The 576716-nt window shown below is 42.5% G+C and overlaps 2 non-coding genes across 2 annotated transcripts; one reads left to right on the plus strand and one right to left on the minus strand.

Moving 5' to 3' along the window:
• Positions 1–128446: 128446 nt before the first annotated feature.
• Trnas-cga lies at positions 128447–128521 on the minus strand. Its single transcript has one exon. It is a non-coding gene; the product is annotated as a tRNA-Ser (tRNA).
• Positions 128522–281549: 153028 nt separating this feature from the next.
• On the plus strand, positions 281550–281624 carry Trnat-cgu. Its single transcript has one exon. It is a non-coding gene; the product is annotated as a tRNA-Thr (tRNA).
• The last annotated feature ends 295092 nt before the right edge of the window (positions 281625–576716 follow it).

Raw genomic sequence — 576716 nt, forward strand, 5'->3', positions numbered from 1 at the left:
CTCTTATTGTTAGCCACGGCTTGGAGGAACTGCATTGCAAATAATATTTTTTTTTTATTTAACTGAAACTTTTCTTTAAGGGAAATAAAGGAAATCGTAATTAAAAATGATTTTTTTGTTAAAAATTGCTTTGAAATCAAAATTATTATTGGGGCATTTGTTGGAAATTAATTACAATAAATAAACTTTACATTATCTGATGATTACCTTAATTAACAATATACCTCATTCAGCATCTTGACCAGAATGCCATGTCGACGCTCGCCGACTCCTCACACACAACTGCACTGGGCTGCTACTACAGACATACTGCCCTGCTCACAGACTGCCCACTGACAGACAGCTCGCAACTGTACTGCACGACTACTACTAGCGTACTGCTCTGCATGACGACTACTAGCGTACTACTCGTAACACTCTCGCGGTCAAGCGCATACTAACCACGATAATAGGCTCTCTGGTCAAAGATTTTAACGTGCCTCACCATCGCTGCTACGTTACATACGTGTTTCAAGAGGTGTCCTGATTATTCGAACACTGTCAAAGAGGAGAGTCGTGTTCACTTACAAAAGGGATTGGCTACTGTTGGTGACCCATAAGTTTTGGATGGAAAGCGAAACAGGCAGGTCATGAGAGGGGTAATGTTTATCAAAACGTTACTGTCATGTCGCAGAGGTGGTTGTTTATATTTCACTCGCCTCTTGGCTGCGTATTTACTTTGTTAATGGTGGATGCCACAAAGCTGCTAGTATGTATCCGTTTTCTCCACTGAAGTTACATTCGTTCTTGGGTATATCAAGTGAACACAACACTGGTCTTTGACGGTGGTCAGCTAACTTAAGACACCACGTCCTGAAGAATATCCCAGCAGAGGGATCGAAACGCCGATTGAAGAGGTACATAACGTGGTCTAACAACCTAGAAGATTTTACTTCAATGACAACAGCAACAAAAGCCTACATACGTATATAAGTGAACTAATTTGCTTTTTTAAAAAATTGCACATGCTAGACCGGCGGACACCGTCCATCCAAAGAGTTGCTAGAATGATTTTATTTCTGAGGCATAAACGACGTCTGCACAGTAAGTACGGTGCTAACGTGATCTAAAAACTATAAACAACAATTGTGAATTCGACAAGTCAGTTGCGAGCAGGTAATGTTAAATAGTCGGCGCGCAGCTGTGGTTTGTCAGCGTTGTCGTCAAGAATCGCAATCCAGCAACATCTCTAAACGAAGTGTTCAAGAAACTCTCCAGAATGTTCTAAAGAAGAGAAAAGTGCGTGCAAAGTTTGTCCCTCACACATTCACTCCCGAACAAGAACGACGCGTGGACGCCTGCCTCGACTTAACTGAAGTGCGAAACGTGGACATTTCCGCTCTCGAAAAAATCGTTATGGGTGACGAGACTTGGTATTATCTGTGCGAACCTATCACAAAACGACGAAGTGCATAAATTCACATGAGGGATCAACGCTTTGATGACATAACCAACATTCTAGCCAGTGTGATGCGTGAATGAAACAACATCCCAAAGAAAGACTCTTCTGAAAGATTTACACGGTTGTATGAGCTTTCTGTGCGTGGCCCTCAAGTGACTGTGTGACCATGTGGAACACCTGAAGCATTAAAACCACCATTTTAACTTTTCTCTATTTTTTATTAGACGTGGCTCTAAATTTAATTGGACAAGCGGGGTATCCACCTGACGAGAGTAGAGATTGTTATTACTGGGGAAAACGTACTACCTCAAATGCTTGCTGGCGCTAATTATGAGCTATAATAAACCAACAAATAGTACAGGTACATTAGCACGTGACCTGCTGCCTAGCCGGCCGGGGTGGCCGAACAGTTCTAGGCGCTTCAGTCTGGAACCGCGCGACCGCTACGGTCGTAGGTTCGTGTGCTAAGTTCTAGGGGACTGATGACCTCAGAAGTTAAGTCCCATAGTGCTCAGAGCCATTTGAATCATTTGAACCTGCTGCCTACAGAGGTTAGCTGAACCACAAGACACAAAGGCATTGTTAGTGTCATTCCCGAAATCATTGCCCTAAATGCAATTAATTCGTCCAAATTAATATTTAATTCAGTCAAATGTATCTTCCTAATGTTAGTCATGCAACCTCTCCGTGATTATGAGAGTAGATAACACCGATACAAAAGGAAAATGATGCAGGAAACAACTTAACGTACTGACAATCACAGCTTTAAAATATCCACAGAACGTCAACAAAATGTGATTTATTAAATTGGTAGATAGGTTGTAAGGGACAAATAAGGCCACCTCACAATCGAACTATCATCTTCCGATCCAGTCTAGATCTAGTTGTAGCCTAAAATTTGTAGCCCCTACAAATGTTTCGGACGGTGGGAGAGAAGCATGATCACACACAAGCCTAAGCAACTTCTACTGATTGCATTTTAGAAAACGATGTTTATTTATTTTCGGTACACTATTAACCTTACATTTGACTGTGCCAAGGAGATACAGCATATTAGGGCAATAGGGGTCCTGTATCTGCATCATCAGTGAACAGTATGTTCATTATCTTGGATGGCAGCAGCTGGCCAAGACAGACACAGCCAGCCAGGAGCGAATTGTTTATCATCTGCGTGCTTTAATACTTTAGTTTCTTGAGTTTCTGTGTGTGTTCTCGCGTTTTCGTTTGCGTCGGAAAGTATACCGATTTTGTGACATATTACAAGTTCCTAATCAGGGGCGAATTATTTTGATTCACCTGAATGCTTTGGTAGTTAAATTCTTGAATCTCTGTGTATTAATCTAATTTATTAGACACAGTTCCTGCGTCCGTTCGCGTCTACAGTAGAGCTCTGTAGCTCGTGCCTTTAGTCCCTTTATATGTGTAGCGTCGTTTTCCACGGTCTCTAGTATGGATAGGGACTGTAATTGTCGTGTGAGGATGAGAGCCGAGTTGGTGACATTTCACTCTCCATCTCCATGCTGTGATGGCTTCGGTTAAACAGCTTGAAGCTGCGGTGGATGGGCACCACTGTTGTGGGCCGGCCATGGGGATCCAACGGATGTCCAGCACGTCCAAGTCCTCAGATTGGTCCTCACCGGTGGCCAGCCCAGTTACTGGTCGCACTGGGGGTGACCCCTCGCCTGTGGTCGAGTGGGAGGTCGTCCTGGGGCGCAGCAGGCGGCGAAAGACGTCCCAGGGGGTCGCATGTAAGGCCTCCCCGGTTAGTCTGGCAAACAGGCTCCAGGTGCTGTCTGTGGCTGATTCTGTCGCTCAGCCAGATGTCGTCGCTTGTCCTGTTTTAGAGGAAACCTCTCAGCCTGCAAGATCCGGGCAATTGCAGAGGGTGGGATTATTGCTCGTTGGAAGTTCCAACGTTAGGCGCGTTATGGGGTCTATTAAGAATATGGCTGCCAAGGAGCGGAAGAAAGCCAACGTGCACTCTGTACATACGGGGTGGAGTCATTCCAGACGTGGAAAGGGTTCTTCCAGATGCCAAGAAGAGCACAGGGGGCAGCCAATCGCAGGTGGTGGCTCACGTTGGTACCAATGATGTGTGTCACTTTGGATCAGAAGAGATTCTCTCCGGTTTCGAGTGCCTAGCAGAAGTGGTAAAGGCTGCCAGTCTTGCTTGCAAGATGAAAGCAGAGCTGACCATTTGCAGTGTAGTCGACAGGACCGATTGCGGACCTCTGGTACAAAGACGAGTGGAGGGTCTGAATCAGAGGCTCAGACGGTTCTGAGACCTTGTAGGCTGCAAATTCCTCGACTTGCGCCATAGGGCAGTTGGGATTCGGGTTCCGCTGGATAGGTCAGGTGTCCACTATACACAGGAGGCGTCTAAACGGGTAGCAGGGGCTGTGTGGCGTGGACTGGGCGGCTTCTTTAGATTAGAGGGTATCGAAGAAATACAAAAACGGCTTCAGTCTCAAAGGGTGCAGGTCGAACACAGAAAGAACTTAGATACAGGACCCAACGGTGTTAATTGTCGTAACTGTGTTGGGAAAGTACCAGAGCTCCAAGCGCTAATAGAGAGCACTGATGCGCAAATCGTTATAGGCACTGAAGGCTGGCTAAAGCCTGAGATAAGTTCAGCAATTTTTGCGAAGAACCTAACGGTGTTCAGAAAGGATAGGCTAAACACGGTTGGTGGTGACGTGTTTGTTGCTGTCGGAGGTAGTTTGTCTTGTAACGAAATTGTAGTAGATAGTTCCTGTGAGTTAGAATGGGCAGAAGTCGTTCTTGGCAACCGAGATAAAACAATGATTGGATCCTTGTACCGACCTCCTAATTCAGATGATACAATTGCTGAAAGACTCAAAGAAAACTTGAGTTTGATTTCAAACACTTACCCGACTCATACAGTTATAGTTGGTGGTGACTTCAATTTATCCTCGATATGTTGGCAAAAATTAATGTATAATTCCTGAGGTACGCATATCCGAAATTGTGCTAAACGCTTTCTCTGAGAATTATTTCGAGCAGTTAGTTCATGAGACCACGCGAATAGTAGACGGTTGTGAAAACAAACTTGGCCTCTTAGCGACAAATAACCCTGAGTTAATAACGAGCATCAGAACGGATACAGGGATTAGTGAACACAGGGTTGTCGTAGCGAGACTGAATATTGTAATCCAGAAATCCTCCAAAAATAAACGAAAAATATATCTATTCAAAAGAGCAGATAAAAATTCACTTGACTTCTTCCTGAGAGACAATCTCCACTCCTTCCAAATTAACAATATAAGTGTAGACCAGATGTGGCTTGAATTCAAAATTTGGAAATTTGTCGGAAGGTCTTATGGGACCAAACTTCTGAGGTCATCGGTCCCTAAGCTTACACACTACTTAATCTAACTTAAACTAACTTACACTAAGGACGACACACACAACCATGCCCGAGGGAGAACTCGAACCTTCGACGGGGAAACCCGCACGGACCTTGACAAGACGCTTCAGACCTCTCGGCTATCCCGCGCGGCTTTGAATCCAAAGAAATAATATCAGCAGCAGTTGAGAGATTAACATACGACCGAGTTGACCCTCCTTGGTACACAAAACGTGTCAGAAAACCGTTGCAGAAACAACGAGAAAAACATGCCAAATTCAAACAGATGCAAAATCTCCAAGACTGGCGATCTTTTACAAAAGCTCGAAATTTAGCCCGGACTTCGATGCAAGATGCTTACAATATTTTCCACAACGAAATTTTGTCTCGAAACCTAGCAGAAAATCCAAAGAGATTCTGGTCGTATGTGAAGTATGCTAACGGCAAGACAGGGTCATTGGGGATACTATTGAACAGCAGAGTTACTAAACACAGCCTTCCAAAATGGCTTCACAAAAGAAGACGAAGTAAATATTCCAGAATTCTAATCAAGAGCAGCTGCCAACATGAGTAACGTGAAGCAGATACCCTCGGAGTAGTGAAGTAACTTAAATCACATAATAATGAAAGCAACATTTTTGGTCCAGACTGTATACCAGTTAAGTTCCTTTCAGAGTATGCTGATGCAATAGCTCCATACTTAACAATCATATACAACCGTTAGCTCGAAGAAAGATCCGTACCCAAAGACTGGGAAGTTGCACAGGTCACACCAATATTCAAGAAAGGCAGTAGGAGTAACTCACTAAATTACAGACCCATATCATTAAAGTCGATATGCAGCAGGAGTTTGGAACATATATTGTGTTCCAACATTATGAATTACCTCACAGAAAACGGCCTATTGACACACAGTCAACACGGATTTTGAAAGCATCGTTCTTGTGAAACATAACTAGCTGTTTACTCGCATGAAGCGATGAGTGCTATTCAGAAGGGATTTCAAATTGATTCCGTATTTCTGCATTCCCGGAAGACTTTTTACACTACCACACAAGCGGCTTGTAGTGAAATTGCGTGCTTGTGGAATATCGTATGAGTTATGTGAATGGATTCGTGATTTCCTGTAAGAGAGGTCACAGTTCGTAGTAATTGATGGAAAGTCATCGAGTAAAATAGGAGTGATTTCTCGCATTCCCCAAGATAGTGTTATAGGCCCTCTGCTGTTCCTTATCTATATAAACGATTTGGGAGAAACTCTGAGCAGCCGTCGTCGATTGTTTGCAGATGACGCTGTCGTTTATCGACTAGTAAAGTCATCAGAAATCAAAACAAACTGCAAAATCGTTTAGAAAATATAACTGTATAGCGTGAAGAAAATATATCTGTATAGCGCGAAGGAATCCGTTAAACTTTGGTTACACGATAAATCAGTCAAATCTAAAGGCCATAAATTCAACTGAAAACCTAGAAACTGCAATTGCAAACAACTTAAATTGGAAAGAACACAGAAAAAAGTTGTGGGGAAGGCTAACCAAAGACTGCGTTTTATGGGCAGGACACTTAGAAAATGTAACAGATCCACTAAGGAGACTGCTTACACTACGCTTGTCCGTCCTCTTTTAGAATACTGCTGGGCGTTGTGGGATCCTTACCAGATAGGATTGACGGAGTACATCTAAACAGTTCAAAGAAGGCAGCACGTTTTATATTATGTCGAAATAGGGGAGAGAGTGTCACTGAAACGATACAGGATTTGGGATGGACATAATTAAAACGAAGGCGTTTTTCGTTGCAGAGGAATCGTCTCACAAAATTCCAATCACCAAATTTCTCCTCCGAGTGCGAAAATATTTTGTTGACGCCGACCCACATAGGTAGAAACGACCACTACTATAAAATGAGGGAAATCAGAGCTCGTACGGAAAGATGTAGGTGTTCGTTCTTTCCAAGCGCTATACGAGACTGGAATAATAGAGAATTGTTAAGGTGGTTCGATGAAACCTTTACCAGAGACTTAAAGGTGATTTGCAGGGTATCCATCTAGATGTAGTGGGCAGTAATTACTACGGTTGAAACTTGTGATCCCAATCTCAGACTCATCTCACCTCTATCAAACCTTGTCCATTTTGGGAAGGGAAAAAAATTCTACCAGAAATGTGGTGGTGGTGGTAAGTTCCTATGGGACAAAACTGCTGAGGTCATCGGTTCCTAGGATTACACACTACTTAATCTAACTTAACCTAACTTACGCTAAGGACAACACACACACCCGTGGCGAGGGAGGGCTCGATCCTCTGACGGAGGGAGCCGCGCGAACCATGGCACAGCCGCGCGGCTACGAGAAAGGTCATGAGTTCATCACAATCGCCTGTTGAATTTGTTACGTCCCTTAACCATGTATATTTCTTGTCCAGCAGGATTATTTAATTTTTCTTTGCGGTAGACCGAGTACGAATGGCTATGAATACAGGCTGAAATGCAGGTGAAGCAAAGAGGCTGACAGAAGAATAAGTTTCTAATTTCATGCGTACGGTTTCAACATTTCCACTGTTTTTCATACTGCGCTCTAGGTTATAAATAAATGAGAATGTTATTATCTGGGAAACAATCGGTCACTGTATAATAGCAAACTGAAATGCACAAATAAAAACTGACTAAACTATTATTTTATGGAACCCAGCTATGACGCTATTACAAAGGCTACAAAGAGTATTTACGCGTTCGACCATAAGCTGCCGTTTGCAGGTAATTAGTTTTCCAGTTAACTCTTTTATCTTCTTTTTTCAGTGTCTGCTTTTGCGCAGGTAACACACGTGATCGATGTATACCGAAGCGGATTAACGCTTTCTTTCTGTTGATGCATGTGTTACTTTAACACAGTGGAAGGGGGTAGTTTTGCGCAGTATATGTCTTTCAATAGTACTGTCTTCATTCCTTGGGTCGCTGTATTTTCATTGTTTTGTGTTGAGTGCATTTGAAACAGGAACTTTTAAAACGAACCAGATAAGGGTCCTGGAAATCACTACCACTTTGGCCTGGATTCTCTCTGTGCGCGGCTTTGATTTTTGTTAGTTTCAAGTTTGAGAAACATCAATAAATGTGACTTTATACTTTCAGTATGTAAGTTTAAAACTGATTTGGTGATTTTGCAACGTCATACTCTCCGTAATCGTTGCATATCAATTTGTTTCATTAGGTCCTACAGATTATAGACTTCAGTATTGTCGGAGATTCTTTTAGAAATTAATCGACAGTCTATGTGCATCTGAATTTAATTCTGAGTTTTTCCATAGTTTGTACAATAGTAATCGTGCACGGAAATAAAACAAAGGCGTCCATGACATCAGCATCATAGTTCACTAACATCACCTACAAACAGGATTTTTTTAATGATATCGTTACAATGTGCTGACAGACGAACAAACCTGTAGTCATATTCGTGGACTTTAAGAAGGCCTACGACTCCATCGACAGGCAGACACTCTTTGACACACTAGAGGAATGTGGAATAGACAGAAAAATACTGACACTCACGCAACAGAGACCTCATACAAAATAATATTTGTGGTAGAAATCTCAGAACCGTTCGAGATACACACAGGGGTCATACAAGAAGAAGGTCTCTCACCGCTTTTATTCAAGATGGACAAAATTATCGAACAATGGGAAAAAAGTGAAAGGAATGAAGAACATGTGCACACAAGACCGTCATAACATGCCTGGCATTTGCAGATGACCTGGCGACAGTCAGCAACAATAGACACGAAGCATAATAAAAGAAATATTTCAAGAGAGATATAATTCAGGCATTCCACTACAGTTGTATTGCCAGAAGCACTCTGCTTACAGAAACGACCAGAAAGGGAGCATCCAGAAACAAAGACTCACAAAGTGGATTTTTGATGTAGTAAAGAGCTCAGTCAAGAACCCACTTGGTTTCAAGCTACAGAACAAGACCTCAAGTAAGCAGAGATCAACGAGGAAACGATAAAAGAAAGGGAAATTTAGGAAAAAATTATGAACACGGAATTTGAAGAAGAAGAAAGGAAGAAAACAGGTAAAATAAGAACAGAGTAAAGGAAGCAAGAACACAATCAAATAATAAAGAACTTTGGGAAGAGTAAAAGTAGAAGAAAAAAAGAAAAAATTGAATAATTATGTAAATTAAAGTTAAGCACTCTTTTAACCCTGTGGTACATGATTTTCTTTGCAGTGGGCAGCTTTTAATGGACACTTCTCTGGTGTTTTCAATCAGTCATTAGGTTGTAAAAGCATGCAGAGCACAACATCGGTATGGAGTGCATTTGTAGCATCAGGACCGATTGAAAATGCCGGAGGATGTCGATTAAAAATTGTCCAATGTATTGGACGCTATGCGCAACAGGAGTAAGGGCAAAAATGTCTAGTAATAATAATAATAATAATAATAAACCCCGTTGAGGCCCGGGAAAAGAATAGGCCTTCGGTATATTCCGTGAGTCGTAAAAGGCGACGAAAAGAACAAACCACTAATGGGGCTAACCCCCATTTTAGTGTGATTAGTTGGTTCAGGACAGAAGCCTCGGACAAGCGCTGTCATGGTCGGGGACGACGCTTGAACCCTATGCCCGTACACAATGGTAACGACACTGCTAGCCACACGGGAAATGATTTAAATCCAAATAGAGGTGTTTTGCAGGATATGCTTCCTGCAACCACTCTAGAAGGAAAGCAAAGACAGAGGATGAGATGGTCAGATGAAGTTAACCGACACCTGATGTTCTGTTATTACCAAGCAACAAACTTAGGAATCAACACAACTGGATACAGATCACAAGTATACACAAAATTTATTACCAGATACCCAGAATTAAAATTTTTAACAGAACAACGACTAGCTGATCAGATCTGTGTAATAATAAAAAATAACAGGATACCCCAGTCATAATTAGAAAACATCAAACAACAAGTACAACAAATACTGGAACAAAATAATGTGCAATCAGAAGAAGAAGAAAATACAGTAATGGACTCAAAGATCCTAGAGCAAACAAACAAAGAGCACCATGCATCAATTAAACAATCAGAGCAAAATGAAATCTTAAGACAGCCACCAGAACAAGCACAAATAGAACACGAAGTCACACATGTTAGATATAGAAGAAAAATTTCAGCTAACATATATAGAATGCAAAGACACAAATACAGACATTAGACTATTCTTGCATAGACCACCAAATAACCCACAAGTCGAAACAACAATAGCAACTATCAACACAATCATACACAACAAAATAAATGAAAATACAACTATGGAAAAGTTACAACTACTGGTTTATATAGGAGCACTCACTACACTAAATATACACACTAGACAGAGATCAGAACAAACCAACACACAGAAGAAACCCACAAAACCAGCACGGCAACACAGGCTACAGATCAGAATAGAAAAAAATGAGAAAAGACATCAGACAGCTAACACAATTTATAAGAAATGAAATATCAGACAAAAAACGAAAAAAGTTGGGTAAAATCTCACAACAAGAAGCGATAGAGCAGTTAGATGAAAAGAAGCAGAAATTAGAAGCATTGGCCAAACGACTTAGAAGATACAAAAAAAGTGAAAATAGAAGGAAACAAAGCCAAACATTCAACACAAACCAAAAGAAATTTTATCAGACAATAGATAACACACACATTAAAATAGACAACCCACCAAACATAATAGACATGGAACACTTCTGGAGCAACGTATGGTCAAACCCGGTACAACATAACAGGCACGCACGGTGGATACAAGCAGAAACAGACACATACAAGATGATACCACAAATGCTTGAAGTGATAATTTTGCAACATGAAGTCACCTGAGCAATTAATTCTATGCAGAATTGGAAAGCCCCTGGAAAAGATAAAATAGCAAATTTCTGGCTAAAGAAGTTCACCTCAACACATTCACATCTAACTAAATTACTTAACAGTTACATTGCAGACCCATACACATTCCCTGATACACTTACACATGGAATAACTTATCTGAAATCTAAAGATCAAGCAGACACAGCAAACCCAGCAAAATATCGCCCCATAACATGCCTACCAACAATATACAAAATATTAACTTCAGTCATTACATAGAAATTAATGACACATACAACACAGAACAAAATTATAAATGAAGAACAAAAAGGCTGTTGCAAAGGAGCACGAGGATGTAAAGAGCAACTGATAATAGATGCAGAGGTGACATATCAAACTAAAACTAAACTAAGGTCGCTACACTATGCATAAATTGAATACTGAAAAGCTTTTGATAGTGTACCCCACTCATGGTTACTACAAATATTGGAAATATACAAAGTAGATCCTAAATTGATACAGTTCCTAAACGTAGTAATGAAAAATTGGAAAACCACACTTAATATCCAAACAAATTCAAATAATATCACATCACAGCCAATACAGATTAAGCATGGAATATACCAAGGAGACTCATTAAGTCCTTTCTGGTTCTGCCTTACTCTGAACCCACTATCCAACATGCTAAATAATACAAATTATGGATACAATATTACTGGAACATACCAACACAAAATCACACATTTGCTATACATGGATGATCTAAAACTACTGGCAGTAACAATAACTCAACCAATGACTAAAGATAACAGAAGTATTCAGCAATGATATAAATATGGCTTTTGGAACAGACAAATGTAAGAAAAATAGCATGGTCAAGGAAAAACACAATAAACAAGAAGATTACATATTGGATAACAACAGCGACTGCATAGAAGCAATGGAAAAACAGATGCCTATAAATGTCTAGGATACAGACAAAAATTAGGAATAGATAATACAAATATTAAAGAAGAACTAAAAGAAAAATATAGACAAAGACTAACAAAAATACTGAAAACAGAATTGACAGCAATAAACAAGACAAAAGCTATAAATACTTATGCTATACCAATATTGACCTACTCATTTGGAATAGTGAAATGGAGTAACACAGACCTAGAAGCACTCAATACACTTACACGATCACAGTGCCACAAATATAGAATACATCACATACATTCAGCAACAGAAAGATTCACATTAAGCAGAAAGGAACGAGGAAGGGGATTTATCGACATAAGAAACCTACGTTATGGACAGGAAGACAATTTAAGAAAATTCTTTCTAGAACGAGCAGAAATTAGCAAAATACACAAAGCAATCACTCATATAAATACATCGGCTACACCATTGTAATTTCATAAATACTTCTACAACCCTTTAGATCACATAACATCAACAGATACGAACAAAGTAAACTGGAAAAAGAAAACACTACATGGCAAGCAGCCGTATCATCTAACACAGCCACACATCGATCAAGACGCATCCAACACATGGCTAAGAAAAGGCAATATATACAGTGAGATGGAAGGATTAATGATTGCAATACAGGATCAAACAATAAACACCAGATATTACAGTAAGCATATTATTAAAGATCCCAATACCACACCAGATAAATGCAGACTTTGCAAACAACAAATAGAAACAGTAGATCACATCACAAGCGGATGTACAACACTAGCAAATACAGAATACCCCAGAAATGACAATGTAGCAAATATAATACATCAACAACTTGCCATACAACATAAACTAATAAAACAACACGTTCCCACATACAAGTATGCACCACAAAATGTACTGGAGAATTATGAATACAAATTATACTGGAACAGAACCATTATAACAGATAAAACAACACCACATAACAAACCTGACATCATACTCACCAATTAAAAGAGGAAATTAACACGACTAATCGAAATATCCATACCCAGTACAGCAAAATACAGAAGAAAACAGGAGAAAAAATTGAAAAATACATCCAACTGGCTGAGGAAATCAGAGACATGTGGCGTCAGGATAAAGTTGACATCATACCAATTATACTATCAACTACAGGAGTCATACCACACAATATCCACCAGTACATCAACGCAATACAGCTACATCCAAACGTATATATACAACTACAGAAATCTGTAATTACTGACACATGTTCCATTACCCGAAAGTTCCTAAATGCAATGTGACATATACCGTACAGTTAAAAGGAAGTCACGCTTGATCAAGGTCCGCGTCACTTTCCATTTTTAACCAGACATAACGTCTGAGACAGGAAAGAGATAATAATAATAATAATAATAATAATAATAATAATAACATGTTGTGATAGAACGGGAAAATGACAATTCTACATCTACATCTGCATGGCTATTCTGAAAGTCACAAGTGCCTGACACAGGGTTCATTCGAACCACCTTCACAACGAATCTCTATTATTCTACTAACAGCGCGCGGGGAAAACCAACACCTATATGTATCCGTGCGAGCTCTGATTTCCCTGATATTATTACGCTGATCGTTTTTCCCTATGTAGGTCGGTGTCAATATTTTGGCATTCTGAGGAGAAAGTTGGTGATCGAAATTTCGTGAGATGATCCCATAGCAACGAGAAAGGCTCTTGTTTTAACGATGTCCACTCGAAATCCTGTATCATATTCGTGACACTCTCTCCCCTATTTCTCTGTAATACCAAAACGTGCTGCTCTTCTTTGAACTTTCTCGATGTACTCCGTTAACATTACCTGGTAAGGATCCCACACCGCGGAGCAGCTCTCCAAAAGAGGGCGGACAAGCGTAGTGCAGGCGGTCGGTTTAGTAGATCTGTTGCATCGTCTAACTGTTCTGCTAGTAAAACGCAGTCTTTGGTTCACCGTCCACATTTTGTATATATTCTTCCCAATATAAGTTGCCGTAATTGTAATTACTAGGTTTTTAGTTGAATTTACGGCCTTTAGATTTGACTGTTTTATTGTATAACGGATTCCTTTTAGCACTCATGTGGATGATCTCACACCATTCATCATTTAGGTTCAACTTCAAATTTTTGCACTGTACAGATATCTTTTCTAAAGAGTTTTAAGATTTGTTTTGATCTTCTGATGTCTTTACCTGGCAGTAAACGACAGTGACATCTCCAGACAACCTAAGACTGCTGCTCATATTGTCTGCTAAATTGTTTATATAGAAGGAACAGCGGATGACCCACTGCCTTGGGGAACGCGAGAAATCACTTCTGTTTTACTCGACGATTTTACGTCAATTACTGCGAACTGTAGCCTCTCTAACAGGAAATCATAAATTCAGTCGCATAACAGAATGTATTCAATAAACACGCAATTTCAGTACAAGCCGCTTACATATCGACTTTAATGTTATGGGCTTGTAAGTAAGTGGATTACTCCTACTGCCTTTCTTGAATATTGGTGTGAACTGTGCATCGTTCGGTCTTTGGGTACGGATCAATCGTGGAGCGAGCTATTGTTAATGATTGTTAAGCATGGAGCTATTGCATCAGCATACCCTGAAAGGAACTTATTTGGTATATAATCTGGACCAGAAGACTTGCTTTCGTTATGTGATTTATGTTGCTTCACTACTCTGAATATATCTCTTTCCAAGTTACTCATGTTGGCAGCTCTTCTTGATTCGAATTCTGAAATTGGTGGGCGAATTTCAGAAAGCTAAGTTTTAACTCTGCTTTAGTGGCACTGTCACCGATAGTATGTATATAGTTATCCCACAGGAAAGCATTGATTGTGTCTTGACACTAGCATACATTACATACGACCAAAACCGAGCGAGGTGGCGCAGTGGTTAGCACACTGGACTCGCATTCGGGAGGACGACGGCTCAATCCCGCGTCCGGCCGTCCTGATTTAGGTTTTCCGTGATTTCCCTAAATCGCTCCTGACAAATGCCGGGATAGTTCCTTTCAAAGGGCACGGCCGAATTCCTTCCCCATTCTTCCCTAATCTGATGAGACCGATGACCTCGCTGTTTGGTCCCCTCCCCCAAACAACCCAACCCAATATACGACCAAAATTTCTTTGGATTTTTCTGCCAGGTATCGAGACAAAGTTTCGCTGCAGAAGTACCTCGCGTTGAAGTCCGCGATAAATTACGAGCTACTGTAAAAGATCGCCAATCTTGGGCTTTTGCTTTCGTTTAAATTTGGACTGCCTTTTTTCGTTGTTTCTGCAAAAATGTTCTCACCTGTTTTGTGTACCATAGGAGACCAGCTCTGTCGACCATGAATTTATTTGGTATAAATCTCTCAAACGCTGTCGATAATGTTCCTCTGAATTCAAGCCGCATCTGGTCTACTCTTACATTGCTAATGTGAAAGGAGTAGAGATTGTCTCTGAGGAAGGCGTCAAGCAAATTTTTATCTGCTTTTTTTGAATAAACGTATATTTCGTTTATTTTTGGAGCATCTGCGTGTTACGGTATTCAGTCTAACTACGACAACCCTGCTTTCACTAATCCCTGTATCCGTTTTGATGCTCATTATTAGCTCAGGATCATTTATTGCTAAGAGGTCAAGTGTGTTTTCGCAACCGTTTACTATTCGAGAGGGATAATAAACTAACTGCTCGAAATAGTTTTCAGAGAATGCGTTTTCCACAATTTCATATGTTTTACGCCTACCTCCGGATTTAAATGTATTTTCGCCAACAAAATGAGGGTAAATTGAAGTTACCACCAACTATAACTGTATGACTCAACAATGTGTTTGAAATTAGTTTTCTTTGAACCTTTCAGCAGTTTTACCATCTACGTTAGGAGGTCGAGAGAATCTCTTGCGATTCAAAGCGACACACAGACATACATCACTGATACTGACATGAGCCACCAAGTGCACCTTGTGCTCTTCTTGGCATCTGGAAGGACCCTTTCCATGTCTGGAGTGACTCCACACGGTGTGCACCCGGATTCTACACTGGCTTCTTTCCCCCTCCTTAGCAGCCACGTTCCTATGGGGGTTCTTAACGAGCCTAACACTGGAGCTCCCAGCTACCAATAATCTCATTTTCTGTGAGTGCCTGGATTCTTTAGGCTGAGAGGGCTCCTCTGAAGCAGGACAAGCGATTTCATCTGGCTGAGGGACAGTGTCAGCCACAGATAATGCTTGGAGGGGGGGGGGGGGCATTACATAGTGCCTCTCGGGAAGCCTTCTGCAGTCTGCCACGCCCCAAGGCGAACTTCCATTCGACCACAGGTGAGTGGTCAAACTCAATGCGAGCAGTGGCTGGGCTGTCCACTACTGCAGATCGATTGGCGGACTCGTGGATCGTGCTGTATGTCTGTTGGATCCCCAAAGCCAGTCCACAACAGTGATGCCCATCCACTGCAGCCTCAAGCAGTGTGACCGAAGCCAACACAGCCTGGAGCTGAGAGTGAAGTGTCACCAACTCGGCTCGCATTCGCTCACAGACATCACAGCCTTTCTCCATATTATAGACAGTGGAAAACTACACCTCACAGACAAATAAACAACTATGAAATGTTCAAATGTGTGTGAATTCCTAAGGGACCGAACTGCTGAGATCATTGGTCCCTAGACTTACACAGCTAACTTAAGCTAGGAACGACACACACACCCATGCCCAAGGGAGGACTCGAACATCCGGCGGGAGGGCCCGCGCAATCCGTGCATGGCGCCTCTAACCGCGCGGCAAACGACTATCAGCACATGCTACGAAACTCTACTGTAGACACTGACAAAAACGGAGGAACTGTGTCTAATAAAATAGATTAACATACAGATATTCAAAAAGTAAACTTCCAATGCACGCAGGTGAGAGTAAATAATTTGATTCTGGTTAAGAACTTGTAAAGTGTCACAAAATCGGTTGCTTTCCGATACAAACGAAAGCACGAGAACTGTGTCTATTAAATATTAAGTTAAATAAACGACTACTAAACAACCAAAACACAAAGATGAGGTTACATAATTCACTACTGGTTAGGAACTGTCACAAAATCGGCTACTTCCCAGTTGCTGCTCTGTCTTGGCCGACGGCTGGTGCCTAACTGATAGTATTTGAAGTATTCCTACATTATTTAAAGTGCATAAGAACAATGATAATTCTCAAATACAAAAATTAATGGCATTTAATGGGGGAGCATTGTCACTGTAAATAAAATATTAAAAAATCGACCAGGTGCTAGTAGGACTAGCGCACTGAAGGTTCCATAGAAGCGTGACTATGTATATAGACAGTCATTTGTTCCGGAAATCGAGAATTTCTATGATTTTTGCCTGTTATCGACACTGGTACTGGCAATGCCATGATCTTTGGTTTGAAGTTGGATAACAAATGACAAAAGAAATATTTTTTCGTGTGATATAATTACAAATGAACAATTTTCGGGTTTTTTACTTGAATTGTACTGCTAAACGTTTGTTTTTACTAAATTTCATGATTCTACGTCAAGGGGAAGTACACATAAGTTTCTAATGAGTGAGTATGCAATTATCAAAATTTGTGACATAAATGGCCATATCTTCCGATTGCATTCTCTTAGAAGTTTCACTTTTTTGCATCGCCAAGAGTCTGTAGATCTTAAAATGCAACATAAATTTCAACTTGGTACGTCTAACTATTCCTGAGAAAAATGAGTTTTAAACCAGACGGATGCTCGGACAGTCTGATAACAAGACCAAAAAAAATTTTTTCTTGTGTTATAATTACAAATTAACATTTTTTTGATTTTTTCCGTTGGCTATAGTGTGAAACCTTGCTTCTTGGTAAATTTCGTGATTTTAGACTAAAGGGAAGAACCATTTACGTTTTAATGAGTGAGTTGGCGAGAATCAAAACATTTGACATAAATGACCGTATTTTTTTCTTTCATTGACTTAGAAGTTTAAATTTATTATACCGCCAAGTGGTTATATACCCTTGCATGTGACATAAATCTCAACTTGATACATCTATCCTTTCCTGGCAAAAAAGAGGATTTAGTATGTGACATAAATTTCAGACTGATACTTCTGCCCGCTCCTGAGAAAAAGGGATCTTGACAGACAGACGAACAGATAGTCAGGTAAGAAAGAACAATTTGTTTTTCGTGTCATATCAATAAAAATTAACAATTTGTAGGTTTTTTTCTATTGGTTGTAGTGTGGAACCTAGCTTCTTGGCAAATTTTATGATTATAGACTTATGAGAAGTATTCTATAGGTTTTGATGAGTGACTATCAGAGTATTAATATATGTGACATAAACGGTCGTATCTTTTGATTGCATTGACTTAGAAGTTAACGTTTATTATACCACGAACCTCCAAGGAATCATAGACCTTAGTAGTTGACATAAATTTCAGCTCCGTACGTCCACCCCTTCCTGAGAAAAAAGGGGTTCTTAACAGACGGATGGACGGACACACAAGCTGCGAAAAATGATAGAAATTTTTTTGGTATGTTATAATTACAAATTAACAATTTTCGATTTTTTTCCCTTTGGTTGCAGTGTGAAACATGGCATCTTGTCATATTTCATGATTCAAAGTTGACGGGGTGTAACCTATATGTTTCGATGAGAGTTTCGAAATAAGTGACGTAAATGGCTGTATCGATTGACTGCAATGACTTCAAAACTAACCTTTATTATACCACTAAGACATCAGTATGTGACATAGATTTCAACTTGATAAGTCTACCTGTTCCTGAGAAAAGGATTTTGAAAAGTCGGACAGTCGGAGAACAAAGTGATCCTATAAGGGTTCAGTTTTTACCGACTGCGGTACGGAACATTAAAAAATAACTCTTCATCCATATAAGATATGTGATAGGTTATGGGAACGGTGTAGAAGGAAAGCAGGACAATTTTTGCCAGTACGTGGCACCATTCATTACTTAATGAAGAAAAAGAAGAAAATACTAGAAAAAAGAAACTTTACAAGTATAATGCTGTGCCAGTTGAAAATAATGTATAAAACTTCTAAACTCGTATTTGTATGTGTCTGGTTGGTATCTCAGAAATGCAATAAACTTAGATGTCGAAATATGTAAATCGCAGTGTAGGGTAACAGATCTGTGTTACAATTTACTTTTGAATGGAAATACGCGGAGCTCCCGCTGCACGACGTGAAATCCAGACTAGATGGTAGATCAAACAATATCAAACAATTGGTCTGCGGGAGAGCAATCCGTTTTCATTAGATTTGCATATGCATCTGACTGCAAAATAAAATGATTCAGAAAAAAATATTGGCCCTGAATATAGATAATCTGTATCTTTAGTCTTGCAAACAAACAATGTATCAGAATTGTTACTGTAATTACAACAAATGAACGTGAAATGAACTCATCACACTTTCTGATAAAACTTCTTGAAAATTCACAAAATAACACTTTACTGAAATCTTCTGCTGCGTGAAGCCTCAGATATTTTCACAAAAACAAACTGACAATCACTGTGCCTTACAATGGACTCGAGCTTCGATAATAATGAAATTTTTTGGCCTACCTGTTCGCACGGAACGCTCGTCTGCTCTTGCAACCTGTACTATTAGTAATATACTGGGACTGTCAAAAGTCAGATTTCATTTGCCCTGATTGCGATGTGCAATACGAGATGATATCTTGCCACTTTTCATAAAATGCTTCTCAGTACACAACTCGCGGTGTGCATTGCGAGTACGCAAACACAGTCATAAAAGTCAAGAATAGCGAGGAACTTAACTGTCTAACACACATTACTGCTACTCTCATCGAAAGAAGTAACCTCTCTGACCAACATCTGTTGTATGAAGAACTTGCTTACAAAGAATGCAGTTGTATTGATTCTTCAGAGGTTGAATACGTCAAGCAAACCAGCAACTTTACTCACTTTTTTGGCCAAAACTTCTTGAAATTCATCTTGGTAGATGGGACAGTCCGCTTTCATAGTATCACGCCATGCTTCAGGGAACAAAGAAGAGATATTTGTGTTTGTTAATATTAGATAGCAGTGTGGATAGTCTACTGTTTAAGAGTTGTCCATGCGCCACGTGGGTTCACTGAACGCAATGGAGACACGGTACAACGACGCTACATCGAGCTGTTCTCGCACCGAAGGCGAAACAACATCACGACACATTAACATCTCTACGTAGATGCCTGTGAGAAATAAGACGCTGCGTTTTGGGTTATACGTTTTGGTGCCCGTATTTTACAGGCTCTGTCCACAGAAACAAAGATAATTAGGGTAACAAACAGAATAACTCACAATTGAACCATTACTCTGTAACTAGCCGTTGCAAACTTCAGAGTCTGTTATACCAAAATACTCGTCCCTCATCAATTTCCGAAATATTGGCGGTGGAATTCGGGTCCACCATATGTTGGGTAGACATAGCACTAAGAGGTTTTTGAACTGTGAGGAAAGTGAATTACATGTTAGCGAAGTACACAACAAGACTACCGTTTTGCTGGTTACTTTGAACTGTTAGAATGCCTACTGTCTTAAACAATCTTCCATCACAAATTTCTTTATTCAATTGTCTGTTTCGATCTTCTCGCTCATCATCACATTCATCTAAAAAGGTACGACGTGTGTACTGATCAGTGAGAACGTTATGACTGGTTGCGACAGTATAAGTGGTAGCTTTCATACAGATGGCCTGAGGAACATCTGTCAAATAACATACCAATTCCCTTAAACTTTGTAAACGAAGCAAGTAAACCACAGGGTGGCGCACGAAATGTGTTTCCAATTGTTTCTTTCACAATTTACGACGTACATTAGATATCCCGCTGGGATCTCTACAGCAGTACCAGCAGAGCTTGGAAAAACAAATGAGTTGCGAAATGACGTGTAATCCACGATATTGCCGCTAGGAGACTAGTAAGCAGCAATGGCTGACAATTGCAGACTAACGACACAGCAACGATCGGCAATTGTGTTACTTTTTCATGAAACGAAAAGTATTGTTGTGACTCAGAGGCGTTTTCGACAATAGTTTAACACAGGATGGGTCCCTTGCAAGAAGACCATCCACAGGTTGTACGACAAATTTGTACAGGAAGGAACAGTATTGGAAGCGAAGCGACCTCGGCCTAAGCCTGTTGGTTCGCCGGAGAATATTGAAGTGGTACGAGTTGCTGTACAGAGAAGTCACAGGAAATCGTGTAGAAAGGCAGCAGCCGGCCGTGGTGGCCGAGCGGTTCTGGGCGCTAGAGTCTGGAACCGCGCGACCGCTACGCTCGCAGGTTCGAATCCTGTCTCGGGCATGGATGTGTGTGATGTCCTTAGGTTAGTTAGGTTTAAGTAGTTCTAAGTTCTAGGGGACTGATGACCTCAGAAGTTTAGTTCCATAGTGCTCAGAGCCATTTGAGCCACTTTAGAAAGGCAGTAGTGCAACTGTGAATATCCAGACGCTCCGTTCAACGCATTCTTAAAAGTGACCTCCCATACAAGATGACCTGTGCACAGAAGCTCCCTGAAGAACACAAGCAGCCGAGATTACTGTTTGCTCAGTGGGCGGAGGATAGGGTAGAAACTCTCAATTGAATAAAGAAATTTGTGATGGATGATTGTTTAAGACAGTAGGCATTCTAACAGTTCAAAGTAACCAGCAAAACGGTAGTCTTGTTGTGTACGTTTGGTTTTCAGACGAGGCGCTTTTTCATTTAGACGGTGTGGTTAACAAACAAAATGTACGCTATTGGGCCACGGAAAACCCACAAGTGCTTCATGAACGACAACATTATGCTCCGAGGATTACAGCGTGGTCAGCAATTTCCAGTCTCGGACTTACTGGACCCTTTTGTTTGAAGAAACTGTGAACAGTGAGCGTTATTTGCACATGCTTCGCAATAGCTTCATTCCACAGTTTCTTGCTTCTGCCTTGCCCTTCAACACGCAGTGGTTCATGCAAGATGGTACAAGGCCACATACTGCAAACACTGTGTTAGAGTGAAACTTCCTGGCAGATTAAAACTGTGTGCCCGACCGAGACCCGAACTCGGGACCTTTGCCTTCGTGGGCAAGTGCTCTACCAACTGAGCTACCGAAGCACGACTCCGCCCGGTACTCACAGCTTTACTTCTGCCAGTACCTCGTCTCCTACCTTCCAAACTTTACAGAAGCTCTCCTGCGAACCTTGCAGAACTAGCACTCCTGAAAGAAAGGATATTGCGGAGACATAGCTTAGCCACAGCCTGGGGGATGTTTCCAGAATGAGATTTTCACTCTGCAGCGGAGTGTAAAGTTTGGAAGGTAGGAGACGAGGTACTGGCAGAAGTAAAGCTGTGAGTACCGGGCGTGAGTCGTGCTTCGGTAGCTCAGTTGGTAGAGCACTTGCCCGCGAAAGGCAAAGGTCCCGAGTTCGAGTCTCGGACGGGCACACAGTTTTAATCTGCCAGGAAGTTTCATATCAGCGCACACTCCGCTGCAGAGTGAAAATCTCATTCTGGAAACATCCCCCAGGCTGTGGCTAAGCCATGTCTCCGCAATATCCTTTCTTTCAGGAGTGCTAGTTCTGCAAGGTTCGCAGGAGAGCTTCTGTAAAGTTTGGAAGGTAGGAGACGAGGTACTGGCAGAAGTAAAGCTGTGAGTACCGGGCGTGAGTCGTGCTTCGGTAGCTCAGTTGGTAGAGCACTTGCCCGCGAAAGGCAAAGGTCCCGAGTTCGAGTCTCGGTCGGGCACACCGTTTTAATCTGCCAGGAAGTTTCATATCAGCGCACACTCCGCTGCAGAGTGAAAATCTCATTCTGGAAACATCCCCCAGGCTGTGGCTAAGCCATGTCTCCGCAATATCCTTTCTTTCAGGAGTGCTAGTTCTGCAAGGTTCGCAGGAGAGCTTCTGTAAAGTTTGGAAGGTAGGAGACGAGGTACTGGCAGAAGTAAAGCTGTGAGTGCCGGGCGTGAGTCGTGCTTCGGTAGCTCAGTTGGTGAGTCTGCGTTCGGCAGGGCAGCAGTGCGCACCGCGCTCGGCCGTCCACGCCGCTGCGCGCGCGGAGTGTTTTGTTTACTTCCTCGCTCAGTCGAGCAAGCTGTAATGGCCAACTCTTACAGGAAGAACACTCTTAAGTTCACCTTCTCAAACGAATACGCACGACCCAAAGCACTGGCCGTCGAAACGCTTCCTACGCGAAGACGTGAAGATCCCGCGTGACGAACTCATCGGCATAACACCTATCGATCATTTACAGCGTCGTTTATGTTAAGATGACTTCCGACGCTGCCTGCATCGAGATCATTCAAAAAGGACGCGACATGGACTAAAATTTCGGCACTCCGACGGAAAACGTCGGGCCTGTGGATGTCGACCATGCAGGGCTTGGTCTTCGGACGATCCGTGTATTCGAACTGCCTTTCGAGGTGACTGAAGATGAAGTCATCGCGGCGCTAAGTCCGTTCGGAAAAGTCCAGAGTCACGTAGCCAAGACATGGGCACAGTTTACGACGTATCCGGTGCTTAATGGTGTGAGACAAGTCCGAATCGATCTCAAAACGGCACGTTCCATCGTACATTTCTATCGGCGGCTGCCGTGCGGTGGTCATTTACGACGGACAACCTCGAACATGTTCCGGTTGTGGCCAAGAAGGCCACGTCCGTAATGAATGCCTGCAACGCCGCATCACACAACTAAGGCCCGACGATACGAACACCGACATAATCGTGACCACCCTTCCAGTCACCTATGCGGCGACACTGCACGTCCAGCCCTCACAAGGCGCCGTTCACGAGCGTCTCTCTGGTCCGATACACCCGAAGGCGTCCCAGCACCTTGACACCGGCGATGCCGCCCGTGGACATGTCCAACAGCCGGACACACCCACGCTAGAAGATCACAAGGATACCAATGAGAGTGTTCTGGAGAATGAAGACCGCATCATAGCACCCGAGGCTTTTGTACCGGAACGACGTGAATCTCTTCCTTCCTCAGACACCGAAACTCATTGCCGAAAGCAGAAGTCGCCCAAACGACGAAAAAAACGCCGCAAGACATCAGACTCGACCATTGAGCCCCCTCCGCAGGACGAAGAGATGCCACATCACTCCGACGGAGAACACGATAACACTTTCTCCTGTGCCACGGAGACACGTCATCCACAAGACGGTGAACCGTCCAACGGAGATCGTGCGCAAGCCCCGCGCCCAGAAGCCATGGAACATAGCACGCCTGTTGTCACCGACGCCATTGAGCCGACTCGGCCAGCGCTGCCAACTCTCGCCGATGTCAAACCTGTCGGACACCTTTCATGGGCGGATGACACGGATTTCCCACTTCCATCTGATGCGGAAATGAGATCTGTTTCTCCGTTAGACCAAAACTAAACTGGGGGAAGTTTCTACGGCGAATCCTGCGACTTCTATGGACTTCCAGCATCCACAACAACAATCTTCACCAGCTACGACCCTATCAACAGCACGGATCTCCCATCAGGCGTACCGAATAGCTACTATCAATACTAATAATATCGGCTCCCAGGCTAAACTTCAACTGCTTCGTGACACGCTAAGAGCAGCGGACATCGACATCGCCCTGTTACAAGAACTGAGGACAGCGACTTGGACTGGGTGTTATGGATATGAGACGTACGCCGCCCCTGCAGCTATGGAACACACAGGCGCAGCCATCCTCCTCCGAGAAGGAATTGCAGTTTCCGATGTCGCATACCTCCCAACAGCGCGAGGGGTGGCCATAACAGCTGAAGGACTCAAAATCATAAATCTCTACGCCCCATCGGGCACTGATAAACGGAGGGATCACTCCCAGTTCTACGCAGAAGATATCACGCCTTTATTCCTCGGTCGATACGATCATCTCATCGTAGGTGGAGATTTCAACTGTGTCCTCGAGCGCACAGACTAATACCCCCATTTCACCACATGTCCCGAACTTCGCTTCCTCGTCCGCCGCCTTCGTCTCCTCGACACTTGGCGAGTGATACACGGCGACCTCCCGGGGTATACACACATCACGAGCCACTCCGCCAGCCGACTTGATAGAATATACATCTCTAACGCTCTAAAATCAGTTCTCCTCGACGCGGAACGTTGGCCGTCTGCCTTTTCGGATCATGACATCTATATCTGTACCATGAACCTACGTCGACAATCTATATGGCGCAGTGCAGGACCCTGGAAACTCAATGTCGCGCTACTGCGGGATCCTGAATGTCGACAACAGGTCACCGACACGTGGCACACCTGTGTTCAACGCATTATGCGTTACGAGACCACACTGCAGTGGTGGTTGCTGTGCGCCAAACCGGCCATCCGACGCACATTGACACACTATGGCAGAGCAAAAGCCAGGTGGAATCACCATACAACTTATTTCTACTATAGCGCTCTACGTGAACTCATGGATCATCCTCCATCCCCGGATCGCCTCAAAGTAGCTCAACGCATCAAGGCAAAGATTCTATCCTTGACCAGATGCCGTTTGGGGGGGGCCATTGTACGAGCCCGCAGCCAAGACAGGATTAATGGTGAAGAACCTTCTATGCATCATATTGTTCAAAATGTTCGTCGACGCCGACAGGCTTTAATGACAACTTTAGACTTACCTGATGGACGACGGCTGACTTCGCAAGCTTCCATTGCGGATGCATTCACAACGCACTATAGACTTTTCTATCAAGAAGTACCTGCCGGTGCAGAGGCCATTGCTGAGGTTGCCCATGAGACACTTGGTACTCTAAACACAGCAGCTGCAACCCTCCTGACTGCTGAAGTGACCACCGACGACGTCCAAGGCGCTGTGGCCAAGGGGTCTCTGAATCGATCTCCCGGCCCGGATGGTTTACCTCTCGAATTTTACAGAACCTTCCAAGATTTGATGATGCCACGATGGAGGGACATGTACTGGGAACTTTTGTCCGGCGCGGCGAACCCGCCACCAATGTTCATGGAAGGCTTACTTGTACCAGTCCCGAAACCCGCAGGAGGAACACGACTCGACAGTTATCGGCCGATCACGTTACTCAATTCGGACTTCAAGATTTTCACACGCCTTCTGGCAGTGCGACTCAAACATGTATAACGGGACATTGTCTCCCACGAACAAACATCCTTAGGCGGCGATCGTAATATACAGACGGCCCTCAGTGAATATCGAGATGTGATCGCTGTGGCAACACACTCGCGACTGCCAGGCGCTTTAATCTCCATCGACTTCAAACAAGCGTTTGACCGCGTCAATCATGCATCCCTCAACGCAGTGATGGACCGAATGGCAATTCCCCCGACGTTCACACAAGTGATTATGCGGCTCCTTCGTGGAGCAACGTCCAGACTTCTCGTCAACGGCAGACTTACAGAACCTATACGGATTGAACGCTCAGTACGGCAGGGTTGCCCTTTGTCGACGGTACTTTATGCCATTGCGATGGAACCACTCATTTGCGGATTACGGCGACGTTTGACAGATATTCCACTCCGGGATCATATGTTCCGCTGCCGAGCTTACGCGGACGACTTGGCCCTCGTCGTACGTACAGCGGCTGAAGTACAAGCTGCGATGCAGTGGATTACCCGTTACAGTGCAGGGGCAGGGAGCGCTATGAACGTGGCAAAATCATGCGCCATGAAGATCGGCCGCGGCCTTCCCGCAGACAGCGTAGTTCCATTTCAACTGGTAGACACCATTCGTTGTCTCGGATTGGTGTACACGCGAGACATTCGCCGCACCTCGGCGATCAATTTTCGTGCGCTGCTGCAACGCATCCGGGCCAACATACAAAATCACATACTACGCCCGCTGAATATGTGCCAGAGAGTCACCTTCGTCAATACCCATCTGGCAGCTCGGATACCCCATATAGCGCAGATTCTGCCCATCACTGCGACAATGGCGGCCAGGTTACAGGCGGCATTCGGCTATTTCATTTGTTCTGGACACATCTTCAAAGTCCAGTATGAAGCTCTCACCTTACCGAAGCGGGACGGTGGCCTCGATCTGGTTAATGTGAGAGCCAGGACAACGGAACTTTACACCAATACTATGCTCCGGTTATGGAAAAGCCAAAATGCTAGTTTTACTGGAATGTTGACCACCGAGCTCGCGCCTGTTTCGAGACGCCCACCGACGTCTTTGGCACACATCCCACCTCCGATGTCACATATCGGCCGTTTCTTTTTGGAGTACAGCTACATATGCACCGAGCTCCCCAGGACCAGGAAGACGACCACCCGCGACATCTACCGCCATCTCCGAAAGTCTCCACCCCGCAACCCCGTCGAAACACGCCACCCCCAGGTTTCATGGCCTACAGTTTGGAAAACGATCCACCAACCATATCACACCACTGACACCACCTCTATGTGGTACCTTCTCGTCAACGGCAAGTATACTACAAGACAGAAACTGCATCGCATCGCACTGGTGGACTCACCCCTGTGCCTCAAGTGCAATGTCGAAGATACAGATTTACATCGTTTTGAGTGTGGGCCAGCAGCAGCTGTCTGGACCCTCGTACAGAAGATTGTGGCTTTGTACCTCCGAGTACCACCACATCACGTTTCTCCCACTATGATGATATATCCCGACACGACCTACTTTCCATCGGCTAAGTGGCACGCCATCACATGGATCAGTGGCATGGCTGTCGACTACCTCTTCCGAGACGACATCGTCGATCCGGCGGACTTTTGGACACGCCTCCAAGTGTATCATCACACCCTTCGCCGGCATCGACACTATCGGGCCACTTTCGCGAACTATTTACAGAGCATTTTCACCAACCCGCCTCAAAGCTGGAATCTCAACGAACCGTGCCAGCCAAGGGTGGACGATCCCACGTTCCCCTTCAATGGTCAATGATAGAATGCATTTTGTTCTGCTGGCGCGCCAAAGTGGAGCATGGCGCGGAAAGTATTCCTATTTTATTTCAGTTCTCTTTTCTCCTCCTCTTCTAAGTTTTTTTTTCTCCATACACATGTTTATCCCTTTCACACATAGCTCTCTATCTGCAGCCTATTTGTTTTCTTTCTCTTGCGCTCAAAAAAAAAAATATATATATATATATGCTGCTGATGGTGAGACTGTACACTCATTTATGTTACCAAAAAACATACAAATACAAAAGAAGGCCGTTGCGGAAATATAGCTACCTTTTATGTTTTACGTTTTCAAAGGATATTGTGTTATTTATGAAGAACGTCGTCTTTTATTTTCATACCCAAGAGGTTTTTATTTGTTTTCTTAAAAAAAAAAAGTCCGGAACCGCGCGACTGCTACGGTCGCAGTAAAAAAAAAAAAAAACAAAAAAAAAGTTGGTAGAGCACTTGCCCGCGAAAGGCAAAGGTCCCGAGTTCGAGTCTCGGTCGGGCACACAGTTTTAATCTGCCAGGAAGTTTCATATCAGCGCACACTCCGCTGCAGAGTGAAAATCTCATTCTGGACTGTGTTGGAGTTTTTACAGGAGGATTTCGACATGTGGATCATTTCACTCAGGTTTCCAGGTCGCTTCAATGACGGGCAAAATTTGCCCCCCCCCCCCCCCCCCCCAATAGGCCAGACTTCAATCCACGTGACTTTTTTCTTTGGGGGTACCTAAAGAAAAAAATTTTCCCGAAACGTCCACGTGATTTAATGGGGCTCAGAAGACTTATTCTTCAAGTCTGCAGTGAAATTACGGAAGACATGTGCCGTAGTGTAATCACTAACTTCAATATTCGTTTGAAGGAAGTTAGGAAACGAAATGGTGGACATATTGAGCATGTACTGAGTTAGAACAAATCTCCAAGGACTGCTCTTCATTGTAGTAAATGTTTCTTTCAGACTGTATTGACAATAAAGCTTATATTCAAAAACAAAATGGTAACACATTTCGTGCCCCCCTCCCTGTATTTAGCCATGGTTAGTGTCATCACGAGATACTAAATATATTAATAATCACTCATGGTGCTCGCTGTGGAGTCAGTATCGCCGACAGCTGGCGCTGACTGTAAGCACGGTTTATAATGGTGTGTTACACGGCCAGAAACAGGATGTATAAGAATCTGCAAAAGCCAAAATAAGACTAGTTAAAAATGTAATTAAAATAGAACTGCAGCATAAAATTGGATCAACAGTAGGATACTACTCAAAATTACAGTGGCAGCTCTCAAATAGGTTTATACAACGTGTGCTTCCATTGCATATAAATATTAACGACAAACACAAGAACTTGATAGCATATTGAGGAAATCTCGGGTTATCAGCCGAGTGGCACTGTTGTCTGAAGCAGTGCGTCGACGAATTTCTTATTCGACATTTTGAGGCGTACATGATCAGCAAAAAACCGGTTGAAACGTACTTCAAAACGACTTTCCCATTCGGCTAAAACACGACAAGATTTCATCAGTGAAAGTCGCTGAGAAAACCTGTTTTCCCTTAACAGAACAAGTTTGGAAGTGAGCCCGAAAATTGTAATAAGACTAAAATAAAGGTGAAGGAAGAAGGGCTTTTGCCGGATTCAAAGACATACGAAAAGATGGCTCTGATAAAACTTGAAATAATTACATTTAGAAAATACGCAAGGTATGGTGGAAGGATTACATGGCAAAATCTGTGGCAGGCCTTTTCCAGCAGTAAATTTCAAATGGCGGATATGGTTGTTGTTAATGATGGGAATGTGTCTTTGTATCTAACTGTAATGGAAAACCTACGTTAAAAATGGAAATGATCTCTTCGTGTTCGAGGTCTACTATTTATTCTGATAATTTTCAATACTTTTTCCATCATTAACTGAACTCTGTGTATGCGGTTGTGAGAACATGACACTAATGTAAAAAAAAGAAAGTCTTCCTTCATGTTCTGCAACTTTTATTTATTCACAATGCGGTTTTCGGCCCCTTAAGGGCCCCACACACGAGCGATAAATCGCTGGTTATATAGCTGCAGTCGGTCGCTCACTTCCACCTCGACGTACACGAGCAATTTACCAAGCAGATTCAACGAGTATTTCGAATCCCACTGCGTCGTGAAGTTCTGCTGTGTAAAGTCATCTGCTACGTTGAGCAGCAGTGGAAGTTTCTCCGTATGTCGATTATAAGGCTACAATGACATTGAAATTTATTACAGTTCTTTTGGAACACTTTGCATGGGAACTATGGGCTATATTAAAGAATACATATTGATAACAAGTGTGTTGTAGACTATATTGGCAAATACGTCTTAGAGTCTTTAGTTCCACTTTTAGTTATTAGTTTTACAGCCCCCCCCCCCCTTATTTTTAGAACGGCTTTGCGATCTCGATGTATCTGCCGAAAAGTTATCAATAGCAGCACTGCTATTACCATAACCGCTGTAATTTCTACGATGGTGAGTTAGATTATATGAAATGACAAGGGCCTTAAGTATCACAGAAAAATCGATGCTCTACTCATCAAAATTAATATGTTCACTTGCTATAACTTTATTATGTTTAAGAGTTAAAAATTTTAATAATGCTTCTAATTGCTTCATAAGTAACTCAGAATGATCAGCCGGAATTCGGTTTATTATGACTATGACTATGAACTTCAAATTAAGCTCCATTCTTACTGCACAAACTCCAAAATGCTGCTCGCAACAAAATCTAACAGTAGTGGTGTTTTTAGATTTGTATTCCTTCTTGACGTTAGCGACAAGTCCACCATCAGCTTCATTTTACAGGGTGGCTGGTGCGCCCAGAATAACTACATTCTGACGTGACGTCAGTATTCTACCTTGTGGTGACGAAACGAAACAGAACTACACAGTTATTGCAGGTGAGTGGTCAGCAAATGTGGAATGTTAGCTGTTGATTCTTAGGGCTCTGAGAATACTTTGTTTTAAAGTTTCTGAACGTCTGTCCCATGAATCGGATTGACTAGAAGATATTTGGCTTGCGGATATCAAGTGTACAGTACAGCCGGCCGAAGTGGCCGAGCGCTTCTAGGCGCTCCAGTCTGGAACCACGCTACCGCTACGGTCGCAGGTTCGAATCCTGCCTCGGGCATGGATGTGTGTGATGTCCTTAGGTTAGTTAGGTTTAAGTAGTTCTAGGTTCTAGGGGACTTATGAGCTAAGCAGTTAAGTCCCATAGTGCTCAGAGCCATTTGAACCACTTTTTTGTACAGTACAAACTGGTCTCATTTACCGGCGGACGCAGGAGTGAGCCAGTCAGTTATTCTTATAGATAGAATCGCAGAGATTAAATTCTGTTTGAATATGATAATTATGTCCGTTTGTTTGCATGGAATATACAGGTTGAGTCACTAACTATTGCCACCTAGAATAACTCCGAAGGTATGATAGGAGCTGAAAAGTGCCATAATATGACGTTGGTTTTTTGTTGCTAGGTGGGGTCGCTTAAGAGATATGAAGGTCAACTGTTTTTTTTTCTTAAACAGGGTACTTATTTCCTGGTAGCAGTTGTCGAGACGAATCCAATGATGTGTAACAGTAAGGTCATTGAACGTCAACGAAGCTAAAAAAGGTGGCATGAACGTCCATTTACAGAAAGTGTTCGAAGTGATGGCCATTGGTATCAGTGCAGTGTTGCAATCTTCTTATCATGGGTTGAATGGTATTCCTTATCACTTCAGCACTTGTCGAAGCACATGCTCTGACAATTCTCTCTCGTGCAAATAGTAAATATTCGCCGAATACGGCGTATCCATCGAACATGCCATTGACATGCGGTAAGACTAGTATCGCCGAATCAAGCCATTTGAATGATGTATTCCTTCGAAGAACAAGTCGATATGCTATTCATTTACGGAGAATGCCAACGAAATTCAGTGAGAGCTAGAGACATACGCTGAAAGATATCTTCAACGTTCTCACCCTGCAACTCGTACATTTACATATGTGTGTGATAAATTGAGAAAAACTGAATAATTAACGCATCGGAAACATATCCGGCAAAGTAAAGTTACTAACGAGGAAACGGAAATTGGTACTCTTGCCACTGCGGTTCGAGATCCTTGTGTTAGTTCGCGTCAAATCGCAAGGGAATCTGGCATGAGCCAGAGTAGTGTTGTTCATGTTCTGCATCGCCATAAATATCATCCTTACCATATCAGTCTCCCACCAAGAACTAACTGGTACGGATTGTATGTGTCGCATTGAATTCTGCCGATGGGCTCAACTTCAGATTCAGAGAGATGACACATTTATTAATTTGATTTTATTCACTGACGAGGTTACATTCACGAACCATGGAAATGTTAATTTTCATAACATACATTATTGGGACACTGAAAATCCATGTTGGGTGCGGCAAGTTCACACCAAAAAGCGAGGTCGGTAAATGTATGGTGTGGAATTCTGGAGAACAGAGTTATAGGTTCTATTTCATCTAAGGAAATCTTAATGGTAGGAAGTACACCGCATTCCTGCAAGAAACATTAGGTCTGTTATTGGAAGAAATACCTTTAGGAACAAGGAACATAATGTGGTATCAACACGATGGGTGCCCGGCACATTTTTCGCTGATGGTTAGAAATGAGTTGCAGAGACAATTCCCAAATCGTTGGATTGGACGCAGAGCAGATGTGTCGTGGCCGGCTCGTTCACCAGACCTGATGCCTCTGGATTTTTTCTTGTGGGGATTCGTAAAAGACATTGTTTATAAAGACGTTCCAACTACACCTGAAAATATGCGAGAGAGAATCGTAAGAGCATGTGCTTCGATAAGTGTCGATGTGATAAGGAATACCACTCAATCTATGATGATAAGATTGCAGCATTGCAATGATACCAATGGTCATCACTTCGAAAACCTTCTGTAAATGGACGTTCATGCCACCTTTCAAAGACCTTACTGTTACACATCACTCGATTCTTCTCGATAGCCGCTATCAGAAAATAAGTACCAAACTGTAGCATCCCAATTAAAAAATCGAAGTTGACCTTAGTATCCGTGAAGCGACCCCACCTAGCAACAAAAAACCAACGTCATAGTATGGTCCCCGTTGTTCCATGCAGGAACTTTTCAGTTCCTATCATACTTTCGGAGTTATTCTTGGTGGCAATAATTAGTGACTCACCCTGTATATACCGAAATGCAAATCCGTAAGGAAATGTATCTTTTTAGTAATCCTGCACTCATGTTGGTCCTATATTAAATTTATTGTAAGGTTGGGCGTTATATTGCCTCGATCATTGCGAGGATTATTTCGATGCTGATGTTAAGTACACATATTACTGTCTGGAATACGAGTAGCGTTGTTTGTTAGGTTGCTTTTGCATGGTTTAATTAGCAAAGTACCTGTTAGATCGGTAAGAGCCATTCATGTTTTTTTTTAAACGAGAAACAAATATGCGAGTGCAGCGTTTCGTTTTTCCGAACGTTTCGGAGTCAATGGCCAGCAACAAATTGCCGACTAATAACTCTTATTCGGAGTATTGAGAGTACAGAATGTAAGATCCCTTCTCCAGTAACAAAGATTGCAAGTACACGAAAAGAACGTACGGGTACTGTATAATGTACGAGAAATGAATATTGATCCTTATATCACAGCATATCTGACAAGTCCGCGGTAGATTTCTTAGAAAAATTAAATGGATGCATTTCTCTCATGCTTCTTTTGGGGTCGTGAGACAGAATTTTCTGTAAAAATATTACCTAGAAACATAGTATCACAGTTTTACTGATCGAAAGTGTATCGCAACTTACAACTCTGTGGATACACTAGCGTACGGAGCAACGGACCTCGAATTTCGTTATACTGTATCAATATTTACCCGTTTTCACATACTCGCTTGCAGTTCGCTGCGTCGGACGTAGTTTCAACCTAAAGTTAGGAGCAGGAAGTTGCATTACTCAAACTGAAACTGTTCTGTGAAGCCTTCTGTGTCAGCCACGAAACCGAAGGAGCTGTATTACAGCAACCAGCTTCGTAATCTATCCCGACGCCACCATTCGCTTAACAGTTGCCTGACTGTACGCTGTCCTCCTCTTGGCTATGAAAGTGAACGCGTAACTCCACCTGGAGTTGCCACCCCAATACACCCCCACCCACTGCACGTATTTGCTGGATCTCAAACGGGACAACGTCGTGCACCTGCGGAGCGACTGTCTGCTGTTAGCGAAACTGTCTGTTCCCAACAGTCTGTTGCACTGTCACCTTGTCGTATGAGCCGTATGGCCTTTCACTTAATACTGTTCAACTTAACAGCGGAAAATGTTTAAAATTGACGGAACTGAAGCTAACATTCACTGTGTGTTAGCGCAATGCAAACAGTGGCTCCACTCCCTTCATCTCAATTTCTACCTTGACCACCCAGGCAAAAGATACAAATTTAGAATTATCACTTTAGTTTGATACTGTAATCACAAAAAATATTTACGTTCACCTTAAACGCAGCATTTTATTGATTTTTTAACAACTGCCAGCATGCTTTCCCGGATAAACTGCAGACACAAACAAGGTGCTGAATTTCAAAACTGTTTGCTTTCGTAAGCTTCCTACAGAAAAATCACGGGGAAAAAGTTGTAAAAAATATATTTGGTGTTATGATTCAGCAAAGGCTTACTGTATCCATGTGGCAGGCTATTGTGTCTCGACAGCTATCTCTTCAAACCATGATCTCCAGGATACACTTATTTCGTTATTAGGGAAACTTGCCATACCACGGGTAAATACGAACTGTGAACTAAAAGGCAGGTAAGTGACCTAATCCATGTCTTTATTAGTTTGTCATAAAAGCTCGAAAATAGGACTACTCTTAATTGCTTCTGCACTAGCTGACAATCAGATGCCGAAAACTCTACTGCAAGACAGAAGGCCCGTTTACAACTCTAATAATTTTTTCTCATTGTTGGTATTTGGCCATTGCTGATCGTCTTTGTGAAACAAAGCTAGACTATTTATTTTTACATCTAAAAAAACTTAATATAAAAAATGATACACTCTTGTGAAAGGAACGTCGACCGATTTTACGGTATCGTTCGCTATAGACACCATGCCAAGCCAGCCAACGTCGTGATGTTGGTATCAACCAAGTGGTTGCACCGCCCATGTGCGGCCACTTCCGAGACACGCCCTCATTAGCCGCACGCCACACCTACCCAGTCTAGCCCGCGGACTAATCGTGGTGCTTCGACACAGCCTCTGCTACTACAGCACATGTACGCACTTGATCTAATTCACGGACTTGTACTGTTTAGTGATGTGGACTCTTCACTGTAAACCGAGTTAAGTAAAACAAGGTTTATCGATACTGTCTGTGAATCTCATTCTTGTGCTCTATCCACCTCTCTTTAATGTACAATGTTCAGTGCGCTCTAAAGTATTTAACAACTCCTTGGTAGCCACCATAGGACGACCAAACAACTGGCGACGAGGAAAACCTACGTTTCTTTGCTGCTTGGTCCTGCTTCTCGTCCATGTAGAAAATTGGTGACTTGGTTTTCTTGAGCGTCTCCCGTACCGCCAAGAACACTCATTTTGCTGTTTTTGCTTTCCACGTTTCAACAGGTGCATTTACTGTGTGTATTTCCTCCAGAATCGTGTACAATTCCCCCCTCGTCTGCCTCATTGCTTCTGCCTGTATTTCAAAACATTCGCTCTACAACTGACATAGCCGGTCACTGTGGCCGAGCGGTTCTAGGCGCTTCAGTCCGGAACCGCACCACTGCTGAGGTCGCAGGTTCGAATCCTGCCTCGGACATGGACGTGTGTGATGTCCTTAGGTCAGTTAGGATTAAGTAGTTCTAAGTTCTAGGGGACTGATGACCTCAGATGTTAAGTCCCATAGTGCTCAGAGCCATTCGAACCGTTTTGAACAGACAGAGTTTCTTGTTCTATTTCGCAGGCTGCTATGTATAGTGACTTTAATTGCCACTTTCTTCCAGCATAGCTTAGTGGTTGCGCTCTGTTTTTGTACTGTGTTCCCTTTTGTGTGTTTAATAATGGGCGGCACCCCACAAGACCTGTCATTAACTCAGATTATTCCGTTGCAGGGTAAGCAAATGCAAAAGCTTACAGAATCTATCAACGTATTGCTCGCAACACAAGCAAGCTCAGCGGCGTCGCCCCCAGCACGTGCAGCACCCCCAGAGCAAGCACTGCCTATTTCTGCAGCACGATTCCGCGCATTGCATCCTGAGCGGGAGGAATGGTTCAAGTGGCGCACCCAGCTCCACTCGCATTTCCTGACGTATCACATTGAAGGTAGGGATAGTCAATCATATTTTCTAGCAACACTTGGATTTTTCGGTATATTGGTTAACCTGCAAACTTTTCAAACCACCCGTCCTGAAAGTGTTGCTTACGATTAACTAATGGCTGCGCTGGACAAGTACTATGATAAACACATTAATGTGACAGTTGCGCGTTAAAAATTATTTCGCCTGTGTAGGCGGCTTAAACAAACACATAAGCAGTGGGTAGCTGTGAGTGTGGCCGTTACTGTAGTCATGCCATGATTAGGAACGGCATTATTCAAAATGTGTCAGAGTACTGCAGACGCGAATAGATTGTAAGTACCCTGTTCCTACCTTGAAATAGGTTTTGGAACTGGTAGCGCATCAGTACTCGTATGATACTGTAGCGGTGGAATGATCGGCCACAGCTGACTTGTCTGGCTGTGATAAGCGTGTGTATCTTCGATGCTCCACAAATCTCTCATGAACGGTGCGTGTTGTTTGACCTACGTATGACTTCTCACAATTTCTGCAAGGAATCTCATACACACCCGCTTTACGAAGCGGTAAATCGTCCTTTACAGAGCCGAGTAAAGCTGCAATATTCGTGGAGAGGGGGGGAGGGGGGGGGGCGGAAGATCACCTTAACACAGTGCATTAACACAGTCAGCTGTGGACGAACATTGTATTGATACAGGGCATTACATGAATTACAGCGAAGTGAAAATTTTAACATCCACCTCTTCCTTTTGGGAATCTGTCTTCAAGGAAGCTATAGAGATTAGATTAACTAATAATTTAATAAATAGAGATAGTGGTTTTAATTTGGACAAAGCATGGAATCCGGTTCTTGGGGCAATTAAACTGCAGAGAAGTCGTCGTGGTATCACCGCCGCCGAACATACATCGATAAGCCAATCGAATTTCTGTACGCCTTCGTCACAGGCGGCGCATGTGTAAGCGTATTTCTTTGCCGTCGACCAGCATCTGTGACCCGCATGCGCAGTACCGCCGCGGTGGAACATACACCGCGGTTCCTGGTGTGTCCGCTGTGCCGTGGGTGTGATCATTGCTTGTGCAGCCCTCTCGCAGTGTCCGGAGCAAGTATGGTGGGTCTGACACACCGGTGTCAATGTGTTCTTTTTTCCATTTCCAGGAGCGTATTTAATATATTGCAAAATAGTGGTCGTGATCGGTCGTTCTGTGGTTCAATAGCTACAATTCCTCTTTAGAATGGAGAGTAGGACTGATATTCAGTTAAAAATATTATGGATTTCATGACGTCTTGGCACTGAGCACTGAACAAATAATGTTAGTTATAGTGTATGGATGAACCACGTTTATCCGAAATTCGAATCGCTTTTCTCTGGCGACTGCCAGGTAGGATTTGTTTGGATACCTTGGATTTTTTGGGAAGATAGGCAACTGCGAAGAGGTTACAGCATTGCACTTCCGGCGTCCTATCTTCGCCGTATTCGTGTAATTTTAATAGATTTTATGGATGGGTACTAATTTTTAGCCGTGAATAATACGAGTATGTCGATAAATAGCGAGTGTTTTCTTTTCATTGTCGAGGTGTACACGGTTACTTTGCCCTTAATAATTTGCATACTAGTTTTCGTTTCCTGCTCTAATTAGCGTGATATACTTAGGATTACAATATCCCAGGCATTAAAACTTTCTGAGGTGGGTCACGAGCAAAGCATCAGCGTGACACCTAAAGGCCCTAAAAACGAGGTGGGAAAGGACTGAGAGAACGGGAATGTTGTGCTAATGGACGGGGAATCCTGTGGCAATAGCGAAGCAGCGACACTGAGCAGCTTATCTGATGCGTCAGGTACGAGGGGAGAGACGGAACCTATGGAAGGCACGTCCAGAGCGGAATAAGAAACGGCCGCGACGATGAGGCAGGTAACGTCTGTGGCCGAAGAAACTGGAAACAGGCTACCCATGCGTATAACTGTACTACTGGCTTCAGGTGGACTCGATTTTGTTGCGCTACAAAACTCATGTCAGAGCAACTTCAGGAGCAAAGCAATGAGCTAGCAATAAAGTTCGAAAGTGGGTAGAACTCGAAGCACAGAACACTACAGTAAGGAATGAGATACAAAGACCAGTCACCCAAGCACAGAGCGCTAAATGAGGTCGGAGAAAGACTTTAGGAGCAAAGCATGATACTTGACGCCTACTATTGCAGACAATAGTAGAGACGTCACCGAAGTATGAGTCGATCATTCAACTCCCGCGGCAGGCGCTGAAGAGACGTTTTCTGCGTTACTGTGTGGTTCGTCGTTAAAGTGTCAGCAAATTTATGGCTGCCTCCTACGTATATCTCGCAGAAAGACCGTGAAGGTAAAATTAGAGAGATTCGGCCCCACACGAACGCTTAACGGAAATCGTTCTTCTCGCGATTGGAACAGGAAAGGGGAAAGTGATAGTGGCACACAAGGTACCCTCCGCCACACATCACAAGGTGATCGTGGAGTATAGATGTAGATGTACACTGAAGCGCCAAAGAACCTGGTACAAGCATGCCTATTCGAATACAGAGGTACGTAAACAGGCAGAATATGGCGCTGCGCTTGGCAACGCCTATATAAGACAACAAGTGTCTGGCCCAGTTATCAGATCGCTTACTGCTGCTACAGTGGCAGGTTATCAAGACTTAAGTGAGTTTGGAAGTGGAGTTATAGACGGTGCACGAGCGATAGGACACAACATCTCCGAGGTAGCGATGAAGCGGGGATTTTCCCCTACCACTATTTCACGACTGTACGGTGAATATCAGGAATTCGGTAAAATATCAAATCCCCGACATTGCTGTGACCGGAAAAAGATCCTCCACGAACAGGATCAACGACGACTGAAGGGAATCGTTCAACGTGACAGAAGTGCAACACTTCGGCCAATTGCTGTAGATTTCAATGCTGGGCCATCAACAAATCTCAACATGCGAACCATTTAATGAAACATCATCGAGACGGGTGTTCGGAGCCGAGGACCCACTCGCGTATCCTTGATGACTGCACGACACAAAGCTTTACGCCTAGCCTGGGCCCGTCAACACCGACATTGCGCTGTTGAAGACTGGAAACATATTGCCTGGTCGGACGGGTCTCGTTTCAAATTGTATCGAGCGTATGGACTTGCACAGGTATGGAGACAACCTCATGAATCCATGGGCCTTGCATGTCAGCAGAGGACTGTTCAAGCTGGTGGAGGCTCTGTAATGGTGTGGGCCGGGTGTAGTTGAAGTGATATGGGACGTCTGATACGTCTAGATACGACTCTGACATGTGACACGTAAGTAAGCAACCTTTCTGATTACCTGCATCCACTCATGTCCATTGTACATTCAGACCGACTTGGGCAGTTCCAGCAGGACAATGCGACACCCCACGTGTCCAGAATTGCTACAGAGTGGCTCCAGGAGCACTCTTCTGAGTTTAAACACGGACGATGGCTACAATACTCCCAAACATGAACATTATTTAGCATATTTGGGAATCGTTGCAACGTGCTGTTCAGAAGAGATCTCCATCCCCTCGTACTCTTACGGATTTAGGGACAGCCCTGCCGGATTTATGGTGTCAGTTCCCTCCAGCACTACTCCTATTATGTAGCACTACTTCAGAAATTAGTCGCGTCCATGCCACGTCGTGTTACGGCATTTCTGCGTGCGCACGGGGGCCCTACACGATATTAGGCAGTGTAAAAGTTTCTTTGGCTCTTCAGTGTAAATGTAGATTTTGTTCCTGGAGTTCTTCAATTGTCGCTGACGTGTACGAGAACCATCACTCCGACGCACCGGATACAGTACATACAGTTATATTGCTAACTGCTTCGGCTTATTAGAGCTATAAAGTTACACAGCTGTGGTCACGTAAATTTTATTTCCACTGAAGTTGCACACCACTGTAGATCAGCTTTGAAAGTAGTGTCTTCTAGTGTTTGGTACGTAGATGATGTTAGTCGTTTCACGTTATTTATATTAGTTCACGTAGCCATAAAAAGGGGTAGATTTGGGCAATTGATCATTCGTATTGGTATTCATTTGTATCTCTTTATGTCCATTGCACATTAATATATAAACAGTTGTAACATAAAGGGGTTTTAATCTATAATAAATGTATAAGCAGAAACAGCATTTATCATTTTACAGTTACTAGTTCCCTTAATCATTCATTTATGTTTATGTTGTAATTTATATGTTAAAGAGCAAATGTTCATATGTGTGTGAAATCTGCTAAGGTCATCAGTCCCTAAGCTTACACACTACTTAATCTAAATTATCGTAAGGACAAACACACACCCACATGCCCGAAGGAGGACTCGAACCTCCGCCAGTACCAGCCGTACAGTGCGTGACTGCACCGCCCAGACCGCTCGGCTAATCCCGCGCGGCTGTTAAAGAGCAAGAAGGAGGAGATATCATCATTAAGAGATCCTAAGATCTGCTTCAGGGGGTAGTCTGACCGGGCCAAATCTTCATTTTAGCGTTCATTAGTTCAAAGAAGGGCAACACGTTTTCTATTATCGCGAAATATGGGAGAGAGTGTCATTGAAATGATACAGGATTTGGGTTGGACATCATTAAAAGAAAGGCATTTTTCGTTGCGACGGAATCTTCTCACAAAATTCCAATCACCAACTTCCTCCTCCGAATGAGAAAATATTTTGTTGATACCTGTAAGGTGTCAGGCAAACCCAACACCTTCCATGAAAACCCTGACATGATAGCAAATCCGGCAGTATGTCACATAGCTCCAAATAAATCCTGACATTAAATTAACCAAAGTAATACGATCAACGAGTGAGCAAATGGAATACCACAGACTAACACAAGAACGCCTAAATGCATGTCATACCTTCCCACCGTGAAACAGGCGCAGTTCCGAGGGGAGAAACGAGAACAGAAGCTGAGAGCAGAATCGTGTAGCCTAGGAGGCCCTACGATAAGGGACGGACACCCACGTCACCAGCTGACCGCCAGGACCGCCCCCCAGCCCATGTTAAAAGATAGAGCTCTCCAGAAGAACAGTATAGATCTTACGATAACACTAAAAGGGCCACACCAGCTGCAAGTTTTAGCGTGAGACTTTTTCGCGTCTCTGTTACGTTGCAAACTTTGAAAACATTGTCCCACCACGAAAAGTATAACGTTTCTCATTGGATCGACAGAAGCTTAAGGTTAACATTGAGACCCTGATTGGTCAGTTGAAAACACAGCCAGATAGCTTTTTTTAAACCAGCTTCAGTAAACTGTAGTAAGGAGAAGTTAGAAGAGAGTTGCTTCCGAGACGACAAGGTGCGTGGAGCTGTGCCGCCCGCCAGCCCCTGACGCTGCCTAAACACTGACAAGGTAATGAACTCAGGCGATGCTGCATTTTTGAGTGCATAAAGCTTCACTCAGAACTGCAGAAGTCTCATCTGTTACATCCACTTTTTATGTAATACTAGTGTCGATCGTCAATTAAATCTCATGGTGTTCACATTTGCTACTTGAAGTAAAAATCTGAAATGCGATGATTTTTCTGTTATATAATTATTGAGAAGCCACATCAACTACTGTAATTTACGACAAGTTAAATAAGTAATTAAAGATAATTGAGGGTCACTGTAGACCATTTTGATAGTTTTCTCTTTTGTGAAACTTAATTTAAACCTAGATTATAGATGTGATATGGCATAGGTATCCTTCGATCCATTATAGAACTTGGAAAACTTGGAAACCCATTCAGGGAATATTCGTTCACATTTTTGTTGAACCCATTTGTTTTTTATCATCCTGTATTAAAATATTTCCTTTTATCAATAGTGCAATTCATAAACAATGTTTTGTGAGTAGAATAAACTTTCCAATGGTAAACTTAACTGCTCTTTCGACGTTATTTTACCAGCTAACTAAAAATAGGAAAGCCTTGAACCCCTTCCACTAAATTTCTTCGATGCTTTCCTCAAAAAATTAAAATAAAAATAAAGAGAGAGGGAGAGGGAGACAGAGAGAGAAAACAGAAATGTATTTCAAATATCAGCTCAGTGACGCCATGTTCGTCTCGTGATGTAAAGCAAGGATAATTGATAGGTAATATCTCGTTGTACTAGCGATATGTATGGCTACGTGGTTCTTTGTTTTCTCTCTGCAAACAACTAGGACAGAATTCAGTAAAAAAGTGGTAAGAACACATGCTCAGTGCGCCAATTAAACACTCAGCCATTCTTCGTTATTTTGTTAATCGTCTGTAATGCAGTAAACATCCTTGATTATTGATTTGTAATTACTACCATTGTTATTGTTATTCGTCACCCCACAACAGCTTTCCTATCACTCATTGCCGCCGATGCACGTAACGAATGGATCAGGATGAATGGAATGTGGGATGTTTCGTCACGGAGAATATACACATTTATCTCGGCGTCTTGTGTCAGGATGATATGAAAATCTCAATAAGAAAAGACGACAATAACACCCAACTATTTCTGTCCACTTAACACCATGACGACAGACAAATTGGCGTCTCACTGTATTTTGATTATAATTCGTTAGCCTTTCTGCGACCTCATTTTAATACCTCGTGGGAGCAGGCACAACATTTTGCTTTTTGAACACCGAACAATAACACACAAAGGTAGTAGATATAAGGGTACAATGAAAATATGAGACTCATGGGTGTGGATCCAGTTCATCATAAGAAGACTAAACAAGAGGGAAACATTACGAAAGCAATGAATACGCTGGTTAGTATACATTATTTGTATAGATCTGAAGATGAAAAAGCGCAGATCTGCACAGTGCCCGCATCTGCACTTTAGTTTCTGCCTTAATGGCATAATTTTTAGTTTCTTCTCTTCTGAATTATCAAATGAATTGATTATTACGTGGTACAGTATAATTAGGTAACTGTGTTTCTTACAGCTTCCATTCGCACTAACATTTTTCTACATTCTCGTGCAATTCATCAAATTCTACTTGTATAATCACAAGACTGCACATAGATGCAATCGATTTCGAGGTGCAAAGTGTTTATTGTCTTACTTTTCGTGACAGGTTGGCAAAGTTGATTTCCAAAGACTTTTTATTGTACTGAAATAATCTTTTGTAACAAAGTAACAAGGTAAGTGTTTTATTCGTATATATTTTGTGGGAAACTGTAATCGTGATGGGAGATTACACACCTGAATGTTTGACACAGCTGATAGGAGAAAACGCTGCAAATTAACCAAACCCAGCGCCTCCTCACCGTATCCTACTACGACAGGAGCACAGGATTCTCCTCCTATAACACTACAGAGCTGTTCCTAGCACAGCTGAGAATTGGCAACAACGTCACAAACATTTGGCAACACTGTGACAGTGCAATCACTTCCGCGTATGGTACTGAACTGACTCGCTAAATTCACTTGATATTCCCTTTCCATTTGAATGACTCGTGGTATATAATCCTCACGTAAACGAAGACACTGAGACCGAAATTTCAATTTTTTGGCTAAAGAAATGCTATTCTTCACATAAGTGACAACTTTTAATATCTTTCATGGTGCGTTATGGGGCTGAGCGGCTAATACCATGACGACAGTGGCGTGCTGGCAGCAGTGCGTCCGTAGCGCCGTGGTACCGCCCGTGTCTCTTGTTCCAACGGTTAAGAACGTCGTCAGTTCTAACCGTGGTAGTGGCACCGCGTGCGAACTTTTCTTGTGTATTATTCCATGCAGCTACCAATTCCCAGAAAAATCTCTGTAACAAAATCAGAAGAAAACCTTTACACATCAAATCCTCTTGGCAGCTCGACTGAGTAAGTTGTGTTAGTGGTCGTAGATCTCGGCTTTCTGACTGCCAAGCTGCTATACAATACAAGCGTCTCTGAAGAAATTCGAATCGACCGTCAACGATACGCCTGAAAAGAACAAAATGATGTAGAAGTTAGCCTTTTTTCCACATGCGACTATTTTGGGTTGAGAAGTGAAGAGGATTATGTTCAAAGTTGCATTAAATTGATAACTTCAGCAGACATCAGGCGTTTAAAAAAAATGTAGTGGTGAATGTAATAGAACTCGCGACGTCTTATCAACAGTGCGCGACGCTTACCGTTACGCTACTAGCAGTGACGTAGCTACAACACCTCCGGAAGTGAACAACAGTTCCTCCAGAACTTAGGCATTCCACAGTGCTGTGAGATAATGCATATGGCCGGATCTAGACTTCTGAGAGACAGACAGTTACAGCATTTCTTTTGCACTGCACGATGGTTTCAACAAACAGATAGCGCATTAGAGTAGCTCAAATGGAAAGGAACACTTCCTATTTAAATTTCTGCATCCTACACTGTTGGCAGTTCTGTGTAGGTGGCAGTTACGTGATTTTATTTCGGTGATTACAAAATGGAGTCGAATGTATGCACTGGGTAGCCGGGGCAGCTAGTTCATGGCGAAATGGTCAACCAAATAAATGAATGTACTGAACATGCTGCAAACCACTACAGGAAGTCTGTGTCTCAGAATTTTCATCTTGTGTGCCGCAACGGTGTTATGATAGAGAACTGAGTTGTAGAGAAGAGTTTGCTGGTCTCTTGGACTGATGATAGTTTCATGTAATGGTGGTCTCGGTTCGATTCCAACTTCTGCCGATGTGTTTTGATAGGGAGAGGCAGATTCTATTCTCTTCTGGCTACGCCAAATGAAGAAGGTAGAAAGGCATTGTGGTCTGCAAATCACATTAAACATGGTATTCCTTCTCTACCAAGTAGACGTTAGGTGGAACCACAATAATGTAAGGAGTGGCGACATGTAGAAACTCTATCACCACTAACCTTTCTTATACCAGTTATTTATTTCTAGTGACGAAACAAACTCTGTGTATGCTCACAGGACACTTATTCCGTCTTTTATGTGAGCTTCTGTATGTCGATAAAAATGGTTCTGAACTGGGAATGCAACTCAGACCCCCCTTAACGCGGAATTTGATCGCTTCGTGACAATACAGCTCGACTACAACTTGTTGTTTGTTCAAAACTGCGGATTCCTCAACATCTCCACATATTGCGCATGAGTGGGCTGGAATCCTGGCCAAGCACTAAACTTTTCACTATGTATTATCAAGCTCTAGCATGATAACACCTATCTGCTGGTGGATAATAATTTTTATTTTTAATGCATTTTCATTCGTTGTCAACACTAACGATATGTGACGTTTTTCACTCCCAGTGAGACGCAGAACTATTTGCGAGATCACTGTAAGTTCAAGGATGTTATTCCGAGCTGCTGGTGGAGAAAAATTCGGCAAGTGTCGTCTCTTTCTGTGTAGTCAACAACGATATGTTTGGGGTTCGACTCTCAGTCAGCACTGAGCACTTCGTCATATTATTTCTAGTTCAAACATGCTCACATGTCGCTGCTGGTGTGACAAACCCATACTTAACGTTCCCTTTCTCTAGAATATAACAGCGATACGTGCCGGGTTGGAGTCCTGGAAAGGAAAAATTAATGTTTCGTCTCGTCATTTCATTTAAAACATCTAGCTACTGCTGAGAAAATCCGATATGTCAAAGTTGATTAGGTTCTGGGTTCGAATCCCTGTCCAACACAAAGCTTTACCTCACTGCATTTCAAGTAAGTTACTTGTGAAGAAGTAATATTTAACATCTCTCGTAGTTCGTTAACAGGGACAATAGATGCTGGGTAAGAATTCGCGTCCATTAAAAATGTAATGTTGTGTAATTTAAAGTTGATATTTGCTAACTGATACTGTCCAAAAATGAGGTATATCACTCTCTTTATTCCTAGTCAGGAATGACTGTTAATTTCCGTCAGCCACGAAATCTTAGCCTGCATGATTGGTTCAAATGGCTCTGAGCACTATGGGACTCAACATCTGAGGTCATCAGTCCCCTAGAACCTAGAACTACTCAAACCTAACTAACCTAAGGACATCACACACATCCATGCCCGAGGCAGGATTCGAACCTGCGACCGTAGCAGTCAGCATAGACGTTTTCGTCACCTAGTTAAGCGTGTGCACATCTCGCTGATGGTGGATCAACATTGGACATTTCTCGTCTGTTCCTGGTTAGACAAGGACAGCTGTAGGCGCCGGGTTCGAATCCCGGTCAGACAATACAACTTCAGTCGTCATTTAAGGTTCCAATCCCACTACTGGTGACAAACTGTGATATCTACATTCTGATTTTACGTACTTATTCAACAATCTGATTAGGTGCTGGGTTCGCATCCTTGTCCCCAGCATTATATGATGGCATTTCAATTTTAAACATGTGCATCCTTTATTCCTTGAAAATGCAACACTATACACCGACTTTCGAGGTTAATTACCAAGAAGGTAATTGTCATGTTGGGGTTCTGGCTTTCGTACAGACTTTGTCGTCATTTACGTTCAAGTTGAGAGTTGATAACTGATACTGATGCAAACGTCAATATTTGACGTCTCTTTCTGCCTAGTGATCGAGTCTCGATAAGGCACAAAGCTTTGCTTGGTTAACAATGGCTTTACGTTCTGGGTTTGCATCCGGATCAATAACAAAGACATTGGTCATGTCATTTAAAGTACAACTTCGTGTACAAGTAACTGTTGATGAGTAATGTGAACAATGATATTACTTGTGATTCGCTGTTAATGTTGGGATTTCCGTAGGGTGGTTGCCGCCGTTAATCACGTTTTCTTTTAACTGCTTAGTATTACATAAAGTTGATGCGAATCCACTCCCCGTTGAACGTTGAACAACGTTCAGCATGTGTTGCGTAAACCTTTTAGACAGCAAAGAACTTGTTTCCAATTGCCATACAACTTTATAAATCCATATACTGTCTCAAATATTTAATTGTGCCTAAGGATTACTGAACGATTTATGTGACAAAACTAGTTGTCCCATAACATATGAAATGTCGCTTATTGTAATTAGGTTTAGTTTACAAACGTTAAGGATTGTCTGATCTCTTCTGTACTATCGTGGTGTTACTTTATATCTGGACGGACTGTCATAAAGACCGGTGTTCTCTAGTAGTCTCTAGCGGTACCCATTGTGTATCTTACGACGACTGTACTGTGGAGGGTTGCGACTATGTGCAACACAGATATGCAATGTTGGTTGCATACATTCAGGTGCAGCCTACACGTTGGAATTCAGGGGTGACCCACTTTTTTTGCTGTCAAGTGTACAGATTCTCGTCAATTCTCGCTGCTCTCTGAATTTGCGGTGGGTGTTTACTTCCCTGCTTTTCCCACCAGATACTGCTCCCTCTGTAACTGAACTACGCGTAGCCACTCCAGAGGCCAATTAAATGTGGAATAGATAACAGAACATGTACATGCTCCAGTCTCATTGAAGCCTGAATAACAACGTTTTGCAGCGAGTTTATGGAAGGTACCGACAGGAATGCATAGCCCTGTCGACTCCACAGTCTTGGTCAGCTGCACTAGGTTTCTCGGTTGAGTATCCATGGAGTGAAAAGCCCGATCGAGGTGGTCCCACATGTGCTTGATTGGGCTTAAATTCGGGGAGTTTGGTGGTCAGGGGAGTAACGTAAGCTCATCCTGGTGCTCTACGAACCACACACGTACACTGCGAACTGTGTGACACGTTTAATTGTCTTGTCGGTAGATGCCATCATGCCGAGTAAAAACAAACTGCATGTGGGAGTGGACACGGCACCGAACGAAGTCCAAAACCACTGCTGACTCGGCATGCGCCCTACAGCAAACAAAAGTCGGTGACGAACGACAGTACCTCAGACGGAATAGAAAACACTAAAACATGCGGGAGACCTTGTTTCCATACGAACGGTGACAAGCAGTGATGTGACGCCGGTGTGACCGATCCCAATATATGAGTCGATCGTATGTCGATCGGCAAGTACATGTCGACCTGCTTTGAGGGTGGTAAACGTTACGATTTCCGAGATTGTGGTTAGGTCAGGATCTAATATCACAGTGTAAATGGCTGTGAATGAAAAGCGCATATTTGGCTGCTTTTTCCGAATACATCGCGATTTCCGAGGTAGTGGTTAGTACTGTGAGTGAAATGCTTGATCGCTCGAATCACTCAGAACAATAGCTAGAGTCGACGTAAATCTCTAATGTTCGACATGAGTGCTCGTCTATGTAACTATGTCGTACTTTCTTTGGCAGTTAGAGTGGAAACAACACGTCCCAAATAGAAGTAGAAGGTAATGCCGTCCACACACGGGACGAGGCAGCTAATGTTAACGCAGGCGCGGAAAGAAAATACACCCTCACGAAACGTCTTGCCCGTGTCACGTGGGACGTGCTAGTCAATGTGATTTGTGACTAAAGCGCTCTCCAGTGGCAGCTGTTGGCTGTATCTGGCTTCCAAACCATACAGTTTGTTTACAAAATGGACGAGCGTGAAATTATTACATTAGCTTTTTCAAAACGTGCATTTTCTTCCTTGTCTACATGATAGTCTTGTTGCTGAGTGTCAAGTGTGCATTAGAAAAACCTTTAATACCGATGAACATGTTATAAGAGAAAAAGAAAAGTGGCTTGTCCAGTCAGTGAAGACATCAGCGTATAAAAATTCACAAAATCGGGCAGACTCACTCTTGAGAGAGAGAGAGAGAGAGAGAGAGAGAGAGAGAGAGACAGAGAGAGAGAGAGAGAGAGAGAGAGAGAGAGAGAGAGAGAGGGAGGGAGAGAGAGAGAGAGAGCATTTACGTTTGCATAACTTCGAATATTACAGAAAATATTTGAATCAATTTAATGAGAAAGTCTCACAAGCTTTTAGAAAACGTGAAGGTGAAAAACTTCTGGGTACAGCAAGATGCAAACCCGCTACACAGTTCCATAACTCAACACCTTTAACAACTGACCTGTGCTGAACTTTTATAACAAACGACATAGTGTTTTAGGTGCCATCATTTCAAGGATTAAATTGCTGCAATGTTATTAATTGACACTTTTGATGAGTCTTCCGTGTGGCTTGTCTTAAAAAGGTGTACTTCAAAAAATGGTTCAAATGATTCTGAGCACTATGGGACTTAACTTCTAAGGTCATCAGTCCCCTAGAACTTAGAACTACTCAATCCTAACTAACCTAAGGACATCACACACATCCATGCCCGAGGCAGGATTCGAACCTGCGACCGTAGCGGTCGCGCGGTTCCAGACTGTAGCGCCTAGAACCGCTCGGCCACTCCGACCGGGTGGTGTACTTCCATTACATTCGAGGAACACGAAAATTCGAGGGCGTGCCTGCAAACGAAAATTCTTCAACCACAGATATGACGTTTTTCGTCATTTTATTGCAACAAATCGTATCAGTATTGAGTGTTTCCGAGAAATCTTCAGTGTGTTAGTGCTTAGAAACAGCATGTATTCATAGGGTGTAAGCCGTAAAATAAAACTCACCAAACATTGGTTTCAACTGAAAACGATAAATACGAGGGCGTGCTGGAAAGTAATGCCTCCGAATTTCTTAGGTGAAAACGCTTACAGCTTAAAAATAAAACAAACATTATTAAGATTCTCCATCCTTGTTCTTCATGTGTAAATATTTATTTCTCAGCATAGTCTCCCTGACAACGAACACATTTCTTCCACCAATGGACCAGTTTGTTGATACTCGGGGACTGTATGGAGGGTGACCGCTGACAGTGAAACCAAGGTATCGGATTGTTGCCAATATCGCAGCGCTCGCGTGTGGTCTGGTTTGTCATGCTGGAGGAGAGCGTGCTCCACGTGTGTGTTCGAAATTCGATTATTTTTTTTTTTTATTGGTCATCAGTCTACTGATTGGTTTGATGCGGCCCGCCACGAATTCCTTTCCTGTGCTAACCTCTTCATCTCAGAGTAGCTCTTGCAACCTACGTCCTCAATTATTTGCTTGACGTATTCCAATCTCTGTCTTCCTCTACAGTTTTTGCACTCTACAGCTCCATCTAGTACCATGGAAGTCATTCCCTCATGTCTTAGCAGATGTCCTATCATCCTGTCCCTTCTCCTTATCAGTGTTTTCCACATATTCCTTTCCTCTCCGATTCTGCGTAGAACCTCCTCATTCCTTGCCTTATCAGTCCACCTAATTTTCAACGTTCGTCTATAGCACCACATCTCAAATGCTTCGATTCTCTTCTGTTCCGGTTTTCCCACAGTCCATGTTTCACTACCATACAATGCTGCACTCCAGACGTACATCTTCAGAAATTTCTTCCTCAAATTAAGGCCGGTATTTGATAGTGTGAAAGTGGGGAGGGAACGTACTGCATGGTTCAAGCTGGAAAATGGGCTGCGACAGGGAAGTGCCTTTATTGTTTATTATTGTTATGGATGAAATCCTACAGCAAGTATCAGATGCAATTGGAGATCATAAAATGAAAGCAGTGCTTTTTGCCGATGACCTGATGTTATGGGGAAATTGCGAGAAGGAGGTGCAAGAGCAGTTAGATGTATGGGAGGCAACGGCAGCACAATATGGAATGCATTTCTCTGCAAAGAAAAGTGAAATAATTGTCACAACAAGGAAGAAGAATAGGCCAAATGTGGATATAACTTGTGGAGGGGAAAAACTACAAGTGGTAGAGAACTTCAAGTACCTGGGAAGCATGATTGAAAGTAAGGGGGGAAACGCGATGGAAATAATGAAAGGTGCAGAAAAGCAGGGCAGTTCTACAAATGCATTAGGGGGCTTATTTGGAGCAAGGAGGTGCCACAGAAATCCAAGGGAGTTATATACCGAACCTACTTTGTCCCCATATTGGCATACGGAAGTGAGACATGGGTAATGCACAAAAGCGACAAAAGTAGAATACAGGCTAGTGAAACGAAGTTCCAGAGGAGCAGGTTGAGTGTAACAAGACGAGACAGATTGCGAAATGTGTATGTGAGGGAAAGACTAAAGGAGGAACCAGTACAGGACAGGATGGAAAAATCAAGACTGCAGTGGTATGGACACATGAAGAGAATGGATGAGGGAAGAATTCCAAAGAGGATGTTTGATCTGCAACTGGAGGGGAAGAGGCCCAGAGGAAGACCAAGAGACAGATGGGTGAAGGGAGTGAAGGAATGTGTGATGAGAAGAGGAGAGAACTGGACGAAGGTGGAAGAGGGGGGATGGTGGAAAGACAGAACACGATGGAGAGGCTTGTGTTCCCGACAGACCCAGCCAGTGGCTGGAAACTGTCCAAGATGATGATGATGATTTGATATTAGTAGACTTCTCTTGGCCAGAAATGCCTTTTTTGCCATAGCGAGTCTGCTTTTGATGTCCTCCTTGCTCCATCCGTCATTGGTTATTTTACTGTCTAGGTAGCGGAATTCCTTAACTTCATTGACTTCGTGACCATCAATCCTGATGTTAAGTTTCTCGTTGTTCTCATTTCTACTACTTCTCATTACCTTCGTCTCTCTCCGATTTACTCTCAAACCATACTGTGTACTCATTAGACTGTTCATTCCGTTCAGCAGATCATTTAATTCTTCTTCACTTTCACTCAGGATAGCAATGTCATCAGCGAATCGTATCATTGATATCCTTTCACCTTGTATTTTAATTCCACTCCCGGACCTTCCTTTTATTTCCATCATTGCGTCCTCGATGTACAGATTGAAGAGTAGGGGCGAAAGGCTACAGCCTTGTCTTACACTCTTCTTAATACGAGCACTTCGTTCTTGATCGTCCACTCTTATTATTCCCTCTTGGTTGTTGTACATATTGTATATGACCCGTCTCTCCCTATAGCTTACCCCTACTTTTTTCAGAATCTCAAACAGCTTGCACCATTTTATATTGCCGAACGCTTTTTCCAGGTCGACAAATCCTATGAAAGTGTCTTGATTTCTCTTTAGCCTTGCTTCCATTATTAGCCGTAATGTCAGAATTGCCTCTCTCGTCCCTTTACTTTTCCTGAAGCCAAACTGATCGTCACCTAGCGCATTCTCAATTTTCTTTTCCATTCTACTGTATATTATTCTTGTAAGCAGCTTCGATGCATGAGCTGTTAAGCTGATTGTGCGATAATTCTCGCACTTGTCAGCTCTTGCCGTCTTCGCAATTGTGTGGATGATGCTTTTCGGAAAGTCAGATGGTATATCACCAGACTCATATATTCTACACACCAACGTGAATAGTCGTTCTGTTGCCACTCCCCCCAAAGATTTTAGAAATTCTGATGGAATGTTATCTACCACTTCTGCTTTATTTGACTGTAAGTCCTCCAAAGCTCTTTTAAATTCCGATTCTAATACTGGATCCCCTATCTCTTCTAAATCGACTCCTGTTTCCTCTTCTATCACATCAGACAAATCTTCACCCTCATAGAGGCTTTCAATGTATTCTTTCCACCTATCTACTCTCTCCTCTGCATTTAACAGTGGAATTCCCGTTGCACTCTTAATGTTACCACCGTTGCTTTTAATGTCACCAAAGGTTGTTTTGACTTTCCTGTATGCTGAGTCTGTCCTTCCGAGAATCATATCTTTTTCGATGTCTTCACATTTTTCCTGCAGCCATTTCGTCTTAGCTTCCCTGCACTTCCTATTTATTTCATTCCTCAGCGACTTGTATTTCTGTATTCCTGATTTACCCGGAACATGTTTGTACTTCCTCCTTTCATCAATCAACTGAAGTATTTCTTCTGTTACCCATGGTTTCTTCGCAGCTACCTTCTTTGTACCTATGTTTTCCTTCTCAACTTCTGTGATGGCCCTTTTTAGAGATGTCCATTCCTCTTCAACTGTACTGCCTACTGCGCTATTCCTTATTGCTGTATCTATAGCGTTAGAGAACTTGTATCTCGTCATTCCTTAGAACTTCCATATCCCACTTCTTTGCGTATTGATTCTTCCTGACTAATGTCTTGAACTTCAGCCTACTCTTCATCACTACTATATTGTGATCTGAGTCTATATCTGCTCCTGGGTACGCCTTACAATCCAGTATCTGAATTCGGAATCTCTGTCTGACCATGACGTAATCTAATTGAAATCTTCCCGTATCTCCCGGCCTTTTCCATGTATTCCTCCTCCTCTTGTGATTCTTGAACGGGGTATTCGCTATTACTAGCTGAAACTTGTTACAGAACTCAATTAATCTTTCTCCTCTTTCATTCCTTGTCCCAAGCCCATATTCTCCTGTAATCTTTTCTTCTACTCCTTCCCCTACAACTGCATTCCAGTCGCCCATGACTATTAGATTTTCGTCATCCTTTACATACTTCATTACCCTTTCAATATCCTCATACACTTTCTCTATCTGTTCATCTTCAGCTTGCGACGTCGGCATGTATACCTGAACTATCGTTGTCGGTGTTGGTCTGCTGTCGATTCTGATTAGAACAACCTGGTCACTGAACTGTTCACAGTAACACACCCTCTGCCCTACCTTCCTATTCATAACGAATCCTACACCCGTTATACCATTTTTTGCTGCTGTTGATATTACCCGATACTCATCTGACCAGAAATCCTTGTCTTCCTTCCACTTCACTTCACTGACCCCTACTATATCTGGATTGAGCCTTTGCATTTCCCTTTTCAGATTTTCTAGTTTCCCTACCACGTTCAAGCTTCTGACATTCCACGCCCCGACTCTTAGAACGTTATCCTTTCGTTGATTATTCAATCTTTTTCTCATAGTAACCTCCCCCTTGGCAGTCCCCTCCCGGAGATCCGAATGGGGGACTATTCCGGAATCTTTTGCCAATGGAGAGATCATCATGACACTTCTTCAAATACAGGCCACATGTCCTGTGGATACTCGTTACGTGTCTTTAATGCAGTGGTTTCCATTGCTTTCTGCATCCTCATGTCGTCGATCATTACTGATTCTTCCTCCTTTAGGGGCAATTTCCCACCCCTAGGACAAGAGAGTGCCCTGAACCTCTATCCGCTCCTCCGCCCTCTTTGACAAGGCCGTTGGCAGAATGAGGCTGACTTCTTATGCCGGAAGTCTTCGGCCGCCAATGCTGATTATTTATCAAAATTTAGGCAGTGACGGGGCTCGAACCCGGGACCGACGACGTTTTGATTATGTATCAAGGACGCTACCCCTAGACAACGGGTACCCCCGATTACAGTACGCTTTTTATCACGCGCCGACGTAGTTTCGTTACACACCGCCATGTTACAATTCGGAGCACATTAACGGCAGAGGGCTGCAAAAACACGAAGACTAAAGGAGTGGAACGTTTATAACGTTTGTTTTATTTAAAAAGCTTTAAGACTTTTTCACACTAAAAATTCGGAGGCATCGCTTTTCAGCCGCCCTCATACAACATGATGTCTCGCAAATTCTGCTTCTTGTCTCTTATTGGTTCAATTTTCGTAGCACGTTGCCGAAATATTACAGACTTAATTTGTGTTTCTCGCTAGGCTGTGGCTCCTCAACGTGAAATTACAGGAAGCTACTTCACAAAACTCGTACAGCTCCACGTCAACGTTAACGAACTCCTCCCTTGTGGGGACGGCTTAAGGTTCACCTGCTAGTGCACCCTAAATCAAAGAGTAAAAGTGTCGAACACAGTTCTGCATGTCAGAGTAAGCAAGAATACAATGCGAAGTGGGCCGAGCACGGCCGAATTGGATAGGCTGTTTGACTCGACATACGTTTAACATGTCTTTATTCGTGCACAAATACTGCCAGCACAGATTTGTGTTTTATGTGTGTCCGTAATAATGCAGTTTGAGGAAGTTAAGCCTGCAACCGATGTGCGCACTTTGCAGAAACTGGAGGTCCTGAAAAGGCGATGTGTGGAATAAATGTCTATTGGTTATAGACGATAACAGCAACTCCAGTGGGTACATATCATGAAGAAACTGCTGTATGTTATTGTGTTTCGAGTTGGGAAGAAAAGTAACAGCGGATACTGGCAGTAATACAAAAATAGTATAACAGCGAAGTGTATTGTAATGTGTGGTAAAGGTGTGAGGTCATTTAATGCACTTTGTGGTAAAGGTTTAAAAGAAATAGCTCAAGAATTAATATGTCTAGGTGCACTTTATGGAGAAGTCAGGGTTTCATATGTAATACCACGTCCTTGTATTATAAGCAGGCAAATCAAAGAACAGGCTGGTGCAATTTCAAACAGGACAATTTGTTCTGTCACTGAGGAAGTTCTTAACAAAAGTGGAAAGTGTGAAAAGTTACTGCTGTAAATGTGTAAAGTTCATTGTATGTGTCCTTTACGAAGACAGTTGTGTCCTACATTTCAGGGACAGTGTTTATTTCATGTCTGCATAGTTTTCTATCAATGACAGACAGAATAAATCTTCCGTTTAGAAACGAGCTACCTTTTTGTACTGTGATTCTGCTGAAATATCAAATTTTTTTCCGCGTGCTGTATGATGTTAACTGCGTCACGTAATCGTTCTGGGAAACGTTACTTTTGTGAAGAAATAGTGACAGAGGGGGGGGGGGGGGAGAGGGGGATGGGGTTGAGCTCCTGCAGCACAGTGCAGCGAAGCGAGGCGAGGCAAGCTGACATTTCAGCGAGGACCTGTCATTACCTTACATTTATACTTGTTCCATAGATCATTAAAACAACATTTAGTAATGATGTGGAACGTGTCAGTTTAAAGTAAAGTTTCTTTCCACGATATAACTTTTTTTAAACAATAACTACTTCATTTCTAAAAATTCATCTGTTGAGTAGAAGGAGGTCATTCAGAAACTGCCGGCCGCAGTGGACGAGCGGTTCTAGGCGCTTCAGTCTGGACCCTTGCGACCGTTACGGTTCGAATTCTGCATTGGGCATGGACGTGTGTGATTGTCTTTTCGTTAGTTAGGTTTAAGTAGTTCTAAGTTCTAGGGAACTGATGACCTCAGATGTTGAAGTCCCATAGTGCTCAGAGCCATTTGAGCCATTCAGAAATTCTCTTGGTTTGTTCTTAAATGCTGGTTTTCTATTTGCTACTTAGTAAATAGTCAAAGACTTTTGTAGCAGCATAATTCACCCCTTTTTCTGCCAAAGTCAGATTTAACCCTTAATAGTGAAGATCATCCTTTTCTTCTAGAGTTGCAGCTAGCCACTTTTCTGTTATTTTTGAACTGGCATGGATTATTAATAAAAAATTTCGTAAGTGAATGTATGTATTGCTAAGGTAATGTGCATATCCCTAATTCCTTAAAGAAGTGTCTCCAAGGCGGTCTTTGGTGTGTTCTCGCTATTTTTCTGATAACAAGCTTTTGTGCGATGAATACTTTTTCTGTTAATGATGAATTACCCTAAAATATAATGCCATATGAAAGCAGTGAATGAAAGTAGTCATAGCAGGCTAATTTACTGATATGTTAATCACAGCAGAACGGTATATGCTGTGTTTTCTCAATAGTTAGTGAGATTCCGGTTTCAGAGAGAGACTCCTAACTAAGGTACGAGCATATGGGATTGGTTCCCAAGTATGTGAGTGGCTCGAAGACTTCTTAAGTAATAGAACCCAGTACGTTGTCATCGATGGTGAGTGTTCATCGGAGGTGCCCTAGGGAAGTGTGGTAGGTCCGCTGCTGTTTTCTATCTATATAAATGATCTTTTGGATAGGGTGGAGCTGGCCGGTGTAGCCGTGCGGTTCTTGGCGCTTCAGTCTGGAACCTCGCGACCGCTACGGTCGCCGGTTCGAATCCTGCCTGGGGCATGGATGTGTGTGATGTCCTTAGGTTAGTTAGGTTTAAGTAGTTCTAAGTTCTAGGGGACTGATGACCTCAGCTGTTAAGTCCCATAGTTCTCAGAGCCATTTGAACCATTTGATAGGGCGGTTAGCAATGTGCGGCTGTTTGCTGATGATGCTGTGGTGTACGGGAAGGTGTCGTTGTTGAGTGACTGTAGGAGGATACAAGATGACTTGGACAGGATTTGTGATTGGTTTAAAGAATGGCAGCTAACTCTAAATATAGATAAATGTAAATTAATGCAGATGAATAGGAAAAAGAATCCTGTAATGTCTGAATACTCCATTAGTAGTGTAGCGCTTGACACAGTCACGTCGATTAAATATTTGGGAGTAACATTGCAGAGCGATATGAAGTGAGACAAGCATGTAATGGCAGTTGTGGGGATGGTGGATAGTCGTCTTCGGTTCATTGGTAGAATTTTGGGAAGATGTGGTTCATCTGTAAAGGAGATCGCTTATAAAACACTAATACGACCTATTCTTGAGTACTGCTCGAGCGTTTGGGATCCCTATCAGGTCGGATTGAAGGAGGACATAGAAGCAATTCAGAGGCGGGCTGCTATATTTGTTACTGGTAGGTTTGATCACCACGCGAGTGTTACGGAAATGCTTCAGGAACTCGGGTGGGAGTCTCTAGAGGAAAGGAGGCGTTCTTTTCGTGAATCGCTATTCAGGAAATTTAGGGAACCAGCATTTGAGGCTGACTGCAGTGCAATTTTACTGCCGCCAACTTACATTTCGAGGAAAGACCACAAAGATACGATAAGAGAGATTAGGGCTCGTATAGAGGCATATAGGCAGTCATTTTTCCCTCGTTCTGTTTGGGAGTGGAACGGGGAGAGAAGATGCTAGTTGTGGTACGAGGTAGCCTCCGCCACGCACCGTATGGTGGATTGCGGAGTATGTATGTAGTTGTAGATAATTTTCTGAAAGACGTTATTTATAAAGACATGATCATTCGCAAGTGCGGAGTGCGGATAACAGACATGGGGCGAGAGCGTGACCTAGGAGAGTGATGTTGGACCGGCTACTGGCGCCTCAATCCCCCATTCACCGGGATAATAGTAATCGGTCAAACACTGAGCATTGCAGCACACTAGTGCTGCACCGTACTGTTGCAAAGGGTATGAAGGTTTAATAATGATGAGGGCAACACGAATTCAATCAGCTGCTGATTTGAAGTCGTAGGTACTGTCGTGTTTGAGCGTGTCACGTAGGTTTCGTGTTTTCCGGTACGATGGCTTCGCAGAGAGAGCCAGTCCGGAGTGTGGGCGAGTAGAGCAGCAGCAGCAGCAGCCGCGGCGGCGGGCCAGCTCGCCGGCCGCGATACAGGAAGGCGAGCGGGCGGCCGGGCCGGAAGGAAGCGCGCAGCCGTTCGGGCCTCGGCTGGCTGGTGGCTGCCGCCCGCCGCCCGCCGGCGTGATGGACGCTCTCCACTTTTCAAGCGGTCCGCCGACCCGCGCCCCGCGTCGATACGGCCGCCCCCGCCGCTCCCGCCGCCGCCGCCGCCCCCGCTACTACTGCCGCTGCACTGCACTGCCCGATCTGCTACCCACCTGCCTGGGGCGCCATTTTTCACCTAAATGCCGCGCGCTGCGCTACATTTCCAACTCCCGGCACTGGAAACATCCATTCTGCTCGACAGAGTAGAGTCCACAACAGAGCACTACCGTTTCTGAAAATTGCAGCACCATAGAGGTCTTACCGGAGACGAAACTTCCGTTCAGCTTGTTAGTTATGAAGATACACAAAGCCGATTCAATTCGCCGAGCAGTAAAGTAATGCCAGTATGTGGCGCAGCTCCCCCTCAACGACAAGAATGCAGCAGCAAATGAGCAACGGTCTATTAACACACTAAGAACGGATCCCGAGTTTACTAGTGTTCCCACGTCATGAATTGCAGATGGATCTGAACATTACTTTCTGTAGATACTATCCGCTGTCAATACAGGACAGTTATAATTAAACTTTCGCCACTGGCGAGGACCCTCATGTAAAACAAGCGATCGTAGAAAAATGAAACTACGTGGAAACATTTGCAAGGACATTCGGAACAATGAATAAATCAGTGAAAAAAAAATTAATTTCTACATGAGAGGGTAATATTTCGTAATTTCGTACCATGTTTATACAGGTTACAAAATTTACTTGATGTGTCGCCATCTGCATCGACGATAACCTGGAACCACAGTAGATGGTTCAAATGGCTCTAAGCACTATGGGACTTAACATCTGAGGTCATCAGTCCCCTAGAACTTAGAACTACTTAAACCTAACTAACCTAAGGACATAACACACATCCATACCCGAGGCAGAATTCGAACCTGCGACCGTAGCGGTCGCGCTGTTCCAGACTGAAGCACCTAGAACCGCTCGGCCACACCGGCTGGCTAGTGTAATGCACACTGGTGCTTGTGTTTCAACCCTACGTCGCCGTTCCGGTACCATCCCCTAACGGCAAGTATGACACTGGCACTGCTGATAACGCAAATCTGCAGCACACAATCTGAACATTAACCTATAAATTTGGGCACCTATACTGTAAATAGTTTTCCGTCTACACTGACTCAAATAACGGGAGCTTAATTATAAGCACCCTCTAGTTCATCTACTTCATCTACTTAGGCGTTTACACCTATAGCCAACCTATCAAATTTGATTGCCTACACCTTAATTGCTTATTCATCATTTTGACTGTAATTACGTTTTTCTTCTTGGAGTTGCTCCTGCTTTTAGTGATGGCCGGTTACAGGGAACGGAAGGAAATGATCGTACCTGATATGCTTTCGCAGGCTTCTGGCAATTATTAAGACGTTGCTAGTGCCAACGAAGATCCGGATGACCGTGTGAATGAATATTTTTATGGTTTTAAGAACGATTCCAGTGAAAGTATTATCATTAGAGTTGTAAGAAAGCGTAAGGTAGCAGTATTTCCAAGTTAAGCCGACAGTAACGATGAAGTTTCTTTCGGAATTGTGAATGTTTCGTTTTGTCATACTTTTAACTCTTTAGAGGCAGCACCCAAGCTTCTTAGGCACTGGCTGTGCAGGTGTGTTGAATAAATAAAAATTTCCAGCATTTGTACTGATTTAGTGATATTTTAGTTTCTAAATTTATCAGCTTTAGTGTTTGTTCATCACAATGTGATCTCCTACCTAGAAACTAAAACTGACTGAAGAGTTTACGAACTTTAAAATGTAGTTCTACACTGTTGAACCTACACACTAGATTTAGTAATACGCACTTTCGTGATAATTTTTTTATTTTGAATAACTGTTTAATTATGTGTAGCGCTCCTGGTCTAGTGGATGGAACACTAGACTCTGGTGCTGGACGTCCTGGGTTCAATCTAGGATGGAGCGGGGATTTTTCCTCAGTCTCCAGGCTCACTCAGCGTTTGGTGGTGATGATGTTGGATTTTGTTGGGCGCTCAACCGCGCGGCCAACAGCGCCCATACGAAGTCCCAGTTTTTCACACAGTCCAATTCCTTTACCCAGTCCAATTTAGCCACTGCCACGAATGATGATGATGATGAAATGACGAGGACAACACAAACACCCAGACCCGGGGCAGAGAAAATCCCCAACCCGGCCGGGAATCGAACCTGGGACCCTGTGATCCAGAGGTAGCAACGCTAGCCACTAGACCACGAGCTGGGGACCCCTCTCAGCGTGATTACCCAGAGGTAAAAGATGGCCAAAGGGTCCGTCACCGTCCCCCTCCTAGTGCCGCGGTGAAGAAAGGCCGTAGCCTACGCGCAATCAGGCCAGTTTCCTGTTCACATGCTCGTGCCAATAGGTCACCATCCAGCAACTGTCAGAAGCTGCTTTGTTTGCCGTCGACTGGCCTGTTCCGAATGTGGTCTTGGGCTGTGGCGGCGTTGGGGACCATAGGGTGAAGGGACCTCGGGTGCGTCTTGTCTCCTCTGGAATCCATGCACCTGTTACGGCCAGTTGGTTCTCACTCAAGGTCGAAGGAGGATAGTTGCAACGGTAGCGATTCTGTAGGAAAAGTCAAAAGTGAATACTAGACGCAGGGCTTCCCCTTGCTAATTACCAGTAATACACGAGGTGCTACTGGTCATTAAGACGACATCTAAGCCAGGCACGTTGTGTCTGCTGGCACTGGGGTCAATGTGTGTTAAAGTTCTGGACAAGTGTAGAAAGGAGGAGGGAGGTGGGAAGATATTGAGAGCTCCTACGTTAGGCTCGTATTGGAGCCCCTCAGCAGAATAGGAAGCGCATCGGGCTGGCCGCCCTCCACCACCAGAAATTGCCAAATCCAATAATTAAGATGCCGACGCACAATTCTCACCGAAGTGTTATCGGCTCCTCTAGAGGAAGCACCACATGAAATACGTAGATTTGTGTGGTGGCAGACGAGTATCCTCTCACTACTTCTTGAGGGCGTTATCAGTAGGCCTAGACGTTCACCTAATTTGATGCCACTGGACTTTTTCTCTGGGTTCCGCTCAAAGGAGAAATCTGTGTACAAGCTCTGATGAGCCAATAGGTTTCAAGACATCGTATTGTTGAGGCATGTGTAATGTTATCGAAAGACTGTGTTCAGTTTGTCCCTAATGCTGCAAACTTGTATTTCAGTAGACGGAGGGCATTGCGAACATTCTATGACGCAAATGGAATTTTAAAGAATTTTACGGCGAAATTCTTTTGCGATAACTTTCTGCTGATGTAATTATGCCATGTTGTGTCTATCTTGACATTAAACTCATGACACAAAATATTGCTTAACAGTCTGTATACTTCAGTTCCCTGTTTAACAGATCCATTCCATCTTTGGCGTGCATTTGTCTTTCACGGATTTGGCAGAAACATGAGCAAAACTGTGACGGTAGGTAACTAATGAATCATCCTTGTATACTACGTCTTTTGCCTTGCAGTTGGTTTGTCCGTTGGACCATATCTAGCCAAAGGTAACTGGTATCTGTTCTAAATTAAACGTCTCTCCACTATTCCACCGTAGCTCTTAGCTGCGTCAAACTTGAAGATACAGTTATGTATAAAAATCGAACTTCCGCATGAGGCAGCACTAAATTTCATATTCAAAACATACAAATCATAAATTATAAACGTCGTAGTTTCTTCGAAACTGCTAATCGGATCTTGAACGGTGAAACGCCGTTTAGTTTGTCTCTTAGAACTCTGGCACGAGGAGTAGGAATTGCTATAGCTCCATTTGAAAACTCGAAGTTGATGGCGTGTTTTGTGTGATTGTGCGAATTGCGATACCTTAAACAGTTTAGGAAATATCTGATGTGAATAGCTCGGCTGAATCAGCCTGTATAATAAAGTGTGTTACATCGATACTCCAGGCAGCCGTAATCAGTACTAGTTATTGGATTCTCTGATATTGACATAGATTGCTGGTGCAAGAAATAAAAAGAACAATCGATTGTATGAAAGAATTCCTATGAGTCTGCCACCTATATTATTTTCGCTGTAATATACATTTTGCTTCTGTTTCTTATACACGGCTGACCTTTACATTTTCGGTGATTCCGTTTTCTATTTTCCTCTAAGAAAATTTATAATTCGAATCTGCCGCGTTCTTACGCCGGGTTCTTCATTTCATATTGGTCTCATACGTTTTTGTTGTTGTGGTCATCTAACTGAAGACTAGTTTGAAGCAGCTCTCCGGTCTAAAGTAACCTGTGGTACTCTCTTCATGTCTGCATAACTTACGCGACTCACGAGGGGCGCTCGATAAGTAATGCAATACATTTTTTTTCTCGGCCAGTTTCGGCTGGAAAAATGCGGAATTTGATGTAGGATCTCAAGTAATGGTCCCGCTTCAGCTCCCATAAATTCATGAAGTTTCGATGGATGGCAGCACTATACGTAGCCCTCAAAATGGCGTTTGTAACGGAGGTGCGTTCTCAGCAGAGAGTTGCCATTGAGCTATTTTTGGCGAAAACCAGAGCATCGCGCTTGCAGAATGTCTACTTAGACCTGGCAATGAACAAAAGCACAGCGAGTCGTTGGGCGAGGTGTCTTGTCATCATCACAAGAAGGTCGCGGGATCCTTTCCGATCTCCTGCGTGCCGAGAGGCCGCATTCCCTGGTACTCCTCTCCTCTCCAATCCCCGCCCACTGGCACGCCTTCACTGTTCTATCTCCCCTACCATCTATCTCTACACTCTTCATCTCCTTCCCCAAGGTGGCTTCCGTGAACTCCCCCTCCTGGATGATGCCCTCTCTCCCTCCATTTATCCCTCCTTTCAACTCTGATCCTCACCCACCCCCCTCCTTTCCTCTGTCCTTACCCTGGGCTCCCTCTTCCCTCCCTTCCATTCTGTTTTTTGCCCACCTAACCTCTCTCCCCCCCCCCCCCCCCCCCGAGTCCTTTTGTATTCCCCTCCTCTGCTTTCCCCACTCCCTGTCGCATCTGCCCCCCACTTTCGTTTTTCCTCTCCTTCACTCCCTCCCCCTTTTCTTTCCCATCATCTGTCCAGGTTCCCACTGTCTGCCCTTGCTTGTGGTATGTTATATTTGTGCCAACTTTTTAGTGCAGTGTTCAAGTGAATGTTCAGTGTTGTTCGTCTTTCCAAAGTGTTGTGAACAGAAATGATGCTGTCGCTGGGTGTGAATTTTATATCTCTTGCGAACAGAAACCAGACTGTCGCCGTGTGTTTTAATTGTCTGTCTATTATTTTACCTGTCTGCTTCATATGTATTTTATTATCGCCATCAACCCGCTACATTCCTCGCCGCCTTTCGGAAGACGGTAAAAACTGACAAAGGACCATCTATGAGGAATTGCTTGCTCGTTAGGACCTGATCACAACCATTTTTGTCGAACAGTGCCACTGGCGATTAAACATGAACTCACCACTTGGAACCGGAAACGAAACGGCAACCCATGGAGTGGCGCCACACCAGTTCTCCTGCGAAGAAAAAGATCAAAGCCGCACCCACAACTGATATAGTCATGGGACGGTCTTCTGGGACTATGAAGGTTTATTCTGTTTAATGTCGTCCCCTTCTGTGCAACGATCGACTCTGAAGTACTTGTGCTGTCCTCAGGAAATTGAAGAAACAACGTTAGCGTGTTCGTCGCCACAAAAGTGCAATCGAACTTCTCCATGAGATCGCAGGAGCTCACACAAGTTTTAGCACCAGAGATGAGCTCACAAAACTTCACACTGCTCTTCCTCATCCAGCGCGGATCTCATACCTTCCGACTTCCATCTGTTTGGCCTAACGAAGGATGCACTCCACTGGAAGCAACACGTGGATGATGGCGAGATTACTGGATCTGCAAGACGTTGGCTGCGACGTCGAATGGTGGAGTGGTGTCATGCAGGCATACAGACCCTCCCAGTAAGATGGTTAAGGCCGTCGCATTGAACGGAGTATATGTTGAAAAATAGGGCTTTGTACGAGTGTGAATCAAATGAAAACCTTAAATATTTTTTAAAAATATTATTTATTGTGCAGAAATGGTACAAAGCTGTATCACTTTTCAACATAATCTCCTCAACGCTCAATGCAAGTCCTCCAGCGCTTACAAAGTGCATAAATTCCTTTAGAAAAAAATTCTTTTGGTAGTCCGCGCAAACACTCATGCACCGCGTGGCGTACCTATTCATCAGAACGAAACTTCTTTCCTCCCATTGCGTCTTTGAGTGGTCCAGACATATGGAAATCACTTGGGGCAAGGTCTGGTGAGTATGGTGGATAAGGAAGACACTCAAGATGCAGGTCTGTGATTATTGCAACTGTTGTACGGGCAGTGAGGGGCCTTGTATTGTCATGTTGCAAAAGGACACCTGCTGACAGCAATCCACGTCGCTTTGATTTGATTCCAGGACGCAGATGATTTTTTAGGAGATCTGTTCAAATGGTTCAAATGGCTCTGAGCACAATGGGAGGTCATCAGTCCCCTAGAACTTAGAACTACTTAAACCTAACTAACCTAAGGACAGCACACACATTCATGTCCGAGGCAGAATTCGGACCTGCGACCGCAGAGGACGCGCGGTTCCAGACTGTGGCGCCTAGAACCGCTCGGCCACTCCGGCCGGCAGGAGATCTGTGTATGATGCACTGGTGACAGTGGTCCCTCTAGGCATATAATGCTCCAAAATGACGCCTTTTTTGTCCCAAAAGAGAGTCAGCATAACCGTCCCTGCTGATCTGTTCGAAACTTCTTTGGTTTTGGTGATGAGGAATGGCGCCATTCCTTGCTCGCTCCCTTCGTTTCCGGTTGGCGGAAGTGAACCCAGGTTTCGTCCCCAGTAACGATTCTTGCAAGGAAGCCATCACCTTCTTGTTCAAAGCGCCGAAGAAGTTCTTCACAAGCATCAACACGTTGTTCTCTCATTTCAGGAGTCAGTTGCCGTGGCACCCATCTTGGAGACACTTTGTGAAACTAGAGCACATCATGCACAATGTGGTGTGCTGACCCGTGACTAATCTGTAAACATTCTGCAATGTCATTCAGTGTCACTCGGCGGTTTTCCTTCTCTATAGCTTCAACTGATGCAATGTTATGTGGAGTCACAACTCGTTGTGCCTGACGTGGACGAGGAGCATCTTTCACTGTAGTCACACCATATGCGAACTTTACTCCATTCGTCGATCAATTTCAATGGGTTCCACACCTTCACTACGCAAAAACCGAATAACACAACGCTGTTCTTCCCTGGTGCAAGTCGCAAGTGGGGCGGCCATCTTTATACTGATACTGCGACGATATGCGTGCATCTGCACTATGCTGCCACCTACAGGCCATTCTGCACGCTATTTGTACCACGCTTACCAACTTACAGGATACGGCGCGGAATTTCGATTTGTTATTAAAAATTTAAGGTTTTCATTTGACTCACCCTCGTAGCAAAAAGGGTGGGGAATAAAATGACGTATTGGAATCGTGAATAGCGGAAACCTGCTTTCAGAAAAAAAGTGTTACATTAATTATTGAACGCGCCTCGTACATCAGTTTAAATCTGCTTTCAGTAGTCAACCGTTGGTCGCCCTCCACAAGTTTTGCACTTCACTCTACCCTCCACAACCAAACTGACAATTTCTTGACGCCTCAGGACGAGCCATATCAACTGATTCTTTTTTCTTTTTAGTCAAGGTGTTCCTTACAATTCCCTTCTCCTCAGGTCGGTTCAGTACCTACTTGTTAGTTATGCTATTTAACCGTACAATCTCCAGCATTCATCTGCAGTACCTCATGTGAAAAGCTTCTGTTCTCGTCCTCTCTTCCACGATTCACTTCCGTACAAAGCTACACTTCAGATACATATCTTAAAAAAAAATCACTTTCTAAAATTTAGAGAAAGGGAAGCAGTCGTTGGGAAGGGAGTGAGACAGGGTTGTAGCCTCTGCCCGATGTTATTCAACCTGTGTATTGAACAAGCAGTGAAGGATACAAAAGAAAAATTCGGAATGGGTACTAAAATCCATGGAGAAGAAATAAAAACTTTGAGGTTCGCCGATGACATTGTAATTCTGTCAGAGACAGCAAAGTACTTGGAAGACTAGTTGAACGGAATGGATAGTGTCTTGAAAGGAGGGTACAAGAGGATATAAGATGAACATCAACAAAAGCAAAACGCGGATAATGGAATGTAGGCGAATTAAGTCTGGTGGTGCTGAGGGAATTAGATTAGGAAATGAGACACTTAAAGTAGTAAAGGAGTTTTGCTATTTGGGGGGCAAAATAACTGATGATGGTCGAAGTAGAGAGGATATAAAATGTAGACTGGCAATGGGAAGGAAAGCGTTTCTGAAGAAGAGAAATTTGTAAACATCGGGCGTAGATTTAAGCGTCAGGAAGTTGTTTCTGAAAGTATTTGTATGGAGTGTAGACATGAATGGAAGTGAAACATGGACGATGAATAGTTTAGACAAGAAGAGAATGGAAGCTTTCGAAATGTGGTGCTACGGAAGAATGCTGAAGATTACATGGGTAGATCACCTAACTAATGAGGAGGTATTGAATAGGATTGGGGAGAAGAGGCGCAACTTGACTAGAAGAAGGGATCGGTTGATAGGAAATGTTCTGAGGCATCAGGGGATCACCAATTTAGTATTGGAGGGCAGCGTGGAGGGTAAAAATCGTACAGGGAGACTAAGAGATGAATACACTAAGCAGATTCAGAAGGATGTAGGCTGCAATACGTACTGGGAGATGAAGAAGCTTGCACAAGATAGAGTAGCATGGAGAGCTGCATCAAACCAGTCTCAGGACTGAAGACCACTACAACAACAAAATTTTAGTTTGTATCCAATGTTGACAGATTTCTCACTTTCAGGAACGCTTCTTTTTATCAGCAATCGTCAGTTATTTACCCGCTTAAATAACAGAACTACTTTATTGTCTCATTTTCTAGTTTAGTCGACTGAGTGTTGCCTGATGTAGTTGCACTACATTCCTTTACCTTTGTGTCACTGACCCGATAGGTGGCGGCGCTATACGTGGCCTTCAAAATGACGGCAGTATTGTGCTATGGAAGACACAGCTAGGGTTTCATGGGAACTGTGCTAGCAACGTAAAGTATTATAGCGTCTTGCACCGCAGACTGTGCAGCAGGGTTGTCTGAAGTGCCACTATCGACGCAGTGGGAAGACGAGAGACGGAAACTGGTGGTTAGGAGCGCAGTTTTGCGTGACTGGCGGCAGTAACGGCTCGCAGCAGGGGGTAATTAGTGGAGAGCGGGCGAGGCGCCGCGACGCCGTGCTGTGCCGCGGCATTACCCCTGACCTGGCAGGTAATTATGGCAGGTGGCGGGCGGCCGCGTGCCGGCGTGGTCGGCGCGTCTGGGACGCCTGCCGCGCGCCTCATCCGGCAGGCGACGGCGCCGCCTCGTGCTCACTGCCAAACGACCTCACTCAGATAACTGCGGCGTACCGCTCACCTTGGCGTCTAAAGAAACTGCATAATTCACTTTTCGATTTATTTGGGCAGACAGTCCGGGCCACTGCCTGTTTTCCTGTCATTACGATCATCACGTACCACATGTTGATAAAATGCCCTAGCAGTCAGACAACTGCTTACGTCACCATTTGCAGCTACCTCGTCGTCTTACTTTTGTGTACATAGTTCCTCATAGTCAGCGCGTACACAACTTTCCCACTAGAGCGCGCCCCGCTAAGCACAACAGCGCAGGCGCAGCGCTCGTCTGTCACCACACTACGAGATGGCGCTGCCTTAGAGACGGACCAAATTCTGCTTCCGCCGATCCGCTTATTAATATGCAACGCAGCCAATGAGATTGCTGCTAACGTAGAACCTTTTCTCCTCGTGGATCACACTCGCGCAGTGATACCTGAACGTTCGAGGTATTATAACAAGTGTACAGACCTCCGATTAGTCAGTCTGCATTTGTCTGCACCAGTATGTACCAGTTTGCACTAGTCTGTACCAGTCTATAGCCAAGTTTCAGTCTGCGCCTAATAAGATTATCATATTTCTGTACATAGCCATGAAGATAAATGTACAGACACTTTGTCAAGTAACAGAGGTATGTGAGAGTAAGATTAACGTATCAAGACCAAAGGAACTTCAGATTGTCAATTGTAAATAGCATTCAGAATCAAGTTAAGTAATGTCTATACTTTTTATTATTTTAATAAATGTGTGTGAAAATAAATCAAGTTCTGTTTAAAGTTGGTCACCCTCAATCTGCTACTCTAAGCGTGCAAGTGGCATTTCTATTGTCTGACCTAACGGCAGAAGATAAACACTCCACGATAAGACCAAGAGACATATTAATGACACTCACATACTTCGTTAGAGCAACAGGTCAAATAATCTGATGGTGTGTGTACCGAAGGTCTTACAGTAAGCACACCACACTTACCTATGTTTCTTTTGCGTGTATTTCTTATCTCTTGCATTTCAATTACTGCTACTACTTTCACCATGTAAATTTGATTTACCTCGTAACAAAATAACGCACGTTTGTTATGCTCAGAAGTTTACCATCGTGCGACGTTTTCTTATATTATATATAATTTTGTTAGAATTGTAATTATGTGTAAATGGGCACAATTGCGATTCTTACTTTTGACTGCAGTTTCTGACGTTTAGTTACCCTTGGTAAATATTTGCTCATTAAAAAGTCTGTCACTCCTTCTACCACTGGCTCATTTGTTACGCCTAGTAGTTTACCATTGCGAGGCATTTTCTTGCATTTAATATCACTTTATTAGAACGATAATTATGTGTAACTGGCAAAGTTATGAATCTTAGTATTGAGTGCATCTTCTGAAATGGATACGGTCCACTCACTTTAATGTGACCACCGCCTATATTCGACATCAACGTGCAATAGGCCGCACGGCGTAGCAACGCGGTCTTAGATGTCTTGTCACGGTTCGCGCGGTTTCCCCGGTCGGAGGTTTGATTCCTCCCTCGGGCATGGGTGTGCATGTTGGCTTTAGCGTCAGTTAGGTTTAGTTAGATTAAGTAGTGAGTAAGCCTAGGGACCGATGACCTCAGCAGTTTGGTCCCATAAGACCTTACCACAAATTTGCAAATTTCTGTGCAATAGGCTAACCACTCACAGACGGCAGGTGGCACCACTAGCAGTGGTGGGTATACAAAGTGTGTCTGGGAGACGTGGAAAATGTGGGCTCGTTGTTGTAACGCGGAAATGGAGCGATTTATTTGCGGTCCAGGAGCACATGGCTTTCGGGACGGTGGTGGAAGCGTTTTCAAGACAGCTAAGTTTGTAAACTAACCGCGTGACTCTCTGGTTAAAATATACCGTCAATGGCAAAATGGCCCTACCTGAAACAGGCTCTGAGGCAACTGTGGTGCACCATGGGCCGTAGGTGACAGGAGGAGCCGGCCGGACTGGCCCAGCGGTTCTAGGCGCCACAGTCCGGAACCGCGCGACCGCTACGGTCGCAGGTTCGAATCCTGCCTCGGGCATGGATCTGTGTGATGTCCTTGGGTTAGTTAAGTTTAAGTAGTTCTAAGTTCTAGGGGACTGATGACCTCAGAAGTTAAGTCCCATAGTGCTCAGAGCCATTTGAAACATTTTTGACAGGGGGAACGACGGCTGTGGAGATGTGTACGGCCGAATAGATGTGCAACTTTACGCAGCGGACTGCCCAGATGAATCAAGGGACTAACAACAATGACTCCTCAACGAATGTTCAGCGAACGTTGCTGCGTGTGACCCTCCGCAGCAGACACCTGGTTCTAGCACCCGTGCTGACTGCTGTTCACCGGCGACGAGGGCTGGAATCTGCACGTCAATACCGAGACTATACGTCCGCTGAGTGGCGGCTTGTGGCCTTGTAACATGAATCAAGTTTTATAGTCTAACGAATAGATTGCCGTTGGTATGTATGGCATGAAACGTGTGAAACAATCGCGACAATCGTCGGAAGGTTACAGGTTGGAGGAGGAAGCGTTTGGTCAGTGGAATGTTTTTTGTGGCATTACCTGTGTGACATCATTTTGGAGGGTACAATAGATCAACAGAACTATGCATCTATCCTTGGGACCGAGCGAGGTGGCGCAGTGGTTAGCACACTGGACTCGCGTTCGGGAGGACGACGGTTCAATCCCGTCTCCGGCCATCCTGATTTAGGTTTTCCGTGATTTCCCTAAATCGTTTCAGGCGAATGCCGAGATGGTTCCTTTGAAAGGGCACGGCCGATTTCCTTCCCAATCCTTCCCTAACCCGAGCTTGCGCTCCGTCTCTAATGACCTCGTTGTCGATGGGACGTTAAACACTAACCACCACCACCTATCCTTGGAGACCACGTCCATGCCTACATGCATTTTGTTTTTACTCGGCGCGGTGACGTCTGCCAGCAGGACAATTCAACATGGGGGAGGGGGGGTTACAGGTTGGAGGAGGGAGCGTTTGGTCAGCGGAATGTTTTTTGTAGCATTCCCTGTGTGACATCATTTTGGAGGGTGCATTAGATCAACAGAAGTATGCATCTATCCTTGGAGACCATGTCCATGCCTACATGCATTTTGTTTCTACTCGGCGCGGTGACATCCGCGACCAGGACAATTCAGCATGTCACACAGCTCGCAGTGTACGTGCGTGGTATTCGAAGAGCCCAACAATGATCTTATCGTACTCCCACCACCAAACACCACGGGTTTAAACCCAATCGAGAATCGTAGGACCATCTCGATCGGTCTTTTCGCGCGGTGGATCCGCAATTGGAGTCGACAAGGCTTCACATCGCCGTCGCTACCTTCTAGAACCTCACTGATTCTCTTCTTGCAGGTCTCACAGCGGTGTGCGATGACGAAGTTGGTTGTTTAGGCTTTAGGCGGGTTGTCGCGTTGATATGAAAGGACGGTCTAGTTAAACTTACTAAATATTTTCACTTTAAAAAGTCTACCACACTTTCTACCACTGGCACCACGAGCATGAAGATTTGTAATTTTTGCTCATTATCTAAGTAATACGCATCTTTTTAATCAGTTTCGTTTGCTACTACAAGGAGAGTGTGCGGCTGCTTTTTTGAAGGTAACTAGCTCACTTAATTTCTGGTTGTTGTAACGTCGGTGGGAATATTTCTTCCTGCCCGTCCTAATCACAAAGTCTGACTGCAATTATTAACTTATAAAGCAAACCGGTTTTAGTGAACCTGTTGTAAAGATGTATAAAATTTTATATTGTCACGAAGTAGCTTGTATCATCATTTCAGAATACTTAGTCAGGTCCTATCTCTGCTGATCTGAGCCCGACTTTCTTCCTAAATAGGCACTCATGTATTCTCATGTTCGTATGGAAATAAGATACAATTGTGGATTAACGATCAAGTTCTAGCCACCGATTATGCTTGAAACATTTATTCTCTCCAAGAGCTTTAAGCATATACAGGATGAGTGAGAAGCAAAGGTACATGCTTTGAGGGGTGACACTAGTGGTGATTCTCAACAAAAAACTCCTAATAAACATACGCCCTTTTCTTAAGGGGGACTGAAATTCGTCGAAATTTGAGATTTTCTGTTTTCTACTGCACAACGTACTTTGGACTTTCCTGAACATTTTGGTATATAATACATTAAAATCACACAATTATGAGACCTTCAAATAATATTTTGAATGTTGATGTGTGACTGTCAAATTTCGCAGCTACACATATACTTCCACAGTTGAGCAGTCATATCTCGGGAACTACACGGCCTAAAAGGCTGTGAATTGCTTTGTTTTGTGCCTACTGCTACGTCTCAGAAGTTGGCATTACGAATTAACAAATCAGTCCTTCGTTTCTGATACTAGTTTTTGATGAAAGTAGTGTGATTATCGGCTATTCTAGTAGTAAGCTAACTTCTACTGCTTTTTATTCGTAAATAAAATTGCTAAGCGTAAAAGTAGCTTCAGGAAACGAAAATTTTCGGGTAACAGATATGTGAGATCTGCATTTTCTTCTGACGTGCTTGAAAACACGTGTGCTAGCCGTGTCATACTTTGTGTCCACGTCCACCAAACACCAAACACAATACCAAAATGAATTTACACATAAACATTCTCTTCCTTTGGCAGTAATGCAGGCCATCAAACATACTTATAGAGATTTGCCAAATCCTGAGTTACAAAACAAGTGTTTACATTGGAAGACCCAGAATGTGAATGAGTCCTTCAATAATGTTTTGTGGTGCCATGTGCCTAAAAATGTATTCGTTGGCTTTATGACTCTAAAGTTAGCAGTGTCTGATGCTGTGATAACTTTTAATTGTGAAAACTATAAAAGACTTAAGGTTCTGGAGAAGTTAGGGGTAAGATTTAAACAGAACACAGCTAAAAGATTGCGGGAACTGGATGAGCTTCGTGTACCCAGAGTCAGTTGCTCAACAAATGACAAAAGAAGCAAGAAAGAAAAGGAGTCAAGCACTGGGCTCTTATGACACTGAAGAAGACACAAACTACGGGCAAGGGCAATTCTAGTGCATAAAAGACCCAGAAATGATAAGTCTGAATACGAATTTGTAATAAAAAAGTTTTAAACCTCAGTATCTCTGAACTACATTTTTTGCAATAAATGACCCGTTTTCTAAAAAAGTACTGATAGTAGAGACATGAAATTTTCACAGCATGCCAAGTGTGAGATTCAACACACGTGCAACGAGAATAATTAAAATATCCTGAATTGTTTTGTTATTATGTTCATTTATTTACAAAATTCTGTCAAAAAATTGAGTGTTTGAAATAAAAGATAACATTCCCCACAATATAATTTTAGTAATAATTGTAGTTCAGTGTATCTAGAAAGAGGCATTCAATAATTATGGAAAATTATAAGTTGGCGTCTTAAAAAGTTTCCAAGATAAGGGGTCACAAAATTCTATAATTTAACATTGCCGGCATAGGACATACAATGTCCCCTTAACTGTTTCCGGGTAAACCAACGAAAACAACTAGGAACGGGAAACGTGTAGCGTCCTCTTTACTAACACTGTCAGTACGCAGTTCACTTGCACATGGTGCAGTTGTTTACCTCAGGTCTCAGTCCGACGGTGCTTGTCGTAGTGCACGGTACTAGTGTGTTGTTACGTGAACAACGAATACAGTTTTGTGTATTGAAAATGCCACTGATCTTCACACATGCAGAGTATGCTGACGTGGTGTTTGTCTGTGGCTTGTCCAATGGGAATTCCAGAGCTGATGTGCGAGGATACCAACAACGATTTCCAAATCGCAGAATGCAAGATAGCAGGTGTTTAGCAGGGTGTTTCACGGATTGGGTGAGCGTGGTAAGCTTCCCAGCGTAATGTTGTCTCTGAACGTCCCGTACAACAAACTCTAATGAAGTTGAGAACGTTTTTCAAGTAGTGGAACGCAACCCTACTACTAGCTCTAGAAGAATTGCTGCCCAACTTAGTATTCCACAAACACGAGCACGGTCTGTATCCGTTTCATCGGCAGAGTGTATAACATTTGCATGAAGGAGATGCTGCCGCCCGGCAAGAATTCTGTCAATGGATCATTGCCAGTGATCGATTAATTCCACGTATTCTGTTCACTGATGAGTCAACATTCACCCGCAACGGAATCAACAACACGCGCAACTGTATTGTATGGAAAAATGAAAATGTGCACGCTATTGTGGAAACGAATTTTCAACGAATTTCTCAGTCAACGTGTGGTGCGGTATTATTGATGACCAACTCATCGGTCCAGTTGTTTTAGATAACCGTCTTAGTGGGACACGGTATCATAAGTTTCTTCAAAACGTGTTACCAGACTACGTGGAGGACATCCCTTTGGCAACACGAGCTCGTAAGTACTTTCAGCACGACGGATTTCAGCATTCCGTACGGCCAGTGATACAGTACCTCGACGCAACGTATTCTAGTTGTTGGATCGGTCGCCGTGGAGTCATTGCTCGGCCACCGAGGTCATCCGATCTTATCCCATTGGATTACTGTTTGTGTGGGTGGCTGAAGAGCGACGTCTACATGCGCAGAGTGGACACAAGAGGGGAATTTCTCGCTCGTATTTTACATGCTTGTGCCCAGGTAAAGGAATGCAAAACTGAGCTCCGATCGGCGACACAACACTTGTCTACAAGATCAGCAACATACATTAAAGTTGACGGTGGACTGTTTGAACATCTTCTGTGAAGAAACGTACACAATTAAACAAACCACAACATAACAGTATCTTAATTTACCGTCACCTACACCTTTCCCGTTCCTAGCTGTTTTCATTGGTTTACCCGGAGACGGTTAAGAAAAGGGCGTATGTTTATTACAAGTTTTTTGTTCAGAATCACCAGTAGTATCACCCGTCAAAGCATGTACCTTTCCTCATAACTCACCCTGTATATGCATTACTTTTTTCGTTAAAAATGCTCTCATTCGCTGTAGAATCCTGTGTACGATCACAAACATTCTCAAGGAAGTTACCAGTGGTAAAGCTTGCCGGCCGGAGTGGCCGAGCGGTTCTAGGCGCTACAGTCTGGAACCGCGCGACCGCTATGGTCGCAGGTTCGAATCCTGCCTCGGGCATGGGTGTGTGTGATGTCCTTAGGGGTTAGTTCTAGGGGATCCATGACCACAGCAATTAAGTCCCATAGTGCTCAGAGCCATTTGAACCATTTTTTGATAAAGCTTAAGAAAATTATCAAATTCTTGGGGAAACAATATTAAATCGTGGATACGTGGGGCCTCAACTGGCATATTCCAGCTGCCACAAAGTTAATTAATTTGGAAAACCTTTTATAAAAAGCAAATCGTTAATGTACGGTAGATTCAGTGGTGTATATCTATCACTGACTTGGCTCACTGCAAAGTGAGAATTGGTTTCCTTTGTCCATAGGACATGTGGTATGGCACGCCTCCAAATCCACATTATGACACCACATTAAATACAGTAAATTAAATTTATGTGGCCGCGACGTGCCACAGCAACTGAACTGCGAGCGAGGTATGTACAAACGAAAGCAGCAGTTTGTAGAGCAGTGCAGTAACGTTGCCTAAATTAGCACCGACCTCCGGAAGGCAGGTTTGGTCAGCTCGATGGCAGCGGTGAGAGTGCCTCTCCACACTACCGTTCGAAAAACCAACCGCTTTCCCCTCTGCTTCTAATGGTACCCTGTACTGGCCACGATGGTGCGATACTAACCCACGAAAATTTCGGACAAAAGGGTAGCTTGTTGAGGGTGGCAACTAGAGAGATGGTTATATCTCAGTTCATCAGAGGTGAGAGGATTGATCATATGGCCGTTCTCAGTTCACCAGCACCATCCTGGCGAAATATCACGATCTGGCGTCTGTAATTATAAAACTGATTTGACAGCATCAAGCCGGCCGCTGTGACCGAGCGGTTCTAGGTGCTTCAGTCTGGAACCGCACGACCGCTGCGGTCGCAGGTTCGAATCCTGCCTCGGGCATGGATGTGTGTGATGTCCTTAGGTTAGTTAGGTTTAAGTAGTTCCAAGTTCTAGGGGACTGGTGACCTCAGAAGTTAAGTCCCATAGTGCTGAGAGCCATTTGAAACTTTTTTTTTTTTTTTTTTTTTGACAGCATCAAGAAAATATTAATAAACTCCAGTGATGATGAGATACCCCCTGTGAAAACATTCTCAGTGTATTCATATTCATAAATTATGAACTATCTTTGCCTTTATTCCCTTCTTCCAGATAGTATGATGTCTTCAGGCTCGAAACTGACCATCTGTCCAAATAAATCAAAGTATGACCAACACTCTTAATCCATCAGATTACTACAAACGCTTTGTTAGGAGGAAAGCATCGGAGAGCTAGTGATGTTATAATAGATAAATCTTGCAATTGTACCTGCATATTGCCACTTTACGACTAGGAAATGATTTCTTGCAGTCTGAGGTTCGAACATCACGTGCAAACTCTCTTCCCTTGCCACGACAAAGAGGAAGTTTACTCGCTGTATTTCAGTAGGGTCATCGTTTGCTTCCGAAAACTGAGGGATCGATTTAGGGGACTGCTGTAATAACGATTTTGTATGTATCCTATGCAGAATGCAGGGACTGTCGGTGTCATGATAATGCACTATATTAATCTCAGATGTCAGATTAATTCTACCTCGTTCTTCCATTTATCGTTGAAGTCCATTTCCACTATAGTCAAACTGTGCAATGTCATCATCAAAATGTTGGTTCCCGTAATACATATTCCTTCTTCGCTTCCCAATTTACCGATCGGAAAACTTTCTCTCTAGCCGCTGAGAATAGTTATGATGATGTGAAACCTCCTTGTCTGACGGTCCTTTCTGTTTCATGTTTCTCGCTATTCTGATGAAGTGCAGTGGAAGCTATAACACTGCTGTATATATTCCGTAGTGGAATATACAGAAATAATAGGTTCATAATTTGTGTAGCACTTTATTTCTGTTCGTCTTTTAGTGAGTTTATGAGTTTTCATATATGAAGATGGTAACTGTTCTCGCAAGAACAGATACCATTGATGACCGCGCAGCTTCTCTAGAATGAAACCCTCAGCTGCCGACAGGTGTTGTTGATATACCACGATGGCGACAGCTGAAAATTTGTGATCCCTGCTTCGAGTACCAGTCGGGGCACACATATTTAGCTTTCCCTATCGAGGTATATCAACAACACCTGTCGGCAACCGGGGGTTCAATTAATTGTCATTTATGAGTTTTCACTAAATAAAAAATGATGGAAGTAGAAGATCGAAAACTGGGGACCCAAATATTACAAAGCTAGTCAAGTAATTATGTTAAAAGCACTATCAAGTCTATTCGTTTGCAATGTGTTTACAGTGAGTGTGTGAGGCTATTTCGTGACTACCGTTAGATATGTTGGTCACTCGAACCTTTAACGTTAAACGCTTCACAGTCGCTTTTGCAAAAATTGCACTTTATTCTTCACAGCTTCACAAAGCCATCAGCTTCATGTAAATTTCAACAGAAGAAACAATTCCATGAAACATTAACGTTCACAAACTAAATTTGTAATGAATCCTGTAGATACTGTATTGCACAGTGTTCACAGTGCGTTACTGAACTATTAGCTGCAATAACACAGTGAAGTAACTCATTTAATATTCCATTTGTTTGAATCAATGTTTTACAGAAGTAAATATCCTTTCAAACATACGAAGCGTAGCTCGATAAAACTGGTCTAATAATTTATCATTTGTACCAAACTTATATAGAAAAATCGCCCTTTCGTGGAGCGCATGCAATCAGAGCAGGGCGCTAACGGGAATTTCTACGAAAATAGACTATTTGCAATGAAATAACAAAGTTCTCGGGTTCTTCTTTAATGTTTCCTAGCATAAGATCCTACACTTCTGGCATTGCGAGTGAAACAAGAAGCGCGCGATGTACAAGTAGATGAACCAGCAAATTCCAATGGTGACTGGTCGTTTTGTTTAATTAAGCTACTTCCAGGCACATAAAACGCTATTGAGCCTTCACGAGTACTTATTAAAAACCATGACACTGCACCCACATCTTTCGTGCCCTGCCTTTCTCTCAAAAGTCTAATCTAGAACCGCTGTTCTGGTGACAAATGGACCAAAAGGGGACCAACCGACAGGCATGTTATCGACCAGCTAATGGCATCATGTGGATGCGAGATGAAGGGGTAGGAATCAACACACCACATTCCCGGCTGTTGTCAAGTTTCGTGACCTGGTTCCGCTGTTAGTCTGTCAAGTAGCTCGTCAGTTGGCAACAAGAGTCTGAGTGCACCTTGTTCCAGTCTTCCCGCCAAGCGAAAATCCATCCCAGTACCGACACTCGGTTCCGGTCCCGGGTCCACCGCGTCGCAGCCAGCCACTCTGACGACTCAGTTACAGGAGTGGACTTTTCACAAAAGTACTGCTATCATTTCCGGTTCATCATCATTCGTGTGGCGAAGTTGGTTTGATTTGCCTAGTTTGTCGAGTTTTTGGTTTTACAAGTATCGTTCTTCGCGCATGTGAGCCGGTTCTGTATGAACCTATCAGCTGGCTTCTTAACGTATATTCCTAATAACTTAATTATTTATTTGATAACATTTTGCGTTAAATTTTTGTTCGTTACCGATAATTCGGTTCTGGGATCACATTGAAAGTTATCTTACCACTTTCTGCTCTAGCTTGAACCATATTTGCTAGTACATGATGATATGGCTTTGATGATGATGATGATGATGACGAGGTAGGTATGGGAATACAAGTATAAAAGGAAGTTGACGTCACGAGCAGTGCAAATGGCGGGTTAGAACACGAGGTATTAATATTTATAGAGCTCTTGTTCATACTGTTCTCTTTATGTGGTCCCGCAAAAATGACTGGGAGAGGAAGGGGGTGGTGAGATGCTGGATGTGATTAGTAATTGCAGTGCTAATTGATTCGAAGGTTCAATCATTACATAACATTACAAACAGAAACTTTTCTTACAGTCCACCAGTATTTGGCAGAACTTTCAGTGTGAATTTAACATTTCCCACTGGGAAATTGATTCATTCATGAATATAATCTCAGAGAAAATTGATTCATTCATGTATATAATCCCAGAGAAAACAATGAAATTCCGACGAATGGGATTTGATTACGTGGAATAAGATGTCAGTGTCAGTCACATGCACGGAAAATTATAAGCCCCTGACTACGGGGTAGGGTGCTTAAGAATCACGCGAGAATCACGCGCCTTCAGCCACACACACACACAGACACACACACACACACACACTTTCTCTTTCTCTTTCTTTCTTTCTCTCTCTCTCTCTCTCTCTCTCTCTCTCATACACACACACATCCTCTCTCTCAGACACACACATACACACGAAAAGGGAAGATGGAAAACGGTCTACATGAAAGGAAAGAAAGAGTAAACAGGTGAATGCTCTTCTTTACCAAATGTTGCAGCGAAACGTAAAAACTGAAAAATGGGTTAAAACTAATCGCTGTCAAATAGTTGAGGCACAAGTTGCATTCGATTTTAATGAAAGTGGGTCTTAATGACCCCTTCCTGTACCACTCAGAGAATGAAATGATACAGATGTGAGCATGTTATTGCTGTGACTGAATAAAAATTCCTCTAAAAATTAGGACGTAATTGTACAGTGCGTTGGATTTGAGCCCCACTAGACTAGTCTGGCTGACTTGATGGTATCCTACGACCAGATTAAATAAATGAGTCTACTGTGCTGGCATTGGTAGTGCTTTTGGAGTTCGCCTAAGCTCTGTGTGCACGCTATCGGCCTTGCGCGACCATGAAAGCGTTCTTTCTGTTTCTGAAGGTCATGACCTGTTGTGTGACGTATGAGGCCTCTCTCGAGCAGTTCGTAAATGTGAGAAACAACATTCTTCAGCTCCACGTGTCATCGTCACGAAACTTTCTCCGTCTTCTTCCGTCTTCGACAACCACGAATGTTAACTAAAAAATGTCACGCTTTGTATTTAAAGACGTTAGAACAGAGTAAAATTTGCAAACGAGTACAAGTGGAAATCACGGTCACGTCATTAAGGTGCCATTGCGTGATTGCGTGTTTGTCGCCTCGTTGAACTCGTCCCCGCAGGCCGCTCTCCATTCCACTTTCTCTCCCACTTTCCCGCTTTTTTTTTCGCTCACACATGCTTGCAGTCTGCCGAGATTAGTCAGTTTCCTCCGTTAGCAGATGTCGAAGCGTCGTTTCTGCGTGGGCACTGAAACCTGGAAAGTGGGAAAGGAAACATCACTGCCGGTGGAGTTGCGTTTCTACCGAACTGCTATCTCATCCTTGCTTCTGGAAAATCTACAGGAGCAGTTAATAAGTCGCACCAAAGGACGAGGCTGTCCAAACAGTGGAGACACAGGTTTTTGTGCTTGTAATCTGTGACAGTCGTTTGCTAGTGCAATGATGGTAGTTTATCCACAGTATACTTGACAGGGACCTTATGTTCCAATCTATAACACGGGTGGGCAAGGCCATCTATTGATTTACATCCGGTCTTCGGAAGAAATACAAGAGAGAGAGTGCGAGGTGCTCGCACTGTACTCCGACCGGGACCCATTTCCGAATATTTCAGCCGACGCTCAGCTCACCTGGGGTTTGCAGCTCATGACGCAGACCAGTGGAAGTTCGCATTTATTCTGTATGACTTCTGTATAATACTGCTGATGTATGCTAAGTTCAAGACATTTAGACTTTTAAATCTTTTTTAAGTGAATGAAGTAATGATAGCTAAATTTATTTAGTACTACGGTAACATCCCATGCCTATGTCATCGTAACTAAAAAAACAATGTTCACGATGAGTAAATAAATACAAACATCTGGGGATGGGGTGAACATAATACGAGTGTGCTCTAAAAAGAAAAGGGTGTTTTGTGACATAATTTGCCAGTGATGTCATTCATATCGGTGCGTTACACTGTGACATTAACGCACTTGCGTTATAGTTTTTATTGATGCGCTAGGAGCGCTACTGTCGCGTCACGTCATAATGAGACCACCAAGAGTAAGCAGATATGAGTCAGGTCCGCGAGTGACCAATGCTTACCCGTGGCCTGGTATATACGATCGGCCGTGTGTAGGTGAGACATAATGATGTACATCTTGTATTTCTGACTGGCGCAGAGCTAACAGGGCTGCAGAGTGTGTAGAGTAATTGCGTATTCGAGGTGATAATGGCTTACAGGATTCGTGGTAACAGGAATGTAATAGTGTAGCCTATCCTCAGAAATTCTAGTCACGGAACTTTAAAAGGTGAGAACCTACTAAGTACAGCTACAATCATTCACCGAAGAGAAAAATGAGCATCTGGAACGGTACGTCACTCGAAGTGTAGCATCTCAGTTAAGGGAATAGTAACTAAGAGGAGGAAATAAATACTCTACTGGCAATTTAAAGGTAACTGAAGTGGGGAAATGCAAGTAGCGGGTGTAAAAGATATTAGCACTTTGAGGCCGTGGCGATTTTACGTAAAATGTGCTGCCTCGACATGTTTAATTTTCCTCTTGACATGAACTTGTTAACAATATTCTCAAAACTGAACACATCTGGCGGCCGTTTGTGATTTCGGGAGATCTGTGCGACGAGGACGCGTGATAGTGTTTTCACCCAGGAATAAGGGTATACAAAGAAATGGAGCAAATTGTTGTGACTATGTCCATTGCAAGTAACAGCGAAATTCGTCATGTTTCAGACCTGTGCTAATGTTAAAAACAATTCAACAGCCAAGAGCGCAAGACAATCGGTTCCAACAGACTATTGCTGTCATCTTCAGATCTCAAATCTTTTTGTTTTAAAACGTGTTCATTTTACGCTGACCTGAAGCACAAGATGCCAAGTGTATAAAAACAGCATATTGTAAAAGGTTTGTCATCCCTAAAGTAGTTAGAAACCTAAAGTACCCTGTGCCAATGGCCATGTCCACGTACAAATTGCTCACAGTTTCTTGTCACATCATACAAACGCGGTATACAATAGCACAGCTATTGACATACTCTGGACCTATTCTAAACAGTGCGAATTCCCTTTAAATGTCGTATAAGGTACAACTATAACTGTACCTTAAACGCCATTAAAAGCTGATTCGCTCTGTGTACAATATGTCCACACTCAATACAGAATACGTCCATGTACATATAACACGTTACACAATAGCACAACTGTTTACATACGCTGGACGTATTCTAAACAGTGAAAATCCACTTTAAATGGCGTATAAGGTACAACCCTAATTGTACCTTAAACACCATTTCAATGGAATATAAGGTACAACTCTAATTTCACGTTAAACGTCATTTAAAGTGGGTTCGCACTGTTTAGAATACGTCCATATACAATATAGAATATGTTCATATACATGTAACACGGTACACAACAGCACAACTGTTTACATATGCTGGACATATTGTAAGCAGTGCGAATCCACTTAAAATGGCGTATGAGGTACACCTTTAAATATTTTGGCGATGGCAAACATTTTATAATGTGTTATTTTTATCCACTTGACATCATTTGCTTGAAGTCAGAGTAAAATAAACGTGTTTTACAAGAAAGAGATATTAAGGCCTGAAGATGACAGCATAGTCTGTTGAAACCGGTTATCTTAAATAAAGAAATATGTTATGCGATCTTGGCTGTTGAATGGATCTTAACAATTAAACAGGTCACCCTTCAGAATTATCAAAATGAGAAAATTCAGTCAAACTGTGCTAATGTATCTCAAGAGGCAGATGGAAAGGGGAGAGAGCAGCATAGTAAACTACTCTACACAAGCAGTCAGAGGATTTTGTCAGGTGAAAATGGATCAGCTCTTGAAGTCGTGGGACTGGAATAGATGGGCTAGTGCAATGCGTCATCCAGGGACTGATAAGCGGAAGAGATCGATCTTGTTGTTTGTTGGTACAATTGCTGTCTGTCTAGTTTAAGACTCACAGAAATGATACTGAATTCTAACAGCGTAAGATTTCAACGATGGGAAAGAGATTGTAGAGTGAGAAAAATTTGACAAAAGTGACAGACACGTGGTCGAGTTATCGTCTGAATTAGATCTATACATTTTGTTTGACACGACGCGACTGGATAAGCTGAGAGAAAACTGAATAATCTTTAATATGATCCAGTGTACTTTTTTTCTGTGGCTTCACAACCATTGAGTGGGTTGTGTAGCCACAATTTCCTTCGATACTTCCCTCCTGTTTACTTTACTACTTCATCCTCTCATTCCTAGGGCTCTGGTGTTTTCTTCCACATTGTCCAGCCATCGTTTACGTGGTCTTCTTTTTAATCCTCTTCCTGTAAGTTTCCTTTGGAAGATCTTCACTGAAGCTCTTGTGTCCTCCATCCTTAGGACATGCTCCAGCCAGGCTATTGTTTTACTTTTAATTAGCCTTACAATATCAGCACCTCACCTCCTTGTATGAAACGATCCAAATCATGACTGATCCTTGCTCTCGTGGTACCATCATTATTTTGGATCCCTCCATAAATTTTCCGTAGTAATTTTCGTTAAGATATTGTCAGTACTGCTTAGCGTCTATGTTTCACATAAATATGTACCACTGGCCTCGTTGCAGACTTATATATTGTCGTTATCAGTTGTTGTTTTACCATCTTAGGTATCATCAGTTTTTTAAACGTGTGATAACATCTATTAAAATGCGGGATTTTATTTTAGTGGACATACAAATTCTTTATTACCATTAGCCCATAGGAACACAAAATCTTCTACATACTGAAAAATAAAACCTGCTGCTGTCCAGCTATCCAAGTTATTGTCTACATTTAGTTTGTATTCATTATTTTCCAGTCTCCTATGCTGTGCAGCGTCTTTTAGTTGCATCCCTACTCTCTCCAAAGACATCCTTCGACTGTTAATAACTTCAACGTCATGAGCATATAAGGCCGAATGAGTGGTCCGTATACCTATGCGCCCAGATATTTGCAGTTTTTGTACAGTTGCTTCGAAGGCCAAACTGAAAAACATTGTGTGAGGTGGAATGTAGGATCTAGTGTATTAAGAACAAAAATAGACGTTTATGTTTTGTATACTTTAGATCTGACATTAATGCCTCCATAATTTTCCCTTTTGATTCAGAGTTCGCTTTGAAAAGAGGGGTTCACACTTCCACAAATGTTAATTACAAGCAAGGTATTAGGCATAGGAGGCAGATGCCAGTCGGTCGCGTGAACGTCAACAAGCGGAGGTGCTCCCGCCTAGTGAAAGTGTCCTCGAGGGACGTTACTTGGTGGAAGTGTTATATAAACTCTGTCCGAAGACAGCAGCAGCAGCTGCGCACCCTCCTCATACTCGCAAGCTCCGCATTTATGATGATCACTACGTAGAACATGTTACCGTGACTAGAACTGGTGATAAGACTTAAAATCGTGCTCCATGATAAGTGACAGAGTGTAATACGGAGGGATGTCCGATCCCATGCCTTACAGAATGAATCTTTCATTATCTAGCAAAATGTACACTGATTCAAAATAGCGCAGACCGCTTAACTATTTCTCTGTGATATCGTTTCTGTCATGAGTGCTAGTCCACAAAGGTAGGAGAGCTTTTGTCAAGTTTTGAGAGTAAGAGAGATGTTCTCGCAGAACTGAAGCTGTGAGGGCAGGTGGGGAGTCATGCCTGCATACTAAGAGCACTGACAATGAAGGACAAGGTTCGAGTCCGATACCGGCACAATGCTTTAAGCTGCCAAGAAATTTCATCCCACAACTTGTTTCCAACACAGGTCACATTTATAGTATGGTGAGATTGCAAATAAGCAAAGCATCAAAATATGTATTACTAAACATGAAGACAGATTTGTTGCAATCACAGTTTCATGGCACTTTGTGCCCCGATAGCTGAATGGTCAGCTTGACGGACTGCCGTCCTAAGGGGCCCGGGCTCGATTCCCGGCTGGCTCGGGGATTTTCTCCGCTCAGGGACTGGGTGTTGTGTTGTCTTCATCATCATTTCATCCCCATCTGGAGCGCAGGTCGCCCAATGTGGCGTCGAATGTAATGAGACCTGCACCAAGGCGGCCGGACCTGCCCCGTAAGGGGCCTCCCGGCCAATGACGCCAAACGCTCATTTACATGGTACTTTGCGAAACCGCTAGGAAATTTACGAATACAGATTGCAACAAAAGATTATTAGCGTTTTCGAGGTGATAAAGTGTATACTACGGTACAAACAATTTCACAAGCACGCTATCTTCTAGAACAACAACGTTCAAATTAATATTACAAAAGTTTTGAGGCGTAGTTTGCAGAATATGTGAGTGCATTTCAAAACTTCCCCAGGCTTGCGCACAGCCAGACTCTCATAGGATAAATGAACGTATGTTGTACAAACTGTTTTTCAATAAAACAAACTTTATTGACACCTTTTTTCTTCATGTCTACATATCTATTTCTAAATACAGTCACCTAGGCGACGAACACATTTCTCCCATGAGAAACCAGTTTATTGATAGTGTCACAGTAGAATATTTGATTTTGTTGGCGGAGCCACAATTTCACCTCTGCTTGTACCGTTTTATCACTATCAAAGTGAAATCTACATCTACATTTATACTCCGCAAGCCACCCAACGGTGTGTGGCGGAGGGCACTTTACGTGCCACTGTCATTACCTCCCTTTCCTGTTCCAGTCGCGTATGGTTCGCGGGAAGAACGACTGTCTGAAAGCCTCCGTGCGCGCTCTAATTTCTCTAATTTTACATTCGTGATCTCCTCGGGAGGTATAAGTAGGGGGAAGCAATATATTCGATACCTCATCCAGAAACGCACCCTCTCGAAACCTGGCGAGCAATCTACACCGCGATGCAGAGCGCCTCTCTTGCAGAGTCTGCCACTTGAGTTTATTAAACATCTCCGTAACGCTATCACGGTTACCAAATAACCCTGTGACGAAACGCGCCGCTCTTCTTTGGATCTTCTCTATCTCCTCCGTCAACCCGATCTGGTACGGATCCCACACTGATGAGCAATACTCAAGTATAGGTCGAACGAGTGTTTTGTAAGCCACCTCCTTTGTTGATGGACTACATTTTCTAAGCACTCTCCCAATGAATCTCAACCTGGTACCCGCCTTACCAACAATTAATTTTATATGATCATTCCACTTCAAATCGTTCCGCACGCATACTCCCAGATATTTTACAGAAGTAACTGCTACCAGTGTTTGTTTCGCTATCACATAATTATACAATAAAGGGTCCTTCTTTCTATGTATTCGCAATACATTACATTTGTCTATGTTAAGGGTCAGTTGCCACTCCCTGCACCAAGTGCCTATCCGCTGCAGATCTTCTTGCATTTCGCTACAATTTTCTAATGCTGCAACTTCTCTGTATACTACAGCATCATCCGTGAAAAGCCGCATGGGACTTCGACAGTATCTGCTAGGTCATTTATATATATTGTGAAAAGCAATGGTCCCATAACACTCCCTTGTGGCACGCCAGAGGTTACTTTAACGTCTGTAGACGTCTCTCCATTGATAACAACATGCTGTGTTCTGTTTGCTAAAAACTCTTGAATCCAGCCACACAGCTGGTCTGATATTCCGTAGGCTCTTACTTTGTTTATCAGGCGACAGTGCGGAACTGTATCGAACGCCTTCCGGAAGTCAAGAAAAATAGCATCTACCTGGGAGCCTGTATCTAATATTTTCTTGGTCTCATGGACAAATAAAGCGAGTTGGGTCTCACACGATCGCTGTTTCCGGAATCCATGTTGATTCCTACATAGTAGATTCTGGGTTTCCAAAAACGACATGATACTCGAGCAAAAAACATGTTCTAAAATTCTACAACAGATCGACGTCAGAGATATAGGTCTATCGTTTTGCGCATTTGCTCGACGACCCTTCTTGAAGACTGGGACTACCTGTGCTCTTTTCCAATCATTTGGAACCCTCCGTTCCTCTAGAGACTTGCGGTACACGGCTGTTAGAAGGGGGCAAGTTCTTTCGCGTACTCTGTGTAGAATCGAATTGGTATCCCGTCAGGTCCAGTGGACTTTCCTCTATTGAGTGATTCCAGTTGCTTTTCTATTCCTTGGACACTTATTTCGATGTCAGCCATTTTTTCGTTTGTGCGAGGATTTAGAGAAGGAACTGCAGTGCGGTCTTCCTCTGTGAAACAGCTTTGGAAAAAGGTGTTTAGTATTTCAGCTTTACGCGTGTCATCCTCTGTTTCAATGCCATCATCATCCCGGAGTGTCTGGATATGCTGTTTCGAGCCACTTACTGATTTAACGTAAGACCAGAACTTCCTAGGATTTTCTGTCAAGTCGGTACATAGAATTTTATTTTCGAGTTCACTGAACGCTTCACGCATAGCCCTCGTTACGCTAACTTTGACATCGTTTAGCTTCTGTTTGTATGAGAGGTTTTGGCTGCGTTTAAACTTGGAATGAAGCTCTCTTTGCTTTCGCAGTAGTTTCCTAACTTTGTTGTTGTACCACGGTGGGTTTTTCCCGTCCCTCACAGTTTTACTCGGCACGTACCTGTCTAAAACGCATTTTACGATTGCCTTGAACTTTTTCCGTAATCACTCAACTTTGTCAGTGTCGGAACAGAAATTTTCGTTTTGAAAGGTGTTCTTGAAGTTTTGGAAACGGGTGAAAATCGGATGGGGCGAAGTCGGTTCTGAATGGAGGATGATTGATGACTATCAAATCAAGCCGTCAGATTGTTGCAGATGTCGCAGGGCTAGTGTGTGGTCCGGAATTGTTACGCAGAAAGGGATGTTACTCAGAGTGTGGGCGAAATCTTTGAATTCGAAACTTGATTACTCGCTGTTTCTCACCCAGCGACATAGCTACGTTACTGACTGCCACGTTACAAGCTATAACTCGGAGTCGTCTAGCGGCAAACAGCTGAAAATATGTAGCTATGAAGAGTAAAGACGGGGAATATTAATAACGTGTGTTTTATTTGAAAATCTTCAACAATTTTCACATAAAAATTCGGAGGCATTACTTTTCAGTACACCCTCGCAATTAGCGAGGTTTTATGATTGGATCCAGCAACAAATCGCAAGTATTGGAAACTTTTAAGAGGTCACATTGTTTAAAAAACAGTCTGCAAAACAGGCCACAAAAAGAAGGAAGCACAATCAGAATCAGAATTCATTAGATATATGCAGAAATACAGTGATTCAAGGGCTGTTGTACCTTCATGTCGGGACTGTCTATCAACAAACATCAAGCACAACCGGCTACAGTACTTATAATGTGTAACAGACTTGAAAATGCCATACGTCCAACACCAAAATGATTGCATTTAACTCTGTCAAAACACTTTCGACTGTTATGGGACAACGCGAAGCAAGTTATAAAGCTGTTCCTCGCTGAAAGGCTGAGTCCCGTGCCGGGTACCCATTGAACGATGGATACTGTCAGAGGCGGTGTCCCGTGTTCCGATAGGGCTTCGCAGAGTGCTGGAGGCGGCGTTCGACAGGGTGTAAACCTCGACTGTGAGAAGCAGCGTAAAGAATGTTTTCTAAAAACATAAAGATCTTCAGGGGGATGGGAAAACACGACGCATTCAGAGCGAGAAGAATCTGTTGCACTCAAAGGTGGCCATCTGTAGTTGATGTTTAAATTTTGAAAGGGAGTTCTTGACTGATTCACCAAAAATATTTTCATACGGAGCTGAAGACTTCCAAGCCTGTAGGTGCAGCCACTGTCATTGGCCGAAACGTGCAAGCACCATCATAGTAGGAGAGAATTTGTGCCTTCTGTCCGATTCTCGCAAGGGGACGGCACGGCAATCGGATTTTTTAATTTTATGTGTTCACGGTATGTGAAGTTCAGAACTCAAATATTACTCCACCAAAACAGCTAAATGCAACACTCAAAAGCTCTCGAGAAAATCGACTTTGAAGTTTTCAGACCGTTTTTAATATTCTAAAGCAAGGTTGACATTTTTCAACAAGATTTGTGGCTGTATGGTAGAACGGTTGCCTGCCGCTTAGCAGTTTAAGTTCGATTCCCAGATTATGCAAATTTTTAAGCAGAGGCGCGTGTTTTACTGGCAATCCTGTGTAGCTTATAATACTTTAAGATGGGAAAAATTCAGTAGTGGTCGAGACTGGGGATCGCTGGTTCGAGTCTCATTTTGGTCATAATTTTTTTCTTTTTTCCATTCAGTTCGAATACCTACGATATTTAAATGTAAACCTCATCAAATATATGCTAATTAACAGATGCGTAATTGCTATTTTTACAAAAAATGAATATTCTTTTATTTCTAAAGACACATCAAACACAAAAATCGTTTTCATTGCAATTATAAACACTTAATTACTGATCTTTTATAACAGATAATTTAAATAAACAGTTGTAAGGTAGGTTATTTTTCATACTTACGTATTTTAAAATTCATGGCAATGTTTATGGAACATGTACTTTAGTTTAAATTTTTAGCAGGGATGGGACTCGAACCAATGCCACACATGTGATAGGCGAACATTCTACCGCACAGTGACGTGATCTTTGAGAGAAACTGCTACTCCTTTATCATATTGAAAGCGGTCTGAAAACTTCAAAGTCGATTTTCTCGAGAATTTTTGAGAGTTGCATCAATCTACACTCCTGGAAATGGAAAAAAGAACACATTGACACCGGTGTGTCAGACCCACCATACTTGCTCCGGACACTGCGAGAGGGCTGTACAAGCAATGATCACACGCACGGCACAGCGGACACACCAGGAACCGCGGTGTTGGCCGTCGAATGGCGCTAGCTGCGCAGCATTTGTGCACCGCCGCCATCAGTGTCAGCCAGTTTGCCGTGGCATACAGAGCTCCATCGCAGTCTTTTAACACTGGTAGCATGCCGCGACAGCGTGGACGTGAACCGTATGTGCAGTTGACGGACTTTGAGCGAGGGCGTATAGTGGGCATGCGGGAGGCCGGGTGGACGTACCGCCGAATTGCTCAACACGTGGGGCGTGAGGTCTCCACAGTACATCGATGTTGTCGCCAGTGGTCGGCGGAAGGTGCACGTGCCCGTCGACCTGGGACCGGACCGCAGCGACGCACGGATGCACGCCAAGACCGTAGGATCCTACGCAGTGCCGTAGGGGACCGCACCGCCACTTCCCAGCAAATTAGGGATACTGTTGCTCCTGGGGTATCGGAGAGGACCATTCGCAACCGTCTCCATGAAGCTGGGCTACGGTCCCGCACACCGTTAGGCCGTCTTCCGCTCACGCCCCAACATCGTGCAGCCCGCCTCCAGTGGTGTCGCGACAGGCGTGAATGGAGGGACGAATGGAGACGTGTCGTCTTCAGCGATGAGAGTCGCTTCTGCCTTGGTGCCAATGATGGTCGTATGCGTGTTTGGCGCCGTGCAGGTGAGCGCCACAATCAGGACTGCATACGACCGAGGCACACAGGGCCAACACCCGGCATCATGGTGTGGGGACCGATCTCCTACACTGGCCGTACACCACTGGTGATCGTCGAGGGGACACTGAATAGTGCACGGTACATCCAAACCGTCATCGAACCCATCGTTCTACCATTCCTAGACCGGCAAGGGAACTTGCTGTTCCAACAGGACAATGCACGTCCGCATGTATACCGTGCCACCCAACGTGCTCTAGAAGGTGTAAGTCAACTACCCTGGCCAGCAAGATCTCCAGATCTGTCCCCCATTGAGAATGTTTGGGACTGGATGCAGCGTCGTCTCACGCGGTCTGCACGTCCAGCACGAACGCTGGTCCAACTGAGGCGCCAGGTGGAAATGGCATGGCAAGCCGTTCCACAGGACTACATCCAGCATCCCTACGATCGTCTCCATGGGAGAATAGCAGCCTGCATTGCTGCGAAAGGTGGATATACACTGTACTAGTGCCGACATTGTGCATGCTCTGTTGCCTGTGTCTATGTGCCTGTGGTTCTGTCAGTGTGATCATGTGATGTATCTGACCCCAGGATTGTGTCAATAAAGTTTCCCGTTCCTGGGACAATGAATTCACGGTGTTCTTATTTCAATTTCCAGGAGTGTATTTTCGGGGCATAGTATTTGAGTTCTGACTTCACACATTATAAACGCAAAAAAAAAAGAAAAATTGGATTACCATATAGTCCCCGTCTTAGAGAGAAATATGTATCAGTGTTTAATCACAGCAGTTTTCTTGGGAGAAGGGAGATAATTGCTACTGTTATAAGTTTTTCATTGGTCATTGCTTGGAAAGCCTACAGCGACTGGCTAACGAGTATCCGGTGCTGACATAAACAGTAAGAGTTTTAGAAGGAGAACATATATACACTTCATCATTGATCTCCAGAGATTTCTCCGTCTTGGACAATCCGAGGGAATATAGAGCTGCAGAGAGGGAGGACTTAGTCCCAACGATGATCATAGATGGCAAGGCTGAACCTTACAGTGAGGAGACAAAACTCGTGGGAGACCTCTTAATATCATGTCGAACCTATTTTTGGCCGGAGTAGTGCACCAGCTCGACGTGGCTGGGACTCAACAACTCGTTCGAAGTCCCCTGCACAAATATTGACCTTCCCTGCCCCCACAGCCGTCTATAATTGCGAAAGTGTTGCCGTGCAGAGTGTTGTGCACGAACAAAACTCTCGATTATGTCCCGTAAATGTTCGCTGAGATTAAGTCGGACGATATAGGTGGCCAAATCATTCCTATAATTGTCTAGAATGTTCATCAAACCAATCACGAACAACTGTGGCCGGTTACATGGCATCGGTGTTTGGGAAAATGAAGCCCATGAATGGGTGCAAATGGTTCCCAAGTAGCCGAACATAGCCATTTCCAGTCAATGACCATTTGATTTGGACCGGAGGACCCAGTCCATTCCATGTAAACACAGCTCACACCATTATGAAGCCACCACTAGCCTGCACAGTGCCTCTTTAACAACTTGGGTCCATTGCTTCGTGGGGTCTGCGCCACACTCGAACCCTACCATATGCTCATACCAGCTGAAATCTGAACTCATCTGACCAGTCAACGGTTTTACAGGCATCTAGAGTCCAACTGACATGGTCACCAGCCCAGGAGAGGCATTGTAGGCAATGTCGTTCTTTCAGCAAAGACGCTCGCGTCGGTCGTCTGCTGCCATAGACCATTAACGCCAAAAGTAGCCGCATTGTCCTACCAGACACATTCGTTATGCGTTCCACGTTGATTTCTGCGGTAATTGATGCAGTGTTGCTTGTCTGTTAGCACTGAAAACTCTACGCAAACACCGCTGTTCTCGGTCGTTAAGTGAAACCCATCGGTCACTGCATTGTCCGTGGTGAGAGGTACTGCTTGAAAGTAGGTATTCTCTGCACACTCTAGACACTGTGGATCTCAGAATATTGAATTCGCTAACGATTAATGAAACCATGTCTAGCTCCAACTACCACTCCGCATTCAAGGTCTGTTAATTCTCTTCGTGTAGCCATAATCACGTAGGAAACATTTCCTCATAAATCACCTGAGTACAAACGACAACTCGGCCAATGCACTGTCCTTTTATACCTTGTGTACGCGATACGGCCGCTATCTGTATATGTACACATCACTATCCCGTAACTCTCAGCTATCACTGCAACCATCCTCTGAACCTGAGTTTTAGAACAATGATGAGTATTCGAAGCTTTTGCATACATTGTGGTGAGAAGGTCGCGAAGTCGTTTTGTGTCGAGTTAGGATCTTGCTTCTTTAAATTAATACACACAGTTAGCTAGTTAAATTCAATAACTGCTTAGGCAAGGGAGGTGGAGCTTATTTGCACTTTTATGAGTCTTTTCTTTAATCTGTGGAGTAGTTCTGCAATCACTGAGAGTTTAAGGCGATGTAACTAATTGAATCGTACCGCTGCCAGTTTCACACACCTGAGCCAAAGAATTATCGTGTATATAATTCATTGGAACTTTTGTTCAGTTTATAGTTGTTTGGTTGGCCTTTTCAGTGACTAGAATCAAATTAATGAATCTTAATAATAAATAGTATTTTGTCGTGATCTTTGGTTTCATTTCATAGTTAGACGAAACCTCATTTTCCTTATATCTATATGAGGTATAGTACCCATATTTCATTATTAATTGAGCCATACCTGTTTAAATTCAGATGTCCATTAGTTTCCGTTGCACAAGTTTTTCTACGTGAGTCACATTATCTTATTGGGAGTGGTCCGTTGACTGCATAAGTCACCGGGTGCAGATCTTCTTAGTATCACAGGGGTAGGCTAAATGTCCACCCGTAGTGTCACATCACTCACACTTATAATGGATTTAGTGATGTCGTTACTACATTCAGCAAATCATTCACGTACATAGTTACTTACTTGTGTATGTGCACAAGGTTACTTTAACCTGTAGGTCTCTCCACATCTCTCACCCTCCCCATCATTTCAACTCCTCCACCTCCATCTCATCTATCCGTCTCTTCTACCTTTACAATTATCTCGTCAAGATTTCCTATAAATTAGTAGGTATTATATCTCATATTTTGTGTACAGAGTTTTAGTAAGTAACTCTTTTCAACTCACACATAGCGTTCAGGAATACAGCTTTCTTCACTTTTCTCTTTCAAAACAATTATTAAGATTACTATTTAACATAGTAGGCCATTTCACACATGCCAGCATATCTATGGGACTATTTGCCAAATATATGTACATAGTTTTTTATTCATCTAGCGTTTCTATACTAACGGCGTTGCTGGAGTGGTAACACTGGGTGGCCTCAGATCACTTAAGTGCTGTCAGGCCTGCCTCCACTTGGATGGGTGACCGTTCTGGTCTGTCGAGCGTTGTTGGCAGGTGTGGTGCACTCAGTCTTTGTGAGGCCAATCAAGGAGCTACCTGACTGAGAACTAGTGGTTCCGGCCACGAAAACTGAAAATGGCTGGGAGAATGATGTGCTGACCACATGCCCCCACATACCCACATCCAGTGGTACCTATGACACTGCGGTCGGTAGGTACCATTGTCCTGTTCGGATGGGTTTTACTTAAGTTTGTACATGTAATGCTATGCCACTGTTGCTGAGCTTACACAGTGTATTCTGTTCCTGTGATGTTGCTGTTTTTTAATTGTAAAATGGTATGGCTGTATGGTACAGCAACACAGAATACCAGTGCTATTAGTAAGTTATGTTGTACCTTACCAATCAAGATCACCACTCAGTACGCTAAACTCTCTGCAGCCTCATGAAAATGACATGTTCTTTGAAGCTGAAGTGTCATATGTGTATTCAGCGTGGACAAAAAGGTATGTATTTAGTATATGGAATTGACAACTACAAGTGACGACTGCACAGTGCTGTAGCAGATGCAAACGCAATTCACAGGTAAATGACTTGAAATACTCCTGTATTTTTGTAATACCAGATGGTTGTAAGTTTTTATTAGTATTTCGTTTGGCATCAAGGATACATTACTTGAATTGAACAGCAATGATGTTACTGGTAACACAATATGCATATACTACAAATAAGATAGATTACATTCATTTATGGTAATAAAAGTCTTAGATTAGATCGATAAATCAATAATACACATATGGATAAAAACACTTGGATGAGTTACATATAAAAGAGAAAATGTGGTTTTTATAAACAGTAATATTGACAAACAGAGCGTCAAGTTGTAATAAAAACTATAGGTTAATATCTAAAGTATCCAGCCAGGAGATTGCTTCCTCAGAGACCTCATGTATGCTGGTCAGAGTTCCAGCATATTTCCGTAGGGGACGCTCTGTGACTATGAGGTGTATTGTTTGTCGTTGGTGTCCGCAGTCACACTTGGCACTTTCAGCGATTCCCCACTTACGCTTCAAGTCCTGGCATCTTCCGTGGTTGGTGCGTATGCGATTTAGGGTGGTCCACGACCTCCTAGGTAAGTGGAATCCAGGAGGGACTCGTGTAGGATCAGCAATGAGATCTGCAGAATCGGGATTGGCTGCAAACCATTCTTCCGCCATGCTGTTTCTAGTTGGAATTCTTCAGAAGTAAGCCTTTTTCCAAGTCTCCAGGAGGGTTTCCTGGACTTAAGACGTTGCCTTTGAGTGGCATCACAGTCCTGGTGTAGCGATAACTCGGGATTCTTGGAGCATTTCTCCCATTCCCTTTTCAACGCTGCTTGGCGTCGTAACTTCGATGGTGCAATATTAGACAGAACAGGTAGCCATTCTGTGGGTGTGGATTTTATTGTCCCGTATACGCTTCTCATGGCTACATTCAGCTGCGTGTCTACCATGGCTGTATGAGCGCTGTTCAGCCATACTGGGCTACAATATTTCCAAACAAAGTATACAAGTGAGAGGGCAGTTGTTTTGAGTACTGATGCCTCGGCTCCCCAGCTTGTTCCGGAGAGTTTGTGTAATATATTGTTTCTGGTTCTCATTTTTAAAGCTGTTTCAGTTAGGTGTTTTCTATATGTTAGCGAACGATCCAAGGTCACGCCCTGTTTTGGGAATGGGTTATATAACAGCAACTGATTTCTAAAGGAAATTTGCGGTTTATAGCGAGCGTGCCTATTACTCAGATGGAAGGTGGAGGATTCAGTTTTATTTCTGTTTACTTTGAGTCGCCATCCATTAAAAAATTCATCTAGAATTCGCAGATCCTGAGTGAGAGTCATTTCTGAAGTTGTAAAATCGTTAGCCTGCGTCACCAAGGCTATGTCATCAGCATAGATAAATGTTCTTGCTTTCGTTTCTGGCAAGTCAGCGACATATAAATTGAAAAGTAGGGGGCCCAATACTGATCCTTGCGGTAGTTAGTCATTTAATTTGTATACCTTGCTTACTTGATATTTTAGGTGAACTTGGAATTTCCTGTTGGACAGCATGTTATTGAGTAGTTGTGCAATTCTTTTACATGGAATTATTCTTAAGAACTTAAGAAGCATGCCTTTCCGCCACACTGTATCATATGCTGATGTTAGGTCAATAAACACGGCCACTGTTTTCTTCAGGTCTTCGAAGCCCTTCTTTATGTATGTTGCCAACGCTAGCACTTGATCGCTACAACTGCGGTCTCGTCTGAAGCCAGCCTGTTCTACTGGAATGTGTTTCAGGATAGTTGGTGCAATTCTAATATGGAGTACTCTCTCCAGCAGTTTATAACAGACATTTAGAAGTGCAATGGGTCTATAGTCTTCAGGATTGACGGTTTCAGGATGGCAATTATTTTAGTTTTCTTAAAAACATTTGGCAGTCTTCCTGTTGCGAGAATTTCATTAAACAGTGCAGTTAGCCACTGCACTGCACTGCACTGCACCTTGGCCATGGTTGTAAGTAAAGTGCAGCTACTCGCAGAGGTCCAGTGTGGGCTTTAATTATCGTGTGACTGAGAAAGTTGATAAACAATTTAATGCTTTATTGGCGAACCAACTTACGCTGGAAAAAAATTAGTTCCAATTTTGGTCACCAGGTGCAAATATGGGGCTGTGAATGCATGAAAGACATACAGGAATTTTTCCATATGCAATGGCTCAGGAATGGAATGTGGGCAGGAAAGGTCAAATAAGTGAAAAATGCATAACTTCCATTTTATTATTAACAGCTGCTTACACGGCTTGTTCAGTACATGCACCGGAGACATTGACTAGATGTTGCACACGCAAAATGACGTTATCAAGTTTCTCACAGCAATTTAGGTGAATCGTGATGTTTCACTTATACTGGCCTTCAGATCAGGTAGAGACCAAATGTGCCCGTGATAAATGCTTTTTTTTAATATCCACAGAGGAAAAGTTACATGAATTCATATCAGGAGATATTGCAGGGTATGGATCTGGGAAACCTCTAGAGATAACATATTCGTGAATAACATATCTTTCACTAGGCGAGTGACATGAGAAGTTGACCGATCTTGTATGCAAACAGAGTGTAAGGTGGCATGGTCTCCTGACCTTCATTTCTTACATATTCCAAACTCACCATCGTATTCTGTGTATCAACACGTTTCATTCCAGCCCAGACTCGATAGGATAGAGTAATTTTACATATTTCTATTTAACCGATATGCAAATCTAATAAATAAATCGCAAGTGCGCACCGAGTTAAAAAGTTGAGGCTGGCATACATAAACATTCAAGACACGATGGCCACAGGAGTTTTTGTTCGGCAGAGGCAACCAGCTCACTGGAAAGTCTGTAGGAGGGTGAGTTATCACACAGCTGCGCCAGCCGGCTGGCTGCCCATGGACCAAAACAGTTTTTGCCAGAGAAAAGGGATAATGGCCTGTGTGTTCACCTTAAAAGCAAAACCCGCTGCATTGTTTGGGAGAGCCCCAGAATACGCATTTTTTGATGGACCCAGCGCGCAGTTTGAGAGTTCTCTCAAGTGGACTGAAAACACCTAACGCAGATGCTATATATTTCCGGATTGGTCGGATTAACCATTCTCCCGTTTGTAGGAGTAGTGCTGATTGGTGGACTGCTTCTGACGCAATGGTCCAGGGGAGTGAGGGAAAGACAGCGGATGATATACCGTCTTGTAGCAGGAACACGTAGCGGGAGCGAGTGCACTTGTGCGTGTACGCAGAGAGCGTAGAACGAAGTCTCTACTCGGTACTGCACGGAGAGAGCACCTCTGTCGCTAGCGAATCGGAGTGATACTCTGTATTGAGTTGCTCGCGATTAAGCGATGGTTCATTGTGTTGGCCGCGACACTTAATGTGTGGTGTGAACACAGACAGAGCATTAGTTAGCGCCTGCGAGCGAACATTGAGTGGCATCACAGTGGACTGGTTATCTGACCGGTGTACCACGCCAGTAGTTAGACTAGGGGCACATAGGAGTCCTTGACTTCATCAAGGCGTAGTGAGAGTTCGATTGACGAAGGTCAATCCAGATAGAAAGAGATAGTTTTGTTATTTCTCAGCGGCGAGTGATGCAGGCAGCAGTCATCACAGGTCACAGTATTGTGCGCTACAGTGTAGGCGAGCCCCATCTTTGCTCCATTAGAAATAACATACTTCATTCACGTCACTCCATTACATTTCTCACGCCACAGCCTCGACCGTACTTAGAAAAATTCAATCAGATAATTATTCAAGTTGAGCAGGCGCGGCTCTCAGCCATTCTGCTGAGTAAATAACATTCTTAAGGAAAAGGGATAAAAGAGCTTTCCCACACTTTATATATAAATGTCATTAACAGGATTCCTATCCATAAGAGGTAACCTCCTATTCTGAAAAGAGACCGGAAATTTGTGTATCAGTTTATAAATAGAAGTTTCACTTGATGTTCTTAAATTTTGCAAGAAATAGTATTTTCCGTTCGTTTAATGTTTTTCTTACACTAACTAGCAATACTCCAGTACCCAAGTATCCCACTAGTTCCATATTAAAATAGAGTATTTTTGTGTCTTTTCCTTACAGCTGACGACTCCAGAAGATATTTATTTCTGAAAGTTTTTCAGGTATTTCTTTTTGGTACGTTAGGAGCGTCTGTCTGACTTCTGTAGTAGTGGTACTAACGCGAATTCTATACAGACGAATGCAAAAACTGATAGAAGCCGACCTCGGGGAAGATCAGTTTGGATTCCGTAGAAATGTTGGAACACGTGAGGCAATACTGACCCTACGACTTATCTTAGAAGAAAGATTAAGGAAAGGCAAACCTCCGTTTCTAGCATTTGTAGACTTAGAGAAAGCTTTTGACAATGTTGATTGATATACTCTCTTTCAAATTCTTAAGGTGGCAGGGGTAAAATACAGGGAGCGAAAGGCTATTTACAATTTGTACAGAAAGCAGATAGTAGTTATAAGAGTCGAGGGGTATGAAAGGGAAGCAGTGGTTGGGGAGGGAGTGAGACAGGATTGTAGCCTATCCTCGATGTTATTCAATCTGTATATTGAGCAAGCAGTAAAGGAAACAAAAGAAAAATTTGGAGTAGGAATTAAAATCCATGGAGAAGAAATAAAAACTTAGAGGTTCGCCGATGACATTGTAATTCTGTCAGAGACAGCAAAGGACCTGGTAGAGCAGTTGAACGGAATGGATAGTGTCTTGAAAGGAGAACATAAGACGAACATCAACAAAAGCAAAACGAGGATAATGGAATGGTCGAAATAAGTCGGGTGATGCTGAGGGAATTAGATTAGGAAGTGAGACACTTAAAGTAATAAAGGAGTTTTGCTACTTGGGGAGCAAAATAACTGATGATGGTCGAAGTAGAGAGGATATAAAATGTAGACTGGCAACGACAAGGAAAGCGTTTCTTAAGAAAAAAAATTTGTTAACATCGAATATAGATTTAAATGTCAGGAAGTCGTTTCTGAAAGTATTAGTATGGAGTGTAGCCATGTATGAAAGTGAAACGTGGACGATAAATAGTTTAGACAAGAAGAGAATAGAAGCTTTCGAAATGTGGTGCTACAGAATAATGCTAAAGATTAGCCAAATTCTGTTCTGTTTATATTTCCGATTATTTGACGAGGGCAATTATTTACTGGGACGTTCTGTATGCTCGAAATCCTAATATTCAGTAAGTCGTGTTATGATTAGTTGCTAGTGGCTCCAGTTTCGCAAAATGGAGTCATGCCGCTTCTAACGAAATACATATTTTTTGTGCAGGGCTATCTGAACATCTTTAAAAATGCAGACAAACAGCCTCGAACGCAAAATTATTTATTTTGATGGTAACCCGTTTCGGTCAGACTTTGACCATCCTCAGACTCTCATGCCATGGTGGCCAGCGGTGGCAGTGATTTGAAGCGAGCGTTGTACCTCCAAAAATGTAAACTGCTTCGTGGATTTATAACACCCGCTCCTTTCACCGCCTCCTTGGGACTGACAAGTACTGTTCATTGGTATGCACAGATACTGCAATTTTGCTGCTTGTATTTGTATGTTCAAAGGACTTTAATACTAGCACTGATAATGGTCACACAGTGATGGAAATTGATTTGCAACGGAAATAAAGATTTCTACTTCAACGACCAATGGTGAAACTCCTTGTGTTATTAATCTGAAGATGCCTGAATCAGACGAAACGCAACATTGATAAATGAATAACAGTTACATACTTGCAAACAAGACTGTTTGTTTTTGCATCAGCTTTATTTGTTTATTTTCTGCTGAAAACTCCTCTAGAATATGCCAAAGTACTGCATGTGTAATCGTGGGAAATCTGGATAATGCATTCTGTTAACAAAATCTGTACCAGCCATTAGTGGGACATTAAAACCGCGTAGCGAGCCAAGCGGCGGACTAGCGAGTTTGTTTTTGGGTGCTGGCGCTATGGCTGGTTAATAAGCCGCCCCGGAACGTGACTCGACTCCAATTACAACGTTAATCCGCGGCTGTTTGTGTGAGCTCTTTCGAAACTTCGCTTTGGCACGTGTCCTGGACGCTCGGGGTAAAAACGGGAAATCCCGATTCGGCGCGTGGATTTACGAGCTGTTTTACTGTTTCACGTTAAATCGGAGTTAGCTCACAAACTGTGACTGGTACTGCGTTATTTGACTGAATTCGGAGCCCGTCCCAAGCGTTCTGTTAAGCCGCCATACGTCACGGGAAGGGAACGCACGCCGACACGGGGCCCAAGCGCTGAGTAATTGTCGCCTATCTCGCCAGTCACAACACTGGCAGGCGAGCCGTACATCCAGCTTTTGTGAGACTGCATGCCTGACACACGGTAGTCATTCGATGCTTCAGCCGATTTTTTTGTCTGTTCCAGTTAAAAATGAGATTGTTACTTGTGTCACACGAAGACAGCAAAAATTTCAAAAAAAGTCGAAGTGTGATACGAAATGCATATGAGAGACGAATTGTCGAAGGCCACGATGATTTATAGCCGTCAAGGTTCGGAACTTGATGTGGAGGCACATGAAGACTGTATACTGTTCTCTCGTTTCCCTACAGAACTTATAAATTACACAAGAAAATATATTCAGAAAACAATAGCACGAAAAATGTTTTATGACACCTTAACACTATCAGAAGAGTTTGGCTTCTGGATGTAAGGCAAATCTTAGTTTTCTCCGGTATCTTCTATGTTCGTACCATTGTTTATCTGTAACGACTGGACCGACTGCACACTCATATTTTAAAAACTAAAATCTCGACAAGTCCAATTTCTGAAGATTACCTGTAGTATTTTGTCCACATAATGCAGCACGTCCATCGATTTGAACGAATTTTATGTACGCGGTCCCGAGCGCAAACTCCAAGGATGTAAATTTGTGACTTTTACCTGCGTGTCAGCTTGGATTACACAAAGGAGATGTTGTATTGGGATAACAGTGATTTGTGCACTCTCAAATTTCCTATTTTCCTATGGTTTTCTAACGAGGTTTACAAGGGAATAGCAAAACAGTGGGACACATTTGTTGAAAGTTTTTGCGAACGCTGACATAGTAACTGAATTAAATTAAATTTACTGTAATGAAATAACTAGCACTAGCAAAGATGAAAATAAACTTCAGTGATGTGGAATGATATCAATGAAATCTGTTAAGAAATAAACAGCCGGGGATGCAATGAATGTGTAGTGACAAACTGAGAATTGTACCAGGCTAGGATTGGAACTTTGATAATATGTTATCGCGTGGAGTTATTTCATTGCAGGTTCAGCATTTTTATTCGCATTTCATTATACTTATTTCATATAATTACATTTAATTGTTCGAAAAAGATTCTACTACAAAAGCTTTAATAATAATGATGCGATTGGCGGGGTTAGCACATCTTGAGATTACTGTTGCAATTTGACGCCTTTAACTAAGTGATTTTCGCCTGCCATTTCACATTTCCCCATGTCCATGCGGTTTTCACTTTAACGCTGTGTAGATTCTTCAAATGGCTTACGCATACAAATAAATATGCGCTCCGTGTCCGTGGTGGTGGTACCAAACCGCTGAGATCATCGGTCCCTAGGCTTACACACTACTTAATCTAACTTAAACTAACTTACGCTAAGGACAACACACACACACCCACGCCCGTGGGAGGACTCGGACCTCCGACGGGGGTAGCGGTGCGAACCGTGGCAAGCCGTCCTATACCGCGCGGCTGCTCCACGCGGCCCCGTCTTCGTACAGCAAAGGTGTCGTAGGGATGTATGATTACATCTGCGCCGGCCGGGGTGGCCGAGCGGTTCTAGGCGCTACAGTCTCGAACCGCGCGACCGCTACGGTCGCAGGTTCGAATCCTGCCTCGGGCATGGATGTGTGTGATGTCCTTACGTTAGTTAGGTTTAAGTAGTTCTAAGTTCTTGGGGACTGATGACCTCAGAAGTTGAGTCCCATAGTGCTCAGAGCCATTTGATTACATCTCCGCTGACAAAAAAATTGAAGAACAAAAATAGTAATTATTTTATGTACCTCATTTGTCTTTATCACCGATCTCGCTGTCTGTCGGTCTTCAGAGCTGGTGTGAGAAACACGTATGAAATGGAGTCGTCTCTGTATTGTGTTAAGTAAAAGTTCTAATGTGCAGGAGTCGCAAGTTTTTCATTTTACTACTGCTCCTAATTTCCTTTTCCCGATGGGTTGAGGACTTGTATTTTAAAATTCGGCTCTTCGGAGACGAAGTAACTCGAAGAAAGAATAGCGCATTGTTGTAGGTCGTTGATAAATTACAAAGTTGCACATTAAAACTACGAGACTGACATTTATTTAATGTAGTGTTCATCAGAGACAAGGGTGGCGTCAGGAGTAACCCAAGGAAGTGTGATGGAACCGTTATTATTTTCTGTACACATAAATGATCTTCGGGCAGCATGGAGAGCAATCTGCGATTGTTTCTTGATGATGCTGTGGTGTACGGGAACAGGTCTAAGATGAGTGACTGTACGATTGTAAAAGACAAATTAGGCAAAATTTATAGTTGCTGTAATGAATGACATCTGGCTCTGAATGTAGAAAACTATAAGTTAAAGCAGATGAGTAGGAAAAACAAACACGTTATGAAATTAAATTAACAGCAATAGTTGCCCTCGGTCTCAAAAAAGGAGTCTTTCGACTCAGGTTTCGTCACTGCTATGAGTGCCTCCATGAGAAATAAAACTCTCAAAACTGGCATGTCACATACTAAAATAAAAATCAAGCGATAAAGCTTTAGTCACCAAATTTGAAAACAGAATACATAAAAGACAAGGCACTATGGCTATTTTGTCTCAGGATGATAAAGCAGCATGTCATAAGGCAGCATCTGCGAGGTAATACAGTAGTTTGTGGACAATAACATTCATATCAGTGTCCACTAATAGGCATTCGAATTCTTTTCATCAGATGGTGTTAATGTTCACGCTACATGGAGACTGGCACAAGGAGACTGGCACCATAAAACTAATCATTGGAAAAGCCGTTGCTAAAGTGAGATTCATTGCAAGAATCCTCAGGAAGTGTAGTCCACCCACCAACGAGGTATCTTACAGAACCCTCGTTTGACTAATGCTTGATTATTGCTCCTCAGTTAGTGACCTTTATCAGGTAAATTAACAGAAGAAATAGAGAAGAGGCAAAGAAGTGCAGCACTATTCGTCACAGGCTCGTCTTGTAAGAGCGAAACCGCCACGGAGCTTCTTATACAACTCCAGTAGTACTCATTACAAGAGAACCGTTGGACAGGGCTATTACAAATGATTGAAGCGATTTCATAAATTCACTGTAGCTCCATTCATTGACATATGGTCACGACACACTACAGATACGTAGAAAAACTCATAAAGTTTTGTTCGGCTGAAGCCGCACTTCAGGTTTCTGCCGCCAGAGCGCTCGAGAGCTCAGTGAGACAAAATGGCGACAGGAGCCGAGAAAGCGTATGTCGTGCTTGAAATGCACTCACATCAGTCAGTCATAACAGTGCAACGACACTTCAGGACGAAGTTCAACAAAGATCCACCGACTGCTAACTCCATTCGCCGATGGTATGCACAGTTTAAAGCTTCTGGATGCCTCTTTAAGGGGAAATCAACGGGTCGACCTGCAGTGAGCGAAGAAACGGTTGAACGCGTGCGGACAAGTTTCACGCGGAGCCCGCGGAAGTCGACGAATAAAGCAAGCAGGGAGCTAAACGTACCACAGCCGACGGTTTGGAAAATCTTACGGAAAAGTCTAAAGCGGAAGCCTTACCGTTTACAATTGCTACAAGCCCTGACATCCGATGACAAAGTCAAACGCTTTGAATTTTCGGCGCGGTTGCAACAGCTCATGGATGAGGATGCGTTCAGTGCGAAACTTGTTTTCAGTGATGAAGCAACATTTTTTCTTAATGGTGAAGCCAACAGACACAATGTGCGAATCTGGGCGGTAGAGAATCCTCACGCATTCGTGCAGCAAATTCGCAATTCACCAAAAGTTAACGTGTTTTGTGCAATCTCACGGTTTAAAGTTTACGGCCCCTTTTTCTTCTGCGAAAAAAACGTTACAGGACACGTGTATCTGGACATGCTGGAAAAATGGCTCATGCCACAACCAGAGACCGACAGCTCCGACTTCATCTTTCAACAGGATGGTGCTCCACTGCACTTCCATCATGATGTTCGGCATTTCTTAAACAGGAGATTGGAAAACCGATGGATCGGTCGTGGTGGAGATCATGATCAGCAATTCATGTCATGGCCTCCACGCTCTCCCGACTTAACGCCATGCGATTTCTTTCTGTGGGGGTATGTGAAAGATTCAGTGTTTAAACCTCCTCTACCAAGAAACGTGCCAGAACTGCGAGCTCGCATCAACGATGCTTTTGAACTCATTGATGGGGACATGCTGCGCCGAGTGTGGGAGGAACTTGATTATCGGCTTGATGTCTGCCGAATCACTAAAGGGGCACATATCGAACATTTGTGAATGCCTAAAAAAAACTTTTTGAGTTTTTGTATGTGTGTGCAAAGCATTGTGAAAATATCTCAAATAATAAAGTTATTGTAGAGGTGTGAAATCGCTTCAATCATTTGTAATAACCCTGTACATCCACGGCGTGGTCTAATGGTAAAATTCAGATGGCATACGTTCGTAGAAGATTAGTGTACAGATAAAATCGTTGCAGTTCGTGTATTATTTGATTTAGTATTAGTTTTGCTAATCAGATGGGAGTATGTTCCGGTATTATTTGCCCTGATGGCAAGAAGTTAAATCAGTGGTGTTAAATATTTTTGCTCAAGAGCCAGTACTAGCACTGTGGGGCGACCACCTTGGGCCGTATGTATATCGATCTTCTTCTTAATTATGAATCCCTAATTGATTAGCTGTACTAAGGGCGTGATAAATCGTTCACTGACCCCCAGTCGCTGATCTTTACAAGTCGGCACTATTCAGAACACCTCCTGTCGTCTGTTTCCTGTTTCAGATTGCTGCCGACCTCAGCGACTCCAGAGTTGTGCCACTGTAATTCTCTGACGAAGTGGTGTTACGTTATCTTTGTAAACGGATGGTTAATTTATTAGTAGGCGTGATTGTACTTATATTTAAATGCATTATGCAATATCAGACACGATCACAAATGTTCACTAAATGTTTTGAATGCCATTTCTTTTTTACTCATTACGTTTTATTACAAAAGCTTGAATTGATTTAATATTCCATGCTATCTACCGAACTTAAAGATGACCATTTCTGCAATGCGCATTCACGTCTCTACGTTACTTTCGTGTCAAAATTTGTAACACAGGAGCTGATCGGCACGAGTCGCGGGCGTTAGTGAATTGTCAGAACGGCAAGACAAACAATAAAACATCCTTCCTCTCACATCCTCTAACCGCGCAGTGACTCCGCTACTTACCCTCTGCTCCAGAGGTAAGCAGAAAACTTTTAGCTCACGGCCGAATATACCAACGTGAATTAAAATTAAGCACCTTTTAAAATATTACTGTCTCTTTAAGTGCTTTTGTTTCTTGTTGAGCAGGAAATCTGCACTCTTAAGAAGCTCTTAAGGTGAGTTCATATTTTTGGATTCGGCTGTTAGTTGGTAGATACATATTGTTATGAAATGAGATGAAAACCGTGGGCCGCTTAAATACTTAACTCGGGCTGCATGCAGCCCACGGACCGCAGTTTGATGATTACGTTAAAGCTTTAATGCTACGCTCGGCAGGACGCTTTCAGTTCAAGGTTGTCCTGAGAGGAGTTTTAAACCTTTAACGACGCTATCACGGCTATGAATACTTAACGACGGTCCCGTCCGATGGGCGAAACGAGTAACAAAGAAACTAATATCCGACTAGCGGCTTTCTATTTTGTATATTAATTCCTAACGATCGCTGTATTCTCTGCCGGCGATGCCTGCAGTGGCTATGTTCCTAAAGTTGTCAGACAGTATATTGGTTCTCATCTCTACACCTACATACGTACGCCGCAAGCCATGGTACGGTGTGTGGCGGAGGGTACCCTGTACCACTACCGGTCGCTGCCCTTCCTTTGTCACTCGCAGATAGAGCGAGGGAGAAACAACTATCTATATGTCTCCGTATGAACCCTAATTTCTCGTATCTTACATTCGTGGCGTTTACACGAAATGTACGTTGGCGGGAGTAGAAATGTTCTGTAGTCAGCTTCAAATGCCGATTCTCAAAATTTTCTCAATAGTGTTCCTTGAAAAGAAAGTCGTCTTCCCTTCAGGGGTGCTCCGTTAAGTTCCCGTTCATCTCTGTAACACTAGCGTGTTATTCGAATTACCCTGTTATTCCATTTACCCCTAACAAATCTAGCAGATAATCTTTGAGCTGCTTCGATGTCTTCCTTTCATACGACCTGGTGCGGATCCCAAATACTCGAGTATTGCTCAAGAATGGGCTGTACTAGCGTCCTATATGCGGTCTCCTATACAGATGAATCACACTTTCCTAAAATTCTGCCAACAAACCGATGTCGACCATCCACCTTCCCACCACATCCTCTCAGGCTCATTCCATTTCAAGGCGCTTTACAACGTTGCGCCCAGGTACTTAAACAACTTGACTGTGTCAAGAAGGACACTAATAACGCTGTATCCGAACATTACGTGTTTTAAAGTTTTGAACATGGGTACATGGTCAGCGACCGTTTACAACGTAAAATTAACAGCAATAGCAGCCCTTGGTCTAAAAACAGGAGTCTTTCGACCTAGGTTTCGGCACTGCTATGATTGCCTTCATGAGAAATAAAACTCTCAAAATTGGCGTGTCACGTACTACAGATCAACCGATAAAGCTTTAGTCATCAAATCCGAAAAACAGAATGCATACAAGATAAGCCACTATTGGTTGCTCACACGTGTCGCGCTACGGTAGCATCAGCCACTGATTTTTAGTTTAGTTTAATACGTGACATGCCAATTTGAGAGTTTTATTTCAGATGAAGTGACTCATAGCCGTGCCGAAACCTGGGTCAAAAGACTCCTTTTCTACATCAGAACCAGCTGCCATTCGTTACACCAACTATAAATTTTGTCTAATTTGTCTTTTACGATCGCACAGTCACTCATCTTCGACCCTTCCCCGTACACTACAGCATCATCAAGAAACAATCGCAGATTGCTGTCCATCCTGCCGGCAGATCATTTATGTGTACAGAAAATAATAACGGTTCCATCACACTTCCTTGGGTTACTCCTGACGACACCCTTGTCTCCGATGAACACTCGCCGTCTGGGCATACTGGCGATATTACTTAGGAAGTCTCCGGGCCAGTCACATACCCAGGAACGTATTCCGTATGCTCGTACTCCGTTAAGTCTGCAGTGGGGTACTGTGTCAAATGCTTTTAGCAAATATAGTTGTATGGACTATGCCTGTTACATTTCATCAATAGTTCACAGTGCCTCATATGAGAATAGAGGCAAGCTGAGTTTCATACAACCGATTCTTATGCTCATATATGCATAAATCTCACGAAAGGGCCGTGAAGATGAAGTTAGAGGGATTTGGAGTCACAATAAATCAGACTGACAGTCCATCTTTACGCGAACCGTTTGAAAATGCAACAGGAAAGGGAGAAAGTGACAATGGTACCCACCATCGCATATCGTAAGGCTGTAGACATGGAGCTACCTGTAATACATGCCACAAAAAAACTGCGTGAGAGAGTGTACGAGGAGAGAAGAGTGATTATCATACTCGCACGGGTGCGTTCGTGTGTGTGCTTCCTTGCGGGAGTGTGTGCATATAAATTAGGGATTTAACAATACATGAAGCAATACGTTCCGCTGAAACTTCCTGGCAGATTAAAACTGTGTGCCGGACCGAGACTCGAACTCGGGACCTTTGCCTTTCGCGGGCAAGTGCTCTACCATGTTGAAATGCGTCGTGTCAGTTTTACTGGGGTAATAAAAGTAGCAGATGCAAAGCCACGGGTGCGGTTAGTGAGAAGTCACTTAACTGTTAATTAGAGACTCCTAAATAACTAGCGAGTGGAGAGGAAATCAACAACAGTCGAGTGTCCTGGGGTCCAGCGCGAGGTCAGATGAAAGTATGCCCCGCACGTCACGCGCAACAGTTTCGTAAGCCGGCTCTCTGTTACTTAACGGGAGAGTCGAAACCAAAGAGGGCGGACTCGTGGCGCGTCGGTGCTTCGTTACCGGACAACGAGAGTAGTGCGTGGGAGGGGATCGGGGCGGAGTGTTGGATGTTAAGAGGGGGAGGGGCGTACAGAGAGGGCAGGGGGGGGGGGGGCAGTGCACATTGCGGGCACGGCCACGGCCAAGGCGGCGACTTTCTCGCAGCTCGGCTCCACTCACCGGACCGCAGCCGGCCAGAGGCGAGCGAGTACGGCCAGCAGGTTCCCTCGGAATGCCGTCCCTACAGGTCCGCTTTCGCTGTCGCCGGAAGCCCAGCGGCTTGCCAGCCACAAGGGACAGATATGCGTCGCCACTTTCTGCTTCCAACCGTGGGTTCCTTCCTCGGAAGGCGGAAATAATTTGCGAGACACTTCGTGTCTGCGGTGCGGAACAAACTGACTGATTTGAAACGTACCACATACGTTACGAAACGGCGCTCCGTCGTCCCTTTTGCGTCCCTAGCTTTCTCCTTATGTTTCTAGATGATCCACATTGGGTCTCGTGGGATGTAGCTCCCTTTTCCTTTCTCCTTGTGATGTGTTACTTAATACAGGGTGGTTATTACTAAAGTGCAGCTACTGACAGGGGTCCAGCGTGGGCTGTAATTATCGTATAAGACAGAAACTTGATAGATATTCTAACACGTTAAAGCGGAATCGATTTACGCTGAAAAAAAAGTTCCAATTTAGCGTGGCAAATTCAGAAGAACGCAAAATCCCGAAGACTGGCTAAGTTTCACGGAAGCTCGAAATTTAGTGCGGACGTCAATGCGAGATGCTTTTAATAGTTTCCACAATGAAACATGGTCCCAAAATATGGCAGAAAACCCAAAGAGATTCTGGTCGTGTGTAAAGTACACCAGTGGCAAAAAACAGTCAATACTGTCACTGCGCGATAGCGATGGAAATGTTACCGTTGCTGGTGCCACTAAAGCGGAGTTACTTAATACAGTTTTCCGTAATTCCTTCACGAAAGAAGACGAAGTAAATATTCTAGGAATCGTAACCAAAACAGCTGTTAGCATGAAATAAAAGTAGATATCTTAGGTGTTGCGAAACAACTCTTAGGTGTTCCGAAACAACTCAAATCACTTAAGAAAGGTAAGTCTTCTGGTCCAGATGGTATACCAATCAGGTTTCTTTCAGAGTATGCAGACACAATAGCACCTTTCTTAGCAATCATATACAACCGCTCACTTCACGAAAGGTCTGTTCCTAAAGACTGGAAAGTAGCACCGGTCACACCAATATTCAAGGATAGGAGTAACCCATTGAATTACAGACCCATATCACTGACCTCAATTTGCAGTAGGATTTTGGAGCATATGCTGCACTCTAACATTATGAATCACCTTGAAGAAAATGACTTATTAATACATAACTAACACGGATTCAGAAAATATCGTTCTTGTACAACATAGCTAGCTCTTTATTCCCATGAAGTAATGGTCTCAGATCGATTCCATATTCCTAGACTTCTAGAAGTCTATTGATACCGTTCCTCACAAGTGGCTATTTAATCAAATTGCGTGTATATTGAGTATCGTCTCAGTTATGTGACTGGATTTGTGATTTCCTCTCAGAGAGGTCACAGTTCGTAGTGATAGACGATAAATCATCGAGTAGAACAGGAGTGATATCTGGCGTTCCGCAAGGTAGTGTCATAGGGCCTCTGCTGTTCCTGATTTACATAAGTGCAGCCCCTTAGATTGTTTGCAGATGACGCTGTAATTTACCGCCAAGTAAAATCATCAGACGATGAATTCCAACTACAACATTATCTAGAGAGAATTTCTGTATGGTGCGAAAAGTGACAATTGGCACTAAACAAAGAAAAATGCGAGATCATCCATATGGGTACTAAAAGAAATACGATAAATTTTGGGTATGCGATAAATCGCACAAACCTAAGGGCTGTCAATTCGACTAAATACCTAGGAATTACAGTTACGAGTAACTTAAATTGGAAAGAACACATAGATAATATTGTGGGGAGGGCGAAACTAAGACTGCGCTTTGTTGGCAGAACACTTAGAAGACGCGGCAAACCCACTAAAGCGACAGCCTACATTACACTTGTCCGTTCTCTGCTGGAATATTGCTACACGGTGTGGGGTCCTTACCAGGTAGAATTGACGGAGGACATCGAAAAAGCGCAAAGAAGGGCAGCTCGTTTCGTGTTATCACGCAGTAGGGGTGAGAGTGTCATTGATATGGTACGCAAGTAGGGGCGGCAGTCACTGAAACAAAGGCGGTTTTCTCTGCGGTGAGATCTACCTACGAAATTTCAATCACCAACTTTCTCTTCTGAATGCGAAAATACTTTGTTGACACGCACCTACGTAGGGAGAAATTATCATCATAATAAAGTAAGAGAAATCAGAGCTCGAACGTAAATATGCAGGTGTTTCTTTTTTCCATACGCCATTCGATAGTGGAATGGTAGAGAAGTAGTATGAAAGTGGTTCGATGAACTCTCTGCCATGCTCTTAAGTGTAAATTGCAGAGTAACCATGTAGATGTAGATGTAGATGTTGGCCATGTCGTTCAAATCTGGCGCTGTGAATGCAAGAAATATGCGCAGAAATATATCCGTATGTTCCAACAGGACGTAGGCAGAAAAGGTCAGACAGGTGAGAAAGACATAATGTTGAGTTTATCATTAACCGCGGGTTACATGATTTATTCAATATAAACACCGGAGACGTCGACAAGATGCTGCAGCCGTAAAGCGACGTGATGAACAGTTGCTCGCAGCAGTTTCAGTGGACTCTCAGCAACGTATTCTTGTACACTGGCCTTGAAATCAGATAGAGACTGAACGTGTCGCCGGTAAACGCGTTCTTTTAGATGTCCCCAGAGCCAGAAGTCGGATAGTTTGACATCACGTGATCTTGCATCCCATGCATCTGGAAACGCCCTGGAGATAACACGTTCGTGGAAGGCTGCATTAAACGGATCTTTCATTGGTGAATGTCCCATCTTGCAATAAAACAGTCCCTTCCACTCAGTTGCTCTCTTCCATAGCAGGAGTCACATACTTTAAAAGAAAGTCTCGTTAGCGTGTAGACTTTACACCTGACTGGTGTGGGCCATTCTATACAGGGTGTTACAAAAAGGTATGGCCAAACTTTCAGGAAACATTCCTCACACACAAAGAAAGAAAAAATGTTATGCGGACATGTGTCCGGAAACGCTTACTTTCCATGTTAGAGCTCATTTTATTACTTCTCTTCAAATCACATTAATCATGGAATGGAACACACAGCAACAGAACGTACCAGCGTGACTTCAAACACTTTGTTACAGGAAATGTTCATAGTGTCCTCCGTTAGCGAGGATACATGCATCCACCCTCCGTCGCATGGAATCCCTGATGCGCTGATGCAGCTCTGGAGAATGGCGTATTGTATCACAGCCGTCCACAATACGAGCACGAAGAGTCTCTACATTTGGTACCGGGGTTGCGTAGACAAGAGCTTTCAAATGCCCCCATAAATGAAAGTCAAGAGGGCTGAGGTCAGGAGAGCGTGGAGGCCATGGAATTGGTACGCCTCTACCAATCCATCGGTCACCGAATCTGTTGTTGAGAAGCGTACGAACACTTCGACTGAAATGTGCAGGAGTTCCATCGTGCATGAACCACATGTTGTGTCGTACTTGTAAAGGCACATGTTCTAGCAGCACAGGTAGAGTATCCCGTATGAAATCATGATAACGTGCTCCATTGAGCGTAGGTGGAAGAACATGGAAAATGAGCTCTAACATGGAAATTAAGCGTTTCCGGACACATGTCCACATAACATCTTTTCTTTATTTGTGTGTGAGGAATGTTTCCTGAAAGTTTGGCCGTACCTTTTTGTAACACCCTGTATATTTATTCACTGCATCCTGTAGTTTAAAATGTGCCTCAACACTCCATAGAATATTACCTAGACACATGTCATCAACCTCGATCCGTGCCAGAAATCGAAAAGCAAATTCAGAGCCGCACGTTATAAGGTGCGTTGCCACAGCCCCCCCCCCTCCCCCCACCGTCGGAGGTTCGAATCCTCCCTCAGACATGAGTGTGTCTGTTGATGTTTAAGTTAGATTAAGTAGTGTGTAAGCCTAGGGGCCGATGACCTCAGCACTTTGGTCCCGTAGGAGCTTACCACAACTTTTGCAAATTCAGAACATTGCTACATCATCTGGATCTTCTGCGGGTACCAGTGTAAAATAGACCACAAAATTTTCTGTACTGATGACCATGGGATGGACTATTCTTGTGACACTGTACGCGAACTATCACTACCCGGAGCCCGAATGGCCATGCCCTCTTCATCAATTTTATTAATGTTTTATGTGATTGCACGGTGGTAACAGGCCGAATAATGTCATTGTAATGAGAGTATTTGTACTGAGAGCTCAAAATACTTTTCACTTCATTCCTATGCATGTCGGGTTACTTCCCTGAGTGGCCTGTGTGAGACCAGTACTGGAGGACGCGGGATCCTGTTTTTCCGGTTGGGGACTGCACTTCTGTGATTACTGAGAGTGTCGTACATCAGTGGGCTTCAGCGCCTGGCAGAACGACTGATGTCGGTCGAGTTTCGCCTGTTGTATGCAGGGCGAAACGACCTGCGAGACGTCTGAGTGTCGCCGCAGTTTGTGTGTTTACCGTTCCGGCGCGTCCGGAACGAAGTCTGCTGGCACCGGCTGACTGCATTGTCCTCATGATTCTGAGAATACTTGTGGACTGTGCCCTGCTGGGCGCGACTGTCTGGCGCTGGATGGCTGGTGGTCTAGGCATGTTGTTTTCATAGACAGTCAAACGGCAAGTTCAGTACCCTCAGCTGAATAGCAGCGGCATGATTGGTCAACTTAACTGAGACTAGTTGACGTCATAAAGCCCTGCTCGAAATTGGAGGGAACGGTCGCTAATGATGCGAATGATGTTCTGAGACAGTGTGGGGGAATTTTGGAATCAGCACTGAATGGTGATTTGCGGTTTTCGAGGATAGTAGGGAGTTGAGGAATGTTGGCTTCGCTCTTGCGTTGCGCGGGCGCTGGGTATTCGGGATCTGATCTTCGTCGGAGTCGGACGGTCTTGCGACTTAGTCGCACTTTTTGGGCAGAATTCTCGGACAGCCTTCGAGACCAGGAGTTGAACCAAACTTGCTGCACACCAGAAGTCGACGCCTACAACATCAGCACACTGCCCAGCGACGACCTGCTATTTCGGGATTGGTAAAGTATTTTGCGGCTCTGGCATTGTAGGACATGTCAATTTTATACTGGAGTCCTCAACAGCACGCGCGCTCGCTTTGCTACAAGTCCACCTTGCTTGTTTCTCCATGTGATCCCATTTGAGCTCTCACTACTAATTGCGATACTGAAATATAATCGGGAGAGTGGTATTTCATTCATTAGGACACCAGTCATTATCGCCAATCTATTGAATCACAGAGAGAATGAGTCCCTTGTTCTCGAGCCATAATAGTACAGCATACCCCATCCTTTAACCTACTGTTTGTGTCGGTAATCATGTGCCTTTATGTTCTGATGTATAATAAATCTCATTATAATATTTAATCTGCATATCATTTCGTAGATATATGCAGAATCCCATTTCCTCTTGTTTATTATGATAAAGTTCTCTTTTTCCTATGAGTAGATTGACATTTTTTATTAGATTATTGTGAGTGTGTACTCCTTATTTTACCAACTAGCAGGGTCCACCATCATTTCCTTCCGTTACTTTTGTGTGCATAATTAATTAGGTGGTAGGAAAGAAGGGAGTCGAGTGAATGTTGAAAGGTGGCTACACTGAGTCACAGCGCCAGAGATTGCGCCAAAGAGTTTTATTCCGCCGCCTCCACTGGCAGTGCTTGTTCAGAAGTTGTGGTGGTTAGTGCTTTGCTGAGAGGATGGTGATAGCTGTACTATTTGAGGCCATGTCGTGTGCAGTTGTTTTGATGGGCTAGACAGCAGATGTTATTCGAATGGAGATGTTGTAATGATCAGAGTGTATTTTTAGTCAATATATATGAAGGTAAAAAACATTTTTTTATTTTTTTTTTAAATTTCCTAACTAACAATGCCTCTTGGTCACAGGTTCAGTCAACAAAGCATCTGGCTTGTGTTCATGCATTAGACTGTAATTCGGGTTTCTATGTGCAATTATAGTATTTCAGTTTTATTTAATTAATTCAGTGTAAATGGTATTTAAAATATCTTGTCTTATTGAGGAAGAACCGTGCCAGATGTGTACGTTGAATCACACTTCCACACACAGAACAGTTACACTTATGCTTTGTTGTTCGCAGTTTTTGTTTCGTAGCTTTTATAGTTGCTGGGGACTTAATTAATTAATTGTGGTAACGGACATTTCCTTTCATTCTGTGCTGTTATTGTATGCAGTCAGATTGCGTACTAATACTAGTCAGGGCCAATCGGTTACGAGACTTCGTAATCGTACATACATCGACTAAAATTAAAATTATTTGCATTTTAAATAATTAAGCCCCCATGCACGTGGCGACCGCTGCTTCGGATCGTCCCTTGGAATTCTTTTGATAGTAAAAATAGCAGACAGTAGGATTGTTGTAGTAATTTGTAGTTTAGAAATTGTAGTCTATATTGCATGTGTAGATTTGGTAACTGGACATTCGTAGTTGTCTTGTCATTCTTCTAATGGTATTTTTGCAGAATTTAATTTTTAATGTCTTGTATTCGCGTTTGACAATTTTGTGCAATTATGAAGATTTCAATTGTTCGTTAATCGTGTTTGAGGGAAGCATTTCGTGTGAATGGTATTGTTGGTGATAAAGTGTCATATTGTGTGTAATTTTCGTATAGTGACGAGTTTTGTATGTTTTGTAAATGATTACACGATCGATGAAAAAGGCAAAAATGATGGATAGTGAGAGTGACGAAATTGTTAACATGGCGAACTCGCCAACACAGGAGAACAGTATGATGAATAATGAAGTAGAAAACAATTTAATAAGTCGGGAAAATATTCCGGAACCAGTTCAAACTTTTTCACAATCAAAAACTTTTCAGAATACGAGATTAACGACAGAAGATTCTGGAATAGTATCGAACACAGATAGCTTTACGGCTATTCCGAAGGAAGTTAGTTTTACGGGAAATGTTAGGGGCGAAAAGAATTTCGAACCAGTTAATAAGGAGCAGTTGATGAGTGCAATATTAAATTTGGGATCACAAATAGGAACAATTAAAACCGAGATGGAAGCAATGGCAACACGATTAGGCTCACAAATAGGAACAATTAAAACCGAGATGGAAACAATGGAAACACAGTTAGGCTCACGAATAGGGACATGTTTCAAAAACATGAAAGATGAATCAAAGAAAGAAATTAGAGAAGAAGTACAACCGATTTTGAATGCTCACAATAATAGTTTAATTTCAATAGAAATTAGACAAGAGGAACAGGACAGAGAACAGGAAGAAAGAGATCGCGTGGTAGTACAGAAATTTTCAGAGTTAAATTTACAACGTGCACACGATAAGGAAGAAATATTTGAAAGAATCGAGGAATCCGCACCAAATGACAGAATAAAGAACCTAACACAACAATATGAACAGTTAACTACCAAATGTGTCAATACTGAAACCCGAGTCGCGACACTTACGGAAGACGTAAATAAACAGAAAGAACAGATAGGTGGCTTATCGGAAAGAGTTGAGGAGATTTCAGATAAACTGACAAGTCTTAGTTTAAATGGGGACAGAGATTCAGATGATACAGCTACATTGCCATTTGAAGAAACAGAAGAGTACCAGAGCATAAATAAACATGTTGAAAATCAGGGAAAATTTAATGAACGCGTTAAAAGGGAATTTGAGGCATTACGAAAGCAAGTCAAACAAATTGAAGGCGAAATCGTAGGAAAAGATAGCAGAAGAAATTTAGAATCACAGATAGCAGAGGGCTTTGAAGAAAATAATTTATTTCATTTACGAGATGCAAGAAGAGAGCGCCAGGCGCGCGAACTTGACAATAATCGACATTGGGACTGGGGCAGACGCGGTAGGTCTTTGTCGCCACGAGACGAACACTTTGACTATAAACACTTTTTACCTGTCCGGAAATTTAAGATCTTGCGCAATTCTAAGAATGACATACGTCCATGTTCATGGTTAGATCAATTTATGTGCGCACTTCCACCAAATTGGCCACTAAGTCACAAACTGGAATTTATGTGTGGATATTTAGAAAACGAACCGGCGACGCGGATGCGCGCACTTATTAGAGATTGCAATAATTTAAATGATTTTTATCATGCATTTCTGTCGGCATATTGGTCCGAAAACACGCAAGACAGAGTCAAACATAGTCTTATTATGCAGCGTAATTTTAAACAGTCTGAGTTCCGCACACCAGCGGAATACTTTGAAGACATGATTCGAAAGAATCAGTTCCTTTCCAGTCCTTATAGCCCGACTGAATTAATTCGCATTTGTTTAATTAAGCTGCCACAATCGATAAGACACATTGCTTTAGCCGGAAGATGTAAATGTCCTCAAGGGATTCGCTACACTAAGTGAATATGTGCTGTAGCGTGCACAGGGCCCTGAGCTGTAGTAGTGCTATTTCCCTTTTAGTTTTCTGCACTGCTGCCTACTCTTTTACTATTCTTTGTATCTATCAGAACAACTCTTCAACTATCAATCTATCTAGAGAGTCGGTAAAGAATAACCAGATATGACTATTTTACCCAAAAGTGATTTCGGGAATTACCGTTTGGACTTACTGTATCTTCAGCAGCATTCATTCGTAGTTTAAACGAAATTTTACCTGTTTATCTTCGTGACAATATTACTTCATATGTTGACAATATTCTTATTGCTAAACGTTCTTGGAGAGAGCATAACAAAATTTTGGATTCATTATTACGCATTTTTACAAGAGTTGGCATTACAGTGAACTTGGAAAAATCTGAATTTGGTCGTTCTCAGGTGAAATTTCTTGGTCATATTATTTCTACAGAAGGTATTCTTCCTGATCCAGAGAAACTAGACGCTATTCGTAACTATGCTGTTCCTACTACAAAACGTGATGTTCGTAGTTTCCTTGGTGTCTGTAATTTTCTTAGACGCTTTGTTAGATTGGACGATTTGGCCACACCTCGTTTATGTGAACTATCTGGGAAGAATTCTAATTGGCGTTGGGATGAGGAAGCTCAATCAGAATTTGAACAACTTCGTGATGCTTTAGTTGCTGCTCCACTTCTTTTACATCCGGATTTATCTAAAGATTTTTGTTTGGCGACGGACTCATCATACAAAGGCCTAGGTGCACATTTATTTCAAGAGATAGAAGAAAACGGCGTTGCAATACAGAAGACTATTGCATTTGGAAGTCATGTTCTCTCTAAATCAGAAAAGAATTATTTGATTACGGAACTTGAAGCTTTGGCTGTTGTATGGGCTTTCACAAAATATCGGACATTTTTGTTTGGCAGACATACTAAGGTTTACACCGATCATCGAGCTCTGGAATTTCTTATGTCAACAAAATTAACACATGGAAGATTGTCACGATGGGCGCTGTATCTACAGGAATTTGATTTTAGTATTGTTTACATACAGGGCTCTTCAAATATTATTGCTGATGCTTTATCACGTGCTCCTATGGGTTTGAAACAAAGTGCTGAAGAGGACTGCAAAGAAAACAATTATTGTTTGATGTATATTCAAGGTGTTGCGTTTGAAAATTTTATTTCGTCTTCGCTCCAGGAAATCGCTAAGGAGCAAAACAAGGATCCAATCTGGAAGGACATTAAGGAGAAGTGGAGCAGAAAGGAAAGCGTAACGATTAGACAGTATTATTTAGTTCGCAATGATACTCTTTTTATATGAAAATCGGTCGACAGCTCTGTTTGGTTAGTTTGCATTCCTGATGAGTGGGTTAATAAATTGATTTGGTATACACATTTCAGTTATGCACACTTTGGTCCCAGAAAATGCTTTCATAAATTACGAGAAAATTGCTACTTCAGTAATATGGAAAAACGTATTCGATCTGTTCTTGCCAAATGCAAATTATGTCAAAAGGCTAAGCCGCCAACTATTTCTCACATAGCACCGTTGTTTCCTATCATTCCAGCGAAATTGAAGGAGATGGCTGCAGTCGATTTGTTCGGTCCAGTGGTTCGTTCTACTAATGGTTTTGCGTACATTTTGGTGGCAGTGGAATTGACATCAAAATATGTGTGTTTTACACCTTTACGCAAAGCAACAGCTCGTTCAGTATCCAATGCTTTCATCAAACATTTTCTTAAAGAAGTGGGTCGTGTTGATAAGGTTATATCAGATAATGGATCACAGTCTCGCTCTAAAATTTGGCTTCGTACTGTACGGCGTCGTAAGATTAAACCAATTTTCATTTCACTTTTTCACCCTCAATCTAATGCTTCAGAGAGATGGATGAAGGAAATCAATAAATTGTGTCGACTTTATTGTCATCAGAATCACAGAACGTGGGATCAGTATCTTCATATTTTTCAAAACATTCTGAATGACCTTCCTAATGATTCAACTTCTTTACCGCCTATATTTATATTAAAAAACAAAGCACCGACAAATCGCATTTCTGAAATCGTTCCTTTTCCGCCTTTACGGAAACTGCGGCATTCTGAAGTTGTCAACCTGGCTCTGCAAAATATTGCATCTGCGGCTGCTAGAAGGGAGAAATCAGCTAAACGTCCTGTCGTTTAAAAACCTTGTCAGTTGGTCAAAAGGTGTTAATTAAGTCTGACCGTTTGTCTCACAAAGGAAAAGGCTTGTGTCGCAAATTTTTTCTGCTTTATAACGGTCCATATAGAGTTCGCAAAATTATTCATGATAACACTGTCGAAGTAGAAACTCTTAAATCTCGACGCTCCAAGGGAATACATCATATATCGAACGTTAAAATTTTTGTGGAATGACATACTTTTGAGAAACAAACAGTTATACGTAAACACACAGAGAGTACAAGGATACCGCGCCGTGTTCTGGCGGCGGCACAGACTCAAAGCAACAGTCAAGTCTGCGCCCCGCACAAGGCAGTCGTTGACCGCAAGCAATTACTTCCTACGTCACGCGTACCTACAGCTGATCGAGCGCTCAGTGCGAATGCACTGACAGCCGTAAACAAATACACGGTCTAATTTCTCTGATTAAATTCAGTATAAAGCTATAGTGACTTGATAAATTATGTTATTAACGTTCAGTATTTTTCAGGATACGGTTGTATAAAATATTTAAGACCTTCAGGTAAATTCTGTGTGTGTCCGACGTTAAGAGGACTTGCTATCGAGAAAATTTCAGGAAGAATGTAATTTCTAAGAAGAAACTAATAAACTAAAAAGGTAACTATTAATTGAGTTTATTTTTCAGGTAACATATTTCCACTTAGGTACGTACTTTAGACGTAATTTGCTGCTCGCGATTAGGTGATTTATACTTTGTGCTAAATTTTATGTTCTATAAATTTACTTGTGAAGCGACGTGCTTGCGTACATTTGCTGACTTGACAATGTTTTATTAATGAACAGTGTTATTACTTGTGTATATTATGCATCGCTTGGCTGCTATGCTTTTTCACTGATGTCACATTTTTTTTATTATGTGCCTGCTGTGCTTATTTATTTAAATTATAATTGTCACCTGATTAGTTGTGATGATATGGTTATGTATGTAAGTTATACTTTGTGATTTATCTGCTTGCACCTTCATGTTTACTTATTAAGATTACGTATGAACATTTATTTGCATATGCTGATATGATGCTAATGACCTGTTTATTATGTAAGATACATAATTGCTGCTTGCGTATGGATTGCATATTTACACATTTCTGTTTTGTTGTCATAAATATACTCTAATCTGGTATATAGAAATGCTGATATAAGGTGTACGAACATGGAGTTTAGGCCACAGTATGGTGTTAATTATAGATTGTTCGCTTGACAGAGACTCCTTATAGGGATTGTGCTGCATCCACTTGTTGACATTCTGTTCTCTGCTGGTATATTTACTCGCTATTGCATGTTTTGCTTACGCTCAGTGCTTTATATTTTAAGATAAGAAAATGAACTGCTGTAATTCTACGAACGACATTGGTACAAGAAACTTCATTGAAGTCACATGAGCTGGAGGTTTTATTGAAGCTGTATAAATTTGTGCTAATAGAAAGGAAGCTAACGACATGACATACCAACACTAGGTTTAGACCATTGACAGTTATTACACTGCATTCTTCGTGAGTAATTGAAATAGCAAGTGACACTTGACACAAGAAATACTCCACATGTTTGCTTCCGTTTTGCCATGATTCTTAAAGTGGTGTACACACTGTGAATTATTACTATCATTAACACTCCATACTCGTACTTACTTACTGAGAGTTATTCAAACTAAAGGCTGTTAAAGGTCATGTATGCATTTCTTTAATTTAATGATGGGCAAGGTAACCAAAATGTATTTTATAATTCATAATGAGCCGAAGATTTGGGTCAGATGGATTACACAGAGGTTGTGTGGACATTGTGTCTTCAGATTGTATGGAATGATGAATTGAGGTTTGCACTAGGATTTTATCTGTACTTGTTCGAGGAGACTGACTAGAGGAAAGAGTTGTTATGGAAGTGAAATGATATTGGCGATAAGGTTTATATGTGTCGACGTATTGAAGAGGTATTATTGAGGTATTGAGATTGTGTGAAGTTGATGATTGTTGGAGTTTTGGTGGACAAGAGGTAAGGTAAATGATATTGATGATAAGGTTTATATGTATCGACGTAAGAGGTATTATTGAAGTATTAAGATTATCTGATGCTGATGATCATTGGAGTTTTGGTGGATAAGAGGTAACGTAAGTGAGGAGCATACTTTTTTTGTTGGTTTATATGGAACAAGGAGGATGAAGATGGCAGACTAGAACACTCAAGTGGAAGGAAGATTGTCTACACACACACTTTGTTAAATCAATAAGTAGTATATGCTTTTCTTTGAGAGAGGAAGTATTTGCATATCTTGGCACACTGACAGTTGTTCAGCAATTGTACATTTGATTTGGCTTGGCAAACATTGGTCTTGACATGATGACTATGACGTTGACTAACTATTATTGACTGTTATACACTGTTGCCACTACTACTTGATACACATGTTGAACATCAAATTTTGACAGAATTGCATTTACGCAGTTAAGACTATTCAATTACACAGCAGTACTTAATGTGGATGAAAGGTGAGTGAGTGTGTTTTCCTTTCGTAATCCCAAATAATTGGTACCGAACTATCTCCTAAATATTATTTTACTTGTTTGTTGTGGCTTGCACAGACACCCATAAATATTATAGGTTTACTGTTATTTGTGTATTGTAATAGTTAATATGACAATTATCTGATATCATTTGTGTGTTTGTTATAATTTGTATGTTTAGTGAAAGAGCATTGAGAATACCTTTGTAAAAGCAATTGTGTGTGCATTCAAACTGTTGTTCATGCCTGCACCTGTTCAACATTAATGGGTGCCACTTACAAATGTTTAATTTCTGCTGATGAACTCTGATGAACTGTCTGATTAGTGATAGTGAATATTATGGACTGTTACCTGCACTTGTTCAACATGATGGGTGCCACTTGGAAATGTTTAATTTCTGCAGATAAACTCCGATGAACTGTCTGATTAGTGATAGTGAATATTATGGACTGTTACCTACATTTGTTCAACATTGATGGGTGCCACTTAGAAATGGTTAATTTCTGCTAATGAACTCTGATGAACTGTCTAATTAGTGATAGTGAATATTATGGACTGTCACCTGCACCTGCTCAACGTAGCTGGGTGCCACTGTTTGAACTGTTTCTACTGACATAATGTCACTTGTTGCTGTCTGCACCTGCTCAACATTGCTGGGTGCCACTAATGGAACTGCTTCTACTGAAATGATGTTACTTGTTGCTGCCTGCACCTGCTCAACATTGCTGGGTGCCACTGCTGGAAATGCTCAACCAGTGATGAGATGTCACTTGTTGGTGTTTGCACCTGTTTAACATTCCTGGGTGCCACCTACGGAACTGCTTTTACTGAAATGATATCACTTGTTGGTGTCTGCACCTGCTCAACGTTGCTGGGTGCCATTGATGGAACTGCTACTACTGATGAGGTCACTTGTTGCTGTCTGCACCTGTTCAACATTGCTAGGTGCCACTGATGGAACTGCTTCTACTGAAATGAAGTCACTTATTGGTGTCTGCACCTGCTCAACGTTACTGGGTGCCATTGATGGAACTGCTACTACTGATGAGGTAACTTGTTGCTGTGTGCACCTGTTCAACATTGCTAGGTGCCACTGATGGAACTGCTTCTACTGAAATGATGTCACTTGTTGGTGTCTGCACCTGCTCAACATTACTGGGTGCCCCTGATGGAACTGCTTCTACTGAAATGATGTCACTTGTTGGTGTCTGCACCTGCTCAACATTGCTGGGTGCCCCTGATGGAACTGCTTCTACTGAAATGATGCCACTAGTTGGTGTCTGCACCTGTTCAACATTGCTGGGTGCCACTGATGGAACTGCTTCTACTGACATAATGTCACTTGTTGGTGTCTGCACCTGTTCAACATTGCTGGGTGCCACTGTTGGAACTGTTTCTACTGACATAATGTCACTTGTTGGTGTCTGCACATGCTCAACGTTGCTGGGTGCCACTGATGGAACTGCTTCTACTGAAATGATGTCACTTGTTGGTGTCTGCACCTGTTCAACATTACTGGGTGCCACCGATGGAACTGCTTCTACTGAAATAATGTCACTTGTTGCTGTCTGCACCTGCTCAACATTGCTGGGTGCCACTGTTGGAAATGCTCAACCAGTGATGAGATGTCACTTGTTGCTGTCTGCACCTGTCAACATTACTGGGTGTCACTAATGGAACTGCTACTACTGATCAGGTCACTTGTTGCTGTCTGCACCTGTTCAACATTGCTAGGTGCCACTGGTGGAACTGCTTCTACTGAAATGATGTCACTTGTTGGTGTCTGCACCTGTTCAACAATGCTGGGTGCCATTGATGGAACTGCTTCTACTGAAATGATGTCACTTGTTGGTGTCTGCACCTGCTTAACATTGCTGGGTGCCACTGATGGAACTGCTACTACTGATGAGGTCACTTGTTGCTGTCTGCACCGGTTCAACATTGCTAGGTGCCACTGATGGAACTGCTTCTACTGAAATGATGTCACCTGTTGGTGTCTGCACCTGTTCAACAATGCTGGGTGCCACTGATGGAACTGCTTCTACTGAAATAAGGTCACTTGTTGGTGTTTGCACCTGCTCGCCATTTCTGGGTGCCACTGTTGGAGCTGTTTATATACTGCTGATGAAATGTTATGAGACTGCTATTTGCACCTGTTGACCATTGCCGGGTGCTACTGTTGGAACTGTGAACTACTCTGAGGAGTGCTACTTGTTTATTGAACTATTGAATGGATTTTACGTGAATATTTGTATAAACTGATTTTTTGTGTATTTATTGTTTATGAAATGTTATGAAACTCTTACCTATACTTATTCGTCATTGCTGGTGCCATCAATTGGATGATACTTGTGTAAACTATTACGTAAAATCACACGTATGCAAGCATTTGTGTTCCTTACTGTATTTTATATATTAGGTTACTGAAGGGTCACTGCGAAGCCAAAATTTATTTAGTTATGTGATATTTACTTTTTAATATTATCTTTTATTTTTGTCTGTATTTTTTGGACGAATTTGGTGGTATTTTCACCACCAATGCTGGCAAAAATACCATCAAATTCTAGCTCGTGGAGGAGGGGCATATGAAAGGTGGCTACACTGAGTCACAGCGCCAGAGATTGCGCCAAAGAGTTTTATTCCGCCGCCTCCACTGGCAGTGCTTGTTCAGAAGATGCGGTGGTTAGTGCTTTGCTGAGAGGATGGTGATAGCTGTACTATTTGAGGTCATGTCGTGTGCAGTTGTTTTGATGGGCTAGACAGCAGATGTTGTTCGGATGGAGATGTTGTAATGATCAGAGTGTATTTTTAGTCAATGTATATGAAGGTAAAAAAACATTTTTTATTTTTTTTTAAATTTCCTAACTAACAATGCCTCTTGGTCACAGGTTCAGTCAACAAAGCATCTGGCTTGTGTTCATGTATTAGACTGTAATTCGGGTTTCTATGTGCAATTATAGTATTTCAGTTTTATTTAATTAATTCAGTGTAAATGGTATTTAAAATATCTTGTCTTATTGAGGAAGAACCGTGCCAGATGTGTACGTTGAATCACACTTCCACACACAGAACAGTTACACTTGTGCTTTGTTGTTCGTAGTTTTTGTTTCGTAGCTTTTATAGTTGCTGGGGACTTAATTAATTAATTGTGGTAACGGAAATTTCCTTTCATTCTTTGTTGTTATTGTATGCAGTCAGATTGCGTACTAATACTAGTCAGGGCCAATCGGTTACGAGACTTCGTAATCGTACATACATCGACTAAAATTAAAATTATTTGCATTTTAAATAATTAAGCCCCCATGCAATGTCTCTTTCTCATGCAAAATTCGCCAGAATTAGAAAGGTACAAACTCTTCTCCACCCCGGCTCCTCGCACTGCTACAGCAGCAGTTACTTCCTCCATAGCTTCCACTGGCATAGGAGGCTTTTCTCTTCTAGGAGACACACCAAGGTCACCCGTATTTTTTAATTTCTTTGTCATCTTTTTAAATCACTTTTAAATCACTCGGTCCTCTCCTCAGACCTTTCAGTCGACGATACACTCTCAATGCAGCACTGTTATCGCTGACGTTCGCAAAAAAGAGTTTCACTAACAGGGCACGGTCTCTCTTCTCGATAAGCATACTGTTTATTCACGTTATGGCTTGTCAAATGACAGCCTGGATGTCATACGTCGTACAGACGGTATCCTGGTGGCCTAAACTGAAACTAATTTTCTTCTAGCGTAAATAGGTTCCACATTAACACATTAGGATATCTATCAAGTTCCGGTGTCATACGATAATTACGCCCATACTGGACCACCGTGAGTAGCTGCACTTCAATTACAACCACCTGGTGCCGGCCGAAGTGACCGAGCGGTTCTAGGCGCTACAGTCTGGATCCGCGCGACCGATACGGTCGCAGGTTCGAATCCTGCCTCGGGCATGGATGTGTGTGATGTCGTTAGGTTAGTTAGGTTTAAGTAGTTCTAAGTTCTAGGGGACTGATGACCTCAGATGTTAAGTCCCATAGTGCTCAGAGTCATTTGAACCATTTGAACAACCACCTGGTACTTGTGACTACTAACGTTTAGTCCCTAAATCGATCCCAGTGACTGGTGTGGTACAGACATTTACCCAGTGCCCAGAGCAGCTGCTTGCATCAGCAGAATATTAACACACTTCATCTGCTACTTACACAACTGTCTCGCAATACTGCATCGAAAAGAAAGCTTTAGCTTCATATCTATTATCCAGTTATCCTTCTGGGTTAAAATAATATAATGTTAGTGGGAGATTGTAGACGGTGCGAAATTAGGTGACCTTTCAATGTCTGTCACCCCATCATATTCACAAGAAGATGATGAAAGTGATACTCATCGAACGTCACGCCATTTTGACGAACTCACCTACAAACCTGGGAACTTTCCGGCCGTTGTGGCCGAGCGGTTCTAGGCGCTTCAGTCTGGAACCGCGCGACCGCTACGGTCGCAGGTTCGAATCCTGCCTCGGGCATGGATGAGTGTGATGTCCTTAGGGTAGTTAGGTTTAAGTAGTTCTAAGTTGTAGGGGACTGATGACCTCAGATGTTAAGTCCCATAGTGCTCAGAGTCATTTGAACCAACCAAACCTGGGAACTTTATATCACTTTCTGCACAATCGACCTTCTGCAAATGAAGTGTGATAAATTCTTCAGTATTACCTAACACACAACTTGGCAATAACAGTGGCTCATCTAAAAATACAATGTTTCTTACTAGCTGTAAATGCTGTAGAATCCTTCAGATTTACTTCTCGTGTTTGACAGTACCCGATGATAAATGCAAACCTAAAACTACTAGCACGTCTAATGCGTTAAACCAGCTGCCAAAAAGTAACTGTTAACAGGCAGTTCGTTATAAACCTGAATGTACCAACAACGCCGACTCTCGTTACACATAAATTGCCAAAGCGGTGTCAAATAAAAACCCTTATTGAATTCAAATAGCGTTTGTTTCAATTTAGTTCAAAGGCGGTGCACAGAGTGCATATATCATAACTAGACCAGAGCGGGTTTAGCCGCGGTAATCAGCTATCGGATACACACAGAAATCGAGGGTGTTTAAATATTCAATGTCCAAACTAACAGATATTACGTCGGAGTCAACAAAAAATATATTACGTCACGCAAGCAGTACATGTGGGCTGTAATTTAAAAAGTGTTATTATATCTCTCCACTGGCAACAGATCCCCGAAAAGCCCCCCTTCGGATATCCGGGTCGAGACTGCCAAGGGGGAGGTGATAATGAGAAAAAATTGAATAACCAACGAAATGATAACGCTCTACGAGTCGCGGCGTGAAATGTCAGTAGCTTGAAAGTGGTAGGAAAACTAGAAAATTTGAAAAGGCTCATTATAGGTACTGTGGGGTCAGTGAAGTGAAATGGAAAGAAGAAAAGGATTTGTGGTCAGATGTGTTCAGGATGATATCAACAGCAGCAGAAAATGTTATAATGGGAGCTGGATTCGTTATGAATAGGAAGGTAGGGCAGAGTTAGCATTACTGTGAATAGTTTAGTGATAGGGCTATTCTCATCAGAGTCGACATCAAACCGACATCGACTACAAAAGTTCAGGTATATTTTCCGATGTCGCAAGCTGAAGATGAAGAAATACAGAAAGTAAATGAGGACATTGAACGGATAATGCAGTACGTAAAGGGAGATGAAAATCTAATAGTCATGGGGAACTGGAATGCGGTTGTAGCGGAAGAAATAGAAGATAGGATTACTGAAGAATGTGGGCTTGGAATGAGAGACGAGAAAGTCTAATTGAGTAGTACAAGTCTACTGCAGCCAACTCCTTTAGTTTAGAAGGAATTATGGCACTCGAAGTGTAATGGTTGATGGTTTGGCTTTCTGACATAATTTGCATTTTGCTAAAACTCTCTGTATTCTTTCTCCATATTATTAAAGCGTGGAACAAGGTGTACGAAATTTGTGAAAGCATTTTCTCCGATCAAAATGAGCACCGCTCAGATGTGTATAGCAAATGACATTATTTACAAAATCGTCGGGTATGCTCATAACCCAAAGAGAGTCACTGACTGTACATTCTTTGAAAAGAATGTTGTCACATAAAAAATAAAATTTTCATAGTGCAGTGTTTGTTTAGTCATACCATTTACTTTTTACGTCTTTCCAGATAGATTCCTTAACTTGTTCATGCGCTATGTCTCGTAAAGAAGAGGAGACAAACTTTTCAAAGGCTACATTTCGTGTATACAACAGACTGAAGTTTTTCTCCAAATACTTTTCAGAAGTGTTCTTGACACAACCAATAGAAGCTCATGATAAAGTATCTGATACAAAATTTGAGGTACCAGGAATGTGAACAACAGTGAAGTTAAAGTCTTGTAAATATAAAGCCCATCGTTTCAAACGGTTATGATTTAGTTTAGATGACATTAAAAATTTGAATGCCCGATGATCAGTGTACACCTTAGTATGTTTCCCAAATAAGAAGAACAGAAATTTAGAAAATGTCCAGACAATTGCCAATGCTTCCAACTCGGTTACAGAATAATTTCTTTCATATTTAGGCAAGACACAATTGGCAAAGGCTATACTTCTCTGCACAGTTAGGCCATTCGTTTCAAATTCTTGGAATAGATGAGTACCAAGCCTAATTTGTAACGAGTTCATTGATTATCAAAAGTCTTGTGATAAATCAGGATAAGCAAGTATTGGAGCACTAAACTCTGCGACTCTTAACTGTGCTTCTTCATCCCTGTGCCATATGGTGTTTTACTAAGTGAATATAATTTAGGAGTGGCAAGAATTTTCATATTTTAAAAGGGCGGTAAAAATTTGCTAAACCAAGGAAACTTCGAATTTGAAGTTTTTTGGAAGGAGGGGAAATTGCCTTAATTGCTTCAAGTTTCTCTGGGTCTGGTTCAGTACCTCCCAATTCAATTATATGACCAAGAAATTTACTCTTGCTTTTCCAAATTCTGGTTTTTCTGAGTTTACAGTGATTCCCGAAACGTTAAAAATGTGCAACAAGCTTCTCAGAATACAGTTATACTGTGATTAAGATTTATCTGCTTTGACTGTATCGACCACAACGGTTGAAATTGTGTCTTTTCAATTCGTCAGGTAAATTAGTGCTCAAACATCAAATAAAGGCAAAGAAGATCCTTTCTGTCAGTTTCTGAGCATTGCTCTACCCTGTCCACCTTTTCTTTAATGATTTATTGATTTCCTGGTCCATTTCATCGTAAAATGTATGTGCACAATTTGTGTCATTACGACAGTATTCTGATGGAATTTGTGATGCATTATCCGTAAAAAAACGTAAATAATTTATTTCTTCTCCTTGTTCCGAGATCCAGTCTTGAAATGTTAATGAAACTGACTTCCCTCCATTTCCATTCCTTTTTCGACACCGTTGAAAACTAAAACAGCTTTATGTTTAACTTCCTGGCAGATTAAAACTGTGTTCCCGACCGAGACTCGAACTCGGGACCTTTGCCTTTCGCGGGCAAGTGCTCTACCAACTGAGCTACCGAAGCACGACTCACGGCCGGTACTCACAGCCTTACTACTGCCAGTACCTCGTCTCCTACCTTCCAAACTTTACAGAAGCTCTCCTGCGAACCTTGCAGAACTAGCACTCCTGAAAGAATGGATATTGCGGAGACATGGCTTAGCCACAGCCTGGGGATGTTTCCGGAATGAGATTTTCACTCTGCAGCGGAGTGTGCGCTGATATGAAATTTCCTGGCAGATTAAAACTGTGTGCCCGACCGAGACTCGAACTCGGGACCTTTGCCTTTCGCGGGCAAGTGCTCTACCAACTGAGCTACCGAAGCACGACTCACGGCCGATACTCACAGCCTTACTTCTGCCAGTACCTCGTCTCCTACCTTCCAAACTTTACAGAAGCTCTCCTGCCAACCTTGCAGAACTGTAAGGACCGGCCGTGAGTCGTGCTTCGGTAGCTCAGATGGTAGAGCAGTTGCCCGCGAAAGGCAAAGGTCCCGAGTTCGAGTCTCGCTCGGGCACACAGTTTTAATCTGCCAGGAAGTTTCATATCAGCGCACACTCCGCTGCAGAGTGAAAATCTCATTCCAGCTTTATGTTTGTTTAGAAAATGTACTCTTCATATTATTTCAGTGGACAAAAGAGGAACAATCAAGAAATTCATCGAAAATTTATAGCCCTGACAGAAGAAGTCTACGTAGATTTGGAGCTTCACATCAAGACTTTTTCCAGAAATCGCTCCTTGTATTTTAATCTTACGTAAAGTCGGAAAATCTGCTGTTGTGACACGTTTGTGAAATGCAGTGTCACTGACCACAGAAATAAGGCTACCAGAGTCAAGGCCGCGGAATGAGTACTGTTGCCTACTGAAATGTTTATTTTTGGATGCACTACAGAGTCTTGTTTGTCATTAGTCTCTTCCAGTAAAACGTCTCTAACGTCTTCAAAACGCACGAAGTTCGAAGTTTCGGTAGCAGCGTGTTTTGTGTGATTCACAGTATTGTTTGCTGCCGCAATTGCTTGTCGTTGTCTTGTATTGCTTCCTCGTCGATGATAATCTCTTGGATTTGACGATCTAACTTCAATATTTCTGTCACGCTGGGCTTGCCCTTCCAGAATTTTGCCACTGTGGGCTATGATATTGATTACTGTCATTGTGTTGCATAATTATTGCTGTGCCTTTATTTTCGGAGTTGACCTACCTGAATCGTGCCTATTGAAGAACTGTCTGCGATTCTGTTGATTGATTTGATAATAATTTCCATCACAACTCAACAGATAACTATTCACGTACTCTATAGAAGAACTACAGAAAGTACTTGTATCACAATAGTCAGTATTCAACTGCGACAATTATGTGTCATACGGACAATGTCGGTTGTCCCGTCTGTAATTGTTTCTGTGGTTGTGTTCGTCAGAGCTTTTGTTTTCGCACGGTGCAAACGCCTCTTGCGTGTCATAGTTCCTGTTCTGATTGTTATTGTGCCTTTTCGTTAAACCGTTGTCACTGTCTATTTCCAACTCCTCAAGTAATTCTTTAAATGCTTCTAAATCATCTTCACATGTGCCGGCCAAAATCACATCTCTCAAATGTGCAGGCGTACCATGTCTTAAAAGTATTTTGCTGAGCTCGCGGAAGTCAAAGTGTTCGAAGTTTCCTATCATTATAATATTATGTTTTATTCGATCTTGTGTGGCCTGCGACCAGATGGCTGACAAAAATGTTCGACAGAAATTATCACTATTGAGCGCATTCTTGCCGCAGGTTCATTTTCCAAATAACCGCAGAAAAATTCTAATTTGTGTTTAAGTGGCGTATTTGGTGGTAAAGAATATAGGCACTGATCAGTCCTAGCTTCAGGGTGAATTTCGTTGCTGTAATTCCTGAAAACTTTGAATTTACGTGCTGTCAGAAAGCGTTTGTAATCGAAGTTACCATTTCTGTGCGAACCAGATTGTTCTTATTGCGCCACATCTGTGATTCATTGTCGTATCTGGATGTGTTGTACAGTTCGCGTGAGAAATTCCCTAAACGCTGCAAATTTGAACGGTTACGAGGGTTTTCTGAATATGAATGTACACAGTCAAATTCGTCCTCTTTATCGTCGCGGTTAAACTTTCTTTCAAGAAGCTCGAGTTTATCATTAGAGTAAAATGTCCTGAAGTGAGGTACCTATTTGATTTTGTCTCATACCGTTAACACCATTAAGAATCAAACACCACTTTTACACTTATATTAAAATATAAGCGGAAATCAGCGGAACGAATCACTCCTGAGTTCCAGATTGCTGTCAGCAGTTCGTCTGCCACAATGGCTGTGTGTAAGGAGTCAGAATGAATCGGGTACAATGGTCGAGCACCTACTCATAAGCCACGTACTTCTGCTGCCAATGACAAAGGACGCTTGCGGTGGGGTAAAGAGCGATGCTACTGGACAGTGCATGATTGGAAATGAGTGATTTGCAGTGGTGGATCACACTGTACCGTGTGGCAATCCGATGGAACTATCTGGGTTTGAAGAAAATTACCTGCCATCATGTGTTGTGCCAAAAGGGAATACAATGGAGGTGGTGTTCCGATATGGGTGTGCTTTTGGTGTTTGGTGTGTGGGCTACTTACTGCTCTCAAGAAAAAGCTGAATGCGGATGTATACGAACGCGGTGCACTGCATGTTGTACTGTGTACCTAAACATAATTTCCAACATGGGCTATCTTGTATTACAGAATACCACTTTTCTTACATTTTTCAATAGGAAAAATAGCAATAAATTCAGTATTACTAGAAATAGTTTGAAACAGCTTCCACAAATAGGTAACGCGCTGTGTTTTAAGTTGTTCAGTGACAAAAAGAAAACACGTAAAACAAAATGATTTCCTTCTTTTAAATCAACTGTAGAAAATGAAAGGAGAACACATAAAATGATCTCATAGGGGTTTATTATTCCGTTATTTGCTCTTCAAGTACACGAAATTCCTTTTCGGACTACCTGCACGGTTTATGTGAGCCCATTTTAGACATTTTTGACAACGGATCCACTCTTCACCTGGCCGTTCATCTGAAAACAACCCTGCACAACACACACATTCAGCGTCAGCTTCATCTTCGCTTTCATCTCCCCAATAACCGTCCTCTGACAGAGAAGAAACTTCTGAAACTTCTGAAGAAGATGAAGTTGGAAGACTTAGTGATTTCTTTCTCTTTTTCCCATGTGTTTCGCAGGGCTAAACGCAGGAATCCTTCTTCGTAATTTTCTGGGCCCCTTTAGTCTGTGTAGGCCTTGCAGTTTTTTGATTGTCAACTCTGTCGATCTTCTTTATTTGACTCCTTGTCAGTTGTTGTTAATGTGGCGATGAAGTTATGATCATTGCAGAACCTTCCCTACAACGTCTTTGGACAGCAGCATCAGAAATAGATGGCAGAGGACTCAAGTCTGCAGATCGCACCAATTTGATGAATGAATCTGCGATCTCTAATAGGGTGTGTTTTGTTCGGAACCACCTGCCAAGTCGTCAGCAGTGGCAGTGGCACTACAATTCTAAGGCAGGAAACACATGTCTGCAGCATTCACAATGTCCCTTGTAGAAGTTATAGGCCTATCATCAGTTGTTTCAAGTTCAGTAACACTACAAAAATTTTTCACCTGGCTGATATAAAAATATGCATGCAGCCAAAGCGAACTTCAATTCTCCAGCTGCTTCCGGTCATCAGGTGACGTAGTGACGCGAATAGAACAAATTCAGATAGCCTAATGGCGTGTCTGGTACCAACACTAATACATCTACATCTACATGATTACTCTGCAATTCACATTTAAGTGCTTGGCAGAGGGTTCATCGAACCACAATCATACCATCTCCCTACCATTCCACTCCCGAACAGCGCGCGGGAAAAACGAACACCTAAACCTATCTGTTCGAGCTCTGATTTCTCTTATTTTATTTTGATGATCATTCCTACCTATGTAATAACAACTTGGTACCCCATATTAGGTAGTACCGCTATATTATGAGCCTTTACCCTAATAGTGTTCCTATAACAAGTATTTGCTCGATTAATTTTCTCTTGGTTGTCGTTAAAAGTTATTAATAACAAGTATTCTGCTGTGTCTTCAAACTATACTGGCCTTGTGTCATTTGAACATCTATCTGTGCTGGATGACAAATTTGCCATTTTCGCTATCAGGTCATCAACGTTTTTTTAATTGTGCCTAGCTATTCTTTTTGTTCTTAAGAATTTAATGTCCAAGTTTCCACTTGTTCGCTAATTTCTTTTACCATTGTGTTGAGATGTTCGTTCTGTTCTTTTATCAGTGTAAGTATCGCACTCGGAACTACAGTGTTGATTTTAGCTAACACTTCATCCTTGTCATTACGCTGATTTGTTTTCAAGTTTTCGTGTTCTGTATTAAGGGCACGTAATCAAGTTGCAAAACTGCTGATTATTGGTTGAATGTCATTTTTAATTTCTTCCCTAAGTGATTTACTATTTTCTTCCTGTGGTTTTCTTATTTTTTCCCTAAGTGATTTACTATTCTCATCTTGTGTTCTGTCGATTTTCATTCTCATTTCGTCTTGTGTTTCTTTAAGCATCTGAGGAACTGATTATAGAAGATTTGTTGGATACGCGCATTGTGGTTCTATATAATTGTTCACTGAAGGTGATGTGTAGTGTTCGGTCAAAAGTCACTGACGCCAAACCTTATCCTAATGTGTCTGTTACCGGCTGTTGTAAACTTTCGCACTACTGTGTCGACTTTTTTAAGTTTTCGCAAGACTGTGGTGACTTGTCACCGATCGACTCAACATCAGAAGTTGCGTGTACATTACCTATCATTTGTTCTGTTCCATTATTGTTCAGTAAATTGGTTAATAATCGTGGATCCACGCAATTTCCTGCAATCTCATGTAAACTTGTGGTATTTGCTAAATGCTCAAGGTGCTTTTTCTCATCCAGTAACGCATTGTTATTTTGCAGCACTCTGTTGTCTTGTGGCAACGGCCTTGTCGCAGTGGATACACGGGTTCCCGTGAGATCGCTGTCGGGCGTGGCCGGTGCTTGGATGGGTCACCATCCAGCCGCCATGCGCTGTTGCCATTTTTCGGGGTGCACTCAGCCTCGTGATGCCAATTGAGGAGCTACTCGACCGAATAGTAGCGGCTCCGGTCAAAGAAAACCATCATAACGACCGGGAGAGCGGTGTGCTGACCACACGACCCTCCTATCCGCCTCCTCAACTGAGGATGACACGGCGGTCGGATGGTCCCGATGGGCCACTTGTGACCTGAAGACGGAGTGATTTCTTTTGTCTTGAACTAACGACGGATTTTAATATTATTTTGTTTTTGTACCAAACATGATGAAACGCTATTTCTTAGAAAAACAGAATTGCTACAACGACTAAACAAACATGAAACAAAAATTGTATCATCGTGCACGCATTTACTCAACAATGAATGAAATATACACGGAACCCGTACCCGTGCTTTCATGTTTAATTGGACCGCCCTTCGTAGTTTTCTTTAAATACGTAATTATCTTCTGCACGATATTGTTTCCCTTAAATTTACTCGAATTTGTGGGGAACTTGCCTTTCCTGTAAGTCACCGGGGCTCGCACTTCTAGAATCTTAGAAGTATGCTAAACAGCTCAACCGACACCTCGCACTACCATTCAGTTCGTGAACACGTTATTAGCAGTGGCTGCTGGAGGAGGAACGACCTGCGAACCTACCATATGCTAGGCATTTTGGATGAGGAACTTGGCAGACCTTTGAAGCAGAGATGCCACTCGTTCTTGTCCGAGAAGCTGAGCCCCTTTTTTACTTAGGGCTGAGTATATCCTGCTTAAATTTTGCAAGCGGAGTCGCGTGAAGGGGTGGTGTCAGAGATTCTTATTCCTGACTGACTATAGCGGTAGCTTTTTACATTGCCGCGACTGTAGTACGTAGACTGAGATCTCGTATCCAGTAGTTTCAGTGATACAGCACAACATTCCAGAGAATGGCGGCCACGCTGGTATCTGACACGTATGCATCCAGTCACTAATTGTGCTGTCAAATTTATTTTATTATTCTTTACACGTTTCGAATGTTTTCGCATCTGTCTACGGAAGATGACACTTAGGTTAATACATAAAAAAAATAATGACAGAAAGAAAAGAATTCCCTAGTTATAATATTATTAACATTAATTACTGACGATGGAACATACTGGGTGTAAAAAGCGTAAATAGCATTCTGTTGATAGTTAAATATCAGCATATAATACGAATATTTGTCCCTCCAGAGTAGCCGTGCAATTAATATGCTGTTTCCAGGACTTTGAGAGGCGCTTTGGCCCCAAATTGAATTCTCTCGGTCAGTTAACGACAGGTACCAGTGTATCTGCCAACCTGGATGTGATTTTTGCAGTTTCTCACATCCGGCTAGGTGAATACAGGGGTGGTATGCTCATCCCACCTCAATTACACGATACGCGAAATTTCGGAGACGTTCTCACATTTTCAAATGGGATAGCACTAGATGCAGGCAGACGGAGTACGAAGGGGTAGTGACCCTGAAGTGCACGTAGACCACGAAAAGAAGAAGAAAGAAAAGGTATAAATATTTAAATCGCTACTCTAATCGGAAAACAGATGCCGTCTTCATGGGAGATTGAAACTGTGAACCTGACCGAGATTCGAACCTGGATTCCTTCATTTCGCGATAAATAATACTGTGCTATCCACGTTTGCGTTGAGGTCAGCCTCAGAGCTTCAATCTTCTTGTACTTACCTCTTTCTTTTCAAACTGCTCATAAGCTATGCATTGTACATTGCTGTATTAGCACAGCATGGAGGAATGATGTGGATGTGGAAAGTCTTAATCGTGTGCGCTGTTTTGAAGTATCAGCTACGGCATTTCTCTCCCGTATCCTATCTCTGTAGCGCCCTAGTCCGCCACAGATATGCAGGAGAGCTGGGAGATAACAACTGTACAATTGTAGCTATGAGACGACCTCTACCATTTAAAAATAAACGCCTCCTCTAGAACGTTCTATGCGTTACGGTGTTCTCATATGTATATATCCATGCTTATCTTACGTGTTTTCTAATGCCATCCACTCTCCTCTTTTGGTTTTTTCTTTTGTTGTAGTTCAGGATAGAACTTCCACGATCCGTTAACTACGATTCAGAATCTGTTTGTGTGTGTGTGAGTGTGTGTGTGTGTGTGTGTGTGTGTGTGTGTGTGTGTGTGTGTGTGTGTGTGTGCATGTGCATGTGTGTGTGTGTGTGTGTGTGTGTGTGTGTGTGCGTGTGTGTGTGTGTATGTGTGTGTGTGTGTGTGTGTGTGTGTGTGCGCACGAACTTGTGCGTTAGTCTCATATCCAGGATCCTTAAACATGATATTTTTTCGTGGTCTTCTCGATTATTTTGTAAGGAAAATTTTTATATTTGGTGGAAGGCCTTAGCTGATAAAGTGTATTTGTTTGGAAGTAACGGTTTCACAGCCACACATTTTATTTCTTTGTTTGCTACTAATTTTGTGGTCACAGCCCAATTCTTAAACGCTGATTCTCATTCAAATCAACCAAATCATTGTGCTGCTACCTGGAATCATCACTGTTCACAGAGATAAAAGAATAAAAATGTCTAGCAGCGGAACTGATGTTTACAAATACTTAAAATGGGGACTTGCTTCTAGCTAGAATACATTTTATGGATTATTATTACCAGTCCTATGTGCCACCACTGCACGAAGAAAGGAAGACAGGAGGGAAGAGGATTGTTCAGTGTCCTGGTGACGACGAGGTCAATAGAGACGTAGCAGAATCATGGATTAGACAAGGATGGGGAAGGAATTTGGCGTGCCCTTTCAAAGGAACCATCCTAGCGATTGCCTGAAGAGATTTATTGAAATCACAGAAAACTTAAAACTGGATTGCCGGACGGGGATTCGAACCGTGCTCCTCCCGGATGCGAATAGTCACGAGACTCTGCAGAAAGGTGTTTGTTTCCTTCTATGAAACTGTCACTTAATCTAACGATCAACAACTACACGCCCTGTCTTCCTGTTCTCTTGCAGACAAATTGTTAAATTTTGATGTGGAGCAATTAACATTGTCCATTGTCATAAGGCCCTTCTGTGACCACATGCAATTAAAAGTTGGCTTTAGTCATGAGGGACAACTCTTTAATCAAATTACGTGACAAGTGGTCTACATATCTATGAAATCTCGTTCTTCATTCCGCACTCGTTGTTTTCAATCTTTCCATGTTATAGAGGGTGATTCATGATTGGAAAATGTTATACTTGTTATAAAATGTTGAAAAGTTTCAGGTTTTTCTTATTTATATGAATTTTTTCCTTCTTGAAACAGTTCCTGAAACATTATCTTATTTCGTACACAGCCAAATGACCTAAGCGGCTTGTCTTCGTGGGGTCCAGGACAGAAGTGCCGCGATAGATGCACTCGAGCATTTGAGTGCTCCACAACATTTCAGTTTTTTACGTAACTTCCTCCCATTCGTAATTATTACGTTAATTTGGCCTACATTGGTACGCATGCGACAGCATGGATACCCAACATGCTCCAAAACGCCGCTCATAAAATCGGAATTTTCCGCTGCTCATACCTCGGATTGTACTGGTGATAGAAAGATAGGTTCAAACGTTTCGGATAGCCGTTGAGCTAGGGACCATTTGCATACCCAACAGAAGGATCGTCTTAGTGTCACTAGCCTACAGGACAGGGTCGAATTATTAATATTACACACCTCCTCCTGCTTAGGCCAGCGGTGCAAATTGGTTGGTTCGTTTTGAATTTGATGTGGTCGACAGTGGGCTCAATGGCAGATATAGAGACTCCGTTAGTTCATGGGCGGTTCCTAGGTAAACCTCATGAAGAAGGTTTTTTTACTATATTTTGTCCGTCACCAGCGGACCAAAGTCCAGCTGAGGATTCCAAGACGGCTGTGCACAGCAAGCAGCTGAAATTTTTTCGATATATTCCTAAGATTCTGATGTCGAAGAACCTAGAAAATTTTCTTCATATATTTAACCGTTTTCGAGATACAGATGTTCAAAGGTACGCTCCTTGTATATTTAAAATATGGACGTGAAATCCAGTGTGAGGGGAAAACGTAGTGTATAAAGTGACACAGAACGGAGAAATATGCTGTAAAGTGTTTCCATTATCATCTGCACGTAAAATCCGGACTCAAGTGTGAAATTAGTTTTGCGTAATTTGAATTTCACATAGCAAAATTCCTAAATTTTACTGACCAGTAAACATCTCTTCATATTAGTTACATGCCCTGCTGCAGAAAAAGAAGGGAACCAGCGGAAAAAGTGCTCCTATCAGAACACAAAAAATGCGAATATGTTCCTCTTGATTTCAAAGACTGACTGAAAAGTGAGGTACCAGCTGTCTCATTCTACCTTCTTCAGCACACTTAAAGATTTTCCCAAAAGTTTGGCATGTGAACATATTGGCGCTTATTTATGTTGAGAGGAAAGACAGTGGCAGTGGCAAAGAGGCGTAAAAATAATAAATACTGGAAGGTAGTGGACAGTGGTTGTGTCACAGAAAGAGCGAAGGAGACAATGGCTGTGTGAGACAAAGAGAGAGACACAAGTGACAGTGGAATATAGTTGGCAATGTCATAGCAGTGCTACGAACAGAGTGAAGGAGACAGTGCCAGGAAAGTGGAAGTGGGTGGAGTCAGTGATAATGAGAGACAGAGTATATGACAAAAAAATGGTTCAAATGGCTCTGAGCACTATGGGACTCAACATCTTAGGTCATAAGTCCCCTAGAACATAGAACTACTTAAACCTAACTAACCTAAGGACATCACACACACCCATGCCCGAGGCAGGATTCGAACCTGCGACCGTAGCAGTCCCGCGGTTCCGGACTGCAGCGCCAGAACCGCTAGACCAGTATATGACAATAACAACGAGGAAGAGAGAGACAGGGACAGTGAGAAGAGACAGTAGCTTTAGGAAGGGCGGATTGATATATTTACAGAAAGAAAGAGCAAGAGGGAGACTGTCACAGCGAGAGGAGACAATAGTAGTAGGACAGAACGAAGGGAACTGTGGCTCTGACACGGGAGGCAATGACAGACAAATAGAGACAATGACATTGAGTTGGGCTGAATGAATAAAGAGGGTATCTGGGAGTGGACTACAGCAATGGACTAATGGGTGTGAGCGGGTTGCAGTTAGATGAGCTTGTGGGTATTTGAGGTGAGTTACATGTAAAAAAAGCGGGAGTGTTGGTATGACAAAATATTTGGGAAAATTTTCAAAGGTGCCGATGTGAGAAGAATGAGGTAGCTGATGTCCAACTTTCAGTCAGTCCTCTAAACGGGTGCACATTCTCGTGTTTTTGCGCTGCGATACTAGCATTTTTCCGCTGGTAAACTACTATTTCTCTTGTTACATTCAGATAACTTAAACATAACTAACAGTAAAAGTATCAATAATAATTTTGACTTGGGTGGCAATGATGATCACATACCGCTGAGTAATTTATGAGAATATTTGAATTTCAATTATGCCGTATTACCGACAGTGAGAGTTTTTTCTATCTTAAACAAAAATGATGGTAATAATATTATACTCAACAGTTTTACAAAAGAGAAAATCTGTTTTAAACTTCACATAATACATACAATGTAGAGCTCATTTTGAAATACATTCTAAGACACAAAAACGACGCACCACGAGAGAGTTACACAAATTGCTCACAAATTCATATTCATAAAGGTACCGAAGGAAATGCAAAATTGTAAGCTTTGGCGTCCGGTGGATGAAAGTGTGACGCTGCAGCGTAATTTCAGCGCACGGCTGATAAGTTTAGTAAACAGGAGACATGTCGATATCAGGGGACAAAGTCTTTGCCAGTTTTATTCCGTGTACTCAGTTGGACAGTAACAATGCCTCACAGACAGGCACATGAACAATATACGCAGATGACAGAATTTGAAATACGACGTGTAACTGGGCTCCAAAAAGGCGATTGGAGTAATCGGCGAATCGCCCGACATTTGAATAGGAGCGTTGCCACTATTCAACTATGTTGCAGGAATGGGTGAACCATGGGCGAACACAGCGTCAAGAAGGAAGCGGTCGACCTAGGCAGACGACGGAACGTGAGGACAGAGCAGTCGTCAGACACGCACTCACAACCTGGATTCATCACTACCCTCGATCCGACGTGCAATTGGTGCTTCAGTGACGGCAAGGCACATTAACAAACGGCTCACAGAAAGGGAGCTTAGCTCACGGCGACCCTCGCGACGACTACCATCGACCTTTGTTCACCAACAAGCCCGTTTGCAGTGATATCGGACACATTTGGCCTGGAATATCATTGACTGGAGTAGAATTGTCTTCAGTGATGAGTCCCGATGGTCAGCGAAGACGTGTCTGGAGGCGCACTGGGCAGCAGTGGGGTACTAACCTGTCACCAGCACATACAGCCCGGCAACCAGCGGCGTTGGACTGAGGCACCATTTCTTTCGATAGCAGAATGCCTGTGGTTGTCATCCGGCTCCTGACGGCACAGAGCTAGATCAACGATATTCTTCGCCCTGTTTTGTTGCCCTTCCCTTCATGTCAAGCCATCCTAGGCTTACATTCCAACAAGACAATGCCCGAACGCTCTCGGCTAAAATTTCTAATGCTTGTCATCGTGCTTGGCCAGCTAGGTCGCCGGAACTCTCCCCAGCTGAGAGCGTTTGGAGGATTAGCGAAGGGCCCTCCAAGCAGCTCGGGATTTTGACGATCTAACGCGCCACATTGACAGAATTTGGCACGATATCCTTCAGAAGGAAATCCAACAGCTCTGTCAATCAATGCTAAACAGAATCTCTGTCCATAGAGGCTACCAACGCGTTGTCGACTAGCTCAATCTCCGAAGCTCTTTCTCTTGAATAAATCATCCATTTAAAAAAAATAATCATTTGTTTGCCTGTACATGTGCATCATATACACGGATTTCTGTCGCATTCGGATTGTTCCTTCGTGGTGCGTCTTTTTTTTTTGTCTAATATAACAAAACTTAAAATACAAGATATTGATCAAATTTGGTGATGGAAAATGATAATAATTAGCTTATTGGGTTGAAAGTGCCGTCTAATTTTACAAGAATTGTTAGTTTCTCATACGAAGGCAGATATCGATGCAAATGAGGCACTTAATACTTCTGTGAAGAATTATGATTCGGTGCAAGCAAAAAGTGTAAAATCTCTCAGAAATTTCATACATAACCGCAGTACGAAAGACTTACTTATCACCTCTATAAAACCTGTCTTGAGAGTTGTGCTGGATGGCGAGTGTTCTTCGTAGACAAAGACAGTGTCTGTGATATCCTAGGGAAGAATGATAGGATCGCTCTTGTTGTCCATATACATAAACGATATGACTTATAGGGTGAACAGCAGTCTGCGACTGTATGCTAATGACACCGTGCAGTACTTGACAATGCCGTCTTTAAGTGACTGTAAGAGGATACAAGGTGAACTGGACAGAAGTTCTGTTTATTACATTGAATGGTAGCTTGCTCTAAATGTGTAAAATGTAAGTTAATGCTGATAACTAAGAAAAAAACAAGCCGATAATGTCTGAATGTAGTATTAGTGGTGTGCTATTTGAGACAGTCACGTCGATTAAATACGTAGCGGTAACGTTGCAAGCCGGCCGCTGTGACCGAGCGGTTCTAGGCGCTTCAGTTCGGAACCGCGCTGCTGCTTCGGTCGCAGGTTCGAATCCTGCTTCGGGCATGGATGTGTGTGATTTACTTAGGTGAGTTAGGTTTAAGTAGTTCTAAGTCTAGGATACTGATGACCTCAGATGTTAAGTCCCATAGTGCTTAGAGCCATTTGTACAATTTTTTTGGTAACGTTGCAAAGCGACGTGAAATTGAACAACGGAAAACGGTCGTTTGTAGAGAAGGGAAACCATCGACTGCGGTTTATTGGACTATTCTGGGAAAGTGGAGCGCATCTGTAGAGGAGACAGCTTACAGAACGGCGGATTCTTGAGTGCTGAACGACGGTTTGGATGCACAGCGATTGGGATTACAGAAAGACAGCGAAGCAGTTTGGAGGCATGTTGTTACATTGGTTAGCGGTGGGTTCGATTAACACGTGAATATTACGGAAATGCTCTTGAACTAAAGTGGGAGTCCCTGGAGGGAAGAAGTTGTTGTTTTCGTGAAACATTATCGTGCAAGTTTAGAGAACCGGTATTTACAGTTGCTGGAGAACGATTCTACTACCATCAATGCACATCTCGTGAAGACAAGATAAGACAATTTAAGGCTCGTACGGAAGAATACATAAGGTCATTTCTCCATAGCTCCATTTGCGAGTAGAACAGGAGAGGGAATGGCTAGTGGTGATGCAAGGTACTCCCCTCCATGCACAGTGTGGTGGTTTGTTGAGTGTGTGAGTATGTTTGTAGACGTACGTCTCCTTAGTTGAAAAACATTCTAAGACAATTAAAAAAAAACGACGAAACACGATGAAATCATCCGAATGCTACAGAAAGCTTTATATGGGATGTACATATACACACAAACAAATGGTTAAAGTTTCAGAAAAAATGGATGGTGTATTCAAGAGAAAGAGCCTCACAAATTGAGCAAGTAATAAAACGTTAGTCCACCTCTCGTCCTTGGCTTGACTTCGTATTGTCCGAGTTGCTGGATGTCCTCTTGAGGGGTGTCGTGCCAAATTATGTCCAATTGACGCGTTAGATCGTCAAATTCCCGTGCTGGTTGGAGGGCCCTTCCTTTAATGTTTCAAACCTTCTCAGTTGGGGACATATAAGGCGAACTTTCTGGCCAAGGTAGGGTTTGACGAGCACAATGACAGGCAGTAGAAAATTTCAGCGTGAGCGCGCGTGCATTATATTGCTGAAGTGTAAGCCCTGGATGGCCTGCCACGAAGGGCAACAAAACGGAGCGTAGAATATCGTCGACGTACTGCTGTGCTGTAAGGGTGCCGCGTATGACAACCAAAGGGGTACTGTTATGAAATGAAGTGGCACCCCAGACCAACAGTCTTGGGTGTCGGGCGGTATGGCGGCCGACAGTCAGGTTGCTGTCCGGGACGTCTCTAGACACGTCTTCGCTGGTTATAGGAGCTCAGTCCGAAGCGGGACTCTGCACTGAAGATAATTCTGCTCCAGTCAATGAGATTCCAGGCCGAAGACGTGTCTGATTACTCGCCGGAGGTCGGTGAGGTAGCAACCTGACTGTCGCTCGCTACACGGTCCGACAACTAGCAATGATGGTCCGGGGTGCCAGTTCATTTCATTGCAGGACTCTCACACCCTTACAGCACAGCGGTGTGTCGACGCTTCTCTTCTCCCCGTATTGTTGCTCTTCGTGGCAAGCCATCTTGGGGTTATATTTCAGCAAGATGGTGCCCGCCATCACACGGCGAAAGTTTCTATTGCCTGTCTTCGTGCTTCACAAATCCTACATTGGCCAGCAAAGTGGCTGGATCTCTCCCCAATTGGGAACGTTTCGAGTATTATAGGCAGGGCCTCCAAAGAGTGTAGGATTCTGACGCTATATCTACATCTACATCTACATCTACATCTACATCTACATGGATACTCTGCAAATCACATTTAACTGCCTGGCAGAGGGCTCATCCAACCCCTTCACAATGCTCTGTTATTCCAATCTCGTATAGCGTGCGGAAAGAATGAACACCTATATCTTTCCGTACGAGATCTGATTTCCCTTATTTTATCTTGGTGACCGTTCCTCCCTATGTAAGTCGGTGTCAACAAAATATTTTCGCACTCGGAGGAGAAAGTTGGTGATTGGAATTTCGTGAGAAGATTCCGTCGCAACGAAAAACGCCTTTCTTTTAATGATGTCCAGCGTAAATCCTGTATCATTTCTGTGACACTCTCTCCCATATTTCGCGATAATACAAAACGTGCTGCCCTTTTTTGAACTTTTTCGATGTACTCCGTCAGTCCTATGTGGTAAGGATCCCACACCGCTCAGCAGTATTCTAAAAGAGAACGGACAAGCGTAGTGTAGGCAGTCTCCTTAGTAGATCTGTTACATTTTCTAAGTGTCCTGCCAATAAAACGCAGTCTTTGGTTAGCCTTCCCCACAACATTTTCTGTGTGTTCCTTCCAGTTTAAGTTGTTCGTAATTGTAATACCTAGATATTTAGTTGAATTCACGGCTTTTAGATTAGACTGATTTATCGTGTAAACGAAGTTTAACGAGTCCCTTTTAGCACTCATGTGGATGACCTCACTCTTTTCGTTATTTAAGGTCAACTACCACTTTTCGCACCATTCCGATATTTCTTCCAAATCGTTTTGCAGTTTATTTTGATCTTCTGATGACTTTATTAGACGATAAACGACAGCGTCATCTGCAAACAACCGAAGACGGCTGCTCAGATTGTCTCCCAAATCGTTTATATAGATAAGGAACAGCAAAGCGCCTATAACACTACCTTGGGGAACGCCAGAAATCACTTCTGTTTTACTCGATGACTTTCCATCAATTACTACGAACTATGAACTCTGACAGGACTTCACAGATCCAGTCACATAACTGAGACGATATTCCATAAGCACGCAATTTCACTACGAGCCGCTTGGGTGGTACAGTGTCGAAAGCCTTCCGGAAATCCAGAAATACGGAATCGATCTGAAATCCCTGGTCAATAGCACTCAGCACTTCATGTGAATAAAGAACTAGTTGTGTTTCACAAGAATGATGTTTTATAAACCCATGTTGACTGTGTCAATAGAGCGTATTCTTTGAGGTCATTCATTATGTTTGAACACAATATATGTTCCAGAATCCTACTGCATATAACCCCCCCAGTTGGGCAAAACGTAGCACGGTATGCCTCAGGAGGACATCTAACAGCTCTGTCAATCAATGCTAAGCTGAATAACTTCTTGGATTATGACTAGAGGTGGATCAACGCATTACTGACATGCATCCAGTTCCTCGGAAATTGTTATAATTTTTTTGTCTGTACACGTACAACACATGTACAGATTTCCTTCACATTCGGATAATTCCTTTCCCTCAGATTGTAAATACAGACAACGACCCAACGCTTTAGTTATCTCGGTTACGGATGTATCTGTAGCGATGGAAATGTCTTGTGGCTAGTGCCTCCCGTCGGGTAGACCGTTCGCCTGGTGCAAGTCTTTCGAGTTGACGCCACTTCGGCGACTTGCGTGTCGATGGGGATGAAAGGATGATGACAAGGACACTTTTTTTCACTAGCTGCTTATTTTTTATGACCCACCGTCTAATTTCTTATGGTGGGTCGTATGTTGCCACTTAGCCGCTGTGACTGGGTCCGGGGTCCGGAGTGACTGAAAGTAACACCACCCCGACTCCCGTCCCCACTCACACCGCTGCCCGTGTCCCGCCACGTGGAGGCGGGCTCTATTTGATTACTTCCATTTGCTATCTTTTTTTTGTGCAGCATCAGAAAAACTTATAACTAATACAAAATCAAGTGAGATATTAATAAAAAAACGGAATTAAATATTTAGAAAGAAGGAAGGAAGATAATTGAATAGAGAAGAGATAGGTATAATATTGCCCGTCACCTGGTTGTGGGCGGCGGCACGGGTCTTAGAATGACCCTCAAGGCGCTGACCATCGCTCACGATGCCTTTAACATCTACCATCCTAAAAACTAACTTCTCTAGAAGAGATTAGGGTACGATAAAGCTAGAAACTAAGACTAAGACCTCCATGTCCAGCCTGCTAAACTATTTACGATGTACAATAGAGAGGTAACTGATTTTGTGCTTGGCTCAAAGTTGCTAATGAATGGGTTCTTGTGGTAATAGCAATATAGGTAATGACGCTAACGGTTTGTGTTGAGCCTACAAGGCTCCTAGTGGAGTACATCAGGCACAAGCACCTCCCGGCCCCGCCGGCAACACGACCTGAACGGTGGTTTTCCCCGATCTACCATAGGTATCAGTCGGGTTGGGCTCAAAAGAGAGGAACTACAATTAAGATCCTTCCATCCAGGCCGTGCGCCGCCTCTTACCAGGGGGCGTAGGTCCCTTGAAGAGGTGCCTAACTTTAACCTTCAGATCAAAAGTTATTAGTGTAGTGGAGGTTGAGGTATAGGCTGTGTAGGTTGGTTGTACAAACAATTCACGCTGAGCCAATGAGACTTATAATGATACGTGGTGTGGCAGTTAGCACTTTCCGGCCCCGTCAGCAACACAGCCTGAACGGTGGCTTTCCCCGATCCACCATAGGTATCCGTGGGGCTGGGCTCAAAAGGACAACACAACACCCAGTCCCTGAGCGGAGAAAACTCTGACCCAGCGCGGAATCGAAACCGGGCCGTTAGGTATGACACGTTTTCGCGCTGGCCACTCAGCTACCAGAAGCGGACATCTGTAGTGATAAGCACGTTTTATTAAAAGTTATCTTATTTCCTAATTGGCAATGTGCTGCATTTGTGTGGTCTGCTCGAAGCTGGAGAAGCTCGTCGAGTGCAGGGAGAAAGTTACGCAACTCGGCGCCTCGGCCGGCGGGTCGCCATCGGCCGCTCGTGGCCGGCCTTCTCGCAGCTCGCTGTGACGGGCGTCCTTTTTGTGAGCGCCGCCCGCTGCTCCCGGCCGCCCAGGGCCTTGCGTAAGGACGCCGGCCGGCCGAGCTGCGGCTGGAGCCGCTCTTCCTTTCACTCCACCGGCGCCCCACATGCCATCAATTTCCCGCTTTGTACGCCGCGTTACCGGCAGGAAGCGCCGGCCGGCTCAAGGGCGGGCCGCTCCGCTCGGCACCACTCCCGTCGCAGCCTGCTTTCACATTCGAACCCTCGTATTACTTTCCTCCGCAAATACCGCATAATGCGCGACCGGATGCACTCGTACTATTATTGCTGCTATTGCCTGCATCACCAATTCCGTTCTCGCATCGGAGACCGGTGGCAGACAGCCTGCATCCCGCCGTGAAGCGTGAAACCCAACGCGTTATCCACTGCGGTAGCAGTAACTGATGAGAGTTGAAGAGCATGAGACGACCGTCTAAAATACTTCAGTAGCGGTCTCCAGGAATACTTTGAGGAAATTACTATTCCCGATATACAGGGTGGTACGCTGATAGTGACCGGGCTAAATATCTCACGAAATAAGCATCAATCGAAAAAAACTACAAAGAACGAAACTCGTCTAGCATGAAGGGGGAAACGAGATGGCGCTATGGTTGGCCCGATAGATGGCGCTTCCACAGGTCAACGCTTATCAGCTGCGTTTTTTAAAAATAGGATCACCCATTTTTTATTACATATTCCTGTAGTCTGTAAACAAATAGGAATGTTTTAGTTGGACCACTTTTTTCGCTTTGTGATAGTCACAAACGTATAAATACGTGATATGACGTAACATTCCGCCAGTGAGGACGGTATTTCCTTCGTGATACATTACCTGTGTTAAAATGGACCGTTTACCCATCGCAAAAAAGCTCGATATCGTGTTGATGTATGGCTATTGTGATCAAAATGCCCAACGGGCGTGTGCTATGTATGCTGCTCGGTATCCTGGACGACATCATCCAAATGTCCGGACCGTTCGCCGGACAGTTATGTTATTTAAGGAAACAGGAAGTGTTCAGCCACATGTGAAACGTCAACCACGACGTGCAACAAATGATGAGGCCCAAGTAAGTTTTTTAGCTGCTGTCGCGGCTAATCCGCGCATCAGTAGCAGACAAATGGCACGAGAATCGGGAATCTCAAAAACGTCGGTGTCGAGAATGCTACATAGACATCGATTGCACCCGTATCATATTTCTATGCACCAGGAATTGCACGGCGACGACTTTGAACGTCGTGTACAGTTCTGCCACTGGGCACAAGAGAAATTACGGGACGATGACAGATTTTTTGCACGCGTTCTATTTAGCGAAGAATCGTCATTCACCAAAAGCGGTAACGTAAACCGGCATAGTATGCACTACTGGGCAACGGAAAATCCACGAGGGCTGCGACAAGTGGAACATCAGCGACCTTGGCGGGTTAATGTATGGTGCGGCATTATGGGAGGAAGGATAATTGGCCCCCATTTTATCGGTGGCAGTCTAAATGGTGCAATGTATACTGATTTCCTACGTGATGTTCTACCGATGTTACTACAAGATATTTCACTGCATGACAGAATGGCGATGTAGTTGCAACATGATGGATGTCCGGCACATAGCTCGCGTGCGGTTAAAGCGGTACTGAATAGCATATTTCATGATAGGTGGATTGGTCGTCGAAACACCATACCATGGCCCACACGTTCACCGGATCTGACGTCCAAAGATTTGTTTCTGTGGGGAAAGTTGAAGGATATTTGCTATCGTGAACCACCGACAACGCCTGAAAACATGCGTCAGCGCATTGTCAATGCATGTGCAAAAATTACGGAAGGGGAACTACTCGCTGTTGAGAGGAATGTCGTTACTCGTATTGCCAAATGCATTGAGGTTGATGGGCATCATCTTGAGCATTTATTGCATTAATATGGTACTTACAGGTAATCACGCTGTCAACAGTATTCGTTCTCAGAAATGATAAGTTCACAAAGGTACATGCATCACATTGGAACAACCGAAATAAAATGTCCAAAAGTACCTACGTTCTGTATTTTAATTTAAAAAACCTACCTGTTACCAACTGTTCGTCTAAAATTGTGAGCCATATGTTTGTGACTATTACAGCGCTACCTATCACAAAGCGAAAAATGTGGTCCAACTAAAACATTCATATTGCTTTACGTACAACACGAATATTTAATTAAAAAATAGGGGTTGCTATTTAAAAAAACGCAGTTGATATCCGTTTGACCTATGGCAGCGCCATCTAGTGGACCAACCATAGCGCCATCTGGTCTCCCCCTTCAAGCTAGACAAGTTTCGTTCTTTGTAGTTTTTTCGTTTGACGCTTATTTCGTGAGATATTTGGCCCCTACACGATCAATGGACCACCCTGTAGAATGCGTCTGAAGGAGGAAAAAATTTGGAGCAACTGCAGGAATTTGGGTTTACCGTAAGGTTTGTGAAACCTCGACAAAAGATCCATATCGAATCATTGGAAAGTTGCACAGGTCACGCCAATACTCAAGAAAGGATATAGGAGCACTCTTCTGAATTACAGACGCATATCAGTAACGTAGATTCGCAGTAGGATTTTGGATTATATACTGTGTTCGAATGTTTCGAATTACTTAGAAGGTAACTATCTGATACACAGTCAGCTCGGATCGAGGAAATATCGTATTTCCTAAACACAACTAGCTCTTTATTCACATTAAGTAATCAGTGCTATTCACAGCGGTTATCGAATTGATTGCATATTTCTAGATTTTCAGAACGTCTTAGACGCCGTTCCTCATAAGACTTCTAATCTATTTGCGTGCCGAAGGCGTATCGCTTCAGCTGTGTGAAGGCATCCATGATTTCCTCTATGAAAGGTCACAGTACGCAGTAATCGACGGAAAATCATCGAGTAAAACAAGATATGGGGCGTTTCTCGAAGAAGCGTCATAGGCCCTCTGCTGTTCCTAAGCTATTTAAACGATTTAGGAGATAATCTGAACAGCTCTTTTAGATGGTTTTCAGGCAATGCTGTCGTTTGCCGTCTATTAGAGCGATCAGGAGATCAAAACGTTGCAGAATGACTTAGATACGATATCTGAATTGCGCAAAATGTCTCAATCTTCTCTCATTAGGGAAAAGTGTGAAGTCATCTATGTGAGCACAAAAAGAAATCCGTTAAATTTAGATTACACGAAAAATCAACCAAATTTAAAGCCTGTTAATTCGATTAAATACCTAGGAATTAGAATTACTAACTTACTTGTTTGTCCTCTGCTAGAGTACTGCTGTGCTGTATGGGATCCTTATCAGGTAGGACAGGCCAAGGACGTCGAAAAAGTACGAAGAACAGCAGCTCGTTTCGTATTACGCGAAATAGGGGAGAGGATGTCAAGAATATGATAAGCGAGTTGGATTGGCAATCACTGAAACAAAGGCGTTTTTAGTTGCCGTGAAAACATTTCAGAAAATTTTAATCACCAACTTCCTCCTCTAATGTGGAAATATTGCCATGTAGATGCAAAAAAAGAAAAGATCATCATAACAAAATAAGAGAAATCAGAGTTCGTACAGAAAGATTTAAGTGTTAATTTTTCCCACGCGCTGGCAGAGACTAGAATGGAAGACAGTCTACAGGTGGTTCGAAGATCCCTCTGCCAGATACTGACCTGTAGAGTAGTCATGTAGATGTAGATATAAAACACGCACAAGCAAAGGTCCACATGAATCACAACTTAACCGATGCAGTGAACAGTATAACAACAACTTACTGATGATCAGGAATACACATTGACTACACGTAGAACGAGGAATTTACTGTCTTGTGATCGGACACCTAATTCTGTCTACAACCTTCTGCGTTTGTCGACTGTTTGGCTGATGAACTGCGCGAGGAAGGAATATTGCACCGTTGACGATGTTAGCACAACATCGAACCGTGGAAAGATGGGGAAGGGATTGTTCGTGTCCTTTAATACGAATCATACCTGCACTCGTCGTAAGTGGGAAAGCTAGATGTGAATAGCCGGACGGTGATTTGATGCGACGCCCTTCAGAATAGGAGTACAGTGCCTTATCAAAACTCATGAGATGGCGCTCGGATGTTTACCCATATATAACCAAGTGGAAAATTTATATGCTCATGGATGTTTATATAGAGCAATGATTAATTTTTTGGTTGCTTCACAATAAGTGATCCTTGTGACATTTGACAATACAAGTGAACTCTCGAAAGTAGTTATGTTTCAAAATATAATAGCGGCTGTTTGGAGACAATGTATATCAAATTTCCAAATTTAATCAACCACGCGACGATTCGAAATTCATCATCCTGGTGAATACGAGCCTACAATCAATGAACAGTCTTCAGACTGACAAGGAAATCATCACCAACTCATATTCCAAGGAGTGAAAAGCACACTTGCAAAATACCAGCTCAAGAAATCGATCCTGTGCGAAAATTTGGGTCATAATTCTGACAGTACGCAGCTATGACCTACTGAAAGTAGAGTTTTTAAACTTCCGCGCCGCGCGCACCAGTTGTTAGTTACTCCCTCCTTCCCAGTGCAGCAGCGTAGTGCCTGAGTGCAAAGTGGTACTGTGGTGTAAGAGGTTCGTGAATTACTGTTTTGACGCTGGTAACACGTTTTGTTCAGTGTGCAAAGTCATCGGTGAGTACCATGTGGCTGGAGTCAGTACTCTCGCTGCTTTGAGCATTTTTATGTTGTCATACACAGACTCAGTGTAAATGAGTGAATCGAATTAGTGTCTCAGTAAAGAAATAGCGCAGCGCTATTTAATGACTAACATCGCTGTTCTGCATTATTCCCATTAGATTCTAAAGCTCTCATTCTTTAGGTGAACAAGAACATTTACAGGAGATGTACTAATTTTGAACTTGATTGCTGAGATTAAACTGTAAATCGAAAATCATTACCTTCATTTCAAATAATCGTTCAGTAGCTTAGGTTTATTCATTTTGAGACTGAGGGGTATATACAGGGGTATATACCATGTAAATTCACTCGTCGCTGCGGATTCCGCAACGACGTCCTGTGCCGTAATAGTCCGTGAAAATGCGAGGGGGGGGGGGGGGGGGGAGGGGCAGTAGTTAATGCAGCTGACTAGTAAAGAGGAGATTCCGGACTTGAATCCCGGTCTGGCACACATTTTCGTTTGTCGCCGCTGATACAGCGTAAAGCCCAGAGGCAGCTGACGTCAGTAGTTCCTATCCTTTCCTTCCTTCCCCTGCCACCATCAGTTTACGTAATATTACAACTGCCGATTCCGCATGGTGTCTGTTCCTTCGGATATGTCCGGAAGAGCAAACACAACGTATTCTACACTACTGGCCATTAAAATTGCTACACCAAGAAGAAATGCAGGTGATAAACGGGTATTCATTGGGTGCATATATCCTGAGAAATCAGTACCCAGAACAACCCCCTCTGGCCGTAATAACGGCCTTGATACGCCTGGGCATTGAGTCAAACAGAGCTTGGATGGCGTGTACAGGTACAGTTGCCCATGCAGCTTCAACACGATCAAAAATAGCCAACCAGTTCCAAACAAAGGTTTATTAGCCCTTGACCTAGGTTTTTATATTCCTAAACATATCTTCTTCAGAAGGAGTGGGCCTTGTTACATCACATGATGGTGCATTAGATCAGCTGAAGCTGAGCGCCTCTTGTCATACATATAACTGACAAAACAAGAATTATCTCAAGCCATGGCTTTAAATAGCAGCCAGATTACATTTGGCGTGTTTCAAAAAGAGTGTTCACTAGTAAATACCCACAGGTAGATGCTCTTCCCAACATAAAATTGTAACAGGAGTCACAGGACAAAATATTTGCATAGGTTATGTGAACATTCCAGCTAGACTGTTGGCCTCTGTCTCTGACAAAGTTTCGTACCCTCAAGATCGAAAGCAAACTACTTGGAAATTAAAACCATGTAGGACGTTCAGATAGTTATCCACACTTACAGAAGCACGTACAGGGTGAGTCACCAACTATTGACACCAGGAATAACTCCGAAAGTATGATAGTAGCTGAAAAGTTTGTGGGACAAAAGATGCATGGGACAACGGGGGCCATAATATGACGTTAGTTTTTTGTTGCTAGGTGGAGTCGCTTCACAGATATGAAGGTTAACTTTGTTTTTTAAATGGGAAGCTATAGTTAGGTACTTATTTTCTGATACTTGCTATCTAGACGAGTCCAGTGTTGTGTAACAGTATGGTCTTTGAAGGTCAACGAAGGTCAAAAAGGTGGCATGAACGTCCATTTACAGAAGGTGTTCGTAGTGATGACCACTGGTACAGTGCTGCAGTCTTCTTATCATGGATTGAGTGGTATTCCTTATCACATCGGCACTGATCGAAGCACATGATCTGACAATTGTCTCACGCATATCTTCAGGTGTAGTTGGAGCGTCTTTATAAACAATGTCTTTTACGAATCCCCACAAGAAAAAATCCAGAAGCGTCAAGTCTGGCGAATGACCCGGCCACGACACATTTCCTCCACGTCCAATCCAACGATTTGGGAATTGTCTCTGCAGCTCGTTTCTGGCCATCAGCGAAAAATGTGCTGGACGCCCATTGTGTTGATACCACATTCCGTTCCTTGTTCCTAACGGTGTTTCTTCCAATAACAGACCTAATGTTTCTTGCAGGAATGTGGTGTACTTCCTATAATTCTGTCCTCCAGAATCCCACACCATATATTCACCGACCACGGTTTCCGGTGTGCAACTTGCCGCAGCCAACATGGATTTTCAGTTGCCGAATAATGCATGCTATGCAAATTAACATTTCCATGGTTCGTGAATGTAGCCTCGTCAGTAAATAAAAACAAGTTAATAAATGTGTCATCCCTCTGAATCTGAAGTTGAGCCCCTGAGCAGAATTCAGTACAACGCATACAATCCGTACCAACTAATTCTTGGTGGAGACTGATATGGTAAGGATACAGAACAGGAACAAAACTACTCTGGCTCATCCCAGATTCCCTTGCGATTTGACGCGAACTAACACAAGGATCTCGAACCACAGTGGCAAGAGTACCAATTTTCGTTTCCTCGTTAGTAATTTTCCTTTGCCGGATATGCTTCCGATGCGTTAAAGATACAGTTGTTCTCAATTTATCATACGCATATTTAAACGTACGAAGTGTAGGGTGAGTAAGTTGAGGATATCTGTCTAGCTCTCACTGAATTTCATTGGCATTCTCCGTAAATGAGAAGCATATCGACTTGTTCTTCGAAGGAATACATCACTAACATTCGCTTGGTTCGACGATACTAGTCTTACCGTTCCTATAAGTGTTATATTGCGAAACCGTCGAATGGTGTTTACATGTCAGTGACACGTTAGATGGATACGCCGTATTCGCCGAATATTTACTATTTGCAGGATATACGAGAGCATGTGCTTCGATAAGAGCCGATGTGATAAGGAATACCACTCAATCCTTGATAAGAAGGTTGCAACGCTGTATTGATCACTTCGAACACCTTCTGTAAAAGGACGTTCGTGCCACCTTTGTGACCTTCGTTAACCACTGTAACTGGGTTTTCTCTTTTGATGCTAGTCAATTTTCAGGATGAGCATTACTGCAAAGGGCATTTGATTCTAAAGCATTATGTCAGGGTGAAAAGCACTAAATAAATTACTTTTTCTCTATTAACAACATGTGGGCAGGGTGGGTTCTTCATTGGCTCGGGTATGAGGTAGAATGAAACAGCATTTTTACATAAGATAACTTTTATTGAAAGATTTTTACAATGGTTTCCTTACTGGATTGTTCTGGCTGGGAGAGCGGCAGCTGTGTCGTTTGCGAAGCCTCTGCTGTGTGCGCGGCGGCGTCTGATTACGCGTGGCGGTTTGTATCTTGTGTCGCCGTCTCGCCCAGTTGACTGGAGACGCACATCGTGAGATGGCTCGTTTAATTATTGAGAACGAAGTCGTGAATCGGATGGTGATACCTTGGATATGGTATCCCAGTGTTTCTCTTCTCTATGCGGCCGCGTCTGTCCATGTTATGCGTCGGCCAGCGGAGCGGCGCAGCGGGGAAGGCCAGTGTCCCGGACTCGAACAACGGACTCCAGCTTGCCAGTCTTCGGCTGTCAGATCTTCATCCCAGCTCACAGGTGACTGCTGATGTGAGGCCATCTCCTTCCCGTCCTCACGAGTCCCCCGGGTACTTAAAAATCAGTCTTCAAATACCTTCTAACTTGTGTCTTCTGGCGGCGAGGCTGCTGCTTGCTATTCCATTACAGCGGCGGACTTGGTGCTTCTGTGTACGATGTAGTCTCTTTCTGCATGACGGTCTTGAGCACCGAAACTGAACTGGAAACTACTGTCGGGCCCACTGTGTCCCGCGTATTTATTTACTTCAGTTCACTGTAGGTGAACGACTTCACGGTCATTGCCTCTTCTGTCACGTTGAAAAGCTTCTCGAAGAACCTTCTTAACGCCGGTCATAGGCTCTTGGAATGTAGGCGAGGGCCTTTGGTCACATGTGGCAATTGAGAAACACATGAGCCAGTCATTGCCTCTTCAGTCACGTTGAAAAGCTTCTCGAAGAATCCTCTTAATGTCGGTCATTGGCTCTTGGAATGTGGGCGAGGGCCTTTGATCACATGTGACGACTGAGAAACACATGAGCCAGTCGGGCGATGCCCTGACGGCTGAGTCGACAGCCTCCGCTTATGTGGGGAGGGCGATGGTTTCTCCTCAACGTGCTGACTTGCAAGTACCGGCCGTTGCCACTGTTGCTCTGTCCGCTGTTTACCAGTGTGTAATTCTTCTAAACTTAACTAAGTCTTTCATTTATTTTCTAATTTCTACTTCGCTTCACATTGATTTCACTAATTTATTTACCTATCTTAAGTACCACTCAACACCTTCCAAGACCTTACTGTTACACATAATTGAATTCGTCTCGATAGCCGCTATCAGAAAATAAGTACCAAACTATAGCATCCCACTTAAAAAAAAAAAAAAAAAAACAAAGTTGACCATATCTCTGTCGTGACCCCAGCTTGCAACAAAAAAAATGTCATATTATGGCCCCCGATGTCCCATGCAACATTTGTCCCACAAACATTTTAGGTACTATCATACTCTTGGAGCTATTCTAGGTGGCAATAGTTAGTGACTCACCCTGTATAATCATATTGGTGTAACGAGGTAATGAGAACTGATGGAATGTGATGGCGTGCAGCCGAATGCAAAGCACTTTTAAGGAAGCATATACACTCCTGGAAATGGAAAAAAGAACACATTGACACCGGTGTGTCAGACCCACCATACTTGCTCCGGACACTGCGAGAGGGCTGTACAAGCAATGATCACACGCACGGCACAGCGGACACACCAGGAACCGCGGTGTTGGCCGTCGAATGGCGCTAGCTGCGCAGCATTTGTGCACCGCCGCCGTCAGTGTCAGCCAAATTGCCGTGGCATACGGAGCTCCATCGCAGTCTTTAACACTGGTAGCATGCCGCGACAGCGTGGACGTGAACCGTATGTGCAGTTGACGGACTTTGAGCGAGGGCGTATAGTGGGCATGCGGGAGGCCGGGTGGACGTACCGCCGAATTGCTCAACACGTGGGGCGTGAGGTCTCCACAGTACATCGATGTTGTCGCCAGTGGTCGGCGGAAGGTGCACGTGCCCGTCGACCTGGGACCGGACCGCAGCGACGCACGGATGCACGCCAAGACCGTAGGATCCTACGCAGTGCCGTAGGGGACCGCACCACCACTTCCCAGCAAATTAGGGACACTGTTGCTCCTGGGGTATCGGCGAGGACCATTCGCAACCGTCTCCATGAAGCTGGGCTACGGTCCCGCACACCGTTAGGCCGTCTTCCGCTCACGCCCCAACATCGTGCAGCCCGCCTCCAGTGGTGTCGCGACAGGCGTGAATGGAGGGACGAATGGAGACGTGTCGTCTTCAGCGATGAGAGTCGCTTCTGCCTTGGTGCCAATGATGGTGGTATGCGTGTTTGGCGCCGTGCAGGTGAGCGCCACAATCAGGGCTGCATACGACCGAGGCACACAGGGCCAACACCCGGCATCATGGTGTGGGGAGCGATCTCCTACACTGGCCGTACACCACTGGTGATCGTCGAGGGGACACTGAATAGTGCACGGTACATCCAAACCGTCATCGAACCCATCGTTGTACCATTCCTAGACCGGCAAGGGAACTTGCTGTTCCAAAGGACAATGCACGTCCGCATGTATCCCGTGCCACCCAACGTGCTCTAGAAGGTGTACGTCAACTACCCTGGCCAGCAAGATCTCCGGATCTGTCCCCCATTGAGCATGTTTGGGACTGGATGAAGTGTCGTCTCACGCGGTCTGCACGTCTAGCACGAATGCTGGTCCAACTGAGGCGCCAGGTGGAAATGGCATGGCAAGCCGTTCCACAGGGCTACATCCAGCATCTCTACGATCGTCTCCATGGGAGAATAGCAGCCTGCATTGCTGCGAAAGGTGGATATACACTGTACTAGTGCCGACATTGTGCATGCTCTGTTGCCTGTGTCTATGTGCCTGTGGTTCTGTCGGTGTGATCATGTGATGTATCTGACCCCAGGAATGTGTCAATAAAGTTTCCCCTTCCTGGGACAATGAATTCACGGTGTTCTTATTTCAATTTCCAGGAGTGTATAATAATTTTGGTGTAACGGGGTGATGAGAACTGATGGAATGTGATGGCATGCAACCGAATGCGAAACAGTCTGTTGTGGAGCTTATCGTGAAACTGGCTATCCTTAAGGTGTAGCTGGTGGTGGTGTTGGTGGTTGTTGGGATGTTTAAGGGGGACTAAACAGCGAAGGTCATCAGTCCCCCATAAGGTGTAGCTGCAGATAGCGCATAGTGCGATAACATGTTTTATAGGTACGGAAAAAAACAAAAACCTGTTTGAAGCTATGCAACCATCCACTGCTTCCCTTGAAATCACTGTAATATATTTCACGCGCTATTTGATGTGCACAACGTAGTACGTAACTATCATGAACATCCTGTAAAGTTTATCGAGCATCCTTGGAACGTGCAAACACCAGTTTTTGTAACAAGAGAGCCTTGTGCTCCTTTGAATATCCGTAGTTTCTGTTATGCACTACACATGCATATTGTTGTGGACTTATTAGAAATATGTTCATAATTCTTTTTTTACTATGCTGCCGATGATCTATGTACGTAATCATGTTTAGTACCCGCTCCTTGAGCAATAATCGTCCTTTACCACGTTTCACTGGAGAAAGGATTTGTGGCTCCATGTCTGACAAAGACGAACTACATGGCTCGACACCTCTTTCAATTTCACTTTAACTGTTAAACACGTATCGTCATCACTGTACTTCTAGTGTTAATTGTCCACACAGTCAAGCTTATACGACTCCACACATTCCACTGTCTCATCTTGCAGAAACGCTAATATTTCATCTACCACTTCTTTCTCAATCTGCGAAATTCCTTTGGTTCGTTTCTGACGGAATGTCAGCCTCGACAGTTGTTGTTGTAGATATAATTCAATGTTTGTTTTGTATACCGCTACCGTTGCTGTGCTTTGTATCATCACTAGTACTGCAGCACTATCGTGGGCTGTTCGTCGACTTAGCAGTTCAACTACGCTCCACTGTGCTCACCGTTGGATACCTGCAATCTCGCCCCCTGTTGGGACTGGCAGCCAATATTGTGATTGTAGGGTAGACAATACGTGGGGCGTCGAATGCCGTAAACATCATCGGCCTTTTTCGATCTCGCACTCAGGGGGTTCCTTGTCAGAACAGAAAAAGGCAGAAAAATCATTATACTGTAGTATGTACACACACATACACACACACACACACACACACACACACACAGACACACATACACACTCCCTCTATCTCTTCTGCAGGAGACTATTTTCTGAATCATCAACAGCCGTTGACGGCTGCAGGTGTTCCATTTTATAATGCAAGTGAATGGCCGAAGTCCTGCAGACCGTCAACCGCGAGGATAGAGATACAAAAACTATTTTGTGAATGGTCGTTAGAAAACGTAGACGAGACGAGACGAATTCATTCTTAACTATTTTACCTTTTCTACAGTTAATTTAATCAGTGTCGCACATAAGCAGTCCATCTATTAGTCAGATCCTTTTAATTTAATTGAAACTTTTTCCCGACAGGCGAAAACGCAATTTCTCTCCCACTGATCAGAAATTTCCGATCATACTACCACGTTACTGTTCAAAAGTTTCGTTTGTGAGCTGTCTGAGACAGTTATCAAACTCTTCTAATCAATCTCTGCCAGAAGAAAAGCGTCATGTACTAGTCTGCTACTGCTTTCATTTCCTCCTTCGGCTGGAAGAGTTGTCGTTGAATGTAACAGAAGTTGACACTCTTAGAAGCGAACTCTCGCCCCGGGAAATCGTTATCGTTTGTTCTGGGACCAAACCACGAAAAGTGCTGGTCTTAACGAGGTTAGCCCGAGCGGAAACCAATATTTGGATGTGGAGTTTGTCACTGTCTCCGCTACTTCGCCCATCGCACCTGAGTAGATGGAAAATTAATTGTTCGCATCCGACGGCGTAAAACTCGCTTCCGCTTTTTGTCGCTCAGGAGTTTCTGCGCTGGAGGATCCCGCGCTGCTGAAAACGAGAACCTGGCGTCACAAAAACGTTTAATGCGTTTCCTATTGCACACCAAGTTTGCACTTTTTTCACTACCTTAGAACTAACATTAGGTGGTGTGTGACAGACGTTATGAGACAGTCATGGACGAAACTTTTCCTCCGGACAACCAGGAACGAAATTACTGATATCTTACTACGGACTTCAGTTCTTCGCCTAGTCCGTCAAATAATTTCATTTGTTGCTTAATAAATTACAGTTAGAGCCTACTCATTTCACTTAAACTCTCTGAGATATGGACGAGGAACACTTCTGCCCTTTTCTTCCATGGTAGTGTTTCTTTTCTTAAAAGTCACTACCGTCTGCTATATACTCGTATTCTACTAATATTTCACAAGTTTCACAATTCTTTGCGATCGAAATATTTAATACGCTTCTTTAACATTACCTACTCTTGTTAGTCACTTTCATAACGTACTATCGAGCCGCATGGGGTACCGCGCGATTTAAGGCGTCTTGCCACGGTTGTGCGGCTCCCTCCCCCGTCGGTGGTTCGGGTCCTCCCTCGGGCATGTGTGTGTGTGTGTGTGTGTGTGTGTGTGTGTGTGTGTGTGTGTGTTGTCCTTAGCGTAAATTAGTTTAAGTCAAATTAAGTTTTGCTCCACAGGAGATTATCACAAATTTACAGTTTTTCTGTAATACCGAAGTTTCCTCAATGTGTTTGAACGTTTTGTATTCAGCAATATTAACACGTATTGTAGAAGAACTTGTGTGTAGCTATTGTAACAAGTCAAGAGGAAATTTTCAGCAACGAAACTGAAATAATGTACGGAGTTACACTACCTCAAATAATGAAACGGTGGCTAACGAGATTTTATCATTATTAGTGTGGTGTCACCGCCAGACACCACACTTGCTAGGTGGTAGCCTTTAAATCGGCCGCGGTCCGTTAGTATACGTTGGACCCGCGTGTCGCCACTATCAGTGATTGCAGACCGAGCGCCGCCACACGGCAGGTCTAGTCTAGGGAGACTCCCTAGTACCCGCCCCAGTTGTACAGCCGACTTTGCTAGCGATGGTTCACTGTCTACATACGCTCTCATTTGCAGAGACGACAGTTTAGCATAGCCTTCAGCTACGTCATTTGCTACGTCCTAGCAAGGCGCCATATTCATTTACTAGAATGTATTCTGAACAGATAATATTGTGAATCATGTACCGTCAAGAGCGACGTTCATCATTAATGGATTAAAGTTAAGTATCAAACTAATTACGTCCGCTTTCTGAATTCTAATTCCTTGTCATGTTCCAGACCTCACGTCTGTATAGTTCTTGCCTCCTCACGCCAGCTTGCGTGAGCTAAAACGCGTGCATTTCGGCCTCCACTAGTAACACGGTGTTGGCTCTTCTGCCAACACAACAATTAGTGTCGCTGAGGAAAGCTTAAATGTGACTTCCCCCCATCTCCCCCCCCCCCTCCCCCCTTTAACAGACTGTTTGAATCTTTTCCCGACTATTGGGGCACATAAACCTATACTTCAGTATGAGTTTAAGGAAACGCGAAGGCACCGCAGTGTGCTGCTACATAGATCCTGCAAAATATGGAGTTTGCTTACGGAGTGGCAGTTCACCCCGATGCATAAGCGTGTGTAGAACGCCTTGAGTACATATTCTTTCTGTAAATTCCATACGCACTGCTGCAAGTACATAAGCCCTTATGACCCTGTGCTGTCTCTTCGACTGAAAACACGCCTCTTGTCGGCGCAGGTGGTGACTGGGAAACAGACACAACCCAATTCTTTCGAGTTCACTTGACACCAAGCCTTTAATTATCAAGTGCTGGAACCGTCAGTCGACAAAAGAGCTATCATTTAATAACATATCCACCTCTGTGTTTGATGGTGTGTCTGATGGCGCAAAGAAAATTTTGTTATATATTTGTCACATTGTATTGCCTGTAGTTTAAATTTTCAAACAGTGATACCAATAAGACCGTGTGCAGCATGTAAAGGTACGGTTTACCATCGTTATTAATCCTGTGTACCTGGTGATGACAAACACCATGCATTCTCTCCGCATCTTGGAAATCTATCTTCTATCCCCATATTTGTTAATTAATAGAAAGAGAAAGCTGTTTCCATTGCGCATTAAAAATTACGATTTTGTGCGTCTTTCAGCAGTAATGTGCAATGGTAAGATGATATGCGAAGTGATTAGTTTTTTAGCATTGTTACTGGCGATTATAAAGAGTGACTAGTTTAATACTGGGCCGGAAAATACTTACAAATTTTACGAGCATTACGTTATCCTCATTGGTAAACAGGAAAACTGTTCTTTACAGAAGATTCGGGAAATTGTCACCGGTGATGTCGATGCAGCGAAGTGTACCATTTATCTGCGACACTGACATAGGAACTCAGCCCGAACTATGGCAGCAATAGCAGTTCAGAAGTTTTCCTGAAAATCTTCCATTGTATGAAGATTATTTGCGTACACCTACCCGTGCACCTTGCCCCACCGGTAAAAATCGTAGGAAGTGAGATGTGATCTTGGAGGCGAAGGGCTTTTGTTGCAATGTCTGACTGTTCTCTTCTGACCAAACGCCTCACGAATTCATACCAAAGTTGCACGTGCGGTGTGTGCTGTTGCTGTATCTTACCGAAACTGTCCATACAAGACGATTCTCAGTATGTTCTCCTCGCTGTCTACATCGTATTTTCTCGAAATGCCGAATGCCTTTTCGCATCAGTTTTATTTTGGACGCACTGAACAATGATATACGTAGTTTGATAAGTCTTGTAAATTACTATGACCGATGTCAGCTGAAGAGAATAGTGACTAGCTACAGTATTCGAATGATTAGACCTCTCTGTGAATCAAGTGAATACATTAGGCACGGATTTTTTTTTCATCGCATGGTTCGAACTATCTGCCACTGAGCTGTCTTTTATTCAAATACAAGCGTAGAGGCACTTTCATGGTATTTAATTTTCAGATCACGAAGTAGGGTGTACTGCGATGCGGGTACCACACTGATCCTTGTACATCCACACGTCTAATAAAGAGCGTCAGTCATAAATTATGAATTTGTAATAGCTGTTAGCGTACCTATAGATGTAATTGTACAGTTCTCAGTATGTCCTACGTGGGGAAAACCACTCGCAAGAGCTGGAATAGACCAATAGGGAGGTTCATGAGATTTGAAATTATTCTAAGACACTCAACGAACCAGAGGATTACGCATAGTTTTTCAAATGAAGTAACAATATTTCTGGCAATTGTTTATTTATCACTTATTTTTATTCTTCTTTTCTTCTTGTCGTTTTACGGACCGTGCTGTTTCAACTGTTCTTTACCATTTTCCTTCCTCCTGGACTTTAACTTTAGCCCAGTATGCGTGCATTCGCTTCCTGTGTTGTTCCTTTCTCGCTCCAGTCCGTTTAGCTGGTTTTCAGTTTTGGATTTTGTTAATATCAACTACCGAAAGAGTTTCTGGATATCGCACTGCGTATTCCCCACCTCTTGCAGGTCTTTTTATAACTAGGTGAATCATGACTCCTAGTTTTCTTGTTCAGAAAGTAGAGGGAGATGCGACTGCACGAACTTCTAGGTCTCATACGAACAATGCGGTCATAGAAAAGAATCTTCATCTACAAACTGTGCGATCTTATCAATATGTGTCAAGAATTCATGGTTGTATCGTTTTCTGGATTCAACATTTTCCTCGACTGGATGTGGCTTTTCCCAAAGATCTGTCTCTTATTCCTAATTTCTCGATTAGACAAAGGCATCCTGTGGCATATAGGAAAGGCCTTCCGTCGTGTTACTGTGTAGTAAAGTTGTATCTTGGCATTAATAGAAATTTTTAGGTAGCTGAAATACCGTTCTCATTTTCCCGTTCCGTGAAGCAAAGGCTTTCTTCTCGGTGGTGCTGGAATCCAGAGAATCTAGTAGGTATCTAAATTACTCTGTCCGTTTGGTTTCTCCACCTTCTACCTCTAGTACACTGGGTGCTGACATGATATTCGTTATAAGTTCCGTTCCCTAGAAGGAGATCTGCAGTCCCGCGTTTGAGGCTTGTCTCTTCAGCTTATTAACGTGTTATGCAAGCGTGTGTAGTGAAACAGGTAAATATTGCGAGGTCAGTTACGAAGCTAAGCACCAAAGAGTCAGCTGTCAAATTCATCTTTCTATAGCCCACGATTTATCCAGTTTTCAGCATCTTTGTTATTAACTGCTTTTTAACTTTCGCTGTTGACTTTGTCGGATACATAGTTGAAAAATTGAGACCAAGGTCCATTTTCTTGCGTGACTATCGTGTAGCTTTTAGAAGCATTTGAACTCATGTAATCTACATCTAGATGTATACTCTACAAATCACACGTAAGTACCTGTCAGGAGGTTCATCGAACCACATTCACAATAATTCCCTATTATTCCACTCTCGAACAGCGCGCAGGAAAAACGAATACCTGTATCTTTGCGTGAGATCTGATTTCTCTTGTTTTATTATGATGATCGTTCATCGCTATGAAGGTCGGGGTCAGCAAAATATTTTCGCGTTTGGAGGAGAAACTTGGTGATTGAAATATCGTGAAAATATTCCGCCGTAACGTAAACCGTCGTTATTTTAATGGTGTCGATCCCCAATCCTGTATGATGTCCGTACACTATGTCCCCTATTTCGCGACAACACAAAATGTGCTGCTGCTCTTTGAACCTTCTTGATGTATTCCGTTAAGTCCATCTGGCAAGGATCCCAGACGGCGCAGCAGTACTCCAAAAGCGGACAGACAAGCGTAGTGTAGGCAGTCTCTTTAGTAGATGTGTTACATTTTGTAAGTGTTCAGCCAATAAAATGCAGTATTTCGTTTGCTTTCCCCACAATATTAACTATGTGTTTTGTCCAATTTAATTTGTTCGTAATCTATCCTATAAATTATCACTTATTACCATTACTTTATAACACTTAACAGTGATTTACTGCGTCAGAAATATTTTTTGGTTCTTATAGTTTCGCTGAGGTCAGCAACATTTTAGAGAGGTGGACATCACTCGTAAGTGGGTACTAATCATTGATCATGTATCGTTGAGAGGTGGCATGAGCCCCCTCTCATATTTCTATCTTACTCTGAGTAATTCGACTTTACTCTCTAATTGCATGCAGTGAAAAGCCGCTATTCCTTCACACGCAGACTTCCCACACAGCGTCTCTCGTCACCCGGATGGTCCGGTGACAGGCAGGTTCTGCTGAACTTGAAAGGGTTAAGCCGATGGGTGTGAGGGAGTAGAGTGGATGCTTTCCAGACGCCGACATTGTCGCAAGAGTGGGAGCGACATGCCCACAGGGCTCTGACGGAGTGGCTGGGCTAGAGATCCCGTTACTTCGCAGAAACTTACTGAAAACACTTTCTGGCGGGCTACCAGCGAGGCGTGGGAATGACTTGTGTTCCCAGGCAGTCTTGGCGGGCAAATTCCCGCGTTCCCTGCAAAATCATAACACTGATTGGCTGGCTCTGGGGATAGCTCTGTGACATAGCAAAATCGGCGCAGAAATTGGCGCCAAGTATCTCCATTGGTGGAATAGTAGCACGTTGGCAATAGTGGAATTTTCCACCGGTTTTCGAGTTGCTGATTGGAACGTTTAACCACGGCCACTGTCGTGGGGGCGGGAATGTTCTGTGTTCGGCTTGTACAGGTGCTCTTGAGGGTCGGCTCTCGCTTTTCGGTTGGAGTAGGTTACAAGACTGAGCTCTCGCTGGTCTGGACAGCCTGCCTTCCATTGGCTGCCTAATATACTTTCATTTAATTGTAACTGTTTGTCGAAGTTGCTGAAGTTTCGACTTCAACGTAACTTTCCGAGTACAGTTGGCAATTGAGCGTTCTGCGTACAAGTGGCCTATGTTGTCCGTCTTGAGCAGTTTTGGCTTAAGTTGAGTGTGTCAGAGTTACTGTGTGACTTCGCTTGTTAAAATCACTCACTGTACCATCAGTGCTTGTGTAGCGAGCCTTCTTTGTCTCCCTCAGAGGCGTATTTGTGTTGCTAGGAAGTCTTTATTCTGGAACAGCTAGACCAGGAGAATTTGTTTCAGGCTATACTCGCGACATCATCACCATGACGGGACGTCGAAGCAACCAGCCATCACCTCCGGTACGGCAGGTCGTGTCCTTGCAGTTAAGAAGACAGCTTGGTAATGTATGTCTGCAGCACCGGCAGATTAGGGAATTTTGCTCTGTGATAATCAGAGCTCAGCAGAGCGCGCCTGTTCCCGTCTTTTCTTACGTGGTTGCCTTGGATGTTCATTATCTAAGTTATCACTACTGTAGCAGCAATTAATGTTGGGTTGGCTGGGTGTTTCTCTTAAGATTTGAGTTGCAGGGAATTGGCTCCACATACCACTTGGTCATAAACGTCACAAGCTAGTTTATGGACAACTTCACCTTCACAACATTTGAGTATCCAGTTTGACGTATTGTAAATGTTTCATGTGTTTTGTTTATTATTGTGAGTTTAGTCATAATGAATCAAATTGTTATTTTGTAGAGAACTTTCATTCTGTGAATCGGTAAAGCAACCCTTTCATTTCTCATTACGTTAATGAAACTTTCCTTTATCTAATTAATTTCTATTCAATTAAATTATTGCTGGTGCCAAACTCTTTTCTACTCCACTTGCAGGGTGGATTACAGTCAGTTCGCGTTTTTTCTTAATCCATGTGCAACAGCAAAAGTCGGAGTTAGAAAAGGGGGGCTTAGAGCATCATTTTCATATGAAGATTCTAGAAGAATTTAATGTTAAATACACTGCTAGCCCCGGCACCTCGCAAAGTGAATGTAGGTTATACAGGCCTGCACTATGGCCATCTGTAGTGTACTGGATGGTGAATCAAAACAAACTGCAGCAATTAAGTACAAATTACGGAAACGTACCCGCCACGGAATTTACCGTGAACAAAACATTCGTTTCAATTACGGTTAATGGTATGCCACATTTCTGCAGTTTGTGAATACTGTATCGGAGGCAGACGTGCGCATCAGCTCAGTATGTGCCAGTCAGTGCGTAAAAACGCGTGAAACTGCCTTCGGGCAGATCTTTGTGTGAAACGTACAGTAGTTAATTTGATGCACGAATTCGATCCACATCCAGCTCGCCTCCCTAATCCGCAATATAACTCCCATCGTGTTGGACTGCAGTAACAGGGTACGTGGCGCACGTATTCTGCCCCGTAGACCGCTCTACAAACGATGGAAATGTCAGGTCGCCGACGGCAGCGTTCAATTTGATCGGCAAACAATTCCGATAGTACTGTTTGGCGTTCTGTACGAGAGCTAACTTCAACCGTTTTCATTACCTCACGAATTCAAGCGGCGTAATCTTCGGTGCAGTAGCGCTGCAAACGCAAGCAAACAGCCGGGGCGGCCTCGTGGCTCGTGGAACTGACGCCCAACTGCAGTTCCGCCGAGTTTACAGTGTAATTTTTCCTGAAATGGGCGAAATTCGCGAGAACACGGGAAAGCTGGTCAGTCCTAGAGAGGTTTAATAGAAACAGATTTTTGTTTTATGCACAGGGATCAAACACTCTGCACCGTAAAAATAAAAACAAAAACAAAAAAATCCACTTAGTAATACTGCAAGTTATTGTTTACACTTGTCAGTAGAATGGTGTATTTTAAAACACTGCTAAAGAACTGTTTGCTGTGTGCCCGATAACGTTACTTGGCATAATGCTGCAGATCCTATTTTCATTGTATACAGGACAATAATCTTTCAGTCCGTGTGCGCTCTCTCCCAGTGACCACAGGACTATGGTGAACGACTGAATTAACTTGATAACGTCGGAAGCTCTGTGGGATTGTTCATAAATGAAACGGTTCTATATGGAACAATGGCAACATCACAATATTGTAGTGATAAGCAGGGAGACCTACAGACGACTGAGCTTGGTGCAAGAACTGACAATATCTCAACATAAAAAATGTTACGAATGTGGACAATCATCAGCTGTATAATGGAATAACAATGAAAATTTGTGCCGGACCATGACTTGAACCCGGGTTTCCCGCTTATAGCGAGTGGCCGTCCACGTAGGCTATCTGAGGAAGCTTCACTTCCAGACTCTAGCTTCCATACGTCGTCAACGATATGTCCGTTATCACTAGACAAAATTGTTGATGATTACTTTCTGGAAACAGCAACAACTGTAAAAACATACTATTAGGCCTTTGGTGAAACCTAAAGTGGAATGACTACATATAACTGTGACTACGTAGGCTTTCCCGGCGTAATAAGTCTTGAAAGTCTCTTCGGGTTTGCTGCCGGATCCTAAAATCAACTTGACTAGATATTTCGGCGATCCAACTGTTCGCCATCTTCAGGAAATGCTGCTTCTGCTGATGAGTCTCAGCGGGACTCATCAGCAGAAGCAGCATTTCCTGAAGATGGCGAACAGTTGGATCGCCGAAATATCGAGTCAAGTTGGTTTTAGGATCCGGCAGCAAACCCGAAAAGACTTTCACTACATATAACTAACTGTACGAACAGCAGAAGTGAAGTGGGGACGCATTGGAATAATTCTGTGAAATTATTATCACAAAGCGCTCAGCGATAGTTTTTGATTTTCTGCCGCTATTTAGTAAATATTTTATTGACAATACCAGACTTGTGGGCTTGGGAGTAAGGCTTTACATTATTATTACTGGGAAGATGGACTCTCAGTGCGGTATCAGTATCCTGTTGTCGACAGAAGCCACTCGGCGAATATACGAGGGGGTACCAAATAAAACCGGAAATATTTTTTAAAAACTATATATTTTTAAATTGTTTACGAAACAACGTTATCCTCTTCAAAATAATCTCAATTACAACTAATACATTTGTCCCACCGGTGCTACCACTGTTCGAAACATTTTTTGTAGTCATCTTTAGAAATGCCCGACAGCTACTTCGTCGTTTTGTTCTTGAATTCTTCAGTGTTGTCAAATCGGTGTCGTCTCATGCCCCTTTTCATGCAGGGAGATAAGAAGTCGCATGGAGCCAGGTCAGGCGAGTAAGGTGCGTGGTACAGTGGAACAAGGCCATTTTTAGGGAAAACCTGTGTAACAGAGATGGCTTTGCGTGCAGGGAGGTTGTCGTGGTGGATGAACCTGTCTGCCATAAATCGGGTCTTTTTAACGAACACTGTTGCTCAGTCATCTTAAAACTTCCAAATGAACTACGCCCTTGGCATTAAAAATGCAAATCAGCATTGCTTTGATGTTTGATTTGACTTGACGACTTTTTAAGGAAAGGGTGACGATGACACCTTCCATTGTCTTCACTACTGCTTTGTTTCTGGGTCACAGCCATAGTACCATGACTTATCACCAGTAATGACCTTTGACAGAAAATCTGGATCAGTTTCAAGCTGTTGTTTCAAAGTACGACATTATCAGTCAGAACCCCAGGAACATACTTGGCAGCAATCCTTTTCATTCCAAAATCTTCCATTAAAATTCGCTGAATCGAGCCCCAAGAGAACCCACTAATCTCTGACAGTTGATCAATTGTCTTTGGACGGTCTGTGAGCAGAAGCAATCGAATTTTTGCAATATTTTCGTCGATTCGGGCATTTAATGGACGTCCAGAAAGATGTTCGTCGTCAATCTCCATGTCGCCATTTTTAAAACGAGCAAGCCACTAGTAGCCTATAGTTTTTCCCATAGCGTCATCTTGGTAAGTTCTTTTCAACTTTAAAACTATTTCAGTAGCATTTTTACTGAGTAGAAAACAAAATTTCACAGATGCACATTGTTCACTTAACCTTGCCATCATAAAAAATGCAACAAGAACAAACCAGTGCTAGCAAAAACAATCACTGCAACTGAACAGAATAAGGCAGGCCGACAACACAGGCGGCACTGCGTTGGCAATGAGTTGGGCTATACTCGCCTACCGGCAGAAATGCGTACTACATAAGCTCCGTCCACGGCAATGTTATTCCGTTTTTTGGTACCCCCTCGTAATTAGGAGAAGCGAGCCTCGTCAGGGAGACAGTTTTCATGGAAGTGGGGTTGCGGCTTATTCCGTACTTCTGTTGGCAGAGCTGGCGTCTGGCCTAGCTAAGGGCGAGGTATGCTGTGTCACCACCATAATTGAGACATTTTTGCCTTTCCTGCATGAACATCAGTGGTCGAGGTGCAATGGCACCATCCATTTCTTCATCCACTCGAACTGAGTCTCCCCAGCACTGTACTTGTTGCTAAGAGGCCTGCCAATCGAGGAGACACTTCTTAGTGCGGTGACTTTGTCAAGAACGTGGCAAGGCCACAACATTTTTCCAGACCAGTCCTCACCATAAAAGAAGGAAGAGAAATAAAATTATTCCTTTAATTCTGGTCAGATTCGAGTTCCGAATAAAATCCTGAGTAAACTGATGCCTAACTCTGACATATCAAATAATTAACAATTCATCAAATGTGGTCATTGAATCGATACCACTAAATTAATTTTCCCAAGTCCACAAACACTACTAAGGTACAGCAGATACAGGCAAAAATTACTTCCTTTTATGTGGATCTCACGAAATGAGCATGACAGCTTCACAGGAAAGCTTTGTGAAAATCTTCTGGAATGAAATTCGTGAATTAAATAGAGGGGGATGAGCAGGACGAATAGTAGTACCCTAAGTACCCTCCACTACACCCCCTTTGATGGCTTGTAGAGAATAAATTGGAAAACGATAAGCCATTCGGCTGGTCTATTTTCATTTATGTATTATTACTGTAGTGGCAACTTCTGCCACTGAATATATCAGGATGACCAAATGTAGTGGGAAGAGGTAGAAGGCACCGTATTAAGACTCGTCTGAGCTTTCTAAGTGATTTATTGTTTCCAACTACAATGCCATGTTCCTCTCGGTCTGTGTCACCAGGCCCCACAATGCTGAGGACATCACTTCACTGAAGGAGGTTTTCACTCTGCAGCGGAGTGTGCGCTGATACGAAACTTCCTGGCAGATTAAAACTGTGTGCCCGACTGCGACTCGAACTCGGGACCTTTGCCTTTCGCGGGCAAGCGCTCTACCAACTGAGCTACCAAAGCACGACTCACGCCCGGTGTGAGTACCGGGCGTGAGTCGTGCTTTGGTAGCTCAGTTGGTAGAGCGCTTGCCCGTGAAAGGCAAAGGTCCCGAGTTCGAGTCTCGGTCGGGCACACAGTTTTAATCTGCCAGGAAATCACTTCACTGTCTGTAAAATGGCTGGGCGTGGAATGGCTGCCTCAGCAACCCGAGCACGCACTGTGTTGGCCTTGTATGCCAGCCGAGTTGCAACGTCATCAGGATACTGGCAGTCGACTCAGCAGGCCATGTCCCTGCCACCTCAGGGCCGCTGGATGTGAGCTACAGGCAGTCAGCTGCATGCTTCTCACTGGTGTGGCTGAGATCGCGGCGACAACAAGCACCTGCTATCCATCGTCCGAATCTGCGGCCCTCGCCTCAGGATGCCTCCAGCGTGTGTTGGAAGCCAGGACGCCTGCCCACGGTAGCGAGCCATGGAGGTGCCTGCTGCTGGCTGGCTATGGATCCCACATAGGCCTCAGAGGGTCGAACCAGCGACCCGCTGTGGACTGGAGCGCTGGCGCCCCATCTGAAGCTGCGTGTAGCTGGTGGTGCGACATGCCCCACCGTCCAGGAGAGCTGCCACACTTGAATGAATCTCATTAGAAACCTGCACCTATTTATAGCGGCTATGCACCTCTGTTTTGGCATACGTGCTGCTTCATGTCATGTACTCATAATATGCTACTTTGGCCGGTGGGTCCTTTCTGCCTGTGATTTGTGACATGCAAAACCGCTATGTATACTCTTTCAGCAATTTGACGGCCCAGTGGCCTCTATTCTACTTTGTCACTGTTGGTATGCGAAACTCACTGCAATCCAGCCTGCACCTGGCTGTAACTTGTGCTCAAAATATTGCACAAAACTAACTTTCCCTGTTCTAACCGGTGGTGCTGCTACATTAATAATGCGATTAGAGGGCTGCTGATCTACTTTAGATGCAGTAACGAGGTTATAGTGATTGTCTGCGCTGATTTCGTGTCCGATTTTAGCATTCTGTACTCTAACACGGTGCTGGCTGTGTCAGTTGTTTTTCTGGGTGTTCTTAGGAAGTGAGGAGCGCTACGGAGACGAGGCTGGTGACGTGTAGAGAGGTTCGTCGAAATGAGTCGAGGGAAAGCGGCCCTCCGCAGAACTGCGGGGAAAGGATCGGCAGCCATAGCTGTTCTCACATTGTTTTGGGGAAAGTCGCTATTTGCTCTAGCTTAAGGGTGCAGACCAGGGTGACACTCGACTTTTGGAACAGTTATTCATGATTTTTTCTTCAATAAAATAACTCACAAATTACAAAACTGATTTTAGACCTTTAGTGTAACCCTTAAGATTGTATTATTTATTTTTTTGAAATGAAAAAGTTGCACCCGGAAGATACTACACGACATCGATGGAGAGCCTTCGTGGAGTGAGGGGACGGTTAGTGGGAGCTCTGAGCGCCGCAGCTTTCAACCTAGAAGAAAACTTCAAAAACTACTTTGAAAGTGATATTATCTAACGTAGCGTGTAGGGATATTTTAAAAAATAGTTCCAACAAAAAGACGGCACTCTGAAATAAATAAATTTTTTCGACAAAAGTCGTAGGAAAAAAGCTGCATCAAAAATCGAAATTAAAATATTTCGCAAAAATCCTACGTACTACAGCAGAAGAAAGGCCGATTCACAAGTTACAAAAAGATATAATGCAATTTCATGTATATTTAATCAGTTATAGCTCCCGTCAGCTTAAAAAATGTAGATTTGAAAAAAAAAGCGTTTAAAGTTTCAACTTGCTTTCTTTAATGTTGAAACTGAATAATACTTTAATCGGCAGTGACAGCCGATGTCGACATATTTGTTTTGATGTTCTCAACCTCCTGTGTTAACTTGAACACCCTGAATGATACTTGGAGAAATGCGGAACTCTGAAACCGAAAGAATCATTTGTAGTAGGCTTGTATTTCATTTACGAGGCAGATAGGGAGAGAAGGCGGATTCCTTATCCAGACAGGAGTTACCGTAGGCAAAACACAGACGATGTAGTGTCGCTATTACATCCGACCGCAACATGCCACGAGCACTTTCACCAGTCTACCCAGCAGCTCTTCCCTAGAAACAATTGCTACCTGTTTCTTGCTTCTCTTGGCGAGGAAATTCCAGCGCTGACAGCAACTAACGCCAGGCGCGGTCTCGCTCGCTGTCTACAGTTCGCTTCCTAGTGCCCCATCTGGTATCTAGCCGGCAGAATAAGGGCCGGCCGTTCTGCTCGTGAAGGACCGCCACGCCACGAGTGGGAAGGGCGAGACTCGGTCGGACGGGACCTCGTGTACGCACTGTCGGCTTTTTAATCCCTCCCGGCAACGCGTGGAAGGGGGAAGGGGAGGGGGGGGGAGAGAGACTGCTATATTAAAAAAAAATCTCCTCCTCCTGCTCCTGACTGTCGGTGCTGTACGAGGCGCGGCTGGTGCTGTAATAATTTCGGTTGCTCCAAGTCTGGTAATTAAATCGTAGCCGGGGTTTGCATATTTGCTCTGCGCGTCTAGTGTTTGTGTTTGTGTCCGGAGCGAAATGCCTACATTAGAGATAAAGCCGAGGTGTCGGGCGAACGGTGGAGGGTATTTCGCTGTAGGCGAATATAGTGTGAGGAAGAGGTTTATCGCGCCACCCTTGGATAAGACATTCTCGGAATTATTTCAGAGTCAGAATCGAGCAATAATTTGGGTTATTGACGATTTTATGTCTCGTCATCATCAAAGGCAAATGATTCATTTGCTTATCGATACAATGTGTCGTGGTACACGCAAATTTCTTCTGCATGACATTTCTGCGATGTACACTGACGTAAAAAAATCGCAAGCCCAAGAAGAAGTTGAGCGACATAAACGAAAATTGGTAGGCGTCTTTCTGCATCTGGAACATGTCTATTCAAATTTCGTACCAGCCGAATAAGAGTGGAGCTAGTAGCGCAAACCAGTTTTACTTTCAGTACACGCTGTAACGCCTGTGAGCGTAGTTACCTTTGAGATTAGACGTGGTGAGTTGATGTTAGTCAAGAATACCATTAAGACGACGAAGCTGCCATTATCAACATATCTCTGAATTTGGACCAGGTCGTGTGGTAGGGCTACGAGAAGCTGGCTGTTCCTTCTCCGATATTGCAGGAAGGCTTGGCGGGAAAGTAACCACTGTATACGATTGCTGGCAGCGGTGGCCATCACAATGTACAGGCGCAAGAAGATCGGCCTACCATCATGTTCGGTGTTTGACTAAGACGAATCGTACTGCATCTGCAGCATGAATCTGAGCTGCAGTTGGCACCCAACTGACGTAACGAACTGTTACAAATCCGTTACTTCAAGGATAGCTCCAGGCCGGACGCCCTGTAGCGTGCATTCCACTGATCCCAAACCACCGGCATGTGTGACTTCAGCGATGTGAAGCTGCCGGCCTGTGTGGCCGAGCGGTTCTAGGCGCTACAGCCTGGAACCGCGCGATCGCTACGGTCGCAGGTTCAAATCCTGCCTAGGGCATGGATGTGTGTGATGTCCTTTGGTTAGTTACGTTTAAGTAGTTCTAAGTTCTAGGGGACTGACGACCTCAGAAGTTAAGTCCCATAGTGCTCAGAGCCATTTGAACCATTTGATGTCAAGGTAGAGCTCGTTGGAGGACAGAGTGGAGGTCTGTTGCGTTTCCTGATGAAAGCTGGTCTTGCGTCAGTGCAAGTGACGGCCATGTATTGGTTGGGAGGAGGCCAATTGAGGGCCTGCAACCAACCTGTCTGCATACTAGACACACTGTACCTACACATGGTGTTATGGTCTGGGGTGCGATTTAGTATGACAGCAGAAATACTCTCGTGGTTATCCCACGCGCCCTGACTGCAAATTTGTGCGTCAGTCTGGTGATTCGACCTGTTGTGCTGCCATTCATGAAGGGCATCCCAGAAGGTGTTTTCCAATAGGATAACGCTCCCCCACACAGCGCTGTTGTAACCCAACATGCTCCACATAGTGCCGTGATGTTGCCTTGGCCTGCTCGATCACCAGATTCGTCTCCAGTCGAGCACATATGGCACCATCGGACGACAGCTCCAGCGCCATCCACAACTAGCATTAACCGTCCTTGTATTGACCGACCACGTGCAAAAGGCATGGAACTCCATCATACAAACTGACATCCGGCATCCATCCAACACAATACACGCATGTTTGCATGCTTGCATTCAACATTCTGGCAGTTACATCCGTTATTAAAGCAACAACACTTCACATTTGCAGTGGCTTGTCTCACGCCTACATTAACTTGTGATCTTGCAACGTTAATCACTTAATTATGTTAATGGAACACCACGCTGACGTTCGCAGTATGTGTCATTCTAAAATGCGGAACACACATCGTAATTATCGAATTACTTACAGAATCAAAGTAAGTTCTTTTTTATACTTTTCTTGTGAAACAAAACATTACCAAATATTTAATAAAATCTGGATAAGTTGGAGGAAGCGTGCATCTGCATATGGAACTTCAATTTCTCAGGGAAGCTAAAACAAAGGAGGGGCATCTTATACATAACAGGTATGCGCGTTTACTAAGAATGAATATCTAGATAATATTCCCACAGCTGATGACAACGCAAGATAGAATCCTTTTGTTCTAGCGTCTGTCGCCTTCTCTACAGTACACACATGAAACTACAAGTATCGTAGAATGTTCTGCAGTTCTGTAAGAGACTGCGGTGTATCATACCCTTGCGTTCTTTGTTGCACTTTTTCTCTGAAACCTACACTGCTCTAAGGTTCAGGAAAGCTGGCAGCAAAAATCATCAGTGACAGCAAAGTGATTCTGTCTGCCATCTGTTACCTTGCAACTTCGAGACGAGGATGACCTAAGTACATTGATATGTTTTAACCATATTCCTGACTTGTTGATATAGCTAAAAATTAGAACTACATTTCCATCTTTATTGTAATTTTATTTTCAGTACCACCAAAATATTTAGGTTAGCTGGTTTAATCACACCTACCTATACATTATTAAATGCAGTATGTGCTACATACTGTTGTGACTAAACTATTCCCTGGCACCAGTACTGCGGAGTGAGAATGCTCAGGTCGCATTGTGAACAGGATATCGAGTGTGGAGAGAGGGTGAGTGGCCCAGTGCACGCCCTGAGGCGTCAGTGACAAAGCAGTATCTGTAATAATATTTATAGGTCGAGCAGGGTTTGTGGAGGCGTGACTGTCTTCAGAGCTGCAGTTGGCGGCTGGACACGAGTGCATCTGCTGCGAAGGAGTGCTGACGCCTTGTCAGCGAGTCGGGACGTCACTGCAGCAGGTTAGTGCCATGGCCGCATGCTGTGGACAGTGGCAGAACGAAGAAGACACTGCCCCCCCCCCCCCCCCAGACGTTTCCCGACAATCCAGTGTGGCTACCACCTCAGCGCTCTCGAAGTAAGCCCATGGTGCTTTTACAGGGTGTTTCAAAAATGACCGGTATATTTGAAACGGCCATAAAAACTAAACGAGCAGCGATAGAAATACACCGTTTGTTGCAATATGCTTGGGACAACAGTACATTTTCAGGCGGACAAACTTTCGAAATTGCAGTAGTTACAATTTTCAACAGCAGATGGCGCTGCATGTGATGTGAAAGATACAGAAGACAATGCAGTCTGTGGGTGTGCCATTCTGTACGTCGTCTTTCTGCTGTAAGCGTGTGCTGTTCACAACGTGCAAGTGTGCTGTAGACAACATGGTTTATTCCTTAGAACAGAGGATTTTTCTGGTGTTGGAATTCCACCGCCTAGAACACAGTGTTGTTGCAACAAGACGAAGTTTTCAACGGAGATTTAATGTAACCAAAGGACCGAAAAGCGATACAATAAAGGATCTGTTTGAAAAATTTCAACGGACTGGGAACGTGACGGATGAACATGCTGGAAAGGTAGGGCGACCGCGTACGGCAACCACAGAGGGCAACGCGCAGCTAGTGCAGCAGGTGATCCAACAGCGGCCTCGGGTTTCCGTTCGCCGTGTTGCAGCTGCGGTCCAAATGACGCCAACGTCGACGTATCGTCTCATGCGCCAGAGTTTACACCTCTATCCATACAAAATTCAAACGCAGCAACCCCTCAGCGCCACTACCATTGCTGCACGAGAGACATTCGCTAACGATATAGTGCACAGGATTGATGACAGCAATATGCATGTGGACAGCATTTGGTTTACTGACGAAGCTTATTTTTACCTGGACGGCTTCGTCAATAAACAGAACTGGCGCATATGGGGAACCGAAAAGCCCCATGTTGCAGTCCCATCGTCCCTGCATCCTCAAACACTACTGGTCTGGGCCGCCATTTCTTCCAAAGGAATCATTGGCCCATTTTTCAGATCCGAAACGATTACTGCATCACGCTATCTGGACATTCTTCGTGAATTTGTGGCGGTACAAACTGCCTTAGACGACACTGCGAACACCTCGTGGTTTATGCAAGATGGTGCCCGGCCACATCGCACGGCCGACGTCTTTAATTTCCTGAATGAATATTTCGATGATCGTGTGATTGCTTTGGGCTATCCGAAACATACAGGAGGCGGCGTGGATTGGCCTCCCTATTCGCCAGACATGAACCCCTGTGACTTCTTTCTGTGGGGACACGTGAAAGACCAGGTGTACCGCCAGAATCCAGAAACAATTGAACAGCTGAAGCAGTACATCTCATCTGCCTGTGAAGCCATTCCGCCAGACACGTTGTCAAAGGTTTCGGGTAATTTCATTCAGAGACTACGCCTTATTATTGCTACGCATGGTGGATATGTGGAAAATATCGTACTATAGTGTTTCCCAGACCGCAGCGCCATCTGTTGTTGAAAATTGTAACTACTGTAATTTCGAAAGTTTGTCCGCCTGAAAATGTACGGTTGTCCCAAGCATATTGCAACAAACGGTGTATTTCTATCGCTGCTCGTTTAGTTTTTATTGCCGTTTCAAATATACCGGTCAATTTTGAAACACCCTGTAGGTAGTCTGTTGACTATGGTCGGGGACGCTGGTTGCAGTGAAAGCTATACTCGGGTCACATACCACAGATCGACAGAGACTGAAGCAGATGCTCACGAGACTGCCAGCAGGTTGCAGGGACGTGCCTCACATGGTCGTCGCAAACATGGCAGCTTACAGATCATCCGTGATAACCCAGTAGTGGAAAACGTCTGGCCACTCACCAGCCTTTTCGTCAACGATGACCCGGAAGGCAGCAGTGGCAGACCATAGCAGTGACAGACCTTGGCAGTGGCAAATCAACTCGTGGCGCTGGAGTAAGCAAGCGAATGGCAAGCTGGCCATCATCAATCAGCTTTTCTTGATCTCACTGAAATACAATAGACTGTCATTCTCGCTGGTTGTAGCGACACAATCAGAATGGCAGCATGGCAGAATGTGTTCTTGGGCTCTGAAAGCATCTCTGTTTAACGGGTCAAGCCGGCACCTATGAGGTGGATATGAGCACATTTGTCCTGACGTATCAGACCCATCAGCGGTCCGTGCTCGCTATGGTAATTTCAATGATTATGGATTGCTGAGATTGGTTCTTTCTGTCTACGTCTGATTTTGTAGTGGCGCTTGAGAGGTGAAGGTGCGTCGTGTTATCTCACAGTGCCTTGTTAAGCAGCGCAGCAACGCTTGCATTTCTGTCCGCCTCTTCTGAGATTTTTTGCATTGATGGTACATCTTGCTGACAATGACTGGCACAACAGTCCTGCGCTAACCTATTTTGTTCATACTTCGCTTCGTATAACTTTAACAAGACTTAAAGCATGCACAATAAAACTATTCTGCTGTGCAACACTTCTCCCCTATTCAGAAAATTCATCCAGAATTTTGCACGAGCTTATCTCTTACACTATTTCTTAGATATAATTACATAATTTTACACGGAACAAAACTTTGTTCCTCTTGGTAGCTAGTTTATATAGCTCATTTCCTAATTCTATATCATCATTCTAAAATATTAGCTTTCTTTTACAGTTACGTTTTTTGCCCTTATTTCTTTTTCTTACAAATTACACTAATTTACAATTTCTTTATTCTGTGTTTTTTGGTTTATGTTAGTTAACCAGTGTCTGATGTGTCTTTAAGTCTGATGGATGAATACTTCTATGTTCGAGACAAAAGTGAAGTACCAAATTGCTATCAGTAACACGCACAGCAAAACATGTGGTCGTAATGCTAATGGTAACTACCTTCGGCCTCAGTTCTCAGCTATTGTTGAATTTGTTGCAATATTTGCCGCATGGAAATTTTGCCCTGCTGAGATGCTATCGGTGTGTCTAAGGAACGTATGAGATCAGTATTCAGGGTGTTGTTAGGTAAGTTACACTGTGTATTGGCAGTACTAGAGCGTTTTCTCTGGTCAGTTTAAGGTAAATGGAGTGAAATGGAGTGCAGTTGTATCTGTGAGTGTAGCTGGGAGGTGGAACTTCGTCCCAGCCATTCACTAAAATTCCATTATCACATAACTCGAACTTTACCATGCCCTTAGGTTTCCCTATCTTGTAGCGGATTTATAAGTAGAGTTTGTGGAGCAAGGACTGAGTATATTCAATGTGTTTTGGAAATGAGTTCGTGGTGCCACTGGTTTTTTTTTTTTTTTTTTTTACGTTCCGTTACCTTTGTTATCCCCAGAAAGAATTGCGTCTCCCATGCCTCAGTGACAGTCTGCACTTCCCCAGCTGGCCACATGGTGATTCATTCAGACACTCTTGTAGGCCCCTTAGTGGCATCAGAGCGTGAGCTCCTCCATGTAAAAAATAACACCTATCGCGTCTTCACTTGAACCCATTTTCTCATCCATGTTTGTCTTACTGGATAAGTGTGGAGCGTGTAACATAGATACCGCACGATCATCCCTACCACAGATAGTCTAACAAATATGTACAACTTTGCTCTACCTGTTTTTACTTCTGCATTTGCTTTGCTGTAAAGTATTGCGAAGTTTTTCTCCGGCGCTTCTGATGCATGTCGTAGCTCCACATGGAATACCTTTTCTACTAGTTGCAGCCATGTCAAGAATTGTTTTGGTGGCAGTAATACCGAATTAAATTGTCTGTTTACTGCATGGCAGACTGAATCTTGTAGTGTTCCACTTCAGTTCTTTCATCACTGAGCCGATCTGCTGATGCTCATAAGGGTCTGGCAACTGCTAATTCGCTGTCCAGTAAGTTCCGTTGTTTTTATATTTCTCCTACATCACTGTTCATAGTTCTCATTGTATCCCCGGTGTATTGTGCTAACCCCACGGCTAACTCACACACTACCTGGTGTTGTTCAGAACATCTTGCTCGAAGTTAACAGTTGGGTCATATGCTCCCCTACTTTTATAGCGTCTACTAACATTTGCACTTGCGTTGCATATTCAGCTTCTGGATATCTTTGTTATCCACTGTTCCAGATACTGTTTTTAAGATTTTCTCTCCTGCATTATCAAACCAATCAGTGTTCCTTGCCTTACTGTTGTAATTTCAATAATGATTCTTACTCGCAGAGCTTGGTACTTTCTGTCTACGTCCGATTTTGTAGTAGCGCTCACGCAGTGAAGTTATATTGTGTTACCCCACAGTGCCTTGTAAAGTAGCACAACAGTGCTTGCATTTCTGTCTGTCCCGTTCTGAGGTCTGTTGCAATGATGGTACGTCTTGTTGACATACAGACTAGCATACCAGCCCAGCAATAACCTATTGTGTTCCAAGCGTGCCTGGTACAATTTTAACAGAATTGAAGGTCTGCAAAATAAAATTGTACTGCTGCACAACAATACTATCCTGATTTGGCGGTTTTTGTGTATTATCAACGTCAAGTGCAATGAATCTGGATGATACGATACTCTATGGTATTCTGCGGTTTGAATTCATTCTGTTTCTTTTTAGCAGTTGCATTGATTTGATTTTGTAAACGATACTGACAATATTATACACAAGTATAATGCATTATTCATACTACAACTTCTACCGGATAATTATTTTGTTCAAATTGCACAAGAATTCCACCTGACGTAGTGTAATAATGTTGACTGTAAGCTGTGTTCATATTACTAAAATTATAGATCGTACATCAAAGCTTTTATAATTTTTGTCTTCGATAAATTTAATTATTCTTAGCAAATTGATCATGAAAGGGAACCACAGAATACCACCCGCGCACAACACTGACGTATGCTACCAGAAATATTTTCTCCGTGATTCGTGCGTAGTTTAAGTTTGGCCACATACATCAGCAATGAAATCTTGTTCAACAATAAATACCATCAGCACTGTTCTTAGAAAATGCAGTCTGATTCGATTAATTTTTTCTTTTATAGAGTTCAGTACCATCGGCGCACATTTATTTCTTACACATCGGAATATTGAAAGTGTGCAGTTTCAAGTAATTTAAATTTGCCGCTGTAATAAAAGTTAAGATGGCGGCCAACAAAAGATAGAGGATTTCTTTTTTAACTAAGATTTTCCTTTTCCCAATAAATCATTTAAATCATTTAAACCGATGCTACCAATAAGAAAAATGATTAAATTGTATTCAAATTAGTTTAACACAAACCCATGCTATTTTCAACTAGAAGTACAGACGAAGTTGCTATATAATCGCAACTGACAATGGCTGCGCTTCTTGCAGCTATGACAAAACAATTAATACAAAATTATAATTAAAACAGGAAGTGAATTTTTTATAATTAATCATAAATAGTTTTAACGTATTTGGCTCTATTTGTTTTTATGAGCAAATGAACATAAAAGTACAATAACTTTACATTAAATGTTTTTCATTTAACAGATCTCAAATCGATTCGCGTCTTGCGATGTACATCAGAAGACGACAAAAGGGTACTAAACAAGAGTGACATAGATTAACAAAGAATGTCAGACAAATATTGTCTGTTTTACATAATTATGATCTTTTTAAGAAATAATTACATAATTGAATGAATATTATCCACACGCTCATATTCCACTCGTAATAAAAATATATATATATCGTGGATGTTATATATGCCTGGTACAACTTTAACAGAATTAAAGGTCTGCAAAATAAAATTGTACTGCTGCACAACAATACTATCCTGACACAAAAGAAAAGACACTGTTCACACTAGTAGGGCACCCCTTTGCCACAGGAGATTACTACACGACAATTATTAATTCTAAAGTTGTCTTCCAACGTTCTGTCAAGTTTTATGAAAATGGATCGGTTTTTTTGAGACTGTGCAGCAGGGCCGCCATTTCCTACACTGCCATTGACGTAATGTATTTTAATGCAATTTGTCACAGCTTAATAGGTATCTCTCTTCGAAAAACTGGTTTTCCCAAGGTGCTTCACCTCCACTCAGACTAATGTGCGACGAGAATCATTTTGCAAATTGAAGTGGGATCTACACTCCTGGAAATTGAAATAAGAACACCGTGAATTCATTGTCCCAGGAAGGGGAAACTTTATTGACACATTCCTGGGGTCAGATACATCACATAATCACACTGACAGAACCACAGGCACATAGACACAGGCAACAGAGCATGCACAATGTTGGCACTAGTACAGTGTATATCCACCCTTCGCAGCAATGCAGGCTGCTATTCTCCCATGGAGACGATCGTAGAGATGCTGGATGTAGTCCTGTGGAACGGCTTGCCATGACATTTCCACCTGGCCCCTCAGTTGGACCAGCGTTCGTGCTGGACGTGCAGACCGCGTGAGACGACGCTTCATCCAGTCCCAAACATGCTCAATGGGGGACAGATCCGGAGATCTTGCTGGCCAGGGTAGTTGACTTGCACCTTCTAGAGCACGTTGGGTGGCACGGGATACATGCGGACGTGCATTGTCCTGTTGGAACAGCAAGTTCCCTTGCCGGTCTAGGAATGGTAGAACGATGGGTTCGATGACGGTTTGGATGTGCCGTGCACTATTCAGTGTCCCCTCGACGATCACCAGTGGTGTACGGCCAGTGTAGGAGATCGCTCCCCACACCATGATGCCGGGTGTTGGCCCTGTGTGCCTCGGTCGTATGCGGTTCTGATTGTGGCGCTCGCCTGCACGGCGCCAAACACGCATACGACCATCATTGGCACCAAGGCAGAAGCGACTCTCATCGCTGAAGACGACACGTCTCCATTCGTCCCTCCATTCACGCCTGTCGTGACACCACTGGAGGCGCGCTGCACGATGTTGGGGCGTGAGCGGAAGACGGCCTAACGGTGTGCGGGACCGTAGCCCAGCTTCATGGAGACGGTTGCGAATGGTCCTCGCCGATACCCCAGGAGCAACAGTGTCCCTAATTTGCTGGGAAGTGGCGGTGCGGTCCCCTACGGCACTGCGTAGGATCCTACGGTCTTGGCGTGCATCCGTGCGTCGCTGCGATCCGGTCCCAGGTCGACGGGCACGTGCACCTTCCGCCGACCACTGGCGACAACATCGATGTACTGTGGAGACCTCACGCCCCACGTGTTGAGCAATTCGGCGGTACGTCCACCTGGCCTCCCGCATGCCCACTATACGCCCTCGCTCAAAGTCCGTCAACTGCACATACGGTTCACGTCCACGCTGTCGCGGCATGCTACCAGTGTTAAAGACTGCGATGGAGCTCCGTATGCCACGGCAAACTGGCTGACACTGACGGCGGCGGTGCACAAATGCTGCGCAGCTAGCGCCATTCGACGGCCAACACCGCGGTTCCTGGTGTGTCCGCTGTGCCGTGCGTGTGATCATTGCTTGTACAGCCCTCTCGCAGTGTCCGGAGCAAGTATGGTGGGTCTGACACACCGGTGTCAATGTGTTCTTTTTTCCATTTCCAGGAGTGTATTTGTGAAGAGAACCTCAGTTCATTCATGATCCAATATCGAACTTACTGAATGTAGGTTAAATTTGAATGTCTCTTCCGCTGCTGTAGCATAATCACTGCCGGATGCTTGAAATACGAAAAAACTGCTGTGGTTTCTCATTTATCAATTTATGGAGAAACTGTAAGTTTTGTGGCATGTGTAAGCTTTGTAGACAATTTGCTTGCAGACTTAATTGCATTCTGTCTTGCTGTGTGCACCAGATATCTGTCGAGCTGCGAAGTGAACTTCCAGAACATGTTATATCGCATAAATATTTAGAAGGCATAAAAAGGCCATATGGAATGGGACGAACTCGTAAAATCAGTGTTAGCAAAGGCGATTGGAAGAGTTATATGTGTTGGAAATATTCTGGGAAATCACAGAGCATCTGCAAAAGAAATACTTGGTGTTAGTGCGATCATTTCTGGAATGCTGCTCCAGCATTTGGAGCCCTTATCACGTAGGCATGACAGCAAAAAAACGAACACATTCAGAGGCTAGCTGCAAGCGTCATTGTCGGTTGGTACAGCCCAAGCTAAAATGTAACAAAGCTATTCGGGGAACTTGAATTGAAATCAGTGGAAGACAGGCGACGTAGTTCTCTCGAAACCTTGCTGGATGAGCTTAGAGGGTCTGTATTTTAGAAGACGGTACAATATTTCTGCTGCTATCATCGAATATCCCGTGTACAAACCGTGACAATAGGATAAGAGAGATTAAGGGGCTTCTTTTTCAGCCATCAGTTTCTCCACTGTTTTGAAGGTGGCTTTTATCGTTTTCTAATTCTTTAATCTCCATGTAAATGCTACACCCAAAATCCTCTGTAATAGGTTCTGCGTATTCTAGTCTGTCTTTGCCGTTACAATTGTTATCCTCTAATTTCCTTCCTTTCGGTCGGTCGTCTCATTGGACGACGTGTATTTGGTTGCCGACCGCTTGTGGAAACTCTCTGTGTGTCGAATTGATTCGTCCTTGTTGTTCCACTGTCATTGCTTTTACGATTGTTAGAGTTCTTGTGCAAATGTGTTTACTTGGAACTGTGTGTAGCTTCTGTGATTTCCAGTGAGCAGATGATTGCTGTCTGCGTACTGGAGTAGGCAGTTGGTCGGTTGCGACAGAGGAAATTGATCAGGTTGTTGGTTGGATTGTGAGCCGTCCCTAGGTGGTGCTGCCACCCGATTATTTAGTGATACGCTTGGCTGCCTGTCTCACCTAAACTCTTGTTATAGTTTCCTCCCCAGGCCGACCCTTGGGGTACTTCTCAGCACCTCTATTTGTTGTTTGTGATTGTCATTGTCTTTGGTCGCAAGTACTGTGCCAGCCCTTCAGCCGTGTATTAATTTTCTATGTTTAGTATATCGCCTTCAGCAGAATTTCATGTGAAGTATTTTAAGATTTGGCCTTCAACCGCGTTTTATTTAAAATTCTTGTTTGCTCTGTATTTAGGCCTTCAGCCGCGTTTGTTTTAAAATCTGTGGCTTTCAGCCGTAATATGTAAATCCCTGTCTGTAAGGTTTCTCTACAATTATCTTGAATTCTTAAAATGACCTTCAGCCGTACTGTGTAAATGCTTATCTTAAGGTTTGTCTTTAATTTTTTGAATAATTGTTTGGGCCTTCAGCCGTCAGGTTAATTTATCCTGAAATTCGTAGCAGATGTCCCTCTAACATGTTCCAGTAGCGCCTAGTATGCATACAGAGAGTCATCTTCTCCTCGATCAGTATGAAAATTGATTAATGTAGAAATTCGTTTAAACTATCTCATGAAAAGTATCTTGACTCATAGTATGCGGTATGTCCCCCTTGTTCTTTCTGGCGGTTTAAGCTCTACTGGGGACACTTTCAACAATGTGTCTGAATGTCTGAAGAATGGCAGCCCATTCTTCCTCAACAGTTGAAACCAAGAAGGTAGTGACATCTGGCGGTGCCGTCTGGAGCGAAGTCGATCTTCTGACTCATCCCAGAGGTGTTCTGTTGGGTACAGATTGGGACTCTGGGAAGGCCATTCCAATTCGTGAATGTTATTTTTCTAGGTCCATTGCCTTACAGGTGCCGCTTTATGATACCGTCTATTGTCAGGCTGATACAGACGTCGTCCCCGAATTTTTTCTCCACTATACGCAGTAAAAGTGTTCATAATCTTACACATTTCTGGCGTTCTTAAGCGCAATAAGGGGACCATACCCTAACCACGAAAAACACCACCATACCATAACATCACCTTCTCCGTACCCCAGTCAATACTACACATGTCAGGTAACGTTCTCCGGCCATACTCTAATCCTAAAGCCTTACATCGGGTTGTTACACGGTGGAGCGTTATTCATCGCTCCAAATCACTCGCTTCTATTCATACTCTTCCCAGTGGCGCCGTTCTTTACTGAAGCTCCAGAATCTATTATCTCTGACTGTAGAAATGTGTGGCTTATGAGGAGCTGCTCGACCACTGACTCCATTCTTTTTCACTTTTTAACTCAAGAGTTACCCGTTCCTCTAATTTCAGCCGATTTTTTATAGCCTTTCTCAGCAATGGTCGAAGGACAGTACATGAGGTCTAACTGGTCTTGGCTTACCTGTGGTTACTCCTTCATGTTTTCCACTTCGCAATTACATCAGCAACGGTCGACTTGGGCAGTTTTAGAAACGCTGAAATGTTCCTGGAGGATTTGTTGCTCAGGTGACATTCAATGACTAGTCGAAAGTCAGTGAGCTCTTCTGATCGTTCCATTCTGTTGTTAATGCTTCTCTAGTGACAACACATACTTCCTGCCTCCTTTTCTACTGGCGGGTCCGTCTTTTCTGACATATAGTGGTCAATTCCGCATTGTAGAGGGGTGTCCGGATACTTTTGATGAGATGGTGTGTGCTAGCATAAAGTACCCTCCACCGCGGTGTGTATAGGAGCTTGCAGAGTGCATATACAAAGGAGGATGTAGATACAGACTTGTTACATTTGGTTGACCTTTTGTTAGATTAAGCCAGTCTTTCCTTGTTGCCAGAGACCGTCGCCATAGCGCTTGTATCACAATTTACAGAACACTTTAACACTGCTTAGACTGTAGGCTGTTTCCGGATAGCTTCTGAAAGTCCGAGGATTCTACTGTACAAAGTACGGACAAAAATGGCGTGTTGGTGGGATTTTGTTGTAAAGCCAAATCGTGAGATAAAAAAATGGCTCTGAGCACTATGGGACTCAACTGCTGTGGTCATTAGTCCCCTAGAACTTAGAACTAGTTAAACCTAACTAACCTAAGGACATCACAAACATCCATGCCCGAGGCAGGATTCGAACCTGCGACCGTAGCGGTCCTGCGGTTCCAGACTGCAGCGCCTTTAACCGCACGGCCACTTCGGCCGGCAATCGAGAGATACTCTTTACTCATAGGCTAATTAAAGTGGAATTGTGACCGAGATGTTAAGTATCAAGTCACTTGCTCTCTTCATCTTTTAAGCTCATCCCTATTCGATGGAGGGAGTACTTCTTTCGAATGCAGATAGCGGAATTACGGTTAGTGGCAAAATCTCAGCGACCATGTGCGATGATTGTTCACATATTGTCTTTCAGTTCTCCTTTTTTCGCTGAGTAGTTAATATTTTAAATTCAGTATACTGTAGTTCTTTACATTAAAGATTGGAAATTTGGTATTCATCTTCCATTACGTTGTGCACAAACGCTGTGTACCTCCCCTCCGATGATCGTAGTGTCGGCGGCAAATGAAACCGAAACCTAGTTCCTCCATTTTCATCCTTTCATTTGGGAAATGATCTTAATCTTCTTGGAGAATTCCTTAGACTTGTTTGGCTCAATTAGGTTTAATTAATAGAATATAAAATTAAAGTCCTTTTTGTTCGATTTGTCTGTTCGCAAATGGTTCTCAAGCTTTTCAATTACTGTTAATGATGATGTGCCGATTTCGTTATTGGAACGACACTCACAAGCGCTCTCTTCCAAGTTAGCAAAGTTTCATGTTTTTATGTCATTAAATTCTGTACATTTACAAAAATATTTCCGTGTGACTAGCTAGTTTCGAGCAAGTCGATTAACAACGCAGGGTTGACGTTTACTCCTTAGATTGTAGTCATGGACTTATCTGATGAACTCTTCTTCACCTAGGACAAGTCAGCATAAACATAGTCTCTGAATTTCATTGGGTTCACTCCACTCGTTCCTTGAAATTTCATGGTAGCACCACTTACGTAATGTCAGCCTTAATGGGGATTTACCCTCAGAGATCGAATGAGATATTTATTTACTATATTTACTATTCTGTTTTAAAATTCAGGTGCGCGAAGCAGAACTTCCATAAACGTGGATTTGTTGTGACAAGTAATGGTGTTATGACCTCAGATTTTCAGAAATTAGTAACTCTGACGGACCACGGGAAACATTGAGTCACAATTTATAATTATCTCACACAGAATATTATTAGTTTCATTAATCTCTTGCAGCAGAATACGTACTACTACCAAAGCTTCCAATTAAATATTCAGGTCATCCTTGTACTGCAGATATTTTCAGTAAGGCACATTTCTTTGTCCTGGCCGATGAATCCGTCGATTAAGGCGTCTGGCTGGCGGTCAAGAAACTTTCGAATAGAATCCCAAGGGCCAAAGTCTTTTCTCCTGTGTGAAAGAAGACTAGACCGCACTGCAGTTCAGATCACGCATAAACTGTGGTCTGGCGGCGCTTGGAACAAAGCCAGACCATCCCATTAGGATTTTGCCGGTTAAATCATAACGGGTTCTGCGGTACTTCAAGTTATTCTCACAGGCGAACAACCAAATGCTTGATGTTATCTCATACGTAATGAGTATTCTCGAAAAGCTCTACGTGGATTCAAAGGCACGTTGATGCAGGAGCTGACAGAGTAGGAATAATAATTATAAATAAATAATGACAGTAAAAAGAACTACTACAAAAAATATATTACATTCCTTCCGCCTGTCCTGTCGCATCGTAACATAAAATGTTTGAAATGTTTTGTTCCGACGTGGCAGTATGTCACGATGGATTTAGCGTTATGTTCCAATATCTCTCATCTTATGGATGAAAGAGCAGTAGTAAATAGTCGACTGTTTCCTAATTTTGAAACATTCACCTTACGTGGTAAGAGTACTCAAAGGGGCCGCGATTACTCATCATTGACCTCACCCAAATTTATGGTAAATGATCAGAAATGTAAGACAGATGTGGGAGATCCACATGGCGAAGCGCTTAGATAGAATCTTTCGCGCGGGTCGGCTGAGGCGTGAGCCAATTCATGGTAGCATACTTTCCAGGCAGCGGTTGGACTGACGAAAGAGTACATAACGGTAATCCGAAGATCGCGGGTTTGAGTCTCTATGCAGAAACATTTTTTCCAGTTTGAATTTTTACATTACTTATGCTACAAATAAGCCGAAGTAATACTCAATATATTGTATTTATTGATATTTTCATTACAGGCATGAACATGAAAACAAATTGAAAATTTGGGATTGCAAATAAATTTCCAGGAAAATCTTGTAAGGCAGACACGAGATATTTCTATGCAAAATTAGTACTTTTTATCATTTTACTGTTGATGATTTATATGTGCTGGATTGACGTTCATCGTAAAAAAAGAAGCAGTAATTTTGTTGGTATTTTGAACACACTACAAACGCCACGTTCCTACAGTTACATGGCTGTTTTGGAACTTCTATAGAAAAGCAAACTTGGTTTCCGCTCATAAAAAGTTCCCCCTCATCGCACACTTGGCAATCAAATCACAACAACCCATCAGTTCGCCATTGATTGCGATGACATATGCAAGTACAATCCTCCATTTGAAATTTATTTGCAATCTAAAATTTTCATCTGCCTTTGATTTTTATGTATTATATGAAAATATTAATAAACATAATAAACTGAGTATTATTTCGGTTTATTTTCAGTATAAATAGCTTAAGTTTGAAAAATAAATTAAAGGAAAATGAACTCCTGCATAGAACTACACCCCCTGATACTCAGATTAACGTCAGCACTCACTCCATTGCAACACCCACTCATTGGAAACTACGCTGTACGCTCACATAAGTGGGCCATGCCTCGCCCGGCCCATGCAAAAAATACTTTTTTTTTTCTAAACGCTTGGCTCAAACTTTTGTCACTATCATTTCTGGCCAAGTCCTCCACATACCATAAATCGGCACGAAATCGGTGACGACGAATAGGTTCGACGTGTTGTTTAATGTTAAAAAACCCTATCCACTGCTCCAAAAGCGTCCAAGATTGATAGGGTTAACACAGAAAATTGTTGCTCACACATTTAAAATTGTCAGATACACGGCAAAATACACTCCTGGAAATGGAAAAAAGAACACATTGACACCGGTGTGTCAGACCCACCATACTTGCTCCGGACACTGCGAGAGGGCTGTACAAGCAATGGCTCCATCGCAGTCTTTAACACTGGTAGCATGCCGCGACAGCGTGGACGTGAACCGTATGTGCAGTTGACGGACTTTGAGCGAGGGCGTATAGTGGGCATGCGGGAGGCCAGGTGGACGTACCGCCGAATTGCTCAACACGTGGGGCGTGAGGTCTCCACAGTACATCGATGTTGTCGCCAGTGGTCGGCGGAAGGTGCACGTGCCCGTCGACCTGGGACCGGACCGCAGCGACGAACGGATGCACGCCAAGACCGTAGGATCCTACGCAGTGCCGTAGGGGACCGCACCGCCAGTTCCCAGCAAATTAGGGACACTGTTGCTCCTGGGGTATCGGCGAGGACCATTTGCAACCGTCTCCATGAAGCTGGGCTACGGTCCCGCACACCGTTAGGCCGTCTTCCGCTCACGCCCCAACATCGTGCAGCCCGCCTCCAGTGGTGTCGCGACAGGCGTGAATGGAGGGACGAATGGAGACGTGTCGTCTTCAGCGATGAGAGTCGCTTCTGCCTTGGTGCCAATGATGGTCGTATGCGTGTTTGGCGCCGTGCAGGTGAGCGCCACAATCAGGACTGCATACTACCGAGGCACACAGGGCCAACACCCGGCATCATGGTGTGGGGAGCGATCTCCTACACTGGCCGTACACCACTGGTGATCGTCGAGGGACACTGAATAGTGCACGGTACATCCAAACCGTCATCGAACCCATCGTTCTACCATTCCTAGACCGGCAAGGGAACTTGCTGTTCCAACAGGACAATGCACGTCCGCATGTATCCCGTGCCACCCAACGTGCTCTAGAAGGTGTAAGTCAACTACCCTGGCCAGCAAGATCTCCGGATCTGTCCCCCATTGAGCATGTTTGGGACTGGATGAAGCGTCGTCTCACGCGGTCTGCACGTCCAGCACGAACGCTGGTCCAACTGAGGCGCCAGGTGGAAATGGCATGGCAAGCCGTTCCACAGGACTACATCCAGCATCTCTACGATCGTCTCCATGGGAGAATAGCAGCCTGCATTTCTGCGAAAGGTGGATATACACTGTACTAGTGCCGACATTGTGCATGCTCTGTTGCCTGTGTCTATGTGCCTGTGGTTCTGTCAGTGTGATCATGTGATGTATCTGACCCCAGGAATGTGTCAATAACGTTTCCCCTTCCTGGGACAATTAATTCACGGTGTTCTTATTTCAATTTCCAGGAGTGTACTATCGCTCCCTCGTATAGCAGGTAATAGGAAGTGGAACTCGTTGTTTCAAAAAATTGGAAATTTGTGGTAAGGTCTTATGGGAACAAACTGCGGAGGTGCTTACGCGCTACTTAATCTAACTTAAACTATCTTACGCTAAGGACAACACACACACACACACACACACACACACACACACACACACACACACACACACATGCCCGAGGGAGGACTCGAACCTCCGACGGGGGCAGCCTCGTGGACCGTAAGAAGACGTCCTAGACCTAGTGGCTACTCCGTGCGGCTCCCCAATACCCTGTGCTTTCCATCAGTCCTCTCTACCGATCTGCAAATCTTTGTCTGTGCCATAGTGTTCTCTTCATAGCTAGCGGTTCATGTGAGCAGGGATGAAAATCAGAGGGAGCCGCGTCTGGGCTGTAGGATGGGTGATCAAAGACTTCCTATTGAAAGCGCTGCAGGAACGCCTTCGTTGCCTCTGAAATGCGCTACCGACCATTGTCATGAAGAAGGAAATGCATGTCAGTTACGTTATGTGGCCTGCATGAAATTAGGCGAAATCTCACGGAAGGCACCCATACATTTCAGGAGACACTATTTTCTAGGCATCTTTACTTGCACACTGTGAGCTCAGAACTGGAAAGAGCAATGTGATGCGATGACACTCTGGAGACACTGCCCAACACATCTGTGCAAAGTTTCACCAGATTTTAATTGTGGTTTCCATTTTGCACCTGATCGGATATTTCTTTCCGAATAGCCCTCATGTAATGCACTCTCTATACCATACCTGTATATCTTCATAACATTTGAATGATGTAAATACATGGACGAGTCTCCAGATGTTAACTTGAGTGCTGCATCCCTGTACATATGTACAATGGATAACTAAAACCAGAGATGCAGTTGTCTGGGGGAGGATGGGTAATACTCCAGCATCATATGATCACTGATGTCATTGCACCACACAGGTCATCACATTCACTGTCTACTTGTATCCCTATATACATCCATATCCACAGGCTGCGTACAGTAGTGCACTGGAACCACATAGCTGTGGCTCAACGAGTGGTGGTGCACCAAACAGTTGTGTGTCCTGCTCTAATACAGCAAGTAACCTATCAGTGTGCTGCTGCGGCTTGACAAATGATGGATCAGCGAACAGGTGTATGTCCTTTTCCAACATATTAGCTGGTGCTGCATTAGAGGGCTGTTTTGGTGTCGAAAAAAACAAGGGAAAGTCGCAAGTATTCGAAAAATTACACACATACGCAATGAGAGAGAAGATTGGATTAATAATTACATTCGAATTTGTCAGTCTCGTTATTCTCTTTATTATTCTGTGCAGGAGTGGTTGCTGATCTCTGATGACGTGTCATGATGCTGAACCTTCCACTAGGGTGAACAGAACGCGAGTTATAAGACTAATACAACTGGCTTAGAGAGAGAAGGAGGGGAGGATAAATCTGGCTGTCCTTGTCTCACCCGCCACGGGAAAAAATGTTTTGCCGTTTTGAACCACTCAATTGGAGGTGTGGTGGAGATAGAGGAGAGGGGGGGGGGGGGGAGTGGAGAGGAAAGGAGTGACCTTGACATGTGACATGATAGGTGATCTTGATTTCCCCGCCATTTTAAGTCTTACAACTGATCTAGAGGCGTGGGTGGTAACCTTGAAAAGTGTATGATGGGTCAAGTTGAATTTGACACATGTAACTGCTCTGTACGCCTGGGGGGTTACTTTGACACATACCAGGGATATCAGGTTACATACTGACCTAGAATTTGATGCTTCAAAGCCCATTCATACACTGCTACTATCATCATTAAGCCATACAGTTGAGCTGCATGTCATCAGTAGAAGTAATGGATGTAATTTCTGCTTGCTTCAGTCGTTCAGTCCAAGCACAGAAAGGCCATATTACAAGGCCATATCAACCAAATACAGGTTGTTTCCCCAGCAACTGCTGAAAAGGCTGCTGCCTCTCTTCGGGAACCACATGTTAGTCTGGCGTCTCCACAGATACCCAACCATTGTGGTTGCACATATGGTGCGAATATTGGTTGAGACATTCAAACCCCCCTTCTCATCCATGTCCGTGGTTCAAAGGACATATAAGAAACACGATAATGGCCAAATATCGTAATCATACCTGAGATAACATGAAAATGAAAGCAAAATGTTCAGTACGCATACAGAAATTGGTTCAAATGGCTCTGAGCACTATGGGACTTAACTGCTGAGGTCATCAGTCCCCTAGAACTTAGAACTACTTAAACCTAACCAATCTAAGGACATCACACACATCCACGCCCCAGGCAGGATTCGAACCTGCGACCGTAGCGGTCTCGCGGTTCCAGACTGTAGCGCTTAGAACCGCTCGGCCACTCCGGCCGGCACGCATACGGAAGTGCACGATACAGTCAGATATGGCAGAATGAATGAATGAATGAATGAATGAATGAATGGCCCAGTTGGCTGGGGCACTGCAGTGATTGGTATACTGCTCTTTACTACAGCACCTTGCTTCATCACTCGTCTTCTAAGACGCATCTTACTCTGGGGAATGTTGCTTTGGTTTTTTCATTATTTCCCAAAATCATTGAAGACAAACGATGCGTTGTCCTTTCACTCTCCCCGTCTAGCTGGGCTAGGGCTTCTTCCTAATGACTTTTCCACCCATTCAATCCATTCAGTACTCGTCAACTTTAGTCGCTCATATCATATGAGTTGGTACACCCCAGTTCGGTGATTTGCCTTACGTCAACTGCAAGGCTCTGTGCCGCCCCCAGTTTTATGCAATACGCAAGTACTTCTTTCTTAGTAAGGAACTTAGGTGTAACCCTCTGTGAGTACGTAAAATGGTCTGATTATAAGTGAAGTTACCCAGCGGAGTTCAAAATGAATCCCCAGTAAACACTAGTACTTCCGAGTTTCGGTTATGCTAAAGATCTTCTACAAACGTTTCATCTGAGAGCTTCCAGTCTCTAGAGCTGGTGACGAGCATTAGTGCAAGTAAACTTCGTCTTTTCCATCACATAACTTCTATATACGTAGAATTATCTTGACCAATGCGATCACGCTGTGGAAACGGTCTTATAATGTCCGCTGGAGTGGATTAAAACGAGGACTTCACTATTATAGCTCGCTGTCCTGATCGTTGCCTAAAACATCAAACACTTATCCTACTGTAGGCTTAATTCGCTTTGGTGTCACGCTTAGCCACAGTGATGGCGAACTAGCATTATTAAAATTAAGAACAGGACGGGAAAACGGAATTGTACTTGGATAAGAGTCGTTTTCAGACTAAAAACACATGTGTTCCATCATAGTGAGCTATGTATTCAATATGCAGATCTACATATTCAATAAATTAGAAAGCACCGAAATGAGTCGAAAAAGTGCTCTTCCTATAGAGAACCATTGGCTAAGGGACCGGCAGAGAGCATTCGGTTCTTCATCTTCTTCCATCACAACGACCGCTAGGTCACCCTCCTATTTCGTCTTCTAAAATTCGGCCATCTTTTTCTTGGTCCTCCTATAGCTTGGTTCGGTAGCCTAGAATCTGCCATTCTTTGTAGATATTATAGCCAGCGTTCTCAGACGTAACCTCCAAATTTACAGCACATACCACAAGCTCTACTCTTGTGTGTTCGTTTCTTGGTCTGTATAATCTGGCGCAGACCTTCACTCCTCTTATAAATTTCATTTCTGCCGCTTGGATTCACCTTTCTTGCTTTTTAGTAACTACCAAAGTTTCACTTCCAAAGAGCAATGTAGGGGTGGCCACTACCTTATTAAACTTGACTTGAGTTCTCTGACTTTCTTTCCAAGTGTTCTGCTGATTGCTCCGCATATCATCTGCCATTTATGCGGTTTTGTTGTTAATGTCGAGTTCATGCCGGTGTTTTATAATATTTCCCAGGTAACTGAAGTAACTAACTTCTTCAGTTTTTTTTCCTGTTATGATCTTAGTTCTCAGTGGTTTTTCCCCTTTGAAAGCTATTACTTTTGTTTTTTAAACGTTTATTTTCATATTACCTTCTTTCTATCATCTAGTGAAAATGAGCTGTTTTTGCTGTGTTCAGAGTGAATGTAATTGTCTCTGGAAACACAAACATGCTGAACTCGTTTGTATATTATGACGTTGGCAATCACATAATCGTTACTGATGATTGTCCATTAGCGGTCGTTGTGTATTTATGTATTTTCCTCCTCCTGAAAAAAGTTATTAATTTTCAGTCCCTTATCTGTGGCAAAATGTGTAAGAGAATGTCCATTACTATTTTTGAGTTGTACGAGAGAAGTTTCCACAGTTAGAGGCAATGGGTTATTTCTTATTCAGGCATTTAAATCTCTGCATATTAATAGGTGATCCGTTTTGTTGTATTTATCAACTACTCTTTGTAGTTCCATAAAATGCTTCAGTCTCTCTTTTCTGTCTTCAGGAGCGTTCAGCTCAGTGACTGTTAGGTGCCCTCTTTCAATTCTGAATCTCGATGTTATGATTCTGTCATTTATGTAAGTGTAATATGCGATTTTAGATTTCCACTTGTTATCTACAAATGTAGCAGCTTTACGTCTAGCTCTTCTGTCATTTCCAACACCGCTGTACACCATTACGTATCCACTTAAAGCTACAGTTTCTTTAAGTGTAGGTTTCTCGCATTCCAAGTCACAGTGTTAAGCTTCTCCACTAATCGAAGTTGTTTATCCCTTTCTTGCTTCGATTGCCTTCTATTTAATCCATCTGTCTCGTTTATTTGAAGATTACGAATGAACTCTCCGTTACGGTATACCACCCTGCAGCCAGATCAGACTTGTGGTGGGACTGCCACCTTTTGGCCTCGTGACTACCTAGTAATTTTTGAACAAGACTTACTACATTTAGCCTTCGGTAAACCAGTTACGTAACTGCAAGGATGCAGCTGCTCGTTTTTTTCTTCAGGGTTATTTTCCCGAGACTTGCTAAAGGCCGTCGAATCTAAAGCCTTGAGGGGCTTGGTTGCAGACGTCTGTTCTTCTGGTCCAAACTTTTGGACCTGTCTGGCTTGGACAACCCGGCCACGAGCTTGAGCTCCATACAGCGCTCAGGTAATAAGGAAAAACCAGTGAAATGACGGAACATAGTCGAATAGAAATCAAACACAGAGAATGAAGGCGAGCGAGAGATTTTGCCTAGTGAGGGCGTACCGAAACAGAATGTGTAAGATTATCTTAGTGTCGGTCCAGATGCTGTCGTAATTCAGGATTACCGTTATAAGTCCAATGCGTCTGATTACCAGCGAACAAGAAGTCTGTAAACTATTTGGATCGGCAAGACTGGCAGCTTTTCTTGAACTTCTAAGTCCTTAGGCACTCTGCTATGCCAATGCAACTTTATGGCTCAGCTGTAGATTTAAGATACATGTTACCTGTAGAACACAATGAGATGAGTTGCTAGCTTTGAGTGCTATTTAAAACCTATGCCTCAAAGGAAACAGTCGGCTATCCAGAGAAGTGTTACTTTTTACAGTCAACCTGAGTTCATATTCACAGCTTCGGAAGGCTGCTCAGATACGTTAGGCTGCCAGGCAGTGGCGTCTCCTGGTGGCTGAAAGGTGCTTCTCTGCTGTACCCATGTACAACGCTCTGTTCAGGTTCCCACAAAAGCTAACTTGCAACGGGAGACGCATTCTTGATGAAAATATGAACTTGTTAATAAAACGGAATAACGATAAAAAATCTTGGAAAACTACCTCGATGCCTACGAATCATCACTATACATTTAAGATCCCTCATTATCCCTCAATTCACAAATAAAATTAATAATAAAAATCAAGTGTTTATCGATAAATTGCAGTTTATATGTTACTTGTGACCTTAAAAAGTCCCTATCTTTTAGTTGCCTGATTATCCTTTATTAATTAAATTACATCATGCCTGGAGAGTTTGGCACACTGTCTGCTCAGTTTCTATATAACCTTTTTTTATTTGTCTTCAACCTTAACGCTTCTGTCTGAACAGTGTACCAGAAACATTCGCTCTCATCAAGGTACCGTCCTATGTATGTCATTCCATGACACAGCTACATTTTCGAAATCTTTTTTTCTGTATCACTATATCGGGAAGCCAAAAACGATCCTCTCCATACCGTTCCAAGACAGCGAATTTTTGAAAACAGTATCCCATATCGCCGTGTTGGGACCCAGGGCTTATTACCGAGACAGCCTGTAGCGAAACAGTTGTTTTCTTAACAGTTACCTTTCATTCTTGATCAACCCTTGCTTTCAAAAGATATCAGCATGTCTTTGAAAGTACTAAAGATATTAATATTTTTTATCTACATCTACGGCATACTCCACAAGCCATCTAACGGTGTATGGCGAAGGGTATATCTTGCTTCACTAACTGATCCCCCCCTCCTTGTTCCACTCGCGAGTGGCGCGTGTGGGAAGAATGAGTGTCGGTAAGCCTCTGGATCAGCTCTAATTTTTCGAAGTTTCTTGTCGTGGTCATTTCGTGAGATGTATGTGCGAGAAAGTATGTTGTCCGACTCTTCTCTGAAAGTACTCACTCGAAATTTCAGTAGTAAACCTCTCCGCGATGCACATCACCTCTCTTGTAACGTCTGCCATTGGAGTTTGTAACGCTCTCGCTCCGAGTAAACGCACCGATGACGATATCCTTCGATCTTCGTTGGATCTTCTCTATCTTTATCAATCCTTCATGCTAAGGGTCTCTGCCTGAAGAACAATACTCTACAATCGCTCGAACAACCGCCTTGCGAGCCGCTTCCTTCGTGGATAAGTCACATTTACTTGAGATTTTTCCTATGAATCAAAATTTGGCATCTGCTTTCCCTACTATTTGTTTCATGTGGTCATTTCATCTGAGGTCGCTCTGATTAGTTACTTCTACATTTTACGGTAGATCCTGTTTGATCGCCGGCCAGGGTGGCCGAGCGGTTCTAGGCGCTACAGTCTAGAACCGCGCGACCGATACGGTCGCAGGTTCGAATCCTGCCTCGGGCATGGGTGTGTGTTATGTCCTTAGGTTAGTTAGGTTTAAGTAGCTCTAAGTTCTAGGGGACTGATGACCTCAGAAGTTAAGTCACATAGTGCTCAGAGCCATTTGAACCATTTTAACCTGTTTGATTATGGCACGCGTATTACCATCCTTCTGCTATCGTTTTAGTATAGCTATTATTATCGGTGACGCTTTTCGTACCTCTTATATTAAATACTTTAATCCTTACGTCAATTCAATGGGATCATAAGAATGCGTGCAAATTGAGATTTTTAGAGACACGTTTTGTTACAAAATACAGGTAATATGGATGGTTTCTAATCCTGTAGTAAGGGGATGAACATCCTAAATGTCACACTAAATGAACCAATGTATGGTAAACGGTAATAATTCTCCCTTATTTATTTTCTCTCTCCTGCGTACCATACAATAAACTGCTGCAATAACAGATTTTCAGAAACGTTTACGCTGATTTTACGCCGGCCTTCGACACCACGTATTTGCTTTAGACGCTTTCTTCTCACCAAGTAGATTGTCTCCACCTTTCATCGCCTTTTTGGCGGCGTGCAGTGGCCGCCCGGTTAGAGGCGCCATGTCACGGACTGCGCAGCCCCTACCGCCGGAGGTTCGAGTCCTCCCTCGGCCATGGGTGTGCGTGCTGTTCTTAGTATAAGTTAGTTTAAGTAGCGTGTAAGTCTAGGGACAGTTGACCTAAGCAGTTTGGTCCCTTAGAAAGTCACACACATTCGCCATCTTGTGTTCTCTTCGTTGCTAGATAACAGAGTGGTTTAGTTTCCAACACTTTACCGTAACCAATGCTGCATAGTGATTGATAATCTCGTTACTGCCCCCCAAACGAGGCGGTGCAGTTTTTGATGGTGCTGATGCGTATTCGGAAGAAAAGCGTTCAAATTCCTGTCCGGTCATGCACATATAGATTTTTCGTGGTTTACGTATGGGATTTCGCAATTATGGCCACTTACTTTGCTCATTATTCACTAAATACGGCAATATTTTGTCTCTAAATACCTCGATACTGCGGCACGACATCTCTCACTGCCTTTTTTTCATTCTCATCCTGACGAATTTCGCTACCTTTATTTCTGTTCTTGTGTTTGTCTTTAAGTGAACCCATACGCAGATCAGCTAATATCGCTCTTATTAGTTATCAGCGAGGGGGGTTGCGTCAGCTATCAAGTTTATTGTCGGTAGTTGCTCCGGTTCACGTTTATTTTGCTGTAATGTTTCCTTCTATGTCCTTCTTTGCACCAGCGTGTGTCCAGCACTCTCTCCCTCGCGACCTGGACCTAACGCGGTTACCTAAGTACTGTCTGTGTGATAGTATAATTCAATTAATATCTGAATAAGGCTGGAGAGAATCGGATTGCATAACTGGGTTGCGCGTCATCGTCGGGAACAGATAGGCGAAGCAAATTTTCAGTGCGAAAAGCTGTAGTTGACGCTCTTTGCCCTCAGTATACCGTGCTTTTCTGTGAATCTTTGTGTGGTACTGGATGAGAAACGATGAAATAAGTTAATGTCCGTGGTCCTAAATATCAGGGTCCTTATACTAGATCGTTACTATCCAAATCACTATGGAACAGTCAGTGATGGTGACAATAAGCAGCAGAGTTACGAATGATCAGATACATCCCCTTGCCTATCGGTCCCTGAGGTGTGAACATTGGCAAGTCGCCATCAGGGAATGCGGAAGTTAGCTTGACTAGCTAATCCAGTACTAGTGTTCAAAAAACTTTTGGAACATTAATTTTGTTTTCAGATTTTCACCAAAGCACTTGTTGTAGACTCTTCACTTATTATAATTCACACGACACAAAACCATAACTAGTTCTTAAATTTTAAAATTATGTATATATTTACAGAAGATCTGTTTCCCGAGCTTCAGTATTCGCAAAGTCGTTGACCATGTCACTAATTTCAATATGCATGTCGTGTTTAGTAACCTGTCAGTTGTATAAAACGGATCTGCTGCCCATGTTAATATGGAACATAAAATCATTATGTAGTAGCTTTGAGTACAAATTAGTAATTAGCTCAGTGATGGATCGTGCGCTCAGCCTTCGTCGTGCCCCCTCCCCACCCCCTCCTCCCTGGAGATGGCGCCCCTTAGCAGTGCAGCTCCTGTATAGTCGGGCAGGGCGCTACGCCTGTCGCAAAAAGATGCCCACTCCCCAAGGACACGAGGCAGTCATCTCCCTGCGGAGATGTGGAATAGTTAAGCATGGCAATGTTCCTGTATCACACTCTCCACAGGTGCCGTAAGTGGCACCAACACGTCAAAGAACTAATGGAAAAGGCGGTGGGGCGGCTGCATTAGTTATGCACGCAGATAAACCAAACGTCCACACCCCCAGAGGACCTTGGAGTTGTTCGTACAAGACGCTACTGTGCCACTTCTGGAGCACGCAGCTGTCGCGCTGGGAAACGCAGCTGATACTCTTGTACACTGGTTACACCTTGAGAACTACAGCACCAGCATTTGTGCACGTTGTCGTGGAATACTCTCTTCCTGTTTGGGGACGAAGTAGTCATCTCAACAAAATAGATATCTTTCTGTACGATGCAATGAGGATCGTGAGAGGAATTCTTAAATCCACACGTATACCTAGGGTGTCACTACTCTCCAGTATTGCCACACCAAATCTCCGACGACAAGCAATAACACATGAATGGACGAAACTCAAAGGATCCTGAGATTTACCACTTCATCCACTTCATGAGACATTGAACAATTTACCATGCGCATTATTAAAATTTAGACAAGTAATCTGGATAAACAATGGCCAACTCTCCACAGAAAACTATGATCTAAGACAAGAGTAGCTAAGCCAGTGGGCATCCTTCCATGGTCATGAGAAGATAGGTGAAATAGATGTGACCATCCAACCCCCTAGGAGTAAAAGTATGGAGCTCCAATAACGGTGTCAGAAATGGCCATGCTGTGACCAACACAATCATGCGTAAATGGGGAAAGATCAGTAACGACCAATGCGGCTGTGGGACATCGGAATAAACACTGAGCCAGAGGTATGTTGCCTCTGTTAATCCATTTTGGACATGGGCAGTGGCTTGTCAAATATTCCACAATGAAATTCGCCAAACAGCCACGCAATTAATAAGTTATTTTATTTTATTTTTGCTACCAGTTTCGGTAATACATTATGACATCTTCGGGTCCCAGATGCACCTCTAAAAAATAATAGATATTGGCGTAATTGGTCATATGTTTCTGGATGTCTTTAATTCGTACTTAAAGTGCTTCCTCCAAAGGCTTGACTGCAACTCCAAGTCTTCGAAGGAAGTACTTGAACTACGAATTCATGACATCCACAAACGTATGGACTCAGTATGCCATTATCGATTATTTTTAAGAGATGCATATGGGACCTGAAGATAGCGTAATGTATTACCGAAACTGGTAGCAAAAATAAAATAAAATAACTTATTAATTTCGTGGCTGTCTGGCGAATTTCATTGTGGAATATTTGACAAGCCACTGCCCATGTCCAAAATGGATTAACAGAGGCAACATACCTCTGGCTCAGTGTTTATTCCGATGTCCCACAGCCGCATTGGTCGTTACTGATCTTTCCTCATTTACGCATGATTGTGTTGGTCACAGCAACATGTAGCAAGGATAAAATAAAATAAGGTCTCAATTGCATGGCTGTTTGGTGAATTTCATTGATAAATAATTGTTAAACAGGTGTGTGGTGCGAAAATAGTATCGAACTGCCTTATCGGCCTGTTTTGCTCGGAAGTTTACACATCATGGGCAAGAAAAGGTTTTCCAACCCGTAACATGAAGGTTGCCTGGCATAACAGGCATGTGAAGTGGTATCGGACTGCTTTATCATCCCGCATTGCATGGCAGCTTTTACATCGTGAGAAAAAAGGGGTTTCAGAGCCCTTGGCTGTGCTGCATGAAAGGTGTGTTTTGGGCTTATTACCAACCTGCTTCTGCTTTATTGATCTATTTTGCAGGGGATACACACACAGATGGGCACGAAAGAATGGAGAGAAGAGGGGGCGGGAGAGAGAGAGAGAGGGGGGGGGGGGGTGAGGGTAGGATTGGTATGGAGAGAAGGGTCGGGAGGATATGTGAGGACAGAGAGGGAAAGGATGGAGGACAAGCTGGACAGAAAAGGGGATGGACAGGGAGAGGTTGGAGGGTGAGATGGACAAATAGTGCGGCAAGGAGGTGCTGGGCAGAGACAGAGGAGATGGAGCAAGAAATGTGTGCATTATATGTGACACACAAGTACACAGAAGAATTGCACGGGTAAAGGCTACCATATATATACACAGTGATTCAGCTGCCTCTACTGACGTCATATTATGCAACATGCGATGTCATTCTGGCCTTCAAAAACCACGCGCGAGTTTTTAAAATTCTGTCTCTTGATACACGCAAACTATTAGTCCTAAAGGAAAAGGAACAGGACTTTTTTGTAGGAATTTAATATAGTTCAATTTTGTAAAGGGATAAATCTTTGCTGGAGGTGAAGGTTAGACAGTAGTTCAAGAAAAACGCACAAAATTTAAAGCACCTCAGCAGCCGCACTCCTCTTAGTATGTTGTCATGGCATTCCCTCACCCTCATACCACTGTCTGGAAATTTGGGATTCCACGAATTATTTCTCGCACTCGACCGTTTTTGGTATTTGTTGACTGGCGTTATTACGCTACGGGAGCAGACGAGCACATACAAATTCTAAAAGAAACGACTGCGTAAATTCTAACCTAACAATTTTGTGAATTTTAACAGAATAAAATAAACAAATCGTTGTATTTATCAAATCTTCTGACTACGAAACTACTGTGCTTATAAGGTTTAAGTTTGGATCGAATTCAAAGTTTACAAAAGTTGTTTTTCTTTCATTACAATCAAGGCTTTGTGTATTTTAATAACATTAATGAAACAGCCGAAGCCGGGCGGAGTGGCCGAGCGGTTCTAGGCGCCACAGTCTGGAACCGCGCGATCGCTACGGTCCCTGGTTCGAATGCTGCCTCGGGCATGGATGTGTGTGATGTCCTTAGGTTAGTTAGGTTTAAGTAGTTCTAAGTTCTAGGGGACTGATGACCACAGCAGTTAAGTCTGATAGTGCTCAGAGCCATTTGATTTGATTTGTGAAACAACCGACTATGTTGGTGGTATGTAGTCTAATATCGATTGAGACCACAAAAGGTCGAATATTGGGAATAGTTATGTAGTGGGAAATTTTTTCTTTAGGTCTAACAGTTTCACCTAGCGATCGAGAGAATATGAAAATATTGTGTGTGGTTTTTGAAGGCCGGATAATAAAATCGCTGTTGCATAAAAAGGCATATAAATAAAGCATTATGCATGTATGTCCGCGATTTCCTCCTAAGCCCCTGGACCGATATCAACCAAATTTGGTACACAACCAGGAAATTTCATAAGTGTCAGATCTGTGAATGTTAGTACTTCCTACCTTCAATAAGAGCGGAAATACCAGCAAAAACGTGTTATTAAGACCCTGTTTTAAAGGCTGGCCTGCATGACAGGCATTTTAGTGGGAATAGTATTGGCCTATCTTATCGACCTGCTTTGCAGAGGCAATAAACTGTTTTCCAGCCCCCAACACGTAGGCTGCTATGCGTGACCAGAGCACTGTGTTGGAGCAGTATGGGCCTGCTTTGTCGACATCTTTTCCATGGGTTACATGTGCAGATGGGTACAGCTGGGGCAAGATTGAGATGGATAGAGGGGAGGTGACCATGAGAAAAAGACTGAATAATCAACTAAATAATAACGTTCACGAGCTAGGAAATGAAATGTCAGAAGCTTTAACAGCGTAGGGAAGCTAGAAAAATCTGAAAAGGGAAATGGAAAGGTTCAATCTATACTCATGCTCATAAATTAGGGATAATTGCAGAAAGTGGTACCACGCAACATGGCACTACACAAAACTTGCGTTAATAGCCGTGGCACATAGGGAACACACTCGACACAGAACTGCAAGTCCACGGTATTCGTGATAGGGTGAGAAAACCGTCTCCAAACACATCTGTGACAAAACGCCACTGTTTCCTGTGCATGTACCCCGACGTCAATATGGGATATGGTCACCATGCACACGTACTCAGGCCGCACAACGAGTTGGTATACTCGAGCAGCTGCTGGGGTATATCCTCCCATTCTTGCACCAGTGCCTGTCGGAGCTCCTGCAGTGTCCTAAGAGTTTGAAGACGTGCAGCGATACGTCGACCGAGAGCATCCCAGACGTGCTCGATGGGGTTTAGGTCTGGAGAGCAGGCAGGCCACTCCATTAGCCTGATATTTTCTGTTTCAAGGTACTCCTCCACGATGGCAGCTCGGTGGGGTCGTTCGTTATCGTCCATCAGGAGGAAGGTGGGACCCACTGCACCCCTGAAAAGGCGGACATACTGGTGTACAATGACGTCCCGATACACCTGACCTGTTACAGTTCCTCTGCCAAAGCTATGCAGGGGTGTACGTGCACCAGTCATAATCCCACCCCACACCATCAAACCACGATCTCCATACAAGTTCCTTTCAAGGACATTAAGGGGTCGGTATCTGGTTCCTGGTTCACGTCAGATGAATACCCGGTGAGAATCACTGTTCAGATTATACCTGGACTCGTCCGTGAACATAAACTGGGACCATTGTTCCAATGCCGTCTTCTTGACACCAGGCTTTACGGGCTCTCCTGTGACCAGGGGTTAGTGGAATGCGCCTTGCAGGTCTCCGGGCGAATAAACCATGTCTGTTCAGTCGTCTGTAAACTGTGTGTCTGGAGACAACTGTCCCAGTGGCTGCAGTAAGGTCCCGAGCAAGGCTACCTCCAGTACTCCGTGACCGTCTGCGGGCACTGGTGGTGAGATATCGGTCTTCTTGTGGTGTTGTACACTGTGGACGTCCCGTACCGTAGCGCCTGGACACATTTCCTGTCTGCTGGAATCGTTGCCATAATCTTGAGATCACACTTTGTGGCACACGGAGGGCCCGAGCTACGACCTACTGTGTTTGGCCAGCCTCCAGTCGCCCTAGTATTCTACCCCTCATAACGTCATCAATATGTGTTCTTTGAGCCATTTTCAACACACAGTCACCATTAGCACGTTTGAAAACGTCTGCACACTTACTCGTTGCAGCGGCTCTGACCAGCACCAACACACCTCTGCGTATGTGGACTGCCGCCAACGCCACCGTCCGACGCCCGCATGTCAAATGCACCGCACGGCCATACTCAGAGGTGATTTAAACCCACAAACCGCCCACCATAGCGTTGTTTCACCATGTATCAGCATTATCCTTGATTTATGAGCATGAGTCTAGATATAGTGGAGGTCTGTGAAGTGAAATGTAAAGAAGACAAGGATTTCTCGTCTGGTGAGTATAGGGTAATATCAACAGCAGCCGAAAATAGTACAACAGGAGTAGGATTCGTTATGAAACGGAAGTTAGGGCAGAGGGTGAATTATTGTGAACAGTTTAAATATGGTTCAAATGGCTCTGAGCACTATGGGACTTAACATCTACGGTCATCAGTCCCCTAGAACTTAGAACTACTTAAACTAACTAACCTAAGGACATCACACACATCCATGCCCGAGGCAGGATTCGAACCTAAGACCGTAGCAGTCGCACGGCTCCGTACTGAGCGCCTAGAACCGCTAGACCACCGCGGCCGGCTGGGAACAGTTCAGTGATAGGGTTGTTGTAATCAGAGTCGACAGCAAACCAACGCCAACAACGACAGTACAGGATTACATGCTGACGTTGCAAGCTAAAGATGAAGAGACAGAAAAAGAATGAGGGTATTGAAAAGGTGATACAGTATATAAAAAGAGATGAAAATCTAATTGTCATGGGGGACTGGAATGCAATTGTAGGTGAAGGTGTAGAAGAAAGGTTGTAGGAGAATATGGGCTTCGGACAAGGAATGAAAGAGGAGAACCATTAATTGAATTCTGTAATAAATTTCAGCTAGTAATAGTGAACACTCTGTTCAAGAATCACAAGATGAGGAAGTATATTTGGAAAAGGCCGGGTGATACGGGAAGATTTCAGTTAAATTACATCATGGTCAGACAGAGATTCCGAAATCAGATACTGGATTGTAAGCCTTACCCAGGAGCAGATATAGTCTCAGATCCCAAGTTAGTAGTGATGAAGAATAGACTGCAGTTTAAGAGATTGGTCAGGAACAATCAATATGCAAAGAAGTCGGAGACAGAAGTACTAAGGAATGACTAGACACGCTTCAAGTTCTCTAAGGCTGTAGATACAGCAAAGAGGAATAGCTTAGTAGGCAGTACAGTTCTACATCTACATCTGCATCCATACTCCGCAGGTCACCTGACGGTGTGTGGCGGAGGATACTTTGAGTACCTCTATCGGTACTCCCTTCTAATCCAGTCTCGTATTGTTCGTGGAAAGAAAGATTGTCGGTATGCCTCTGTGTGGGCTCTAATCTCTGATTTTATCCTCATGGTCTCTTAGTGAGACATACGTAGGAGCGAGCAATATACTGCTTGACTCCTTGGTGAAGGTATGTTCTCGAAACTTCAACAAAAGCCCGTACCGAGCTACTGAGCGTCTCTCTTGCAGAGTCTTCCACTGGAGTTTATCTATCATCTCCGTAACGCTTTCGCGATTACTAAATGATCCTGTAACGAAGCGCGCTGCTCTGCGTTGGATCTTGTCTATTTCTTCTATCAACCCTATCTGGTACGGATCCCACACCGGTGAGCAGTATTCAAGCAGTGGACGAACAAGTGTACTGTAACCTACTTCCTTTGTTTTCGGATTGCATTTCCTTAGGATTCTTCTAATTGTTGTTCCAGGTGAAGAGAAATGGACCTCTCTAAAAAGGGCAATCATAGAAGCTGGAAAGAAAAGCATGGGTACGAAGAAGGTAACAGCGAAGAAACTATGGGTAACAGAAGAAATACTTTAGTTGATCGATGAAAGAAGGATGTACAGAAATGGGTCAGGGAAATTCAGGAATGCAGAAATACAAGTCGCCGAGGAATGCAATAAATAGGAACTGCAAGGAAATTAAGACGGAATAGCTGCATGAAAAATGTGAAGAATCGAAAAAGAAATAATTGTCCGAGGGACTCACTCAGCATATACGAAAGTCGAAACGACCTTCCTTTACATTAAAAGCAAGGGTGGTAACGTTAAGAGTACAACGGGAATTCCATTGTTAAATGGAGAGTAGAGAGCAGATAGGTGGAAAGAATACATTGAAGACCTCTGTGAGGGGGAAGATTCGTCTGATGTGATAGTAGAAGAAACAGGAGTCGATTTAGAAGAGATAGGGGATCCAGTATTAGAATCAGAATTTAAAAGAGCTTCTGAGGACTTGAGATCAAATAAGGCACAATGGATAGATAACATTTCATGAGAATTTCTAAATTCAGTGGGGGAAGTGGCAACAAAACGACTATTCACGTTGGTGTGTAGAATGTATGAGTCTGGTGACATACCATCTGACTTTCAAAAAATATCATCTACACAATTCCGAATACTGTCAGAGCTGACAAGTGCGAGAATTATCGCACAATCAGCTTAACAGCTCATGCATCCAAGTTGCTGACAAGAATAATATACAGAAGAATGTGAAAGAAATTTGAGGATGTGTTAGATGACAATCAGTTTGGCATCAGGAAAGGTAAAGGCACAGAGAGGCTATTCTGACGTTGCGGTTGATAATGGAAGAAAGACTAAAGAAAAATCATGATAGGTTCATAGGATTTGTGGACCTGGAAAAAGCGATCGATAATGTAAAATGGTGCAAGATGTTTGAATTCCTGAGAAAATTAGCGGTAAACTGTTGGGAGAGACGGATAATATACATCATGTAGAAGAGCCAAGAGGTAATAATAAGAGTGGGCGACCAACAATGAAGTGCTGAGACTAAAAAGAGCGTAAGAAAGGATGCAGTCTTTTGCCCCTTCTGTTCAATCTGCACATCGAATAAGCAATGATGGAAATTAAAAAAAAGCTTCAGGAGTGGAATTAAAATTCAGGGTGAAAGGATATCAATAATAAGATTCGCTGATGACATTGCTATGCTGAGTGAAAGTGAAGAAGAATTAGATGATCTGCTGAATGGAATGAACTACCTAATGAGTATAGAATATGGACTGAGAGTGAATCGAAGAAAGACGAAAGTAATGCGAAGTAGCAGAAATGAGAACAGCAAGAAACTTAACACCAGGATTGCTCACGAAGTAGATGAAGTTAAGGAATTCTACTACCCAGGCAATCAAATAACCCCTGATGGACGGAGCAAGGATGACATAAAAAGCAGATTAACGCTGGCAAAAAGAGCATTCCTGGCTAAGAGAAATCTGCTAGTACCAAACATACGTTTTAATTTCAGAAAGTAATTTCTGAGAATGTGTGTTTGGAGCACATTGTATGGTAGTGAGACATGGACTGTGGGAAAACCGAAACAGAAAAGAATCAGAGCATTTGAGATGAGGTGCTACAGACGAGTGCTGAAAATTAGGTGGATTGGTAAGGTAAAGTATGAGGAGATACTGTGTAGAATCGGAGAGGAAAGGAATATGTGGAAAACACTGACAAGGAGAAGGGTCAGGATGACAGGACATCTGTTAAGATAGCGGGGAATGACTTCCATGGTACTAGAGGGAGCTGTAAACGGCAAAAAATGTATAGAAAGATAGTGGAAGACGCCCAACAAATAATTGAGGAACTAAGTTGCAAGTGCTACTCTGAGATGAAGAGGTTGGCACAGGAGAGGAATCTTTGGCACGTCGCATCAAACCAGCCGGAAGACTGATGACTCGAAAGAAAAGTAAGGGAGGATGAACAGAGATAGTGGTGAGAAGGTGGCAGACAGAGGGAGGTAGGAGATTAGTGACAGGGAGATGTGTAGGAAGTGCGTGAATGTGTAGAAGAATAGGGAGAGGAGGGCAGGAAGAGAAGGATATAGTAGGGTAGAAGGAGGAGGTGGAGAAAGGCAGGTAGGGGAAATAGGGAGTGGGGAAGGAGGAGATGGACAGAGAGAGAGAGAGGGAGAAGGAGTACACAGACAGAGGGGAAGGGGGAGATGGATAGAAGAGGGGGAGGAGAAGATTAAGAGACAGAAATGATGGATGAGATGGACAGACAGAGCATGGAGTGGACAGAGAGAAAGGGTGAGGGGGGCATGGACACATGGATAGGGGAGTAGGAGATGTATAGCGAGGTGGGGTAGGGGGAGCCGGATAGGGAGATGTGGGCAGTGGGAGATGGACATAGAGGGGGGGGGGGGGGGAGAAGATAGGCAGAGCGGTTGGGGAAGAGCAGTTGATGGACAGAGAACAATTGAAGAAAAGTAGGTAGACAGACAGTGGAGAAGGAGGTGGACAGAGAGAGGGGGAAGGACGATGTTGTCAGAGAGAGGGGGAAGGACGATGTTGTCAGAGAGAGGGGGAAGGACGATGTTGTCAGAGAGAGGGGGAAGGACGATGTTGTCAGAGAGAGGGGCTGAGGAGATGGGTAGAAAGAGGGGTGGAAGAGGAGATGAAAAGACAAAGTGAGTGGGGAGGAGGACAGACAGACATTGGAGGATGAGATGGATAGAGAGAGTGGGTGAGTGTGAAGTCGATTCTCGAACTCGTTCTGCACTTCCCTTAGGATTTCCCAATTGCAAAATTCCGTGAGGCAGCTGGAATACCTTGCTACTGCGAGAGATTTAGGCGACTGGCCGGTGAGTTCTACAGGACTTGTAGGACGTCACGGAACCGACACATCCACAACCTGGGCACCAGGGTGGAGCGGGAGAACACCAACAGGAGGCCACACCTGTTGGCGGAATAACATGTTCCTTGTAATGTAATAACATACTTGTTTATCGTGTGTCTCTAACGGAGGCTAGGAAGGACAGCCGAAGAATTTTTTTGGAAATTAGTGGTAAGTTCTATGGGACCAAACTGCTGAGGTCATCAGTCCCTAAGCTTACACATTACTTGATCTGACTCTAACTGACTTACGCTATGGACAACACACACACCCATGTCCGAGGGAGGACTCGAACCTCCGACGGGGGGAGTCGCACTAACCGTGACAAGGCGTACTAGACCGCGCGGCTACCCAGCGCGGCACGGTCGGAGAAGCGGAGAATATAGAGACAAGCATCGAACGACTGAAAGAGCAACCAACTTCTTGTTAAGAATAACGAAGGCGGCTGTGGTAATAATATCATTACCTCTATGCCACATTGTAGAAGAATAATCATAGAGCAAGACTAAAATTTTACGGAACAGATTATAGATTTTGCGACAGGAACAGACTATGGAGCTGAAATGTTGAGCACCATATGAAAAGAGGAAGGTAGGCATCAAACCAGTCGGAAGACTACTAATTAAAATGAAAAACAAAATGGCGGATGGTTTATGATGTGCAGCCATACGTTCAGTAAATGTGAATGGTGAGAACTTCGGTAAGATAAGCGTTGAATTTGCTATTATCGGAATATGATGCCAATATCATGTACCGCAGAATTTTATAACTAATGTAAGATGATAAACTACTTTTCAGTTACATTATCCTGTAACGATACAATATTGCTCTCGTGAGGTGAGGCAGCCGACACGGGTTGGTCTCTTGGAGCTGGAAGACGCATTTCTGCGATATTCGTCATCCCCTACCCTTTAGCGAGAAAAAAGAAATTAGGTAGTTCTCCGGCTGCCAATAGTCGCCTCGGGGCCTGTTGGACGTACCGTATTTCAGCTCGCTCCTAGCCGTCGCGAAAGCGATTTCCGATGGAGTCGCTAAATCAGCGTCGCTCCGCCGCAGGCGACTGTGGTGTAGTACGCCCGTAATAACTCCCGGCCGGCTCCATTGCAGACTGCCAGAGGAAGAAACCGTCTGACGTCACCTCCATCGGATTCCGCCCTCCGGCCGGCGTCCTTTCTGCTCCGGAAGCAATCTGGCCGCCCGCCAGCCGCTAAATCTTGCCGTGGCTCTAAACAGCTCCTCGGCAATCGATCGGCCCGTCTTTTATTTACGAGACATAAGCCGATTACCGGCGGGCGCAACTCTGTTAATTCGGGACGCGTGTACGTAGCGTGGCGTCATTACTGGCCGCGATGGGATCGTTAGCGGGCGGCCGGGCGCCGGAGAAGGGAACTGCGCCCGGCTGGCAGCCAGCCACCCACTTCCCCAAGCCCGCCACAGGCGCCGGCCGCCACCCATCGCGCGCCCGAGCCGCCACCGTGGAGCATAGGCGTCCGAGCGCGGCGCGTTCGCTGTAGCTACTTATCATTCCGAGGCGCCCACCGTGCATTTCAAAGTGCGCGAGATGTCTTCACAGTCTTTATTCTCCTAGCATTTCAGAGTGTTCTACATCTACATCTACATGGATACTCTGCAAATCACATTTAAGTGCCTGGCAGAGGGTTCATCGAACCACCTTCACATTTCCCTATTATTCCAATCTCGTATAGCGCGCGGACAGAATGAACACCTATATCTTTCTGTACGAGCTCTGATTTCCCTTATTTTATCGTGGTGATCGTTCCGCCCTATGCAGTTCGGCGTGCACAAAATATTTTCGCTACGAAAAACGCCTTTCTTTTAATGATTTACAGCCCAAATCCTGTATCATTTCTGTGACGTTCTCTCCCATATTTCGCGATAATACAAAACGTGCTGCCTTTCTTTGAACTTTTTTGATGTACTCCGTCAGTCCTACCTGCTAAGGATCCCACACCGCGCAGCAGTATTCTAAAAGAGGACGGACCAGCGTAGTGTAGGTTCAGATGGCTCTGAGCACTATGGGTCTTAACTTCTGAGGTCATCTGTCTCCTAGAACTTAGAACTACTTAAACCTAACTAACCTAAGGATATCACACACATCCATGCCCGAGGCAGGATTCGAGCCTGCGACCTTAGCGGTCGCGCGGTTCCAGGCTGCAGCGCCTAGAACCGCTCGGCCACTCCGGAGGGCCGTAGTGTACGCAGTCTCTTAGTAGGTAAGTTACATTTCCTAAGTGTCCTGCCAATAAAACGCAGCCTTTGGTTAGCCTTCCCCACAACATTTTCTATATATTCTTTCCAATTTAAGTTGTTCGTAATTATAATACCTGGGTATTTAGTTGAATTTAAGGCTTTTAGATTAGACTGATTTATCGTGTAAGCGAAGTTAAACGAGTTCGTTTCGCACTCAAGTGGATGACCTCACACTTTTCGTTATTTAGTGTCAACTGCCACTTTTCGCACCATTCAGATACTTTTTGTAAATCGTTTTGCAGTTTGTTTTGGCCTTCTGCTGACTTTATTAGTCGATAGACGACAGCGTCATCTGCAAACAACCGAAGACGGCTGCTCAAATTGTCTCCCAAATCGTTTATACAGATAAGGAACAGCATAGGCCTATAACACTACCTAGGGGAACGCCTGAAATCACTTCTGTTTCGCTCGGTGACTTTCCGTCAATGACTACGAACTGTGCCCTTTCTGACAGGAAATCGCAGATCCAGTCACATAACTGAGACGATATTGCATAAGCACGCAATTTTACTACGAGCCGCTTGCGTGGTACAGTGTCAAAAGCCTTCCGGAAATCCAGGAATACGGAATCGATCTGAAATCCCTTGTCAGTAGCACTCAGCACTTCACGTGAATAAAGAGCTAGTTTTGTTTCACACGAACGATGTTTTCTAAACCCATATAATATATGTTCTAAAATCCTGCTGCATATCGACGTTAACGATATGGGCCTGTAATTTAGTGGATTACTCCGACTACCTTTCTTGAATATTGGTGTGACCTGTGTAACTTTCCAGTCTTTGGGTACGGATCTTTCGTCGAGCGAACGGTTGTATATGATTGTTAAGTATGGAGCTAATGCATCAGCATACTCCGAAAGGAACCTAAGTGGTATGCAGTCTGGACCAGAAGACTTGCTTTTATTAAGTGATTTGAGTTGCTTCACTACTCCGAGGATATTTGCTTCTACGTTACTCATGTTGGCAGCTGCTCTCGATTAGAATTATGGAATATTTACTTCGTCTTCTTTTGTGAAGGCATTTCGGAAGGCTGTGTTTACTAAATCTGCTTTGGCAGCAGTGTCTTCGATGGTATCTCCATTGTTATCGCGCAGAGAAGGCATTGATTGTTTCTTGCCGCTAACATACTTCAAATACGACCAGAATCTCTTTGGATTTTCTGCCAGGTTTCGAGACAAAGTTTCGTTGTGGAAACTGTTATAGGCGTCTCGCATTGAACTCCGCGCTAAGTTTCGAGCTTCTGTAAAGGATAGCCAATCTGGGGGATTTTGCGTCTGTTTAAATTTGTCATGTTTGTTTCGTTGTTTCTGCAACAGTGTTCTAATCCGTTTTGTGTACCAAGGAGGATCAGCTCCGTCGTTTGTTAGTTTATTTGGTACAAACCTCTCAATTGCTGACGACACTGTTTCTTTGAATTTAAGCCACATCTGGTCTACACTTATATTATTAATTTGGAATGATTGGAGACTGTCTCTCAGGAAGGCGTCAAGTTAATTTTTATCTGCTTTTCTGAATAGGTATATTTTTCCCTTATTTTTCGAGAATTTGGGGATTACAATATTCAGTGTGGCTACGACAACGCTGTGTTCACTAATCCCTATATCGATTTTGATGCTGGTTATTAATTCAGGATTATTTGTTGCTAAGAGGTCAAGTGTTTTTTCACAACCGTTTACTATTCGCATGGCCTCATGAACTAACTGCTCGAAATAATTTTCAGAGAATGCGTTTAGCACAATTTCGGATATTTTATGCGTACCTCCGGAATTAAATATGTATTTTCGCCAACATATCGAGGGCAAATTAGTCACCACCCAGTATTATCGTATGAGTCGGGTACGTGTCTGAAATCAAACTCAAGTTTCCTTTGAACCTTTCAGCAACTGTATCATCTGAACTGGGAGGTCGGTAAAAAGATCTAATTATTATCTTATTCCGGTTGCCAACAATGACCTCTGCCCATACTAACTCACAGGAAGTATCTACTTCAATTTCGCGACAAGTTAAACTACTTCTAACAGCAACAAACACGCCACCGCCAACCGTGTTTAGACCATCCTTTCGGAACACCGTTACGTCTGTCGACGTTATAAGTCACGAGCGAGTTTGGATATTGCAGAGATAAATCGACAGACCATGCATGAATATATGCAAAAGATCCTGTACATTTGTCATCATAATACACTGAGGTGATAAAAGTCATAGGATACCTCCAAATATCGTGCCGGACCTCTTTTGCCCGTCGTAGTGCAACAACTCCACGTGGCATGGACTCAACAAGTCATCGGAAGTCGCCTGCAGAAATAATGAGCCATGCTACCCCTATAGCCGTCCATTATTGCGAAAACGTTGCCAGTGGAGGACTTGACGCACGAACCGACCTCTCGATTATGTCCCATAAATGTTCGGTGAGATTCATGTCGGGTGATTTGGAGTTGTCCAGAATTTTCTTCAAACCAATCACGAACAACTTTGGCCCAGTGACATGTCACATTGTCATCCATAAAAATTACATCGTTGTTTAGGAACGTGAGGTCCACAATGGCTGCAAATGGTCTCCAAGTAGCGCAGCTCAGCCATTTCCATTCAATGATTGGGTCAGAGGACCCAATCGATTTCATGTAAACACAGCCCACTACCAGATTGCACGGTACCTTATTGGCAACTTGACTCCATGGTGTCATGAGATCTGTGCCACACCCCAACCCTACCATCAGCTCTTGCTTACTGAAACCGCGACTCATCTGACAAGGCCACAGTTTGCTAGTCCCATAGGGTCCAACCAATGTGGTCAGGAGCCCAGAAGAGGCGTTGCAGGCATGTCGTGCTGTCAGCAAAAGCACTGGCGTTGGTCGTCTGTTGCCATAGCTCGTTAAAGACGCTGCAGGCGATGTCGCGCTGTTAGCAAAGGCATTCGGGGCTGTCGTCTGCTGCCAAGCCCATTAACGCCATATTTCGTCCCACATTGATTTCTGCGGTTATTTCACACTAAGTTGCTTGTCTGTTAGCACTGACAACTCTATGCAGATGCCGCAGCTCACGGTCGTTAAGTGAGAGCAATCGGCCACTGTGTTGTCACTGGTGAGAGGTAATGCCTGAAATTTAAATCTGTAACGATGTCCAGAATGGAATGTCCCATGCATCTAGTTGCAATTACCATTCCGCGTTCAAATTCTGTTAATTCCCGTCGCGCGTCGGAAACGTTTTCACATGACTCAGCTTAATACAAGCGACAGCTGCGCCAATGCATTGCTCTTTCATACTTGGTTTACACGATACTACCGTTATCCGTATATGTGCACGATGATATCCGATGACTTTTGTCACCACACTGTAAATACGGTCTTGGCCCGAACACAAGCGTCATTTTTTTCTCATAATACAGCCACGAAAGTTAAGGTCTAACCTATCGTCGTGACGGCACAAATGTATGTTTTCGGATCATAGAAAGCACAACCTAGTGCTCGTTCCTTAAGCCAGTATTACACGACACACTTATCGTATACAAGCCTGCACCAGAGCCCCAAGCGTACAAGTCTGGAACTGGTAACTTTTTCGTTAGCCCTGTAACACGATACACCTAACGTGTAAGTCACACCAGTGCCCCACGGGAACACATTCGAAACTATAGCTGCTTTTTACTCATAGTGATACTACTGAGAGGAATAGGTTCGTATTTATTAAACAGTTGTTGTTAATCTGAGCGGTTAGATTGAACTTACGTTATAATTATACAGAATTATGAATTAAAGTATTCGTTTTGTGTCATTCTGCTACAAGTAAATGAATCGAAAGGGTTTTAGACATGGAGGACGCAGCGTCTGTCGTGAGTGTGTCCGCCTTAGTTGTTAGGAGAAGCGCAGAATGACGACGTAATGCCGTGAGTAGGAATTGTATTTGTCCCTGGCTGGGAAGAAGGGGTGAACGCACGGATGTATACTCGCTGTTAAGGTAGGAGTTGAAGCCCGAAGATTCACAGAAGTTTAGGAATTTCGCCGAAATGGATGTGACTTGCTTTGACAAGCTACTGTGGGTCGTACATGAAGTGATTCGCGCAGTTGACACAGTAATGAGGGAAGCTATTCCTCAATAGCGCGACTGCAAAGATACGAAACGGCTTTTACAGTCCTCACTGTTAGCGGCTGGCGCAACTGCTCCGATCCATGTGGCTCTTCTCTCAACCCCGTCCTTCCTGGCAACCTGAAATAATACAAAAGGTGCAGTCAAATCAAACATGTGTAATACTCTCACGAATTAAGGGGATACGTACAGACGTCGAAAGTAAAATTATAAGTACATTCACGTAAAACTTATAAATTCAGAATTTAACATTTATAGTGGTACCTTATTATGGCACAGCATATCTAGAGGAGGCACGCTTATACTTTCTTTGTTTCATTGTATTTCTACAATAAGAAGCTGTCATTAGATATAAAGATTTTCACAACACCAGTGCAAAAAGGAGGATTTTCATTTATTTTATCACTGCACTTACAAAAAAATTACTCACTGAAAAAAGTATAGAATTTCCTGTGTAATAGCCAAAACAGTCCTCTATAGCTCACGTATTTCTCGTCTGCTGACCACAAACGAAAACAATAGCAAGCAGAAAGTCTGCTCGAAATGCTGCGTTCTGCACATACGCGCGTACATGTTTTTGCAATAAAATATATATCACATGCATCGATAAACTTTGAGAACGTTCGTACATTTTACTTCAGTGTAAATATTATAGTGTTTCTGACTGTTTCCACAGATGAATGTATTTCTTGATAATTTCCTGTAATATTAGATTCTTTTTCGTAACGACTGGCAATAACTTTCTTTCGGAACGCACTACATCATATTTTAGAATAAAAATAAAGATGTATGACTTTTTTTCGAAATTTTTACTGACTTTGGAAGTTATCTGCCCAGAATTAAAAATAGGTTCAGTCCCTCAGTCTGATCAAGGACGAATGCTGAAATTGGAAATCCCCTCCAAATAATCCCAAATGAGAGACCCTATGCCACACTCCCTCTTACTTGGATATTTGGCTGAAAAGAGCAAAGACCTCTAATAGCCCGTCAAACGCTCTTGGGTAGGGAATAAAAAAAGTCGCTTTCACATGTATTACATTTCCAAATTTATTTTGGGACATATTGTCCCAGAGTTACATTAAAAATAGTTTTGACGCATATTATCGGCAGTTGACCCTTGGCTGTAAAGCAAGCGCCATTAACTGTAAATATCCTTCCAGATGTCCCTATCTGAGATTTTGCATGCCTCACTACCACCTGTTGTGGCCACCAAAACGCATTTACGAAGGCGGAGCTTTTACGTACTTCGATTACTGCCTCCTGACACTCAACACGCTTGCTAATATTTACTTATTGTTGAGTCGTGCGTTAGTTGCTTTCAGTATATACGTTGTTGTTTAAATCATATAATCACGAACTGTTATGTTAGGGAATGCAGCATCAGCGAGGACTACGTCATATATACGATGGAAAATGTTTGAAACAACTATGAATTTCATTTAGTATTTCTATGAGATGGGTGCTATAGTGCAAGAGATTAAATCACCAGGCAGATTTTAAGCAGGCCCCAATAAATGAAGGACTAGTCGCCGTGGACATGGCTAAGGTTTCAATGGAGTTCACAAAGCCTCAAAGCCTGTCTATAACTGTATGTGTATTTTGGACATCTCCAAACCCCAAATTTACCAATTCCACTATGAGTTTGTAAAACCAAACTTCACTTATCCCAAATTACTTTATATGGACACAGACAGTTTCATCTCTTCTACTGGGGAAAAGGCTGCTATCCGCATTCAGTAACTGAGTACAATCGCAAGGAATTCAAGACTGTTGCTGATAAATCTTATAGGGTAACACCTTTGAACAAGAAAGTTATAAGTCTGATGAAAGATGAGGCAACTGCCTCACAGATCGTGAAGTTTGTGAGGCTCAGATCAGAAAACGTGTGCATACATGTGTGGATGTAGGTGTCACCCAAACATGGACTTAAGGGGCTCAGAGGCTCTCATGACTGTGGACTAAAACAAGTATCTGTGTGATGTCCTTAGGTTAGTTAGGTTTAAGTAGTTTTAAGTTCTAGGGGACTGATGACCATAGCTGTTAAGTCCCATAGTGCTCAGAGCCATTAGAAACAAGTATTTGTCCAACTGTAGTGAGTCAAGTAGTCTTTCAGTCATGAGATCATCAGGTACATGCAGCACTGCAACTAAAAGCCTATTGCATCATGATGACAAATAAGTCATCTGTGAGAACAGAATTGGGAACTTCACACTATTTGTTTTAGAGAGAGAGAGAGATTGCACACTATGTGTGTGTGTGTGTGTGTGTGTGTGTGTGTGTGTGTGTGTGTGTGTGTGTGTGCGCAAATGACTGCACACTGTGCAGGTGCAAACTGTAAAAAATTTATGCACACAATTCTGGTGCTGGTATGTATTGTATATATGTATGTGGGAGGAGGGGTTCTGCCTTCTTTACCTACTGTTATTAGTATTTATTAATATTACACTCCTGGAAATGGAAAAAAGAACACATTGACACCGGTGTGTCAGACCCACCATACTTGCTCCGGACACTGCGAGAGGGCTGTACAAGCAATGATCACACGCACGGCACAGCGGACACACCAGGAACCGCGGTGTTGGCCGTCGAATGGCGCTAGCTGCGCAGCATTTGTGCACCGCCGCCGTCAGTGTCAGCCAGTTTGCCGTGGCATACGGAGCTCCATCGCAGTCTTTAACACTGGTAGCATGCCGCGACAGCGTGGACGTGAACCGTATGTGAAGTTGACGGACTTTGAGCGAGGGGGTATAGTGGGCATGCGGGAGGCCGGGTGGACGTACCGCCGAATTGCTCAACACGTGGGGCGTGAGGTCTCCACAGTACATCGATGTTGTCGCCAGTGGTCGGCGGAAGGTGCACGTGCCCGTCGACCTGGGACCGGACCGCAGCGACGCACGGATGCACGCCAAGACCGTAGGATCCTACGCAGTGCCGTAGGGGACCGCACCGCCACTTCCCAGCAAATTAGGGACACTGTTGCTCCTGGGGTATCGGCGAGGACCATTCGCATCCGTCTCCATGAAGCTGGGCTACGGTCCCGCACACCGTTAGGCCGTCTTCCGCTCACGCCCCAACATCGTGCAGCCCGCCTCCAGTGGTGTCGCGACAGGCGTGAATGGAGGGACGAATGGAGACGTGTCGTCTTTAGCGATGAGAGTCGCTTCTGCCTTGGTGCCAATGATGGTCGTATGCGTGTTTGGCGCCGTGCAGGTGAGCGCCACAATCAGGACTGCATACGACCGAGGCACACAGGGCCAATACCCGGCATCATGGTGTGGGGAGTGATCTCCTACACTGGCCGTACACCACTGGTGATCGTCGAGGGGACACTGAATAGTGCACGGTGCATCCAAACCGTCATCGAACCCATCGTTCTACCATTCCTAGACCGGCAAGGGAACTTGCTGTTCCAACAGGACAATGCACGTCCGCATGTATCCCGTGCCACCCAACGTGCTCTAGAAGGTGTAAGTCAACTACCCTGGCCAGCAAGATCTCCGGATCTGTCCCCCATTGAGCATGTTTGGGACTGGATGAAGCGTCGTCTCACGCGGTCTGCACGTCCAGCACGAACGCTGGTCCAACTGAGGCGCCAGGTGGAAATTGCATGGCAAGCCGTTCCACAGGACTACATCCAGCATCTCTACGATCGTCTCCATGGGAGAATAGCAGCCTGCATTGCTGCGAAAGGTGGATATACACTGTACTAGTGCCGACATTGTGCATGCTCTGTTGCCTGTGTCTATGTGCCTGTGGTTCTGTCAGTGTGATCATGTGATGTATCTGACCCCAGGAATGTGTCAATAAAGTTTCCCCTTCCTGGGACAATGAATTCACGGTGTTCTTATTTCAATTTCCAGGAGTGTATATTATATTATTATTATTAATCTGTATATAGAATCTCATTTATAGAAAAAATAATGAACTGTTGTAAAATCCACAGCCGGAGTATTTTAGATTCCTTCTTATCCTCTATTAGTACTCGTGTGAAAAAATGTATTTCTGCATACAAGCAGTCTTTTATGGAAGCTACTGTTATTCACCTGTACAGTGTAAATGAATCACTGATTGCAGAAACAACACTTGTCCATTTTTTGGTTAAATTGAGTTACGAGCTCATTTCTATGTTATGGTGTTCCCTCTATCGAATGAATGCAGAAACAACATTTGTCCATCATTCTTAATGGGACAAACAAGATCCCGACATTATGAGTGAGAGGAGAAAGAACAATTGTCCAGGACTAGTGCTATTTCTGCAGCCAACGTTGGCTAGCCTGTTGTGTAATATCATCTCTGTGTTCGCGCGATTTTTCTTTGTGAAGCACAGCAATGTTGAACAGGGAAGAAATGGATGTACACTCGACAGCAAAAAAAGTGGGTCACCCCTGAATTCCAACGTGTAGGCTGCACCTGAATGTATGCAACCAACGTAGCATATGTGTTGCAGATAGTCGCAACCCTCCACAGTGCAGTCGTTGTAAGATACACAATGAGTACCGCTAGAGACTACTAGAGAACACCAGTCTTTATGACAGTCCGTCCAGATGTAACACCACGATAGTACAGAAGTGATCCGACAGTCCTTAACGTTTGTAAACTAAACTTAATTACAATAAGTGACATTTCAAATGTTATGGGACAACTAGTTTTGTCACATAAATCGTTCAGTAATCCTTAGGCAAAATTAAATATTTGAGACAGTATATGGATTTATAAAGTTGTATGGCAATTGGAAACAAGTTCTTTGCTGTCTAAAAGGTTTACCCAACACATGCTGAACGTCGTTCAACGTTCAATGGGGAGTGGATTCACATCAACTTTCTGTAATACTAAGCAGTTAAAAGAAAACGTATTTAACGGCGGCAACCACTCTACGGAAATCCAAACATTAACAGCGAATCACAAGTAATATCATTGTTCACATCACTCATCAACAGTTACTTGTACACGAAGTTGTACTTTAAATTACATGACCAATGTCTTCGTTCTGGATCCGGATGCAAACCCAGAACGTAAAGCCATTGTTAACCAAGCAAAGCTTTGTGCCTTATCGAGACTCGATCACCAAGCAGAAAGAGACGTCAAATATTGACGTTTGCACCAGTATCAGTTATCAACTTGAACGTAAATGACGATAATGTTTGTTCGAAAGCATTAACCCTAACATGACAATTACCTTCTTGATAATTAACTTCGAAAGACGTTGTATAGTGTTGCATTGTCAAGGAATAAGGGATGCACATGTTTAAAATTGAAATGCCATCATGTAATGCTGAGGACAAGGATGCGAATCCAGCACCTAATCGAATTGTTGAATAAGTACGTAAAACCAGAATGTAGATATCACAGTTTGTCACCAGTAGTGGGGATGGAACCTTAAATGACGACTGAAGTTGTATTGCCTGACCGGGATTCGAACCCGGCGCCTACCGCCGTCGTTGTCTAACCAGGTACAGACGAGAAATGTCCAATGTTGGTCCACCATCAGCGAGATGTTCACACGTTTAACTAGAAATAAGGTGATGAAAACGTCTATGGTGACTGAGAGTCGAACGCTGCACACATGGTTAGGAAGACACGTTAATAATCAACTTCATATTCAGTAGTAGCTAGGAGTAGCATGTTTAGTTGCAAACCTTAAGGCCTTACTCATCCCCAGTAACGTGTTGCCTAATATCTGCGATATCATGATGTTAATTTACAAGTGGATTGACTGCCGTAAAGAGCAATGTTCTCTAGTAATCGTGTATCATTGAGATGTAAATGAAGTGTCTCAGCAGAAAGTAATTTCCGTCGTGCAGCACGTATTGTTTCAGAGACACTGAGTACATGTTATAAGTGCACAAAACATGTATTATATACTAAGAATATACTATTATTTGGAGAAGCTGCCGCCAAACCTGTTTACTTTTACATTCCGCTTAGTTGTCGTGGTTGAATACAGGTTTTCTTAAGACTACATCTAATGCACAGCGCTTACAAGAATGTATTGTTTCCTGCGTCATGCTATTGCTAGCTAGGTGAAATATTTTGTGGTAGCTATGTTTAAAATTAATGTATTTTTGAAAGTATTGTTCGTCAAATATTTGAACAAATCGTCAACTGTAGGTGTGCCTGCACATGTTATAGCATAATAGCTGTAGCTGGGTTAGTTTGTACTACAGACTTGGGTAGGTTAGGTGTAACTTTTGATCCTTCAAGGGGTGATCGTGGCCGTGCGGACCGGGTCTGTACTAGCCGCGGCTCGCGAGCTACGGACCAGCCAGGCTGGCCGAGGCGAGATGCAAGCGAGCGAGCTGGCGGTGGCGTTGGTGGGCCAACAGCCCGGGAAGAGCCAGCACGGCTGCGCCGCATGCCTCTGCCTCTGCCGCTCCGTTTGACGTAAATATGTTTACCTCCTCTCCTGGAATCAGTATCAGAGCGGCAAGCAGAAATGCACGTCAGGCCGTCTGCCGTAATGGCTCACTGGGAGAGGTCTATTCGAGATAGTCAAAAAATGGTTCAAATGGCTCTGAGCACTATGGGACGTAACATCTGAGGTCATCAGTCCCCTAGAACTTGGAACTACTTAAACCTAACTAACCTAAGGACATCACACATATCCATGCCCGAGGCAGGATTCAAACCTGCGACCGTAGCGGTCGCGCGGTTCCAGACTGAAGCGCCTAGAACCGCTCGGCAACTCCGGCCGGCCGAGGTAGAGTCGTCGCTCTCATTGAGGAAGGAGGATGTTCCATCAGAGAAGCTGGCAGACGGTATGGCGTACACATACCACTGCAACGAGATGGTGGAGGATCTGCCTTGAAAGAGGCACCACCAACAGGGCTCCTGGCTTAGGCAGGAAGAGAGTGATCTCACAGCAGGAAGACAGGAACCTAGTGTCTAGGAGCAGAGAAAATCCCTTTCTGAACGCGAAGCAGTTGCGGCGGGAGACCAACTTCCCCGGCTCCAACGACACGATTCGCCGAAGGCTGAGGGACGCTGGACTGCATGCACGACGATCCGCCGTGAAACAAGAGCTCAGCGAAGACAACGTTTTATACCGGCTAGCATTTGCGGAGCTCCATCTGAGGGCGTCGTGGGACAACGTCATTTTCACTGATGAGAAGGTGTTTTCCACCAATAGCGACGGTCCACGAATCGTTTACAGGCCGCAGGGGACTTGCCATTGACGCGAATATGTAACCACGACGAGAAGAAGTGGCCAGCTATCTGTTACCTGCTGGGGTTGGATTTCTGCTAGAGGGGCGGGAATTCTTCACAGGATAGAAGGAACTCTGGACAGCGCGCAGGATGCCCACATATTGGAAAATGTGATGCTTCCGTCAGTGCGAATGCTGTACGCACTGCTGTACGTCACATTGCCAGAGGACCATTCTCCCAGTCAAAAGTCTGCATTTGTTCAGCAGCGGCTCTCCACGATTGGCGTCAACGTCATGGACTGGCCGCCACGGGCGGCTGATATGAACTCCATGGAAAACATGTGGGCTGAGGTCGCCAGAACATTAACAGAGAACTGGCCACGAAACCAACCAATTACTGCGGACGCTCTTTGGGACTGCATCCTGGAAGTCTGGGAGGAAGTTGCTTCTTCAGGCTGTTACGTCCGACGGCTTATACATTCTATGCCAAGACGCGTGACAGAAGTACAAAATAATGAAGGATTCTGGATAAAATATTAGAGTTCTTAAAATGTTTTGTTATGTCTTCTTTTTCGTCATTTTTCCTCATTGTGAGCTAGTGGAAGATCGCGTGGCAACAGAAAAGATACAATATGGGTTAGCTTTCCTTTGAGTTGCCATTTTAATTCAACTGGGTTTCTTTTGAATATACAGTTTAAGTATTCTATTTTGATTTCATTTATACCCTGTCTACATACTTACAAACTAATCAGCGTAGATTGACTCTGTCACAGTAGTTTTTGTTATTTCAGATACGTCTTTCTCTTCCACTCCATCCATGAATACACCCTCCGTCCTCCACACAATACGCCAACGATTTCATATTATGTTTACTCGTCGCGCGGGATTAGCCGAGCGGTCTAGGGCGCTGCAGTCATGGACTGTGAGGCTGGTCCCGGCGGAGGTTCGAGACCTCAGTCGGATATGGGTGTGTATGTTTGTCCTAAGGATAATTTAGGTTAAGTAGTGTGTAAGATTAGGGACTGATGGCCTTAGCAGTTAAGTCCCATAAGATTTCACACACATTTGAACATTTATGTTTACTCGTTGTTAATATCTCTTCTATTCTCTCTCACACACTCTCTCTCTGACACTATCGCCGCAAGTGCCCTTCTATTACACTCCCCCAAAACTTTGTAAACAAATCTAGCGGTTTCCAATGACACTACATTTTCTCTTTTAATTGCTTCTGTCTTTATTCTTTATCATTTCTTTCACCACGTATAAAACCGTATTCTTTGATCTCCCCTTCCCTATAACCCATTCTTCGTTCTGAGAACAGTCCTTCCTTATCTCTCGGTCCTAAGATAAAACGAACTGTGGCACACATCTAAGTAAGCAATACTTTACATGCATTACACGCTTATATTTTGCACTTCTGCACTTCTATCCATTCCCAGATCCCGCCCTCCTTCCTGTTACGCGTCCCTTGACATCTGCATCTACGTCTAAATGAATACTCTAAAATTCATAATTATGTGCTTGGCAGGGCGTTCCGTGGTCCGCTGGATTCATCTTGTATTGATGTGTAAAACGTGTAGGTTCACATCTCACGTCAGGCGTAGATTTTTAACACACACAAGCTGCTCTCCTTCACCCCTAGTAACGCCTAGTGCAGAACGCCAGTAAGCTCCGTAGTTCAATATCCGCAGTAAAGATAACATCCCTTCGCTGCCGACTGGGCATTCGTTTGAGCTGTTGCAGATGGAGAAACCCCGTAAGGCAGAGACTCTGTCACCAGCAAGCCGTCGTAAACTAGAAAACGTATTTCATTTAATGAACCAATGGCCATGTAAGTTCACAAGGCTTTACTTTATTTGAAACTGAGACGTTGAAAATTGTGGTGCTGGACTGGAATTAGAATTCGATTTCACTGTGTTCCCGAAGATTGCAAACTCTTCTAGGCGTCCTCGAAAGGCACCTATCTGGTTTCGAATCCATATCAGCACCAAATATTCATTACTTCATTTCAAGCCCTAGCATGTGCACTTCGAACTACTGGTGATAAATAGTTGCATTTTCAACGTCTCTTCGTGCGTTGTAGGCTGTAACATGTTCGTTTCAACTCACAGCCACATGATGAGCTTTTTAACACATTACAAGATCAAACGTTTCCTTACATCTTTTCAAGTTCAAATATTCCTCTCCATCCTACTGGTGAAAACGGATTTGGGTTTGACGTTGTGTTCGTTGTGATCACCAACGACGACATGTTGTGGATTCAACTTCCAGCCAGTAGAGTGTTTTCCATCACATCATTGAAAGTACAAACATGCCATTCCTAGCTATTATTGGAAAAGAATTTGATAGTGAAAGTTTCTTCATCACCACGAGTGCGGGGTTTGAGTTCCATTCAGCACAGAACTTTTCGTCGCCTGATGTCTAGCTAAACATGCGACCATCTCGCTATTAGTGAACCAACAATAGCTGTTTATCGTCTCTTCCTGGCTAGAAAACGACGGTACCAGATGCTGGGTTCGAATCCCAGTCAGGCAAAAACAACTCTATCGTCAATTAAGGTTCCAGCACTTCGCTATTGGTGAAAACATTTGATATTTAACTTCTAATTTTATTTACAGTCGTGCTCAAAAGTATCCGAACGACCTGAATTGCATTTCACCTGATTCCCATGCGACATACATAACGCAACCGTCTAGCAGGTCCTCTAATCGCAAACTGGTACAGTCGTTTGGCTATTGAAAATTGTTCCAACAAATCACCACTATAAAACACAGCACTGTATCGCAATAACTCAAGATGTAAAGTAATACCACGATACTACAAATATCAGGCAACACCTCATGACAGATACGACTGTCCTTAAGGCTTCTAAGCTCACATTTATTGCAATAACTGACATACCTGAAATGTTAGCACTCTCATTATTACGTCAGATAGGTAATGCGCGTAGTAAGGTCGTCGTATTCATGATTTCCTCTTCAAAGTAACATACCATACTTGTTATTTAACACAAAATGCCATTAAAAATTTACGTTATTCACGAGCAGCTAGTTGAGAATATGTATGAACTTCAAATGACACGACGAACCGACTCGTTCTGCATATGGATTCAAACCCAGGTCATGCAAACTAAAATTTCGTGACTGACGGAAATTAACAGTCATTTCTGCCAAGGCATAAAGAGAGTGCTACACCTCGATTTTAGACAGTATCAGTTAACAAATATCAAATTTAAATCACATAACGTAAATATTTTTAACGGACGCGAATTCCTACCCAGCATCTATTGCCCTGTTAACGAACTACGAGAGATGTTAAATGCTGCTTCTTCACAAGTAACTTACTTGAACTGCAGTGAGGTAAAGCTTTGTGTTGGACAGGGATTCGAACCCAGAACCTAATCGGATTGTTATCGAAGCACAATAAACTTTGACATATCGGATTTTCTCAGCAGTAGCTAGATGTATTAACTGAAATGACAAGACGAAACATTAATTTTTCCTTCCCAGGTATACAGCCCGGCACGTATCGCTGTTATATTCTAGAGAAAAGGAACGTTAAGTATGGGTTCGTTACACCAGCAGCGACATGTGAGCATGTTTGAACTAGAAATAATATGATAAAGAGTTCAGTGCTGAGTAGGAATAGAACCCCACACATATCGTTGTTGACTACACACAAAGAGACGACACTTACCGAATTTTTCTCCACCAGCAGCTTGGAATAACATCCTTAAACTTACAGTGGTCTCGCAAATAGTTCTGTGTCTCACTGGGAGTCAAAAACGTCAGATATCGTTAGTGTTGACAACGAATGAAAATGCATTAAAAATAAAAGTTATTATGCACCAGCAGATAGGTGTTCTCATGCTAGAGCTTGATAATACATAGTGAAAAGTTTAGTGCTGGGCCAGGATTACAACCCATTCGTGCGCAATATGTGGAGATGTTGAGGAATCTGCAGTTTTGAACAAACAAGTTGTAGTCGAGCTGTATTGTCACGGCCGGCCGCGGCGGTCTCGCGGTTCTAGGCGCTCAGTCCGGAACCGCGCGACTGCTGCGGTTGCAGGTTCGAATCCTCCCTCGGGCATGGATGTGTGTGATGTCCTTAGGTTAGTTAGGTTTAAGTAGTTCTAAGTTCTAGGGGACTAATGACTACAGATGTTGAGTCCCATAGTGCCATTTGAACCATTTTGTTATGTCACGAAGGGATCAAATTCCGCGTTAAGGGTGGTTTGAGTTGCATTCCCAATTCAGAACCAATTTTATCGACATACAGAAGCTCATATAAACGATGGAATAAGTGTCCTGTGACCATACACAGGGTTTGTTTCGTCACTAGAAATGAATAACTAGTATAAGAAAGGTTAGTGGTGATAGTTTCTACATGTCGCCACTCCTTACTTTATTGTGGTTCCACCTAACGTCTACTTGGTAGAGAGGGAATATCATGTTTAATGTGATTTTCAGACCACAATGCCATTATACCTTCTTCACTTGGCGTAGCCAGAAGAGAATAGAATCTGCCTCTCCCTATCAAAAATCATCGGCAGAAGTTGGAATCGAACCCAAATCATCAGCATATGAAACTATTATCAGACCACCAAACCCTCTTCTCTACGACTCATTTCTCTATCATAACACCGTTGCGGCTCACAAGATGAGAATTATGACACACAGGCTCCCTGTAGTGATTTGCAGGATGTTCAGCACATTCATTTACTTGGTTCACCGAATCGCCATGAACTACCTGCCTTTGTAAGTAGGCTGTGTAGGTTCTTATATTGGTAACGTCAACGCCACGTAGCGCTCTGTATGAAAATCACTGGCTGTGCTGTGTGCAGTCTGTGCCTAGTTTGCATTGTTGTCTGCCACTGTAGTGTTGGGCAGCTGGATGTTAACAGCGCGTAGCCTTGCGCAGTTGGTGGTGAGCAGCCAGCAGTGGTGGATGTGGGGAGAGAGATGGCGGGATTTTGAGAGCGGACGATCTGGACGTGTCTCATTAAGAAAGAGTAAATTTGTAAGACTGGATGTCATGAACTGATATATATAATATGACTTTTGAACAATATTAACGTAAATACATTGTTTGTTCTCTATCAAAATCTTTCTTTTGCTAACTGTGCCTGTCAGTAGTTAGTGCCTTCAGTAGTTTGAATCTTTTATTTAGCTGGCAGTAGTGGCGCTTGCTGTATTGCAGTAGTTCGAATAACGAAGATTTTTGTGAGGTAAGTGATTTGTGAAACGTATAGGTTAATGTTAGTCAGGGCCATTCGTTTGTAGGGATTTTTGAAAGTCAGATTGCGTTGCGCTAAAAATATTACGTGTCAGTTTAGTGTTGATTAGAATAGGTAAAGAGCGAAATGTCTGAGTACGTTCAGTTTTGCTCAGCTGTTTGAAAATCAAATAATGTAAGAGATTTATCAGCACAATAATTCATAAATTTTTCTAAGGGGTCGTTTCATATGGCGCCATATGAAACATCCCCTTTGAACAATTATACATGACTGTGCTTAAACCGACACACAATATTTTTAGCGCAACGCAATCTGACTTTCATAGCATTTCTTTAGCCAAAAAATTGAAATTTCGGTCTCAGTGTCTTAGTTCACGTGAGGATTATATACCACGAGTCATTCAAATGGAAAGGGAATATCAAGTGAATTTAGCGAGTCAGTTCAGTACCATACGCGGAAGTGATTGCACTGTCACAGTGTTTCCAAATGTTTGTGACGATGTTGCCAATTCTCAGCTGTGCTAGGAACAGCTCTGTAGCGTTATAGGAGGAGAATCCTGTGCTCGTGTCATAGGAGGATACGGAGAGGAGGCGCGGGGCTTGGTTAGTATGCAGCGTTTTCTCATACCAGCTGTGTCAAACATTCAGGTGTGTAATCTTCCATCACGATTACAGTTTCCCACAAAATATATACGAATAAAACACTTACCTTGTTACTTTGTTACAAAAGATTTCAGTACAATAGAAAGTCTTTGGAAATCAACTTTACCAACCTGTCACGAAAAGTAAGATAACAAACACTTTGCACCTCGAAATCGATTGCATCTATGTGCAGTCTTGTGATCATACAAGTAGAATTTCATGAATTGCACGAGAATGTAGAAAAATGTTGGTGCGAATGGAAGCTGTAAGAAACACAGTTACCTAATTATTCTGTACCACGTAATAATAAATTCATCTGATAATTCAGAAGAGAAGAAACTAAAAATTATGCCCATTAAGACAGAAACTGAAGTGCAGATGCGGGCACTGTGCAGATATGCGCTTTTTCATCTTCAGATCTATACAAATAATGTACACTAACCAGCTTATTAATTGCTTTCGTAATGTTTCCCTCTTGTTTAGTCTTCTTATGATGAACTGGCTCCACACCCACGAGTCTGATTTTTTCTTTGTATCCTTCCATCTACTATCTTTGTGTGATATTATTCGGTGTTCAAAAAGCAAAATATTATGCCTGCTCCCACGAGGTATTAAAATGAGGTCGCAAAAAGGCTAATGAACTGTAATCAAAATACAGTGAGACGCCAATTTGTCTGTCGTCATGGTGTTAAGTGGACAGAAATAGTTGGGTGTTATTGTCGTCTTTTCTTATTGGTATTTTCATATTACCCTGATACAAGACGCCGAGATAAATGTGTATATTCTCCGTGACGAAACATCCCACATTCCATTCGTCCTGATCCATTCGTTACGTGCATCGGCGGCAATGAGTGATAGGAAAGCTATTGTGGGGTGACGAATAACAATAACAATGGTAGTAATTACAAATCAATAATCAAGGATGTTTACTGCAGTACAGAAGATTAACATATAACCAAGAATGGCTGAATGTTTAATTGGCGCACTGAGTAGGTGTTCTTACCACTTTGTTACTGAATTCTGTTCTAGTTGTTTGCAGAGAGAAAACAAAGAACCCCGTAGCCATACATATCGCTAGTACAACGAGATCTTACCTATCACCTATCCTTCCTTTACATCACGAGACGAACATGGCGTCACTGAGCTGATATTTGAAATACATTTCTGTTTTATTTCTGTCTCTCTATTTTTTATTTTTATTTCAATTTTTTGAGGAAAGCATCGAGAAGCGCGATAATAAGCAAGTAGGCACATAACCTGTTTACAGTTATTTTCATCGGGATACATAAAGCAAAAATACAACTTTTAAGCGTGTTATTGCGTAATTCCCGTTATTGACAGTCTATTCGTGCTCGCATTCAGTGGGGTGAAACCTATCACAGAAGCAAGCAAAACACAAATATTTCTTGTACCATGCGCAGCACATAAACGAAATCTCGCTGCACTGACGTGTTGTCCGATATATTGCACGGAAAACATATCTGATTCATGTTGCTGAATACAGCTCTATCAGATATCAATTTGGAAGCGTACCAAGTGTATAAAAGTATATCCTGAAATACGCAGAAAGGCCCATAGAGGTATTCGACTGAAACATAGCCATGACCAAAATTGTAACTGGGGTCGACAGCATCGTCGTCTACCACATTGACAACTCGAACGGTGACAGTGTTCGGCCGGTTACTTACGTTTACTGGTATCAAAGCTACAGTATGAAAACACAAAAATGTTAATAACCCGAAGATCATTAGTTTTGGAACCCATAGAAAGCAAAGCAGTCATCAGTCGCAAGAGTGGTTTGAACACTACAGTGCTTTAATAGGCACGGTCTTGTTGGAGGTGGTATGCTGTTGCTTTCATCCGACTTTTGAGTTGACTTACCTAGCCACTTAATAGGGGAACCTACAGTTTTACGTGGCTTTCGGACCACAGTGCAAGTCGGCATTTTTCACATCAACCAACACTGCCCCAGGGGAAATATGTGTAAAACGGCACATAAAAATCGTGGGACTGGTGAGGGATCGAACCTGAGACCTTCGTATCCATAGTCTTCCTCTTTATCACCGTGCCACCATGTAGCCAACACTGTGGTTTCTGCTTGCCATTAAAATTAAGGATCACTCGTTTGTGCCTGCGTTGGCAGTTGCGTGTCCCTTAGGAGACCTTACCTTTGGGATTATCCTCGTATACGTGTGTGTAAACGCCTACCAATGCATACTCAAGGAAAACAAGGATACCTAGTCTAGCTTCAGTATTACAAATACGCCTCAATTTGTGGATGAACGCAGACTTAGGTTGATAATCATTTTGAATATTTATCAGTACAGTACCCACTGGTGTGAAACTCGTTTTCAACCAATGATTCCCACAGCTACAGGAGCACTACTTTAATACCTCTTAGACAAAATACTTACGCAGTGCTATCAGACGAAAAGATCAACCTGACACAAACTGTGGGAAGTTTGTTTTGCAACCTTCGTACCTGGATAAAGAGCTTTTCCTATTTGAGATATCTGTGAAAGTTGCTGCATAAGACGATTTAAGAACAAACTAAATTCCTTCAGCTACGCCAGTGTTTAAAGAAATCGTGTTAACGGCACTAAATCATGGTTTGTAAATCGTTTACCAGCGGTACTCTGCCGCATTTCGCTGGTTCGAAGGCAAAAAGCTTACTGACAAATTTCACAGAAGGAAAAGGGGGACGAATTGTCTCCCACTCGAAGGTCATGTTGTTTTACTTAAATGATTACAAAATCGGCTAAAACGAACAATGAGGTTGTCAGTATAAGCACCTTACTGTTGTCAATATGATGTTACACCGCCCAGGGCCTGTAATGATAAAGGGCCCGTTTAGGTCAGGCATATTGTACACAGAAGTGGAAGAGAGAGCACCACTAAATTCTACAATCCGTATGCATTGCATACACACAGAAATTAGTGTTACAGTGTACTTATGGAGCCCAATGAGTGAATTGCATATTTTCCGGTGAGAAAGAGCACTGGCAAACAGTCTTCCTTACATTAGGTTACTTAAACTGGCGTCACTTTGAGCTAGAATTTATGGCCAGCGACTAAGTGTAAGGACAGTGAGTCGGATGCGGGTTTTGCAACTGTGAAATACTTTCCTTACATTATGGAAGCGAATATTAAATTTGAACTAATATTGCGAAAATTTTGGACTTGGATAGCTTAGAATGAAAATCTTTCTGTTTATTGCAAAGGAAAACAACTGATTTTCTAAAACATTCTGTCACACGCCACTTGAAACAGGTCACGTCGACCAAATCATATGGAAGAAACGACAGCGACGTATATTGGAAGGCAGTAAGATCCCTTGGCTTTTGGTTTGGCAGTATTCGACAGCCATTTCTAGGCGCAAATAAATGAAGAAAGGCAGCGCGTTTTCGTTATCAAGTAACGTCTTCATCAATTACTTTAGTTTTAATGTGATCTACGAGTAATTGCTGACGTTTGATAGTAACATGAAAAGGATTCCGTACACAGGGAAAGAACTTGTTCTTCGGCAACTACTTCTATAATGACCAAAAGGAATTAAATGATCTTCAAGCACATGTGTTCGAGCAGCGGTATGAAGAAAATCATATTAATAATGACGGTGATAATCGAATTATCCGTTAAATTCACACTTCACAGTGGATTTTCTCGAACTACGAAATTTCCTGAATTAGTGAAAATTTCAAAATGGCTTCAAGTCGAGGCTATGTCGCCTAGAAGAGTGTTTACATCCTGCTGACATGAGAATAGCATAATCTCCACGTCAGAAGCTTCCTTCTACTTAACCATTTAATAGACTCGGGTTTTTTTCTACCGTGAATAGTTTAGTAAGGTAAGCACATCATCCATTACAGCACACTCCTGGGGCTGGGAAAAGTGCCCACAGTGGTCTGGTGGAACGAACTATCACAAGTGCAATGCGTGGGTTCAGGCATTTACTTTTAAGAGGCACACACAGATTTACTTTACCCCTGGTAACCTCAAGAGAAAACTGTTATAATCCGCATTAAACATCACGTTCCTTCATTCCAAACTGGGCAGAGCTGGTTTACGTTGGAAAATGACATAGGTGGAGGTCAGGGTAAACAGAAATACTGTCACCAGTAAACTTACTTACATTAGAAAATTTTATTTTATTTGATGAACTGATAGCCGTCTAAAGGAACAGGGCTCTTATTTTACTTGTACGTGATTGAACTAGAGACGTTGAAAAATTTGGTGCTGGTCTGTGATTCGAATTCGTATCACCTCTTTCGAGGATCTGAATCTCTCGGAACAGTATAGTTAAATCATTTCGTTCCTTTTCCCATGACTGCAGTCTTCTCCAAAGGTAAATATGTGGGTCCGAATCCTGATCCAGTACATAAATATTCATAATTTCATTTCAAGCCCTATCACGTGCACACCGGCCTGCTAGTGAAAATTAACGTGCATTTTTAATGTCTGTTCATATTGCCAACAATTTCTGGACAAAGACGCACACATCTTACTGTTGGTGAGTAAGCAATTGATATTTAAGAAATATTCGTGGACAATAAAGAAGAACGATAGGAGTGCGGTTAAAAAAAAATGGTTCAAATGGCTCTGAGCACTATGGGACTCAACTGCTGTGGTCATCAGTCCCCTAGAACTTAGAACTACTTAAACCTAACTAACCTAAGGACATCACACACACCCATGCCCGAGGCAGGATTTGAACCTGCGACCGTAGCAGCAGCGCGGCTCCGGTCTGGAGCGCCTAGAACCGCACGGCCACCGCGGCCGGCGAGTGCGGTTCCATTGTCGCTCAGGCACAAAAATTTGTGTCCTTATTTTATATTAACCACCTAGCAGCTGGCAAGAAAAAATGATACGTAACATTTGATTTTACTGAGTTAACAATCCGATTGCGTCTTGAGTTCGTATCTCCGTCCCAGGACTCACATCATGCGCTTCATCTTTAAATTCATACACACTTCGTTACTTCTGAATTGAGGTATATCAGACATCTTTCACGCTTTGTTAACAGAGATGAAAGGATCTTGATAGGAGTCCCGGTTTATTACAAAAACTGTCGTCTTTTAGTTTTAAGTTCAGATTTGGTTACTGATATAGGCGAAAATTTCGGTATTTCATGACTCTTCATGGATAGTCAGCAATATGATTAGCTTAGGTTAATAGTTGTTCTATAGATCATGAATACGACATTTCGTAATGATGTGGAACGAGTCATTTTAATTAAAGATTTCTTTACATACCAGTATTCAATTTCTTTACAACAATTTTTTACCCCCCCCCCCCCCCTCTCTCTCTCTCTCTCTCTCTCTCTCTCTCTCTCTCTCTCACACACACACACACACACACACACACACACACACACACACACACACACATACACATACACACACACACACACACACACACACACACACACACACATTCTCTTTTTATTTTAATATGTTTGTTGTGCTCGACTATCGGCGAGGCGCGAAAACGTCCGTGAATGAGTTTCTTAGTTTTGAGTACAGTTACGAAAGAAATACAAAAACAACTATGAGAGTTACTGATTTATGATGCTTAGTAGCAGTCAGTAGCAGTCAGTTCTGAGTATTATTAGTAACTAAGCTCCAGTCCCTAAACCTAGTTACAGAAATGCGTATCAGACGCATTACGCATTCCAGGCCGTAGCAGCCGCGGTTTTGAGGCGCCAGCTATGGTCACTTCCCAGCCCGCTGTAGGATCACTTCGGTTCGTCTTCTTCCTGCTGGTAATGTAACTGAGATTTGGCAACAACGCAAGGTATGTTTTGCAACTCTGTGATCGACGAGTTACTTCCTGGTGTGCACTGAATTAAGCTTCAAAGTTCACTTGATTTCTCGTGTCATTTCCTTTGAATAACCTGAGTTGTTATCGCTTGAGGTGTAACAGAAGATTGTAAATTTACGGTTGTCACCCCAGCAAAGTCACTGAACGTGGCAATCGCAACTAATCTCGTCCTGTAAATAGCGGTTTACGAGTTCTAGTCCCTATTTGCCTCGTAAGAGGAAAGCGCAAACGATATCTATCTGCTAGCTCTGTGTTGACGTGCTGACCTGTAGAAACGCGACTGTTATGGTTCGCGGTTCCAGCCTCGCTGAATGCAGAGTTTTTATCCCTTCTGTGTAAGAGCAGCAAGCAGTCAGATCAAACATCGATAAGCAAATCGTTAGAAAATACTTTCAGCTCATAGTGCAATGGTGAAAAACTTACAATGCTGCAGGTAACGCCTCTTTCCGCTGCTGACAAGCAAATTTTGGGTTTCTAGGAATACGTAATGCCACGTTTGCATACCTGTTGAGTATGACACAGCATACCATTTAAACACAGACCCAAGCGAAATCTAAGTGAGTAGTGTTTTACTAATTCGGGCAGATAGAGGCACGCTTGTGTACAGATACTCAGTTTTGTTAAAAGAGACTTACTTCCGTCGTAAGGTTATCGTGGGTAGTTTTATTTCATTTCTTACAATAAAGTGCACAGTTTTCGTAAGGTTTTTTTAGTGTTGTTAAAGCAATACTAAACATGAGAGAGAAATTAATCATCAACGATACATGCGAATTCTCTGATGCTATCTATAACAGTCTGACAATGCACATGCAGTTTATTGATTACATGCATGTAGAAAACTTGTTCTGAGTTAAAGCTGTCAAACAAGGTTTGAAGAAGAATAAAACGCCACTACCAGCCGACAGGTAATGTAGAAAATACTTTTCTGACTATTTTGGCACGATGCACTCTCCCCATACATAATACAAAAGCTTCGAGCGCATCTGCTGCCTGGCCGTCTATTAAACCAGAAAAGAACAAAATGACGCGGAAGTTAGCCTTTTTTCCACATGCGACTATTTTGGGTTGAGAAGTGAAGAGACTTATGTTCAAAGTTCCATTAAATTGATAACTTCAGCACACAGTAGAATTGTGTTTTAAAAAAATGTAGTAGCAAATGTAATGGAACACACGACGTCTTATCAACAGTGCGCGACGCTTACCGTTACGCTACTAGCGGTGACGTAGCTTCAGCGCCTCCGGAAGTGAACAACAGTTGCTCCAGAACTTCGGCATTCCACAGTGCTGTGAGATAATGCATATGGCCGGATATAGACTTCTGAGAGACAGACAGTTACAGCATTTCTTTTGGACTGCACGATGGTTTCAACAAACAGATAGCGCAATACAATAGCTCAAATGGAAAGGAACACTTCCTATTTAAATTTCTGCATCCTACACTGTTGGCAGCTCTATGTAGCTGGCAGTTACGTTACTTTATTTCTGTGATTACAAAATAGGGTCGAATGTATGCACTGGTTAGCCAAGGCAGCTAGTTTATGGCGATTCGGTGAACCAAGTAAATGAATGTACTGAACATCCTGCAAACCACTACAGGGAGCCTGTGTGTCATAATTCTCATCTTGTGAGCCGCAATGGTGTTATGATAGAGAAATGAGTCGTGGAGAAGAGGGTTTGGTGGGCTCTTGGACTGATGATAGTTTCATATGCTGATGATCTGGGTTCGATTCCAACTTCTGCCGATGTTTTTTTATAGGGAGCGGCAGTTTCTATTCTCTTCTGTCTACGCCAAGTGAAGAAGGTATAATGGCATTGTGGTCTGAAGATCACATTAAACATGATATTCCTTCTCTACCAAGTAGACATTAGGTGGAACCACAATAAAGTAAGGAGTGGCGACATGTAGAAACTCTATCATCAGTAACCTTTCTTATACTAGTTACTTATTTCTAGTGACGAAACAAACCCTATGTATGGTCACAGGATACTTATTCCGTCTTTTATTTGAGCTTCTGTATGTCGATAATATTGGTTCTGAACTGGGAATGCAACTTAGACCGCCCTTAATGCGGAATTTGATCCCTTCGTGACAAGACAGCTCGACTACAATTTGCTGTTTGTTCAAAACTGAAGATTCCTCAACATCTCCACATATTGCGCATGAATGGGTTGGAATCCTGGCCCAGCACTAAACTTTTCACTATGTATTATCAAGCTCTAGCATGAGAACACCTATCTGCTGGTGGATAATAACTTTTATTTTTAATACATTTTCATTCGTTGTCAACACTAACGATATCTGAATTTTTGACTCCCAGAACTATTTGCGAGATCACTGTAAGTTCAAGAATGTTATTCCGAGCTGCTGGTGGAGAAAAATGCGTTAGCTGACGTCTCTTTGTGTGTAGTCAACAACGATATGTGTGGGCTTCGATTCCTAGTCAGCACTGAACTCTTTGTCATTTTATTTCCAGTTCAAACATGCTCACATGTCGCTGCTGGTGTAACAAACCCATGCTTAACGTTACATTTCTCTAGAATATAACAGCGATATGTGCCGGGTTGGAGTCCTAGCAAGGAAAAAATTAATGTTTCGTCTTGTCATTTCAGTTAATACATCTAGCTACTACTGAGAAAATCCGATATGTCAAAGTTTATTGTGCTTCGATAACAATCCGATTAGGTTCTGTGTTCGAATCCCTGTCCAACACAAAGCTTTACCTCACTGCATTTCAAGTAAGTTACTTGTGAAGAAGCAGTTTTTAACATCTCTCGTAGTTCGTTAACAGCGCAATAGATGCTGGGTAGGAATTCGCGTCCGTTAAAAATGTTTACGTTATGTGAAAAAAATGGTTCAAATGGCTCTGAGCACTATGGGACTCAACTGCTGAGGTCATTAGTCCCCTAGAACTTAGAACTAGTTAAACCTAACTAACCTAAGGACATCACAAACATCCATGCCCGAGGCAGGATTCGAACCTGCGACCGTAGCGGTCTTGCGGTTCCAGACTGCAGCGCCTTTAACCGCACGGCCACTTCGGCCGGCCTACGTTATGTGATTTAAATTTGATATTTGTTAACTGATACTGTCTAAAATCTAGGTATATCACTCTCTTTATGCCTAGTCAGAAATGACTGTTAATTTCCGTCAGTCACGAAATCTTAGTTTGCATGACCTGGGTTTGAATCCATATGCAGAACGAGTCGGTTCGTCGTGTCATTTGAAGTTCATACATATTCTCAACTAGCTGCTCGTGAATAACGTAAATTTTTAATGACATTTTGTGTTATACACTCCTGGAAATTGAAATAAGAACACCGTGAATTCATTGTCCCAGGAAGGGGAAACTTTATTGACACATTCCTGGGGTCAGATACATCACATGATCACATTGACAGAACCACAGGCACATAGACACAGGCAACAGAGCATGCACAATGTCGGCACTAGTACAGTGTATATCCACCTTTCGCAGCAACGCAGGCTGCTATTCTCCCATGGAGACGATCGTAGAGATGCTGGATGTAGTCCTGTGGAACGGCTTGCCATGCCATTTCCACCTGGCGCCTCAGTTGGACCAGCGTTCGTGCTGGACGTGCAGACCGCGTGAGACGACGCTTCATCCAGTCCCAAACATGCTCAATGGGGGACAGATCCGGAGATCTTGCTGGCCAGGGTAGTTGACTTACACCTTCTAGAGCACGTTGGGTGGCACGGGATACATGCGGACGTGCATTGTCCTGTTGGAACAGCAAGTTCTCTTGCCGGTCTAGGAATGGTAGAACGATGGGTTCGATGACGGTTTGGATGTAGCGTGCACTAATCTGTGTCCCCTCGACGATCACCAGTGGTGTATGGCGAGTGTAGGAGATCGCTCCCCACACCATGATGCCGGGTGTTGGCCCTGTGTGCCTCGGTCGTATGCAGTCCTGATTGTGGCGCTCACCTGCACGGCGCCAAACACGCATACGACCATCATTGGCACCAAGGCAGAAGCGACTCTCATCGCTAAAGACGACACGTCTCCATTCGTCCCTCCATTCACGCCTGTCGCGACACCACTGGAGGCGGGCTGCACGATGTTGGGGCGTGAGCGGAAGACGGCCTAACGGTGTGCGGGACCGTAGCCCAGCTTCATGGAGACGGTTGCGAATGGTCCTCGCCGATACCCCAGGAGCAACAGTGTCCCTAATTTGCTGGGAAGTGGCGGTGCGGTCCCCTACGGTACCACGTAGGATCCTACGGTCTCGGCGTGCATCCGTGCGTCGCTGCGGTCCGGTCCCAGGTCGACGGGCACGTGCACCTTCCGCCGACCACTGGCGACAACATCGATGTACTGTGGAGACCTCACGCCCCACGTGTTGAGCAATTCGGCGGTACGTCCACCCGGCCTCCCGCATGCCCACTATACGCCCTCGCTCAAAGTCCGTCAACTGCACATACGGTTCACGTCCACGCTGTCGCGGCATGCTACCAGTGTTAAAGACTGCGATGGAGCTCCGTATGCCACGGCAAACTGGCTGACACTGACGGCGGCGGTGCACAAATGCTGCGCAGCTAGCGCCATTCGACGGCCAACACCGCGGTTCCTGGTGTGTCCGCTGTGCCGTGCGTGTGATCATTGCTTGTACAGCCCTCTCGCAGTGTCCGGAGCAAGTATGGTGGGTCTGACACACCGGTGTCAATGTGTTCTTTTTTCCATTTCCAGGAGTGTATAACAAGTATGGTATGTGACTTTGAAGAGGAAATCATGAATACGACGACCTTACTACGTGCATTACCAATCTGACGTAATAATGAGAGTGCTAACATTTCAGGTATGTCAGTTATTGCAGTAAATGCGAGCTTACAAGCCTTAAGGACAGTCTTATCTGTGATGAGGTGTTCCCTGATAATTTAGTATCGTGGTATTACTTTACATGCTGAGTTATTGCGATACAGAGCAGTGTTTTTTCGTGGTGACTTGTTGGAACAATTTTCAATAGTCAAACGACTGTATCAAGGAGCGATTAGAGGACCTGCTAGACAGCTGCGTTTTTGGGTTGCATGGGAATCAGGCGAAATGCAATCCAGGTCGTTCGGATACTTTTAAGCATGACTGTACTTAGTTAACAATCTGATTAGGTGCTGGGTTCGCATCCCTGTCGCAAGCTTTATTTGATGGCATTTCAATTTTAAACATGAGCATACCTTGTTCCTTGTGAATGACACCATATTAAACGTCGTTGGGGGTAGTTCCCAGGACTGTAACTGTTATGACAGGATTCCCAGTTCAGTACAAACATTTTCATCATTTATTTTCAGGATCTGGTGCAAACGTCTATAATTTCACGTCTCTTTATGCCTAGTGACCCCGTCTCAATAAGGCATAAATCTTAGCTTAGTTAGCAATGGCTATAGGTGCTGGGTTTGAATCCAGGTCCAGAACGACGACGTTGGTCATGTCATTTAAAGTTCAAATTTGTGTACACGTAGCTGTTGATGTGGTTCGAGAACAATGGTATTACTGGTGATTCGCTGTTAATATTGAGATTTCCTTAGAGTGCTTGTTGCCGTCAATCGCGGTTTTCTACTGGTTCGACCATATGCAGTTTCCAGAGCCACTCGCCGTTGAGCGACCTTCAGCACGTGGATGGAAAACCTTTTAGAGAGCAAAAACCTTTTTTCCAATTGCTGTACAGCTTTGTAACTCCATATATTGTCTCAAGTATTTAATTTTGACTAAGGATTACTGTACGATATATGTAAAATAATCCGTTTTCTCAGAACCTTTGGAATTTCACTTGTTGTAATTAAGGTTAGTTTATGAGTGTTATGGGGTGTCTCATCGCTAAGAACGTGTTTTCTAATATGTTTTGTATGACGATAGTAGTTGACGCTTAGACTGACTGCCATAAAGACCTTTGGTCTCTTAGTAGCCTCTTGCGGTACCCATTGTGTGTAGTCAAACGACTGTACCCCAAGGGGTTTTGGTGTTTAGAGGACCTGCAACACAGCTATGTTACGTTGGTTGTATTCAGCAGTGACCCACTTTTTTTGCTGTCACTTGTACATGATGGTGATGAAAGTACAAAGAGGAAAAAAAGGTGTAAAGAATGTTGAGTATCAGCGTGAAATCATAAAAAGGTCGCGAATTAAAGGTTTAGAGTACAAAAACTACAGTGGAAAGTTAGCTTCAAAGAAAAGCATTGGTGTGGACTGCAAGTTAGTAATGTTCTAATACAGGACATTGTTGTTGTGGTCTTCAGTCCTGAGATTGGTTTGATGCAGCTCTCCATGCTACTCTATCCTGTGCAAGCTTCTTCATCTCCCAGTACCTACTGCAGCCTACATCCTTCTGAATCTGTTTAGTGTATTCATCTCTTGGTCTCCCTGTACGATTTTTACCCTCCACGCTGCCCTCCAATACTAAATTGGTGATTACTTGATGCCTCAGAATATGACCCACCAACTGATCCCTTCTCCTAGTCAAGTTGTGTCACAAAATTTCTCTTCTCTCCAGTTCTATTCAATACCTCCTCATTAGTTATGTTATCTACACATCTAATCTTCAGAATTCTTCTGTAGCACCGCATTTCGAAAGCTTCTACTGTCTTCTTGTCTAAACTATTTATCGTCCACGTTTCACTTCCATACATGGCTACACTCCATACAAATACTTTCTGAAACGACTTCCTGACACTTAAATCTATACTCGATGTTAACAAATTTCTCTTCTACAGAAACGCTTTCCATGCAATTAACAGTGTACATTTTATATCCTCTCTACTTCGACCATCATCCGTTATTTTGCTCCCCAAATAGCAAAACTCCTTTACTACTTTAAGCCTCCCGTTTCCTACTCTCATTCTCGCAGCATCACTCGATTTAATTCGACTGCATTCCATTATCCTCGTTTTGCTTCTGTTGATGTTTATCTTATATCCTCCTTTCAAAAGACTGTCCATTCCGTTTAGCTGCTCTTCCAGGTCCTTTGCTGTTTCTGACAGAATTACAATGTCATCGGCGAACCTCAAAGCTTTTATTTCTTCTCCATGGATTTTAATTCCTACTCCGAAGTTTTCTTTTGTTTTCTTTACTGCTTGCTCAATATACAGATTGAATAACATCGGGAAGAGGCTACAACCCTGTCTCACTCCCTTCCCAACCACTGCTTCCCTTTCATGTCCCTTGACTCTTATAACTGCCGTCTGGTTTCTGTTCAAATTGTAAATAGCCTTTCGCTCCCTGTATTTTACCCCTGTCACCTTCAGAAATTGAAAGAGAATATTCCAGTGAACATTGTCAAAAGCTTTCTCTAAGTCTACAAATGCTAGAAACGTAGGTTTACCGTTTCTTAATCTATTTTCTAAGATAAGTCATAGGGTCAGTATTGCCTCACGTGTTCCAATATTTCTACGGAATCCCAACTGATCTTCCCCGAGGTCGGCTTCTACCAGTTTTTCCATTCATCTGTAAAGAATTCGTGTTAGTATTTTGCAGCCCTTGCTTATTAAACTGACAGTTCGGTAATTTTTACATCTGTCAACACCTGCTTTCTTTAGGATTGGAATTATTATATCTACATCTACATCTACATTGATACTCCGCAAGCCACCCAACGGTGTGTGGCGGAGGGCACTTTACGTGCCGCTGTCATTACCTCCCTTTCCTGTTCCAGTCGCGTATGGTTCGCGGGAAGAACGACTGTCTGAAAGCCTCCGTGCGCGCTCTAATCTCTCTAATTTTACATTCGTGATCTCCTCGGGAGGTATAAGTAGGGGGAAGCAATATATTCGATACCTCATCCAGAAACGCACCCTCTCGAAACCTGGACAGCAAGCTACACCGCGATGCAGAGCGCCTCTCTTGCAGAGTCTGCCACTTGAGTTTATTAAACATCTCCGTAACGCTATCACGGTTACCAAATAACCCGGTGACGAAACGCGCCGCTCTTCTTTGGATCTTTTCTATCTCCTCCGTCAACCCGACCTGGTACGGATCCCACACTGATGAGCAATACTCAAGTATAGGTCGAACGAGTGTTTTGTAAGCCACCTCCTTTGTTGATGGACTACATTTTCTAAGCACTCTCCCAATGAATCTCAACCTGGTACCCGCCTTACCAACAATTAATTTTATATGATCATTCCACTTCAAATCGTTCCGTACGCATACTCCCAGATATTTTACAGAAGTAACTGCTACCAGTGTTTGTTCCGCTATCATATAATCATACAATAAAGGATCCTTCTTTCTATGTATTCGCAATACATTACATTTGTCTATGTTAAGGGTCAGTTGCCACTCCCTGCACCAAGTGCCTATCCGCTGCAGATCTTCCTGTATTTCGCTACAATTTTCTAATGCAGCAACTTCTCTGTATACTACAGCATCATCCGCGAAAAGCCGCATGGAACTTCCGACACTATCTACTAAGTCATTTACATATATTGTGAAAAGCAATGGTCCCATAACACTCCCCTGTGGCACGCCAGAGGTTACTTTAACGTCTGTAGACGTCTCTCCATTGATAACAACATGCTGTGTTCTGTTTGCTAAAAACTCTTCAATCCAGCCACACAGCTGGTCTGATATTCCGTAGGCTCTTACTTTGTTTATCAGGCGACAGTGCGGAACTGTATCGAACGCCTTCCGGAAGTCAAGAAAAATAGCATCTACCTGGGAGCCTGTATCTAATATTTTCTGGGTCTCATGAACAAATAAGGCGAGTTGGGTCTCACACGATCGCTGTTTCCGGAATCCATGTTGATTCCTACATAGTAGATTCTGGGTTTCCAGAAATGACATGATACGCGAGCAAAAAACATGTTCTAAAATTCTACAAGAGATCGACGTAAGAGATATAGGTCTATAGTTTTGCGCATCTGCTCGACGACCCTTCTTGAAGACTGGGACTATCTGTGCTCTTTTCCAATCATTTGGAACCCTCCGTTCCTCTAGAGACTTGCGGTACACGGCTGTTAGAAGGGGGGCAAGTTCTTTCGCGTACTCTGTGTAGAATCGAATTGGTATCCCGTCAGGTCCAGTGGACTTTCCTCTATTGAGTGATTCCAGTTGCTTTTCTATTCCTTGGACACTTATTTCGATGTCAGCCATTTTTTCGTTTGTGCGAGGATTTAGAGAAGGAACTGCAGTGCGGTCTTCCTCTGTGAAACAGCTTTGGAAAAAGGTGTTTAGTATTTCAGCTTTACGCGTGTCATGCTCTGTTTCAATGCCATCATCATCCCGTAGTGTCTGGATATGCTGTTTCGAGCCACTTACTGATTTAACGTAAGACCAGAACTTCCTAGGATTTTCTGTCAAGTCGGTACATAGAATTTTACTTTCGAATTCAATGAACGCTTCACGCATAGCCCTCCTTACGCTAACTTTGACATCGTTTAGCTTCTGTTTGTCTGAGAGGTTTTGGCTGCGTTTAAACTTGGAGTGGAGCTCTCTTTGCTTTCGCAGTAGTTTCCTAACTTTGCTGTTGTACCACGGTGGGTTTTTCCCGTCCCTCACAGTTTTACTCGGCACGTACCTGTCTAAAACGCATTTTACGATTGCCTTGAACTTTTTCCATAAACACTCAACATTGTCAGTGTCGGAACAGAAATTTTCGTTTTGATCTGTTAGGTAGTCTGAAATCTGCCTTCTATTACTCTTGCTAAACAGATAAACCTTCCTCCCTTTTTTTATATTCCTATTAACTTCCATATTCAGGGATGCTGCAACGGCCTTATGATCACTGATTCCCTGTTCTGTACATACAGAGTCGAAAAGTTCGGGTCTGTTTGTTATCAGTAGGTCTAAGATGTTATCTCCACGAGTCGGTTCTCTGTTTAATTGCTCGAGGTAATTTTCGGATAGTGCACTCAGTATAATGTCACTCGATGCTCTGTCCCTACCACCCGTCCTAAACATCTGAGTGTCCCAGTCTATATCTGGTAAATTGAAATCTCCACCTAAGACTATAACATGCTGAGAAAATTTATGTGACATGTATTCCAAATTTTCTCTCAGTTGCTCTGCCACTAATGCTGCTGAGTCGGGAGGTCGGTAAAAGGAGCCAATTATTAACCTAGTTCGGTTGTTTAGTGTAACCTCATATTGTTCGTGAAGTCTGAGGGTATTTCGCCTGTCTCATACATCTTGCTCACTAGATGGTAGTTTTGTTAGGCCTGGCTCTCCCAAGGCCGTCAGTAGATCTAATGGAATATTGTCTACTCCCAGTGCCTCGTTTCGACTTAGGTCTTTCAGTGCTCTTTCAAACTCTTCACGCAGTATCATATCTCCTATTTCATCTTCATCTTCATCATGAGCAGTTCAGATTCTCTTCCATTTCTATAATATTGTCCTCAAGAACATGGCCCTTGTATAGACCCTCTATATACTCCTTCCACCTTTCTGCTTTCCCTTCTTTACTTAGAACTGGGAATTAATAAAAACGGGAGGTTATACGTCAGTAAAATAGTAAGCTAATGATTTATTGTGTGACTGAAATATCTGCGTAATTTTGTAGATGTCGTAGCAACTGCTTTGGAAGAATTCCTGAAGAGGAAAGAAATGAAGTGTTTTCACTTTTCTACAACATGACATCAAAGGACGCACAAGATGCTTATCTCGAAGGGATTATTATTGTAGGTAATATTTCCAGAAGACGAAGAAGAATATCAGAAGGAGGCAACTGCAAACCAAGATGCAACAATTTTCAGTATTTTATTAATTCCAGCACTGGACGATCAGAGATGTAAGTATCCATGGTGTCACAAACCAAAGGGTAAGGAGGATAAGCAATTTTCTTGCTTTTGGAAAGTCGCCTAGTGACCAGAGGGGTAAAAATGCATCAGGAAATCAAATCGGTGGTGCAGAAATAAGTTTGATATTTGATCGCATAAATTCCTATCCCAAAAAAATTACTCACTACGGCACAAGAGATCAGCGTTATCTAAATAGCCAACTTAATGTCAAAATCATGCATGAGCAGTTCAGATTACGACATCTCCAAGCAAGTAATATTGAGTACGAATCTTATTTAAAAATATTCAAAGAACGTTTTTCACTTACATTTGTTCGACCACAAGTTGACACATGTGGTACTTGTGAAGAGCTTCGAAATAAATTACGAAACAAAATACTGAATGAAAAGACTAAGAGGGTTGCCGCTGCAGAAATGATGGTTCATAAACGCAGGGATGCAAAGTTTTCTGCTCGTATTCGTGAAGTACAAGTATTGTGTCAAAAAGACGAGGATGTTGCAGGTATTGCCATAGATTTTATGCAAAATCTGTCCCTTCCTACCATTCCAGTTCAGAAAGTTTTCTACCTTCGGCAACTCAATGTTAATGTATTCAATATCCACAACCTGAAGACAGCATATGCAACATTCTACGGTTATCACGAAGGTGTAGCAAAGAAGTGTCCCGATAAGGTCTGAACGTTTCTGCTAGATTACATACGAAACGAGTGGCCACCAAACATAAAATACCTGAATATATTTTCAGATGGCTACCCAGGGCAGAATGAGAGTAATACTATCCTCAGGTTCCTCGTGGCAGTTGCAGCATCTCAGCATTTACTCAGAATTTGTCATTATTTCCGGGTCAGAGGCTATTCATTCTTACCCTGTGACAGGGACTTTGCAGTGATTAAGAGGAAAATTCGAGCATGCGATAGGATTTATCGCATCAGGCAGTTTGTAAAACTTATTGTTGCTGCAAGTACCTTTCACAAATACTAGGTTAAAGTTGTTTCAACAGAGGTTGTACTGGATTTCTAACAATGGTGGCCTACATTTTACAAACGCAATGCCTTGTCTTGGAAATAATGAACAGCAAAGTGCTCACAATGAATGAGAAACAATCCTTCACCGTTTCAGAATGGAATTTGAATACAACAGTGAGTGTAGTGGGAACATCATTGCAAAACCACATATTGGAAGCCTAGTGACGCACACTTTTCGTTTACTTCTTGGTTTAAAAAACAACAGTAACTCTACCGACGGCTGCAGCATACGAAAAATGTGTACCACTAAGTGAGAAGAAAATAGCTTACCTCAAGAAATTGGAGCCGTATATCCCTGAAGAGCAGCTATCCTTTAACAGAGCTCTCTACAACTGGTCTTCAGTAGACAGCAGAGAGCCTGACAGTGAATAATAGTCATGGGTACCAGCAATATTTCACTAAGCTTGCTATTTACCTGATTGTAATTTATAGTTAAAAGTAGTTGTTCAGAATCTGTAATGTACACATAAAATAAGAATTTTGATAATGAGAAATAATACAGCTGATCCTCAGAAACTGTTATGTAGCCTAATAATAACAAATTTTTATTGAACCTAATAAACTTACAAATAAACTCCTGAATAACACAGACTTACATTTCTGGCAACCTACTGATTTCAGAAACAGCACATGTCTACGAACTTTGCGTATTTAAATCATTATATAATTTAATCATTACATCATTGAAAATAGTGTCTGGACATCACCAGAAACTGTGCCATTCAAAGTGAAATAGAGCTGTCAAAGAAAATAGAATACTAAGGTCCATAAACTTATTTTTCCGTTTTTCTCAAAATCAACATGCATGGACTAATTCTGTTTCTGCAATCACTGATTCAAATATAGTATATACAGAAAGAAACAATGAACTATATAAAAATCTATGGTAGTGGCGTTTTAGGTTCACTCTCCCCCTCTGTCAGTGTTAACATGATAGAAAGAAATGTATTTCTGCATATAGGCATTATTTTAAACAAAAACAATTTTAACTGTACATATAATAATTATTTAAAAAAGAATTGTAAAGAACTTTGAAAGATGCGTTAGTAATGATAATAAATTATAAGTTTATTTCTTATTTTATTGTTATTGTTTATAAAAGATACTGATCTATTCACCGTAAAAATTACTGTTAATAGGCTAGAGCGGAAACAATAACAACTTTTTTGTGTAGAACATTGTTTTTAATTTGCATATAAACATATAGTCATTCAGTTTTGCTGTATTGTGCAAATTTTCTTTTTATAAGCCTTGAATTTGCCATGAATCGTGTTCGGCCCTATAGACGCAATTACATACAGTCCTACAGTAAATTAAGCATCCACAGATTTTATACGACGGTTGTCCAGAAAGTAAGTTCGGATCGATCGTGCAATGGAAACCAGTGGGAAAATCCGGTAAAGCTTTGCACAGATGTGTTGCGCAGGGTCTCTGGTATGCCCGTCGATCATGTCGCGTCGCTCTTTTCAGTTTTGAGTCAACAGTGAGCACGTAAAGATGCGTAGGGAATAGCGTCTCCCTCCAAGTATGAGGGCCTGGTTAGAGATTTCGCCTGTGTCATGCAGCCCACATAACACAACTGTCGATCAGTCCCTTCTTCGTGCCAATTCTCGGCCGCACACTGCAGGGGCAATGAAGACGCTCCTGCAGCGTTTCCGATGGGAAGTGTTTGATCACCCACAATACGGTCCGTAATTGGCTCATCTCTGCTTACAAGAACCGCTGGCTATGAAGACAAAATTTTTCCACAGACAACGAGCTGCAGACCAGTGCAGATAACTGGCCGAAAGCACAGGCGGCTGCTTTCTATGATGAGGATATTGGAAAGTTGATACAACACTACGACAAAACTCGAAGTTGGAGCGGCGGCTATGTAGAGAAGTAGGTGGAAGGTGTACCTAACTGTTGCGAATAAAACGTTTCTGGTTTTCACTGTGTCTTCCATTTCGTGACCGATCGGAACTTACTTTCTGGACAACCCTCGTACTTAGAGGGTTTTCAGATGCACAAGATAAATACAACCATTTGTATACTGTTGTGATCGATGTATATTCTCACTGTGCTTACGCAAATAGTCAATAATGTCACTGTATGAAGCTTTAATGTAAGGATTGTCTATGTCGATCAGTAAGCGCTGCCTCTCCGTGCATATCGATAATTGATTGCAGTGTTGGGTCAGCCAATAGTGCGTCATGAAACATCTGCATCAGATCACTGCCTATAACAATAATAGAACGTATCTATAATGACATACACACCACTGCTGACACTTCATCCTTTCAACTACATGAAGTAGAGACAGCAAATTATGCTGCTCATGTAGTCGAATTATTATATCATTATTATTAATTATAATTACGGTTTCTCAGGGGGGAGGGGGTTGAACTTGTATGCCATTGGACAATCTGTCAGTTGCCTATGGCTTCACAGCGATTGGTAACAGCAGCACGATGGTGTTACGTAAGGCCATTGGCCACGGGAGGAGTGAAAGGGGACGGTGGGTGAAGGGCGAGGGGAGAGTAGATAGCGGTGTTGGGATCTGCAGGAAAGACATTACAATTCCAGGAATTATGACGCTGATGTCAGCGAATTTTTGGCCAGCGTGCCCATTGATACCTTACTTTTGTTAAGTGACAACATTTTGACAATAACACAGCTAATGCAACAACGAAAAGAAACCCACACTACTTTTATATATTCTGCCAAAGCTTTGGATAAAGTTAATTGAAATATTATTAAATAGTAAACACTTCATAATGTTCTGTAAAATTATATTTATTTGCTTAGGAACTGGCTTTTGGTTCCTTAGGCCATCTTCAGATGACAACAGAATGTCACGAACACAGATAAAATGAAATTCAACTTACAGGTGTTATACAGAACATAAAAAAGATACAAAGAAGATAATGTGTTCAGTGTTTATAAATAAATAATAATTTTTTCGTCAGAGAGAAATACGTTAATCAAACAGAACATTACGACCACCTACCTAAAAGGCGGTATATCCAAATTCGACATGGCACATCATGGCATGGAAGCAATGAGCCCTTGGTAGGCTGCTGGAGGGAGATGGCACCACATTTGCACACACAAGTCACCTAATCCTTGCAAACTCTGCGGAAGGGGCAATAAACTCTGATGCCACGTTCAATCACATCCCAGATGTGTTCTACCGGGTTCAGATCTGGTGAGTCGGGGGACCAGTACATCGACTGGAACTCTTCATTGTTTCCCTCGAACCACTCCATCATACTACAGGCACATTATCTTGGTGAAAATTGCTGCTGCGGGCGGGAAACACGATCGTAATGAAGGGGTGTATGTAGTCTACAACCAGTGTATGTACAAGTATCAATGAGCTGTTGCCCTAGAAGACGATGAATTCGCGCCCTCCTATGAACATGATGAAGAAGGTATGAGGATTCTTCAGACGATGCAACGCTCTGTCACTGCGCGAACGACCTGTGCCGATGGTCACGTGCCCATTTCAGTCGTAGTTGCCGATGTCGTGGCGTATACAGTGACACATGCATGGGTCGCCAGCTGCAGAGGCCCGTAGTTAGGAGTGTTCGGTACACTGTGTGTTCAGATACACTTGCACTCTACCCAGCATTAAAGTCTGGTGTTAGTTCCGCCACAGTTCACTCCCTGCCCAGCCTACGACGTCCGACATCTGTAATGAGGGGTGGCCGCACAACGCCACGAAGTCTGGATGTGGTTTCCCATGGTGCCGCCACTTGTTGAAGTCACCACAGCAGTCCTCAAACAGCCAACAGGTCGTGCGGGTTCTGAAATGCTCTTGCCGAGCCTCGAGGCCATCATAGTCTGCGCTCGATCAAACTCAGACAGATCGCGCGCCTTCCCACTCCACACGTGGACATCACGCTCACTGTTATTGCATGCACCGTGGGTGTGTTACATTAGCTGTCATTCCTCACCAGGTAAGGCTGCTATCGCTTGTACACGTTTATATTGATAGTAGGTCGGTGGTCATAATTTTCTGGCTGATCAGTGTGGTTACGTCTACTAAACAAGGAAACAAAGTTTTTTTGTGGAAATACATTTAATAACTGATGAAACAAAGTGTCATTTACAGTTTTAATCTATTATTTGTAGCTACAATTTAATTTAACAGAGAGGAAAAAGGTATATGACGCTGTAGCTAAAATTTAATTTAACAGAGAGGAGAAAGGTATATGACGCTGGTTATTTAATGCCAAGCTGGCTTTTTTGTCATATGTTTCTCGATTTCCAGTATTTCAGTAGGGTTATCTTTCTGCTTTTCTCAACAGAATGGAATACGTCACACTCTGCATCATGTGAGTGGTTTCTGGTAAAAGATGATCCTCAGAAGTTGAATCTTTCTTTCTTGGTCTTCTACTTCTCTCATCTTCGGATAACCAAATTGTCACAGCTCTCCCTGACTGGCCAATATACGCTTATCCCCATTGGTTGCACAAGAGTTTATACTCAGCACTCTAAGTCAACAATTTCGGTTTGTTTTTACTACTGAACAAAAATTTTTATATGCTGCTGGTATTAGAAAATGCATGTCTTTAGTTGCGAGAGTAACGTTTTTGCGACGTTATCTGAAATTTTGTGAGAGTATGAGATGGTGCATCAAGTTTTGTAAATGTCTTGTTTAGTGTAAAGTTTCCTGTGCTCTCTCAAAGACTTGTCACAAAATCGTATCTCTCACCTCATCTTAACATACTGGACAGCAAAGTGCAAGTAGTCCATATTCGATTCTTGAGTGTGGCATAAGAAGAGGTTTAATGGAAAATGAAAATGTTGAATGTGCATGCTAATAAAGAAATAGCTGAAAACTAAGAGATGTGAAACAAAATATGAATACACTGAGAGAGCCATGAGAATCCAAGAAATTCCTGAACTACAACTCGGAAGGAAGGAGACACACAGGGAGAGAAAGGAAACGATATAGAGAGTGTGAAGACGGACCAAGCATATGCCTAATCCTTGTATACAAGATGACGATGATGACATATCTTCTACTGGTCCAAAGGACAGAATGTAGAACGACATCCAGTAAGAGCTGACCCAGAATGGAAAAGTATTAATAAAGCAACATATTCGAAGTGTAGATTTAATGATAAAGTTTATAACGGAAGGAGACTACGTTTTTATATATAGGCTCAAATTGTAGGTACACGAATGTCCCAAAGATTTGAACACTAATATCGCAGTAAAATCTGTAACAAATCCAGAAATCATGTTATCTATCAATACCCTTAAGAGGAAATAATAGATTTTCGCACAACTGAACGTGTTCAAATAGATAAGTCTGACATGACATGTGGGGGGAGGGGAGGGGGCGAGAGGGCTACGTGTCGATATTAATTCTTACATCAAAATCTGAATTTTTACAATACTGTGACTGTGTCTTTGCCCTTTCATGATGATTACAGCGTACTACGAAGCCACAGCACAGTAATAGGCCTCTAGCAATGTGGAGGTCCGTTGGTGTTCGAGCAGCAGATAGGAAACCATTTTATCGGCGAGTTAAACTGCTGCAGCACACTTATTCGCCTTTAATATTTACTGAGCCACAAGTTTCGTAGTCTGCTACACGCAATGTCAGAAATCTGGATGCAATTTCTTGTTACATCGAATTCAATTTCCTCTTACCGATGTTATCAATATACTCATTTCCGTTGCTCGACGAATTTATTTCATAGTCTTCTTGTCTGTGTGAGGCTACACGTTATGAATAGATTGGTTCATGTTTGTTACAAGTTAACATATTCTCTCCTTCTATCTGTACTGTTTCCTCAGCAATCTAAAGTCGTCTTCAATTACTTTCATTATTTCTCATTTTTCTCTGTTGAAACATTCACCAGCGCCTTGCCGTCTTTCTCTAAGGGGCTTACTTCAACTCCTTTAACTTGTTATTAAACCTAGACTTTGATGACAGAAGTGTTTAGTTTCTCGGAACGCCAATGGTGGTTGAGTATTAGGCTTCATATATTAACAGTGCCTGTTACGTAATCATATGTGCAAAATTCATGGGAAAGCTATTTAATTTCTTGTCATATGTTCATATAGCAATATTTTCTATGGAGAGTTTCAAATTTTCAGCCGTTGAATTTACCTTTTGCACTATCTTTGGTAAATAGCTGCCTGCAGGTCGTTGAATTCTGACCTTCCGTCTTTTGCAGAGCTTGAAAAACAATCAGAAATAAATGTGACACATGCAAAATTATACAAAGTTCACAAACATAAGGAGACTATTCAAGATATAGCATAAATGACAATGGAGGAAGTGGAAGACTTATAAATTTCCAAGGAAACGGGAAGACTAATATCTAGCTCAGTAAACATTTTGGATGGTAGGGGTATGCTAAGTGAAGAAACAGGTGCAAAACAGTGTTGCTGGCTGCAAGCAGAAACGCGTCGCTCATAAAAAAATAATCAACCTGTACTTATCTAACTGCAAGCGAAAGTCGTTTATAGAAATAAGTATTCAGAAAGATTGCTCTTCTTGTGATCCAACATTTTGTAGTTCCATGATATGCATGTCTGTATCTGTGTCAAACCTGTTCCAGCAACTAGCGGCAGTTTTTTGTAGACTTGCGGGGTGGAAGTGAAAGCGATATGCTAGGGACGGATCATTCGATAGCTGCTCTTTTTTATCGCTTTAGCGGTATTGGAGACAAGAATTTTTTGTGTGGTAAGGGTTTACTTTACAAACAGGGCAGTTTGATATTGATTTTCAACTACTCTCTGAAGCACCTTGCTCCTGATGAAACAGTCAACGAGTGTACTGCCGGTTCATAGTGTCCAAAGGGGACAATACTTAGGCGGTCAAACCAGCGCCTGACGATGGCAACATGTCTGATCGACGAGATATTGTACCCGTTGGACACTATGAACCGGCAGTACACCCGTTGACTGTTCGATCAACAAATACACTGGAAGAAACTGAAGAACCACACCTTGCTTCTGTTTTTTAAACCTCAATAATGGTTCTTGCTTGAATTACGGGAATAGCTACATACACTGAAATATGAGCACTAAGCGTAAGTTGCCACGAATTCTCATAGTGACGCAGTTTTTTTCACTATCATGCTGTTCATAAACAAGAATACGTACATTAATATCCCTCGGTAACATGAGTCTTTAAACAAATCAATGACTTAAGTTTAAGATGAACACAAAGATAACTGATAAGATTTTTAGACATAAGAAATATTCTACAAAATATTAATGGAATATTCTACATCTACATTTATACTCCGCAAGCCACACAACGGTGTGTGGCGGAGGGCACTTTACGTGCCACTGTCATTACCTCCTTTTTCTTTTCCAGTCGCGTATGGTTCGCGGGAAGAACGACTGCCGGAAAGCCTCCGTGCGCGCTCGAATCTCTCTAATTTTACATTCGCGATCTCCTCGGGAAGTATAAGTAGGGGAAAGCAATATATTTGATACCTCATCCAGAAACGCACCCTCAGGAAACCTGGGTAGCAAGCTACACCGCGACGCAGAGCGCTTCTCTTGCAGAGTCTGCCAGTTTAGTTTGCTAAACATCTCCGTAACGCTATCACGGTTACCAAATAACCCTGTGACGAAACACGCCGCTCTTCTTTGGATCTTCTCTATCTCCTCCATCAACCCGATCTGGTACGGATCGCACACTGATGAGCAATACTCAAGTATAGGTCGAACGAGTGTTTTGTAAGCCACCTCCTTTGTTGATGGACTGCATTTTCCAAGGACTCTCCCAGTGAATCTCAACCTGGTACCCGCCTTACCAACAATTAATTTTAAATGATCATTCCATTTCAAATCGTTCCGCACGCATACTCCCAGATATTTTACAGAAGTAACTGCTACCAGTGTTTGTTCCGCTATCATATAATCATACAATAAAGGATCCTTCTTTCTATGTATTCGCAATACATTACATTTGTCTATGTTAAGGGTCAGTTGCCACTCCCTGCACCAGGTGCCTATCCGCTGCAGATCTTCCTGCATTTCGCTACAATTTTCTAATGCTGCAACTTCTCTGTATACTACAGCATCATCCGTGAAAAGCCGCATGGAACTTCCGACACTATCTACTAGGTCATTTATATATATTGTGAAAAGCAATAGTCCCATAACACTCCCCTGTGGCACGCCAGAGGTTACTTTAACGTCTGTAGACGCCTCTCCATTGAGAACAACATACTGTGTTCTGTTTGCTAAAAACTCTTCAATCCAGCCACACAGCTGGTCTGATATTCCGTAGGCTATTACTTTGTTTATCAGGCGACAGTGCGGAACTGTATCGAACGCCTTCCGGAAGTCAAGGAAAATAGCATCTACCTGGGAGCCTGTATCTAATATTTTCTGGGTCTCATGAACAAATAAAGCGAGCTGTGTCTCACACGATCGCTGTTTCCGGAATCCATGTTGATTCCTACGGAGTAGATTATGGGTTTCCAGAAACATGATACGTGAGCAGAAAACATGTTCTAAAATTCTACAACAGATCGACGTCAGAGATATAGGCCTATAGTTTTGCGCATCTGCTCGACGACCCTTCTTGAAAACTGGAACTACCTGTGCTCTTTTCCAATCATTTGGAAGTATCCGTTCCTCTAGAGACTTGCGGTACACGGCTGTTAAAAGGGGGGCAAGTTCTTTCGCGTACTCTGTGTAGAATCGAATTGGTATCCCGCAGGTCCAGTGGACTTTCCTCTGTTGAGTGATTCCAGTTGCTTTTCTATTCCTTGGACACTTATTTCGATGTCAGCCATTTTTTCGTTTGTGCGAGGATTTAGAGAAGGAACTGCAGCTTTGGAAAAAGGTGTTTAGTATTTCAGCTTTACGCGTGTCATCCTCTGTTTCAATGCCATCATCATCCCGGAATGTCTGGATATGATGTTTCGAGCCACTTACTGATTTAACGTAAGACCAGAACTTCCTAGGATTTTCTGTCAAGTCGGTACATAGAATTTTACTTTCGAATTCACTGAACGCTTCACGCATAGCCCTCCTTACGCTAACTTTGACATCGTTTAGCTTCTGTTTGTCAGAGAGGTTTTGGCTGCGTTTAAACTTGGAGTGAAGCTCTCTTTGCTTTCGCAGTAGTTTCCTAGCCTTGTTGTTGAACCACGGTGGGTTTCTCCCGTCCCTCAATTTTACTCGGCACGTACCTGTCCAAAACGCATATTCCGTCGGTTCTTGGAGGAACATAGACATATCAAAAACCTAAATACACAGTATTAATGTTCCACAATAACATTTATTTAACAGTTTATTATGAACCGGTTTCTGGCTTCCTGCACCATCATCTGATAACTTAGTACTAAAGAGATAGTCTACACAACTTCGGCGAGAGATCATAACAGTCCAAGATGTTTTTTTCGAATGCTGCTGCCCACATTCTGCTCAACAGTAAAGACAAGATCCCACCATTAGAACAGATTGGAATTTATAGGTTTTCCTGAAGTCTGTATGGCAAATTCTGTATAGGCCAATTAGGTATGGCTATAACTACTAGAGTGCCTGAGCATGAAAGGAGTTGGAGAATCAAGAAGAAAGATTCCAGCTTTGCTGAACATGATCTGAATGAAAGTAATTTATGTAATTTAGAATGTGATGTTCTCCAGAGAGGAACCAAAGGCAAAAAACTAACATTACTCGAAATTCTGACCATTAATAAACACCTATTAAAGAATCGTGTCCTTAATGACCAAGCACAATTCCATTTCTCACTCTTCATAAAGTAATAGGAGCCGCTTAATAATTCTCTCACCATTATATAATATGCTTGGTTAACTGTTCGTCACCCACACTGCATAGAATTCTTTCTACCCTCTACCCCCACCCGCTTTTTCTTTCAGTGTGTTCATCGCATTCACCAGTTTGTCCATATTACAGAGTAGTGTGTGGCTGTGGCTTATACACTCCCATGCTTTTAATCTTTGAGTGTACTGTAACATAAAATTTATTTTTGAAGCCCTCTTTGGGCATTACATTACGGTTGTGTTTTCGTATCGGTATAGTCGTAAAACGTGACATATCTTTGTAAAACAATTTTTGTACAGCTGTGATCTCTCGTTGAAGTTGTGGGCACTATTTTTTTTTAGTATTAAGTTATAATTTATATGACGATGGCATAGGAAGCCGAAAGCTGGTTCATAATGAACAATTAAAGAATTATTATTGTGCACCAGTACTACTGTGTATTCAAGTTTTTAATAACCCCACAAAACGTTAATTCGTATATTATGTTTATCACATATTGTGGTATAATATATCCTGTGTGTTATTTTTTATAATAAACAAAGAAATAAAATCAGAAGGGGAAAATAAACTGATAATTTATGAAAGCAGAACATATCTGAAAGAGAGCTCTCCGTAGTTTTCGAAATTTTGTTGTCCATATTACTATCTATAAGATTCTCACCACTATTTTTTGTGAAAATTTTTACTAAAAAAGAAAATAGCGTAGGACGCTGCAGAATTACTTTCCGCTCAAAATTACAGAAAAATTGCTTGTAAATACTCAGAGTACTCCACGCTGCTAAACGGAAAAATAAGGCTCCGTAATCTAACCATTAGCAAGATGATTGGGAGGTTTTTGTTAACATCCGCCAATGTCTTCATTGTTTGCAAACATCGTCCAAGTTAGGAAAATGGTAGTTTTTAAAGAAAGTTGTTAGATACTTCTGTTTTACTATTGCTTTTAATGACAGCGAGCCTCGCTGGTAGCCGTGCGGTCTAGGGCGCCTTGCTACGGTTCGCGCGGCTACCCCGTCGGAGGTTCGAGTTCTCCCACGGGCATGGGTGTGTGTGTTGCCCTTAGTCTAAGTTAGTTTAAGTTCGATTAAGTAGTGTGTAAGCCTAGGGGCCGATGACCTTCGCAGTTTGATCTCACAGGAACTAACCACTACCACAATGACAGGGAATACACTCCCACTTTTTGACAGGCGAACTACGTGATCTTGTTGGGCTGTGCATTGTTTCACAATTCATTGAATGGAACTACCTTCGACATACCCGAAATTATTTTCTAGGACTACTTGAGGATTTAATACACGCGTGACGGATAGCAGGATCGTTTTTGTAGACATTTGGTGCGTCAGTATGTTCAACGGCAGGTACACCGAGAATGATCTGTACTTTGGCCTCTAAGATGGTGTGTCCTAATTCCGGTGAAGTTTTATGTCTAGGAGCACTATGAAAGCGAACAGTTAAGGCGGTTGAAGAACTGGACCAGATAAATGTGAATATTTGTGAACAATTTGAAAATTCAAACACTGAATGTGGAGGCGTGTACAGTAACGCATCCATATGCGATGGCGGTACATTTCCTTTAACAAGTTTACAATAACTATAACAAAACTGTAAACTACTAAAATAGTAAAGTAGTATTTCTTCATTAAAAACAAACGTAATAACCAAATGTCCAACAACTTTCGTTGTAAGTTACCATTTGCCTATCTCGATCGACGTCCACAAACAATGAAGTCAGCAGCAGTTGGGAACAAGTGCTCAATAATTGTCTCGCAAACGGTTCATTTGTGGACCCATATTAAGAGAGACGTTTTTGCTTCTAGCATTGCGTACTTGCAACTGTCAGTTTGACCCATTAATTCTGATACGTTCTGTAGATATGAGACATTATTTTTTCTGCTCTTTGATGGAAATAACCGAGCGAGGTAATGCAGTGGTTAACAAACCGGATTTGCATTCGGGAGAACGAGGTTTCAAATCCGCATCGGTCATTCTGATTTTCTTTGGAAAGGTAGTGCCAGTTGCTTCCTCTTAAACACTACACTTCATTCTTTTTTTTATGGAAATGGCCCTCTGAATAAGAAGAATGTAACAATTTTCTGAAATCGTTAGGCTCAGGTTAATAAACGACCACACCAGCATCACACAGCCACAACATTTACATCAGTAAACTGAAAGCTATGTTGAATCTTGAAACTTGCCGGAATATTCGGAATTTTCATTTCTTCCCAATATATTCTGCTTTTAGTAGACTGCAATATACATCATTGCAATACTTTACGCGAGTCTGCTATAATCAGTTTCGATAATCGATGCAAATATTGTACAAACCTGTTTGCATGGACACTGAAGCAATTTTGCTTCTTTGGGGCGTCAGTTGCACAGCATACGACGTGGTTTCATGTTTCATATGTCTTAACAAGTTAGATCACAAACAATACACATTTTAGTATTATTTAATTATTTTTGGTGCTCGGAAGACATAATATAACTTTTATCCGGTACATAGTGTCGGAATACGGACGGACCGGCAATTTCACAGCACTCATGTTGCCTACGCACTCGTGATTTATTTAGTTTTGTAACCGAAGAAGCCTTTTCCCATCATGTGTTAATCGATATATTTTATCACTTTATCACGTTTGAATTCTCATTCGGAGAAGCGAAAACTCTTCGTGAAGAAACACCGTAGACCTAATGGACAGTTTTAACGTGAAAGAATCTGTATTTTAAAGGGAAATTACACTGCAGATCAATCCATTCTGCACATGCACAGGGGTGCTAAACCTGTAACGGTGTTTGACGATTGTGAGTTTAGAGAAATGGAAAGCGTGTTTTGTCAGAATTATCCCTCCCACATTGCGATTTCTTTAAAAGGCTTCCCCGTCAAATGAGAAATAAGTTATTCTTTACTCTGCAATAACTTTCTGTGGGCATTGTACAGTAAAGCCCAGAAAATGCGAGGTTTCGGATGATCTAATTTTCGTTCTACGCGCAAGCAATTTCATCACGTTCTGAATGCCAGAAAATCTGCACGAAGTGCTTCTTGATGTACAGAACAATGAATCGTGTCTGCTAATCGTTGTAATTTTTTGCTCTTTTAGCTTCAACTAAATCTTTAGATTGTTTCTGCATGGTGTTGTAATATTGTTCCATACCAAATTTGTGGCACCCGTCGATTATGCGACTGCATAATGGATACTGAGAATTCCCAACCATCTCTTCTGTCATTCCTATTCGTTTTTATTGGCTTATGTCGATAGATCGTCAGACTGCCTCTTTTTGTGCAGACAGCCACCGTACCTGTGAACTTCCTTTACGCCAAGAACAAATAGCGAAGGGTAAACCGCGCCGATACCACAGTCCTCACGAACTGAAGAATTTCGTGCCGACTGAACAATTCTACACCGCAATACTAAATGAAATGTCGCACTGTACCGAGTACTCCTCAGAATGACCGAGTAAAGTGGAGACAGGCCACTCTTAGCCTGAGGTTTGGCAAGCCGTGGCCGAACCTGTTCAACATAAAGAACTGGTGAGACCATTGAGTTTGCTTGCCATGGTGAAACTTAGTTGAAGTGGTAAGGTTACATTAACTACTGACATGGTCACTATTTCTCCGCGAGCAGAAATAAGGCCCTGTGTTTGCGTGTAGTAAAATGGAAACTCATAGGCTGCTCATACTTAGTTGAATCATAACAGATTACAGCGACATATAATATCTTTTCACATCGCCGTGCTGTAAATTCATAGTTGTTACCCTCTCCTGAAGTGTGAAATAGATTTCGCTTTGTTCAAAACCGTGAGATGAGAACATGAAGTTTCAATTCCTAGTCGTGAATCTGAATCTTGTAGGTTTGACTACCCGTGAATCTTGTAAAAATATTTCGTTGCTTTCAGTTACAATATAACTGATTATCACCATATTTCTTTCGTATTTATTTCTATATACATCTTATCATTTTTGTACAGAGGCACTGGATCGTATTACGTTGCAAGGCTGCCATCTTGTTAGCTGTTGTGGTTTCACCTCACGACTCAAGCATTTTCTCATGCATCGACAATCGTATATTAAGTTACAGACACGAGGCCTTAATAATAAGTCATTTTTCTTTGCATGCTATCAGGTTTCAGGAGCAGATAAGGCAGGTAGACAGGTGCTGTTTCACCCACTGCTATTTACCAGGGTCCTTGCAGAGTGCTCTCGCACCCTTGTATGATGTTACGTAAAATGTGATTTTACGTAAAGTGATATTCAAGTATTACATTTTGTCGCTGATGGTTGAATGATCTTTTGTGCTCCAGGACAAAAATCAGAAAGCGGAGAGGATATTCAGATTGCACAGATGGATGCTATGAGCAAAAGGCTAACACTTGTTCAATTTGGGATTACTGTTTAAGGAATCTTTATTTACTGTGTAGTATTCAAATAGTACCAACGCAAGCTCATTTTTCGCTGTTGTCAGATAGCGTTTCCAAATTATTTTCTGTGGTGAAGTGTTGTATTTTATGCATGGTTTGAAGATTTCAGGACTTAAATATTGCTGCTTATGAGGGCAGTCATTATTTGTATCACGGTGCCTTGCAGGCTTTCTGTGAACATTCATCTGAATTGTGTACATTAGGTACAGATAATGTCTGTTCACCGTTGTAGTTCTTACTGAAAGCGCTACGTATAGCTGAGCGAAATAACTCAGCGTTAGGGATGAGGAAAAAATCTTTATAGCTCTGTTTGTTTACCCGATTTAAACTGCGTATAATTATCTGAATCATTAATTGCAACTATCAGAGATGACTACTTCCGTGAAACTATGGCCGTCACTTTTCTGTTAATGTAAGGACAGTTTGGACAAAGATTTAAAAAAGGTCAGAGGTGTAACCTCCCCACAAAATTTTGAAATGACAATAATTAAATATAAATGGACATCGTGCTAAGTGTAACCTCCCCGTGAAATTTTGTATAACGACAATAATTAAATGTTAATGGGAATAAAGCCATGTGTAACCTTCCCACAAAAATATGAAAATGAAAAGAACTGAATAGAATTGCAAATAGTGCCAAATGTTAGCTTCCCACAGTAATGAAACTCAATGATAATAAAAATGTGCAATAATGTTAAGTCCCCACAACATTAACGTTAAGGTGAACCTGATAAATTTTATAAGGGCAGCTGCGCTGACCTTAGGCCCTGTGCAATAATTAATCTGATAAATTGATTCTGGGATGAAAAGCATAGGAAATATTGTTTCAATTGGAATGATTCTTTTCTTAAAAAAGATTGCTTTGAAAACAAAATTATTATTGGGGGCATTTCTTGAACAAAAAATTACAATTGACATACATTACATTATCAGATGTGCGCAATGCTGCTTCATTACCTTATTTAACAATATACCTCGTCCCAAACCTTGACCAGAGACCCATGTCGACGCCCGCCGACTCCTCACACACAACTCCAACTCGCAACTCGCAACTCGCAACTGCAACTACATGCTCTCGCGACTCGCTACGTACAACTACTTTCTCGCGCGGTCAAGCGCAGACTAGCAACGATAAACAACTCTCTGGTCAGAGATTCTGTCATGCCTCGCCATCGCTGCTACTGAATACACTGAATACATACGTGTTTCATAACCCTCCACTGGGGGTGGGGGGGGGGGGGGGGGAAGGGGGTAAAAATTTGTCAGCGATGGTGAGTCATTTGGACTTGCCATGAGCAACAAATTTTTTTAAACTAATTAACTTTACAATCACAGAATATTCAGATGTAGATCATGAAGTAAATGTGGTGCACATGCACCGAGTACAAAATATATATACAATGAGTACAAAAGACATAAGTGCACACGCACTGAAAAACTCTTTAGCATTTTCACAACAAATAAACATAATGGCAAAAAATGATGTTGACAAGTGACATAAGTGCACATGCAATGCAGTTCAGAACATATCAGTAAATCAAAATGTACATACAATGAGTAGTAATCATGTTAGAAAATAACAAAAGTGCACACGCACTGAAATTCACAATTTATCGGCAAATCACAAAATGTATATACAATAAGTAGAAATCATGTTAGAAAAATGACAAAAGTGCACTCGCACTGTAGTTCAGAATATATCAGCAAATCGAAATGTACATACAATGAGTAGTAATCATGTTAGAAAATAACAAAAGTTCACTCGCACTGTAGTTCGAAAAAAAAATGTAGAGGCCATGAATACAAATGATGTTAGCGAAAATCATTTTTTTTTTTTTGCTATGTTACAGGAATTAGGATAGGAAAGGGAAGGATTGCATCATGGTTGTAGCACTTTAGGTTGCACGCAGCTGCACTGAAAGTCCACATCTTTCCGCAGAAGTACAACACCAAGTCAGACAATCTTAAGTTCTTTTCCCAGAAGTATTTATCAGCGTACCCAAGACACTGAAATGTCGTAGTAATATTCCATGCTATCATTTTGGCAGTACATCAGGTACACCAAACAGTGGGACCATAATAACGTCTCCATCGCTCACGGTGGTGGACAGCATGTCGTGTCAACGCCACGCTCTTACAAGGCACACCAACGTAGGATTAGTGCAAAAACCAAATATAGTGCTCCATGATCAAGAGGATGTACAGGACAAATGGATATTACAGTAATTCAGGGTAGTTAGGTCAGAAAGTGAAGGACATTAAGTCACATACTAGTCTTCATTGGGAATTACATTAGTAGTTTGCGGCATTCATAGCCCAGTTATTGAACATTTCTGTACCATGTATGTAGTATTACAGAAAAATGTTCATTAATTGATTTATAGGCAGCATTGTCATTGGTCATTTCAATACCGTAATCAGTAGCGTTCATTTCCCAGTTACAAAGCATAATCAGTAGCATTCATTTCCTTGTTACGAAGCATAATTAGTAGCATTCATTTCCTAGTTACAAAGCATTATTAATCATTGGTCATTTCAACCGTAATCAGTAGCATTCATTTCCCAGTTACAAAGCATAATTCATTTCCTTGTTACAAAGCATAATTAGTAGCATTCATTTCCTAAGTAGCATTCATTTCCTTGTTACAAAGCATAGTTAGTAGCATTCATTTCCTAGTTACAAAGTATAATCAGTAGCATTCATTATTCAAGTGACATTTTATTCATAGCTGATCAGCATTACTCAGAACTCTCTTAAACTGGTATCATTATTTGGGACTGTAACATATTTTTGTTAGCAATGCATTGCTTTGGATAATTATAGGGGAAAGCAAGAGAAAAAATTTGCTTCTGGGTTGTTGCTGTAAATGAAAATGTGTAACGTCATTCGTCATGAGTCCGCTGTTGCAAGATTATGAAACAAGTAGAGTATATGTAATCACATTCATAAATGACATAAATTTAATGAACAACTGCTTATAGCACATTAATTTCATAAATAATTTCTCCTGCAAAGATATACAAAAAAATGGATTATTAAACTGAAAGCAGAAATGCATTTTATGCTGAAAAGTAGTGAACTTCGAATTAACAGGTAGTGAAATGTGTATAAAAATGTATTCCATAACTGTCCTTTCCAAAACCTTCTGTCATTATACTATGCAATATAACACCTGCTGTCAAAGCAAACTGCAACAAATACTTAAATAACTACATAGCATAAATACATAACTTCAACAATACCCTCATCTGTAAAGAAAAAAACTTCATTATCCATCACTTCATTATCATAACTCCATTATTATCATCACCTGTAAAGAAAAACTTCATTATCCATAGTAGCATATTCTTCATCATTATTCATCAGCATTCATTATCATCTGCAAAAAAATCATTTCATTATTCATTACATAACTATTCCTTATCTCTAGCATATTCCATCACTGATCTGTCTGACAGCCTGCATCAATCGCCTTGTATTCTGAAAGAAAAAATTAGTTAAGACTGCTATTCTACGATGTGTATAGTATATTCTTGTTAATGCTTGTTAATCCTGATCCATTTACTCTTCATCACGAGGTTTGCATCTTCTTTCGTTCATTCCGAAGGTGAACTTCCATTTCTGTTTAATTTATTTCTTTTACACATCATTTCTTTCTGAAATTGATGAACAAAGATTAATGTCTTGCATTTACATCATATACTCACTAAATAATGACTGGTTTATGATAACATAATTAAGCATACAGCGTACCATGACAGAAAACGTAATATGAAAGAAAAAAAAAAAATAGACAGTGTTCAAATGCAAGAATGTACACAGTGTATCACAATGCAGCAGCAAAAATGTAAAACAGTCACGATGTTGAGATATCATAGGGCAAATGTCAAAGTCAACTGGTGTGTGTTATATATTAATTATTTCGCAGTGCATATAAACAAAATATGAAAACAATCGAATATACCTAAGAAAGACAAAAAAATGTGACGTTCGTTGTGTTCAGCTTGTATGTTGTGTAGTTAATAGAGGCGAGAATTAAAGACTTTAATGGAGAGAAAATTTAATAGAAATTAATATGTCACTAGTTAACATTGCATAATTATTCATAAGATACGTAAGTTTCTCTGGAAAAAAATGTGCACAGTCTGATATGTAACGACAAGAAGAGCGACCTGTTAACCTTACCTTGCCGGGCACTTGCCAAGAAAAAATACGATAATCATCAGTAATTAGTCATGTGAATATAATTGCATAAGTGATCATAAAAATTAGTAAATGGCATCACATAGTATGTTGAATCATAAAGTGTCTTCATTCAATAAAGGGTTTAATATTGGAGACATGGTGGTTGAATTTACTTTTTCTAGTTCTCAGAGTTTCGACGTGTACAACAATGGGGTGAGGAATGCTGCGAATCCGATATGGACCTGCGTATAGAAGTTCAAATTTACTGCACTTACCTTTTATTCTGCTGGATAAATGGTGTGTACGTACTAATATCTTCTGTCCAATGTGAAAGTCACGGCGTGTACAAACCTGTTTTTGCTGTCTTCTCCGGCGCTCTGCGGCACGTTTGATGATGTTCAGCCCAATGTCGATTATTTCATGGTGTCGTAGTCGACGAGATGTAGGAAAGTTTACTAATTCTGTAATTTTGTTAGGTGGTTCAACATTTTTCAGTATAACAGACGGAGAGAGCATAGGGGATTCATTTGGTATGGAATTAATTATATCTTGGAATGAGAATATGTGTGTGTCCCAATCAATATGTCTTTTGCGGCAGTATATCCTACATAGTTTACCAATTTCTTTCATTAATCGTTCACAAGGGTTCGAAGAAGCATGGTACTTGGATATATAGATCGGAGAAATGTTTCTAGTTCGTAACATACGTGTCCATACAGCAGAACGAAATTGTGATCCATTGTCAGAAATTACTTTCAACACATGCCCTACATGAAATAGAAAATGCTTTACAAATGGTTTCGAAACGGTTTTAGCAGTAGCTTTGCGTAACGGAGTGAAAGTAACAAATTTTGAAGTGAGTTCAACAGCGACAAAGATGTAGCAGAAACGTCTATTAGTTCTCGGAATTAGACCAAAAATGTCTACAGCCGCCATATGTCTTAATTTAACTGGTACAATGGGATGTAATGGAGGAATATGTGAAGTTGTGTCTGACTTAGCTTTCTGGCAGATTTTGCATGACGCTAAAACTCGTCGAATACGTTTCTCCGTGTTCGAAAAATAACAGTTCTGTCTCAGTATAAGAAAACATTTTCTAGCTCCGTAATGTGCATAGCTTAAATGAGTATACCAGATTAATTTGTTAACCAATTCATCAGGACTGCATAATAACCAATTGTTGCTGTCAGGATGAGAGCGGCGAAATAGAATGTCATTGCGTACAGTGTAATGGTTTCTAATCGTAACATTATTCCTATCTTGCCAGAGGTGTTTAATCTCTTTCCACACGTTGTCTTTATTCTGCTCTTGTGCTATGTCCTGTAATGACGACGAAATAAAATTTTCAAATGCAACTTGCTGAATGTACATGACGCTGAAATTTGCTTTGCAGAAGTTGGTTGCGATGTCTTGCTGATTGTTGTTGAGAGAACGAGATAGTGCGTCTGCTATAATATTTTGTGTGCCGGGAATGTGAACGATTGAAAAATTAAATTCCTGTAAGTAAAGTTTCCATCTGCTTAATCTGTCGTGTGTAAATTTAGCTGAAAGTAAAAATTGTATCGCTCTGTGGTCTGTGTAAACGGTGGTATGTCTGCCATAAAGAAAATGCCTGAATCTCGTAAAAGCCCAAACAACACATAAGGTTTCCAGTTCTGTAACGGAATAGTTTCGTTCAGCAGGTGACAGAATGCGACCTGCAAATGCGATGTTTTTAATTACAGTTGAGCCATCTTCTTCAATTTCCTGAAAAATATGTACGCCTAAAGCGGTGTTGGAACTGTCGGTAGCAATGGAAAAATTTCTGGTAAGGTCTGGGTGCGATAAAAGTGGTGCATTCAACAAAGCATGTTTCAGATTTCATAAATTCAGAATGTACTTGCTTATCCCAAGACCAAATAGTGTTTTTACCTGTCAATTGGCATAACTAAGGTGTGTTTAAAGCAGAGTGATGAATAAATTTACGAAAAAAGTTAATTAATCCCAAAAAGCTGCGTAGTTGTTTTTTCGTTGTAGGAACAGTAATGTCACGTAGAACTTGAAGTTTTTCCGGATCAGTCGCAATGCCTTCTGCTGAAATTACGTGTCCAAGAAATTTTATAGAAGTTTTGCCAAAGTGCGATTTACTGAGATTAACTGTGAGTCCTTGCGCATGAAAAGTTTGCAACAGTCGTTCAAGAATCATATTGTGTTCAGACCAGTTAGCTTCTGCGATAAGAACGTCGTCTACGTACGTCGTGATTCTGTCTTTAAGTTCTGTCGGAAGTATTGTATTCAAACCGCGAATAAAAGATCAGAAGAAATAGTTAAACCGAATGGTAATTTACAAAATTGATAACAGTCGCCAAAACAGAGAAAAGCTGTATACTTTCTGCAATTCGGATGAAGCTGAATTTGCCAAAATCCCGATTTTAAATCTAATGTAGAATAAATAGCAGTACCGTGAAATTTCTGTAGTAGTTCCTCTAATGTCTGTGGTCGGTCTGTTTCATTAATAATTATGTCATTGATGTGACGTGAATCAAGTACAAGGCGAAGTGAGCCATCCTTTTTCTTAACAATATGTAGTGGGTTTATGTACGGACTAACTGCCGGTTCAATAATACCTTGGTCGAGCATATCTTGCAATTCTTTCTAAACTTGTTCTCTGTGGATATATGGAATGGGATAATGCTTGACTTTAAATGTGTCGTGCTGTTTGACTTGAAATTCATACATAAAACCGGACATAGTACCAGGAATGTTGTCAAAAACTGGAGCTTGCTGTAAAAGAATTTTGTGTAGTTGCGTGCTTTCGTCGTCTGTATTTGCACTGCTTTGTTTAACTTTGTCAGAAATCATCTGCATTACGTCGTAGTCAGCTTCGTCTGGAGTATTATAGTTGTGTACGTACGTATCTGTAAATAATGTGGAATTACAGTCTGTGCCACGTGATACGGAAATGACCTCTGTGCGATTAATTGTTTGTTCTTCTGCAGATAATGAGTGCTGAAATTCTAAAGCCAATTGTACATTTTCATCCTTTAGCATTAAATAGGAATTTTGAAAATCAATAATGGCATCGTGTTGTACCAGAAAATTCGTACCTAAAATAATGTCTGTCGTCAATAACGGAATAATCCAAAAATTTGAGTGAAATGTGTGACCTGCAATGCAAAATGATAAATGTGTCTGTAATTTAACGTCTACTCCTTTACTCGATACTGCTCCTTTCACTTTCGTTTTGCCTAATGGAATTGTAGGATAGGTATTCTCTTTGTTACACTCGTTAAAAGTTTCTTCATTTATTACTGACATAGGTGATCCGGAATCGATTACTGCTGAAAATTTCGATGAACCAATTTTAATTTCGGTGACAGGATGTGAAATGGTTTTCTCAACAACTGGTCTTTCCTGTAAAAGAGTGTCTCGGATGTCGTCGAAAGTAATAACATTTTCGTGAACAACATTCTGCGTGTCAAAAGTAGTGCTTGTGTTATTGGAAGATGCGACCTGTACAGTATCTAGTCAGATTCTATCTGACGTGTTATTATTTTCTGGAGGATGTTGTGGCATTTCGACTATTTGAACTGTTCTGTTATTTCTTCCAGACGTATTACGTTCTGGATGATACCTACTGTCGGGTTCATTCATGAGAATATGTTGTTGCTGATCATTTTGCTGCTGGTAAGACCGACTGTTATTAAACGTACGCTGAAAATTGTCCTCATTGTTTTTACGTCTGTCGTAATAGTCATTCCTATACGGTGCATTACGATAGAAATTGAAATACTGTGTTTTCTGTACGTAGTTGTTCCTTTGCTGCCGTGTGTTACTATTTGTTGTACCAGGGACTATACGTCCACGCGGCGAAACATTAAAGTTAGGTTGACCTTGTGCATTACATTGTTGGTTAGGTATGCTAACCGGCTGGTTTTGTTGCTGTTGTTGAGAAAAACGTCTATTGTTACTAAAATGTGGTTCTTCTTGCTGATAATTCTCTCGATACTGATAATCAAAATTTTGTCTGCTATTAAAGTTCTGGTGGTAGTCGTTCCTAAGGCGTCTGTTACCTTTGCTATTGCAATTACGTGGTTGACCGTAATTACTGTAAGTTTGTTGGCCTTGGTTGTTATATGAAAAATTTTTGTTTACGAAGGAATAATCTGATTGCTGCACTTCTAAAAGCTGCAACAGATCCCTGAATGCCGAAATATTTTCTTTTTGCTGACCCGTTAAAAGTGACACTCTTAATGATTGTGGCAATTTAGAAATACATAGTTGAATAAGTGCAGATTCACTATAAGGTTCACTTAAATACTGGTTTTGTTGGACCATGTGCTCAAAAAATTGCGTGACACTGGGAAAATTCGAGTTCTCATAATTCGGTAAACTAATTAGTTGATCTTTAATTCCGCGCTGTGTCGTCTTCGACCAATACGCTGACAGAAAAGCATTCTGAAACTCTTCTACTGAATAACATTGTCTCGCGAACGGTCTCATACGATTTGCCGGTTCGCCTTCCAAAAAACTGCAAATAAATTCAAGTTTATGTGTTACAGGCCAAGTCGGTGGAAAAGCAAAGCTAAATTGTTGTATCCAATCCAGTGGGTGACTCTGTGTTCTGTCATTTTTAAACACTTTAAATTTTCTCACTGACAGAAAATGTTTGTAATCAAAATTATCATCTCTGTATGACGGAACAGGTTCAGTATTGTAAGAGAATCTATTCGTTTGTGCCTGTTCGGAATCTAAGTCCCGTACTCTCTGTAGGTTACCCAAATTATGCGCGCTGCGTGAGTCTGACAAATGTTCGCAAAGTGGCGTCTGCTGTGATGTGTTAAACCCTGAAACATTTTTTATCTCTGTTACCTCTTGCTGTAAACATGACAATTTTTTACACAATGTGTTATTAGACGATTCGATCTCATTGATTGTCTGCTGTAAATTTTGGAATTCAGGAGTTTGGTTAAACGAAATTGGTGAAGTATCGTCTGATTTGCTATCATTATTACTTTCAATAACGTCAATACGACTGGCCAATTCATCATATTTTTCAGTCAGTATTTTTACCTGATCATCGTTCTTAGTGTCAGAAGCATTAATCTGTTTTTGTATCCTACATGTGGTTTCGTTCAGTTTTTTAACGTCAGCTTTGATGTCATCAGAATCCTGTGTTAGTTCTAATTGTTCGAGTCTGTCGGTCACTGTCTGAATATCTACTGTGTGTGTATCTGTTTTTGATTTAAGATCAGAAATTTCATCACGTAATTCGGTGTTCAACTGTTCGATGGTATTAATTTTGTCCGATACTGTAGCAATATTGTTGTCTACGTATGTTTTTGCCTTCGCAAACATTTTACGTTTATCTTCTTGTCTCTGTGCAGTGATTGTTTCCATTACTTGTCGTTTTACTTTATTCTGATCCTGTATAAATTTGCGGAAACGCATATCACTGTTTTGTATGTGGTGATTAAAATGTTCGTCAATCTGAGTGTTCTGTTGGTCGAATTTCGCGTCTATCTTTGTATCCATTGTACGTGAAAGTTCAGCTGTCATTAGTTTAAACTCGTCGCGTAATTGTGTTGCCTTTTCAGAGCATTGTTTAGCGACTCCGCTAATTTCGTCTCTAAGTGTTTCTGTTGTAGCTGTTTGCATCTCCCTTAATTCTTGAGCAACAGATCTAATTTCTTCGGTACTTTTTCTTCAACAAGCCACAATTTCCTCGCGTAACTGTTCCTTAGTATCATGACACTGTGCGGCAACGGCTCTAATCTGTTCACTAAGCTGTCTGGAATTGTTGTCTAATTTTTCACTAAGTTGTTTGAAATTTTCATTATTATTGTCTAGTTTTTCATTATTTTCATTAAGTTGTTTTGTCATTTGTAGCAACATTGCCATAATTAGATCCGACCCAAAATTAGCATTTCTATTCTCTGTGCTGTTTGATGGTGTACCTGCAATTGTCACATTTTGTGTGACCATTTGGTCATTCTGTGATTCACCAAAAAGTTTGCCCATTGGATGCGCACTTTTAGTCACTACCTCCGAATTAAATGAATCCGTCGTACTTTCAGTACACTGTCCATTTTCATTAGAAAAAATTGTCTGTACGTTACTTGAATTTTCCAAACCGTGTGGGTTAAGCTGGGCAGCGCTCATTACAATAGAGCTCCCCGCGTCCTCAACTGTCGTCAAATTAACAGAGGAGACAATTGAGTTCGTTTGTTCGTCATTAAGATAAAAATCATCATTAGTGGTTGGAACGCACTGATTGTCAGTGAACGCAGGATTGTCATCATTACACTGCGTGTCACAAGTACTATCGGTCAAGTTGTTTAAGTCGACCATTTCACTCATTATACCTCGCAATGCACTATTAACAGTTTTTCGAGGCATTTTTACACAAGTCACAATTATTCAATAATGAAACAAAGACAGTACAAAATGCAACAAACAAATACAACAGAGAGCAAGGAATTGCCGATGATCTGAGGAAAGAAAGTCAGAAAATTAGTAAAAGCGTTGCGCCAAATGCTAAGTATATTTTAGTAAATACGAGCAGATATCTGGCTACTTTTCAGAAGTTTCTCAAAGAAATACGATCCTGGTCTGGATGTCACCAAGTGTAACCTCCCCACAAAATTTTATGAATGAAAATATTTAAAATGTGAATTGGACATCGTGCTAAGTGTAACCTCCCCGTGAAATTTTGTATAACGACAATAATTAAATGTTAATGGGAATAAAGCCATGTGTAACCTTCCCACAAAAATATGAAAATGAAACGAATTGAATAGAATTGGAAATAGTGCCAAATGTTAGCTTCCCACAGTAATAAAACTCAATGATAATAAAAATGTGCAAAAATGTTAAGTCCCCACAACATTAACGTTAAGGTGAACCTGATAAATTTTATAAGGGCAGCTGCGCTGACCTTAGGCCCTGTGCAATAATTAATCTGATAAATTGATTCTGGGATGAAAAGCATAGGAAATATTGTTTCAATTGGAATGATTCTTTTCTTAAAAAAGATTGCTTTGAAAACAAAATTATTATTGGGGGCATTTCTTGAACAAATTAATTGCAATTGACATACATTACATTATCAGATGTGCGCAATGCTGCTTCATTACCTTATTTAACAATATACCTCGTCCCGAACCTTGACCAAAGACCCACGTCGACGCCCGCCGATTCCTAACACACAACTCCAACTCGCAACTCGCAACTCGCAACTGCAACTACATGCTCTCGCGACTCGCTACGTACAACTACTTTCTCGCGCGGTCAGCGCAGACTAGCAACGATAAACAACTCTCTGGTCAGAGATTCTGTCATGCCCCGCCATCGCTGCTACTGAATACACTGAATACATACGTGTTTCAGAGGAAATACATAAATTACTTGACTTAGTAGAATATTACCCGAAGAATAAAACGTGTCTTAAAATCGAATTCTCAAAAAAAGCTGTGATCTAAAAAACCCAGTTCAAAAACTTAAAAACGAAACGTTCAATGGTACGCTTAACCCTGGCGTAAATGGATACTACTGGTGTATTCACAATTTTTTTGTGGGGAGCTATGCCTTTCATTTTGCAAGAACTCAAATTGCAAATTAATTTTATGATCCACGCTAATTTAATGTCCAAAATTATAAAAGCAAAGGGTGTCATTGGTTCACATCTGTTCAATTAGAACACTGATGACATTACGCAAACGTTTTATAGAGTTTATGATTTACATCATGAAACCAATTTCATAAGCTTATGGTAGTTTGAATAACATTAATAAAACATAATCCAGTTGCTAAGAGAATTTTCTCCACCGATTCTATTAACTGCCTACTTTTATGGTCTACACCCGCGCTAATTTACTTTGAAGTGTATAAAATCTGCTTTTTTCTGATACTTTAATACACGTAAGTAGAACATATGATTAAAGTATTTACCTTAAATTTAAAATACAATAGGAAGATGGTTGTCTCTTTGTTTTGCTGTATCACTTATCACAATCTGGATACCAATCCTTTCTTCTTGATGAATATTGTCATCTTCTTGATGAATATAGTCATCATAGCTGGCCTGTTCTGACGTGCCTAGCTAATTGTATTCTTTCGATATGCCTTGATTCCCTTCAGGGTTGAGAAACCTTGCTCACTCGTGACCATTGTCACTGGAAGAATTGCCAACAGCTGTTGGAACTGAAATACATTAGGATAGATCTGACGATCGGAGAGAGACAAAACTTCCATTGCGTTTTGAGGCAGCTGCTCCAGTGGACTCAGACGTTGATGAAAGATGAAACCATTTTAACCACCGTCGGCTGTCAGTTTTATTCCTTTAAAGCACCAAGCAAATAAATTACATTAATGGTCAGTTTCAGCCTTAGGCTACTATCAGATGTCTGCAATATAATACTAAAGGTACAGTAAACAGGTAACACATACTAGTGGGTAACATTTTACTTCTTTATTGCAGTTGTTGTTTAAATTACTTGCTTGATTTTGGTGATGTGTGTGTAACGTTTCTTGTGTGTTATGCTGGGACACAAATGTTCCCACACAACACATTTCGAATGTTACAGATAAAGACTTGCACATACCAATCATCTTTCAAGAACAAGATTTACAACAAACCATGCAGCAGAACCTTTACCAGCAGGTAGCTTAATGGCCCTTGCACCTCCACTTAGCAGCATCCTGTGTACTTTTCTACATTCTTACATACACACAACTGTTACAAATCACGGGAAACATGCATCAACCAAAGAGCATGCTAAGACCTGTCATTCTGCAGAAACAAAGTTATAGCCAGAGGGAGCTGCAGTCATATGATCACAGTCTTGTATACATCTCGTTATTTCTTACGAAACTTCTTGAGTGATGGACTTTGACAGTACTTAAATCATTATACGCACGAACAAAAGTTCGTCATTGCTGCAGTGATGTTACTTGGTTTCACTACATCTTCTTAAAAGTGGCCTGAGTCTTATATATCATTGCTGAAATAGCCTCTATGTTTGTTATCATTACAAAAACCGTAAAATGATTCAACAATACTGTCCACCACTATAGTAAAAACCCCAATGATTCCTCCTCCAGTTCCATCTCAATAAATTCACCTCCTAATGCAACCAGCGGGTCCTCAAAATCAACCCTACCAAAATCCAGGTAATAATTATGGGCAGAACCATCCGCAGCTTTCCGAACCACAACTTTTGCCTCACCGTTTACGACCGTTCTATACAGTTAACTTACTTATTAAAATACCGCAGACTAACACCTGGTCGCCGAATAACATGGAAGCCCCCATCTACTAACCATTCAGCAAAAAGCCCACAGTAGACTAAAAAAAATGGTTCAAATGGCTCTGAGCACTATGCGACTTAACTTCTGAGGTCATCAGTCGCCTAGAACTTAGAAATAATTAAACCTAACTAACCTAAGGACATCACACACATCCAACCCCGAGGCAGGATTCGAACCTGCGGCTGTAGCGGTCGCTCGGATCCAGACTGTAGCGCCTAGAACCGCACGGCCCTTAAGGCCAGCACACAGTAGACTAAAATTACTAAAACTACTAACTGGCCGTACACGGGAATTGCATCCTTCCACAGTTCTCCACGCTTTTAAGGTCCTGTACCGACGCATCCTCTGCTACGCCAATGTGGCAAGTACTTACGCAAATTCTTCACTCATCTTCTTCACTCATCTATGTATCTACTTTATTGAGTCATCACTGCTTTTATGTATTCACGTGCGACACTCATTTTCCATTCATCTGTATCTATATTTTACTTCATCACCAAATCAATTTTTATATTTTAACTGCAACTGATGATCTGTCTTTATATTGATTAAAACGTTTATTTGTGTCAACTGCCATGTCCAGCTTTTATATGACATATTTTTTTAAATTTTACTCTCATGTGGCTGAAGACGAATTATATTCACTGACAGCCCATCCCCTACCACATACGGGAGACAGGGGATGAAATAACAATAAACAGAAAAAACTATAGTGAAACAATCCTTACATTTGATCAAAGATCCATGTCTTGTCAGTCTCTGAACCTATACATTTATTCACAACGCTGTTGAAGTTGTTTACACTAGCGTCAAATACTAAAATCGTCGTAGCTGTATAAAAATAAACGTCTTTCTGGCAATGTTTTTTTCAAATGGTTCAAATGGCTCTGAGCACTATGGGACTTAACTTCTGAGGTCGTCAGTCCCCTAGAACTTAGAACTACTTAAACCTAACTAACCTAAGGACAGCACACACATCCATGCCCGAGGCAGGATTCGAACCTGCGACCGTTGCGGTCGCGCGGTTCCAGACTGTAGCGCCTAGAATCGCTCGGCCACCCCGGCCGGCAATATTTTTTTTTTCACTGAAGTTCTCTTAAGTGATCGTTTTCCTAAAATGATGTATAAAAATTGAGAATTTTCGTCATTACTAGAATTACAAATCCACTTCTTTACAGAGATACGATTCCGCACTGCAATCACCAAGCAGATTTCATAATGATAACATCAGTCACTCTTATTACCTAACTCACATATCTGTTAAATTACGATTAAAATTGTGTAAAGATCTATCTACATAAGTCTGTCTGTTCATTTAACACTTTTATTGGGTACTTTATAAGGTGCTCGAATACCTCAATATCTTCCAAGATAACCCTGGTTATCTGCTCCGTGTAAAATTTTTAATGATTTCTTTATGTCTGATGCGGAGTGGCTGCTTTCTTTCAAATGCTAAACGTGAACGGATTACTTCCACTCTGTCTGACGTGTTGTTTAAACGAACTTCTAAAGTTTCTAATCGTTTGGTCTATGTAAAGTTTATCACAATCTCCACGAATTATTTTCCGAATTACGGATTTATTGAAAGGGGACTTTTTCTGCGTTTTGTAACGTATGATGTACTCAGAGACATTGTCGGTACGGAAACTAATATGAACGCTACTCTTGTAAAAAATACGTGCTACTTTACCTCAGATCGTTCCGATGTATGGTATAGCAGCGCATTTCTTCTTTCACTTCTCTAGTGAGCGTGATTTCGTCACTTTTTAACTGTTTCGTTTTCAGCCTTATCTGGCACATTTCGTTAATTTTGCTCGGATTGTAACCGTTATTTGTAGTTACGGCTTCTATTATTTTTAGTCCTTTATCAGTTTTATCTTTTTCTGTCGGAAGACTCATAGCTCGATGCAATACACAATGGAGAAACGATTTTTTGTGAACGGTAGAATGACAAAAGCTGCTATTAACTACTGTATCTGTTATAGGCTTCCGATGAACTCCAAATCCATAAGCGATGAAATCAAGCTACCTAGAAAAGTGAAAGAAGACACTCAAATATACGCTGTCATACCATACATCGGAACAGTCTCAGATAAAGCAGCACGTATGTTTCGCAAGAATAAAATTCATATTTGTTTCCGTAGCGACAACACGCTCATTGACGATATATGTCAAAAAACGCAGAAAGAGCCGCCTTTCAATAAATCCGCCGCCTTTCAATAAATCCGTAAGTCACAAAATAAACTGTGGATACTGCGATAAATTAACATTGGTCAGACGGGGAGAAACTTTAGCGCACGTTTTAAAGGACACCTTAGACAGAGTGAAATCAATCCGTCCATGTTTACTATGCATTTGAGAGGAACTAGACATTCCGCATTATATGTAAAGACATGATTAAAAATTTTGCACGGTGCATATAAGGGAAAAACCATGGCTATCTTGGAAGAGTTTGAGATATATGAGCACCTTATAAAGCAGCCAATACAAATGTTAAGAGAGCAGAGAGACTAGCGTAATAAAGGACTTTTAGACCATTTTAATCATATTTTACGAGCTATGTGAATTAGGTAACAGAGTGACTGATCTTATCAGCATTAAATCTGGTTGGTGGTTGGGGAGTCGAATCGTATCTCTGCATAGAATTGAATATTTAATTTTACTAATGACGAAACAGTTAAAAAATGACGAAATCACGCTCGCTAGAGAAGTAAAAGAAGAAATGCTCTGTTATGCAATACACTGGAACGATCTGAAGTAAAGTAGCACATATTTTTCACAAGAATGACGTTCATATTAGTTTCCGTACTGACAATTCTGTGGGTGACATCATACGTTACAAGACGCAAAAAATTCCGCCTTTGAATAAATCCGTAATTCGGAAAATAATTTGCGGAGACTGTGATAAACTTCATATAGGCCAACAAATTAGAAACTTCAGAATTTCGTTTAAATAACACGTCAGGCGGAGTGGAAGTAATCTGTTCACGTTTAGTAATCATTTGAAAGAAAGCAGCCACTCCGCATCAGAAATAAAGAAAGCATTAAAAACTTTACACGGAGCTGATAACCATGGTATCTTGGAAGAGATTGAGATTTACTAGTACCTTATAAAGCACGCAATAAAAGTGTTAAATGAGGAGACAGACTTGTGTAGTAAATTTCTTTTAGACAATTTTAATGGTATTTGAGCAGATGTGTGAGTTAGGTAATAAGGGCGACTGATGTTATCGTCATGAAATCTGGTTGGTGGTTGCAGAAGAAGTGGATTTGTAATTCCAGTAATGACAAAAATTCTTACTGTTATGCATCCTTTATGGGAAAACTGTCACGTGAGACCACTTGAGTGAAAGAATATTGCCGGAAAGACGCTTATTTTTATACAGCAAGACGAACAAAAATCATTTTAGTTTTTGACGGTAGTGTAAACAATTTCAAGGGCATCGTGAATAATTTTATAGGTTCACAGACCGATACGACTTCGAACTGTGATCAAATGTAAGGACTGTTTCACTTAGTAGCAAGGGACCGTAACGTTGTGCCACTTCATGATGTTTTGTGTAATGATAGAAAAAGCATAGAGGGTATTTCAGCAATGTACATGAAACCGACACAATTTTTAAGAAGATGTAGTAAGAGCACGTAACAAACTGCAGCAATAACGAACGGTTGATAGTGCCAGTAATTATTACAAGTAGTGTCAAAGTCAGTCCTGTAAGAAGGTTCATAAGAATGAACGACAGGTAGCCAAGACTGTGAGCACATGAGCAGAGCTCCCTCTGGCGATAACTTTGTCTCTGCAGTGTGACAGCACTTAGCATCCTTTCTGATTGATACTTGTTTCCAGCGATGTGTAACAGTTGCGTGTATGTATCAGTGTTATTTTATTTATTGTATTCAATTTCGGTCACTCATTACGTTATCCTTTGGCACGTATGCATAAACAGTAATTATAGCGTCATTAACTTCCAACATGCAAAGACAAAGACGGATTAAAAATAGAATGAGAATCAAGGACAACGTTGTAGAACTAAATTTACTATAATCATTTGATAAAAAAACAATAGAAGCATGCATTTTCACATAACTAAAACAGATCTGAATGTCTTCCCCTTTCTGACACGCTGTTATTTCAGTTGTATCCGTCGCATTTAGTGGTTATGCACCTGGCTTCAATTTTAGATAGGTTATCATTTACACTCACTTGGGTTCCACAGGACATGTCCAATATCGATGCCACTGGTTTTGTTTATAGTATTTATAGTTTACTCATGGCTTGCTGTCACGCATTACATTGAGCAGACACATTGGAATTTCTTATTGGCATGTTGTGTGACCTCCTCGATAGTTCAATAATAATGTGGTTGTCTTTTATACGACGTATGTGGCCAGTGCTTGTCATTTGAGATTTTGGTTTTAATGTGTTTTAAATGACTAAGGCGTGTATTGGTTTGCAAGACACTTATTTGTAGGCATATGCAGTTTTAAATTTTATTTTACTGTAGTTGTTCACATATGTTCAAGCTTATATGAGTAACGTTTTGGGTAGTTTGGTGGTCAAAAACCTTTTTTTGATATTTCACGATCCGACACCCTTGAGTTCTCTTATGCTCACAGGCTAGCACCGCTCATTTTGGTCGGATATAAGGTATACGTTCAGGGTGTGCCTTCTAGTGGGTGCACTTACCACAGGGTAACTACCTTAACATTCTTCTGGCTGTCCTCTATTCTGACTTATCTTTTGATGTGTAACCTTAATGTCTGGGAAATTTCCTTACCTTATAGTGTATCACTGTCTGTTTCGTTACCTGGTCACACAAGTCGTACTACGTTTGGTATAAGTGGTTGTCTTACAGTGTTATACCACTTGCGAAATCGGTCAGTCATGTATATGGGTTCCATACAGACATCCCATGTTTGTTTGTGTTTTACATCATAAACGTTTTCTTCACATGTCCAGACCACATCTGATATTATTTGGTGCAGGATATATGGACAGGTTATATTTACTTTGTTTCTTTTGTCCGTATTGTCTAGATTAGTGAGTTAAATATTCACTAAAGAGCTAAAGAAACTGGTACAGCTGCCTAATATCGTACAGAGCCCCGCGAGCACGCAGAAATGCCGCTAAGCGACGTGGCATGGACTCGACTAATGTCTGAAGTAGTTCTGGAGGGAACTGACACCATGAATCCCTCAGGGCTGTCCATAAATCCGTATGAGTTCGAGGGGTGGAGATTTCTTCTGAACAGCACGTTGTAAGGCATCCCAGGTATGATAAATGATGTTCATGTCTGAAGAGTCCGGGAGCCAGCGGAAGTGTTCAAGATCAGAAGAGTGTTCCTGGAGCCATTCTGTACCAATTCTGGTCGTGTGGTGTGTCGCATTGTCCTGCTGGAATTGCCCAAGTCCGTCGGAATGCACAATGTATTGAATGGACGCAGGTGATCAGACAGGATGCTTACGTTCGTGTCAGCTGTCAGAGTCATATCTACACGTATCAGGGGTCCCATATCACTCCAACTGCACACGCTCCACACCATGACAGAGCCTCCACCTACTTGAACAGTTCCCTGTTAACATGCAAAGTACATGATTCTTGAGGTTGTCTCCATAACCGAACATGTCCATCCGCTGGATACAGTTTGAAATGAGACTCGTTCGACCAGGCAACATGTTTCCAGTCATAAAGAGTCCATTGTCGGTGTTGAAGAGTCCAGACGATGCGTATAAAGCTTGGTGTCGTCCAGTCATCAAGAGTACACGAGTGGTCTTTCGGCTCCGAAAGCACATATCAATAACGCTTCGTTGAATGGTTCGCACGCTGGCACTTGTTGATGGTCCAGCATTGAAATCTGCAGCAATTTGCGGAAGGGTTACACTTCTGTCATGTTGAACGATTCTATTCAGTCATCGTTGGTCCCGTTCTTGCAGGATCTTGTTCCAGCAATAGCGATGTCGGAGATTTGATGTTTTACCGGATTCCTGATATTCACGTTACATTCGTGAAATGGTCGTACGGAAAAATCCCCACTTCGTCGCTACTTCGGAGATGCTGTGCCCAATCGCTAGTGCGCCGACTATAACACCATGTTCAAAGCCACTTAAACCTTGATAATCTGTCATTGTAGCAGCAGTAAGCGATGTAACAACTGCGTCGGGCTCTTGCTGTCTTATAGGCGTTGCCGAGTGAAGTACCGTATTCTGCCTGTTTACACATCTCTGTATTTGAATACGCATGTCTACACTTGTTTCTGTGGCGCTTCCGTGTATAGTGTTGGGAAGAATACGGTATTTTATTTGTATACCGGCATCGTTGCAGACTAGTACCACTCTTTTTGATTTGGTATGATATAGATGGTCTCTATGTGCCTTCAAATGGGTATATTTAGTACAAGCTAGTCACCTTAACATACATCTGTCCAGGCACTAATTAACCTAGCACCTTAAATGCCTGTGACGTTTGCTGACAGTATTATGGTACTGACTGATTTTATTACATGGTTATACAAGTTGTACAGTGGTTAGTATAAGTGGTTGTCTTACATCATTATACCATTTTACAACATTACCCACGTAGTGTCTGTTGATTCCATAAGATAGTCCATGTTTAGTTTTGCGATATAAATATTATCTTTACGTATCCAAGCCATATTTGATCATATTCGATAACGATATATGGATAAGTCATATAAATTTTTTGTGTCTTGTGGTTGTTCACCGCTTTTTCTGGATAAGACTAGTGGATTTCACGCACATTATTAATTATAATACGATTTTTCATCAGCATCTAATTCTTTGGTATATTCAATACATATGTTTTTTCACCTTTGATATTACTGATAACTTATCGTACGATCTACAGATACTATGTGTTATACTGAAGTATGTTAATAGTTTCTGACATTTACACAAGTTAGAAACTAGTTCTCGTTTGATATTTGTTTTATGGAAGTACATGATATATGGATGTATCCACACATTTATGCTGTTCAACTCGAATGGTACCTTGTAGGGTTTATGTCATTCAACTCAAATGGTACCTTGTGGGGTTTTTTCGTATGTTATGTGTACATTATGACATAGGTGGTCTTCTAATTTTTTCAGGTGTCACATTTTGAACTTTCATTTTATGCGTATAACGTAAGTATGCGTCTCTATGGCTTGCATCTCAGCCTTTTATGACTTTGACATGACCTATAGACATATTTATATTGTCATTTTGATAGCTCTACCAGTACTGGCCCTCAGATATTGTTGATGCTATCCTTTTGCAAGGATTACTTTCACACAGATGCATATTCCTTGGTTTGCTGATTTCTGATGTTGTTGTTGTTTCTTTCACAAATCTGTCATTTCCGGCAGTTATTGGTAGGTTACTTCAGGATTTTGCAGTTTAGTGTATCATCTACCTGATCAATTTCTAATCATGGAATATATAATTAACGATTTTATTAATAGTAAACACTTCCAGGCTAAGTTGCCGTAGTCGATCTGTAGAACTTCTTCTCCCTGACGTTTCGTTCTCAACTACGGAGAACACCCTCGAGGTGAGTCGACGACTGGCTGCTAGGAGCTGGTGCTGCCGTTTATATGGAGATCGTAGAGGGCGCCACCGCACGTCACGTGGCGTCGATGTGTAGCTATCTCTGGCTATCGTCTGTTCTCTCGATTGCAGGCAATCGATTGTTACGTGATTGATGCAACGTCGACAGCCATATCTTGTCCAATTTTAATCCTTCTTCTTTACGATTAAAATTGTATTGAAGTTTGTGGATTTCAGGAGTGCTAGTTCTGCAAGGTTCGCAGGAGAACTTCTGTAAAGTTTGGAAGGTAGGAGACGAGATACTGGCAGAAGTAAAGCTGTGGGTACCGGCCGTGAGTCGTGCTTCGGTAGCTCAGTTGGTAGAGCACTTGCCCGCGTAAGGCAAAGGTCCCGAGTTCGAGTCTCGGTCGGGCACACAGTTTTAATCTGCCAGGAAGTTTCATATCAGCGCACACTCCGCTGCAGAGTGAAAATCTCATTCTGAACTCAGAATCTGTTTGTAAGCCTTTGCGCTCGTGTGTGCTGCAAGTATTCTCCGATTTTTATGTGGAAATTTGAGAGCAGTCAATATGGCGAGAGTTTGCGCTGCACAGTTATTCCCCCCCTCCCCCCCCCCCTCGAACCCCATGTAACTTGACTGGCTGACTGCTTGTACTGCCATTTTACACATTTCCCTATCCTTAGTTGGTTGAAAGAAATCGACTGAGATGCGTCATTTGCATCTAGATCGTGAAAAGTAGGTGGAGGTGACATATGCTGGTTTTGTTGACATGAGAAACAAATACGATAATAAATTAAAACCTTAGTTGATTTTGTAAAGTACCAGGATGATATGGAATATGTTATACTATTGACATCAGTATTCATTAAAAAATACAAGTGGAACTACCAGTTTCCTTTATTTTCGGGTTTTCACGTAAAAATTTTCACAGAGAAAATAAGTTTCTAGTTACTCAGTGGTTTGCAGCACATCCTACATAATGACCTCTCTAAAGGTTCAAATGGCTCTGAGCACTATGGGACTCAACATCTGAGATCATCAGTCCCCTAGAACTTAGAACTACTTAAACCTAACTAACCTATGGACATTACACACATCCATGACCGAGGCAGGATTCGAACCTGCGACCGTAGCGGTCTCGCGGTTCCAGACTGAAGCGCCTAGAACCGCTCGGCCACACCGCCCGGCCCTCTCTAAAGTTTCGGTTTTATAGGGACATAATTTCCACTCTTTATCTTCGGAATTTTATTGTGCAAACGATCGGTAGTATACTGCTATGTGGTTGATATCCAGAACAGTAGCGTAAATGGTATGATATTCTGGGAAACCATGTGAAAAGATATGAAATCCTGGAAATTTTCATGTGCTGCTCGATGATTTCAGCATAAAAGTGCAGGAAATTGCAGTTGACATCGGTTTTGAAATCGGTAAATTAATTCATTAATGACGAAGCATTTTTCATCGATAGAGCTCAAAAAGTAAATGTTCTCGTAATTCCAGAGTCTGGAGACAGTCGCAGTTAGTTGCAGAAACCATGGCAGCCAGCAGGTCGCCGGAAACAGTACCATTAGTGGACTCCATTGTGCCAAGGGAACAAGTCAAGCCTTTGTACACCAGTTCGGAGAGTGGCCGCTGTCTACGGAGTGTGCTCTGATGGCGCATCAGGCCAGTGCTTTCAGGGGCAGTTGCTGTATGACCGCTCGCCATAGTGGATGACCGACTGACCTCGCGAGGAATATCTATTACTGCGACTATATATAGCGCATGTGTTTATGTTTTTGGGAACTGTGTGTCTTCACGAATGTCTGGTGGTCGACAGCTACGTTCAGGTTGCAGAAGTGATGATTTTATATGGTGGAGGATATGAATTGTGTTTACTACAACGATATGGTGATACAGCTTGGTTGTAGATCGGTTTCACACTGAAAAATTCAATCTTTCATAGACAGTAGCAGAGCAGTGTAACTGAGCAATTGTTTTTGGCGATAGTTTCCGTATTTCATGATCTGTAGACAACCTTTGCGGAGTTTAACTGTCAGGGCAAAATGACTGCTGTATCTTTTTCGATCTGTACAAAATGTTTGTCCTGAAATTCTAGTAATTAGTCTATCTGTAGAAATTAGCAGATAGTGCTTGCACACCACCAGCAGCAATTTGGTGGATAAATTCAGTAAGAACCAATCAGAATGCTCCAGTCACAGGGCCGCGCGGGATTAGCCGAGCGATCTTAGGCGCTGCAGTCTTGGACTGTGCCGCTGATCCCGGCAGAGGTTCGAGACCTCCCTCGGGCATGGATGTGTGTGTGTGTTTGTCCTTAGGATAATTTAGGTTAAATAGTATGTAAGCTTAGGGACTGATGACCTTAGCAGTTAAGTCCCATAAGATTTCACACACATTTGAACATTTTCCAGTCACAGGAACTTCTCTGACATCAGACAGTCACAAGATATCCCTTGTTAGGGGGAGGGATGGGGGCATAGGGATCTTTAACGGCTCGTGCGAGCATGACAGAGGCCGAACAACGTATCTACGGAAAGTTCTGTGACATCAGCGAGTCCCATGATGTCTTCTTTGTTCGAGTGTTCAGAGACAAGTCGAGGCAGACAAGCGTCCTCTGGTTCAGACAGATGTGAAGCTGACCCCTACCCGTCATTGTGGGTTTAGAACATCTCCAGACCAGCAGTTATAGGACATCGAAAATGCACCGAAAATTCCAGCTATTTTTCTCATCTGTAGAACAGTGCTTCGAATTCTAGGAGAATCTTTTAGACATCCGATGCCATGTGTCTGTATTTTTTCCCTATCTGTTGAGGGTTTCGAAATATGTCATGAACTTTTAGAGACGTAATTGTACTGATTTTTCCGGCAGTGATTAGACAACTCGAAAAGTAATGAGCATCCTGTTTAGAGTTCACAGATGTTTATTTATTTGTTTCGAGTAGTAGGTGAAGGGAGCACTCTATTTACAGTTTGAGCCTGCCTGCTACTAGTTTCGAGTGATACTATGAATTTTTTTTTCCGATCAGGGTAACACCATTTGAGTGACATCGTCAATTTCGATCTGTATTTTAGAAATGAATAAACTGCGTGAAATTCAGCCCTGCAAATTGTTTAAATCAATAATATTCTGCACTTCCTTGGCTCCTGCAAATTGTTTAAATAACCAATATCCCCAAAAATTGTTTGAACAGAATCCAGTGCCTTAAATTGTTTGATGCAATATGATTAGCGATATATTAGCCTATGGTCATATCCTCCCAGTCCAACACTGACTGAACGTTTTTTCCCGCCGTTTCCTGGGGCAGGGGGGAGAGGGTCATGGCGGGGGATTGATGAAGTAATAGGACGCGGAGGGGGAGGGAGAGTTAGGTTAGTGAAGATAGCCAAATTGCCCTACTTTCCCGCTGAAACTTGAATTTCTCGCCATTTTTTCTGATCGTGAGGGAGGGGGTGGAGAGGGGAGGGCCAGGTTTACCCGAGGGGTGGTGAGGGAAGGGAACACTTGTCGGCCAGGAAAACTCGTGACGTCATCAGGGGGTAGCGGTAATTAAGTTATGAATTAATTAACTTGCATAATTAATTTGATATCAATTAGACACCTAACGTGCGCCAGACCGCCTTTATGCTACTGCTTATATAATTCTAGTTTATGTGAAAATGAATGTATCTGTTGATATTTATCAAATGACTGCTGTAAATTCACTTATGTAGCATTGTCCTCAATTCTTATTCTGGTTTCATCTGTCTTTCTATTTGCATGGTTGGTCAGTTTGCGTAGTTGATTTTGCTCTCCCTACAGAAATAAAGCCTGCTTATTCTGCAGTCTTCTCATACACTTTTTGTGTTAAAAACGAATAATGTTCCTCTAATAGGGAAGCCGTAGTAGAACCATTAGCATTACGCTAGTCCAACAGGTGCAACAAGTATTTTCCAGTATCACATTAATTGAGTAACTAATTGAAAAGTAACTTGCAAGTGAAAACTTAGATATATTGTCACTTGTTTGATTCACAACATTTCCAGGTTCGCGCTAATCCAAAGTTGTTGTTTCGACATTGACACAGAATCACCTCACTCTTTATAGCCAGATTATGGTAGTTAACCAAACCCGATACCAAAAAGACCACCAAAACGGATTTTCTGTGACAGAATGCTAACTCAGATACTTGTATTGCACAGTTCGAGCACTAAAAATGTCTATTTGCGGCCACGCCTTGTATAACACGCCATGTGGGTTTCGGTTTCTCAGAAGTTACAGTTTACACCATAAAATCGGAATTTCACGTGTTCGCCCTTTTTCACACCTTTGCATCCAATTTGCGGCGTTTCACGGTCAAGTTTTAACCATTATCATGTAAAATTTCACATCTGTTCAGAGATCCTTATATCCACGTTCGAACATGATCACGGCTGAGATCCGAACTGAACCTAGGTATCACAAAGCAATTCTCTTGTTAGCTCACAAAATACGTGCGCAAGTACTTCCTCTAATTTGTTGACATATATCATAACCAATCCTATATTAGCGTTAAACAGCGCAATACGGCGTTTTTTACGTATGGCCAATCGCAACTTAATAGATTTTATGAATAGTTTGTCAAAAGAACAAATTTATGAAATCCTAATATATCAAAATAACCCCCTCTTTAAATAAAAAAAAATTGTCGTAAAATGTATCTTGTTCCCCAGTACCATAAACTAGCTAGCTATAATTTACAATTTTCCCTGAGTATAATTCACCCTTTCTGTTCACAGTTCTCACGCCAACGTATACTCAGTTAATAGACATAACGATATTCATTTATTTAATACTTCGCATTCACACCACCATTCACACTAATTACTGAACAAATTAGCAATAATTAATGGAAGTTGTAATAAAGGCAATGAATACAGATTTCTCCCAAATTTTTATGTTGTAACTACTTGATAATTTCATTAGTCCGTAATATGCTGACACCTTTCGTCCACAGCCGAAACTACTTGCAGGTAGCTATTGTATCCGAGCGCATCTGTCAAACTAGACGTTACTCATGTAGGAAACTGTCTGCTTGCTACTGTCTCTTACTTACATAGGCGCGATGCAAGGTGCTAGACATCAAGCTGATGATGCATTATTACAGGCCTGAAGATGGTGTGCTGTGTCACTGAAACTGGTTGCAATCTAGTAAAATAACATCAAAACGACGGCCGCAGGTGTCTCATCTTATTACGTAAATGAACGGCCGAAGTCCCGCAGACTCTCAGTCACAAGGATGGGCATACAAAAATATCATGTTATTAATTTAAAATACAAATGTAATACGAAAGCGTAATCTACTAATATGTCTTACCTATTTACTGTACTTTTGGTATTATTTGCAGATCTCTGGTAATGGTCTAAGGCCAAAACTGGCCAATATGTGATTTATTTGTATGATGCATTAAGGGAATAAAACTAACAGCCTGCAGTGATTAAAATGGTTCCATAATTTAGATGATACATTAAGGCTGTGGAGCCATACATGAAGAAATTAGATGATGAAAGAGTTTCACCTCAGTCGTTGTCGTTGTTAAATCGGTGACTGATGGACCTGAAGCATAAAATGAATGGAGTCTCGTAACTCCATCAATGACACCTATATCTCTAGTTTTTCGTAGCAGAAGACAATTAAAGCTGTTAAAAAGCTCACAATGCGCCAAGAACCTATCCTGGATCGAACTAATGAAGGTTGCCAGAAGGGTAGCCAGACACTTTGTGGTAACCCTCTACATAATCAGCGACATCCTGATTTGGTCGATGTACTTGCTTCGCGGGAATGCGTGGTTATTTGATTCATTTCAACTTCATTAGCCGAAGGTAATTCCTCTGCTTCTGAGAAAAGCCGACAGAAAGCATCATCAACATTTTATCTCATTACCAGAAGTTCCCTTTTGAGATCCTTGGCAATGTTGATTATTTCTGCAAAATTTGTATCTTGGCGCTGAAGATCACGGCAGATGGACTCACCCAGCACAAACAGTTCAGAAGGTTTAAACGAGCAGACGAGACTTTGTGGCTGCTAACAGAGCCATGGCATCGTGAGATGTGGTCTCGTAGTCAAACTCTTGAATCTTCTCCAGAGGCGAAACAACACAATCAACATTTCCCTGAAGGCTTGAGCGCTGCGAAGACGCTCAATCCATCTAGTGAGTCCGATACGTTTCAGATTCCTGACTCGAGAATCACTTAATGATTCAAGGGCATCATTTAATATGTCTATGCTTCGGTGACCCGAAGAAACTAAGTAACTTTTCCAGCGTTCCTTGTGAATTCCTGGTGGTGGTGGTAAGTTCCTACGGGACCTAACTGCTGAGGTCATCGGTCCCTAGGCTTACACACTACTTAATCTAACTTTAACTAACTTGCGCTAAGGACAACACACATGCCCATGCTGCGCGAAGCGTGGCAAGGCGGCTTAGATCGCACGGCTACCCCTCGCGGCGTGAATTCCTGACAAGCGGAACATTGCACGTGTCAATAACTTCCAAACTGAAATTACAGCTGCACAGTGAAAATATACAACTTAAGGGTAGAGCTGATGTGTGAATTATATCTAGGATCCCTATCAGGTAGGACTGATAGAGAAGGTAGAGAAAATCCAACGAATAGCGGCGCGTTTCGTGACGGGATCGTTTAGCAGGCGAAAGAGCGTCACGGAGATGCTAACCAAATTCCACAAATTGCAGGAAATCTTCATGAATCTTGATATCCGGGGAAATATAAAGGGCCCAAGGAGTGAACTGCACTATTCCAGCAACGTCAATAGTTTCTTTCTCAAGAACCGTGAAACCTTTGGTATCATTAACCCTCTGAACAGTCCTTCCGATTGTTTGGTTATTGACGCAACTGATGGTCTGATTTTGAACTGGGGCACTAATATACTTGTCGGGTCTACCAGCTCCTTCCGGACTTCCTTTTTGGTTTTCGCCACCTTTCGCGAGATATTTTAGAATTGCGCGGAAGTTATCCATGTTATTGTCATCTTGTTTGTCAACCTCAATAGTCCCTAAGTCTCCGTCTCCCCTTAATGCAATTTCCTTATATCCAAAAAAGAATCACCGCCTCGACGGCAGGGGCTATGAGTTTTTTACTTTGTTCCATATGACCAATCCTTAGTCCAGGCAATGTTTTATATCTTTCGTCTTGTTCATCATCATGCGAACAACACTGTCATCACAATTATACCAGCCTTATGGTAAGCATATCTCACACGCATGTTTAAATATTCTAGGTCGTACTTCATCTTCGAAAACTTGGAGGTTAACAGAGCTCCAACATTTTGATGAACTTGTAAGGCGCTTGTTCGCCCGATTCTTGAGTATTGTCCGTCTATCTGGAATCCTTATCAGGTAGGACTGATAGAGGAGGTAGAGAAAATCCAATGAAAAGCGGCGCGTTTCGTCACGGGATCGTTTAGCTGGCGAGAGAGCGTTACGGAGATGCTAAACAAACTCCACTGGCAGACGTTACAAGAGAGGCGTCGTGCATCACAGAGAGATTTATTATCGAAATTTCGGACAGCACTTTTCAGGAGGAGTCGGACAACATATTACTTCCCCCCACATATATTTCTCGTATGGACCATGAGGAGAAAATTCGAGAAATTAGAGCCAATACAGAGGATTACCGACAATCATTCTTCCCACGCACTATTCGCGAGTGGAGCAGTATCGGAGGGACCAGATAGTGGTATCGGAAGTACCCTGCGCCACACACCATGAGGAGTATGATGTAGATGTAGATGACTACCTTTACGGGAAATGGTTTGGTGAAAAACGCACAGTACTTACAGAAGGCATCGTCCTCTTTGGGATAGTATACTAACCAAAAATAATTCTTCATTCAACTTAGGTGGTACTTACGATATTGACCATTTTGCAAAGTGATGACTGATTTGTAAGTGGCATCGGGCACAGAAAGGTTTTGGAAATGGTCATCAACTTTTTCGTTATTTGATAGCAAACAATCACTCATGTCATACTTATAACCTTGCGGTGTATTGCCAGAGTTTTATGTGTCACTGAAAGATGTTGATTTTGCTACAGGACTCGATAACAGTGCTTTTGAGTTAGTTCTTATATTGTTTGAAAACAGCAGCGGAGGCAGCTGTGGTAGATCATCCATTTCCCGATCTGAATGGACAGAGTTTCTTCTGGTCGTGGTGTTTTGGAGAAATAGTGCAAAATATCTCCACATTTTGTTTTGCGATGCATAAATCTCAAAAACAAGGTTTCAGTATAGTAGTTTCAATAATACTGGTTTTCACAAAATTGTCGCATCAACAATTCAACCGCTGGTAACGCAGAAAATCGAGTACGAAACAAACTAGAACATTTCCTGGCAGTTCATGCTTCGACATCGTCTCCATCACTATCGCTATAATACACATTGTTTCACTATACGTTAACGTTCGTTGGCAGGTACTGCAATACGCTGAGACTGAGCGTATAAATTTTGTATTTAATTCACCATTGATGTTAAACTGATATGAGTTACTGAAAGAAAGCTGAAAAATGCAATATTACTATGGAATGGGGCGTGTTATATAAGAATATCAAGCTTTAATGCTTTGAAGAAAAACTCTCGCAATTATTAAACAGTCTCGACTTCTAGGACGTAGCCAGGATTTTGTCAAAGGGGTCTGGGGCGGGACAGGGGTGGTGGTGTTGGTGGTCTGATGTGTTGAGACGAAATTAAAAAAGTTAATTTTCTTTACTGTGAAAACCTATTTTTTATTTTTTTATTTTATGTGCATAATTTACTTTCGGAAAGCCTTCATAAAATAGTATTTGGTCTATAAAATTAATCAAGAAAAACTTTTCTTAAATAAATAAAACATATAGTTTCGACAGTGATACAGAGCTCAGTCTTTTAACTGAAGGTTCACTATCGCAGAGCAAAAGTGTCTTAACGTCAGGCTGAATAACTCGTAGTGTTAAAGGGTTCAAACCTCTTTTGACAGTAGCTATCTTTCTCCAACTATATTCTTATATTTAAATTTCTGAATTATCTGAAACTAAGTCAGAATTCCTTCAGCACATCAAAGCATCCCACGCTCATCAATTCAGTCTAGAATTTTTTTAAATGTCTTTCATTTCATTAATATTCCTTACTTTGTTGAATGATTAAGAAGTTCTTTTTTAATTATTATTTAAACAGTCAGCTTAAAACTATAGCAACCAAATTTATTTATAAAACAAAGCTGAATACACAAACACTTTGAGCTACAGTTTTAGTGTTTTAATATTGATTCACAGCTTGATTTCGACTAGATTTGTAATATATGCGACCTCATAAATGAGTTTGAGTCTATCCATGGTAATATGCAATCTTTCATGCTAATAAACTCCTCTTTGTGGTAAAACATACGTTGTTGCCTATATGACGTTTATTTACATATACGTTAGAGTTCTGGCGGTAGGACTCACTGTTCCCAGGATATTACGAATAAGCTATTTCACAGCAGAACACCTTTATTGCAGGAGAACTCCAAGAAGTGATATATCACACTCCCACATGTGACTCACCTTATGCACAGATGCATAGTACTAAATGATGATCGCTAGCTGCCTTCCAATGTAAATATAGCTGAATTACGCATATTGTCGGAAACATAGCCAAACCAACATTAGAATTAAATACTGTCTGCCCGAGAAATAAATAACAGTTCTCCAAATGAAAATAAGAACTGGTACAAAAGTAACGAAAAACTTATTTTTCTATAATGGTTTCTACAATTTAAAAACCTTACAGTTTGTAGATAATCACAGAACATCTGAAAATGCTTCAGTTACTATAGTATTACAAGAGCTTAAATAGATTTTGGACGAAAGGGTGGATGGGTGGGGAGGGTTGGATGGGGATGCAGGATACAGTCGGCTCGGATGATTTCAAGCAACCTGCTGCAAAAAATCTTTTAGAAACGAGACAGTTATAGAATGTGCTGTCTTCACATATACCTTCCACTTCCACGAAACTCTCCCCGTCGTTCCGAATCGGAACTGGTTTTCATAACTGGGTTCTACCCAGATGATCAGATTGGGTGACCTTTTGCCATTTTGGAGATTAACGACAGAATTTTGAGCAAATTTTTTAAACAATTGCAAACATCGCCGTTTGGGCGATATTTTTGTTGATCACCGCCATATTTTGGCGACGGGCGACACAGGCAAATCCAGAAGTATTTTTATGCACTGATTTTAATTTGATGTTCTTTGTAGTTACGTTTATCTCTCCGCTGCTTTGTGAAGTACTGAAATACTGCAACCTCATAGTTCTACCAAATAATGACTTCAGTGCTAAGATTAAACTGCTATAGATGGTTAATTAGGCTATTATAGTAGTGAGTACATATTTAGATCTTACCATAATGCTAGTGGACGAATCAAAATTGGTTTTCCTCTTATTTCTTGTCACAAACTTACCTGTAATTAGAAACTACAACAGCAGCACAAACAACAAAAGCAATAAACGGGCAACACATACATTAAGTTCAGTTGCGAGTAAGAACTGTACTAACATCTCGTGGAAATCGGGTTTTCTGCCGGATATCAGCGTCTTCCAAACACGATATTTCGACGTCATTACTTGACGTCTTCATCAGGTGTTCCCTGAGACTGGCTGCTTGCTGGACCCGGTCCAGCAAGCAGCCAGCCTCAGGGAACACCTGATGAAGACGTCAAGTAATGACGTCGAAATATCGTGTTTGGAAGACGCTAACATCCGGAAGAAAACCCGATTTCCACGAGATGTCATCAAATCGCCGGGAAAGTCTAAGAAATTACAAGAACTGTACTGATTAACAAATCAGCAATTGAGCTCAAGAACGGTCAACAAACGTAGTAATTAGTGTTGGCTAAATTATGGTTGGTGATAGCTTTCAGTGCTATCGATAAATCTATCGATGTCCTTGTTGTCTATCGACATTGCGTATCCCTTTTTCGTTGTATGACTGAATATAAAAATATCGTTCAGTTTTACTATACGGCAACTCGGTCGTGTGTAGCGTCAGGCAACGTACAACCACGCCGCTTACCGGCGATTCCGTTTTGTGCGAAGATTCGTTTGGAAAGTCTGTCGTTGCAATTAAAAAGATGTTCCGGGCAATTATGATCCGGTCGAATGGATTCCATATTTAAACCCAAGATTTCGTCTCCATCTGCGGAGGATCGTAGCTTCTTGGAATGTCCGATTCACACCCTGGCTCGCTACTGACTGCAGCAAAATTCCGTTTACGCGTGCATCAACACAACGGCGTGACGTCACATGTTCTGAATACCCGCGCGCAGGTAGCCATTGTCGTCTGCCGTCGTCCGCTGTTGCTGTCACCTGAAGGTGGAAGACTGGTACACATCTTCAACACTGGAATCCACATGTCATTCAGTTTCACGCCCTCCTCCTTCTTACTGAAATTCCTGGGGTGTTTTACTATCTCTATTGCCTCTCTGTATATTCTTTCATGGTATCCGCTTGTGGCTGTCATTGCTTTTGGTAGTATCCTGGCTGCATAGCATGTTCTGTAACAGCTGAACTGCTAGCCTCTTCCCTTTTGCAATTGCCCCTGTGCTCTTATAGTCGTTTTATGACAGTTCTTATTGTAATACCCACGTACACTTGCCCACGACTATACGGAAATCTATAAATTCCTGCTTTTCCCAGCGATTGGCGAGCACCCTTGCCCAATTGTAATTGATTTTGTACCCGCCGGGTGGATTTGTAGATTACCGCGGTATTCTGTTTTTCTTTAAATTTTTTCTTTGTTTTTTTAGTGTCTCCTATGTTCTTAATGAAAGGCAGAAAAACTTCTGATTTCACAGGTGCTTGTGCATCGTTATGATTTCTGCGCGGTGGTCTTAATGTTCTTTTTATCTCAGTGAACAAATAACCATTCTTGAACAATGCAGACGTTTTAATTCTGCATCAAGCGGCTCTGGTTCGCAGATGTTCCGTGTTCTATACGCCAACGTTTATATGATGTCTTGCTTTTATTGTGAATGATGGTCCGAATCCCTGTGTAGATAATTGTCTATGTGTGTGGGTTTTCGGTAATCCGTGTGGCATAATCTACCATATACTTTCTTAAAAACTAGTATATCAAGAAAATTTAATCTTCCTCCTACCTCTTTCTCCATTGATACGTGGTACTTACTGGAATTAAGGAAAACGTGGAAGGGAGGACCCATCAATATAACTTTCTTTTCACACAACCTGTTTATTTAACAATATATTAACTGTGTTTTACAGATAATCGAACCATTTAAACATAAATTTTTCTTTAACAAAATGAAAAAATTTGAAAAATTCTTTTGACTTTAAACCTTAAGTTGAATAAGCTTTTAATCTTTGCAAAGGAAATCTGAAATGCTGTATTGCAAAACATCAAACAATATGACAGTGATTACAAGACGACCAGACCTTCAGCCCGCCCGTCATCGGGTGAAACAGCGGTTTTTACTACTGCGCTGGACACAGTCTGTCTTATTAAATGCTCTTCTGTAACAGAAGAAAACTATATAATCACCATTGATGACAAGAGCGATTCAATTACTCAAAAATTTGAAAGCTGTATGTCGAAAGATTCATGATTAAGACGGGCACTGGCGCTGAAAGGTTGAACACATTAGCAAAAAACTATGACAATGATGAGGCTTACTTCAAAGAAACCAACCTCTTAATTTGAATCGGCAACCAAGCTGCGACTGGATCCCAATCCGCCCGTTCTATGTTTTCACTAAAGCGCTAGTGAGAGTTGGCTGATACTATTTTAAAAAAGTTAAACTGATTGTTAGCTATTAAGACCGCTTGAAGGACCGTCTTAAAACATTACTTTTGAACACTTATCATAAGAGAACTCACTCGGCGGAACCACAAGATCCAACTAAAATACACCAATAATGACCCGGTCTTTCAAACACAGAAACGAACAACTTAGTACAACAGGTTGTTCAAATTATAACTAATGACTGAGAAATGCAATTACAATCATAGAATTGAACCTGTTAACATCTAAATGTAACCACAAGGTCCCTCTTTTGTTTAACGGCAACCTGTGCCTTAGTACAATTGTTCCGGCTGTATTTACGACCAAGAACTGATTAATTAGGACCTTAATGATCGGGTACAAACTCGAAAGGAATGGCAGTATAGTAGCGGAACAAATATTCAAACAACAACTAGTGTCTTAGTACAATACTACTGCCTACATTTACGACCAAAGAGCCGACCGAGTAAAACTCTGAGGGTCGGGTACAAACCAGAAAATAATAAGAAGCGCAGGTAGACAATGAAACAAATGACAACGAGGATTACAGAATGTCACTCCCCTCTATCAGCAAGCAGTTCCATGGATCCAAGGTGCGTCGCAGCGGTCGTCCGACACGAATGTTGCCAACCAACCGACGGGATGTCGGCCTGCTGCTTATAGTCGACACTGACCTGGGTGAAGTACTCCGGTATGTTCGCTCTGCGCAAGCCCTCCTTGCGCAGTTCGTGGCTTCGGCCGCTCGGACCTCGTGACCACCTCTTGTCGGGACGCTACCGCCAGTCGCCAAACTTCGTGCCTCTCGCTCGGGCCAGCCAACCCCGTATATATATCGGCAATCAAAGACCTTCTAAGGACACAACTCGCAGATACCAACTCTTTCTCACAGATATTGGCAATGGGGCCGCAAGAGGGATAGTCGTTACTACACCTGAGCCCGTGGCGCCAGATAGAACAGTCTACTAATTCAGTGGCACCGCGGCTCGTCATTGTAAATTGAATCTTCGGATTAATCCCCTTGAGGTGTTTGTGAAAACGACCTAGTTCCTCTCTGCCATGCGTCCGCAAAACAAACGGATCATTCATGTTCCGGAACCAAATATTCGGTTTCTTTTTGTCAATTTCCAATGCATGCTCCTCAAATTTTTCCATAAAGAAATGAGCTATAACTGGGCTTAAGAGGTTTCCCATAGCCACGTCATCCGTATGTTTGTAGAACTTGTTGTTCCATTTGAAATACGTGATCGTGAGGCAATTGTTACACAGTTCTGCAATATTTCGAGGAAGAATAAGATTCAGATTTAGTAACATTTCATTGAGCGGAACCATGGTAAATAGCGATACAACATTAAATAATTCGTCCTCCGGCTGGACAACTACGCCATTTAATTTACTGATAAAATGTGCCGAATTCTTGGTATAGAAATCTGCGTGGCCCACATATAGTCATAATGATGTTGACAAGAACTTGGCAATTTAATAAGTGGGCGAACCAATAGCACTCACCATAGATCTCAGAAGAACATTTTCTTTGTGTGACTTCGGCAGCATATAGTTTTAGTGGTAGCACAACGCAATTGAACACATAACGGACCTACACTTTTGCATAATTGATGACACATGTTCCTAACGTCATCGTTGTCTGGGAAAAAGCGTCTGTTCCGAAGAACAAATTAAATAAAAAAATGTTGAATCAGTTGTAACCGAATCTACTGCACGACTACATCTACACAATAACGATCGAAAGAATTTTGACAAATGATAAAAGCAGCAAACTGGTTAGTGAAATTTCAGATAATGAAGTTAAATATTTTGTTTCAAATTTAGACTGCAATGGTTACAGAAAACGGTCGCCAGCTCAAGGTGTGAGCGAACAATATTGTATTGTACAGAACAATTAGTGCAAGACAATCATACGGGAACGAACAAAAGGACACTGACTCGAGCTCAGATTCAAAATCACAGTTAGAAACATGAAATAAATGCAACCATGAAAGCAGAAAGCAAATTGAGCTAAGCCTATGCATTTGACTGCTAATTGTTTGACACTCAGTTTGTGTAATAAATAGCTTCGTGCAGCCTACCATGATGCCTACTGTTAATACTTATACTATTGTAACTGTTTTTAAATAAATATTTTCCGCCAAGCAAAATGTGTCTTATTGGAGCGTAAATTTTGTTAAAGAACCACTTGTATGAATATCAAGAGCTCAGATGGCAACCCAGTTCTAAGCAAAGAAGGGAAGGCAGAAAGGTGGAAGGAGTATATAGAGGGTTTATACAAGGGCGATGTACTTGAGGACAATATTGTGGAAATGGAAGAGGATGTAGATGAAGACGAAATGGGAGATAAGATACTGCGCGAAGAGTTTGACAGAGCACTGAAAGACCTGAGTCGAAACAAGGCCCCGGAAGTAGACAACATTCCATTAGAACTACTGATGGCCTCGGGAGAGCCAGTCCTGACAAAACTCTACCATCTGGTGAGCAAGATGTATGAGACAGGCGAAATACCCTCAGACTTCAAGAAGAATATAATAATTCCAATCCCAAAGAAAGCAGGTGTTGACAGATGTGAAAATTACAGAACTATCAGTTTAATAAGTCACAGCTGCAAAATACTAACGCGAATTCTTTACAGACGAATGGAAAAACTGGTAGAAGCCGACCTCGGGGAAGATCAGTTTGGATTCCGTAGAAATGTTGGAACACGTGAGGCAATACTGACCCTACGACTTATCTTAGAAGAAAGATTAAGAAAAGGCAAACCTACGTTTCTAGCATTTGTAGACTTAGAGAAAGCTTTTGACAATGTTAACTGGAATACTCTCTTTCAAATTCTGAAGGTGGCAGGGGTAAAATACAGGGAGCGAAAGGCTATTTACAATTTGTACAGAAACCAGATGGCAGTTATAAGAGTCGAGGGGCATGAAAGGGAAGCAGTGGTTGGGAAGGGAGTGAGACAGGCTTGCAGCCTCTCCCCGATGTTATTCAATCTGTATACTGAGCAAGCAGTAGAGGAAACAAAAGAAAAATTCGGAGTAGGTATTAAAATTCATGGAGAAGAAGTAAAAACTTTGAGGTTCGCCGATGACATTGTAATTCTGTCAGAGACAGCAAAGGACTTGGAAGAGCAGTTGAACGGAATGGACAGTGTCTTGAAAGGAGGATATAAGATGAACATCAACAAAAGCAAAACGAGGATAATGGAATGTAGTCAAATTAAGTCGGGTGATGCTGAGGGAATTAGATTAGGAAATGAGACACTTAAAGTAGTAAAGGAGTTTTGCTATTTAGGGAGTAAAATTACTGATGATGGTCGAAGTAGAGAGGATATAAAATGTAGACTGGCAATGACAAGGAAAGCGTTTCTGAAGAAGAGAAACTTGTTAACATCGCGTATAGATTTAAGTGTCAGGAAGTCGTTTCTGAGAGTATTTGTATGGAGTGTAGCCATGTATGGAAGTGAAACATGGACGATAACTAGTTTGGACAAGAAGAGAATAGAAGCTTTCGAAATGTGGTGCTACAGAGGAATGCTGAAGATAAGGTGGGTAGATCACGTAACTAATGAGGAGGTATTGAATAGGATTGGGGAGAAGAGAAGTTTGTGGCACAACTTGACTAGAAGAAGGGATCGGTTGGTAGGACATGTTTTGAGGCATCAAGGGATCACAAATTTAGCATTGGAGGGCACCGTGGAGGGTAAAAATCGTAGAGGGAGACCAAGAGATGAATACACTAAGCAGATTCAGAAGGATGTAGGTTGCAGTAGGTACTGGGAGATGAAGAAGCTTGCACAGGATAGAGTAGCATGGAGAGCTGCATCAAACCAGTCTCAGGACTGAAGACCACAACAACAACAACAACAACTACTTATAAACTTTTGCATAGCAATATTACGTATTTCGGAAATAAGAGCACAAATTATTGATCACACAAAGAAATTAAAAATTATGATCTACAATAATCTTTAAAAACTCACTGAAATTATTTCTTCATAATCACTGAATATTAATACTTGTGTTTTAAGTGAAGATTTCCCTGAGCAACTAAGTCCATTATCTTTAACTATCAGTCTAAATTGTTTTTTAAGTTTTGGTAACTTTCATTTTTTAAGACAAAGTATCAAAATTAAATTAGTTCAGCAGCCTTAGTCTTTTTATCATCAACAGTGACACTCTTTTAACTAATAATAACAGGAGAGGCCCCAAATTGATAATTGCTCAGGTTTAAGCACTTGTAACACAGCGTTAACGTTAAGTTGTTAATTACTCACAAAATGAAATTACTACACTGGCTAGTCTTGATACACTTCTAAATATTAAAGTTGGTCTGGTTTTACTTCAGTGAGTGGCTGCCGGTTCTGCGTAAGGTAATAATAGTCGACAATGCATGGCAACAGGCTCTTCTTAGCGTTACTTTACAATAAACATTTTTGGGCCCACAGTGCTGCTGTTTCACATTAATTCCCCTTCATGCTTTCTGCACTGTGCCCAGTAAACACAGTAATTATGCCTGGCCACAGCATACACTTCTTCCAGTTTGGTAGCTTCCAGTGTGGCGCACTACATGCCGCTAGCAACCGCTACGCCCGAGCGCTTCTGTCAGCCTCTGCTAAACAACAGCTCGCGCCAGACTCACCTGCACAGTGCGCGTCAGCGCCCAGCGACAATGGTCCTCACTTCAAACATTATGCTCTTTGACAGTTGACAATAGCAAATCGCCGTGACTTGACCAGTGTATTTACTACGCGTTATTACATAATTCTTTTCTAGATATTGCATTTGAATTACATAATCATATTCATTCATAAGAAAATATTTACAAAATATGGTCAAAATATGTTACATAAAAATTACTCCATGGCTCAGAATTACAACATTAATATTGCAAGAATTTCTGATGTCAGATACTGTGTTGCTGTCTTATAAACAGACTTTCCTGAACGCTCTGTTCGATGGAGGACATTTTTATCAACAGCGTTACAGTTTTAAGAACTTTTTCAGTGGGATATTTACTCAGTTTCCTATAAGTTTGAGGACCCAGTAAGTCGTTAATCTTACTATGGTAGTCGGTCACATTCAAAACTACCGTTGCATTCCCCTAAAATTGGTCAAGGACGCTCGCCAACCACTGGAAAAAGCAGCAAATTATAGGATTCCTTGTAGTTGCAGGAAGGTGTACGCGGGTCTTACAAAAAGAACAGGTCACAAGCGCAATTGTAGAAGACGGGAAACTGACACATTAGCTGTTGCAGAGCATGCATTTCAGCCGGTACACCACCACATTCATTTTCATAGGGCCAGTCGATGTGGCCGAGCGGTTCTAGGTGCTTCAGTCTGGAACCGCGCGACTGCTACGGTCGCAGGTTCGAATCCTGCTTCAGGCATGGATGTGTGTGATGTTCTTAGGTTAGTTAGGTTTAAGTAGTTCTAAGTTCTAGGGGACTAATGACCTCAGATGTTAAGTCCCATAGTGCTCAGATCCTTTTGAACCATTTTGATAGGACCTATGTGCTGGCAGCCACGAACAGATACCAAGACAAGTTCCGCAGAGAGGCCACACAGATTTTGAAACATCCCAGGAATTTCAGTAGGAAGGAGAAGGGCGTGAAACTGAATGACACATGGATTCCGGTGCTGAAAAACATATGTACTGGGCTTCCACAATGGGGCGACAGCAACAGCGGACTACGGCAGTCGACAACGGCCAATTGCGCTCGGGTAGTCAAACAAGGCCCACGAGAAAGACAGGCCGTGGCGCGTACGTCACGAAGGTAGGCCAGAACTCGCTCGCTCGATCAGCTCGGCAAACAAAATGCGTTTCTAAACCTGTTAACTCGCAGCTTGGCGTGTACGTACTAACGAGAATTGCATCTGCTACTGGAATCTGCTATTATGAAGGCTTATTGATTAACAGTACTACAACAAAATTTAAGACCATTACTCGCTATAAATGGTATACCATTGTTTACAGCATTTAGTATCTTCTGCTTAACAGTCTTCATTTCATACAAGAAGTGGCGCCTTATGCAACTGATAATCATTTTGGCATGCTTTTAATGTTATTGTACCCCAGTACAGCTGTAACAAATTAAAAGTAGGCCTAAGGACTTCCGATCATTGTAGGAATAATAACAGTAAGACTTCATATAGCGGATTCCGGTAGAAGATGGAATTCTTGTTTGTTCGTACACACCTAGTTACGAATTAACAAATGCAGATATGTTTTTTTTCTGCTGAGTAGAGCGAACGAGCGAACACAGGCCTACCTTCGTGACATACGCGCCGCGGCCTGTGTTTCTCGTAGGCCTCGATTCAAAGTATGTGACGTCACTCCACTGTGCGGAAGCGGAATTTTGCTGCAGTCAGTAGCGAGCCAGCGTGTGAATCGGGCGCTCAAAGAAGCTACGATCCTCCACGAATATTTCCTTTGCAGGTGGAGACGTAACGTTGGATTTAAATGTGAAATCCTTCCGAAAATGACATAAGAGCCTGGAACATTTTATTAATTGCGGTTTTTGTTCTCTTTCTTATAGCAATGTAGCCATATGTGGATGTTAGTGTCTTCTACAGGCTTCCTCTCTGTTCTTCCTTAACCAGTGTGATTCTTCTAACAGTTTTTATATCGCCTCCCACATCGTGTGTAACCTCTTCCATAGTCTTCTTCTTTGTCTATTTCCAGTTTGCCTCTATTCGGAAGCCTTTCTTTGTCATTTTTCCAGAAGCTACCTAAGCATAGTTGCAAATCAGGCTATAGCTACTCCTACTTTGTATGTATCTTACAATGTCAGCTCCTCATATAAGGCGATTCAACTCAATCCCGAACCGTTGCACAGATTTCGAGCAGCACCCTGCAGTGAAATACAGGGTGTAGTCATAAAGTTTTAATTCTAACTTTGGTAAATTGAAGTTATGACATTACATATGTTTTTGCGGCTATAGGCCAATGTACACAGTCGTGTTACACATTTAAGTCCTCACTCCATGGTACCATATCACGCCAATTGATGAGCCAAAACAAAATGATGCAGCCCGCTGAGACATTACGGTAATTTGTTATCAGTTATCTGGGGAAAAACGCTGCCACAATTCATGCTGTGGAGGTAGGAGTGTACAAAAATGATACAAAACAGACTTTTTTTAAAAAATAATCGTTATTTAATCATTTTGTGAACTTTTTTTGTTGATTTTGCACATAAAAAATGGAAATTTTATAGTCTAAATCATATCTAATCACATGAATTGACACACACACACACACACACGTACAAAACCTCACTCATATATAGTTTAACAATTATTGTTGATTTTTCTGTATGTATGTAACTGGGGACCTAGAAACGACGGAGAGGCTTCGTCCCAGCCGTAGCCAGCCCTCAGTGGTATACAACCGAACAACAAGCTACAGCAGTCCACTCACCCCACCGCCGCCCCATACCGAACCCAGGGCTGTGCGGTTAGGCCGCCGGTAAAACCCCCCCCCCCCCCCCCCCCCCCCCCGGGAACGTGTCATTGCAGATGAGTGTAAACCCAATGTTTGGTTGGTAATTTATGGTGTACGCGTACGTGAAGATAGTGTTTGCACAACAATCGGCGACACAGTGTAACTGAGGCAGAATAAGGGGAACCAGCCCTCGCTCGCCTAGGTAGATGGAAAACCGCCTTAAAAACCCTCCCGCCGGGCGGATTCGTGCTGGAGACCGGCACGCCTTCACGCTCCGGAATCATTGCGTTAGACCGCACGGCTAGCCGGACGGGCTTCCCCAAGATTACTTCAATAGTTTTCTGGGTGTCTGATTACAGTTTGTACCTCCTTGACGTCTTCTTCTTAACCTGCAGCATCGTCACTGCCATCATCTTCGCTGCTTCACTGCTCTACTGTGTTTGTGTCATCTGTTTTTCCTCAACAGTCACTTCTGGTTTTTCTCGGTGCAGAACGTAATGTTTAATAATGTGATTCCTTGCCTTCTCCTCAATTTCAGTGAATGGTTGCTCGTACTACGAACGCCATCGGGTATGCGATAAAAGTCCATTAACTTGGGAAAACGACAAGGCACCCCAGACGCCTTAGTTTTTCCTACAAAGTAAATCGTGGGAGATAACCACCATCACCACCGCCGCCGCCACCACCACCACCACCACCACCAGCAACAGCAGCAGCAGCCACCAACCAGACAACAACTGCAGTATCCGCATTATGATTCCTCCCTCTTCTTTTCTTTTCCACCTCATATTTAGTTCCAGTGCTGGGATATGGTTTGTATACTTTTGCATGTATTTAACATCTTTCTCTCGAAGTTGTGCCTGCGCAGTGAAGTATGCTCTCTAGCACGGATATGACTGCTCTTCTGCCCCACTAGATAAGTAACGAACGGTATGTCCTACTAACCATGTTCAACGATCAAGTTACTGCAGACGCTTCCAGTGTGGTCAAATAATCAGAACAACGAAGATCGTAGTTGTAGAACATCTCTCTGTGAATAACCAGAAATCTTAAGACAAGTGCTCCGAGACCGATGTATTACAGTTGAGGAGATAGCGGGAAATTGACGCCGAGCGGTCTAAGACGCTGCAGTCATGGACTGTGCGGCTGATCCCGGCGGAGGTTCGAGTCCTCCCTCGGACATGGGTGTGTGTGTTTGTCCTTAGGATAATTTAGGTTAAGTAGTGTGTAAGCTTAGGGACTGATGGCCTTAGCAGTTAAGTCCCATAAGATTTCACACACATCTGAACATTTTTTTGGGAAATTGACAAATATCACTGCCCGCTGAATTCCGCGAATGCTTATTCGCATTCAAAAATCCCGCCGCATTGAGGCAGCTGTGTCAGACCAAGCCATATGACTTCTGCAGCTGTGTAGCCACCATGGTCGAGTACTGGGAAACAGCAAAGCAAACAGTAGAAACGTGTTCATTCACCATTGCCCAATTGTGGCACCGCTTCCTGTATTCTTCTGATCTGGCAGTAACTGACTTCTTTTTCTTCCCTCGGAAAGCATTGTTGATAGGACAACTTAGCGGAACCCCTTAGTGATGCTAAAGAAAGCACTCCATCGATTCGTACAGCAGCCTTGCAGCTTTGGAAACTGCGAGAGCTGCTTGAATTAGCGAGAGAGAAAGAGAGAAAGATGTAGAGAGAGAGAGAGAGAGAGAGAGAGAGAGAGAGAGAGATATCCTTAGACGACATACCTGGTCGGTAATAATATGTTATTCAGCATGTCTGTCCTGTTTAGGGTAACAAAACTCTCGTTAGTCGCAGCTAATGCCCGAGGGAGATGGCCTGCAGCGGTCGCTGCACTTCCGCACGTGCCCTGATGCTTCTCAGTGGCCGAGCACCAAAGCCTCGCCTGCCCCACGTTTCCGCTTTCTTCCTTACGTGACTGCCGTGGGAGAAAGCGTTTCGCGGTGCGGGCAAGATCTGGATCCAGATTTCACTGCAACGCTGAGCTATAAAATTGACGTCACGTCACGAAGACCTGAGGGGCAGGGAGAGAATAACAGCGCTATTATGCTCAGCAGCAGGCGGGTCAGATGTAGCCATCGCGTTAGTGCAAGGCGGAAAGGAAAATGTAGTACTCGAGAAAGTGGCTGGAAGTTAGTAAACCTGAGGGCAAAATTAGCGTATCGAGGAATGGAGGGAAGTTAGAGTGTTGCATTGACATCACAGACGTTTAGATAAAGGTGGTCGCACGTAAATAAGAACCCCACTCTCCCAGAATACGATCCATTATCTGAACTACTGCACCATTTACGTGTAACAATGATACAACGTACGTCATTGTCAGAAGCGAAACATTCTGAAATTATAGCCAACAAATGTGCAAAGTCCGGTGTCTATCGGGGCAACGCGATTTCACGTTCGTTACCGCTATTGTTATGTCAGTGAAGGTAGACCTGAAGACATTTAATACAATTAGACCGCACATTTATCTCATCACCTTGCGTCCCCACCTACTAGTGATCCAAAAGCCTATATGTGAAAGGTAAGTGAATGCAAACAGACTTCCAGTTTCTTTACTGAAAAAAGGTTTTACATGTTACGAAGACAGTGACTTCCTTTCGTTATTTGCAAATTGGTACTAAGTCAGACATGACTCGGGCAAGTAATGACGTACGCAACATTAATATAATTGCAAGCAGGTGACCAATAAACTGCAATATTTGTGTTTTAGTCCTAAATTGTCGAAGTCAAGAAATTTTCTTATGGATTTTTTAATATTTTTTCTTATTTTTTTTACGTGAATACACTACCACCGTACACCAGGGCTTCCCAAACTGTGTTCCATGGGACACTAGTATTCCACGGAAAGAGAATAAGTGCCCCGCGTAAAATTAAGAATGACATGGCGTTTTTCCGATATTTTGACGATAATATTTCTTTTATTCCTGTGTTATTAGTTATGATCTACAATTGAAGTAATCACTGGATACAGCAAGTTTTTGTCATTTCTTAAACATTTTTATAACCTTCAAAATAAACAAGATGCTCCATCCAAGTACCAGGATTCTCAAATCATCCGGCAGAGGAAATGTTTAGTTGTACAAAGAGTGCTCTACGGCATTGTCCCCTTACCTAGCTTACATTTATCATGAATCTTTTGTCCAGCACAAAGTTCCAAGCGAGTGGGAAAAAGCGCATGTGACTCCTGTATATAAGAGGGGTAAAAGAACGGACCAGCAGCATTACAGAAAAATATACCTAGCTTACGTTCGCTGCAGAATCATAGAACACATTCTCAGTTCGAATATAATAAACTGTCTTGAGACCGAGAAGCTTATATCAACGAATCAGCTTGCTTTTAGAAAGCATCGCTCGTGTGATACTCAGGTTGCCCTTTTCTCAGATGGTATACTGCGAACTACGGATAACGGGCAACAGGAAGATTCCATGTTTCTAGATTTCCGGCAAGAATTTGACACGGTGCTTCATTGCACGATGTTAACGAATGTACGTACATATGGAATAGGTTCACAGATATGTGAGTGGCTCGAAGACTTCTTAAATAGTAGAACCCAATACGTTGTCCTCTACAGTGAGTGTTCATCACAGCACGGCTGCTACGGTCGCAGGTTCGAATCCTGCCTCGGGTATCTATGTGTGTGATGTCCTTATGCTAGTTAGGTTTAATTAGTTCTACGTTCTAGGGGACTGAAGACCTCAGAAGTTAAGTCCCATAGTGGTTAGAGCCATTTGAACCATTTTGATTAAACGTCCGCTGTAATATAAAGCTTTGATATAAGACAATCATAAAAATATGTAAATACTTTTATGATTTTTTACATTGTTCAAAATTAATTAAAACAGGATTTGATGAAAGAAAATAATGTTGTCACTCGAGCAAAGAACTGCAGTCACAAATCGATGGCTTCGGTATGGACTTATACCGAACAGAACGTGGCAATTTTAATATTCCAGCACAGGTTATCCGTTGGTTTTCGGCTTCACGAATGGCACACGGATCTCAGTTTACTATAAAGGAGAGTTAGAAGACCTCCACTCATAGACCAATGAGCACTTGTTGTCTGCTTTGTTTTTAGACCTCTTTTTTCCCACGGTTGTACGTATACTAGTTGTATAAAGCAGAACGTCTCTGATCTGAATGATACTTTTAGTGCTGCTAAAGATGCCAGTTAACGGAAACAACTTGCAAAGAGTGCTTTTTGGCATGCGGGTTCTTATGGCTTTTTCATTCGCACTACTGGCCATTAAAATTGCTACACCACGAAGATGACGCGCTACAGACGCGAAATTTAACCGACAGGAAGAAGATGCTGTGATATGCAAATGATTAGCTTTTCAGAGCATTCACACAAGATTGGCGCCGGTGGCGACACCTACAACGTGCTGACATGAGGAAAGTTTGCAACCGATTTCTCATACACAAAGAGCAGTTCACCGGCGTTGCCTGGTGAAACGTTGTTGTGATGCCTCGTGCAAGGAGGAGAAATGCGTACCATCACGTTTCCGACTTTGATAAAGGTCGGATTGTAGTCTATCGCGATTACGGTTTATCGTATCGCGACATTGCTGCTCGCGTTGGTCGAGATCCAATTACTGTTAGCAGAATATGGAATCGGTGGGTTCAGGAAGGTAATACGGAACGCCGTGCTGGATCCCAACGGACTCGTATCACTAGCAGTCGAGATAACAGGAATCTTATCCGCATGGCTGTAACGGATCGTGCAGCCACGTCTCGATCACTGAGTCAACAGATGGGAACGTTTGCAAGAGAACAACCAACTACGCGAACAGTTCGACGACGTTTGCAGCAACATGGACTATCAGCTCGGAGACCATGGCTGCGGCTACCCTTGACGCTGCATCACAGACAGGAGCGCCTCTGATGGTGTACTCAACGACGAACCTGGGTGCACGAATGGCAAAACGTCATTTTTTCGGATGAATCCATGTTCTGTTTACAGCATCATGATGGTCGCATCCGTGTTTGGCGACATCGCGGTGAACGCGCATTGGAAGCGTGTATTCATCATCGCCATACAGATGTATCACCCGGCGTGATGGTATGGGGTGCCCATTCGTTACACATCTCGGTCACCTCTTGTTCGCATTCACGGCACTTTGAACAGTGGACGTTACATTTTAGATATATTATGACCCGTGGCTCTACCCTTCATTCGATCCCTGCGAAACCCTACATTTCAGCAGGATAATGCACTACCGCATGTTGCAGGTCCTGTACGGGCCTTTCCGGATACAGAAAATGTTCGACTGCTGCCCTGGCCAGCACATTCTCCAGATCTCTCACCAATTGACAACGTCTGGTCAATGGTGGCCGAGCAACTGGCTCGTCACAATACGCCAGTCACTACTCTTGATGAACTGTGGTATCGTGTTGAAGCTGCATGGGTAGCTGTGTCTGTACACGCCATCCAAGCTCTGTTTGACTCAATTCCCAGGTGGTTGTTCTGGTTACTGATTTCTCAGGATCTATGCACCCAAATTGCGTGAAAATGTAATCACATGTCAGTTCTAGTATAATATATTTGTCCAATGAATACCCGTTTATCATCTGCATTTCTTCTTGGAGTAGCAATTTTAATGACCAGTAGTGTATCTTGGCAGCTTCTTCTTTCCAGAGAAAACTCTGCTGGGCAAAGCCGTTTAAACCGAATGACGTGGCGCAATGGTTAACGCACTTACGCCAAACTTACATGTATGTATCTAATTAGTGTGTGTTTGTTTCGACGGTTCAATCCCGTCTCCGGCCATCTTGATTTAGGTTTTCTGTGATTTCCCTAAATCGCTTCAGGCAAATGCCGGGATGGTTCCTGTGAAAGGGCACGGCCGATTTCCTTCCCCATCCTTTCCTCACCCGAGCTTGCGCTCCGTCTCTAATGACCTCGTTGTCGACGGGACGTTAAAACACTAATCTCCTCTCCTCCTCTCTGTGTTTGTTTGCCGCGCTTAGTGGCCACCCGGTTAGAGGCGCCATGTCACGGACTGCGCAGCCCCTCCCGCCGGAGGTTCGAGTCCTCCCTCGGGCATGTGTGTGTGTGTGTGTGTGTTGTTCTTAGCGTAAGTTAGTTTAAGTAGTGTGTAAGTCTACGGACCGATGACCTCAGCAGTTTGGTCCCTTAGGAATTCACAAACGTTTGAAGATTTTGTGTTTGTTTTTTAGTAATTAAGTTTACGAGTAGGGTAACTAAAATATTAGGCTTATAATTTTAAATTGGTGTGCAGAAAAGGATCGTTGCGTTTTTATTGACCAGTTTTCATTACCCAACATGACAAAGCTATGTGACTATAGCTGCGCGAACATAGGGACAACATGGCAATTAATAGCTGGCTGGCGACCTCTTAAAAGCTCCCAGACGGAGGGATACAAGCTGGAGAGAAAAATACGACGCTGTTTTTCTGCGATGGCACTCATTGGGAAGAACGAAGCCACCCTGTGACGCGAAAGAGTGTCTTCTATTTATCTTCGTTACAGCACGGTCCTCATGGGGAACAAAATATTGCTTGCCCTACAAAACATCACCACCACTAGTAGCAGATTTTAGACACAATATTAATGTTAAAATAAATGCAGAGAAGACAAGAGGGGTTCTGAAGGCCACACACAACGTGATCCAAAGTTTCCGGACACCTCTATGTGATATGGATTTGACCACTAGATGTCACGAGAGGCAGACCCGTCAGTATAAAAGGAGATGGGGAATACTGTGCCATCAGTAGAGAAGCAGTAACAACAGACTGTGTAGGTCAGGACAGCTCAGTGACTTCGATTCTGGACTTGTCATTGGATGTCATCTGAGTAACAAAGCCATCATTGGTATTTCAAGCCTTCTAAAACTGCCCAAGTCGACTGTTGATGATGTGATTGTGAAGTAGAAACGCGAAGGAACAACTACAGCTAAATCAAGACCTGGCACACCTCATGTAATGACTAACAGCAACCGCCCAGCATTTTGGAGGTTGGTTGTAATAAACGGTATGAAATCAGCTAACAACAGTCCAGCCGTCACAATGATCGTGCGTAGAATGGGTAACAATTGTCGAGCAGTGGAGTTAAAATCTTCTGGGTTATTAGGCCGCGTTGTGTTTCTTCTAAAATGTTTCCACCCCTGTGCTGGGATCTTCCTCAGGATCTTTTGGTGTCCACTAATGCAGACTTATATAGCTGTAGAGCAGCTCCTCATTAGTCACATATTTTTGTATCCAGTGTTAAACGACGCTTGAGGCGGTGTAAACGGCGACTCCACTGTCTAGTGGAGAGAGAGCGAGAGAGCTGGAGTGATGAATTACACTCTGCCCCGTTGCAGGGGTTTGGATTCGGCAAATACCTGGAGGAAGTTACCTGCCATCATCTGTAAGGCTAATACTGAAGTACGGAGGAGGTGGTATTTCGGCATGGAGGAGTTTCTCTTGTTTTGGGTGTGCTCCCCTTATTGGGCCTGAGAAAATACTAAGTGTGGACGGGTGTGGAGACATTTTACAGTATTGTGAAGCGCGTACAGAAGAGGTTTAGTTCGGAGACGATGACTCTTCATATCAGCATGCTAATGCATCCTGTCACTAAAGCATCTGTGAGGCAATCGCCTGTTGACAGTAAAGATTCTGAAATGAAATGGCTAGCTCAGAGTTCCAATCTGAATCCATTGGAACACCTTTACGACGAGTTACAACATCGACCCTAGCATCCAACATCACTACCTATTCTCGTTTCGGCTCTTGAGAAAAAATGGGATGCCATTCCTTCTCAGACACTCAAACGTCTCATTGGAGGTGTCCACAGCAGAGTTCAGTCAATCATAAAGCCGAAGGGTGGACACACCCCATTTTAATATCCACTAATAGGTGTCCGGACACTTTTGATTAGATACTGTATAAGCCCCAACCAGACAGACACAGGGAAAAAGAACCTGAGAGTCAGTAATAGAAGTCGCCCGGGACACGTCTCCGCTACTTGCATTCCCGGGTCTACTGCCTACAGATGCGGCGAGCTCAGCAAACAGCAGCAGTCTTGTGCGAATTACAGTGTCAGATATATACACTCCTGGAAATTGAAATAAGAACACCGTGAATTCATTGTCCCAGGAAGGGGAAACTTTATTGACACATTCCTGGGGTCAGATACATCACATGATCACACTGACAGAACCACAGGCACATAGACACAGGCAACAGAGCATGCACAATGTCGGCACTAGTACAGTGTATATCCACCTTTCGCAGCAATGCAGGCTGCTTTTCTCCCATGGAGACGATCGTAGAGATGCTGGATGTAGTCCTGTGGAACGGCTTGCCATGCCATTTCCACCTGGCACCTCAGTTGGACCAGCGTTCGTGCTGGACGTGCAGACCGCGTGAGACGACGCTTCATCCAGTCCCAAACATGCTCAATGGGGGACAGATCCGGAGATCTTGCTGGCCAGGGTAGTTGACTTACACCTTCTAGAGCACGTTGGATGGCACGGGATACATGCGGACGTGCATTATCCTGTTGGAACAGCAAGTTCCCTTGCCGGTCTAGGAATGGTAGAACGATGGGTTCGATGACGGTTTGGATGTACCGTGCACTATTCAGTGTCCCCTCGACGATCACCAGTGGTGTACGGCCAGTGTAGGAGATCGCTCCCCACACCATGATGCCGGGTGTTGGCCCTGTGTGCCTCGGTCGTATGCAGTCCTGATTGTGGCGCTCACCTGCACGGCGCCAAACACGCATACGACCATCATTGGCACCAAGGCAGAAGCGACTCTCATCGCTGAAGACGACACGTCTCCATTCGTCCCTCCATTCACGCCTGTCGCGACACCACTGGAGGCGGGCTGCACGATGTTGGGGCGTGAGCGGAAGACGGCCTAACGGTGTGCGGGACCGTAGCCCAGCTTCATGGAGACGGTTGCGAATGGTCCTCGCCGATACCCCAGGAGCAACAGTGTCCCTAATTTGCTGGGAAGTGGCATTGCGGTCCCCTACGGCACTGCATAGGATCCTACGGTCTTGGCGTGCATCCGTGCGTCGCTGCGGTCCGGTCCCAGGTCGACGGGCACGTGCACCTTCCGCCGACCACTGGCGACAACATCGATGTACTGTGGAGACCTCACGCCCCACGTGTTGAGCAATTCGGCGGTACGTCCACCCGGCCTCCCGCATGCCCACTATACGCCCTCGCTCAAAGTCCGTCAACTGCACATACGGTTCACGTCCACGCTGTCGCGGCATGCTACCAGTGTTAAAGACTGCGATGGAGCTCCGTATGCCACGGCAAACTGGCTGACACTGACGGCGGCGGTGCACAAATGCTGCGCAGCTAGCGCCATTCGACGGCCAACACCGCGGTTCCTGGTGTGTCCGCTGTGCCGTGCGTGTGATCATTGCTTGTACAGCCCTCTCGCAGTGTCCGGAGCAAGTATGGTGGGTCTGACACACCGGTGTCAATGTGTTCTTTTTTCCATTTCCAGGAGTGTATAAGAAATACATTCTTCGCTACACACGTTTGAGACACTGTTCTTCCACTCGTTTTCCGTACCGATCATACATTCCGCAACTGCTTAATGGTCAGGTTGTTAGGACAAAGGACCCTGGAAAGCGTAAGTGAGCGCCTCAGTCAAGACTGTGTTACCTACGTTCCTGTTTTATGATGGAAGTTTCAAGCAAATTAGCGTGCCAGAAACTCAATAATAGGAACTCTCTCTTTTCTAGCCAAGGTGGCGCGATCTCTTGTACAGTAACCTTTGTGCCGCTGTTACACGGCCCACAACTTTCTACGTTCATCATTCTTAAAACCCAAAGAACTATTTACTTACTTGACTTTTAGAGAAGATATGTTAAGCAACACTGAATTAGTGAATGTTGACATTGTGCATCAAATTCTAAAACATTACTCCCGTCTTTGTACTATCTACTGTGGGTAATTACAGATACACTACAGTCAATGAAAATTGCAACACCAGAAAGGAGACATCATATTACAGAAAATTTATTCCGTGCATTAGAAAAAAAAAATGTTTCAAATGGCTCTGAGCACTATGGGATTTAACATCTGAGGTCATCAGTCCCCTAGACTTAGAACTACTTAAACCTAACTAACCTAAGGACATCACACACATCCATGCCCGAGGTAGGATTCGAACCTGCGACGGTAGCGGTCCCGCGGTTCCAGACTGGAGCGCCTAGAACCGCTCGGCCACCCCGGCCGGCGTGCATTAGAAATATGACAATACACCGACAGCCAGAATTACAGAATTGTACAAGCGCTTTGATCGCGAGACTTCTGTACGGTGATAAGCTGCCACGTCGTGCCTCTAGACATCGTGGCATGGAACCCAAAAAGGGCCTGGATATGCTGCTGGGAAAAACATTTCCACGCAGTTTGTAGGTGCGTTCACAGAACATCGACAGTGATTGCAGGAAGACCAGAACGAACAAGTTGCCAACTGACGATATCCCGTACATGTTGGAAGGACGACACTTCTGGCAGTCCGAAGCGTTGGTGGTTTCTAGAGAAGAGAAACCGACACAGCGGCATGCGTGCCACCAGTCTAGCCCTCAGCAGACGACGTCGAATCGTCGATGCAGACATGTCCACACCCTCTGTGAAGTGCTCCAACGTCGAGCCATCGCTGTGGACGCAGCTGTTCTATCGGTCACGGCCATGCGGACAAGATGGCGTTCTTCCCTCAGTGTGGCAACATTGCGTGGCTTTGGTACAGTACTGACTCGTCACTGAGTACGATCCACTTACATCCGTTGGTTGCACACAGGCATCTCTGTCGTAGCAGTATGCCCTGGACGAGCCGCAATGTCATGGCACAACAAACTCATTCCCCAGACACCAATTATTCCGCCCCGTTCAAGCTAATCCATACTGCGCCCTTTGGTGCATCGGAAAGCCATACCGCCACTTGCTTGCACCTATCTGTTTCGTTTGATGGCTCAGCATCTGAACGTGGCGTAACACGGACTTGTCTGCTCACACTAAAGAGGACGCTACTGTGCATACGTGCATGCCATCTCTCTGATAGCCTAATCACTTGTTCCAATGTTCTACGCAACCTCCAATTTTGGAGTGATTCTGACCATTTCTTCTGGGTGTTGCAGTTTTCATAAACTGCAGTGTTTTAGGAGACGCGATCGCCGCTGCGAACTACCACCGTTGCCTGGTAAGCCCAGAAGAGTGAGCTGAGAGCATTGGCGGTGTGCAGTGCAATTAATATATCTGTTCCATAAAATTTCGGGAGAATTACCATATATCTGCAACTTACTGCCAGATATTTCTGTGTAAAGTCTTCTGCCATCTTCAGGTGAGTACTAAAGGCACTGAGCTCAAATACACTCCTGCAAATGGAAAAAAGAACACATTGACACCGGTGTGTCAGACCCACCATACTTGCTCCGGACACTGCGAGAGGGCTGTACAAGCAATGATCACACGCACGGCACAGCGGACACACCAGGAACCGCGGTGTTGGCCGTCGAATGGCGCTAGCTGCGCAGCATTTGTGCACCGCCGCCGTCAGTGTCAGCCAGTTTGCCGTGGCATACGGAGCTCCATCGCAGTCTTTAACACTGGTAGCATGCCGCGACAGCGTGGACGTGAACCGTATGTGCAGTTGACGGACTTTGAGCGAGGGCGTATAGTGGGCATGCGGGAGGCCGGGTGGACGTACCGCCGAATTGCTCAACACGTGGGGCGTGAGGTCTCCACAGTACATCGATGTTGTCGCCAGTGGTCGGCGGAAGGTGCACGTGCCCGTCGACCTGGGACCGGACCGCAGCGACGCACGGATGCACGCCAAGACCGTAGGATCCTACGCAGTGCCGTAGGGGACCGCACCGCCACTTCCCAGCAAATTAGGGACACTGTTGCTCCTGGGGTATCGGCGAGGACCATTCGCAACCGTCTCCATGAAGCTGGGCTACGGTCCCGCACACCGTTAGGCCGTCTTCCGCTCACGCCCCAACATCGTGCAGCCCGCCTCCAGTGGTGTCGCGACAGGCGTGAATGGAGGGACGAATGGAGACGTGTCGTCTTCAGCGATGAGAGTCGCTTCTGCCTTGGTGCCAATGATGGTCGTATGCGTGTTTGGCGCCGTGCAGGTGAGCGCCACAATCAGGACTGCATACGACCGAGGCACACAGGGCCAACACCCGGCATCATGGTGTGGGGAGCGATCTCCTACACTGGCCGTACACCACTGGTGATCGTCGAGGGGACACTGAATAGTGCACGGCACATCCAAACCGTCATCGAACCCATCGTTCTACCATTCCTAGACCGGCAAGGGAACTTGCTGTTCCAACAGGACAATGCACGTCCGCATGTATCCCGTGCTACCCAACGTGCTCTAGAAGGTGTAAGTCAACTACCCTGGCCAGCAAGATCTCCGGATCTGTCCCCCATTGAGCATGTTTGGGACTGGATGAAGCGTCGTCTCACGCGGTCTGCACGTCCAGCACGAACGCTGGTCCAACTGAGGCGCCAGGTGGAAATGGCATGGCAAGCCGTTCCACAGGACTACATCCAGCATCTCTACGATCGTCTCCATGGGAGAATAGCAGCCTGCATTGCTGCGAAAGGTGGATATACACTGTACTAGTGCCGACATTGTGCATGCTCTGTTGCCTGTGTCTATGTGCCTGTGGTTCTGTCAGTGCGATCATGTGATGTATCTGACCCCAGGAATGTGTCAATAAAGTTTCCCCTTCCTGGGACAATGAATTCACGGTGTTCTTATTTCAATTTCCAGGAGTGTATTTAAGACCCCGCCGGCACATGCCTGGTGTGTACAGTTGGCGTTGCTCACGCGCTGTTTGTCTGCAAGTCTGTACGCTGCGCCGCACGTCCTCCGTGGTGAAAGCCGGCTTCATCGATATCAGATCGATTTAATCCGTATGGTAAGCGATGCCGCCTGCACAGAGCATGAAATTTTTCTATGGCGAGATCGCATGCAAAATTTAACTGGAAACCGCCGTCTCGACTAACTAGGGGCTCAAGACAATCCCCTATTCAGTCACTCGTTGACCACGATGGCACCGAAACAGAGGACGACCGAAGAAAGGCAGAAATACTGAATTCAGTGTTCCGAAACTGTTTCACTGCGGAAAATCGTAACACGGTCCCTGACTTCAGCCGTCGCACGGACGCCAAAATGGAAAATATTGAAATAAACGATATCGGAATTGAAAAACAACTGCTATCACTTAGTAGCGGAAAAGCATCCGGACCAGACGAGATACCCTTAAGATTCTACAGTGATTATGCTAAAGAACTTGCCCCCTTTCTATCAGCAATTTACCGTAGATCGCTGGAAGAACGTAAAGTACCTAGCGACTGGAAGAAAGCGCAGGTCGTTCCCATTTTCAAGAAGGGTCATAAATCAGATGCGAATAATTATAGGCCTATTTCGCTTACGTCAATCTGTTGTAGAATAATGGAACATGTTTTGTGTTCTCGTATTATGACGTTCTTAGATAATACAAATCTCCTTCATCATAACCAACATGGATTCCGCAAACAGAGATCATGTGAAACTCAGCTCGCCCTATTTGCCCAAGAAATTCACAGTGCCGTAGACACTGGCGAGCAGATTGATGCCGTATTCCAGGACTTCAGGAAGGCATTTGATACGGTTCCGCACTTACGTTTAGTGAAAAAAATACGAGCTTACGGAATATCGGACCAGGTTTGTGATTGGATTCAGGATTTCCTAGAAGAAAGAACACAACATGTCATTCTTAACGGTTCAAAATCTGCAGATGTAGAGGTAATTTCGGGAGTACCGCAGGGAAGCGTGATAGGACCTTTATTGTTTACAATATACATAAATGACTTAGTTGACAACATCGGTAGCTCCGTGAGGCTATTTGCAGGTGACACGGTTGTCTACAAGAAAGTAGCAACATCAGAAGACTCGTACGTACTCCAGGAGGACCTGCAGAGGATTAATGCATGGTGCGACAGCTGGCAGCTTTCCCTAAACGTAGATAAATGTAATATAATGCGCATACATAGGGGCAGAAATCCATTCCAGTACGATTATGCCATAGGTGGTAAATCATTGGAAGCGGTAACGACCGTAAAATACTTAGGAGTTACTATCCGGAGCGATCTGAAGTGGAATGATCACATAAAACAAATAGTGGGAAAAGCAGGCGCCAGGTTGAGATTCATAGGAAGAATTCTAAGAAAATGTGACTCATCGACGAAAGAAGTAGCTTACAAAACGCTTGTTCGTCCGATTCTTGAGTATTGCTCATCAGTATGGGACCCTTACCAGGTTGGATTAATAGAAGAGATAGACATGATCCAGCGAAAAGCAGCGCGATTCGTCATGGGGACATTTAGTCAGCGCGAGAGCGTTACGGAGATGCTGAACAAGCTCCAGTGGCGGACACTTCAAGAAAGGCGTTACGCAATACGGAGAGGTTTATTATCGAAATTACGAGAGAGCACATTCCGGGAAGAGATGGGCAACATATTACTACCGCCCACATATATCTCGCGTAATGATCACAACGAAAAGATCCGAGAAATTAGAGCAAATACGGAGACTTACAAGCAGTCGTTCTTCCCACGCACAATTCGTGAATGGAACAGGGAAGGGGGGATCAGATAGTGGTACAATAAGTACCCTCCGCCACACACCGTAAGGTGGCTCGCGGAGTATAGATGTAGATGTAGATGTAGATGTATTTCCATCGATCCATTGATGATGCAGCTGCAAAAGCTTGACATATGGGTCACAGTTTCTGTTGGTTGTATTTCATCAAATGAACAGTGGAAATAAAATGTTCGGTGATAGCGGACTTATTGGCATCGAGGAAGTGAGGATGCCACTGATGTTTTACGATGCGTTCCTGCAATGTGCGCATCTTTACCCCTGTCCTGTGTAAGTTTTGCCGCATTCGCAAGGAATTCTGCAAACATTTTTCTTGCGTAACCCTGAGTCGTCTTTACCAGATCCCAATAGCGCCGAGATTTTAGAAGCAGGCGAAAAACTGCTTTAATTTTATATCCTCTTGATATTCTGCCTGTTTTGGCTAACATATTAACGATATATGGTAAATAAGCAGACGTTTTGAACTCCAGGATGAGGCCTTCAAAAAGACTGTTTACTTGCCGTTTACTGGAAATGTTTCAGCCAAAATTGGCAGAATGTGACGAAAACATGATGTTAAAGCAGTATTTCGTCCTCCTGCTAAAATCTCGACACTATTGGGATCTCTTAAAGACGACTTGAGGTTGCGCAAGGCACGTGTTTACAGAATTCCGCGCGAATGCAGCAAGTGTAACATATGGTAAACGACACGCACAGTGCAGGAACGCATCGTAGATCATCAGCGGCATACTCACTTCCTCGAAACTAATAAGTCAGCTATCGCCGAACATTTTATTTCCACTGTTCATTTGATGAAATACAACCAACGGAAATTGTGGCTTTTGGGTCTCCATCATCAATGAATCAGTGGAAATACGACTGTCTTGAGTCCCTTACTAATCGAGACAGAGGTTTCCAGTTAAATTATGCGTGGAATCCCGTCATAGAAAAGCTTCGTGCTCTGTGTAGCCAGAGTCGTTTACTACACGGAGAAAATCTATCTGATATCGATGAAGCTGGTTTCCACTACGGCGGGTGCACGGCGCAGCATGCAGTGTTCCAGACAAACAGCGCATGCGCAACGCCAACTGGACGCAGCAAGCATGTGCCAGTGGGGTCTTACATACGTGAGCGCAGAGCCTTTCCTGATAGTATTCACTTGAAAATGGCTAGTAGATTCTGCGCCGACGTACCTGGCAGCAAGTTGCACACATCCGGAAGTTCTCCCGAAACCTTTATGGAACAGCCTGAAAGCTGAGAAACTTTTAAATGTCACAGTTAATATAACGTTTCTTGCAGCTGTTGGCTGATGCGACATCAACTTTAGAAGAGTCCAAGGCTTACCAGAGCCCGGTAAACAGTCGAGTAATGTACACACAGGACTTGCACTCGGGAGCAGTGGAGTTTAGATCCTAGTATTATTGTAAATGATTGAAGCACTTCGGCTTTCTACCACGAGAGCGCAGCAGTGAACAGTTAAGCAAAACGGCGCCAGTCGCCGAGAAAGCGTATGTGATGTTTAAAATGCAGTCAAATTAGATTAGATTAGCTTCAGTTATCGATCCATAGACCCAAAAATGAGATGATTCTCGTGAGTGTGGAACATGTCAGAAAGTACAATATAAAGAACACAGTACATCTGCTATAATACTCACGTCCCTGATCATTTGTGAGGATATTGTCAAAGTATGTGAATACATTACAGTTAACTGAACTGCTAGTATTTGCAGAATTAATACACTGTTAGAATGAAACATAGTTATGCCCTTTTAATAAATACACTCCTGGAAATGGAAAAAAGAACACATTGACACCGGTGTGTCAGACCCACCATACTTGCTCCGGACACTGCGAGAGGGCTGTACAAGCAATGATCACACGCACGGCACAGCGGACACACCAGGAACCGCGGTGTTGGCCGTCGAATGGCGCTAGCTGCGCAGCATTTGTGCACCGCCGCCGTCAGTGTCAGCCAGTTTGCCGTGGCATACGGAGCTCCATCGCAGTCTTTAACACTGGTAGCATGCCGCGACAGCGTGGACGTGAACCGTATGTGCAGTTGACGGACTTTGAGCGAGGGCGTATAGTGGGCATGCGGGAGGCCGGGTGGACGTACCGCCGAATTGCTCAACACGTGGGGCGTGAGGTCTCCACAGTACATCGATGTTGTCGCCAGTGGTCGGCGGAAGGTGCACGTGCCCGTCGACCTGGTACCGGACCGCAGCGACGCACGGATGCACGCCAAGACCGTAGGATCCTACGCAGTGCCGTAGGGGACCGCACCGCCACTTCCCAGCAAATTAGGGACACTGTTGCTCCTGGGGTATCGGCGAGGACCATTCGCAACCGTCTCCATGAAGCTGGGCTACGGTCCCGCACACCGTTAGGCCGTCTTCCGCTCACGCCCCAACATCGTGCAGCCCGCCTCCAGTGGTGTCGCGACAGGCGTGAATGGAGGGACGAATGGAGACGTGTCGTCTTCAGCGATGAGAGTCGCTTCTGCCTTGGTGCCAATGATGGTCGTATGCGTGTTTGGCGCCGTGCAGGTGAGCGCCACAATCAGGACTGCATACGACCGAGGCACACAGGGCCAATACCCGGCATCATGGTGTGGGGAGCGATCTCCTACACTGGCCGTACACCACTGGTGATCGTCGAGGGGACACTGAATAGTGCACGGTACGTCCAAACCGTCATCGAACCCATCGTTCTACCATTCCTAGACCGGCACGGGAACTTGCTGTTCCAACAGGACAATGCACGTCCGCATGTATCCCGTGCTACCCAACGTGCTCTAGAAGGTGTAAGTCAACTACCCTGGCCAGCAAGATCTCCGGATCTGTCCCCCATTGAGCATGTTTGGGACTGGATGAAGCGTCGTCTCACGCGGTCTGCACGTCCAGCACGAACGCTGGTCCAACTGAGGCGCCAGGTGGAAATGGCATGGCAAGCCGTTCCACAGGACTACATCCAGCATCTCTACGATCGTCTCCATGGGAGAATAGCAGCCTGCATTGCTGCGAAAGGTGGATATACACTGTACTAGTGCCGACATTGTGCATGCTCTGTTGCCTGTGTCTATGTGCCTGTGGTTCTGTCAGTGTGATCATGTGATGTATCTGACCCCAGGAATGAGTCAATAAAGTTTCCCCTTCCTGGGACAATGAATTCACGGTGTTCTTATTTCAATTTCCAGGAGTGTATATCATACACAAAATACCTAATCTTGACTGTTGTGACCGAGTGCTGCCAAAACTGAAATCTAACAGATATTTTTACTTAGGATGGTCTGACAGTCTCTGTTAAGATATTCATCTGTAAAGTAGAAGGAGCTGCCTACCAAAATGTCTTCAAACTCTGTTCAAACTGTGCTTTATCTGAAACCCAGTTTTTTAAAGGTTGCTGACAATTTATTGGAAATGTGTGTTCCTGAATATTGGAGCTCTTTCTGGACCAAGGTAAGTGACTTTAGTCTTTATGTAGATTGTTCTTATTCCTAGTATTAATGATATATATTGAGCTATTGGTTGGAAACAGAGACATATTATTTGCAACAAATTTCATTAAGGAATAAATACACTGACAAGCAGTGGTTAGAACACCCAGTTCCTAGTACAGTAAATGGTATGACGCCATTAATAAATATAGACCTTAATCAGAAGCATATGGCTAAGGTAGAATATTCAAAATTTTTAGGTGTGTCCATTGATGAGAGATTAAATTGGAAGAAACACATTGATGATCTGCTGAAATGTCTGAGTTGAGCTACTTATGCAATAAGGGTTATTGCAAATTTTGGTGATAAACATCTTAGTAAATTAGCTTATTACGCCTATTTTCACTCATTGCTTGCATATGGCATCATATTTTGGGGTAATTCATCATTGAGGAATAAAGTATTTATTGCACAAAAGCGTGTAATCAGAATAATAGCTGGAGTCCACCCAAGATCATCCTGCAGACATTTATTTAAGGATCTAGGAATATTCACAGCAGCTTCTCACTATATATACTCTCTTATGAAATTTGTTATTAACAACCAAACCCAATTCAAAAGTAATAGCAGTGTGCATAACTACAATACGAGGAGAAAGGATGACCTTCACTATTCAAGATTAAATCTAACTTGGCACAGAAAGGGGTGAATTATACTGCCACTAAAGTCTTTGGTCACTTACTAAATAGTATCAAAAGTCTGACAGATAACCAAGTATTTAAGAAGAAATTAAAAGAATTTCTGAATGACAACTCCTTCTACATGGAGTAGAAGGAATTTTTAGATATAAATTAAGAAAAAAAGTTGTTATATTAACTTAATTATGTTGTTAAATTAACTTAATTATGTCATGTATTGGAAAATTGGACTCGTTCCACATCATTACAAAATATCGTATTCATGATCCATGGAACTAGTATTAATCTAATCTAATCTAAACATGATGTTCTTGAATTTACACCACAAATGAGTCTTGCCGCATGCTTTTCCACTCTAAAAACTGTTTCTCGTTTTGACGAGCTACTCTAAAATATGATCTCATATTACAGAATGAAAGTAAGCAGAGTATGCAAGGTTTTTTTGTATTTGTATCTCCAACATATGACAACAATCGCATTATAAATGCGGACTTCTTTAGGCGCTTCAGCATTTATGTGGCATGCTCTTCTCAACTGAATTTATTATCGAGCTGTAATCCCAGAAATTAAAACTGTCAACCTCTTCAACTTGTATGTCTTCATATGTTACACACAAGCAGAAAGAAAATCTCTTACAGGCTCTGAATTGTGTATAGTGGGTCTTTTCAAAGTTTAACGACAGTGAATGAGCTTTAAACCGTTTGTTAATGTCAATTCATTTCTAAATCTGTAATTGACTTGCTATTTACTGCAATATTTCCATCATCTGCAAACAAAACAAACTTAGTATCTAGCAATGTAACAGAGGCGAGGTCATTAATGTACACACAAAAAAGCAACAGACCCAAGGTGGAACCTTGAGGAACACCACATGTAATTAATTCCAATCAGAAGAAGACTGAGTGCTTACTCAACAAGTCTCCCGTAACAGTGCAACTACATTTCAGAATGAAGTTCAACTACTACCTCTATTCCACAATTCCATCATGATGTTACTGATTTGTCAAGGAGCAAATTGAGAAACAGATCGATTGATCGGGCACGATGAGCAGTAATTCATGTCATGGTTTCCGCAGTCTACCGACCTAATCACATGGGATTTTTTTGTATGGAGTTATGTGGAAGATTCAGTGTTTTCGCCTCCTCTACTAGCAAACCTACTTGGCCTGCGAGCTCACATCAACAGTGCTTTTGAACAGATTACAGGAACATGGGAAGAACTTGATTGTCGACTTGATAACTGCAGTTTCAGTAGGGGCAAATGTGAAGTACTCGTAATATGTTAAACAAAAACTTTTTGAGTTTTTCTATGTCAATGGAAGGACCTGTGATAATATTTCAAATAATACAGCCAAGGGCGCCCATTCCCATGGGCAAGGAGCGGGGTTCAAAAATGGCTCTAAGCACTATGGGACCTAACATCTGAGGTCATCAGACCCATAGACTTAGAACTACATAAACCTAACTAACCTGACATCACACACAGCCATACCCGAGGCAGGATTCGAACCTGTGACCATAGCAGCAGCGCGGTTCCGGACTGAAGCGCCTAGAACCGCTGAAGCAGGTTCGAATCCTGCCTCGGGCACGGATGTGTGTGATGTCCTTAGGTTAGTTAGGTTTAAGTAGTTCTAAGTTCTAGGGGACTGATGACCTCAGAGGTTAAGTCCCATTGTGCTCAGAACCATTTGAACCGACAGATGCATGTATAGCCAGTTACGAGAAGGTCGATCCAGGTCCATAACACGCGATGTTCAGGGAAGGATTTCTAATATCATACAGTAAGAAAAATCGCTGAAAACGTCAGAAATTTTATCGATGAAGTTCGGTTCACCCTGTAGTTATCTAGTTTTATGTTTCCATGGTTCCTGTAAATAACATAAGGAATTTTTTGAACGGACCACGGCCAATAACGTGCCATATCATGCTCCAACTGAACAAGTACTCTGATCCTAAGGATCACGCAGTTGATAGAAAGTCCAACTCTAACCGTACTTGATGTTTATTCCAGAATGTGTTGACTTTCTAATCTAGACTTTCAGATTTACATTTGTTGTTTTTTAATACCTTATACAGTGTGTTGGAAGTGACAGAAAATGCATGATAAAGAAATGTTACATCATTTACACGGCGAGGCAGGTATGACAGTCCACCCCTGCTGTATACCCAGGAGTAGCAGGTTGTAGGGGACAATTTGGCGAATTTTCTGATGCACGCAAGAAAGTTTTAAATTTCGTTGTTGAAAAATGAAGACACCGAGTAGAACTATATACGTACTGAATACATTATTGTGTGACACTGGAACACATGGAATTGCTACAATGACTCAGTACATCTGATTGGCCAGTTTATATTCTTTACGTTATCAATAGAGTTATTTGGTAGCAAGTTTCGTCTCAGTTTTGTACAACCCGCTTTTCCCATGCAAAAAAGATACACGCTCACCAAGAAAGTTCTTCTCCAAAAGCAATCCTGCTTTAATTGTGTCACATTTAGTCTCTCTGACATCAAACTTTGTATCTTCTTAAGTCTTTAGCATGTCAGTTGTTTTAGAGAATCTCCGTTATACCCGACGTGGTAGCTAAGGAAGATCAGGGTTTAACGTTCCGTCGGAATTTAGGTCATTGGAGACGGAGGACAAGCTAGCGTGTTTCAAATATGGGGCAGGAAATCGACCTTACCCTTTGGAAGGAATCATCCCGGCATTTGCCTAGAGCAATTTAGGGAAATATCAGAAAAACTGAAGCTGAATGACCAGACACATAGTTGAAACTTCGTCTCCCGAATCCAAGTCCAGTGTGCTAACTACCGGACGTGGCAACAAGGCATGGTTTGGGTTCTGTGGACCTGCGTGTACAATGGCCTGCTGGAAGATGCTTATTGCGTTATTGTCCAGCACGGTGCACCTGCTTGGGGTGGTACTGTTCAGCGAAAAAAATTTTCACCGTGTGGCGGTGTACCTAGGATCTCCTGTAGCAGAGACACTACAGTTATCAAACATAAGTTAAGTATCGACATCCAGTGTCATTTACATCTTTAGGCTCTCAAGTGGTTCATAGCATGAAAGCAGATCTAGTCTGCCTAAAGTTTCCGTGAATTGTATCAAAACTATGAACCGAAATAAAAAGGTAAAGCAAACTTTTCTCAACACCGATAAAGCTGCTGGAAATTATTACAAATTCTTCTTGTAGAACGAATCGAAACATTGATGTTCAGGAGAGGCGGTCTACGGGTCATGACAACCTTCCTCCTCTCCCCCTTTCTTCGTCGCGCCCCTCCTCCATCACCCAAGCAAATATGAGATATGTGGAAGCGATTATATTTACATTATATTTACGTTTATAAATTGCCAAATTTCTCATCTACATTTCGGAGAATAATGCATTTTGAAAACTAAGAGACTCGTCAAGGAATTTCAGAACTTATGGGCTAAGAGAAACACAGGATGCTTTCCTGCTAGTGTGAGAGATGGGCTTGCAGCCTAATCCGTATTACCCTATTCCAGACAGGTCAACAGGCATATCCACAAGCTGACCAAATCGCTGTCAACAACAAATCCGACACGCTTCGCTTCATTGTCACATGCCAGTGTAGTATTTTAAAAAAGAAGTAATTATTGGTAGCTTACGCAATCTGTATTGCACTCTTATGAAACAGTGATTAACAGTAATGATTTTTTAAAAATTATCGACTTTCGTGACCGAAACAAGGTTGATACTTTTGTTTTTACCAGCCAGAAGATTACATTTTGCCCGTCAGGGAGTAATTAACTCCTGGAAAGGAACCAATGACTTAGACGCTCTTAAGTCGTACAGTTTTTGGCACTCTGTATGCAGAAATTATGTCAACGTTTGCTGCACGTGAGTGAATGGAGTCACCTGCGCATTCACATTCTGCGTAGTTAGGCTCTAAATTTAAAATTTTATATTGGGGGTGTGGTGTCACCGCCAGACACCACACTTGCTAGGTTGTAGCCTCTAAATCGGCCGCGGTCCGTTAGTATACGTCGGACCCACGTGTCGCCACTATCAGCGATTGCAGACCGAGCGCCGCCACACGGCAGGTCTAGTCTAGAGAGACTCCCTAGCACTCGCCCCAGTTGTACAGCCGACTTTGCTAGCAATGGTTCACTGCCTACATACGCTCTCATTTGTAGAGACGACAGTTTAGCATAGCCTTCAGCTACGTCATTTGCTACGACCTAGCAAGGCGCCATATTCAGTAATTAGAATGAATTCTGAACAGACAATATTGTGAATCATGTACCGTCAAGAGCGACGTTCATCATTAATGGATTAAAGTTAAGTATCAAACTAATTATGTCCGCTTTCTGAATTCTAATTCCTTGTCATGTTCCAGACCTCACGTCAGTATAGTTCTTCCCTCCTCACGCCAGCCTGCGTGAGCTAAAACGCGTACATTTCGGCCTCCTCTAGTAACACGGTGTTGGCTCTTCTGCTGACACAACAGGGGGGGACCAGAAGGACATCCAACTGCTCTCTGCAAGCAGAACTGCTAGATCCATATTGACGTGCCTACCTTCTGGGCGTAGGGGATAAGGTTGGTCGGTTGGTTGGTTAATTTGGGGGAGGGGACCAAACAGTGAGGTCATCGGTGAGGGAAGGATGAAGAAGGAAGCCGGCCGTGCCGTTTGAAAGAAACTGTCCCGGTATTTCCCTGAAGCGATTTAAGGGAAATCACTGATAACTTAAATCAGGATGGCCAGAAGTGGGTTTGAACTGTTGTCCTCCCGACAGCGAATCTAGTGTGCTAACCACTGCGCCACCTCGTTCGGTGTGGGTAATGCCAGGAGAAGGAAGAAAAAAATGGTTCAAATGGCTCTGAGCACTATGGGACTTTATTTCTGAGGTCATCAGTCCCCTAGAACTTAGAACTACTTAAACCTAACTAACCTAAGGACGTCACACACACCCATGCCCGAGGCAGGATTCGAACCTGCGACCGTAGCGGTCGCGCGGTTCCAGACTAGAACCGCTCGGCTACCCCGGCCGGCGAAAAGGAAGAATTGTAATTCATTCACAATTAATAAATGTAATATACCGGGTGATTAAAAAGTCAGTATAAATTTGAAAACTTAATAAACCACGGAATAATGTAGATAGAGAGGTAAAAATTGACACACATGCTTGGAATGACATGGGGTTTTATTAGAACCACAAAAAACACCCCATATTGCTAGACGCGTGAAAGATGTCTTGCCAGCGTCGCTTGGTGATGATCGTGTGCTCAGCCGCCACTTTCGTCATGCTTGGCCTCCCAGGTCCCCAGACTTCAGACCGTGCGATTATTGGCTTTGGGGTTACCGGAAGTCGCAAGTGTATCGTGATCGACCGACATCTCTAGGGATGCTGAAAGACAACATCCGACGCCAATGGCTTACCATAGCTCCGGACAAGCTTTACAGTGCTGTTCACAACATTATTCCTCGACTACAGCTATTGATGACGAATGATGGCGGACATATTGAGCATTCCCTGTAAAGAACATCATCTTTGCTTTGTCTTACTTTGTTATGCTAATTATTGCTATTCTGATCAGATGAAGCGCCATCTGTGGGACATTTTTTGAACATTTGTATTTTTATGGTTCTAATAAAACCCCATGTCATTCCAAGCATGTGTGTCAATTTGTACCTCTCTATCTACATTATTCCGCGATTTATTCAGTTTTCAAATTTACACTAACTTTTTGATCACCCGGTACATAAATTAACTTTAAACGTAAGATGTTAACTAAGTCATTTCCTACGATAACAGAGAAACATTGTTGAGATGTTTCTAACACCATGGTTCCAGTTTACCAACGTGTAACGGGTTGCGTTTGTACACCACAGAGGAGCTAAGAAGTATTCTTGCTGCTGAGCAGTGATAAAAGCTTTCCGTCTGGCTGGGACATAAAGACGGCCATTGTGCTTAGTTAAGCGAACTAGAATGCATTGCTGCACGTCGCGCGGTTGCAGCGGCGGCTAATGCAGTGGCCAGCTGCGACAAAGGGCGCCGCCGCCCACCCCTACCGGCACAGCGCCGCCCACCCCCGCCACTGCCACGCACCTCACCTCACCTCAGCTCCCCCGGCCCGTGGTAGGCGGCAGCCAGACCAGATTAACGGCGCGTGTGGCTATCTCGAGCCGGGCCGCTCTGGGACGAGCCAGGCAGGGCAGCGCGCAGCGCCGCGCCGCGGACGGCCGCCTAACTAGGCCAGCGAGCAGCGGGCGGCAGGCGGCAGCCGCTGCTCCAGTTTGCAAACAAGCGACGGCGCGCGAGCCGCTATCTCTGCCGGCCCGCACTTACGTGACTCACACGAGGGCCGACGCGCCACTCGTGGACGCGCCTAATGAGTCCTCCGCTGGCGTCCGGCTCCCGGCACGTCGCCCCCTTCGCTCTCTGCGGCGCCGCCGCGCCCACATTACGCAGCTCTTACAGCACACAGCACCTAACCGGGGCGCAAACATCGTCACTTGTCTGCTCACATCTGTATGCCGACCGTTCCATCGACACTGGGGAACGGCAGTGCGAAATAACCGTGTGCGTCTGTAGTTGATCTGCCCCAGTCTGGGCGTGCTGAGCGGCACATATCTCCGCTAAACTCAATGCTTAGTAAGTTACGCAACGGATCTGGCTAAAACGCATACGGGTAAAGGGTGATCCTAGCACCGAACTCTACCTACCGGTATTCCCATAATTCACTGTTACCTGCTTCATGAGGGGAATTTATTAATTGCAAAACAAAAGCATGAGCCAAGACGAGAATACGGCAATTGCCATAACCCGATTACCCAGAAACTACGCTCACAAGGAGATGGTACGAACTTTTACTCACCGATTTGATTCATATTGATAGGGTGTATAGGGCACAACTAGGACTTCAACACGCGTGAACAGGAAGATGCAACTTAAACCGTTTTTGACAAAATCGACGTTGACAGCTACAGGCATGCTTATGCTATACGCCTCGTAGAGGCGCTACAGCTCAGAGGATCCACAGCCGAGCGAGTTTCCTTGCACTGGGCTACGTCCGTACTGTGATACTGGCGGCACAATTGACATCCACGAAGGCGATCTATGGTTTACTTCAGCAGCACAACTCGCCGAATGTGGTTGAGGGGAAGCTTCCCCACATCGACCGGCGTGCCATTTGGCGATCGGTGTGCGCTATTTATCTTCGCAGGAGAGCTTCTGTAAAGTTTGGAAGGTAGGAGACGAGATACTGCCAGAAGTAAAGCTGTGAGTACCGGGCGTGAGTCGGGCTTCGGTAGCTCAGGTGGTAGAGCACTTGCCCGCAAAAGGCAAAGGTCCCGAGTTCGAGTCTCGGTCGGGCACACAGTTTTAATCTGCCAGGAAGTTTCATATCAGCGCACACTCCGCTGCAGAGTGAAAAGCTCATTCTGGAAGAATCTTCAGATCCATCTGTCAAAAATACAAATCATTGTGTGAAATTTTTGAAATGGTGGAAATACAGAACTATGGTGTTGACATTCAACAAAAAACAATGGTTGTATTTTCATAATGTTGATGTAATTACAGAGTCCCAGCTTTCGGGAAATTATCCACGTTAAAAGTCAAACCACAATGGCGGGGTCTCCTAATAAAATAGGGTACACTCAAAAGATGATCATAAAAATGTACGAAACATAGCTGCCGAATGAGCCAGGCCTAGAAAAAAGCCAGGGAAAAACTAATAATGAATGGGACACTACTGTGAACGGGGATAAAATGCCCAAAAATTACTAACGTCTAAGGGATGTTCTATAAGTACACGGGAAATATCATCCCCAAAATAATACTCCAGTACGGACCAAAGCCAAAACGCCGAGAATGGAAGAATTCTGAAAAAAGCTTACCCGATAACACCACGTATGATATATTACACCATCCAGTAGGCACTAACTGTATAGAACCAATGAAATAAAATATATAATCCCTTGTAATGTGCGTGCTTCCACCGTATTGCTAACAGGCAAGTTGGTTTATCGTAGAAACATCGAAAACAATAACTATCGCGTCATACAGTAGATGTAAGGGACGTCGAAATTTTGCATGTCCATGATCTTTGTCAGTGTGTCTGCTGCAAAACGATCTTGGTTTAAGTTCATAAACGGTTCTCTGCTGTCACACAGAAAGGAGTATACTGGGGCACATTTGTGTATGACTCCAGAACATGATAAACGATGCATGTCTGTGATAGGCTTTATAAAGTGGATCGCTGACTGCACGACTGCAGAACCAGAAGCACTATCTCTCGCTTTGCGGTCGTGAACAGTCAGCGATCCGCTTTATAAAGCCTATTGTTTATCATATTCGGGTGCCATATAAAAATGTGTCCCAGTATACTCCTTTTACAAGAATAATGGTGCAAATGAGTCACAAAAAGTAATAACGATAGCGGGATTCGATTCAGAGAGCTTGCGCATATTGAACTGAGCGCTTATTCGCTCGGCTGCGGACTTCTGGAGTATGTGCGACTACATATGATGCTTAAAATTTTCAAACTCAATTTTCTCTAAACCGGTTGAGCGTTGCGTCTTCCAATTTACATGTTGAAATCCTAGTTGTGCGCTACACACCTCGTCAATACGAATCAAATCGTTGAAGGGAAGTTCGTACTGTTCTCTTGCCAATGGAAAAGAAGTCAAAATAAGCGAACACGTGTTTCGGTTTATCCGTAGATACTAGACCGTTTTTTAGAAAACGATGGTCAAAGTTTTCGTACAGCCGAAGTGGTGGTGCAGTGACAACTTCATACTTTTGGTCCACGTGTGCGAAATCCGATTATTCATTTTTCTCATTTATCAGTCCAAGTCCGTAGCAGGTTACTACACGAATGTTTCCTGATGAGTATTGAAACAACGTTGCCGGCCGGGTTGGCCGAACGGTTCTAGGCACTACAGTCTGGAACCACGCGACCGCTACGGTCGCAGATTCGAAGCCTGCCTCGGGCATGGATGTGTGTGATGTCTTTAGGTTAGTTAGGTTTAAGTAGTTCTAAGTTCTAGGGGACTGATGACCTCAGAGTTTAAGTCCCATAGTGCTCAGAGCCATTTGAACCATTTGAAACAACGTTATCCTTATTCGTCTACCAGTTGTATGTCTGGTAATGAATTTAAAAAAATGAACGAGATAACAATTTTCCATCATTTCAGATGACGTTATAGAGCGTTCAAAGACATCTAAATTACACCGAAAATTTTGAGTGTCGTTTTCTCAGAAACAGTCGAGTGTCCAAGGATAAGCCACTGAGCGAAGTTCTGGGTAAATCGCGTTATGGTACTTGCTGTGTTCTCCTCGTAAGTGTGCACAAGATTTCTACTAAAGCACACAGCAGAAACATACAAAACGAGATAGGAAACTAGGTTTTAGTAAGGGATGGTACTGTTATGGCACAAAATAGTAAGGGATTGAAAATTAGAAGTTTTTATTAAAGCCATTAATATTTGCACATACCAGTGGCGAGGAGGAAGCAGGTAACAAGCTAGTACATCGCACGTGGATCAGGCCTTCGGCACATCACGACAATGTCCACTGAGTGAGAGCACGCATTCAGCGGAAAGAAGAATGCTACAGTAAACCGAAGAAGTGAGAGAATCATTTTCGTCAGCTCGTAAGACATGGCGCAAGCAGCTCCACCTCTTATACAAGAGCACGTAGCGAGGAAATGACTAACAATTAACAGCCTGTCAAGTGAATATAGCAGAGTAAGAAGGACACATGAAATCGTTAGAACTGAGCCTTGTGCGATAGCCTTATGCTAGCTCCCTTTAAATGCTCGAGCGTTCAAGCGCTCGTCATGAACTGAGCATTCGGATTGATGGCATTCACAGTAATAGCAATTGATTCCGTGATTACGATACTGTAGTGAATCTACGTCGTGGATGCTCCAGCACAGTCTTTCAAGAAGCTGAGGATGTACTTGAGGTGATGGTCTTTACCTGATTAACTTCATGCTGCTCGCAGCCTACCTCCACCAATGGAGAAACTGACTGTCTTCCGATAACACATCACGGAGTGTTGTCGTCATTGACCTTCAACGTGGAAGCCAACAACAGGGCCTCTTATGGTCCACATCCAGCCGCCTCTGAGTGCTGAAACCTACCAGGCAGGTAGGGAGGATATCAATCGACCACGTGACTACCAACACAAGGTAAACTACTAATGGGTTATCAAGATTCGTCGTATAATTCGGAGTGGGCAAAGGCTGACCCTGCTCCCTGGCAACACACCACAGCGCTAGGGTCGCTAACATCTCCCGGGTGTGCAACAGCTGAGCTAACTGGATAGACGTCAGCTAGAATCCAACACGCAGCTTGATCAGCAACAGCCGAGGCTGGTGCAGAAGAACGGCGAATTGTAAACATTGTGAATAAACGATTGAACTCTAACAAAGTTTTACTAGCGTAGGTTCCCAGCAATTAATCTGACTTCACGCAGAGCTGCCTGCGTCTGTAGTACGGTTGGTAAAGATAATCTGACAGGGCTACACATTTCGTGCAGATCAACTTTCTGATACACGCCACATCTGTAGAATGAAGCCGGTGACTGCATGGTACTGCTGGAAAGAGAACAAGAGAATACATGTAACGTACCTGTCCGCCTAGTCATGAAAAGCCAGAGTGAATTTACTGGAACAGCTATTTAACTGCGTTCTGCCCCAACCAGCCGTTGCCGCTAGATTTTTTCACCACTGAGCGCATGTGGACGTGTAGACCGAGTGTTGCAGAGGGTTGTCTTGTCGCAGTTTGCCCTGCAAGTGAATTCCTTCCCTCAACTTCCAAGTCTCCTCCAAAAGGCATCTAGTGCCAGTGTTTAAGTCCGACATCAGAGAGGAATGAAAACATAGAATGCGAATGCTACTAGACTTTAGTCTGCCACCAGAATGCGAAGTGCACACATCTTCTATGTTCGCTTTTCTCAGAGTCTTTCACGAAAAATATCGCTCACCAGTGAGTACAAAGTTCGCATAGCACTAGCCAATCGTGCAGTTTTTGTGCTGTTCACGTTCTCCCATTACGGACTGCCTAAAAATTGTCCAAGAATGATTCGTTCTCCAATTCGCAGTGTTCCGAGAGTCACGAGAAGCAGATTAATATTAGAACTTCGCGTCCTTATCTACCAATCCGTAGTCTCCTCTGACTAAATATTGGAAAGCGAGCTGCATTTCTTAACTGTCTTTTTCAGAGCACCCAAGTCGTAGCTTTCACGATCGGGGGACTGAAATGTTTTCTTTCACTCTACCAGATTTCTACGAACTCACCAGATAACGCACAATACTCCGTGCAGGAAGCACGCTGCCGGAAGGGACATACTGTGAAACGACCATTATGCAGAAGTCGATCCGTCACAGGTTTCTTAGCACATTCGTCGGGACCAGGTGCATGTCTTCGGAAAGAGCTAGCTGCGTCCGCCACGGTGGTGCCAGAATGACAACGAGTTTTCAGAGTACCTGTCTTCCCTGGGCCAGGAGCGTCCCCATTCGCCACCGACGTCCTGCTTCAATTCGCAAGAAAATATTACATACGTGCATAAATTCTCAGTTACCAGATAGAAATGAGATTGAAAAGATAGCTTGATCTACACAGTCACTGTCATAATCCTCGTTATTTGAATAAAAGATTATGGGTTGATTGGCCTACAAATGACTTTATTCGATACCAGATGTGATTTCTATACTAATGAAAGTGAAAACAGCCAGGCTGTTTCATTGAGAATAATGGTCACTCGTGCCATAGAAACATTAGATAATTATGTAAGCTTCGCCACAAGACAATGAACTCTGTCTCTTCATATTCCTCAAATCTTATCCCTAGAAGAAGACCGCCCGGCTAGCCGTGCAGTTTAACGCACTGTTTCCACAGCGGGAAGACGTGCCGGTCCCCGGCACGAATCCGCCCGGCGGATTAGTGTCGAAGTCCGGTATACCGGCCAGCCTGTGGATGGTTTCCAAGCCGGTTTTCCGTATCTGCCTCGGCGAATGCGGGCTGGTTTCCCTTATTCCGCCTCAGTTAAATGTCGTCGATTACTGAGCAAACACTACCTCTATTATCTCCACGTACGCGTACACCATCATTACTCTACCAGGGGGTACACTCGTCTGGAATAAGACGTTCTCCGGGGGAGAGGGGGGGGGGGGGTCTATTGGGGGCCGAACCGCACAACAACACAACCACCCTGGGTTCTGTGTAGGTCGGCGGTGGGGTGAGTGGACTGCTGTAGCCTGTTGTGGGGTTGTGAACCACTGAGGGCTGGCTACTGCGAGGACGAAGCCTCTCCGAGGTTTCTAGGTCCCCAGTGCAATACATACATACATCCCTAGAAAGCTTCAGTAGGTTCTCTCTTAAGGATTCCAAAATACAGGAAAAATTCCACAAGAAAAAAAATATTCCGAAGACTGTGTGTTGCTATGCATAACAGGAGCCACTCTTACAATAGGAGACCATAAAAGTATATACTTAGTCGATTTTTGGTTATGCCTCAGATTAGGTAAAGTATGTTAAATTCATAATTTTATAGAACATACCGTTATTAATTTGAAAAAAGCATAAATTATTGTTAAGTTTTGAGACATCACTTTGAAGTTAATAAAATGAAAGGAAAGTGTCATTTTCGTGCACTTGGCCTCCTATGAATTTGTGTCTTATGTCATCAGTGTCCTACTTTTTTATACCTCTTTCTGCTATTTTTTTCAAGTTTGGGTCTTTTAGTTTCTGGGTGATTGGAATGCTGTAATAGGGGAAAGAATAGAGGACATATTTATTAGAGAATATTGGCTCGGTAGTACGAATAACAGAGGACAAAGACTAATTGAGTTATGGAATAAATTTCAAATAGTAATAGCTGATAACGTGTTCCAAAATAACACGAGGAGGAGGTATACTTGGTGAAGGTAAGGAGACTCTAAGATTCCAAATGGATTACATCTTGGCCAGACAGAGATTCCGGAATGAGATATTGCATTCTAATACATACCCAGGAGCAGATGCAGACTCGGGTCATAGCTTACTAATATGTAAATTTCAGGGGGATGACAGATATAAGCTACAGCGAGACATTAAGCGGAATCAGCGACGACGAGTAAAAATGTGTACCAGACTGGGGCCGGCCGAAGTGGCCGTGCGGTTAAAGGCGCTGCAGTCTGGAACCGCAGGACCGCTACGGTCGCAGGTTCGAATCCTGCCTCGGGCATGGATGTTTGTGATGTCCTTAGGTTAGTTAGGTTTAACTAGTTCTAAGTTCTAGGGGACTAATGACCTCAGTAGTTGAGTCCCATAGTGCTCAGAGCCAGACTGGGATTCGAATGCGGGAACTCCTGCTTAGTAGGTACGTGCGGTAACCACAGTGCCATCCGGGACACAAAGTTATCACAACTGCACGGACTGTCTCGGTACACCTCACACTGGACAGGGGCTGCGGGTAGGTGGTGCTCGGTGGCAGTGTGGATCGACTGTGAGGCGTACCGAGATAGTCTGTGCAGTTACTACAACGCTGTGTCCCGGATGGCGCAGTGGTTACCGCACCTGCCTAGTAAGCAGGAAACCCCGGGTTCCAATCGCGATCTGGTACACATTTTCGCACGTCGCCGCTGATTCTGCTTAATGTCCCACTGCAGCTGATAGCAGTGACCCCCTTTCAATTTACATATAGTGTTTCATAGTCGCGGGATCGGAGTGGTTGTTTGTTCTTTCGAAGGAACAGACACCATGCATTCAAACAGCTTACTAATGATGACGAGTAGACTGAAGCTTAAAAGTATCGTCCGGAAGAATCAATTACGAAAGAAGCTGGAGTACTGAAGTAGTGAGGAATGAACAGCTATGTTTGAAGCTCTCTACGGCAGTAGATGCTTTGGTAATGAATAAAATAGGCATTTCAATTCAAGTGGTATGGACATCACTGCAAAGGGAAATTACAGAAGTTGAACAAAGACAGGTACGTGGAAGGTAACGGCGAGGAAACTTTGAGTGACAGAAGAAATTCCTAAGTTCATCAACGAATAAGAAAGCACAATATATTTCAGTTTGTTTTATTCCTAAGTGAGTTGAAGTGCCGTATTCCTGTCTTTTGCTGAACATTTTTGCAGAAGGGCGGCGACATCGTACATCGTTGTGTTCAGCATTGTATCTATCTATGTACTGTATAATATCGTTGACTGTCTTGTTGAATACCGTAGTCTGTTTGTTGTCATAGTTACGTGAATCAATACTCTGTAAAAGTGATCGGTTTGCGCATCCTTACTTCCGCTACTCACTGGGGACATTTTTTGGCCGAAAGCCGGGAGTAGGAGCTTGTGGGCTATTACAGGATGACACACTACCTCCTTCTTGCCGCCAACCGAAGACGGAACTACTGCATCATCACAAAAGGCATGACGCTCAATCGCTTGCTGTAGAGTAGGCACTACACGAAAGACCATTAACAGTGTCCTCTGCTTTTGCAGCTGAGCAGAAAGTAAGCACGGCCCGCGAGCCTGCTCTTGCCGTTAGAAAAACACTAGAAAGTGTCTTGTCTAGCCGAAACAGCATATATGGTTGGGCAATTTAATTTACAATCCATCGTCAATTGTCTAACGCGATACGCACTAATATCTCTAGCCAGCCGTGAATTGCTTCACGTAGTCTATCATTGTTCACTTGAAGCAGTGGACTATTTGACAGCGCGCGTAACGGAATTAACTGAAAGCCAAGAACAACAATGTCTTTTGAATATCAACAAAGTCTGAAAACAAAACGATCTCGTCAGAGAAGTCTTATCACGCGTCTAGTATTCACAGCTGAAGTGTTGTCAGATTACACACCGCTAGAGGATATTAAATACAGCAAGTAACACTTTGAACAAGAGTTGTCATATCTGTCACAGCTTCACGGCACCTCGGATGATTACCTCTTGGACGAGGAGTATAACACAGACTTAGTTCTTTGCGACGTATATCTTGACAAAGTGAAACGCAATTTTCAAGGCCCAAGAGAATATCGAGAAAAATTATTCACGAGTACTTACACAAGGCATCCTGTGCGACTAATCCAAGCCGGCCGGGGTGGCCGAGCGCTTCTAGGTGCTACAGTCTGGAACCGCGCGGTCGCTACGGTCGCAGGTTCGAATCCTGCTTCGGGCATGGATGTGTGTGATGTCCTTAGGTTAGTTAGGTTTAAGTAGTTCTAAGTTCTACGGGGCTGATGACCTCAGCAGTTAAGTCCCATAGTGCTCAGAGCCATTTGAACCATTCGACTGATCCAGTCTCGTCTGTGACGCAGAAGCCTACGTCAATTAAAATGCTGTCTCTTTATTTTACAGGTCCGTCTTTATCACAAAAACTTTTACACTGCACTATTGCCGGTTTTGGCTACTGCCATTTTCAGATCATAAACTATTCTCATGTAAAACTTCCTGACAGATTCTGATGTAGTATCAACGTCAAAGTAAACATGTAGGTACATAGTACATGTTTAGTTTGATGTTGATACTACATCAAAGTACAGAACATACAAAATTTATTGAAAATGTAATGTCTTTTTACGAACACATTAAGTAACTTCTCCCATTTATGTATGAAAAACTATATCCCCCACATGACCATCCACGGCCGCGCGGGAACGAGCCATGCGTTCACTGCAGTTCTCGATAACGCGTTCACATCTGTTGGGGTGACGTTAATAAGGCTTTTAATTTCAGCCTTCAGTTGGTATCTTGTTTGTGGTTTGTTCACGTACACTTTTGATTTCACAATTCCCCACAAATAAAATCACAAGACGTAAGATCGCATGATCTGGTTGCCACGCAAAGAGATATTTTTTTTCTGGAAACTTTTCATTCAGCAGAGCAGTCGTTTCACGGGATGTGTGATATGTCGCAGCATCTTGTTGAATCTCAAAATCGTCATTTTCATCAATAAGAGAGAAAAACCAATCAGAAAGCATGCTTCGCTAACGGTCGCCGTTCACGGTGACGGCAGTACGGGCCGATCAGTCTTTCTGCCCAGACCCCACACCACACAGTCGTGCGTTGTGGTGCATCTCGTCTTCTACAAGCATTCGCGGATTTTCGTTACCCGAAATTCTGCAGTTCTGCTTGTCGACGTATCCACTGAGGTAGAAGTGCGCTTGTCGAGCCAAGACCCATTGAGCAAATCGATGTCTCTTTTCATGATCTGCAGGCTTCAACTCTTGTGTGCAGCATTACGTCCGAGTATCACACGCAATTCACGAACTTTTGCCGTGGGGCTTTCACTGTTTTTATAATAACTTTTTATCACTTGGATACGCTGCTCAGTTGTCACCTGCTCCATGACCAAAATAAACATCAAGCAACAATGCTTACCACACAAAAGCTCTCAGGCTACTAACGAGAAAGATCGCAGATAATAAACATGAAAAAACCACGGGTGCCAACTGTCATATGACAAAATGGCTCAAAATTCAAATTCCTTACTTTTTGGGCACCCGTTACATTATGAAAGTTGCGTGACATGAAGTGCAACTTCTGACTTGAAACGTCCGCAAAAATGAAATACTGCTCTACTCAGAAGAAAAATAACTTTTGAGATTACCCACACTGCTCATCGCAAATTAATGTGCTTGCTTAGCACAACACCTGCTAATTCTGACAACGAACTGTTTCCTCATAAGAATGCAAAGTGAGATCTGCCTTGAAAAAAGTAACTTACCTCATTCTCAACATGTTGTTTTGCTTCCGGTGTATTGTCGCTCTCGAAAGGAGATAGAAATCAGCAGCTGCGGCAGTTAAAGTAAATAATATACTACTCACTAAAAAATTTGTTTTTGCTTGTTATAAATAATCTGTGGCTTCGTGTGACGTAAGGTGCCTTGCACACACGACAAAATGTTCAAAACTTTATTAAGAATGATGGACGAGCTTTTTACTTTAAAGAAAAGCGTTCTTGAAAAATTAATATTTGATTATCGTCAAAAAGGATAAGTTTTACAGAAAAAAATGGTTCAAATGGCTTTAAGCACTACGGGACTTAACATCTGAGGTCACCAGTCCCCTAGACTTAGAACTACTTAAACCTAACTAACCTAAGGACATCACACACATCCATGCCCGAGGTAGGATTCGAACTTGAGACCGTAGCAGCAGCGCGGTTCCGGACTGAAGCGTCTAGAACCGCCCCGCCGAGTTTTACTAATTTTTCAGATACCAACTTGACACTTACAAACAAGTTACTATACGTTAGCTTTACCTGTCGACCTTTTCTGCCAGAATGCGAAATTAAATGATAGTCTGCTGATTTCTGCAGTCAGGTAAAGTCTTGTTTTGCAACCATACACATATTGAAATTTCAAATACAGACTTTGACTTGGCATTTAATTTCAGGATTCGTGACGCAACAACTGAAGTGATTATAAACTGTACACCATCGCAGCAATACAGTTGTTTTGCATATTTATTACCAGTGAACAATATAGAAAAAATTTCTGAAGTGCAGTAAAAGTTTATTTGTGTAGTAATAGAACTATTGCGTATTCTCTGCACCTCTGAACACCGGTTTGTGTAAAGTAGTTCATTCTCAACTGCGAATATTTGAAATACTACAGAATGTAGTGCAAGTGCCATTTTTCATTTTATGCATTTGTACTGTTATATTGTGCTTAGAATAACTGATTTTGCTATTCATCTTTGCTACTGCTAATGCCTCTGTCAGTGGTAATTGAAATATTTTTATGTTTTCCTTAACATTTATAGGAAGTGATTATCAGTAGTTATTTGTGAAGTGTTGATCTTCAGTGTGTGTGATACTTCCTTTTTGCTTGTTGTATTACTGTAATTGCATCAAAATGTCAAAAGCTACAAGAGCTAGGTCAGATGTCTGAACTGCAGCTGATGTAACGGTCGGTAATTCTGTTGACAGAGAAGTGAAAATTGAACGGGGATCCTATCACAATATTGGTTCAACGGAAACAGATAGGCTGAAAGGATTGATCAGAGTAATTTTTCGGTATCAAAAATGGAACAAGAAAGCGCAGTTTGTGATTCTGCTTTAGAAACTGAGTCAATAGAATGTAATTTGTCACAACAATCAGTTTCTGTAGCTAAAGATTCACGTTTTGCAACCACACCTGTTAACCAAACTAAGCCAGTCTCTACCCCTGCTATAACAGTGCCAAAGCTGGGAACAATGATTTTTGCAAAGTATTCTGAAGGTATTATCGGAGCTCAATAAAGAGCAGGACAGAAAATTAGAGGAACGTGACAGAAAATTGAAGAACGCGACAGAAGACTGGACAAAAAGTTAGCGGATTTTTCCAGCAATCTAGAACAGAAAAGAAGAAATTTAGAGAGGAAGTTTTGGCCGATTTAAATGAGAAAACTAAACAGGTTAAAGAAGAAGTTCGCGAGCAGTTCAACACTGTAATAAATAATCTAAAGTCGAAAGTTGAACACACTCAAACGGCAGAAATTAGTATGTTTGAAACCCATGTACAAAGTCTTGAAGAGTAGTGTGCATCGCTCAAGGCTAAAGGGACAGATACCCAAGAACATTTAACTACCGTTACCAAACAGGCAGACGAACTTTCCGTAGCTGTGACCCAATTGTTTACCAATGCGGATAAAAATTCTGATGTTACATAGCCTATTCCGCTTGCGGCAAAGGAAGAATATCTTTCTCTTCAACGGTTTAGACAGGGACTGATGATCGTTAATCAGCACCATAAGTCTGATGTAAAGAAATTGAATGACAGGTTATCGCAAGTCGAACAGAAAATCAGTCACGGGCAAGATATTACCGATGGCCATTCTTTGCATTTTAATACGCCTGATGAACTGTCTGATTTGTGCCATGTAGGTAAACTGATGCCCTAGTACAGTGCGTTGCGCAGACAAAATAGCGCGGATGCCTCACACTGGGCGTAAAATAATTTGTCAGCTCACCAGAATGAATCATTCGATTACAGACATTTTGTTACAGTTCGAAAGTTTAAGGTTTTTCGGAATTCTCCAAATGACATGCACCCCAGAGAGTGGCTACAAGAATTCCAATACTGTCTCCCACCTTCGTAGCCAGTTGGTCATCGACTTGAATACATGCGTGGTCATTCAGAATCTGAACCAGCCACAAGTATGAAAGCAATCGTACAAGAATGCCAAACGTAAGGTGAATTTTATCATACGTTCTTGTCGGCACACTGGACTGAAGCAAAAAAAGACAGAGTAAAAAACGATATCACGGTATCATTATGCTAAACAATTTTGAACAATCACTTTTCCTTACTGGCAGACTATTTTCGACACATGATACTTAAGACTCTCTTTTTATTGAATCCATGTAGTCTCTCTGAATTAATAATTTGTTTGACTGAACTACCGACCCGCTTGCGACACATTATTTTGGCCGGACGCTGTAAATATAACACTGAGTATTTTCAAAATTTGCTGCAAGAACTTGATGTTAACAATGAGGAATTTTACACGTGAAATAAATACTGAGGCGCAAGAGACAATATTTCCAATCACAATGAAATACATCAGATGAAGGATATTCTGCAAACAACAGTTATGAACAAAATAATCAATTCTGTAACAGTTGTGATCACAATTATTCCTACAACAGTGTAACAATCGCGGCAATTTCAGAGGCAGGAACAGAGGTCGTGGTTTTAGTAACTAAAGAAGTTACAGCAATAATTATTTCAACAGAAATCAGTATAATGAAAGGAATAACAGTAACTGGCGTGAAAGACGAAACTTTATCTCAAATCGAGAAACTGAGAACACTGATTTCACATCACATGACTATGATTACAACCAAAAACGACATATTTCGCGTCATCGTAACAGTTACTATGAAAGAAATAATCAGGAGGGTAGCGATCGTGGAAATTTCAGTCCTGAACGACGTGCGGAAGTAGTTAATCCTTGTGATAATGTTAGACCTGACGGGCCATCACACGGATGACTGATGGCACATGCGGCAAACGACTTGTTTGTCGATACGGAGAATTCCCCCATTCATACCATAAAAATTATATATTGTGAACCCATTGATAATCAAAATGAACAGTGTGAGCCTATTAGTAATCAAAATGAGGAACAGGAATCCTACCCAGTGGCGGATTTACATATAAGCCCACTATGCACGGGCCTAAGGGCGGCCCCTTAAGGGGTGGGGGCGGGGTGGGGGGGCATTATTTGCTCTGCACTCATTTTACCTTTTACGTTTTAAAATAACTGCGCTTACAAACGACAAACATTTTTAATATTGTTAAAGAACTTGCTAGTTTAAATAAGCCTTAAGAACGAAATTCGACGATACAAGCTTGGAAATATACATAGTTTACTTGGTGACTGAATGGAAATTTAAAATTAGGTTTCTGTCTGGTATCATCTTCATGATCGTTCAAAATACTTTGAAGTAAGCTGTCAGGACGGCAATCTACAATACAATGTTTGAAACGTTATTATTCCGAGAATGTTGTCGGCTACTACTTAACCTACCATGTTTGCCCCGTAAAAATACCGGGACCCCATAAAAGCTGTGATGAACTAATCAGCAGTTTCTTTAATACTGTAACATGTGTGGACCTCAATATGCAAAACCCGACTCAAATTTCTTGTATAAATCGCGGGAAGTATAAAGTCAACCCTCCATTACTATAATTAATGTGAAACCTCTGTGGTCTTCAATATCTGAGCTTTGATTTGATGATACCCATTTAACAAAACATGTTGATACGGGGAATGTTTTATGTTTTTAAACACGTTTATACGAATAGAACATAAGCAAAATATCTAATAATGTGTGAAATACACTTCACAAAAGTTTAAAAATTTTATTTATATATTTACTTAGCTACTTTTTTTGACGAAAAAAGAAAAAGAAACCAACTTCCGTTTGTCTCATTTATTGTGCTGCAGCCTGCACAATATCAAAGTTCCACTCTGTGCAATCGAATAGCACGTGGCATTGCAAATTTTATGTTTAACTTCTTAACTAAGCTTTTTTTCTCCGACGAAAGGTTATTTTTATTTTATGTTGGAACAAAAGATGCAGTTGTGTGTAGACATAACAGCAATGTTCACACAAATGGAAACACACCACATCAACTGCCAACAAGACAACTTACACTTTGTAGTCTGTCTTCTCCGCCCACAGGAACCGCTAAAATGTTATAAGAATAAGTGGGATAAGAGTCGATCCAGCACACCTCACTGCAAGAAATTGCAAAAATTATTTGCTTTTTAAATTAGAAAAACGGTGTCAAGAATATAATATTCAGAACATATTTGCGTCCCAGCTACAATTCGCACTAGGCGGGAAACAGAAGCCAAAAAGGGATTGTCCCGTTTTCTTTACGAGACGATTTCCAGCCGGCAGGCGTTCTTCTACTGTTCACTAACAACAGAGAAACATGTGACAGTTAAATTAAATTATTCTGCATTGTCGTTCTTGCATAGCACAGTACGTCGAGCCGGCCGTTGCGGCCGAGAGGTTCTAGGCGCTTCAGTCCAGAACCGCGCTGCTACTACGGTCACAGATTCGAATCCTGCCACGGGCATGGATGTGTGTGGTGTCCTTAGGTTATTTTCGTTTAAGTAGGTCTAAGTGTAGGGGACTGATGACCTCAGGTGGTATGTCCCATAGTGCTTAAAGCCATTTGAACCATTTTAGTTAATTCGAGTAATCCGAGTTGGTCAGTTCATCGCTCCGTGTTTAAAGGAAATATCTTTGTTCTTGTGTGCCATATTTAAAGTAAAAAGCTTTGTACCCACGTGCGGTGTAGTACGGTGGGCACTGGATACAGTCTTTCTTTCTTTCCTTTTACAAGTTTTTTTCTTTTGTTTGACTGTTGGTTGACAATTTGTAAGTGCCTGGACATGAATAACAGTGAAAAAAGCAAACTTGCTAAATTAAGTGGGGCAGCATTTCGGAAATTATCGAAGGAAAGGCGAGAACGAGAAGCCAATGTTCTAAAAACGCTTGGCAGACTAGATAAATTTTTCGCAAAAAATGTTGCTGGTTCGACTTCGAGTTCAAGTAGTGCAGATGCTGTTTGCGGCTCTGCAGCTGTTTAAAAGAAGTAAACACAGACGAAACAAAAGTGAAAAATGAAGAAAAGCAAATTGTTCCTGAGTTTAGCGAAAAACTAAATATCGAGTCAGACATTACAAGAAGAAATAACCTCATTATTGACGATCCTGCAGCATGGTGTGTCAATGAATCAACACGCGACATTCCTTTGCGATGTGGCATTCATCGAAATTGTAACGGTGATTTTTCTAATTCAAGAAGATCAATGGGCGATTAAACCAGATATCTGAACAAAAATGTATTTTACCGTAAACTTTTAAATGGTGAATCAACTTTGCGTGAATTTCTAGTGTACTCCTGTAGCACCAGTGTTGTTTTTTGTGCACCATGTAAATTGTTCGGAGGTAAGGCCGCGATTGCTACTAATGGTATTGCAGATTGCAAAAATATTTATAATATTTTATCTCATCATGAGATTTCACTTGAACACAAAAATTCTGAGTTATCGCTCTTAACAAGAAAAAAGTCACTTGGAACAATAGATAACTATTTCGAGTCAAATGTTGAGACAGAAAAAATGTACTGGAGCAGTGTGTTGAGGAGGGTGTTTGCAGTAGTAGAGAAGCTAACAAGTAGTAGACTTCACTTACGTGGACATTACATAATGGTCAGTTATGATGTGTCTTGAACTTATAGCCGAGTTTGATCCTTTTCTCGCAGAGCACATTGAACAATATGGAAATCCAGGGTAGGGACATACAAGTTATCTTTCTTCGACAATCTGTGATAACAGAGCTTCTTTCTGAACGAATAAAAAGAGTTATCATAAGTGAAAGAAAAAAGGCCAAGGATTTCTCTATAATAGTAGATCTACTGCGGACATACTTGTTTAAGCAATGTGGTTAAAATGATATCAGAATTTCACAGACATGTCTCACATGCGATTCATATGACACAATAGTTATAAGTAAATCATTTCTGCTGTATATATTATATAATAAATTTGGATAAGGCACACGTGCATGGAATTATATGTTTTTCAGGACAATTCATTGTGGTACTAAGATGGATCTAGCCAATTACCTAATTCCTTTGTAAATTTGTTTCATGTATTCTGGACATGCATGGGAGATGATCTTCGTTAACACGCACACTCAAAGCTTAATGGACAGATTATTAAGTCGAGTGTCACACCATGTCTCAGTTTATGAAAGATGGACCAATGGAAACACTGCTCATTACGTCAATCCTACAGTGGTGACTGTTGCTCTTCAAATTGTGGGTTGTCAGTGGAGACTGTAACAAGACACTTCATCCTCGCTAGATGACATAGTTATTTTGAACACTGTGGGCTGGCTATAATTGGAGTGAAGTCAAAGTACTACACTCACTGAGACTGACCCAAAGATGTACTCATGCTACCATGCTGGTTCGACTGTGATAAGCGTGTGTTTGACAAAACAGTAATGCATGAGACATTTTGTTGTGATATTTTCTTTCGCTCCATTGAGTGGAGTTGGCCTTACAGGTTTTCTCAATAGTTTTGAACAGACAATTCTAAGCATTTTTGTACCGTACTGTGAATGTATGTATCTTTCTTGCTTTATTTGAACTGACAAGAATATTCACTTGTCTTCATAAGTTTTTCTTTAAGATTTGAACAAACAATTTTAACTGCTTTGTTACTTTTTGTGCCATCTTGCATTAAATGTGCGTATCTTTCGTGCTTCATTTGAATTGCTGGTAATTCTTACTTCTCCTTACAGTTTTCTTTTAAACATTTGTACAGATAATTGTAGTGACTTTGCAATGCTTTGTACATTATTGCGAAACTCTTTGTATTTGTGCCACTGTATCTGACTGAACTAGTTTACTGAGTTACCACAGCAAGGATCGTGTTACGCCTTGTCTTCTGCATGATGACAAATATGTAAAATTACTTATTACTGGAAGTTATGTACACTTGTTTGCACGTATATACTGTTACATGCATTTCAACTTGTATAACACATTAGTATCACTTTGTATCCCTTCTTTAGTATATTGCATACGTTGTCATCGACCCCAGGTATTTGTAACCACACATTTTGTACCATGCTTTTGTGTTTGTTTCTTTTGGAAATTTTTTTGAGTGTTTCCTGCTATTTTATCACCAGAAACCACTATGCAGAATTTCTGTTTGATAGGGGAGGGTTGATGAAAGGGGACTGCCCTATTTGCCATGGCGATTTTCAACACGTTTTGGTCCTTATTGTGAATGAAGTTGCGAATCTGATAAATGTTCTCAACCTGTGTAGTAGCCATATAACCATATTCTTTGTAAGTCTGTTCTTAAGACCACAGATGTTGGTCAGAGAAGTTACGTCTTTTGGAGAGAGCAGCAGTCAAGGATGGAAGCTGACCTGCCGTGTAGTGAAGGCAGCATTAAAGGATTTTGTCCTATAGTGTTTTGAGGAAATAAAACGAGATTATATCAACAGAAGAATGTCAAAAGGGCAATTTATAAGAGTCGCATTGCACGTCGCGAGCCATGTACTGAGAAACATTTTACGAAAACCGTAGGATACAGTCTTGAATTGCACATCACAAGTAGGGCAAATGAAATTCGATTTTTGACAGTCTCAATATATTCCTAACAGTGACAGGTTGCAGAACAGACGAGCGTTCCGTGCGCACAGATATACCAATAAGTTTGATTGCCGTCAAGCTACATGTCCATTGTAAGGCCCAGTGAATGTCAGTGAGTATTTGTCGAAACACTATCATATAAGCTCAGAGGCTTTATATCAGAAGAAGATTTCAGTAATTGTGAGTTTTCAATCAGTTTTATCAGAAAGTTAGATGTGCTGATTTTTATGTTCATTTGCTCTGTAATTACAGTAACGGTTCTGGTACAGTGATTGTTTTAAAGACTAACATAAGGATTAGCTATATTCAGGGCCAACATTTTAATCTGTGTCGTCCGTTTTGTAGTGAAACAGGATACATAAATTTCATTGGGAACGGACTGCTTTCTCGCAGGCGAATTGTTTGATGTACCGGTTTGTCTTGATTTCACTTCGTTTAGCGTGAGCTTCACATACTTCCACGCAAAATTTAATCATAAAACCGTTCTGTTACCCTGCACTAAGATTTATGTATTCCGATATCGAAATAAGTTTTACAAATTTTTCGGATAGACTCTTACAAACACGAGTGTAGAAGTTATTATTCATTAATTTTTCTAAGACAACTGCAACTGAAAGAAATTTAGTACGAGCAACAGCCTTAGAAAAAATTCGGTTTCAAGATACTTGGGTGCTCAGACTAGGTGGGGACTACACCATGCCTCAGTGTACCTACTTGTTAGATGGCGCACGTGGATGTCAAATCTGCCTGAGCTATACAATATTAGTACTCCAAGGTGGATACAATTGTCAAAGAACGATAGCTCCAATATTCAAGCTTCCTATGATCTGATAGAGCATACGGTACCGTCTTGTATATCACTTATAGCTATAAGATGCCAAAACTAATGTGTAGTAAAACTAGATTAGCGTCCGCGAAGAAAATAACATTTCCTCGGCTTCAACTGCTAGCAGTACTGACAGGAACCAGACTCCTATACTACTATTGCAAAGTACAATTCCTGACTGTAGCAGAAATGCACTTTGGACTGATTTCATTGTAAACCTTGGACGGCTAAAACGACCCTGTCACTTGGAATATGTATATATGCAACAGGGTGACAGAAACACTCACCATTCAGTGGAGGCACTGCCCGGGCAAAGAAACCAACAGACTTGGTTTCAAGAGGATTCACATTTCAGACGTTGCAGACGCCGAACATTTGGTGGGATCAACCACCATGGCTATCGCAAATTCACAATTCATGACCGAACAACTATCATGTATCTGCTACACCAGAAATTTTATATGAATCAAGGAAGTTAGATAAATCACCTCAGACTTTAGTCTTCCAGATTACACGGTCACCCAGCTCTTACTGGAAACTTCTGCGAACCCCTGCTTACGTCCCTTACTTCAAAAGGAAACTCCTTCAAAAAAACAAACACTTGCGAAGAATTCTCTACAGAACAGATATCAGGAGCTCGTCTTTATTGGATAAGAATTTTGTAGGAAGATTGTTTCTCCTTGGAAATTATCGCTCTAAGTAAAGGTCTACCACTTGCTAGTACAACCATGATAAAATACTTCAGTCCATATCTAGATGATGATTTATTACGTTTACGAGGCCACCTGCATCACGCCGAGGAGTCTGACCAGGAACGTCATCTCGTTGTTCTAGGAGGAAAACAACGTCTCACCAAACTTCTGATCATGTACACGCATGTGAATCTACTCCATCTTGAAATACAAGTGATTCTCTTACAAATAAGAGAATACTTTTGGATACTACACGCCCGTCGTGTGTTCAAAACAGTCCTATATACTTGTCTTCCCTATAAAATTGCATATAACATCGCTGACTAACAGACAGAAGTGCCACTGACAGCTGATAATGTGAAACCCCATAAGACGTTTGAAGTTTCTGGAATTGATTTCGCTGGGCACCTACAATCAATCTCAGGCATCAATTTATAAACAAGTGTTACATCCTACTAATCAACTGTGCTGCAACTAGCGTAATACACTTGGAACTAACAACCAATTCGACATGGGCCCGCTTCCCATTAGACTTCCAAGGTTTTGTAGGTAGGCGTAGTATTCTGCACCCTCTTACAGTGATAACGCTTAAAATTCCCATGCAGCTAACTGAGAATTAACAGAAGTATGGACCGCTATCTCTGCTGATAAAATACACCATTTAACAGCACAACAGGATATCAGTTGGAAGTTGATGGCACCACAAACGGCTCGGTGGGGAGGATAGTGGCAGATGATGGTTGGCTCAGTTAAACGAAGCAAGGTACTGGATAGCTGCAGCATGAACGAGGAGGGCCTACTTACTTGTGAACATAGAAATCTTCCTCAATTGAAGACCCATCACACAAAGTGCCGACGAAGTGTTGACCCCAGATTGTTTTCTCGTGGGAGGAAGACTTACCATACTACCCACGGACTCTGATCCAACAAAATCAAGAGGTATGGTACGGCAGTTTAAGCCGTCGCAGAAGACATTCGATGATTTCTGAAAGCCCTCGAGAAAAGAGTATTTATTGCTCCTTCGGATCTTCCATCAAGTTAAGAACACTGGCAAACCACTGAAGGGCGGGGTTTGAGATATTGTACTTCTTCTTGAAGTAGGGAGAGAGATAATGAAAGAACTGCGAACCGGCTGCGACGGACTACCTCGAATTATTGTTCTCGATGCCCCGGACGGAAGAGATTTTATCAGCCCAGTATCTCTGGAAGTCGACCAGGTGCGGAGAATGTAGAAGATCAGCGACACTGTACGCCGTTGACCTGGGCTATTTATATTTGTACCTTTGCATTGTATAATATCATTGGTTGTTTGTTGTCATAGCTAGGTGAATAAATACTCTGTAAAAATTATCGGCTTGCATTTCCTTACTTTCGCAACTCGGCGGCGACAGTTTCACTTCTTCCTTCTTTCGTCGATCAACTGAAGTATTTCTTCTGTTATTCAAGTTTTCTTCGCTGTTGCCTTCCTTGTACCTACGTTCGTCTGTCCAACATCTATCATTGACATTTGTAGTGATGTACATTCCCCTCCAACTGAACTGCCTACTGACACTCTTGAACTTCAGTCTGATCAAAAAGTTTCCGCCTGTGAGCGTTGCTGCACCATATATACAACATAACGCAACTCCGATGCGAGCGTATTACAACTGACATGTAGATGACGGATTACTGAGGCGTTCGTCTTCTCGACGTGTGTGCAGTAACTACAGGAACGTGAACTATGGTGACGTTATTACCGAATGCGTCCGAACAAGAACAATGTACTGTTATACTTTTCTTGGCTGCCGAAGGACAAAGATTGATAGACATTAATCAGAGAATGTAGAGTGCGCATGGGACAAAATGGACAAAAGCAACATTGTGGACTAGTGCACCAACCTCCGTGCTGGTCACAATTCGACGTGCACATCCCAATAACGCAAATGTCGTAATGCTGACGTTTCGCTAACCAAATGGGAAACACTCGTGCACCCGCCCAATAGTCCTGATATCTCCCCATACCTTCGAACCCTTAAAACAGATCTTTAAGGGTCAATGATTCCTGTCGGACGACGATGTGTGGCAATCAGTTTCAAACGTTCAGACATGTGCCAATAACACAGTGACTCGTAGAATGTTACCATTTCGTTGCTTATTTTATCTTTTTCTCGTGATCACCTTCCCCTTGGCAGTCCTCTTCCGGAGATCCGAATAACACACTATATGGAATCTTTAGGCAATGGAGAGATCATCATAACCCTTTTCTAATTACAGGTCACATGTACCTTGGGTAAAAATTAATGCAGTTGTGTCCATCGCCTTCTGTACGCACGTTCCGTTGATCATTGCTGATTCTTCCGCCTTCAAGGGTTTGTGTCCCATCCCAAGAGCGAGAGGCTGCTCCGAAACTCTTGTCTGCTTCTCCGCAGTTTGTCAAGGCCGCTGGTAAAACGAGGGCGACATCTCACATCGGGAGACTTTGGCCGTAGCTGCTGATGATTTTTATGTAAAATTTAAGCAGTTACTAGTCTCTACCGAGGAATGAGATCGTTTTAATTATTAATGAAAGACGCTACCCTGGACGACCAGTCCAAGACAATAAACTTGGAAACCATTCCGAATCCCACTCATCCCAGCTTCCCACTGTTTTCTGTTCCATAAGAAGTGGTTCTGAAACGTTAGGTACTGCACTGTCCACAAACACTCACTGTCTACTAAGGTCCACGTTTTCTTTTATGAAGCATTTGGAGGATGGTACAGCACTGGAATGTATTACATGGAACAGCCTCAGTTCCACGTCTAAGAGCAACTTATAGCAATTTTTCGAGGATAAAGAGCAGAATATTGATTCTTTTCTTACAGTATTGCTCCAGTGCAATCTACAAGAACCTGGGTAATTTTTAAGGATCCGCATACTAGACACGACGTTCCCGCACTATGACTTTGCACTGTTTACACGAGTTAAATCTCAGCTCAGAAGACGGAAACCACCTAACGTCAAGGAGCTCATACATGCATAGTCCTGTCAATGGTCCCAAGTGCCATAAAGACACAAAAAAGAGTGCGGTGAGTGATCTCAAAGCATGTTGCATGGGGGCTTATTTAATATGCAATAATTTTAGTAGCTGGATTTTTAAACGCAACACCTTGAATATACATCAAACAATAATTGTTTTCTTTGCAGTCCTCCTCAGCACTTTGCTTCAAACCCATAGGTGCACGTGATAAAGCATCACCAATAATATTTGAAGAACTCTGTATGTAAACAATACTAAAATCAAATTCCTGTAGATACAGCGCCCATCGTGACAACCTTCCATGTTTTAATTTTGTTGACGTAAGAAATTCCAGAGCTCGATGATCGGTGTAAACCTTAGTATGTCTGCCATACAAAAAGATGCGAAATTTTGTGAAAGCCCAAACAACAGCCAAAGCTTCAAGTTCCGTAATCGCATAATTCTTTTCTGATTTAGAGAGAACACGACTTCCAAATGCAATAGTGTTCTGTACTACAACGCCGTTTTCTTCTATCTCTTGAAATAAGTGTGCACCTAGGCCTTTGTATGATGAGTCCGTCGCCAAACAAAAATCTTTAGATAAATCCGGATGTGAAAGAAGTGGAGCAGCAACTAAAGCATCTCGAAGTTGTTCAAATTCTGATTGAGCTTCCTCATCCCAACATCAATTAGAACTCTTTCCAGATAGTTCACATAAACGAGGTGTGACCAAATTGTCCAATCTAAAAAAGCGCCTAAGAAAATTACAGACACCAAGGAAACTACAAACATCACGTTTTGTGGTAGGAACAGCATAATTACGAATAGCGTCAAGTTTCTCTGGATCAGGAAGAATACCTTCTGTAGAAATAATATGACCAAGAAATTTCACCTGAGAACGACCAAATTCAGCCTTTTCCAAGTTCACTGTAATGCCAACTTTTGTAGAAATACATAATAATGAATCCAGTCCGCAGCTCGTGGTCGTGCGGTAGCATTCTCGTTTCTCGCGCCCGGGTTCCCGGGTTCGATACCCGGCGGGGTTAGGGATTTTCTCCGCCTCGTGATGACTGGGTGTAGTGTGATGTCCTTAGGTTAGTTAGGTTTAAGTAGTTCTAAGTTCTAGGGGACTGATGACAATAGATGTTAAGTCCCACAGTGCTCAGAGCCATTTGAACCATTTTTTAATGAATCCAAAATTTTGTTATGCTTACTCCAAGAACGTTTAGCAATAAGAATATCGTCAACATATGAAGTAATATTGTTACGAAGATAAAGAGGTAAAATTTCGTTTAAACTACGAATGAATGCTGCTGAAGATACAGTAAGTGCACACGGTAATTTCCGAAATTGATAACAGTTACCAAAGGCTAAAAAGTGTATTTTCAACAATCAGGGTGGAGTTCTATTTGCCAAAAACTTGCGCGCATATCAATTGTGGATAAAACTTTAATTCCATGCAAATGTTGAAGAAGTTCATCTAAATTTTGTGGATGGTCAGTTTCAGGAATGATGATATTATTTATCTGTCTGGAATCCAGAACCAAACGAATTGACCCATCCCTTTTTAGAACGACATGTAATGGGCTGGTATAAGGACTGACTGCTGGCTCAATAATGCCTTGATCTAACATGCATTGAAGTTCACTCTTAACCTTGTCTCTATAAGCCAAAGGAATAGCGTACGTTTTTCCTCGAAATGGTGTGTGTTCTTTTACTTCAAATAACTATTGTAAGCCTTGTATAGTTCCTGTGTGGTGACTAAATACTGTAGCATGTGAAGTCAAAATTTGGTGCAATTCTTCTCTTGCAAACGTCATCTGTCACTTCAGCTTTGTTAACCTTTTCGTTAATTAATTCTTCACTAGTAATTATATCATCCATTCCGTCTCTGTATCTATTGTCGTTGTCATGAATGAACACATTGTCGTCATAATACTCAGCGAAAACATCAGAAGTAAGAAACCTTAAACAATTTGTGCCTGACTCAGATTTCGTCACACACTCGAAAAATTTCAAACATCTCGGCATTCCGGCAACAGTCAAGTTCACACTTCTTTCCTTAAAGTTTAAAATTGCCGTATATGTGTTAAGAAACTCCATACCTAATACAATTTATGTACTGAGTAATGGAACGATAATAAAATTAGCAGAAAATTCATATTCTTGACAAATGAAATTTAAGTTGGTCTATTGTTTGACTTCCACACTTTTTCCAGAAATAGCTCCTCGAATTGTAGTTTTAGAAGCAGGTAACACAGGACAAGCAATAGTTCTTACACATATACGAAAAACTGATTTACTAATAACATTCAATGGGCTCCCAGAATCTAAAACCGCAGCGAGCTCATCCTTACCCACACATACTTCAATAACAGGATGTAAAAATGCGTCTACATTATTTTCCTTTTCGTCTAGCACAATGTCTCTCATGTCTTCCAGGCGTACGTAGTGTAAAGTCGTAGTGTCATTAGTTTCTGAACCGTCTATATTGCTGCCAGAAGCCGAAGCTACAAGTCATTGTCGATTGTTTGCGTCACGTCTTTGATTATTCGCGTCATTTCGCGGATCAATCTATACGATTTGCACTTGTCTCCCTGAATTTCTGTCACGTGGAGGATGCCAATTAGGTCCCTCCTGTCTGTTGCATGTAAATTCTTGGTTGTGTCTGTTGTTAAAATTTCTATTTTCCTGGCTGTCTGCATGACTACTTTTTGTGTAATTTCGACTGTCACTTCTGAAATTTTTGTTATATCTACTACCCTGGTTATTTCTGTAGTAAGAATTTCTATTATTGTATGAATAATTTCTGTCTTGATGATACCGATTACTGTTTCCGTATGATTGATCATTCCGGTAGGAATTTCCGTTATTATAATTGTCTGTGTAATTTCTGTTAGAACGTCTGTTATTGTCATAAGGCTGGTATCTGTTGTCCTGTCTGTTTCGTCTGTCATTTTCAAAATTACCGCTATAACGTCCGTTCTGATCATTATCCCTTTTCTCTGAAAATCTATTGTGATTACCGTTACTGAAAAAATTACAAGAAGTTCCGTCGTCGTTGTCATACTCAAGTTCTTGTAGCAAAGTCTTAAAAGTTTCAATGTCGTCTTTACATCTTCCGGCTAAAGCAATGTGTCTTATCGATTGTGGCAGCTTAGTTAAACAAATGCGAATTAATTCAGTCGGGCTATAAGGGTTGGAAAGGAATTGATTCTTTCGAATCATGTCTTCAAAGTATTCTGCCAGCGTGCGGAACTCAGACTGTTTAAAATTACGCTGCATAATAAGACTATGTTTGACTCTGTCTTGCTTGTTTGCGGACCAATATGCCGATATAAATGCATAATAAAAATCATTTAAATTATTACAATCTCTAATAAGTGCGCGCATGCGCGTCGCCGGTTCGTTTTCTAAATATCCTGAAAACTGTCACTTTTGGGTAAAATAGTCATATCGGGTTATTCTTTACTGACTCCTTTTCTAGATAGATTGATAGTTGAAGAGTTGTTTTGATAGATACAAAGAATAGTAAAAGAGTAGGCAGCAATGCAGAAAACTAAAAGGGAAATAGCAACACTACAGCTCGGGGCCCTGTGCACGCTACGGCACATATTCACTTAGTGTAGTGAATCCCCTCAGGACCTAAATAGCCACACATAAATTCCAGTTTGTGACTTAGTGGCTAATTTGGCGGAAGTGCGTACATAAATTGATCTAACCATGAACATGGATGTATGTCATTATTAGAATTGCGAAAGATCTTAAATTTCCGAACAGTTAAAAAGTGTTTATAGTCAAAGTTTTCGCCTCGTGGCGACAAAGACCTACCGCGTCTGTCCCAGTCCGAATGTCGATTATTGTCAAGTTCGCGCGCCTGGCGTTCTCTTGTTGCATCTCGTAAATGAAATAAATTATTTTCTTCAAAACCCGCTGCTATCGGTGATTCCACATTTCTTCTACTGTCTTTTCTTACGATTTCGCTTTCAATTTGTTTAACTTGCTTTCGTAACGCCTCAAATTCCCTTTTAATGCGTTCATTAAATGTTCCCTGATTTTCAACATGTTTATTTATATTGTGGTACTCTTCTGTTTCTGCAAATGGCAATGGAGCTGTATCATCTGAATCTCTGTCCCCACATAAACTAAGATTTCTCAATTTATGTGAAATCTCCTCAACTCTTTCCGATAAGTCAAGTGTCGCGACTCGGGTTTCAGTATTGACACATTTAGTAGTTAACTGTTCATATTGTTGTGTTAGGTTATTTATTCTGTCATTTAGTACAGATTCCTCGATTCTTTCAAATATTTCTTCCATATCGTGTGCACGTCGAAAATTTAACTCTGAAAATTTTTGTACTATCACGCGATCTCTTTCTTCCTGTTCTATATCCTGATCTTTTTGTCTAATTTCTATTGAAATTAATCTATTATTGTGAGCATTCAAAATCGGTTGTACTTCTTCTGTAATTTCTTTCTTTAATTCATCTTTCATTTTTAAAACATGTCCCTATTCATGAGTCTAACCGTGTTTCCATTGTTCTCATTTCTGTTTTTAATTGAGATCCTAACTGTGATCCCAAATTTAATATTGCACTCATCAACTGCTCCATATTAACTGGTTCGAAATTCTTTTCGCTCCTAACATTTCCCGTAAAACTAACTTCTTTCGTCGTAGTTGTAAAGCTATCTGTGTTCGATACTATTCCAGAATCTTCTGTTGTTAATCTCGTATTCTGTGAATTTTTTGATTGTGAAAAATTTTGAACTGGTTCCGGACTATTTTCCTGGCTTATTAAATTGTTTTCTACTTCATTATTCATCATACCGTTCTCCTGTGTTGGCGAGTTCGCCATGTTAACAATTTCGTTATTCTGACTATCCATCATTTTTGCCTTTTTCATCGATCGCGTAATCATTTACAAAACATACAAAACTCGTCACTATACGAAAATTACACACAATATAACGCTTCATCACCAACAATACCATTCACACGAAATGCTTACCGACAAGCACGATTAACGAACAATTAAAATCTTCATAATTGCACAAAATTGTCAAACCCGTATACGAGACATCAAAAACTAAATTCTGCAAAAATACCATTAGAAGAATGACAAGACAACTACAAATGTTCAGTTACCAAATCTACACATGCAATATAGACTACAATTACTAAACTACAAATTGCTACAGCAATACTACTATCTGCTATTTTTACTGTCAAAAGAATTCCAAGGGACGATCCGAAGCAGCGGTCGACACGTACATGGGGACTTAATTGTTGTGCAGTAATTTTAGTAGCTGTGTGTCCGGTTACGAAGTCTCGCAACCGGTTGGCCCTGACTAGTATCAGTACGCAATCTGACTGCATAAAATAACAATAAAAAATGAAAGGAAATTTCCGTTAACACAATTGATTAATTAAGTCCCCTGCAACTATAAAAGCTACGAAACAAGAAAGCACAAGTGTAACTGTTCTGTGTGTGGAAGTGCGAGTCAACGTCATGTATCTGGCACGGTTCTTCCTCAATACGACAAGATAACACCATTTACAATGAACTAATTGAAAAACCAGATATACTATAATTGCACATAGAAACCAGAATTAAAAGTCTAATACATGAACACAAGCCAGATGCTTTGTTGACTGAACCTGTGATCAAGAGGCATTGTCATTAAGGAAATGTGAAATAATTTTTTTTTTACATCAATATATATTGACGAAAAATACACTGTGATCATTGCAACATCTTCCATCTATACATTACACCAACCGAACAGCATCTACTCTCTCGCCCAACAGAACAACAACTGCACACGATATCCTCTGAACTAGTACTGCTCTCGACATCCTCTCAACAAGTACTGCCCACGGCAACCTCTGAACTACTACTGCTCCAGTGGAGGCGGCGGAATAATAATTTTTGGCGCAATCTCTGGCGCTGTGCCTCAGTGTAGCCACCTTTCAATGTTTATTAACTAAGCTTCAGAAACATTGTAGTTAGCGTAAATCATATATTCTGTATTGCCTAAAAGAATTATTCACGAGAATGCCCGTTGGATTTACTTCAGGATTACAAGAAACAAACAACATGCTGTAGTTTCAAATCAGACTAAATGTGATTCCAACGAATAAAAACTACGGTCTATGGATTACCTAAGAATGTTTGCTCTGTTCTCGGATGCCCAGACAAGTGCAGTGGTCTAAGAATGTTCAAAAATGTTCGAATGTGTTTGTAATCTTATGGGACTTAACTGCTAAGATCATCAGTCCCTAAGCTTACAGCCGGCCGAAGTGACCGTGCGGTTAAAGGCGCTGCAGTCTGGAACCGCAAGACCGCTACGGTCGCAGGTTCGAATCCTGCCTCGGGCATGGATGTTTGTGATGTCCTTAGGTTAGTTAGGTTTAACTAGTTCTAAGTTCTAGGGGACTAATGACCTCAGCAGTTGAGTCCCATAGTGCTCAGAGCCATTTGAACCATTTTGAACCCTAAGGTTACACATTACTTAACCTAAATTATCCTAAGGACAAACACACACACCCATGCCCGAGGGAGGACTCGAACCTCCGCCGGGAGCAGCGGCACAGTCCATGACGGCAGCGCCTGAGACCGCTCGGCTAATCCTGCCCGGCGTCTAAGAATGAAAGCATCTAAAATCTCCATGGGAATACTGCTAGCTGCAGTGTCTCCACCCTTGCCGGTAAAGGGTACGGCTACGAAACACATGTAGCCGGTATCGTCTCTCTGTGAAGCAGAATTAAATCACCGGTATGGCATGTTAGGGAAGACCGGGACAAATGAAAAGCGAAACATGTATGTCATTTTATTTTTCCGGGTGGCAGAAAAAAACGTATCAGTCCATATAAAGCAGGGAGATTGAAATTTCTGGTGGTAGTGCAAGGTGCCCGTCCTTTGCAGAAGGCACATAATGACATTCCGAAGTTGCTGTGTCTGAGCAGGGAGCCATCGCACTAGCCCCTAGACAATCGTAGTTCGTGTACTGCTCCACTTTATCTTGCTATCTATGTGCTATCTCTCCTCCCTGTGCTGCCTGTGTGTAGAGTGTGAGAGGGAAGGGTTTAGGGAAGGGAGGACATCCTGAGGGGGCGTTGCTTGCTTCCCCCGCTTCTACCTCTGTCTCGGGAGACGCGAGCGCCGTCCTCCCCTTCCTCTGCTGTACTTACGCCGGCGCTCTTACGGTCGATGACCCGTGCACTGTGCAGGGCTTTGATCGTCTCCTCTGTCGCCGTCCGGATCTTCTTTGTCAGCGCTCTGTGAGAAGAATCGCCACGGGGAAGGAGCAACTCCTGAAATATCGACTGCCTCTCCAAGCATCTGACAACACAGGTTTGCGAACTCGAATTACAGTAGCTAAGCAGACGATCCACATGAGGGCTGCACAGAAAGTAATGCAACAGTCATCGGAATATTATTATTAAATGATGTGGATCTTTCAAACTCGAGATACAAATGGAGAGACTTTACTCTATACAGCTGTTTCAGAATTCTTTTACCTTGCAGCTGACGAACATTGTCCAAGCAGCAACTACGTGACGTCAATCATTTCTTCGTGAAGCATGGTGACAAGCTTTCAGACACCCACAGAAGGCTGCAGTGTGTGTACGGAGTTCATAATTCGGTAAGTACAGATATACTTCTGGATGAATTAGTTTACGGGAGATAAGTACTAAAAATAAACAGTGCAGAAGGAGACAATCAGTGACGACCAAAGACAAGAGGCGCTAGTCAGTAGCGTACAGAAGAGGCGTGACACGTTCGTAGTCATACCACAGTCCGTTAGCATGCTGGACAAGCGAATTGTGGTGTCACAGATCTGCAGGCGACAGTGGAGACGTTGAGGTCTTGTAAAGTGAGTCTGATATCGGTACATTAGTAGTTGACAGACAGTTTGAGACGCAGAAGTGTGGATATCTTCTCTTCCAGAAGAAGAAGCGACACTAGTGAATATAAACAACTTTTTTTCTTTTTTCAATTTTTGAAACGAGATTAAACGTCGGAAATGGGCGTCCATTCCACGAAGTACAAACAAACTGCTGTCCTGTGTCTCGGAAATTTAGGAGTTGGCGGTTGGCGCAGAGAACTATGATCTCTGTTTTAGGGATAATAAGGTGGTCATTATTCTAGATTTTTCTGAAAGGCAAGCATATATCAACAGCGAGCAGTGTATTGAAACATTCCAAAAGCTTACAGAGGCTGTATTAACACACAGTTCCCCTCAGCAGCTGTATTTCTTTTGCCATACTAATAAAAAAGTTTAAGTTTACCTGCAAAAGTTATTTTTGTATTAGCAGCGAATGATGAGGCAGAGAAACTGATTACGCTGGCTACCCTCTTTTGTCGTATGTATCGTTGAAAGAACCGAAAAAACAAAATACAACGGAACCAGAATTCGCGCTTGAAATTCTTAGATTGCAGACACATTGTCTGGAATGTCCGAAAGTATACAGAGTGTAACAGATAAAAGTGCACTTAACTCCGTTGTCAATTGAGAACAGTGTACTGAACAGCATTACATCAGTATTTACGTCATACGTAAACTACCAATTATAGCTATTACAAGTCAAAAAATGGTTCAAATGGCTCTGAGCACTATGGGACTTAACATCTAAGGTCATCAGTCCCCTAGGACTTAGAATTACTTAAACCTAACTAACCTAAGGACATCACACACATCCATGCCCGAGGCAGGATTCGAGGCAGGACCGTAGCGGTCGCGCGGTTCCAGACTGAAGCGCCTAGAACCACTCGGCCACACTGGCCGGCTTACAAGTCGAATGGTTTTAGGTTGGATAGTATTTCCAAGCAGAAGTGGCAAGAACAACCAATTAATGCTTATTTTCTCCTCGGCAGCAGTGAGGTGCTGAAAGGTGGACACATGGGCTCGAAATTGTTAGTCTGTGCTGACAGAAGTGGTCCACTTAGTGGTGCTGTTACAAACCTGCAGAAAACATCAGGTACTAAATTATGTGTCCTGTTTGTGGTAAGACAGTTCAGTGAAGAGGAAAAAACCAACACACTAATTTGTGTGTACATATTAAGACAAACAAAAAATTGAAACCCCGCGATCAGGCCATGAAGACCACGTGACAGTCGAGCGACTACTATGTTATTCATCTCTGGAAGCACACTACACTCCTGGCTGTTCTCAACGTTCCTACTTTGGAGCCGAGGGCGAGCAGACCACGGTCCATTCCTCCCACCAGGGAAAAATCCCTGGCAGTATTGCGGATCGAATCCGAGTCCGCCACACGTGGGTCTGTCGTGTTGATAACTCGGCTATGGAGGTGGACTCACATATTACGTCACCACACATAAAATATCTCCACTTATACCCATTACACCCTATATGTATAGACGTTAGTTCACGTCATTCACAAGAAGAGAATACTCTGAAAATGATCCAGATGTACCATGACAGTCTCCAACTGCACTTCTCTTAGGAAGCCCACCAGACTATTGGCATTTTGGGCTGGTGTCTGATCCCCTAGCAACTTGCAGCCGGTACCTGTGGGCCACTGACTTTACCTTTACGGTTCGCCTAGCGATCCGACCCGGCATCGCACTGGTAGCACGAAGTATCTTTGGCCAGAAGACTTCGTCTGGCGTACAAATTACATGCACAAACCTTCCTAATGAATCTGTCGGTGAAACTCCCTTCAGTCATTCCTAAGAATAGACGGGAAATCATGTTGTCAACTTTGTTTCGACTACGCATCGTAAATTTCGCTGGGAATCCATTAAACATTGCCCATACAGTCCTGATCCCTCCCCATGCCATTTCGATATATTTGTAGCCCCAAAGGAAGACATTCGTGGCCGTCTATTTGCTTTGGCCAAAGAGGTGCATGCCTCGATACAAATATGCTTCTGTAGGCAAATGCAAAGATTTTCCGCGAAGGCATTGGTCATCTTGTCCCAAAGTGGGTTAAAGATATTAACAGTTGCGGCGATTACATTTGAAACAGTAAACAGTTACTTACTTTGTATCCATCTTCCTCGTTTTCGTTTCATTACTCCTTATATAAAGTCCAATGTCGCGTTTGAAATTGCAAAACCACAGAGACGACGTGCAATAAACGTCAAACTGGCAGGAATCGTACCACACGATTGGATTTACAAACAATTAATACTTCAGCACAACTGTGTAAAGCAGGAAAGATTAGCGATTGTCAACATTTTGTATGTAAGGAAACATATAACAAATAGTATTCAGCCGGCCGAAGTGGCCGAGCGGTTCTGGGCGCTACAGTCTGGAACCGCGCGACCGCTACGGTCGCAGGTTCGAATCCTGCCTCGGGCATGGATGTGTGTGATGTCCTTAGGTTAGTTAGGTTTAAGTAGTTCTAAGTTCTAGGGGGCTGATGACCTCTGAAGCTAAGTGCCGTAGTGCTCAGAGCCATTTTTTGATAGTATTCAACAACATTGGACCTTGACTTAACTTATATTTATGTCGAATCTGTCTACCAGAGCAAAATCCGAAGCAACTAGAAAAAAAAAACAAAAAAAAAAAAAAAAAAAAAACGCGGGTGACTCCTTCACATAAGAACAGTAAAGACATACAGCTATTCGTATGAGTTAATTGATTCCAGTTGTGACTCGTTTATATAGTAATCATAGGATACCACGTTGTTTTCATTTTATGAAGTGAATGCTTTTACATTTCTGAACACTTAAAGCAAGTTTATCAGTCTTTTAATCACTTTGCAATCTTATCAAAATCTAACTGAATATTTGTTCAGTTTTTTCAGATAGTACCTCATTATAGATAACTACATCATCTGTGAAATGTCTGAGGTTTCTAGAATATTGTCCATAAGGTCATTACAACCCAATATATCAGGGGTCACAAGACACTTCCCTGAGGCACACTCGAAGTTACTTCTATATCTGTCCATGATTCTTCATCCAAGATAACTTACTGAGCCCTTTCTACCAAAAAATCCTCAGCCCAGTCACAAATTTCGCGTGAAACTCCATACGATCGTTCTTCTTATAGTAAGCGTAGATGTGGTACGGTGTGAAACGGCTTTCGGAAATCGAGAAATACTCCATCTACTTCACTACCTTGATCCATGGATTTCGAGATATCATGTGGAAATACTGCGAGTTGGGTTTTACGTGGTCGATGTTCTCGGACTCCATGCTGTTTTATCACTGAGGAGATATTGCATTACGTTTGAGCTTAAAAATGTTACAAGATTCTACAACATATGACATTGGACATTAGTTTTATGACTCACTTCTGATACGCTTCTTATGCTTTCTTCCAGTCACTGGGCACCGTCTTTTGCTCTTCTGATCTATGATAGATTATGGCTAAAAGAGGACTAACATAGACGGAATATGATATAGAATCTCAAAGGGATTCCACTGGGTGCTGAAGCTATCTTAAATTTTAGCGGTTTCAGCTGTTTCTCAACATCACCGACACAAATATCTACATCACTTCTCTTTTCAGTGTTCGAGAATTGTGTAGGAGCAATACTCTGGGATGCAGAGCGTTGTCGTTACTGCTAAGTGGAACATACATTATTATAAAACTCTGTACTAAGTAAGATACACTTTAAAAGAAGAGAATATTCATCACGACTTCCATAACGTCATAACTTATGTAACATCATAACTTACGTAACAGAAGAACAAAATTTTTCGAGGTGACAAGGCATAACGATTTTTCGTATTAGGACTGAGTATGCATGGTAATGTTACAGATGACAGTGCCACTAAAGGGCTTCCTGAAATTCGTTCACCATAGAAGACGAAATGAATAGTCCACATCTAAATCTACATCTTCAAAATCTCCATGGATACTCTGCAAGTCACGTTTAAGTGCCTGGAACAGGGTTCATCGAGGCACCTACACAATTCTCTATTATTCCTATCTCGTATAGCGCGCGGAACAAACGAACACCTTCGAGCTCTTATTTCCCTTATTTTATCGTGGCGATCTTTTCTGCCCATGTAGATCGGTGTCAACAAAATATTTTCGCATTCGGAGGAGAAAGTTGGTGATTGGAATTTCGTGAGAAGATTCCGTCACAACGAGAAACGCCTTTCTTTTAATGACGTCCAGCCCAAAACCTGAATCGTTTCCAGAATTAAAGTGAAGAACTGCTGCCAACATGAGTACTTAGAAGTAGATATCCCGGTATGGCGAAAAACGGCAAATCACACAATAAAAGCGAGACTTCCGGTCCAGACTGTATATCAATTTGGTTCATAGTGTGCTGATGCAATAGCTCCATATTTAGCGATATACAACTGCTCGCTCTACGGAAGATCCGTACCAAAAAACGAGAAATCTGAACAGGTCACACTAATATTCAAGAAAGGAAATGGAAGTAATCCGCTGAATTTCAGACCTATGCCACGGACGGAGATTTGCAGGATAATTTTGGAACATAATTATACTGTGTTCGAACATTATAAATTACCTCAACAAAAACGATCCATTGACAGATAACGCGGATTCAGTGTAATCGTTCATGTGAAACACTACTAGCTCCTTGCTATCATGAAGTGTCCGCCCCCGGTTGCTGTATGGTGAGCGTGACGGATTGTCAACCCTCTGGTTCCGGGTTCGATTCCCGGCTGGGTCGGGTAATTTTCTCCGCCCTGGGAGTGGGTGTTGTGCTGTTCTCATTATCATCCTATCATCCTCATCGACTGCAGGTCGCCGAAGTGCTGTCAAATTGAAGGACCGGTCTGCCTGACGGGGGGCCCTAGCCATACGATTAAATAAATAAAATTATCATGAAGTAATGAGTGCTTTGGACAGAGGATCTCAAATTGATTCAATATTGCTAGATATCTAGAAGGCTTTTAATACCGTTCGTCGCAAACGATTTCTAATCGGATTGCGTGCCTATGAATTATCATCTCAGTTGTACCACTGGATGCGTTATTTACTGTAAGAAAAGTCACAAGATGTTTCACAAGAAAGTGTTATAGGCCCTGTGCTGTTCTTTATCTGTATAAATGGTTTAGGAAAGTCAGGGCAGCCATATTAGATTGTAAACGATTCTGTCATTTGTCGTCTAGTAAAATCATCATAATATCATAACAATTGCAAAATAATTTAGACGAAGTATCGGATGTTGTTGTTGTTCTGGTCGTCAGTCCTGAGACTGGTTTGATGCAGCTCTCCATGCTACTCTATCCTGTGCAAGCTTCTTCATCTCCCAGTACCTACTGCAACCTACATCCTTCTGAATCTGCTTAGTGTACTCATCTCTTGGTCTCCCCCTATGATTTTTACCCTCCACGCTGCCCTCCAATACTAAATTGGTGATCCCTTGATGCCTCAGAACATGTCCTACCAACCGATCCCTTCTTCTGGTCAAGTTGTGCCACAAACTTCTCTTCTCCCCAATCCTATTCAATACTTCCTCATTAGTTATGTGATCTACCCATCTAATCTTCAGCATTCTTCTGTAGCACCACATTTCAAAAGCTTCTATTCTCTTCTTGTCCAAACTATTTACCGTCCATGTTTCACTTCCATACATGGCTACACTCCATACGAATACTTTCAGAAATATCTTCCTGACACTTATATCTATACTCGATGTTAACAAATTTCTCTTCTTCAGAAACGCTTTCCTTGCCATTGCCAGTCTACATTTTATATCCTCTCTACTTCGTCCACCATCAGTTATTTTGCTCCCCAAATAGCAAAACTCCTTTACTACTTTAAGTGTCTCATTTCCTAATCTAATACCCTCAGCAACACCCGACTTTATGATGCGAAAAGTGGCAGTTGTGACCCAAAAGAATGAAAAGTGAGAGGTCATCTAGATGAGTACTAAAAGGAATCCGTTAAAGTTGGGTTACACGAGAAATCACACAAACCCAAAGGTTGTCAGTTCATCTAAGTTTCTAGGGATAAGAGTCAGGCACTACTTCAATTGGAACTATCTCATAGATTAGGTTTAGGAAAAGGCAAACCAGACTGCGTTTTATTAGCAGAACAGAAGGTGCAACAGTTCTATTAAAGAGCTGACCTACATTACGTTTGTCCATCCTCTACTATGGTATTGCTGTACGGTATGGGATTCTTACCAGATAGGATTGACGGAGGACATAGAAAAAGTCCAAAGAAGGGCAGTTCGCTTCGTATTATCGTGAAACAGATGAGACAGTTACACTCATATGGTACGCTAGATGGGGTGACAGTCACTGGAACAAAGGCGTTCTTCGCTCCGGCGACATATTTTTAATAAATTTCAATCTACAACTTTCCTCCCGGACTGTTAAAGTGTTTTGTTGACACCTACCTACATAAGGAGAAATTATCATCGTAATAAAGTAAGAGAAATCAGAGCTTGTACGGAAAAACTTAAGTGCGTGTCTTCCCCGTACGCTTTGAGGTAGTGAAACGGAAGAGAAGTTGTACGAAACTGGTTCGATCAGCCCTCTGCCAGGCACTCAAGTGTGAATTGCAGAGTAGTCATGTGGATGTAGATGTAGATATACATAATGAAAGAATGAAAAGTAGGGTATACACGTTACAACAGGTAGAACTAATGCCACATGCGTGTGGAAGAGGAAATGTCGTACACTGTTATGTTGACAGTTGGTGGCGCTCTAGCTCTTGTTCTGGTACTAGGATATTTTCTTCACTTTGATCATTTGGCGTTGACTACGCACGCACAGGCCCGCGCAGCACGCCATTACGGCTGGAGGGACCTGGCGAGCGACTGGGTGTACAGGTAGGCTGTGACGTAGTGAGCAGGTAGTTTCCAGGCAAACGAGTGAAAATTTCACAGATTTCTGATTGGGTGCAAATTTCACTGGGTGCAGTTTTCATATATCCGCACCCAATCGACCGCAAGGACGCGATCCCTCCAAATTGCCTATCTGTATCTTCACCTGCCACGGAATCCCCACCTTATTTGCTCTTTCCCAACTTCGCATTTACAGAAACTCTACTCGGAGAAGATGGCTTCATCTTGTTGCCAATGTGACGAATTGTTGCCAATACGACGTGCGAGAATGTGAGGGGCGAGAATTCATGAAAACGTATGAGAAAGCACGCAAAACGTCCCTATTTTACATACAAAATTTACATTTTCAAACACGATGTTAGTACTAGGGCCGAAGCAGTGTCTTCGTGAATAGCCCTACATGCCAAGAACACTGTCTAGAGCTGCGCAATTTTATTTCACCATTGAAATTTTTAGATAGTACACAACTGACTCTCTCACGGTGGTGGGATGGTGCTGCAGTGTCTTGGTCTTTGAGGTTCACGCAGTAAGGCAAAAATGTCGTGCTTAGGTATTGTCTGGGGCTGTAGGGTGGCTGCAGCATTCACCGTCCACAGGAGATGCCACGACAACCTGGCTTTCCAAAGCAGGGCAATGGTTTGCTACCCGACATCTACGAAAACTGCACGTATCCTCGTAGGAGGCGCTCTTCACCTAAGGACACTCACAGACTGCCATTGCGAACAAAAGAGGCCACAGATACGATTCCTGCGACACTCAACCCCAGTGTGGAGGACGCTAGGCTCCCTTTACAAGCACGCAACTCCACTATACTCACTAAAATAATCACGAAATATCGGCAAAAACAGAATTAATATCATGAAGCCGTACGAGACAATAACTTCACAATTGTGAAAGTTGCTGTAGTTCATTTTGTGTAGGGGATGAGACGTCAAATTCATGTAGTTTTCGCCAAATACATTGGTGCGGGAAGCATTTATCATTCGTTTTTTTATTGACGAACATTTACTTTTCAATATTTTGTCAACTAATACTTCCATTACTGTATGGTCAAATGTTGAAAACTTCACATCGAAGACTTAAGTCCTAAGAGTTATACAGCCTGACATAAAGGTTCTACACAGATGACCGTTACTATCCGACAATGAAAACTGGCCACATTCACAAATCGTTGCTTGCTTAAAATTCTTCACTAAAACAATGATGGCATCTCTGATATCTAAATACAACTCTTCAGCAAGATGAGGTCTCGGTGTAAATCTTGAATTCAATTCTTAGCTTGCTAAATATTTTTCTGTGTTTTAAAAGTGTGTGTGATGGTTAACTATTGGATCCAGACCACTAGAAACCGACCTTTCAATATGTAAGTCAAAACCTGTTTGCGAGATGGTGAAATATGTTAAATGCGTTTGTAATACGTGCCAGTCACTTCCGTTGTCTTTGTATATCAAGAATCTGAAATTAGACTTCGTGTTCATTTTCCAGCAACGGTAATTTAAGTTTCTAAAAAGTGTTTTTCATTAATGAGGCCAGAGTATGACATACTCAGCGCACAAAAGTAGGTTGTAGAAAGTTTCCTCCATAAATTATGTTGCATCACAGTGTTTTATCAGTGCTTTATACTTTGACTGTATATAAAATATAATAGCTAAGATCACGTGTTGAAATTTGAAATACATACTAACGAATCTTGACTGTACTTGGAGTGACTGGTGTAAAAAGAGACATGAAATTATCAACTTTCTAATATTGGCATTTGAAATGCAAAATAGTTAGCTATAATTCACCGGCATTTAATTTTTCCACTGAAAGAGCTCGAAAGTTTGAAATGTTGGAAACGGCTTTTAGGTTTTTCACAATTTATTATGGCTAAAATGCCATAGATGGATATGAACATCGGTCGACGGTATGTTACTTAGTTACCAGAGCAAACGATTTTAATTAGATGATTCCCAGTTTCCAAACTACCTACGCCACCAGCAAACACGGTTGATGTTCGTTAAGTCGTACAAGAATTAGGGTAAATCTCTAGAAGCACATCACGGCACTCTTTGATCCATGAGTCTACATTTAGAGGCTTTGATTCCAGTACCTGAGGGCTAATCCTCAAATTCAGAGATCATGTTCAGTTTGGTAATCACTATCAATTTAATTTTGTATTCTGACATGAGTAACGTGTGGTATAACATTCATCGTATCGCGCTCCGTGTTACATTTTTGACAAACGTTAGAGAAATAATAGTTATTAAAAAATATGACGGAGTATCACACAACTTCCATACGAAATAAGGATAAGAATAAAAAATTTGCAACACAACTGTCTTGTTTCTCCTGTCTCCTAATCATAATCCCACGATGATCCAGGATTTTAACTGTATTTTTCCCCGCGAGGTATCATTATTCTATTTTTAATTGCGAATGACGTTGCTGTCGCAGAATTGCCAGTTTAAGATGATAGGCAAGGTCGAGTACATTTGCTTGCATATCGAGTAAATTTATTTGTGTGCATTTTGATATTTTTTGTGTTTACGTGACATGCCATTTTGTCGAAAGCGGACATTCTGAGACTATGACTGTGTAGAAAATACAACCTGATTTGTTTACGTGACAAATTTAAATCGATAATAGGCTAGACGGAAGAGGATAATTGGTTGTAATTATGGATCTGGGTGCAGTTGGATAGTTCTGAAATTAGAGCGTACTGGTGAATAACCCAAACAGATGTTAGTATGCAAAGCTACGTTATTGAATGAACACCGTTTAAATCGCAGTAAATCGTATTTATAATGTATTAATAAGGATTAAGAAATTTTTTCCGTAATTAATGTAGTCCAGCAGTAAATTTATACTTTGAATTACAGTTTTTAATGGTGTGGTAGTGAAACAGCCACAGCGCTGAAACAATAAAACTCTGTTGGATGAATTGCTTTAATGCAGAAACCCAGTGAGATTCAATTAGTGGTGCTGTCACATTCAAATTTCATTCGCAGTGCATAGCATCAATTTCGCAAGTGTTCTGTTCATTGCTGTTGAAGCAGTGACGGACACATGACGAGAATAGCCTACAGAAAATGAACATAAATACGACATTCATTGGAAAAGTGGGCTACGCTTTACATTCGGTTTTGCTTTCATTCTAGTTGCACAATATTTTTAAAGAGATATGCGATGTAATCGTGAAGAGCAACCGAAGCACGTAATTTACAGTAAACAGTGTACTTCACACAGTTTTTAGATTACACATTGCTTTTTAAAGGGGACTTATACTCGTTCTGATACGCGGAACAGTGTTTCTGGAGCGCTTACTTTTCATTTGCGAAACATTTATCCCAACAAAAGAAGCAAATTAATTGAATGCTTGTTCCCATGGAGTACTTCTGTAAGCCCTCTTGGAATGTGTGTTAGGTGATAGAGCGTTATTTACATGTAAACTAATATTTACCTTTATGAAAGCCATCGTATAACGAAAATGTACAGAATGTAATGTTGCGGTTTAACGTCGTGATAAAATTCTCGTATCTGTACTATTTTTACGTTTTTTCAACATTCTTAAATAATTGCATTATTTACCAATGCTATGAGGTATTGTTACACTGGTGTGCAAAACTTAAGGGCGATAGTAACTTTCGCAGGATGTGTCGGTGGGAAGGAACATAGCACCTGGACGTGACAAAAGAATCTTTTCAGCAGCATGGGAGCATGTTGCAGATCGTGCATTGTCGTCCAAGGAGATTACATACCTCATTAAGAACCATGTCGTAACTATTCTAACGTCCAGGGAGCCATCACAAACGGTGTGACTTCAAGCGCAATTATTATTCTTGTATTAAAAGTGTCATTTCCGTTCCTCCTCATTGCGTATTTCTTTCAGTTAACTTGTGTACTATACTGTAGCAGTTCTTTCTATATATAATACAAATTTCATCGAGCTACATTACTTGGCAGTGACACACTTTCGTTCTTAAGTTTTGCACGCTAATGAATTATCTTCTTTTCGCTAATATGTGCTTTGTAACACTAACGCAATAATTTTGAACCATACCACCAGTATATTAAGTATTGGGTACATGTTATGTACTGCATAAGCCAGTAAATAAATTAATAATAAGGGGCTTTGATGATCTACCTATTCACATTATATAGCTTGGGTGATTGTCTTATTGACAAGGACTGAATTGTTTTTGAAACGGTATATTTATTATATTTATCCAGCTTGACCGATAGACAGAGAGATAACAATTGAATGGCTGACATGTTTTCATAACTTTTTTGCACACTCAAATATGAACAAGCAGTTTTTATGTATCCGAGAATAGCAGTTCTCTCTGAGTTGCAGGCGCTGATGTAACAATTTCCTAGGGCTCATGAAGTGAAAATACGTCAAATTTTGGATTCTGTGTTCATTTTTCTGTCGTCTGAGTGCCTCACCATAGCTATATTTATTACTCTGTCTACGATAAAATGTTTGAGCGGAGTAGAGGATAACTGATCAGGTGAATATTGCTCTTCGGACATTATTGTAGAACATTTACGTGGGCGTATCGTTCTTAACCATTAAACTGCATCTAAAGTTTTTTACTAGTATCATTTTTTAAGAGATTTGAAACGTTCTGAGAACGATTCGAACGCTATGACCAAGTTATTTCAGTTATGTTCTTTCTTCTGTGTGTGATGTTCCTATGAGCAGCATAGTGAACCCATTATCCTAGCCAAGACAGTGTGGCGGTAACGTGATAAAAATGCTATTCAGTAACTTCGCAAATATACCAAAACTGATGTCGTAACGAAATATAAATATTATCTCTTCTCAGAAAAATAACAAAGACTTTGCAATCAATTAATATGTTCTGTGAATGTAATTGTAATCTCTGTTTTTTGCAGAAAGATCTCTCTCTTCCCTTTTCTTTTTTCGTAGTGTAAGAAGCCATTCTGTGACGAGGCACGAAAACGTGTAAGTTTCATGTAATATTTAGCCTAAATATAACCAAATACCGCTTAGAAGTGTTGTCAGTGTTTATTTGTACTAGCTCCTATCTTCATAAAGTGATAAATTAAGTTCTTTATGGAAATTTTATAGGGGAACATTGGTGCAAAGGTCAGTGCCATTGTTCTAAATGACAACGGCTCCGAGTTGTAATAAATATCTTAATATTCGCTAATTTTGACAAGTAAAAATAAATGTAAATGTAAGAGATTTCTCGTGATTATCGGTTCTTCCTTTGAAACAGTAAAAGTAATCAGTATTTCCAATATTGAATGATATTTGAGTAAACTAAGTTCAGTAAATTTTTTTATCCCGTCTTAACGAATTCGATGTTCTTCAGTCTGTATCTTGAGCAAGCAGTAAGGGAAACAAAAGAAAAATTAGGAGTAGGAATTAAAATCCATGGAGAAGATATTAAAACTTTGAGGTTCGCCGATGACATTGTAATTCTGCCAGAGACAGCAAAGGACCTGGAACAGCAGCTGAACGGTATGGACAGTGTCTTGAAAGGACGATATAAGATGAATATCAACAAAAGCAAAACGAGGATAATGGAATGTAGTCGAATTAAATCGTGTGATGCTGAGGGCATTAGATTAGGAAAGAGACACTTAAAGTAGTAAAGGAGTTTTGCTATTTGGGGAGCAAAATAACTGATGATGGTCGAAGTAGAGAGGATATAAAATGTAGGCTGGCAATGGCAAGGAAAGCGTTTCTGAAGAAGAGAAACTTGTTAACATCGAGCTTAGATTTAAGTGTCAGGAAGTCTTTTCTGGAAGTATTTGTATGGAGTGTAGCCATGTATGGAAGTGAAACGTGGACAATAAATAGTTTAGACAAAATGATAATGGAAGTTTTCGAAATGTGGTGCTACAGAATCACATACCTAATGAGGTGGTACTGAATAGAATTGGTGGGAAGAGAAATTTGTGGCACAACTTAACTAGGCGAAGGGATCGGTTGATAGGACATATTCTGAGGCATCAAGGGATCACCAATTTAGTATTGGAGGGCAGCGCGGAGGGTAAAAATCGTGGAGGGAGATCAAGAGATGAATACACTAAACAGATTCAGAAGGACGTAGGTTGAAATAAGTACTGGGAGATGAAGAAGCTTGCACAGGATAGAGTATCACGGAGAGCTGCATCAAACCAGGCTCTGGACTGAAGACCACAACAACAACGAATTCGCGAGAATCTTCTTAGCATCGCATGTTCTCAATAGTAACAGTGATTAAAAAAAACCAATTTTATCAACTAATTATAATCATACATTTGAAATTTTGTTTGAATACTGGACCACAAGTTCAAACTATTGTAAGAATTATTGTGAATCGTTATTGTTCGGTAATGCATCTTTTAATATAAAAACACCATGTCTGACAAACGAACTATGAGAAGTACCAGAACTGAGTCACAGACGAAAATAATTTTCCAGTTGTGAAGCAGGCGCAAAACTCGCCAGTAGCACAAGGCTCGTATGATAAACTATTCCGCATATGGTTCAAATGGCTCTGAGCACTATGGGACTTAACTTCTGAGGTCATTAGCCCCCTAGAACTTAGAACTACTTAAACCTAACTAACCTAAGGACATCACATACATCCATGCCCGAGGCAGGATTCGAACCTGCGACCGTAGCAGTCGCGCGGTTCCAGACTGTAGCGCCTGGGACCACTCGGCCACTCCGGCCGGTCAACTCCGCACATGATGAAGAGATAAAAAGAATGCATAATGAGATTAAGGAAATTATTCAGATAATGAAGGTGAAAATACGATTGTGATGGGAGTCTGGAGTATGGTAGTAGGCAAAGGAAAACTAAAATGAAGGGTAAACTAAACTCCGTCCGAACAGGTCACGGAAGACCCCAACAATACTGACCGACCGCCCGTGTCATTCTGACAAGGGAACCTCCCCATCGCACCGCCCTCAGATTTAGTTATAAGTTGGCACAGTGGATAGAGCTTGAAAAACTGAACACAGATCAATCGAGAAAACAGGAAGAAGTTGTGTGAAACTATGAAAAATATTAGTAAAATATACAAACTTTGTAGTCCATGCCAAGATAGGCAACATCAAGGAGGCTGGGAGTCAAGATGCGCCGTGGTCCCGTGGTTAGCGAGAGCAGCTACGGAACGAGAGATCCCAGGTTCAAGTCTTCCTTCGAGTGAAAAGTTTAATTTTTTATTTTCAGTTTATGTGACAAACTCTTATGTTTTCATCACTATTTTGGGAGTGATTATCACATCTACAAGAAAACCTAAATCGGGCAAGGTACAAGAATCATTTCACCCATTCGCTAAGTGTACAAGTTAGGTGGGTCGACAACATATTCCTGTCATGTGACGCACATGCCGTCACCAGTGTCGTATAGAATATACCAGACGTGTTTTCCCTTGGAGGAATCGGTTGGCCTATGACCTTGCGATCAAATGTTTTCGGTTCCCATTGGAGAGGCACGTCCTTTCGTCTACTAATCGCACGGTTTTGCGGTGCGGTCGCAAAACACAGACACTAAACTTATTGCAGTGAACAGAAACGTCAATGAACGAACGGACAGATCATAACTTTGAGAAAATAAAGAAAGAAAAATTTTCAGTCGAGGGAAAACTTGAACCAAGGACCTCTCGTTCAGCAGCTACTCACGCTAACCACAGGACCACGGCGCTGCTAACCTCGCAGTCTCCTTGATGTTGCCTATCTTGCATATGGACTACTCAGTTTGTATATTTTACTAATTTTTTTCACGGTTCCACACAGCTTCTTCCTGTTTTCTCGATTGATCTGTGTTCAGTTTTTCAAGGCCTATCCACTGTGCCAACTTATAACTAAATCTGAGGGGGGTGCGATGGGGAGGTTCCCTTGTGAGCCATTAGGCGTCACTGGATGCGGAGATGGGGGCCGTGTGATTAGAGCACCCCTCTCCGGATCGGTGTCAATTTTCGTAAGCGAAGCCGTTACTTCTCAGTCAAGTAGCTCCACAGTTTGTCTCAGAAGGGCTGAGTGTATTCCGCTTGCCAATAGCGCTTGACAGACTGGATGATCACCTATCCAAGTTTTAGCCACGCCCGACAGCGCTTAGCGTGGGTGATCTGATGGGAACCGGTGTTACCACTATGGCAAGGTCGTTGGCAGTAGGCACAGGAAGAGAAGGGAAAAAGTGAAAATAGTTGGAGAACGAGGCAGGTGGAAATGAATGAAAGAGGAAGACGTCTGACATTCTGCACAGAGCACAATTTAATAACCGCTAACTCTTGGTTTAAAAATCATGAAAGAAGCTTGTGCACGTGGAAGAGTTTACGGACATAGGATGGTTTCAAATAGATTACACAATTATAAGACCGAGATTTAGAACCAAGCTTTTAAACTACAAAACATTTCCAGAGTCTGGTGTGGTTTCTGAACAGAATGTATTGGTTATGAACTGTAGCTTAAAACTGAAGAAATGGCAGAAAATTTGGAAATTAAGGTGATGGGACTTCGATAAGCTGAAAGAGCCAGAGGTTGTTCAGAATTAAAAACGAGTATTAGGCAGCATTTGACTGAAACAGGGGTAAGGAGCACAATAGAGGACGAATGGGTACCTTTCAGAGATGGAATATTTAAGGCAGCCGAGGTTCAGATGGGCAAATAGAAATATATCAATAAAAATATTTGGATAAATCATGAGGTATTTAATCAAACTGACACTAGAAGGAAACGTAACAATGCAGAAAATGAAGCAGGCACGAGGTAATATAGAAGAACGAAAAACGACGCTGACAGGAAATGGAAGATGACAATCTAACATTGATTAGATGAGAAGTGCAAGCGTGTGGAAGCACGCGCAACAAATAGAAAGGTGGACAACACCAACAGCGAAATTAAAGAACTTTGGAGAAAAGAGGAGCTGCTGTATAAATAGGTCAGATGGCAAATCAGTACTAAGGAAAGAAAGGATAGCTGAAAATTGAAAGGAATACATAGAAGGACCACACAGGAGAACTTAACTTGAAGACAGTGTTTCGGAATTGGGAAACGAAATAGATGATGATGAGTTGGTAGATGAGAAACTGCGAGAGGAATTTGACACAGCACTGAAAGACCTAGGTTCAAAGCTCCTGGAGTAGATGACATCCTCTCACAATTATTGAGATCGTTTGGAGATCCAGCCACGACGAAACTATTCCACCCAGTGGACAAAATAAACGAAGAGGCGAAATACCGTCACACTTAAAGAAGAATGTAAGAATTCAAATAACAGACAAGACAGGAGTTGACAAGTGGTATATTGCCGAACTTTCAATTCAATAAATCATGCTTACAAAATACTGATGCGAAATTATTTACAGCAGAATGGAGAAACTGATATAAGTCGACCTTGGAGAGGAAATTTAGGATTACGGAGGGAATACTGACACTGTGTTTTATCATAGAAGACAGGTTAAAGGAAGGCAAGCCTACGTTTGTAGCATTGACAGATTCAGGTGAATGTTGACTGGAATATACTTTTTCGAATTCTGAAGGTAGCAGGGGTAAAATATAGGGAACGAAATGTTATTTACGGTTTATACAGACACCAGACTTCAGTTATAAGATTCAAAGATTATGAAAGGAAGCATTGTTTGAGAAGACAGTGAGATAAGGGTGTAGTATATCACGAATTTTATTCAGTCTGCATATCGAGCCCCCAGTAAAAGAAATCAAAGAGAAAACTGGAGTGGAAAGTAAAGCTTATGGAGAAGAAATAAAAACTTTGAGGATTGCGGATGACATTGTAATTCTGTCAGAGTCAAAAAAGGACTTGGAAGATCAGTTTACTGGACTAAATAGTGCAAAGAAGTTTGAAGATGAACATCAACAAAAACAAAACAAGGGTAATGAAATGTGGTCGATCAAATGAGATGATTCTGAGGAAATTAGAGTAGGAGATAAAACGGAGAACTATAAACGACTTTTACTATTTCGAAAGTAAAATAACTGATGATGGCTGACGTAGAGAGGATGTAAAATGCATACGGGCTATAGGACGAAAAAATTACTGAAAAAGAGGAATTTATTAACATCTAATATAAATACAAGTGCTAGGAAGTCTTCTCTGGAGAGATTTTTGTGGAGTGCAGGCTGGTACGGAAGTGAAAAGTGGACTGTACATAATTCAGACAAGAAGGAAACTGAAGATTTTGAAACTTGGTGCTACAGAAGCATCCTGAAGATTTAATGGTTAGATCGACTAACTGATGAAGAAGTAATGAATCGAAGTGGGGAACAAAGAAATTTACCATAAAGTTTGACTAAGAGAAGGGACTGGTTGACAGGACACATTCTGAGACATCAAGGAATCGTCATATTGGTACTGGAGGGAAGTGTGGAAGGGAGACCAAGGGATGCATGCAGTAAGCTGGGTCAAATGAATGTGGGTTTTAGTAGTTACTCGGAGATGAAGAGGCTTTCACAGGAGAGGGTAGTATGGAGAGCCGTATCAAGCCGGGCTTTCAACTGAAGGCAACTACAACTACTACTACTACCTTCTGTAAGGGTGAGTTGTTGGTGGTGTCTGGAAAACTTATCAAGGGAATTTGTTTACACTCTTCTGCAAAACGAAACATTTCCTCCGGATATAGTTGGCGAAAATGGTAATTAGAATGAAGAACTTGTCCTGTAATCATCACTACTCTCGAAGGGCGTATTGAGATAGGAAATTTTGTTCGAGTAAACGCACTGGTTGCGTTTTTGTTACTAATGAAGTGAAGGAGCAATTTTTGCTACTGAAACAACGCAACATATTAGAGTACCCATTTTACGAGCAAAATAGCGCAAATGTATTTTGTGATACTTTAACACTATAACACAGCGGATTATCGATTTCTCGTTGTCATGTATGGTTAGGATTGTGTATATTTTTTCTGTAATGTTTATACTACGAATATTTTTATTAATGTTATTTAATGTAGTGAGCTATATGTCAATACATTAATGACAAATGTTGAAAGTATTAAGTACATGTAGGTACGCTGGAATAGTCAACGATGTAGGATGTAACATCATCTGTAAAAGTATCGATCGGTAGGCTTCATTAATGTCTTCGGACGCGTCTATCTGCGAAATAGTTGTTAGATAGGCACTCATTACTTTGCGTTACTAGACTGCTTCTGGTTGAGACGTAAAATGCATTGCAGTCAAAGTGTACTGAGATCTGTGTGTGCTTATGACGCAGCTGTTTGTCGTTATGCTGCAATGAAAGACTTTGTATGGACAGGCAGTATTTGGAATTATGTGGGTACGATGCAATACTCCAAGGGCTTAACTGGCATCAAAACGTAATGTGGGCCCGATGCTGTATATTGTAAATCGATGCCTGTACCGTTTATTGGTACATCATGTTATCCGCCAAAGCACTTAAGAAGATTCAGCACAAAGTAAGGTCTAAACAGTTTATCGTACGAGTTTGTGCAGACACTTAGAACTGCTAGTGTTCAAATTATAGTTTTTAATTGTGATACTAATTGTTATGTTACAACCCGAACATTTTCCATGATAGGATCCTTTCTTTCCTTAAGCGAAATTCCGTGTTGTATTAAGAGACAGAAACTTATTTAAATGAGTGAATGCTAATCTAATAACATTTTATGTGATCGGTTTGAAACAGTCAAAGTTTGTCAATGCTTTATGTTAACTGCCCACAGTTGAATGACAGTTAAATAGTAATGCCAGCGTGATCTAGGTTTTCTGAAAGAAAAGGTAATAACCTTAATTTGCGGAAAAGATCATTAAAAAAGTATTTACAAAAGTAACTAGTCATGCTCAGGTTAAATGATTTTAACAATCATCACTGCTATCAGTATCCAGTGATAGCTTTCAGCCTTTTTTTTTTTTATTAAATATTGCTTTCTGAACAGAAAGGACATTACGATTCAACTTTCAAAACATGAATGGCAATTTTCTATTTTACATTATTTGTTACTGATTAACGAAAGTAACGTCTTAAGCATTGCAGTAAGCATAAGGCTGCCGTTACTGCTAAAATCACTATACCAGAAAGTATATTCAATTATTGCTGCCTGCCGCGCGTTTTAGCCGCGTGCTCAGAGGTGTTTTGTCACGGTCCGGGCGGCTCCCCCCGTCGGAAGTTCGAGACCTCCCTCGGACATGGGTGTGTGTGTTGTCTTTAGCATAAGTAAGTTTAAGTTAGTTTAATCAGTGTGTAAGCCTAGGGACCGATGACCTGAGCAGTTTGGTTCCATAGTCCGTACCACAAATTCTCAATTTTTTTTTAAAAGTCTGATGGTATTTTGGCTACCGCATGTGTCTTGCACATCAGTCGGAATAGTTTTATCAAGGTGTATTCTGTCAAGTATCTCAATAATTTAGAGGGAATGTTGTCTAACCCAGGAGCTTTGTTTCGACTTAGGTCTTTCAGTGATCTGTCAAGTTCTTCTTCACTAACGTATCTCTCATGTCTTCCTCTTCCCTTTACATAATATTGTCTTCAGATTTGTCGTTTTGTATAGTCTCATATATTTCTTCCACTTTTCAGTTTTCTCTTTTTTATCTGTTACTGTCTTTGACATCTCTCTCTCTCTCTCTCTCTCTCTCTCTCTCTCTCTCTCTCTCCCTATATATTTATATTTGGACTTTCGCTCTCACAAATGCTGAGTCGCAAATAGGAACAACTAAAAGACTGTCACAAATAAAGCTTTCGGCCATTAAGGCTTTCGTCAACAATTGACGTAGACGCCCACCCACCTACCCACCCACCCACACACGCACACACACACACACACACACACACACAGACACACACACACACACGATAACGCAACTCACATACACGACTGCAGTTGCTTGAGACTGCAGTTGTGTGTGTGGGTTGCATTTACGTCTGTGTGTGTCTGCGTCTATTGTTGACGGAGGCCTTAACAGCCGAAAGCTTTATTTCTGTTGTCCTTTAGGTTACGCCTCTCTTTCCCATAGTCACTCATGCTTCAACAACTTAGAGTTTTTCTTCCAGCGATTCCTGCTATGCCATTTTGCAACTACGCTAATCTCATCTTGTAGACGGCAATATTCCCAATTTCGTGCTTTACCTTTTTGCAGCTATAATTCTTTTTTGGTTTCACTATTTTCTCTCAAAGTTATTCATTCGTTTTTATTGTATTCCTTCTGCATATGTCCGTCAATCAACACTAAATGCTGGTATGTGTAGCGTTCTTTTACGCGTAGTATAAACGATAGTTAGTCTAAAACGTTAACACAGTTTAGATCCTTAATTTCAAGTCCAGTCTATGGCATATTCATATCACTTAATCTGTCTCGTCGAGAAATTAGATTCTCGAGCTAAGGCACAACGTAGTTTCAAATGGTTCAAATGGCTCTGAGCACTATGGGACTTAACTACTGTGGTCATCAGTCCCCTAGAACTTAGAACTACTTAAACCTAACTAACCTAAGGACATCACACACATCCATGCCCGAGGCAGGATTCGAACCTGTGACCGTAGCAGTCGCGCCATAGTTTCAATAAAAGAAATAAATTCTTGGTGGCCTTGTCTCTTGTATGAAAATTATTGTGACAACTTGTAACTATTACTCTATGCGAAAACATATGTTCCGTTGGCGAAAAAAAGTGAAGTACTCAGAAGAGCTGGCCTGATATCAGTGGAACTTCATTCACAAGAACAATGTCGGCAGATCTGTAGATGATTTGAGTTATAATATTCTGTGAAAGTTAGAATGGGCACAATACTGTATTAGCGTTGTTCGTGTTTAGTGTTGTTAGCAGGGCTGAGAGTGTATACAAGGCCATGAATAGCGTTGGATGTTGAATGAATCCTGTGAGGGACACAGAGACTCCAGTTTCTCATGTGAGACAGGGTTATCAGCATGTGACGAATTTTAAAGGGGGCTGATTGTGGATCTCCATTTGGCCCACTGGTCAAATCGTGCAATATCCAGCATTGTGCCGTATTCGGATGTGATATCCATCCGACGTTGGACTGCATGGGAACGTGAGGGCAGTCTTAACCGTCGAGATTCCGGTTGTAAGGTGCAATATTTGTGGTTTACTTATTATAGGATTGAAGACAACTGTGTCAGTTGAAATGACATGTTTAATGCCGCAATATTAGCACAAAAATACACGCCTTTACACAGTTTTCAATGTGACAACAAAAGACAGTTGTCAGGATAATGCATCTCATCAACACAAAAAAGTGAAATAATCCTAAACACAACAACATTAAATATTAACTCTCAGAAGGTTAAATTATCATAAACATGACAATATTAAAGTTTAACTAGAGGTTTCTTTACAAAATTTTTCCTACAATTACGTTATGATATTGGTCAGTAGTACGAAAATCGTCCGAGTCCGGCTCAAAGTTCGGCACTGTTTTTAGGATGACAGTCATGTCTACAGTGGATGGTTAGTTACGTGACAAATTGAGCGAAAGATTACCCAAGGTCGCTCGGGTTTACAGTGGACGTAAGCTGTGAACCAACAAGCTTACGCCTCTGCACACGGTATTTGCCTTAAGCTGCGATGAGCTGTCATCTGCTGGGCCACTCTCTTCCGCTGAAATTCCTATAACACTAATTACTCCTTTGCTGAATTTTCCAGCAGAAACTTGCGCTATGTTTCTCTTTACGCGAGAGAACATGTACTCATCCCTAGTCTTAGAATGTGGCCATGTACACGCGCATGGTTGGAGCAGTGTACATATTCTAATGCTCTCTCAGTTCTCGCAAGAGCAATTAACTAATTGGCTGGTTCGTTTCTCCACAGCTGGAGCTAAACGATGCTACAGCTAATTTCTAGCCGGATATCAGCCGCTGTGAACGCAGTGTTCACACAAGTTACTCCTCTGTGTCATACAGAGCGTTATGCGCTCTGTTCTGCATTGACGCCAGTTCAGAGAAGAGTCCACGAAAATTTCCGTCTTGTCTTACTCATAGTCAAACTGTTTCCCCACCTGGGTTCCTTCGTTCTTCACGTCACGGCTTTTTTCGACCAATAGAAGCGTTCCCCTTATTTCGTGGAAACTCTCTCCACCAATCACAAGGTCCCTTTGGCTCTTTTCTCCTTTCTAGCGTGTTTCCGCCAATCGCTTAAATGCGTACATTGACTCTCTCACACGAGTACCACTCGCTGAACATGTGATCCAAAATGCGTCACTGGTCTTGTTTCATATCCATTTGGAATTCCGAAATGCAGTTTTCTAAAAGCTTTCTTTCCTGCCCTCCATCAGATGGGCCGTTATACTCGCTCTCCCCATCTGAGTCACCTGGTCGGTTGTTCACTTTCTGCCTGGGACACTCCTTTAAGTGGTTTCTTTGTACCCCCTGTAGCGCGGCATTGCCTCTGCCGCCATCCCTCTGAATTCCAAACTAAAATGCCTCTCGCTGCTTGTTTCACCTTACCCTCAAACATGCGTTATAGGAACGGTGTGTTAATTACTGTCTATTGAGTGTAATTCCTGTTTGCATTACATACTGATAGGCAATTTGCTCATTACCGCCGAATAAGTTAGTTGTCATACCTTCCCGTTGCGATGTATAAAGCTCCGATGTAAGGTGCGAATCTGACCTTTATTTATTCTGCCACCTTACATGGTTAACGATGTCTGACCACCGCAACAGAGGATCGCCTCACCAAGTATATCTTAGGCGTTTCATATGAGCGTCTGCCTTCTAGGGAAGAAGATCTGGTCTCTCTGCAACATTTTGTGTCATTCATTGGAGACTAGCAACTGCTTGACAAGATAATTATCATTCCATGCCTAAGCTGGCGCTAACACAACCACACAAAACGCCATGTTTGGAGTGATGCCACGACTGGGAAGCAAGGACTAGTGATGCACGTCATTGCTTTGGGTTCAGCGATGTGATGTGATTTTTCACTACTCCAGATGACCATCGTCGGTAGTATGGTGGCGCCCTGGGAGAGGTCCCATTACTCCAGTCTTTTGGAGATACAAGGCGGTATTACTACTGGCGTTGTGGTGTGGGGAGCTACCGGGTATGACTTTCTGTAATGGTTGGTATTGCTTGAGAGAACTCTGTCTTCACAACAGTCTGTCACGGATATCCTGCGTCCTCTCATGCGGAAATGTCATGATGCTATATTTCAACAGGATAAAGCTCTTCCAGATATGTCATGCACGTCTGCGTGATGCCGAGGAATTGCCCTGGCCAGCAAGGTCTGTCCCTGACAGAACATGTGTGGGACCAGCTTGGACGTCGACTCTGTTCCAGAGCCAATGTTCGCTACATTAAGGTTTAGTTAACAACAGTTGTGGGCCGTCTTGCCTATGGTGGCTATACAACGGCTTTATGAAACCGTTCCCAGCTACATCAGTGCATGCATTGTGACGTCTCGTTTTGTCTCGGCTCAATGGTGATGGTTGTCCCCGTCGAGATGACGTGGAACATGCGTCAGTCGATCACGACAACGCCAATCTGTAACTATGATAAAAAATAAACGCCTTGCCCGGCTTGGTTATTTTTCAGACACTGTCTCTCAAAAGTGATATCAACATCTCGATGGAGCAGCACGCCGGAGTGTGTGCGCCGGCCTTGCTTGTAATTAAAGCAATGGTGTTCGATGTCTATCGATCTTCCCCACTTATAAATATAGCGACTGCACCACTCGATAACGCAATGACTCCCTTGATCTGAAATGATAACCAAAAGTCCTTTGGATGTTAGTGACAGACTTTCCAGTTCACGCGAACTTGCTGACTGTAGTTCTTAAGCCCGGTTTGAGAATGGGTATTCAAACGTTGAAAATACAATGTCTTGAATCATCAATCCATCACCCAAGCTGAAGTCACATCATGATTGTTGCGAGGATATTGAGTTGTTAATTATTATTCCGTCGTCAAGGCGTCGCTACGTCGCGTATTCAACACCTACACGACGTAATGCCAGAGATAACATATCCTTGAGCAATGTTCAGAATGCGTCGTATTTTGGTGTAACTTACTGTTGTTCTCAGTTAAATTGTCACTGAATCGCTTTTCACTTTTATGTTATCCGAAGAATCAGTTAATTCCACAAATACAAATTAAATGATGTTGGCGACACGAAGAATTAGAGCTGAATTAAAGCTTATTGTTCTTCGTAATTATTTGTCCCTACACTGAGGACACACACCGATATATCACTCAGGGGACTGCGTCTGTTAACATCAGCAATTCTAACTTTGAAGATACCTTCTGACAACACGGCGCAATTGTAAGTTCTTCGTGCTTGCGTTTATCTGTTGCCTACTCAAGTCTAATAATTGAATTTATGTCGGCGATCAGTCTCTTTCTGTGTCCTTTGATGTTCGTGACTATTAAGTATCACGAAGGCTAAGTCCCATCACAAATCAACAATCACACGAGTTATTTTTCTACCACATATATCAACTATCCCGTTATCTGTCTAAACGGTAAAGATGGTTTTACTTCAGTCCGACTTCTGACTAATACTTCCAACCGTAAAAATTTTAAAGTTCAGAGCGGTTTTAAAACAATCTAGTAGAGCTTAACATCAGTACTACTATTGCAACAGTACAAGAGAGAAGTGAAGTTAAAATCTCCATTGCCGAGTTGCATTGTAGTCACTGCGAACTTACAGCTCGATGCGGAAACTCTCTTCTAGGATGAATGTTATCTTTGGTCAGTTTATGGTCTGGGCTTTAATCTTGGTAAATAATAATTTTTTGAATTCTTTCTTTAATGTTTCTGTTTCGTATCATGTGGTATTCTCTCATTCAGTCCTTTCTTTATGATAAGTATTAGTATTTACATAACATTCTTGTTAATCAAACTGTGAAGAGTGTAAATTTTGTTGTCGGGTAGCTGTCATTACTGCCATCACTGTCACTGTCTATTTCTTTTTGCAACAAAAGGGTGTTCATTATGGGTTCTATAATTGGGGTGTTACAGCATCCAGACCAGAGAGGGGTGCGACGTCATACTGGCAAGAGGCCTCATACTGACAGACATTTTATAAATTTCACTCCAGTTTGTAATCACTGAGACATCACAGATCGTCTCAACCCGCGATGTTTCATTTCTTTTCCTCCTCCCCTTCTGCGTGCTTTTCGTTTTTTGTCAAGCAGTGTATTTAAACTTATCAAAAGAGATTTGTGAGGGAAAAAATGAGATGCTGCAGCTTCAGTATGAAAAATCTCACGTTCATTGTTTTAAATATTTTTATCGTGGAGTTAAAATATATATTTACCGCCTGAGACGTTTTGCTTGTTTCACGTTGTTCTTTAGTCAGGCGCAAAACTATTGCCTGAAAATCGCTGTTTAAATTTGTGGGATTGCAGTTTATTGACAACTGTTCTGAGGATGAAATGGCGTTTTACGTATGATAGGTTCTCCGATTAAAAGTCCAACGCCGACAGTGAACCGTTTTTACAACATATAAAGGCAGACAAATCGGAAATTTCTGCGCGCACCACCAAAGGAGAACGAATTGTTAGCCAGATGCCATTGTATCACATCTTGTATTATAATATTACTGACAAATGTAAAATTTTATAACTGTGTAACCACTTCTCAAAGAAGGATGCAGACTTCACTGCTGGTATGAAGAGTGAGGCGCAAGAAAACGCTCACTATAATGTCGTTGACTTTGGTGACTCTAGTAGGTCTCTCATGCATTTCATTTCCTGTGGGAGTTTTAGTTTGACCAGAAATTGCGAAATCAGACATGGAAGCAGACATTGTTTTTCTGTTTACAAAATGGAAGTATGGTTCAGATGGCTCTGAGCACTATGGGACTCAACTGCTGTGGTCATTAGTCCCCTAGAACTTAGATCTACTTAAACCTAACTAACCTAAGGACATCACACACATCCATGCCCGGGGCAGGATTCGAACCTGCGAGCGTAGCGGTCGCGCGGCTCCAGACTGTAGCGCCTAGAACCGCTCGCCAACTTCGGCCGGCAAAATGGAAGTATTTCAGACGGATATTCATTAGTTGTATTACACAGCAAAGAGCAAAATTTTTTCGATACGTTTTTCTCGAGCCACTACATACATTATGCAAAGCTCAAGCAATAGCGAATGGTAATGACTGACAGCATCGATGTAACGGCGTAATCTGTGGGAGTGATAATACGTTCCGCTTGATAGGACAGAATGCGACGAAAGCGATGTGGTACACAGTCTCGGTTGTATCGATATACGCCGAGTGTTACATTTAATTAGTAAATGAATTAAAATTTTCACTTTAGTGCAACAACTGTAATTAGGTACAGTAATACCATGAGATGTACCATCTGCGAGGAAAGAGAATGCGTGCAAATCGGCAGAAATATTTTACCGTCACATTGATTACGTTGAAAGGGGTTACTACTTTGGTGGCCTATTACTTTATCTGAAAACTTTCCGCATTGTCAGCGGTTACGTACGGGGAATTTACGTTAGCCTAGCATTCAAAGCGGGATTGCAGCTGTCGTGGCGAGCGCCATAGGCGGCTAAGCCTTTCACTGTACGTGCAAGGGCTGAACTGAGTCATGACTGATTCAAATTGAGGCACTAGGCCTCACATTTCTCTCTTAAATCTGACTGGAAAAGGAATAAATGCATACATCGTAAGCTCTAAGGCCCAGAACAACCGAGCAGTGATGAATTTCACTCACTGTGCATTTTCTTTAATGAATCATCGGTAACACTTATACAGGGTGAGTCAGGAGGAAAGGTACATACTTTCAGGGGTGACAGTATTAGTGGTTCTGAACAAAAAACTTCATATAGACGTATGCCATGTTCCGAATAGTTTCCGAGACAGAACACATTTAATATCACTTTTGTACGTTTTTCTTGAATAACTCGAAAACCGCACCCCTCCCCCTCCCCCCAGCAAATACGTGTCGCAGTACAAAATTAAACTATATTAAATTTCCTTCAAGAAAGGTCGTATTCATTTTTTTCTCTAGAGCTAATGGTTTGTGCGAGGAGACCGCGAGGATGTTGAAAACCTCGCTCGACGCGCATGCGCTGTAGCTTACGTAGATTTTGTAGGCCAATTTGAGGTAGCATATTGAGGTAGCAAGTTGAGACGAACAGTTTGATACGGGACACTTGTGGTCTATCACGTCGGAAAACTACCTCAAATTGGCCTACGAAAACTACGTAAGCTACAGCGCTCAAAGGGGTAAATTAAAGCCGCTCCATGCGGTCTTAAGAACAATAGCATATTATACATATAAATAATACAATTTTTCCGGGGCAGCTAGTCTCTAATCGTAATTGCGAGGCTACCTTCCTCTCACACCACAAGAAGTGATTGAAAAGGAAGAGGCGAAGCATGGGTTGAGAGTGCAAGGAAATGTAATAGCTAAGCTTCCAAAATAATAATCTTCATTCCTTTCGAGTTCAGCTCGAGACACCACGAGGAAAAGCGGAGGAAAATAAATCCTTGCATATAAGACGACGTGAGACAAGTCTACGGTCCAGTTTAAGGATGATGACGACAGCAATGCACTGCGAGGCCGAGAACAACACGGGTCGCAACCGCCGGGCTGGACGCTGCAGCACAAGTCTTCGCAATCTCTCTCGCCAGATCGCGGATCTACTCCGCCGACGCAATCTTACTTGCCTCTCGTGAGACACCTCCTGTCGGCCCCAGAGCGTCCCTGCCTCCATCGTTCGGCGGGCGGCCAAAGATTCTGTTATCGGAGGAACATCGACTGTGAGCGAACCGCCACGGCTCGATAGTGATTCACTCTCAACGCCTAGTGGTGCCAATGCCACCTGGTTAGAGCACGAGCTAACTCGTAAGTTTCATCTCGAATTTACACTTAGCACCACGTTCTAGCAGAAACGCCAGTATTCACCGAGCTCGACGCTGAGTCCAGAGCAAAAACCTTATAGTGGGGGCAGACTCGGTCAATCTCCACCGCCCAAACACAACTCGCCCCGCCGCAAAAACGGTCTCAGTGCCGTGAGGACAGAGGACTTTTTAATACTTTCTGGAACCTTACTCCCCCGCATCAGCCGAAAGACTAGGTTTTCAAAACGGTGGGAAAGTGCGATTCCGCCATAGTGGCTCGGTCCCTCCGGTCACGTATGAAGAAAGCCAACAAATTTCCCTTGTCCACGTTGTGGAGGGTCAGAAGGAGGACTCTGCCTCAAATTCGTCCCCAAAGAAGCGACGTCACTGTTTTTTTCCTAGTGGCTACTTAAGGAATTGGGATGTGGAAGGAAATAAAGCTGCTGATCTCAGTGGTCACATGAGGAATATAAAATAAAATAAGCTGTCCCTTAGATTTCCTTCTGCGGGAGCCGATACGTGTGCTAACAATGTGGATTATGTAATGATTAAATAAAATCCGCTACAGCTCAGAAAGCTGCACCACAATAGCATCCACATTATGAAAGATATACGCAACTAACATCTGCCTTTCTGTGTATGATTAAGTACCCTATCACATATATTTTCGTCACCATATGAGACTTGAAATCATTAAGTCAGTGAACCAGTAAACAACATTTAAGAAGACAAAAGAAAAATTTAATTATATTAAAATTATTAAATTTCTCTTATTACTAGAGAACCACTTGGGTTAGATATACAAACACGGTAAACCGTTTCCGGAACCTTGTAAGTTAACTTAGTCATATGTAATGGTGTGATTACCATACGTGATTGGCGGTCGCAGGCCCAAGGCGGAGAGCGTGTCGGGATGACATAGTCCTGCGGAGCCATGAGAGGACCTGTCCATTGCAGATGTCCTCATCAGTATGTTCAGAATGGAAAGTCCGAACAGTATCTCTCTTCAGAAAAGACCAGAACTGAATGTTTAGCCAACCTCCTACGGAAGAAGTTTTAAACCCAGTGACGGAAGTTATCGTCTCTCACTTCCACTAACGTCCAGTACACCTCTTCTTGTGGTTTTAACTGAGAGCTGAAATGTCTCTTAGTGCGTCAGTTTAAACGTTCAATGTTGTTAAGTGTCGTTTCACTATGCAACTGTACATTATTGGGTGTCGAAACGAAGACATGTGGCAGTTTACCTGCAGCTACTCTGTACATGAAACGTCACGGTAATGTTATGTAGCGGAGCATGGTTGGTCAACTACATAATTTCCTTCCTTTTCCTCAGATTCCAGGGTGATGCCCAGGAAGGCAGGTTGTTGGTACTGCTCTGCATATCCCCGAATATCTCTAATTTCATCATTTCGTGGTATAGCAGTTAGAGGAAGTTTTTATTGCGAAGCAGAGTAATAACTAAAGATGAGCTTGACTCCTGTATCTCACATCAGATCTAAAATGGGCCGATATCCTTTTCAGCACGCACCTTTCTTTATCCATGCTCAGCTACACATACATCTGATTATCTTCGGGGCACAAGGCAACACAGCGTTACCCTTATGCCAAATACGCCATTGATTTGCTTGCACCTGTTTGTAACCAGTCGGAGAACACAGTCGATATCTCAGTGACTGAAATAGCCGAGTAGGCAACACCATTAAGGGCGACGGGAATAGCATAAGCTACACCATGGGGATAATGTCACGATGATCAAAGTGAAAAATCGAAGACCGAGCTCGAAATCAGAGGCTGTTGGGACTACTGCGAAATATACACCCAGTTTAAGAATGGTTCTAGATGAGAAAAATAGTAGATCCGTCACTATCGGTAAAATGGTCGTGCGTATTTCTCTAAGATCATGCTACGGACGCCTCAAAACATAAATATTTTTACCGTGTCGTCGTACTTGGCCATAAAATCCAGTTATATTCTGTAAGCCTGCTGAAGGCAGATCTTTGAAGAACACTGAGTGACTGCGTCAATTTATTACGACTGTGAGCTACATAAAATACTTCCTTTTGTTTTTGAAAATTGGATGAATATTAATTTATTACTTGTGGGTATTTGAGGCCACATGGTTGCCTACTCAGCATTTCTCCTTGTCGTTGACGGTGATTAAATGTTAGTGTCCTAGGACTAGCTGCAACTTAATTTTTATCAAAAAATAAAATATTTGTTAAACGATATTCTGCTGTATATTATGGGCTGGAAATAAAAATCTTTAGTTACCAGAACGGTATTGGGGCATATAGCCAATTATCAGTAGCGTAGATATTCTTCACGGGTTTGCAGCCGGATCATGTCGTCGTCCGGCTGCAAACCCGTGAAGCATATCAGCAGTTATAACGCCGGGAAAGTCTACGAAACCCCATCAGTAGCGTATATTGTATTCGTCTATATGGAACTACCCTCAGTTAACGACTGATAGTCTAAAAGATATAAAAATTGAAAATGAACCCCGCTACTGGCCTTTGGCAGTAACAAAGCAACGTTATCACTAATGTACAATCATCAATAAAATTCCAACTAGGCGGAACTTTGTTAATTCTCTTGACGTAGAAGAGCTCTTTCTGATCTCCCTGATAAGAAATTATAATGGAAAATAACGATTTACGACCCATCTCTAACTCCAATAAAGAACAAGTCTGTTTCTCAGCAACTCTAAATGGGAACTGGGACAAACTAGAAGCGCCATACGCTAAAATCACCGCTGTAACAAAAAAAAAAAAAAAAAAAAAAAAAGAACCGTTGTCTGCTGAGAATTCCGCCCAGAGTCAGCTGACTACGTTATTCTTTGCAGCAATTATCAGCTTACATTTACTGTTTCAACTTCACAGACCCGTTTCTGGCGCTGCCACTGAATTTTAATATCGCAGAAATCTGTTAAACACAATAATGCACATAAACATATGACGTTGAACTAATCGTTACAAACGAAATTAAAGTGCATGTAACTGTTGATGTTGCAGAAACATTATCTTGTACTTTGTTTAACTACGGGTTTAAGGGGATACGGAATCACCTATCCCCGCAATGTTAATATATGCCTACTATAGGGAACATTTTCTCACAAACTACTGGAGACAGAGAGGTAAAAATTTTACTGTATGTGCATTCATATGTTACAACAATACTGAAACAACAGTTTATTGTCAAAGTATTTTCTTACAGAGATATTGTACATTTATTTTTAAGTAAATTTTTTCCATCGCTTTTTACTAGACTATCACCCCTAAGTCTTTTGTAAATCAAGTAATTAAAAAATCGTTGTTTCAGTATGTAATAGGGACCTATGTCACTACGTCATAAAAATTTCAGACTTCTAGGTTGACCAGTACCTGAGATAATGTTCCTAGATGAAGTAAAAAGTAAACTTACGGGAAACGGAGAAAGAAGATTAAAACATTCCTGATCCGTAGCTAATACCCCCTTCACAGTCTTCATAATCATCTTCAAGTCTTCTTTTGGCACCCCTCTGCACCTGTCTTGCTTTTTTCACTAATGTCTTGATAATATTATCAGCATGCCTTAGTCTGTGCTGATCTAAAAAGAACATAGCACGTACCGTACGGGAACCAACACACATACCCAACTTTTGAAGGACCTGGCATTTAGTTATATTTCCAAGATTGAAGGTTGCCACAGCATCATACACACCAAAATGTAGTGTATTAATTCCGACAAACACTGTTTTTGGGACGACGATGCCATATCACACTATTCAAGCACTCGTTGGGGTTCTGCGTTTTTCCGTGAAGACATTTCATCAGAAGACTTCTGTCAGCCAGATCTCTGAAAATGGGCTTTATTTCTGCCATGATGGCTGATGGTAGACTGTGGTGGTGAATGTATTTCTCTCCTGTTGTTAGTCCCCTATTGTATTTACACCAGCTGTTTTCACCTTTGGGGCACAAACCATGTTGTGGATGCTCATCCGTGGATGCGGTGTGGAAATATAAAGCCCATATAGCTCTCCTCATTTCTTCAAGATTGCCTGTATTTTGCCTGATTGCAAGGCCATAGCAGTTCTGAATGTGGTCTATTATGGAATCAGTCAATCTTCCTCTGCCATCCAAGGTTTTCCCATCATCTAGTTTTTTCCCTTTCATAACTGATTTTAACCTTCTCAGCCTGGCACCCATTCTCTTCTGCACATGTCCTATACATTCAAGTTTGCTTATATTTACACTGTTCCCGTATGGTTTGCTTTCCAAAACTTCTCTGAATGCTTTAGAGTCACCATCTCCCAGATATTTGACATAGCGAACATTATACCACTGTGAAGAGCGATGAAAAATTTTCTTCACCCCAGCAACCTCCATGCCACCACTACTACCATAATAATTAGCAATACAGTCATCACTGTGTTCATTTTTCAGCCTGCCTGTGCACCTACAGTATTTAGACATTATTGCAACATCAATAACCTTGCCAGTATCAACACTAGTTGCTGTTACAACACCATTGTTGGAGGTGTGGCCCCTTTTCTGCCACGTGCCATCAAACGCCACTGTGAGGTCACGACTGCCGTCATTTTCTTCCACTGCTTCTTCCACAGCAACCTGCATTGACTTCTGTGCTACATCTTCAACTGCAGATCCTAGTACATAATTGTAAGCTTCAAACTTTGAAGGTGCACTTGGAAGATTTAGAACACCACATAGCATATCACCAGCTGCTTTGCCCTTACCAATTGCTCGCAATCCATAAACTAACCTAATATTTACACTATAAAGTTCAGTTTTCTTGTATCCATTATTTACAGTTACTGAAACCGAACTTGGAAACTTACAGCTGTATTTACAAACACTGCATATTAAATTAAACTGGGCAGCCAGGCCAACATGGGATTCTACTTTCAGAGAAACGTTTCCATGACATTTTTTGCAGCACAAACTGTTTTCAAGAGCTTCACACAATATATTCGTATCAATGAGTTCAAAAACTTCATTCCCTCTATCAAGTAAATTATATTTCTCTTCCAAATCTCTTAGTTTTTTATGAGAAGCACGGTTTTCATTTGGTGTAAGTTCGTTCGGCAAATCAGTAATAAGTGGATTCACATTTTCCAACAGTGATGATGATGAACTGCTTTGCTTTGCTAATGAATCATTATTTCTTTTCTTTTGCCAGTTCACACGCTTTTTAAATACTTTTGCTTTAGCTCTAGGCATTTTCACTGCGAAAAATGAAGCACTAAATACGAAATAACTCAACAACAACTACTTTCTTATATCACACTGTTTACAAAACAGTCCCGCCACAAAGTCAAAGAGTAACTTGAGGAAACCAGAGAGAAACATTTTCGGGCAACTAGTGTATAAATAGTCGCTGGAAACCGGGATATTTGAATTCATGTCACTTTAAAGGTACTGCCAAAAAGTTCATGGTCAGCCACGAGAGACGTGTATAACTAAAGCGCAATACCCGATCTCACAAATATATAAAAATAAAATAGTTATAATTGTAGTAGAGCTATGTATGATACGTCATTTTAAAGAGGAAACATGGCAGAATATAATACGCCAATAAAAAAAATTCGATTTTTTAACCCAAAATCCGATTCCGTATCCCCTTAACCCTTCCACTAGACTCAGGTAGTACGTTTAATAACTATGTTATAATGGACCCTCATACACACTACTCATATGTCGATGGTGGAAATTGTAATAGCCAATATTTGTGCAGTTATCGGAGGAGATACGATGACATAAAAAGTTAAACTCAAAACTAAACTCCGTCCGAACAGGCCTCGAAAGACCCTAACGATACTGATCGACCGCCGTGTCATCCTCGGTGTACAGGCGTCACTAAATGCGGAAACGGATGGACATGTGGTCAGCACACCGCTATTCCGGCCGTTGTCAGTTTATGATGACATAAAACTGAGTCGAATTCAAAGGGCATATGATACAGTTGGTGATGATTATCCTCTCGAAGTACTGGACGGTTCGATTAATACTTTTATAGAGTTTCACTCTTCCTTTTTACTGTTATCACCATTAGCAAAGTTATCATCATAATTATCTACATTACTGACGGACCTGATGGTTAGCGTTACAGTGCGTACATCGGCACTGCGCAAAACAATTAAAAGGTCACAGCTTGGTACCCAGTAATTGTGTCACATTGCGACGCAGAAGTTTGAAAATTGCCTCAGAGGTGCCTACACCATCCGTTTATAATGGTGCAAAAGGGTGTCGGCGTCCGACTTCATGCTCGTATTCGGTGACGCGTCAAACATCAAAATGTCGACACATGCAAAAAAAGGCCAGAGATCATAACATGTGCGGTGTAAGGTGGGTTACTGATGTCACATTGGCACCAAATTTCACCACAGTTCCAGCCAACGCCACCGTGGACGTGACACACGATAGAAAGGCCGTCACACCTCCTCTTATCCACACTTTACCACTTTCTTTGACGCCTCTGCGATGTAGTCCACAACTGCGACATTCAGCATTGAAATCACGCTGTTTTGTAATGGGTGGCCGAGGGAAAAATTTCACACACACCGCCGCTCAGAACCTTTGGAGTATAGCGCGAGTACAAATATTGCTCTGGTATACAGAGTGGAACCAACAGGGACCATTCAAAAATATTTGACAAAATTTGAGCGTGGTCAGAAGCAGCAAATGTTTGAGCATCTTCATCCCTCCTGTTTAGTTCCCTCGTGTGGCATGATCACGGAAAACAGCAAAGAGTTTTTCCAAGACCTCCCAGCTCAGCAATAAGCTAGGTGCCACACCTGGAAAATACCTTCAAAAATACCTGATGAGTGGCGCTCTGGTTTCGCTCTATCGCCTCTTTGAGGAAGGAATGTCGAAGGTGTTGCCCGTCCTTAGACAACACAGCAGTACCGTAACATCAATCGCTTGAATAAGTATCGGAGTCACTGTACAGGTACATTTTTAATGTGCTAAAAAAAAGTGTGCGGGAGGCACCAAGCCTTTGCCGAACTGAGGGGTCTTAGAGGGTGTGAAACATCCCCTTAGAAAAATTATAAATGACTGTGCTGATAAACCTCTTACGTTATTTGATTTTCAAACGGCTGAGCAGAACTGAACGTACTCAGATATTTCTCTCTTTACTTATTCTGATCAGCACTAAAATGACACACAATATTTTTAGCGCAACGCAATCTGACTTTCAATCACTCCTACAAAAGAATGGCACTGACTGACAATAACCTATACCTTTCACGAATCACTTACCTCACAAATATCTTCGTTACTCGAACCACTGAGATACAGAGAGCGCCAATACTGCCAGCTAAATGAAAGATTCTAACTACTGAAGGCACTAACTACTGATAGGCATAGATAGCAAATGAACGATTTTGATAGAGAACAATCAATGTATTTACCTTGATAATGTTCAGTCATCATATATATATCAGTCCATGATATCCAATATTACAAATTTACTCTTTCTGATGGACACACGTCCAGATCGTCCGCTCTCAATATTCCGCCATCTCTCTCCCCACATCCACCACTGCTGGCGGCTCACTTCCAACTGCGCAACGCTGCGCGCTGTTAACAGCCAACTGCCCAACACTACAATAGCAAATATTCCAACAATGCAAACCAGCCATAGACTGCACACAGCACAGTCAGTGATTTTCATACAGAGCACTACGTGGCGTTACCAACATAAAACCTAAACAGCCTACTTACAAGGGATCGTATGTCGTTTTATTCACGTACGTGTCAGTGTACCACCCTACCGTCATCACACCAGAGGTGGGCTGAAAATGCATAAACATTTGCTGCTTCGAATCACACTCAAATTTCGTGAAATGGTTTGGAATAGACCCTGATGGCTCCACTCTGTTGGCCGGAATAAAAACTGCGGTCGCGCTACGTTCCAAAGGGGAGAGACCTCGTTCAATAGGGTTGCAGCGCCACGATGTCCTTACACAAGGATAGAATTGTCTGGGGTGTGTCAGTAGTGTCGAACGTTGTCAAGAAAGTCGTCCTGTAGCTTATCGCACTGCGAACTGTTGGTTTCGACCTCAAAATATGTGAGAATCAACGCCACAAGGGAGGGGTGGTTTCACTGGCGTCCTTTACGGCAGCGCTTGATCCCTTTTCGTATCGATTCCGAGCGGCGGTGTGTTTGAAATGTTTCCCTCGGCCACCCATAAGAAAAGCGCATCATTTCAACGCTGGGCGTCGTGGTTCTGGACTCCATGGCAGACGCGTCAAAAGAAGGATTGAAATGTTGATAGGAGGGGTTCATATGGTTCAAATGGCTCTGAGCACTATGGGACTCAACTTCTGAGGTCATTAGTCAACTAGAACATAGAACTAGTGGAACCTAACTAACCTAAGTACATCACACACATCCATGCCCGAGGCAGGATTCGAACCTACGACCGTAGCGGTCTTGCGGTTCCAGACTGAAGCGCCTAGAGCTGCACGGCCACTTCGGTCGGTGATAGGAGGGGGACTGACGCTCTTCTCATATCGTAGACGTCCGCAGTGGCAGTGGATAGTACTGTAGTGAACTGTGGTGCCATTGCGACGTCAGTAACCCTCCTTACACGACGCATTTTCTGAGCTCTGACCTTGTTTTGCATGTGACGACGTTTCGCTGCTTGATGCGCCGCCGAACCTGAGTGTGACGTTCGAGGATACCACTCTTTTGCACCATTACAGAGGAATGCTGTAATCACCCTCGAGACAAATTTCAATAGGAGACAATTACGGGGTTTGAAGAGGGTTGCCTGTTAATTGTGTTGCGCAGCGTACGTTACGTACTAAGCGGCTAGCCTTGTTCGCATCTATTCCTAGTTGCAGGTTTGCCTATCTCGCGGCTTTCAGGGGCTACATAAATTTGATTTTCAGTATTTCACATAACCATTGACAGAATTAAAAAATTTAAAATGCTGCCATAACCTACTCATTAAGTGGTACAATCTTATTTTAAATGTTTAAGAATGTAGGAGAAGTATTGCCGTTAGAAACTGTGTATATGTCCTTGAGGCAGCGTAAGTTACAGCATGGAAATACACAGTCTCTGTTCATCCAGTACGTGAGACTTACAAAAACTCTGAAATTATGTGTAACCGTTTACGAAACTTTCTCTCACTAACATCCTCCACAAAATGATGCAAGAAAAAAGGTTTATCGTTTAATACATTTTCGCCGTTCATGCGATTAAACCATCACTAATACGCATGACGCTTTAATTTAATAGTGCTTCACTATAAGCTCTATTCGGAGCACAATTTTCAGACAGTATCCACGTTCGCCACTGAATGTACCAGAAAATTGTGTCCTTGTACGACAAGTTCAGGAGGTATGAGGTCATAAACATGAGAGGTGTGAAAAACTTGCTTAAAACATCTGCTTCTGCTTAAAACAGTCGGCAAATGGCCAAGCGTATATTCATCCAGTGTTTAATAATGAGAGAACTTAGCAACTTACAACAAACTTAAAAACAGTTTCAGACCTTATTAACTCTTTTGTAAAGTAAGCAGAAGTCCAAAGCTGTATTATACATGGAAATTCGAATCTTAACAGAGTCTGCGTCTCCTCGTTATCGCTGGCTTAAACAAAACCACCAACCATAAAAGTCACAAAATTATACACACATGTTCCCTCATAAAATTGTTACAGTCGAAGTATCTGACATACAAGCCATGAAGAAGCTATCTGGAAGAAGGCGTGCACCAGGCCATGTGATACGGGAGTAAGTAAATATACAATGTACAACGCACCCAAACATTATAACGTGAAGAAGCAAGATACAAACCTGAATCCAATCACCATAGATATCACAGAAATTTTTTGGTTTGTGACGGTGGAAGACGGTGAAGGAGTTCCAGTGATTTGGTCAGCATCGTGAAAAAAATGAAATAATCTTTTACCACGAACAAAAGGAGGTAGGACCTTAGATCTCTTGGAAACTGTACTTTCAGGTAAGTCTCGTTTCATCGACTTGAGATGTAGAGCTTTAAGCACAGCATGTCGCGAAGTATTGTGGGAATCGCATTGGTCATGTTAAATATTGCGGCGCGCGCAATGCGAACACGTGCAAAAAGCTACATAAGAACAACCGACATACGCTAAGTGTGGCTAGGCAGGGAACTGAGCCAAATAGGCGAATTGCATGGCAAGAAGCGGAAATGAGAACTAAAAGGGAGATTGAAAGGCACCGGTAGAGGAAAATTGTTGCAGCTGTGCAAAAATAAGAAATATACGGAAATGGAAAAGATTTAAGAGTATGTAGATAACATAACAAGAAGTACCGACTTAACAAGGATGCACAATGCCAACAACCAATGCTGACTGTGTCGCTATATACAACAGCTAGACAGCGGATGACGTGTTTCTTAGCTTAGGCCAGCACCGAAGTGTCTCTCGCTTTTCCAATTTAGTTACGTCCCTTGAAAGGGCAACTACTGACCTTTAGCGCAAACGGGCAACCTACAGCGCCATTCCACTATCGACGACGATCCTTCAGCGATAACATGGGGCACACTTTGTAAAATAACGCTTTAAGCGTATTCTGAATGAACACTTTTTATGTTAGAGCCATAACAGTTTTATAGACACTTCTAGTAATATTCGTTACAAGGACACTTAAGGTCGTAACATCAGTTTTTTAACTGGTAGCGAAGGTCGAATAACACCATGAAACTTTCACGATAGTATGTTCTTCATTGGGTCTGTATTGGCTCAGAATTAATGTAGACTGGCGTGCTATTAACAATGTACTGTCCATCAGTAACCCTCTTTCCATCACGCAGCTTGCTCCTTATTCGTATGAGAATCTGTACAAAGTTGGGCATCTCTTCTTTCTTACGGGTGTTTCACGCTGCTGAATATGGCCCCCCAATGAGGAATAGTCACATGTTTGACTCCATGTGTATTGTACAGTCTCCGTTTTACTTGAATGTGAAGCGTCCAGTGCACTATTTGACACTCATGCGCCACGTATGTTTCTCTAAATGACGTTAATTTCTGCTTTTGGCTGTAACTGTTTCTACTGTGATACTGTAATTTCTGTCTGTATGCCGTTGTTAAGCATAAAATTTGATGTGATGTTACGGAATAGAAACAAGTAGAAAACAACACCGCCCTTGTTAATCTGTTTCTGTGCAGTAACATGACATCGTATTTTATCCTTGATAGCGGCATGTAGACGGAAATTACAATAGCACAATAAAAACAGTTACAGCCCAAACATGGAATGATGCCATTTAAAGAATTAACAGAGGCTGTGGAACCGCATCACAAGACGTTAACTGATGATTCTATTCTTTTCAAGTATTCTCAAAAACATTAAAATTTGTTAGTTTGTTTAGATTCTCTACGAAACGGAAAATATTGTCTTGTTGCACATTAGCCTCCGTTGTTTTAGTTACTCTCATACGTTACTTAATTTGTACAAACGTTCTAAATGCCATGGTGTTTCTGAAAATATATTCCGACTATTCGTTAAATGTTTAACAACAAATATTCTGCATATGTTTGTTCCTGGCCGTAATCATTCAGGTAAATGAAAATTGTGTGGTTAAAATTTTCAGCGATGTTGGTTAACAAACGTGGATTTTATTCCGGATGCGAACACTTACCGCAATAAATTTTCACATCCCAAATTATTGCCTGCAATATTGCAATATACGTGGGTGTACACGCTATTTCACAACTGTTTGCTTTCGCATACTTTCATTTCGCGTGATCATATCGGTTATTACACTTTCTCCTCTTTCCTGCAGAGTTTTTTATTCCAATGTGGGTTTAATAAACAAAGGTTTTATTTGGACTTCACTCTACTATATCAGAACGAATATTCCTCTTTATAAAACCGCGTTGCTTGCCAACACACAAGAAATATGTGTCGCACATGTAATCGTTCAGCCACTGTTTATGTCCTCCTGGAACAGAAGCTGATATTTACAAAGTTTTTATTCTGCAGTATCGTTTTGTGTAGTATGTACCCCGTATTCCATTACATAGTGTACAGCAGCTGTGACGGTATCTTGAACTCGAACAGTAGGGTAGATTAGGATTTAGCTTCCCGTCGACGACATGTTCATTAGCGATGTAGTCTTGGCTGTTAGTGATTGAAGAATACAACAAGAAATCGGTAAGGGCCTTTTCACGGAAACCGTCACAACTTAGCATATAATGATTGTGAAAGCACAGAACATGTATACGTTATTCACGAGGCAATTGGAAAGCGCATCTGCATATATTGCAGCTTTGTCAGTTCTTTCCACTACTACAAAAATTTAATAACAGAAAGTATAGCATACCTCAGAACATAGGCACCAAGATCTTCTTTGGCGGTTATGCCACTTTCAGTTCTAGAGATACACGAGTGAGATATGATTTTACTCTGTAGATGCCTGATGCGATTCGCTCGTGCAGTGGTTTCTCCTAAGGGCCAGAAACCATCCCTTCCAGTAAAGTCATGGCGGGCTGCCATGTGCAACTCAAAGTGTCCAGAGACTACCATCATCCTCTGCTCTTTTGAGGCAATGTGTCACGTTCTTTAGTAACCATCGGTCATTGACGTTAAAAAAGAGCACATGTCAGTGTACAATAGAATTAAGTGAAATATAAGTTGTGTACACAAGGTTTACAGATAAATCCTATAGTCGTTCACAAATGTCTGCTCAGTGGCTTCCACAAAGAGGTCTCCTCGGCGAGATTTACACGGACCGCATCGAATTAAAGATAACACGGGACATTTTACTACAGTCAATGCATTTCAGATTTTTCAGTGAGAACCCCATTTCTTCGGTTCTTCTCACTTGTGGACGAGAGTAGCACACATCATACGCTATATTTCCCCATAACCTCTGACACCAGAACGAGCGATACTCTACCTGATGACATAAGACAGGGACTATTTGCTTGACACATTACTAAAATACAGAATAAGAAAAACTACATTACTTTTCGAACAATCTATATTCACCCCTACTCTTGCCGTGACGAATTAAAAATGTTGGGCAAAAATATTCGTGTGAAATACAAAATGATAGTTGCTTCGCTGCCTTGTGCGCGGGTTGCTGCCATTCCCCGTAGTATGTCTACAAAAATCCACCATGGAAACTGAGATATCAAAAACATGCATTAAGCGGGCAAACAATACGCGAAACACTCGACTACTAGCGTAAAAGTAAAAAGTATGAAGTAGTGAAACATATACTGAATGTGGCAATGTGTTTGCCAGAACCGTTCGCAACTTATAGATACAGTGCTAGACCATGAAAGTGTTGCGTGTGTTAAAATTGTGTAGTATATACTCAGGTCACGCAAGATGCTTCAATAAACTGAGGTCAAATTCACATGGTAATCCATACATAAACAGCATTTATGCCAAGGAAATAAGTGAGTTGTTGGTGTATTTCTTCCAGTAATTCAATTCACTGTCATGGAGCTGAACCACTATTTATATAGATAAATTGCCAGTACTCATGAGGCTGTACGCAGGTATGACCCCCCGTTTTATTAACATAATGACAGTAAAAAATATTATTCGATGCGATACTGGAAATGCAGTATACAAGGCAGTCCACATATTTCCTTAACTGTTTAGGATACCGTAATTCTGTTTTCAACGAAATGAATTGCGAGAAAGTTCGCACTAAATGTCACACAGCCTCCTTTCATAGATATATTAATTACAGAGATATCAGTATCAACTTTTCGAGACAGAAGCATAGTAATTTTTGCTGTTAACGTAGTGGTTTTAAAAGAGACAAATTCAAACACGTTTTACTCTGCAAAATTGGTTAGCAGTTTCAGAGTAATTACAGTACATAGGACTTAGTAATTATCTGTTCTGAACAAGAAACCGATTGCTGTTTTACGCAGAAGTTCGTGTTCCTTTACGGAAAAATCGCGTCAAATTGATGTGCCATTCCAGCTTGACGCAGCTAAGTGAGTCTACTTACAACGGCGAAATAGTGAAGAAAGTTTAATTTAAAACGGTTTCTAATTACATACGGCTACATGTGGTTGCACCGACACTGCGATTAGAAGACAACGGACGTGGCGTCTATGGATGATTCAGCAGTTAACTACGGAGACAGTTCTCATCTTGTTTCTGCCAGAAAGAAGGCTGGGCGTCAAAGATTCAATGCTTTAATAAAACAGAAAAAATTGATGTAGAAACGCTGTTAAATAATAACTTACAACATGTCAAAAGATACCCTTACAACGCCAAATTTATCAGCAAACGAAAAACAAAATGTAAATCTAGAAATAATGTAGTCATAGACACTTTCATAAAATTCGGTTTATGTCAATAGGAGCCAGATATGCCCACCAACCGCTGCAATACCTGTTTGCCATCACTGGTGCAAAGATTTCTGCACACACTGAAGCGACTCCTACGTTATCATTACACATGCTTTAACAAGTGGTACTTCCTCTAGGAGAGCAGGCAGCGTATGGCTAACAAATCGTGAGCGTCTTTTACCTGTTAAGGTTTCTTCGATGAAGTAATGAACAATCACATAGTCTCCGATATCCCATCACAAAACATTCACACCCCCTGTCTGCATCAGTCAGAGCGCATTCTCAGCGATTAAATAATACACTACTGGCCATTAAAATTGCTACACCAAGAAGAAATGCATATGATAAACGGGTATTCATTGGAGAAATATATTATACTAGAACTGACATGTCATTACATTTTCACGCAATTTGGGTACATAGATCCTGAGAAATCAGTACCCAGAACAACCACCTCTGGCCGTAATAACGGCCTTGATACGCCTGGACATTGAGTCAAACAGAGCTTGCATTGCGTGTACAGGAAAAGCTGCCTATGCAGCTTCAACACGATACCACAGTTCATCAAGAGTAAACACTGGCGTATTGTGACGAGCCAGTTGCTCGGCCACCATTGAGCAGACGTTTTCAGTTGGTAGAGATCTGGAGACTGTGCTGGCCATGGCAGCAGTCGAACATTTTCTGTATCCAGAAAGGCCCGTACAGGACCTGCAACATACGGTCGTGCATTATCCTGCTGAAATGTAGGGTTTCGCAGGGATCGAATAAAGGGTAGAGCCACGGGTCGTAACACATCCGAAATGTAACATCCAGTACCAAGTACCCCCGTCAGTGCGAACAAGAGGTGACCGAGACGTGTAACCAATGGCACCCCATACCATCACGCCGGGTGATACGCCAGTATGACGATGACGAATACACGCATCTAATGTGCGTTCGCCGCAGTGTCGCCAAACGCGGATGCGAACATCACGATGTTTAAGCAGAACCTGGATTCATCCGAAAAAATGACGTTTTGCCATTCGTGCACCCAGGTTCGTCGTTGAGTACACCATCGTAGGCGCTCCTGTCTGTGATGCAGCGTCAAGGACACCAAGGGTCTCCGAGCTGATAGTACATCCTGCTGCAAACATCGTCGAACTGTACGTGCAGATGGTTGTTGTCTTGCAAATGTCCTCATCTGTTGACTTAGGGTTCGAGACGTTGCTGCACGATCCGTTACAGCCATGGGGATAAGATGCCTGTCATCTCGACTGCTGGTGATACGAGGCCGTTGGGATCCAGCACGGCGTTCCGTTCCGTATTACCCTCCTGAACCCACCGATTCCATCTTCTGCTAACATTCATTGGATCTCGACCAACGCGATAAGCAATGTCGCGATACGATAAATCGCAATCGCTATAGGCTACAATCCGACCTTTGTCAAAGTCGGAAACGTGATGGTACGCATTTCTCCTCCTTACACGAGGCATCACAACAACGTTTCACCAGGCAACGCCGGTCAGCTGCTGTATGTGTATGAGAAATCGGTTGGAAACTTTCCTCATGTCAGCACGTTGTAGGTGTCGCCACCGGCGCCAACCTTGTGTGAATGCTCTGAAAAGCTAATCATTTGCATATCACAGGTCTTCTTCCTGTCGGTTAAATTTCGAGTCTGAAACACGTCACGTCATCTTCGTTGTGTAGCAATTTTAATGGCTAGTAGTGTATGCATTTCTGACATTCAGCTTTCCATGGCATGTAAATGTAAAAGAGAATTCCTTCAAAAATTATTCTACTGTCCTCGTGTCGCACAAAAACCGAGCGACAGAATTCTGCTCCTCGTGCGTGGGGTGCAAGTAGAGCTCGCTATTTGCAGCATTGTTCCCAGAGTTGATCGGGTCCTTTGGTTTGCATCAAAGTATATGGTCTCAATCAAAGGCTTCGCCGACTCTGGGGCTGTCTTGGCTGCTGATTTATGGTCCTACATTGTCGGTTGGGGATTGTAAGACTCCGTTTGATAGGTCAGGGGTGCAGTATGCAAAGGAAGTTGAGGTATCCTGATAAAGACTAACTAGTTGATACGCAGATAGCAGAATCGGACCGCATTCAATGTAAAGACATTTCGACTGTCAAAATTTAACTGTAAACTGTCGAAGTATTCGTAACAAAGTTCCCAAAAGTATTGTCCTCCAGGAAGATTCTCGAGCTCACATTATTCTTGGAACCGAGAGCTGGCTGAAACCTGAAGCAGAAAGTTCTAAGATATTTATTGAGTCATCGAAAGTTTATCAGAAAGACTGATTAGGCAGCGTAGGAAGTGCAGAGTGCACTGCAGTTGACAAAAATGTTGTCTCTATTGAGGTCGAAGATAAATATGACAATGAAGTTGTCTAGTCACATATAACAGATCTACAAAATGTCTCAAATCGCTCTGAGCACTGTGGGACTTTCTGAGGTCATCAGTCCCCCAGAACATATAACTACTTAAACCTAACTAACCTAAGCACATCACACACATCCATTCCCGAGGCAGAATTCGAACCTGCGACCGTAGCGGTCGCGCGGTTCCAGACTGTAGCGCCTAGAACCGCTCGGCCACTCCGGCCGGCAACAGATCTACATGAAACCTAATTATCTGCTGCATGTTTTTACTACCCATTTAATTTCGCTATGACAGTTCGAGAGTCAATCAATGAAAGTCTACAGTCAGAGCTGCATAAATACCCACATCATGCAATACTAGTTAGAGGCACTTTAACCTACCTAGAATAAAATGGCATATCTATGGATTCACTGCAGGGGGTACAGATAGACGGTCTTGCGAAGACAAAAGAGAACGCGCAAAGGACGAAACGCAAAGATTTGTAGAGATTTGTGCGCCTGTCAAAAGACCTGTGCCTATAGCATACTAGAAGTATCATCGTCATACCTTAGAAAAAGATCTGTCGAAGACCCGAGAAAATTCTGGTCCTACATAAAATCAGTTAGCGAATCTAAGACTTCCATCCAGTCTGGTGTGGTAGCAGAATATAGGGAACCGAAAGCCGTGGTTTTAAATTTAGCGTTTAACAAATCGTTCACGCTAGAGTGTCGCACGGACATACCGTCATTTGACTATCTCACAGAGTCTCGTATGGATGACATAGTGACAAGCATCGCTGGCGTAGAGAAACAACCAAAAGAGTTAAAAACAAATAAGTCGGCAGATCCGGATGAAAGCCCATTTCGGCTTTACAACGAGTACTCTACGGCATTGGCCCCTTACTTGGCTTGCATTTCTCGCGAATGTATCGCACAGCACAAAGTCCCAGGCGACTGCTAAAAAGTGCAAGTGGCTGCTGTGTATAAAAAGGGTACATGAAAGAATCCGCAAAATTACAGACAAATATCCTTACTCGGTTTGCTTCACACTTCCAGAACACGTTCTGACTTCGAATAAATTTCCTAGAGTCCGAAAAGATTATGTCCACGAATCAGCACGATTTTAGAAAGCATCGCTCGTGCGAAACTCAGCTCGCCCTTTTCTCACATGATGTGCTGCGAACTGTGGATGAAGGGAACAGGAAGATTCCACATTTTTTTGTTTATCGAAAGTATTTGACACGGTACCCCATTGCACACTGTTAACGAAGGTACGAGCATACGAAATAATTTCCCAGATATGTGAGTGACTCGAAAACGTCTTACGTAATAGAATCCAATACGTTATCCTCTACGGCGAGTGTTCGTCAGAATCAAGGGTATCTTCAGGAGTCCCCCAGGGAAGTGTGATAGGACCGCCACTATTTTTATGTGCCTAAATGGTCTGCGGATGTGGTGGGCACCAGTCTGCGGTTGTTTACTGGTGACGCTGTGGTGTACAAGAAACTGTCTTAGATAAGTGACTGTCGGATGATACAATAAGACTTACACAAAATTTCTAGTTGTGTGATGAACAGCAGCCAGCTCTAAATGTAGAGAAATGCAAGTTAATATCGATAGTAGGAAATAAAAAAAAAACCGTAGTGTTCAGATACAGCATTAATAATGTCCCGCTTGACACCGTAATGTCGTGTGAATATCTGGGCGTAACATTGCAAAGTAATATGAAATGGAACGAACATGTGAGAATTGTGAATGGTTCACTTCGGTTAATTGGGAGAATTTTGGAAAAGTATGGTTCATATACAAAGGAGGCCGCATATACGAGGTGTGACAATAAAGTAATGAGACTGATTTTCTTTGCAAGGTGTGGCAACTCTGCAGGCTTGCTTAGGCACAATATCTTTTACCTTGGTCTATAAGCTGCTTCTAGTCCACGCGGCACATACTAAGTGCAACTGCTCAGTCGTGAGTTGTGCTGTAATAAGTTAACACGTGTTTGTTTCTCTCGGCAGGGAAATGGAACCGCATAATATTGCGCAACGGTATGCCATTTCTTATGGCATTAAATTGGGCGAAAATGCGACGACAACTTACAGTAAGTTTCAGAAGGCTTTTGGAGAGGAGGTTATGTCATGAGCTCAAGTTTTTCGTTGGCATAAAATGTTTATTGAAGGCAGAACAAATGTTGAAGATGAAGACCACAGTGGACGACAATCAACCTCACGGACGGATGTCAACTTGGCCAGGGTGCGTGAACTCGTACGATCTGATCGAAGATTATCCATGAAAATGATTGCAGATGAATGAACATCAATCGAGAAACGGTTCGTCCAATAACAACTGAAGATCTTGGTATGAGAAAGATTTGTGCAAAAATGGTCCCCAAAAATCTCACACCACAACAGCTAGAAAAACGGAAAGATGTGGCAGCCGATCTGTTAGAGCAAACGGAAATCAATCCAGAATTGTTGAGCCGTGTTATCACTGGTGATGAAAGTTGTTTTCCAGAGACAAACGCCAAAGTTCGCAATGGTGCTCAAAGGGGTCACCCAGACCAAAAAAAGCTCGCATGTCAAAGACAAAAGTGAAATGCATGCTTGTGTGCTTCTTCGATCTCAAGGGAGTTTTTCATTAAGAGTGGCTGCATCCTGGACAAACATTTAACCAATATGAGACGAGATACTGGCAGAAGTAAAGCTATGAGTACCGGCCGAGAGTCGTGCTTCGGTAGCTCAGATGGTAGAGCACTTGCCCGCGAAAGGCAAAGGTCCCGAGTTCGAGCCTCGGTCGGGCACACTGTTTTAATCTGCCAGGAAGTTTCATTTAACCAATATTACTACAAAGAAATTTTAGAAAGACTTTGTAAAAAGTGTTCTTCGCGTCCGTGCCAACATTGATGATAATTGGATCCTGCATCACGATAATGCGCCATCCCATACTGCTCCGTCAGTACAGCAATTTTTAACCTCAAAACAAATTTCAGTACTACCACAGGCACCTTATTCACCAGATATCGCTCCGTGCGACTTGTTTCTATTTCCAAGAGTCAAAACGGCGGTCAAGGGACACCATTTTCAAACAACACGAGATGTCCAAAAAGCTGTGACGAGGGTCTCGGAGGATATTACAGAAGATGAGTTCCAGAAATGTTACCATTAACGGCAGAAGCAATGAAAAAGTTTGTGCAATCAGAAGGGAACTACTTTGAAGGAGACAACACTAAACTTGACTAAAACGGTAAGCTACATTTTTTTCACATCAGTCTCATTACTTTATTGTCGCACCTCGTAGGATACTAGTGGGACCTGTTCTTAAGTACTGCTCGAGTGTTTGGGATCCGCGCCGTGTCGGATTAAAGGAAGGCACTGAAGCAATTCAGAGGCGGACTGCTAGATTTGTTACCTGTCGGTTCCGACAATACACTTGTATTATAGAGATGCTTCGGGAACTTAGATGGGAATGCCTAGAGATAAGGTGACATTCTTTTCGAGAAACGATATTGAGAAAATTTAGAGAACCTGCATTTGAAGCTGACTACAGAACGATACCACTGCTGCCAACATACATTTCGCACAAGGACCGCGAAAATACGAGAAATTAAGGGTCATACGAAGACATATAGCTAATCGTTATTCCCCCGGTATATTTGTGAGTGGAACAGGAAAGGAACTGACTAATGGTGGTGCAGGGTACCCTCCGCCACGCACCGTACAGTTTTTTGCGGAATGTGTATCATTTGGATGTCGATGTAGATAAGCATCTTCTACAATTGCTCAGGTTAATCTGATAGTGAAGTGGCCGGCCGGAGTGGCCGAGCGGTTCTAGGCGCTACAGTCTGGAACCGCGAGACCGCTACGGTCGCAGGTTCGAATCCTGCCTCGGGCATGGATGTGTGTGATGTCCTTAGGTTAGTTAGATTTAAGTAGTTCTAAGTTCTAGGGGACTGATGACCTCAAAAGTTTAGTCCCATAGTGCTCAGAGCCATTTGAACCATTTTTGGATAGCGAAGTGCCGCTTGATAGGAATGAAAGCATTTCACGTACAGAATGCGAATAACTCTCCGATAACTTATTCCAGAAGCACTTTAAATGTCTGTCGCTAATATTTGGATTGTGAGCGACAGCCTCAAAGTCTTCCACTGTTGACATCTTTCATGTCATATAATCATACACTTATCGATAAGCACTTGCACATCGCCAGTTATCTTAGTCACGCAGCCGTTAGCTAGATTAACTAACCTGTGACTGGGGATTACAAAACATGTCATAAGAATATTCCACAAGATTTCGGGATTGCAGCCGGATCTCATCGACTTCTTTCCACGATATTTCGGCTGACAACCTTACAGCCATCTTCAGGCGAGTGTCAAACACTCGCCTGAAGATGGCTGTAAGGTTGTCAGCCGAAATATCGTGGAAAGAAGTCGATGAGATCCGGCTGCAATCCCGAAATCTTGTGGAATATTCGATACGCCGGGAAAACTTCAAGAGTCACATGTCATAAGAAAGTAGATTAAACTCAGAAGCCAGCCAGCCAGTATTATTGTTTGGCTGGCAGACTGATTTAGAGAGGGCCGCATGGCCAGTGGACAAAGGGACACACCCTTGTTCCTCCTCCTGCGGCTGTATGGACTTTCCGATCTCTTTAGGATTGACGCTTAATCTTGGGGGGGGGGGGGGGGGAGGAGGGGGAGGGGGCGGAGGAAGGTGAGGTGCTTGAATGCGCTACCTTTACACAATTACACGCTACGTGGTTTTTCAGATTTAAGAGAGGCAGGCACTTTGGAGTTGTTTGTCATATGGACAATGTCAACCCATTTGTTCGAGTTCATAGACTGGTGAGAACATGTGGGAATCAATATCAAATTTATTTTCAGTCATCTGGATCTGCAAGTTGCTTATGTCATTGGTTTATCACTGACTGAATAACATTATGGGCGTTAATACGAATATAAAATTATTTTTGTGGCCTTTTGTAAATGTACGATCATGCAAAACTGTATGCTCCATTGAACGCCTCTTGTACGTAATACATGAGGTTTTGCGTTCATATAATTCAGTATTCATCTAATTTGGGAGCCTTAAAAAGTTATTTTTCATTCTTCTGATTTTTATTGAAATTATCGCATGTTTTCACTGAGGAATTACGTTCTCGAACGAATTGCGTTTCGCATCCGTTAAATTTATAGTAGACAGAGAGAGAGAGAGTGAGAGAGAGAGAGAGAACTGACTTTAGCAATGACATTACTTTCTTATTTCTTTGGATGAAATTTTCATCTATCTAGTTAATTTCGTGTTTCAGTAGAAATTCAAGGCACGCGGTTGCAGTGACGGAGATATCGATATTTTGCCATCGCGCTAGCTTAGATCTTCAATTTATTACTTGTTGTAGAATACATTGCAGAAGTCCATTTGCACCCCACGATTTGTAGCTGTAAGGTGTAATTCCTAAATACAGTTAGCTGTTAGCTGCATGTGATCTGTTGTAAAGGATAACGGTCTCTGCTGTGGCGTGGTTTAGCTTTCATTACCCAACTGAACTAAGAGAAAGTCCATGTTACTATGAGAGATACAATGAAATTAGTCGGATTGCGTTTTGTTCACGTATTAGTCAGATTTGAATGCAAGGTAAATGTTTCATAGTATTAAAACCGGAGGTCGTAGTTTCTTATAAACTCACGGGTTAAAATATAAAGTAGGGACAGGCTTTCAAGCTATTAGAACATTTATTTGGTTCGCTACGCTCGTCCCAGATTTGCTCCATACCGACTCTGTACTATTATAGTGCCCTTACATTTACAATATTTTGAAAATTTGCTGATTTTTTGGTCGCAGTCTGTCAGGATACGCTTGCGCGTAGAACTCAGCTATTCTCTTCGCTATCCTTCCGCTTTCTTCATAAAGAATTAGCTTATGTGGTGTCGCTTGTATTGCGAATGGTAATTATTTTTCCCAACCACACACGTCATCAACACAGACAGAATGGGAGCAACATTTACTCTTTCTTTCTTTTAAACCGGTGTCACGGTGGGGCAACACTCCGTCTCCTCCTTATCCGACGTGACGAACTCACAAATTTCCATGTTTAGATATCGGTTCAATCTCAAAAACGGATAAATCCTGCGTTACTTACTCCGAAATTTGTAATCGGAGTCTGAAAAGTGAGACTCCATTGAACTAATCTCGTTTTAGACTTATTGGAGTTCGATAGGAAAAGGCAAAGTTGATGCGATATCTTTGTAATTGATGTAACTATGAGAAGAAGAGATCAAGAGCCGACAGGCGCGAGATTTATCGCACATGCATCCAAGTTGCTGGCAAGAATAATGTACAGAAGAATTTAAAAGGAAATTGAGGAGCTGTTAGACGGCGATCAGTATGGCTTTAGGAAAGGTAAAGGCACTAGAGAAGCAGTTCTGGTGTTGCGAATAATAATCGAAGCAAGACTGAAGAAAAATAAAGACAGGTTCATAGGATTTCTCGACCTGCAAAAAGCGGTCGACAATGCAGAATGGTCCAACATGTCCGAAATCTTGATAAAAATAGGAGTAAGCTATAGGGAAGGGAGCGTAATATACGATAGGTATAAGATCCAAGAGGGAACAATAAGAGTGCAAGAGCAGGAACGTAGTGCGCGGATTAAAAGGGTTTAAGGCAGGGTTATAGTCTTTCGCCCTTGCTGTCCAATCTATACATCGATGAAGCAGTGAGGGAAGTAAAAGAAAGGTTCAAGAGTTGGATTAAAATTCAGGGTGAAAGGGTATGAATGATAAGATTGGTTGATGACATTGCTATTCATTGAAAGTAAAGAAGAATTACCGGATCTGTTGAATGGAATGAATACTCTATTGAGGGCAAAAGACAGACTGAGACTACATCGAAGAAAGACGAAAGTAATGAAAAGTAGCAGAAACGAAAAGAGTGAGAAACGTAACATCAGAACTGGTAATCAGGAAATAGATGGAGTTAAGGAATTTTGCTACCTAGACAGCAAAATAATCCAAGATGGGACGAAACATAGAGTATAAACAAAGTAGACTGCCACTAGCAAACAGGGAATTCCTGGCCAAGAGAAGTCTACTAGTATCAAACATAGGCCTTAATTTGAAGAAGAATTCCTGCTTGGAGCACAGAATTATATGGTTGTGAAAAATGAACTGTTGGAAAATCGGAACAGAAAAGAATCGAACTTTTTGAGATGTATTGCTATAGAAGACTGCTGAAAATTGTGTGGACTCAGTACGTAAGGACTGAGCAGGTTCTTCGCAGTATCAGAGAGGAAAAGAGTATATGGAAAACACTGACAAGAAGAAAGGATAGGAAGATAAGACATGTTTTAAGACATCAGGGAATAGTTTCCATGGTACTAGAGAGAGCTGTAGAGGGTAAAAACTGTGGAGCAGGACAGAGATTGGAATGCATCCAATAAATAATTGTGGACGTAAGTTGAAAGTACTACGCCGAGATGAAAAGGCTGGCACTGGAGAGGAATTCGTGGCGGGCCGCACCGAAGTGCGGAGTTTTTTTACAATTTATCTTGTGAAAACACAATTACTATATCTTAGATGAACAGCTCAGCTGAATGTCCCTGTATTGTATTAATATAAATAAGAATATGCACACAGGGAATAGGACGTTGGTGTCTTGAAGGTAATCACATAGCTGGATTAATGTGAAGCGTTTTGGAAGAAGGTGGATTTTTAGAGAAACCAAAAACTAGGGTAAGAAGATATGTGTCTTAACAGTGAACCGCACAGGGTAGTGCAGTGGTTAGCACTCGCTTTCGGGAGGACGATGGTTCAAATTCACGTCTGGCCATCCTACTTTAGGCTTTTCATGATTTTCCGGTGGTGGTTGTTGGCTGCTTAAGGGAAATGGCGGAATAGTTCCGTCCAAAGAGTACGGCCAATTTCCTTCCCCATCTTTCGTTAATTCCCGCTTATGCTCCGTCTCTAAGGATCTCGTTGTCGACGGGACGTTAAACACTAATCTTCCTTCTTTCTTAACCTCAGCAGTACCAATGAAATTTCCGTAACGCACATTACCAAGGGTTGGGGGTGGGGGTGACTTTACGCCCTTCCCAAAAAATTGAAAAAACCTGAAATTCGTAGTTGTTATTGACTTATAGTAATAACATACTTCTGAAAGCCATACGACGTTTAAGTAGGGTCCAGGACTTGAAAATATCTTTTAGCACATGCTTGACAGTATCAACATACTTTCATAACGTGTGCTAACAACGTGAGTGTGAGGCGGGGGGGGGGGGGGGGAGGGGGGGGGTGGCGGGCAGTTTAAGACTACCGTAAAAAAATTTGAAAACGTAAATTTCATTAACTGTTGTTGACGTTTACACACAACACACTTTTTAAAGAGATGTTGTCGTGTAAGGAAGGTCCCGAACCCGAAAATACTCAATATGACATCCATTTGGAAAGTTACATCCACTCCTAAGATTTAAATTTTTGGGTTAAGTTTGAATGAAAAATTTAAAGGGTTTATGAAATCTGGTGCAAGAATTCATTAAAAACAATAAATATTTTTTCAAAATTTTCAGATCATAAAGTAACTGTGTAGATTAGAATATTTTAGAAATTTGGGCATAAAGTATCCTCCCCGCAGGGAGGGTAATATCTGACATAAACATTTGTTCCATGGGTAACGTCTTGTACTTAGTTAGGTTAGCAAGAAACACCACTTAGCTTTAGAACCGGTTACCATCAGTTCAAGACGCACTTCTCAATGTCACAGCGTTGCTTTTCTCGCCGCTTTGGTGCGGTAAACATTGCGTGATCTAGAAATTTTCGTTACTGATACAACTGTCATGTTCCAACAACAAACTGAAAAATTTAGTATTCAGCATAAGGTCGGTCGTCATAAGTAGATGCTGAGAATAAGCCTCAGAAGACACCATCGGGAGCAGGACGAGCGGAACTCCAGAACCAGACCGCCTCCGCCTTAACGAGTTCAGAATCCACCTAAAGGCGATCAGCCGTGGAGGGCCCGTCGATAGCTAGCGGCGTTGAAGCGAAAAATGACGTCACGTCCCGATCTCAGGAATCACGCCTGAGGACCACGACCACCGCATCACCGGAGCCCAGTGTGTGTCCTTACGGTGAACACTCGACGGAAGTGCAAGTCTAGTATAACAGATATTAAAGACTGGATCGACCAAATTTCACAAGCTGAATAACCAACAAAATGGGTTAGAAATTGAGATATAATGCGCCCTTTGAAAAACTATAATTTATATCGGTTTGAAAACCTGTAGATTAATTTTGTATGGTTTTGATTTGATTTGACTTACACAGGGGCGCAAAACAACAGTGGTCTTAGCGCACTGTTGTCTGAGTTTATTGTGGCGTTGCGCATCCCTGCCATTCCAGTGAAGCCCGCCTGTACCCTCAGAGAGTAGTACGACACCATTTACTAGTTCTGCATAACACACAAATTCTTCACGAATGAATGAGGTGAATATTCTGTGAATATAATCTTTCGAAGATTAAATATGGTGCGCTTTCATCCCCTTCGCAATACAGTCTATGTACGCGTAAGGGCTTCTTTCTCTACACCCCTCTTGTGTACCATTTTCTTAAAGTTCTCGTGGCCAGACATTAGACCCTTGTTTTTCTCTTTTTTTAAGGGTCTTCTGTCTGGTTATTCCCTGATGTCTTAAAAATAACGGATTATCCTGTCCCTTCTTCTTGACAGTGTTTCCTATGCATTCCTTTCCTCGCCGATCCTGCGGTGAACCTCCTCATTCCTCACCCTATCAGACCACCTAATTTTCTATTCTGTAGCACCACATCCCAAATTCTTCGATTTTATTGTGTTCCAGTTTTACGACAGTTCTTATCTCACCACCATACAATGCTGTGCTCCAAACATACGCCGGCCGAAGTGGCCGTGCGGTTAAAGGCGCTGCAGTCTGGAACCGCGTGACCGCTACGGTCGCAGGTTCGAATCCTGCCTCGGGCATGGATGTTTGTGACGTCCTTAGGTTAGTTAGGTTTAACTAGTTCTAAGTTCTAGGGGACTAATGACCTCAGCAGTTGAGTCCCATAGTGCTCAGAGCCATTTGAACCATTTGAACCAAACATAGATTCTCAGAAATTTCTTCCTCAAATAAAAACCTATGTTTGGAGCCAGCAGATTTCTCTTAGCCAGAAATGCTCTTTTTACCAGCTTTAATCTTCTTTTTATGTCCTCCTTGCTCCGTCCGTCATGGGTTATTTTGCTTCATAGATGGCAGAATTCCTTAACTTCGTCTACTTCATGATCCCAAATTCTGAAGTTAAGATTTTCGCTGTTTCCATTTCTGCTGCTTCTCATTATTTTCGTCTTTCTTCGATTTACTCTCAATCCATATTCTGTACTCACTGGAGCGTTCATTCCATTCGGCACATCACGTAATTCTTCTTCACTTTCACTGAGGATAGGAATGTCATAAGCGAATCGTATCATTGATATCCTTTCACTTTCAATTTGAATCCCGCTCTTGAACCTTTCTTTTATTTCCCTCATTGCTTTTTCGAAAGACTACACCCCTGCCTTGCATCCTTTTTAATCTGAGCAGTTCCTTCTTGGTCTTCCATTCTTATTGTTTCCTCTTGTTGCTTGTACATATTGTGTATTACCCGTCTTTCACTATAGCTTACCCCTATTTTTCTTAGAATTTCGAACACCCTGCCCCATTTTACATTATTGAAGATTTTTACCAGATAGACAAATCCCCTGAACGGGTCTTGATTTTTCTTCAGTCTTCCTTCCACGATCAGCTGCAACGTCAGAACCGCTTCTCTGGTGCGTTTACCTTTCCTAAAGCCAAACTGATCATCATCTAACACATCCTCAATTTCCAGTCACATTTTTCTGTACATTATTCTTGTCAGCAGCTTGGATGCATGAGCTCTTAAGCCGATTGTGCGATAATTCTCGCACTTGTCAGCTCTTGCAATTTTCGGAATTGTGTGAATGACGTTTTTTCGAAAGTTTGATTATATGTCACCAGTCTTATACATGTTGCACACCAACATGAATTGTTGCTATTTGCCCCAACGATTTTAGAAATTCCGATAGATTATTAAGTGTTCCTTCTCCTTACTCGGCCTTAACTCATCCAGAGCTCTTTTAAATTCTAATTCCAGTATATTATCCTCTCTTTCTTCCCTGTTGTCTCCTGCTTCCTCTTCTATCATATCATTAGACAGATCTTCCCGCTCTTGCTTTTAATTTCACCAAAGGTTGTTTTGACTTTTCTATATGCCGAGCCCGTATTTCCGACAATCAGTTCTGCTTCGATTTCTTCACATTTTTATGGAGCCATTTTTCCTTTGCTTCCATGAACTTTCTATTCCTTTCGTTCGTAAGTTACCTGTATCTCTGTGTTCTTGAATGTCCCTGAACACTTTTGTATTTCCTTCTTTCATCGATCATCTGAAGTCTTTCTTCAGGTATTCATGGTTTCTTCGGAGTTACCTTCCTTGTACCCACGGTTTTCTTTCCAACTTCTGTGACTGGCCTTCTACGAGCTTAATCTGTCTCCTTTTCGACCCCAAAGTCGCAGAACTTCTCTTAAAAATGGCTTCGACACCATTAGCGTGCCATGTTTCCCTCTCGTTTTCGGATGTGAGTCCGTTATTGTCCTTGCTGCCTGCTGATCCAGACACGTAGTTTTGAGTTTACCATTGACATAGAGGTGGTTAAAACTGGTCTCGGTCCAACAAATTGAGTCGTCGTTCCTGTACTCGCCAGCCAATTTCTAAGTGACTAAGCGAAGAATCCAGTGAAGTTTTCCTTCGATAATTTTTTCTAGCCCTACAAGGGCTTTATGGCAACAGTCTAAGGTCACATAGCAGGGGTTGATGGAGATTCCAGAGATGTCTGATTGTGTGAATGAATACAGATGCCGCAATCCTTGTAGCACCTATGCATATTCCCCTAGTACACACTCTGACAGCAAATATTTTTGGCTGTAATACCGTGGCCAGCTTCTCTAGAGAGAGTACTCTCTCTAGTCCAGGCTGTACACTGAGCCACGTGACCCGCCAGCGATGCTTCGATTTGGCTTCGTTGTATCTCTCCGTTGCGCACTTTGGTGGATCTTTAGCTCCGTCTGCCGGCATTTTCCTTGCAGCAGGGAGGTAGCCCGGAGCCGGCGAGTTGAGTTGGAAATGGACTCCGGTTAAGAAAGACCTGGCTTTCTTCCGGTACAGCCTGGCGCTTACGTTTCTCGCTGTTCTGCAACGGAAAGGCTTTTGCCCTAGCAGCTTTTCAGTGTTTCTTCAGTGGGCCGAGCCGCATAGGGAGTGTACCTGAAAGTTTCGTTTCCCCGGAATTGCTGGACGCTAGACCCGTCAACTGAGTGCGGGTAAGAACGCTATGTTGAGGGTTGCAACCTACCGAGTTTTATTCTGTGTAATGCAGTGAACTTCGCGCGTTAGCGGAAGTGTTCTGGTGATGGAATGTGTGTGTCACCGCCAGACACCACACTTGCTAGGTGGTAGCCTTTAAATCGGCCGCGGTCCGCTAGTATACGTCGGACCCGCGTGTCGCCACTGTCAGTGATAGCAGACCGAGCGCCACCACAAGGCAGGTCTAGAGAGACGTACTAGCACTCGCCCCAGTTGTACAGCCGACGTTCATAGCAATGGTTCACTGACAAATACGCTCTTATTTGCCGAGACGATAGTTAGCATAGCCTTCAGCTACATTTGCTACGACCTAACAAGGCGCCATAGCTTTGATAATTAATATTGTGAAGCATGTATCATCAAGAGCGATGTTCTACAAATGTGGATTAAAGTTAAGTATTACAGCAACTGCGTCCATTTTCTAAGTTCTCATTTCCTTTTAACTGTTCCAGACCTCACGGCAATCTGCGTGAGCTTAACGCGTGCCTTTCGGGTTCCTCTCGTTGTGACTTGGCTATCTTGCTAAGTCACAACAGAATGGAGGGCCGTTAGTGTGAATATTTGGTATTTTTTAGGCTGTTCCTGTTGAGTCTAAATTGATTAGATGTTTTGTTGACATTAACTTATATGTAATTTATGATTACGTGGTGCCCATGAGCGCGGATAATTTAAGTGCGGGGGAGGAAGGTATACAAACAAATGACCACATACGGGCCATAGTCTGTGTTCGCCAAGACACATCCGAAAGCAAGCAGAGGCCAATTCTGCCACTACAAAACCGTAGTGCGTACGTGTGGCGAGTTACATCACCAATTGGTGTAGCTGAGCGCGAAGGGGGTGTGAATTTTATATCAGAAGTATTACAGATTCTAAGAGGGTCAGAACGAAGTAGGAAGGGGGCAACAGAAAGACGCTGAAAGGCAGCGTAAGAAGAAAAAGGAACATGCTGAAGGCAGCTTAAGCAGCAAATGGAAGAGGCTGACAGGCAGCGTAAGCAGGAGAAGCAAGGAGCTCAAAGGCAGCGAAAAAAGGATAAAGAAAATAAAAAAAAGAGACTCAGAAAATATTTTCATTTATGGATGAAATCTGTAACAGATCGACGGTGGTCAAAAAAGATGGCAGCATGGCAAAATAAATGCCGTCAGTACAAGAAAGGAGGCAGGTGTAGGTAAAACAAATGCGTCAGTTGCCAGCAAATAAGCGGGTCAGCTAGGTGAGGCACAGCACACACGTTAACGCATTATTGGTCGCATCACTGAAGGCCCAAGGGCAAATACGTGTGCCGAAATTACACAAAGAATTGAAAGCGCAGAGCAGCGTTTATGAAAACTGGAACGGCATGCAGAGAAGGGTACACCACGTTTTGATGTCGCGAAAAGAGTGCACTGAGTTGTCACCTAGTGGCTGCTCACCTTGCGTAGGGTCCACGCAACGGAGCAGAGTTCAGGAAAAGTGCACCTACATGGGCAGTGATACAGCAAATGATTGCAGTCCACTTACAGGGACAAATGTCGAGTACCATTACGAATGCGGTAGAGTACTGAGTAGTCATGGGATATCAGCTCACATGGAGAAAACGAGGGTATACAACACAGAAGTTAATGCAAACTCAACAATGGGAACACATTTTAATTACAATCACTTCCCAAAGGTGCTAATGTTTCAAAAGTTCGAAGAAAATGCAAGATAACTAACCCAAAAATCTGGTTAATGTAATTCATCAGTTCGTTACTAGCATCATGGCCATCATAAGAGAAACTTGAGTTCCTTTGCAGACAAATCAAGGGCCCAGCTGAAAATAGAAAATGGCTCTGAGCACTATGGGACTTAACTACTGTGGTCATCAGTCCCCTAGAACTTAGAACTACTTAAACATAACTAACCTAAGGACATCACACACATCCATGCCCGAGGCAGGATTCGAACCTGCGACCGTAGCAGTCGCGCGGTTCCGGACTGCGCGCCTAGAACCGCTAGACCACCGCGGCCGGCCACCTGAAAATAGAAAAAGAAAATGCGTGGCGTAGCGGCGACTTGCCGTTACTATCAGGAATTCATGGACACATTTCTGAAGACCTATTGGTCAAAAGAATTGCAGGGTCACATAAAACAGGACATTATATTTTGTCCAGACCTTGAAGCGTCAGAATATAAAACCGCTGCAAAAATTGTCAGATAGGTTGATTAAAAGGAACAAGTTTTGGGTGCGCCATACAGTGGCAGAGAAATCATTGAATTTCGTTTCTGCAAACTCTCATATAAATACCAAATAGCAACTGGGGGAAAATGTGTGTCGGATTCTGAAACAGTCAAGAGCATACTCCTCAAGTTATAACTAGTGTTTGAAGGAAAGGGAAAAGTAATAATGTTAACGATACATTACGAGACCCACTAGCATATAATAATGGTAGAATGAATGATCGCAGTGAGCCCTATGGGACCATCATGTCAGAGGATAAAGTTCACGTACACAAGGAAACTAGCAAGGATATAGTACCAGTATCAGTATGAAAGAAAGTGGAGAAAGTAGAGCTAAAATCATCAAAGGGTATGAGCAGGTCGGTATTCGTCCGCCCAAAGTCATTTCACGTCAGACAAATGATATTCCTGTGAGAAACTAATGTCAGTCTCATGCGGATATGGCGTACAGGAAAACCGAACAACCAATCGGAGACGGCCATATGAACTTAATTAATTATGAAGACTTGTTAGACATACTGCTCCAGGAGCAATAAATAGTAACTCAAAGGATCTCCAACCAATAATTACTGTCACAGTAGGGAATGTGGAGATGCAACGGGTTGTCGACAGTGGCAGCAATTTCTGAAGGAGTTTTCAAACGATGTTCTCGAAAGAGGAGTTTGCCCACTTTGCCTTTAAAGAAGACAAAAATAAAGGGGGTACTGGTTGGCAAATGCACTGAGGTCACTGAGCAAACCAGAATTGAATTCATCTACCAAGGGCACAAAATTGAAACCAGCTCCACAATAGCACAAAATTTGGCTATGATTTAATAACTGGTGTACATTCCTTAAACGAAGATCAAGCTATTTTCGATTTAGGCCATGGACAAATGGTGCTAAGAAAGGACAAGAACATTTGTATCATATTGAATGAGCATATGTTACAAGCACAGCTCCCAAGCAACTGTATTGTGCTGAATCATGCACATTATAGTGATTGAAAAGGACATGTGTCTGAATCATCGGTATTGGACATGCAGGAGTACGAAATGAAATAGGCAATTGAAGCAAAAGTAGGGGTGGTGAAGAATATCGACCTCGATCAATGTAGGGAGCTGCAGGATATGCTTGTGGAATACACGAAAGTTTTTTTTCACCTCGAACAGTGTCAGTCAAAAAACCTTCAATATAAATTTAAAATACAGCAGTAAAAACATTTTAATGCCACCTAATCGCCATTCGTATGGTATACAGAGAAAGACTAGGAAAAGGAGTAGCACGTACTTTAAGCCAGGATATAATGAGCCTCCAAGATCCACATATAGCAACCCATTAAGAGTAGTTGACAAGGTGGATGGGGGTATTCGTTTCGTGCTGGGCTCTCGTCAAATAAATACAGTCATTAATACTGAGACACTGCCTGGAGAGGTTAGAGGAGCTCCTTCCAAATTTTGATGGAGTGTCAGTTTTCCCCTCTGTTGACTTGAAATGCAGCTTCTGGGAAATTGAGTTGTACCCAACTGCAGGCAATACGCTGCGTTCTTAGTTTTTGGTCAGTGCTACCAATTTTCCCGACTTCCAATCGGACTTAACATTTCGTCTGCAGCGTTTATGAGAGGGTTAGACGAGATACTGAGAGAGAATCTAAGAAGACATGTCACCAGCTATGTCGAAGACTTATTAATTGCACAAAAATCTTGGGTGGAACACTATACCGTTCTCAGAGAGCTTCTGGGTGCCTTCCAAGAGTAAGGTGCGACAGTAAACATTGAAAAATCGAACTTTGGATCGTCATCAGTTAAATTCCTGGGACCCATTATTACGGGTGAGGGGATAACGCCAAATCCTGATAAAACAGAAGACATTGCAAACTTTGGTAGTCCAACGAACGAGAAACAGTTAAAAGCGTTCGTAGGGGCCGTGAACGTTTACAGTCAGTTCATCCACATGAAGACACACAGTGTAACCTCCCCACAAAAATTTAAATAACAATATTTAATAGTAATGGGAGCCAAGTGTAACCTCCCCACAAAAATTTAAAAGATATTATTTTTGAATGCTAATGGACATTGCGCTAAGTGTAACCTCTCCACTGAAATTTTAAAGACAGAAATAATAAATGAATGGGACCCAAGCGTAACCTCCCCAGCAATTAAATTTAATGACAATAAAAATGAGAATCGCAATCTGACTGAAAGTATAAGCTGTCACGAAAATGATGAAAAACAATTCTGTGCTAATGAAACTTCAGTGACAATGAAAATTCAATTAAACCGAAATATCCGTCTTTGGCCCTGTGCAAAAACCAGAATTAAATTCTTACCTCATTGTAACTGCTAGTCAAATTTCTGCTCTTATTCTTGCGCACGGCTTGGAGGAACTGAATTGCAAATAATATATTTTTTTTTTGAAATTTAACTGAAACTTTTCTTTAAGGGAAGTGGAACGAAAACGTTAGTTCAATTAAATAAATGTTTTTTTTTTTTTTTTTTTTTTTTTTTTTGTAAAAATTGCTTTGAAATCAAAATTATTATTGGGCATTTGTTGGAAATTAATTACAATAAATAAACTTTACATTATCTGATGATTACCTTAATTAACAATATACCTCATTCAGCATCTTGACCAGAATGCCATGTCGACGCTCGCCGACTGCGTCCCGCTCGCGACCGTGACAGGACTAAACCACTACTGCCGACAGACTACATCACACAACCGCACTGGGCTGCTACTACTGACCGACTGCTCTGCATGACTACTACTAGCGTACTGCACGACGACTACTAGCGTACTGAGCTACTGCTATCGACAGAGTCCACTGGCCTACTGCCACTCGCGTACTGCTTGCAACACTCGCGCGGTCACGCGCAGACTAACCACGATAATAGGCTCTCTGGTCAAAGATTTTAACGTGCCTCACCATCGCTGCTACGTTACATACGTGTTTCAACAGTTGTCCCCAGATGAACCAGCTTACAGAGAAAAGATCACTTGGGACTGAGATGAAACTGCAGAGAGGGTGTTCCAACCATTAAAATCGGCATTACTGCAAGCGCCGATACTCTCACACCCGAAATTAGCCTGAGACTTCCGTATGGTGACCGATACATTCTCGGTACACCGGAAGAGAGAGACACGGTAAAAATCTTATCAAGTTCTCTATCAGGTTTTAATATTTCTAAAATTTAAAAACCTCTCTCACACCGGCCTGATTTAGCTTCACTGATCAGGATAGTAAAAACATGCGTATATTAAGGGAATTTTCGTTGACAAAGCAGGCTTATCCCATTCACACAGTTCAGTACTATTATATTCTGATTAAATTGAGCTTAACTTAAATTCCATAAGGCAGTGAAGCAATTTCGAAGTCTCGGTGCGACGAAAATTGTCAGCCGAATTCCTGGAAACATTTGTAATAATTATTAACTTTCGGTGATCACATGGGGAAGACCGGAGATCTGCTGGTAAGACCGTGTTAGCCTATTTATTTGAAGTAACTGGATGTCTTGAGCATACAAAACGGCAGGTTCGTCCAGTGTAAATCAGACGTTCCCCACTGATCCCGTGCAACACAGCGTAGTAAGCAGACACTGTCAATAATAATCAGTTAAATAGTACGCGAACACACTTACTTTAGTTTAGTTCATGTATTAAATTCCTTCTCATACAGAATCTCATCAAGATGGCGACTAGCTCAATAATACATACATATACATCCTCCTTCTTTCACGACTAATCCGCAAGAAGTCCCTATTCTTTTCATAAGAGAAAACATAGATAGCAGAGAAGCTATTCCATGGAGTAAATGGACGCTCCAAGGAATAATTGGGCTTGAAACTACTTTGCATTGATAATCGGTAAGATAAGAAGAGATATTTCGAGATATGTACTGAGTTATATAATTTATAAAATTTCTGAAAATATCGCGGAGAGACCGCTGCAAGAGACATTACAAGGTGACAATGGCAAAGTTTTTATAGTTTGTAGCTTTATTCTGTCTGATGTTACAAAATAACAAGGAGGGCGAGAGAGATGCGAATTGTAGCTTGCTGTTGAACATAAAAATGACTGTGGCTTTTTTTGCCAGCATGCGAATAAATAGCGTGAAAGATACTGTTCTGTACTTATATTGCGTGCATATGAAATTCATATAACTCCAATATTCATGATAAATTGTTTATAACATTTCCACACACACAAATTTTGAATACATGGTATGCTCTCAACTATGGCAATTTGTCCATCAAAGTGAAAGAAGTCTGTTGTATACGCTCTCGTGGAACAATTACTGCTTTATTATCATTGCGAATGTTCGTGTTTTTTAATAGTTGGTCGCTTATAAGCAATAAGTTGAACTTAGCTACAACTGTTCCAATAAAAATTTCCGTCACACGAAAGCTTATAACATAAATGTTTCGGTAGAGTGAATGTTTTCTGAAATTAAAGTTCTTACTTTTATTCAGGTGAATGTTGCGAAATAACATGAACATTCTGCCATGATCGATAGTTTTCAGAGGAAGTGTATGCGACTTGTATCCTGCTGTTGGGTAAAAAATAACTTTCTTTTCCACCGTGCGAATCAATAACATGAAATCTATTGTTCTGTATTGATATCAATGCTTATGAAATGTGTGTAATACCCTCACGCATGGCAATTTATTTACATGACTTCCAGAGATACCAGTTTTGAGTGCTCTGAAGCTAGGAGGTGGCCGGCAGAAGCAGGGGTGGTCAGCGCCACCATGCTGAATAGCGACCACTCACAGCGACCTCAATGGCTGCTGGACATGGTGCCCGCACCACTGTCGAGTGCAGCCTTATAGCTGCCTCTTCCCTCTGTGATATCTAGCCAAGGGTCATAGCATGCTGTTGGTCATTCCCCTCCTAAAGAGTTGTCTTTGCTTCATCTGTGACGAATAGTCAATATTTTTGCAACTGTTCCAAGCATCAGCATTTCCTATAACTGTGTTAGATGCAGAACAGCAACTGTATATCATTTTCAACCCAACACTGACGAATGCAGACTATCGCCAGCAGATTGGTCTTTTTCTGTACCATCAGTGAGAGGTTAGAACAAGCCTAGGAAAGCAGAACCACTACCAACAGGAGGGTGCAGCTGCTTGTCAGAAAAAAAATGTACCATTGTTAACCCACCACCGACCAAAGCAGAGCACCTGCAGTGGATGAATCTCTTTGTGTACCATCAGCCACAGGATAGAACAGGCGTGGAATACCAATATCTCTAGCAATGGCGGGGGGGGGGGGGGGGGGCGTGGTGATAGGATGGGAGGTAAGACTGGCTCTGAGTTGCTTTGCCTGTATCCACACACTGAGGTGAAGACCCATGCACTGTTCTGGTGGAAGGTTTCTTTTATTTCAGTAGTTGTGTTATGTTATTACAGTGTTTCGTCTTCATGTAGAACCAAGGTCGGAGTGCACTCACAGTGTAATATAGTTGCCCGCATCTCGTGGTCGTGCGGTAGCGTTCTCGCTTCCCACGCCCGGGTTCCCGGGTTCGATTCCCGGCGGGGTCAGGGATTTTCTCTGCCTCGTGATGGCTGGGTGTTGTGTGCTGTCCTTAGGTTAGTTAGGTTTAAGTAGTTCTAAGTTCTAGGGGACTGATGACCATAGATGTTAAGTCCCATAGTGCTCAGAGCCATTTGAACCATTTGTAATATAGTTAGTGTTACGGTGTTTTTTAAATGATTATTCCCTTCTAATAGGACACACTAGTACCACTCACAACAAAACACATCTATCAATCATGGAATGTTCACTCTATATTGAATTTAAATTTATCCATGTTATTTGGATGTTGTTTGAGGTCTACGACTGTATTATAAGATTATACGGAATAATTTATACTGCTGCAGTCACTTTTCACTAATATTTTACTAGCACACTGCATTTCGACAGCATGCTGCCGTCATCAGGTGCATTATACAGTTACTTATACATCAGCTGATAGGTTATGTACATTAGCTGTCTGTGTCAGTGGGATTAAGAATCGAAAAATAAACCTGTGTGGAAGGATAAATCTGTTACAGGGTGTACATTATGTGAATAGCATGATTAGGTAATATATTAATGAAATCGCTAACAGAAAGGTAAGTAGATGTATTAATATATTACCTATTCATGCTATTCACATAATGTACACACTGTAACAGATTTATCCTTCAAAACAGGTTTATTTATCGATTCTTAACCCCACTGGCACACACAGCTATTGTACATAACCTATCAGCTGATGTATAAGTAACTGTATGATGCACCTGAAGATGGCAGCATGCTGCTGAAAGGCATTGCGCTAATAAAATACTAGTAATAAGTGACTGCAGCAGTATAAATTATTCCACACTTTATACTGGTTATCGTGTTGTTTGCGAAGTCTTCTAATCACTGTAATGTGTGGAACTTGCTAGCTGAATGTATGTTTAAGAACTGTTAGATGGTGTTAAGTGCTTACTTTGTAGCATATTCAATGCAAGATTCAATGCGCTCGGTTCAGTGTTCACTGTAGCAACCATAGGTTCATACCAAGAGAGTGCGTTTACACTTATTTAGCTAGAGAGTTCATTGATTTTAGTATTATGTCCACGATTTGCACTGTCACAGTACCTGTTTTAAAAGTGTACACAAGTATGTTAGTGCAATTTTCGCTGTAGCAAGATCCACGCCTGGGGCATACATGAGGGCAACACTTCATGCAGCATGTGGACGTTCATGATTATTGAGTCACCTTAAATAAATGGGCTGACATTAGAGTAGTTAAATTGTTAATAATGGAACACTTTAGACAGACATGCTCCATGAGGAGCAAGTGGCCTGTGTACAATTCTTCCACTGTCTCTTCCTCCGCCGTATGTACAGCAGGACTCTCATCATTACACAGTATACAAGAACACAACCCCCCCCCCCCCCCCCACACACACACACACGCACACAGGGCTACAGGGCTATTGATCGGTATAGTGGAGGATCTGATACCTCCACCAGACAGCTTTCAGCCAGTTGAGCTACAGAAGCAGAATATTTGCAAGCGAAGACAGGTATAACTGCATGCAGCAGCAGAAGTTATCTAGTGTGGGTACTGTTCTCCATCTGTGTGGATCGGCCCATAATGGGACGACGAGTGTAAACATCCATGTGTATCTCATCTACACGAGACGTTTTACTCCAGTGTTTTGTCCTACATGTGACCGATCCGTTGAGGATCACTTTCAGACAGTGTCAGCACATGCAGAATGTTTGAAAGCATGCCATTGTTGACCGTTCAGTTCTTCATTTGTGATGGATATTTAGGTATTTCGCTAGTCTTCGGTGGGGCCAATATTTTTGAGAAATACATTTAACAGTTTGCAGGAAGCATCCTGTCCTTGAGTCTTTTGTCCATCTGTTGCTGATTTCTGCAGACTGGAAACAGTACATCACTACCAGGAGTTGGATTTCTTTGTGTTCCATTAGTGACTTAGAACAGGCCTGGAGAACCGGCATGCCTACCTATAGGGGTGAAGGGAGGAGAGGGAGGGAGGAAGGGGGTTGGAGGGGAGGTAAGACTGGTTCTAAGCTGCCTACTCTGTACCTTCACATCTAGGCGAACACATGGGCAGCTGACACCACACTCTCCTTTCGAGATATTTTGTGGTCTTTTTTGTGGTAGTTGTGTTATTACAATCATTTTCCTCCATTTCCAGTGCAAGTGACAGTGCCTGTGTTGCATTATGATCCATTGTTTATGAGTATTTGTTTTTGCACAACAATTATGATTCGTAATTAGGGCAATGAAGCATTTTCTGTCTGTTGTGGTAGCATGTGTTGACCTTCCTACACTTCAGATGTTAGTTTTCTGCCCCAACCCTTTTCAGTGATAATTTTTTTGCCCTAATCCTTTCTAGTGATAGTTTGCTGCCCTAATCCTTTTCAGTGATAGTTTGCTGCCCTATCTCTTCATACGATATCTCTGTGTACAACTTCTTCAGCAGCAATACACCTGCAGATCGATAGGCGATGGTTCTTGCGACAGCAGCTGTAGGACAGTTTGCCACCAATTTCGAGTAGTATTGTGGACTTTGGCATACAGCAAGGTGAACATTTACACACACGCGATCGGCACCAGCGGGGTCGTGGGTGGTGGGAAGTGATGATGGGCGAGGGGGGTGGTTGTAGGACAGTGACGAGCGTACTCTGGTCGGGTATTGTCGACTACAGCAGTCAGTCCTCAAACTTAGGAATGTGACGCTACCACATCTAACCCTCCAAGGAGAGGATGTCAGGAGACCACCCAAGGAGAGCCACCATCTTCAATAAATTTGGCAGTGCATAATGTGTGAGCTTTGTCTTTATCCTCCTATTTATGTTATGTATTGTCTACTAAGACTGGTGAATCTTCTAGATTTTGGGCACAGGATCATGGACTTTAGCCTATAAATTGCAAGATGCAGTTGTGTCAATGCCTTTCAGCTAAGAGAGCATGCTGTGCTGCGGAAGTAGGATTAACTCGTAAAAAGCGCGAATATCTCAAGATGTTTTGATTTAAATGTCTTTCAAGCTGACAGATAAGTCGGAAAGCCCCATCTTTTACATCCCCAACTCTGCTCATGACATATTCACCTTTTCGTTTTGTGATAGGAGCAGTTTTCTCTCTGTTTACCAACTTTTGCTCTATCATAATTTTTATGTCAAACCATAGCTTGGCAACCGATGTAGATTTTTGTTGACTCAGGTGGCACCTGATCCGGTATAGGTTCGTTTTATTGCGTTTTGCACCACGTTTCTTCTATTGTGGTAATGTATAAAGCATAAGCAAAACAACAGGACGATCCTTAACTAAATGTATTTTTCTATGTTATTACAAAATTTGAACCAATTCGCAGAAATTAGAAACACAGAAGTGGAGAGCGTAAAAATCAGATAAAAACGTATTTTTTGCATGTAAAATCCGAACGGGGGTCACTATTTTTGCACGTAACATCCGAACGGTGCAGGTACAAATGGTGCCATTATCTGAGCATTATTTTCATCCCAATTAAAACCTTTTGTAAAAGGAATTAATCTATTTATACAATTTGCCTGGACGTCAGCTCCAATTAGTTGCTCAGATCTTGCTTAACATACTGTAACATAGCTGCAGTAGGACGGATGTTCGAATAGCTATGCAAATGGACGCTGGGCCGCGCTAAGCTGAAACCTTTTCACCCCACGTTCCTAGCTCACAAAGCAACTGACGTGTGAGCATCGAGACCCCCCACCCCTCCTCTAAACCGTGATTCTCCATGCGGACATTTCATGCATATTTGTTACAGCGCTTCCACACTGTAATGATACAATGGAGGAAAGACGATTACCGCAACAAAGTCTGGAACACCTTAAAACCAGGAAGGCACAGGGATCTTAAGATAGACCTCACAATTGTTGTGCAAGGTAACCAAGAAGCTAATAACAACGGCTTGATTTGTGTCAGTGTAAAGAAATATATGAAAAACAAGAAGTGCTACGGCGAAGACTATATTGTACATCAGAAATTCACAAACGAGGAATTTCGTTAAGATTTATTGCTAGCGCTGTTGACTGGCTGACTAATGGAATCGCCTAACACTGACAGTTCTCCTACAGCCGTCTGAAAGAAAAGATGACAGTTACGTTAAGGAATTCGTTGCTTTATCGAAAGATTAAACCCCAGGTTGAGCCCAAGAAATACTATGAGCAGTTTTGGTGTTGTATCAGTCTATACTATCTTTTATGTGGGTGAACAAAACCTCACTCTTGAACATTTTAATCAATGGTTCAAAAGATGATATCAATGCGTTCAATTAATTGTTCAACAACTCTCATTAAAATATAATGTTCAAAATATATTGCCTACCACAACACATACAACCATCCACAGCTCCTCGTGTCACACCATAGCCTGCAAAATGGCAGAATTCCAATGTATGATCAATACAGCTTTGCGACTACCACTCTCTGATGATAAATGTAAAGACGAAATGGACAGCGTAAAACAAACAGCCATTGCAAATTTCTATAACAACTCCAAAGCAAACACCCTAAAACACTCAATAATGGCAAAACAACCACATCACGGAAAACAAACCGAACACTCGTACAGTGCCATTACTGGGTAGTATTTCATATCACATGCCAGTGTCTTTAAACGAAAAGGTATAAACATATCCTTTTCCAACGACAACAAGATTGGGCAAAAGTTACCTCACCACCTAGGTGCATACAAAAGTGAATGTTTAGACTGTGACGGGATCTACATAGGCCAGACAATGGTTGATTTGAGTTTAGATTCAAAGAACACATAGCAGCGCTAAAAAACAAAAAATACCACACAACAGCAATAACCACCCCTCGGTAGGAAACAAAACACAATGTCAACAACACAACTTTCAGCGTCCTACATGTTCAACCTGATAAAGGCAAAAAACTAGACATCTGGAACATTCCAAATGTACAAACACCAAGTGAAAACAACCTCAGTCCATCTAAAATGACAACTTTTACAATAGTACCCTCTCTGCTTTTAACAGAAATCTGCATTATTAAATTTGCAATACATGCACACTCACTCACTCACTGACACACACACACACACACACATAAACACACACACACACACACACACACACACACAACTTCCATCGTCCCTTCATATTTACCATAAATAGTTATGTTACTATGACATTCCCAAAATGAACAGTAGAATGGCCTCATTTAAAAATATACCAATACACCAACAGCTAGTACCCTTTGTCAGCTTGAGACTATAAGTACATTAATTAATGGTATAAATAATACATCTATCTGCATATTTTTAAAGCATAATCTGTGTATTACTCCAACCTTTACTTAGTTACAAGATGTAATAGATATAAGCTTAATAACCCCCTGCTGTGAAACACTTTGCTCTCCTTCAGTCGCTCCTTTCAACCCCTTCACCCTCTGTATTCGAATCTCTCTCTCTCTCTCTCTCTCTCTCTCTCTGTCTCTCTCTCTCTCTTTCTCTGCCTCCGCTTCCCCTTCGTATTTTCTATGAATTAATTTAGCTATTGCATGTTTCCTTTGATATTTTCAAAATGAACAATATCTTTTTATCCCAGAAAATTCAGTGGATCTACCTAAATAAAGCCAACAGTTTGTACCACATGTCAGACTGACATTACATATGTCTGTTCATAGTATTAAGATTATATCTATCTGAACGTCTATAATTCGGTGTCAGTGTTTTACTTCAGCACCTACATAGTTACGATGCGCAATAGATATAAGTCTAACAAACCCACAGCTCTAGCAAATCCAGAACTTAGGTATCTTTCTCGCAATCCTTTCATTCTTTAACCCAGCCAAAACTGCTATTTAAGTATAATTTTATCACTATTGGCAACGCAAATATTGCACTTAAGTTTTGCAACATCTCACCTGTTTCCGTAAACGAGTACGAAATTTAAACTGTTCCAGATGATGGAGGCTCTGTAATGGTGTAGGGCGTGTGCAGTTGGAGTGATACGGGGCCCCTGATGCGTCTAGATAAGACTCTGACGGATGACACGTACGTAAGCATCCTGTCTGCTCACCTGCATCCATTCATGTCCATTGTGCATTCCTACTGACAGAAAAGGATCTGTATACAACTTGAACTATTTACTCTACTGTACGTCTTCATCAACTCAACCAAAGATCTCCACAATGCTAACTTACTGTGAAGTAATAGTGTAGTTTTGCTATATTACCTTTGTACTTCGAAATAATGTTTGTGTTTCTGCTAAATGTTCTTTGCACATAGCAGATTCCAGACGTCAACTTTGCTTACAAAGTGTGACAGTTTATATGTGATGTACTAGAACGGAGAAAAGAGCCTGTAACCACTGGAGGTATTCTGTTTTAGGTGCTTTATTTTCACATTTACATTTACATTTAATTTTTTGTCAAATCTCCCCCTCCCCCCCCCCCCCCAAAAGAAAAAAGTTTTGTGACGTAGTGTTCCGTTTCTCCACTAGAATGTGCCATGATTACTTCCAAAGTCGTAAGACAATACACACGTGTCGTATTAACACATGTAAATATACCTGCTGATGTAGGCTTAAAGCTTCGAAACGCTTTGTGGCTATAAATAAATAGTAAGCACCAACAGTAAACTTGTTGCTTCATTTGAAAATTCACACTTTAATTCAATTAAATATCTTACAATTCTGGACAGATGCTCCCCTGTACAGTGGTATCCCGGCGTTATGGACTTATTTTTGGGCAGTTAAGAGCCATGGTGTAATGGATGCAACTGCGACACGGACATGGCCGTAGAGCTGAAAAACGCAGAGCCGATGGGTGCTGACCGACGTGGGTAGGCGGCTGGTAGATTGCTCTCATCAAGATACCTTTCCGTAGCTAAAAACGAGCTTCGACTACCTCCGGCATCACATAACGTACAGTGGTCATTCACCCAAATTCAAAATGAGAACGTCCATGACAGCCCCATCGGTTCGTGATATCCCAGAGGAAGCAGCAGTAGAGGCGGCTTCTTCCGTGGGCGGTGATCAGAGTACGTAATGGGAGCCAGAAGCCTGAAGAGTGTGCTACCCGGACTTGTCTCGGAGGGAGGAGCGGCTGTCTGACCCCGCCACCGAGGTCATTTGTCTGCCGTCTCTCCTCGACCCTCTGCCACCCGCACCTCGCAGAGCGGGCTCTCAGTTTTGCAGGCTTAGCAGTTGATGGAACGTCTTATTAGAACGTCTCTGTCCTCTCGTAGGCCTATGGCCATGTCATCTGTCCAGTAGCAAACTTGATGTGCAGTAATTGGTACTGCTTCTCCCACTGTAAAGATCTCTAAGCGCAAAGTAATCTTTCTTCTCTCCCTCGTTCATCTGCTTTTCGTCTGTACTGATTGTGTTCTGCTTCTATTTCACTAGAGCTTTTGTTATGCTAAAATAAACTGTGTGTGAGTTAGTCCTCTGTTCTTATGAAGTCATTATTTTAACTTTTGTGAGTTTATACAGCGGTTAGCTGAAAATTTGGAAATAGCGCGAGAAATGCATGCTTGAACACAAATTCAGATGACAGCCAAGTCTGCAGGTGGTTGCTGTTTGATTTGACCACGAACGTCACCTGTGCAATATCCTCAATACGCTGCAAGAGTCAGTTATGGGCAGAACAGTGTTTTGTATGGTTATAAGAGCATTATGCCGGTACAAGTGAATAGGAACGTGGAAATTATTGGTGCTCAGACAGCTCAGATAGTTACTTCCGTAACCAAAGGAGCCGAAGTGTTTGGTTTCAGGAGGAACCGTATCGAAGATTTATACCACGAACAGGGAAAAGAGAATAATATCATCCACTAAGTAACAATGCGATCGGAAGTGTGTCTAGAGCGATCGTAATAGACGGTCATTGGAGAGGATTGTGACGAAAAATAAGAGAACGACAGCTACAAAAGTCAATGCAGAACTGAATATCGCACTCGCGAACGCTGTCAGCACTAAAACAACACGAAGGGAGTCTAAAAGCAGGGAATTTCAAGGCGAACTGGAGTAGCAAAACTACACTACTGGCCATTAAAATTGCTACACCATGAAGATGACGTGCTACAGACGTGAAATTTAACCGACAGGAAGACGATGCTGTGATATGCAAATGATAAGCTTTTCAGAGCATTCACACAAGGTTGGCGCCGGTGGCGACACCTACAACGTGCTGACACGAGGAAAGTTTCCAACCGATTTCTCATACACAAACAGCAGTTGACCGGCGTTGCCTGGTGAAACGTTGTTGTGATGCCTCGTGTAAGGAGGAGAAATGCGTACCATCACGTTTCCGACTTTGATAAAGGTCGGACTGTAGCCTATCGCGATTGCGGTTTGTCGTATCGCGACATTGCTGCTCGCGTTGGTCGAGATCCAATGAATGTTAGCAGAATATGGAATCGGTGGGATCAGGAGGCTAATACGGAACGCCGTGCTGGATCCCAACGGCCTCGTATCACTAGCAGTCGAGATGACAGGCATCTTATCCGCATGGCTGTAACGGATCGTGCAGCCACGTCTCGATCCCTGTCAACAGATGGGGACGTTTGCAAGACAACAACCATATGCTCGAACAGTTCGACGACGTTTGCAGCAGCGTGGACTATCTGCTCGGAGACCATGGCTGCGGTTACCCTTGACGCTGCATCACAGACAGGAGCGCCTGCGATGGTGTATTCAACGACGAACCTGGATGGACGAATGGCAATTTTTTCGGATGAATCGAGGTTCTGCTTACAGCATCATGATGGTCGCATCCGTGTTTGGCGACATCGGGTGAACAAACATTATATGCGTGTATTCGTCATCGCCATACAGGCGTATCACCCGGCGTGATGGTATGGGGTGCCATTGGTTACGCGTCTCAGTCACCTCCTGTTCGCATTGACGGAGCTTCGAACAGTGGACTTACATTTCAGATGTGTTACTACCCGTGGTTCTACCCTTAATTCGATCCCTGCGAAACTCTACATTTTAGCAGGATAATGCACGACCGCATGTGGCAGGTCCTGTACGGGTCTTTCTGGATACAGAAAATGTTCGACTGCTGCCCTGGCCAGCACGATCTCCAGATCTCTCACCAACTGAAAACGTCTGCTCAATGGTGGCCGAGCAGCTGGCTCGTCACAATACGCCAGTCTCTACTCTTGATAAACTGTGGTATCGTGTTGAAGCTGCATTGGCAGCTGTACGTGTACACGCCATCCAAACTCTGTTTGATTCAATGCCCAGGCGTATCAAGGTCGTTATTACGGCCAGAGGTGGTTGTTCTGGGTACTGATTTCTCAGGATATATGCACCCAAATTGCGTGAAAATGTGATCACATGTTAGTTCTAGTGTAATATATTTGTCCAATAAATACCCGTCTGTCATCTGTATTTCTTGTTGGTGTAGCAATTTTAATGGCCAGTGGTGTACTATTGCGAGATGCAAGGAAACAGGAAAACATGACACTGAACCCAAAAATCTGGGCTATGGAGCAATAGAAGAAAGTCATTTGGTCGGATGAATCCTGGTTCACACTTTATCCAGCCTCGGGCCCAGTTTACGTCCAAGGAGTGAAACGTGGCGGGCGGTCATTGATGATTTGGGCAGCCATATCGTGGTATTCCACGGGCCCCATGGTTTCTCTGCAAGGTCGCGTTACTGCCAAGGGTCATGTGACGATTTTCGCCGATCAGGTACTGTAGTACTATGTTTGTTCCCCAATGGTGATGCTGTTTTCCAAGACAATAGCGCCCCGGTTCTTACGGCGGTCGTCGTCCAGAACTGGTTTTTTGAGCGCAAGGATTAATTGTCGTATCCTCCCTAGCCACGATAGTCACCACATCTCAATATTATCGAGAGAAGGATGTGTTATCGCAGTCCACCTCCATCGCCCTTACCTGAACTTGCCATTATTTTGTTAGAAGAATGGCGTGAGGTTTCCTAGGAAAACATGAGGTACCTGTATTTATCCGTTCCGAGACGACTGGAAACTGTTTTGAAAGCCAACGGTTTTTCTGCACCGTATTGGACATGGTAATATGTTGGGCTTTTGGTGGTTCCAAATTTTTGTCCAGCATCTATAGATAACGAACCACGTTCCGTATACTGAGTTATTAGTGGTTTTGTACCATTCAAATGACGTCGTATGTGATGTGCGCAAAAGATTTGGTTTGAAAACAATGTACTTAGAGCGGGGTACTTACAGAACGATCCAGAGCATGGAAAGGCAGCTGGTGTGACCTGAATCAGATATGACCGGTGTTAGGAAAGGAGCGCTTTGGTGGATGGCCGGTATTCTGGAGAAGTGAAACAGAGAGTCAGGTGCAGTCAATTTTAAAGTGAGACTAAGACTTCGAATGTTTGTTTTCGTAGAACGCTGTTCCCGAAACGCTGTGGATTATGTTCTTCAAATTTATGTGTTCTATGCTGTATAACAGTAATGAACAATTTAGGATACTGCACTTAGCGACAAGAGATGTGAGTAAAAAAATGAGTTTCATGGTGGAATATTCAACTAACGGAAGAAAACAGGTGGTCGTAAATTTCTTTTAAATTTACCAGCGTTTCCTATTCACGATATAAGATTCTGAATCCTAAAGCAATTTTCATTACCAGCGTAGGCTTTCAAAATTTTTTTATATAGACAAACTTTATGATATCACTTAGTACAATACTGGCCTGTTCGGGATGTGGCCGTTTTTAATACCATTGAGCTAACGCAATATATATATATATACGCACCGGGAAAAATCTTTATATATCGTCGTGAACATCACATATTGCCATAGCAAGTACTGTATGGAACGTCAAATAACTAAAATGTTGAAAATGCTTTTAACGAATGGTTCCCAAGTCCTTACTTAAAGTATTTAATAACACAACGAGTTCATTCACTTTCAGAGACATAAATAGCCTTTGTAAAGACGCGGCGACAGGCGACGCTCAAAAAATGTGTTTATGACGAGACATTAAAAATAAAATGGTTTAAATGGCTCTGAGCACTATGAGACTTAACATCTGAGTCATCAGTCCCCAAGAACTTAGAACTACTTAAACCTACGTAACCTAAGGACATTACACACTTCCATGCCCGAGGCAGGATTCGAACCTGCGACCGTAGCAGTCGCGCGGTTCGGGACTGAAGCGCCTAGAACCGCTCGGCCACCACGGCCGGCACGTGACATTTTACAGAGAGTCATTTACGTCAGGAGAGAGTTACAGTCATCGTGCAACAATATTTGTATGCATGAATACCCTGATTATAAAAAACGGTTACGAACAAATTGTTTCTTCCGCTCGTTCCGTTAGATGGTGGCACATTCTAAAATCAAACTGGATATCGAACATAATCTTTAGATCGTTCGTCACAGAAATCTGTCATTGATTTTATTTCTATCGTATCTTCCTAACATTACTCGCACTAATGCTTGTCTTACGAAAACAACAAATTTCTTTGTTCTCTCAACGGAGCACAGACTGAGAAAATAATTTGAACGAACTCCCTTATCATTCACAAACGTCCGCCCCCGGTAGCTGAGTGGTCAGCGCGACAGACTGTCAATCCAAAGGGCCCGGGTTCGATTCCCGGCTGGGTCGGAGATTTTCTCCGCTCCGGGACTTGGTGTTGTGTTGTCCTAATCATCATTATTTCATCCCCATCGACGCGCAAGTCGCCGAAGTGGCGTCAAATCGAAAGACTTGCACGAGGCAAATGGTCTACCCGACGGGAGGCCCTCGTCACACGACACTTCACTACTTCATTCACAAATACCCATTTTCAGATGTCACGCATGATTGTAATAATTTCGCTGATAGTTTAAAAGATTTGATACAGTGTTCATACCCATTTCTTAAGGATACCTCGGAAACACAGGTGATCGTTGTTTACGAAAACGCACACGCTTGGCGCGGAGGACGCGCATTGTCATCCAGAAAATGAAATCAGGGCAGAATGCACCCCTGAAAAGACACGGGGAAGCAGTACAGTGTGAGAATAATGTCGACCGATGAATGTAACGCGTTCAAATATTTGAAGATAAGCAACCTGTGCAACCTTATTCCTCCTCTCCCCCTCATTAACACTTGGACCACCAAAACGAGAATGTTCGGCAATGTTGGACGTACCCTCGATATGGCGAGAGATGGAAACACATAATGCATACAGGAAAATTGTCGAACATGATAGTTATGGTGATCAAGGTATTGTGGTGTGGAGAGGTAAGAGATTATGTGGGCTTCCTGACCTCCAAATTTTGAACACGGTACATTTATTGGTCTAAGTTATCGCGACAGTGCACTGTTTGCCCATGTGTGTCTTTGCGTCAGTGCATTTGGTCCTGACTTCATTTTTATGGATTACAACGCGTGACCGCAATGAACAGCGTAGGTGGGGGAGGTCTTGGAACAAAAGGATATTCGGCAAATGGACTGGCCTGCCCATTCCCATAGGGCACGTATGGGATGCTTTGGGAGAAGACCTGCAGCATGCCCATACGCAACAACGACTATAAGAGTTGTCTACGGTGTGTGTGGAAGAATATAAAGCACTATCACAAGAACTTGCCAACCTTGTGTTCAGCATGGCAGTCCGATGCAGAGCATGCAATGTCGTCCGTGGTGATCAAACGCCCTAGTGAGAACCATGTCCCGCCTTTTGTGATGTCCTGGGGACTATCATACATCGCGGTGAATCCAATGTAATTATTATTGTCTGTGAATAAAAGAGTCATTTCTGTTCGTCTCGTTGCGTATGTATTTGAGTTACCTTCTGTACTATACTGCAGCAGTTCTTTCTATGTATGGTCCAAGTTTCATATTGGTGGCTCTGTGAGCACACTAAAAATTCAAAAGTCTTTCGTTAAATCCCGGGACAATCCTAATTTTTATCTTTCACGTATCTCTTTTTCACCTCTCGCAATGTTTGCTGACGAGAAAAATGCCAAGTTGCACCATTGTCCGGAATTCACGTTAAATTGTAGGTCTCCTTTATTTGGCTGAGTAAATCACCTTGAAGGTCGGAGGGAGATAATGGCACACCACTTCCAACAGGACCATGTTTAGTAGAGCACTGTGGTGTTCAAAACAATCTTCGGACTGATGACTGCTTACGTGACAGTAAGACATCATGCGAAAATATTTTTATTCACTGTAAATGTTTCTCTGCAAATGGACTGTCAGTGAAAAATTAAACACAATTACGCAATTCCATACCACGTAAAGGATGACGATGCCACTGTAAATAATACTTGAGAGTCAATCAATAAATGAAACAGGATATCCTATGTTATTAGGCGTTTATATTGATAATAATCTGGAATAGAAATCACATGTTCTAGATCTTCGTAACCGTCTAAACTCTCCAGCTATTGCGCTGTGTATAATGTCAGATATTGGAGTGAAAATCTCAAAGGGTAGACTAATTTTCGTTGACTAATATCTGTCAGAGTCACATATCGGGTAATCTGTCTTTGAGGAAATAAGTGTTTGTTGCACAGAAGTAATAAGAATAATACAGTGTGTGCTGTCCACTCTAGAACCTTTTAGAGACAGCTCTTTAAACATTTCGGCGCACTGACAACAACCTTACAGTACATTTACTGCCTTATGAAGTGAAGTTTGTTGTAAACTATTAATCTCAGTTCGAAAACAACAATAACATCCATAAAAATGATACCAGAAAGAGAACTGGTTTACACTACCCATTGCTCAGCTGTACTGTGCCATTGAAAGGAATGAGGTATTCACCCAGAAAAATCTTTGAGTGACGTGGTGCGTGTATATTAAAGAGAAAGGGAGAGGGAGAGAGAGAGAGAGAGAGAGAGAGAGAGAGAGAGAGAGAGCGGTAGTGCTTCAGCTAGTTTCATGGCGCTAGAGCCACATCTTCAAGGTTACATCTGTACATAAACAAGTGCAAAACGTATAAAGATTCGGTTAAAATAACTTCATCATCTACACATACGATTCGTTTTATCCTTTTACATCAGTCCCGTTTACAGCTTTATCCTTGTATTAGGTTTCCTTTATCGGAATGATTATCCCTCCCGTATTTTAAGTTTACCACTGATGTCTTCACGGGTGAACATTTTTACTACAATTGGACAGAGAGTGTTGTGTCGTCTACTGACTATCACTTTAATTAACACTTTGCCGTCCGCACGTCTCGTACAAATTTATTCGCCTAGCGCCGGCAGAGCTAATTCGGATTACTTGGCTTGTCGCCGGCACTTGTCATCTTTCCGTTGATGACAAGCTTCAAACATATTTACTTTTGCGCGCTTTAATTTTCCGGAAATCCTCTATTTTGCCGTATCGTTCCACAAATTCGAATTTTCTTTTCAAGTAACTTCTCTGCAGGTTCTACACTGTTATTATAATTATCCATGCAGAGGTGATGCCACTTTCCATCAGAAGGTGTCAATAGTTCCATCACTGTTTTTGCTAAAGGCTGTCCAGCGCCGGAATATATCTTGATGAGGAAATGTATCCCGGAATCGTATCACACAGAATTCGAATGAGTATGCCGTATTTCATTATTTCCGAAGGACTGTAAACATTAAAATTTGATCGTCCACGCCACGGTATCATTGCTTCTTCAATTGAGATGTTTTGATTTAGATTAAACGTTTCTTTAAACTTTTTGGACAAATAATCAATTACGAATTGCACTTTGACAAGCCGGTCGGCATTATCCGGTTTATTGTTGCTGTCGGAAAAATGTAAAAATGATAATATTTTTCTGAATCAGTTGCGGGACATCGTTATGCGAAATATCGGTGTGACTATCAACGTATTCGTTGACCAATAATCATCGATCCTTGCTTTTTTTTACAGTTCCCATAAGGATAGCAAGCTCAAACCATTTTCTCAGTTCGGGTCTCATAACGTCGACAAATTTGCCATTTTTAAATCCGGTTTCCTTCTATTGCAATTTTGACTGTAGTACTTGTTGGTGTCGTTACTAATATATTCAAATAGATCGTCCCCAATATATAATTCTACGATATCCTCGACGCTCTGTGTATCTTTGGGAAATAAGTTTGGACCCGGGAATCATTCAAATTTATTACTGGCCCTCGGTAAATCAAATTCTGGCTGCAGTACACTGCCTTCTTCGTCCGATTAATCCCAATCAGGTGGCAACCGTAGTGTTCGCCGAATTCTTCTTGGACGTATTTCACTATGTTCATACGATTCTGCTTCACTTTCATTTTTTGATATCCATTATCTTCTTCCCAATCGGCCAAGTCGTCCGGAACGTCGGACAAGACGTTCGCGCATTCATCGTTTGTAATCCAATTGTCTCTTTCTTCCGCCATGATGTAAGGGCACAAGTACTTATAAAAACAAAACAAAAAACAAAAAACTTGTTGACGTATGTAACTTATTGTTACCTAAACAAAACAACAACAGAATGCAAAAGATACTAAAGTGCTTTCGCCGCCCACTACGCAATACTGTGCTCACGACACCACTGTGGTGTCGCCGGCCGTTGACCGCTATACCACGCACGACACCACTGTGGTGTCGCTGGACGGCGTAGTGTTAAGTTATGAAATAAATATGAGTACATAATTTTCCTATTTATTTTCGTGAACAGTTCAACTGTACATTTTTCTCTTATTTATGTACAGACGTAATCCTGAGGATGTGGCTCTGACGCCATAAAACTAATTGGTTCATAAATGAATATTTACCGGACAGATGAAGACTTTTCATCATGATCATAACAAAAGTTGCGATTATGAGCCATAGAATACGCAGACAATTGTTTTTAGCAAGAAGGAATGTGGCTAACTAACAGTAATGAAACTGTCTTGGTTTTATCGAAAGTTACGTGTAACGGTCAATCCACCGCAAAAACTTTCTCATGATGTTGCCAAACGCAGTCGTTTTCAGTTGTCCTAGCTTACGATCACCATTTAATATCACATAGATCGTTATTCTATCTTCCATTGAGCCACGATGTGGCTGTGAAGTAGTACCACTTGTGTAGTTGTGGCGGAATGAGTGACAATCAACATGGGTTAGCGTCTAATTGAATGCTGGTCCCTAGAACATGTTCCCAAGGTGTTAAACGAATGAGGCCGCTCCCATCGGTGGTGCTGCCGTTACGTCGTAACACGTATTAGATATCTCATGTCAGATGTTGCTGTTTTCTAACGAAATAACTGTCACGTTGTTATGTCGTGACACATAGGTGCATCGCAAAGTGCAGTAAACCGGAGGACTGTCTTGAATCAAACGGTCCTACAGTTCTCTACAGACTTCCCTGAGTATTTGTGTCTACATTGCCTTTTGTATTCATTTGAATAACAGTGTAGAAGGCAGGTTTCTATGTCCTGCAGGTGTGATTTTCAGTATCAACCATATTGGTTTCCGAAACAGAGTGTTTTGGTTTATACTTGGCGAATGTATATTGGTGGCTATAAGGCTGAATTAGACTGCAGAACTAGCAGAGTGCTGGAGAGAAAAAAAAAGGAAGATTCGGGTTTTATGTCCCGTCGATCTTTAAGTCGGACCATAATCTGAAATTGGTTTGGAAGTCTGTGTGTCGTTTTCAATGTAATCATCCCGTTATTTCTCTTTAAAGACTTAGAAACACGTGGAAAACTTTAAAAAAAAGAATGGTCAAATGGGGATCTGTACCTCGGCGTTCTCAAATAGACAACCTCGGCCGCTGCGAGAGACCTAGATGAGGTTTTGGTTTTGTTTAAGGAAATGTTAAAGTGGGGATAAGCCGTTTAGACTCTGCGGAAAGTAAAGTACTTACTTTTGAGCGCCGGTTTCACTGTCGTAACTTCTCCTGCGTAGTATTGTTTTGAGACTTTTATTTTGTAATACCTCGAGAGTGCTGCCTGAAACCATTTGATTTGAGAGTTATGGCTGTGAATATTAGCGATATGTACCTCCCGGTCCTTTTGTTAGATCAGCAGCCGCTCTGAGTATTGTTAGGCAGCTCGTCAGTCAGATATATACTGTGTGATCAAAAGTTTCCGGACACCTGGCTGAAAATGACTTACGAGATCGTGGCACCCTTCACCGGTAATGCTGGAAGTCAATATGGTGTTGGCCCACCCTTAGCTTTGATGGCAGCTTTCACTCTCGCAGGCATACGTTCAATCAGGTGCTGGAAGGTTTCTTGCGGGGTGGCAGCCCATTCCTCACGTGATGAGGAAAGGTATCGATATCGGTCGGTGGGTCTTCGCATGAAGTCGGCGTTCCAAAGCATTCCAAAGGTTTTCTATGGGATTCAGGTAAGGACTTTGTGCATGCCATTCAATTACAGGGATATTATTGTAATGTAACCACTCCGCCACAGGTCGTGCATCGTGAACAGGTGCTCGATCATGTTGAAAGACGCAAACGCCATCGCCGACTTACTCTTCAACAGTGGAAAGCAAGGTGGTGCTTAAAACATCTATGTAGGTCTGTGACGTGATTGTGCCACGCTGAACAACAAGGGGTGCAAGCCCCCGCCAAGAGAAACAGGACCACACCATAACACCACCGCCTCCGAATTTTACTGTTGGCGCTACACACACTGGCAGATGACGTTCACTGAGCATTCGCCATACCCACGCCCTGCCATCGGATTGCCACATTTTGTATCGTGATTCGTCACTCCACACAACTTTTTTCCACTTTTCAATCGTCCAATGTTTACGCTCCTTACACCAAGCGAGGCGTCGTTTGGCATTTACTGGCCTGATGTATGGGTTGTCAGCAGCCGCTTGACCTCCCGCCTAACTGTCATAGTACTTGCAGTGGATACTGATGCACTCTGGAATTTCGATGTGATGGTCTGTATAGATGTCTGCCTATTACACATTACGACCCTCTTCAGCTGTCTGTCAGTCAACAGACGAGGTCGGCCTGTACGCTTTTGTGCTGTACGTGTCCCTTCACATTTCCAGTTCAGTATCACATCGGAAACAGTGGACCTAGGGATGTTTAGGAGTATGGAAATCCCGCCTACAGGCGTATGACACAAGTGACACCCAATCACCTCAGCACGTTCGAAGTCCGAGAATTTCGCGGAGCGCCCGATTCTGCTCTCTCACTATGTCTAATGACTACTGATGGCGCTGATATGGAATACCTGGCAGTAGGCGGCAGCACAATGCACCTAGTATGAAAAACGTATGTTTTTGGGGATGTCCGGAGACTTTTGATAGCATAGTGTATGAGGATTATTGGAGGGCTGATAGGAGAATCTAGTATTGCCATGCTGGACAAGATACTTGTGGAAGTAGTTTGTCTTAATGGTGTTCAAGCTAGTTTGTAGCTACCGTTTTCCTGCGTGATATTTCGACTACCGACCCGCTGCTGTGAAGTACTGTTGGTGCCGAGTCGCTATTTATAACCGAGCTCGATTCCCGCACCAGCTATACACGTCGATGCTCATTTGTTTTTGTAAGCGCACACTGTTATTCAGTGAAACGCACCTTCTGTCAGTGTTTTCCTACCCTGATGGATCAAATGGCCAGCGAGATATTAATATATTGAGTGCTGGAATCGAAGCGTTGTTTAACCTCCACTCCAGTTCATTAATTCTTGAGACATCGTTATTTCGATGTACTCCTTAATTACACTGTCCAAGAGAGTTGTAGTTCGCACCACGGTACTGGCCTCTTCGTCGTACTTCATTTCATGATTATAGACGGGGTAGCGCTCCATGATGGTCGGTTTGCTTGGTTGTTTTAGTCGGGCGTGTCGCTGACGTTCCTCGTACCTCTCCCCGACTGTTCTGGTTGTCTACCTCGCGTAAGTCTTCGCGCATTCGAGTGGAGTTACTGTAAACACTCATCTTTCGGAGGCTTATATTAACGTTAGAGTCTTTATCTTTCTTCACGGGAGCAATGTTCATTGAATATCATGTTTCGGTAGAGGACTACCAATCTTTCCAGAGACTGAGCCGGGAGATATTCAATTCTTGGCTTTTCTTTGTCTTCCTCAATTTGCCGTTGCCTTCTTCCGACCTGTAAGGAAGTGTCAAACGTGTATTTCTGTCATGAGGATGGTTATGACGAGTGCTTTTACAGTGTAGCGATGCGTTTGTGTGTTGTTATGTATGGAGAAAAGGGAGAGGATATAAGCCAGGGGCATAAATAATCTAGGCCAACCGGGTCAACGCGCCAGAGACGTCGGAGGTGAAAGAAAGGAAAATTGGAATGGAAGGGGAAGTAGTATGGTAGGAAACGTAGCTTGCGTCATTATATGTACAGAAACGTTCATAGAATATTGATGGTAAAGAAATGTGTTCCCCAACCAGAACTTTGACAGCAATTACCGTTGTTTCAGACTGTATCTGTTGGTCACAGAGAGCTGACAGCTATGTGACGGATTCCTCGTTTCTGCCGGCGCACCAGCCTTGTAGCTCTCTTCGTGGAAGTAAAACAAAAAATTTGGCGCAGCACGAAACTCTGGCCTGGCGCCACAAGAAATAGACATTTGTATAGGGAGTGTGTGAAGAATATTGTGTCAATGGATGGAAAAACTTAACCCAAGTGAAGTCTGCAAACGACAGAATTTCCCCGGCTGCTAGCGTTGCCGTCGGTGTGGAAGATTTGATACGGAGCACGCTTCATCTGAGTGCTGCTAGTTCTGGCCCGTCTTTCTCCTGACAGGTGAACTGGATTCTCACAGAACTCCGCCTCTGCTGCCCGCCCCTGCTGCACTCACCGCGTTTGCATACATGTCCAAGTGCTCACACTCTCGGGGGCTTTCAGAAGTTGATTCTATCGGTAGCAGTTCACACTTTATGCATATATATTAGACCAGTGGTCGCCAAACTTTCTTGCTCAAGAGACAACAGTGAAAGTTTGGGGCGATATCTCGCGACATTTATGTATCTATCTTGTGATCTCTCTGTATATAAGGCAATGTCCCGATTGACCGACTCGGTCACTGACTCACCATAGCCCAGGTCAAACCGCGAGGGATAGAAACTTTAATCTCATCCTATAGGCGTCATTTAAGAAGGGATTTTTCGATATCTCACTCCTAACTACGTGAAATAGGAAATGAAAGATTTTTTGAAAATATATCGCTGTTGAGGCTATTTTGAGGGTACACCAACGAAAACTGGCATTTGGGTATAGAAATACTTGAATCAGCACTTTTGCAAATTTAACGACTGTTGGGATGAGATAGTGGGTGAATTCTTTTCGAAAATAAAGCATTATTAAAGAAATACTAAAGTATTTTTAAAGCTACATCTATTTGACTTCCCAGTTGGAAATAAAAAAATACATGTTTCAGTCTTTTTAGAAACTGAACATCCAAGGGGGTGAAATAGGGGATGAAAACTTTTAGAAAAATAATACGATGTACTAAAAATTTTTGAAAGCTAAATCTACGAAAACTGATATTTCTGTTCTCACTTAGGTGTAAAGAAATATTTGTAATGGGTGTAAAGAAATATTTGCTATGGGATTAAAGTTTCTGTGGAAATATCACAACGAGAACGCAAACGACATGACTAACGAAAACGTTGAACTCCACCTGCCAGGATCGGTTTTTGGTTACGACAACATTCAGAAAACACGGTGTTTCTATGGTGTTAATTTGCGTGGAAACTTAAGAAGGTCTTGAAATTTGCGACCAACATAAAAATTCAGTTAAATGAAAACAAAGAGAATCGTGTGCAGACCATATGGTTAACACGAGTGAAGCAGCGGGCGCTAAATTAGTCTCTGTATATAAATGGAAGTGTCCTGACTCATTCACTGACTCATCATAGCCCAGACCAAACCGGTAAGGATAGAACCTGACATCTGCAAAGGGTGTTGATCTTATTCTGTAGGAATCGGTTAAGAAAGGAATTTTCGAAATTTCACTCCTAACGTAGTGAAATATGGAATGAAAGGTTTTTTGATAATATGTCGTTATGAAGCCAATTTTGGACATAGGACTACGAAAATTGGTATCTGGTTTCTCGGTCAGAAATATAAAATACGTGTTTCAGGTGTTATGGAAATTCCGTCCCTGTGGGGTTAAAATATTGGGTTATAGATTTTTTAAAATAAATAATTATTAAAGAACTACTAGCATTTTCGAAGTTAAACCCACGACAGTATTTATATTTCACATTTCGGCTGGAAATAAATTGTTTCGATGTTTTTGGAAACCCAGCCCCTAAAGAGATGAAACGGGGGATGAAAGTTTTTATGGAAACAAAGGGGGGGGGGGGGGGGGGAATGGACTAGTGTAGTCCTCCAGCTTTTGTATCCACACTGCTTCGGTAATGTACTGGAAGTCCCGACTGTGGTACAGATTTCGATTCATTTCTTCAGCTTCTATCCTTATCGAAGATCATCTGTAGTACCATCAGATTTATGGAAATACTTTATTAAGCAAGCATTTTTGAAGCCAAGTCCGTGAAAATTCCTATTTTGCTTCTCCGTTAGAAATAAAAAATACGTGTTTCAGTGTTTTTGGAAATTCAGCCCCCTGAGGGGGATGAAAATATATCTCTTTATATTGAAACATTTTAAAGGTAAATCTATGAAAATTAACATTTGCAGTTAGAAATAAAAAAGTATGTGCTAGGGGCTGGAAGTTTGTAAGAAAATATCACTCAAAGAATTCAAAAAGGAAGATTAACAAAAGTCTTCGACTGCAGCTAACAGAATCGCTTTCCGGTCAGAAGCACATTCGGAAAATACCATGCTTCTTTGGCCTTGATTAGGGTGAAAAGTTTAGAAGCTGTTACTATTTGTAAACTAAATCAAAGAAAGCTATTATCAGTTATAACGAAAAATTGGTTTGGCACAACTGCATGAAAAAAAAACGGCTCTTCAATACATCGGTTTTTCAGTTGACATAGGATGTGTTAACAAAATTATTTTTGTTGTAGCCAGTCGGCAGACGCGCGTGCGAAGCAGCGGTGCTAGGCTAGTTAATCCCTGTGTACAGAAGGCAATGTCCCCACTGACTGCGCTCATCGTCGCCCCGCCCAAACCTTTAAGTATAGCAACTTGAAATTTGCTGAGGATATTGATCTTATATCGTTTAACAAGGGATTTTATGATATTCCATCCTCAAAGGGGTAAAAAGGGGGATGGATGGTTTTCGAAAATATGTCGCAATTAAGGCAATTTTGAAGCAAGACCTACGGAAATTAGTATTTCGTTTCTCGGTCAGAAATAAAGAAAGATGTGTTTCATTATTCTTGAAAAATCGACCACTAAGTGGGTAAAATACTGAGTGAAATTTTTTGAAAATAGATCAGTAGTAAAGAACTACTAAAGAATTTTTAAAGTTATATTTATGAAAATTTGTGCTTGACTTCTCGGTTATATATAAAGAAAATATGTGTTTCAATAGTTTTGGAAATTTAACTCCCTAAGGGATTTATTGCTAAAGCATTTTCAAAGATAAATCTAAGAAAACTTATTTTTGGCTTCAAAATTACAATCGAAAAACTTAAGTGTTTCAGAGTTTCTGGAAATTCAGTCTCTAGTGAGGTGAAATAGAGGATGAAAGTTTTCATGGAAATATTTCATTATGAAAGCGCTTTTGAAGTTAAATCTGCGAATATTTGTATTTGTCTTCTTGGTTCGAAATGAAAAAAAATAAATGTTTTACTGTTTTCGGAAATTCAACCCCTAAAGGGGTGAAGTAGGGGATGAAAAGATAATTGAAAATATGTCGTTACTAAGTAAGTTTTGAAGCTAGAACTCTAAGATTAGTATTTGGTTTCCCTGTGAGAAATAAAACAAAATATTTATTTCAGCATTTTTGGAAATTCAGCACTAAGGGGGTAAAATAAAGCGTGAAGTTTTTTAAAGGATAAATAATTATTAAACAACTACTAATGCATTTTTAGAGTTGTTGTTGCTGTTATTATCTTTTGCCTGAAGACTTGTTTGATGCAGCACTGAATGCTACTCTATCCTGTGCAAGCCTCTCCAACTGTGAATGCCTAACGCAACTTACATCCTTCTGAATCTGCTTACTGTATTCACCACTTGGTCTCCCTCTACGATTATTACCCCCTCCGCCCCCCCCCCCCCGCTCCCCCCTCCCCCCTCGACATTCCTCCAATACTAAACTGGCGATCCCTTGAGATCTCTAAATACACTCCTGGAAATGGAAAAAAGAACACATTGACACCGGTGTGTCAGACCCACCATACTTGCTCCGGACACTGCGAGAGGGCTGTACAAGCAACGATCACACGCACGGCACAGCGGACACACCAGGAACCGCGGTGTTGGCCGTCGAATGGCGCTAGCTGCGCAGCATTTGTGCGCCGCCGCCGTCAGTGTCAGCCAGTTTGCCGTGGCATACGGAGCTCCATCGCAGTCTTTAACACTGGTAGCATGCCGCGACAGCGTGGACGTGAACCGTATGTGCAGTTGACGGACTTTGAGCGAGGGCGTATAGTGGGCATGCGGGAGGCCGGGTGGACGTACCGCCGAATTGCTCAACACGTGGGGCGTGAGGTCTCCACAGTACATCGATGTTGTCGCCAGTGGTCGGCGGAAGGTGCACGTGCCCGTCGACCTGGGACCGGACCGCAGCGACACACGGATGCACGCCAAGACCGTAGGATCCTACGCAGTGCCGTAGGGGACCGCACCGCCACTTCCCAGCAAATTAGGGACACTGTTGCTCCTGGGGTATCGGCGAGGACCATTCGCAACCGTCTCCATGAAGCTGGGCTACGGTCCCGCACACCGTTAGGCCGTCTTCCGCTCACGCCCCAACATCGTGCAGCCCGCCTCCAGTGGTGTCGCGACAGGCGTGAATGGAGGGACGAATCGAGACGTATCGTCTTCAGCGATGAGAGTCGCTTCTGCCTTGGTGCCAATGATGGTCGTATGCGTGTTTGGCGCCGTGCAGGTGAGCGCCACAATCAGGACTGCATACGACCGAGGCACACAGGGCCAACACCCGGCATCATGGTGTGGGGAGCGATCTCCTACACTGGCCGTACACCACTGGTGACGTCGAGGGGACACTGAATAGTGCACGGTACATCCAAACCGTCATCGAACCCATCGTTCTACCATTCCTAGACCGGCAAGGGAACTTGCTGTTCCAACAGGACAATGCACGTCCGCATGTATCCCGTGCCACCCAACGTGCTCTAGAAGGTGTAAGTCAACTACCCTGGTCAGCAAGATCTCCGGATCTGTCCCCCATTGAGCATGTTTGGGACTGGATGAAGCGTCGTCTCACGCGGTCTGCACGTCCAGCACGACCGCTGGTCCAACTGAGGCGCCAGGTGGAAATGGCATGGCAAGCCGTTCCACAGGACTACATCCAGCATCTCTACGATCGTCTCCATGGGAGAATAGCAGCCTGCATTGCTGCGAAAGGTGGATACACACTGTACTAGTGCCGAGATTGTGCATGCTCTGTTGCCTGTGTCTATGTGCCTGTGGTTCTGTCAGTGTGATCATGTGATGTATCTGACCCCAGGAATGTGTCAATAAAGTTTCCCCTTCCTGGGACAATGAATTCACGGTGTTCTTATTTCAATTTCCAGGAGTGTATGTCATATCAACCAATCCCTTCCTCTAGTCAGTTTGTGTCATAAATTTCTGTTCTCCCCATTTCTATTCTGTACCTCCTTATTAGTTATGCCATTTATTCATCCAATCTTCAGCATTCTTCGGTAGCACTATACTTCAAAAGCTCCTTTCCTCTCTTTCTCCAAATAGTTTATCATGCATGCTTTACTTCCATACATGGCTACACTCCATACAAATACTTAAAAAAAAAGCCTTCCTAACATTTAAGTATATACGTTAACAAATTTCTCTTCTTCAGAAATGCTTTTCTTACCGTTGCCTGTCGACGTTTTGTATCCTCTCTAGTTCGGTCCACATAGCAAAACTCGTCTACTGCTTTAAGTGTCTCGTTTCCTAACCCAGTATTCTCAGCACTGGGTGATTTAATTCCCGTTATCCTTGTTTCTAAATCTACATCTGTCAAATTTTATATTAGACTTGTCGGTTAGAAATTTAAAAAAAGGGTTTCAGTGTTTATGGAAATTGAAACCCTTAACGGAATGAAATAGTGGATGACAAGTTTTATGAAAGTAATTATGGAAGCATTTTCAAAGCTAAATCTGTAAAAAGAATTGTGTTTAGATTTTCGGTTATAACTAATGAAATACGTGTTTCATTGTTTTTGGAAATTTATCCTCTATGGAGGTGAAAGAGAGATGAAATATTTTAAGATAATATTTCAGTGCATTAAAAAATTTTTAAAGCTAAATCTATGAAAGCTGGTATTTCACTTCTTTGTTGGATAAAAGAAGCATGTGTCATGGGATGAAAGTTTTTATTCAAATATCTCCACAAGAGTGCAAAAGGCATGACTAACAAAACCGTAGGCTCCGACTACCGGAATCACTTTCTGGTCAGAAGTACATTCGGAAAAGACCGTACTTCCACGGCCTTAATTAGCATGAAAATTTAGAAGATGTTGCTATTCGTGAAAAACATAAAGATTCGATTAACTGCAAACAAAATAAATCTGTCCAGACTATACGGTCTACGTTAGCGAATCAACGGCCGCTAAGCTAGTGGGTAAGATACAAAATAATATGCTATTATCCTGCAATAAACTCGCTATATTAAAGGCGTGAGAAGTTGACCACCTGTCCCAAGGTACAACTCGTTAAAAGCCGACGTCATTCGAAACACTTCGTGTCTATAGCCCTCTGTTTCAATTTGCTGCTACCCTCAGTACCACCTAGTTGAAGCACTGCAGTTGCCTGACGTAGTGTTCTCGTATTGTCTGCGTGAGCGGACGGTTAATTGATAAATAAGAGCCACTGCACTTATATTTAAATGCAGTATGCAATATAAGGCGCGATCACAGATGCTTACTAAATAGTTTAAATGTGATTTTATTCTTCTCATTGAATTGTACTCAAAAACCCTTAAGTTAATTTCGAATTCCTTGCTACACATACGTAACGTGTGCGTAATACGCATACATGAATCCACGTTACTTCTCTGTCAAAATTTATAAAACAGCAGTTGTCAGTACTGGGAGGCGAACAGTAAAACATCCCCCCCCCCCCCCCCCCCCCCCCCCCCTCACATCCTCCAGCCGCGCAGTCGCCACGCAACTTCGAACACTGCCCCTGAGGTAAGCGGCCAACGTTGCTTAGCTCACGGGCAAATTCACGAACTTCTTAAAATATTGAACTAAACTAAAATCCGTCCGAACAGACCGCGGAAGACCCAACTCTACCGACTAACCGCCGTATCGTACTCAACCGACAGGCGTCACAGGATGCCGATATGGAGGGACATTCGGTCAGCACACCGTTCTCCTGGTCGTTGTAAGTTTTCATGACCGGAGCCGCTACTTCTCAGTCAAGTAGCTCTTAAATTTGGCTAACAAGGGCTCAGAGCAGCCCACTTACTAACAGCGCTCGGTAGACCGGGCTGGTCACCCATCCGACTACTAGCCAAGCCGGACTGTGCTTAGCTACGCTGATCTGGTGGGAATCGGTGTTACTACTGAAGCGAAGCCGTTGGCTCTTGAAACATTACTCCCTCTATAAGAAATTCTATGCGTTAGTTGACGTCTCTGGATTGAGCTGTTAGTTGCGAGACACATATTGTAAATATAGCAGAGAACAGCGAAGAAATGGTTCAAATGGCTCTGAGCACTATGGGACTCAACTGCTGAGGTCATTAGTCCCCTAGAACTTAGAACTAGTTAAACCTAACTAACCTAAGGACTTCACAAACATCCATGCCCGAGGCAGGATTCGAACCTGCGACCGTAGCGGTCTTGCGGTTCCAGACTGCAGCGCCTTTAACCGCACGGCCACTTCGGCCGGCGAACAGCGAAGAGCACGAATACTTGATCCGGGCCGCATGCGGCCCGCGGGCCGCAGTTTGACAACCAATGCATTAGACTATTAACTAAAATTACCATTACTGAATTTTATTACAGCTTATCATCATATTTACCTATAAAATCTGAAGTATGATGAGAATGCACCAAAGCGGGGAAATGAGAATAAAAGGTGCGCAGGCACGGAAAAGCTCTTTCTCTTTATAAACATGACTGCGTCAATCAACAAAGGAGAAACACTGAAGGATTGACATTATCACATCCATCGGAAAGATATATTTTTAACGTTGTGCTGCTTCAAATGCGTACCCTACTAACAGTAAGCAGCTTATTTGACAGAAATTGTTGATGTCATTCAAATTCCTTGTACTTTAATTATTGGTGTCATGCAAATTCCGTGTACTTAAATTTGCTACGCTAATCCGAGGACAAATGATAGTGCATTTTCAATGTGCATTCAGGCACTCTATATTTAAACTGTATTGTGCATGACGTGCAAGTCAAGAGTTGCCTGTAGTCAGTAAACGTGATCCAGAAATGATTGTAACTAGTGTGTTTGAGGATAATGAACTTTTTACTACCATCACCTGTCAGTATTGCTGATTTTAATAATGTCAGACATAATGAATAGTTCTAGCGGTAACCCAGAGTTAATATAAATTTCATTTATATTTGTTGCAAATTTAGTTTTGATAACAGGTTTCCTTTGCTAACCAATCATAGATCTATTCCGATCTAAAAACACAAAAATTGCACCCATATTCATATTTTATTTTAAATACATAAAATAGCAAGAGCACAAAATAACTAACTGGAGTGATAGCAGTTTACCAACAAATCTCAAAATGATTGTTTACGAATCGAAAATAGTGATTAGAATTATGCTTCGTCGACAAAAGGAATAAGATGAATATTGAACATTAAGACTGCGTTCTCTCCCTAACTTGACCATGTCGAGATTTATATACACAAAAAAGGTATTCTGCTTTAAGCTGGTCAGGTTCATCCAACTATAAGTCTGGCCAGTGTCTTGTCGGGTGTAATCTCTAGATATTTTGACATTTCTGTTGGTCTTACGCATTGCAAAGCCTAAGCTTGATGTTTGAATATTGCATAACAAGTAATTCTTTACGAGAATTGGACCAAGCTTTTCAGCAAATCATAATCTTTTCTGGGTCTCTTCACACAAACGTCTTTCAGCACATCTATATAATGCGATAATTTTTAAATAATTGAAAACTTCACAGTGGCAACGCAGTGTTAAGCGTAAGTTTCACTTTCTTATAACAGTGGAATTTGTACCACAAGTACTAGTTTATATCTTACGGCACATTCCTATCGCGCAACTGCAACAACATGATTGTTCTGAAAGGTGGATGAAAGTAACGAAAGTCACACACTCTATATGTGATGGGATTTTTTTCCCTTACATATTTAGTATTTTCGATTTTACTCTCCTCTAGCGTGTATTCCTCAGGTGAAAACACAGCGGAAAAAACACTGTACATGCAGTAACTACGCAGGCTTCAGTGGCCGGTGTCGTGATGATTAAATTTCTTCTGGGTATTGTACTGGGTCTTAGTATAAAATAGTTTAGTTATAAACTTAAAACCAACGTTTCGACCATATTATTACGGCCTTCCTCAGGGTAAGACTGGTTTTGCTGGAAGAGAGGTGACTATTTACTGCAGACGACCAGTGTCTATTTGTCTTAATTTTGAAGCTTTTTTGGCCCTTAAATACACACATCAAAAAACGTTTTGCATCACCTCGGTTCCGAGAGTCCCGGAACCTGTACAGAAAACATAAACATCATTTCCGGCCTTTCTATTACTCATAAAAACCACACATTGCATGCTATACCACCATACAGTGAGACCTTCAGATTGCTGTATATACCGGTACCTCTAAGACCCAGTAGCACTTCCTCTTGCATTGATGCATGCCTGTATTCGTCGTGGCATACTATCGACAAGTTCATCAAGGCACTGTCGGTCCAGATTGTCCCGCTCCTCAACGGCGATTCGGCTTAGATCCCTCAAAGTGGTTGGTGGGTCAAGTAGACCATAAACAGCTCTTTTCAATCTATCCTAGGAATGTTCGATAGGGATCATGTCTGGAGAATATGTTGGCCACCCTAGACGATCGATGTCGTTATCCTGAAGGAAGTCATTCACAAGACGTGCACGATGGCGACGCGAATTGTCGTCCGTGAAGACGAATGCCTCGTCAATATGATGCCGATATGGTTGCACTATCGGTCGGAGGATGGCATTCACGTATCGTACAGCCGTTACGGCGCCTTCCATGACCACCAGCGGCGCACTTCGGCCTCACATAATGACACCCCAAAACAACAGGGAACCTCCTCCTTGCTGCACTCGCTGGACAGTGTGTCCAAGGCGTTCAGCCTGACCGGGTTGCCTCCAAACATGTCTCCGACGATTGTCGGGTAGAAGCCATAGGCGACACTCATCGGTGAAGTGAACGTGATGCCAATCCTGAGCGATCCATTCGGCATGTTGTTGGGCCCATCTGTACCGCGCTACATGGTGTCATGGTTACAAAGATGGACCTCGCCATGGACGTTGGGAGTGAAGTTGCGCAGCATGCAGCCTATTGCGGACTGTTTGAGTCGTAACACGACGTCCTGTGGCTGCACGAAAAGCATTATTCAACATAGTGGCGATGCTGTCAGGATTCCTCCGAGCCATAATCCGTAGGTAGCGGTCATTCACTGCTGTAGTAGCCCTTGGGCGGCCTGAGCGAGGCATGTCATCGACAGTTCCTGTCTCTCTGTATCTCCTCCATGTCCGAACAATATTGCTTTGGTTCACTCTGAGACGCCTGAACACTTCCCTTCTTGAAAGCCCATCTTGGCACAAAGTAACAAGGCGGACGAGATCGAACCGCGGTATTGACCATCTAGGCGTGGTTGAACTACAGACCAACACGAGCCGTGTACCTCCTTCCTGGAGGATTAACTGGAACTGACCGGCTGTCGGACCCCCTCCATCTAATAGGCTCTGCTCATGCAAGGTTGTTTACTTCTTTGGGCGGGCTTAGTGGCATCCCTGAACAGACGAAGGGACTGTATCTGAGATACAATATCCACAGTCAACATCTGTCTTCAGTAGTTCTGGGTACCGGGGTGATACAAAACTTTTTTTGAGGTGTGTATAATAGGCTAGTAGTGACGAATGCGGAAGGGTAGAAAAGAAGTTATTCATGGGCTAGTCGTCATGTCAGTGATTGGCGACAGGCTGCAAATCAGAGCTAGGCGTCTGGTGGGCATGTTTATTCCTGGTGTATGTACGCGGAAATACTCCGACAGTTCGCCTATAGCTGTTCGGTTAAGCTGTCGCGTCCGTGGGCGGTGAGGCTTCTGCCACGCGACCACTCGCGGCCCGTTGGACACGGGGACAGCCGGGAGAAAATGATTCTAATGGCTCTGAGCACTATGGGACTTAACTTCTCAGGTCATCAGTCCCCTAGAACTTAGAACTACTTTAGCCTAACTAACCTAAGGACAGCACACACATCCATGCCCGAGGCAGGATTCGAACCTGCGACCGTAGCGGTCGCGCGGTTCCACACTGTAGCGCCTAGAACCGCTCGGTCACCCCGACCGGCCAGCCGGCAGACAGGACGCCGGAAGTTTGTAGCCGTCCTCTCAATTGATGTTGTTAGGCTGCTTAATAATTTCAGTCGCCTCTCGAATTTTGCGTTGGCGCGTCCACGACTCTTTCGTCTGCACACCGGCTTCCTGGAACGAGACAGGCTGTCCACAGTCACTGTGGTGTTCCACTATCATAATTTAAGTAAGCTGTGCTAATTGCACAAAGCGTTCGTGTTCTGTTACTCGTATGCTAACTGGCCTCCCTGTCTCTAGGCAGCTCTGTACTCACAACGTAGTTCGTATACTTTTACAGCATTTCGTTTGTTGACTGCATCCATAGTGGAATCTATCATGTTGCAGATCCCGTGGCCCCCGTTGCTGACTACTGTATGTAGACGACACATTCGTTATCTGACCACACTGGGAGGCGGAGTTGGGAAGCTTCCCTCAGCTTTTAAACGATCTGCATAAGACTATACAGTTCACTCAAGGAACCGAAAACAACGGTGCGTTGCCATCTTTAGACGTGGAGGTATACAAAATTGCAGATGGTATACTGGGACACAATGTGTACCGGAAGCCAACCCGCTCAAATCGGTACCTGCACCCGGAGTGTTATCATCAACCAGATCAGATGTAATCAGTTCTGTACACGATGATACACGATGACTGCCCATGCCTTCTGAATAAGTGACACTAACAACATCAAAGGAAAATTAAGGGAGCTAAATCACATGTTTCGCTAGCGATTATTACAACACTATTATAATAAAGGAGACAAAGGCTGACCGACATAAAACAAGAGAAGAGGGCAGTAAAGAGAAGCTTCCTCTATTGCACTTATCATATATGAACGGCGTCAGTGGAGTGCTAAGGAACGACCTCCGCCGACGAGGTATAACACTATATATTTTTCTTCAGTCTTACATCCATTGTCAACTGTCTCACTGGTGCCTTTGCCTTACCTAAAGCCAAACTCATCGTCACCTAGAAGATCCTCAATTTTTCTTTTCCATTCTCCTGTATATTATTCTTGTCTGCAGACTGGATGCATAATCTGTTAAACCGGTTTTGCGGTAGTTCTTGCACTTACCTGCCATTGTTGTCTTCAAGATTGTGTGGATGGTATTTTTCCGGAAGTCTGGTGGTGCGTCGTCGGTATTATAGTTTCTACACACCAGCTTTAATAGTCGTTTGGCTGCCACTTCCCCCAATGGTGTTAGAAATTCTGTTATCTGTCCCTTCTGCCTTAGTTGATCTTATGTCTTCCAAAAGCCTTTTAAATTCTGACTATAGGACTGAATCCCCTGTGTCTTCCATATCGACTTAAATTTCTTCATCTATCACGTCATCGGACAAGTACTCCCTTTCATAGAGGCCTTCAATGTACTCTTGCCACCTATACACTCTCTCCTCTGCGTTTAACAGTGGAATTCGCACGCCCTTCTTAATGTGAACAACCTTGCTTTTAATTTCGCCAGAAGCTGTTTTGACTTTTCTGTGCGGTGAGTCAGTCCTTCCGACGATCATTTCTTTTTCGATTTCTGTACATGTTCCTGCAGCCATTTCGCCTTTGCTGCTATTTACTCTTTCGTAAGGGATTTATACTTTGGTATTCCGGTCTTTCCCCGAACATCTTTGTGTTCCGTTCTTTCGTCGATTTGTTCTGTTACCCAAGATTTCCTCGCAACTTAATTCCTTGTACCTATGTCCGTTTTTCCAACATCTGTCATTGTAGATGTCCACTCCTCTTAAGCTAAACTAAGCTATTCCTTATCGTGGTATCCACATCCACATCTCATCATTTGCCATTAATTCAGTATCGCATTTCCCTCAACTCTGATTCTTCCGGACGATTCTCCTAACTTCAGTCTACTCTTTATCATTACTAAATTCTGATCTCAGTCTATATCTGCTCCTGGGTTCGTATTACAATCTAATATATGATTCCTGAATCTCTCTTTGACAATGATGCAATCCAGCTGGAACCTGCCGCTCCTCCAGGTCTTTTCAAAGTATATCTGCTCCTCTTATGGTTCTTGAATATCGTATGCGTCATTACTACCCAAAATGTTCTCAATTAGATTTTCTCCTCTCTAGTTCCCACTGCCAAACTCGCATTCTGCAGTAAATCTTTCTTCTATTCGTTTCCCTACAACTACGTTCCAATCTCCGACGATTATTTGATTTTCATTTCCCTTTACATACTGAATTATCATTTCAGTATACTCATATTTTCTCCATCCGTACGTCTTCTGCTTACGACGTTGGCGTGAATACTTGAACTATTCCTGTCAGCGATGGATTGCTTCCTAATGTGATGTGAACAAACCTGTGACTGGAATGTTCTGAGTACCTCACTCTCTGCCTTATTTTCCTATTCATAAAGAATACTACTCGCGTTATAGTAGTGTTTGCTGTTATTGGTGTTACTGTATATTTCTTTGACAAGAAATTCTTGTTTTGTTTCTATTTCACTTCACTGTCTCTTATTATATCTAAATGGAGCTTTTGCATTTGACTTTGCAGATTTTCCATGTTTTTCTCGTGGTCCCCGCCCATGGCACCTGCGTACCGGTAATTCGAATGGGGGACTAATCCAGAAACTTCTGCTAATGGAGAGATCATGATGACGGATACAAATTATATGATCTCATTATTACAGAAATTTTCTATTAATTTTATAAGAGAGTCTCACAATCTTTTAGAAAACGTTGTAAGGTGTATGCTTCGCCGGCGATGGGCGAGGCATGACAGAATCTCTGACCAGAGAGTAGTTTATTGTTAGTTGGGTTGTCGCGAGTCTGCGCTGGTCTGCGCGTCGACAGTAGTAGTCAGTCGTCTGCAGTAGTAGTCAGTCGGATACAGTAGTAGTCGGTCGGCTTTAATAGCGAGTGGACAGGAGTAGTCTGCGGGAGTCGGCATGCGTCGGCTGTGTGCTCTGGTCGCGACTCTGGTCAGGACTCTGGAGGATGAGTATTGTTGCAGAAGGTAAAGAAGCAGCCTTGCGCATAATTAATAATGTATGTTAATTGTAACCTAATTTGTTCAAAAAATGCCCCAGTAATAATTTTTGTAATATAAAGTAACTCTTCCTCACCCCAATGTAATACACGTGGAAACTTTGAGAACCAGAAAAACCAAAGGGAACCACCACATATCGAACATGAAACCTTTTATTGAATGAAGATATTTTATGATTTATCACACTGTAATCCCATTTCCTAATTTTTATGATCACTTATGCAATTATATCCACATGAACACTTACTGATGATTATCGCATTTTTTTCTTGGCAAGTGCCCGGCAAGGTAAGGTTAGCAGGTAGCTTTTCTTGTCGTTACACATTAGACAGTGCACATTTTCCAGATAAAATTACGTATCTTACGAATAATTATGCAATTCTATCTAGTGATATATTAATTTTATCAAATTTTCTCTCTATTAAAGTCTTGAATTCTCGCCTCTATTAACTACACAACATACAAGCTGTACACAATCAAGATCACATTTCTTGTCGTTATACACCCTAGACCGTGCATATTTTCCATTTTTTATGTATGTATGATTGTTTTCCTGTTTTGTTTGTATGTACTATGAAATATTTAAGATATAACAAACACCAGTTTACTTTAACATTTTGCCTTATGATAGCTAAACATCGTGACTACTTTACTTTTTTTTGCTACTACATTGTGATACACTGTCTACATTTTTGCTTCTGAACACTGTCGATGTTTTTGACATATTACGTCATGCTATGATGTATGCTCAATTATGTTACTATAAACCAGTTTTTATCTAATGGGTATATGAATTAAATGCAAGACATTAATCTTTGTTCATCATTTTCAGAAAGAAATAACGTGTAAACGAAATAAATTAAACAGAAATGGGAATTTCACCTTCGGAATCAACGAAAGAGGACGCAATAGCTCGTGATGAAGAGTAAATGGACCAGAATTAACAAGCATTAACAAGAATATACTATTCACATCGTAGAAAAGCAGTCTTAACTAATTTTTTCTTTCAGAATACGAGGCGATTGATGCAGGCTGTCAGACAGAACTACACATCTTAGTTTTAGTGATGAAATATGCTAGAAATAAGGAATAGTTGTATAATGAATAATGAAGTGACTTTTTTGCAGATGATAATGAATTATGATGAATAATGATGAAGAATGTGCTACTATGGATAATGAAGTTTTTCTTTACAGGTGATGATAATAATGGAGTTATGGTGATATGGATAATGAAGTTTTTCTTTGCAGATGAAAATAATGATGAAGTTTATATATTTGATGTTAATTAAGAGATGCTATGTAGTTATTCAAGTATTTGTTGCAGTTCGTTTTGATAGTATGTCTTATATCGCATGGTATGATGACTGAAGGTTTTGGAAAGGACAGCTAGAGAACATATATATTTTTTATACACATTTCACTACCTGTTAATTCGAAGTTCACTACTTTTCAGCATAATATGCATTTCTTCTTTCAGTTTCATAATCCATTTTGTATATTTTGCAGGAGGAATTATTCATGAAATTAATGTGGTATAAATAGTTGTTTATTAAACCTATTTCGTTTATGAATGTGATCACATATACTCTACTTGTTTCATAACCTTGCTACAGCTGACTCATGACGAATGACGTTACGCATCTTCATTTGCAGCAATAACTCAAAAGCAAACAAAGTAATTACCAGTCCCAAATAATGCTACTAGTTTAAGACAGTTCTGAATAATACTGATCAGCTCTGAATAGTATGTCACTTCAATAATGACTTCTGAATAATACAAAAAAATGCCTTGTAACTGGCCAATGAATGCCACTGTTTATTGTAATAAGATTACCTATGATGTCAATGATTACTATAATTAGATTAATTATGTATAAATGCTATGCCAATAATTAACTCATTCTGAGTAATGACTTCTGAATAATACAAAAAAATGCTTTGTAGCTGGGCAATGAATGCTACTGTTTATTGTAATAAGATTACCTATGATGCCAATGATTACTATAATTAAGTGAATTATGTTAATACTATGCCATTCATTAGCTTATGTTTTGAATGATGACTTCTGATGGTTTGTAACTGGGCAATGAGTGCCAATAATTACTATATTCAGATAATCTTATGAACATTATTCTGTAATATTACATACATGGTACAGAAATGTTCAGTAACTGGGCGATGAGTGCCACCAATTACTCAAATCAGTTGTTAGACTAGTGTAATTCTCAATGAAGACTACTATGTGACTTAATGTCCTTCACCTTCTGACCTAATTACCAGAAATTACTGCAATATCCATTTTTCCTGTCTATCCTCATGATCATGGAGCACTATATTTGGTTTTTGCACTAATTCTACGTTGGTCTACTTTACAAGAACATGGTGTTGACACGACATGCTGTCCACCACCTTGAGCGATGGAGATGTTATTATGGTCCCATTGTTTGGTGTACCTAGTGTACTACCAAAATGATAGCATGGAATATTATTACGACATTTCAGTGTCTTGGCTACACTGATTAATACTTCAAGGAAAAGAGCTTCAGATTGTCTCACTTGGTGTTGTGCTTCTGTAGAAAGATATGGACTTTCAGTGCAGCTGCGTGCAACCTAAAGTGCTACAACCATGACGCAATCCTTCCCATTCCTTTCCTAATTCTTGTAAAATGATAAAGACATATACAGTGCGTGTGCACTTCCTTTCATTTGTTAACAAGATCAGTCGTCCTAAAAATACTAAAGACTTCTATAGTGTATGTGCACTTTATTTCACTCCTTGACATGTTTATTTGTTGTAAAAAAATGCTAGAGAGTTTTACAGTGCGTGTGCTTTCTATGCCATTTGTTAATATGATTTGTACTCATTACGTATACGTTTTGTGATTCCCAGATATGTTTTGAACTACAGTGCGTGTGCACTTTTTCCATTTGTTAATATGTTTTGTACTCATTGTGTATACATTTTGTCTTTACTTGATATGTACTGAACTTCAGTGCGTGTGCACTTTTGTCATTTGTCAATATGATTTGTACTCATTATGTTTATTTGTTGTAAAAATATTAGAGAGTTTTACAGTGCGTGTGCACTTTATGCCATTTGTTAATGTGATTTCTACTCATTCCGTATACATTTTGTGATTTGCTGATATGTTCTGTACTCAGTGCATGAACACTATATTTTATTTCATGTTTTGCACCTATATATATATGTACATATTCTGTGGTTGTAAAGTTAATTAATTACGAAAAATTTGTTGCTCATGGCAAGTCCAATTGACTCACCATCGCTGCCAAATTTTTGCTCCCCCAGTGGAGGGTTATGTAACGTGTATGCCTCGCCGGCATGGGCGAGGCATGACAGAATCTCTGACCAGAGAGCAGTTTATTGTTAGTTGTTGCTTGTCGCGAGTCTGCGCTAGTCTGCGCGAGTCGACAGTAGTAGTCAGTCGTCTGCAGTACTAGTCAGTCGGATACAGTAGTAATCGGTCGGCTTTAATAGCGAGTGGACAGGAGTAGTCTGCGGGAGTCGGCATGCATCGGCTGTGTGCTCTGGTCGCGACTCTGGTCAGGACTCTGGAGGATGAGTATTGTTGTAGAAGGTAAAGAAGGAGCCTTGCGCATAATTAATAATGTATGTTAATTGTAATCTAATTTGTTCAAAAAATACCACAGTAATAATTTTTATAAAATAGAGTAACTCTTTTGAAGAAAAAGCATTCATTTCAATTTAAAGAATTTTTCCAATGCATTATCATTGCTTCCAAGAATAACAAAAAAATATACGCCAGAATTGCACGAAGCTGTGTCGATAAAAAAGAGCAGATATAGATGCAGTTTTTATTGAGGTAAGAATTTTTGCTTTTGTTATTCAGAATACAGGGCCGAAGGTCAGCGCTGCTGTCCTTATAAAATTTACCAGCTATTATTATTTCTGTTAGGAGGTTACATTTCGTTCATGGTTCATTATTTAATTTATATTATTGTTGGTTTATGGTCAATTTTCATTTCTTAATTTTTGTGGGGAGGTTACGCTTGGCTCCATTTTGCATTATTATTAAACATTATTTTTGTTGGGAGGTTACACTTGGCTCCATTTCAAATTTTCATTTAATTAATTTTCTGCGGGGAGGTTACAACGTGATGGTGAATAAAAACGCAGATATTCTGGGACACGATCCTACAACCCGCCATTTCCTAATGTGGCGCTCCTAGTAACAGCGCTATACTGAAATTCTGCAATGCGCGAATTTGTTTTCTTCTTACGTTCTTCTGAAGGCTTGGCCGATATCTTGTTAACTGACTTTTTATTGCAACGAATACTATAAAGAAAAACACTTTTCTGATGATCTTTTAATGTGTCATTGCTTAACTTTCGAAAAATGTGTGAAATGGGTGGTTGGTTGGTTTTGGGGAAGGAGACCAGACAGCGTGGTCATCGGTCTCATCGGATTAGGGAAGGATGGGGAAGGAAGTCGGCCGTGCCCTTTCAGAAGAACCATCCCGGCATTTGCCTGGAGTGATTTAGGGAAATCACGGAAAACCTAAATCAGGATGGCCGGACGCGGGATTGAACCGTCGTCCTCCCGAATAATGTGTGAAATCTTATGGGACTTAACTGCTAAGGGCATCAGTCCCTAAGCTTACACACTACTTAACGTAAATTATCCTCAGGACAAACACAAACACCCATGCCCAAGGGAGGATTCGAACCTCCGCCGGGACCAGCCGCACAGTGCACGGCTGCAGCGTCTTAGAACGCTCGGCTAATCCCACGCGGCGCGATTGCTTTAAAACGGCGTACATTCATAACATGTGATTTATAATACGAAAATAACTGAATACGAAAATTCTTTAACCACCAATATGACTTTCCCCGTCATTTTATTACAACAAATTGTACCAACAACGAAGCGAGTGACTGAATGCGCTGGTACTTAGAAACCGCGTATATTCTTAAAGTGTAAGTTATAACATAAAACTCAGCAAATATGGACTTATTCAACTGAACGAGACAAATACAATATGGCTTTTCGCATGTTCAGTTTGTGACGCAGAGAGCGCTCTTGCATATCGGTTCTGCATTACGTGGCATGTTACCGAAACATCGTGGAACTTATTTTGTGTTTCACGTGAATGAATGGCTCCTCAGTGTGGAATAGAAGGAAGTGACGTCACAAAACTCGCAGAGCGGCACTTCAGCATTAGCTGTCTCGTCTCTTGTGAAGACGGCCTTACGGCCCTGGGTAACCCTGTGGCAGAATATGTCCTACTGTTCTCGAACAGCAAAGGTTAATGTCCCTATCCGACAGACCGTCACCATCAACACTGTCACATGCACATACTCGACGTCTAGCTTCCGCTTGCTTGCTGAAATTTATTTCCACCTCGGGTATTCGAAATGACAGTCTCGTCGTGATGCACCACCGCGCAAGCGTGTGTTGACGACATCCGATACGCGTTTCGAATAAATAGTGTAGGACTCTTGACTGTATCTCGCTCCACAAGCCAAAAAGCAAATGGCAGTTTTTATCAAAACAATTTCACAACTCCAGTGCTACAGAAAGGGGATGCTTGTTCTATGATAAAATGTGCTCCTTACTTGACGTGGAGTAATTAAGATGAGCAGGGAAAAGAATAGAAATTACTTTATTCAGTCATCAGAAGTTCCAAAACAAAGCACTGAGAGTGTCGGAATATAGGGAACAGGGTTGTGGTCGCAGGCATGTTTGCCGGCCGAAGTGGCCGTGCGGTTAAAGGCGCTGCAGTCTGGAACCGCAAGACCGCTACGGTCGCAGGTTCGAATCCTGCCTCGGGCATGGATATTTGTGATGTCCTTAGGTTAGTTAGGTTTAACTAGTTCTAAGTTCTAGGGGACTAATGACCTCAGCAGTTGAGTCCCATAGTGCTCAGAGCCATTTGAGCAGGCATGCTAATGAGGGCGGCAGTTCCTGACGGCAGCAGGTGGGCGCGTCTCACTGGAATAACATCATAGCTCAGCGGCGGCGAAGCGTGTTGGCGGTGTCGACACTGTTTACCTGGAGTCTCATGGTGCGCTGCTCAACCTCGCGACTGTTGCCGGAAACTGCTGGCGTCTTTCTTGTGCCGCACTGTTCAGCGACTGTGCAACCTCCCCACCCCATTCCACCCCCCTTTCACTCTCTGCCACCGACCACCCATGTCCCTGTCTTACTCTCAGCCGACAACTGAAATAAGTTTGTGCGATCTCGTAGCGAAATTAAACGAGGAATAGATTATACAGCGGAGAAATGCTCCTGTCGGAACACAAAAAATGCTAATTTATATCTGGTTATTTCATTATCCTGACTGAATAGTGGGGTACCATCTGCCTCATTCTACTTTCCGCAGCACCTTCAAAAATGTTCGCAAATATTTTGGCATGCGGATACACTCACGTTTTTCTTTTTTAACATGCAACTCACTTCAAACTCCTACAAGATCCCCTAACTGTAACTCAATCACACCCACTAGTCCATCGCTGTAAGTCGTTCATACCCATCCACCCTGTTGCTCTTTCTCATTCATTCATTCAGACCAACTCATTGCCGGCCGCAATGGCTGAGCGGTTCAGTCGGCTCACAGCCGTGTTAGCGTGCGGAGCTGCTCCGCGCGCCGTCCGACGCTCCGCTCTCGGCGGTGTTTACTTCCGCGTCGCGGTGTTTGTGTCAATCGAGTCCAGTACTAACGTAATCCATGGCGCACTCGTACCACCGTGCAACGATCAAAGTAACGTTTCAGGCCGAACATCCACGACCCAGAGCTTTCGAAGTCGAACAGTTCATCCGAGAGGATCTACGATTGAACCCCCAGGACGTAATCGGTATACACTGGAAGTTTTGTCTACATCAAGATGTCGACGGAGGAACTTTGCACTGACATAATTCACCGTCATGCCACCGGACTAAAGCCGGCCGGAGTGGCCGAGCGGTTGTAGGCGCTACAGTCTGGAACCGCGCGATCGCTACGGTCGCAGGTTCGAATCCTGCCTCGGGCATGGATGTGTGTGATGTCCTTAGGTTAGTTAGGTTTAAGTAGTTCTAAGTTCTAGGGGACTGATGACCACAGCAGTTAAGTCCCATAGTGCTCAGAGCCATTTGAGCCACCGGAATAAAATTTAAACACTCTGATGGACATATGGGTGCTGTGACAGTCGCCCATGCTGGATTCCGTCTCCGGACATTGTGGGTGTTTGAGCTCCCGTTCGAGCTGCTTCAGGATGTGGTCATTGCCGCTTTCCAACCATATGGCACCGTCTTGGGTCACGTCGCGGGGAAGTGGCAAACATTTACCACCTACCCCGTACTAAATGGCGTCCTGAAAATAAAAATTGAGCTGACGAAACATGTCCCATCGTACTTGCTGATTGGCGGTGTGAAGGCCATCGTCATGTACGATGGACAGCCACGAACGTGCGCAGGATGTGGCCAGGAGGGACATGTACGTTCGGAATGCTTACACCGCCGTTTAATACAGACGCCGTTACGTGAAGAGACCCAGGCTTCGACGGTCACGTCATTACCCATCACCTACGCCAAGGTAGCTCAGGACCCCGTCGTGCCACTCCCGATTGCGCCAGCAGCATCGTCAACGCCACCCGCCGCAGCACAACGCGCCGACGACACAAGCACGGTGTCGCCTCCAGTGCTCGCTTCCGGACCGTCCGGGTTGCGGAGCGAAACCGATGTTCCTGTTGGAACCGTGGACGTCGACCTCAGTGTCGTGCCGACGTCTGCCTTTGTTCAGACAGGTTCGGCGTCAGACGACGGGCGACCACATTCTGATTCAGAAGGCCACATCAGAAAACAGCGGTCGCCTCGCAAACACAGGAAACGACGACGAACGCCTTCCGATGACGCCCTTTCTCAGACGGCCCCGCGAGATGTTGACCTGATGTCTGACGGTGATCTCCCACATTGCGTCCAGTCACGCGATGGGGCAGCAATAGGCGCCCTTCCTGTGACGCCTCCTCTCCCAGCCGGGGACGTGTCCTCGCCGTTGTCAACGAATGATGACGGCGGTTCCCCTACCACTCATGTTGCGGAATCCAAAACACCTTTTCCAGAAGTACGTGACCGTCACATGTCGTCCATGTCGTCAGCTTCCTGGGCCGATGACGTTAAAGAAGAACAGACTGCCAGCGTGTCTGCACAGGAGTCCACCACGGCGACACTGGGGCTGGCTCCCCGCCAGTAATTATCACCACTGCGGCGCCACCGGCGGGTCTCCACCAGCCGGCTACTTCTATCGCACGTTCGGCAAATACTGAGGATGGCCGTACACAGCAATATCGTATCGCCACGATGAATCTTGCCACCATTCGTGCCCCCCATAAACTGGTCATGTTCCGAGACACTATTTACTCTGCGGATGTTGACATAACACTCTTACAAGAGGTGTTTGTGGCTGACTTCCTAGTTCCCACCAGATACAACGCCCATGTTTCCCCCGCATCCGACACCGGTAGCGGCGTCGCCATCCTGCTACGCGACGGTCTCCCTGCAGAGGACGTCATCTACCTCCCCACTGCGCGAGGTATGGCCCTCACACTGTTCGGCGTGCGTATTATTAATATCTACGCTCCGTCCGGAACTGGCCGCCGTCATGACCGACAAACTTTTTTTGCCGAAAGCGTCACACCCCTCTTCACAGGTCCGCAGGACGATTTGGTACTCGGTGGGGATTTTAACTCGACACAAGAGCCCGCGGACCAACTCCCGCGACATTCACCTTGTGCATCTCTCTCAGTAGTCATCGACCGTCTACGACTTGTTGACACTTGGAAGAAGCTCCACGGAATTCAACCGGGCTATACATTCTACACCTCTCACTCGTCAAGCCGCATAGATCGCATTTACGTTACTCGCTCCCTTGCTGATGGCACACGTCATGCGGAAGTCTGGCCTTTGGCCTTTTCAGATCATGATGTGTACCTCTGTGACGTCACTCTCGCCCGACAGCGAGTGTGGCATAGGCGTGGTCTGTGGAAACTCAATGTCGCTCACCTGACTTCCTCAGACGGTCGCCGTATGGTCGAAGAAGCGTGGGCACGCTGCCACCATCGTCGAGAAGCCTATGACTCCACCTTATCATGGTGGCTCTCCTGTGCAAAGCCGACCCTCATGAAGACACTGATGAGTTATGGGAAGGAATTTAAGGCGTGGCAAACTAATACCCTGCACTTCTACTACACCATACTACGTGACTGTGCGACGATGCCTTTCTTGCCAGCCCGGCAGTCGATGGTCCATCGCACGAAGGCGCAGATCTCCTTGATCATGCGGCGTTACTTGGAAGGAACTGTAGTCCGTTCTCGTGCTTCTAATTGTATCCCTCAAGACCGTCCGTCGATGTACCACCTCCTTCAGGAACGACAACGAGGACGACGAGCTCTGATTCAAGTACTCATAGATGTGGAAGGGCGCCGGCACGACACCCAACAAAGCATCGGTCGTGCTCTCCATGCTCATTTTGCCGGGCTATACGCAGCCGTACCGCATTCTGCAGCACTGATCACAGAAGTCGCTCAGCTTACAACGAACACTCTTCCGGAGGATGCAGTGCATGACCTCCAAGACGACGTAACCACAGATGAAGTGGTAGATGCTATCAAGGCGGGTTCCGATAACAGATCTCCTGGACCTGACGGTATACCCATCGAATTTTATAAAAGTTTTCACTATTTGTTGGCTTCCACGTGGACGGCAATCGCACAAGAGCTGATGTCACCTTTGACAGTGGTCCCGAGCGTCTTTCTAGATGGCATTATTATCCCCGTACATAAACCGCACGGGTTATCGAGGGTCCAGGACTATCGACCAATTACTTTGCTCAACAGCGACATGAAAATATTCACACGGCTATTGGCATCGCGACGCAAGAAGGTAGCACGTTACGTCACATCCTGCGACCAGACTTCCCTAGGAAGCTACAACAACATCCGTACGGCCCTTTGCCGTCACAGAGACATGATAGCATTGGCGCATTATCAAAGTCTCCCTAGCGCCTGGACTTTAGCCAGGCTTTCGACCGTGTTGACCACTTCTATTTACGGATAGTTCTTCAGCATATGGGATTTCCTGGCGGTATTGTCACAGTGGTTATGCACCTGTTGAGTAGTGCAACCTCTAAATCATGTACAATGGTCGCCTCACACTGCCCCTGGTCATCGCACGATCTGTACGACAAGGCTGCCCTCTTTCCACGATTTTGCATGCTTTCGCCTTGGAACCCCTGCTCCAGGGCATGCGCCAACGTTTGGAAGGTATGGCTGTGCACTGCCACCGTTTTCGTTGTACAGCCTACGAAGACGACATAGTACTATATCTGCGCAGTGAAGATGAAGTACGAGCAGCACTGACATGGGTGGCGACTTACGGCGAAGCGTCGGGGGAGCTGCCTCAACGTGTCAAAATCCAAGGTCCTGCTCATTGGTGAGGGCTTGCCGGAGAGATGAGTTGACCCCCTTAGTGTCGCCGCCACCATACGATGTCTTGGACTTGATTTCGCAGCAGACCTGCGCCGCTCAGCGACTATCAATGGTAGACGCTTGCTACAGACAATCAGAGCTAATCTCGCAGATCACCGGCTACGAGCTCTCGACGTTATCCAACGCGCGCAACACGTGAACATGTATCATGCTTCCCGTATACCACACGTGGCTCAAGTACTACCAGTCCCAAATCTCATGGCCCGACGACTGTTGGCTTTCGGCTCCTTCGTCAGCTCGGGGATGTTATTAAAGGTGCAATATGAATCCCTTGCACTGCCACGAGATCGTGGCGGGGTGGGACTCATCCATGTGCCGACTCGTGTCAAGGCACTTTACGTCAGCTCCCAACTAAAACTTTGGCATCGTTGCCCGCAGAGCCTTACTAGCCTCCTGCTTCACAACTTTGCGCCGGCCTCCTTGTCCGCCCCAGTACTGGTATCGACCATTCCAACCCCCTTTTATTACATCCAACGATTTTTCCTGGAGTTCAGTTATGTCTACCGGTCCTTACCACTTACACGTCTGTACCTTACGAAAACAGTCTCCGAATTGTTACAACAGTGCCGCTCGTCCAACCCCATCGAACGTAAGTATCCACAGTACGTGTGGCGACGCATATGGAAGGCGATGCATGCGCGTTTTCTCGAATCAGACGTTCAATCAGCGTGGTACATCACCGTGAATGGCAAACAAGTTAACCGAGATCGTCTGCACCGCATCCATCTCGCCGATTCATCCTTCTGCATGCACTGTGGAATGGATGACACGGATGTCCACCGGTTCCACCGTGGCACAGCGTTCGACGTCTGGACACTTGCGCGGCGAATTTTGGCGTTTCTTACTCGGCAGACACCAGCTTGATCGACGTCCACATGCTTTTGTACCCCGATCAGACTTTCTACCCCTCCGCCAAAACTCACTCTGTGAATTGGATCTGTGGCCACACGATCCGCTATCTTTTTACTTCTGGCGACAAGTCTACGCTAGGATATAGGACTTATCTCAACGAACGACACTGCGTCCTGATACGCAACCCACGCTATAAGCAAAATTTTTCCAATTTCTTACGGAGCACCTTCGATGACCCACCTCGTAGCTGGAACGTCCAAGCCCTGAGAAGCTGAAAACTGTATTAACCGAACCGAACTGAATAGATCTGCTACCCAGAACCCACGCCTACGCAATGAGAAGACATGTTTGGACGAGCTGACCTGCTGTAGGCGGAGACACTTCAGGCCCTCCTGTAAGAACTGGTCTTTAACTACAAGTCGCACGACTTATATATACACTCCTGGAAATGGAAAAAAGAACACATTGACACCGGTGTGTCAGACCCACCATACTTGCTCTGGACACTGCTAGAGGGCTGTACAAGCAATGATCACACGCACGGCACAGCGGACACACCAGGAACCGCGGTGTTGGCCGTCGAATGGCGCTAGCTGCGCAGCATTTGTGCACCGCCGCCGTCAGTGTCAGCCAGTTTGCCGTGGCATACGGAGCTCCATAGCAGTCTTTAACACTGGTAGCATGCCGCGACAGCGTGGACGTGAACCGTATGCGCAGTTGACGGACTTTGAGCGAGGGCGTATAGTGGGCATGCGGGAGGCCGGGTGGACGTACCGCCGAATTGCTCAACACGTGGGGCGTGAGGTCTCCACAGTACATCGATGTTGTCGCCAGTGGTCGGCGGAAGGTGGACGTGCCCGTCGACCTGGGACCGGACCGCAGCGACGCACGGATGCACGCCAAGACCGTAGGATCCTACGCAGTGCCGTAGGGGACCGCACCGCCACTTCCCAGCAAAATAGGGACACTGTTGCTCCTGGGGTATCGGCGAGGACCATTCGCAACCGTCTCCATGAAGCTGGGCTACGGTCCCGCGCACCGTTAGGCCGTCTTCCGCTCACGCCCCAACATCGTGCAGCCCGCCTCCAGTGGTGTCGCGGCAGGCGTGAATGGAGGGACGAATTGAGACGTGTCGTCTTCAGCGATGAGAGTCGCTTCTGCCTTGGTGCCAATGATGGTCGTATGCGTGTTTGGCGCCGTGCAGGTGAGCGCCACAATCAGGACTGCATACGACCGAGGCACACAGGGCCAACACCCGGCATCATGGTGTGGGGAGCGATCTCCTACACTGGCCGTACACCACTGGTGATCGTCGAGGGGACACTGAATAGTGCACGGTACATCCAAACCGTCATCGAACCCATCGTTCTACCATTCCTAGACCGGCAAGGGAACTTGCTGTTCCAACAGGACAATGCACGTCCGCATGTATCCCGTGCCACCCAACGTGCTCTAGAAGGTGTAAGTCAACTACACTGGCCAGCAAGATCTCCGGATCTGTCCCCCATTGAGCATGTTTGGGACTGGATGAAGCGTCGTCTCACGCGGTCTGCACGTCCAGCACGAACACTGGTCCAACTGAGGCGCCAGGTGGAAATGGCATGGCAAGCCGTTCCACAGGACTACATCCAGCATCTCTACGATCGTCTCCATGGGAGAATAGCAGCCTGCATTGCTGCGAAAGGTGGATATACACTGTACTAGTGCCGACATTGTGCATGCCCTGTTGCCTGTGTCTATGTGCCTGTGGTTCTGTCAGTGTGATCATGTGATGTATCTGACCCCAGGAATGTGTCAATAAAGTTTCCCCTTCCTGGGACAATGAATTCACGGTGTTCTTATTTCAATTTCCAGGAGTGTATATATATATATATATATATATATATATATATATATATATATATATATATATATATGTGTGTGTGTGTGTGTGTGTGTGTAAAGCGGTTCTAGGCGCTTCAATCTGGAACTGCGTGACCGCTACGGTCGCAGGTTCGAATCCTGCCTCAGGCATGGATGTGTGTGATGTCCTTAGGTTAGTTAGTTTTAAAGTTTTAGGGGACTGATGACCACAGATGTTAAAGTTCCGTAGTGCTCTGAACTATCTGAACCAACTCATTTTATCATCTCTTCTCTTACTGCTACTCTCTCATTTATTTCTTCCCACCCTCTGTTGTCTTTTCTCAGTGTCACTTCTCTGTTTTTTTCGTTGTCATTGTCATATACTCTGTCTCTCATTATCACTGGCTCTCCACCCATTCTACTTCATCCTCCTCTTTATTCCTCCCTCCTTGGCACCGTACTGTTCTGTCACTATCAATTACGTTCCACTGCCACTGTGACCCTCCCTTTCTCTCACACTGCCATTGTAACCTTTGCTGTTTCTATAGCACGACCACTTTCTACTGTTTTCCAGTATTTATTCCTTCTCCGTCTCTTGCCACTGCCACTCTCTCGACATAAACAAGTGCTAATATGATCGGATCCTAAAATGATTGGGAACCTTTTTAAAGGTGCTGAGGAAGGCCGAATGAGGCAGCTGGTGCCCCATTTCTCAATCCAAGTCTCTTAAAATAAACAGGAACATACTCGCATTCCCAGTGCTCCGACAGCAGCGTTTGTCAGCTGGTTCCCTTCTTTCCCATGCTGAACCAGAGCATGTGATTAATATGAATAGAAATGTATTGGACAGTGAAATTTAAATAGTTTACTTACGTGAAACTGAAATAACGCAAAACCAATTTTACAACTCAGACCGGATTTTACGTGCAAAAATATTTTTCATGTGATTCAGTCCTACAACATGGGGTTTCAGATGATAACGGGAAAACTTTGCAGCATATTTCTCCGTGCTACGTCACTTATGAACTACGTCTCCACCTCACACGAATTTTGTGTTCGTATACTACGTGTATGGGTAGGGTAACTTTGAACCTCCGTGTGCCGCAAACGAATAAAGATGCGATGATGATTTTCGAGGCTGTTCCAGAATGAGATCTTAGGAATAAATCACAGAAATTCCAGTCATTTCCTGTGTATCGCCATTTCGAATCCGCAGCTGCGTTTTGGTACCAAGTTTTTTTGGTGTTTCTTGATAAAGGGTAAGGACTTTTTTAAACGTGGAGATGGATCCCCTTGATAAACGACTAGAAAATAAAAATTTGATGAAATTGCTGTGGTTATTTATTATTTTGAATTCACCTCATATCGTATTTTTCTTGTGGAAGTAGTGTAACTTTGAACCTCTGTATCTTAGAAGCATATAAAGATATCAAGAAAAATTTCAAGACTGTTCTAGATCGGGGTCTTAGGAAGGTACCTGAAAGATTCAGCCATTTATTGTCCATATCCGTCTTGGAATCCTCGGCTGGATTTTGGTCCACTGGTTACGGCACAAATACACTAAAAAATCTGTTTTTGTGAGGTTTTCCGAGGAACCTCGCAAGAACTAATGGTGCCTCCATAAGCCCATGAAGCCCATCGTAGACCATTTTAAGTGCAAAAAGAACTAACCGATTTGATCACTTTGCCTAAGCTGGAAGAAGCGTATAATACTCATACTTTTTCCCTGTACTGTAGACAGTGACAATATGATTATCGTTCTGTTGGGTATATAAATGATCCCTAGACCAAGCGCTATAAAAACACTTGATCCTACCTTTTTGGATCATATTAAGCACGCATACTGTCGCATGATCACCGATAAGTGCATGTAGTATGTCTCAGTGTGGGCTAAATTCGTGTTCCACCACGTAGTGTTCATCCTCCACCTGAACTATCCTGACCAAACAGTGTTCCGCAGTCGCTCTGGCCGCAGTCCTAGACAGCAGTGCGGTCGCAGATGAGCTCGTGGCGGAGGTATCCCATGACTTTTGTCCCTTCAGTATATCCCTGTATAAGTGTTGCATTCTATATCCATTGGAATCTGCTTACTACAGCTAACCTCTGATCTGCCTCTACATTTCTGACCCCCCCCCCCCCCAACACACACACACACACAGACACAAACACCGTAAGTAGGTTTTTATGTTGGTAACGCCACGTAGCGCTCTGTATGAAAATCACTGACTGTGCTGTGTGCAGTCTGTGGCTGGTTTGCATTGTTGTTTGAGGTGAACCGCCAGCAGTGGTGGATGTGGGGAGAGAGATGGCGGAATTTTGAGAGCGGACGATCTGGACGTGTGTCCATCAGAAAGAGTAAATTTGTAATATTAGATATCATGGACTGATTTATATATTTTGACTTTTGAACACTATTAAGGTAAACACATTGTTTGTTCTCTATCAAAATCTTTCATTTGCTAACTATATGCTCATCAGTAGTTAGTGGCTTCAGTAGTTTGAATCTTTTATTTAGCTGGCAGTAGTGGCGCTCGCTGTATTGCAGTAGTTCGAGCAACGAAGATTTTTGTGAGGTAAGTGATTCATGAAAGGTATAGGTTATTCTCAGTCAGGGCCATTCTTTTGTAGCGATTATTGAAAGTCAGATTGCGTTGCGCTAAAAATATTGTGTGTCAGTTTAATGTTGATCAGAATAGATAAAGAGCGAAATGTCTGAGTACGTTCAGTTCTGCTCAGCTGTTTGAAAATCAAATAATGTAAGAGGTTTATCAGCACAGTAATTCATTAATTTTTCTAAGGGGACGTTACAACACATTTCCGGATGTGTCGTATCAATCTTCCTGTGTTTTACAATTCACTTTAGAGGTCTATTAAATCCCACACAAAATTGCCTTAATGAAAATGTCCTCTTTCCTGTATGAACGTTAGGCCATAAAAATACTATTATAGCGCAATCTGACTTCACTTCATGAATTACTTAACACAAACTTACTTCACAGAACTGTTAAATTAGGCCTCTACATTACTTAATTCTGTGCAGAGTGTAACTTTCCTATCAAAAGAACTAACACTTGATACTACTGTAGTTTTATATGCCTCACCTTGTAGGCAAAACATGTACAATAAGCGTACTAGTATCACACTGTAATTCAGAACACCTTATCCACTCAGAACTTATGATATCGACTACTTATAGAATATTAATGGAAGAGCTCTGGTTCGAAGGTTTCGTCGAAGACTTACTTTCTGGATCCTGGGAAGAAATCTGCTACAGATACTGTAAGTACTTTCATGCTGTCTAAATGTATTACCATACGGAAGGCCATTCTCATTGAAGAGGTAATCGTGCTGACCCCAAAAGATTACACTTCAGTCCCATTCGGAATAGTATATACACGAAAATGGCCACATGCCTTGTAATAGATATGCATTGTAAAAATATGTATTCTCAGTTTAATGAGGGAAAGTAGGAAAATAAATGTAAGATAGTGCCTCCGCTCGGTTATGAATCAAAACTGCCGTAAAGAGGAACGAGAACTGGTTCACATTAATCGAAGCTGCAAGTCGCACGTTATTGCTTGTACAGGTTGTTCGGAAATTCCCTTTACAAACTTCTAGGACTCGTAGAGGGAAGTGAGTACATAATATTTTGAATACGTATCTGTGTCCGGAAAGGTACCATTTCCGTTTTAAGGTGGTTTCGATTAAGATATTTAAGTCATCCATCTCTGCTTGAGGTATTCAATGATGCATGACGCAATACAATTATTAGGTATCAATACGAAAGGAAACATAACGGAACATCCATTTATGACTTGAGCACATTTGTTTATATTGACACTTAAGCATTACGTGTTTACATTATTTCAAAACAAAAGGGAATCCACCATATTGTGCGCAAAGAACAATATTGATGCATTACAACAGCGGCTCGATGTGGCGACCATTGTACCTACGAAGCATGTTGTGGTATACACTCTCTATCCCCTCTGGTGTCTTCAATTTCTAGTGCAGCCGACAGAACTCGTGCCAGTAGATCTTCCTGTCTCTACAGGAATCTCGTAAATTAAACTTTACCTACGATCCCACAAGAAGTAGCGCATAGAAATCCAGCGATCGCAGCGGCCACGCGGTTGGACCATATCAGCCTGTCCGTCTTTCACCATATCGTCTGTTAGGATGTCTCCGAACAGCACATGAGAAGTGAAGTGCTGCACCATCGTGTTAAAACCACATTTCCTGACGACATTCAGGACACAGCATGAATGGGTCCAATACGTTTTGTAGGAATATCAAGTATGCAGGACCAATTAGCTTGAGTGGAAGGAGGCATGGCCCAATCACATGACCGTCCAGAATACCTCACGTTAATACCAAACCGGTGCCGAAATCCCTGAATATGCATGGCACGAAGGTTTTCGTCTGCCTACACTTGGCTGTCACGCGAATTTAGAACACAGTCGACAGTGAACTCACATTTATTTGTGAACAGAACTCGACGGGGAACAGGGGTGTGTCGATGTGGCACTGCAGGAACCACGTGCAGTAGGCAAAGCGCTCTGCTCACACAGAACGTCTCAGACGACACTGTGACGAATACCCGTTTCGCACGCTATCGTTTCAGTACTCGTTGACAGGTTCTCTTCAAAACGATGCAGTTCATCTTCTTCAAATTCGGGCGTCGGCGTTGCCGTGGAGCACCGTAGCCCTGTCTCCTCACGCCGAAGCTGCCTGTTTCTCGGAGCCGCTGCGTAACTTTGGCAAAACGTTTGTGCGATGGCGCGTTACGTTGCGGGAAACGTTCGTGATACAGCCGAGATGCAGCACTTCCGTTACCTCAAGCTTCACGATACGCAAGGAGCATCTCGTGTACCAAACAAAATTTACTGTGTTGGAGACTCACAGCCATTGAACAGGTCTCGCAGCAAGGCAGACGTTAAGTGACATCAGGTGACAGTCTTGCGTAGTACACGTCATCCTGTCTACCCTATTGCATAACAGGACAAGCAACTGTGAGCTTTTCTCTTTCCTTAAATATATATCTAGGTGGTATCTTTTCGTTCGGACATGTCCTAAAGAACAAACACTGTTTTGATACAGCAGCCACTATGAATTAAGGAGAGACGGAAGGCAAACGGGCTCAAAAAATCGATTTACATATTTTTGCTCCTATGAAATACGTGCTATTTCGTGCGTAACACAGTTTTTGTTTCATACAGACAATGTTTTCGTGAGTTATGATGGTTTTCCAGACGCTCTGTGTGATCCGGAATTTAAATGGCACTCCTTCTTTTAGCACCATGTAGATATAATGCACAGGTCTCTGTCATTCCTTGGACATTATTTCCTAATTCTGTTTCTAAATTAGAATGAATTGGGGATGTCCAGAAGAGAATGGGTCCAGGTTGATAAGGTTATTAAAAGAAAAGTGAAAAATACTACTGGAAGATGGTAAGAAGGTAGGTGGTAAAGGTCGTCTAACTAATGTCGAAATAGATAGATTATAGAATTATTATGGCTTGGCCATTAGAAGAAAAGGTGGGAATTTAGAAAACTAGAAAAAAATATTTGTGGGCTGTCTTTTTCCATAAGCTTTCCAGAAATGAAAATACTAAGCACCGTCTTTGCCCAAATGATCCTGACACTTGGTGCAAGTACAGGGGAAGTGCAACATATGACCATGAACATTCTTTACTTGCAGGAGTGATGAATAAAATTAAACACATGTTTAGAGAGCTTTGTAAAGATACGTTGTTGAAGGAATGTCCTGACTTTAAATTGATTTTTCTCAAAACTATATTTTTTGGCTTTTAGATATCATTATTTTCTAAACTATTTGGGTTAGAAATATGACATTTGTTTGGTTTGTAATCAGTAAAGTAATAAGTTATTATAGATAAATTGAAAAGCACTAACCCAACAGAAACTGTTTTACAATAATTAATGTATTTAAAAAAGTGAAATTTCATTAGTGGTGGAATAAAAAAAATTCTTCAAATTGATATGAGGTGTTTTGAACATTTTACTTAAAAATGCAGGCATATATGTTATGTAGATTCAGGAAAAATTTCACTGTCTTAACACTTATAATTCTTTTGAGAAATGAACCTATTCAAAGCGTGAAACAACATTGGGAGAATAGGGGTAAAAGTTGTCTTCCATCTCCCCTTAACAAACAAAGTAATTACAGACGTTGACTGCAACTGGTCAACGATTTAAATCAATGTGAAAGTTGAAAATGTGTGCCAGACCGGGACTAGGCAGATGCTCTGATCACTAGTTCTTCCTTAGGAACATTCTTGGCGCCCAAAGGGAGAGGTGGGGGCAAAGTGGGCAGGGGCCACAACCCAAGGCCTGGTCACCATGTCCAGATTCCGCCCTCCATGAATATAGGAAAGTGTAGAGAACGTGGTTGAGGGGTACAATGAACATCGATGGTTTATTTATTGCTTTATTTATTTTTATATTTTATTTTATTTCATTTTTTAAATTGTCATTAATACCATCAAGAATGGGGGCAAAGTGACATCGTGAGTAGGTTGAAGGCCACACACCATGCAGAGAACAATTTTACAGCTTAAGGCCTAAAGGGAAGAGCTTCTAAAATAGGCTAAAGGCTTTACCCTAAAATGCTTCACATAACTCTCAGCTGAAGGCCACATACGAAACCCAAACAATCTCACGGCTTAAAGCCGAGACAAAGAAATTCCCAATTTTTAATTTAAGCTGGAAAACTTGGCTGAAGGCCACATAAAAACTAGAAAATATTTCTTACTGCTTAAGGCCTAGACAAAATTTTTAAACTTTTAATTTTGAAATGCTGAAACTCGGCTGAAGGCCACATATCGAACATGAAATAATTTTTTTTTTTTTTTTTTTTTTTATGGCTTAAGGCCCAAGAAGAAAAGCCTAGCAATTTTAATAAGCTAAAACTCGCTCAGAATGTTCCAAGGGTCGGCCTGGGAAGGTAACACTAACGCACGTTTGGGTGAGACAGGCAGCCAGACCGACAACCTGTTAATCAGAAGGCAACCCAACCGAAAGCCAGCCGACGAACCAACCAACAAGATCAGTTCTGCTCCACCCGACCATCAAAACGACAAGATGTCAATAGCAAAACGTTCTGGATACTGGTGCCCAATCCAGCTGAGTCAAAATAAACGCCCAAAACTACCAACAACACCTCAGCTGTCGAACTACACGCCATGCTGGACAGGATCAACACGTGAGTAAGATACACTGCTGAAAACTACGTCAACGACCAGGGCAGGTAACCAGAACATCAATGGGCACAAGGCAGAAGATACCGCTGGTACACTTCATTAATGTAGGAATGGATTTAATTAAGTCAAACACCACATAGGATGACGGCTGCAATTCTAGCCGACTTCAATGCACACACGTTGTTGCTCGTGGGAATCTCCCAGATAGCGACAACCAGGAACAAATGAAGGGATGTGATAGCAGTTGAGGCTTTATAGTAGGTTAAGTGAGCATTCAACTTTACTGTCCAGGATCGGTGGGCGACGAACTTCGTAGCCCTCGCAAGAAGCGCCTCACAACTTCAACCGCGCATGCACGTCGCCAGCGGCTCTAGCCTGACTACGCTCCACGGAGACCTCGCTGCTCTCCTCCAATCGACCGACTGCCCACACCAGGAAACGGTAGGAAGATCAAATACACGTTGGTCGATGAGACGACTGACCGAACGACCAACCAACGGTAGTTCCCGCTCCGGTCTTCTTCAGTTGGACAGTTCATATGTGTCGCCAGCGGTCGGCAAGGACTGGCTGTACGCGCCTCACTGGGGCTCCGTGCCCGACGCTCCTTCATCCCCGACCGCTGCTCGTTCTCCGACTGCTGCTCTGTGGACGACTGCACTCCTAGTCCATCTCCAACTCACTTCCAGACACACGACGACCCGGAAATACCATCGGTTACTCCAGAGATGGTACGACAGTGCACTTATCGTTAAGTGGTGCTGCTGCCACTCACAGGCAAGTAAGGCAGAAGTTAGTGACGCCTGTAAAGAATAAGAAAACGAGGCAGGAGTACCATAAAAGAAGCAAACAAACAATAAATGGCATGAACACGAGCTGCGCACGGCTCAGGTGCAAATGGTTCAAATGGCTGTGAGCACTATGGGACTTAACATCTATGGTCATCAGTCCCCTAGAACTTAGAACTACTTAAACCTAACGAACCTAAGGACATCACACAACACCCAGTCATCACGAGGCAGAGAAAATCCCTGACCCCGCCGGGAATCGAACACGGGAACCCGGGCGCGGGAAGCGAGAACGCTACCGCACGACCACGAGACGCGGACAAATGGTACATTCAACGTGTCAGTGATGGTATTTAAAGTTAACTGTATCTATGAAAATAAAAAAGTCCACAGTACTGTAATTTTATTCCTATTGTTTCCTTAAGCTGGCTTCTCCAACCTCAGGCTCCTTACTTCAAATTGTTCAGTGGAGCGTACTGTTAAATTTTTGCATGCTCTTACGAGAATTGTCTGTATAATGATTGTAAAAGTTCTCGAGAGTTCACGTCACGTAAGTTGTGTTTCACAGACCACAGCATCCCCGTTCAATTGGGTTCGGTTCCCGGCAGGGGACTGGGTGTTGTGTGTCCATCATCATTTTCATCATCATTGACACGCAAGTCTGTAAGTGGCGCCAAATGAAAAGACTTGCAATACGGCGGCCGAACCTCGAAGGGGATATTCCGACCAATAAATGCCATACGATCATTTCATTTCATTTTTTGACAGTAAGTTGCACAACCAGACGCTCAAAGCTCCCCGGCCATGATACAGAATTGTGTTTCAAATTCGAACGAAATTTATGTTGGCAGGCAACGTGATATGAACAATTTAATGAAATACTACCTCATTTAAATGCGATTATTCTTTCTTTATACGTAATCGTACATACTCGTAATTGTTTCTGTTTTTGTTTCTGGCAGCCACATTCCTTGCAGCGGCACATCAGATTACAATTTTTAACTGTTGTTGCGGCATTCAAATGTTCTTCTGAATTATTTCACAAATTAAAAATGGTGTTCAATGTATTAGAGCTGCTCTTATGGAGTAGCACTACAAGCTGCTTAGTAATTATTTGCTATTGACACTATATGACAGTGTAGTTTGTACACTAAAAGAACTTCTCAGAACAAGTCAAGCGATTGTAATTGCTTTGATCTAGTAACATGGACTGAGGAAAGTAGTTTGTTTTGAAGCCTAACCGATGAAGTTTTAAACAGCGATAATTCGGTTTTTATTAAAAAGCATATTATTTTTGAAGCTTCGTTTCTGAGTAACGCACATGAGACAACTCTGAGGTTCTGAAAAGTAGCAACACTACTCATTCACGTATTAGATTTTATTGAAGCCATCTCAGAATAGAATTGCTTTAGGTGTCTGCGATCAACCTCATTATATCTCACTGCAACAGCGACGATCCAAATCTGCGCACAACATTGAAAAATTCGGTTTATGTATTGACATGCATCATAATGTGCACTATACTCTTTAAATGCGTGGAAATAGCAAAGAAACGTAACAGAAATATTCAAACTATACAGTGTTCTTCACAGTTAGCTGTGGGAGTTGTATAACATCATCAACACTGAAATGAAGTGTGGGTAGATTAACGTCTCGTCGACGACACTGCCGTTGATTCCAAGTACAAGCAGGCACTGGTGTAGGATGGGAAACGAAATCGGCCCACATTTTTTCGATAGAACCGTTCTAGTATTTGTCTTAAGAGATTTTTGGAAACTATGGTAAACCTAAATCTGACAGGACTTACTACTGTCGAGAAGAACATTAACTTATAGACTTATAAAATTTGATTCTACTTTCGTTTCTCTTGTTATTACGTACACTATGTGATCATAAGTATGCGGACACCCGGCTGAAAATGACTTACAAGTTCGTGGCGCCCTCCTTCGGTAATGCTGGAAGACAATGTGGTGTTGGCCCACCCTTATCCTTGATGACAGCTTCCACTCTCGCCGGCATACGTTCAATCAGGTGGTGGAAGGTTTCTTGGGGAATGACAGCGCATTCTTCACGCAGTGCTGCACTGAGGAGAGGTATCGATGTCAGTCTGTGAGGCCTGCCACGAAGCCGGCGTTTCAAAACATCCCAAAGGTGTTCCATAGGACTCAGGTCAGGACTCTGAGCAGTCCATTACAGGGATGTTTTTGTCGTGTAACCACTCCGCCACAGGTCGTGCATTATGAACAGGTGCCCGATCGTGTTGAAAGATGCATTCGTCATCCCCGAATTGCTCTTCAACAGCGGGAAGCAAGAAGGTGCTTAAAACATCAATGTAGGCCTTTGCTGTGATAGTGCCACGCAAAACAACAAGGCGTGCAAGCCCCCTCCATGGAACACACGACCACACCATAACGCCACCGTCTCCGAATTTTACTGTTGGCAGTACACACGCTGGCAGATGACGTTCACAGTGCATTCGCCATACCCACACCCTGCCATCGGATCGCCACATTGTGTACCGTGGAGTGACGCTCCACACAACGTTTTTCCACTGTTCAGTCGTCCAATGCTTACGCTCGTTACACTAAGCGAGGAGTCGTTTGGCATTTACCGGCGAGATGTCTAGCTTATGAGCAGGCACTCGACCATGAAATCCCAATTTTCTCACCTCCCGCCTGTGGTAGTACTTGCAGTGGATCCTGATACAGTTTGGAATTCCTGTGTGATGGTCTGGATAGATGTCTGCCTATTACACATTACGAGCCTCTTCATCTGTCGGTGGCCTCTGTCAGTCAACAGACGAGGTCGGCCTGTACGCTTTTGTGCTGTACGTTTCCCTTCACGTTTGCGAATCACTGTCACATCGGAAACAGTGGACCTAGGGATGTTTAGGAGTGTTGAAATCTCGAGTAAAGACGTATGACACAAGTGACACCCAAACATCTGAAAACGTTCGAAGTCCGTATATGGAGTACCTGGCATGAGGTGGCAGCACAATGCACGTATGTTTTTCGAGGGTGTCCGGATACATTTGTTCACATAGTTTATGTCTAAATTATAAATAGTAACATCGTTAGACGACCAATAGATTCTTGTGCTTGAATGACGAGCCATTTCGGAGAAGTTGAGCATCTATTGACAGTTTTGTTTGTTGACTGATCTCATCGGAGAGCAACGATGTCGTAATTCTCGAAATATGTAAATTTATCACTTTACTTGGAGTTACATTTTTTTGATTAGTAAAATAAAACATCTTTAGAGGTGGTATTCCGTAGCCGTAGTTCTGTGTATATGCGATCCTATTTCCGCCACTTTGGTTCTAGTACCATACCTAATCACGCTTAGTATCGATCAAGAAATTTCACACACTCTCTTTCAAGGATAACATCGCAACAGTGTAAGTGTGTTGCAGTGTGAGGCTCAAAGAGAAAGAGAGGAAAAGAATGAAACCTGTAACAGCGTGTAGTCTGCTAACCTCAAACTAGATTAAAGACTTCCCAGGAAAAAAAAGGGATCTAGTACGTCTAACTTAACACGGAACATAGAAGCGACAATAATGACCGACGTGGAGTACTTAAGAGTAACTGGACCATTGCCACATACAGTACACATAAAACAATTAACCAAATGAACAACGACATTAGCTGCCAGGGGGCACTGAAATAAATCAGTAGAAAAAGTTGAAGATTTGTGCCCGACCAGTACTCGAAGCCGGATTTTTCTATTTCTCGTGAACGGGCCTTCTTTTTTTCTATTTTTTAGAGTTTTAAAAATATTATCAGTTGAATGCAAGTAAGCGAAAAACCGAAAAATACTTTAATATTAACCCACATAAAAATTATCAGTTTTTTGACTTTATAGCTACTCATATGTTATCAGATCGTTAAAAAAATTAAATGTTGATTACAAAAATCATACTGAAGTTCGAATACAACACCTCGGTCATCCGGACACGGTCATTGATCGACCCAAATTTCCAACTTATCCTCACACTACCAATGTAGTGCCCCTGCCCATTACATTACCCTCACTATTCCTAGCAATCGCTAATATCCCGTAGGATATCGGGAGTGTTTTGTGCATTTGCACTGGAAGGATGAATGGCAATCTCGCCCTAGCAATATAAACGTGGTGTCAGACACCACACACACACACACACACACACAACTCGACGTTTTGTGCTCCCGAATGTGACGCTAGTTTCTTACCACTATGCCACTTCACTCAGTCAGCAGAAGCTCTGCTCCTGGAAGACGGCTGTCAAACATTCTAACAAAAATGAGGAGCAGTCAGATGTGAATTCTCATCTAGGGATGGGACTATAAAGCCTGTTCAAATATCCAGAATTGGTATAATAAGTGCCAACTGCGGATAACATTTTTGATGTAAAGTCATTGCACAAGTTGATGTACTTTTGTTTTGTTTTTTGTTCTTTATTCTTCTGACTGGTTTGATGCGACTCATAACGACTTCCTCTTCTGTGTCAACCTTTTCATCTCAGAGTAGTGCTTAACACCCAGCGTCCTCAATTATTTGTTGGATGCATTCCAATTTATGTCTTCCCCTACAGATTTTCTGCTCTAAGGCTCCGTCTAGTACAATGCAAGTTGTGCTGTGATGTCGTAACTCCTACCCTATCGTCTTGTCTCATTCTCTAGTTAGTATTTTCCACCTATTAGTATTCTTTCCCATTCTGAGGAGTACTTACTCATTTCTAATCTTACTAGTCCATTTAATTTTCAGTATAGCTGTGTAATACTAAGTATTAAACGTTTCACTTCTTTTCTCATTTTTTCTACTGTCTGCAATACAATTCAGCTCAATAAAATGCAGACGTACATTCTCAGAAATGTATTCCTCAAATTAAAGCCGTGTTTGATAATATTATACAACGTTTAACCAGGGACGCCCTCTTTGTTTGTGCTAATTTGCTCTTATATCCTCCATAATCCGTCCATCCTCCGTTACTTTGCTTCCAAGATAGCAGATTTCATTTGCTTAGTCTACTCTGTAGTCTCCAGTTTTGACGTGATTGCTAATCTCATTTCTGCTAATCCTCATTAACATTTTTAGTTCACTGTCAATTCATTTTCTATGTTTCTTAGACCATTCCAGTCCATTTCATTCAGTCCTGTAATTGTTCTTCATTTTAACTGAGGATGGCTGTGTCACCAACTGATCTTGTTACTGATCCTGCATATTAATGTCACTCCTGAACGTTCCTTTTATTTCAATCATCCCTTGATCTACGTGAAGGTTGATCTGTAGGGCCGGACGGACGACGGTTCTAGGCGTTACAGTCTGGAACCGCGCGACGGCTACGGTTGCAGGTTCGAATCCTGCCTCGGGCATGGATGTGTGTAATGTCCTTAGGTTCGTTAGGTTTAAGTAGTTCTAAGTTCTAGGGGACTGATGACCTCAGAAGTTAAGTCCCATAGTGCTCAGAGCCATTTTGATCTGTAGGAGACAAGTACTGCATTCATGCCTTACGCCGTTTCTAGTTAGAGCACTTCTTCTTTGTGCTCCCCGCCGCCATTGGATAAGCAGCTGCAGCAGCAAGTCGTATACTCCTAGCTCACTCATTTGTTACATAGTTTAATTCTTAATTTCTTTGCGTGTTTTGGTAATTGCATTGTCTAATTCATAAATTCCGGGCGTATTATAGTATTTGAGAGTTGTAGCATCGCGTTTTAGTACCTGAATAGTGTATATTCGCGTAGTCGTTTGTCTTCTGTTTTTGTTTTGAACGGCCAGTGTCGGTTGGTCACAGTCAGTGTGGTCCCTGCCGCCATTGGATAAGCAGCTGCAGCAGCAAGTTGTATACTCCTAGCTCACTCATTTGTTGCATAGTTTAATTCTTAATTTCTATGCGTGCTTTTGGTACTTGTATTGTCTAATTCATAAATTCCGGGCGTATTATAGTATTTGAGAGTTGTAGCATCGCGTTTTAGTACCTGAATAGTGTAAAATCGCGTAGTCTCCTTCCGCCGCCGAGCAGTGTGTCAGCAGTGCGCAAGTAGCAGCATTACTGCATTTACTAGGCAATCTTGTATTTTAATAACCGTTTAAATTTTGTGTCGATTTGTTTGCGCTCTCTGTAGATTAGTTCAGACGTTCTTTGCACAACAGTTTTTAGCATGGATAGGGACTGCAACTGCTGTGTACGGATGCAGGCTGAGTTGGCATCCCTTCGCTCCCAGCTTCAGGCAGTGTTGGCTTCGGTCACACAGCTTGAGGCTGTTGCCAATGGGCATCACTGTGGGGTTCCGGATGGGGGTTTATCGGGGACGGCCAGCTCGTCCCACGCATCCCCCGATCGGACTACGACTGTGGTTGCCCGGGATACTGCCCGCATTGAGGCTGATCCCTCACCTGTGGTAGAGTGGGAGGTCGTCTCAAGGTGTGGCAGGGGGCGAAAGACATTCCGGAGGGCTGAACGGAAGGCCTCTCCAGTTTGTCAGACGAACCGGTTTCAGGCTCTGTGTCAGGCTGATACTGATCTTCGGCCTGACATGGCTGCTTGTCCTGTTCCAGAGGTTGCCCCTCAGTCTGCAAGATCCGGGCGGTCGCAGAGGGTGGGCTTACTGGTAGTTGGGAGCTCCAACGTCAGGCGCGTAATGGGGCCCCTTAGGGATATGGCAGCAAGAGAGGGGAAGAAAACCAATGTGCACTCCGTGCGCATACCGGGGGGAGTCATTCCAGATGTGGAAAGGGTCCTTCCGGATGCCATGAAGGGTACAGGGTGCACCCATCTGCAGGTGGTCGCTCATGTCGGCACCCATGATGTGTGTCGCTATGAATCCGAAGAAATCCTCTCTGGCTTCCGGCGGCTATCTGATTTGGTGAAGACTGCCAGTCTCGCTAGCGGGATGAAAGCAGAGCTCACCATCTGCGGCATCGTCGACAGGACTGACTGCGGACCTTTGGTACAGAGCCGAGTGGAGGGTCTGAATCAGAGGCTGAGACGGTTCTGCGACCGTGTGGGCTGCAGATTCCTCGACTTGCGCCATAGGGTGGTGGGGTTTCGGGTTCCGCTGGATAGGAGTCCACTACACGCAACAAGCGGCTACACGGGTAGCAGGGGTTGTGTGGCGTGGGTTGGGCGGTTTTTTAGGTTAGATGGCCTTGGGAAAGTACAGAAAGGGCAACAGCCTCAACGGGTGCGGGGCAAAGTCAGGACATGCGGGGACCAAGCAGCAATCGGTATTGTAATTGTAAACTGTCGAAGCTGCGTTGGTAAAGTACCGGAACTTCAAGCGCTGATAGAAAGCACCGAAGCTGAAATCGTTATAGGTGCAGAAAGCTGGCTGAAGCCAGAGATAAATTCTGCCGAAATTTTTACAAAGGTACAGACGGTGTTTAGAAAGGATAGATTGCATGCAACCGGTGGTGGAGTGTTCGTCGCTGTTAGAAGTAGGTTATCCTGCAGTGAAGTAGAAGTGGATAGTTCCTGTGAATTATTATGGGTGGAGGTTACACTCAACAACCGAGCTAGGTTAATAATTGGCTCCTTTTACCGACCTCCCGACTCAGCAGCATTAGTGGCAGAACAACTGAGAGAAAATTTGGAATACATTTCACATAAATTTTCTCAGCATGTTATAGTCTTAGGTGGAGATTTCAATTTACCAGATATAGACTGGGACACTCAGATGTTTAGGACGGGTGGTAGGGACAGAGCATCGAGTGACATTATACTGAGTGCATTATCCGAAAATTACCTCGAGCAATTAAACAGAGAACCGACTCGTGGAGATAACATCATGGACCTACTGATAACAAACAGACCCGAACTTTTCGACTCTGTATGTACAGAACAGGGAATCAGTGATCATAAGGCCGTTGCAGCATCCCTGAATATGGAAGTTAGTAGGAATATAAAAAAAGGGAGGAAGGTTTATCTGTTTAGCAAGAGTAATACAAGGCAGATTTCAGACTACCTAACAGATCAAAACGAAAATTTCTGTTCCGACACTGCCAATGTTGAGTGTTTATGGAAAAAGTTCAAGGCACTCGTAAAATGCGTTTTAGACAGGTACGTGCCGAGTAAAACTGTGAGGGACGGGAAAAACCCACCGTGGTACAACAACAAAGTTAGGAAACTACTGCGAGAGCAAAGAGAGCTTCACTCTAAGTTTAAACGCAGCCAAAACCTCTCAGACAAACAGAAGATAAACGATGTCAAAGTTAGCGTAAGGAGGGCTATGCGTGAAGCGTTCAGTGAATTCGAAAGTAAAATTCTATGTACCGACTTGACAGAAAATCCTAGGAAGTTCTGGTCTTACGTTAAATCAGTAAGTGGCTCGAAACAGCATATCCAGACACTCCGGGATGATGATGGATTGAAATAGAGGATGACACGCGTAAAGCTGAAATACTAAACACCTTTTTCCAAAGCTGTTTCACAGAGGAAGACCGCACTGCAGTTCCTTCTCTAAATCCTCGCACAAACGAAAAAATGGCTGACATCGAAATAAGTGTCCAAGGAATAGAAAAGCAACTGGAATCACTCAAGAGAGGAAAGTCCACTGGACCTGACGGGATACCAATTCGATTCTACACAGAGTACGCGAAAGAACTTGCCCCCCTTCTAACAGCCGTGTACCGCAAGTCTCTAGAGGAACGGAAGGTTCCAAATGATTGGAAAAGAGCACAGGTAGTCCCAGTCTTCAAGAAGGGTCGTCGAGCAGATGCGCAAAACTATAGACCTATATCTCTGACGTCGATCTGTTGTAGAATTTTAGAACATGTTTTTTGCTCGAGTATCATGTCGTTTTTGGAAACCCAGAATCTACTATGTAGGAATCAACATGGATTCCGGAAACAGCGATCGTGTGAGACCCAACTCGCTTTATTTGTTCATGAGACCCAGAAAATATTAGATACAGGCTCCCAGGTAGATGCTATTTTTCTTGACATCCGGAAGGCGTTCGACACAGTTCCGCACTGTCGCCTGATAAACAAAGTAAGAGCCTACGGAATATCAGACCAGCTGTGTGGCTGGATTGAAGAGTTTTTAGCAAACAGAACACAGCATGTTGTTCTCAATGGAGACACGTCTACAGACGTTAAAGTAACCTCTGGCGTGCCACAGGGGAGTGTTATGGGACCATTGGTTTTCACAATATATATAAATGACCTAGTAGATAGTGTCGGAAGTTCCATGCGGCTTTTCGCGGATGATGCTGTAGTATACAGAGAAGTTGCTGCATTAGAAAACTGTAGCGAAATGCAGGAAGATCTGCAGCGGACAGGCACTTGGTTCAGAGAGTGGCAACTGACCCTTAACATAGACAAATGTAATGGATTGCGAATACATGGAAAGAAGGATCCTTTATTGTATGACTATATGATAGCGGAACAATCACTGGTAGCAGTTACTTCTGTAAAATATCTGGAAGTATGCGTGCGGAACGATTTGAAGTGGAATGATCATATAATATCAATTGTTGGTAAGGCGGGTACCAGGTTGAGGTTCATTGGGCGTGAGCGGAAGACACCCAACGGCACGTAGGATCGTAGCTCTGTCTTATGGAGACGGTTGAGAATGGTCCTTGACCCCCCGGGGCACCAGTGTTCCTATTTGTTGGTCCAATACTGCAGCTAGTAAGATGTGACAGTCTTGCCTTGCATCTGTGCGTCGCCACTGTCCGGTAGGGATGGCTATGATCGAGATCGAGAAACGCGCTACGCGAAGGCAATTTCTCGAGAATGTCTCGGGTACGCTCGAGAAGCTGACAGTGCTGCGCTCTCTGAGAAATTGCACACTTTCAGTACACGAAGCACAGAGCCGCAGCGGTCGTACTTGTAGTACGTACGTGCGCGAAAAGCTTTGAAATTATATGATTGATATCAACTGTATTACCGTTATTAATGTGTCCTGAAGTATTAGTATATGTCTCATAAGACAAAAATCATAGAATTGTTGTTTAAGACAAAGCACAGAATTCGAATGAAACAGAAGCTTTATTCTTACAAAATAAATTACCTTGTACATTCTGCATGTATGCATGCATGCTTAAACGTAAAAGAGAAGTGCTATAGCCTTTTATATACAGAAACTGTGTACATGCGTTTACATACTGAAGAAAGAAAGGGAACAAAAGTTGTTATGCAGAAGGCATTGTTACATCCCATTGCTGCACTGCCATCGATTTTTGTTTAGAAATATGATTTTATTAACCAATTGGCCTTTTAGTCTGCTTCTTTGTTTGTTTATAAGTAGTCCTGTTTTCGAAAATATTCTTTCATTGGGAACAAAAGTTGCAGGTATTGCAAGATATTTTTTTGCCACGACAGCTAGACCTGGGTAACTGTTTTCATTTTTTTCCAGTAGTGTAAAGGATTATCCGTGCGTTGTAGGTACGGTTCTTCCGAAAAACGTTGTACCTCCAGATCTACGCTATCACAACCGCTTTTCATTAGATTTTTATTGGAAACCTCTTCATCAAAAGAAGTCCGTAAGGAACTACTGACGTTTTGTACGAAATGGTACTCGTGGCTAGTGTCGTTAGCAGCCGAATGAGTAGATCGTACGGTCTCTACCACGTTTGTACACTCTGCAATTAGGCTTGCAACGGCATGTTTTGAATGAATGGGATTCGTAAATGGTAACGTTTTGAATCTTGGGTCGAGAACTGTGGCAACGGCATGTACTTTGTTTCTATTAATCCTAGCCGGACTATTAGTAAGTTGTGCAGATGTTGCTGTAGCTCTTGCGCTGTCGTGGCAGCCCACTTCCCATTGCATACGGTGAGGATTAGCTGTCTGATTATTGGAATAGCTTTTGAAAGTGAGGTATAGTTTTCAGTTGAGATTTCACTTGTTACCACTTCAAATGGCTCCAGTACACACAAACATTCGCTCTAAATTCGCCACTCGTCAGCTGTGAGGTTCTCTACACCTCAACACAAAAATGATAAACAGGCTGCAATGCATTCCATTTGCTCCACTAGACGTTGAAGCATATAAAACGTACTGTTCCATCGGGTTTCGGTTTCCTGAATCAATTTATGAACAGGTTTGTTTCATTAGATCCTGGATCTCATGGAGTTTTTCATTAGCATTGCAACTTGTTTTAAAGTAGATACCAATTTTTCTGGCCTTTTCCCGCATTATGCAGAGCTCACTGTTGCTGCTCAAAGAATTTTCACAACCAAATTGAGGGTGTGTGCTAAACAAGGCACATGTTGCATACCTATGTTGCCACTGTGAATAAATTGTACGGCTGCCGTCATGTTACTGGCGTTGTCAGTTGTGATGCTTACAACTTTGTTTTCAATGTTCCAGTTTGAAATCAAGTTATCTAACGCCTCACTAACATTTAGCGCTGTATGCGTTTCCGGGAAACGGAATGTCTCGAGAGCTAAAGCTTTCAGGCACCAATTAGTGTTAATGAAATGACCAGTTACAGCAGTATATGCCCCACTATTCAGTGAGGTCCAAATATCGGTCGTTAAAGAAACACAAGTAGGGTCTTCCACGGCCAAGTTTACAGCCTCTTTCTGTTTATGGTAATCGTCCTCAATCATGAGGCCCAACTTTTTTCGATTTGGTATCGAGTATTGTGGGTCCAACAGTGAAGTGTCCTCGACGATTGAAAGGTGTTGAAAATCGTCTGTTATCATGGTCACTAGTGCTTCATGTAGCTGTCGTTGCCGTTTACTTCCGTCTATGAAGAGAAGCGTAAGATTTAGACCAGTGCTCCTGCAAGGGGATACGTTATGCTCGACAACTAGTCGAATAAAATTACATATTGTATCGTGCAAAAACTAGGATAGTATAGGTTTGATTTTAGGGTATGTTGTATGTTATCGGAGTACGATTAAAAAATCAATGATTCTTAAGCGTGTCGGACCGCTTCGGACACTATCCGAACTTTTGCACGGAATCTACCTTTTGTACCATACGTACCTGGATATTTTGTCTGTCTCGCACTGTTGGAAGAATGAGCCTGTGTATCCACGGACGTCGCTGTTTTATTGCTAGATAAATTGTGCAGTTTAAGATGTATAATCATGCCCATTGTATTTATTGATACATTACGGAGATTTTTACGACAAATGTTGCAAGTAACGTTATCTCCATCCTTCGTAAAGTATTGCCAGCACCATGAGGTTCGTTTTCGAGTGTCCATATTGATTTGAATAACAACTTTACTCGAATGAAACCTGAGACATACAGGGCTATTACAAATGATTGAAGCGATTTCATAAATTCACTGTAGCTCCATTCATTGACATATGGTCACGACACACTACAGACACGTAGAAAAACTCATAAAGTTTTGTTCGGCTGAAGCCGCACTTCAGGTTTCTGCCGCCAGAGCGCTCGAGAGCGCAGTGAGACAAAATGGCGACAGGAGCCGAGAAAGCGTATGACGTGCTTGAAATGCACTCACATCAGTCAGTCATAACAGTGCAACGACACTTCAGGACGAAGTTCAACAAAGATCCACCAACTGCTAACTCCATTCGGCGATGACATGCGCAGTTTAAAGCTTCTTGATGCCTCTGTAAGGGGAAATCAACGGGTCGGCCTGCAGTGAGCGAAGAAACGGTTGAACGCGTGCGGGCAAGTTTCACGCGTAGCCGTGGAAGTCGACGAATAAAGCAAGCTGGGAGCTAAACGTACCACAGCCGACGGTTTGGAAAATCTTACGGAAAAGGCTAAAGCAGAAGCATTTCTTAAACAGGAGATTGGAAAACCGATGGATCGGTCGTGGTGGAGATCATGATCAACAATTCATGTCATGGCCTCCACGCTCTCCCGACTTAACCCCATGCGATTTCTTTCTGTGGGGTTATGTGAAAGATTCAGTGTTTAAACCTCCTCTACCAAGAAACGTGCCAGAACTGCGAGCTCGCATCAACGATGCTTTCGAACTCATTGATGGGGACATGCTGCGCTGAGTGTGGGAGGAACTTGATTATCGGCTTGATGTCTGCCGAATCACTAAAGGGGCACATATCGAACATTTGTGAATGCCTAAAAAAACTTTTTGAGTTTTTGTATGTGTGTGCAAAGCATTGTGAAAATATCTCAAATGATAAAGTTATTGTAGAGCTGTGAAATCGCTTCAATCATTTGTAATAACCCAGTACTAGTTACGATCATAGCGGCGGCATTCAATTCATAAAACAACAGCGGCGCGGCGTATGTTGTCGCAGCCAACTGGCGCGCAGCGGCACACGCCGCCGAGGCGTTTCTCGGGAGCTTCTCGAGAATTGTTTGAGAACGAGAGGCTGAGGAACTCTCGGTGCTCTCGAGTCGCCGCGCCTCGCCATCCCATCACTGCTGTCCGGGCCCAGGTTGACGGGCTTGTGCACCTCCTACTGACCTCGGGCGACAACGTCGACGCACTGTGCTGACCTCTTGGCCCAAGCGTAGCGCATTTCTGCTGCATTACCGCCCAGCCTCCCGCAGACCCACTATATGCCCTCGTCAATTGCACAAACTCCGTCAATTACACAAATGGTTCACGTCCACGCTGTCGCGGCGTGCTAACAATGTTACGAACACAGCCGGAGCTCCATGTGCCACGGCAAACTGCCTGCTACTGGCTCTAGCGGTGGACAACTGCTGCGAAGCTTGCAACATTCCACGACTGGTAACGTGGTTCCTGGTTTGTCTGTAGCACTGCGCTTTTGATCATCTCATTAATTGTCCTCTCGTTGTGTCCCGTGCAAGTATGGAATGCATTAGTCACTTGCTTGTTCGTTTTCATTTCCCAGTCGTGTACGTTAGCTAGAGACGATAAAAGATGTTGATGTGACCGGTCGGGATGGAAGCGCGTGTCAGATCGCCGTTTCTGGGATTCGGGAAGACGCGCTGGTTAATCCGCCCGGAAGATTGACTATGAGATCCGGTGTGCCGGCCAATTGGGATGTGGTTGGCAGGCGGTTCCCCACACCCGACCAGGTGAACGATTCGCAGACATTTAGAAAACTTCGCACACTTTCATATGGGTAGCACTAGACGCAGTCGCTTGGGGACGCACGACTTCCTTCCTGCGGTGGAGGAAAGGAGTGGGGTCAGGAGATGCATCTAGTTACCATCTGCCACTACCAATGTTACCACTTTCATAATTTAGGATGTCAACCCTGTGAGAATACGGGACACGGGAAGGGAAAAAAAAGAGGATGAACGATCTAGATCAAGAGTCACGGACTTGGGATAGATTTATACAACAGATTTTTCGGACTTGTACCGCTCTGTAAAGCAGTGTAGTTTTCAGAACTTGATGAGTTTTGATCAAGCTAGCGGATCACTTCAAAATGGTTCAAATGGCTCTGAGCGCTATGGGACTTCTGAGGTCATCAGTCCTCTAGAACCTAGACCTACTTAAACCTAATTAACCTAAGAACATCACACACATACATGCCTGAGGTAGGATTCGAACCTGCGGCCGTAGCGGTCACGCGGTTCCAGACTGAAGCGCCTAGAACCGCTCCACCACACTGGCCGGCCTCGCGAATCACTGTCATTCCACTCACAGAAGCTAAACATGTGTGAAAAAGATATTTTTATTTACTATACCGTACCGACAATGAGTTAAGGCCTTTTATTTCGCCAACCATGTCCTGCCTGCGTTTTGGTCAGTTATCTGGAAGTTATCAGAATGGAAATTGGGCAATGCGACGGTTTTATTATAGTCACCTAGACACCTCCGAAGCTGAAAAACTTTAAAAATCTGTCATACACTTTTTTAAGCCCTTGTACACATAGTATGTGTGTGTATATAAACAGAGGGCAGAGTTGATCACACAACGATGCTCCTGTGTAACCTACCATTACTCACAGTTTGTACGTGACATACCAAAGCCGTGTTGATGGTCTTCTGAGTGACATATGGCACTCTACAAGAAAGCATTCGACATCTCTGACCCAGTCTTAACAGCTACTAGTATAGCTGTAATTTCCTACTAGAAGCAAATCCCAGCCTTATTCAGTAGATTTGAAATCTTGAGACCTTAATGACCTCAGTTTTTGAGTGATACTCTCACCTTGTAGCGTGTCGTTACCATGTGAGCTCTATAGGGACAAATATCACCGTTCAAAGCAAAGAAAGAATAGGTAGTAATTCCAACGTACGGCAGAATAATTGGTCGGAAAATGTCTTACTGAAACCTGCCAGAGTAGGATATGACGACAAGGTAGCCCTGTTAACTGCTTGTAATGCGTTTCAGAAACTTCTATAACGGAAGATGAGAAGAAGTAACGATTGTCTCTTATAAACCTGTCTCCGTTGATATATACCAAAGCTTGTCAGCAGCCGAGGGTATTAATATATAATACTAATTTCGTTCTAGACGGCTGCAGGTCATGTCCGAAAGAACTTACACCATATCTATATAAGTATATCGTCTCTTCTGGTTGTCCTTCATTGCGGACTACTTTGCTCTCTTCATCAAGGACCTCTTATTGTTAATAGCGATCTCATAGAGGCGACGTTATACTTTGTCACATTGAAATGCAATTTCTTCATTGTTGTTGTTGTTGTGGTCTTCAGTCCTGAGACTGGTTCGATGCAGCTCTCCATGCTACTCTATCCAGTGCAAGCTTCTTCATCTCCCAGTACCTACTGCAACCTACATCCTTCTGTATCTGCTTGGTCTCCCTCTACGATTTTTACCCTCCACGCTGCCCTCCAATACTAAATTGGTGATCCCTTGATGCCTCAGAACATGTCCTACCAACTGATCCCTTCTTCTAGTCAAGTTGTGCCACAAACTTCTCTTCTCTCCAATTCTATTCAATACCTCCTCATTAGTTGCGTGATCTACCCATCTAATCTTCAGAATTCTTCTGTAGCACCACATTTCTAAAGCTTCTATTCTCTTCTTGTCCAAACTACTTTCTGAAACGACTTCCTGACACTTAAATCTACACTCGATGTTAACAAATTTCTCTTCTGCAGAAACGCTTTCCTTGCCATTGCCAGTCTACATTTTATATCCTCTCTACTTCGACATTCATCAGTTATTTTGCTACCCAAACAGCAAAACTCCTTTACTACTTTAAGTGTCTCATTTCCTAATCTAATACCCTCAGCATCACCCAACTTAATTCGACTACATTCCATTATCCTCGTTTTGATTTTGTTGATGTTCATCTTATGTCCTCCTTTCAAGACACTGTCCATTCCGTGCAACTGCTCTTCCAAGTCCTTTGCTGTCTCTGACAGAATTACAATGTCATCGGCGAACCTCAAAGTTTTTATTTCTTCTCCATGAATTTTAATACCTACTCCGAATTTTGCTTTTGTTTCCTTCACTGCTTGCTCAATATACAGATTGAATAACATCGGGGAGAGACTACAACCCTGTCTCACTCCCTGCCCAACCACTGCTTCCCTTTCATGCTCCTCAACTCTTATAACTGTCATTTGGTTTCTATACAAATTGTAAATAGCCTTTCGCTCCCTATATTTTGCCCCTGCCACCTTCAGAATTTGAAAGAGAGTATTCCAGTCAACATTGTCAAAAGCTTTCTCCAAGTCTACAAATGCTAGAAACATAGGTTTGCCTTTCCTTAATCTAGCTTCTAAGATAAGTCGTAGGGTCAGTATTGTCTCACGTGTTCCAATATTTCTACGGAATCCAAACTGATCTTCCCCAAGGTCGGCTTCTACTAGTTTTTCCATTCGTCTGTAAAGAATTTGCGTTAGTATTTTGCAGCCGTGACTTATTAAACTGATAGTTCGGTAATTTTCACATCTGTCAATACCTGCTTTCTTTGGGATTGGAATTATTATATTCTTCTTGAAGTCTAGGGGTATTTCGCATGTCTTATACATCTTGCTCACCAGATGGTAGAGTTTTGTCAGGACTGGCTCTCCCGCGGCCGTCAGTAGTTCTAATGGAATGTTGTCTACTCCCGGGGCCTTCTTTCGACTCAGGTCTTTCAGTGCTCTGTCAAACTCTTCACGCAGTATCATATCTCCCATATCATCTTCATCTACATCCTCTTCCATTTCCGTAATATTGTCCTCATGTACATCGCCCTTGTATAAACTCTCTATATACTCTTTCCATCTTTCTGCTTTCCCTTCTTTGCTTAAAACTGGGTTTCCATCTGAGCTCTTGATATTCATACAAGTTGTTCTCCTTTCTCCAAAGGTCTCTTTAATTTTCCTGTAGGCAGTATCTATCTTACCCCTAGTGAGATAAGCCTCTACATCCTTACATTTATCCTCTAGCCATCCCTGCTTAGCCATTTTGCACTTCCTGTCGATCTCATTTTTGAGACGCTGCTATTCCTTTTTGCCTGTTTCATTTACTGCATTTTTATATTTTCTCCTTTCATCAATTAAATTCAATATTTCTTCTGTTACCCAAGGATTTGTACTAGCCCTCGTCTTTTTACATACTTGATCCTCTGCTGCCTTCGCTACTTCATCCCTCAAAGCTACCCATTCTTCTTCTACTGTATTTCTTTCCCCGTTTCCTGCCATTTGTTCCCTTACGCTCTTCCTGAAACTCTGTACAACCTCTGGTTTAGTCAGTTTATCCAGGTCCCATCTCCTTAAATTCCCACCTTTTTGCAGTTTCTTCAGTTTTAATATACAGTTCATAGCCAATAGATTATGGGCAGAGTCCACATCTGCCCTTGGAAATGTCTTACAATTTAAAACCTGGTTCCTAAGTCTCTGTCTTACCATTATATAATCTATCTGAAATCTGTCAGTATCTCCAGGCCTCTTCCATGTATACAACCTTCTTTTATGATTCTTGAACCAAGTGTTAGCTATGATTAAGTTGTGCTCTGTGCAAAATTCTACCAGCCGGCTTCCTCTTTCATTTCTTAGCCCCAATCCATATGCACCTACTACGTTTCCTTCTCTCCCTTTTCCTACTACCGAATTGCAGTCACCCATGACTATTAAATTTTCGTCTCCCTTCACTATCTGAATAATCTCTTATATTTCATCATACATTTCTTCAATTTCTTCGTCATTTGCAGAGATAGTTGGCATATAAACTTGTACTACTGTAGTAGGCGTGAGCTTCGTGTCTATCTTGGCCACAATAATTCGTTCACTATGCTGTTTGTAGTAGCTTACCCGCATTCCTATTTTTTTATTCGTTATTATTCCTACTCCTTCATTACCCCTATTTGACTTTGTATTTATAACCCTGTATTCACCTGACCAAAAGTCTTGTTCCTCCTGCCACCGAACTTCACTAACTCCCACTATATCTAACTTTAACCTATCCATTTCCCTTTTTAAATTTTCTAACCTACCTGCCCGATTAAGGGATCTGACATTCCACGCTCCGATCCGTAGAACGCCAGTTTTCTGTCCCCGCCCGGAGATCCGAATGGGGGACTATTTTACCTCCGGAATATTTTACCCAAGAGGACGCCATCATCATTAACCATACAGTAAAGCTGCATGCCTTCGGGAAAAATTACGGCTGTAGTTTCCCCTTGCTTTCAACCGTTCGCAGTATCAGCACAGCAAGGCCGTTTTGGTTAGTGTTACAAGGCCAGATCAGTCAATCATCCAGACTGTTGCCCCTGCAACTACTGAAAAGGCTGCTGCCCCTATTCAGGAACCACGCGTTTGTCTGGCCTCTCAACAGATACCCCTCCGTTGTGGTTGCAGCTACGGTACGGCTATCTGTATCGCTGAGGCACGCAAGCCTCCCCACGAACGGCAAGGTCCATGGTTCATGGGGGGCACGGGGGGGGGGGGGGGATTTCTACATTATGCTGTTGTTAACTAATGGCTCCTCATGGTATAGATCATGACACTAACTGTACTTGACCCGAAAATGAGCGACGCTTGTGCCTCCACCTTTGGAGCAAAATCTTTTTACATTATTATCCTTAGTGACTGTGCACGTTAGTACTCCAAGTTGTACCAGAGACATTATACTCCTTAGGGCATAACACGAGATTTTAAACCGCTACCGTGATCAGGTGTTTAAAACTGTTGACACGGAGTTTGGTTTACGTCGACGTGGAAATTTAGCGCTGACTTCTGGAACCTCTAACGCTACATGATTTATAACAGTGTGTGCTGCAGCCATGTTAAATTGCTTGTGGGTTATTGCGGTACACAGGCTGCAGTGGCAGTAACTCGCTGTGTACGCCAACCGAGATAGAGACGAAAATCCGGTTACTGTAGCGCTAAGTCGTCATAAATGTGGACAAAAAGATGTTAGGCTGAAATATCTGCTGTAATAAAATAGACGTAACACATATTTTATGCAACCGCATACTGCGGAACTGTGTACTGCAGAATTGTAGTTCTGTGAAGACTTGTTTATGTTTTAGATGACAGGCTTACAAGTAATAAATAATGTAAAAGAAATGAAGAATATTCTAGTCAATACTGTGATGCAAGATGGGAATCAGCGTCACTGACACGCAAGATGTTCGAATGGCGCGAACTAACATGCCGTCCTCAGATATGAGGCATACGAGATTCCTTTGTTCTATTAAGATTTCTTGTCTTACTGTTTCTCGTAGTCACCAAATATTGTATGTAGCTGGTTATCAAAAAGGCTCTGAGCACTATGGGACTCAACTGCTGAGGTCATTAGTCAGCTGGTTATCAATTCGCCCCTTTACTTTTCCATTATTATTGAAGGTACATAACTTTTTAAAAGAATTTTTCTTTCTCTCAATGGTTAGCAGAGGAGAGTGTTGTTTCACGCATTTTGTACCGTTGTTGTTGTGGCTAGACATCAGGTTGTGTTTTGTGCAGCGTTTGGACATATCACGAGTTCTACATATTTAAGTGCTACATAATACAGTACAGTTATTTCGAGGATATTGTTACTCCTTCAGTTACAGAGTTTTATGTTGAGTAATATTATGTACGTTTTAGAACTAGTTACATAATGTGTAGACAGCTAAGCAGTACTTCGTCGATCGTGCACCGTCTTCTACCTCGAAGCGGAAGGTTTCTTCACCATGGAAAACGTCTTAACAATTTTCCCTAGCGCTAAAATGGAAATTTGTCTACCAATAGCTTCTGTTTAAGTTCTGACTGTTTTTGGATAATATTTTTTAATTTAATTTCTCTTACTCATTATTAATATGCAGTACAGCAATAACGTAACAGGTAGACTATTAACTGCAATACTGGCAACATTTTCCCTACTTCGATAATTTTAGTATGAGCGGAATATTTGTTCCTAGATACATAACAATGTTTCCGCATTTGGAAACGCTTATTTTTCTGGAGTAATATCTGTAATCTCATAAAGAGACTGCATCACACATAAAGTAATTATGATTTTACAATGGTATAAAAATACATTGAACTTCTCTTAAAGCACAGTACTCGCCCCTAACCGTGTTTCATTTATCTTAATGCTGTACTGCAAACTGTTTAAGCCGTACTGATACTTTGCTCCTGCATGTTATTTTCGCAGAAAAATGTATTCTTTGCTTATGCTGCTTTATTTTTAACGATTTTCTTACCTGTGTATTTTATACATACTCGGCTGAATGTAACAGAACCGTTAATATTAATTTAAAAAATCACGTATATTTCGTCCTCATCCTCCTAGCTTTTAAATGATCTGGAACAAAAGTCGCATAAAATTTTATGATGCTGTAACCGGGATTTGGTCCGCTTACGAGGTCATTCTCAGACAATTCTACGAAAATATTGCGGTATATAGTGCCATTGCTCACAGCAGTAACGCAGTTTAATGCAACGAAAAATCGGTAATACCACAAGCCATAAATTTTATGATAGGTTGTCTAAGAACAGGTGGATAAATGAACAATCCTGGTTACGTCAATACATATATTTTATGCTTTGTAGACGGCAAAATAAATAAAATTTACTCTAGACTGATCGTGTGTCTCGATCGAGAACACTTCAACCTGTTAGTCACAAATGTTTTTGAAAACAACATAAGAAACGTCTTTTACTTTGCAATATGTAGCAGATGAATAAATGCTGCCGTTCTAGAGATCGCTAGAACTTTGAACCAACAACATGAGTATGCAGCTATTAAATTTATTTCGAGCGGAAACTGAAGAAAATTATGAAAGTAGCAGTCAACCAAATTTTAGTAGAATGCGTGGTTTCCACAGCAGAATCAGTATGAATGCATTAGGAAGTTCGCAAAGCGTGAGACTTTTCTTACCCTGCTGGTAAGGTAACTAGAGTTTGTCTCCAGAAAACACTGTATCAGATGAAACTGCAGAGGCAGAAAATAGTCAAAAGATGCTAATCATACTACACGAATACATGAGCAGCTGAGTTACAGATAGTGACTGTTGGAAAGAGTGGGGGGGGGGGGGGGGGGCGCTTGCTGCGCCGTATCACTAAGACGTGAGGACATGCATCAGCCACATTCTCGGAAGGTGCGTGAGCTGTTAACACTGTCTTCATCTGACGACTCTTGAGCAACTTGCATTCGCCGCCATTTTTCTTCGAAATTCAACAGTTTTGGAATAAATTTTGGTCTCTCAGACGGCTGCTGTGGCCGAGCGGTTCTAGGCGCTTCAGTCTGGAACCTACGGTCGCAGGTTCGAATCGTGCCTCGGGCATGGATGTGTGTCATGTCCTTAGGTTAGTTAGGTTTAAGTAGTTCTAAGTTCTAGGGGACTGATGACCTCAGATGTTAAGTGCCATAGTGCTCAGAGCCATTTGATTTGGTCTCTAATGTTTCATAGATTAAGAATGAAAAAAAAAATCATAGCATGCGCGAACTGATACAGCAATCTCTGATAATGATTTTTCTACCTTTCATAATTATTTCTTAATCTACTTAGGCTTCGGCGTTTAGCACGCTCATCATATTTATCATCTTAACGGCCTTCTTCGAAATCCTTGTTTTACACACGGCAGAGGCACCAGAAGCAATTTTCAAAATTTCTAAAACATTGGAACACTTTATTCTATTCTTGTAACAAAATGTAATACAGACACTCTAATCAATTTTATATAAAATAAATAACCACGATATTGCCAGAAAACATGATACTTTTTTGATAGCTGACAATGGAATAAATACCCAATATGGCTAACACTGTACAAATACTTTTCTGACATGTTTTCCAATAGACAAACAAAAATTCGTGCGAATCAGACTAATACAACAAGCGAAATTATAAAATTCACTTTATAACACACCTCGTACAATACATGATGCATCTTAAAATCTGAGTTTTGACTTAATTACTGCTCTTTGTTGTTTTTCTTAATGGTCAGCAGTGTCCATGTGTGGCGTGTGTTAGGGTTAAACGCAGAAACTGAAATCCAGTGGGACTGGGATAGAAGTGGACAAAGGAGAGAAACAGTGCAAACTTCATTGTTGCCAGATTTCTTCGTTCCCTGTCGAGGTCAAGATCATGGTCACCCCTCCCATACCCCTCCTCACTCACCCCCTCTGCCTACACGACTTGTTCCAACATAAATCCTCATGTCAGGTGGCAGCCTAAGCACTTATAAGCATACAAGTATATATTATATATTTGTGTGGTGTCATTTCAGTGTGCAACTAATAATAACACACTGTATCACAGATATAATACACCTAACTACAATATTATTCTACTTATGTCGATAAGTTGTTGTGATAGGACTTGGGAGTCTAGTTATAGTTTTTATTCTTTGAAAATAACAGCAAGGGTACATGGCAACAAATTATTTTGATAATTAAGTAGATGCTTTATACACAGTATGTATTAGAAAAGATATACACTCTAAGAAAGAAAAAAGAACGATGCACCATAAAGGAACCATCCGCATGGGACAGAAATCAGCAGATGTGATGTATATGCACAGACAAACAAATTAATATAGTTTCAGAAAAATTGGATGATTTATTAAGGAGAAAGCGCTTTACAAATTGAATTGAGATAGTCAAGAATAGATTGGTCTACTTCTGGCTGTTATGCAAGCAGTTATTCGACTTGGTATTGATTGACAGAGTTGTTGAATGTGTTCTTGAGGGATATTGTGTCAACTTCTGTCAAACTGGTATGTTACATCGCCAAAATCCTAAGCTGGGTGGAGGGCCCTGTCAATAATGCTCCAAACATTCTCAGTTAAGGAGAGATCCAGCGAGTGTTTCTATAGCTTGTCTTCACGCTTGCTAAACCCCACCTTGCCCAACAGGGTCACCTGATTTTTCCCGCTTGAGCCTTTTGGAGCACTATGATCACACCCCTTCAACCGTCTCATGGTTATGACGATGTAACTCGCCAATTGGACAGAACATGGAATGATGTCCCTCGGAAGGCCATCCAACCATGCTATTAATCAATGCCAAGCCGAATAACTTGTTGCATAAGGACCAGATAGGACCAACACGTTACTGGCTTGCTCATTTTGTGAAGCTGTTTCTCCTGAACAAGTCATCCAGTTTTTCTGCTACTGTAGTCATTTGTTTGTCTGTACATGTACATCACACCTACCGATTTCTGTCTGATTCAGACATTTTTTGAGGGTATTTATACAGTTCAGTTGCATAATAAGACACAAATATCCCATAAAATTTATATGATAGATTTGATTACAGAAGTGTTCTCTCTTTCTTTTTCTCTCACTCACTAGGCTAGCAGTAGGAAAAAAATTTTAATATATGCAAGATCTGTGAATTACAAAACACTTTCGCTATAATAGGTCATGACAGTCCATACACTCTCTACAGTTTTCACTTATGCCATCTGTAAATATATCAGTGTCTAAATCTACATACTTCATGTCTTAAGCTGTTCAATAGTTGATACTGAATTTCGCTTACAGCCATCCAGCTGTAGTCTGTATCATCCATACAAAGTGCATGGCACACCTGCATCTGTAACCAAATCCGCTAACTCCCCTCCCAAAAAAAAAGAGAGTACACACACTACCTCACAAAAAGTGAAGCGTCCGTAAGGGGAGGAGTAAATAAAATGCAACTTCACCTGTTGATTCAGTGGTTACAAAACTGAATCAAATTTACTAAAAAAGTGTGACTCTACTTATCACTATGACACTGCACCTGCTCTGATCTGGATTCATGCAGTGATTCGGTTTGGAAGGGTGACATAAATCCATTGTATTTTATCCTGAGGCAAACTGGTTCACAACTGCTGTAAATGGTCCATTAAATCTTGGATACTGGCACTGGGATGGATCTGAAATCCGAGCTGGTCTGACAGTAGCTATATTGAGGACAGATCTGGCGATCTTTCTGGCCACATGAGTAGCTAAACATAATAAAAACAATCCATAGACACATCTGCCATATGTGAATGATTATTGTTTTGAAAAATGGCACCGTGATACTGTCACATAATGCAACAAATGAGGACGCAGGATGTATCATTTTTGTGTGAGAGTTCCTTCAGTCACTACCAACTGTGATCTTAATGGGATGGGAAGGGATGATCTTGACCTTGGCATTAATGGAGAGGGGGATCTACTAATATTGTGTGAGGGAGGGGGAGAGGGTGACCTCGAAGGGAAGAGAGAAATCTGGTAACAAAGCTGCCTTCTCTGTTCTCTCCTTCATGCACTGCTTGGACTGTCTGGAATGTGATATGCTGAATCTTGCAAGTGCAACCGAGGAACTACCCAAACAAAACTAGCAGTGTTGCTTTGAAAGCGGATATTAATGGCAAGGAAAGAGTGACTTTGCCATCACCTGCTCCTCCACTGTGAAGTACAACGATACTGCAACCGATTGGCATTCTGTCGCCCGCTAGATCCAATACAGTTTTGTTAGCATAATTCCTTACTATTTTTAATTATTTGTGCATGCTGATTGTAGTTCAGCTCCTTGCCTGCGGATTAAATTACTGGATGAATCAAAACACTGAGTCACTTTTTGTATGGCTTTATTTAAGCCAAGATGCATTTCACGCCTTCATCCATCTTCAGTTGGCATAATACATATTGTATGTATTTCTTTATGTCTTTTTTGCAAAACCTTAGTCCCACAGCTATGTAATGTATTCCATTTCTTGAGCTTAAAAACTCACTCACTGCAGAGGGAGGCTGACTCGGTATTTCCCGCAAGCAAGTGGGAAGTTGAGGTGCACAGAATGAGAAAACAGACACCTTTACCATCCCCATTACGTCAGATGATTTTTTTTTTGAATCTTTAATCTTCTAGTTAGTTTGATGTTGTCCACCATTAATTCCTCTGCCATGACAACCTTGTTAGAGTAGTGCTTGCAACCCACATTTCAGTAATTTTCTGGATGTATTTCAATCTCTCTCTTCCCCTACAGTTTTTGCCCTCTACAGCTCCCTCTAGTACCATGGAAGTCATGTCTTAACAGATGTCATATCATCCACTCCCTTCTCTTTATCACTGTTCTCCGCATATTCCTTACCTCTCCGATTCTGCACAGAACCTCATCATTCCTTACCTTATCAGTCCACCTAATTTCCAAAATTCGTCTGTAGCACAACATCTCAAATGCTTCTGTTCCGGTTTTCTAAGAGTCCATGTTTCACTACCATACAATGCTGTGCTCCAAACACACTTTCTCAGAAATTTCTTCCTGAAATTAAGGCCTATGTTTGGTACTAACAGACTTATATTGGCCAGGAATGACCAGTGTTATTCTTTTTTATGTCCTTATCCTCTGTCAGTCACGGGTTATTTTGATGCCTAGGTAGCAGAATTCTGTAACTTCATCTACTCTGTTATCAAAAACATTAAGGTAAGTTCCTCGTTGTTCTCATTACTGCTACAACTCATTGCTTTCGTGTTTCTCCGGATTACTTTCAGTCCATATTCTGTACATACTAGACTGTTTCATTTAAATTCCACTCTTGAATCATTTGTTCTATTTCCGTCAATGCTTCTTCGACCCCTAGATTGAACAGTAGGGGCGGAAGACTACGTCCTTGTCTTACGGCCTTTTTAATCCGTGCACTTCTTTCTTGGTCTTCCACTCCTATTTCTCCCTCTCCATTCTTGTACGTATTGTATGTTAACTGTCTTCCCCTATAGCTTACCCCTATTTTCCTCAGATTTTCGAAATATTGCGTCCTTTGACATTGTCAAACGCTGTTTGCAGGTCAACAAATCCTATGAATATGTTTTGATTTTTCTTCGCTCTTGCATCTATTATCAACTACAAGATGAGAACTGCCACTCTACATTGTACAATGATGTTTTTATGTGTATGTAGTGTGCACAGTGACTGGTAGTGAGAAATAAATAGACGGTACAGCACTAGCTTTTTACATTATTAAATAACTTACGTGTAATATAGTAATGTGCACTACGGAGGAAACGAATGATATTAGAATGTTTTACATTTCCATTTGGTTTTCGAGGCGTCACTAACTTACTTCAGGCAAGTGTCAAAATGGCTCCTACTATAATACCAAGACCGACTGCCTGTCGCTTCCTTACCAGAAAGGATGAAATTTTGTAATACCTTCTCCTGTGAATTATGTTATTATCTGTTTGTTCTTCAACTGTAATACCATGTCACCTCCAGTAACGGTGTAAAAATGATACATGGAAAATAAAATTACTACTACTCTACTACTACTATTACTACTACTAGTACTAACCCGCTACATTTCTTAATCATTATGATTTTTTCTGCTTACTGCATAGCGAATGCTGCAGTTGCCCTGTGAAAAATAACATTTCATTTGGGTACCACGTTTCTCGAGTTGTGTATTTTCATTCAGTTAATAACTACGCGTTCTTACACACATGTTGTTGTTGTGGTGGTCTTCAGTCCTGAGACTGGTTTGATGCAGCTCTCCATGCTAATCTATCTTGTGCAAGCTTCTTCATCTCCCAGTACCTACTGCAACCTACATCCTTCTGAATCTGCTTACTGTATTCATCTCTTGGTCTCCCTCTACGATTTTTACCCTCCACGCTGCCCTCCAATGCTAAATTTGTGATCCCTTGATGCCTCAGGACATGTCCTACCAACCGATCCCTTCTTCTAGTGAAGTTGTGCCACAAACTTCTCTTCTCCCCAATCCTATTCAATACCTCCTCATTAGTTACGAGATCTACCCACCTAGTCTTCAACATTCTTCTGTAGCACCACATTTCGAAAGCTTCTTTTCTCTTCTTGTCCAAACTATTTATTGTCCATGTTTCACTTCCATACATGGCTACACTCCATACAAATACTTTCAGAAACGACTTCCTGACACTTAAATCTATACTCGATGTTAACAAATTTCTCTTCTTCAGAAACGCTTTCCTTGCCATTGCCAGTCTACATTTTATATCCTCTCTACTTCGACCATCATCTTTCCCGAGGGCATGCAGCTTACACACATAGAATACAGTTTTAGCTTCGCTGACGCAATGGGGCAGCACAGCATTCGTCACATGGCCGATTTATGCATTTGTTTTATAGGAAATTACCGATAAAGTAAAACTGCTTCAGAAGTACTATCGGATCTATAACTTTATGTATAATTTTTGGTACAAGTTAACGCGTGAATCAGTCATATAGCGAATGCTATCAGTGCATCTGTGAACATAAAAATGGGTGTGCTATACGTGCACAAGATGACAAATAAAACTGGCTCAAAAAATACTGTATTTCATGTCCCGTAAGGTAGGCTGTCCGACTTACTTTATCTGTCCCATGTATAGAAAAAGAAGCTAAAATTTACAGAATAAAAGTAAGTCTACTTAAGTATTAATTACACGTCAACGGGCACTCGGGATATGTGGTAGCTAAACGATTTGCAATTTAGCGTAGGGAAGAAGCAGCGTTCGTGATGCTGTTGGCTTAGTGGTTATAATGATGATGATGTGAATGTATTAGATTAACTGAGGTGGAAGCGCGAAACAAGTCTGGGCATGAATAAAGCTATATAAAAAGTGGCTTGTTACTGCATTTCTTCAAGTAATTTATTCTTCTAAATGTTGCAAAGCTATGATTTTATTACTCTCATTTCTCCTGCTTTCGTTGCCTACGTTTTGATTTTACTTGACTTCCAATCGATTTCTGAGTAGGGGTGTTTCTCTATAGTTGTAATAGACCTATGGAATGTTTATATATTACAGCATGCGGAGTGTGTCACCTAAACATTGCATCTTGAGGTTCAGCGGATCTTACAACTGGATCGTTCAAAGACGAAAACTTACTTCAATACCACCTAGAATTAACCGTTAACTCCAAACTTGATGTTTCTTTGCATTGTACACTTTATCCTTGAGGTATTTCCACTAGAAATCAAGCATTTTCTTGACTAGGTAGGACAACAGAATAAAATAATATTGAGACTGGGTTCCGTGAACGGATGAGTCTTAAATCAAAATGAGTAATTTAAACCAGTGTCCCTAATAATATAGTCAAGTGTTTTAATGTGGTCTGTCACGGCAACAGGTTGAGTGCAGGAAGTTTAATCACCTTATAGTAGAACGGTGAACTAAATGTCACGTTTGCTGGCTCCAGTCCCGAGCGAACGGTTACTTAACTAACTGGGCGAGACTTCATTAACGAGCAATTAGCAGTGGCCCGATTCAGTCGTACCGAGGCACGCAACGACAGCTATGGCGACGAACACAAGCTCTTGCAACGGCGCTTCTATTAACCGCGCACCGTTACACGTCCGTTATTACTGGGTTTCCGGCAGGAGCATTGAAAAGGAAACGCACTCATATGCACACACTGCGCAATCGTTAATCACCGAGGGTAATCAATTCATCCTCTTCGTTTCCTATCCATCCTGCAGATTTCGACCGATAAATTACGTATGCCTCGCAATGTGTGTGTGTGTGTGTGTGTGTGTGTGTGTGTATGTGTGTTTCCGTCCTTTCGTCAGGTATGCAAATATTTCCATTTCGATGCAGTCCTGTCATGCAATAAAAAAATAATAAAAGAAGAAGAAAGATGTATAGAGTGTAAAGACCCACTGAGTGGAATTTACTGCGCAGATATTTCATTAGTTAACTGAGATTCAAAAATAACTGGCTTACTAAAAGTTACAGGAAAGCTATAATTTGCCATAACATATAATTTGTTTCAGTCTCAAATTATTTGTCGTAAACAGTGTGTAACGTTCTAGGGTTGCTGGTGAAACGCTGTATTCTTTTTCACGTGAAGTGAGTTTGTTTTTCGACATTATTCGCTTTAATTTTTATGCACTTTGTCCATTGCTTTTCCACTGAATATATTATGTCTCCTCTGTGTGACTGCGCAGCTACTTAAGATATCCATCTGTGGCTGTCATAAGCTATTCGTTGGACCCGAAACGATTGTCATTCACGAATTGCCTTAGGTGATCGCATACAGAGACCGCCAGAAAAATGTATACACGCTTTAAGGAACGAAAAGTATTACTTATGTGTTTATTTTACATTTAATAATTGATCACACATGTTGTACAACTTTCAGTTTAGCACATGGTTACTTTAAATGTCCAAATGGTCACCGTTGGCGGCTACACACATAACGGAAAGACGAGTACAGTGGAGATCACTGTACATGTCGCTGTAATCTCCTGGCGAAGTTCGTCCAGCGTGCGTGTCTTACGTCGATAGACGTTATCTTTCACAGTTCCACACAAGTAAAAGTCCACAGACGTTACGTCTGGCGACCGTGGAGGCAAGTCAATGGGCCCTCTTCGTCCAATCCAATGCTCCGCAAAATTGTCATCCAGGAAAGCTCGTACGGCTAGGTGGTAGTGTGGTGGCGTCCCGTCCTGTTGGTAGAAGACCTCTTCATCAACTCCATAAAGCGCACGTATACCTGGCAAAGTTGACGTGCGCAACATTTCCAGGTACACTTCTCCAGTGACAATAGAATCAAAGAAAAAGGTTCCTACTAAGGCCTCAGCTGACAGTGCACGCCACACATGATTGATTGACCGCTTTATCAACATAAACATGCGGATTTTCCGGTGCCCAGTACACACTGTTATACCGATTCACGGTTTCATTAAGTCTAAATTGTGCCTCGTCACCCCACACTGCCTTCGTAACAAACTGTTCCTCATCAGTTGCCATTTGCTGATACCAATCGCAAAATTGAATTCTGCGATCAGGATCGTCATCATTAATCACGTGCTGTAATCGTGAAATGTAAATTTTCCACTTTCCAGGTTTCAGAATTCATCGCACACTTGTACTACTAACCCTCACTTTACGTGCACATTGCGTATCAGACTTCTGTGGAGAATTAACAAATGTTTCCAACACGAGAACCGACGAAGCAGAACTTGTAGCTGTACGCTGTCTTCCTCATCTTCCTTTGTGAATATCACAAATCGTCCCGTGCAATTCAAGCTTACGAATGATGTGTTTAATTGTTAGGCTGGTTGGCGGTTCTGTTTGAGACTACCGCCCCCACTGACGTTGCACTTCAACGACATTGTTGTTGTTGTGGTCTTCAGTCTAGAGACTGGTTTGATGCAGCTCCCCGTGCTACTCTATCCAGTGCAAGCTTCTTCATTTCCCAGTACCTACTGCAACCAACATCCTTCTGAATCTGTTTAGTGTATTCATCTCTTGGTCTCCCTCCACGATTTTTACCCTCCGCGCTGCCCTCCAACGCTAAATTTGTGATCCCTTGAAGCCTCAGAACATGTCCTACCAACCGGTCCCTTCTTCTTGTCAAGTTGTGCCACAAACTCCTCTTCTCCCCAATTCTGTGCAATACCTCCTCATTGGTTATGTTATCTACCCATCTAATCTTCAGCATTCTTCTGTAGCACCACATTTCGAAAGCTTCTATTCTCTTCTTGTCTAAACTATTTATCGTCAACGTTTCACTTCCATACATGGCTAACCTCCATACAAATACTTTCAGAAACAACTTCCTGACACTTAAATCTAAACTCGATGTTAACAAATTCCTCGTCTTCAGAAATGCTTTCCTTGCCATTGCCAGTCTACATTTTATATCCTCTCTACTTCGACAATCATCAATTATTTTGCTCCCCAAATAGCAAAACTCATTTACTACTTTACGCGTCTCATTTCCTAATTTAATTCGCGCAGCATCACCAGATTTCATTTGACTACATTCCATTACCCTCGTTTTGCTTTTGTTGATGTTCATCTTATATCCTCCTTTCAAGACAATGTCCATTCCGTTCAACTGCTCTTCCAAGTCGTTTGCTGTCTCTGACAGGATTACAATGTCATCGGTGAACCTCAAAGTATATCTTCTCCATGGATTTTAATTCCTACTCCAAATTTTTCATTTGTTTCCTTTACTGCTTGCTGAATATACAGATTGAATAGTATTGGGGATAGGCTACAACCCTGTCTCACTCCCTTCCCAACCACTGCTTCCCTTTCATGCCCCTCGACTCTTATAACTGCCATTTGGTTTCTGTACAGATTGTAAACACCCTTTCGCTCCCCGTATTTGACCCCTGCTACCTTCAGAATTTGGAAGAAAGTATTCCAGCGAACATTGTCAAAAGCTTTCTCTAAGTCCACAAATGCTAGAAACGTAGCTTTGTCTTTCCTTAATCTATCTTATAAGATAACACGTGTTCCAACATTTCTACGGAATCCCAACTGATCTTCTCCGAGGTCGGCTTCTACCAGTTTTTCCATTCGTCTGTAAAGAATTCGTGTTAGTATTAGCATTATCACTCTTGAAAAACCACTTCACAATACATTTTCGTAGCTCGAATGTCAAGCGTGCTCCTGTCATTTTCTTCCCTCAATACCGAGATGAAAGTACAAACATCTGTTGATCCAAGGGCATACTATAACACACTCGTCACTTGAATCGAACGACAATATCGGTGTCTCGGTAGAGACTGACAAAGAGTGTATACATTTTTCTGGTGGACTCTGTATTTCAAAGAGGGCCAGATCTGGTTAGCAGTGTGGATGATCTAACTCTTCATACTCAAAATTCTACAATTTTTGAGCTGCAGTAGTTGTCATGTCCTGGTATTATATGACTTTCTTTCTTTTGTCGTCACGCGAACTTTTCAGTCCAGTTGCAAAGGGTGAGACAGTAATTCGCAGGCATTAAGGAGACACTCAGTAAAAGGCGCTTTTGAGGCCCAGAACACACACTGTCCACAGATTAAACAGACGTCTCCTATTTTCGTGGTACAGGGTCGCCAGACTGCACGTGATGCTCTTGTTAAGGCTGCATTTCTGGCGTTGTGGATCCTCGTCTCGTCTAACAGCAACAGGTCTTGCCACAAAATCAACCAGATTTATTTTTAAATGTTTACAAACCCCGTCTTTGCCATTGTTTTTGGACTGAATTAAACCAGTGTAGCATCCATGTCGTAAAAAACTATTTCATAGCTAGTTGTTCATGCGAAATAACCTGGCTTATTCCGTATGAGGTGCGTATGGAATGAGCTATTTCATAAATTGTTACTGCCAATATCGAAATACCGTCTATACTACGCTCTACATTTTCGTCTGAGGTTCACCTTTTGGAAGCTCCATGCATTAACAACATAAGAGAAATTCGCCAATGCTGAATTCGGTTACCGAATTCATTAGTTGAAAACTAAAAAGCGGAGTTCTTATAAATCTGATGTCACCCTCTTGTCCATGTGAATCAAGTTCGCCTGAAATTATGTTGGCGCTTACTCACGTAAAACATAGAATTTTGTGACGGTAGAGCATGTGTTTTTTTTCTACAGGAAATATTCATGGTGAACACTTCCAAGAGAATAAGAGAGATTGTTCCACAATTTAAACTGACAATTTTGTTTCCTTTTGAGTCACAGTTCGTAACTGAACTGGCAGTTCAATTTGTGGCATGGTTTTACTTGTACTCTTGAAAGCGCTCATATTTTGTGCGATTCTTTAGAAAAGGGAATACTATTTCGTCATAAAGTTCGTTTTTGGTTGTTTTAGAGTCAATTGAAGTTAATTTAACAGGACGAGATGCGAGAGATAAGCTTCACAACTAATCTGCTTCTTAACTTTAAAATAATGAATTGGACAACTGAAGTGAACATTGTCAAATTTCTTTTAAGCTTATTACCCGCAAAGGGGTCCGAAAACGTGAACTACAGATAAATATGTAGAAAGTTCAGAACATAAGATATTTCACGATTCTTGTTTTAAATTGTATAAAACAGTTTGCAAAATTTGCGTATGGTAAGGAACAAGACGTGATATTCTACATGAACAATCAATAATTATGAGACAAGCTTTATCCAAGATAGCGGCCACATATGCTGAGTTCTGAAAATAAAAATTCATCAGCTCATTATTGAAAAATTACGTGATGAGCATGATAATAAGCAATCGTGAACAGCATGAGCACTAGTTTCATTCCCTCTGCTTCACATCGTTGAATATAAATTCGGTGCTTTGAGAAGCCATGTACTTTTATTACCCAAAGAAACATCAAAACCGAAATTGTTTATAGTATGCTTTTACAATATGAATTACATTCGAAGTGAAATATAACCAAAACACGTTAACAAAACATTCTAATATTCTGTGAACATTAGTTATACAAAGAGACTCGTCGCAACTAACCTGTCTTGAAGCAGTCCCCTCGACTGCTGTTTCTCATCATCGGCAGCCTCAAACGTTACTAGCTTTGTGTCCGTTCCCAGCTAGTTCGCATTCTAGTTACAGTTACATTTTCTTATACTAATAGAAAATTAACTAAGGAGAAACGAACTGGTAGATTCGGATAAATGAATTTTTTCAAGGATCTTTCGTGGCGGTAGTGACGCGTTTTGTGTTTAAAAATCAATATAGTCACGACCTGTATTGTCTGTCTCGCGAATGGTCTGTGGTTTCTGTCTGTCTCTTCAGGTTAGAAAGTGAAAAAATAGCCATATCACCTTCAATCTGGGAAAACAATGGGTACAAAACTATTGTGAAGTTCAATTCGTGTTTCTTGCAACAGAGCTATTAGAAACAATACATGTTGCATGGTAGTGCTGGCCGCTTCAGTCACTGCTCACTACCGTTGCACAACGACAGACAATCACGACTGCAGTGTTTGCCAAGTATGTAAATAGGTTTGTACAACATGAGCCCTAAATGTTAAGTGCACTGACTTTTCTTCAGTTAAAACTTCCGGGCTATGACTTTTGTTGCCAGCTGAGTAGTTCTCACATCTTCCGATCATTTTTGACTCCGTCAACAGAGATATGTGGCTGTTACTTTGTCTTCAGCGTGTAATAATTTGGTCCTCGTTTATGGTCATGTTCCTAGGGCAGATGTCCTTCCCACTGTACCAAATCTCTTCGAGACACGATTGTGACACCCCTTTACGTGCGACTCTTTCTGTATGGCGCCAAAGGACGCGGAACCTATTCTTCACTCAAGTTATTCATAACAAAATTTCATTTACAATGCTGGGAGATTGTTAAGAGTGTCTATTCTCACAAATTTTAATGATATGGTCTTTTCTTATGTTAACCTTGTATCGACCATTTGTTCGGGAGAAATGTCGTTTCGGCCCCAGGAACAGATCTAATAAATAGTACTCGTACGGTCTCCTTCAAATTCATGCATCCAAAAAGAAAAGGTAATGAGTGCTGGTGAATAGCCGCCATGCACTTTCTAGAATAAAAATTGTACCTGAATGAGATTTACGCGGCCATTGCTCCCGATAGTGAAGACAGTACAAGTAATTTGCCTCTAGTGAAAGAAGGTCTTGCAATAAATGACCTCTACTGATATTAGATATTGCGATGGAAACAGGTTCGTGAAAGCTGTTGTCCGGCGCACAGCATTCTTTATACATGAATCGTAGGGCATCGATAATCTGTAGAAGAAGGAAATGGAAGCATTTGAATTGCGGTGCTGATAAATAATATTGAAAATTATGTACTCAGGCAAGTACTGAAAAGGGTTGGTGAAGCAAGAACTCCATTTTAGATAGCGAAGTAGAAGGCTAAAACAGTCGGGCAGACAAAGACTAGAGTATGCAAAAGAGAAAGAAAGAAACTGTAGAGGATATTTGGTGTAGAGACGGTGAGTTTAGCACAGGATGGGAAAAGAGAGACATAATCAAGCCAGTTAAAACAATTGATTACTTAGTAGTGTTCTTTGTCTTCTTTTCTTGTCTATTTACAGTTTTTGTCTTTCCTGTCGTTCCTTACTCATAGTTGGACGTTTAAGAGTTAATATATTCCAGATTGGAAAGGAACTTTGTCGTTTATGGGATACACACCAGTCACAGTTGGGTATGTTTACCGCTAATAGTTATCAACATATTAGCTGATAAATGTCGCTGTTTTTGACATAGTACCATAAATGTCCACAAGGAGGGATGGAGATTGGGCGGGGGAGGGGGGAGGAGAGCGGCTGAGGGAGCTTTTTGCCTGCACAACCTCGAATCAGGAGTACACAGATTTTATTCGTATACTGAGTGAATAACCTTCAGATCTTCAGGATATAACAAGTTTTTTTGTGTCACCTGTAAAAATTTGTTCTGGTAGTATGATATATAAAATCCACGAATTCGTCCTTGCAATTAAAATAATGACATAGAGAATAATGAAGCAGAGACTGTCAATACATATCACAAAAAACATAGATACATCACATTTATACAGAATTCATGAGTAATGTTTACATCTGAACAAAAGAAGTACATATGCACGGATCAATATAAAAGAAAGTAAAGAAGTGAGCGAAAAGTACAACGTTTTTCTGAAAAAAAAGTGATTTAAAGAAGAACTAAAGAATGACTGCAAAAAGTGAATGATACCTATTTTCTTTTACAACTGAAAGTTACTGGTAAGATCAGCTACGCAAAATATCTCTTTTCTGTTTTCCTAAATCCCAGGAATTACTGCAAGTAGAGGCTACGTTTGTTTGCCTGCAACAAGTACCAAACACAAAATTTCTGACTAGGGGGCCAAATTTATTTAAATATTAATTAATTAAACTGATAAAACAGTGCCCCCTCACAGATCATTTGACGGTTTAATGAAATACCGATCCATAGCCTGGATATACAATAATCAGGATAAATTTTATTGAAACACTGCTAAGAGAAGATGCAAACTGACTGATTTTAAGGATCCTGAGTAGAGAGCGAAATGGCACTGTGAGATGTAACAACAAATAATTTAGCAATAATTCACATTTATTTCCTCATTAACAGTAACACACACACAGAAGTCAAAATACAGTTACCTCGGATGCTAGCGCGTGCATCGACACATGCCACATTATACAGTGCAGCATCGGGACCGACACATGTGGGGCAACACTGGATACGATTTGTCAAGATCACACACACCACGTTCACATTGGTCACTCACACAACGAAAGACAGAACTTAGAAAAAAAGCTTCCCTGTTCCACATATAAGCTCACCGGGTCAATTTCAGAGAACGAAGTCCACTTATAAAATTCCGCACATCTCAGTAACTTCGTAAATAAGTTTACCAAACAAGAAAACACCTATTCCGTCACGAAACTGAGTCTTCAATTCTAACACGAGATGCGTTTACATCGAACTGGAGCCTCATGGTGTACACAGGAACACATGTGGTGCACCGGAGTATGAGCAACTAAGTCCGTGGGAATGAAACCAAACTGGACTGTTAATTACATAAAATTTAGCCCAAGCATTCCAGAAAGTACAAAACACATTCATACATAATACACTAAACTAACTAATATTGTACATCACATCGTCCACGCCAAGCTACATTTTCACAAAAGATCTCATCGAATAAACTGAATACTACTGAAATTAACACGTTCCCTGATTGAATTAGTTGGTGCGGTATGATTATCAATGGCACGCACGAGAGTGACTACCGGAAACTCAAACAAAGCTCGCACACTTTCCAACTGAGCAAACAGAGATGCTACTCAGAGCACCCGTACTCACCCGCGTCCAAGGGAAGAGTAACCTAACATGGTACCGGAAGGGCTCAGAAAGCGTAAGCGGTTTCTACCTGTACGAGCCACACAATGAGTGCTGAACGGTGGCCACCAGTGCCTCTTCGACCCAACATAGCTGTATTCGAACCTATACACAACGGTTGGCTCCATTGCTCTTAACATTCATAGAACCATGTAGCGGCTCACATGGAGCCGTTATAAAAGAAATCAGTACTTAAAAAGCAATTGTACACAGCTCGTGTTAATTTAGGCAAAGTATTGCATAGAAGTGTTTTTTATTGGAGCCTTGTAATTATATATTATTTTATTGACTATGAAGTAGACAAAATCAGACAAAGGCACTTAATATGTTTAACATTCTTACTGACCAAATAATCAATAAGCCAGTTGTAGCCAAACCCATTTTTGTGTAGGTAAACCAGTTAAACTCTATAGTAATAGTAAATCTTTAAAAATGTCGTGTCTGTCTGTCTGTTGAAAACGCTTGTCCTAGATGAATTTTTATGGGGTCTTCACAGGTAACTTGAACACAGCTTGTGACACCAAAAAGTCTCTACTTAATCAAAATCGGACCATTGAAAGAAAATTATGGTTTAAAGTTTTATCCAAAACCGTCGTATCTGTCTATTTCTCTGTTTGAACACGAAAATATCCAAAACTACTAGATTTTTTGTGGGTTTTCCACTGGTAATCTAAGCGTACATAGGGACACCGTATAGGCTTTATTTCAACATAATCGTTTCACGAAAAAAAATACCCTGTTATAAATCTAAAACCGTAGTATCTATCTCTTTGTTTGAACACGCTAATCTCGTTCAAGGGTCCTCCACAAGTAACGTGGGCAAAGCATGAGGTTGAGCCGTACTGCCGCTCGTGTTGGTGCTGTTTCTAGGTTTCCGCCCTCTGTTGCAGGCCAGACGGTATCGTTTAGTTGGCATGGTTGCGGTTGTTTGTCTTCTTCTCGTGTTGACTGGTGCCGCTCGGTTTCGCAAGCGTTGCCTGTCCGGTAGTGACAGCAGCAGTGGTTACTGATATGTAGTAACTATTGCTTTATCTTTGGGGCGACGTCGTTGTTTTTCTGGGTCGTGTGAGTGTGGCAGTTCAGTTGGGGATTCAGGAGGAGGAAAGTCCGCGCAGCGCGACAACACGCCAGGACCACTGGCGGCACGCATGGAGTGCCAGGTGGAGGGGCTGTGGCCACATGGGTGCACGTCCTTCTCGTAAACCGGATCCAGAGAGCTTTAAGATGAGTGCATTTCAGTCCTAGTAGAGCGGAGTCAGTCACCCGTGTGGGCACCATAGTACGTATGTGATGTTGTGACAGATTATCAGTGTGCTGTCATGTGCAGTTTGCTGGGTCTGCGTATTGTTTAGTACTTGAAGACCCTACTGTGTTAAAAGCACTTGGCTCATTGGTTAGATGGTGTGGTGACTCAACTGTGAATTAATAAAGCAGTGAAGAGATATGTTTCATTCTGCTAACCGTCGTCAGAGTTGTCACAGTGAGTTCAGTGTGCGTAATGAATTTGATGAAACTTCCTGGCAGATTAAAACTATGTGCCGGACCGAGACTCGAACTTGGGACCTTTGCCTTTCGTGGGCAAGTGCTCTACCAACTGAGCTACCCAAACACGACTTACGCCCCGCCCTCACAGCTTTAATTCCGCCAGTACCTCGTCTCCTACCTTCCAAACTTCACAGAAGCTGTCCTACGAACCTTGCAGAACTAGCACTCCTGGAAGAAAGGCTATTGCGGAGACATAGCTTAGCCACAGCCTGAGGGATGTTTCTACACTCCTGGAAATTGAAATAAGAACACCGTGAATTCATTGTCCCAGGAAGGGGAAACTTTATTGACACATTCCTGGGGTCAGATACATCACATGATCACACTGACAGAACCACAGGCACATAGACACAGGCAACAGAGCATGCACAATGTCGGCACTAGTACAGTGTATATCCACCTTTCGCAGCAATGCAGGCTGCTATTCTCCCATGGAGACGATCGTAGAGATGCTGGATGTAGTCCTGTGGAACGGCTTGCCATGCCATTTCCACATGGCGCCTCAGTTGGACCAGCGTTCGTGCTGGACGTGCAGACCGCATGAGACGACACTTCATCCAGTCCCAAACATGCTCAATGGGGGACAGATCCGGAGATCTTGCTGGCCAGGGTAGTTGACTTACACCTTCTAGAGCACGTTGGGTGGCACGGGATACATGCGGACGTGCATTGTCCTGTTGGAACAGCAAGTTCCCTTGCCGGTCTAGGAATGGTAGAACGATGGGTTCGATGACGGTTTGGATGTACCGTGTACTATTCAGTCTCCCCTCGACGATCACCAGTGGTGTACGGCCAGTGTAGGAGATCGCTCCCCACACCATGATGCCGGGTGTTGGCCCTGTGTGCCTCGGTCGTATGCAGTCCTGATTGTGGCGCTCACCTGCACGGCGCCAAACACGCATACGACCATCATTGGCACCAAGGCAGAAGCGACTCTCATCGCTGAAGACGACACGTCTCCATTCGTCCCTCCATTCACGCCTGTCGCGACACCACTGGAGGCGGGCTGCACGATGTTGGGGCGTGAGCGGAAGACGGCCTAACGGTGTGCGAGACCGTAGCCCAGCTTCATGGAGACGGTTGCGAATGGTCCTCGCCGATACCCCAGGAGCAACAGTGTCCCTAATTTGCTGGGAAGTGGCGGTGCGGTCCCCTACGGCACTGCGTAGGATCCTACGGTCTTGGCGTGCATCCGTGCGTCGCTGCGGTCCGGTCCCAGGTCGACGGGCACGTGCACCTTCCGCCGACCACTGGCGACAACATCGATGTACTGTGGAGACCTCACGCCCCACGTGTTGAGAAATTCGGCGGTACGTCCACCCGGCCTCCCGCATGCCCACTATACGCCCTCTCTCAAAGTCCGTCAACTGCACATACGGTTCACGTCCACGCTGTCGCGGCATGCTACCAGTGTTAAAGACTGCGATGGAGCTCCGTATGCCACGGCAAACTGGCTGACACTGACGGCGGCGGTGCACAAATGCTGCGCAGCTAGCGCCATTCGACGGCCAACACCGCGGTTCCTGGTGTGTCCGCTGTGCCGTGCGTGTGATCATTGCTTGTACAGCCCTCTCGCAGTGTCCGGAGCAAGTATGGTGGGTCTGACACACCGGTGTCAATGTGTTCTTTTTTCCATTTCCAGGAGTGTAAAATGAAATTTTTACTCTACAGCGGAGTGTGTGCTGATACGAAACTTCCTGGCGTCTGATACCTTCTGCTGTGTTTGCGGACACTTACCGTTTAATATTTCAATACCTGTAAGCTGTAAATTGTAGGTCTGTTTGTTTCGATAAAATTTGGTATGGAGATAGCTTGAACCCAGAGGAAGAACACAGGCTGCTTTAGAAAGTGTGTAGTACAAGATACTTATTGATTTGAAGAATATTACGCGAATCAGGTTAAAATATTAACTCTCTGGAAAGCTATGACTCTTTGACTTTGTCATATTTATTGGTTGATGTGTTCTACATGATATGATTCAAAGTAATGGATACAGTGCTTATACAGTCCTCAGTGTGTTTAATTCATACTTGCACATTTGCTGCATAATGGTTCTTTTATAAATAATTGTTCTGCTATCAGTCACGATTTTGTTAACTTACCTCTCACACAAGGCGTTTCGGGAAATGATTTCCAGTTTCAAGAGTGTTTTTTGTGTGTATTATGCCATTTCTACGTGATGTTGTCGATGAGTGAGAGTCTGCTTCATTTCGTTGACTTAAAGTTTTCTTTTGTTCCATTTGGGCTGAGTCTCACACACACTAGACTTAAAGCTGTCTTTTGTTCCATTTGGGCTGAGTCTCACACACACTAAACATCAAACACAACTTGCTGTACACTTTAGACATCGAAAATTTTTTACATAAACATTTATAAACAAGCACATTGTTTTCACAGTCACAGGCTTTCAAAACCTTTTATAATGGATCAAATCAGATTGTTGCATAGTGAACACATTATAAAATGTACAGCATTTCATTAGCATGATGCATGGATGAAAATTGCTGCCCATGCCCCTCTGTACACACTGTTTGGCAGTAATGCTGGGCATACTGATACATCATGCATTGCGACAATTTGCGAGGGGGAAGAATGGGGCTCACATCACCAGCTACGTTTAGCTCAAAAGACAGTCACACGTTGGTAGCTGATATCATTGCATGTACAGTAGCATGCTTGCTAATGAAGAGTCATCACAAGGAAATTACTGACATAACAGCACACCTGTGGGTAACAGCTAGTCTTATATATATTTGTTTCAATACTGGTGAAACAGAATTTTTAGAAAAAGGACTTAAACACAATATTTCGTCTGAGTTAAATGCAACAAATAAAAAGAAAACATCAACAGCACACGCTGGAGTATCACTTGATTGCATTAAAACCTCCGGCTCCAAATGTAACTGTAAAGAATGTAAGGTTTCTGTAATAATTAGTGGCCAAATTGCATCCAAAAATTCTATAATTATAAAAATCCCTTCAAGTTAACTATTGAAGACGTTAATTACAAATTACAGGCTCATAAAGCAATTTCTTAAAAACTGATCATGGTAGTGCTGTAGTAATCATGAAAGAAGACAGTTGCATTGAAAAATACTGAACTTGTTTAATGAGAATGAAATGAAAATGTTGGATAGTGATCTTGCTGATAAATTCGAAGTAGCCAATAAAATGTTGTTTGTAAATGAAGAAAGACTTGTATCAACATGAGCACTGGTACACCTAACTAAGATCACAGCCGGAATTACGTATTATGCATGCCATACAAATAGCCCAGTCATTAACTACATAAGAAGTTCTTGCTATTTACTTAGAAACAAGCCACATGCCATTGATAACAAGCGTTACACAGCCACTAATAGTCATTCTATAAAAAGCGTACATCAGCTAGTGAATTTAGCCAAAAATATTAACATACAAGTAGAACCCAAATTGATATCTTTTAATGTAATTAACTCATACTAACATGCTTCTGGATGAGAAAATCAAACTTATTTAACGCAATCTGTTACGATACAAAAACTGGGACAAACGATGGAACTTATTTAGCTACATAAATTTGTTCTGTATATTAATTACTTGTCTTCTGATAATAAGATTTATAAATAAAACGAAGGTGTTACATAGCAGGCATCTAAAATATTTTTAGATCACTTAGAAAATAAATTCTTTAAAGAACAATCACAATTTGCAAACAAGATACTATACTACATAAGAAATGTAGATGATGCTACAATACTCATGAATCTAATATGAAAGAAATTAGTGAAAACCAAAACATTTTAGTAAATTTATAACAACATAAAATCTAAAATTGATATGGGAGAAAACAATTGAATTAACATTTTAGATATGAGAATAATAACAGCAAACAGTAATTAAATATTTTCTGAAAAGGAGTAACCTATTTTCTTGCCACCAACAGAAGGATGTATTTTTCGATGGAATGACTGAATGATTAATTAAGCTTCCTGTTTCTGAAGAAAACATGTGAAATGAACTAGACACACTACAGTACAAAACAGTTTATAATGGATATGACTCTGAAATAGGAGATGTCAGCGTATTGAACGCTAATGAAAACCTAAAATGTAAGGAAATTATGCTACAATGCAGAGCGAAAAAGGAAAGACAAGTTTGCTATGCTTGAATTTACAAGGAAGATACCCAATAGAACTGGATACATTTTTCATAATACAAGTGTTCCAGTAGCTTTATATACTAACGACACCATTGGGAATCCTGCAGTACATGTCTTCGATAAGATAAGCCAGTTTGAGCAATCAGGAGTACAAGGAATTAATTGCAATGACTGTGACAATGTCTGTGAGGGTCACTGGACGGAAATCACTTGTCAGACATAAACAATGCATTTGCAAAAGTAATAATAACCACTTCAAATTCTCTCTACACCTCACAAAAGAAAACCGTTCTGTGTCAAGTGTGGAAGATTACATTGCTACACAGAATTGAAAAACCGACGCCACATGGCTATTTTAGAAGAACCGGAATTTACACACATTTACAAAAAAGCTCTAGTATTGTTTTAAACGAAAAACCTGATCTAAGAAAAAGGAATTTTATCGAAAATTTCAAAGACTTACTCCAAACAATATAGTACTGCCAATGGAGATCTCCATACTAATGATCCTAATTTATGTTATTTATTCAGTGATACGTTGTAGAGCACATTATACATTTGCTTTTATTAATATTAAAATGCCTGTTAAAATAACTGCAATATAAACATCGTCAAGTTATCTAACTTTAAACATGTGGAACACTGTTATGCCTTCATTTGTTTCACCCTGGTTTTCTATTGATATACTGTAGTTCTTTTTGTGCCTAGTCCGTCTATATGAGATATCAAATTGCAATGGACTGACATTAGTATAACAGTTCATTGAACGTCGTTGCAATCAGCATGCTTTCTGCTACATTGCAAAATTTTTATGTTAGTCATACATTGATACGTAAGTTAGTCCATTCAGTTTAGTGAGACGTGGTTTGAACTCTCTGGCTATATAAACATTTTGAATCTGTTACGCTGAAATATATTCAGGCAGTTCGTTTGTGGCATACATTGTCTTCATTCGCTGTTTTAATCACTGACTTTAGTAATAGTGTTAAGTATTATACAGCGGACACCCTATAAAAGCATTATGACAACTAGCGAGCAATGCCGACGAATGCACTACTCAAGGTCGGCTCACTCCGTCTTGGCCAACAGCCCAAGTGTCACTAACTCGCATCACAACAATAACTGATCTTCAGCGTATTGTCAAAAAGCAAAGATGAACCTCACTGATAGCCATGGCTTCAATACGCACAACAGAGAACTCTATCGATAAGTTTACGGCAACATAAACTTTCAGTGTGAGACTGATCACGTAATAAGGGCCCCAATAAACAGAAAGGGGAAGAATAGAATAAAAGATAACCTTAATTAAAGAAATATTGAAGCTATTGACATTCAAAGATAGTCACCATACCGCAACATTACCAAGAGAAAGTATTTTTAACATCATCAACCTTTAAGTTCATCATTAAAGTAGCTAATGAGGTAATCAACTTTTTAATCAGTCAATGAAGTAATCTGTTTCATAAGATCAATCAATAAAGCACCGATAAACTGGACAGCAATAATCATTAATAAAATCTAACATTCTTGCCGTCATAACCAAAGGTGAAATATTGTCATAACACAGCAAAAAGAGAAGTAATCACAGGCCTTACACAGCACCCACACAGATAAATAAGTAATCAAAGTGACATCCATTATCGTTATTAATTAACCAATTTAAAAGGGAAAGAAATGAAAGGAGGAGGTGAATGTTATTTCAGTCGCATGGAACAATCACATAAATTCATAAATACCTTACATCTTCGCAATATCCAAAAATATTTTTCGCTGCCATTTTGCATTAAATTTAATCACTACACTTATGTACTCCCCTTTTTTGATAAATACCAGCACAGTAAATACTTCTCACTGGATTCACAACGATGCCACTGCTCCGCAACACAAGGATTTATTGATAAACACCCAGTGATCCGAGGCTGCCTGCGACAGTGGCTACGCACAGAGGTGTTTTGGTGGAATGGGGGAAACTGGGTTTTTGAAGATTGTGCCACTCGCTGTGGTGCAGCGGTGGCTGGATGTCACCATGTGACACTCGGTGGAGAATTCGCAAACTGCTGGATGTCACATGTTGTGATGTTAGTGTCACAAGGTTACAGTACCTCTTAAACACTCTTTGGTATGCTGACGTAAGTCATACTTTTTAAAAATTAGTTGTAGCCACCAAGACATCTTGTTGAATATCATTGTTTTTGAAGTTGCTGTAAGCGTTTCTTCAGACCAAAATGTGCAAAAATATTATGGATGTATCTGAATGGAACATCAATCATATGCTGTAATATTCAAAGCCTCCATTCTTCGGAATTCAAGTCGGTTCTTCTGTACAAGATATCACTGTGCGCTATATAATATTTTTCTATTTTATCTTCTGCTTCATCAGAATATATTGTCTTTACCATTTTTAGTACCTCATTCACCTCTTTCTCTGCTTTGATATTGCGTAAAAACGAACGAACTTTTGGTTCTTCTTCAACTCTTTTCACGAAATTAAATTTGATCCCCTTCATACGCAGTGTTTCTGTACAAACATTTTCGAATGTTGAGAAAGACGTGACAAAGCATCAGGAACCACATATTTTCGCCAGTAATGTATTGTGACTCGAAAGCGTATTCCTGCAGAGTGAGAGCCCATCTAGCAAGACGATTATTAAATAATTTACATTGCAGAAGAACAGTAGTATGCCGTCACGGAAGAAAATAGCGGAATCGTTAAAAGCCCCAAATCGTAACAGCGAGTGTTTCTCTGTCTGTTACTGTACATTTTCTCTCCGACGCTGTCAAACGACTTGCAAAGGCAACTGTACGTTGTCATTCTTGACCATTTTCATTGATTATTTAATATAGGTGAACGCCTAGTCCAAACCCACTGGCAACCGTTCGAAGACAAAATGGTTCATTAAGGTTGGGCTGTGTAATTGTGGACGTTCCAAAAGCTATTTCTTTATCTCATCAGATGCTTCTTTTTGTTTTATACCCCGGTTCAAAACAGAATTCTTCTCAATTAATGGCAGTAATGCAGGCGATGGCAGAGTCGACGATAATACCCACAGAACACAAGAAAAGATTGCAGTGGTTTTTTATATGTTGCGACGGAAAATTTCGCACAGATTCTAATTTCTGCGGATCTGGCTCAATCGCTGCTGACGAGATAACCTGTCCTAAAAATTGATTTTCTTCCGGACGAATTACGGCTTTTCCAGACTTAGTGCAACTCCAGCTGATTCAAATGTACTTGATACGGGGTAGACATGTGCCCTTCCCACGATGAAGACATAATTAAAACGTCATCAGTGTACACGATTACGTCCTGTAAGAGTTCTTCTCCAAGCATCCCATCTAGAGCTCTTACAAATGTTGCTGGCAAAATGCTTCAACCGACTGAAATGATAACACCTTCCATTGTACAAAAACGCGGCATACTTTTGGCTTCCTTCCTCCAGTTCTAGTTGCTGGTAACTACTTGTCGTGTTAATGCTATTATGTAACAAGTACCAGCAAACATCTGCAAAATTTCGTCTTTGTTTTCGGGCTGATCCCTCTTGGGTAAAATAATGCGATTAATTGCTAGAGCGTCCAACGTAAGTTAATGGATCCATCTTTGTTAACGACTGGATGTATCGGATTAGAATATTCACTATCTGATCTCTCAATTATATCATTGGCCACCACGTGTTTAATCTCATGTACTTCCGCCTCTCTTCTGGCTAGTGGTATCGAATATGATTTAATTATAAATGGTTCATGCGGCCGCACTTTAATATGACATTTGCATCCTGCCATAAGTCCCGGTTTACTTGAAAAGACTTTGGCGTGCATACTTAAAGCTTCTTGTAATTATTATTGATAAAAAGTGGGCAAGTTACTTAAGCCATCTACTTTCTCCTGAATTTTTGACATGACATCTCAAAACATCTCCCTCTTTTCCTTTGGACACTTCATCTATCGTATATCTGACACTTCAGTTCCATCATTTGTTTTCTTCTGAATCACTATTCCTAATCCTGTAGAGACGTTCTCCTTGTCTCTACTAAACTGGCGATATTAACATCCAGTCCATCATTCCCATCACAAATATTTAAACATCCTCTTGCATAATCAATCTTACGTCGTCTTTCTGCCAGTCAGTCGTTGCCAAAAATCCAATCCAATGTCAAAGAATCAAGAATCAATGACAACACATCGAAATGTTTGTCTCAAATCTTGCATCTAAAGAGTGCCTTTCCAGTAACAGCACAACTTCGGTCCCCAGTTGCTGTACTGATGTGCACACTATTGACAGGACAGGTACCTCTTCTATTTCACGATGCTGTTCACACAAACTTTCAGAGATCACTGTAGTATTACTGCCAGAATCTAATATTGCTATAATTTGCCGACCACTTACACTAAATTCAAACTCTGGTTTCAACACTTCATCTTCATAATGTGTATCTTCCCTCAATAGTTCAGCCCTAATATCTGCAGTTTCACATTTAATCCTTTGTATTCTCCCATTTGACCCATTAGACTGTTCGGACGTTCCGAAGCGGGTCTCATCCGAAACTGCTTCCAGTTTACCATAGATAGGGCGTGTTGTCGATATCTGTCATCCGTATCTCTGAGTGGCGAATATTACCGAACTCTTCCATCCTCTACTGTCTGCTGGTTACGTCTACCAAAATCATTTTCTCTTCTTTCATCGTTTTAAATTTGGTCATCATTACGCCGTTAATTTCTCGAACGTCGTCTCCTCGCATGCATTGTGTTGCTGTTGATTGTCACGTTGTTGGTCCCACGATTAACGTCTGTAATTATCTTGCCGCGGTGTATAATTTCATTGAAACTCTTGACTAAGATAAGTCGAATTTCGTTGTGACCCCCTCGGCCTTCTTTCATAATTTATTTCTTCTAAACGATCAAAAACTCTTAATAACTCATCAAAATAAAAATATTCGCGACGCTGTTTCCTTACTGTTCATGGTAAATGCTTTATCAAAATTATGATCAAATCATCACCACTAATAGGATCGTCCAGATAGCTATTGCGCTCCCAGTGTTTTTGAAGAAAGTCACTCATCGACCTCTCATGCCGATCATTATTATGCATCGCAAATAATTTCTCTTTTGTACTTCGTTGTTTCTCGAGCGACCAGTATTTGCTGAGAAACATAGCTTCGAAGCCTGAAAATGTAATATACTGATCGAATACACAGTTTCGCCATGTCCTAGCTCCTGCTTTCATGTGTCTTAAACAAATACCGATTCCCTTAAATTGTTTAATGATATACTCGGGATGTAATTGTTTATATGGGTCAATTTTTTTAAACTGCCCCTGACCAAGCATGCCGTTAACATGGTTTTTGCAGCAACCTGTGCCATGATTTTCTTGCATTAATATTTCTATTTCCTGTCGTATGGGATGTTCTTACATTCTACAATGTGTCTTCCAGTCTCCATATATTTGATTCTATGTCGGAACATTGTTGTTGCGCTCCTTAAACTATTTTAATGATTGATTTCTTATTTTCCTCACATGCAGTTTGAGCTCGAACTACCTCATTATTTGAAACGGCACGGCATTGCTCAGTAAAGCTTGTTTTACTACTTTTGTTTGTGAGCTGACTTTCTTCTGTATCTCAGTTACATCTGCATCGATTTTTTGACACTGTGTTGTAACCTTCCGCATTATCTCCGATTGTTTCTCATCAAGTGATTTCTTGCATTCCTGACAAAATTATTAAACTGATTCTGAAACTCGTTACGAAAATTCAATATCTTTTGATCTAACATTTTGTCCAATTCGTTTACTTTTTTTCTTCAAACATTTTGTTCAGATTTCGCTCATGATCGTCGAGCTTTTGTAAAAACTACCTCAGTACGTCCTCTCTTCCTGCAACACCAACTCTATTGTTATCTGTTACTGCCTTATGTGGTACTACATTTACACTCAAGTTTGTATTTTTACTTTCCATGGCATCTACATTTTGAATTCTACTACACAGTTCTGATTCATAAATAATATCCATATTACCGACGTCCTTATGAAAACTGTCGTCTCCGTCAGTTATGTTACTATTCGCTGTTTGATCAGACATAGTTGTTCAGTAGTATAATGCAGACGCAAAGTATAATTACAATGAGATTATTCACAGCCTATCATTATTTTCCTGTCCAAAACTGCTTCGAAATTGAAGTTCCGCTAAAAATGTCTACTTCTCTCACCATACGTAGACGCTGCCAGTCAGGCTGCCGATTCGAAGATTGTTGCAGAATGTGACATCCCTGTCTCCGTGTATACCGGCCCTGTCGGTATTTCTCCAGGCTCGATGTATTAGGTCGCTGTCTCTCCTTATTTTTCCAACAAACTTTCTGTACAGTTAATCTCATTAAATAATTCCTACATGGATATCATGATGACTTTTTCAAATGAGAACTTCGGTTGTTAAGGGGTAAGGAATTATAATTTATTCAAACACTCAGTAAACATTAACACTTTTTATAACACTCAGCGTTTCAATCTACATTCCACAAATTGCCACCGATCGCTTCCACACTGGAACTTAAGCAACGACCGATCGCGACAAGGGCACGCAATAAAAGCATTAAGACGGCTACTGAACAGTGCCGACGAATGCACTATCCAAGCCCGTCTCACTCCGTCTTGGACGAGAGCCCATACTGCAACTATCTCGCACCACAAAAATAACTGGTGTTCAGCCTATTGACAACAAGCAAAGATTAAGTCGTAGCGGTAGTGACGGATACAATACTCTCAATGGAGAACTTCATCGTCAACTGTATATACATGTAAAATAACATACAGCGAATACATTGTCCTGTGAGGACACTGTACCCTTACAAAGGGAAATGAACTTCAAGGAAATGTTATAGAAAGGGAAAGAAAGACGTATGTGGAACCAAGGCTTCTGGAAGTGATGATGTTGTGTCAGAACTACTGATATATTATGTCAGGCAGCCAATCATGGCAAAGTTGTTCCATCTGGTGTGCAAGGTGTATAAGACTAGCGAAATATCGTAAGACTTCAAGACGAATATAATAATTCCATTCCAAAGAAAACAGGTGCTGACACGTGTGAATATTGCTGATACTATTAGTATAATAAGTCTTAAGTCGTACTAACAGGAATTGTTTACATAGGAATGGAAAAACTGGTGAAAGCCGATCTCGAGGAAGATAAGTTTGGATTCCGGTCAACGGTAAGAACACATGAGGCAATACTAACCTTATGACTTCCGTTAGAAGATAAGTATAGAAAATCCAGACCTTCGGTTATAGCATTTGAAAGTTTAGAGAAAGTATTGGATAATGTTGAGTGGAATACACTGATATTCTGAAGATAGCAGGGGTAAAATACCGGGAGGGAAAGGTTACTTATTACTTGGACAAGAACCAGACGGCAGTTATGACTGTCTAGGGTCGTGAAAGGGATGCACTGATTGAGAAGGGAGTGAGACAGCGTTGCAGCCTATTACCGATGTTATTCAATTTGTACGCTGAACAAGGAGTAAAGCGCTAAACTTCAGGGAGAAAAAATACAGATTTTGAGGTTTGACGATGATATTGGGATCCTGTCAGATACGGTAACTGACTTCGAAGAGTAGTTGAACAGAACATACAGCGCCTTGAAAGAAGAGTATAAGATTTACATAAACGAAGCAAAATAAGGACAACGATATATAGTCATATTAAATCAGGTGATGCTGAGAGAATTCAATTAGGAAACGAGACAATTAAAGCTGCAGACGAGTTTTGCAATTTGGGCAGCAAAGTAACTTTTGATGGCTGAAGTGGAGATGATACATAATATAGACTGGCAACGGCAAGAAAATCATTTCTGAAGAAGAAAAATTTGCTGAGATAGAATATAAATTTAAATGTTAGGAATCATCTTCGGAAAGTACTTATATTGAGTGAGGCCTTGTGCAGAAGGAAACATGGCCGATAAACAGTTCAGACTAGAAGAGAGTAGAATTTCTTGAAGTGTGGTGCTGCAGAAAAATGCTGAAGATTAGATGGGTAGATCAAGTAACTAATAAGGAGGTACTGAGAAGAATTGGAGAGAAAAGGTATTTGTGTGACGACTTGGATAAAATAAGGGGTCGGTTGACTGGACACATTCTGAGGCATCGAGGGATCATTAGTTTAGTACTGAATGTAAGTGAGGGGGTAAGAATTGTAGAAAGGGACCAAGAGATGATTACAGTAAGCGGACTGAAATGGGTGTAGATTTCAACAGTTACTCGAGATAGTAGTTACTGGAGATATTGAACAGCATAGAGTGGCATGGGGAGCTGCATCAAACCAGTCTTCAGACTGAATACTACAACATCGACATATAGTCGTATATTTAGGCTGTCGTTTTAGAAGTACAGTGTATCTGTTGTTTAAATCAGTGAGTTTATCTGCTTATAGTATTAAATATTCTGTCAACTCGCGTTAGTGGTACACTATATGCAGCTGTTATTTCAAACGTTAACAATGTAATGTATATGAGCTGTCACTTTGTAATTTACATTTGGGTATATCTTGTGCCAGTGACAACATACATGTAATATTAACTAAATCCCTAAATTATGTCAGCTTCTTTGCACAGGTTGACTACGTTAGTATTTTCGTTAAGGATTTGAACCTATATTTATCATAATTTCACTTTATATGGAGCGAACGACATGCTATACTTCAAATTTTCTTCATTGGTAGCCCACTCCCCTTTGACTGAGGTTCTGCTTCTCTCTCAAAGGTCGCTCTCAGACGAAAATAATGTGCGTATTAAATACAAGTGTAGATTATTTCACACAGATCTATGTGACTACGCACATATTCGCATTCAACCCGAAGACGGCCATCCAGATTTAAGTTTTCAGTCATTTCCCTAAATCGCTCTAGGCAAATGCTGGGATGGTTCCTTTGAGAGGGTTTGTGCGATTTCCTCCCGCATTCCGTGGCACAATCCGAGTCTGTGCTTCGTCTCTAATGATCTCGATGTCGACGGGACGCTAAGTCCAATCTTTCTTCTTTTTCTAACCATAAGCTGTTACTTTTCTGCATTTTATTATTGGAAGCACAAATGTTCTCGTAACACAATAAATTTGCTGTTGAATGCAACGTATAATATGCTAAACTGTTGTGACTTTTACGTACTCATAGTAACATATGACACCTACGATGTATATTTGTAATATACTGGAGGAGTACTGCAACTATCGAGGTACGCAGATCTGTAGATCATCTTTGGTTCAACTGGACAACAGTTATCTACTGTGCAGTCGACAGTTAAGTTGAATGCCTCTGTTCGTAGCGTTAATACAGTTTGTTAATATAACGATGAATGCATCAATTAGCACGCTTTCATTACTCATGATCTAACTTTTTACAGTTTGACACATGTAACTCTGTATAAATGTGATGAACTTATGTTCCGCGTCATAGGTTTTGACAGTGTCTGTTACATTGTTCTATATATCTTTACTTTTATTTCCAGCGATAAAATCATGAATGTTATTATTTGCTGGTATTGATTTTATCGCTCAGTATGATACTGTAAATGTTTTAAAGCGAGTATGTGACTTTTTACTACGCGAGCTCTTTCGTGTATCTTTACATCAGTTATTGGGATACTTACAGTCGAATTTTGTAATGGTCTTTATGTGTTATTTCCATTGGTGTGCAAGGACTTGACGAGGGTGGTCGACCGAAATTCGTTGTTCACTAAAGAACTTAATTAGCAACTCTTGGCGGTAAATCATGATGTTCTTCAAATATTTCTGAGGTGTGGGGCGTTGCCTTCTTAAAATAAGTTTCTGTTTACAATTGTCTTCTTTGGCAGAACCGAGGCCTGACAAAACAATGGATCTGGGTACTCTCCAATTTTTCCTTCTCTTCTTTTCCATCAGGGTTACTGACACGAATCTCCAAATGTAAATAAATTATACATTCCGACGCTGACAGGGAGAAGACGTGCAAATTTTGGGAGATACAATGCTAAATCCGCTAGTAAATTATTGTTAAAATAGATTGGAGGGAACAATGTCCACGGAAGGTGACGGGCTACCATCAGATGCTTTGTATCTGCGTGTGACGTGATGACAATCAAAAGGAGGCATAGAAAAATGGCTCTGAGCACTATGGGACTTAACATCTGAGGTCATCAGTCCCCTAGAACTTAGAACTACGTTAACCTAACTAACCTAAGGACATCACACACATCCATGCCCAAGGCAGGATTCAAACCTGCGACCGTAGCGGTCGCGCGGTTCCAGACTGAAGCACCTAGAACCGCTTGGCCACACCGGCCGGCGAGGCATAGAAAAATTTCAGCCGTAGTCGTGCTTACATTAAATGACACTGCCCATGTCACCCATTTCTGTGAGGTGCAAATCAAGTGACAGTTACAACAGTCGAGTTAACACACTTTTGTTATTCATATATTTACAGTAATCTGTCTCGATGACAACAATTTTAACAAGAAGAGCGGAAACAAAAATAAAAATCGAATGTTGGTGTCATCAATACATCAGACTTCTGTGCACTTTACAGATCAAATACAATCAAATAAAAAGCTTTCAGTCGACCGACCGTCTATGGATCAAACCGTAAACTGGGGTGAACAGAAACAGTGGGATGAGCAGAAACGAAACTTCCAAAGAAATTCAGTCCTGTAGTGTCGGAACACAAATTGGAGGATCATTTAGTGGCTTTTTCTGCTCTGTTGGTAGTGAATCAATTTAACAGGGAAAATATGAATTTCAATGTTGATGACACTGTCACTAGATTTTTGTACACACATGAGAAATCGGATGTGGATTTGAATTTGCTTACTACAAACATTATTTGCAAGTACCAGTTTAAATTATGTTGCTTTAATGGAAATAGCTGAGCTGTGATTAAAGTGTACGGGAAAAAGTAAGCAATAATTTAGGCGGTAAGCATGTAAAATTTGTTATTTAGAAGTCAAAGGTTATGTTTATATACACTCATGTTCATAAATTAAGGATAATTGCAGAATGTGGTGCTACACAACGTGGCACTACACAAAACTGGCGCTGATAGCATAGGCACATGGAAAACACACACGACACAGATCTGTAAGTCCACGGTATTGGTAACAAGTTGAAAAAACCGTCCCGAAACACATGTGCTACAAAACGCCATTGTTTCCTGCTCTTGTCCCCCTACATCAATATGGGATATGATCCTCATGCACACGTACACAGGCCACACAACGTGTTGGCATACTCTGGATCAGGTGGTCGAGCAGCTGCTGGGGTATAGTCTCCCATTCTTGCACCAGTGCCTGTCGGAGCTCCTGAAGTATCCTAGGAGTTTGAAGACGTGCAGCGATACGTCAACCGAGAGCATCCCAGACGTGCTCGATGGGGCTTAGGTCTGGAAAACTGGCAGGCCACTCCATTCGCCTGATATCTCCTGTTTCAAGGTACTACTCCATGATGGCAGCTCGGTGGGGCTATCCATCAGGAGGAAGGTGGGACCCACTGCACCCCTGAAAAGGCGGACATACTGGTGCAAAATGACTTCCCGATACACCTGACCTGTTACAGTTCCTCTGTTAAAGATATGCAGGGGTGTGCGTGCACCAATCATAATCCCACCCCACGCCATCAAACCACGACCTCCATACAGGTGCCTTTCAAGTACATTTAGGAGTTGGTATCTGGTTCCTGGTTCATGGCGAGAATCACTCTTAAGACTACAGCTGGACTCGTCCGTGAACATAACCTGTGACCACTGTTCCAATGACCATGTACTGTGTTCTTGACTCCAGGCTTTAAGGGCTCTCCTGTGACCAGGGGTCAGTTGAATGCACGTTGCAGGTCTCCAGGCGAATAAACCATGTCTGTTCAGTCGTCTGTAGGCTGCGTGTCTGGAGACAACTGTTCCAGTGGCTGCGGTAAGGTCCCGAGCAAGGCTACTTGCAGTACTCCGTGGCCGTCTGCGGGCACTGATGGTGATATATCGGTCTCCTTGTGGCGTTTTACACTGTGGATGCCCCTTACTGTAGCGCCTGGACACGTTTCCTGTCTCCTGGAATCGTTGCCATAATCTTGAGATCACACTTTGTGGCACACGAAGGGCCCGTGCTACGACCTGCTGTGTTTGACAAGCCTCCAGTCGCCCTAGTATTCTGCCGCTCATAACATCAATATGTGTTCTTTGAGCCATTTTCAACACACAGTCATCATTAGCACGTCTGAAAACGTCTGCACGGTTACTCACTGCACCGTACTCTGCGTATGTGGACTGCTGCCAGCGCCACCGTGCGACGACCGCAGGTCAAATGCACCGCATCGTCATATCCGAGATGATTTAAACCAGCAAACCGCCCAGTAGAGCGTTGTTTCACCATGCATCAGCACCATCCTTAATTTATGAGCATGAGTGTATTTTCGAAGAAACAAAGCATGTTAAACTCGTTCATTTTAACAAATAAGGAGTCTTATTTTAGCCAAGGTGATGTTGTGTGAAAGCTCGTCGTTATTCCTGGGGATAAGACTTGTAGATCTAAAGAAACCAGTTCAAAACATGATATCAGTGGCTTGATGTATTAACAAACAAACAAAGTTCATTAATTTAATCCATACATATTATAAAAATGTACGTATATATATATATATATATATATATATATATATATAACAAACAAAGTTCATTAATTTAATCCATACATTTTATAAAAATGTACACACACACACACACACACACACATATATATATATATATATATATATATATATATATATATATACTCCTGGAAATTGAAATAAGAACACCGTGAATTCATTGTCCCAGGAAGGGGAAACTTTATTGACACATTCCTGGGGTCAGATACATCACATGATCACACTGACAGAACCACAGGCACATAGACACAGGCAACAGAGCATGCACAATGTCGGCACTAGTACAGTGTATATCCACCTTTCGCAGCAATGCAGGCTGCTATTCTCCCATGGAGACGATCGTAGAGATGCTGGATGTAGTCCTGTGGAACGGCTTGCCATGCCATTTCCACCTGGCGCCTCAGTTGGACCAGCGTTCGTGCTGGACGTGCAGACCGCGTGAGACGACGCTTCATCCAGTCCCAAACATGCTCAATGGGGGACAGATCCGGAGATCTTGCTGGCCAGGGTAGTTGACTTACACCTTCTAGAGCACGTTGGGTGGCACGGGATACATGCGGACGTGCATTGTCCTGTTGGAACAGCAAGTTCCCTTGCCAGTCTAGGAATGGTAGAACGATGGGTTCGATGACGGTTTGGATGTACCGTGCACTATTCAGTGTCCCCTCGACGATCACCAGTGGTGTACGGCCAGTGTAGGAGATCGCTCCCCACACCATGATGCCGGGTGTTGGCCCTGTGTGCCTCGGTCGTATGCAGTCCTGATTGTGGCGCTCACCTGCACGGCGCCAAACACGCATACGACCATCATTGGCACCAAGGCAGAAGCGACTCTCATCGCTGAAGACGACACGTCTCCATTCGTCGCTCCATTCACGCCTGTCGCGACACCACTGGAGGCGGGCTGCACGATGTTGGGGCGTAAGCGGAAGACGGCCTAACGGTGTGCGGGACCGTATCCCAGCTTCATGGAGACGGTTGCGAATGGTCCTCGCCGATACCCCAGGGGCAACAGTGTCCCTAATTTGCTGGGAAGTGGCGGTGCGGTCCCCTACGGCACTGCGTAGGATCCTACGGTCTTGGCGTGCATCCGTGCGTCGCTGCGGTCCGGTCCCAGGTCGACGGGCACGTGCACCTTCCGCCGACCACTGGCGACAACATCGATGTACTGTGGAGACCTCACGCCCCACGTGTTGAGCAATTCGGCGGTACGTCCACCCGGCCTCCCGCATGCCTACTATACGCCCTCGCTCAAAGTCCGTCAACTGCACATACGGTTCACGTCCACGCTGTCGCGGCATGCTACCAGTGTTAAAGACTGCGATGGAGCTCCGTATGCCACGGCAAACTGGCTGACACTGACGGCGGCGGTGCACAAATGCTGCGCAGCTAGCGCCATTCGACGGCCAACACCGCGGTTCCTGGTGTGTCCGCTGTGCCGTGCGTGTGATCATTGCTTGTACAGCCCTCTCGCAGTGTCCGGAGCAAGTATGGTGGGTCTGACACACCGGTGTCAATGTGTTCTTTTTTCCATTTCCAGGAATATATATATATATATATATATATATGTGTGTGTGTGTATGTGTTCCACATCTCCTAAACAACTGGACCGACATCAGCCAAACTTGGTACTCACAAATCTACTGCCCGGCGACAATCACTATGGGGTAAGTACTACTTGCCTATCAAAGGGGAGGGGATTGTTGGGAGGGGGGGTGGGGAAGGAGAGGTGAAAAGGTAGCTTAGCCACGATGCATTAATTCCCAGACTTTATTCACCCAGTATTAGAAAATGAGAGCACTTGACAAACTTTACACATAATTTCAAAACTTCATGAATTTTTTTTCGCTACAGAATGATGAAACGAAAAAGTTTATTGGATACTACTTTTCCGCTGTTCATACAGAAAAGTACCGCATGAGGCAGAACATTATAATTTGTTATTTCTTTACTAATAACTAATTTGGCGATACATTTTACAGACAGTGCCTACATATACCACTGAATGTAAGCGCAAAATTATATGATGGTACGATACATAGTTCACGGCGTCATAAACTACGAGTTGCGTGAACAACTGCCGTATCATAAAGGACGTATAATTTTATAACTTCGTTGTTACTAATTCTACTCAGAACACATTTTTCAGAGAGTATCCGCATATGTCGCTGAACCTACCTACAAAAGTATATCATTGTATGACACATAGTTCAGGAGATATGACGTCGTAAGCATTACGCACAAGGCCAGTCGCTGCATGGTACGGGCGTGGACGCGCAGCTATAAATAAATACCTGGGAAATGCGGGGTTTGTCGTGAATTGACACAATAAGGTAATTAGACACATAACAGATTTTATAGCCAAAAAAGAATAAAAGGCAACAACTGATGCTGTGTTTCTAGTTTTTGTATTAAGTGAAACTTCCTTGAATCTGATAAATTTTATTTCTGGTTTTCCGAGATCCAAACCAAATTTTGACATGTCCGTCTTCATACCAGACAGTTTCTCTGTGGAGTGAATAGAACCACCATGTTACTATTTTTTTATATTATAACAGCATAAGCTATGTCCCAAATGTAAGTTTAAAGTTGGGTACAAGACCTATATTCCTGTGTAATTTTGTTTTTCATATTTCTGTACAGAATTATCAATTTCTCTCTTTTAAAGCTGGAAACTATATTCATCCCGTTTTATGGTGCTAATGTCGTGTTATGTAATTCATTCATGTTTCAGGTTGGTATACTAGAATATAAGCAGTATCTCTCTTTTGAAGATCACCGAGCAGAAGCACTGGTGTGACTATACTAAAGACTCTGAACCTCTTACTTGTATAGAAGTAACTGGTCACTGTTCTAGGGAAGACATAATCATGGAAAAGGAATCACTTTGATCGGGATCGCTGAACAATAAATTATAACGTGAACACATGGTCGCGATACTATGCAATATGAACCGGTGATTACTGGAAGGGAGTAACATTGTCTGCTGAGTCATCTTCAGCTTCTGCCCACCAGATCATGTTCTTCTGTCTACGATGACAGTGTAAAGAAGCTCACGTGCTGATTTGTATACTTCTAGTAGTTAAACATGGTGGGAACTTAATGTGTGTATAACGATCATTCCTTGATTCTATTGCTATTTAGAACAGCGATTGCGACTATATAACTGTTATGCACAGATACTGTAATCCATTTCGATATTGCATTTGCGCTTGGTCGAAATAATCACACAACGTGAACTTTCTCGAGTATTTCTGGTTAGATTCAGAGCAGAATATCTGGGTCACCGCGCTTCCACATCGTCACAGACAGTAGCGCTCCACTCCAAAATGTGTGGTACAGAATTGATTTGGCACCAGCCGACGAGTTGTTTTGATCCAAGACTATACTACGTTCAACATAAGAATAAACCTGATGTAAACATTACGCCATGTATTCTTCCGTGCTTGCTTGAATTTCACTTGATTTCGTTTCACGTCGAGCGGAAGCGAGCTGTGATCAGTACAGTCAAGTACGATCATAAGGATACGTTTTATGCTGTGTTACACGCACATAGATGAGCGATAATGTGCGGAACAAAAGCTTTACCGGCACAGCACTGGTCAACCGGCGGTCCATCTAGCCTGCAATGATGTGAGCAGTTGAAGTTCAGACGTAAAAAGAGACGGGTGAAGAAACAATATAGCTTCGAATGTCATTTAATTTTTAAAGAGAATGAAATAATCGGCAAAACCCCAGCATTACTGCGCACTTCTTAGGTGATCAGACGGAGGGCATAAAATGCTCTCGTTCTCATTTGACGTAGTATTGTAATCACAAACAAGAGTGGCGAAAATTCCTAACTTAAACACAGCGTAGTTTTTCTGAGCGAGCCATGTGTGATGCAAAAGCATACTGCTGGGATTTCACCGTACTGTTGAGTACTGGAGCCACTGAAGGTATTAATTACAGTCAGTAGTCTGGTAATCTCTTAGCTCCTTCGTTATCTGAATCCAATAAATGGATTTCAGTACTGAAACTGTCATCTGCTACGTTGATAACGAGTCGATCGACAACAGGATCCACGAAGCGGCACTGCATTCTCTCCACTCCTTTTATGACGTGTAATTCTATATCCCGCCAACGTTCGGCAGTGACATGAAAGAGCCGCGTGCGTTGTATCAAGTACGTCTGTCAGCTTAACAGTCTTATTTCTCGGGCCAAATCCCTTTACTTTGGTTTCAGATCAGTTCTGTTGGGTTCATATTGTAGTCGTACAGTGGCAAATGTAAAAATGCAGCATTTGTATGGCGTGCTCGATGCTGTGAAAATGATTGTTTTTCATGTTTCTACGACACATCTGTGGTATAAAACAATGGACATAGGCCAAATAAAGAGTACCGGTATTTAGTTTTTCATTTTTGCTTTAAAAATTAAATTTTTATGTTTTCTCAACTTAAGCAACCTTTGTTAACAGCCTTTCATAAAATATCGATAACTGAGAATTAATATTTGAAATGAAAACAGGAATTTAGCGTACAATATGTAATTAAAAACAAGAAGACGTGCGTTATTCATAAAAAAGATGATGAATTTTACAATTACGAGATGTAGGTAACCCAAATTGAACGAGAAAATAAATTAACTCAGGCAAGACTAGAACCAGCGAATCATGTGCTGCAATAAGTCACCATACTATCATGCTTCCGATTCCGTTGTACATTAATTTGCGTTTGAATTGCAGTGGTATCTAATACAGTCCCTCGGAAAACTTCAAACCCGATTATCTCTGTAAATTTATGACAAACATTAAGAGCAACCTATTTCTCGGCACTTTTTAATAGAGTTCAACACGCGTGTTTTACTACGGAACAGAACGCAGCCTCAGCCATTTTCATACTGCGTATTAACAGCGCGACAATCATAGCATATCAATGCAGAGGCAGTGACTACACACGATTTTTGAAATAAAAACTACATAACCAAAGCGTAATTAAGAAAAACGTTGATGGCTGTTAATACATTTGAATACCTTAAACTATCATTTAACGTAACTTATAATATATGTAATACATAAGTAGGACCTACTTCTAAGAGCGTAACGACACCCGTGTACGTGCGCTACGGCTTCTGACCAATCATCGCGTCTGAGTTTGTTTACATCAGGTTTAGTCTTACGATGAACGGAATATAACAGCAGTTGCACATCAGGTGGAAGCTGGCTCAGTGTCACAGTACGCAATGTAGCGGTCGTGTTGTAATATGACGGCTACGAAAAGGCGGAGAGCCGTCCTTCTAGTCTGTCAGCGTGGTGTAACTGCTGTATGACCTGGGCGTTGCGGGTTTGATAGGACGGCAGGGACTGCAGGAAGCCGTCAGCGGTGAAGACGATCGCAGCAAGAAAGACGGAGTTCGGGACCTCTTCATTGTTCGTATAGCCGAGAAGATACAGGTGACCACAATCATCCGGTGGCCATTACTGGCGTCTACCCACGGCATCTTAGTTTCGATGTAGCGACAGCGGTTTTGCTGATCACTGAGCACGACAGAAAGCGAGAAATTGCTGATGGCTGAAAAAAAAACTTTTTTTAACAACTTATGGAAATTTTTGTTACAATTTTTTACAAATGAAATTTGACAAACTCAAATGAGTGCATAGGAATCCTAGAAAAAAAAATAAAACGTTTAGTATTTCAAATCTGATAAAAAATAATTCGACCTTTCAAACAGTGACTTTGCGTAGAGCTTCACTTCAGGTAGTTCTGTCTCAAAATGAATTTAATAAAGCACGGTATCATTTCAGATATTACTAAACCAGAGAGAAAATAGCGTTTCAATTTCAAAAGCATTTGAATTTCAAGGTTAGAACATTCTGCATCAATAAACATTTAGGTGACATATCAGTTAACACCTATAGCCATATCAGATCACAACATGCTATGGGCAGCTATAAAAACAACGTGAAATATAACCTTTACGTCAATCAGAGGAGCATTACTTGAACTCTCAAAAATTGATAGCGGTTATCTCATTAAAGAGACAAACATGGAATGAGACAGAAAGCACTTCTTAGCCACAGGAGTATGCACATAACTTTATTTTAAATTTTGGTAACTCATGCTAGTTCTATAAAAGAACATATAAATACAATTTGAACAACAACGCCTACTTAATTTGAACTAGAACAGCAGGTAGTAAAACTGAAGTTGTATCAACCTTGAGTACAAAATTAATTACACATAGTGAGGACATGTAATACTCGTAAGTTACTAACAGGACTCAAACCCGATAGACAGGAACTAGAGAACCTTCCGCAAATAACTGTGGCATAACAATTTCAGCAACCTAAGTTGGCCAATTTGGACCTGGTAAACTCATTAAATAAAATTTCTGTTAATTGAAACCGAAACTTGTGTAACATACAGTTTAAGAAACTTTACTGGATAGGGGAAAGCTCCAAATAACTGTTCATTCAATCTACACACTACAGTAGTGACCAAATAAGTCCAATAAGGATCTGAGGGTACAGCTCACTATCCCGACTTGGTCCGTGAATTCTGTAGGCACGAAGAGCAGACAAGGTTCCAAGGCCATCTTCCACCAAATCCAAGCAACACGGTTTCTCTAGCATGTGTGTTGGTAGAATACAGAATCACATACCCGCTCAAAGTCGCATTCAATTTCGGCAAATGCTCACAGCATCCACGTGCCACATGATAAACGGCAGATGTCCTTGGATGGCCATCCTGCAGTTAATAGTGTTAAACGACTGAGAGTGGGCTGATGCGGAAAGCTGTTAAGTTGGTGAAGAGTGCCCATGCACCCCGCTGGGCTATGAAGGAGGCTGTTTCTTAGCTACACAGACACAGAAATTGTATCACATTTTCGAATTTATATCGAAGCACCACATGGGCCAGTCACACACACTGCTTCAGTCAGATGAAATGAAGCACAGTACAGTGTTAAGTACCGGAAATGAGTTAGTTTATATTACATCTTAAAGCATGTGAAAGATATTACTGCATGTATGTAAGCAACCATGTGATTGAAACAGAAATCAACACATAAAAAACAGGACTTCATATAAGACAATCATGTGTCGGATTCAAATGAAAATTGTCTAGCCTCACATGATATTTCTGCTGCCAATACGAATTATTTCCATGCTTATTTCCAATACCAAAAAGTAGTTCGGCAATAAAATTTAAAGTAATACCTCCTATCTCACGAGAAATCATATGCTAAACATTTGCAATCAGTTAGAGTTTACCTACTTATTAAAACTGTGAGAGATTGCAGGGCACACTCACTTCTGAGTCAGTGTTATTCTGCATAATGTTCTTAGGGAGGTTGATCTTTATTACTTGGTTCCTATACCTGGATACAATCTGACTTCATACATCATGATGAAATAGTGGGCAGTAGTTAACGCTCTTGCTTGTGTGCTCTAGTGAAGGAATAGCGGTAAGCTTGAAACGCCCCCTTAGAAAGTTTAATGAATTACTGTGCTGATAAACCTCTTACATTATTTGATTTTCAAACAGCTGAGCAAAACTGAACGTACTCAGACATTTCTCTCTTTAATTATTCTTATCCTCACTAAACTAACACACAATGTTTTTAGCGCAACGCAATCTGACTTTCAAAAATCCCTACAAAGGAATGGCCCTGACTGACAATAACCTATACCTTTCATGAATCACTTATCTCACAAAAATCTTCGTTACTCGAACTACTGCAATACAGCGAGCGCCAATACTGCCAGCTAAATAAAAGATTCAAACTACTGAAGGCACTAACTACTGATAAGCATAGTTAGCAAATGAAAGATTTTTGATAGAGAACAAACAATGTATTTACCTTAACAGTGTTCAAAAGTAATTATATATATCAGTTCATGCATCCAGTCTTACAAATTTACTGTCTCTGATGGACACACGTCCAGACCATCTCACTTCCAACATCCACCACTGCTGGCGGCTCACCTCCAACTGCGCAACGCTATGCGCTGTTCACATCCACCTGCCCAACACTACAATGGCAAATATTCCAACAATGCAAACCAGCCACAGACTTCACACAGCATAGTCAGTGATTTTCATACAGAGCGCTACGTGACGTTACCAACATAAAAACCTAAACAGCCAACTTACAAGCTTTACCTGCATTCAAAGGAATGGGGTGCCGATTTAAGCGACGGCAGTAAAAGTGTACAGCGACTAAGGGCCTAGGGGAGTGTTTTCTTCTGTGGAACGTGGGTGAAAACATTTGTAGACTGCCGAGTTCCGTGGTCTCATTGTGCAGACACGTTGGATGGAGCCGGTCGGTCGGCAGCAGCGTCCAGGAAGGCTGACTTGCGCCATGAAGTCGCCGCTGCAATGGGCAGCACATTTAATACCGGCAATAAAGCAGAGGATGGGCCTGACTGCTGAGGTCCGCAGTCTGTGCAGACACTTTGGATGGCGCCGGTCAGTCGCCAGCCACGTCTAGGTAGACTGACCAGTGCTGAGAAGTCGCCACTGCAATGGGCAATGCATTGAAGAGAGGCAATAAAGCAGAGGATGGGCCCTTGTTAGGCAGGAAGCCGTCGAGACAACTGTGAGCTTTCTGCGAGTTTCTGTGGGACATGTCACTGACGCCCCAATGTCCAGATTCTGTTACAAAACATATTTGTGAAGGTACGAGGCTTCTAGCGAGTTTATGGCAGTTCTTTGAAAAGTTCGAAATGGACAGAACGGGGGAGATAACAGTCTTTTTATGGAGGGCTGTGGTTCCATCCTGGTCATGTTGTAAGCAAAATACACGGCGTTAACGCTTGGGAAAGAGGCCGCGAAGCTGAATATTTTTTTCCTTTTCTCCCAATTGACTTTAAAGCCTCTGATTGGTAAAATCTGTGTATGCAGAACAATGAGCAGTCTTCTATCTTCGAATGCGTCGCTCCAGCTCGTGATTGACTTGTGATAAAGTTGGAGTACTCTAAGATGCATATGTGCTTTGCTACCGACCTGGCGAGAAGAGTGGAGAGAAATATAAGTGGACACTCTTGTACTCACCTAAACGGTGACACTTATGTTCTCTGCTAGCGTGCCACCCAGAGCCTATGCCAGTCACCTTCTGAACCGTCAGAGGTACTGATTCTAGCATCATTCACACCACAAGTGATGCGTGGGTGTATTTGTTTGTCTTGAGTCGACCGTCTAAACACTTGACATTTTCCGTCACGCATAGGCGTGGGACGGAGTAAAAAAATGATTCAAATGGCTCTGAGCACTACGGGACTTAACTGCAGTGGTCATCAATCCCCTAGAACTTAGAACTACTTAAACCTAACTAAACTAAGGACATCACACACATCCATGCCAGTGGCAGGATTCGAACCTGCGACCGTAGCGGTCACACGGTTCCAGACTGTAGTGCCTAGAACCGCTCGGCAACTCCGGCCGGCCGACGGAGTCAAAATGGTTTGGCAGACCAGCAAACAGGTCCACACTGGAATCCACCGAGGTTTCAGAGGCTCATAGGGAAGTACCTGCATTTAGAATTAGCCGAATACAATACCGCGTACTTGAATTTTTTCGGATGCGCGCCATTAATAACAGATTGCTGCCGTTCGTGAGTTCAGTCGCTGAACGCATCGTGGTGTGCCGCCCTGACCAGCAGAAGGGTGAAGTATTCACTGCGCATGACGTAGGGATCCAATATATGTTTCTCAGCACCGTGTTCTTTCAAACCATATTTTTCTTTTTGGAATAGTAGAGTACAGATGCTTGATTGTGGAGTAGTTTTTGTGCCATACCCAGGATTCACGTGTATGAAGTCAGATAAAGTGATTAGTGTTCTGGTTAGTGTCGTGTGTTGATCCCCAGCTGATCACTTTGTCCACCATAGACCCCCTATTAGTGAAAGCGTTTGTCAAATAAAAATGTTTGTGTGACGTTTCTTTAGCCATTTTTTGTCTTGTGACGTTAAAAATGAAGAAATCTATTGTTATTTGGATCACAACTCCTTCCTGTGTTCTGATTAACATTACCTTGCCATTTTTATTAAAGTTCTGATTAAAAAAGAAAATAGGAAGCTTGCAACTGAACAACGCCCTAGGGCCCTATGAAATCCAAATGAAATTTTATAGTGCGGCAGAGTTAGCCCCCTATTAACTAAAAATCAGTCGTAGATCCCTCTAACAAAAAACTGAGCCCAGTAATTGGGAGGAAGCATAGGTCACATCCGTCTACAAGATGGGGTAGAAGTGATCCACAGAAGTGCCGTCCCATGTTGTTCACATAAATTTGTTGTATCTAGGAACACATTCTGAGCTCAAAATAAAGAGGTTTCTCGAAGAGTATGATCTCCTCCATGCCAACCAGCTCAGATTCCGAAAACATTAACCATGCGAAACGTAATTCGCATTTTTCTGATATTACATACTGAAAGCCATAAGACGGTCAGGTAGACGTAGTATTTCTCGGTTCCCGAAAAGCGTTTCACTCAGCACCACACCTATGCGTACTATCAAAAGTACGATCGTATTTGTGACAGAATTGAGGAGTTTTTGCTAGCAAAGATGCAACAAGCTATCTTGGACGGGGAATCATCAAGAGATGTTGAGGTAAATTCGGGTGTACCACAGGAAGTGTGCCGGCCGGTGTGGCCGTGCGGTTAAAGGCGCTTCAGTCTGGAACCGCGTGACCGCTGCGGTCGCAGGTTCGAATCCTGCCTCGGGCATGGATGTGTGTGATGTCCTTAGGTTAGTTAGGTTTAATTAGTCTAAGTTCTAGGCGACTGATGACCTCAGAAGTTAAGTCGCATAGTGCTCAGAGCCATTTGAACCATTTGAACAGGGAGTGTGTTGAGACACTTGCTGTTTTTGTATTTATGACCTTACAAACAATGATAGTAGCGGCCTCAGATTTTTGAGGATCATGTAATTATCTGTTGTGAAGTGCTGTCAGAAAGAAGCTATGTAAATATTCATTGAGGAGTTGCTAAAATTTCAGTGTGATGCACACAATGGTAACTTGCTTTAAATGTTCAGAAATGTAAAATTGTGCGGAAAAAGAAGTATCCAATGACTGCAATATCAACGAGTTACAGTTGGAATCAGCCCAGTCGTACAAATACTTCGTTGTAATACTTTGTAGAAATATGAAATGGAACGATCACGTAAGGTCAGTCATGGGTAGGGAAGGGCAGGTATCACACTTTGGTTTATTGGCAGAATACTGGGGAAATGCAATCAGTCTACGTAGGCGACTGCTTACAAATTACTCATCTGACTCTTCCTAGGATATTGCTCAAGTGTGTGGGACCCATACCAAACAGGACTAACAGGGGATATTGAACGTACACCGAGAGGGCAGCATAAATGGTCACTGGGACAAGTCATTTTTCCCGCGCACCATATGTGAATGGAACGCGAGAAATCTTTACAACTGGTACAATAGGACATACTCACTGTCACGTACTTTACAGCGGTTTGGAGAATATAGATGTAGATGTAGAAATATGCCTGGATAAACAAAAAAAGAAAGAAATTAAATAATGGGTATAGTTTTTCAGAGGTCTCGCTTGGTTTTCTTCCTTTAACGGCATTCATTTATTCAAATGTAATACTGCAGTAATCTACGGAAGTACCCATTACTGAAAATGCAGCTTAGCTGGCTCCGCAGTTAATTGCGTTATGAGATACTAGAGAGAATGTCTCTGTGGCTACGACAGACTCAGCTTGATATGTGTTGACACAATTTAGATAACTTGTTATGTAGTTGTGCAAAACGTACCGTATTTTAATGCGAACTTGCTTTAATATCTTGAAAACGATAGAATATTCTATCAAAAAGTGAAAATGCGACCTGTTCTTTTTTTGATATTTGCCAGGTGTATGAAAAGATACCATTTGCAACAGAACAAATGATAAACTGCTGTAATTTTCAAAGTATTTTGACTTTTCTTGCTTTAATGTTAGTGATAATTTCGCGTCAGGTGTTATTGGATACAGGTATCTATTCCATGAATTCTTCCCGAAAGTTTCTTTCACCAAATATAGGAAATAGTTAAACTGGGAAATATTTAATCTGAAGAGCTCACAGAACTTTGTCTTCGTCTAATAAATGACGACTGATAAGTGTCGTATGAAATTTTTGTCAAGCCGTGTCTTAAATATAGGAGATGTTTCAACTTTTCCATTATGCAACTGTTGGAGCAGAATGCCTTCTTCTTAGTAATTTTCTTTCAGTAGTAAGTACAACAATAATTCGCAATCACTAATTCACGACTGAGCTGCAGGCTGCGGTACTTGGCCGTGGAGCGCTCCGGCACCGCGCTCATCGCCAGAGCGTACAAATAGAGTACTTTAACTTCGATTTTCTCCATAAAACAGTTTAGATATATCAGTTATATTTAGTTCGCAACAACATGTCACCTAAGACGAAGGAAACGTAAAGTAGCCAGCGACCACATTTTTCACTACAAACCCTTCAAAATTTATGTTACGTAGTGTTTGGAATGTAGGTGTCACAGTAATTACGACGAACATCGACAAAATTGGCTCTTCATCATCAAGCTATAATGTGAAACTATAAGACATGCAAATATCAACTTTTTGTGCCAAATAGTTCCTTCAGAATCGCATGAGAAGGAAGAGAATCTATACCGAAAAAATTAAAGGAGTTGATCTGATTTTGCTTTATTTACATACGGTATTTTTTGCAGCAAGAAATTCAGAAAAACTCATTTTTGTCGGGTACCGCTATCAGCCGCTCTATGGGAACCGCTTCCTGTGTGGCATCACTCGCCGCTGAAAGGCGCTGCCGACCGCCGCTGCGTGAACCACGACGCCAGACGTCTTTCTGTCTGGCCAGGTCTTTAGCATCAGCTGATTCTATTCGATTGCCTTCCACTATCCTTGTTTTGATTTTGTTGATGTTCGTCTTATATGCTCCTTTCAAGACACTGTCCAAACTGTTTGACTGCTCTTCCAAGAGTTACAATGTCATCTACAGACCTTAAACTTCTTATTTCTTCTCCATGAACTTTAATTCCTACTCCAATTTTATTTTATTTATTTATTTATTTTTTGGATTCCTTTACTGCATGCTCCATGTACAGACTCTATAACATCGGGCATAGGCACTTCTCAATCAGTGCTTTCCTTTCATGCCCTTCGAGTCTTTCTCCAAGTCTACAAATGCTATAAACATAGGTTTGTCTTTCCTCAACCTATCAACTAAGATAAGTTGTAGGGTCAGTATTGCCTCGCGTGTTCCTACACTTCTCCGGAATCCAAACTGATCTTCCCCGAGGTCGGTTTCTATCAGTTTCTCCAGTCTTCTGTAAATAACTGGTATTAGTATTTTTGAACTATGACTTATTAAACCGATACTTCGGTAATTTTAACACTTGTCAGCAACTGCTGCTTTCTTTGGAATTGGAATTACTACATTCTTCTTGAAGTCTGAGCGTATTTCGCCTGTCTCATACGTCTTGCACCCAGATGAAAGAATTTTGTAGCGCGACTGCTACGGTCGCAGGTTCGAATCCTGCCTCGGGCATGGATGTGTGTGATGTCCTTAGGTTGGTTAGGTTTAAGTAGTTCTAAGTTCTAGGGGACTGATGACCACAGATGTTAAGCCCCATAGTGCTCAGAGCCAAAGAATTTTGTCATGCTTGGCTCTCCAAAGGCTATCAGTAATTTTGACGGTGTATTGGGCCTTGTTTCGACTTAGATCTTTCAGAACTCTGTCAGATTCTTCTTGCAGTATCATATCTCCCATCTCATCTTCAGCTACGTCCACTACCCTTTCTATAATATTGCCTTCAAGTTAATCTCCCTTGTATAGACCATCTCTACACTCCTTCCACATTCCAGTTTTCTCTTCTTTACTTAGGACTCGTTTTGCATGTGAGCCCTTCATATTCATGCAGCTGCTTGTCTTTTTTCCAAAGGCCGCCTTAATCTTCCTTAAGGCGACATTTATCTTTCCCCAAGCGAAATGTGTTTCTAAATTCTTAAGTTTGTCCCCTAGCCATTCTTACTTAGCCATTTTGCACTTCCTGTCAATCTCATTTTTAGACATTTGTATTCTCTTACGTCTGCTTCATCTGCTGAATTTTTAAAGTTTTTCCTTTCATCTATTAAATTCAATATCTCTTGTGTTATACAAGGATTTCTTGTAGATCTTGTCTTTTCACCGATTTTATCCTCTACTGCCTTCACTATTTCGTCTCTTAAAGCTACCCACTCGTCTTCTACTGTATTTCTTTCTCCTGTTCTAGTCAGTTGTTGTCTAACGCTTCCTCTGAAACTCTCAACAGCCTCTGGTTCTTTCAAATTATCCAGGCCCTATCTCCTTAATTTTGTACCTTTTTGCAATTTCTTCAGTTTTAATCTACAGTTCATAACAAATAAATTTTAGTCGGAGTCCACATTCGCCACTACAAATGGCTTACGATTTAAAATCTGGTTCCTAAATCTCTATCTAACAATTACATAATCAATCTGAAACCTTCCGGTGTCTCCAGGTCTTTTCCACGTATACAAACTTCTTTTATGATTCGCAAACCAAGTGATAGCGACGATTAAATTATGCTCCGTGCAAAATTGTAAGAGGCGGTTTTCTCTTTCATTCCTTTCCCCCAGTCCATATTCACCTACTATTTTTCCTTCTCTTCCTTTTCTACTATCAACTTCTCGTACCCCATCACAATTAAATCTCCGTCCCTTAACTATCTGAATAATTTCTTTTATATCATCGTATATTTCTTCAATCTCTTCATCATCTACGGAAATCGTTGGCATATAAACTTGTACTGCTCTGGTAGGCGTGTCTGCCGTGGCTACGATAACGCATTCGCTATCTGTTCAATGTAGCTTACCCGCATCCCTATTGCCTTGTTCATTATTAAACACAGTCCGTCATTACCGCTATTGGATTTTGTATTTACAGCCCTGTATTCACCTGATCAGAAGTCCTGTTCCTCCTGCCATCGAACTTAACTAATTCCCGCTATATCTTACTTCAATCTATCCATTTCCCTTTTTAAATTTTCTAACCTACCTGCCCGATTAAGGGATCTAACATTCCATGCTCCGATCCGTAGAATGAGTTTTGTTTCACCTGATGGCGACTTCTTCCTGAGTAGTCCCCGCCCGGATATCCAAATGGGGCACTGTTTTACCTCCCGAATATTTTACCCAAGAGAATGCCATCATCGTTTAGCCATACAGTTGAGCTGCATGACCTGGGGAAAGATTACGGCTGTAGTTTTTTCCATTTACCTACAGCCGCTCGCATTACCTGCACAGCAAGGCCGTTTTGGTTGATGTTACAAGACCCGATCAGCCAGCCATCTAGACTGTTGCCCCTGCAACTAGTGAAAAGGCTGCTGACTCTCTTCAGTAACCACACATTGGTCTGACCTCTCAAAAAATACCCCTCCGTTTTGGTTGTAGCTAGCTTTATTTTTATACTTTACGTTTTTACTTACAGCTAGATGAGTTGACAATCATATGGAATCCACGGGCCAAGTGCTAGCTGTCTGTTATGAAATAATATTATTATAATTACGTAGTTCTTATAACATGAACATAATCGTTTCATAGCTATTTGGCACTAGTATTCCTTAGAAGCTGTAGGTTTACAGATTTTTCATCTTTTGCAGTCAGGGCTCTGTTGCATCGACATTATCTGGTTAAAATTTTCCCCAAAGACGTACTCCTTGAATCAAGTAACCATAGACCCAAGACCTACTTGGAAAATTTTATTGAAATTTTGACGACGAGAAAAGATATAATATGACATCACATATAACACGAATACTAAAATAGATGTTATTGTATGACTCTTGTAGTTGACGTAATTATAGTCTGAAACGGCCCGAAATTATTTATCAGTTAATAACGACATACTTCTGTACAACTTCGCGTTTTTTTTACGATTTTTTTGAATTGTTTCAAGGTACTGCCTTGTTGCCATCTAACATGCTGGAAGTAAGTACGTAAGTAATTAATCTGTGACTTTTCAGGTCTTCCTGGCGTGTCTATTGCAAATAGACTTTTCGCGTTGTATAATATAATTACCGTATTTTGCAACTTGTATATCTGCAACTGACAAGACAACACAACATGTACACTTTTCCGGTTTTCGCTTGCTAACACTGTAAAGTTTCCACAATGTTTCGTCGAAGCAACTGTTCAGCAACGTCAGGTGCCGCGCGGGATTAGCCGAGCGGTCTTGGGCGCTGCAGTCATGGACTGTGTGGCTGGTCCCGGCGGAGGTTCGAATCCTCCCTCGGGCATGGGTGTGTGTGTTTGTCCTTAGGATAATTTAGGTTAAGTAGTGCGCAAGCTTAGGGACTGATAACCTTAGCAGTTATGTCCCATAAGATTTCACACACATTTGAAAATTTTTTTGCAACATCTGGTGCAGTTATCACTCGCGTGTGACAGCAGTAACGTTAGCAGCTGTCACCAGCTGACGACGGCAATCAGCTGTTTCGGTGATACATTGTGGGACCCGCACATTTTTATTCGGTGGCAAAACTGTGAAGTGTGTCTGCGGATTTAATCTACTCGCACTGTTGTGTGGTTGTTACAAAAGATGTAAAGTGTGCCAACGTTGTTTTATCTGTAATAGTTGGGGCTGCGAATGTGATAAAAATTACACAATGACTGCACTTGTCAAGACAAGTACATTTTAAATTAGCCTCCTACTTGATGTGGCAGTCCAAGCGACTCCGTTTTTTCTGCCGCTTATCGAATTCGCAGCTCGCAGCGCTGTTGATTTAACCCACTATCACGAAAATTTGTCGTGATCTCGTATGCGACACCGCTCCAGCGGGAATAATTGTGCAGTTGACTCTCTGGAACTCCCCAATATCCCGAGTCAGTGATGTGTGATGTCCCGCTCCCCCTACGGACGTGACGGAACGTTTTATTAGCTAGCAAATCCACTTTTAATTAATCACTTTGTCCTAATTTACATACATTTGCACTTTGAAAGCCAAACCGTGATTCCTCATCCGACCGTAACATGCTCTGGCGTGCAGTGTTTACTTTAACTCTGACGCTCTCTCTGTCTGTCTGGCTCTTTCGCTCCAATGCAGGCCTCACTGGGCGGGCGTTCCAATCAACTTGCAATTATTCAGCTACCGTAGACACCGGTGTTGGGGTTTTCGCATTCTGATAAGCTACGAGGTGCATACGTTTGCTGCCACTAGATATTCCTGGTGATGCACCCAAGAGTTGCACATAGTAATGTACCTAGTGCCGATGCAAATCTGAATCGCAGTGAGCCCAGGGCAGCAGAGTAAAGTAATAAGCAGATTCCTAACTTTTTTTGAAAGAATGAATGGACAAATAGCATGATGGCAAAATGAAATAGTTTTCTTTATAGATTTACAACATCTTAATTTTTCTTTGGCTTTTACTTTTATCTCGTTGAAAACACACTTTTTCACTATTTCTTGAAATATCTTAATGACAGTTACCGGAGATCGTATGTACAGGGTGACCCAGGAGGAACGGTCAATATTCAGGCGTATGACAGGATCGAGTAAGTGAAGTGAATAGCTTCATATGGACATAGATCCTGTTGCGAATGATTTCCGAGATAGAACAGGTTTAATGTGCATTGTTATTTATTTTCAGCATTATTCAATACATTATTACAGCTTTCGCAACAGTTAGTGTACATAACAGCATGCGTTTTACAAAGCCTTTAGTTTTGACACATTTACCTTTAAGTATTATCGTACACCTCACATCGCAGCTTTTACTCAGTTTGCAATAAATGTTTGGATATCCCACCCTCAACTTCAATGTATTTCTGCGCTCTTGGGAGAATGTGATGTGTTGTTGGTCTAGTGACTCTGCACGTTCCCAAATGAGGGAAGCAGCGTCAACGATGCGACCAGAAGGTTCATATGAGATTTCATCTTCAGTTTATACACCTCAACCTTCACCCAAGTCCATAAACTGAACTCTAAGGCAGTAAGATCTGGCGATCTTGGCGACCGGTTGATTGTACTAGCACGATCAATCCAGCGATTAGAATAAGTGGGGGTGAGATGTTGACTTACACGTCTAGTAAAATGTGGAGAGACGCCGTCATACTGGAAGTACGATGCAGTCTGCGTGTCCAAAGATACATCAAGTGTTCAAGAAACAAATTTTCCGAAAAAAGCAAGTAATTTTGTCCCGTTATCCATGCATCTAAAATGACTGGACCCGTCAGCATGTTACGGATCATGATGCAAGAAACAGTGATCGATAAACGAACTTAGAAATAGGTTTCTACTGTAAGGTGTGGTCTTTCCTGATGCCATCGATGATTATTACTTGTGTTGTTGATTCGATATCATGTAAACGTGGCTTCATCAGTGAATAGTATTAATGAAAATGAGCGAAGTTGAAGCGTTTGTGAAACTAATTAATGGTCAATGAATTACGTATACTACCCGCTGTTCCCGCGGAAGTGCATATTATGGGTATTTTAATCAACTGGCTGTACACTTAAGAAAAAGTTTTGACACTGTGCGAAGAGCTCGAAGTTCAAAGGATATCTTTGGTTTTATATTTCGTCGGGTTGCGCTTACAAAACAGTATTTTGGTGTTTCAAGAAGGGAATGAAATGTAAACCGTACCTGAATGAAGAATACACTCTCCGATTACTTGAAAATAACAAGAAGGTTTAAGAATGCTTAAAAATTTTTAACTTCAGCAGTAACCGCTACCGTAGAAACTAACGTTTTACCGATATCGGGTCAGTGCAAGGATGTTACAACAAAGGGGAGACGGCGTTATCTGCGCCGAATATTGACGTCAGTTGACGTCTGTCCGCCATCTTGTTGGGGCCTAATCTACCCTTCTAGCGTTAATGAGTTGAACTGACAGTCAATTACGAGACTGCGCTTTGCAACAATAAACCTTCGTGGATGAATGAAAAGTTTAATTTCTTAACGCCAGTTCTCACTAGCCGAGCATGGTGTAGATCGCGGCAAAACAGCTTAACGTTTTAAGTAAAATAGGAGAGCAGAACTGCGATACGAGCACTTCTCTTAACACTCACCAATATTGCGGAGGCAAGCTTCACTTTTCCGACGTAAATGTGTCTCCCTATATTTCGACCTTGGTTGCGTGTTTAATTAATATCGTCATTCGTTGTCTCAGCAGCGAACTAAATCAACAACTGAATAACTTTGGTAGCGTTACGAAATTAAGCTTTCAACTGTGTGATGATGGGTATTCATCCACGAAAGGGCTAAAAAGCATTTAGACGGAAATAAGAGAAATTTATTCTAGACGATATTGAGGTGGAGACGTATCAGCAGCCGGCCGTTGTAGCCGAGCAGTTCTAGGCGCTTCAGTCCGGAACCGCGCGACCGCTACGGTCGCAGGCTCGAATACTGCCTCGGGCATGGATGTGTGTGGTGTCCTTAGGTTAGTTAGGTTTAAGTAGTTCTAAGTTCTAGGGGACTGGTGACCTCAGATGTTAAGTCCCATAGTTCTCCGAGCCATTTGAACCATTTGATTTGAACGCATCAGTACACAGTCGTTTTATGAAGCATGTTCGTCATCGGCTTTGAATACGTCTAAAAGGGTGCGTTCACTACAGTAGTTGTGACTTGTATTTGTAAAATTATGAAATGAAGTTTCAAATTAGCTAGAGTTCCTTATAGTTTTTTAAATAGAGTCTCCAAAAATCTGCCATTAAAAAATTTGTTAAGACCTGACTAGTTATAAGAGATGACGTTGTGTCTTAAATGTCACGTACATCAGTAGTTATGAAACTGTTAACCATTTAAATAATGTATATGAACCACCAAGATGGTAGTAAATACCGGAGCGGTGGAAATCCTGCAGTTCAGTAGCTATTCAGCCGAAGTTCCAGATTTAATCAGCGGTGTGATCCGATATGTGGTCGTAATCATGATGAATAAGAGTGTACTTCAAATAATACCTCTGTACAGTGGTTGTAGTTTCGTAGCTATACATGTTATGTCACAAGATTAGTTCAGATCTTTAAGCTTCGACACCCTGTTGGTCTTTCTTGTGTTTTCATGTGTGTTTAAAGGTACTTTTCTCTCTGTAAATGCTTTTTGCTACCGAGAAAAACACGTTAGATCATACTGTAACTGGGTGATCCGGTTCTCAAGTCCTTAGACACATGTCATACAAGAGTACAATGTCTAACAAAGCAGTAAGAAAGTACAGTGCTCCAACCAACATTCACTCTTAAAACAATATCATGGCAGCGCTATGTGTAGGAGAGATCTGCAAGTGTGTCTGCCTTCAGCTGTGTGCAGCGTGTACCTGCTACATGGCATCGCAACTGGAGAGCTTCAACTTCCAGGCCCTGGAAACCACAGTAGCAGGTGTGTATGCTCAAGGTCTTCATCCTTTCTGGACTGAACCATCAATGCTCAACACTGTTTGGATGCAATGAGGGCTGTGGTTAGACTTGTGCGAGCTTCTGTACATTTCTTCGACTGCACAATATTTTGCTTACCCCCTTCTCTTTCGTGTTGTACTTCTGTGAATCAATATTTGGAGGCGCTTGAAGATAGCTCTGCCCGCTGGTTTGAAACAGTTCTCCGACGGAGTAGACCTTGCCTTCCCTTGCCATGTGAGATACTGCCACACGGGTCTAGACTGCAAGATCTGTCGAGTCGTCACTTTCGAGTGCCACTTGTCCACCCACTGCCAAAAGACGAGAGAACAGAACGTGGATAATGCGCCTATACGGTTCTGTTGATCTGATAACACATTATGCTAGCACACACGAGAGCTGATTGCTCTCAGGATTTAACTGCAGCCACAGTGAATCTCCTATTAGTTCGTTAGGTGTGAAGGTGACGATGTCTCTGGACCGACTACAGCGACCAATCTGATAGAGGCAGTCAATGCAAAAATAAATTTTCATAACCAATAAGAGGTGTTGGTAGGGCCCATGCAGCCAGTTTTAAATGAGCCATGTTCATAGCCTTTATTTCTGGAACCAATGAAGGTAACAATTTAAAACTGTAGGTTGTCCATGGCATTTATGTCTACTGAAGCAGAAATAAGAGACAAGATACAAAAGAACAAGAGATATATATTTTTCAAATTATCTTGTTTTTTATTATGAATATTTATTTATGTAAGCCCTAGATTCATACATATTCAAGTCACTATTTTCAGAGATAAGTAATGTAGTAAAACTGAAAATAAAATACTTCTAAGCGTCACACGAAGATCATTTCTATATAATTTTGTACAGGAAATAGTGAAGAATATTGTAGGAATTGTCTTGTAAAATGTCAAGAATTTCGACGTTTGCCTGCAAACTCTCCTTACAAACAAATATTTGAGCACGACAGATAATGTTTGAGCACCTTCAGCAGGTAAATGTACTTTTACTTGGTACTTAAAAATTAGTTCAACGTGATATTTATATATAGTTCCGTATGTTTGAAAGTTTTGTAATGTACCACCGCTAATGAATTTTAGGTGCTGCCACGGAAAATAGCAACACCGGCACAGTGAATGAGAGATGACTGTGGGCGTAACGGGAGTCATAGTATCACGGTAACAGCCACCGTTCAGAAACTCCCTGCCTTGAGACCAGGCACTGACCTGCAGTATTGGCGAATAAACTAAACTACGAGCCAGTCTCTGCAACAACCTCTTACCACGCGCGTTGTACATGAAAGGGGAGAGGGAGGAGGGTTTTGTACCCCGCTTATGACGACAATGTACAGGTGGTCGGTCCGTCAGGACTTAGAAGTGGGCGTCCAGGGCTGGTGTTAAATGATAAAACAGGAAATTATGTCAAATAAAGAGAATGTATTTAAGTGTACGGCATACAAAGGGCGCACCTAGGGAGGAAGTTACCAGGTGTAGGCCAATCTAGGAGGACGAACAACTAAGAAAGTGGCAACAGAAGTGGAGGCTGTTCATATTATGTTGGTGGCTGCATTCCCATCCACAATCTTCGGGGTACTTCACAGACATTCAGTTACCGCCGCTAGCCGGCCGTAGTGTCCGTGCGGTTCTAGGCGCTACAGTCTGGAACCGCGAGACCCCTAGGGTCGTAGGTTCGAATCCTGCCTCGGGTATGGATGTGTGTGAGGTCCTTAAGTTAGTTAGGTTTAAGTAGTTCTAATATCTAGGGGACTAATGACCTCAGAAGTTGAGTCCCATAGTGCTCAGAGCCATTTGAACTAGAGATGGGCAAAACTGTTCTTTTCAGAGATTGGATCAGAACTGTTCACTCCCTGAAATGAACTAGGTCTTTTTCATGACTCACCACCCATTCACAATAGAAAATAAATGGAAGGCACATTGCCCTTTAAACTTGGTTTATTCCAGTACTATACCTGTATTTTGATCTTATTTGATCCTATTTTGAAGTAACACAGATAATGAGTAAGAATTTTGTATTGTTTATTGAAATTTCCACGATACGACAAAGTTTTTGATTATCGATTTATTTTGCACTATCGTGGTTTTTTGGGTGATTGGAAAATGTTGTAACTTGAGATTTACATTAACAATGTATTTGGCTATAACGTATTAAAATTTCATTAACCTCGTACAAATACATCCCAAGCCATATATTTTTAAAGTGAACGTTTCCTTCCGAAGACGCCCAAATTGCAAAATCCGTACTACAATTAGAAAAAAAATATAAATTTGCTGTAAGACCAAAGTGCTGCATATAGCCTTACGCAGAATAAAACAAGGAAAATGTTGGTGTATCACATTTTGTGATACGTTTATTGGTTCGCTCGTAATTAAAGTGTAAATTCGAGTGTCCATAATAAAAAATCCTATAGTAAGAGGAGTCGTCAGGAACCTCATCTGATCAGTTTAAACAAATAAAAATAAAATAAAAACAAATGATGTATATATAACATAATTATGTAATATACATATCGGTATTAGTACGAAGAACAATATCCAGTATAGACGAACTCCGATGCAGAGGCACTGAGTCAAGCTGGTCAAGCCGCGAGCTGTATTGCTGCGTGAGCTAAGACCGCAGAGACCAGAGTGACGCCTGAGTTGCTTTGCTCAACGCTCTGGCTAGAGTCGAGAACGGTGGGGTGAGCGTTGAGCGGCCGAGTTCCGTGGGTGGGGGGGGGGGGGGGGGGGGGGCGGTGAGCGGCCACCAGTCTCCCGCTCCGAGACAAATCGTCCGTTGCGAGCAGGGTGTTGCAAGTAGTTCTTATGTTCTCCGCTAGGAGGCTCTCTGCCCTGTTGCTCGCATCAACTGCCCAGAGGGCAGGACGTGCGACTGGAACGATCGCCGACGGAGTGCGATGCTAAGTTAAGGTGCGCAGGACACTGCACGCGGCAGAGGAAGCACAGAGACGGCACGGCATATGTGAAACACAAAATCCAATGGGGCACTGCACAATGCAGGCTGCCAAGGCAGAAGCAGGGCAGAGGCCGGCGCCGGTTGTGTTGTGTGGCGTGCAGTGTGCTCTGACCAGCAGAGGCTCCGCTGACCTGCTCTGACTCTCTCTCTCTCTCTCTCTCTCTCTCTCTCTCTGCTGTGTGAAACGTTTGGAGCTACCGTTCTTTTTTTCTGAATCACTGATTGTTCACTCCTTTGAAAGATTCAACTCTATGAATCAGTTCAGGAGTGGATCCCCCATCTCTAATTTGAACCAGTTACCGCCCCTTGACGTTGCATAGCAGCGACACAAATATCTTTACCCAGAGCTTAAAGAGACAACTCGGTGCGTGGTTTCTCCCGATCAAACTTCTTTGGGAGGTTCCAGTACCATCTGCTATGCCCTCTGTTGCTATCCTGACATAATCGCTATTGCTCACACTCGTCGAAAGCACGGACTTTTCACAGTCCTTGACTTCAGCCACGCGTTCCTAGAAAGCGTACTCCACAATACGGGATATCCTGTTACTACCGTCGACATCGTAATGCGTCTACATCGTGGAGCTACGTTCCACGTGGTCTACAATGCCCGTCTCACTCATCCAATCTCGATCCGGCGATTGGTGTGTCAAGGCTGCCTGCTGTCTGCACTGTTGTATGTTTTCGCCATGGAAATCGTTGCTCTTTGGCCTCCGTTAAAGCCTGTCTGGGATGTCTCTCGGTGCCCATGTATTCAGCTGCACTGCTTATGCAGACGATCTCGTCATAGTTCTTCGTAGCGATGCTGAGGTTAGGGAGACACTGGAATGGGTTACCAACTATGGCGAGGCTTCTGGCGGCTGCCTTAATGTCCGCAAGTCGAGCGCCATGGTTATTGGTACGGGACTTCCTGCGGACAATGCTGCTCCTTCGCGTTGATCGAAGCTTAGGACTCGATTTCACAAGTGATCTGCGACGCACGATTGCCCTGAACTGCTGGCGCCTACTGTCCCAACTACGAGCTGGACTCTTAGACCACCGTTTACAAGCACTCGATCCTCTGTAACGGACTCAATACGTAAATGTGTGTTTGGCGTCACGTATCCACCTCGAGGCACAGACACTTCCTATTCGACTGTCCACGGCCCACCGCTTGCTAGTGGCATTGGGTTCATACGTTTGCCACGGCTTGCTCTTCAGGATGAGATACGAGATGCTCTTCCGCGGTGCAGGGGAATTAAGGTCTTTATCATGTGCCTGTCAGAGCGACAACCCTTTGCATTGGGTCTCACATGACGCTGTGGCGCCGTTGTCCTGAGTGCATTATCGGCCTATTGCTGGAGGTCCTTACACCACTCTCTCAGCACCGTTCGCAGCTCGTGGTCTAGTGGCTAGCGTTGGTATCTCTGCATCTCGAGGTCCCGGGTTCGACTCTCGGCCGGTTTGGAGATTTTCTCTGCCTGGGAATTGGGTGTTTGCGTTGCCCTCATCATTTCATCATCATTCGTGAAAGTGGCTAGATTGGACTGTGTACAGATTGTGAATTTGTATGGGCGCTGATGACTGCGCAATCGAGCGCTCCACAAACCAAACATCACCTCTCAGCATCTATCCAGCTTTCGGATGTCCCGCCGGCCTTCTTTTACTTCTTCCACTTTTTTCTCGTCCTGAACTACGTCCCTGCTGCGATAGACTAAGCGCATTTGACATTCACGAAGGCAGTGTGTGGCTTTCTTCAGCAGCACAGGTCGTCGAATTTGGTTGAGCGGAAGCATCCTCACCTCGACTGGCGTGCTGTTTGGGGATCGGTGTGCGTCCTTATCTTGACACTGTCAATGGGAAACAAGTATGTCGGTCATGCGTTCAAGGAATTCACCTCGCAGACCCCCCGGTGTGTGTCGCCTCTGATGTTTTGGACACGGACGAACCACGCCTGGTGTACGGATCGGCTAGAAGTGTTTGGTTCGTGCTGCGACAGATGCTGACCCTAATTACCTGTACGACTCCTCATCAGATATCTACTCTACTGGTCCTCTTTCCGGGCACAGGGTATATCCTGTACGTGAAGACGAACTCTTCAAAAATGTTTCTAAGCACTATGGGACTTAATATCTGAGGTCATCAGGCCCCTATACTCAGAAATACTTAAACCTAACTAACCCAAGAACATCACACACATCCATGCCCGAGGCAAGATTCAAACCTGCGACCGTAGCAGCAGCGCGGTTCCAGACTGAAGCGTATAGAACCGCCCAGCCACAGCGGCCGGCGGAGACGAACTCTGTGAAGTGGATTTGTGGACACGCAAGTCACTACTTATTTGCTGAAGGCAATAAAAATGTACTGGATTTTTGGCATGTCCTTTACCAACGCCATTGACCAGTTGTCCGCATCCGCAATCCCAAATACAATTTTTCTTCGATTTCCTTTGTAGTATCTTCTTTAACCCATCCCACTGCTGGGGTCTTCCTGCCATGAGGAGCTGATCCCAGCATCTTACACTCTTACAACAGGTATATTCTCTGGTCATTGGAATGTTCTTCTCCGAAGAACTATGCATCGATAGTCTCCCTGAGTCTGATGACTTACGGTGTCCTCCTCGCGACGTCGGTTACCTGTTATTCTCGATGGTATTAATGATAATTAAAAATAAAGTAAAATAAAAAAGGAAAATAAATAAACTATTGATGTTCATTATACCTCTAGTCCACGTTTCCTACAATTTCCTTGTTTCTTGTGGGTTGGGAACGGGACATGGTGGCCAGGCCTCGGGTTTCGACCCCTGCCCACTTTGACCTCACTCTTCCTTTTGGGTGCTGGGTAGGTTACTTTGGAAAGAAAGTAAGGCTTAGTTTCCTAAGAAGGAAGACTTTGGACCGAATCGTACTCCGACTACTGCTTTTCTTTTTTTCGTTCCTCCGTAATTCTAATAACAGGTTTATTATGATTGTGTATATTATCAGTATCTAAGGATCATTTGTTGTTAACATTAGCTTCACGCAGAAAATTCGGATTTTTCTCTAACATTTTTGGCCGCGCGGGATTAGCCGAGCGGTCTCAGGCGCTGCAGCCGTGGACTGCGTGGCTGGTCCCGGCGGAGGTTCGAGTCCTCCCTTGGACATGGGTGTGTGTGTTTGTCCGTAGGATAATTTAGCTTAAGTCGTGTTTAAGCTTAGGGACTGATGACCTTAGCAGTTAAGTCCCATAAGATTTCACACACATTTGAACATTTTTTTTCTAATATTTTTGAAGCAGTTTACCGCTATAACCGTATTCGTGCTGGGGTGTTTCAACCCTGTGTAGGTATAAGTACGGTACGACTCACCGTATGTACCCAATTTGCCAGGAATACTGCAGTTAGCTTAGACCCACCAGAAACAGCTGCATGTGCACAGAAACTTTCAGTTGATGGAGGCAGAAAGGGAAAACACGAAAAATAATTCATTCATTTGTTAACCCCCGAGGTAGTTACATGTCAGCCCCGCAAGTTGTCTGGTTTTACGAGTAAATGTATTGAAGTGCCTGGTACTTCGACAGCAAGAGAACGTGAACCTGATTGTGAAGCCGAATCGCTTTACAGTAAAGTTTCAAACGTACGACTAAAAACAGCACTTGTGTACAGTGAATAGCTCCTTCCCAAAAACAATCTTATCACTTCGAAACCTTCCGCGGTAATAACACAAGAATAAATGGAAACTGGAGAAGAAATGCTTCGCATCATTATAGAAATGCTAGTGGAGAAACAATTCGTTGTATAAGAGGAACTAACTGACCACCAAGAGATAAATGAAGAGGTTGTGTTTAAAGAAATTGAAGAAGTCACTCCATCTTCACCAAACGGTTACAAGATCGAAGAGAAGCAGTCGAAAATGGACAGCGATTACGATCTGCAGTGTTATCAGGATCGTCAATCTAGTGAGAGAGCATCCAGGACAAAGTTGGACAATGCCCGTAGAAGGGGAGGTTCACGCCTCAAAAACATGAAAGGTACGAAAAGATGGGAAGAACATATAAAACAAGGTGGAACAAGGCATGAACAACTTAATACAATTTATTTGCGGACCTATGATCGTTTTGTAGTAGCTCGAGAATGTAATCGGCAGACGACGACGACGAGAAATCTTCAGGAATGGGCTCCTTCTGCTGCTAGCCAATTTCCTAATTTAAATTTTGAAGCTTCTGACTCGTGGGTCACCTTCTCAAACGAAGAGATTGGATTCGTTAGAAAAAAGTCACCTGATCTGTATTCCGAGAGGGAAAGCGATTTCCTGCAGCACGTTCTTGGCGCAGCAGCACATTTCACAGTGGAGACTCGAACCCTCATGCCAAAATACGAAAAAGATTTAACACTGATCAAACAGGTATTACACACAAAAGTACCTGATTCATTTGCATCTATTACAATATTATTTTTATAGAGTATGCGATACTAATTTGTGAATGTTTTATGTATGGGGCCAATGTCAAAAAACTTATGACCGAACTCTCGCTGAACGCAGAACAAAGGTGCTTCTTGTGCAGTGAAAGGATATGTATAAGGTGACACATTCGTACGCTCCACAGTATGCTGTCACCTCATCTGGAGAATTACTGCTAACGGTCTTCGTTTGCTTACAAGAGACCACTGGCTCATTTTGACCAAGAGCACAAAACGCAACTGATGAGCACACACACACACACACTAATACAAAAACGTTATGATAACACCTTCAGATCCTGCAAACACACAACAGTACTATACAGGAAATTTCTAATTGATGTACTGTAGCTATCCATGAAAGGGGAACAATTTTCTTTGCTCGTAAATCACGGGTAGTGCAAACGAACCCGATTTTGTACGGTGAAATTTTTTAAGATAGTGTTTGCTAACGTGAAGTATTAAAGCAATTCCTCCAAGCCGGACAAGTTTTACGGTTCTATAACATGAAGAGAGAAACGTTGTATTGTGTTCTCGATATGATTCATTCTGACACAGAAAAACAAGAATACAAACACTCAGCACAACTTCAAATAAACTAGCAATACAGACATACATCACTAAAACTTCAGTGACTGTCGTTCAAAGTATGTATAAAAGAAAAATGTAAATTTTAGAATAACTGCATTCATAGGATACGTCTTACCTTGAGGTCAAATATCATTTTGAGGTGCGACAGTAATTACTAATTTATTATCAGCAATTCCATACTTAGGAACAGATTTAGTTCAATGGGTGTGGGGAGGATTTGCTGTTGTACAACTGAAGTACTGAAAAGTGGTAACTCTTAACACACATTTGCGAACCACCTCATATAAAAGAATCACCAAGCTACTGGCACAGAAACACCAGTAGGCAGTAATAAAAATTCACAGGCAGCTAATGCCGACCTACGACAACCCAAAAGAAATCCAATAGTAATTTTAAGCATCAAAATTACCATTCGTCAGCTTCCTTTCTTGAACACATGATTTTTTGAAATTATAATGTAGCCCTAAAATTTCTGATACAGATGTTTGCTTGTGTTGCAGACGATATGCTGCAGTTTAAGTACAGACATGAGGCTGAAATAGAAGGACAGCCACCAGACAATCTTAATGTATTATAAAGTAACGTTCCATTAATTATTATTAAATTTATAACTTGTTCAACATTCGTGGTTTCCAATACAGTGGCGACTTCAGAGCATACGTTCCGAGAGATATCCTTGTTATTTCTTTTCTCACCCTAAGGATGCCACAAAAACCTTTTTTCTTGTACTAAGAAATTCCTCACAATCCTTACTTTGCTTAAGGGAACGTCACCCGATTCGAACGAAAACAAAAAACCAAACTTACGAATTCCGACAACCAAGGTACGAAATCTGTATGCTCGGGCGTTTAGATCGGTTGCGCGACGAGGGCACAGGTACTGGCGTACTCATTTGAAAACATCGACCGTCCTCGGCCGATGTCAGTCGTAGGCGAAATGCCCTGATGTTGGTGCCACTATTACCGTAGCCTTACTGCTGGCCCAATACCAGCGCCCAACCTTTCCTGGGCTCCTTTCTTTTCTGAGTTTTGCGCAGTACGGTACACTCTTGTCAAGTGTGAATTTCGTCGTATTTATTCTTATCTATAATTTACAGATTGTAGAACGAAGAGAAACTTGTAAAATACTTTACTGATATTGGCTGTTTCGAAATTTAAGAATAGTGTTATCGGTGAATTGCGCAGCTGTGTTTAATGTCATAGGTCCTCTGGCACCACACGGCAATTTTGCGCTTCATAAACTATCAATATTGTGGCTTTCGACGGTTTGAATATTAACTGAAAAGAATAATTAATTAATTCTATAATTAGTTTATATATTTAATTTATCATAACTCTCCCGTTGCTGATTGAAGGACATAACAAACTCTGGTATACATTTATTCTGTAATGAGGTACGAGGCGGGCTGCTCACTACTTTCACTCAGTCACGCTTCCTTGGGCAACAGTTCTAAGCTGATAGAATTTAGATACCACTCCGAGTGTTACACTCCAGAAGCTTACGTTTCTAAGTAGTATTTAAGTGAAACGGTCTTGTAGCCATACCTAATTTAGCATTTTGGAGAGATAAACTATCTACAAAATCTGATTGCGAGGTTATTTATTTTTCTGAATTACTTTGTATATAAGCTTAACACAATACTGTTCCTCACTGTGATTCCCTTATTTCATTTCTAGCTTTCCTCTGTGACCTGCCCTGAATTAATTCCACCCCTTGTAAAATTTACCTTCTAGTGGTTTACAACATTTATCTTCTGCTTGAATTATTTCAAAAACTTTATTTATTTACTAGTGACCTCTCTCCTCCTCTGTAGATGAGTGGTCGAAGTGGCTGAGTGACGTGTGGAGGACCGGATTCAGTTCCTGGTAACGCCAGGGATTTTTGCTTCACGGTACGTCTTGACCGGGGTCACTGAACTGCATGATGGCAGTTGCGGAGCTGCTTGAATAAGAAGTAACGGCTCGCAGCTCTACAAACCAGGCAACATCAGCGTGCGGGATACTGAACCCACGCCTCTCCATAATGCATTCAAATTATGCCGTTGGCTCACAAGGCGACTGGTCGGTCCCGATTGTCACATTTGAGTTCAGAACGGCGGTACCGTTTTTTCATCACGCTTTTCTTTTGTCGTCAGTGGTCTGACTGGTTTGATGAGGTCCGCTACGAATTGTTCCAGGCTCTTCATCTCAGAGTAGTTCTTTCAGCCAACATCTTCAATTACTTGTTGAATTATTCCTCTTCTGTTTTTACCCTCTGCAACTCCCTCTAGTACCATGGAAGTTATTCTCTGATATATTAATACATGTCCTATGATCCAGTCATCCAGCCCCTTCTTCTTGTCAGTGTTTTCCGTATGCTGCTTTTTGTGGCCGCTTTTACCGAGAAGCTTCCTTACCTTATCAGTCCACATGCTTTTCAACATTCTTCTGTAGCATCACATCTCAACTGCTTCGATTCTCTTCCGTTCCCGTTTCCTACAATCCGTGATCCACTATCATACAATACTGCTCTCCAAATGTGCGTTGTCAGGAATTTCTTCCTGTAATCTAAGCTTATGTGTGATACTAATAGATTTCTCTTGGTCAAAGACGCTCCTTTGCCTGAGCTACTACGGTTTTTATGCCCTCTTCGCTTCGTCCGTCATGGGTTATTTTGTTTCCATGGCAGCAGAATTTCTTTACTTCATCTGCTTCGTGATCAGCGATTTTCATGTTAAGCACCTCGCTATTCTCCTTTCTGCTACATATCATTGTTTTCGTGTTTCTTCGGTTAACTCTCAATCCAAATTCTGTGTTCATTTGGCGTCCATTCTATATTCTGTAATGCTTCCCCTTCACTGAGGACAGTGATGTCATCAGTGCATCTTTTCTTTGATATCCTGTCATCCCGAATTTTAATCCAACTGTTGAAACTTTCTTTTATTTCCGTCATTGGTATTCTGCGTGTAGACTGATCAGTAGGGACGAAGAACGAATCTTTGTCTTACATCCTTTCTATTCCGAGAATTTCGTTCACTGGTATTCCAGTTCCCCCTTGCTTCTTCTACATACTATACATTACCTGTTGTTCCCTATAGCTAACTCCTATTTTCTCAGAATTTAGAACACTTTGCACCATGTTACATTTTGGAATGCGTTTTCAGACCGACAAATCCCATGATCGTGCCTTGATTTTCCTTCAGACTTGCTTACATTATTAAGCACAACGTCAGAACTGCCTCTCTGATCTTTTACCATTCCTCTATCCTGCCTGACCATCTAACAGATACGCATTTTTTTCCGTCCTGTATATTACTGTCAGCAAGTTTAATGAATAATTGTGCGATAGTTCTGGCAATTGACTGCTCTTGTAGTATTCGGAATTGCGTGAATAATATTCTTCCTCAAGTCTGTCTCATAGATGCAACATGCCAAGTTGGTCCTTCGGTTGCCACTTGTCCCAGTCAATTTAGAAATTGCGATGGACTGTTATCCATGCCTTCTGCAGTATTTGATCTCACGTTTTTCATAGCATTTCTAAATTGTAACTAATAGTTGATCTCCCATGTCTTCCACTTCAATTCCAATTTCATCTTCTCCCACGTCATCAGATAATTACTCCCCCTCTTTCCGAATATCCGCTCTATCCTCTGTGTTTAACAGTAGGAGTCCCTTTCGTCTTTAAACTTTTGCACCGTTGCTTCTCGTTTCATGAAGGTTGTTCTGACATTTATTATACGATGAATCAGTCCATCCAGTGACCGTTTCTTTTTCGATTTCTTCAGACTTTTTCTGCCGCCATTTCGCTATGTCCTGCGTGATTTATATTCCTATCTTTGCCTGAACATTGTTGTACTTACTTCTTTTGTCGATCAATTGAAGTACGAGTAGTTCTCCTGTTACTCATGGTTTCTTCGTAATTAAATGATGCTTGCAGCTTAAATGGATAATTGTTCAAATAGTCTATTTTAAGGAGCGTTGAATTAACTGTATCAACCTTCCTGCAGTCTTTAAATTTGAGATTAATAAGATAATTGCGTCATATCAGTTGCAACTAATTGTTTCCTCTGGCATCTTGACCTTCGCCACAGCGGGGCTGACATAACACAGTCATAATTGTTTTCGTAAATTGTCGTTTTAACTGACTGTATCTTCATAAAACATAAAAAAAGGCTACTGATATTAATGTTGATGGTGTTATCAGTCCCACAACCATAAACATCACAAGAAAAAAACCACTGCTGCTACTATAATATAATATTATGTAGTAAAAGAAAGTAAAAATGTTTGCACTGTAGTGTAATTTTATGTATTTTACGCAATGTTACTTCAGTTATTACGTCCTCAAAGAGAATTCAAAGAGCAGAACCTGTCTTCTCTACTCTATTAATAGAATTCTTAGCAGAATGTATTTAGGTATTTAGTAGGGTAGTCGAATTAAATCAGGTGATGCTGAGAGAATTGTATTAAGAAAAGAGACACTTCAAGTAGTAGATAAGTTCTGCTATTTGGGCAACAAAATAACCGATGATGGTCAAAGTAGAGAGGTTGTAACATGTAGACTGGCAATGGCAACGAAAAGCGTTTCTGGAGAAGAGAAATTTGCTAACATCGAATGTAAGTTTAAGTGTAAGGAAATCTTTTCTAAAGTAGAGATGCGTGGAAGTGAAACATGAATAATAAACAGTTTAAACAAGGAGAGAACAGGAGCTTTAGAAAAGTTTTGTTACGGGAGAATACTGAAGGTTAGATGGATATATCACATAACTAATGAGGAGGTACTGAACAGAAAAGAGAGACGAGAAATTTGTGGCATAACCTGACCGGAAGACATTCTGAGACATCAAGGGTTCACCAATTTAGTAATGGAGGGAAATGCGAGGGGTCAAAATCGTAGCGGAAGACAAAGAAATGAGTACCATAAGCAGATGCAGATGGATGTAGGTATCAGTATTCGGTGATGAAGAGGCTTGCACAGAATAGAGCAGCATGGAGAGCTGCATCAAACCAGTATTCGCACTGAAGAGAACAACGACAGCATACTTATACAAGCTGAAAAATGCTCCTGTAGGACCACAAAAAAGCGAAGAAGCTCCTATTTAAAAAACTCTGACAGAAAAGTGGAGAACCAGCTTCTGCAATCGTGATTCCACCTTCTTCACCAAAAATTTTGGCAAGCAAACAAATACGCGCTTTTGCAACACAGAGGATTGTAAATCCTTTTATCCAGCCTGTCTTTGTAGTTAAGCCTTCGTACTAAGAATCTCCTTCTCACTGCCATTGTCTGAATATGTCTCTCTCCTACTGTCAATTTTTCCTCCCAGTGGCACTTTCTCCTGTCTGTCTCTCCCATCTGTCTCTCCCACTGTCACTGTCTTCATGACTTTCACTCTCCACTCCTTACGACTGTCTCCTTCTCTGTCACTTTCTCTCTGTTTCACTGTTATTGTCTTTCCCTATTATTTTTCTCTCCCACTGCCACTGTCCCTTTCTTTCTCTCTTAGAGTATGCTGTCTTGCTCTTCAACCACCAGTCTCCTTTCCACAGACGTCTCTGGGGGACGATTTGCTCGAGGGTTTGACTCTTGGACTGGGAAACTTTAAAAGTGGGTGTAAGGGAAGGGGGAAATGAGGCAAATTTTTTGGTGTTAATTTTTGTGGATCTGGGGGGGGGGGGGGGAGTGAGGGGGGAGTGAGGATGGGGTAGAAGAGGAGGTGTCCAGACCCGTCATGCCTTTGTATGGCCTCCACACATTTCTCGTTTTGATTTCCACTGTCTCCTTTCTCTTTTGCTTCTATACTGACACTATCTCAGTCCACCTCCCTCTCTCGTACAAACCAAGCAGCCCTTCTTTGAACTTGGCAATGTCCTCCGTCACTGTTATCTGCTAAGGTTCCCACGCGGTGCAGCAACACTCCAGAGGACGGGCGGTAGCCTCTTTAGTTGATCTGTTGCATCTTTTAAGCAGTTACGTTATCCGGCAACCAAAAGTTAACGGAATATTTTTGGTACTCATGTGGAGATCGCTGCTTTTAACATCAAGCATACATTTTGTCTAAATAATTTTGTACGATAGGTTCATCAGAAAAGAATATGAGAGGGCTGCTCAGACTGTCTTCTTAAATTTTCACATAGATTAAGAACAATATAACGCTTACCTGAGGAACCCAAAGTATAAGTAAACTAGATGACTTCTCGTCAGCTACTATGAACTGTGCCCTTTCTGACAGGAAATTACGAACACAGTCACATAGCTCCTTTGGTTCGCAATCCATATTGGTTAAAGGCTAACGATTCGTGTCACCTAGTCACAATTGTGGGTTACCCTAGTACGACTCACGCCCAGTCCTCACAGCTTTACTTCCGCCAGTACCTCGTCTCCTACCTTCCAAACTTTACAGAAGCTCTCCTGTGAACCATGCAGGACTAGTAGTCCTGAATGAAAGGATATTGCGGAGACATGGCTTAGCCACAGCCTAGGGGATGTTTCCAGAATGAGATTTTCACTCTGCAGCGGAGTGTGTGCTGATATGAAACTTCCTGGCAGATTAAAACTGTGTGCCGGACCGAGACTCGAACTCGGGGCCTTTGCCTTTAGCGGGAAAGTGCGCTACCAACTGAGCTACCCAAGAACGGCTCACGCCCTGTCCTCAGAGCTTTACTTCCGCCAGTACCTCGTCTCCTACCTTCCGAACTTTACAGAAGCTCTCCTGTGAACCATGCAGGACTAGTAGTCCTGAATGAAAGGATATTGCGGAGACATGGCTTAGCCACAGCCTAGGGGATGTTTATAGAATGAGATTTTCACTCTGCAACGGAGTGTGCGCTGATATGAAACTTCCTGGCAGATTATAACTGTGTGCCAGGCCGAGACTCGAACTCGGGACCTTTTCTATTAGCGGGCAAGTGCTCTACTGAGAGTCGTGCTTGAGTAGCTCAGTTGGTAGAGCACTTGCCCGCGAAAGGCAAAAGTCCCGAGTTCGAGTCTCGGTCCGGCACACAGTTTTAATCTGCCAGTAAGTTTCATATCAGCACACACTCCGCTGCAGAGTGAAAATCTCATTCTGGGAACATCTCCTAGGCTGTGGCTAAGCCATGTCTCCGCAGTATCCTTTCTTTTAGGAGTGCTAGTCCTGCATGGTTCGAAGGAGAGATTCTGTATAGTTTGGAATGTAGGAGACGAAGTACTGGCGGAAGTAATTGTGGGTTGTCTATCTAACAGCCTCCAACGGCAACAAAAATTTGATTTTCTATATTTCGTATAATGATAGACCGAATATACAAATTTCAAATGCTGCTATATCTACTAAGTGTAAAGTCATGTCAGAGGCTTAATACTTTAAGACAAGTATTGCGATAAAAAACTGTGTATATGTCTTGAGGCTGCGTTACTCGCGCCATGCACATCCGCTTATTATACTGATCCAGTGTCTGAGTACGAGAACACTTCATGATTTGGAACAAACTTTACAAATTGTTTCAAACTGTTACCAGACATTTTCTCACCGACACCACCCACAAAATGATGAAATAAATCGCTCACTACATTTTCACTGCCCTTGAAGTAAAAATTGCCGCATCAGTGATGACGCTTTATTTTATTACTTCTTTGTTGCTAATGTATACCACTGAATGAAGTGAACATTTATATTATTGTACAAAAACTTGAAATCAGCTGTACTAAATGTATAGCGACACACAAAAATTTGTGCCCATTTCGACACCCTGTCCCGCACAAATTTTCGTATGTCACTATTAAGTACTAGATCTCTACCTAGCATACCTGATGTCAATGAATTCGCAATCAGGGAAAAAATTTCAAAGTATGTCGTACAGCCGTGGATCGTCAACAGTTTATGTTTTAGACATGCATGTAAGTATGACGTAAGAAACCTTGAGATGAATTAAAAACTATCTTTTACTTAAAACTTAACACGAGTTACCCAAACTTTTCACATCCAGTGTGTACCGTGCGTCGAAATTTTCCGCGAAGTTTGATTCTTTTCGGCTTTGTGCCCCGCTGGTCCAATCATTGGTTGTGTAGAATCTCTTTTCCAGGGAGGCTTGTGGTGCGAATGTGGTCCGCGAGGCAGCCTGTGACGGGCAGTGATAGGAGTCTTGAGTTAGCAGCGGCACGAGGAAGGTGGCGAGCGGGTTCCCTGTGCTGGGAACAGTCCAAGTATGTGCCGCAAGACGTCTTGGCCGGACCTCGGGTGATGGCGTGGCCTAGTTGTGGCTGAGAGTCGTTGTTTGCGAAGCTGTAATTTGGAAAGGAGCTACCCTTTTGCACGCAAGGGCGCTTCGGTTGCACAATACTGGTTTTACCCGAAGGAGATCGGCGGTTAAAGCAACGGCTGGAGGTCTGTACAGTAGTCACTATACTGTCACTGCGCCCTGGTTGCATTGACGTACGTGTCCTGGACAACCGTACCTGGAGCTGAGTGGCTTTATTATTACTTGCTCATCTGTGTGTTTTAGTCGTTCATCCTGCAAAATTGTAAATGAATCTGCCCTTGTGGAGCGTCATTAGTTCCACAATTTTGTGAGTGGTCAAAAATGGCTCTGAGCGCTATGGGACTTAACTGCTGTGGCCATCAGTCCCCTAGAACTTATAACTACTTAAACCTAACTAACGTAAGGACATCACACACATCCATTCTCGAGGCAGGATTTGAACCTGCGACCGTAGCGGTCGCGCGTTCCAAAATGTAGCACCTAGAACCGCTCGGCCACTACGGCCGGCCGTGAGTTGTCATTTGTTTGGTTTTACTGTTCATGTTACAAGGTTATCACTGAATTTGCCCTAGTGGTCCTATTATGTGTATGCATGTTTGGCACCAGTGGTAAATGATTTATGTTTCAGGTCTTATAACACCAATTTAATGTTGTGTGTAATGTAGGAATGTTGCCAAGACTGACATGTGAAATAAAATAACATTGCATGATTACGGCTCTGTAAACCCACTGAGGTAGCAGCGAATGAATTGTAATGCTGCAGATTTGTTCTTAAGTAATTACCTTTTCTAACTGAACTGTTCATGTCTCTTAATTTGGCGATCATCTGAAAGAGTTTTGCACCTAAATTTCTTCTGAAACTGTTCACTACTTCTGTGCAGTAAATGAGCAAATTTTAAATTGTGGTACGAGAAAAACTGGTGCGTACGAAGCTTGTGATAAGGGGGTACGGCTGTAATTTGTTGTGTATTTCAGGTGCTTTTGTTAAATTGGACTTAGCTGAGTACTGTTTCTAGATTTGAACTGCTGTCAGTTTGTTAATATAAATTTTTTTAAAGGTTACTACATACATTTTAAGATAGCTTTGGGCATTTTATATTTTTTATCACAAATAGTTATCGAGCTTGAGTTGAAATTTTTAATTGATGTTGTAATTGCTTTGGGCTCAAATTTGGTACTACTGTTTCATCGGCAAGCCTTATAATGGATATCCTTTAAAAAAATAGAATTAAGAGGTCGAACAATATGTTTTCTAATAACTGTTGAGTAAGAACTGTCTGTTAATAAATTAGTTTTAAAGGATGTCTGAATTCATGTTAACCCGGCACTTTACCACAGTGTTTCATAATGAGAGCACTTAAGGACTTCCAACAAATTTTAAACATAATGTCAAAACTTTTCTAAACTTAATGTGAAATATTTACATTTTCACTTAATTCTAACTGGTAGAAATTGATCTCGGGGAAAGTCAGTTCAGAGTCCGGAATAATGTAGGAACACGCGAGACAATACTGAGCTTACGACTTATCTTAGAGGATAGGTTAAGGAAAGGCAAACCTGCGTTTATAGCACTTGTAGACTTAGAGAAAGCCTTTGACGATGTCGAGTGGAATACTCTCTTTGAAATTCTGTAGATAGCCAGGGTAAAATACCGGGAGCGAAAGTCTGTTTCCAGCTTGTACAGAAACCAGGCGGTAGTTATAAGAGATGAGGGATATGAAATGGAAGCAGTGGTCGAGAAGAGAGTGAGACAGGGTTGTAGCCTATTCCTGATGTTCTTCTGTGTGTACACTGAACAAGAAGTAAAGGAAACCAAAGAAAAATTTGGAGTAGGAATTAAAATCCAGGAAAAGAAATAAAAACTTTGAGGTTTGCTAACGACATTGAAATTCTGTCAGAGACGCAAAGGACTTGGAAGAGCAGTTGAGCGGAACGGACATTGTCTTGAAAGGAGGATATAAAATGAGCATCGACGAAAGCAAAACAGGGATAATGGAATGTAGTCGAATTATGTGATGCTAAGGAAATTAGATTAGGAAACGAGAAACTTAAAGTGGAAGATGAGTTTTACTATCTGAGCAGCAAAATAACTGATGATGGTCGAAGTAGAGAGAATATAAAATGATGACTGGCAACAGCGAGAAGAGCATTTCTGAAAAGAGAAATTTGTTAACATCGAATATAGATTCAAGTGTTACGATGCCTTTTCTGAAAGTATTTGCCTGCAGTGTAGCTATGGATCGAGTGAAACATGGTCGATAAACTATTTAGGCAAGAAGAAAGTGGAAGCTTTCGAAATGTGGAGCTACAGAAGAATGTTGAAGTTTAAATGGGTAAGTCCCATAACTACTGAGGAGCTACTGAATAGAATTTGGGTGGGGGGGGGGGGGGGGGGGTGGCGGTAAGAAATTTGTGGCACAACCTGACCAAAAGAAGGGATCAGTTGATAGGACACATTCTGAGACATCAAGGGATCACCAGTTTAGTACTGGAGGGAAGTGCGAACGGTAAACATCGTAGAGGGAGATAAAGAGCAGCATACCGTGAGCAAATTCAGAAAGATATAGGTTGCAGTAGTTATTCGGAGATGAAGAGGCTACACAGGACAGAGTAGCATGGAGAGCTGCATTAAATAAGTCTTCGAACTGAAGACCACAACAACAACAACTCAGGTGTGAAGCAATCAGAAATGTGAAACTTTTTATACATGGGAGTTCGATGCTTTAAAGAATCGGTGGTTCACTGATTTCTTTAGAAACCACTTGTGAGAAACGATATCAAAAGCCTTTCGGAAATCTAGAAATACGGAATGGAGGTTAGATACCCTGTCGGTAGCACTCATTACTTCGTATGTGTAAATAACCACTTCTGTTTCGCAAGCACGGTAGTTGCTGAGCGTCTCGTAGGTAAAGAAGTATTTGATAAAGAAAAAAAAAAAAATAAATACTTGTTAACACAAAGCATAGGGCAACTGCTGATTGGAAAGTGTAACTAAAGATCACAATGCGGAACTATAGATGAACCTTGTTATTTTCTAAAGATATGCTCCGACAAATAATCCTTCTGTGCAGCCTCACTTACCAGCATTTCCTGTTTCTTTCGTTAGCATCACATGATAACACATTGGATCAAGCGGTGTTGTAATTTTTGACTAGGTAGGTCATGGCTGAAACCTGAGACCAATGGGAAGTGAACACAAAGGAAAATTTTACGTTTCTGACAGGTTTGTACCAACTAGGACTATAGTTCATGGCCGAGCGGTTCTAGGCGCTACAGTCTGGAACTGCGTGACCACTACGGTCGCTGGTTCGAATCCTGCCTCGGGCACGATTGTGTGTGATGTCTTTAGGCTAGTTAGGTTTAAGTAGTTCTAAGTTATAGGGGACTGATGACCTCAGAAGTTAAGTCCCATAGTGCTCAGAGCCATTTGAACCATTTGAACAAACTTTGGTGTTAAGTTGGTTGATGTTTTCATTTCTGCTACTTCTCATTACTTTTATCTTTTTCCGGTTCACTTTATTTTCTAGGGAACTTACGCAAGTATCTGCAAGGAAGTCACTAGAGGCATAATGTAAGCCAGAAATAATCAAAGTTTTCAAAGTGTTGTAAGTTGTACTGTGCCGTGACTACTTCACTTACAACAAAAAAGTGTATAAATAAGAAATACTTTTTTGGGCTTCTCGTTTCTGCTCCAAGAAGTAGAGCGGATTATTTAAATACGGTGCATTAGACAGCCTTTCGTAACATATTGTAAAAATCACTTCCCATTCCCTACCCTTAAAAATAGAACCTTCTGTTCATGCAAGGACCCGCTCGACGGTCAGGGACTTTGCAGTTAAATGCCTGGTTAAGTGGTAGTGGGGACAAGGGTGTTGCGGTTGGGAAGGACATTTGCGTTGTACCGTGAAACAAAACAAGTATATCTGTCTGCCTTACAACCAAGGGAAAGCTTCCGAAAATTCGGGACCAATGGATGGGAAATATTTTTGATGTGGATCAGTTCATTCTAACTGAAGATACTGAAATATCTCGAAAACTAGAAAACTACACATCGAATGAAAAAAAGTTAATACGCGACCCGCCACACCACCCGTTCAATGGGAACCCCCGTTTTTTATTTCAGATTACGATTCTACGGCAAAATCTACATACATTTTGTCTGAAGCGTTTTCCACGTTTAATCGTAGATGGTGCCGTATTCTGATGATAAGAAATGGGTAGATAATCATGTTTTACGACATACTACCCAATGGCCCTTGAATATCCAATGGCACTTGAGACCTCACCTCAGTGCTGCGGGGATAGGACAGGCCAGTATTTCAAAACATCTAATTGGAAACCCCATTCGTAACGTTGTATTCCTCCGGCATATCAAACAGGAGACTACTCGACGCAATACCGTGGCAGTGTAGCAAACTACGACGTACCACAATAGGCAGTACGCGGTGAACAGAGCTCATGCATCGTGCAGACGTAGAATAGATAGCAGCTTTAAACATTACGATACTTGTCCAGTGTTTATTGCCTGCGTACCTATCTACCAGTTGGAGAACAGACATGGAAGTAGACGTACAACCACAGAAGAAAAAATTGAAATGATACTGACGTGCGGAGAATGTTGGTGAAATGCTGAGGCTGCTGTTGCCTTGTATGCCAAGAGTTTTCCAGAGAAAGCTCGCTATCTTTCGTTCTTTTACAATGTTGTGGACGCCGTATGTCGGATGGTAGCGTACAGAGCGGCAAAAGGAAACGAAGCAGACGTGTTTCATTAGAAGTTATTGAAATATCTGCACTAGCTGCTGCGCACCACAACCCAGGGATGCGCGCCCAATAATTACTCCGCGATTCCGTTATGTCCGTAGGTAGTATTTTCACAATACTGTATCGTCATAAGTATTATCAGTACCACGTGTCATTGCAGAAAGAACTTCATTGAGCAGATTTCCATAGCCGGGTGGTGTTTTGTGAATGGGCGCATCAACAAACGAAAACGACGCCCACATTCTTTGCCAAGGTACTATTTTCCGATGAGTCTACGTTTACAAACCATGGTAGCGTTAATTGGCATAACATGCATTACTAGAGTGTAGATGCATTACTGGGCTGTAGACAATCCCTACTGATCATGGCAAGTTGACCATGAATGTCGTTGATCGGTTAAAATATGGTGTGGCAACATGGGGAACAGAGTCACTGATCCGTATTTTACCGACGGAAAGTTGTATGGTCGCAAATATGGAACGTTTTTCGAACGGGAACTACCAGTACTAGTGCAGAATGTTGACTTGGACGTTCGACAACATATGTGGCTTCAGTCTGATGGCTGCGTAGCGAATTTTGCAACTGAAGCACGGGAGGTATTAGACCGTGTTTATACTGATTGGTGAATCTGCCGAGTGGCCCTATTAATTGGCCTGCTAGGTTTCCAGATTTGACTATTCCAGATTTTTTTCTGTGAGGATATTTAAAAGACAATGTGTACCAGCAAATGCCAACAAGCCATGAAGACATGGTCGACCGCATCAGAAATGCTTGTAGTGACATTCCCTCAGGTAAGCTTCTGTCCTGTGCACGGTCGTTTGAATAGCGGGTTATTAAGTGTATTGAAGTTGTCGGTACCACGTTTGAACACTTACTCTTATTGGAACAGTAGGGAAGCGTCCGCCTCGACCCACGGCCACGTCTGCGCGTCGACTGGTCCCCTATTCGATATGTCGGAGGAATACACGGTTTCGAATGGGGTTTCCAATTACAAGTTTTGAAATTCTGTCCTGCCCTCCCCTCGCAGCATGGAGATGGGATCCAACGTGTCATTGGATATTCGAGGGTCATTCAATAGCATGTTGTAAATGAATATTGTACACTCATTTTTATTCTTCTAAAACAGCGCCATCTGTGGCGAAACAAAGAAAATGTTTCAGATAAAATGTACGTAGATTTTGCCGTAGAATCGTAATTTGCAATTAAAAAAGGGGGTTCTCTTTGAAGATTTCAAAGTTGCGCCACTATCCAAGCACGGGGTGGGGCGGCGGGTTGAGTGTGATGTCACTGGATGTCCACCTCCGAGACAACCAAATTGGAATTGTTACTTTATTTGATCCGATGTGTAGTCTTTGAGATATTTCAATGTCTTCAGTTAAAATGAACATCCTGTGTATATCGTGATAGGCTCGATCTTTGATGTCAATATAGCCTCTGGTTTCAGTGATTACTATTACATCGTTTACTTCCGTATCATTCTTTCACTTCTTTGAGAGGACAGTTACTTTCCTCACCAAGACAATGACAGATATTGTCTAAAGCTTTGTTCCTCGTAGATAAGTGACGCTACAAGTTCACTGATTGTGTGAACGACACGTTCGTGGTTATAAAGCTACTGTCATTTACCAATCTTGTTAGGACAATTAGTGTATCATTACTGTTCGCTACAAAATCTTAATTGTCTAATTCGAGATACTTCGTTAGTCTCAGGCACGTGTACTCGTTTGTCTAAGAAACAAAATATTATTCATCCGTTAAATGGACACCCTGGCCGCTTCTGTACGCTATACATGGTGTACAGATGGTACAAGGTCGTCATGTGATCTTTCAGTGCTGAATTAAGTCAGCGCAGTGGTATGATGTGTACGAGAATGTGCCAATCGGTATTTTGGAAACAGGGAGAAAGATGGCTCAATGTCGAGACGTGACAGAAATGCAGACTAGGTGCTAGCGAGTCTGGACGTTTGAATGAACGACGAAGTCAGATATGTTGTTGTGCCATTGCGGAACCCAACGTGTCTAAGTGGAATGGTGTACCATTCGTAGGTACGTAACATGGAGTAAGAACAGTGGTAGTAAAAGATACTAACCTACAGGGGCTTGAGCCTTGTCAATGACAACCAGTTTCAAACCCACTCTTATTGGAACAGTAATGTAGCGCCCACCTCGTTCAACGGCCACATCTGCGCGTCGAGTGGTCCCCTATTCGATATGTCGGAGGAATACAAGGTTGCGAATGAGGTTTCCAATTACAAGTTTTGGATAGAGATTCATCTCAAGTAGTCTCTGAACGAATATTGTGAACGGAACTGCAGCAATTGGGTATTTGGAGTGGTTCCGTGTTTTAGAACGTACCATTATATGGGTATACTCATGCACACCATGAACATGTAGTAGGAAGTTTATTTGAAGATTTCTGGTGACCAGCTGTTACCTTTTATTCTACGTCTTCATTATGAAAATGCTGTGGACATTCCCATCTTCCAACATGAGAGCGGCCGTGTTCACTGAGCTGCATGTAATCCTTCCTGAACTGACGAATACTCTGTCACCCTTTCGCATCGCGACTGTCCCACTAAATCATACGATATTGCCTCATGGAACACGTTTGGGACTATGTGGAATAACGAATGGACCATGTTAATCAACATTCCTGGAGTTTGCTAGCACTACGATATCTAATCATTGTTTACTGCATACCTGACGAAACATGTGGGCTTTTATCATGACTGAATAGAGGACATTACAAGAGCTGGAGGCAGCGTGACACGGCATTTGAGGGTGTCTGATGGAGTTGGATAATTTTTTGTCTGGTGTGTTTGTCACGTCAATGGGTTTAATGGTGGTCAGTCTGAACGCATCCATTCTCTTGGCCTACCATCTCCAATTCACTGTAGACAGTCTTCGGTCTTGTTCCGGCACATACGTTCCTTCTCTTGGATATTATGTTTAAAGAAATGTAGATTCACTAATTCCTTTAATCTTGATCAGCGGATCATTTAGAAGTATCCACCGACAAATGGTTCAAATGGCTCTGAGCACTATGGGACTTAACATCTGAGGTCATCAGTCTCCTAGAACTTAGAACTACTTTAACCTAACTGACCTAAGGGCATCACACACATCCATGCCGAAGGCAACATAGCGGTCGAGCGGTTCCGGACAGAAGCGCCTAGAACGCTCGGCCACAGCGGCCGGCTTCCACCGACACGGAGATAGGATTTTACTATAAGGCTTCGCAGCAACAAATTACAATGAAGATAATTATATTGCATTTTCGATTTCAAATGGGCAAGAGCTACTGACCTGGAGTACCAACAGGCTATAATTCAAGGTGTATCAAAATTTCTGATATCAAAAACAGAGGATTCAATCGACAAGTATTGAAATTTTTGAGAAGTAGTTTTCTTCTTGTATCATGAAACTGGAATATCCGAGGATGACAGTACCGATCTCAAACAATGTCAGAGATTTTGTCCTTCGTGAACCAAAGAGACCACAATAAATAATGCAGTAATGGAAATTGACGATAGGCTAAACCACACGTCATCGCGTTGGTTACTAGCTTATAGTCGATAGTAACTCATTTCCATACCTAGATAAAGAGGTAAGAATCATTATAAACCGACACTATGGCTGGAGTTTAGTAGATGTAGATGTTGTAAATAAACTGCAGTAATTGAGCAGGGAACAAAGAAATCTTGACTTTTTTTAGGCAACGAATTTAACGTCCAGCATCAAATGTCGCATCTGTCTCTGTTGGCTTTGCCGTGAAAATATCTGCAGCGCGATAGCGCAACGGACGAATGACCTTTTGATGTCCACCGTTGTCATTAATCAGGAGCAGCGAAATTACGAGGCTGCAATCTGTGCGATATTATACTCGGAGCGGCTCGGCGCGGCGTATCTTTTGAAAAATCGCGCCGCTCTGTCGCGGCCCGGCGGTATGCGGGCGGCAGTGATTTCGGCGAGATTCCTGTTGCTCAGGGGCGCAGCAGAGCACGGCGCGGCCCGGCGCTGCGATGGCCATTGCTCGCGGAAGATTGCACGTCAGGGCGCGCGCGGCACGG

The sequence above is a fragment of the Schistocerca americana genome, chromosome 2 (assembly GCF_021461395.2).
Source record: "Schistocerca americana isolate TAMUIC-IGC-003095 chromosome 2, iqSchAmer2.1, whole genome shotgun sequence".
Classification (NCBI taxonomy): domain Eukaryota; kingdom Metazoa; phylum Arthropoda; class Insecta; order Orthoptera; family Acrididae; genus Schistocerca; species Schistocerca americana.